The sequence below is a fragment of the Lontra canadensis genome, unplaced genomic scaffold (assembly GCF_010015895.1).
Source record: "Lontra canadensis isolate GAN:19392208 unplaced genomic scaffold, GSC_riverotter_1.0 scaffold1, whole genome shotgun sequence".
NCBI lineage: Eukaryota > Metazoa > Chordata > Mammalia > Carnivora > Mustelidae > Lontra > Lontra canadensis.
This window is the reverse complement of record NW_022630995.1, coordinates 26,779,929-27,356,644: the sequence shown is the minus strand read 5'-3', so window position 1 is coordinate 27,356,644 and position 576,716 is coordinate 26,779,929. Positions and strand designations below refer to the sequence as shown.

The 576,716-nt window shown below is 39.9% G+C and overlaps 6 protein-coding genes, 1 non-coding gene and 2 pseudogenes across 23 annotated transcripts; 5 read left to right on the top strand and 4 right to left on the bottom strand.

The window, feature by feature from the left end:
- Window positions 1-22,594: 22,594 nt before the first annotated feature.
- Window positions 22,595-117,035, top strand: SLAIN2 (SLAIN motif family member 2). Of its 3 annotated transcripts, none has more exons than XM_032852180.1 (9): window positions 22,595-22,626; window positions 62,720-62,868; window positions 77,319-77,483; window positions 79,751-79,912; window positions 83,435-83,794; window positions 84,235-84,372; window positions 93,857-93,934; window positions 114,824-115,142; window positions 116,518-117,035. In XM_032852180.1, the coding sequence occupies exons 1-9, from the start codon at window positions 22,610-22,612 to the stop codon at window positions 116,582-116,584; spliced, it is 1,455 nt and encodes a 484-aa protein (XP_032708071.1). In that variant the 5' UTR covers window positions 22,595-22,609; the 3' UTR covers window positions 116,585-117,035. The 3 variants fall into 3 exon arrangements, with proteins under 3 accessions (XP_032708071.1, XP_032708063.1, XP_032708052.1); XM_032852161.1 differs by lacking the exon at window positions 22,595-22,626 and adding an exon at window positions 27,410-28,107; XM_032852172.1 differs by lacking the exons at window positions 22,595-22,626; window positions 93,857-93,934 and adding an exon at window positions 27,409-28,107.
- Window positions 117,036-158,382: 41,347 nt separating this feature from the next.
- On the top strand, window positions 158,383-164,882 carry SLC10A4 (solute carrier family 10 member 4). The gene is made up of 3 exons (XM_032852133.1): window positions 158,383-159,049; window positions 159,848-160,058; window positions 163,879-164,882. The coding sequence occupies exons 1-3, from the start codon at window positions 158,454-158,456 to the stop codon at window positions 164,389-164,391; spliced, it is 1,320 nt and encodes a 439-aa protein (XP_032708024.1). The 5' UTR covers window positions 158,383-158,453; the 3' UTR covers window positions 164,392-164,882.
- A 908-nt stretch (window positions 164,883-165,790) lies between these two features.
- ZAR1 (zygote arrest 1) lies at window positions 165,791-170,004 on the top strand. Its single transcript, XM_032852145.1, has 4 exons — window positions 165,791-166,756; window positions 168,023-168,115; window positions 168,197-168,271; window positions 169,861-170,004. The coding sequence occupies exons 1-4, from the start codon at window positions 165,791-165,793 to the stop codon at window positions 170,002-170,004; spliced, it is 1,278 nt and encodes a 425-aa protein (XP_032708036.1).
- Window positions 170,005-175,175: 5,171 nt separating this feature from the next.
- FRYL (FRY like transcription coactivator) lies at window positions 175,176-435,800 on the bottom strand. Of its 12 annotated transcripts, none has more exons than XM_032852083.1 (65): window positions 435,566-435,800; window positions 392,431-392,606; window positions 365,702-365,839; window positions 316,195-316,394; window positions 304,272-304,325; window positions 301,028-301,167; window positions 299,990-300,086; window positions 290,042-290,121; window positions 289,506-289,586; window positions 286,556-286,724; window positions 286,175-286,267; window positions 281,098-281,196; window positions 279,987-280,088; window positions 277,041-277,085; window positions 273,973-274,076; window positions 273,456-273,564; window positions 271,861-271,947; window positions 269,691-269,862; window positions 269,102-269,234; window positions 266,006-266,113; window positions 262,490-262,727; window positions 261,202-261,387; window positions 260,827-260,913; window positions 259,429-259,697; window positions 256,282-256,477; window positions 255,237-255,361; window positions 252,982-253,039; window positions 250,031-250,122; window positions 246,621-246,793; window positions 244,903-245,063; window positions 244,277-244,387; window positions 243,146-243,300; window positions 242,690-242,789; window positions 240,731-240,899; window positions 237,913-238,175; window positions 236,786-236,926; window positions 233,527-233,695; window positions 231,581-231,665; window positions 230,706-230,818; window positions 229,601-229,751; window positions 228,831-228,934; window positions 227,568-227,753; window positions 225,363-225,567; window positions 224,053-224,174; window positions 222,792-222,982; window positions 221,384-221,480; window positions 219,732-220,343; window positions 219,291-219,388; window positions 214,780-214,950; window positions 212,241-212,381; window positions 209,223-209,420; window positions 205,584-205,745; window positions 205,387-205,461; window positions 204,874-205,050; window positions 200,080-200,283; window positions 199,324-199,491; window positions 193,391-193,641; window positions 190,298-190,505; window positions 188,205-188,354; window positions 187,040-187,138; window positions 181,821-181,889; window positions 178,045-178,062; window positions 177,189-177,299; window positions 175,978-176,168; window positions 175,176-175,479 (listed from the first exon to the last, which is right to left on the bottom strand). In XM_032852083.1, exons 4-65 carry the CDS (start codon window positions 316,312-316,314, stop codon window positions 175,221-175,223), a joined length of 9,102 nt encoding a protein of 3,033 aa, XP_032707974.1. In that variant the 5' UTR covers window positions 316,315-316,394; window positions 365,702-365,839; window positions 392,431-392,606; window positions 435,566-435,800; the 3' UTR covers window positions 175,176-175,220. The 12 variants fall into 12 exon arrangements, with proteins under 12 accessions (XP_032707974.1, XP_032707984.1, XP_032707994.1 ...); XM_032852093.1 differs by lacking the exons at window positions 392,431-392,606; window positions 435,566-435,800 and adding exons at window positions 366,125-366,128; window positions 382,782-382,793; XM_032852103.1 differs by lacking the exons at window positions 392,431-392,606; window positions 435,566-435,800 and adding an exon at window positions 377,404-377,420.
- On the bottom strand, window positions 186,351-186,454 carry LOC116871819. Its single transcript, XR_004383523.1, has one exon. It is a non-coding gene; the product is annotated as a U6 spliceosomal RNA (small nuclear RNA).
- On the top strand, window positions 377,679-380,371 carry LOC116879176 (annotated as a pseudogene).
- A 41,015-nt stretch (window positions 435,801-476,815) lies between the features above and the next one.
- Window positions 476,816-503,187, top strand: OCIAD1 (OCIA domain containing 1). 4 transcript variants are annotated; one of them, XM_032851998.1, is made up of 9 exons: window positions 476,816-477,030; window positions 478,334-478,396; window positions 479,224-479,304; window positions 486,764-486,817; window positions 493,021-493,068; window positions 494,018-494,153; window positions 496,059-496,234; window positions 500,322-500,474; window positions 502,982-503,187. In XM_032851998.1, the coding sequence occupies exons 2-9, from the start codon at window positions 478,339-478,341 to the stop codon at window positions 503,017-503,019; spliced, it is 744 nt and encodes a 247-aa protein (XP_032707889.1). In that variant the 5' UTR covers window positions 476,816-477,030; window positions 478,334-478,338; the 3' UTR covers window positions 503,020-503,187. The 4 variants fall into 4 exon arrangements, with proteins under 4 accessions (XP_032707889.1, XP_032707891.1, XP_032707892.1 ...); XM_032851999.1 differs by lacking the exon at window positions 476,816-477,030 and adding an exon at window positions 477,107-477,243; XM_032852000.1 differs by lacking the exon at window positions 500,322-500,474.
- A 5,382-nt stretch (window positions 503,188-508,569) lies between these two features.
- OCIAD2 (OCIA domain containing 2) lies at window positions 508,570-522,322 on the bottom strand. The gene is made up of 7 exons (XM_032852005.1): window positions 522,288-522,322; window positions 520,430-520,558; window positions 516,020-516,116; window positions 514,638-514,691; window positions 511,396-511,443; window positions 510,311-510,428; window positions 508,570-508,752 (listed from the first exon to the last, which is right to left on the bottom strand). Exons 2-7 carry the CDS (start codon window positions 520,493-520,495, stop codon window positions 508,671-508,673), a joined length of 465 nt encoding a protein of 154 aa, XP_032707896.1. The 5' UTR covers window positions 520,496-520,558; window positions 522,288-522,322; the 3' UTR covers window positions 508,570-508,670.
- A 19,542-nt stretch (window positions 522,323-541,864) lies between these two features.
- On the bottom strand, window positions 541,865-542,324 carry LOC116877167 (annotated as a pseudogene).
- Window positions 542,325-576,716: the final 34,392 nt, after the last annotated feature.

Below are 576,716 nucleotides of genomic sequence, written 5' to 3'. Positions count from 1 at the left end.
TCGGGGTCTTGGGATCGAGCCCCACATCGGGCTCTCTGCTCAGCAGGGAGCCTGCTTCCTCCTCTCTCTCTGCCTGCCTCTCTGCCTACTTGTGATCTCTGTCTATCAAATAAATAAATAAAATCTTTTAAAAATATATATTTTAAAAAAAAGAAAATACTCATTGCCAGATATTATGTGCCTCTCGATGTGATACAATAGACAGTATATAGCACCCTGTGTGAAGTAGCCTTGCCTAAATAAATAAACCTGAATCTAAAATAAGCCTTTTAGTGGGGCACCTGGGTGGCTCAGTTGGTTAAGCATCGGCCTCTTGGTTTTGACTCAGGACATGATCTCAGGGTTGTAAGACCGAGCCCTGCATCTGTCTCTGTGCTCAGCCCAGGGGTCTGCTTGAGAGTCTCTTTCTCTCTGTCTCCCTCTGCCCCGCTCCCTGCTCTCTAAAATAAATAAATAAAATAGAGAGGGAGACAAACCATAAGAGACTCTTAGCTCTAGGAAACAAACTGGGGGTTGCTGGAGGGGTTGTGGGTGGGTGGATGGGGTAACTGGGTAATGGGTATTAAGGAGGGCACATGATGTAAGGAGCGCTGGGTGTTATATGCAACTGATGAATCACTCAATTTTACCCCTGAAACTAATAATACACTATATGTTAATTAAATTGAATTTAATTTAAAAAAAATAAGAAAATAAATAAATAAATCTTTAAAAAAATAAAATAAAATAAAGCAAGCCTCTCAGGGCACATGGGTGGCTCAGTCGGTAGAACATGTGACTCTTGATCTCAGGGTTATAAGATGGAGCCCCAAGTTGGATGTGGAGAATACTTAAAAAATAAAATCTTTAAAAGAGAAAGAAAGAAAGAAACCAAGCCTCTTAATCTAACTTTGTTTATAGGACATACCATTCTATACTCATTAAAATGATAAAACTTGGTAAGTCTGATCTTAGTAAGCTTGATGAAGACGTGCGACATTGGAAACTGTCACATCCTACTGGTAGAAAGAGAGCAATTTGGCCAAATGCCCTTTGATTTATTTTTTATTTTTTTAATTCCTTTCCAGTGTACTAGAATTCATTGTTTACACACCACACCCAGTGCTCCATGCAATACGTGCCCTCCATAATACCCACAAACAGGTTCACCCAACCTCCCACCCCCAGCCCCTTCAAAACCCTCAGATTGTTTTTCAGAGTCCATAGTCTCTCATGGTTTGTCTCCACCTCCAATTTCCCCCAGTTCCCTTCTCTCCATCTCCCCATGTCCTCCGTGCTATTTCTTATGCCCTTGGATTTTTTTTTTTAATTTCTTTTCAGCGTAACAGTATTCATTATTTTTGCACCACACCCAGTGCTCCATGCAATACGTGCTCTCCTTAATACCCACCACCAGGCTCCCCCAACCTCCCAACCCCCGCCCCTTCAAAACCCTCAGGTTGTTTTTCAGAGTCCATAGTCTCATGATTCACCTCCCCTTCCAATTTCCCTCAACTCCCTTCTCCTCTCCATCTCCCCATGTCCTCCATGTTATTTGTTATGCTCCACAAATAAGTGAAACCATATGAGATTATGCTGAGTGAAATAAGTCAAGCAGAGAGTCAATTATGCCCTTGGATTTTGACAAATCTTTAACCCAAGGGAAAAATCACCCTCTTGCCACTAGATGGTGCTTATTGGCTTATTGCATTGAGTTGTATTACCTTGCTTCATTTCTATTACTTCCAGTGGCTCTCTGGAGGAAAGGACTAGAGTCTCACCAAGATGTTGTAATCTACTTCTAGGCAGCCATCTAAGCCATATCTGCTTTCTGACTTTGCACACTGTTGGCCCTGGGGACACATCACTGACACTGCTCTTTCCCTAAGGCACTTACTCTATTCAGTTCCTTAGGAATATCTATCTTTAATACTGTGTCAAGAGTAGTTCTCTAAAGAATTTGTTTTCCAATGTGTTCTTTTTTATTTTCAATTAGATCATAATAAGAATAGCTACACTCTCTGTGTGTTTTTTTGTTTGTTTGTTTTTTCAGTTTGAGATCATTTCAAAGTTATAGAAAAGAATACCAAGAAATCCTGTATCCTCTTTTCCCAGGCCCCAAGTTCTCCTACCTATTAATATTTACCATTCTCTCCCTCTCCCTTTCTCTTTCTTCCTCCCACCCCTACCTTCTCATTATCTCTCATACATAAATATACAAGATAAAATCATATGTAATTTTCTAAACCATGTAAGAATAAGTTGCAGACATGATGTTCACTTGGCTTTATAAACAAGGGTACTATTCTACACAACTACACCATACCTATCAGAGTCAGGAAATTAACACTGGTACAGGACTATCTAATCCACAGACTTCATCCATATCTCATCAATTATCCCAATACTGTCCCTGAAAGCAAGCATAAAGCAAAACAAAATAAGCAAAAAACAAAACAAATAATTTTTAAATTTTTTATTTATTTATTTATTTATTTATTTAATTTATTTGACAGAGAGATATAGAGAGCCAAAGAGCACAAGTAAGGGGAGGGGCAGAGGGAGAGAGAGAAGCAGGTTCCCCACTGAGCAAGAAGCCCAAGGCAGGACTCCATCTCAGGACCCTGGGATCATGACCTGAGCCAAAGGCAGACACTTAACCGACTGAGCCACCCAGGTGCCCCAACAAATAATTTTTTTATTATGTTCAGTTAGCCACTGTATAGTACATAATTAGTCCTTGATGTAGTTAGAGTTCAATGATTCATTACTTACATATGACACCCAGTGCTCAACACAGCACGTGCCCTCCTCAATATCCATCACCCTATTACCCCCTGCCCCCATCTCCCTCCCCGCTGAAACCCCCACATTGTTTCTCAGGGTCCATAGTCTCTCATGGTTCATCTCCCTCTCTGATTTCTCCCCCTTTGGATTTCCCTCCCTTTCCCTATGGTTCTCTGTGCTATTGCTCATGTTCTACATATGAATGAAATGATGATTGTTTTTTTCTGTTTGACTCACTTCACTTAACATAATCCCCTCCAGTCTCATCCATGTCGATGCAAATGGGGGGTCTTCATCATTTCTGATGGCTGAGTAATATTCTATTGTGCATATGGACCACATCTTCTTTATCCATTCATCAGTTGAAGGGCATCTCGGCTCCTTCCACAGTTTGGTGATTGTGGCCATTGCTGCTATGAACATAGAGGTACATATGGCCCTTCTTTTCACTACATCTGTATCTTTGGGGTAAACACCCAGTAGTGCAATTGCAGGGTCATAGGGTAGCTCCATTCTTAACATCTTGAGGAACCTCCACACTGTTTTCCAAAGTGGCTGCACCAACTTGCATTCCCACCAACAGTGTACTAGGTTTCCCCTCTCTCCACATCCTCGCCAACATTTCTTATCTCCTGTTTAGTTAATTTTTGCCCTTCTAACAGGTATAAGGTGATGTTTCATTGTGGTTTTGATTTGTATTTCCCTGATGGCTAGTGATGTTGAGCATTTTTTCATGTCAACAAATAATTTTTTTAAAGACTTCCAATTTTCCCCTTTCCTTTCTGTTCTGGACCCAACCCAGAAGGATGCACAGCATTTAGTTGTCATGAATTTTCTTCAATCTGGACAGTTTCTCCTCAGGCTTTTCTTGTTTTTAAGATCTTGACATTTTTTAAGGTCAGACATTTTGAAGGCTTTCAGTTTGGGTTTGTCTATTGTTTCCTCATGATTAGATTCATGTTATGATTTGAAGGGCAAGAATATCACAAATGTGCATCATATCAGGAAATCTACAATGTCATTTTTTTCTGTTATAGGTAATGTTAGTGCTCCTCATTTTGTTTTTCCATTGCAAAGCTGATTAATTAGCTACTAATCTAAAAATAATTTCTAAGTATTTTATAATTTCTAATCTAAAAATAATTTCTAAGTATTTAAATACCCTTTTTCTCATCAAACTTTCCCCCACTATTTTGCTTGAATCAATAACTACTAGGGTTGTTACCACATGGTGATTTTCTAGTTACATTATTTCTTCAACATTAATTAGTTGGCATTCTACCATAAAGTAGAGCTTTTTGCTTATATATTCATTTCTTTGTACCATGTAGATTTATGGATTCCTATTTTATTCAGTAGTTTATAATCCATTACTAATATTATTTATTTTGGTGCTCAATTTGTTTCATATTTGGCCAGCAGGAGCCTTTTCCGGTTGAATCCTGTGTCATTTAACATGCTCCCAATATTTTTTTTTTAAGATTTTATTTATTTATTTGAAGAGAGGGAGAGAGAGAGCCCATGAGCGCACAAGCAAGGGGAGCAGCAGGCAGAGGGAGAAACAGGCTCCCCGGTGAGCAAGGAGCCTGATATGGGACTCCATCCCAGGACCCTGGGATCATGACCTGAACCAAAGGCAGACACTTAACAGACTGAGCCACCCAGGCACCCTAACATGTTCCAATATTTTTTTAGAATTTCCTTATTTTCTGGAGCAAGCAGATGTTTCAGACTCATCTTCTGTCTTCCTTGGAATAGCCGTGGAATTGGCAGTTTATCCAATGAACCCTGGTTCTCTTATGTAAGGTGTTTAGAAACCAAGATCTGGGTGCTAAGTCACTCCCTGTTATACGAGCACCATTGGCTTCAGGCCTCTTGACAGAAAGAGCCAGGAAAAGGTCTATGCCTATCCAACATCTATATCTATCTACACATTTAAACAACTACGAGTGCACAGCATTCCTATACAGGAAATCCATTTCCAGAGTTTGTTCCAGGGTTCCCCTTTCCATATTTGCCCTGCTTCTCTGATAATAAGAAAATTGTCTTCCATCATCATTAATACATTTATTTTCCCTGCGAGTAACTAATATCCAGATCAAGGGAGCCATCTCCTCCATCTCCTTAGTTGATACCACCAAACCAAATCAGTCCTGGTCCTGCCAGCCCCACAGTGACACCACTTAGTCCCTCTGACCCCCAAACAATCCCCAGTCAGTCGTGACTCCTCCCTCCCTTCACCGTGCCCATATGATCAACCACAAAGACCTGATTGTTCTTCCTCCCAAGTATTTCCTGAATCTGTCTCCTTCTCTCTACTCTTTCCATGGGTGGCATAACCTGGAAAACTGTACCAACTGCTTAGCAAATCATTGATGTAATTGAGGGAGCTGATAGATTTTTTCTCCCTCTTCCTCTAAAGTGTTTTGGCTGGTGACCAATTTTTAAGGGCCTTATTCGCCATAGTTAAAGAGCGACATGTTTCCCAGGCCATGCTTGCTCTCTCGCCAGTGATTATTCAGAGCCAGGAACTGGATGGGAGGAGATAAGCCTTGGTCCTGGCCTGCAAGGTGGGGAGACCATCAGATGGCAGAGCTGTTCTGGTTGAAGGATGGAGGAAGTGGCAGAAGGTGGGAGGCCATCTCTATTAACCCCATCTCTAGTTGAGCCCCACTGGTGGGTTGGTAACTTCTAGCTTCCAATCCTAACCTCTCATGGGGAGAATATGAAAGCTCAGCTCTTCTCTGTAATCCTGGCAGGTATCTCTAATGCAGCATTTACCAGCTACTAACTAATCACTAAGCTTCTCTGGGTAGGTGAGCATCGCTCAGCTTGATGCTGCACCCTCTTTTCTAGGAATTTGTTCCTGGAGTTGAGTTAATTTACCTGTCTTTTAACTATTTCATGTTGTCACTGACCTTGCCTTATCAGCTCAGAGCTGATCTAAGAAGTGCAGGTAAGGTAGGGTTGGGAAAATGCCCTTTCTTCTGATTATAAAAGAAATCATTACTTCGCAAATTTGGGGACAATGAAAAGAAAATAAGGAAAACAAAAGTCATCCACCAAACCACAACTCTCTGATGTAATTTCTCCGATCTTGTAAAACAGCTTGATATTATAAGTATTTCCTTTTATAGCTTTTTTTCTTAATATAATAATATCAGTATCCTTCCATTTCATTTAAAATCCTTTGAAAATATTATTAATGAAAACACAAATGTGTCCTAACAATATCCCAATTTTTACATTGAGGTTGTTTCTAGTTATTTTACAATCATAAATATCGCTGGAATAAACATTCGTGTACATAAATCTTTGTCCATTGATAATTATTTTCTTATGCTCAATTACTAACTGTAGAATTATCTGGCCAAAGTCTGAACATAGTTAAGTTCCTGGAATGTATTATTGAATTGTTTTCCAAAAAGCTTGCTGGGGGGAAAAAAAAAAAACTTGCTGGAATTTACACTTTCATCAGTCGTGTGATGTGAGTACCCTTCTCATTCCAGCAACACTGCGCCATAAAGGATAGGATAAGAAGGAAGATAGGAAGACAAAAAGGAAGATCAATGGGAAAAGGAGATCAAATAGTCACGTGAGAAAGAGCATTCATATCTGACTTCCATCTTTTTATACTACGATGAGATGGTGATAATGTAGCCTTTCTGATTTTCTTGGGAGCTTTTAGCCTTGTCCTATGTATACATCCAGGGAAAGAGAAGATTCTAAATTGCAAGATGCTTTGGGGGTGCTGGACACTCAGCTTTATTATTTGGTAGGAAGATAAAAGACATTGAATTGCCCGGGCTGGACACTTTAGAGCATCCTCTCTCCCTCCTTTCTCTTACCCTTCACATCTGATCAATCAACACAGCCAGCCACTCTGCCTCCTCTCTGTCTCCTGTCCTCACCCCATTAGCTTCTCTGGTTCAGGCTGTCATCACTCTTCACCTGAACAAATGCAATAGCTTCCTAACTATCTCGCTCTCAAATATCATCCTTCACATAGAGCATTCGGTCTAAAGGATAAATCTAGCCATGTCGTCCTCTGGTTTAAATACCCACAAGGATGCTTAATGGCCTACAGAATAAGGATCAAGCTCTTTATCCTGAAGACAAGGGTGTTGTCTATTCCCCTCTGTCACTACTCCTTACTTCTCCTGCCCTGAGCCTTATACATCATTAATAGCATGCTATTTACTGCCCAAACATCATTCTATTTCTTGCCTCTAATTCGCTCATTCCCACTACCTAACACACCTTTCCCTCCTCCCTGATAATGGTAGAGTTGCACCTTATTCTTTTCCAAAAACAGTAATTGGCCCTCCTTGGGATCATATCACATACCAGGTTTGGACATAGGATTTGTTGTGGCCCATAAAACATGAGCAGAAGTTATGTTTGTCATTTCCAAGTATAAGCTTTAAGAGTCAGAGTGTGGCTCGCTCTGCTCTCCTCACGCCCCACCCCTGCCACTGTGAGATTAGCCGCGTGCCAGGTAGAGATGCTTTATCAGCCTGGGTCCAAAAGTGAAGACAATATAGACAATCTGTGATGGACATGAATGAGAGATAAACTTTTGTTGCTGCAAGCCACTGAGATTGTGTAGTCGTTTGTCGCTGCAGCCTAACGAATCCTACTCTGACTGATACAGTGGCTGTCTCCTAATCGTCCTTCACCCAAGTACTACCTCTAATGAGGGTCTATGGTACATGTATGGCTGCCATGTTTGGTGATGCAAATAGACTGCCTATTTGGGAACCATCATCACATGAGTTTGGGCAGGAGGCAGTTTCTGCCTCCCACCAAGGAGAACAAAAAGAACCAATGCCTGTTCTCCCAGATTCCTCACAGCTAGGGAATAGGCTTGTGACCTAATGTCAACCATCTGGGAACTCCCTACACAGGACTTGGGGTCTTGATACAAAGAAGCAAGAATGGCATATTACAGCGTTAATTCTGGTGCTGGTGGCAGCATCTGGTGGAGTTAAGGGGTAAAACAGTGAATGTCCGGTAGCGACACGATAAGCAGACCATTCCGGTGGTGTGATCCAGCTGTTTTCCAGACTATCTCGTCCCTTTGGTTTCTGCTCACTTTCTGAGCCCGCTTTGCCAGTTCTCCTACCAATTCTTTGATGTACCCAGTGTCTTTCCAATCAATCTGTTTGCTTATTCAGACTTGTTTTCTATTGTCTGCAAGAATCTTATTCCTACTCCTCTCCAGGGCTGGAAGTGATCTAGTCTCCATGTGGAGCCACGTTTTAAAAGGCAAATGCTGCATCCAAAAAGAATTTTACTTTTTTTTAAGATTTTATTTTTTTATTTATTTGAGAGAAAGATAGCAACAGAGTGGAGAGGAGAGGGAGAGGAGAGGGAAAGGAGAGGGACAGGAGAGGGAGAGGAGGTTCCCTGCTGAGCAGGGAGCCCGACTTAGGGCTCAATACCAGGACCCTGAGATCATGATCTGAGCTGAAGGCCGACGCTTAACTGACTGAGCCATCCATGTGCCCCAAAAGGAACTTTAAAAAGAATTCCAATATTTATCTAATTTCTCTGAAGAACATTAAAAGGAATCCCATTTCTGACCCATATTCACCCACACTTATTCATTTCCTCACCCACCCCCAGCCTGACAAGGGTTCTCACTCTTAGAGTGTCTCCAAAGCCCCAAACTCACCTCTTTGTCCAACTCCATCACCTCTTTTTCTCTTACTCTCTCTCTCTGTCCCAGCTCTTTGTTATCTAGATCATCTCACCTCGCCTGCTTACGTCCTTATGTATTTTATTTCAGCATCCAGACCTTGTACCTCTCTACTCATTTTCTCAATTCTGCATCATCAATTCTGCAAAAGTCTGTTGCTGTTGTCTTTAGTCAGTTAGTTGCCAACATTTACCGGTGGGAGAACTTCAACACAAAACCTGGGTTTCCAGGTCTTCTGAAAAATCAAAAGATGCAACGTTGGGATCCCATTTTCCACAGTAAGAGTCAACTGAAGATTGGTAGCAGCTGCCCCCTCCGACGGGGTCTCTCTCCAGTTCTCCATGATCTCTGTCTTCCGCACTCAACATATCCCTCTGGCTCCTACAGGCATTTGAATTTGCGGTCCCTGTTCTAGAATTGTCCATGGGGAAGGGCAGGAAGCATCTGTGAGATGAAAAACTGTATTTTCTTTAGGGATGGGGGTATAGAGTGAAAGAAAGAAAAAAAAAGGGGGGGAATATTTTGCATATTGTAAATCCAGTCCACTTACAATAGGACTGATGGAAAAAGAAATGCATAGGAGAAAGTAAAGCAGCTTCAGAAAGAACTAGGAGCCAGGAGGCAAGACAAATGCATTCAGGTGGCTTGTTGGTGAGAACCAAAAAAAGTACAATGTTTACAAACTTTCACGAGCTTATGTTTTGTTTTGTTTTTATTTTTTTATTAAGTTTTTAATTTTAGTTCTAATATACTTAACATACAGTGTTATCATAGTTCCAGGTATACGATATAGTGATTCAACACTTCTGTATATTGCTCAGTGTTCATTATGGTAAGCTTAATCCCCATCTTAATCTTTTTTTTAAAAAAGATTTTATTTATTTATTTGACAGACAGAGATCACAAGTAGGCAGAGAGACAGGCAGAGAGAGAGAGGAGGAGGAAGCAGGCTCCCTCGGGGCTCGATCCCAGGACACTGGGATCATGACCTGAGCGGAAGGCAGAGGCTTTAACCCACTGAGCCAGCCAGGCGCCCCATCCCCATCTTAATCTTAATCCCCAACACCTATTTCTCCCATCCCCCTTGCCCACCACCCCTCTGGTGACCATCAGTTTGTTCTCTAGAACAAGAGTCTGTTTCTTGATTTGTCTCTTTTTCTCACCCTCTCTCCTTTTTTTCCTTTCATGAGCTTGTATTTTGAAGGCTCTCTCTCTCTTCCCACTCTCCACCCTTACCAACCTTTCCTTCTCTATACCTAAAAGGCATCATCCTTGATGTTCCTCCAAGCTCCAGAGGAAAATACATAAGGCCTACAATTTAGTAGCAAACTACATTTGATTCCATGTTAAGCGTATACAGGGGAAAGTTTTTGGAAAGGAATCATAAGACAAAATAAAAAAATGTTTCAAAAGGAATACTTATTTTCCAAAGTTTGCTCATATTTCTTTTAATTATAATTTACATCTGCAGCATTAGATTTGTTTGAACTCAGATCCCTCTAAATTATCAAACAACTGGGAGTAGAATTTCTTATACCAGATTTATTGTTTTCTTACAACTTCGTCATAGTTCTTCACTGAGAGAACTTACTTGATATCTGTATCTCTTTATCATAACTGTATTTGTATATGAAACAGAGTTTCAGCTCTTTAATACTCCATGGCTGTGAGTGAAAATAAAATAGTAAAGTTCAGGCTGGTAGAGAAGAAACCTATGGCAATACTTAAGGAGGAGAAGGTCAATGAAATACTAAGGAACTTCACCTTAGTGCTCAGTCGGTTAAATATCTGCCTTCTGCTCAGGGTGTGATCCAGAATCCTGGGGTCGGGTATGCCTGGGTGGCTCAGTCGGTTAACTGGCTGCCTTCGGCTCAGGTCATGATCCAAGGGTCCTGGGATCCAACCCAGCACCCGGCTCCTTGCTCAGCGGGGAGCCTGCTTCTCCCTCTGCCCCTGCTCATGTGTGCTCTCTCTCTCTGTGTCAAATAAATAAATGAAATCTTAAAAAAAAAAAAAAAAGATGAACTTCACCTTAACATGATTCACCTTTGTAGAAAGAATTCAGGGATTTTAATATTTATAAATAATATATCACACTCATGCTTTTCATGGGAGATCTGAGCGTTCAGTTTAGCTTGGAAGGAAAGGGGGAGAGCTAAGTTGTGCATAGAGAAATACTGTTTCATCTCTGTCGCAGGCACTTAAAAGAGAGAAGTTATAAATGACAGGTTTGGATTACTTTTCTACTCGGTTTTAGCTTCCATTTCTTGTCATTTTATTCTCTTGTAGTATTTGGTTATTTCATATATTGTAAACATGGACACCAGAATTTTTTACAAACTGACTTCTTGAAAGTAAAATAATGCAACCATTTTATTATTTTTATTTTAATTTTATTTACATATATTTTATTTTACTTTTTATTTTTATTTTATTTTATTTTTAACTTTTTAAAAAAGATTTTATTTATTTATTTGGCAGAGAGAGAGAGAGAGAGATCACAAGTAGACAGGGAGGCAGGCAGAAGGGAAGGGGAAAGCAAGCTCCCTGCTGAGCAGGGAGCCCAATGTGGGGCTTGATCCCAGGACCCTGAGATCATGACTTGAGCCAAAGGCAGAGGCTTAACCCACTGAACCACCCAGGTGCCCCGATACAACCATTCTAGATAATAGTTGGGAATATCTAATTTGAAGATACACATACCATGTGACCCAGAAATTCCTCCTGTATGTATGTACCCCTAGAGAAACTCTTGCATATGTGTACAGGGAGAACTGTATAAGAATATATCGTTATTGGAAAATGAAAATGGTTAGTACTAAAGTACTAAGAAAAATATAAGCTACCACTATTGTTCTTGAAGTGTATATTGAGTCTAAAATCATGCAAAAATACTGTATATTCTGTGAGAATGTATATATGTTAGTAAAGTAAATATACATGAATGAAAATGTAAATATAAATTCATGATGGCAGCTATCTCTTGGACAGAGAGATATTTCTTGAGCTCTGATAGGTACATGAGTGCTTTTTGTTATACTGCTTATGCCTTTGTGTATGGTTGAACTATTTCATGATACTTTTTTTTTAAAGATTTTATTTATTTATTTGACAGACAGAGATCACGAGTAGGCAGAGAGGCAGGCAGAGAGAGAGGGAGGAAGCGGGCTCCCGCCGATCATAGAGCCCGATGCAGGGCTCGATCCCAGGACCCTGGGATCATGACCTGAGCCGAAGGCAGAGGCTTTAACCCACAGAGCCACCCAGCCACCCTCATGATACATCTTAAGTCAAATGAGTGAAATCCACTTTTAAAACTGCACACAATGTAACCAAATTTCTGAAAATTTGGAAAATAGAGGGAGAATCATCCCCAGATTACACCATCTTAACCCTCAATTTAAAAAATTAAGTAATTCCTTCAACCTCTGGGTGAGGTTGGTGAATTACAAGTGTTACTTCTGCAGCTGTTCATAATAGCCAAAATCAACTCAAATGACCATCATTGGGTGAACAGATAAACAAAACACCATATATACATATAATGGAAGGAAATTCAGCAATAAAAAAAGGAATGAAATGCTAGCATATGATAAAACTTGGATGAAATTCAAAAACATTATGTTCAATAAAAGGAGCCAGACCCCAAAAACCACATATTGTATGATTTCATTCATAGGAAATGTCTAGGAAAGGCCAAAAAAGTGCCCCAAATAGATTAATGGTTACCTAGGCCCTGAGGGGAGGAACAAGGAATGACTGCAAGTAAGCACAAAAGGTTGTTTAGGGGATGATGGAAACGTTCTACAATTCAATTGTGGTGATGGTTGCACAACTTTGGGCATTTACTAAAACTCATGAATTGTGCATCCCAATGGATGAATGTTATGGTATGCAACTTACATGTCAAAAAAAGCTGTTTTAGGGGCACCTGGGTGGCTCAATCAGTTAAGCATCTGCCTTTGGCTTAGGTTGTGATCCCAGGAATTGAGCCCCTTGTTGTCATCATTGTCAGGGCTCTTTGCTTAGTGGGGAGCATGTTTCTCCCTCTCCCTCTGTCTGCTCTCTCTCTCTGTCAAATAAATAAATAAAAATCATTAAAAATAAACAAACAAGCAAACAAAAGCTGTTTTAAAAAACAGTCATTTAGGGGTGCCTGGGTGGCTCAGTGGGTTAAGCTTCTGCCTTCAGCTCAGGTCATGATCTCAGGGTCCTGGGATCGAGCCCCACATCAGGCTCTCTGCTCAGCAGGGAGCCTGCTTCCTCCTCTCTCTCTCTCTCTCTCTCTCTGCCTGCCTCTCTGCCTACTTGTGATCTCTGTCTGTCAAATAAATAAATAAGATCTTTAAAAACAAACAAACAAACAAACAAACAGTCATTTAGGGATGCCTGGGTGGCTCAGTCAGTTAAGCGTCTGACTCTTGATTTCAGCTTAGATCATCATCTCAGGGTTGTGAGATCAAGCCCATGATTGATTTCTCTGTCTCCTCCCTCTGCCCCTTCTATCTCTCTCTTAAAAACAAAAAAGCAAAACAACAATGGAAACAAACAAAAACAGTCATTATAGAAGTCATTAGGCTTGAGGGAGGATGAAGGGGATGTTATTTCAGTTTATGGACATGAATTGGTAGGATATAAATCTGAAAAAGGACCCAGAATCCTAGCCCATTAAACGACGTCAGTTGAAACCTTCCAGGTAGGTAGAGGTGGAGGCTAAAAGCCTCCGTCAGGGACTCTGGAAAGAGGCCACCTTTTAGGAGGGCCTTTACCAACGTGGAACACCTATAGTAGAAACCATAGTAATGGTGGCACCATTAGGTAGAGAGAAATCTAGAGATGTTATTCCTGGTTCTCCATGTTCTATGGGTCGTTCGCCAGAGATTCAGAAGTTCCTGCATATTCTGAATTGGAGCAGATGGGCACCAAGGCCTGAGAAAGAATAAACTGAAAGAAGATTTAAAGATTAGGATCTTGGGAGCAAATACCATGTACCTATTGAGGATCCCCAAATATACATGCCTAACTTGGATCTTGTGTCTAACTCAAGTCTCCCATCTTCAGGGGCTGACTTGATAGCTACCCTTGGGTATTGTACAGAAATATCAAACTAAACATAGCCCCAAATGGCAATTTTGATTTCTATAGACCCACACCTCCTCTACCCCCACTCTCCTGGGTTGCCACTCCTACCCGCATCCACCGTTGCCATCTCATCAGGACACAGAATCCACTTTCTTTATCTCTGTTCTCGACCATCATCATTTCTCTCCTGAACAAAGCAACTACCTCTTTCCATTTCCACTTCTGCTTTTCTCCAACTATCTTCCACACAACAGCAAAAATCTTTTTTTTAAGTATATTTGTTTATTTTTTTAGTAATCTCTATACCTACCATGAGGCTCAAACCCATGACCTGAAGATCAAGAATCATCAGTCTTCTGTCTGAGCCAGCCAGGAAACCCACAAAAATCTTTTTTTTTTTTTTTTTTTTTTGGTTAACTTGGGTCCTGTCACTCAAGGGCTTAAAACTCTTCAATATCTTCTCATTGTACACAGAATAAATCCAGGCCCCTTTTGTTGGATGGTAAGGCCCTGAATAATCTGGTCCTTGCCTAAATCCCCTCTGGGCTCCTTCCCCTTACTCACTACACTTATTTACATTTTGTTCTTTTCTCAATTTTCACGTTTCCTAAGCTTTTCCCATCTCGAGGCACTTACTGTTCCTTCAGTTTGTACTGACCTGCCTTCATCTCTGCCACTTTTCAGCTTAAATCTTCCTCTCTCAAAGTCACCTTCTCCAATCACTCTCTCTAAGGTAACCTCCCTTTCTACTCTGCTTTTGTCCAGGTTCTGTTTTCTTCATAGCACTTTTCACTATTTGCAATTATTATGTGTTGGTTTACTTATACTGTGGGCTTCTTCTCTTATGAGAATTGAAACTCTGTAAACCATATGTTATTTACTATTGTAGCCCCAGCATCCAACATAATACATGGAACGTTGTAGTGGCTCAACAAAGATTTGTTGAATGGAACCACTTAGAAAACCATTTGAATATTTCCTCCTTTTGTTCAATTTTCAGAAAGAAACAGATTTTCTTGGCTGGCTCAGACTATTTTGATTATAAAGAATGGGAGCCCATTGAAGATTAAATAAAAGGGAGATTTATTATGCACTCACAGGGTTCCCTCAGGAAGCTGAAGGGCAAAGGTACAAACGTGTCTTAGGAAAGAACTCAAAGCAGAAACTGGGGTGTTGTTAGAAACCTCTAGATTTTGCTCTACTAGCAAGTTAACAAGTTAGCCTGCCACAGTTTCACAGATTGTGGCAGGAGACACAGGATTCCTGCATTAGAGAGAAAGAACAATATGTCATTCATACCAATAGTAGTAGCCAGAGTACCAGCATCTGTGCTGGTTCCAAGCTCTGATTCCCACAGGGTGGGACGTGAAGAAAGCCAAGTGATGCTTACATACCAGTGGGTTGTGTTACAGGCAAGAAACCCTGAGTTAGGGGAGCCAAATTTTTTTGTAATGGGTAATAAGCATACCTGACCTTGGCTTTGGGAAGACACATTATCTTTATCATACCGGATAGTAAACAAACCAGCTCTTTGTTCCAGAGAGACACATCATCTCTATATTCCAAGGCTGTTTGCTGTGTAAACATTCTTGGAAAGTTAATCTAGAACAAGGGCTGCCAGGGCCTCACTCACAAGATAGGCAAAAATGTAAGAGATCCAGGGAGAAATGTCTCTCACCAATCAGGTGGTGGGGGAGCAGGAAAAGGATGTGCTAAAGAGAAAAAACAATGGACATCCTCCATATAGACATTTCTGGAAGATAATGGTAACTTTCAGGATGATTAATGGAATAAGCACAGAACTTTTTATGAGTGATTTTAGGGAAATTTACAAATTTGCATAATTAGTAAATAATAATAAAATAATAATAAAACCTCTACATTAGACTTGTTTTTCTTAAGAAAAACATTGAAATCAAAAGAAAAAAAAAAACAAAAAAAAAAACCAACCAAGAAATAGATTGATATCTCTTTCTAAAAGGTAAAGAATATTTTGAAAACAATATTGTAGTTTCATAACAATTGGTATGGAGGACAATTTAAATTCCTGGCAATGACGCATTGGAAATAATTCTTTAAAAATAGTTTCTCTCTCTCTCTATTTTTTTAATTTTCTGTTTCTGTTATTTAAAGAGCAGATTAGGTCAAGGTGGGTATTGTTTTGTTTTTCCTGCTTAAGGGAATGTGAACTATTTTGATACTGGGTGAATAAAATCAAAACTTGGAACATTGGGGCGCCTGGGTGGCTCAGTGGGTTAAAGCCTCTGCCTTCAGCTCAGGTCATGATCCCAGGGTCCTGGGATCGAGCCCCGCATCGGGCTCTCTGCTCGGCAGGGAGCCTGCTTCCTCCTCTCTCTCTGCCTGCCTCTATGCCTACTTATGATCTCTGTCTGTCAAATAAATAAATAAAATCTTTAAAAAAAAAAAACTTGGAACATTTATAAACTATCTTTAAAAGAAATCCAAGGCAGTACTAAGGGAGTTCAATGCTCTCCTCTAATTCCCCATAATCATTTCAGATATTTTAAAATTACATTTGTGTATGAATTTAAAATTCTGGTTACCCAGAATTCAGTGGATGAAGAAAGTTATATGGTCTTGGTAAATAAACCAGTAGTCAAGGCTTGCTGTTACTAGAGTGATCTTATTCTATGATTTCTCTCAGATCCATAAATGCACGTGGTAGTTTGTAAATAATTATGATTTATTTATTATTTCTTCTCTTATACTGGTTGTTACATTTGTCTTAGATCATGAAACCATAAAAAATTGGGCTTAAATCACTTTAATTCTCTGTACAGAGAATTTAGCATAGCAACTGAACTTAAATACTTGTTAAGGGGCTCCTGGGTGGCTCAGTCATTAAGTGTCTGCCTTTGGCGCAGGTCATGATCCCAGGGTCCTAGAATCGAGCCCCACATCAGGCTCCCTGCTCAGCGGGAAGCCTGGTCTCCCTCTCTCACTCTCCCTGCTTATGTTTCCTCTCTCGCTGTGTCTCTCTCTGTCAAATAAATTTTAAAAATCTTTAAAAATACATACATACATACATACTTGTTAAATTTAGAAGATGGTCCTTAAAATAAAGGAAAGAAGAAAGACAGAAAATGGTCCTCAAGTCAACTACAGAATCAGGATTTAAAATCTTTGTGAAAGAACATTTAGAAACAGCCTTCCCTCTAACTCAATGTGAACACTTTTTCTTTGTTTGTCTCTGAAATTTCAGAAAGATAATTCCTTTGCCCCCTGATTTCTCCCATTTTCAATGGGATTTTCTCCCATTGAGAAAAATCAAACCTACTCCAGGTATACTTAGCAGGAGAGCTAATCTGTAGTAGCAAATCTAAATGGGACAGATTACACATTGTTGTTCGTGTGATGAAATGTGTCCTTACACTGGGGAAATATCTCAGTCAACTAAGGGTTCGTTAGAAACTACATGCAGGACACTAAGCTTATTTACTGAGAAGAGTGAGGAAAGTACAGACAACAACAGAACCTCATTTCTTTAATGTACTCATTCAGAACATTAAATGCCATTCACCTACTGTCAGGATTGCAAAACGTAGCTACTATTTGGATAAAGGAGTGTGCTATTTAAAGTGTGGAACTGCTTGTGACTAGAGCATGGTTAGGTACAGAAATGGAGACCAAGCATGGAGAGACTTTTTTTTTTAGCAGTTGACAGAGTAATTGTCTGTGTGTCCAATCTAATAAAAAAAATTAGGTTTCAATTTTGTATATCTTCTTACATTTAATTGTTCTAAGAATTCATCTTTCTTTTATTTTACAAAAGTACCATTCTCTTACAATTTGGAAGTAAAAATAAGAAAACTGGTCCTTACGCAAATCGATTCAGAAGCTATTTCAGTGTAGAGCACTATAAAGCCATCTAGTATTACTACTACCCATAAGTGGTCCCTGAGCTCTACATCATATGATGTGATTATAGATCTCCTTACTAAATAATCTACATGTATTGACTGTTAGGTGTATACTGAGAACCCAAAATACTGGGTTCTCATATGAAGTTGACGTGCTAGCCTCGGTCTATTGTCCCTTCTTGGAAAGGTTATAAGATCCTGGTCACTTCTGAGAGCTGGCCTCAGCTTGTTCTACCACAGGGGACTAATATTAGTTAGCCTAAATAATATGTGAGTCTAACATTATGTCACCCAAGAATCTGGAATTGGGACACTGAGAGACTGAGTGATTAGGTCACAGTTGGGTGTATGAGCTGACATGTCAACAGTTGTTACAACACCAAACCACATGTTAGCAGATGTAATGAAGGAAACACAGAAGCCATGAGTAAGCAGAAATTCTGTGAAGGGAATATGGGGAATGAGAAACTGGCAAAGGTGCAAGAAGCAGAAAAGAGAGGGATCTAACTAAAATATAAATCAGGTCGTATCACTTTTTGGCTCAAAATCTTCCCCTTTCTTCTTTTTTTCTTTTTAAAAATAAAGATTTTATTTATTTATTTGACAGAGAGAGAGAGAGAGAGAGAGAGACATTGAGAGACGGAATACAAGCAGGGGGAGTGGGAGAGGGAGAAGTAGGCTTCCCAGTGAGCAGGGGCTCCCAGGACCCTGGGATCAGGACCTGAGCTGAAGGCAGACACTTAAAGCTTAACGACTGAGCCACCCAGGTGCCCTCCCTTTTCTTCTCTTTTTGGAGTAAAAGTCAAAGTCTTTACAATGGCCTACGATGCCCTATGGAATATTTACTCCATCCCCCTGACTTCAATTCCTATGATTCTCCCCCTCACTCATTCCAGTTTAGCCACACAGACCTCATTTTTCCTTGAAGCCAGAACATTATTGCCTCAGGGCCTTTGCACTTGCCATTCTGTTCTATTTCATGTTCTCCCCCAGCTACCTGCATGTCTTGTTCTCTCACCTCCTTCAGACCTTTGCTCAAGCGTCATCTTCTCAGTGACACTTTCCCTGACTACTCTGTTTAAAACTGCAATCCTGTCCTCACCCACACCCCTAATCCTCTTTCCCTAATTCATTTTTCTCCATAGCACTACTATCATATTACTTACTATACATTGTACTTATGTGTTTATTATCTGTCACCCATCCTTTAAGGGTGGTTTCCTCTTGGGATTGAGGGGGGCGGGGGCTTGCCCCTGTCTGCCTTTCTTCCAACTATCATCATTTTTATTGAGATGATTCAAGCCGTTTTCTGTTCTTCGCAACCAACAAACCAAGATTAAGATAACTACCTATCCCTGAAGGCCCATCTCAAATCATGCTCCTTCTGGGGAAAATTTTATTATCCTAGGCAGAAGGAATAAATTTCCATTCCCCTAATACTCTTTTTTTAAAAGAATCATAGGAGAAAAAAATCAGAGGGGGGAAAAAAACACATGAAAAAGCCCTTGTATTCTCTCTTTTCTATATGGCTCACATGACTTTTCACATGCTGTTTGTATGTACAGTTACCTATGTACATCTCATCTCCTCAAATGGATAATAAGCTGCTGTAGAACAAGGAGTGCATTCCTTATGATCTTTATCATCTCTGGCCCCAAACAGTGTATCTTGAACTAGGAACAATGACCAAATGAACAAATGTTAACACAGCACGTGACAGTCCCTTATATGAACATGTCCATTCAGAGTTATGCTTCACAGAACACACCAGAATAAATTCAGATCAACTAAAAGAGTTGAGTGTAAGAACTTGAAGGAACTATAAGAAAAAAAGAAGTGATATTTACCCTTTGCTTACAGGTCAGAAAAAGGACTGTCTGAAATTTACTCATTTCGACTAGATGGACCCAATAAAAGTAAGCCTGAAGCCCTCTCGCACGTCGTTTTGGACGTGTTTTCTTTTTTTTCCTGCCCTTTTTTCTCCTGCCCATATTCTCTGTTCCTGGTACTAATCCTGGCTGGTGCCACTGCGAGGCTGGTCCTTTAAGGGATGATTGAATGTTCTTGCCCAAACCTAAGGCTCCAGAATCAAGCCCATTGCTACAGTCATGTAGAAGATCTGACAACTGTGTCTGGTGAGTACATAAGCTTCAGTGTGAAGGTGGTGGCCTTTGTTAGTCTGCTGAAAAGTGTGGGAGGAGTTGTTTTTTCTGCTTGTACTCTAACAGGTCATGCCCACTCTTGGAGGGGACCTTGTGCAAACTTATGATGTAGCTGTGAAGGCATCTGAGGTGAAGAAGTACAAAAGCATCTTTTTTTTTTTTTAAGATTTTATTTATTTATTTGAGAGAGAGAGGGCGGGGGAGGGAGAACACAGAGGGAGAGTGAGAAGGCAAAACAGACTCCCCGCTGAGCAGAGAGCCAGATGCAGGTCTCAATCCCAGGACCCCAGGACCCCAGGACCATGATCTGAGCCAAAGGCAGATGCCCAACCAACTGAGCCACCCAGGAGCCCCAAAGGCATCTCTTTATTCTGGATATTGGAGAGGTTGGAGAAATTCATTGCCTTCCATGCAGCCTGTAATCCCATCTTTGAAAACAAGACCTATTTCCAGGCTCTCCCATTATCTACAAACCCTGCCAGGATGGTCCTGGGGAACCCCATGATCTGTCCCACTGCCTGTGTACAGCAAAATGTTGGTGGTTTTCTCAAGAACCGCCTATATATGATATCACATCCTAATTTGAGTCCAGGACTCAGAGGATGCTTAAGGAGAGCTGTTGGTAGTTGCATTTGGGTGCCTAAACACAATCAGCTGACCCAAGCTAGAGAAACAGGCCAAAGTGAAAGCTCAAACAATGTGGGAGAATGGTGTTGGTAGAAAAGAAGAACCAGGTCTTCCAATGACGCAAAATTAGACAAACGTGCCAAAAGAGAGAGCAGCTCTGTTTGAACCGTGAGCGACCACATCGTGTCCAGGAGACCTATCTGAAGTAAACCATACCCACTGATAACAGGGGAACCACCTGTGCCATGCCCTACCACTCATCTCTTCCCTGCCCGCCCGAAGAGCCTAACCTCATTTCTCTAGACTAGAGCGCAGATGTGAGATGAGGGCTATCTGGTTTCCAATAACTTTGGGGAGAAGGAATCTGTTTACAGAGCAACACAATGGTGGACTCGTGTGCATCAGAGAGCTTTGCAGATTGGGCCCTAGTCCAACATATCAGGTTACCAACTGGTCCCAAGGCTAGAAGCTCACAATCCTACCAGGCAACAGCAGTACTGTCCCTTTAAATGCAACTGTTTCTCCCACGTATCTTGCTACAAAGTCCATAGAAAGGCAACTGCCTACAACCACTTAGTTTTAGCATTTGCCACGGGTCACCTTCTCATCTACTGTTGAGACCACTGCCCTTTGCTCTGCTGTTTCCCTGGTTCTATACGTGTTCTTTTGATATCCGCTTCTATTCTTTCTTATTTCAGGATGGTTGAAATTTTCCTTCTCTCATTTATAGGCCTAGGACTCTTGCCAGTAAATTCCCTCAAATCTTCATGCTTTGTTGATTTAGGTATATGATTGCCTTGGGTAAGAGATTCTCCCTACTAACTTCTTCCCCATAAAACCCTTCCATGATGGACTAATCTACTAGCTTTTCCAATGAGAAGATCAGATGTTGAAGCTTCATCTTAGAAAACTGCTGACATGGGGTTCTCGAGGACTCCTGCATCCACCTCTCAATGGCCTACTAGGAAGGCTTTTGAGTAAGAGGTAGAGGAATTGCCTCCCTCTCTAAGGAACACATTGTTTGAATGTGTTATTGACTTCAAAACTGGCAAACCTGCTCTTAAGCAAGCAAGAGGATTGAGTCATTTGGTATCATAAAGGCAATACCCCTTGCCCCCAGTCTTCATCCCAGTTGGTAGCTGACTGAGACATCAATAAGGCATAAGGGAAACATGGAGAACTCATTTGGCCATGGACTGTTAGGGATTTTGAGTGCAGATTCTGAAGTCAGACCACCTGAGTTCAAATTCAGCTCTACTACCTCCTGACCATGGACCCTGTGAAATTATCTTAACCTCTCTGTCTCAGTTTCCTCATTCATAAAATGGAGATTGCAATATTATTAGTAGGGACCTCAAAGGACCATTGTGAGCTTCAAATGAAATATTACATATCTTAAAAGTGGTCAGTAATTGTTAGCTACTATTATTGGGCCAATTCAGAAACACCTGGATATTTACAGAATATTCTAGGGTACATATAACTTTGTTTACATAAGGATGATGATAAATAAGAAAGTAACCTTTCCAGACATGCTTGGACAAATTGAATAGTTGATGATGTCTTTCAGTCTGTAATATTCCAGGAGTATCTCAAAGACTCAGGAATGGAATTGTGCACAACTTCTGAGATAGAAGAGCATATAAATATCTCAGTCACAGCTCATTTACTTTAGTCTAATGCAAACCTCTATTCATAGTCTACTATCTCTATGCCATCTCCAAGTCAATGCTCAGAATATATATTTTAGATCTCAGATCAGATTACTGGGACTTGTATTGTCAACTTGGGGATCTGGATGATTCTTAATAAGTTTTCTCCTTTCATTAAATGGTAGGTTTTCTAGATCATGGATACTCAGAAGTAGTTCAAATCCCACTTTTCCAACTGTGCACTGCTGCTGATACACTACTTAACAGAGGAAATAACGTTATTTAGCAATCTTATCGCCTCAGTTGCTACCACAAAAAAGGTGCAAGATAAGGTATTGTTTCCTTCAGGGCTCGGATAGCAGCCTCTTAAGAGTTTAAGAATATGTTCACATCTGCCCTAATCAGGAACATCCTCACCCCTATATCAATATAATACATGACCCCAACAGTGTGCTAGGGAGGACCCTTTGGCCAAAGGACCTTCCAGAAGGAAGTGATGCCTGCCATTATGGCCACCTTTGAGGCATCCCATAATGGTAAGATCTGATCAGTGCTGACTAGAAAAATTCTAAGGTCCAAAACTTGGGTCCCTCTTCTTTTTGCCTGCAGGGTTTCAATTCAGAATCTCATACAAACCCAGCCTTTGAAGTTCCTGAGATTCCTTCTTAAAATTGCATGTGGCAAGACAGTGAAGAAGAGGGCCCTTGACAGACCTGAGGAGGTACACCTGGGAAAAGGATGCTGGTGAAGAACAGGTGAGCAAGAACACATGGGAAATGACCAGCCCGGTGGGTGCATGTGACGAGAAAATAGATGTGTTGGATAATAAAGATTTCTTCAACAAAATTGAGCATGTTTTAAACAAATGCAAATACTTCTGTAAGGACCTTGCAGTTTATAATATCTTTTTTTTTAAAGATTTTATTCATTTATTTGAGAGAGAAAGAGAGAGAGTATGAGAAGGGAGAAGGTCAAAGGGAGAAGCAGACTCCTCATGGAGCTGGGAGCCCAATGTGGGACTCGATTCCGGGACTCCAGGACCTGAGCCGAAGGCAGTCACTCAAGCAACTGAGCCACCCAGGCGCCCTCTTTTTTTTTGTTGTTTTTTTAAATTAAGATTTTATTGATTTGAGGGGCTCTTGGGTAGCTCAGTCGTTAAGCATCTGCCTTGGGCTCCGGTGCTCCGGTCATGATCCCAGAGTCCTGGGATCAAGCCCCACATTGGGCTCCCGGCTTGCGGGAGGCCTACTTCTCCCTCTCCCAGTCCCCCTGCTTGTGTTTCCTCTCTGGCTGTGTCTCTCTGTCAAATAAATAAATAAAATCTTAAAACAAAAAGATTTTATTGATTTGAGAGAGAGCATGAGCAGGGTGAGGGGCAAAGGAAGAGGGAGAAGCAGACTCCCCGCTGAGCAGGGAGCTCGATGTGGGGCTCGATCCTAGGACCCCAGGATCATGACCTGAACTGAAGGGAGATGCTCAACAAACCGAACCACCCAGGTGCCATTTTTTTTTAATACCTTATTTCCCCCCCGCCTTGTGTTTTCTAAACAACTTTTGGGCATGTGCTCAGTTACACACACACACACACACACACACACATGCACATACATCTTGATTTAGGATTTTAGAACTGCTGAATACCTTTAAGCCACTGAGTAATAATTTTACCCTCTAAATACTTTCAGTGGTTTGTAATATTTTCCACTTGGGCAGGAGCTTTGGCAGGAGCTAATACGCAAGTAGGAGCAAGTTATGGGAAGGGCCACACCTGCTGAGAAGCAAAGCAACTCCTTCATCCAGGAACAAAGCAAGCTTATCGTAAAAGACAACACCTGAAAAATCTGGTTGAGACACCTGTGATGCACACCGCAGATACCTACCAGCTTACTTTCTCGTATCTCCGTAAGAGCCATTTTTACAGTGACTTTTTAAAAACATGCTCTAACACTTCTAAGTCATTAGAGACGACAGTATTGTAGCTAACCTGAAAGAGAAGGATGCGGGCAACATTTAGGACAGAATGGAAATATTCTTGTCCTCATACTTTTAAGCGAGAACCTGAGACTTTCTCTCCTCAGCAATTCTTAAGGTCTGTTGGCACTCAGGTAGTGGGGAATGACCTAGTTTTGAGGATGACATATAGAGTGTGACATGTTGCACTCTGGAAGGGAAATACATAATATTTTTTTAAGATTTTATTTATTTGACAGAGAGATCACAAGTAGGCAGAGAGACAAGCAGAGAGAGAGAGAGAGAGGGAGGAGGAAGCAGGCTCCCTGCCTAGCAGAGAGCCTGATGTGGGATTCGATCCCAGGACCCTAAGATCATGACCTGAGCCGAAGGCAGAGGCTTAACCCACTGAGCCACCCAGGCAGCCCAATACATAATTTTTAAAAACTAACCATTCAACATTATTAAAAATTTCCACTTTAATGATTTGAGACATAACAAACACATTTATCTGAAATTCTGTTAGGAGGCTTCACCTGACCTATATGCATCATTTATTCAACATTTCTTGAACATCTACAATATATAAGGGCACCAGGAATACTGCAGTGAACCCTGTTTTCACATAGTTCATATTCTAGTGGGGAGAGATTGGCAACAAACAAAGGAAGAAATAGACAATGTGTCAGAGGAAAAATGAAACAAGCTAAGAGCTCGGGGGAATGATAGGGTTGCTCTTTTATGAGGGTCATAACGATGGGGATAGTGAATTTAGTTGGTGAGATGGGGGCTGACACCTGAATGGAGATAGTCAGTAATGTGACAATGTGGAGGAAGAATGGATCCTAGATAGAAGGTTTAGCAAGTACAGAGTTCCTAGAGTAGAAACATGTTTGGAATGTTTAAAAAGCCTTAAAAAGGCCAGTATGGCTAGAGTGGGGGTGATGGCAGGGAAGAGGGGTCGGTAGTCCATAAGACACTTGCACAAGCGGCCAAATATGCAGTCTTAGAGCCAAGAAAGGGACTTGGTAGTTTAAGTATGTTGAGAAGCAAGTTCAGGTTCCTAGCAGGGGAGTGACCTGATGCGAACAAAGACAGGATCATCTTGCTGTATGCCTCACAGATTGTAAGCAGCAAAGCGGAACAGCCCATTGGGAGAGTACCATGGTAAGCTAGACAAGAAAAGATGGGAACTGGAATGACAGCTGTACCCGTGGAGGTGCCAGGAAGTATTCAGATGTATCTTGAATATACAGCCAGTGTGACTTGCTTAAGGATCAGAGATCAGGGTCAAGCACCACATTGGTGTAACAGCTATCATCTGCCACTGGGTCTTCTGATTCTCCATTCATTGCTCCTTGTCACACCAACCTCTTCTTGCGTTTAATTTCATATTGCCATATTCATATTCATAATATTGATAATATTCATAATTTAGTGTTTAACTTCATAATGCCATACGAACTATTCTTTTCAGGGAATATATTTGAAGTGTTCTCATTATAGAACCTGGCTAGTTGGAATCTATTTCACAAACTGTTAAATGCAAGTGGAAAGTGCTACATTGAAATAGTCATGATATTGAACCCTTTGGCAACTAGTTCAGATGTATCAAAGATAGCAGTGATATTCAGACGTGCACTATATAGATAATACATATTAATTCACAATTACTGTGTTACCAAAGACATCTTTTGATTAGGTATACATACCTAAGAAAACACTTATTTATAAGTAGTCAGCAAACTTTGAAAATACTCAATGCTTGGGGCGCCTGGGTGGCTCACTGGGTTAAGGCCTCTCCCTTCCGCTCAGGTCATGATCTCGGGGACCTGGGATCGAGCCCCGCATCAGGCTATCTGCTCGCAGGAGCCTGCTTCCCTTTCTCTCTCTCCCTGCCTGCCTCTCTGTCTACTTCTGGTCTCTGTCTGTCAAATAAATAAACAAAATCTTAAAAAAAAAAAAAAAAAAGAAAGAAAGAAAATACTCAACGCTTTTTTTGCTGTGAATAAACTTCTAGACCTTGAACTGTCAGAATTTGCATTCTTCTCAACTTTCAACAAACCAGATATTGAACGTCTGTCTAGTGTCAGACACTAGACATGAAATAAATAAATGGTTCCTTTTCACCAAGTAAACAGGCAAAAACAAAAAAGAAGCAAAAAAATTTAAAATACAAACACCCGTTGAAAACTATTGATCAGGTCATGCTAGAATAAACAGAACAGCTAAATTTTGTGGAATTGTCAGGAAAAGTTTTCCTAGATATGTGAGCATGGGTTTTAAGAAAAAGAATCAGATTTGGCAGGTAGAATATTCTAGATAAGGAATATACAGCACAGAGAGGCTAAAAGGTAGAAGTAAGCCAAGGCATATTAGTCCGCACCCAGGTGTAACAGGACTGGATTATTATTAGCTGAGGGTGGAGGAGGCAATTAGAGGAAAGCTGTAAACATAAGGCAAGCAGTTCACAGCTGACATCTGAAAAATAGTGCGATTTAAAAAAAATTTTAAGTTTTTTTGGTTTGTTTTGCTGTTGGTGATATACATTACAAACAGGTGCAACTGAACTCAGATTTTTACATTCATACATCCCTCAGGATTCATCAGTGTTTGTTTTTGTTTATTAAGTTTATTTTCTTTTGATGTTTATTAAGTTCTCTTAATACACTTTTTAAAAAGTCAAAACACACCATGGAAAAGTTTTCACCAAGGAAACGATCCAAAGAGATTACACATCAGTTAACAAAGTTGAGCGGTTTTCTATCCCCCGCTTCCAAGCCAGTGTACAGTAAACTTTTAAGTCGGAAAAAACTGTTTTAATGACGAGATGCCTTTAAAATGTTTAGCACAGCGGCTCCTGGGGGGCTCAATCCGTTAAGCGGCCAGCGCTACATCTGGGCTCAGGTCTTTATCTCTGGTGAGTTCCCCTGGGCTTTGGGCTCCACGCTGGGTGTGGACCCTACTTAAAAAAAAAAAAAAATGCTTAGCAAATTGCCTGGCCCCAGGGCCCACACCACACACTTCAGGTTTTTATTTTGACCTTTGGACTTTAGACCTCTCAACTATTTGGGATTCTGTTTTCTCATTTTCAGAGGAGGAAAAAGGTCACCGATAGTCCCTTAGGCTCCTGCCAGCCCTGACAATCTCCTGTTTCCAGCAGGCGTCGAATGATATTTGCTGAACAAACGGACAAAATAAACTCTCTCTCCAAGGGGTCGGGCTAAACGCCCACCAGAGAACCAGCCGGGATAGAGGACAGGCTAGGGCGTTGGTCCGACACGCTAGTGTTTGGAGGTGGAGAACACATCACACGCCCCCCTCTCCAAGACCAACAGTTTGCGATCTTAGCCCCACCCGCGGTCAAGTCCTTACTCCTCTCCGGCCCCGGCGAGCCCATCTGTCCCGCGGGGCCCCGCCTGCGGCCGGAATAGCTCTTCCCAGCCAGCGGGGTAGCCTCCCACCTCCGCGGCGCTCCGGACACGCCCCTTCCGGCCGAGGACCCGCCCATCGCCTTCGCCCGCGGCCCCGCCCCTCCCCGAGCTCAGAGCTCGGTCCTCTCAGCGCCCGTCGCCGGCCGCGTCCACCCACGACGCTCTGAGGTCACCGACTGGGCCGGACCGCGGGGGGCGGAGGGACGGAGGAAAGATGGCGGCCGAGGCCGGATATTGGCGCCGCCTCCCCCAATCCTGGAGCCGGCGCAGATGAGGCGGCTCGGCTGGGGCCAGCGGCGCTTCGGAACCCGAGCTGGGGGGACCCTGGCGGTGGGGCCTGGCCCTGCTGTATGCCGGCGCCTCGGCTAGAGTGAGCGGCGGCGGCGACGCCTCTTTCCCCTGTCCCTCTCCCTGTCGCTGTGAGTCCGAGCGGGTGGCGGGCGGCACCGGCGGCGGGCCCGGGATGGAGGACGTTAACTCCAACGTGAACGCGGACCAGGAGGTGCGGAAGCTGCAGGAGCTGGTGAAGAAGCTGGAGAAGCAGAACGAACAGCTGAGGAGCCGCTCGGGGGCCGTGCAGGGCGTCGGCTCCCTCGGGCCCGGCAGTCCGGTTCGGGCTGGCTCGTCCACTCCCTCGTCCGGCGCGGCGTCCCCTCGGGGCTTCCCCTTGGGCCTCAACGCCAAGTCCGGTAGCGGTGTCGGGTCGGGCCCGAGGCGGACGAGTAGCGAGGAGCTGCGGGACGCCACCTCCTTGCTGGCAGCGGGCGAGGGCGGCTTGCTGGACGAGGTGGAGCCGCTGCGGCCCGAGGAGCTGGAGCGCCTGTCAGGCTGGGAGGAGGAGGAGGAGAGCTGGTGAGCGCGGGTCGCCCGGCCGGGCCGGGCCGGGGCTGGGCGGGGACGGGGCCGGGGGTGGAGAGCGTCTTCCGAGGGTACCCCCGGGAAGACACCTCGCTTTGTGTAACACCCGCTCTCTTGACGGGCGCTGGTGGGGTTTTTGTTTGTCTGTTTGTTTTTTGCTTTGGCTGCGGAAAGGTCACCTGGAGTTGGGGGTTCGAGGCGTGCTAGAGGAACGAACGGGGTTTGTCGCTAGTTTTCCTCTGGGTTGTTGTGGACCCTCTGGGTTTTAGCCCCCGTTGGGGTCTGTGGTTTGGCACAGCCTGGGAAGGAAGGGCTGCTCGCTGGGGGAGGAGTCGGCGATGGGAAAGTGCTTTGTAAGGGAAGGATCTTGCTTTGTGTGAAATACTGGAGGAGGGTGGCCTGTGCATTTTGGGTGTTGGGGAGGGGTCTGCGTGATGAGGTATCGCCGGGTGCGGGGAGCAGACCAGAGTGGTCTAGTGCGGTGGTCAGTGGTTTGGACCAGTGGGAGATGGATACATTTCTGGCCGCGGTGGGGAGACTGTGAATCAGCACTCCCCTTTGGGTAGTGGGGTAAAGCTTGCTTTGTGTGAAGAGGACAGAGGATGGTACTGCTTTGTGTGAAAAGTCAGGGTGAAACGAGAGCCTGGCTCTTATTTTTTAAACAAGAATTGGGTCTGTCATTTTATGGAGCTGTGAAGTGACAGTTACCCCATCCATCCTTAATTTCCGTGTCATCCTGGGGGCAGAGAAAAGGAGCCCTATTTAAAAATATATATCAAAGCTGTATTGTCATAAGCTATACTTCTTGATAGAGCTTTGACCTATACCGTAATACCACTTACATAAATAGAAAGGTCATGGGAGGCATTCTCCCTCATTTTATTGCAACCCCCTAAAGATGTCTAGGAGAAACTGTCTTAATTTATCCTTTTTAAAGTTTTGATTGGTAGCTAAACATGTGTCAACTCTTTGTTGAAATTGAAACTTTTAAGCCAGTGAAGTGGAAATTCTTCATGGACTCTAATATTTCAGAGGTGCAACTTTACAGTTACTGAGATAGTTAAGAGCTTTCAGGCCCTGGCTCTGCCACACTAGCTGTATGACCTTGGGCAAGTTACTTTGAGCTTCACTTTCTTCATCTGTTTGATGGGGGAAAATAATAGTTCTTATCTCTGTGGAGTTATGAAGATTACGTGAGATAATGCACGTATGCTTTTAGCACTGGGTCTGGCACATAGTAAACTCTCCAAAACAAACTGCAATTACTCTTCAGCCTAGTTACTTGAATCATGAAATTTTCTGTAAGCTCTTACAGGATCTTGTGGGAAAGTCTAAAGATTCATAACATGTTGATCCCTGTTCATTAAGGCAGTTACAGTCTTGGGAGCCAGGTTTTATGCAATTAAATATGCTAGGAGATGCACAGTGAATTGCAAAAAAAAAAAAGTGAGGGAACAAAAGTACTGAGAGCACTCAGAATTTGGAAAGAAAATGGTTCAAAGTAGCTGAGGCAAACTTTTAGGAGAGGTGACTTTGGAGCCTGGAGGTGGGGAAAGAGTGGGGAGGCCTTTTGCTCTGACAACTGCTAGAGCAGAGTCAGATATTTGTAACTCCCAATTAGGAAGGTTTGAATTACAGAGGTACTCGAATATATGAAATCAAGCTGTTATTTTATTTCCAAGTAATACGAAATATTATTAGAACTGTCTGTGGTAGTGACAGTTTTTCATAGTGTGAGATCACGTCTTCTCAAAAGAATCCTGGGTGTGTGTACACTTTATAAGAAGCCAGAATCATTTCAGTATCATCACATGCCTCTTCCAAGTGATGATGATAGTGATGCTCTTAATAATGAGGATTAGCTGCACTCATGAGCCCATTTTAGATTATGTATTATTAGAACACATTGACTCCACTTGGGGAAGCTGAATACCTATTTTGCTGCTTTGGCATTTGAGCAGAGTTTGTTCAGGTAAAGCAACTCTTGAATCCTATGCCAGAGTTTTCTTTTCACCGGATGGTTCTTGCTTATTGCTTTGATCCTGGCTACGATTCTTGATCCGATCGTTTTTCTGAAAAGATTTGTGTGAATTGAAAGTTTTATAAATCATTTAAAGTGCTTTAGAGTATGTTTTTGGAGTACAAATGGGAAGGGGTGGGTGTTATGAGGGGATTTCAAGGAAATCAAGATTTTTTTTCTTAGCGCACTAAAAATCTACTTTCTGTGACTTACACCCGTTGTACCTTCTTTTTCATCTAGAGTAATGTTTTTCCCCAAGTGTGTAGTATAAAATGCTAGTTCTGAAGATGTCAGTAGATACTGTGTGAAAAAATAACAGTGGGCCTGAGGTCACATGTATGTGGGGAAAAATAAGGTTTAACAAAAATAAACAATTTAATTTAATCCTGGACTTGTTTGATATGCTAATTGTAAATGTCTGAGGGAATATAGTAAATGTCTAAGTGGTAAACTCTTTTTGAGCTCCCAAGGAACTAGTTCTTATAGAACACACTTAGAACTAACAGTGCTTCAGAGCAGTGGCTTTCACAGCCTTTTTGTGGCCTTTTTTGGACTCACCTTCATGATAAACAAATACAGTTTACATCATAGCCTGTTACACATGTATATGAATAATTGAATTAAATGTATCACAAAACTGTAGTTGCTTGTAGTATATGTGGTAAGCTCTAATATTTTCTGTTTCTTTAGGGAAAAAAGGCTGGTTACAACCCACTAAGCTGATTTTGTGACCCATTAATGGGTTGTGTATCAGTTTGGAAAGCACTGTCCTAGAACAATTCAGAAGAGTCAGAGAAAGCAATTAACATCATTGTACATCACAGTGTATTAGGCTGTGCTTGGTAGCTTATAAACATTTACATTTAATTTTCATCTACTTGTGAATTAAGTATCCTTTTTTAGGTAAGGAAACATAATCTTTCTAAGCTTCAAATAACACACGGTAAATGATGGCGTTAGGATTTGAATCCAGGACTTACAACATCAAAGCTTATACTGTTCTCCCTGTATTTTGCTTTTTCCAGGTATAATCCCTTTTCCATATGAATGGCCTCTTAAAATATTTCAAGACTACCGTGTGATCCTGTTGACGTCTTCTGTCTACTGCATGCACGCGCGCGCGCGCGCGCACACACACACACAGCATTCTGTTCTCTTCTGCAGACTATAACAGTGCCAGTTAATATCGTCATTCTTAGATTATATAATTTTGTGATCCTTCAACCATGATCACTTTTCGCAATGAATTCTAGTTGCTCATTGTCATTTTCATCTAGAGTAATGGTACTCAGAACTGTACTCAGCAATTTTTTTTTTTTAAGATTTTAATCTCTACACCTGTCCTGGGGCTTGAATTCAGAACCCCCAGATCAAGAGTTCTATACGGACGGTATGACTGAGCCAGCCATGTGCTGGCTTGACTAGACAGTGGTGGTGGATACACCTTGCTTGAGCTAAATGCTGTTATTTTGAAACCAAATATTTCATTAACAGTTTTGGTTTCTGTTGCTTGTGTTTAATATGATCCAGTAGTGTCAGTTACACTCAGTATCTTTTATAGATAAGTTAAAGTAAGTCTCCCTAACCCTGTTTTTGTGTAATGAATTCTTTAGGCTTTTGTGTGTGTGTGTGTATATTTATATTTATATATTAGGCTTATATTTAAATTAGGTTTTTATATTTAATTTCATAGGCTTGATTTAGGCATTTAATATTTTTGTCATTTTCCTATTTGGTAGGCATATGTGCTGGGTCTTCATTCCGGTTGTTGATAAAAATGTTAAAATGACAGAGTAAAGGGCTCTGAAATGTGCAGCTCAGTTAGAATCCCTCCAGATTAACATCAGTCTATTAATCAACACACATTGTGGTTGTTCAGTAACTTAGTTCCACTTATTATCAAGTCCATATGCCATTTTTTTTAAAGATTTATTTGTCAGAGCATGAGTATATATGTGCACAGAAACAAGAGGAACAGCAGGCAGAGGGAGAAGCAGGCTCCCCACTGAGCAAGAAACCCATGTGGGACTCCATCTCAGAATCCTGGGATCACGACCTGAGCCGAAGGCAGACGATTAAACAACAGAGCCACCTAAGCATCCCTATATGCCATTATGCATGGATATTATGAAAGATTTTGCCAAATTGCTTGCTATAATTAAGTTACACTCTGCTTACAGGGTTCTTACCTGCGATGAAGTAACTCTGTCAAAATAGAAACTACATTTTATTTGGTTTGACTTTCTCATGGTGAATCCTGTCTTTTTCCTTTTTTAACTTCACAGACATTTTGTTTAATTCAGTTTTGAATTTTGCAAGGAATAAGTTTGGTCTGGAAATTCTAGACCTACTTATTTTTCTTTTTAGAAATTATCATATTTTCTCTTACCTACACTTTTGACCCTGATGTATTATTTTATCTTATTAATATTTTAAAATTTTTATTTAAATTTTAGTTAATATTCAGTGCAATATTGGTTTCAGTAGTAGAATTCAGTGATTCATCACTTACATAAAATACCCACTGCTTATCATAACAAGTGGCCTCCTTAATACCCATCACCCATCTAGTCCATCCCTCACCTCCCTCCCTCCACCAACTCTCAGTTTGTTTTCTGTTAAGAGACTTACGTGGTTTGTTTTCCTCTCCCCAATATATCCATCTGTCTTGTTTCTTAAATTCCATGAGTGAAATTATGGTATTTGTCTTTCTCTGACTTATTTCACTTAGCATAATACACTCGAGCTCTATCCACATCATTGCAAATGGCAAGATTTCACTTTTTTGATGGCTGAGTAATATTCCATTCTGTGTGTGTGTGTGTGTGTGTGTGTGTGTGTGTATACATATGCAATATAAGCTATTGTGTATATACATATGCAAAATTAGCTATTGTGGACATTGTTGCTGTATAAACATCAAGGTGCATTTACCCCAAATCTGTATTTTGTATCCTTTGGGAAAATACCTGGATGCAGTTGCTGGTCTTTCAGTTCTATTTTTAACTTTTTGAGGAACCTCCATACTGTTTGCCAGAGTGGCAGCACCAGTTTGCATCCCCACCAACAGTGTAAGAGGGTTCCCCTTTCTCCACATACTCAGCAACATCTGTTGTTTCCTGTGTTGTTAATTCTAGCCATTCTGACAGGTATGAGGTGGTATCTGCTTGTGGTTTTGATTTGTATTTTCCTGATGATGAGTGATGTTGAGCTTCTTTTCACCTGTTAGCCTTCTGGATGTCTTCTTTGGAAAAGTGTGTGTTCAACCTGACATGGTATTATAGGTTGACGTATTTTGAGTCGACAATAATTCAGTGACAAAATTTTCAATCTTTTACTTATTTGGAGGGGTAGGCCTAAACATATTTCAAGCCATATTCTGGCTTATGTTCTGACTTACTGTCTGTCATCTTGCCCTATTTGAAATTCAATTTCCTTTGAAGAATGTTTATGTGGGCTGTCCATTTGAACAAAGTATTGACAGAAATACAGAAGCTAAAGAATATTTCTGCCCACTCTTTGTCATTTAGTCTTATTGCATATTTTGCTCCCATATTATGGCCTGTCCCTCTTTTGATACTAATGTCCTCAGTATACTTTTTTATCCATAAATATTTGTTGATTTTAATTGGCATGCAATAAAATGTGCCCTTATGAGTGTGTAATTTAGTGGCTTTTTTTAGTATATTTACAAACTGGTGCAGCTGTCACCACTGATTCCAGAACATTTTGATTAGTAGCCTCCCTGCCTCTGCTAAAACGAAACAAAGCAAAAAACACCAGACCCATTATCAGTCACTTCCCATTTCCCCCTCACCCCAGCTCCACTTATGTGCTTTCTGTGTGTATGGAACTGCCTATTCTGGTCACTTTATATAAATGAAATTATGTAATATGTGGCATTTTGTGTCTGGGTTCTTTCATTTAGCATGTTTTCAAGGTTCATGTTGTAGCATGTGTCAGAAGATTTCCTTTTTTCATTTGTTTTTTGGTTTTTAAAGATGACTTATTTGAGATAGAGAGCACACAATGTGGGGGAGGGACAGAGGGAGAGGGAGAAGCAGACTCCTGATGACCAGGATTCAATCCCATGACCTGAGCCAAAGGCAGACACTTAACTAACTGAGCCTCCCAGGCGTCCCTTTTCATTCCTTTTTATGTCTAAATAATATTATCATATTTTGTTTATCCGTTCACTGGTTGATGAGAATTTGGGTTCTTTCCACCTTTTGGTTTTTATGAAAAATGCTGCTGTGACCATTTATTTACAAGTATTTATATGGACATGTTTTCATCTTTTGAGTACCTTGGAGTGAAATTCCTAGGTCAAATGTTAACTCCATGTTTAACTTTTTGAGAAACTGCCAGACTGTTTTCCATTTCCCATCAGCAATACACAGTGGTTCCAGTTTTGCCACATTCTCTCCAGCATTTCTTATTGTTTTCTTTTTTTGTTATATAGCCATTCTACTTGTATCTCATTGTGGTTCTGATTTGCATTTCCCTGATGACTAATGGTGTTGAGCATCTTTTCAGCTATTTTATTGGTCATTTGTCTATTGTAGAAATATCTACTCAAACCATTTTACCAATTTTCTAATTGTGTTACTTGTCTTTATAATAAGTTTAAGAGTTCTTTATATATGCTGGATACAAATCCCTTATGAAATGCATGATTTGTGAATATTTTCTCTCATTCAGGTTTTTTTTTTTTTTTCACTTTTCCCCCCTTTTAAAAAAGATTATTTGTCAGAGAGCGCACGAGCGCGTGCACAGCAGGGGGAGTGGTAGGCAGAGCTCAGGTCCCTGCTGAGGAAGGAGCCTGACCCAGAAGTAGATCCCAGGCCCCTGGGATCATGACCTGAGCCGAAGGCAGACACTTAACCGACTGAGCTTCCCAGGTGTCCCTGTTTTTTCACTTTCTTGCTGGAGTCCTTGGAAGCACAGAGTTTTTAATATTATGAAGTCGTATTTATTCTTTTGTTGCTTGTGCTTTTGATGTCATGTCTAAGAAACCTGTGCCTGATCCAAGATCACAAGATTTATTCCTATCTTCTAAGAAGTTTATAATTTTAGCTCTTATATTTAGGTCTTTGAGCCATTTTTATTTCATTTAATTTTTTAATTTTTTATTTTATTTATATATTTATTTATTTATTTTTATTTATTTGACAGTGAGTGTGCACAAGCAGAGGGAATGGCAGGTAGAGGCAGAGGGAGAAGGAGAAGCAGGCTTTCTGTCCAGTGGGGAGCCCGTTGCCGGGCTCAGTCCCAGGACCTTGGGATCATAACTCAAGCCAAAGGCAGATGCTTAACCAACTGAGCCACCCAGGCACCCCTTTGATCCATTTTTTAAATTGTGGTAAAATATACATAATATCAAATTTGCCGCATTAAACCATTTTTAAATGTATAGTTCAATGGCATTAAAGTACATTTTATATTATTGTGCAGCCATCACCACCATCCAGCTTCAGAACTTTTTCATTTTTCCAAACTGGAATTCCATACTGATTAAACAATAACTCTCCTTCCCTCCCTAGCCCCTGACAGCCATTCTTTCTGTCTCAGTGAATGTGACTACTCTAAGTAACTCATATATGTGGAATCATTCAATATTTGTGCTTTTGTAACTGTTTTATTTTACTTATTAGCACAATGTCTTCGAGATTCATTCATGTTGTAGAATGTCTCAGAATTTCCTTCCTTTGGGTTGGGGGCGTGGTTGTCTCTAAATCTTTATTTATTTATTATTTATTTATTTATTAAATATTTTGTTTATTTATTTGACAGACAGCGAGAGAGGGAACACAAGCAGGAGGAGTGGGAGAGGGAGAAGCAGGCTCCTGCTGAGCAGGGAGCCCTATGTGCGGCTTGATCCCATGACCCTGGGATCATGACCTGAGCTGAAGGGAGATGCTTAACAACTGAACCACCCAGATACCCCTCTAAAGCTTTATTAAAGCTTATAATCCTCAATAGGCAGAAGAAAGCAACACTTAAATCTTTCTATCCCAAACCTGAGCTGTGTGGTGCATATGATTTTCACATTTAAATATGGAATTTACATGTAGTGCTGTATTTTATGGTAAAAAAAAAAAAAAAAAAACCACAAAAGTCAGCCTTCAAATAATTTCCAAGCATCTAGTTCATTGTTGTCAATCACATTTACATTGTTGTGCAGCAGATCCCCAGAACCCCAGAATCCTTCCATCCTGCATGACTGAAACTCTATACCCACAGAACAGCAACTCCTGGCCTCCCTTTCTCCCAGCTCCTGGCAGCCACCGTTTTACTTTGTTTCTATGAGATTAGATGCTTCATAAGTGGAATCATGTAGTATTTGTCTTTCTATTACTAGTTTATTTCACTTAACATAATGTCCTCAAATTTCATTCATGTTGTAGCATATGATGCGGTTTCCTTTTTTAGGACTGAATTTCATATATATACGTATATATACGTATAAATATATTAAATATATCTCACATTTTCTTTATCCATTCACCTGTCAGTGGACATTTGGATTATCTCTACCTCTTGGCTGTTGTGAATAATGCTGCTGTGAACATGAGTGTACAAATATCTCCTCAAGTCCTTTCTTTCTCTTCTTTTGGGTGTATACCCAGAAGTGGAATTGCTGGATCAAATGGTAATTCTGTGTTTAACTTTTTGAGGAGCCACCATACGGTTTTCCTTAGCAGCTGCACCATTTTACATTCCAACAAGCATTACAAAAGGATTCTACTTTTTCCATGTCCTTGCTAACATTTGCTTTGATCCATTTTGAGTTTTTGTATAGTGTGAGGTAGGGGTCCAACTTCATTCTTTCTGCATGTATATATCTTGTAACTGTACCTTTCGAAGACTTTCCCCGTTAAATTGTCTTGGTACTCTGTTGAAACCAGTTGTCCATAAATGTATGGATTTATTCCTGAACTTTCAGTTCTATTTTACTAATCTTTGACTGCCCTTATGCCGGTAGTAAACAGTCATAGCTATAGGTTTTTAGTAAGTTTTGAAGTTGGAAAGTGTGAATCTTCCAGTTTTGTTCTTTCTTGAGATTGTTTTGGGTATTCAGGGTCTCTTGTATTTCTGTATGAACTTTAGGATCAACTGGTAAATTGCAGCAAAAGCAGCTGGAATTTTGATGGATTGTATTGAGTCAGGAAAATTTTAGATCAGGCTATATTGTGAGCTTAACAGTAAGGATTCTTTGAATCTGTGGACATTGGATGTCTTTCCATTCACTTAAGCCTTTAATTTCTTTCAACTGTGTTTTTTAATTTTTAGGTTATAAGTTTTGCATTTATCTTATTAATTTTATTCCTAATTATTTTTCTTGAAGTCATTGTAAATGAAATTGTTTTTTCTTTTTTTTTAACCTTTTTTAAAAAAAAGATTATTTACTTGAGAAAGAGAGAATGAGAGAGAAAGAAAGAGAGCATGAGAGGGGACAGGTCAGAGGGAGACACAGACTCCTTACCAAGCAGGGAGCACGATGTGGGACTCGATCCCGGGACTCCAGGATCATGACCTGAGCTGAAGGCAGTCGCTTAACCAATGGAGCCACCCAGGCACCTGGAATTATTTTTTCTTAATTTCATTTTTTGGTTGTTCATTGCTACCATATAGAAATATAGTTGATTTTTGTTTATTGATGTCATTATATTCTGCATCCTTGCTGAAGTCACTTATTAGCTGTTTTAGTTGTTTCTGTGTGTGTATTTCTTCAGATTTTTAAATATATAAGATCATGTCATCTGCTAATAAAGGTAATTTTACTAACTCTTTTCCAGTCTGGGTGCCTCTTTTATTATCGTCTTGCTTAATTGCCCTGGCTAGAACATCCACTGTAATGTTGGGTACAAGTGGTGAAAGTGGACATCCTTCAATGTGATTTTAATTGCTCTTTTATTTTTAATTATAGCTAACAATTATTTATAGCATTAACATGTGACAGATACTATGCTAACCACTTCATATTTTGTCTTCCAAATAATCAAATATGGTCAGACTGTTATTATTAACCTCCATTTTGAAGATGGGGAAATTAAAGCTTAGATTAAGTAATTTACTTATAGTCATTCAAGTATATGGCTGAGATTGGATTGGAACCCAGTTAGTCTTACTCTATATTTTAAAAAATTTCAGTCTTTACCTAATTCTAATTATCTATATTTTTATGTTATTTTTAAGATTTATACTATTATTTACTTTCAGGTATTATGTGTCCCCCCAGTTCTGTCTTTTGATCATTTGTCTTTAACAACTTGACCTCTGTGTACATTTTTATTTCTTTCTATGAGGACCTCTTTTTGTTCTCATTATTCTTGTGCTAAATTGGCCTTTGAAGCTCTTGGGAGTCTGATAACGGTGTAGCTGAAAGCTCTGGCTCAGCTAGGTAGCCTGGGTGGAAGTCGCTGCTCCCAGCCTTCTTACATGTGGGACCCTGACAAACCACTTACTCTCTATGCTTGATATCTTCATTATCTCCAAAACAGAGAGAATTATTGTAATACAGAATTTAATGTAATATATGTAAAATGTTAACAGTTCTTGGCACAAGTTAAAGATGTGTTAGCTTTCATCATTGCCATCATCATCACTGTTACATTAATTTCAGATTTGCTTATCTTTGCATTGAACTTTAAAAAAAAACTTTTTATTTTGGAAAATTTCAAACATATAGAAAAGTAGAATGAACCTCAACTTATTGCCCATCTTTAACACTTACCAACTCACGCCATTCTTGTTTTATCTATCCCATTCAAAACCTCAACTTCCTGGATTATATTGAAGCAAAGTGCAACTAGATATCATTTACTTACTAAATATTACAATAGAAAATAAGGACTTTTTTTAAACACAAGCACAATACCACTTTCACTCCCTCCCATTAAAAATAATTCCTTAGCATCATCAAATGTGCTGTGAATGTTTTTAGATCAAATTTTCTAAAAATTGGTTTGCTTATCTATGTTTAGAATTTTTTTTTATTCTGTGATAAACTCTAAAATGAAATGTTCTTTCTTCAAGCATTTTCATCATTTTTATATCCCCAGTTAATTTGTTGGTGATGGTCAGAATAGATCCAGTTCTCATTTCTTTTCCTGCCTTTTGAGAAATTAAATTGTTGAGACAAATCACAAATTTCTTAGGTTTTCTGCTTTGTGCAGGGTCAAATTTTCAGCAGTTATGTAAATACCTGAGGTGGTTCCATATCACTGTTACATCTTTTGTTTGTACTAGAATTGAAATTTATTAAGTAGTATTGATATCCCTTGGCTTGTTGACCTGTAATCAACTCCCATAATATCATTCCTACTTTTACATGTACAGTTACTTAACATTTTTAGTCAATTTTGATTTTAGAGTTTTTGTGCTTTGATTCCATGTCCTTATACTCTCCCACATTTTGTAAAACAGTAATTTCAGTCTAATTTTCCATAAATCCACATTTTCTTCATTAAATTTACCTAGAACCTTGTACCTTACTGAGGAAAGAAGCAGTCTTGGGTTTCAAAGACGGGAGATTTTACAAATGGTTTTTATTTGAAAATTTTAAGGGCTTCATATAAAAGAATGAACAAGTACATATAACACATAAAAATCTTTGCTATTTAAAATATTTATCATTGAGGAAGAGAGTTAGGAACTGACTTGTCCATCTCTTCAAGTCTCTTAAGATTTTTTTCTCCATCCTTACTGTGAATTGTGGCTAATTGAAAAGGATTTTACATGTGGGCAAAAGGGGAGTGTATATGAAATACTTTCTAAATGAGTTTTAGATTGTTTATTCATCTTCTGTGCTGCACTTTTTTAGATGAGAGTTTAGTATTGCATAGTGACTGCATTACCTAATCAGTATTTGTTAGTTAACATTAGTTGTTAGTATCTAGAAGTTTGTCATTTTAGTTAGTATCTAGAAGTTTGTCATTTTTCCCCTTTTTCTTGTTGACATAAACCCCTGTGTGTGTAAGGGAGACAACAGATTGGAAAATAGAGATGTTAGGAAAGCTCTTTACAGGGCCCTTAGGAACTTTGGCAGAAAGAACATAAAATCATAGAAAATGAAATTAGAAAAGGACTTTGAGATCGGGTGGTCATTCCTCTTGTTTTTAAGCTGTTTAATATTCAGACTGGTGAGTACAAATGGTTACATCTTCTTAAAAATGTTTGAGGGGCCCGTGGGTTGCTCAGTCAGTTAAGCATTTGACTCTTGATTTTGGCTCAGGTCATGGTCTCAGGGTTGTGAGATCAAGCCTTGTGTGGGGTTCTACACTGTCTGGGGAGCCTGCTTAAAATTCTTTCTCTCCCTCTGCCCCTCCACTCCCCCCCCCTCAAAAATTTTATATTAGAAATCAAGTAAGTCCTTCATATCCTGTTACATCCATTTTACTTTAAGTCAATTTTCCCTTAAGTTTATGAAGCCGTATTAAACTAAGACTGACTTCTTAACAATAAATTTTATTGATAAACTTCCCTGACTTAAAGATAGATAGTATGTGGTTTTCACTTGCTGTGTTTTTCACTCATGGTCCTTCATATCTAAGAATGATCTATATTACATGGCCTCTTTGCTTTGTGTATGCTTCTCATGGGAGACCTTTGCTAGAATTCACCTGTAATTTTATTTGCTAAGTCTAGATTAATAAAGCATTTTGACTTGTATACTTATCACTACTTATGTGAATAGTTTGGCAGTTATTTGCTGATTAACTTCTTGAAGTTTGTTTTCTAGACTCTTCTCTACCAAGGAGATGTTACTTTAAAGTAACATGGTTCATGTGTGTGTTGTGTTTTAAATGAATTAAGAAGTCACACATCTAGATGAGCATTTTATTTCCTTAGTAGTTTTCCAGTGATTCTAATGTGACTTAAATATTTTTTAATTAATAGAATACTTAGAACTCCTATGTGTGAACAGCACAATGTTGGAGATGCTGAGAGACGTGATAGTGCAGGTTCTTGCTTTCTTAAAAAATAGAATTTGGCCAAGAGGGGCCACATGATTGGTAAAATATATTACAATCCCTATTGTTTAATTATGTTCCTTATACAAAGTACCGTGTAAGGCATTTTATGCATGGCAAACCATTTAATCTGCACAATTTTAAGTTATTATCTCCGTTATTTACTGTAGTAACATATACAAAACAAAAAATTACCATTTTAACCATTTTAAGTGTATAATTCAGTGGCATGTACACTGATTGTTATGCAAGCATCACCACCATCTGCCTCTAGAAGTTGTTGTCCTTCCCCGTCGAAACTCAGCAGTAACTCCGCAATTCCCCTGTGCTCTTGCCCCGAGCCCTTGGCAACTACCATTCTACTTTCTGTGTCAATAAATTTGACTACTTTGTGTACCTCATGTAAGTGAAATTACCAAGTAGTTGACCTTTTCTCTCCGGCTTATTTCATTAATTATTGTGTCTTCAGAGTTCATCTGTGTTGTAAAATGTCATGTTATCCCCTTTTTTCAGGTAATGAAATTAATCTCAAAGTCACATAGCTAATATAGTGGATTGAGATTCATGCTAAGCGTGAAAATCCTGTCTAATGAAAAACATTTGGTCTTGGTTTATTTAATCTATGGATATTTAGCTTTCAGAAGAGAATATTTTTTAAATATTTGAAGGAGTATAATAAGGATTATTCGACTTACTCTATAACTCTGAAGATCATTACTAGAACAATAGGTATAAATTAGAGGCAGGCAATTTTTATTTAATATAAGATAGAATTTTCTAGTACAGCTATTTCTAGATGGTATGGACTATTTTTTTAAACTTTTTTTTAGAAGGATTTCATTTATTTGAGAGAGAGCGTGAGCACAATGGGGGAGAAGGGGCTGAGGGAGGAGAAGCAGGCTACCCACTGAGCGGAGAGCCTGATGTGGGGCCTGATCCCAGGACCCTGGGATCGTGACCTGAGCTGAAGGCAGACACTTAATCCACTGAGCCACCCAGGTGCTCCTGGTATAGACGGTCTTTAAAAAGTGTAAGTAACTTTCAGGGCACTTGGCAGGCTCAGTTAGTAGAGCATACAACTCTTGACTTTGGGATTGTGATTTTAAGCCCCACATTGGAGTAGATTACATTAAAAAAATAAAATATTTAAAAAAAAAAGTAAGTGATATTTAGCAGTGAGGACTGTTGAATAGTCCTGTGACAAAGGATGTTACAAAGAGGTAAAAATTAGTTGAATTAGGTTACTTCTCAGTGTCCTTTTAACACTGTTTCTGTGATTAAAATACTGCGATCTATTTGAGAGCATAAAATACTTTCAAGACAAAGTGCTAAGGTTAAATGTGGGAGAGATCTTTAGCAATAGGTACATAGATTGTTTTTTTTTCTTTTTTAAAGATTTATTCATTTAACGAGAGCAAACAAGCGAGGGGAAGGGCAGAGGGAGAGGGAAAGTAATTTCAGCAGACTCCTCGCTAAACTCAGAGCCCAATGCTGGGCTCTACCTCACCATCCTGAGATCACTACCTGAGCTGAAAACAGGAATTAGAAAACCAACGAACTGTGCTACCTAGGGGTTCCTAGATTTTTTTTTTTTCCTAAATCTATAGCACATTTTTCTGAATATCCTCAGTAATGGAAGATTCCTTACCTCATGAGAGTATGAGTTTTGCAAACTATTAAAAATCATTATTAGGCTAGTTAATAAAAATGGGTTAGCAAGGTATTTAAAGTCCTGAGCAGTCCAATTCCAGTTCTCCTTTTTCCTGCATTTACTTCCTGTTGCCAGCAAACTTCAGGGACATTTCTGCCTGGTGGCATGTTCTGATGTTCACTCTGCAACAGAGCACCTTTTTTCTTTGTGAAATTCTAAATATCCTGTTTGGTTTACTTCCTTTTCAGTGTTACCCATCACTTTTACACACCATTTTTAGAATATATGTAACAAGACAACCTTGTACTTTGATCTCCGGAGTCTAGATTGTGAGCATTTTAAGCAGTAGGAGAGTATCCTATTCATCTTCATGTGTCTGAACAGGCTCTCAGTATCTTGTGTTTAGTAAGAGTTCAGTTACATTAAATTACATTGACTCAATCTGATTGTCAGTGATGTTAGGTTGAAATGAGGTGAAGCTGGAAAATAGTGAGATCAGATTCTGGCCTGACTTGATGACTCTTATGCTAGTTGAGATGAGTTTCTCACACATTCTGAATACTAGCGGTATTGAATCTATACTCTCCCGTGATGAATTAAAGAAAATACTGTCTAGATAGTGTCTGATGTTAAAAAAATTAATTTAAAGTTAATTGAAACACTGCTATATCTTTGGTAAGGTAACAGATGTACCCTGTTTTAAGCTTGTTTGTACTTCTTGTGATTTCTAAATTTCTTGTTATGAACACAAATTGCTTTTATAACTTAAAAAATCCTATTTATAGGATGCCTGGGTGGCACAGTTAGTTAAGCATCCTACTCTTGGTTTCACCTTTGGTTGTAAGTTTGATTCCTGAATTGGGCTCTGCACTCCCTGAGGAGTTGGCTTGAGATTCTCTCTCCCTCTGCCCCTCCCATCATGTGCGCATGCTCCCTCCCACCCCAATAAGTAAATAAATAAGTCTTTTTTAATCCTATTTATAAGATTTAAGTAATTTCATTACTTTGTGGTCACATAGGTAGGAATCATAATATGATACATTAAGAAACAGTTGATGTTTTCCTTATTACTTAGGGGTAGTGAGATTATATATCACAGTTGAAAAAAATTGGGTTCCAATAAGTTTAGACATGTGTTTTTAATAGAACTGGAACCCGAGTTAGCTGATATATATATATATGATTTTATCTATTATTCTTGTTTTTAACTTCGCATTTTATAAATGAACTTACCCAGGGACACCTGGATGGCTCAGTAGGGTAAGCATCCGTCTTCGGCTCAGGACATGATTCCAGGGTCTGGGATTTAGCCCTGCATGGGACTCCTTGCTTGGCAAGGAGCCTGCTTCTCCCTCTGCCTGCCACTGCCTCTGTTTGTGTGTGTGCATGCACGCGCTCTCCTCTCTGACAAATAAATCTTAAAATCTTAAAAAAAAATAAAAAAAATTTTGAAAAAATATTTAAAAATGAAATACCCAGGTGTAAATTTTCTTTTTAATTTTTTAAGATGTTATTTATTTGAGAGAGAGCAGAACAGGAGAACACAAGTGGGAAGGGGTGAATGGAGGGGCAGAGGGAGAGGAAGAAGCAGGCTTTCCATTGAGCAGGGAGCCTAACACAGGGCTTCATCCCAGGTCCGTGGGATCATGACCTGAGCTAAAGGCGGACGCTTAACCAACTGAGCCACCCAGGGACCCCCTCAAGTATAAATATTAATATCAGATTTGCCTAAAGTATGTAGTATGTTTTTGTGGGTGTGGAAAATCCTGAAACTTTTTTATTTTCCGGAGATATCCTATAAGGAATCCCAAAGCTGTGTGTAGCTCACATCTCGTGAGCCTTCTGGGCAAAGAAGGGGAACCTGGTGCTGATGCCCTTGTAAACCAGAAAGGCTTTTTCCCTTCTTCCCCCACTTACCAAGCCCCCTGCCTCTTTGCTTGTCTGCTAGGAACATATCTAAAACTGTGTTTGTAAATTAGTTTAATTTTGACGTTTTTTTTTTTTTTTAAGGTAAGTTTTTGTTTGTTTGTTTGACAGCACAAGTGTGGGAGCAGCAGGCAGAGAGGGAGAAGCAGGCACCCTCCTGAGCAAGGAGATGAATACGGGGCTTGATCCCACAACCGTGGGATCATGACCTCAGCTAAAGGCAGCCGCTTAACTGGCTGAGCCACCCAGGTGCCCACGTTTTTTATTTTTTATTTACTTACTTTTAAAATATTTCATTTACTTATTTGAGACAGAGAGCACAAGCAGGGAGGATGGTCAGAGGGAAAGGGAGAAGCAGACTCCCTGATGAGCAGGGAGCCTGTTGGTCATCAGGCTCAATCCCAGGACCCTGAGATCATGACCTGAGCTGAAGGCAGATGCTTAACCAACTGAGCCACCCAGGCACCCCATGACATTTTTAAAATAGGAAACAACTTGAGTGGCAAGTGGCAGAATTAAGTGTCTTAATGTAAATGGTTTGAGTTACAGTAATGTACTGTTCATTATAGTAAGGACTGATACTAGCCACGCACACTGTATGTTGTCTCTTGTGCTAGTTTAGTAGCAAAAATGAACATGTAAAAGTATGTAAGTTTTAAGACTTTAGGTAATTTAAGTTCTTATTTTCCCTGTTCCATTTACTCAAAATCACCTTCTCTGCTATCTTTCATTGGGAATCCAAATTATGGAGGAAATAGGCACCTTTAAGAACAAACTAGCTTATTTAAGAGGAAGGCTTTTTAAAAATTAGGTCTTTAAACTAGGTGTGGCTCCAAAAAATGAAAAACCTACGGTTTGCTTTGACTTTGAAAAGGCTCAAATGCTGGAATAAAAGTGAAATTTCTTAAAGGTGTTAAAGGTCTATAGGGAGGAAAAGAAAAAATGATTGTATCTCCTTTAAATGTGAAAAATGAAAACAAAATAATGCAGTACCATAATATCTGATATGAAATTTGCGAAGGTATTTGGAATGATAGGAAGAGGGAGATAGTGTTTGAAAATTAGAGATTTAGAATCCATGAGGATGAATCAAACCATATCCCACTTCTCCAGTTTACTAGAAGGAAACTTGTCCCACATACAGCCCTCCATTCAGGAGCTTTTGCTCATTTCTCTGAGAGTAAAAAACTACCAACTGTGTGTGGCTGTTAAAGGGTTTTGTTTGAAAGGAATAAGGGGAGCAAGGCCAAGTTTGTAAGCAGCCTGTAAGCTGATAATGTTGAGGAGTGGAACTTAATAGATGCTATTGAGTTAGGAGGTTTTAGAAATATGTATTTAGTGCCTGATTGGTATTGTATTTTATAGGTATAATGTGATTAGATGTATATCTTTATTAATATTAGATTCAGAAGGGATAATTTAGTAATCTTAGAATATTTTTTGAGTGGGCTTACTAATTTCCTTTCCAGAAAGGGGATAATTGACTTGTGTCCACTTGTCATAGTAAAATGTTTGTTTGCCATTGGTTATTCTTAGCTAAGGCTGTTCTGGAGAGGATTAAAAAATGAAATTTAAAAAACTGATCAGTCCTAGAAACCTGAGTCTAGAGGCTTAGAACTTGACAAGAAGGGTCACGATGTTAGTACAGCAAGTGAATAGGAGAGGCTAACAAATAACATTATATATAATCTAGTTTTGTCCTAATTCATCTTTAAATTCCTGTTTAGCACCATGCCTGGCTAATGGTACTTGCTACGTTAATATTTCTTTAAATGACTAAGTAGAACTTGATACTAAGGTCTCAAGGTACTTACAGTTTAATTTGGAGACAGAATGAACTCGGAATTTGGTTCTCTCTGAAATCAACAATGAGAGTTCGTAGAAGAAAGGCTTATATGGACTTGAATGTGACAAAGGATTTAGGTACAGGTGGAAGGGTATTTCTTGTTGTTCTGTCAGAATCAGAAAGGGTGAGTGCTGTATTTGAGCAGGGTAAAGAAAAAGCCTGTGAAGATACTTCAGTGAAGTAGGTTGGGGAACAGTGAGAGAGTTGAATCATTGGGTTGGGGACCATATTGTGGATGGCCTCTGAAATCTAGAAAGAGATTTTTGAGTGTTGGGATATTCTTAGCAAAATGGTGTTTTGGAAAGATAAGTACGGCAATTGTATGTAGGTGGGAACAGAAGGCACAGCTATGCTTAAAGGGCTAGAAAACTGAGCCTCTAAGTTTTATCTACCTCTTGGGCCCAGAAACACACGGCAGAACTGGAATTGAAGCCAAAATATTGAGTGATGTTCCTTCCATTTCATCCCAGCTATTCATAATTGTTTACATAAAGATCATACCGAAGTAAGTGATTAAAGATCAGAATAGTTCCTCTTACAAGATATTTACATTTTTCAAAAATAGCAGTTTGATCTTACTAGCTTTCTTATATGAGGATATTGACATTTTGGGCCAGATAATTCTTTGTTGTGGAGGCTGTCCTGTGTATTGTAGGATGTTTAGCGGACAAAAATGCCTCTAGACATTGTCAGATGTCCCCTGGGGGCAAAATCACCTCAGTATTGCCTTACAGCATACTTACGACACAGCCTCAACCGGAAATATTTAGTGCTGAATTGCAGGAATAAGGATTGCATTCTAGTACTTGTTCCCTTTACATTTCTAAGTCATAAAATAGTAATGTTCTGAAAATTAAGAAAAACTAATTTATTGTGCAAATGTGGGCACTATTTGAGAGTCAAGGGAGTGCTGGGGTGCGAAAACAACAGGCTTAAATTGGGACTTCCCTGACAAACGGGATAACCGTCATCCTCGGAGTTAATCACCTCACATACATTTGGTACTTAACTATGAGTAGAGTAGTATGTTAAGGTGATAAGAAGTAGGCATGATAAGGTCAGGAACACGGCAGGGATGTCCATTATCACCACTGCTATTCAACATAGTACTAGAAGTCCTAGCCTCAGCAATCAGACAACAAAAAGAGATTAAAGGCATCCAAATCAGCAAAGAAGAAGTCAAACTCTCACTCTTTGCAGATGATAGGATACTTAACCTAGAAAACCCAAAAGACTCCACTCCAAATCTGCTAGAACTTGTACAGGAATTCAGTAAAGTGTCAGGATATAAAATCGATGCACAGAAATCAGTTCCATTTCTTTACACCAACAGCAAGACAGAAGAAAGAGAAATTAAGGAGTCAGTCCCATTTACAATTACACCTAAAACCATAAGATACCTAGCAGTAAACCTAACCAAAGAGGCAAAGAATCTATACTCAGAAAACTATGAAGTACTCATGAAAGAAATTGAGGAAGACACAAAGAAATGGAGAAATGTTCCATGCTCATGGATTGGAAGAACAAATATTTTGAAAATGTCTATGCTACCTAAAGCAATCTACATGTTTAATGCAATCCCTATCAAAATACTGTCCATTTTTTTCAAAGAAATGGAACAAATAATCCCCCAAATTTATATGGAACCAGAAAAGACCTCGAATAGCCAGAGGAATATTGAAAAAGAAAGCCAAAGTTGGTGGCATCGCAGTTCCAGACTTCAAGCTCTATTACAAAGCTGTCATCATCAAAACAGTACAGTACTGGCACAGAAACAGACACATAGATCAATGGAACAGAATAGAGAGGCCAGAAATAGACCCTCAACTCTATGGTCAACTAATCTTTGACAGAGCAGGAAAGAATGTACGATGGAATAAAGACAGTCTCTTCAACAAATGGTATTGGGAAAATTGGACAGCCACATGCATAAGAATGAAACTGGACCATTTCCTTACACCACACATGAAAATAGACTCAAAATGGATAAGGACCTCAATGTGAGAAAGGAATCCATCAGAATCCTTAGGAGAACACCGGCAACAACCTCTTCGACCTCATCCGCAGCAACTTCTTCCTAGGAGCATTGCCGAAGCAAGGGCAAAAATGAACTATTGGGACTTCATCAAGATCAAAAGCTTTTGCACAGCAAAGGAAACAGTCAACAAAACCAGAAGACAACTGACAGAATGGAAGAAGATACTTGCAAACAACATATCAGATAAAGGGCTAGTATCCAAACTCTATAAAGAACTTATCAAACTCAACACCCAAAGAACAAATAATCCAATCAAGAAATGGGCAGAGGACATGAACAGACATTTCTGCAAAGAAGACATCCAGATGGCCAACAGACACATGAAAAAGTGCTCCACATCACTCGGCATCAGGGAAATACAAATCAAAACCACAATGAGGTACCCCCTCACACCAGTCAGAATGGCTAAAATTAATAAGTCAGGAAATGACAGATGCTGGTGAGGATGCGGAGAAAGGGGAACCCTCCTACACTGTTGGTGGAGATGCAAGCTGGTGCAGCCACTCTGGAAAACAGCATGGAGGTTCCTCAAAAAATGAAAATAAGAGCTGCCCTATAACCCAGCAATTGCACTACTGTGTATTTACCCTAAAGATACAAATGTAGTGATTCGAAGGGGTACGTGCACCCGAATGTTTATAGCAGCAATGTCCACAATACCCAAACTGTGGAAGGAACCTAAATATTCATCAACAGATGAATGGATAAAGATGTGGTATGTATATACAATGGAATACTATGCAGCCATCAAAAGAAATGAAATCTTGCCATTTGCAGTGACGTGGATGGAACTAGAGGGTATTATGCTTAGCAAAGTAAGTCAATTGGAGAAAGACAACTATTGTATGATCTCCTTGATGTGAGGAAGTAGAGATGCAACATGGGGGATTTGGGGGGTAGGAAAAGAATAAATGAAACAAGATGGGATTGGGAGGGAGACAAACCGTAAGTGACTCTTAATCTCACAAAACAAACTGAGAGTTGCCAGGGGGAGGGGGGTAGGGAGAGGGTGGTGGGGTTTTGGACATTGGGGAGGGTATGTGCTATGGTGAGTGCTATGAAGTGTGTAAACCTGGCAATTCACAGACCTGTACCCCTGGGGCTAATAATACATTATATGTTCATAAAAAACAAAAAAGGAAGAAGTAGGTGTGAACTATGGCAGTTGGAAAGCCTTGTGAAAAAAGCAAGTCTTGAATTGATCTTGAAATGAGGCTTGGTTTAGATCAGGAAAATGGAAAGGAAATTTGGCCCCCTCCCTCATAGTAAAAAGAATTACAAACAAAGACATCTGTGGTTTAACTATCCAGGATACATGAGATAAACATTTGTCTGGCTTGGCTGGACAAGAGGGTTTTTTTTTACTGGAGTACATGGGAGAGAAGATCAAAGGATGTAGTTTTGGATGAGATAACAGAATCTTAAAAATTAAGCTGCAGGCTAAATTTGGGAAAGTTTTTGAGCAGTGAAGCAATGTTCTACTGATCTGTATTTTAGCTAAATGGTAGTGGGTAGAGGATAGATTAGAGGAGTAAAAGTCTGGTAGGTACAGGGAAACCACTAGATATTATTATAATTGCTTATGTTGGGTGAGATGAGGGTCTAGGCTTGAGTGAAGTTAGTGGAAATGAAAAGGAAGGGATGGATTTTAGGGGCATTAATGAATTGATAGGATGTGTTGATTGAGCACATTGAATATGTAGCAAGAGAAAATAGTCAAGGTTAGCATGAAACTTTTCATTTGTTGACGGGAAAAAATAGTAGTGCCATTTTATGTTTGTTTGGAGGTATTTGATTTTGGGGGGATGTCTATAGTAAACCATTGGAGCTCTATGACACCCAGGAGAAAAATTAGGACTGGGACTATTTGAAAATCATTTATGTCCAAAGAATGATAGTTGGTTATGATAAAACAAAAAAAGACTTCATCAAATTAAAAGTTTCTGATAAATACAGAATAAAATAGTAGGAACAAATTTATAGTTGTATCTTGTGAGGCAGCAGTCGATGGAATAACAGAAATAGTGTGATATAGAAAATGTGTGAAGAAGTAAAAAAGCTCGGTTTTTACACTTACATATTTTCAGACCCTTATGTCATCACTTCTAGTTTTAGTAATTAAACTTTAATAAGCGATATGGGCAAAAATTGATGGGAAAGGAAGAAATTTAATAGACTGGAGAATAGGTTAAATTTAGTCTCTTAAAGATCCTGGCATAATTTGATTACTGTCACTTGAGAGAGATCCTGGTTAGTTGTCAGGAGTATTTTGAAAGGAACAAATGAGGTGGAATGAATACGAATTAAAAGAGAAAAAAATTTAGTTCTCATCTTGCAACTAGAGTTTCTAAGTGGTACAATCGAGAATAACTGTAGAAGTTGTGTATAATTTTTCAAGAAAAAGTGCGTTGTCCTGTTATGGATTCTTTGTAGTTATTTCTTTTGTTCATTCTGCAATATTGAATTCCTTTTCTACTACATGCAGGGCAGGTTTCTTTGGGGTTGAAGGTAGAGCATAAGAGAGATGGGGAAATACTATTCCTGCCCTTGAGATGCTTGGAGTTCCCTATGAAAGACAGTTATATGATTATATATAAATTGTATATACACAAACACAACTACAAATTCTAACAATGGAGGACAAGATCAGGTTCTTTCTAGGACAATGCCAGTTCTAAAAATACTGTCTCTCTCGCCTATCAAAAGTATTTTATGCATTCTAACCATTTCAGTTTATGGTATATGTTAGGATTCCTCACATACTCACTCTTATCTTTCTTTTTATATAACTCAAAAGAAAAAGAAGAGAATGTTTGAGCTGGTCTTAATTCTATAAACGGAGTGCAGAGTACCATTCTCGCTTCTACTCTGGCATGTAGCATTAAAACCTTGCCAGATTTTCTTTACCACTTCAGTTACCTGATGTTTTCAGCCAGCCTGTTGTTGGGGATAAATACATATACTTAAATACAAATATGTAAACGTATGTATGTTGCGAATACATGTATTTAGATTCCTCCCATTATTTTGTTCGTATTTTCACAAAGTGGATAAAATATTTAATTTTGTAATCCAAGAAACTAACTTTAGAACCTATGGGAATACTGCAAATAGAAAATTCTCTGATAAGAGTTGTTTACTCTTTATTGTATTAACAAACCTTTGTTAGCAGTGCTTTGTGGTTTCTAACTTTACGCTCTCATATCTTTTCTCAGATATTTGTGCGGAAACTTTCTCAACAATAAGAAAAATATATTAATTTTTAAAACCTAACCTTAGTTGACAAATTGTTAAAAGTCATAATAGTATGCATTATCACCTGGGATTTGAAGGACATGTCGTTTACTGAGTTATGACTTGTTAGCCCTGAGTACCATGGCTTCTACAGATAAAATCCCGTTCAAGGCATTTTACCAATAAAAAGTTAGTGATTAACAAGCAAAGGACCCTAAAAGAATCAGTGTGGATTATACACACACACTTCATATACATGTAACCTATGTATCTGGATGTGTATATGTGTATATACACACACATACACACACATTATGTTCTCTGTGGACTAAATTCTGCTGTCAGTAATTGTTATCCATCTATGTGGTTGTGGCTGAAATTATATGTTTAGTCATGTCATACTCTGTAGCTATTGTCAAAATTTTGCAGAGTCTGGTATAGTTTGAGACTCCCAGCCTTCCTGATGTCTTTTCTCAACAAAACAAAACACCAAAACAAACAAACAAAAAAAGCCCCTCAGTTTCTGATTGCTGCACTCTAGGTTGGTCTCACTGTAACTATTGTTTCCCAGCAGTACATGGCTATGCCTCAAACTCTAGAAGATTGTCTTTTTGAAGAAGTAATTTCCAACCTCCCTTTTGTGGAATCCCAGAGAATATCAAAACTTTTTATTTTCTTAAAATTAAAAAAAAAAAACCCTTTTCTTACTGGAATGAGAATCGAGAGAGTCATGAAATGAAAATGGAAGCATAGAGTGTCACTGACTTAAACTTTGGAATTCGTGGTTTTAAAGCTTTTCTTTAGTCTTTTCAGCTTGCTTGCTTGCTCTGCCCTTTTTTTTTGGCTCACTGTGTTGTATTCTGCTGCCATACTTTCTGTTTATATGTGTATACTACCTACCCTGTAGCTAATGTCACTTCAGTGCTTGTAAACTTTTTTTTTTTTTCAAGATTTTATTATTTGTCAGAGAGACAAAGGCAGACGCTTAACCGACTGAGCCACCCAGGCATCCCAGTGCTTGTAAACTGTGTAAGAATTTCTTAATGAATTTGCTTTGCTAATAATTACCATTATTACTAGTAATACCAATGATATGGTTCTCTAAAAACCAGAAGAGTATTTTATATTTCTTCATATAAATGTAGTACATACGCCTTTAAGTTTGCTAATGGCCCAAATATAATAGTTAATGGCATGATCAATCTAAAATTTCAAAGACTCATTATATATATATATGAACTGAAGATATTCTTTTTAATTGAGTTCTGATTTTTTTATTGTAATAGGGGGATCAGTTACAACTTTATGGTTGGTAGGGCTTAGGAAAAGAGAACAGAGAACCACAGGAACCATTAGAATGTTGAGTACATTGGAGTGTTTTGTTTTTAAGTAAATTCTACCCCCATCACCAGGCTTGAATTCGCAATCCTGAGATCAAGAGTCCCATGCTCCACTGACTGAGCCAGCCAAGAGCCTTATTAGGCAGTAAAATATAATAGTTAAGAGCACAGGTTCTGGAGTAAACCTAGTTAGCACCTATTCATGAGTTTGTTGTGAAGATTAAAAGGAAAAGTTAGGGTGCCTGGATGGCTCAGTAAGTTAAGTGTCTGCAGTGGGTCAGGTCATGATCCTGGGAACCTGGGATCCTGGGATCGAGCCCTGCATCAGGCTCCCTCCTTATGGGGAGTTTGCTTCTTTTTCTTCCTCTGTGTCGTGCCCCCTCCCCAACCTCTCTGGAGAGTGTGCTCTCTCTCTCTCACAAAAATAAATTAAAAATCTTTAAAGAAAAAAATTGAAAGAGTATTTTTAAAATATTGAAACCATGCCTGGCATGTAATAAGCATTTGATAAAATATGAATAATAGCACTTCCTATTGCCACATTGACTAAGAAAGCTTGGTAAATCGTTATAAAGCAATGTATCCTAAGAATTTAAAATCATTAAATTCTATTTAGTTGTGGGTAAAACCAAAGATACTTCTGTTAATGAAAGTTTTAAAAATCATAAAATTATAAAAATAGAAACAAATGTCTATAGTCACTTTGATCTTATTTACTTTGATATGTTTCCTTTACCTTTTTTCATGTGCATTTTTAAATATTGTAATCATGGTTGTTTTATTCATTCGTCATTCAGATGCAAATATTTGATCATCTCTAAATGTCAGTCACTATACCAGGGATTATGCATTGAACTTTGTGAAGACAAGCTCTTTTTTCCTCACTTATGCCTTACTCAATAAATAGGGAAGGATGATTTTAGGGTATTAAAAACTGATTGTTTTCCTGGACCTGTGAAAGTTTACACACTAATCTAAAATTCACTCCAATAACAACTTTATTATAGTTTTTCAACATTTAAGCTAGGTCTAAGCAAATAGCCATCTGTTGCTTTTTTTTTTTTTTTTAAGATTTTATTTATTTAAGAGTGAGAGAGTATGAGCTGGGAATAGAGGGAGAAGCAGGCTCCCAGCGAACAGGGAGCCCAACATGGGGCTCAATCCCAGAACCCTGGAATCATGATCTGAACCAAAGGCAGATGCTTAGCCGACTGAGCCACCCAAGTACACCCCCCATAACAACTTTATTTTATTTTATTTTAGATTCTATTTATTTGACAGAGGGAGAAAGAGAGCACAAGCAAGGGGAGCAGCAGAGAGGAGGAGAGGGAGAAGCAGGCTTCCCGCAGAGCAATATACATTATTAGTTTCAGAGGTAGAGTTCAGTGATTCATCAGTCTTATATAGTATCCAGTGCTCATTACATCACATGCCCTCCTTAATGTCCATCACCCAGTTACCCCATCCCTTCATCCTCCTCCCACCAGCAGCCCTCAGTTTGTTTCCTATGATTAAGAGTCTCATGGTTTGTCTCCCCCTCTGGTTTGATCTTGCTTTATTTTCCCCTCCCTTCCTCTATGCTCCTCTGTTTTGTTTCTTAAATTCCACATATGAGTGAGATCCTATGATAATTGTCTTTCTCTGATTGACTTATTTCACTTAGCATAGTGCTCTCTAGTTCCATCCATGTTGTTACAAATGGTAAGATTTCATTTTTGATGGCTGCATAATACTCTATTATAGATCTTATTATAAATCGAAATATATATAAGTATGTGTGTGTGTGTGTGTGTGTGTGTGTATAAAATATATCTCACATCTTTATCCATTCATCTGTTGATAGACATCTGGGCTCTTTCCATAGTTTGGCTATTGTGGACATTGCTGCTATAAACATGTGGGTGCAGGTGCCCCTTCAGATCACTACATTGGTGTCTTTGGGGTAAATACACAATAGTGCAATTGCTGGGTTGTAGCTCTATTTTCAATTTTTTTTCAACTTTTTTTTTTTTTTTTTGAGATTTTATTTATTTGACAGAGTGAGCAAGCACAAGCAAGGGGACCTGAAGGCAGAGGGAGAGGAAGAAGCAGGCTTCCCCTGAGCAGGGAGCCCAAACGCAGGGCTTGATCCCAGGACTCTGGGATCATGACCTGAGCCGAAGGCAGACACTTAGATGCTGAGCCATCCAGGCGCCCCTATTTTCAAGATTTTGAAGAGCTTCCATATTGTTTCCCAGAGTGGCTACAGCAGCTTGCATTCCCACCAACAGTGTAGGAGGGTTCCCCTTTCTCGGCATCCTTGCCAACATCTGTCATTTCCTAATGTTAATTTTAGCCATTCTGACTGGTATGAGGTGGTATCTCATTGTGGTTTTGATTTGTATTTCTCTGATGCCGAGTGATGTTGAGCCTTTTTTCATGTGTCTGAGAGGGCCAGTTTATTTCTAACAGATTTTTAAAACAGCTTTATTGAGATAATTTACATACTACAAAATTGCCTATTTTAAGTGTACTAGGGTTTTTAGTATTCAGTGTTTTCCAGTATATTTACAGAATAGTACAACCATCACCGTAGTCTTGTTTCAGAGTATTTTCAACATCCCCGAAGAAGCCATGTACCCATTAACAGTCACTTCCCATTTCTCTTCCCCTTATCCCTCTCCCATTCCTAGGCAGCCACTAGGCAACTTTTTTGTCTCATAGATTGGCCTATCCTAGACATCCTGTTATAAACAATATCATATAGGATGCGGTCTTTTGTGGCTGGCTTCTTTTACTTAATAAATGTTTTTGAGGTTTACCCATATTTTAGCATTTTTATTGTCTCTAGTATGTTTTTTAAATGTCTCTTTTCAACTTATAAATACTAACTTAAAAACTTCAAAAGGACAAAAATGAACAAATTATAAAGTACATCTTTTATAACTAGAATGAATGTTAGAGGAATTTCCTTTCTGATAGGACATGTTTAAGTGGCTGCAAAGATGCTTTGTTAAAAACACCTTGTTTCACTATATAGTACTAGTCTTATGAGAGGTGTTGAAGAAAGGTTTCCCTGGTGAAGTGCAGTTAATGCCAAGATGCAGTAAAAAGTAGGAATGGGCTGGCTGAGGTTGGGCAAGGGAGGGTGAGATAAGCAAGAAGTAGGATTGAGCTTGTTTCAGGCAAAGGGAAGAACATGCACATGTGACCTAGAAGCGAAAGTGTTGGGCTTTCCAGGAATAGAAATTAGTACCATATGGCTGTTATTAAGATTTGGGTGGTGGAGGAGGATGAGAAATATAGCTTTTAAAGAAAAAAAAGAGTATTGCAACAGATCACTGCTCATGCCTCAAGGACCGTGGGGGCCGTTTTTTTGGAAAGGGTTCTATCATAAGGGCAAAAAGGAAAGTGGCACAGAATTTTTAGCACAGGAATATTAACATACTCAGATATATATTTTAGAAAACAATTAGGCTTCATTGTATAGAATGGATCAGGAGGAAGTAAGACCAGGGATTTTCAGGGTTGTTTTTTTTGTTGTTGTTGTTTGGTTTGGTTTGGTTTTTAAGGAGTTTTTTTCTTTTTCAAAATTGTTTTGACCATTCTTTGCTCTTTACATTTTCCTATAATTTTTAGAATTAGCATATATATATATATATATATATATATATATGCCTGTTGAGATTTTTTTTAGGGATTGTGTCAGTTGTGTAGATCAGTCTAGAAAAATTGGGATCTTAATAATATTGAGTCTTCAGGTCTATGAACATTTGTCTTTTTAATTTATCTCAACATTGTTTTCAGTGTACCATTGTTGTACTTCATTTGTCATATCCTATTTTAATTATTCATTGATAATGTTTAGAAATACAATTGATTTTTTGCCTATTGAACTTTTATCCCACAACCTTACTAAACACATTTATTCTAGTTGGGTGTTTTTGGTTTTGGTGGATTCCTACAAAGTCATTTCTATATACAGGATCATGTTGTCTGCAAATAAAGACTGGTTTGTGTCTTTCTCTCTCTTTCTTTCTTAAGATTTTATTTATTTATTTGACAGAGAGAGCACAAGTAGGGGAAGCAGCAGGCAGAGGGCAAGGATGAAACAGGATCCCTGCTGGGCTTGATCCCAGGACCCCAAGATCATGACCTGAACCACCCAGGTGCCCCTGCTTTCTTTTCAATATGATGTCTTTAATTTCTTTTTCTTGACTTATACTGGCTAGACACTTCAGGATAGCAATGTGTAGACATGATGAGAGTTTGCATCCTTAATTTTATTTCTAGTCCGAGAAGAATTCAGTCTTTTACCATTAGATCTATTTTTCTGAAAGAGTTTGTATAGGATTGGAAATATTCCTTGGTGTTGATAATCTTAGTAAGTGAAGGTATCACTTACTTCACAAAGTAAGTGAAGCATGGGTTTTTCTTTGCAGGAAGATTTCTAATTACTAATTCAGTTTCTTTTTATAAATCTCTTCAGAATTTCTATTTCTTTGTGAGTCCCATTTGGTAACATATCTTTCTAGGAATTTGTATAGTCTAAGTTACCTGTTTGCATAAAATTTTTCATAATATTCCTTTACATCTTTTTCTTTTTTCTTTTTTTTATTTATTTATTTTATTTATTCATTTGACAGAAATCACAAGTAGGCAGAGAGAGGCAGGCAGAGAGAGAGAGGAGGAAGCAGGCTCCCCGCGGAGCAGAGAGCCTGATGTGGGGCTCGATCCCAGGACACTGGGATCATGACCTGAGCCGAAGGCAGAGGCTTTAACCCACTGAGCCACCCAGGTGCCCCTATTCCTTTACATCTTGTTTGTAGCAATGTTCACTCTTTATTTCTAAATTTGGTAATTAGTGTTTTTTGACCTTTTTTTTTGGTAAATCTAAAGATTTACCATTTTTAGATCTTTTTGAAGAACCAACTTTGGGTTTTTCCCCCCACCTTTATTTCTGTTTCACTGATTTTTACTAATATTTGTATTTTCCCTCATGACTGCCTTGTTTAATTTGCTCAGTTTTTTTATGCTTAGATTGTTGATTTGAGACCTCTTTTCTTTTTTTTTTTTTTTTTAAAGATTTTATTTATTTATTTGAGGGAGAATGAGTGAGAGAGAGCGTGAGAAAGGAGAAGGTCAGAGGGAGAAGCAGACTCCCCAAGGAGCTGGGAGCCCGATGCGGGACTCGATCCTGGAAGTCCGGGATCATGACCTGAGCCGAAGGCAGTTGCTCAACCAACTGAGCCACTCAGGCACCCTCTTTGTTTTTAAAATTATAAATTTTCCTCTACTTCACTGTCTTCATTATTGATATGTTATATTTTTGCTTTTATTCAGTTCAAGATGTTTTCTAATTTCCTTTGTGATATATTCTTGGACCTGTGGTTTTTTATGTGTATTGTTTAATTTCCAAATATTTGGGATTTACTAAATTTCTTTCTGTTGATACTAATTTAATTCCACTGTGGCTTGAAGAATTCCAGGTATTTTAAACCCAGAAAGACTTTTTCATAGTTGAATTGGTCTGACCCGAAGAATGCTCCATGTGCACTTAAAAAGAACGTGTGTTCTGTTATTGGTGGATTGAGTGCCGTTTAATTGTCGGCAAAGTAAAATTGATTGATAATGTTCAGGATTTCCATATCCTTACTGATTTCTCTATGTAGTTTTTTTTTTTTTTTTCTTCAGGTATTTAGAGGGAGCCATTGAAAAGCAAATAGGGGTGCCTGGGTGGCTCAGTTGGTTAAGCATCTGCCTTCAGCTCAGGTTATGATCCCAGCATCCCTGGATGAGGTCCCTCATTGGGCTTCCTGCTCAGCAGAGAGCCTGCTTCTCCCTCTGCCTGCCGCTCCCCCTGCTTATGCTCTCTCTCTATTAATTAAAATCTTTAAAAAATAATAATCCTCAATTGCCTCTTTTTCCTTTTATTCTGCTACCATTATTAGGTATCTTTACATTTGATTGATAAACCTTCCTGATACATTTATATGTTTTCTTTGTCTCAAGTAATATTTCTTATCTTAAACTCCAGCTCTCGTATGGTTTCTATTTGCATGGTATATCTTCTCATCTTTTAGTTCAACCTACTTGTGACTTATTTTGTTTGTTTTAAGGATTTTATTTATTTGACAGAGAGCAGAAGCAGGGGGAGCAGCAGGAATAGGGAGAGGGAGAAACAGGCTACCCGCTGAGCAGGGGGCCCGACAGGGGCTTGATCCCAGGACCCTGGGATCATGATCTGAGCTGAAGGCAGGCACTTAACCAGCTGAGCCACCCAGACACCCCTACTCATGACTTTGAATCTTAGGTGTTTCTTCTATAGATAATGTATAGTTGGGCCTTTTTTTAAATTTTTTTAATCCAGTCTGACCATCTCTTCTGAGTAGATTGTTTATACTCTTGTTCATATTTAGTGTAATTATTGCTGTGGTTGGTTTTATGTTTGCCATTTTGCTTCTTGTTTTAGATTTGACTCAAGTGTTTTTGTTCTCTGTCCCTCCTTTAACTGTTTTTTTTTTTTTTTTTGTATGATTAGTGATTTCCAGTTGTATCCTGGACATTCTGGGTGTTATATTGGGAGACTCATAATCATATTTCATTTTTAGTAGGTATTCTTATTTAGATGTAGTGCATGGGGTAGATGTTCAGCTCCCTGCCAGGCCATGCTGGCATTATGTCAGCAAAAGTGGAGCCCAGGCTTTTTTTCTCCTCCTTGTTGGATGGGATGTAAAATCAGCTCTATACTGGGCTCCACTGACACATAAATGACTGCGAAAGGGAGATGAGGTGCTCACTTCCCCTTGCCTCCTACATTACTGATGCTGGATGGGGATGGAGGCTCTATGACTTCATTTTAACAGAATTAGGATGATGAAGTTATATGTTTCATGTTTTCTTGGCAAGTAAAAACTTGACAAATCTCAATCTGTTCTAAGTTGCATTAGCCATCTATATACTGGTGGTGTCCATAAGAATGAAGTCCCTCTTAATTAAGCCAAATACTATTATTTAAAAACTTGAAAAGTACCAGAATGAGATAAGTGTTTTTAGCAGGCAAAAGTTATTTTGAAGAAGTCTGTGTGTTTGTAAGAAACAAAGGAGTAATACATAAAGTTATTCAAATATTTTTATTTGGGATTTTTCTTTAAAATTCAGGGACTAAAACACCTTGGTGTTCCTAAAAGAGGATTCAGTTATGAGCTACAACTCAGTTATGAGCTACTACAACTCAGGTTTAGAAGTACTTTGAAACCTCAACCAAAGGTTCCTTGACCAAAGAATAATTTTGTGCCAATACCGTTTGGGCCGTAGAACTCCATTTTTAGACTGAGGGGTCGTGATAGGGCACTGAAATAAGAGGATAGAGTGGTAAGAGATAGTGGGCATATTCGGGGGTTATTGAAGCCATCTCCCTCTTTTCCCCTAGGAATTTACAGGTGGCTACATTAACCTTTATCTGTTAATGGAAGGAAGGGGCAGCCTCTATTGCCAGTTAGGGAAGTAAATATAGGAATAGCAGAAGGGAAGGGTAGTTTGTCATGTAGGGTCAGCAAGACTTGGTAATAGATTATAGGTGAAGGTAAAACAGAGGAATCTAAAATTACTCTTACATTTTTAGCTTTTATAAGTGAAAGAGTTATGGTGCCATTAACAAAAATAGGAAAGCTTCCATGCATGTAATATAGGAGAGATAATGATGCTTTAGTGTAATTGATGTTGAATTATTTTATTCAAGTAGTTTATAGTAGATTCTGTCTTTTTAAAGATTCTAAAAGCACCTTACAATTTTTTATGAAAGCTTTATTGGGATATAATTTATGTACTATAAAATTTACCCATACCTGTGTAATTTATGTACAAGAAAACTCATCATATAATTCAAGAATATAGTATATTTACAGTCATGACATTGTTACCACAACCATCACCACCACCATTTTAGAATATTTCTGTTACCTTAAAAGAAATCTCTTCCCCATTCCTTGTTCCAGTCCTAGGTGTTGTAATCTAATTTCTGTTCTGTGTTCTTTTCTAGACATTTCCTATAAGTGGAATCATATAATATGTATCTTTTTGGTCTGGCTTCTTTGAGCATGTTTTTGAGGCTCACTCTCCTTGTACTTTTTACAATTAGTATATTCCTCTACTATTAGCTATGAAACTAAGTACGCATGAATCATATGGGTAAACTGTGTGACACCAGTCAGTGTAGGGAAAAGTTGTGTGTTGAAAGAGTGATGATACTATTAGAAAATGATTTCATTAATGCTTATTCACCTAAGAGGTTTTGTTTGCTAAGTATTTGGTAACCTAGAATATCTGTATATGATAGTTATTACAATTACAATGGGAATGCTGTGACAGAGCTTGATTATGAAACATTTGTAGTGTTTAACTTGGAAAGAGAATGAGCCCCCCCTTGGTTTCTTTTTGTTTTGAACTGTTAATAAGTTATTTAATAAATTGAGATTTCATTCCATTTTTATCCAAATAAACATGGATTGTTGACTAGAGAAATTATTTACCCTGTTAGCCTTGGTTATATCTTGAGAAGAGTTAAATAGTTTGATGTAAGTGACACATCTAAGTTATATGTAGGAGAGATGAGAAAAGAGATGGAAAATGTATATAGTGTCACTAGCAAGTAGTTCGTCAATTCTAGTACGATAGAGATATATTTAAGTATTTGTGCCAGAACACACTTCATTTTATTAGCCTAACTTGATCAATGTAAAATGTGAAATTACTAACTCCTGGCCTTATTGAAACATTTAACTATGTGGATAAATCTAATTATGCTTTTCTTTACTTCATTAATTCCACTTAAAGTGTCTTAATTTGGGAACCACTCTGGTTAGAATTCAAGTAACTTCACATTTTTCATATGGCATCATATTTGAAATAAATCAGTATCAATTGACATAATCTAGACCAATCTGAGGAAAAAACTATGAAGTAGAAAAACTGTTTCCTTCTGTTGTCTTATGCTTACCTTTCCTTTTTGCATCCTTTCCACAGGAGCTTATAAAATACTGTCCTATTCTTCTTTCCCGAGAATGAAATAAACTTCATAAATGGATTCATACTAAGCTATTAAGGATTTATAGCTTGAAAAGAGGGCTATAGAGTGTGTACTGCTTAACTAAAAGGAATGAATCACTAATAGGAGAATTTTTATGTGGTTTGTGGTAGGAAGGGGACTGGGAGGTGGAAAATAAGGTATTTATCTCCTCATTCTGTCTCCTAGACAATACTTAATGATATGGTTATATTAAGGAGTTGGCTAAATACTAGTGAAAACAGAATTAACTGTTGTAAAGACAGATGTTTACTCATAGTTTTTGTAATGAGCCTACAAGAAAAGTTAGACATTTTAGGATTGGACAGTTGGCTTCATTTGGGTTTATTTGAAATTTGGCTTGTTTTAGTGTCATTTTCTTTTTATGCATGAAGTAAAATGTGGATGATTTTGAAGATGATCTGTGACATGTACAGTGCCCCCTCCCATTTATATCTATCCAAAAGGATCTCTATCTTATGACCTTATGCTTAATAATGAATGCTACCCTTATGTTTTTGTTTTCTTCTAGGCTGTATTCATCACCAAAGAAAAAACTTACACCAGTGCAGAAATCAGTTAGCCCATTAGTTTGGTGCAGGCAAGTTTTGGATTACCCAAGTCCTGATGTTGAATGTGCTAAAAAGTCTCTTATCCACAAACTTGATCAAACTATGTCAGGTATGTCTATAATTTTACTTTTAAATTCATCTCTTTCTTTAATAAAAAACCAGATAAATGTTGAGTGGGTATGTTTTTAGGAAGGCTGTTCTTTCTTTGATAGTGTTTTTTGAATCTCATTGTGCATGCCATCGTGAGTTTTTGCCATATGCACATAACCTTGTGCTATTACTTAATAGCTTTTGTCCCAATCTTTTCATTTTTATTTCATTTCATCCTAAAAAATAATATCCATGGGAGCACCTGGGTGGCTCAGTTGGTTAAGCGTTTGCCTTCGGCTCAGGTCATGGTCCTGGGGTCCTGGGATGGAGCCCCACATCAAGCTCCTTGCTCAGCTGGGAGTCTGCTTCTCCCTCTGATGCTCTCTCCTGCTCATGAGCTCACTCACTCTCTCTTTCTCAAATGAATAAATTTTTAAAAATCTTTAAAAAAATGTCCATGAAACAATAGGTTTTATACAGCAGGGTTTGTTTGTTTTTTCTCCCAATACAAGTTAAAACAAATAATTGTTAAAAAAAAAAAAATTAGGGGGCGTCTGGGTGGCTCAGTTGTTTAAGTGCCTGCCTTCGGCTCAGGTCATGATCCTGGAGTCCTGGGATCAAGTTCTGCATCCGGCTCCCTGCTCAGTGGGGAGTCTGCTGCTCCTGCTGACCTCTCTCCTCTCATGCTCTCTCTCTCTCTCAAATAAATAAATAAAATCTTAAAAAAAAAATAGATTCAGTATCATCTAAAATCATCTCACTACCCTTGGGGAAAATTCTGATGTGGTGGAAAGGTACAGGCTAAGAGACATCATTCTCACTCTAGCACTTAGTTACTGAGTGACTCTGAGCATTATTTAACTTCTGTGAACTCAGTTTTCTCATAAGAATGATGAACTTTATATGGTTATTTTAAGGACTAGATGATAATGTTTATGCAAGAATGTAACATGTTTCTCTGGCTCATAGTAGGTACTTAATAAATGCATTCATTTTCCTTCCCTTGTTTTTTGTTTCTAACTTGGCATTTTAGTTCACATTGCTTTTATGCTCTTTTGTTTAATAGCACTCACAAAGCTGACAAAATGTGTCTGTCACTACTTATGGCATTTAATATAGCATGCCAGTGTGGGTAGAAATGTAGGAAAAATATTATTGACTCTTTCTTGGAATTTCAATCTCTTAAGAATGTTACTATTTTTTGGAATACTTATATAATGAGGAACTGATGTGTGATTACTCATCCTAAATAGGTTTTCTGTTTTTTTGTTTTGCCTTGTGTTTACTTGATAGCCATGTACTTAAAATTACTTATTTTGCTTAACTGTTAAAATCGTGCTCTTATTAGAGTGTAAGCTGAAAATGTTCGGGGAAGACAAAGGGGAGACTAAACAGTTAAATTGGCATACAATAAAGCATAGCTTGGTTGGCTAGAAGTAGTGGTTATTGTATGGAAATAACATAAGATGTGATTATAGAGCTTCTGAATCTGTTTTGACACCAAATTGTTAATTTTTCCTCATGTAGGGGATCCTTTTTTAAAAAGGAAACGCTTTTATGTAATTTTAAAAAATGTTTTTTCTCCTCCCTAACTATTAACCGGGCCTGACTCTGCTTAGCTTCCAAGACCAGACAAGATTGGTATGTTCAGGGTGGTGTGGCCATAGACCAAAAATGTTTTTCCTGAATACTAAGTGTTTTTAGAATTATATCCTGGGGCTTGATTTAAATTGTATTCATAAGATTATTAGAAATATGTAAACAAGGTAGTAGACGATTTGTAAAAAGTGGAAAATTTCTAACTCATTCCAGTGAGGTGATATTAATTAAAGATTTATTTATTGAGAGAGCACATGTGCGTTTACACACATGTGTGAGCCGAGGGAGAGGGAGAGAATCTCAAGCAGACTCCTCACTAAGCACAGAGCCCAGTGCACTGCTTGATCTCATGGTCCTGTGATCAAGACCTGAGCTGAAATCAAGAGTCAGACATTTAACCCATTGAGCCACCCAGGTGCCCCTAGTTGATGTAATTTAGATGTTTTTTTTAATTTTTGTTTTTTAAAGATTTTATTTATTTATTTATTTATTTGACAGAGAGAGACACAGCAAGAGAAGGAACACAAGCAGGGGGAGTGGGAGAGGGAGAAGCAGGCTTCCCGCTCAGCAGGGAGACCAATGTGGGGCTTGAACCCAGGACCCTGCGATCATGACCTGAGCTGAAAGCAGATGCTTAACTGAGCCACCTAGACACCCCTATTTAGATGTTTATTAAAAACATCTTGGGGGCGCCTGGGTGGCTCAGTGGGATAAAGCCTCTGCCTTCGGCTCAGATCATGATCCCAGAGTCCTGGGATCGAGCCCCGCATCGGGCTCTCTGCTCAACAGGGAGCCTGCTTCCTCCTCTCTCTCTGCCTGCCTCTCTGCCTACTTGTGATCTCCATCTGTCAAATAAATAAATAAAATCTTAAAAAAAAAAAAAATCTTGGTCGGGGCGCCTGGGTGGCACAGTGGGTTAAACCTCTGCCTTCAGCTCAGGTCATGATCTCAGGGTCCTGGGATTGAGCCCCACATCGGGCTCTCTGCTCAGGAGGGAGCCTGCTTCCCCCTTTCTCTCTTCCTGCCTCTCTGCTTACTTGTGATCTCTGTCTGTCAAATAAATAAATAAAATCTTAAAAAAAAAAAAAAAACCTCGGTCAGATGTGGGGAGAAGAGTCAAGAAGGGAGAGGAGTAGCAGACTGAGATAACATCAGGTTGTAGGAGTTCAGCTAGATAGTTATCAAACCATTCTGAACACCTACAAACCCAACAGGAGATCGAAGAGAAGAAGAGCAGCAATTCTAGGAACAGAAAATCAACTACTTTCTGAAAGGTAGGACATGCAGAGAAGTGAATCCGAAGTGAAAGGAAGATAGACTGCAGGGGGAGGGGCCGAGACCTGGTAAGCGGTGAACAACAGAGCACAAAATCCGAACTTTTAGGAGTCTGCTCCACTGAGGGACGTCGCTCCAGAGGCTAAGTGAGGGTGGAGCCCTCGAGGTGACAGTGTGGTCTCAGGTCCCGCAGGGTCACAGAAGGATCAGGGGTATCTGAGTGTGGCAGAGCTCACAGGTTTCAGAGCGGGGAAGCCGACTACAGAGACCAAGCCGAGGAGTGAGCTTTCAGCTTGGGGTTACCTTAAACCATGATCCAGCAATCGGGCCACTGCTCTTTGAGCAGGGACCCCACAAGTGGCAGATCTGGGGAGACCCCCCTTCCTCTGCCGGAAGAGCAGCGCGGCAGGAATCTGCTGGGTATGGAGACTCCAAATGGGGCTATGCACCAGAAACAAATGCTCAGTCACATACTGGGTGAGCTTGGAGCACCACCGGAGACCAGGGAGATGGGAGTGATTGACCACTTTTCTCCCAGGGCGCACTCAGGAGTGGGGCCCCAAGCTCTCAGCTCCTCCAGGCCAGAGATTGGGAGGCCGCCGTTTTCATTCCCATCCTCCAAAGCTCTGTGGAAAGTGTTCAGGGAACAAAAGCTCCGAGAGCGAACCCAAGCAGATTATTTAGCCTTGGCCCCTGGCAAGGGTGGTGCAGTTCTGCCTCGGGCAAACACGTTTGAGAATCACTACAACAGCCCCTCCCCCAGATGATCAGCAAGAGCATCCAGCCAAGACCAAGCTCACTGATCAAGGAGAACAGCGGGACTTCAGAGCTAGGGGAAGGGAATGCATGGAATTCATGGCTTTTTCCCCATGATCCTTTAGTCTTGCAAAGTTAATTAAATTTTTTTAATTTTATTTTTTTCTTATTCTAATTTTTTAAACTTTTCCTCTTTCCTCTTTTAATGTTTTTTAACTAGTTTATCTTAACAATACCTTTCTTAAAAAATCTTTTTAAACCTTCATTATTATAGTCATATTTTATCATAAACTTCATTGTATCTAACTTTTTTTTTTGTATGCAAACAAGGTTTTTTTTCCTAAAAAAATTTGGGATACAGTTTCTTCTACTAGATCAAGATATACCCCAGATCTAGCACAGGGCTATGTTCTAGTCTCCAGCCTGAGCAAATTCTCTCCAGTTTTTTTTTCTTTGTTTCATCCCTTTATTGTGTTTACCCTTATTTTTGTATATATGTAAGTTTTTCATTCTTTAAAATTTTGGGAGGTAGTTTCTTCTAAGAGACCAAAATACACCTAAAATCAAGTGGGTGGCTCTGTTCTATTAACCTAATATATCTATATTTTAAAAATTTTTTTTAAATTTCTTTTGACCACCCCCCATTCTTCTCCCCCCGATTTGGTTAGAATACATTTTCTTGGGGTCTTTGCCACTCTTTTAGTATTTTATTCTCACGTTCATATATTCTTATCTGGATAAAATGACAAGGCGGGAAAACTCACCACAAAAGCAAAACAAAACAAAACAAAAAAACCAAGAGGCAGTACTGAAGGCTAGGGACCTAATCAGTACGACATTGGTAATATGTCAGATCTAGAGTTCAGAATGATGATTCTCAAGGTGCTAGCTGGGCTTGAAAAAGGCATGGAAGATTTTAGAGAAACCCTGTCTGGAGAAATAAAAGCCCTTTCTGGAGAAATAAAAGAACTAAAATATAACCAAGCTTTAATCAAAAAAGTATAAATGAGGTGCAATAAAAAATGGAGACTGTTATTGCTAAGATAAATGAGGCAGAAGAGAGAACTAGTGATATAGAAGACCAAATGATGGAGAATAAAGAAGCTGAACAAAAGAGAGACAACTACTGTACCACAAGGGAAGAATTTGAGAGATAAGTGATACCATAAGACAAAACAACATTAGAATAATTGGGATTCTAGAAGAAGAAGAAAGGGAGGGGGGCAGAAGGTATATTGGAGAGAATTATAGTAGAGAATTTCCCTAATATGGCAAAGGGAACAAGCATCAAAATCCAGGAGGCACAGAGAGCCCCCCTCAGAATCAATAAAAATAGGTCCACACCCCATCATCTAATAATAAAACATACAAGTCTTAGTGACAAAGAGAAAATCCTTCAAGGCAGCTCAGGACAAGAAGTCTGTAACATACAATGGTAAAAATATTAGATTGGCAGCAGACTTATCCCCAGAGACCTGGCAGTCCAGAAAGAGCTGGCATGATATATTCAGAGCACTAATTGAGAAAAACATGCAGCCAAAAATACTATATCCAGCTAGGCTGTCATTGAAAATAGAAGGAGAGATAAAAAGCTTCCAGGACAAACAAAAACTAAAAGAATTTGTAAACACCAAACCAGCCCTACAGGAAATATTGAAAGGGGTCCTCTAAGCAAAGAGAGAGCCTTAAAATAGTAGACCAGAAAGGAACAGAGACAATAGACAGTAACAGTCACCTTACAGGTAATACAATAACACTAAATTCATATCTTTCAATAGTTACTTTGAATGTAAATGGGCTAAATGCTCCAATCAAAAGACACAGGGTATCAGAATGGATAAAAACCAAAACCCATCAATATGCTGTCTACAAGAAACTCATTTCAGACCCAAAGACACCTCCAGATTTAAAGTGAGGGGGTGGAAAACAATTTACCATGCTAATGGACATCAAAAGAAAGCTGGGGTGGCAATCCTTATATCAGATAAATTAGATTTTAAGCCAAAGGCTATAATAAGAGATTTGGAAGGACACTATATTATACTCAAAGGGTCTGTCCACCAAGAAGATCTAACAATTTTAAATATCTGTGCCCCTAACATGGGAGCAGCCAACTATAAAACCAATTAATAACAAAATCAAAGAAATATATCGACAATAATACAATAATAATAGGTAACTTTAAGACCCTCCCTCACCGAAATGGACAGATCATCCAAGCCAGAGATCAACAAGGAAATAAAGGCCTTAAATGACACACTGGACCAGATAGACATCACAGATATATTCAGAACATTCCATCCCAAAGCAACAGAATACACATTCTTCTGCACATGGAATATTCTTCAGAATAAATCATATCCTGGGTCACAAATCAGGTCTCAACTGGTACCAAAAGATCCGAATCATTCCCTGCATATTTTCAGACCACAGTGCTCTGAAGCTAGAACTCAATCACAAGAGGAAAGTTGGAAAGAACTCAAAATACTTGGAGCCTAAAGAGCTTCCTACTAAAGAATGAACCGGTCAACCAGGAAATTAAAGAAGAATTGAACAAATTCATGGAAACAAATGAAAATGAAAACATAACTGTTCAAAAACTGTGAGACACAGCAAAGGCAAGGAAAGTATATAGCGATACAAGCTTTTCCTGCAAGGAAAGTATATAGCGATACAAGCCTTTCTCAAGAAACAGGAAAGGTCGCAAGTACACAACCTAACCCTACATGTAAAGGAACTGCAAAAAGAACAGCAAAGAATGCTTAAACCCAGCAGAAGAAGAGCAGTCATAAAGATCAGAGCAGAAATCGGTGAAATAGAAACCAAAAAAAAAAAAAAAAAAAAAAAAAAAAAAAAAACGGTAGAACAAATCAATGAAACTAGGAGCTGGTTCTTTGAAAGAATTAATAAGATTGATAAACCCCTGGCCAGACTTATCAAAAAGAAAAGGAAAGACCCAAATAAATAAAATCATGAATGAAAGAGGAGAGATCACAACTAACACTAAAGAAATACAAACAATTATAGGAACATATTATGAGCAACTATACACCAGCAAATTTGACAATCTGGAAGAAATGGATGCTTTCCTAGAGATGTATAAAGTACCAAAACTGAACCAGGAAGAAAGAGAAAACCTGAATAGACCCATAACCAGTAAGGAGATTGAAGCAGTCATCAAAAATCTCCCAGCAAGCAAGAGCCCAGGGCCAGATGGTTTTCCAGGGGAATTCTACCAAACATTTAAAGAAGAATTAATACCTGTTCTCCTGAAACTGTTCAAAAAAACAGAAATGGAAGGAACACTTCCAAACTCATTTTATGAGGCCAGCATTACCTTGATCCCAAAACAGACAAAGACCCCATCAAAAAAGAGAATTACAAACCAATATCCTTGATGAACACAGATGCGAATATTCTCAGCAAAATACTAGCCAATAGGATTCAACAGTACATTAAAAGGATTATTCACCACGACCAAGTGGGATTTATTCCAGGGCTGCAAGGTTGGTTCAACATCTGCAAATCAATCAGTGTGATACAATAAATTAATAAGAGAAAGAACAAGAACCATGCAATACTCTCAATAGATGCTGAAAAAGCATTTGACAAAGTATAGCATCCATTCTTGATCAAAACTCTTCAAAGTGTAGGGATAGAGGGTACATACCTCAATATCATCAAAGCCATCTATGAAAAACCCACAGCGAATATCATTCTCGGTGGAGAAAAACTGAGCTTTTCTCCTAAGGTCAGGAACATGGCAGGGATATCCATTATCACCACTGTTATTCAACATAGTACTAGAAGTCCTAGCCTCAGCAATCAGACAACAAAAAGAAATCAAAGGCATCCAGTTCGGCAAAGAAGTCGTCAAACTATCACTCTTTGCAGACGATATGATACTTAACCTAGAAAACCCAAAAGACTCCACTCCAAAACTGCTAGAACTTGTACAGGAATTCAGTAAAGTGTTAGCATATAAAATCAATGCACAGAAATCAGTTCCATTTCTATACACTAACAACAAGACAGAAGAAAGAGGTTGCACCCAAAACCATAAGATACCTAGGAATAAACCTAACCAAAGAGGCAAAGAATCTGTACACAGAAAACTATAAAGTACTCATGAAAGAAATTGAGGAAGACACAAAGAAATGGAGAAATGTTCCATGCTCATGGATTGGAAGAAAATATTGTAAAAATGTCTATGCTACCTAAAGCAATCTACATGGGTAATGCAATCCCTATCAAAATGCCATCAGTTTGTTTTTTTTTTTTAAAGAAATGGAAGAAAAACAGACACCTAGATCAATGGAATAGAATCAAGAGCCCAGAAATAGACCCTCAGCTCTATGGTCAATTAATCTTTGACAAAGCAGGAAAGAATGTCCAAAGGAAAAAAGACAGTCTCTTCAACAAATGGTGTTGGGAGAATTGGACAGCCATATGCATAAAAATGAAACTGAACCATTTCCTTACACCACACACAAAAATAGACACAAAATGGATGAAAGACCTCAATGTGAGAAAGGAATCCATCAAAATCCTTGAGGAGAACACAGGCAACAACGTCTTCGACCTCAGCCACAGTAACTTCTTCCTAGAAACATTGCCAAAGGCAAGGGAATCAAGGGCAAAAATAAACCATTGGGAGGTCATCAAGATTAAAAGCTTTTGCACAGCAAAAGAAACAGTCAACAAAACCAGAAGACAACTGACAGAACAGGAAAAGATATTTGCAAATGACATATCAAAAATCTGTAAAGAACTTATCAAACTCAACACCCGAAGAACAAATAATCAAGAAATGGGCAGAGGACATGAACAGACATTTCTGCAAAGAAGACATCCAGATGGGCAACAGACACATGAAAAAGTGTTCCACATCACTTGGCATCAGGGAAATACAAATCAGAACCACAATGAGATCCACCTCACACCAGTCAGAATGGCTAAAATTAGCAAGTCAGGAAATGACAGATGCTGGTAAAGATGTGGAGAAAGGGGAACCCTCCTAGGATGTTGGTGGGGATGCAAGCTGGTGCAACCACTCTAGAAAAGAGTATGGAGCTTCCTCAGAAAGTTGAAAATAGAGCTACCCTATAACCCAGCAATTGCACTACTGGGTATTTACCCTAAAGATACAAATGTAGTGAGTCAAAGGGGCACTTGTACCTGAATGTTTATAGCAGCAGTGTCCAAATAGCCAAACTATGGAAAGAACCTAGATGTCCATCAACAGATTAATGGATAAAGAAGATGTGGTATGGGACGCCTGGGTGGCTCAGTGGGTTAAAGCCTCTGCCTTCGGCTCAGGTCATGATCTCAGGGTCCTGGGATTGAGCCCCACATCAGGCTCTCTGCCCAACAGGGAGCCTGCTTCCTCCTCTCTCTCTGCCTGCCTCTCTGCCTACTTGTGATCTCTGTCTGTCAAATAAATAAATAAAATCTTTTAAAAAAATGTGATATATATATATGTGTGTGTATATATATATATATATATATATATATACACACACACACACACACAATGGAATACTATGCAGCCATCAAACGAAATGAAAACTTGCCATTTGCAACAACATGGATGGAACTAGAGCGTATTATGCTGAGCAAAATATGTCAATCAGAGAAAGACAGTTATCATATGATCTCCTTGATATGAGGGATTTGAGAGGCAGGGCAAGGGGCTGTGGGGGTAAGGAAAGAAAAAATGAAACAAGATGGGATGGGGAGGTAGACAAACCGTAAAAGACTCTTAATCTCAAAAAACGAACTGAGGGTTGCCGGGGGAAGGGGGTGTGTGGAGAGGGTGGTTGCATTATGGACATGGGGAGGGTATGTGCTATGGTGAGTGCTGTGAAGTGTGTAAGCCTGACGATTCACGGATCTATACCCCTGGAGCAAATAATACATTATCTGTTAATAAAAATAATTAATAAAAAAACTTTACTAACAACTGATACTCTGTCTCACCTTAGAAATAATGTAAGTATATTTTATAGTTAGGAATTTTCTTCATTCAGTACTATATATTCGTAACCTATTATGTGCTACATATTGTTCTCAACTCTTAGGGTATTGCAATGAATAAAAACAGACCAGAGCTTGTACTCTAATGGGTGTGGCAGATAATAGTTAAGTAAACCTATAAACAAGAGTTGGCAGGCTTTTTCTGTAAATAGCCAAATAGGAAGCATCTTAGGCTTTGTGGACTGTGAATTGGGATGGGTGTGTTCCAGTAAAACTTTATTTACCAAAAGAGGTGATGGGTTAGATTTGGCTCACAGGCTATAGTTTACTAAACCTTGGCTTAAAACATCCTAAGAAATAGGAACTATTAAGAATTGATAAATAGTTAAGTTGCACTTAGAAGGAGAAAACCAAAATAGCACCTCAAAAATAGCAGTTTGAGGGAGTAGTTTGTTGCTTTATTTTATCACAAGGTATTAAAGATAGTAGGATTATGTAAGAGAAACTGTTACTCTTGAACTAGGTGTAATCATGTCCTGGATTTAACAGTGGTTAGAGTTTATGCTTACAAACAGAGCAGCAGCTGCAGCTACAAATGTAATGTTTACTTACTTATTTACTTACTTATTTATTCATTTATTTATTTTAAATTTATTTGACAGAGAGAGAGATCACAAGTAGGCAGGGAGGTAGGCAGAGAGGGGGCGGAGAAGCAGGCTCCCTGCTGAGCAGAGAGCCTGATGCGAGGCTCGATCCCAGGACCCTGAGATCATGACCTGAGCGGAAGGCAGAGGCTTAACCCACTGAGCCACCCAGGCACCCCTGTAATGTATATTTAAAAGAAGAATAACTTGGTTATTGCACGTTTGAACCTTTGTCCTAAATTCCCCCCTGTTTCCAAGTTGGTAGGAGATTATTTTTCAGGTGTATTTCTTTGATAAGGCAGAGCTCCCTGGAAATAGAGCTACTGTATTCTAAGAGAATGGATTCTGCTCTGTCACTCTCAGCTTCTTCGCACTGTGCTACTTCTTGTCCCTAAGATGTTCTGCTTTTATTCTTTTATGATAGTGCGTTGTGGTTTTTGCCCTTTCTTATCCTCCCTGCTGTTTTCTTTGAAGTCTTCTTTGGAGGGGCTTTCTCCTTTGTCCAACTTTCTTCATTATGGTAACATTTATATAACATAAAATTTCCCACTTCAGTCTTTTCTTAAGTATACAGTTCAGCGGCATTAAGTATGCACATTGCTGTGCATCCATCAGCACTGTGCATCTCCAGAAATTTTTCATCATCCCACACTAAAATTCTGTATCCATTCAGTTTCCTAGTTCCCTGTCCCCCATCTGCCTGCCTTTTAAGTTTATGGTGATCCGTGTCTCTTTTGCCTGGATTCCCTCTGTTTTGATTATTTCATCCATTCATAAGGTGTCCAGATCGTCTGTTAAGATTAATCTTATTCATCATGTATATATCCAGTTAACATTTACTGAAAGCCTGGTGTGTATCAGACTTTGAGGAAAGGATAGAGGGTACATGATGAGGAAAAACTAACACTGTACCTGAACTCATGGAGTTTGTCTTCTACTAGGGGAAACGTACTAATACTATAATTTTTATAACTGGTGATTTATAATGAAAGAATGGTGCCTAGTGCTTTGAGCTTTGAGAAATAGGAATTTTTCCTCAGGGAACAATGTTTGACCTGAATCCTAAAGATTCAGAAAGACGTGAGTGATTTAAGGGGGAAGGCAAAAGAGGGAGAAACATCCCAAGTAGAGAAAACAGCATGTGCAAAAGCTCTGTGGGAGGTCTGGGAGCATGTTGTGGGGAGTATGGCCCACATTTGACGACCTGGAACAAGCCAGCGTGTGGCTGGAGAAGACTAAGGAAGGGAGAGATCTGAGGTATGGCCAGAAAGATACGTAGGAGCCAGACTTTTTAAGGCCTTATAGATTATGTTTTCTAAAAGCAATAGAAAGATATTGGAGAGTTTTATTCAAGGTTATGGTGTGTATGGGCAGGAAGACATGATCAGGTTTGCAGTTTGGCTAAGGTTGCTAGCTGTAGTATGGAGAGTAGATTGGAAAGGGCCAAAAGTGAATGAATATAGGGTGCTTTTAAGGGGGGTTGATCGTGACAGCTGGGCAATGTGTGTTGATGGTAGTGGAGCTGAAAAGATGTGGTAGGAAAAATGAATGAACCAGATTTGAGGACATTTGGGAGAAGTATCAGCAATGATCTAGGTTTCCAGCTTGTGTGACAGCATGAATGTTATTAATCATTCTGAGGTAATACACCCAGAAAGAGAATTCAGTGTTAGTGGGAAAATCGTGAGTTTGAATTTGGAAATGTTGCCTCTGAAGTGCATTCGCCAGACCCATAGAGGAGACATTAAATGGGCAGCACATACGGGACTGAAGACCAGGAAAGTTTAGGACTGGAGATATAAATAATGGCAAGTTTTGGGAATACAGATAATAACTGATGACATGGGTATGAATGAGATTTCTTAGGAGAAGAAATATAGAGTGAGAAGACAAAAGGGCTGAGGACTTGAAATGCTGATGATTAAACAAATAGCCAAATAGAAGAGAATAAGCTTAAAAGGAGATCAAAGAGTAAAGGGGGAGAAATTAGCACCCCAATTTCTGCTCAGATGTGTATTCCTGAGATCATGGCACATACTACTTCCTAAGTATGTTTAAAGTGTGGCATGTTGTCTCATGGTGAATATGGACAAAATCGCATTGTCCAGCTTCTTCTATATCATCCAACTAAACAGAAAATCTAAACAGAAAATATATTCCTTCTCTCCAAAGCACCACTCTTCCCGTAGATAAATCAGAAACTTTAAAGACACTTTAAAGACTTACTTTGTTTCCGTTAGTGATCCTTCTAGTTTTTAATACTTATTCTTTTTTTTTTTCTTTTTTATATTTGTCACTTCTACTGCCTGGTTCAGTCCAATCTATTCAACATAAAAATGTCCATCAGTTTTCTTCCTAAAGTGATTGGATCATATTACTCTTGCTCAAAATTCACTGATATGAATAAACGTCATTCTCCTAAGCATAGTTTCCAGGACTTCCGTGACCTAGCCCAGCCGGATTTTCCTGTTTTGTCCCTCAGCTATGTGCTTTACCTTTCTATATTACTCACTCTTTCTCCCTGAACATGTTACGTGTTTTCAAGGCACTGCTTTTGTTCCTATTATAAACACAGCTGAAAACACAGCCTTTGCTCATTTTCAGTGTCGATCACATTGCTGCTCATCCTCTTCAAGACTACCCCAGGGCTTCATTCCAAAAAGGCTTACCTGGTTTCTCTCGGTTGTAATGAATTACTCTTATCTCAAAAGTTCCACAGCCCCTTACACCTTCATGATAGTACTCGTTTCATTTTGCCCTGAAATCATTGGGTTTTTTCTGCCTGCACTACTTGGTTGTAAGCCTCTTAAAAAGTAGTGCCATGTCACATTTGTCTATATGTTCTACATATTGCTTTGCCAGTGGTTAGAAGTATTGAATAAGCTATAGGTTCTAGAATAGAGGAAATAAGTATTATTTTAAGTGTATTTCTTGTATATAATTGCACTCAGTATCTTAGTTCTACTTTGGTACTGTTTCTATAATTTTATATGCATAGCATAAATTTTTTCCCCTCTTTTGGCAGAAGTATTCTTGGGTCAGAAAACTGGGTCTGGGGGAGGCTTTTTTCCTATTAAAAAGAGAATTCTCGGGCCGCCTGGGTGGCTCAGTGGGTTAAGCCTCTGCCTTCGGCTCAGGTCATGATCTCAGGGTCCTGGGATCGAGCCCCAAGTCAGGCTCTCTGCTCAGCAGGGAGCCTACTTCCCCCCCTTCTCTCTGCCTGCCTCTCTACCTACTTGTGATATCTCTCCCTGTGTCAAATAAATAAATAAAATCTTTAAAAAAAAAAAAAAAGAATTCTCACATGTTTCACTTTAACCTTGTCTAAGTAGTCAATATTCCTTTATTATTTTTTCAAAAATCCAAACCTTGGAAAGACTATTTTTTTTAAAGATTTTTACAGAGTGAGAAAGAGAGAGCACAAGCAGGGGGAGCGACAGGCAGAGGGGGAAGCAGGCTCCCCACTGAGCAAGGAGCCCAATGCTGGACTCTATCTCAGGACCCTGGGATCATGACCTGAGCTGAAGGCAGAGGCTTAACTGACTGAGACACCCAGGAATCCCTTATTTATTTATTTATTTTTTAAGTTTTATTTATTGATTTGTCAGGGCAGAAGAGCACAAACGGGGGGGGGGGGGGTGCAGCAGGCAGAGGGAGAGGGAGAAGCAGGCTTCCCGCTGAGCAGAGAGCCTGATGATTCCAGGACCCTGGGATCATGACCTGAGCTGAAGGCAGACATTTAACTGACTGAACCACCCAGGCATCCCTGGAAGACTGTTTGTAAATCTCATTTCATAGGATTTTTTTTTTCTTTGCAGTACATGCTTGTTCCAGAAAAATGAGAAAACATAAATATACTTTTTCATTCATCTTATTTTTTAAGGCCATTCAGGGTTGATACAGTTGGAACAAACTTTGTGACAAGATAGGAGTAAATTAATTTAATGGCTAATAATTTTTTGAAAAGATATTCTTCCTGTGATACTATTTTTGTTGTTTGGTGTAGCTGCTGTTTTATTTGCATAGCACAATTAAAGGTAATGGAAATATATTGTTGGAATTCCTAATTTGATGTATTTCCTCCTGCTACTATAAGAACGTTTCTGTATTTAAATTAAGATAATGACTTAAATGAATTTTCCAATAAGAAAAATTTTTAAGTAAAATGTTAACTTTTCTCAGTTATTAAATTTGATTTCTCCCCTTCTCATTAACACAGCTCTCAAGAGGCAGAATTTATATAATAATCCTTTCAACTCCATGAGTTATACAAGTCCTTACAGTCCGAATGCAAGTAGCCCTTACAGCAGTGGTTTCAATTCTCCATCCTCAACCCCAGTGAGACCTCCTATAGTCAAACAGCTAATACTTCCTGGAAATTCAGGTAAGGAGAAAATGAAATGAATAATTAAGGAATTTATTGCGCTACCTCAAAAATAACGTAATCATCAGTTGTTCAAGTTCTTTTCTTTTAAGTGCTTAGAGAAAATATCAGTGAAGAGCACCAGGTACTATTCTAGGTCCCAGGGATACAGATAAACCAGGTTACATCCATGAAGTTTTTTTTTTTTAGCATGTACTAAGTTTGTAGATCTTGCTTGATTAGATTAACAAGCTTTTGATTCTCTTAACCAATAGATGCTTGCCGAATAGCTTGATTGGGCTGTAAAAGCTAAAAATAAGAGCTCTTTTTGTTTAAATAGCATTTTCTGGGTTTGTTTTTTTTTTTTCTTTTTTAAGATTTTATTTCTTTGTCAGAGAGAAAGAGCACACAAGCAGGGGGAGTGGTAGGCAGAGGGAGAAGCAGACTCTCGAGTGAACAAGGAGCTGGATGCAGGACTTGATCCAAGACCCTGGGATCATGACCTGAGCAAAAGGCAGCCACTTAATCAACTGAGTCACCCAGCATCACTAAAAATAAGAGCTCTTATTTTCACTTATTTTGTTAAACAATTCAAGCTTTATTTAATAAGCTTTGATATTGCACTTAACGAGAAGTAGAAGGCCATATGTGATTTGTGCCGACAGAGTGGAGCCCTAAATGATAGGGGAGGGATAGACTGCTATAACTCAGGGAAAGAATGTTTACTGTGGTTCTGTGATGGACAGGTTGTCTCTGACTTACTGTTCTTCGGAATTCAAGCCCTGGTTAACTCTTGCTGCTGCTGCTGTTATGGCTAATTATTGCAGCTTCCTTAAAAACTAAGGTTATTGTTAACCACCCCAAATTTTTGACCTGTGTATTCCCTAGTCTGTTGACTCTTGATCCTGCTGTTTACTTTGTAAGTAAGTTGTCACTTGCTGCTATTTATGTCACCCATGACTGCATCCTAAAAATATTTGTTTAATATAAAGAATTTTATTTGGGCACTATTTGAGCTTGACCTTGTAGTACTTTTCCTATCATATGTACTGTGTTCTTCTTCATAATGTACACATTAACTCTTCTTATAGTCCTTTCATGTTGGAGCTTTTTTCTTTCTTTTCAAGTTTTGATTTAAATTCTAGTTAACATATATGGTAAAGTTGGTTTTGGATGTAGAATTTAGGGGTTCATCAATTACATATAACACTCTGTGAAAGCTGACTTTTATGGTAAAGAGTTCTGGGAATTGATTGATTGATTGATTTCAAATCAGCCTGTATTAGAAATATTAGTAACAGTGTTGGGACTTTATGCTTCACCAGAAGTTGATGATCCGATGAAAGCATTTCCTTAGAAATAAGTTATTATTTATAACTAAATAAATATTTAAAATAACTAAGTATTTAAACCATTTATTTATAACTAAATTATTATTATTTTATAAGTTAATAAGTATATCCTTTATCCCTCTGACCTGTCTTCTATCCCTTTTTGTTTTGAGTGATTAAATCCTTTTATAAATCTATTTATTTTCTTAATTCCATCTTTGGGCTTCACTGCTGCACTTCAGAGGGCTCTTTGGATCCCCATTACTAGTTGGACAAAGGGATTTTGTAAACATGGCATAATGCAGGAAAAATGAGCATAGTGTTCTTTTTTGGTTTGCTCCTAAATCTCTAAGGAATCTTGATTTTCCTCAAATTATAGTTTTCTTGCTTAGGAAAAGTAGATGCTTTTATTCAGGGAAAAAAATAATGGTATTTGCTAACGAGTAACTTTGAGAGGAGAAGACACGTCATAAATGCATCTGTTTATAAGCAGTTCCACTGGCTGTCTTACAAAAGTTGGAATCCTCTAACATGTATTGGACACTACCTACTTGCCAAGCACTGTGGTAAAAGCTTAATTGTTTCATAAGAGGACAGATAATTTATAGTTAAAATGTTTTGTTTTTATGCTATAATGTATGAAGGAGACCCTATAGTCCTCTTTATTCTTTTTTTTTAAGATTTTATCTTTTGTTTTTTTAAGTTATCTCTTCACCCAACTTGGAGCTCAAATTTACAGCTCTGAGATAAAAGTCACACACTCCACTGCCGAGCCAGCCAGGTGCTCCATCCTCTTTATTCTTACTAAGGTCAATTTTTAATTTCAATATTTGGGAATTTTTTAAACAAAACAGAATAATGGTGAACTGGATCAAAGATTTAATATAAAATTAATTAGAACAGATGTTTATTCAGTTTTTGTTTAACCAAATTTCAAATCTTTTTTTTTTTTTTAAGGTAATTTGAAAAGTTCATCAGACAGAAATCCTCCACTCAGCCCTCAATCCTCTATAGACAGTGAGTTAAGTGCTTCAGAATTAGATGAAGATTCAATTGGATCCAATTATAAGCTAAATGATGTAACCGATGTACAGATTCTAGCTCGGATGCAGGAAGAAAGTAAGTATTTTAATTGTTAAAGTTGAGGTCTAGTTAAGATATAATTTTGTTGGGGTTATTAAATAGGTCTTAAGATGTGGAAGAATAGTAACAAATGTTGAAATTTCAGTGGCTTATTCAACATATAGACTTGCTTGTTCATTAACATATTTTCAGAGTTCATTTTACATAGAACATCTTGTGTGGGGAGCAAAGAAAGGCAGATAATACTCTGCTTCAATGACTGGTAACCATACCCTGCATGTTACTTTGTGCAGGAACTCTCTAGAGTGGTTATTACCCTATGACTTTGTGTTTTCTTATTCTAGATCAGTGTTTCTCAACCTTTTTCTGTTATTAGCCCCCCAGGAGTGCCTTTTCAGACATTTTTTTTTCCTTTTTGCCTACCACCTCCCACCATGATATTTTAATACCACAGATCCACCCTGCATATCTTTATGTACTATGAGGACCATAAATTGTTATGGTAGCTAAGATTTTTTTCATACCCCAAGAACCAATTATTCTCTCTCGGGAACATAATCTCAGAATATATGATAGAGATTACAAAAAAAAAAAAGACCTTTATGAGAAAATTGGAATTATGACATTAAATGAAGTGAAGCCTATGATCTTGCTTTGCTGCAGAGTGGTCCTTGCGACTTCTCAGGTCACAGATATCTTTGAGAATCCAATAAAAATTATATCGCTTGCCATCCCAAAATGCACATGTGCACAGAATTTTTCATACTATATTAAGGGTTTATGGATGCCCTGGCTTTCATTTTAAGATGGTGGTGAGAGTATTGCCTCTACATTTCTTTTTAATGGAAATGGCAATTCATTCTTATTTATATAGTTGCACTTTTCATATTTGTGTGTAAAAGATTTTTAAAAATATTTCAGTACACAAAACGTGAGTAAATAAAGATGAGGAATGAAAAGAGTAAGTGAAAATAATCAGACTAAGAAAATCACAGTGTCATTCTCAGGAGATCATAAAAGGATTCTCAACCTGAAGAAACAGGAAAACTTGAACATGTGAAATATCCTCACCTAATTGTACTGATAACGGTACACATTTTTAAAAGGCTAGGATGGGATTGTTTTATGTTTTTAGTAAAGTATTATGGTTTGACTATACATTTTAGCATAAAATACCACAGACTTAACTCTGAAGCAAGCCATCTCTCTAAAGTGACCCCTTTAATCTTTACAATTAAAAGATTCTTGAAGTACACATTTCAGAGTGTTGACAGCTAAGGGTAATATGGAGCATTGCTATAACTTAATGAAATGCTTTCTACATTAGGCCCCTTTATATAAATATGTAGTTTTATTAAGCTATAACATTTATTAAGAAACTGCGGAATGTTATCCTACTGATTCATTTCCCATTTTTACACTACTTCTCTTAGAAAAACAGAAAGATTTGGTGCTTGCTTTATTTATCTTAAGCGCTAGAAACTAATAAAATGGTACTCTTTTTTCTTCTGTAATTATAACTCCTCACTGAGACTGGTATTGTCAGCTAGTGAGAGGCTAGTTTTTGTCAGGGATGTGAAAGAATAAAGAATGCTTCCTCACTATAACTTAGAGTTAATTGTCTCATTTCCTCTCGGAACTCTAGCTTTTTATTTTTATTTATTTTTTTATTTTTTTTTTTATTTATTCGACAGAGATCACAAGTAGGCAGAGAGGCAGGCAGAGAGAGAGAGGAGGAAGCAGGCTCCCCGCCAAGGAGAGAGCCGAATGCGGGGCTCGATCCCAGGATCCTGGGATCATGACCTGAGCCGAAGGCAGAGGCTTTAACCCTCTGAGCTACCCAGGCGCCCCTGAACTCTGGCTTTTTAGACCCCAGGATTTTGTTAGCAACTCAACCAGCTATTTGCTGTCACTTTCTTACTGTGTTTTGGTAACAAGTAAAAGAAATTTTAGCCTTACTTTAATCGTTCTTTTTAGGCCATCCCCATGCACAAATATTTCTTTTTCTGGTGAATAAAAAAAAAAGATGCTAAAAATGTGCCCTATACTGCCTTCAAATGCCTGTTTTGTTTTGTTTTGTTTAAGCAAATTATTTTTTTTTTTAAGCAAATGTTTTAAAGTACCATTTCTTCAGGGTTTTTTTGTTTGTTTTGGGGTTTTTGTGTGTGTGTGTGCGTGTGTGTGCATGTGTGTGGTTTTTTTTTTTAAGATTTTATTTATTTGAGAGAGAGAAAGAGCATGAGAGGGGAGAAGGTCAGAGGGAAAAGCAGACTTCCCAGGGAGTTGGGAGCCTGATGCGGGACTCGATCCCAGGACTCTGGGATCATGGCCCAAGCCGAAGGCAGTGGCTTAACCAACTGAGCCACCCAGGTGCCCTGTTTTTGTGTGTGTGGGGGGGGTTCTAACAGAAATGTAGAATTACAGATTTTAGCTGTTGCCTGGTTAAGCCTCCTTATTTTTAATATGAGAAAAACACAATCCCATAGAGATTGTTGCTTCCTGAGGATCCCCTAGTACTGGAGGGCCTGCTTTGGGATCTGTGTTTTTCTTTGTAAAACAGTGCTCTTCACTGGTCTGCTGTCTTTTGTTAGGTGTCTTTAATGCTGTGTTTGCTGTAATGAGACACTAAGTAACTTGTTGGGTACTAGTGAAACTTGTGGCTTGACTGAAGGACCAGATAGGCCCCAGGAATCTGTATTTTACAGATACCCTGGTGTGATTCTTACCCACTTCTTTGGGTACCATATTGATAGAACTATCTGTGTATGAGTACCCATCTTAAAAGTTTGAATACTACTGTATAATAGTAGGGATCTTTAAATTAGGTTGTCCATAGTTATAGCAGGACTTGCTCAAAATATTAGCTAAATTCTGTACTTTCTTAAATAGTAATTTTTTTCTTCATTGAATATATATTAACATTTGTTTTTGTTCCAAAAGTTTTTATACTATTTGAAGGGCCTAAGGTTCCTTGGGTGTTTCTGGAGATGTCAGGATACATAGGGGAGCCCTTTGAAAATTTGTACTTGATGGCTTAGAATTTAAGCTTGTTTTACTGAAGTCTTGGGTTGTGAAGCAATTGAAATTCATTTATGCCCAAATATTGAATTCCTGAGGGTGGGATAGAAGTTTCCTTCATCAGTAACATCAATTCAAAGAATTTAGTATCCAGGGAGTTTATTTATCCACTGGTGTATTCTTTTTATTGGTTGCACAGTAATTATTTTCCCTTAGTATTTCTTAAATGTTGATCTCAAATTGCGATTATTGTCTATAGGAGTAGGAATATTTTCAAGTTTATCATTCTGTCTCTACTATAGGTTTCAGATTTAAGAAGAAAATGTTGGATTGGGCAATTCTATTTAAAAATAATCTTTTTGAATGTTTTAGGCATATGGGAGAATGTGTAAGATGATTCAAGTGGAAAGGGAGTTTTCCTTTACACTTTATACCCTGTTTGAATTTCTTAATGGTATTCTTTTGTTTTTAAACTTCAAAAATATTTAAATGTTTAAAAATATACCTAAAGAAATGAAATAACACATTCATTATTGTCAGGTCTCCGTCAAGAGTATGCAGCCACCACATCTCGGCGCAGTTCTGGTTCATCTTGCAATTCTACAAGGCGGGGTACTTTTAGTGATCAGGAACTTGATGCGCAAAGTTTAGATGATGAAGATGACAATATGCATCATGCAGTATACCCTGCTGTTAACAGGTTTTCACCATCACCACGCAATTCACCTCGACCATCACCTAAGCAGTCACCCAGAAATTCACCTCGTTCACGATCTCCTGCTCGGGGAATAGAATATAGTAGAGTGTCCCCACAGCCTATGATTAGCCGCTTACAGCAACCTCGCCTTTCACTTCAGGGTCATCCCACAGATCTACAGACAAGCAGTGTTAAAAATGAAGGTAATTAGAATGTTTCTGGAGAAACAATTTTCCTTCATATTTCAGTATGTAACACAAATTTTTACCAGGGTTTTGTATTTCAGACAAGTAGATCAAAAGTTTAGTCAGTTTACTGTTTTATTACTAGTGAATCAATACACAAATAAAGAAGAAAGTGAATTTTACTTGATTATGTTAGTATTGCTTTGTCCTACTCATGAAGTGGTCTGTATGTAGATTTTTATTTAATTGATTGCTGGCTCTTTTTAAAGGTTTTGTTCTACCCATTTATAGAACCTGGGTTGAGTTGTTAGAAGACATGTACTTCCTATTAACTCTTCTAAAATATGCTGAATGCTTAAATAAAGAATTCAGTTTTTGATTGCCAATTAATATTTTAACTCTTTCTTCATCTAAAAGAATGGTTTGATTTTCTTTTTCATTAAATCCTCATGTTACAGAAAAACTAAGACGCAGTCTTCCAAACCTGTCCCGACCATCTAGTACACAAGTTGACTCAGTGAAAAGCAGCAGAAGTGACTCAAATTTTCAAGTGCCAAATGGAGGAATACCTCGCATGCAACCTCAGGCTTCAGCCAGTAAGTACCTTTATTGTACCAGTTATTTAAAGGAAAGTGAAAATAATAGGTAGTAATTTTGTACTGAATAGCTATATTAAACCATATCTGCAGTAAAGTACAGTACCCACTTGTATCAGTACTTGTATCTGAATGAAACTTTGGTCTCTCCAGAATTTTAAAATAAGCAAAGTCTACTGGTTAAGTGTGTGTGTGTGTGTGTGTGTGTGTGTGTGTGTGTGTGTATTCCTTAGAAACCTACACATTAAAAAATGACAAGTTTTTGTGGGAAGTAGTCCTGGAACAGACAAAACCCAAGCAGCTTTCTTACTAGAACATTAATAAAAAGCAATAATGATCCTGCAAAAAATACTAGCATAATCAAAAGCATGTTAAATTTTCAGTGACTAAAGTAAGTACTCCAGCAAATATAGAACTTCATAAAAAAAAAAAAAGTTGAAGGTAACTTGATGAAAAGGAAGAGCTGAGTCCGTTGAATGAAGAAGACATATGCAACATAAACAAAGATCAGAAAGAATCATGCGGAAAGAACTTCTAAGACAAAGGAGCCAGACTGAGCCAAGAAGTGATAAGGGAATAGATGGATACTGTGTACTTTGGTGTACAAGGTGATGAAAAATGAATTGAACACTTTCCAAAGAGTGTTACTTGTTAACTACAGTAGATAAGAGCATGTAATCCAATCAGGTTTAAACAAACTATCACAGTTCTATAATTTTAGAAATGCTCAATATGCACCCTATGTATCCCACAGCTTCCATCAGTCTTGTAGTCTGATTCCATTCCTTTGTGGCACATTATGTCACCGGTTGAAGTGGTAGCTGTGATGTGCTCCTTCATTTCCTTAGAGCTGTGAAGAAATAGCACAAACATGAGGTTATTGATTGTTCATTTATGTAACTTGTTTATTGAATAATACTTATTTGAAAGCATTTGATTATTTTTTAATTCTTTTACACCCTTTCTTGGCTCTGTTGTGTTTAGCTGACTTTGTATATTTTGTGTTAAGCTGCTGTTACTTGGTGACTCAAAAATAAACAGGAAAAAATACATTTATGTTTTGAAATACATAAATAATAAATTAATAATAAATACATTAAAATAAGATACATTTTAATAAATATTAATATTATTAATATTAATTTTAATAAAATACGAAATAAAAATACGTTTATGTATTTTTATCACAAATGATTTTTGTGATAACATCGATACATTTTCCTTATTTTCTAGTTGTATATGATATTACTTACATTACAGAAACTCATGTTGTGCTGTACCATACATATATATTCCTGCTTAATCCTACCAACAATTCTGTGAAGTAGGTACAATTATTAACACATTTTGCAAATTAGGAAATAGGACCTTTGAATGGTTGAATAATTTATCTTTGATCATATGGCTTATAGGCAGCATGTTAGGATTCACACCCGTGTGCTCAAGAATCCAAGTCCACCTAGCGAAATTTGGCACATTTATGGTTAGAACTAAGATTTAAAAATAGTCCAGTGTCAGTTGGTTAGTATATTGTCTGTTTTTTTGTAAGATGAGCCCTAAAATTTAAGGCACTGTGGTAAATTATTACACAGAGATTTATGTACTTCATTTACTCAGCTGCATGTGTGCAACATGTTTTTGAACCAAGTTAAAATTTAAGCTTAGTATTCCAGGTCTTACAAACTATGTAAGAGTGCCATTATGATACTCAAATGGTATACTTATAACTGGTATGAAATATAGGGAATCACAGAACATTAAAAATAAAAATAAAGTAGCAATTCGAACTCTAAATTCTGTCAAAATGGTGAATGATAACTTTTGTGCCTTTAAGGCTACAAATTAAGTCAATTTGACCCTAGAGGACATTGTGTGTCTGGTTTTTTCCTCCTTGGTATATTTGCCTGAAACAAAAAACAGTGCATAATGTTAATAAAACAGGAAAGAAAATTTTGTATCATTAAGATTAAGCAGTAAAAATCATGCATATTACAAGCTACACTTTTATAGCCTATGCACAGATAATCCAAAACATCATTTATATTTGTCCTTTTGTGCTTAGTTTGAATGTTAAGTTCTCAATTTCTCAAAACTTTTTATCTCCAGAGACAGCTTCACGGCTCTTTGTTAAAGCTAGCTATATCTATATTCTCTTTACCATATTCAGTAAATTCTCAGTACCAATTCTTTACTCAGGGTTGTTCTCTCATGCCCTCATGTATGTTCTTTATTTGAACCACTCTAGCACCTCAAAGCTATATGGAAATAAAAAAAAATTCTTCGCAGAAATAGAAGAAAATATAAAAGGTTGAGAACCTAGGATAAAAATGTTAATAGAAAAAATATATTGACCATATCTTAAACTTTGTGATAATTACTTGCCTTCTTTACCTACTGATTCCCTAGAATTTTTTCTATAGGTGAATTATTTTTTTCTTTTTCCCCAGAAATTGATAATTAAAGAAAATACGTAGGGAAAAATAATGAGATTCTAATCACCAATTTACTTTTAAGTAGAAAATATGTATGCAGTTTCATAGTGGTGTATTTCAATATTTGAACAGTATATAAGCAAAAGAGAAAGCACGGTACCATCCTTTTTTTTTTTTGGTCAATTTCATGTGCTTATTTTTATATTTGAAACTGTAGTGAAGCTTATTTACAATTAAAATTCCACAAATACTTATTTTAATGTAAAATCACATTAGTCCAAAAATATTTTTGGAAAAAGGTAAATCCAGAATTTTATCAAGTTTAAAACTTGTTTATTTTATAAAAATATTGTAAAGCCTTTGCTTAAAATTAACATTATATTTTGTAATATACTTATTTTTCTTAAAATTTTACATATATCTTTGATAGAAATGTATGTATGTGTTCTTTTAATTACTGTGTGTGTGTATATATACTGCTTTCATAATAGCCTTTTTATTTTGATATAGAATTATTTATAAATGTAATAGCAAGTCTTATATGTTTTATACATGAATTAGTATTTTTTATTTTTTGTGTCAGTTGTTTAGTATAATAGATGTTGCATTTTGTTTTCCTTTAAGTCTTTATTTTTCCAGCCTTTAAGTGGTAAAGCTTTGGTTCTTACTTGCTGGTCTGCATGAACCTAACTTTGCGAGGTTGCTGTTATTTCCACTTACGGGACCACTTCCTTTGCCTTGTACTATGCCGATCACTGTTTTATATGCTTATTTGCTATGGCTGCATTATTGTGGATGCTGGCATTCAAATATGAATATTATGAGAGTTCTAATATATTTTCATTTTTATAGCTATTACCAATTTCCAACTTTTATATTTGAAATGTGAGTAACTTAAAAAGTTAAAGAAAACCAGAGCTTTGCAGAGGTCATGGATATATTCTCAGTTTCTCCATTTAAAGGAAGGAATGTTTGTCAGGGACAGAGTTTTTCAAAAGACTAGTGCCTTGCTAAGACTACTAGAGTAGAGGTTCAGTAGGAAATTTAGTTTTCAGAAAGATACAGGAATTATCGGTTCAGAAATAAGAAAAGGGAGAAAAACCCTAGAAAATCTGCTGGTTTAAAAAAATTTAATACTTAAAACTCTGGTTAGTAGTTTTAAATGTTTATTTTCACATGAATTATCTCATTTGAATCTCACAACAACCTGTTTCTTTTCATAGAGAGAAAGCAGATGTCCATATGTATTACACATGCAGTAGCATATAACTGGAAAAATGCAAAACCAAACCAAATTTTACTCCCTCTTCCCAACCACTCTTTGAGTCCCCTGATATCCTCCCAATAATTTTTTGATTACATCATGCTGACCTAACTGCAAATGAGTGGGCATCTTGGAAAATATTCCTGAGTGACTACTGGAGCATTATTGAACTATACTTTGTGAATTACCACAAAAGAGTAAAATAATCCAGTGTAATATTTATCCACTTACTTACATTTAGTCAAATGGAAGAATATTTTTGCATAGGATACAGAGTGTTCCCCCAGAGAAAAGTTATATGATCAGTATTCTACTCCAGACTTCTCACTGAAGAGGGAGTGTCCAAGACAGTGGTCAGCTTACATCTAACCAGACTGCCCTGAGGCCCATGGGGAAGGAATTTTCATCCAGATTTCGCTTGGAACCAAACCTTAAAAGATTACAATTGAATTTTACATAATTGTGAATTATAAAATCAAATAAGTCATGATAAATCTGTGTAATGGGCTGATGTTAGAATGAATGGGATACTTGTAGAATTTCTTTTTAAGAATAAGCAGCACAGTGATGGTCAATTATCTAATTACAAAGAGATTTTATAAATGTTTTTCTGACACTCGTATATATTTTGATTGAACACATCTGGGATGGTTACCCAACATGTATATTTTTTTAAAGTGTCTCACTGATCCTGCAGTATATTCAAGTTTGAGAACCACTTGATTAGATCTCTGCTACAGAGGATCTTGAATGCTTAGTTCAGATCTCTGTTCAGATTTTATCTAGTGATCAATCACTCATGTGTCCTTAATTATTCAACAGATATTGGGTATCTGTTATGTTATAGACCGTGGGATTATAGATATGAATGAGAGCACGTGCCCTTCAGTATCACGGAGTGATTAGCAGAAACTTCTGTGGGAACAGAAGAAAGGTATTAAACTCTTATGTGTGTGAAGAGGTTTTCAGGAATGTTCTTGAAGTTATCTTTCTGCTAACTCAGGAGGAGCTTACGAGACCACATGAAGAAAGGAAAGACAGATTTACCTAACAGTGGGATTGGTAATGAAGTCTGAAAAGTAGCACCCTGTTTATAGTGGTTTTGTATAACTAGAGTGTAGGGTGCGGCAGGATGGTTAGTGCTTCCATTGATGAAGGATGAGAGAAATATGTAGGGCACAGACTGGGAGTTTTTTAATATATTAAGGAATTTGGATTTCATCCTATAAGTGTGGAAAGCCATGGTAGACTTTTAATCAATGTTGCTTCTTAGAAAATCCATTCTATTAGTAATATGAAGAATGGATTAAAGTTGAGAGACTAGAAACTATTTAGAAGGCTCTGGTACAATCATGGCAAGAATTGAATATCTGAACAAAGGCATTGGTATGGGAGGTGATGAGATCTGGATGAATTTTTAAAAATGAAAGAGGATATGTGACTTGGTAACACTGAGAAGATGGAAGGTGGAGAGGGAGAGAGGATTGAAAGGTGACTGAATGAGAATTTATAAGCAATGAAAGTTTCAAAACAAAATGTCATTGCAGAGTTAGGGGGAACACTGAACATTTTACCTGGCAGTGATTAACATTCTTTTATAGTGGCTTATGCTTACTTAGTATTTGGGACCTGGAATTATTTTTAACATCTCTCCATATGACAAAATTATGTTCAATAATAATGAAATAGAATGGGTTATAATAATAATGGCTGGAGAAAATGCAGACAATGAGAAATACTTTTTTATTGAGTGTTATTTTATAACTATCAGTAAAAAAATTATATCAACATTACAAAAAGGTATTTTTAAATCATTTTTTATAAAAAAGGAAAATGTTTTTACATATTGGTCTGTCACAGTAGTGAATACTATAGTTTAAGTTTCTGGAAATTTGCCAATAACGTCTTCAGAATTGATATTTGTGTACTGAAGCTCAAGATACAGTATAGCCAGATTTATCAGTTTCTCTTCAGTCATACTGACTGAAGAATAGTCTTCAATTTTTAAATCTGAAAAGTTTTTCTTCTTCCCCACAATGCACCTGTTGCACAAGTAAGGAAATAGTCAACATAATGATAAGTTTGACAGAAATTCATAAATTTCCATTTTACAATACATTTCAGAAACTGCCATCTTGTCCATATTTTAGTTCCTTTGGGGATCAAATCTAAAGATTTTTTGAAAAGATTTTATTTATTTATTTGACCCAGAGAGAGAGATCAGAAGCAGGCAGAGAGGCAGGCAGAAAGAGAGGGGGAAGCAGGCTCCCTGCTGAGCAGAAAGCCTGATGCGGGGCTCAATCCCAGGACCCTGAGATCACACCCTGAGCCGAAGGCAGAGGCTCAATCCACTGAGCCACCCAGGTGCCCCCAAATCTAATGATTTTTTAAATGTCTTCACAGCTGAAAAATTTCAAGTAATACTCAGTCACATATAATTACAATTGAAGTAACTCAGATTCTGTTTCATTGACTTAATTATCACTGTACCTTCATGGCTTATTTCTAAGCCGTGTAAATGTAGGAAAAAAATTATTGTACAAAAGCGGTTAGAAGTACATAGTAGTGTGCTAAGTGAGCTTGATTTCACATCTCTGTGACCTTAACTCTGGAAAGAAACGTGTAGTTGAATCTACCTGTGTTAGGGGAGACCATATAACTGGGAGTTCTGGTTATTTTTCATGTGAAATGCAATGTACATTAAAAGATAAGTATGTTCATTTAAATCTTTAATATTTGCTGTTAAAAGGTAACGGTACCTGCAGCAATTGTTTATAACTTAGGCTGACAAATTGTTTTCTTTAGGGAGGAGCATTTTATCACCAACATTGATCATCAATCCAGGACATGATGATGATTTAAAAAAAAAAAAAAAAGACCAAGCTGGTTTTATTTTTGCTCTGAATTCCTTACAGACCATTCACTCACTGCCTGCCTGCACTGGAGTGAGGGGGGGGGGGGGGGGAGCCTGGTTCAGCAGTTCCACTACTGTTGCCTTGATGCACATGAATAAAGTGGAAGGATTGGATGTAGGGAAACCCAAAAAGACACTGTCCTAATCCAAAAATAAGATGATGAAGGTCTGAATTAGGTATTTAGGAGACAATAGGGGGATGTAAACAGAACTATAGGGATGACTAAATGGAATTAAAGAAAACTTTGAGCCAGAATGACTTGGAGAATGGTGGTGTATGTTTAACAAAAATACAGAGACTTTCGGAATTGGTTTGTGGAGGAAGACATTAACTTAACGAACGTAGCATGAGAGAATAATATTTTTATTGTACCATCTTTGCTTTTCATGGTGGGGTCTTGCTAATTTGGAATTATATAAATATTAAGAGAGAAACCAGGGAAACAAGTATTTTTAAACAGCTAACATGCTGAATTCTATTATTGTGGAAAGATTTGGAGACTTTCTGTTTACTACACTTTATCATTTAAAAAATGATTTTGTCTTTAGAAGGCTGATCAAATTAAGAGTGATAATTCAGATAAAAACTTAGTTTTCTTATTTGAGTAATACACCACTATGCAGTATCTTATGAAAATCACTCATTTCTTTGTCAGATTTATTAGATTTGTTGTATTAGACAAGTTTAGAGTATACTGCATAATTCTGTTTGCAGTCTGATTCTTCAGGTAACCATTGCATCGTTTTTACTTGTTATGGATGCTCTTGTTGTTACCCATCAAGCTTGAGAGAGTCCATTGGAGTTACAGCTATTAATTTAAGTAGGACTTTTCCAAAACAGATTACAGATGATATTTGATATTAAACCCTCACTAAAAAAATTTTTAATGGTAATAGGTATTGTGGATTGCCAACATACATACTGATAATTACCTTTTGCCCTCGTTTTCTCTATTCCAGTGATAGTGGCATACTTCCTGTTCTTCAGATCCACTAGGCACACTTACCTCAGGTCCTCTACCATTGCTTTTCCATCTGCCTACAGTGTTTTTCACAGATAACTGTATGGCCTACTTCCTCTCTTCCTTCAGATCTTTGCACAAATGTCATATCAGGGAAATCTTCCCTGATCACCCCATTTATAATTGCAATTTAAATCTCCCGTTTCTTGTCTCCCTTCCCTACTTAGTTTTCTCCTTAGCAGCTCTCACTGTCTGACTCTTTACTTTCCCCTTTCTTTTCAGAATGTTTGTTCCATGAAAGTAAGAATTTTATCATCTAGTTGGCTATTGAAGAAATCCAGTGTACCTAAAATAGTACCTGAAATAAAGTAGATAATTAACTATTTGAAAGAATGAAAAAAAGCAGCAGCAGTGAATGAGTAAATGAATGACACTATGAATGGTTGGAAGTATGAATAATTATGCAAGTGGAGAATATTCAATGATGATAAAATCCTGTATTTCTGTGGGATAGATATGAAGTAATTATAAAATTGATTTTTTTTTAAGATTTGAAGAAGTTTTTAGTAGTCTTCCTGGAAGTATTTAGGCTGAATTGGTATATTATTTAGCTAAGTAATGTGTGGAATACTGTAAAATTTGAAATCAAATATGTTTATTAAAAATATTTACTATTAGTGAAGAACAAATTTGATATTTTGATTGTTTACATATTGTAGATTTTCTCATCTGCAAGAAACTATTTCTTTAAGTATTCAGTTTGCACTAAGATTTCCATCCCTTTTCCTTTCTGACTTAATGCACTAAGCATTTAAAGTTTTTTAAAAGCATTAATAGAGTCAAGCAATAGAGCAAAAGAGAAATTCTCCTTAATTCTCTTTGAGGATATTATCAGGTACTCCTTTGCCAACCTGATGATTGTTTAAGTGCTGGCCAGATTTATGGTTGTAGGATCTCTTTCTCTCTGCATATAAATCCTAGAAGTCCAACTTAAAAAATCAGTAGAGTAACATTTTAGAACCACTTAAATAGGTAACTGTACTGGTAGATGTGGGTCTTTTCAGTTCAATGAAACTATAGTGAGCTTTAACTCTGGATGGCTCTGAGCTGCCACTTACATGCCAGATTTTAGAGGTTTGTTGCAGTTAATAGATTAGGAGTTTTAGAGAAAGCTTAGAACTCCTCATTGATCAGTTTAAGAAGCAGATGCTCGGACTCCTCCAAACCCGTCAACCCCAGCACACACTGTGCACCCCCCAACACACACCCTCTATCCACGCCATTTAACATGAGCATAGCCCAGATATGTTGCTACACAAAGTCTAAAGTGCAAATTAGTTTTATTCTACAGCAAGATGATGTTGAATATATTAAAGCCCCTGGATTTTTGCTCCCTTGAGGACCTGCCTCGTTCTGAGTTTTCTTCTCCTTTTTGAGTGGGGATTACTGTTTTGTGTTAGGGCAGTTCATCTAACAATAACTGCTTTGCCAAAGTCTGCTTTTTTGCATTGAACAAGTACTACTTTTATTTTATTCTATACTGTGTGCTTGTTTTCATCACTTTTACTTAATTAGCTTTATATTCTTTGCGTCCTGTAGCATGTTTGCCGGTGGTTTGCTTTCTCTTTGATATTTTGATTGGTTTACATATTGTAGATTTTCTCATCCATAAGAAACTATTTCTTTAAGTATGCACTTTGCACTAAGATTTCCATCCCTTTTCCTTTCCGACTTAATGCACTAAGCATCACTTTCAGATTCTTCTGCTTCTAGGTTTCTAACATGTTTTCACCTTATGGTTTCTGTTCCTTGATAAATTTTCAAGTATGTATTAAAATATTCAAGTTTACAGAAGCTATAGCCTTTATCTTGTCCTTCCAGGCAAATATTACAGTTCCTTATTTTTCAACAGCTTCGCAAAGGCTGAAAAATTTGCCTCGTACTTCCCTCAAAGCCAAACAGTTGCTTCAAACTTCACCTACAAAAAGAGGTAACTACAGCCTCTTACTAAGTTTTAAATTTCAGCAAATGATCTAATAGTTAAATCTTATACCTTTTGATATACTGAGTCATTGATGTCTGTAGGGCACGTGTTCTTTCTTTCTTTCTTTCTTTTTTTTTTTTTTTTAATGATGTGGATTCATTCTCTCTTGGATAAATCCAGAAGAAACTTATTTTCTGCAGAGGTATGTATTGGATTGCTCTTCTGAAAGGAATAAATGATATGTAGCATTTTCTTTAGAGAATTTATCATTTTTCTTACCAACCTAAAACTGAAGGTCATTGTTTTAGCTTAATGTAGATGAACTAATAAGTGCTTTAAAATGAACCAAATGCCAGACATTTTGTATGTAAATTTTTTTCTTCTGACTTTTGAGTTTTGGATTTACTTATCTGTAGGATGAAATGGGAATGCTTTTCTATTAGAAGTTGATAAACATTAAAACACAAGATGTTGTGGTTCACTGGTAATGTTTGGACTTATTTACAGGAGTGGTAGCTTTTTTAAGAACTGAAAGTTGAAGTATGTGAAGGTTGGACACTAAAGCTATCATATTGGTTTGAACAGATTGGATGTATGAGCAGCTAGAAAGAAGTAGAATTGGGGAAAATACCATGAAATGGGGTAGGACCAGCAGTAGTAAGAATGAATAGAAGCCTCAGAGGAAATGGGACATAACAAATATAAGCAATGAGGAAAAATATTAACCCTATCCGGGACATGTAGATTTCTCGACAGTTTCAGAACTCAATAAATAACAAAGATATATGAGGAGGATAAAGTATTAAAGGACATTATGTGGAAAGAAGAGATTTGAGATTTGATTGTCGAAGAAAAAGATTTGGTTAATATGGGTACAAAAGCACTGAAATACATATTTTGGCATATTCATTTATATGTAAATGTTTTAGCAATGATTTGGTGAATTAAGTATGATTTAAGGAAATAGTTTTAGATAATGGAATCTGAAGGGAAGAGAATAGCATGTGTAAATATTTGTGTTTTGAATACTGAAAGTTGGTCATAGCCCTGCAATACAAATGTCTTTTGGTGCTACTGTCAGAAATAAGAATGAGCCTGGGTGGCTCAGCTGGTTAAGTGTCTACCTTTGGCTCTGGTCATGTTCTCAGGGTCCTGGGATCGAGCCCTGTGTCCAGCTCCCCACTCAGTGGGGAGTTCACTTCTTCCTCTCCCTCTGTCCTTCTCCCTCACTGCCACAAATAAATCCATAAACTCTTAAAAAAAAAAAAAAGACTGGATAGTATATGTTCTTTTCATAGAGAAGAAGGTGACATATTAGGAATTATAATAGAAAAGCGTCCTTACAGAAATTATTTGAGGACCAAAGGCTTTTTTTTTTTTTTTTAATCTTCTAGAACTTTTTGAGTACTTGGTGAGAGGTAGTGAAAATAGGAAAATGGAAAGATTGTGGTGTCTAAAACAGGACAGGAGATTACTGTATCATAATAAAACATAGGATTTTAAGTTTATATAAATTTTGTTGTATGTCTCTCTAAACTGCTTCATAATTTTTAGGGGAATCAGGTAGGTTTAAATAATTTTAAATTTTTACTCAAGGATTTTTTTGCTGTTTATTAGGTTAAGATCATAACTTTTGGGTGGTTGGTTTTTTTGTTTTGGGGTTCTTACTGGTTTTTTTCGGCCTGCGAAATTTGCATATTTTTGTGACTAAGCCACCAAACTCCCACCCTCCATGATATGATGGCAGGAAAACCCAATTTTATAATTCCTGGTACCTCTAGTTGTTTTAGTAAAGGGAAAGAAGTTTGCATGTTTGCGTGTTGGGTTTTATTGTTGTTTTGTTTCTTTTTGTTTAATCTCTTAATTTAATCCAGACTCATAATTTTTTTATTGGTATTGTGGTTTGGGGTGATCATTTTATACTACTAGAAGTTCTGAACCAAAAAAAAAAAAAATTCTGAACCAATTGAAAAAACGGACACAGGTATACAATAGGATTTAAAATAATTCGGTTAGGTGTGCCTGACTGGCTCAGTTAGTAGAGCACTTGATTCTTAATCTTGGAGTCTGTTTATTTTATTTATTCATTCATTCATTCATTCATTTCTTTTATTTGAGAGAGAATGAGAGTGAGCGAGCATGAGAGGGGGAAGGTCAGAGACAGGAGCAGAACCCCCCCTGCTAAGCAGGGAGCCCGATGCAGGACTCTGATCCCAGGACTCCCAAGATCATGACCTGAGCTGAAGGCAGTCGCTCAACCCAACTGAGCCACCAAGGCACCCTAATCATGGGGTCTTGAGTTCTAGCCCCATGTCTGGCGTCAAGCCTACTTTAAAAAATAAAACTTTAGGTTAATTACCAGTAAAGCTGAATCAGAGACTGAGATCTCTTGGGTCCAAGGCCAAATGGATTTTCTAATTTTCCCTCATATCTTGACTTTGAAAAAGAGGGTCTGCACTGGACTGGGGGATTCTCTATTCTTGTTAGGGAATTGAGGCAGACAAGATTCATACACCATGTGTTCATAGGTACCTTTGGCACTTTAAACCTGGGACTGGTTAGTAAATTGTCACATAAATCAATTGTCCCATCCTGGGGATGAACCTGTAACATCTTCTAGAAATTTGGTGTACTTACTTTAAGGACTCAAAGGATCATGGAAAGAGGGAGAAGGTAGTTCCCTTAACAACTGGAAATATCACTATGATTTTATTTATTTTTTTAGAGAGAGAACACACACGCATGAGGGGGAACAGGGAGAGAGAGAGAATCTTACACAGGCTCCATGCTCAGCTCCATGCTCCACCTCAGCGAAGTAGGGCTTGATCTTGTGACCCTGAGATTGTGACCTGAGCCAAAATTAAGAACCACTCAGGAACCCTGGTCACTTTGATTTTTATTGCATTTAGTGGTATTTGGAGTTTGAAGATGGGACGAGAAGTAAGAACTGTGTTGCTTGGCACAAAGGGACACACCATAAACATCTGTTGAATGAACACAGTCATGCCACTAACTCAAGGCTGGACTAATTCCTCTTTGCATTTTCTTCTTGCAAGGGTTTTTTTGTTTCTTCAGCCCATCCATCTCTTTAAGGGAAAAAAAATCCATTGTGTATAGTTAAGGCTTCCTGGGCGTGACTGTTTAAACTGCTCTGACAAAGAGATATTCATTCCTATTTATTGGGAACTCAGTGAAGTGGAGGTAAACAAAGTAAAGTCCTCACCAAGTCAGAGGGAAAAATATGACTACTTAGAAAAAGTAATGCATAGATCAGGACAAATTAAAATGTAGAAACATACTTTAGAAGGAAAGAGGCGGCAATGTAATAGGAGTTAGCGATGGTTTTTGTCCTGTACTGCTTTAATTCACTGTATTTTGAATATTTATAGAAGATGAGATAAATGTTTATAAAAGCCATATTGATAGGAGTTTAAAATGCTGTTTGATATCAGACTATCTGAAAATGGAGAAACTAGGAATTTTGCTGTTATCTTGGATCCAAAATTTAAAATTTCTTATATTCGCTTTTCACTAACAAGTATTTATTGACTCTGTATCATAAACAAGATACACTCATTATATCCTTCCCTTCCCCACCCCCACCCCCACCATGTCTAGTCCCTGTTTACTTCTATTAAAGTTGTGGTCAAAGCCAGCTCTGCCATATGGAGTTTTTAGATACAGTTAAAATCATAGGAGTTGTTCCCTTTCCCATGATTTTATTATAGAAAATTGAGAGAATGGGAAAGGAGTGGGCATATGGCTCTCTACAAATATACAAATCCTTGTTAGCCATTTCACACTATTTTTGGAATGATAGTTGAATAGATTCTGTTTACATTTAGAGTTGATAAGTCTTTTTTGATTTTCCAAGATCTGTTTTGCTTCTTTAGTTACATCTTCACAACATCTGTCAATTTCTTTTGTAGAGGAAGTCCTAGATCAAAATTTTCTCCTCTTTGAAATTGGTGCCTTTATTTTTCTGATTAAAAGCTGACTGACTTTTAGGAAATTAAAGTTAGAGCTAGAAAGCCTTCAAACATCACCTAATTTCAATTAACCTCAGTTTATTCTTTTTCCTTCCTAGCCCTCAAGTTTATAGATAAGACAAAAATGCTGCTACCATTAGAGGAAACACTTTTTATAATAGTGAAACTGTAGCTTAGTGCACTTCTTACTTTCTAGTTTTCCCTTAGGTTATACATTAACCTTGTTAAAATACTTCTCTCCACATTCTGAGATTGTAGAACTTCTGGAATTTATAAATCTGTTTGTTAAATTTTGTTATTTTAAAATATAACACAAATTCAGAAAACTGTATAATACATACTTTAATGAATTATTATAAGGCAACCTTTAGTGACCACCATTCATATCAGGAGACTGTAACTTGGTACTTCAGAAACTACCTGTCTGCTTCCAGACACAATCCTCCCTTGACCCACTCCCCCAGAGTAGCCATTCTTCTGAATTTTTATAGCAGTCACTTCCTTACTTCTTTGGACATTTTGATCATCCAAGAAATGAAACTGTAGTTCTGCCTCTTTATGGTTTTTTACGTTTCTCTTGATTTATAGTTTTCTTCTAACTCTGCACTCCCCATTGTTAAGTTTGTTTAAAGAAACCACCAGATCATTTACCCTGTAGCTGTGGATGTAGATCCACAGGCCAGATCTTGCTGATGTCTTTTCCATGGTGTCGTTTAGTACATTTCTCTGTATTTCCCATAAAGTGGTAATTGGATCTAGATGCTTAACTGGATTCGGTTTTGCTATTTGGGGGAAGACTACTTCATAGGTGGTGTGCTGCTTTAGCCACAAGTGCACAAAGCAAGACTACCTCTTTTTTGGTGTGATACTATCAGTCACTGATACCTAATACCTATATCCTTACTTTATTGGGTATTGCAGAATTGGTTTATTTCCATTCTAATACTCCCTTTTTTTCTTTTTGGTCAAAATATTTATATATAGAGAAATTTTCCTTTATTCTTTGCTCACCCAGCAATATACTTTCATTAGGAAATTCTGAATAAATGAATTCTTTCTCATTATTTACCAGTTACAAAATAAATTGGCACTCTACCGTCCTCCAAAGGTGACCCATATTTTTCTTAGATATGTATCATTATGCTCTTATAGATTCAAACATTTTTTATGTGTTTTGATTCATTCTGGACATTTTCCCAGCTTTGGTAGAAGCTTCTTCAAGTTGGCCCTCAAGTCTTTTTGATATAACCCTAGTAGTCTGATAAATTATTGCTAACTGGTATGATAGGATAGGCACATCTTGTGCATTTCCTGCCACAGATTAATCATTTCTCCAAAAAGTCGCAATTTCCTTTGATAGGAAATGGAATTTCAAAACCAAAATCTGAGTTTTTAGCTATATTAATTGTTACTGGGTTGGCCATTTTTTCTAGGCTTTTTTAGTTACTGGAGTTAGTAAATATATGCATAGATTCGTGACTGTGTATTTTTTAAGATTGAATGCCTTAATGAGTTCATGCTGATACTTCTATTTAAAATCAGGGCTTAAGGATAATTAATCTCTTAACTTACACCTGTATCTCCCTTATCTTGCTCTAAGAATCCTCTCACCAGCAGATAGAATTAAAATATCATTTAGCAATTTGTTTTATCCCATATTACACACAAAACCTGGGGAAACCATTAGCATAATATACAATGTGATTACTGAAAATACTTAATAAAACCTTTCGCATATGCTTGCTCCTTTTTTTTTTTTAGCAGTTACACTGCATATCCATTATCAGATTGAAGAGTCATTTGTACTTTTATTTAGTCTTAGTTCTATATTTTAGCGCTTACCACCAGTCTGTACATTGTTGCCTCACCAATCATTTTTCTTGTTTGAAGTTTCTTGTTTCATTCTCTAGTAGGTTCCTTAAAAGGGAGTTAAAGAAGCAGTATCCATTCCCTCCAGTTTTGTGTGTTGATGACAGTTTGTCCATCCTTTTTATATTTGAAATTCATTAACTAGATATGAAGTCTTTGGTTCATACTTTCTTTCCTTGAGTGTCTTAAATATATATTACTCCCTTTTTGTCAGGAATAAAAAGTTATTTCTCTTACAGTGATTTGGTTCTTTATCTGGATACCCAAAGGATGTTTTCTTTTCCTTTAAAGTTTAATCATTTTATTTTATTTTTTTTTTATTTATTTATTTGACAGACAGAGATCACAAGTAGGCAGAGAGGCAGGAAGAGAGAGAGAGGAGGAAGCAGTCTCCCCGCTGAGCAGAGAGCCCGATGCGGGGCTCGATCCCAGGGCCCTGGGATCATGACCCGAGCCAAAGGCAGAGGCTTTAACCCACTGAGCCACCCAGGCGCCCCAATCATTTATTTTTTTTTTTAAAGATTTATATATTTATTTTAGAGAGATAGTGAGCAAGTGAAGGGAGGACAAAGGGAGAGAGAATCCTGAAGCAGACTTCCCACTAAGTGTGCAGCCTGACATGGGGCATGATCCCAGGACCCCAATATCATGGCCTGAGCCAAAAATCAAGAGCCAGCCACTTAACCAACCACCGAGGCGCACCTAAAGTTCAATAATTTATGAGAATATATCTTAATGTTGGTCATTTTGATTTGATTTCCCCAGATAGGGGGTGTGTTCTTTCAGTATGGAATTGCACATATTTTAAAATTTCAGACAAAGTCTTTTGAGTTATGGTTTTTAGTATTCTTCTCTTTTTGGCTTTCTTCTTTTTGTGGGGACGCCTGTTGTACATATGTTGGATATTCTTCGCCTATCTTCTGTGTCTGTTGCCTTCCCTTGAATCCATTTCCATCTTCTTTTGTTGTTGTTGTTGTTCTATAAAAGTTTCTTTTCATAGTCTATTTCTCTTAAAGCATTATCTGTCATGTGTGGTGACTCTTGTGTTCTTTCTTCCATAGACTTCATTCTAAGATGATTTATGTCCAGTTCTTTTCTGTGTTCTCTATCACCCATTTTTTAATGTTTCCCATTCTGTTTTATGATGTTCTTTCATATCTTTTATCATTTTCTTAAATGTTTTTAGAATTTGAAATATTAGGTTATAATTTTCATCCTTTGTGTATGTGTGCATGGTGGACATGATTTCTGGCAAGGTTGTACTGTTAGTAGAAATGTTATTCTGGGGGCGCCTGGGTGGCTCAGTGGGTTAAAGCCTCTGCCTTCAGCTCAGGTCATGATCTTAGGGTCCTGGGATCAAGCTCCTCATTGGGCTCTCTGCTCAGCAGGGAGCCTGCTTCCCCCTCTCTCTCTGCCTGCCTCTCTTTCTACTTGTGATCTCTGTCTGTCAAATAAATAAATAAAATCTTAAAAAAATGTTATTCTGCTCTTTTCTTTTTTTAATAGTAACATCACATGGGATTTGACCTCGGTCCTTGTCTGTTGTCCATTTTTCTTTGGAACTGTTTTTTCTAAACATTTAGAAAGGGACCTTGATTTAAGATTTTCTAATTTTATGTCTATAGAGATTGCAAAACTGTTAAAAAAAAAATATTGCTGCTTATTTTCTGAGATTTCATACCCTTGCTCTTCTTCCCTAGTTATAAAATTCATCCTTTTGGGGCACCTGGGTGGCTCAGTCAGTTAAGTAGCTGCCTTCCGCTTAGGTCATGATCACTCAGGGTCCTGGGATTGAGCCCTACATTGGGCTCTCTGCTCAACAGGGAACCTGCTTCTCTTTCTCCCTCTACTGCTTGTGCTCCCTCACTTGCTCACTTGCTCACTGTCTCTTTCAAATGAATAAATAAAATCTTTTAAATAAATAAAATTCATCCTTTTAAAGTATATAAGTCAGTGTTTCTTAGTATATTTATAGAGCTGAGCAATTATTTTGACCTTAGAGATCTTCATCACCCACATAAGAAATATCATACCCATATCCCACTCCTTCCAGCCCCTGGCAACCAGTAATCTTTCTGTCTCTGCTTTTACCTATGCCTCTGCCACTTCTTGTAAATATAATATGTGATCTTCATGACTGGCTTAGCATAAGGTTTCCGAAGTTCATCATAGTACAGCATATATTAGTATTTTGTTCCTTTTTATTGTGATGTATATCCAGTTTGGTATGGATATACCAAATTTCATTTATCCATTTCTCAGTTGTGAACTTCTGAGTTCTTTCCACTTTTGCCTCTTTTGAAAATCCTAATGCTGCGAGTATTTGCCAGTAGCTTATTTATTCGTATCTGTCAATCTTTTTGTATGTAAGGAAGAAAACCTATAGTGAAGCCCATTCCCAGGGGTGTCTCCTGCCTCTTACATTTAATAAATCTTCTCATGATAACTCTGTGCTTACAAAAATAATGGTGACTCACGTATAGTAATGGAAGAAGAAATCAAAGGCTTCTGTGCCTTGTTAATTTTGTGTGTGTGTGATTACTTGTCAGCCTTCACAAATTTAATAGGCCTTGGTATCATGTCTTATGAATACTGTCTAGGATAGTAGCCCCACAAATATGTCCTGAGTCTAATTGAAAATAAAATAGTGAAAATAACATTTTAATTTCTACTTCTGGAGGTGTTTCTCTCTTAGTTCCCAGTAAAAAATACCAATCTGGGAATGAGGAATTGTGGGTTCAACTTCTTTCTTTTTTATTTGCTCAGTTGATCTCTGTGGTTGTGGCAAGTTTTCTTCTCTACACAGTGAAAAGGAGGGAACAGATAGTCACTAGTAACTCTTCTAGCAAGGATTGTTTGACTCTATAATGAGAGAATCATATTTACATCATCTCTGCAGTCTTTAATAACCAGAACTTATTTTTTTTAAGTCTTTATTATGTCAGTAACCTCTTATTATCCTTGATGGTGCGTAACTGGGATGATGTAACTTACTATAGTAAGGGAGAGTTAACAAGTATTTTTGTTTTTAATCTTTGTTAAATAATTGGATGGCATATCTATTTTAATAAATGTTTTTCTCCCCATCAGTCATAGTGGCCAGTGTTTCAGAATGTGTATATTTTTATTGTAAACTATATATTTGATATTTACATATTTTTAGCAATTATACAATTAATGGAATTTTTAGTTTAGACACATCACTGTAAAGAGAACCATTTGGAGTGTCTATGTTTTTTCATGTTGCTGTTTACATTTGAGATACATTATTTATAAAACACTCTGAATATTTATCAAGCTAAAAACAATATATAGTTTACTCAGTTTTTCCCATTCTAAAGTGCCTATTGTATTTTCTAAGCCTCAATTAGAAAACTTACCATGTTTATTAAATGCTTACTAAAAGACAAAAAAATGAATGTTTGAAAATAGGAATCCTCATATTACCCACCGTTTCATTTCAGAGGTGACTTAACTGAGACACTAAGGTTAGTATTTTTAGTCACATGTCGGTTTTATAAATAGTGTTCTAATTCTTGTTCAGAGTAGATAACAGCTTCATTTTATGCCTCGATTTAAGTGCAATTCTCAGTATCCAAAGTGAGTAAAGAAAAATTATAACCTACTATCATAATTAATTTGGACAGTAAAGCCTAATTAATCCCTGTGTTTTAGTTAATTTATAAGGATGGCCTAGAAGATGATTGTCTTGAGTGGCATTGTTGAATATCTTTCCAGAGAACTCAGCTGCAACAGGCTGAAAGGCTCCAGTATTCCCTAGATAAGGAAGGAGCAGATGTAGTATGCCTTACAGTTTGTGTAATATTACACATTTGCCAACTGTTAATACAAATATTACTCATTTGATTTTCACAGCTAACCTGTGATATTTGCTGAAACTTGCTGAGTTTTGTTTTTATGAGATTTACATCTGAATATTTCTTTTCTCTTTTTCTCAATGTAAGTGGTGTTGCGTGTTTTATTTTGATTTCTATACATTCATTATTGCTATATAGAAATACAGTAGATTGTTATATGTTAATCTTCTATCCTGCAACTTTACTGAACTCAGTATTTCTAGAAGTTATTTTTTGTGTGGATTCCCTGGGATTTTTGAGGTAACAATCCTGAAGACAGTTTCTTTTGAATTTGTATGCCTTTTAGTTTCTTGCTTATTGCACTGACTAGAACTTCCAGCACTATGAGTAAGAGTGGTAAGAGCATATATTTTTGCTTTGTTCCTTAGAGGGGAAGCAGTCTTTCACCATTAAGTATAATGTTATATGTATATTTTTTATAAATGTTCTTTAACAAGTTCAGGTTCCCCCATTCCTGTTTTTCTCAGAATTTTTATCATGAATATGTGCTAAATTTTGTTAGATGTTTTTTGTGTCAGTAGATGTGATCATGTGACTTCCCTTTAGCTTGTTTTATGGTGGATGACATTAATTGATTTTCAAAATTTTTTTTTTATTTTATTTATTTAACACAGAGAGAGATCACAAGTAGGCAGAGAGGCAGGCAGGGGCAGGGGGGGAGCAGGCTCCCTGCTGAGCAGAGAGCCCAGATGTGGGGCTCGATCCCAGGACTCTGAGATCATGACCTGAGCCAAAGGCAGACACTTAACCCACTGAGCCACCCAGGCGCCCCTGATTTTCAAATTTTGAACCAACTTTGCATCCTGGAATAAACCCTACTTGATCATGGTACATGAGATATATATATATCATTGAGTTCTATATGCTAATAATTTGTTAAGGAATTTTACATCTACATTCGCAAGAGAGATGAGTCTATGATTTTCTTTTTTGATACTTTGTTTCTGGTTTTGTTTTTTCTGGCTTTTTGTGTCTTTCTCTGACATCACTCTGACATTTGGTGGCCGAGGCTTGGTGGTATTTTACTACTACTAGGTGGAAATAGAAACCTGGGTTTTCTACTCAGTCTTTGCTGGCACCCAAGGGGGAGGAGCCAGGTGGGTAGAGGTAGGCGTTCTGGCTCCCCACTTGGTCTCCATTCACACTGTGGTGGAGGTGGTCGTGTTACCACTGAGCAGTCCTCAAAGTCCTGACTCGATACTGGACCTCCTCTGACACCAACCCATGAGGAGAGGAAAGAACAATTACCTTGTTCTCTTACCCCTTCCTGGAGAATATATGGGCACCTTGTTAAACCTCACAAGAATAGTAGTCCGGACACCCCACCAGCTTTTGCTGATGGATGAGAGTAAGGCTACAGTTTTTCTGTAGTGTTTGGCTGGAGTAGAATAGTTATCATCTAAAAGCTCTCTTTCTGGGGCGCCTGGGTGGCTCAGTGGGTTAAAGCCTCTGCCTTTGGCTCAGGTCATGATCTCAGGGTCCTGGGATCGAGACCTGCATCAGGCTCTCTGCTCAAGCGGGGAGCCTGCTTCCTCCTCTCTCTCTCTGCCTGCCTCTCTGCCTGCTTGTGATCTCTGTCTGTCAAATAAATAAATAAAAATCTTTAAAAAAATAAAAAGAAACAGTATTTGAAAAAAAAAAAAAACTCTCTTTCCTAGCTCTTTGGCTAGGGAGAGAGCAGACTTTTTCCTCTGTCACACCTAATGGCTTTTCCAGGTTGCCAGTTTCTCCAGCTCCAATTTGGGGTGTATGTAGCAAGAAGAAAACCCTAGTAACTCATTATCATGTCATCCCTTAGTTCTCAGGCAGTCTTCCTTTTTCCACTCCACATCAGAATTTTATGTCTGTTTTAAATATCATGCCCAGGGTTTTAAATTATACTTAAGTGAGAGAAGTAGGGAAAAATACATCTATCCCATTTTCCCAAGTGGAAGTGTGAGATTCACATTTTTTAAAAATTTTGAGAGAGGGCGCCTGGGTGGCTCAGTTGTTAAGCATCTGCCCTTCAGTTGAGGTCGTGATCCCAGGGTCCTGGGATCGAGCCCCGCATAGGGCTCCCTGTTCAGTGGGGAGCCTGCTTCTCTCTCTCCACTCCCTCTGCTTGTATTCCCTTTCTTGCTGTGTCTCTGTCAAATAAATAGAAAAATCTTTTTAAAAAAATAATAAAAATTAAAATTTCGAGACACAATCATTTCCCTGGTATTAGTATTATCAGTTCAAAAAATTGTCCAAAGTTTTTCCAGAGGAAAAGATGCTTTGCACAAAGCTTGTTTTCAAGGTAAGGTTTGCGTAAGACATTCAGAGCATTATAGATGTATTCCAGTATATGTAAGGTTGTCATGTAGAAATGAAACACTCTTAAGTCTCATTAGTGTAAGTGCCTAATTTCACCATGGGCTTTACATCAGTCACCATAAGAAGGAGGCCTAGGACTCTGGGCGTCCCTCATCTAACAGATTGTCAGTCACAGTGTTTTAGTGCATCTCTTAATCTCACCTCATTGCCATCTTTCTTCAACTCCCCAGACTTTTCCAGAATACTCTGTGAAGCTTATGATCCTCTGAACTGTACTGTTCTTGCTCCTATCCGAAACCTGCATTCCTTCAAAAACCAAACCCTAGCTGAAAGACTACCAACCATGGGAAAAGCTAGGACTGATGATGGCCTTTTTGGAGTTGGTACTAGAAGGAGGAGGTCCAGGCCACACCCTCAAGTAGTGGCTAGATGAATTAGAGCCTTGGAGCCTTAGTTACCCAGTAAGCTTCCAGGAAACCACTGAAACAGCTTGGGTAGAGACTGATCTGGCAAGGGAGATAAGGCTAAGTGTGGAGAATGGAGTTGAGAAAATATATTTATAGTCACCTATAGAAAGGGCAATATGGATTATGTAAGAGTTAAAAAAAAAATCTTCCATGAAGATCAGGGAATTTGCAATTCAGGGGTACTCAGACCCTGTGGACATCTTCAGTTTTCTACAGAGGAGTTGCAACAGTTGTTGGGGAACCAGGACATGATTCATTCACGAGTCATTATTCTCAGCCTTAGCTCTACTATAGAATCCCTTATGGAGTTTTCTTAAAGTCAGCTGTATTCAGGTGGAATTTTAAAAACACATTTTGAATTTCAGCAAAACTTCACATTCATGGGGTGCCTGGGTGGCACAGTCAATTGGGCAACCAACTCTTGGTTTCAGCTCAGGTTGTGATCTCAGAGTCTTGAGATCCCGCATTCCATCAGGCTCCATGCTCCAGAGCTGGGTTGGAGTTTCTCTCTACCTCTCCTTCTGACCTTCCCCACTGTGCACCCATGTGCTCTCTCTCAGATAAATAAATCTTTAAACACACACACACGTTCATGTAACCATCAATATAGTGAAGTCATAGAACATTTCCATCATCCCCAAAAGTTTCCTCGTATTTCTTCCCAGTCAGTTCTTCCAACTTCAAGCAAATATCTGATCTGCTTTGTTTCCATAAATTAGATTTGCCTTTTCTGGAACTTTATATAAATGGAGTCCTTCAATATGTGCTGTTTTGTTTGTGGCACTGAACTAACTCAGCATTATTTTTAGAGTCATCCTTATTGTATCAGCAGTTTACTCCTTTTTATTGCTGAGTAATATTTAATTGTATGGATACATCATGGTTTATTTAGTCATTCACCCACTAATGAAAGTTTGAACCATGATCAGTTGAGTAGAGTGTTCTTAAATGTCAGGCTAATTTGATTGGTGGTGGTGTTTGTCTTCTATGTCCTTTCTGATTTTTACCTATTTGTTTTATCAGTTACTGAGAGTGGAGTAGTATTGAAATATCTAATTATAGATTTTCCCCCAGCTTTCAGTTATGTCAGTTTGTTTCGTGTGTTTCATACATCTGTTTTTGGGTATATGCAGTTGGAATTGTTATGTTCTCTTCTGAATCAACCCCTTTAACATTGAACTCAATTTCTCATGGTAATCTTTTTTTTTCCTGTTGTTATTTTAAACATTCCAGCTTTTTCATGATTGGTTTTGTGTATCTTTTTCTGTCCTTTTACTTTTAACCTGTGTTTTTATGTCTAAAATGTGTTTCTTTTTTTCTTCCTTCCTTCCATATTTTTATTTAAATTCAATTTATTAACATATAATGTATTATCAGTTTCAGAGGTAGAGGTCAGTGATTCATCAGTCTTATACCCAGTGTTCTATTACATCACGTGCCCTCCTTAGTGTCCATCACCCAGTTACCTCATCCCCCCACCACCCTACCCTCCAGCAATCTTCAGATTGTTACCTATTGTTAAGAGTGGTTTATGGGGGGCGCCTGGGTGGCTCAGTGGGTTAAAGCCTCTGCCTTCGGCTTGGGTCATGATCTCAGGGTCCTGGGATCAAGTCCCGCATCAGCCTCTCTGCCTACTTGTGATCTCTGTCTGTCAAATAAATAAAATCTTTAAAAAAAAAAAAAGTGGCTTATGGTTTGTTTCCTTCTCTGGTTTCATCTTGTTTCCTTTTTTCCTTCCTTCCCCTATGATACTCTGTTTTGTTTCTTAAATTCCACGTATTAGTGAGATATGGTGATAATTGTCTTTCTCTGATTGATTTATTTCACTTAGCATAATATCCTCTAATTCCATCCATGTCTAGCTCTGAGAAAAAAGTTGATGGTATTTTGATAGGGATTGCATTGAATGTATAGATTGCTCTAAGTAGCAGACATTTTAGTAAGACTTTTTCTTCCAATCCATGAGCATGCAATGTTTTCCCATTTCTTTCCATCCCCTTCAATTTCTTTCATGACTGTTCTGTAGTTTTCTGAATATAGATACTTTGACTCTGTGGTTAGTTTTATTCTTAGATATCTGATGGTTTTGGGTGCAATTGTAAATGGGGTCCACTCCTTAATTTCTCTTCTGTCTCGTTAGTGTATAGAAATGCAACTGATACCTGTGCTTGATTTTATATCCTGCACTTTGCTGAATTGCTGTATGAGGTCTAGCAATTTTGAGGTGGAGTCTTTTGAGTTTTCCATACAGAGTATCATGTCATCTGCAGAGTGTAGATTCGGATGTCTTTTTATTTATTTATTTATTTGTGTGATTGCTGAGGCTAGGACTTCTAGTATTATGTTGAACAGCAGTGGTGATAGTGGACATCCCTGCCATGTTCCTGACCTTAGAGGAAAAGCTCTCCGTTTTCCCCACTGGGAATGATATTCACTGTGGGCATTTTGTATATGCCCACATATACATGTGGGCATATACTTTATGATGCTGAGGTATGTTCCTTCTGTTCCTACACTATGAAGACTTTTAATCAAGAAAGGATGCTGTGCTTTGTCAGATGTGTTTTCTGCATCTATTGAGAGGATCATATGGTTCTTTCCCTTATATTTTTATTTTTTTTAAAGATTTATTTATTTGAGACAGAGCAAGGGAGCAAGCACAAGCAGGGGAGGGGCAGAGGGAGAGGGAGAAGCAGACTCCCCACTGAGTAGGGAACCCGACTCTGGGCTTAATCCCAGCATCCCAGGATCATGACCTGAGCCTAAAGCAGATGCTTAACCAACTGGGTCACCCAGGCATCCTGCCCTTTCTTTTATTAATGTAGTGTATCACATTGATTTGCTCATGTTGAACAACCCTTGCAGCCCAGGAATAAATCTCACTTGGCCATGGTGAATAACCTTTTTAATGTACTGTTGGATCCTGTTGGCTAGTATTTTTTTTTAATTTTTTTAAGATTTTATTTATTTATTTGACCGAGATCATAAGTAGGCAGAGAGGCAGGCAGAGACAGAGAGGGGGAAACAGGCTCCCCGCCGAGCAGAGAGCCCAATGCAGGGCTCCATCCCAGGACCCCGGCATCATGACCTGAGTGAAGGCAGAGGCTTTAACCCACTGAGCCACCCAGGTGCCCTGGCTACTACTTTTTTAAAAGATTTTATTTATTTACCTGAGAAAGTGTGCGCTCATGCACATGAGCAGACAAGGGGGGGGGCGGTGGTGGGGAGTGGGAGAAGCAGACTCCCCACTGAGCAGGGAGCCCAACGTAGGACTCAGTCCCAGGACCATGAGATCATGACCCAAACTGAAAGCAGCCACTTAACAGACTGAGCCACACAGGCATCCCCCTGTTGACCAGGGTCTTGGTGACAATTTTTGCATCCATGTTAATCAGGGATATTGGTCTGTAATTCTTCCTTTTGGTGGGGTCTTTGTCTGGTTTTGGGACTAACATAATGTTGGGACCAACTCATGGAAAGAATTTGGAAGTTTTGCTTCCATTTTGTTTTTTGAAGTAGCTTCAGAAAAATGGGTATTAATTCTTCATTAAATGTTTGGTAGAATTCTCCTGGGAAGCCGTCTGGCCCCAACTCCTGTTTGTTGGGAGATTTTTGAATACTGGCTTTAAATTCCTTGCCGGTTATAGGTCTGTTCAGGCATTCTGTTTCTTCCTTTTTCAGTTTTGGTGGTTTGTACGTCTCTAGGAATGAATCCATTTTTCCAGATTCCCTAATTTGTTGGCATATAGTTGTTCATAACATGTTCTTATAATTGTATTTCTTTGGTGTTGATTGTGATCATTCCTCACTCAAGATTTTATTTATTTGGGTCATTTTTCTTTTTGATAAGTCTGGCCAGAGGTTTATCAATCTCATTCTTTCAGAGAACCAGCTCCTAGTTTCATTCATGCGTTCTACTGTTCGTTTGGTTTCTATTTCATTGATTTCTGCTCTGATCTTTATTAATTCTCTTCTCCTGCCAGGTTTATGCTTTATTTGCTGTTCTTTCTCTAGCTCCTTAAGGTGTATGGTTAGGTTGTGTATCTGAGACCTTTCTTGTTTCTTGAGAAAGGCTTGTAATGCTATATATATTTCCCTCTTTGGACCGCCTTTGCTGCATCCCAAAAGTTTTAAACAGTTGTATTTTCATTTGTTTCCAACAATTTTTTTAATCCGTCAGTTTCCTGGTTGACCCACTCATTCTTTAGTGGGATGCTCTTTAGCCTCCATGTATTTGAGTTCTTTCCAAATATCTTCTTGTTATTGAGTTACATTTTCAAAGCATTGTTGTCTGAAAATATGCAGGTAATGATCCCAATTTTCTGGTGCCAGTTGAGACCTGATTTGTGACCAAATGTGTGATCAGTTCTGGAGAATATTCCATGTGCACTCTAGAAGAATGTGTATTCTGTTCTTTAAGATGGAATGCTCTGAATATATCTGTGAAGCCCATCTGGTCAGTGTTGTTATTCAAAGCCCTTTTTTCCTTGCTGATCTTCTGCTTAGATGATCTATCCATTGCAGTGAGTGGGGTGTTAAAGTCCCCTACTATTATTATATTATTATTGATGTGTTTCTTAAATTTTGTTATTAATTGGTTTATATAATTGGTTGACGCATGGTATAAGCATAAATATTTATAATTGTTAGATCTTCTTGTTGGATAGACCCTTTAAGTATAATAGAGTGTCCTTCCTCATCTCTTACTACAGTCTTTGGTTTAAAATCTAATTTGTCAGAAATAAAGATTGCTACCCACACTTTCTTTTGATGTTTATTAGCATAATAATGGCTTTCCACACCCTTACTTTCAATCTGGAGGTGTCTTTTGGTCTAAAATGAGTTTCTTACAGACAGCATATTGATGGGCATTTTTTATCCAGTCTGATACCCTGTGTCTTTTGATTGGGGCATTTAGCCCATTTACCTTCAGAGTAACTATTGAAAGAAGTGAATTTAGTGCCGTTGTATTACCTGTAAAGTGATTGTTTCTTTATACTGTCTCCATTCCTTTCTGGCCTGTGTTACTTTTGGGCTCTCTCTTTGCTTAAAGGACCCCTCTTAATATTTCTTGTAGGGCTGGTTTGGTGACCACAAATTCTTTTATTTTCTGTTTGTCCTGGAAGCTTTTTATCACTCCTATTTTGAACGACATCCTTGCTGGATAAAGTATTCTTGATTGCATGTTTTTCTTTTTTAGCACACTGAATATATCATGCCAGTCCTTCTGGCCTCCAGGTCTCTGTGGATAGGTCTGCTGTCGGTCTCATGTTTCTATCCTTGTAGGTTATGGACCTCTTTTCCCAGGCTGCTTTCAGGATTTCTCTTTGTCTCTGAGATTTGCAAGTTTCACTATTAAATGTTTTGTTGTCCTGTTTTAACTGATTTTGAGGGGTTCTCTGTGCCTCCTGGATTTGGATGCCTGTTCCTTCCCCAGATTAGGAAAGTTCTCTGTATAATTCGCTTCAGTATACCTACTGCCCCCCCTTCTCTCTTTCCTTTTTTTCTGGGATCCCAATTATTCTAATAATGTTTTGCTTTATATCGCTTATCTCTTGAATTCTTCCCTCATGATCCAGTAGTTGTTTATCTCTCTTTTTCTCAGCTTCTTTTTTCCATCATTTTTTCTTCTCTATCACTAATTTTTTCTTCTGCCTATTTATCCTAGCAGTTAGGGCCTCCATTTTTAATCGTATCTCATTAATAGCCTTTTTTATTTTGACTTGATTAGATTTTAGTTCTTTTATTTCTCCAGAAAGGGATTCTTTAGTGTCTTCTATGCTTTTTTCAAGCCCAGCTAGTATCTTTACAATTATTATTCTGAATCTAGTTCTCGCATCTTACTTCTACCCATACTGATTAGGCCCCTGGCAGTTAGTACTGCCTCTTGTTCTCATTTTTGAGGTGAGCTTTTCCATCTTGTCATTCTTGCAGAAAGTGGCCACTTTTCTATTAGTAGAATTGCAGCAATTCTTTTCTTACATCTCTGGTTGAGTTCTCAGGGGTTCGGAATGATTTGGTAACCAGCTGAATTACTGGGACCAGACAAAAACTAAGGTCTCCTACTCCTCTGCCATCTTGGAAAGTATTCTCTAGAATGTGTTCCTTTTAGATAGCATGTTGCTCTTTCTCTTGTGGGTACCAACAATCATTACCTTTTCACTGGAGTGATTGCTGTTCATACTCAATGCTGTTATCAATATGGTTGGTTTGCAGGCTCAGTTTGTTTTCTCTCTGTCCCTTCAGATCTTTGTTTTTTGTTGTTTTTTTCTCCCTCCTCTTTTATTCTGGAATAACTAAGTATCTTTTAACATTACATTTTATTTTTACTGTTGCCTATTTTTCATCTCCCGCTTTTTTTTTTTTTCCAATTTAACTTACTATATGTTTATTTTCAAGTAATAGGCTTTGTTTAGCTTACAGTGTTTCAGTCTTCCTTTGCTCAGTCTCCTGGAACTTCACTTGGTATATGTGCAGCACAATATTTAGCCAAAGATTCAAGCAGACTCCTCAGCTGAGTTTTGGAGGTCTTCTGGAGCAGCTCCTGCTTCTGAGGTACCCTGCTCCTCAAATTCCAACTTTTGTCTTCTCAGCTCAGCAAGGTAACTTTCATCTGCTCAGGATCCTTCTTGCTCTACATTCCAAAAAGCATGTCCTTCCCCTCAGAAAAGCCAGTGTGCTCACAGAGCTCACCACACTTACTTTCCTTTTCTCGGGAATTATAGTTCTGTGCTGCCTGTTGTCCAATATTTGAAAACTATTCTGTATAATCTGTCCAGTTGTATAGGTGTTTACAAGTAGGAGGGTAATCCCCCTTCCCAGTTTTGCCATCATAGCTTGAAACTCTTGTGGTGGTTTTAATAATAAATACCTGAGTTTCATTCTAGACTGGGTTTTCTGGAGGTGGTGCCTGGCTTTCTGTATTTTTTTAAAAGCGCCTCGGGATTCTGATGCACAGTCAAGTTTGGGAATCATGGCTCTACGGTTTGTGGAGCCAAGTAGAGATCATTTGAGTCTGTCAACTACTGGGGGCCTAATATATTTTAAGTACAGAGATGCTGACATTTGGGACTTCATTCAAACAGAAGGCAAGAAAGATCAGTTGGGAAGGAAGGAGGCTATGTACAAAAAAAACTTATTGTAAGGAAGGTAAGAGAGGAATTTCCCATTTGGGACTTTTGAAGCTAAAGTGTTTCCTCTCTACTTTCTCTCAGCAGTAGAAAATAGTGGCCAGACTCATCCATTTTTTCCTTTCCTACCTGCTACTGTGGCAGACCTTAATGTTACCTATACCATTTAGACAGATTAGTAGAAGTGAGGAAGATGGAGCTGTGTGGAATAATCCCGTTTCTGGAGTCTCAGGACTAAGGTTTTCCCTTCAGTCATAACATCCCCAAACTAGTGGGTGTTGAGTGAGAATAGGTGACCTGGTTGTGTCTCTCATCCCACTCTCCCCTTCCCCACCTGCATCCTTTTCACCTCCCAGATTCCTTGTTAGATAAGCAAGTCAAGGTAAAATTTTATTTACATGGTGTGTAGCCGTTTGTGGACATTTGAAGAAACTAAAACGGATGCCCTTTTAGAGGTGACTTAGCTAAACCAAATAAACAGGGAACGATGAATGTGTCCCCTAGGAGATCTGAACTTACCACGTTAAGGTACAACCACAATAATAAAACTTATTTGTAGTCCTGTTTTGGCTTAAAAATTAATGCAAATTTTACGTTGTATTCTTTCATGTATCAGTATTTGTTTTAACTTAAAAGTGTGTTAACTTACAGAATTGACATTCCGGAAGGATGTACCATCTTTATCCTGTGCCTTCAAACACCTCTTGATATGCCCTTAGAATTACAACTTCTCTGCTGGGTGAAGCCCAGCAGTAGAAGCTGTTCTGTTTTGTTTTTAATGTTTTATTTCTGAGTTTTAAGTTACACTAAAGGTGACATAGGACTTTGAAGTATAGCCACCAGATATTTGATACGTGTTTACATGAATGGTTTCTTTGAAGGGAGAGTATGTTTCAAATTCTAGTCAGCAGGTCATAGCCATTTTTTCATTTCTAGAATATGGCCCAGGTTAGCTGCTACAGTGAAATAGAACCCTGCAGTGCCTTTTCTCTTCTGGTATTGTGGATTCCTAGCTGGGCAGAGTTAAAATACTGTCATGAAGGATAGTTGCAGTCCTCTGAATAAGGACTTGGTTAATTAGGATTTACCAGTTCTCTTGTTTTGTTTTGTTAGCCCAGAAATATTCTTTATTCCTTGCATTTCTGTAGAGCGAGTTTTTGTGAATACAGATGTACTGGTGGCCTACTCATCAAGTATAATGTAAAGCGCTGGTTCACTTACACTTCATTTCTACTAAAAACATTGATTTTTCTTTGCCATTCTGCAGTACCTTCTCCAGGCAAGTTCCGCTCCCCTGCAGCACCATCTCCTTTGGCTCTCCGGCAACCAGTAAAAGCATTTAGTAACCCTGGCTCTGGTTCTCCTGGTAGCCAAGAAACAACACAGCTCACACAGACCACCTCCTCACCTGGGCCTCCCATGGTTCCCAACACAGTCCCAGCAAATCCTCCCAACAATATCAACAGCACTACTCTAACCAGACCTGCAGGGACAACCGCGATGAGAAGTGGCTTACCCAGACCCAGTGCCCCTTCTGCTGGGGGTATACCAGTGCCTCGCAGCAAACTTGCACAGCCTGTTCGCAGGTAAGTGACAGACAGCGGACTGGGTAATTTAGAATTAGGCTCATCAGTGCATGTGGTAGCAAACCTAGAGAGTCCTAGTGGGTTCCCGTGAGAGTCTTAGTAGACTTGGAATAAAATGTTACTTTGTTGTTTTAAAGAAATTGTCACTTAAGATACTAGAGGATCACTCCACTTTGGTCAGCTAAAAATCAGCCAGATGCCTAACGTGATTAGGCATCTACGAGAACTCCTAGAAAAAACTATTAGAACCACTCAGTTTGCTTGTGAATTTTATTCATTTTGCGTATGTTATTCAGTAAAGATAAAGACTTGTTAGAACCTAGAGTGAGGTTTAAGATAAAACTTCCGGCTACCAAATCTGAGTATAACCCAGGAGGGTGGTTTTCAAACTTTGATGCAAATCAGAATCTTCTGTATAGTTATAAATGCAGAGACCTAAGTTTTACGCCCAGAGAGTAGATCTCGTATGAAGGCCAAAATCTGTGGGTAATTTTTTTTGTCTGTTGAATCTTCAGGTGATTCTGAGGCCAGCCAGGCTGGGAACCATGCGTCTGCGTAATCGTAGTATGCGCCTTTCAGGAATGTGATTACCACCATCAGTAAACTTAGGAGTCCAACTATAATTAAACTTGACATATTCATTTTCATGGGAAAAAATGGCTTTCATCTTGTAAGAATTTAAACTGAATTACCTAGATCTTTCATTCTAAGATAGATTTATTACATTTCCGAATTCAGTAGTAGAGTACAACAGCTTTTTGCTGTGCACTGTGCTAAATAACTTGTACCTTACTGGATTTTTACAGTAACATTAGGCATGACAATAACACAAATATGAAACTGTTATTATCCCTGTTTTTCAGAGAAGAATATTGAAATTTAATGACATTAAGTAATTTGCCCAAGATTATACAACTAAAGGCTTTCAGTTCTAAGTATGTCTGACTTAAAAGTCCATTTAAGCTCTTAGATCATTTTGCCTCTCTAGTGATGGTGACAGAGCCTGTTGTCACATTCATCACTCTGCCCCCCTCAAACTAAGCAGTTAATTAAAATGTTGGTGATCCATGCTGTTGGAAGAGATGAGACAGTCTTTTCCTTTCTTTTAGTGGCTATGTTAACTATAGTGGCTGTGTTAACAAAAAGATGTTAGTGAAGTCACCTGACGCCCAGTTAGTGACGTCAGCTGGGAAGTTGGAAATGCCAGGTGTGGGACTGTTGTGCTGATAGGCTGTGTAGAGCTTTGATCTCAGTAGTCCCCTGAAACAGCCTCCATTGGATTGGGATGCCACCTGCAAAAACATATCTGTGAGAGATAGTATGGTAACGTTTCATAAAGCCTTACAAATCACTTCATTATATTGCTTTATTTCAGATCCTTGCCAGCTCCTAAAACCTATGGTAGCATGAAAGATGACAGTTGGAAAGATGGCTGTTACTGACCAGCAAAGATGAGAATGCAGAGGTCCACAGCTTCATGGATACCCCTTCACCAGGCTAAAAGACAACTTTTATATGCAGACTGTTCAGATAAGACTCTTGGGGTTTATAAATCCCAGCCCTCTCTGTCTTAATTAGCACAAACCGACGGAGATGATCAAGCAGCACTTTAATGACATTTAACATCAGATGTGTTTGGTAATCATACAATCACTCTCCATAGAATCACATTTAGTTTTGTTTAGTAGAAACTAAGTTGATTTTTTAATATTTGACAGAGGCCAATATCTGGGCAAAAAACTAACGGATGCCAAAGAGAAATGCCCATTTGTCAATGAGAGAATACCTTTGTGCTCAAGAAAATGGTGAATTCAAGCTCTCCAAAACTTCGCATTCAACCTAATTTACTGTATAAATAGCATCAATAAATATTTGTGTTAATGAGAACTAATATTCTGACTAATTATCTAAAATGTTTCACTAGTGTTTCGCTAGTACTCCAAGAAACTAAATTGAGATGGAAGGGAAGATGAGGGTGGGAAGAAATCTAGGCTAGAGATTTCAAACATGATACCTAAATTTGTGAGAATTCTATAAATTATTTTTGCAGATTCACCAGAAAAAAATTGTCATTTTGCTTGGTCTTAAGTTTTGGATGTAGCTCCCGTACCACCAGCACCAGAGAACGTTCCACCGTGCATCCGCCATGTTGCATTGACACATCGGACTTCTGCCTGTTTGTTTTGATTGCCACAAGGGCTTAATAACAGTTGTACAATCTTTCTAAACTTTATAGCTCCTGGCTCAGGAAAGATAGCCTTTGCTGTTGAAGCCAACGTCTTCACATGCTGTCATATCTGTTACAGAACTAAGAGATCGTGTTTTCATTAGCAGGTCTCCATGATAGGAAAGAGCAAGTAGTGTGTGTCTTCATCCTTGATCTAACTAACACCGCCTCCGTGCTCACAGCCTCGAACAAAACCATACCATGAGAGAGAAGGGGGAAATCTATGCACTTCACTTACAAAATCTCTGGTAATGACCGTTGTGTTGTTACTGTTCACTGACGACGGTCTGTGATGTGGTAGGAAGATATAGCCTGCTGGATCCTACTTCACTTGATCCACTTCAAACTAGGTAACTGTATACAACCTCCTTTGAGAATACTGTCCCTTTTGACTTGGATTCTGCCTTACGTTAATTTTTACATTTTTGGTAACAAATGAAACCCACTCCGTATGACTCTAACCTATTAAATACTTGCTCTCTAGTGGCCCCTTGTGTATTCTGGAAATCACTTATTTCGGTTTTATTAGACAATTTCGAGACAAACTTTCTTCAGCAGGCTTCTCCTTTTTCATGGTGAGGTCTGTTTTAAAATACTTAATTTGAATGGCTCTGAAATACTGGCAGTCAGGTTAGCGAAGGGATTTTAGAGATGTGAACATAAGTTCATTTCTTGTTAGTAAAAGACATTCTGTAAGTTGGCAGAAATTGAGGGACAAAAGAGAGACTTGATATTCAGGATAGCATTAAGGTTGATAGGTTGAGAGAAGGATAAAATTTTTAAAACCAAGACCCCCATTCTGCCATGACACCGTGGTATTTTTTATTAGCTTGACCATTAGGGAGTCATTCAGTTAGCACACGCAGCTGGAGATTTAAACTGCCAGTGCTAATGTATTTGGTGTATGATGCGAGGAAGAAGTTTTATCCTTGAATTTGAGGGTGATGGGTGTGGGTCAGGGAAGGGCGGCACCAGAATTCCACATGATGATGAACTAAAAAATGTTGCCTTTCAGAGGAAGATAAATCATCTGCTTTGGGTGGGGGGTATCTCATGTAAAAATCTAAGTAAAAGAACTAACCACTGTCTCTTTTTTAAAACCATATGTACACAAAATAGATCTCAGTCTCAGTGCAACATTGCAAAAGAAAAATATGCTGCAATCAAATAATGACAAGGAATTTTAACTCTATTTGAAACACCCATTACATTAAGTTAGAGTATCTGTTTCAAAAGGAGTATTCAGGTTATTTAACTTTGTTTTTAAATGGCTGCATCAGAAAAAAAAATGTCTATTTTTTTTTTATTAAAATACTTCATCACTTATTAAAAACATATTTGGATCTGAGTTGGGTAAAACATTATTTTACCTGCTGTTGTACTACCACAGACTATTGGCTTTTAGGTTCCTAAAGAGAAAAATTGCCTTTTTACTAGAAGGCCTTTGTGTATTGCCAATTTTTCTGTTTGGGAATATCTAAGGATGCGCTGTGGTTAGTCTTACAGAAGAAATGTGGATTTGATAAACTAGTGCCTATGATTTTAACTTATGTTTGATATATAGTAGTAAGGGTTTTATGAATGTTGATTATTTTTCTGTGCCAACAGCCCAGAATTGTCACTTATATGTAAGCAGAGAGCTCTGAGCTCTGCTTCCAAAGTTATTTAATTTTCTCAGTGTTTGAATGTTATTTTTTTGTAAGTGTGTTAATAAAAGTGTAAAAAATTGGAAAAAAATATAAATATTCTTAACTCGAGCATTTGCTGGATCATTTTTCTACAGAACTTGTTTGTATAATAATATGAAACACTCTCTGAAGAGTTGACTTTTTCAGTTTTCATGCCCTGGAAATCACATTTTGTAAAACTGGGGACCATTCATAATTGTCAGATACTTTTTAAAATTATCTCAGTACATCACTTTTATAATAGTTTTTTTGAAAGGAAATTAGAAACATGTGTCCCCAGATATTTGTATGACTCTAGAATGATCTAGACTATGTATATTTAAATTTTTATTGAATGTACAGACATCCATTTTTGACATTACGCATGGTCCTTTCAGATCACATGAAGTTTGATTTGCAAACATTTCTATAGCTGAACTTGTATGTGTGGTTGCCTCCTTAATAAAACAGCCTGACCATAATGTTTATTATTAAATTTATATTGGTTTTTTCAAGCGTTTTATGAATTTCTGGATATGGTAAGATTCTCCACCCCAAGTTGCCTATGGTTTTAATAAATTTCTCAGTTGATTTTTTTTTTTTTTTTTTTAAACACACAGACCCAAGTCGTATTGCCCTTTCAAACTTGATCTTCATGAGTTGGAATATATCATGTTATATTCTCCTTGTCCTAATTATTTCATATTTGAATTATTTGGAGTGTACTTATAGTTTATTCAAAACTGGTATGTTCTTGGAACTTTGTCACTGGCTATGAATTGATACCTACTTTTAAAAAGCCAGCATATGTAAAACAAGCAAAAAGCCATTATTTATGAGTTTCCAGAAGGGAAAATTAATACATTTTCAAACCAAATACATTTACTTGGTTAATTGTGCATTTTTCTCTCCGAGATAAATGGGGAAAATCCAGAATTATACTCTGTTTAATTAGTTCCCCACATTCCTTTTGGAAGTTTTTACTGTCTCTTATGTTACAATTAGTCTCATTAATGCAGCATAGAGAAATGATACCATGTTTGAATTTTCCCTCAAACCAACCCCAAAACTTCTAAGAACTATTTAAAATTAAATGTCAGTGTATTTGTAAATCAGTGAATGAAAAGTTTTCTTAAATTTCTTATATACCCAGTACAATGGAAAACCCATATGGAGATTCTTGTGAGATACTTGCTATATCAAAGTTTAGCTTTGAGTTACAAAAGCAGAATAAATAATAGAGAAACCAACTCGAGACAGGTAATGAACAGAGTGTTCACATGAGCATGAAGCCAAAGTTAGGAACCCCTAATATATTTTTAATGATCCTAAATATAAGTCTTAGTGGACTAAGTGGTCCTCCGGTTACTAGTCTGAAAATTGAACATTCAGTCATGGACCTTACTTAATACAACTGAGTTTAAAACTATGTTAACTGCTTGCCAATTTCAAGCCAGTTCTTTAAGCTGGCTAAACGTAATGTTTTCTCTTTAAAAAACAAAAACAAAAAGTCTTTGATTTTGAAACTAGTAGAGACTCATTGCTTCAGAAACTGAAAATATTAATATAAATGACCCCACATTTCACCTTGGGATCCTGCAATCCCACCATCCAGAAATAAGTATTTAAGTGCTGGTGTAACATAATGCTAAGTGAAAGGGCGGAAAGTCTTCTGTTGAGGATGAGAAAAGTATTTTCCCATGAGTTTGCTTTTGAACAGAGGTGTACATTAACTGATGTTGAAAGCTTGACCCACATTTCTCTATTCCTGAGTGTAGATATTCCTAAATGTTATTTTAAAAAATCTGTCATATGTATTGTTTATATCTTTATAATGGTTGGTTTTCTTATGAAAAATTACGTTTACTGTATAAAACTAGAGAAATACAATGACATTATAAAAGAAGACAAAGCACTTAATTCCATAGGTAATCAACCACTTAAATTTAAGGAGGTTGTCAATTTGTTTTTTCTTCTTAAGAAATTGGGATCATATTCATGGTTGACACCGTAACTTTATCTTGACTCCAAGGTCATTGCCATCACTTAGATGGATTTTGCTGGGAGAGGAGTTTGAGAAAGAGTCTACAGATAACCATTCCAAAACTTCACCAAACCAGTATTATCATAGTTCTTCATATAGTATCTGTTATTGACACTTGGCCACATACACCGCCACCCTCCCACCCCCGCCACAGCAGTCTAGCAGACTGAACTGACAGTATCGGTTGAATACAGTTCCTGTTTTAAAACAAAATACCTCTTTTTTTTTTTTAAGGTTTTATTTATTTACTTGACAGAGATCACAAGTAGAGAGGCGGGGGGGGTGGGGAGCAGGCTCCCTGTTGAGCAGAGAGCCCGATGCGGGACTCGATCCCAGGACCCTGAGATCATGACCTGACCCAAAGGCAGCGGCTTAACCCACTGAGCCACCCAGGCGCCCGTAAAACAAAATACCTCTTAAGAAATAATAGGCACAACCAAATAAAGAATTGAGATGGTCTAGATTAGAGTTATCAGTCTTCAGGATCACTTGATTGGCTGTTAAAACAGATTTCTGCACCCCACCCCAAGCATGCCTGTTCAAAAATAGAACTCTGAGAACAAAACTTCTAGGAGTAGGATTCCTCAACACAGTCAGGTGCTCATTTCTGGACTAGTTGACTGTGGTCAGATGATCAGGGTTAATTAAAAGCCGTGCAGCCCCTATGAAAACATGGATGGAATGAGGAAAGACCATTTTCCCTGAACATGGTGCTTGCACCACAAATGTCTTAGTACATATCCTATGAAATGACTGTTTCGTGTCAGTGGTCCTATGTTCTTAGAGGTAACATCTGCAGTGAGAGAAGGCTCTAACAATATTTTAACCCTTGGCTCAGTTGTCCTTGAGTCCCAGGATCATTCCTGTACTTGAATTCCATGAAGTACCTCAGTCACTATAAATTCCCCTTGGTACCTAGGTCACTTTAAGCTAAGGTTCTGTCCATTCCTCAGAGAAGAAGCAGTTAATTTTTCAAATGATTTTTGAATTTGATATACAAAATATGTTCAGAAAAGTACAAAATGAATGTTGAGCTCTGTGAGTTACTAAGTGATTACATGTGTAACCACGTGGGCAAGAAATAGACTCTTAGCACCCCAAAAGCTCTCCTGATGCCACCTTCCAGTCACTGTGTCCTTCTCTTCAGGATAGCAGCTATCCTGGCTTACAACATAGTTTAGTTTTACCTATTTTTGAGCTTTATACAAATGGAACCATATACTGTAATTTTTTTTCTGCCTATCTTATTTTGATTAAAGGGGTAAAATGGGGTTTCTCTCGGACTCAGCCACTAAACAACAAAAGTAATGTGATGAGATTCACCCATTTTGCTGATGTCACCGTAGTTCACTCTCGTTGCCATGTTATATGCCGTTGTATAAATATATCACAATTTGTCCATTCTAATGTCGAAGGACAGTGGGGTGGTTTCCATTTTGGCCTCTTAAAAATAATGCAGCTTTGGACTTCAGGCATAGTCAAGATGGAGTACGCGCTCAAAAGCCTCTCCCACTTAAAACTAAAAATGCAAAAGGCAGCTACCTGAGGACACCGAAAAATATACAAAAGCAGATGGAATGGGAGTAGAGTCAAACCTGGAGAAGAGATCCATACAAGGGTGAGTTTTCATCCCCCCCTCCGCCTTCTCTCTTGGCCCCAAGTCAGGAGAGGGCATCCAATAGAGCTATCGTAGTGGTTCGTCCCTCCGATAGGTTAAACCAGAGGAAATTCTGAGGTGAGAGAGCATGTTGAGGATTTTTCTTGTCTCTCTTTTCTCTCATGACATGTCACTGGTAAGCCCCCAGGTAAACCCTGATAACAAGCAGTGCCAACAGTTAAAATTGATGGGAACTTTCTGGACAGAAGAAATGGGAGGAGAACACTTGGCAGTCTGAAGAATTGAAATGATCTTCATTCTTTTTTCTGTTTATACTCTCCTTGTCCTGAAGATGGGTGTGCTGTGGGGGCTGCACAGTGATGGTGGTACAGCTAACAGTCCAGGAGGACCCCCATGTATCTGGCCAAGAGACGGGGCAAAGGGGCCCTGGGTGGCAAGGGATACCAAAGAGAAGAGAGCTAGAGCAGGGACTCCTCTTATTTTGTTGTAATTAGCACAACCTCTAAACTTAACCTTGACCTGTACATACTCAGACCCAATAGCACAACAAGGTCTTCGAGAACTGAGCTACAGTTGAGAGCACTGAAGATGACACAGGCCAGCTACTGCGTATCAGGGCGAGTGTGAGATTGATCCAATACAGCATAACGAGCCTTTGTAAACCAAACTGACGTTAGAACCACAGCCTGCAGAATATGAAACAGAACTTGCATCTGATCCTGTCTGGGTTGGGTGTTAAACAAAAATCAACATTGCTCAGAATATTTTAACAGGACCTAGAGTCTATAATATTAATGTTCAACTTATAATCTAAAGTCATTCAACATATAAAGAACTAGGAAATTGTGATCAGTTCTCAAGGAGGGCAACAAATGTCAATACCAAGATGATCCAGATGTTAGAACCATCATATTTTTTTTTATTAACACATAATGTTATTTGCTTCAGGGGTACAGAGAATGATCAGATTGTAAGGCAGCTGTTAGGAGAAAGGAAAACATGAGATGAATGAACTGTAGAAATTCTCAAGAGTGGGGCACCTGGGTGGCGCACTCGTTTAGGCATCTGATTCTTGATTTCGGCTCAGGTCATGATCTCCAGGTCATGAGCTAGAGCTTTGCATGGGGCTCCAGGCTCAGGGGGGATCTGCTTGAGATTCTCTCCCTGTTATTCCCGTTCCTGCCTGCACATGTGTGCTCACGCTCTCTCTCTTTAAAAAATAAGTCTTAAAAAACAGTGTTTGAGAGTAGTAATTTTTTTTTAAGAACCACATGGAAAGTTTAGAACTGAAAAGATAGCTGAAATTTTAATAATTTGCTAGATGGGTTCAAGAGCTGACTGAAGATGGTAGAAGAATCAATGATGTTGAAGAGAAATAAATCAGTAGAATTTGTCCAATTGAGAACAGAGTAACAAACGACCAAAAATAAATAAATACATGAGCAGAGACTTAGGAACCTGAAAACCAATACCAAAATTGTTCTAATATTTGTGTCATTGAGTCTAGCAGTAAACTGGTTCTCAAAAAAAAAAAAAAGAAGACCTTTATTGTTATGTTTTCCTATGTCCAGGTGTAAATATTCCCAGCATGGCTGTTTTCAAGGCATCAACATGATGTCACTGAACATGGAGTTGGGAAGAGACATGCACAATCAACAAGCTGGCTTCAGCATACCAGTGTTGGTCTCAGAGAAAGAGAAGAAAGAAGTAGCACAGAAAAATTATTTGAAAAAATAATGGTTAAAATTCCCAAATTTGGGGCGCCTGGGTGGCTCAGTGGATTAAAGCGTCTGCCTTCAGCTCAGGTCATGATCCCAGGGTCCTGGGATTGAGCCCCACATCGGGCTCTCTGCTCAGTGGGAAGCCTGCTTCCCTTCCTCTCTCTCTGCTTGCCTCCCTGCCTAATTGTGTTCTGTCTGACAAATAAATAAAATCTTGAAAAAAAAAAAAATTCCCAAGTTTGATAGGCATAAATTTACATATTCAAGAATGCCAATGACCCGAGTCTGTCTATATTGATAACCAGATAAACTCAAAACCACACCCAGACACATCATAATTGAACTGTTCGACTCAGGGGTGCCTGGCTGAGTCGGGTGGTGGAGCACGTGACTCTTGATCTTGGGGTTGCAAGTTCAAGCCCCGTGTTGGGTGTAGAGCTTACTTGAAAATAAAAAATAAATTTCTTGGGCATCTGCGTGTCTCAGTGGGTTAATCGTCTGCCTTTGGCTCAGGTCATGATCCCAGGGTCCTGAGACTGAGTCGCACATTGGGCTCTCTGCTCAGAGGTGAGCCTGCTTCTCCCTTTCCCTCTGCCTGTCACTTCCCCCGCTTGTGCGCTCTCTCTCTCTCTCTGTCAAGTAGATAAATGAAATCTTTAAAAATAAATAAATAAAAATAAAGTGCTTAACTACACCTGGGTGGCTCAGTCAGTTAAGCATTTGCCCTCTGCTCAGGTCATGATCCCAAAGTCTTAGAGTCCTGCATTAGGCTCCCTGCTCGGCAGGAAGTCTGCTTCTCCTTCTACCCCTCTCCCTTGCTCGTGATACCCCTCTCCCTTGCTCGTGATACCTCTCTCGAATGAATAATAAAACTTAAAAAAAAAAACAAAAAAAAAAACCTGCTTAACTCAAGAAAACAGGATAAACTCAATCACATACCCAGAAAGAAGCTAATCAAACTGCTAAAAATGAGCAATTAAGTATTGAAAGCATCAAGATAAAAACACATTATATATAGTGGAACAACAATTGAATTGATCAGATTTCTGATCAGAAACTGGAGTCAAGAAGATAGTGAACAGTATTTTTAAAGTGCTGGGAAAAAAGGAATTACCAACTCAATTTTCTATCTACTGAAAATTTTCTTCAAGAATCAAGGCAAAATAAAGACATTTTAAGGTGAAGGAAAATAAGAATTTGTAGCTGCAGACTTGTTTAAAGGAAATGATGCTAGAAGGAAATTGAGAACTGTAAGAATGAAGGAAAGATAACAAATGTTAAATATATGGGTAAAGAGAAAAGACAATTTTTCTAAGTTTTTTAAAATATGACTGTTGAAAGCAAAAACTAATTGTCAAGAGAAGTTTTCAGTGCATTTAGGAATGATACATATGACTATAAGAAGAATAAAGGGATATATATACGTGTGTGTGTGTGTGTGTGTAGTTATGAGCCTTCTTTATTTTACTTGCAATGACAAAATATTAACTCTAAAGAGATTGAAGGATTAGGTATATATTTTATATATGTGTATATTGAAACTATAATTGAAAAAAAGAATAGATTAAGTTATAAATCTGTTGAAATACTACAAAAGGCAGGAAAGGTGAAAAAGAAGAACAAAAACAGGACAAAGTAAATATTAAAATGGTAGACTAGGGACACCTGGGTGGTTCAGTTGGTTGAGCAGCTGCCTTGGACTTAGGTCATGATCCCGGCTCCTGGGATCAAGCCCTGCATCGGGCTCCGTGTTCATCATGGAGACCGCTTCTCCCTCTCCCTCTGACAGCTGCTCCCCTTGCTCGCTTTCTCTGTCAAATAAAGTCTTTTTAAAAAATGGTAGACTAAATCCAACCATACCAATAATTTCATGAAATGTAAAAAATGGCCTAAACACACCAAATTAAAAGAGATAGGTTACATTAAAAAAAGAGGATATCCAACTATATGCTGTTATAACTATAACTATATATAGTTATAGCTATATATAAATATGAAGACATAGGTAAAAGGATGAAAAAAGGCATACAATGCAGACACCAAAGGAAAACTAGTGATTGGAGCACCTGGGTGGCTGAGTTGGTTAAGCATTGGACTCAGTTTTTGGCTCAGGTCATGATGTCAAGGTCATGAGATGGAGCCCTGTGTTGGTTTCCACACTCAGCAGGGAGTCTGCTTTTCTCTTTGTCTCCTCCCCCACTGTCTGTCTGTCTCCCTCTCAAATAAATAAATAATCTTAAAAAACAATGACAATATTATCAAAGACTTATGAATGAGGAATATTACTAGGAATAAAAAGGGAAATTACATAATGATAAAAGGTTAATTCACCAAGAAAATGTAACAGTCCTAAAAAAATGTATGCTCGTAATAACAGATCTTTGAAATCATTAGGCAAAAACTGATAGAGCTGAAAGGAGAATGACAAATCCACAATTGTAGTTGATAGAACAAGTAGTCAAAATTAGGGTACAGAAGACTTGAACAGCACTATAAATCAACTTGACTAAACTGACATTTAAAGAAAACTCAATCCAGTAACAGTATAAAACGCATTCTTTTGGGGCACCTGGGTGGCTCAATGGGTTAAGCCTCTGCCTTTGGCTTAGGTCATGATCTCGGGTTCCTGGGATTGAGCCCCGCATCGGGCTTTCTGCTCGGTGGGGAGCATGCTTCCCGCCCCTTCTCTCTCTGCCTGCCTCTCTGCCTACTTGTGATCTCTCTCTGTCAAATAAATAAATAAATAAAATCTTAAAAAAAAAAAAAAAAAACACGTTCTTTTAAATTACACATGGAATATTCACCAAAACATTATATGCTGGGTCGTGAAACAAGAACAAATTTTCTATTAACAAATTTTATTCACTGAATGAAAGTTAAAGCAGAAATCAATTACAGTAAGATATCTGAAAAACAACAATTTGGAAATTTTAAAACTTTCATTAGAAATTAGAAAATATTTTTAGCTGAATGAAAATGAAGGTTAAAAACATTGAAATCTGGGGGGAAAGCTCAAGTAACTAGAAGGACATTTATAATATTAAGTGCTTATATTAGAAAAAAATGTGGTTGGCAGAACAGAATCCCTCCAAAGATGTCCACATCCTAATCCCTGGAACCTGGAAGTATGTTTAGTTCCATGGCAAACAGATTTAAAGCTGCAGAAGGAATTCAGTTTGCTAATCTGCTGACTTTGAAATAGGTTATCCAGGTGTAGCCAATGAAAACTCAAGGGTCCTTAATCTGGAGGAGGGAGGCAAAAGCGGGAGAAACAAAGAGATGGAAGCATGAGGACTCAGCCTAATATTGCTGGAGGAAAGTGGCTGTGAACCATGGGATGCAGGCCCTCTCCATAGCTGGGAAAGGCAAGGATTCTCCATGAAGGTTCTGGAAGAAATAAAGCCCTGCTAATGCCTTGGTTGTAGCCTTGTGAGAAAATTTCAGACTTCTGGCCTGCAGAATGGTGAGATAATGCATTTGTGTTGCTGTAAGCCACTAAGTTAGTGGCAATTTGTTACAGCAGCAGTAAGAAACTAAGAAACGAAAGTGTTCAAATCAATGTTCTAAGCTTCTGCCTTAAGAAACTAGAAAAAGGAAAGAAGCAGAAGGAAAGAATAAAGAGTAGAAATCCGTGCACCTGAAAATAAAACAACTGTTAAATCAGTGAGGTCACAGTAATGCTACTCTGAACTTTCTGGTATAAGTGCATAGATCTCTGCTGGGTTTTTATGGAAAACTGAAATTAATGGGTAAAATGATGTGTGTATGTTCAGCAGCTGCAAATCTTTTCTAAACCGTTTTCTGAAGTGGTTGTACCAGTTTACATTCCTACTGCAGTGCATGAATATTCCCATCGCTCTCCGTCCTTGCCAATGTTTGGTATTGACAGTCCTTCCTATTTCAGTCATTCTAAGCATGTTGTAGTACCTTTGTGGGTTTAATTTTCATTTCTTTGATAACTTGTGATGGTTGAGCATTTTCATATCTTATTGACAAATGGATATTCTCTTGTTGGATGCTGTTCAAATAGCTTGTCTCCTCCTCTTACAGATTTGTAGTTCTGTATGTATCCTGGATAATAAGTATATGTAGTTTTTAGTAGTTTTTTGTGACTTTTATCTTTTTAATGAGTTTTAATCCGTTTCACCAGGAATATTTCAATTTTATCCTTGTAGCTATTAGTTTGATGCATCCCAGGGTCCCATCCTTGGCCTACTTCTCTGTCTATACTCACTCAATGATTCATGACTTAGAATTCATCTATTATATGTCTGGAATTCAGACCCATCTCCTGAAATCTAGAGTTACATATGCAGCTGCTGATTTAGCATCTTGGATATCCGTGGACATCTCAGGGTATGCATGCACAAAACCAAGCTTCTAAGCTTGCAAACTCTTTCATCTTCCTTGGCTGATGGCAACAGGCTGAAAACAAACTTTGGAGTCTTTGGTGTCTTGATGACTCTCCCTTGCCCCCCCCAAACCCCACCACCCCCCTCTCTCTCTCTCTCTCACACACACACACAATAAGTTTCATAGAAGCAAAGATCTTTGATTTATTTATCATTATGTCATAAGTAGCTAGAACAGTACCTACACATTGTAGGTGTTCAAATATTGAATGAAAGTGTTGCTAGTGAGAGTCTTTAGAAAGCAATTTTTAACACTTAACAAAATTTAAAATGTACCTTTAGATTCAATTATCCCACTTCTAAGAATTTATCTTACAGATATATCTGCACATTTGCTAGTTTACATGTGAATATAAGGACATTTATTACACTATTATTTAGTGGGGTTTTTTTTCAGTTCTTCAAACCTTTTTTTTTTATTTATTCAAGTATAATTCACATACAGTGTTATATTAGTTTCATGTGCACAATATGATTCAACAATTCTCTACATTTTTCAGTGCCCATCATGGTAAGTGTACCCTTAATTCTCTTTATTTCACCCATCCCCCCCACCTCCCTTCTGGCAACCACCAGTTTGTTCTCTGTATTTAAGTCTTTCTTTTTGTCTCTTTTTTTCATTCATTCTTCGTTCTTTTGTTATATTCTGCTTAAGTGAAATCATCTGACATTTGGCTTTCTCTGGCTTATTTTACTTAACATTATCTCCTTTAGGTCCATCCACATTGTTGCACATGGCAAGCTTTTATTCTTGTTTATGGCCAAGTAATATTCCATAGTTTATATATAACACATCTTTGTTATCCATTCATTGGTTGATGGATTGTAGGATTATTCGTTCCAGCTCTGTGAAAAAGGTTAATGGTATTTTGATGGGGATTCCATTAAATGTTTACATTGCTTTGGATAGTATGGACATTTTAAAAATATTAATTCTTCCAGGTCATGAACACAGAATATCTTTCCATTTGCTTGGTCATCTTCAATTTCTTTCATCTGTGTTTTATAGTTTGTGGAGTACAGATCTTTCTCCTCCTTGGTTAAATTTATTCTTATGTATTTTATTATTTTTGGTGTATTTATAAATGGGATTATTTTCTTAATTTCTCCTGTTGTGCTACTTCATTATTAGTGCATAGAAATGCAATGGATTTTGGTACATTAATTTTGTATCTCATGACTTTATTGAATTCACTTATCAGTTCTAATAGGTTTTTGGTGGAGACTTCAGGGTTTCCATATTTAGTTCATGTCTTCTACAAATAGTGAAAATTTTACTTCTTCCTTACCAATGTGGATGCTTTTTTTTTTTTTTTAAGATTTATTTATTTATTTTAGAGAGAGTGTGTGTCTGGGGTGAGGGACAGAGGGAGAGGGGGAGAATCCCCAAACAGATTTCCCACTGAGTGCAAAGCCTGACACTGGGCTCAATCCCAGGACCCTGAGAGCATGTCCTGAGCCAAAATCAAGAGTCAGATGCTTAATTGAGCCACCGAGGCACACCTATGGATGATTTTATTTCTTTTTCTTGTCTGATTACTGTGGCTAGGATTTCCAGTACTCCATTGAATGAAAGTGGTGAGATTGGACATTCTTGTCTTGTTTCTAATATTAGAGAAAAGTTTCTCAATTTTTTCACCATTGAGTATGATGTTAGCTATGGATTTTTCATATGTGGCCTTTATTATGTTGAGCTATGTTTCCTGTAAACAAGTTTTGTTGAGAGTTTTTATCATGAATGGATATTGTACTTTGTCAAATGTTTTTTCTGTATCTTTGAAGATGATCATATCATTTTTATTCTTTATCTTGTTGATGTGATGTACCACAATGATTTGTGAATATTTAACCACACTTGTATCCCTGGAATAAATTCTACTTGATCATAGTGAATGATTTTTCTTTAATGTATTGGACTTTGTTTGCTAATATTTTGTTGAGGATTTTTGCATCTATATTCATCAGAAATATTGGCCTGCAGTTTTCTTTTTTAGTAGTGTCTTTATCTGGTTTTGGTATTAGGGTAATGATGGCTTCATAGAATGAATTTGGAGGGTTTTCTTCCTTTTGTATTTTTGGAATGAGCTGGAGGAGAATGGGTATTAATTCTTCCTTACATTTTTGGTAAGATTTGCCTGTGAAGCCATCTGGTCCTGGACTTTTATTTGTCGGGAATTTTTATTACTGATTCAATTTCATTGCTAGTCATCAGTCTATTCAAATTTTTTAATTTCTTCCTGATTAATTTTTGGAAGGTTATATGCTTCCAGGCATTTATCTATTTCTTATAGGTTGTCCAATTTGTTGGAATATAATTTTTAATAATATTCTCTTATAATCCTTTGTATTTCTGTGGCATTAGTTGTTATTTCTCCTTCATTTCTGATTTTATTTGAGTCCTCTTTCTTCTTTTCTTTCTTTCTTTTTTTTTTTTTTTTTTTTTGTTGTTGTTGTTGTTGTTAAGTCTGGCTAGAAGTTTATCAATTTTGTTGATCCTTTCAAAGAACCAGTTCCTGGTTTCAGTGATCTGTTCTATTGATTTTTTTAGTCTCTATTTCATTTATTTTGCTCTAATCTTTAGTATTTTCTTTTTTCTAATGGCTTTTAGCTTTGTTCTTCTTTCTCCAGCTCCCCTAGGAATAAGATTAAGTTGTTTGCTTGAGCTTTTTCTTGCTTCATAAGGTAAACTTGTATTGCTATAATATTCTCAGCACAGCTTAAAACAGCATTACTGTAGCCCAAAGAGTTTGGACCATTGCATTTTCATTTTTGTTTGTCTCCATATACTATTTTTATTTCCTCTTTGATTTTGTGGTTCACCCATTCATTGTTTAGTAGCTTGTTATTTAGTGTCCATGTATTTGAGTTCTTTCCAGATTTTTTCTTGCAATTGATTTCTAGTCTTATACCATTATGGTTGAAAAAGATGGAGAATATTATTTCAGTCCTTTTGAATTTGTTGAGACTTGTTTTGTGGCCTAACATGTGACCTATTCTGGAGAAAGATTCATGTGCTCTTGAAAAGAATGTGTAAGGGCCCCTGAGTAGCTCAGTTGATTGGGCATCTGCCTTTGACTTGGGTCGTGATCCTGGAGTTCTGGGATCGAGTCCCACTTGGCGCAGAGTCTGCTTCTCCCTTTCCTTCTGCTCCTCCCCCACATGCAGTCTCACTCTCTTTCTCAAGTAAATAAGTAAAACCTTTTTTTAAAAAAGAGAGAAGTATGTGTTCCACTGTTTTTGGATAAAATATTCTGAATTTATCTGTTATGTCTATCTAGTCCAATGTGTCATTCAAAGCCACTATTTCTTGTTGATTTTCTGGATGGTCCATCCGCTGATGAACTTGCCTAATTGTTGTGGCTAGGACTTCCACTTCTATGTTGAATAAAAGTAAGTGGGCCTCCTTGTCTCGTTTGTGGACTGACAGGAAAGCTTTCAGCTTTTTACCTTTATTGTATTGAGGTATGTTCCCTCCATACCCACTTTGTTCAGAGTTTTTATTATAAATGGATGTTCAAACTTTCTCTTCTCAAACCAAGATATTTCCACCATAATCTGACACACAACATATTTTCATCAAGTTGTAGGTTTCTTTCCCACAAAACTTCAGAAAAAGGTCTGTGAGTATCCATGAGAAGATAAAAGTTACTAACATTTGAGAGAAAGAAAAAAAATTGAAATCTCTAAATCTCAGGGTCAGGAAAGAATTAGAAGAGACATACTTATTCATTCAACAAATTATTCGACATCAATGCACCAGGGCCTATGTTATGCTCAGTATTCATAGAGTAAGGAGCTCTTACAGTTATTAAGGTCACAGCCTAAGTTATTTCAGTTTTTTCCAAACATTCTCAGTTGTGGAAACTGATGTTAAGATCGTGGCAGAGTGGATAAGAGCATCTGGGATCAGGCCTGAGTTGAGTCCTTGCTCCACCCCTTAGCAGCTGTGCGACCCTTAGGAGGCCACCTCATTAAATTTCAAAATATCCCTCCACCCCTCACAAAAGGTGCCTGATCATAAGATCTATACCAAGAACATGATGTGCAGATTAAAATAATCAAAGCATATAAAGAACACATACTGCCTGGGCTTCAGTAAACATTAATTATTTTAATTATTAATACTAAAAAACAGTATTTGGAAGAATATTAATTGGTCAGGATATAATAAATTGGTCTTCAAGTAACAGAAAACTTGCTTTTCAGAAACATATATAAGTGTGCAAGACATCTAAATTAGGTTATTTGTTTGTTTTTAAGATTTTGTTTATTTATTTGACAGAGATCACAAGTAGGCAGAGAGACAAACAGAAAGAGGCAGCCTCCCCGCTAAGCAGAGAGCCCAATTCGGGACTTGATCCCAGGAGGCTGGGATCATGATCTGAGCGAAGGCAGAGGCTTTAACCCACTGAACCAGCCAAGTCTTAGGTTCTTAACTGTGTCTATTTCTATATGGATGCCTACTTTCTGTCTCTCTGTCTTTGGGATAGCTCTTTCTCAGCCTCTTTGGGCATGCTTCTTGACTTTTCACTATGTTCAAACGGTGGAATATCCCCTAATTAAGGAGGGGACAGGAGGGAGTGGGGGAAAGTGCTGCTAAATACAGAGCTCGCAAGACTAGTAAAGTGGAGAGGCAGCTTTTAAGGGTTATATTATACACACGCACTGAATCCCTTACCTTTTAGATCCATCCCATAGCCACTCGCCAACCTCCCCGTCTTTTGACATTACCACCTGCCGTGGCAGAGGCTCTGTCTTCAAGGACATTTCATTGTTGAGGTTGTTTGCTTTGTTTGTTATTGATAGCATCTTCCCTTTCTTTTGATGATATTTAAACTATGGTATTTATTAGCTTTTCCACAAGGAACTTGTTTAGGAAGGTGAGTCCTTCCGCGTCAGCCCCACCTTGGAAAGTCAAGATGCTATTTTCTATTCTGAACACCAGGGGGCAATCTTGTTTTCTCTTGGAGTGGCCTTAAAGCCCAAGTCTCCCTCGCTAGCTGTAAATTCACTTACTTTTGTTTCAGTGTGAGTCAATCAGTGTGAGATTTTCATATTTATCAAAATAAAATGAGAATGAGGACTAAACGTAATGTGGTGTCTTGGGCGGGATGCTAGGGCAGAAGAAGGACATCAGGCAAAAACTAAGGAAATCTGACTACAGCATGGATATTAGTTAATAATAATATATCAGGGTTGCTTTATCAAGGGGCACCTGGGTGGCTCAGTTGGTTAAGCGACCACCTTCCGCTCAGGTCATGATCCTGGAGTCCCAGGATCAAGCCCCATGTGGGCCTCCTTGCTGAGCAGGAAGTCTGCTTCTCCTTCTGACCCTACCCACCTCATGTTCCCTCTCTCATTCTCCCTCTTTTAAATAAATAAAATCTTTTAAAAAATATATTGCTTTGTCAATTGTGACAAATATAGCATACTTGTGTGAGATGTTAACAAGCCGGGAAACTGGGCAGAGGGTATGAGGGAACTCTCCGTACTATCTTTGCAAGTTTTCTAGACATCTAAGCTGCCAAAATAAAAATAAAATGATTTTTTATTTAAAAAATTCGTTTAAAAAGTGAGCCCAGAACATCATTTCCCTTCTCTCAAAGCCATGTATTTGCAAGATAACCTGAATATTAAAAAGAAAAATTCGCTAAATGAGCTTTAAGTATTCCAAGATATAATTAAATAAGATTGGATAGATTTAAAATACTGAAATATAAAAAAAAATTTTTTTTTGTTATCCGAGCTTTGCAAACTCCCACTAAGCCTTCCCTCAGCCAAGATGAAGGAGGAGAGGTTCCTAGGACAAGTGCAGGGAAGCCCACCTCAAGCACCTAAATGTCTGAGAAATCCCTTGAGTTCTCTTGCTGACTCCTACGCATGGGCTCCCTTGAGCCCCTCTTAGCCTGGTGTACTATCTCCAAGAAATGTAACAAAAATCTGCTAAACTTCCTGGAGGAGGTATCAGAGAACTCTTCTCTGATACATGTTTTTATGTAGCACACCACTTCCCAAGAGTTCCTGAGACCTCTCTCACACTCTCAAAGATTCTACTCCTTACAAGAACTCTCTCATTTCTCTTCTCTCTCTCAAAATTCAAACCACAGTCCTCAGGCTCATGGCTCCCTTCCCTTCTCTGGGCGTTTTATTCCCTCCTAGTTCCTCCCTTCAGGTGGCCCCACTCCTCATCTAGAGCCATGGAATCCTTCCCTGTCATGGGGAGGCGCAGGGATCTGTGGTAGGTGTGAGGGTGTCCATTGACATTTTGGTCCTCCACGTGGGCATAAGGTAGAAATACGATTCCCTTGCCTCAGCCCATGGAACATACCTGCCTGTAAAAACCAGTATATAACTCCCCAGGTTTTCTTCCTCCCTCCACAGAAAACACTGTCATTCCTGGTGATGGAGCCTCCCACAGTTTGCACACTTAAGTGAGGACATTGTGGACCGCCCCAGCCAATAGTTGGGGACATACAACGTAAGAAAGAAAAGTATCTTTCTGCTTTTAAGCCACTGAGATATTGGGGTTTTGAGCAACATAGTGTCTGTCGCTCGCCCTGACCATCCACTGTTCCTCTAAGCAAAACATACTCTAATTTTCCCCATTTTACATGTGAAAAAAATGGAAGCCCTGGGAGATGAATATCACCCAGGTACTGAGGAGTAAACCAGAATTGAAATCCAGGAAGTATGGCTCCAACATCAGTGCCCTTGATAACCACCCTTAGAGATGCCCAGAGAAACAACCCAAGGAAACATCTTCCTTTGCTTTCCCTAAAGAGTGCCATCCTGCTGCTCCCACAGGCCCAGGCGCTTTCCTCCACCTGCTGCAGAGCTGTTGTCCTTAGACTGGCCTGTGTAGGAGACTTCTAGAACCATGGCTTCTCTTTCTTTGTCTACTCCCTTGTTCTGCTGAAGCTTTCTCAGATGCTCATAGGAAAGGGTCCATAGGAGGTTAACTTTTGGAGGTCTTGAATTTTTGAAAATATCTTACTCTTCCCTCATTGTGATGGCAAATTTTATGTGTCAACTTCATTGGGCCACAGTGCCCAGGCATGTGTCAAACATTATTCTAGAAATTTCTATGAGAGTCTTTGCATGAGATTAACATTCACAGAGGTGGGTGTTCTATTGGTCTCAGCCTATTGATGGTGATGCTCTTGGCTAGGAATGCCCAAGGCCCTTGCCTGGACCTATAGGGCTGACAGACCCCATAGACATTCCCCTGGTTGCAGCCATTGCTGTGGTTGGACGGGCTCTTGTGGTTATCATGATCAGAAGATGCCCCTAAGTGAAAAACCGTTGGAGAACTTTGAAGAACAAGATTTATCACTCACCAATTCTAGAGGCCACACAGCAAGGTTGAGGGTAGAGAGATGATAAGAAAGTATGGACTTAAGGCTCAGCTTTTACTGGGGTCTGAGGGTGAGATGGTTAAGGCTCACTTCTAACTGGTGAATTTATTTATTTTAAATATTTTATTTTTAAGTAGTATCTACACCCAACCTGGGGTTCAAACCCTAGAATCCTGAGAGCAAGAGTCACCGGCTCTGCCCACAGAGCCAGACAGGTGTCCCCTTCACTGGTGAACTTAAAACCCAAGAGTAGGAAGGGTATAGGAAGGGAAGAGCAACATCACTCAACTGGTCAGTCATCTAGGTTACCCAGCGCTTTCCAAAAGGAGGACTTCATGGGTGGGGTGGCCTGGCTTCTTATCTAGTTTTTTTACTAGTAGCTATGTCGTAGAGCAGGCATTACATTTATTTGAGATAGATGAGAGAAGCGACTTGTCACTTAAGAGGCAAGGAATTATGTGCCCAAGGCTGTTCCCACTTGAAATCTCTCCCTCTCTCCCAACTTGGTGGCCTTCCGAGGAAGATGGCGAAGCTGTAGGACGGAAGGAGCATCAGTTCTTGAGCAATTCCTTTAGTGCTTAGGAACATCTCCCCTGGGACTTTACAGGAGTGAGCAGTAAACTACTGATCAAAACGTTGAGATCTGGGGACCGTTTGTTAAAGCAGCTAGCCTCTCCTAACTTACATACTGCCTTTAGAGAAACTGCAACTACACTCCGAGATATCTCTTCTTTATCAATCGTTTGTCTTCCTTCAACTCAAACTCTAACCAAGGATGTAATCATTTAAGTTATATACCTTACGTGATATTATAAGAAATATATATTGGGTCTCTCCTGTTCCTGGTAAAGAGCTCTTAAAACTGTTGGAATTTCCTAAGTGACCGAGTGATAGGTGTCTTTTGTTATGTTAATGAGATGACTTTTGGATGGCTCCTGGTCACCTAAGGTTGAGGGCTGGTTGCCAGGAGAACCAACTGTGTGATTAGAGGGTTGGGACTTTGAGTCCCACCTCCTACCTTTGAGGTGGGAAGAGGGGCCTCAGGTTGAATTACATCACAGCAGCCAATGATTTAATCAATGGTGCCTACGTAATGAAGCCTCCATAAGAACACGAGGGGAGGGGGTTAGGAGAGCTTCAGGGTCGGTGAACGCATGGAGATCCTGGGAGAGTGGAGAGGGCTTGGAAACTCTGCAGCCTTTCCCCACACCTTCCCTCACAGACCTTTTCCATCTGACTTCTTCTGGGTTATACCCACTTCTAGTAAGCCGGTCCTCTAGTTAGTAAGTAAAATGTTTTTTTTAGTTCTGTGAGCTGCTCTAGCAAAGTAATCAAACCGGAATAGGGGGTCATTGGAACCTCCAATCTATACACAGTGGGTGAGAAACCAAGTGACAACTGGGACTTAAGATTGGTCCCTGAGCGGGGAGTGGGAGGGCAGTCTTATAGGACTGAGCCCTTAATCTGGGGAATTTGACGCTATTTGCAGGTAGATAGCGTCAGGACTGAATGGAATTGTGGAACACCCCGCTGGAGTTGGAGAATTGCTCAGTGGTGGGGGAACTCCCCACCACGACCTCAGAATTGTTGATCAGTATCATGACCCTACAGTTGTTGATCTTGCTTTAAGGAAAGAAGTCTTCCTTCTTACAAAAACCATTATTGTGGTTTTTTATTAAATAGTAAAGTGAATGTTTCATAATTTTAATAGATGACTTTCAGGAAAACATCAATAAGAGACATTTTGCTTCGTTTCAAATTAAAAACTCTGAAATACTAGCCCAATCATTTCAGTCCTTTAAAATAGCTGGGTGTCAATTAGCAAATAATGACTCAATTCAGTTGTATAATCACTTCAGCCCTTGAAAAGTATAGATAACAAACAGATACACCGCGGACTGTTTTCTTGGCACACTCCCAACCTGAAACATAATAATGGTGAGTAAATTGCGTGTGTCAGGGTCATATTAATTCATTTAAGACTGCAGTAAAATTTCTTGGCAGAATGTCTTCTAATGGTGTGGGCTCTAAAGAAGCATCTAGTGAAATTCACCCTGTAATTGACTCCACCTGGCTTTGTCACACTGCTAAGCACAGTCAGTTACCAGGAGAGAATGGAATGATTGAGACAAATGTTAGCACAGACTGACGTCATGAGTCTTATTTCCTGGAACTACTTGAATCATCAAATTCTGAGTGACCAATCAGACAAGAGGGGGAAACCATCCCTATGGGGTACGTTTTTTCAACCACTGATGAATATCCTGATTTTTTTTTATCAGCATCTATCTCCTCTCCTTCAGTTTGTATGGTGGAAAGTCCCAGGACCAAAGCTGACAGCGGGCTCACTTGGCATTCAGCTCAGGGGTGATGTCCCTGGAAGAAAGATTTCCAGGCTACGGGGCAATTAGCAGAACGTTTCTGATATCTCCTTGTTAGAAGACCCCTTGGCTTTAATCTCCCAACTTCACACGGTGCAGCCTCTTAATACATTTTCCAGCTGAAGTTTATGAGAAACATTTTTTATTTATGTCCACAAATCTGACATTATAAACAAAGTGATACATAGGTAAAGTCTCAGATCACTTCCAAAACTGATAAGGAAATGGCAGAATGACGAGGGGATGGCTTGAAAGGGGCACCAAGCCCGCCGGCTTCATTGTTGCTGGATCTCACAAGTCAACTGCTCGTGACAGCCTTTCTAAGTACCCCGGAAGTGGTGTTTTAATCATTCTACATCCCAGTGTGGGGGTTTGTTACTTCTGTGTAAGTGTGTAGGTGTTTTACTAAGTTTGATGTTGAAAAACTGATTGAGTTCTGGGACCTTTTAAGACAAGAATGAGTTCTGGAAAACAGACGGCTGGCTGACCACAGCTGGAGCATCTGGCAGGGCTGCTGGGAGAACATACAGATTGTCATCAAAAATAGTATCAAAGGGAGTTGAAAGTTCTGTATTTTTTGCTTCTAAAATCATATGACCTGAGCACCTGGGTGGCTCAGTCAGTTAAGGGTCTGCCTTTGGCTCAGGTCATGATCGCAGGGTCCTGGGATCGAGCCCCACATCAGGCTCTCTGCTCAGTGAGGAGACTGCTTCCTCCTCTCCTTCTGCCCCTCCCCCTACCTGTGCTTGCTCTCTCTCTCTCTCTCTCTCTCAAATAAATAAATAGATAAAATCTTTAAAATCATATGACCTAACTTCAGCTTTTAGGAGTATGTCAAAATATCTTGGAATAAATGAGCTTCTTAGATGATCCAAATAACAGGACCTGGAAGGGAAAAGAGGAATTTTTGTAACAACACTTAAGAAAAGTCGAGTACAGGGGTGCCTGGGTGGCTCAGTGAGTCAAGCCTCTGCCTTCAGCTCATGTCATGATCCCAGGGTCCTGGGATCAAGCCCCACATCGGGCTCTCTGCTCAGTGGGGAGCCTGCTTCCTCCTCTCTCTCTCTCTTTCTCTCTCTGCCTGCCTCTCTGCTTACTCGTGATCTCTGTCTGTCAAATAAATAAATAAAATCTTAAAAAAAAAAAAAAGTCTCTTTATCCTAACCTGGTAATGTATTAATAGTTTAGCAGGGTATAGAATTTCAGATTAGCAATCATTTTCCTTCTGAACTGTGAAGGCATTTCTGTACTGTCTTTTTCTAAATTTTGTGTGTTTTTCATTTCTGGAAATGATCTTTAGTTCTTTTTCATAACTGCTCTGCCATTCTCACAATTCCTTGTTTCCTAAAGATATTTTTAAGTGAAACTCTTTAGTTCTTTAAACTTGGTAGACCTAGTTGTTTAAAGTTCATGACTGATCATTCCAGTATCTGTTGTCATTCAGATTCAGGTTTTATTTTCTGGTGTGCTTCTGCTGACTGCTAGATGTTACCTTAGAAAAATGATTGTGGTCATTCTCCAAGGTCTAGGCTGGATGTGCCTTCCTGCAGAACTTTCCATTTGTTTCTTCCAGGTATAAGTGCCCTATCAGGAAGAAGTACATCCAGCTTTGAGAATTCCTGGCCCACGCAGGTTATGTATGCTCTGAACACAGTTTCTTGTGAGGACCATCCTTGGGCATGACCTTCCCAGGTCAGCTTCTTTCCCTTTCTTTCCCCACCTGCTCCCCAAGACAGCACCAAGGTGGTCCTCCCCACAGTTCCCTATGCTGCAGGGAAAGGAGGGCAAGTCTAGCTCTGGTTTGGCATTATTGTTCTGATGTTCTGCCTGCCTCTCTTGTTATAAGCTCTAGTCCTGAGAGTTCCCAACTGTCTAGGTCCTTAATGCTTTTGAGGTATTTTTGTCTCCAAAAATATATCTTATCCAGTGTTTTCTATTGTTTTCAGTAGGGGGATTGCTAAGTTTCCTATCCTGCCTTTAATAGAAACTAAAGTACTTTGTTCAGGTCTTGCTTTTAGCATTACTGTTAAGTCCTAAGTCATTTGATGCCTGATCTTTTATATACAACCAGGGTTGTTGTTGTTTTGTTTTTACTTTCTCTTTCTCCAAAAGCAAATAAACTTTGATGCTAGTTTTGTGAAATGTCCTAATGATGTACTTCAGTGTGGACCTGTTTTATCCATTGTGCTGGGCTTCATCAGTGTGTCCCTCCAGTCTGCACATCCTGTCCCTAGATTCTAAGAATGACCTTGAAAACCTGCACTGAAGATTTACTTTGCTCAGTTTTCTTTGTCCTTCCAGGAATGAGTATTAACATATTGTACCTTGGGGACTGGCCCTTTGTTATGGACTGAATGTTTTTGTCCCCCCAAAATTCACAGGCTAAAACCCAATTTAATCTAATGCAATGGTGTTAGGAAGCTGGGGCCCTTGGAAGATAATTCGGTCATGAGAGTGGGGCCTTCATGAATGAGATTAGTGCCCTTATAAGAAGAGGCCAGAGAACTAGTTTGCTCTCTCTGTGCCATGTGAGGATGTAACTCTAAGTCTGCAACCCTGAAGTGAGCTCTTCAAAACTGGCCATGCTGGTACCATCATCTCAGACTTCCAGCTTCCGAAACTGAGAGACACATTTCTGTTGTTTAAAAGTCAGCCTGTCTATGGTACTTTCTTTATAGTTCCTGAACTAATTAAGACACCCTTTAATTTCTGTAATCTTTCCTATGTTCTGCCTCTGTCATTTTGCTTTCTTCTGTAGAAAATGTTAACTTTATGTTCCAACTCCATGACTGAGTATTTCATTTCTGCTTTCATATTTAAAATGTTTAAGACCTCTTATTTTTGTTGTTTTCTATATGTTCCTTTTTGTGGCCTCCTGTTCTTATTTTGCGATTGCAGTCCCTATGTCTGAAAGGGTCTTTTTTAACTTTAAAAAGTTTTATTTCCCATGCTTGGTCTTTATTTTTGTAGGCTGCTTGCTTGTTTGCTTTTTGGTTTGTATGGGTCTTTATCTTCTACAGGGGAAGTTTTCCATAGATGTCTAATAATCTTTGGTTGTGTGTTCATTATTTTTTTTAAGTAGGCTCTACACCCAGTATGGGGCCCAATGTGGGGCTCGAACCCACCATCCTGAGATCAAAACCTAAGCTGAGATCAGGAGTCAGACACTCAACTGACTGAGTCACCCAGGCACTCCCGGTTGTATATTCATTCATTTTATTTTCGAGGTTTTATTTATTTATTTGACAGAAAGATCACAAGTAGGCAGAGAGGCAGACAGAGAGAGAGGAGGAAGCAGGCTCCCTGCCGAGCAGAGAGCCCGATGTGGGGCTCGATCCCAGGACTCTGGGATCATGACCTGAGCGGAAGGCAGAGGCTTTAACCCACTGAGCCACCCAGGTGCCCCTGTGTGTTCATTCTTAAGAGAGAGGGACTGAACTGCTGACTGGAAGCTCTGAAAACCCTTTATGGTGATCTGGGATCAGCCGTTTTATTGGGAAGACCCTGGTGTTCTTTTTTTTATGCTAGCTGCCAAGTTCTGGAAACAAGGGGGGGGGGGGAGAAGGCTAGAGTAACCAGTCATAGTATCTCGTGTTATTCATCCATTATTTTTGCTTATTGCATGTGTACCTTTAACTATATCTGACGTTCCCTAGTACAGAGAAACTTTTACCCTCTCCAGACTGTAGTCTAGGGGAGGATATCTAGAGACATAAACTAGGGAATAGATCTGGACATTTAACTCTTCCTCCTCCTTCTCTTTATCTCACTATTCCTCTTCTCCTTTGGGGGAAAACAATCTGTATTGAAATATAATTTACATACTGAGAAATGTATAGACTTTCAGGGTGGCCCTAACCACTCCTTAAATAATTCTCATTTTAGCCCGTCCTTAACACCATCTTCCTGAAGTACACGGGGCACCCATTCTTGAGCCTTGCGGGATTCTGTGGTGGAAATGGAGATGGTAGTGTAATCAGACCCCAACTTGAAGTGAAAGAAGGGTCAGCTGTGGTAATTCATTCCCTCAGGAGTCCTATCCTTTCTTTCTGTCCCCAGCACCTAGACTGAAACAAGCTAATCTTGACAGGCTCTGCCCTGGCTAAGGGGCAGATAGCTTTCTCTCCTGCCTTTCTGAAAAGGAGGTGGGTCTTCAGGATTCCTGACTTTTTCTGGGGTGCCCCATTTCCGGTGTCCCAGCTATCTACTGGTGACTGAGTCTCTGCCTTTCATGTCCTGTCCCCCACATGCCCCCATACCACCCTCCCCCAGGACTCTGGGCTCCTGGTACTGACAAATGCCCTCAAGACAACATGGGGCTTTGGCACTAGTTCCCCATTATACATTCCTGGCTTCCAAAGGATATTTATTGTATTTAATTCTGCAGTTCAGTGTTTTGTAACTGGAGGGTTTTTCAGAATATCTAGTCTGCAGTATTGCTGGGAGCTATTCGTCTTGTTAAATCCTAGTCATCTTGAAGGTCTCAACTCAAAGGTCGCCTCTTATGTAAAAGCCTTCCATACTTCTGGAGGAATGAGACCTTCTTCCTCTAAGACTCCCCAGCCCCTCATGGTGCTCCTGCTCCTGCGCTGTAACTCACTCGGAAGGTGACTTTAACTGGGTACTTGCCTATCTGTCTCCGCCACCAGTTCTGAGCTACCTGGGGCAAACACTTTCAGATGCATCTTTTATCTTCTGCATCTAGTAGAAAGCCTGCCAGCTGGAGGCAGGGGTGGGGGTGGGGGATGGGAGGACAGACATTTAATACTTATTAGATTAAAAAGAAAAGTAATTGAGAGATGCCCCGGTGGCTCAGTGGGTTAAGCATCCAACTCTTGATTTCAGCACAGGTCACTATCTCAGGGTTGTGAGATGGAGCCCTGCATTGGGCTCCACACTCAGTGAGGAGTCTGCTTGAGATTCTCTCTCTCCCTCTGCACCCCACCCCCACTGCACATGTGTTCTCTATCTCTCTCTGTAAAAATAAATAAATCTTAAAAAAAGAAAGAAAGAAAAAAAGAGAGAAAGAAAGAAAGGTAATTGAAGGGCACCTGGGTGGATCAGTCTGTTGAGTATCTGACTCTTGGTTTCGGCTCAGGTCATGATCTCATGATCTCAGTTTTGTGGGATCCAGCCCCATGTCAGGCTCCCTGCTCCCTGCTTCTCTCCCTCTTCCTCTGCCCCTCCCCTGGCTCACAAGCTCTTTCTCTCTAAACTAAAAAAAATAAATCTTTGGGAAAAAAAAGTAATTGATAACATGCTAATGCCATAGTTCAAATTCTGCTAAGGCTCCCAATCATGTCTATTAGATGTTCGATGTCCATTGATTTATTCTATTTATTTAAAGATGACTTTATTTTTAAAAAAAAAGATTTTACTTATTAATTTGTTTTAGAGAGAGAGAGAGAGAGAGAACACATGTGATTGCAATCAGGGGGAGGGGTAGAGGAAGGGGAGCAAGAAGGACAAGCAGACTCCATGTGGAATGTGGAGCCCAACCTGGGGCTCGATCTCACGACCCTGAGATCATGACCTGAGCCTAAACCAAGAGCTGGACACTCAACTGACTGGGCTACCCACGCACCCCACTGATATCCATGTATGTAATGTGAACATGTATTGATGCCTTCATTCTGTCCCTGAACACATGCCAAGATTTTCTTATCCAAGGTCTTTGCATTACTGTCCTTCTTAGACTGCTGTTCCCCTGGATGCTTCCCTGACTACCATGTTCCCCTCATGTAGATCTCAACCTGAATGGTACCTCCAGGGAGACAGCTCCCCTAACCACCCCACCCACATGCCACATTATTCTGTTTTCTCTTCTTCATAGTATGTATTACAGCATATGAGTCTATTGTCACCTAAAATTAACTCATGTGTTTAGAAAATAAACAAAGAAATGCAATCTATGAGGTAGCATCCCCAGAAACTAAAGTAAGCTGCCATGTGATAGATATCCAACAGGTAATTTGTTGACTGGCTGCCTCCTCGGTACAGGTGCACAAGATTTTAGAAAATGAGTAAATGGCCCTCACAGGTTCACTGAAAAGTTCATTTGATCAAAAATGGATATTCCTGTGGACCATTTTTAGGATTTGTCTATGGCAGACAACTAGTCACATCTGTCTTTTTGTAGGGCTAAAGTTATTTTCTGTAATTCTGGGGACCCCGATGGTCATGTAATCATGTATTAGAGCAGATTTAACCTTGCTTCCTAAATAAAGTCCTGGCTTTGTCTGTAGGTAGTGCTAGCTTTGGTCCAAATGGGAATTTGGTTCAGTCCACCATTTTCTTCTAGAAGATGCCCACCTTCCCCCCCTGCTTATCCCTATACTTCCACCAAAGTAGTTTGCTAGATAGGAAGGAAGAATGAGTTTACAGATGAGGGAGAAGACACTGCAGTAGGGATTTGGAAGAGCTACACGGCACAGGGCACCAGAGGGTTAGAAGAGAATGTAGACCTAAAAAGTAGGAGGTGGGGGGTTGGGGGAAGGAAAGGGATGGTGGGAAGCAAAGTAGAAAAACCTCAGAAATAAATAACTTGGACCAACTTTGATATTCAGTCCAGGGTCCACTTTGCCCAGAATTGATCTGAAAAGATGCAGTTCCTCTTATCCCAGCAAGAAACCTACACGAGAGTTGGGGAAGGAAGGAGGCTCCAAGATGGCTTTTTTTTTTTTTTTTTTTTTTTGGTCTGGGTACAGGAGCTTCTTACCGGGTAAAGAACACAGTAAAGCAGGACATGGGTGTCTTCTTCAATTCTAAAAATGTTATTGTCTCTAGAGCCCAAGGACTACACTGCCTTTCTCCTTCCACCTGCTGCAGGAAGCCAGGTCATGGTGTGAGCCAAGGTTTGGGGCCCCGCATGCTAAACAGATCTTCTTCAGAGATGGTCTGACCATGCTTGCCACGCGTGCACGTGGCTTCCTGCAGTGGTCCCACAGCTGTAGGGTACAGAGGGGATGGTTAAGAAGGCCAACCCTCCCTCAGACCTTCTGGATGAACAGAGTCAGTGCAGGCTCCAGGTGTCTGCATTCTAAACCAGCACCGCAGTGGTTCTGATAGAGGCGATTTGTGGATCACTCTTATAAGATTGGCTCTTAGAAAATAACAATAAGCTGATATTTACTAAGTTTTTGCTGTGAGCTAGGCATTGTGCTAATTCTTTACATTGTACTGTTTCTTTTTTTTAAGATTTTATTTATTTGTTTATTTGAGAGAGAGTGAGGGAAAGAGAGAGAACATGAGCAGGGGCAGAGGGAGAAGGAGGAAGCAGGCTGAGCAGGGAGCCCGACACAGTGCTCTATCCCAGGACCCCAGGATCATGACCTGAGCCAGAGGCAGATGTTTAACCGACTGAGCCACCCAAGAGCCCCAACGTTGTACTATTTCTTAATCCCCACAACAGCTCCCCAGTTAGTCTGGTACTATCATGAGATGAGGAGACAGACTGAGACATGAGCCCTGATGTGTAAGTGTAAATCTTGGACTTAAATCTAAGGTCCTGGACTTAAATCTAAGGTTCTCTGACTTCAAAGCCCCTGCTCCTTCCTGAGTTAGTGATATTTTGAAAGCTTAAAACTCTTTGTAAGATTCTATGATACCCTCCTAACCAAAATGTAGTCCTTGGAGCACACATCTCCTGGGAACTTGTTCGAAATGTAGGACCTCAGGCCCTGCTTCAGACCTTGTAAATTGGACCCTACATCTTTTTTTTTTTTTTAAGATTTTGTTTATTTATTTATTTGACAGACAGAGATTACAAGTAGGCAGAGAGGCAGGCTGAGAGAGAGGAGGAAGCAGGCTTCCTGCTGAGCAGAGAACCCGATGCGGGGCTCGGTCCCAGGACCCTGGGATCATGACCCGAGCCAAAGGCAGAGGCTTTAACCCACTGAGCCACCCAGGCGCCCCTGGACCCTACATCTTAACAAGATCCCCAAGTGATGTCTGTATACATTAAAGTCCAAGAAGCACTGTTATGTTATATTTTATCTATTTATTTGTACCCTTTCACATGCCAAAATAAATTAGCAGTATGGGTTTCCATTATATATATTACGGAAATTCCTTATATCTTGAGCATTCAAAGCCCCTGTGATTCATGTTGAGTTATGAGCTTTAGTTTATCCATTCGACTAAATTTAGCTGAACTAATTTTATTATTTCTCACCCAGACTATTACAATGATCTCCTATTTGATTTATCTGCCTCCAATCTCTCCCATCTTTTATCCATGGCAAGTCATCCTTCTCAAGTAGCAGAACATATTTTTTTTTAAGATTTTATGTATTTATTTGTCAAAGAGAGAGAGAGAAAGCACGTGCACAGCAGGGGGAGCAGCAGGCAGAGGGAGAAGGAGAAGCAGACTCCCCACTGAGCAGGGAGCCAGATGTGGGACTTGATCCCAGGACGCTGGGATCATGACCTGAGCTAAAGGCAGATGCTTAACTCACTGAGCCACCCTGCGACCCAGTAGTGGAGTATCTTACTGAAACAAAACTTTGGTGAAAGGCTTACAACAATAAGAAAACAACATGGTTTCTCTGGTTGAAATGTGGGTTTTGGGGAGTGTCAGAGTTCTGTCTTCTTAGCTTCTCCCTGGTCCCCAAGATATCTCCTATGAACTCCCAGGTGTCTGTGGAGCACAGATAATCATCTTCACTCTAGTAGTTCTCAAGCATGGCATCATGACTCTTTCATGATCAATTCTAAGGTGCGTTGCATATAATTTAGTAGTAACTGAAACACCAAAGTTTGTGATAAATTTAGTTTAAAATAACTTGGAATGGATTCAAGTCATGCTCTTACTTGCTTTTCATTCTGCTTTCTTGAGGCTGGAAACCCCTGTATTAGTTCCACATGGAAAATGGGAAGACATGAACGTGTATGTCATGGTGGGAAAAGGCCAAGAGTCGTGGATTTGGGTTGGCCTCCATGTTGCTGCCAGAGAGAATTTCCTTAAAAATATCATGCTCTTCGCTTATGAGCTCATCCCTCCACAACCTACAGAATTAAGACACATCTGCTAACCCCCCTTTATCTCTCTCACCTCTTGTCGTCCCTTTTTTTTTAATTTTTGTTGTTTTTTTTTAAGTAATCGCTACACCCAACATGGAGTTCAAACTTACAACCCTGGCATGACCTTGAAGTCAAAGTCATGTATTCTACTGATGGAGCCAGCCAGGTGCCCCAGCTTTGTCATTCCTCCCTCAACTCCTCCATGATGCCCAGACCCCTGTCCCCTCATACCTAAACAGAACAGACCTTCCACGATTCTGTGTCTACATGGGTCCTGTTCCTCTGCCATGGACGCAGGAAAAGAAATGGAGAAAAAAGCAGATTCTTGACCGTCAGGGCCTGCCTCTAATCCCTCCTGGGGTCTAGCTGTTCTTCCTGCCTTTGGGCTCTTTGACACTAATGCTGAGCTCTATCTGGTCTTTCTACATTTGTCTGTGAGATGCAGAGATCTCCTCTTACTCCCTCTGTACCCACAAGATCTGGAAGGCAGTGAGACAAGTTAATCCTTCCTTTCGTAATGGAGCCAACCCAAGAAAGCTATCTTTCATTTTAGAGTTTTTAGGTCCCTTCCCCTCACCCCTTGCTCAAGGTGACACTGGAAATACTCCTTTGAGTGAAAGTAAAATACAGTGTGCTCCTCAGAGCTCTAACCTTCCAGAAAGGGTTTTTAAGTTCTAGTTTTCCTGTATTTACAAGAATTATTTATGTTTAATTCCCTGAAGAAGCGGCAGTGCCTTATCACCCAGATCATTTTCCATTTGTGTGAGATACACATCAGGAATTTCCTTCCTCGTGCCAAACCCAGCAGTGCAAAGGGCTTTTTAAAAAGTAATTCATTCGTTTGGAAATAGGAAGTGACAAGAGGTACTTGATCTATTTCAATTTGCTCTCATGGGAGAGAGCTTTTATGCATTTGCCCCACGGCCCCTTTCAATTTACTGTATGTATTTTCTAGAAGGTTCTTATTTATTTATTTTTCCCCCAGCTCAGTGGGGAGCAAATGTGAGACATTTTCAATCCCATGTGGGGACCTCTCCATCTTAATCTCTGCTCTCCTACCACTGTGGAATGGAGGCTGTCGGCCAAACCAATGTCTCTGTCTCGCCATTGCTCCCATCTCCGCCTAGGTCCAAAGTTGTTTATTCTCCGCTTTCCCTCCTCCACCGAAATTTTAATTCTGTTAAAACGTTTTCACCGCAGCTGTGACTCAAGCAGCTCAGCTCGCTGCAGAAACACAATGTCACTTAATATTCCAGCTCACAGCCCAGACACTTTCCCATCAGGTCATTTGGAGCAGGGCTGTTGAGATGCCTTTGTGACAATGATTGGCGACACCCTGCTGTTGGAAAACAGACTGCACGAAGCCAGCTGCTGTGCTCTGTGCAATATTTCCGCTTCCATTACCCGACTACCCGTCAGAGCCGATTTAACAGAAGCAAATGTTGTCACCAGATGACACTATGACACCAAAGCCGCACTCTTGATTCCCTTGGAGCTGGTTGGATAAGACCACGCCCATTCATTAACCCATCTGCCCATTCATTCGACTATATGCAAAGCAGGCTTATTCTTAAGGATAGGAAGTGGGGGAGCGCCTGGGTGGCTCAGTGGGTCAAGCCTCTGTGTTTGGCAGGGGTCATGATCTCAGGATCCTGGGATAGAGGCCTGCATTGGGCTCTCTGTTCAGCAGGGAGCCTGCTTCCCGCCCCCCTACCCTCAGCCTGCCTCTCTGCCTACTTGTGATATCTGTCAAATAAATAAATAAAATCTTAAAAAAAAAAAAAAAAAGGATAGGAAGGATGGAAAGGCAAGGCGTAGGACAACAAACAGCCCTAGCACCGGCTCCTGCTAGTACCAGACCCAGAGTCTACTGGAGAAGGAGACCTCGAAAAAAAACAAAAAAATACTTACATATGGGTGAGGTCCAGAACGCTGATTTGGGAAACAAAAGAAGACAGCACCTTTTCTCTCTCTCTCTCTCTCTCATTCTCTCTCTCTCTTTTAGCACCTTCTCTTAACAGGGAAACGAAAGACAAGTTAAAGGGGCTTGCAGGGGAAGTGATACTTGAAGTAAATTTGAAAGGGACGGACTGGATATTTCCAGAGGAAGGAAAGCGGGGTGGATGTAGGGCCAGCCAAAAAAACACGTATATAAAGGCGAGAGAATGCAGAGACCGTGCCATTAACTAAGGTAAAGAAGATCGTGGGGGGGGGTGCGGGTGTAGAATGGGGTTGGATAGAACGGATTTTGCTTTAGGTCATGTATGCGGTACCTGTGGTAGATTTAGAGCTCAGATGAGATTTGGGGCTAGAAGTGGAAATTCATGAGTCAGGGGCTCTTGGATGGCTTGGCTAAGTGTCTGCTTGGGCTCCGGTCACGATCCTGGGGTCCTGGGATAGAGCCCCATGTTGTGTGTCCTGTTAGGCTCCCTGCTCAGTAGTGGAGTCTGCTTCTCCCTCTCCCTCTGACCCTGTTCATGTGTATGCACTCTCTCTCATTCACGCTCTCTCTCAAATAAATATAAAATCTTTAAAAAAAAGGAAAGAAAGAAATTCACGAGTCAGTGTCTATGGTTCATAGCTAAAGCCTGGAGAGTTAATAAAATCACCTAAGAATGTGCAAAGTTAGGGGCACCTGGGTGTCTCAGTGGGTTAAGCCTCTGCCTTTGGCTCAGGTTATGATCTCAGGGTCCTGGGATCGAGCCCCGCATCAGGCTCCCTGCTCAGCGGGCAGACTGCTTCTTGCCCCCCACCCCCTGCCTGCCTCTCTGCCTACTTGAGATCTGTCTGTCAGATAAATAAATACGATCTAAAAAAAAAAAAAAAAGAATGTGCAAAGTGAGAAGAAAAAAGAGCCTGTGACTAAATCCTAGGAACGGCAACATTTAATGTTATGACGGAAGTACAGGAAAGTAAAGGAGTCTGAGGAGTATAGAAGGAGTACAAAATAGCAGTATGTGGTAGACAGTAGGCACTGTTTCACAGAAACCATCTTCCTAGTACCTGACATTCATTCAAATTACCCAGTCTGTCTCAGAAATGAGAAGCAAAGCCAAAACATGTTCGTCTAGGTTTAGATTTATTTCTCTTTACCCTTTTTATGACTCCTCACACTGTCTGCATCTGGATTTGTGTCTTTCTTCAAGTCTAGAAAATTCTTTACTATTACATTTAAAGATATTGTTCCTTGTACATTCTTTCCTTCTGGTATACCCATGAAACATACGTGGGGGCTCTCCATTGCCTCTGTTGTGTTTTGTCAGTGCCTTGAAAAAGATGTTATACTCTGTGCAGCACATCTGGGTATTTTTGGGATTTCCAGTTTACTGCATCAGGCATATTGCCAGCGAGTGGAGGGTAACAGTAGCCATAAGCCTGACTGTTTATGTCTGTTCCCCAGATCTCGGCCATGCTTCAGAACTGAAGTTCATTGCGTTTTAGACTCCAACTAGACATTCCAAATATCCAATACCCAACACATCTGAAACCTCACTGCTTGAGTCTCCAGCAGATCATGACCTGAAATTTCGATTTTGCTGAGGTACTATGTCTCAGTTAATACCATTCCCATCCACCCAGTCTTCCAAATGAGAGCCTAAATTTGCTTTGAGTTATCTCTCTCCTTCACACCAATGCACTTTCTCCTCTCCATTGCCATGCTTATTCCGTACTGTATGCTGCCATCATTTTCCGCTGCTGTAGTCAGCCTCCTCCTTGACTCTCTCCCTGTTCTTTATGCCCTTCCTACCCATTTACCCAGAGCTTCTGGAATCGTCTTCCTGAGACTTGCATCTGGGTATGCCACTTCCCTGGGTGGGAAACTTAGCTAACTTTCTGCTGTCACAGAATCAAGTTCAAGCTCTTCATGTGGCAACCCTGAAAAATTTGCCTTCACTCTCTGCCTTGCCCATTCTTGTTTCCCATCCTTGTCACTGTGTACACACGCTCTGTTGCCCCTGTGCTCGGGGGAAGACAATGCTCCCATGACTTTGTTCAACTGTTCCCCTTCCCTAGAACATCCTTTCCCTTGTTTTACATGTTGAAAGTCTAGGACTCACTGTTTAATTAGGTGTGGACTCCACAGCCACAATTCATGTCTCTCCTCTCACGTGAACCTGAAAATACAAAGTTCAGCACAATATGCCTTGCATTTTGTCCACTTAGCTATACACTTCGGTGGAGCACCAAGATCCTTGAGAACAGGAAACATATCTTACATCATCTCTATCCTGTCCAGCAAAACACTGGGAGCTTAACACACAGAGCTTGAACTGAGTTGTTATAACACAATATCACGAAAAGAACTCTGAAATTTCTAGGGATCCATATCTACTAATTACAAACAACTCTGAAAGGTGTAGAGAAATAGAAGAAAAAATATATATATATATGCTCACTTCATGTATATATACATGTATGTGTCATATATATTCTGAAATACCAGGTTTTTGAGAAGAGCATTTGGACTTAGAAGAAAGTCTAAGCACTTGAAAAACACTGGTACCAACTTTCAGTTCCCCCATCTCCAGCCCCAGTGAAGTCCTTTCAGTGTGATTTTGCAGGAGTGATGTGGGGAAAGTAGTGACCTTATCCACTCTCTCCCAATCAGTATTCTAGACAAAGCAGGGTCGTGGATGGCCATGACAGACACCAGTGAGCGGAAGCCACAGGTAATCATTCTCAGATCTACTGAATGGCAAGACTAATTCAATATTGAAAGTAAGAAAAGAATGAAATATAAAATATATGAAATATAAAATTACTAACAAATGACAGTCTTTCTCAGAATTGTATGAAACCAGAATTCATTACTATTCTCCAACACATATTACTGACTAAGATTAAATGAGTAAGCAAGTGGTGGTTTTTATTCTTTGCTTCTTGTGTAATGGGCAAGACTTTTTTCTTTTAATTTAAATTCAATTTAGTTAACATAGTGTATTTTTAGTTTCAGGGATAGAATTTAGTGATTCATCAGCTGCATATAACAGCCAGTGCTCATAACATCACGTGCCCTCCTTAATACCCATCACCCAGTTACCCCATCCCCACACCCACCTCCTCTCCAGCAGCCCTCAGTTTGTTTCCTATAGCTAAGAGTCTCTTATGGTTTGGCTCCCTCTCTGTTTTTATTTTATTTTTCCTTCCCTTCAACAGGTAGGAAGTTTTAAATTGTTCCAAGAGAAATCCACCTTTAAATAATGTTTCAAAATAACATTTCTTGAATTAAAAATGTTAATGCTTTATCTACCTTGTATGGGATGATGGAAATTTTAAAAAGAAAAAAAAAAACAGGGATGCCTGGGTGGCTCAGTTGGTTAAGCATCTGCCTTCGGTTCAGGTCATGATCCCAGGGTCCTAGGATCGGGTCCCACATCTGGCTCCTTGCTCAGCAGGGAGCCTGCTTCTCCCTCTGCCTGCTGCTCCCCCTGTTGTGCTCTCTTTCTCTCTGACAAATAAATAAATAAAATCTTAAAAAAAAAATCCAAACCAATTAGTGGAGTCTAATTTTAATAAAACTTCTTTTTCTAAAAAAGATTTATTTATTTGAGAGGAGAGGGAACACAAGCAGGGGGAAGGGCAGGCAGAAGGAGAAGCAGGTTCCCCACTGAGCAGGGAGCCCTTTCAGGGGCTCGATCCCAGGACCCTGAGATCATGACCCCAGCCAAAGGCAGATGTTTAACCAACTGAGCCACCCAGGTGCCCCCAAAACTTCTTTTATTTTTTAAATAAATTTTCTTTTAAAACAATCATTTTTTTCTTATTTATTGTACTGTTTGGCAACTTAATAAGAGGTAATTTTTCAGTTGGAAGACTTGAAAAACATCAGGAGATTTTTTTTGTGTGTTTAGATCAAATAAATTCTCAGTTTAATATCCTGTTAGAGCATTGTAGATATTGTTTCTTCCTTTTCAGTTTATCAGATGACAACCGCCTCTTGATGCAAGCCCAATGCCATACAAAGATCGCTATGTGATGTCTGTGCATCCAAAACATGTTGAGATGTTACAACCTCAAGAAAGCAACAGACCTCTCAACTTTCAAGTTAGCTGGCAGTGATAGGAAAGTTAAAGAAGAGATTAAAAACATGGGTACCTGGATGGCTCAGTGGGTTAAAGCTTCTGCCTTCAGCTCAGGTCATGATCTCAGGGTCCTGGGATTGAGCCCTGCATCGGGCTCCCTGCTCAGCAGGGAGCCTGCTTCCTCCTCTTTCCCTCTGTCTACTTGTGATCTCTGTCTGTCAAATAAATAATAAAATAAATTTTTAAAAATCTTTAAAGAAAAAAAGATATAAGAACAGAACTGGTTAAAGAACAGATCATGAGCAGAAGAAAAGGAGAAAAGTAAATCTTTCCAAGTAAAGCAAATTCTTGCTCAACCATTGAAGGAATGTGTGGAAAGCCGAGGGCTTCTCTGGTACAGACTTTGAGATAAAGCAAAAAGGAGAATCTGGATTAAGTCAAATCCCTCCTGATGGCTTTTTGGTAGCGACTAGGAAGTGTACAGTTGAATCACGTGATTCAAGAGCAACGAGATGGTACTTTTACAAAGAGGATGGAGCTCTGATGTGTTATCAGAAAAAAAACAGGATAGCTGCAGAAGGTCACGGGCCAAATTCGTCCCAAGACTGTTCTGGGAATTATTGGGCAATGGACATTCTCTTTCCGTAGGTGGTTGCAAGTGGTAGGATATACAGGTATCCCTCACTTTTCAAAAGTTTGCCTTCAGCCACTTCCCTTTTATGAAAGACCTACATTCGCACCTGTTTCAAAAGAAATCTGAAGAGGATTTTCACCTTAACGATAAAAGGGGAAAATAGCATTCAGAGTTTGTTTTGCAATGAGTTGTGATAGATGTGATAGAAGCCATTTTCCCACAGCAGTGAGAGCAGCCCTTCCCAGAGAACTAGGCTTAGCATCTCAGCAAGCAAGCCTCCATAGATTTGAACTGTGTCTGTGAGCCTCTCTGTTTTATCTTCATTTATAACTTGCAACCATTAGCAAAATGTGTCCAAAGGTGTCAGAAAAGCATAAGAGATATACTTTGTTGGTTTTTTTTTTTTTTTAAGATTTTGTTTATTTGAGAGAGAGAAATAGGAAGAGAGAGCAGGAGCAGGGGCCTGGGGCCTGGGAGAGGGAGAAAGAGAGAAGCAGACTCCCTGCTGAGCAGGGAGCTCCATGCGGGACTCGATCCCAGAACCCCCAGATCATGACCTGAGCCTAAGACAGATGCTTAACTGACTGAGCCACCCAGGAGCCCCAAGGCTACTCTGCAGGTCTAGGAATGCTCAAAAATTTTTCTGCATAGGTGAATAGTAATGGCTTCTTCCTTTGATGGCGTTCCAGCTTATGAAAGGTTTCAAAGGAATGCTCTGCTTTCAGATATCAGGGGAAACCGGTGTGTGAAATTGCCTAGCCTCCCTATGGAGTATACGTGACAGTGAAGTAAAGTATACGTGACAATGACGATAACAGTAGAGGGAAGCAGAGCTGAGAAATGGAGAGTGACTGAGTCCTCATTTTGACTTGGGAGCCAGCCACACCTGGAGATTTTTCATTTTCATGAGTCAATAAATTCCCTTTTTGGCCTTAAACCAATGTGAGTTAGGGTTTCTGGCACTGCATTTGAAATAATTCTGATTAAAAAAATGTCCAGAAGCAGAATTGTATTATCAAATGGCTTTCCCCAGAAACTCTATCACATCCTTCACTGCCATCGGGGGGTTCAAGAGTTTCTTCCATTGCATTTCATTCAGCATTAAATGTTGTTACTTTGAGACTCTTTGTCTATTTGATTTTTTAAGTTTTGTGTTTAACTACTAGTGAAATAAAACATTTTCTATTTAATAAATAGCATATACTTTTTCTATTGTAATTTGTGTCTTTTGCCTGTTTTTCTCTACCAACCTATGGGCTGATTAAAGTGATTTACCCTTTGACACTTGTGGAATTTATTTTTCCTCTGGATTTGATACTTTAAAAAAATAACATTTTTATGGCAGAAATTCAGAAACAAAATTTTAAAAAAGAAAAAAACTAAAAATCACTTTTGAAAAAAGATCTATTTATTTAAGGGGTGTCTGGGTGGTTCCATCTGTTAAGCATCTGCTTTCGGCCTCACGCATGATCTGGGGGTCCTGGGATCGAGTCCCACATGGAGCTCCCTGCTCAGCAGGAAGTCTGTTCCTCCCTCTCCCTTTGCCTGCTGCTCCCCCTGCTTGTCCTCTTTCTCTGTTAAATAAAATCTTTTTAAAAATGTTCTTACTTTATTTTAAGATTTTATTTATTCATTTGAGAGAGAGAGAGAGAGCACAAGGTGGGGGGGTAGAGGGAGAAGCAGACGCCCCATTGAGCAAGGAGCCCAATGTGGGACTCGATCCCAGACCCTGAGATCATGACCTGAGCTGAAGGCAGACGCCTAACTGACTGAGCCACCCAGGTGCCCTATAGTTAATCCTTTAATCTATGTGGAATTATTTTTGGTGTATGATGTGCAACTAGGTTCTAAATTTATTCTCACCTCCCACCTCAACTCTCCATAACATATTTTCCAAGTGCTGTGTTGTCGTCTGTCCCTTAGATGTATTCTCCCTGGGTGGGTCACACCCTCCTCGGTGGCAGCAAGAGTAAAAGGAAGATAATTGAGGAGGCTAAGGGACCCAGGCCAGTGCTACATCTGGATTATAAGCTCTGTTTTCTACTGCTGGGGTTTTCTCCTAAATAGTGAAGGAGATGAAAAAGAAGAGGGGGGCAGGAACATCTGCTTTCTTTACACTGACAGCAGGGAGACAACAGGTCTGCAGGACCCCAAAAGCCCCCCAAGCAGCAGGTTTACTGGGAGCCTGCTGATTTACAGAACAGGTCCGTCCCTTTCTGCTTTTTGCTCTTGGCCCATTGTATAAATCACCTCCCCAAGCCAAGAGAGGAGCTAGTTGGATGAGTGGGTCTGCCTCTAATTACTGCTTATTGAATTTGGTTGTGGATTTTAATATCATTAACACAAGGAGGGGAAAAACAGGGACGTGCCTGCCATTTGTGTTCTTGGCTTATCTCCTCCTGTGGTTTGAAGAATGTAAAGGCTCAGCAGGGACTCCTTGTCTTGTCTGTTTCTCCCCATCTCCCTGGGATATGCCCACCTAATGAGAGTATTTGGGTAGCACGTTTCATAGTATATCTGAGTGTCTTTGTTTTGCTTACATGAACCTAAATGAAAACGTAGATGATCCCATCCCACTTTCTCCAAATCTACACAGATGTCACGGCATGCTTTTCCTGGGTTTCCTGCTTTGGGGAATATGAAGGCACATGAGTTTCCTAAACGCTCGCAGCAGCTCTGCAGCCGTAGAATTTATGGTCTAATGGAGAAAAAAGAAATCATTTGTGATCACGAATGCATTAAGGTTGTGAATTTAATCTTATTTTTCGTATTCTCTGTCATTTTCATGAGATTCGGTGGGGAGAAGAGATAAACACAGGAGCTCAGTCCACCAGTGGGGAAAGGAAGTCTAGCATTCTCTTCTATGTCAGAAAAGGGGAGGAAGAATTCACTCTAGGGTCTTAGCTCCACTCAAACTAACCCTGAGCTAAGACTTCTGCCTGGAAAGTCCTCCTGTTGGCTTTCACAACTCACCGGCTGTGGCTTGGTGAGAGATAGAAGCTTCTCGAATGGCTCCACATCCTTGGTAGGCAGAGGCCCCTCTCCTTTGTAGCTGCCTCTGGTGACTGACTGAAAGTCGTTGAGTCAACAGTGCCCTGAGCTCTGAACTTGATTTGTTTGGGGCTAAACCTGTCCAAAGCAGGGAATCCCACCACTTTATTTCCCTTCAATCCTTTAATCCTAATGCCGGGGCTGTACTCACACAACACTTTATAAATTTATGGCCACCGAGAGACACCCGCTCCCCGTCTGCCAGTAATTTCCAAAACACATTGTTCATGGAGCCTTTTCTTAGCAGAGCTCTTTTCTGTCCCCTCTAACGACGTGTCACCGTGCACATTTCTCCAGGAGCTGCTTGATGAGGCGGAGATGTCCCCGGGCCTCAGACTCCTCCTGTGGAAGAACCGAGTTAACAGCACCTCTCAAGTCTGCGCTGTGAGGATCAAATGAAATAATGCACACGCCCCTGCCGAACCCACCGGCATTATTACTTTCTACTTTAAGTCCGAACGTATCTTATTTAAAAACTGTTAGCCAGTTACTTCTTTTACTTAAAAAATAATAATTAAAAGAATTTAAAAATCCCTTAGCAAATTAAAGCCAGACACTGTGTCTTGCTCCCAGAGGACCGCTCATATTAAGTCCGGGAGCCCTCTCGGGGCTCAGGGTTGCAGGCTGTTTGAGCAGTGCGTGTACTTTACGTGCGTCTTAGATAAGCTCGCTCGCTCGCGCGCTCTCTCCCCCTCTGTGTCTGGGCCTCCAGATTTCATTATGAAAGAGGCAGAGCCCATCAGAGAACTTGATCGGCAGCCAGGCACGGTTTTTCTCCTTCTCGTCCTTTGTCAGGTCTTTGTTCCGCCCCTGGCTACACTCTAACAGAACCACTTACTGGTGATTAAAAGGAGGGACTTGGCGGCGGGGCGGGGCCTGCCCGGCGCGGGGGCGCAGCGATTGGGCTCACCCTGGGGGGCTGCGCTCTAAGTGCCGCCGGCGGAGGAGCGCCCCCACCCCTCGCCCCCCGCGGCCCCCGCGCCGCACCCGACGCCGCGGAGACGTCAGCGCCGCGGAGCTCCGCCTGGGGACCGAGCTTCGCCTGCCGCCGCGGACCGACGGACAGGCGGGCGGGCGGACGGCGGCGGCGACCGCGGGACGGGGAGAGGCGCGCGGGGCCCGGGAACCGCAGGCCCGCAGCCTCCCGCCGCAGCGCCATGGACGGCCCCGACAACGCGACGCTGCTCTTCGGCCCGTCCTCGCTGCAGCCGGACAACTACACGCTGTCGCCCGATGCCAGCAGCCTGCGCCCCGGCTCGGACCTGCCCGTCGCCCCCACCTCCAGCGCCGGCCCCAGCCCGGGGCTCAGTCTCGCGCCTAGTCCGGGCGTCGGTTTCAGCCCCGGCCCCGCGCCCACCCCGGAGCCGACGGCCGGCGGCCCGGCGGGCGGCCCGGCCAGCCTGGGCCCGTCCCTGTTCCCCCACCCCTGGGCGCACCCCCAGACCCCGTTCTGGGACACGCCGCTGAACCACGGGCTGAACGTGTTCGTGGGCGCCGCCCTGTGCATCACCATGCTGGGCCTGGGCTGCACGGTGGACGTGAACCACTTCGGGGAGCACGTCCGCCGGCCCGTGGGCGCGCTGCTGGCCGCGCTCTGCCAGTTCGGCTTGCTGCCGCTGCTGGCCTTCCTGCTGGCCCTGGCCTTCTCGCTGAACGAGGTGGCCGCCGTGGCCGTGCTCCTGTGCGGCTGCTGTCCCGGCGGGAATCTCTCCAACCTCATGTCCCTGCTGGTGGACGGCGACATGAACCTCAGGTACGGAACTGTCTGGTGCCTGCGCCTCTCTCGCATCCCCAGCAGCCGCGCTCAGCCGTGGGTTCGAGACCGAGCCGAGAGGAAGGAGAGGCGTGGGAGAGGGAGGAAGGCCGTGCGAGGAGAGGCTGACTTTAGAGAGCCCGGGCTTGAGAAGTCCAGGCAGATGTGAGGAAGGTGGTGCTGGAGGGGGAAAGATCTAGATGGGGACAGAGCGGCTCTGACGGCGCTCCGACCCTCCTCCCTGAGGGCTGGGCTGTCAGGGGAGGTCTTAGGCCTCGGGAAGACAAAGGGAACTGAGAAGCCTGAAGCCGGGTCTCGCCGGAAATGCAAAAGCGAAATAGGGCTCTTGGCCCCAGTGACGAAGGTGATCTCATATATGATTGCGTTCAGTCCAACAGGTCGTGCTCAGCAGCTTGACCATGTCTAACAGGGTGTTTTGGAAAATTCAAAAAGAAAAGAAGATGTTTGTTCTTTGCCCTTGGAATCATCCAGACTGTGGCCAGCTCAATAGGCTTCATAAAGCCAGGGCAACCGTCCTCAGATCCTACCCCCCCAATCCTGGGGCTCCGTCCTCCGATTCCGCCCCCCGCCCCATTCCTGTTTCAGTTGGGTTTAGAAGTGCCGTTCTCTTGGCCCTCCCCTCGGATGAAGTGGGTTCTCCCCACACTTCAAGCTCCAGACTTGAAGTCTCTTTCTTTCTCCTCTACCCAGTGTGCAAGAGAGAGTGGTTCCCCAATATGCAAGAGAGACTCTTGGCGCAGAGCCCGTTTTGAATTCTGTTCATTGCCTTTTCTGCAGCATCATCATGACCATCTCCTCCACGCTTCTGGCCCTAGTCTTGATGCCCCTGTGCCTGTGGATCTATAGCCGGGCTTGGATCAACACCCCCCTGGTGCAGTTACTACCGCTGGGGGCAGTGACCCTAACTCTCTGCAGCACCCTCATCCCTATTGGCCTGGGGGTGTTCATTCGGTACAAATACAACCGGGTGGCGGACTACATCGTGAAGGTAAGGTCACTCTTCTTTTTATATCCTTTATGTATTCAGAGAGTCCATGGTCTCTGACCCCTGCTGAAATGTTAAGAAGTTTGGGAAAGAGGGATACGGAAGAAAACTTGGCAACCCTTGCATGGATAACTTAAAAAAAAAAAAAAAAGTTTGTGCCACAAAGTAACTTCTATCATTGGCATTTCAAAAACTCACAGCTTCAACTAAGACAAAGATTAGTTAAAAACAGTGAAAGAAAGCTATTAGTATTCACAGGAGGAAATATATCACAGGGGAAAGAAAGAGTTACCCGTGCCATTCACCAGTAACATATTTTCCACCAACAAATCATGCATTATTAAGAATCAAAGCAGGGGAAATACAATTATATGAGTTGAATTTGTCCAGTATTTTAGAAATGCATTACTATATTTTTCAAAAGTGGAACTCTAATTCGGAGAAACTCCGGAGAAGTTTCCTTTAAAATGTTTTATTCATTTTCTAAAAAGAGACACTAATAAGACCAAAAGTACCTTAAAAATCACATTGCAGCAATAGGATATGCAAACTATTGGCTTTAAAGCACAAAATAAGATTGGTTCCTGGATAAATAATGCAGAGTATGTTACCATTAGTAAATCTGTGTGTTTTTCCTTCCCCATTGCCGTATTGCATATGGTTTCTAAAGCAAGTGAAAGGATGAGAATTCCTATCATTTTGTACCCTATTTCCAGTATGGCTTTATTTAAAGAAAAAAAAATGGTGCTTTTTGAGGGGTAGAGATTTTTGTAACAGTTGACCAGAGAAAAAAAAATTAAATATTTGTCAATCAAGCTTTCTCTGAAAGCTCAAAAATAGTAAGAGTAAACCATGAATAGGACTCAACTCACATTTTAGGAAGCTACTCAAAAATGCATAAGTAATTACTATTCATGCGCAGGTAAATTCATTTAGACAAGTGAAAAGAATTTCTCCAGTGTTTCCATTATGTAGATTTAAGAAGACATAATCTTTTGTGTTTTACTTATAGTAATTAAGTTAATTTTAAATAAAGAATAGATGTATCTAAAATCTGATTATTCATTAATAGCTAGCTATTATTAATATAAAAATAAAGGGTTCTTTTGTACTCATATATCCAGTTTTGAGTAAAAAAATTATGTTTAATAATAAACATATATATTTTGAATGTAATAAATTTATGTATACATGTAAATATACATATATTTTATATATTACATATATAATATACCTACAAATAATCTTGAAATACATTAAGAACTTATTAAGCTTAATCATTAAGCTAATACCATAAAAACTAGGGATTCTTTTTTTTAGATTTTATTTATTTATTTGACAGAGAGAGAGAGAGATCACAAGTAGGCAGAGAGGCAGGCAGAGAGAGGAGGAAGTAGGCTCCCTGCTGAGCAGAGAGCTCGATGTGGGTCTCGATCCCAGGACCCTGAGATCATGACCTGAGCTGAAGACAGAGGCTTAACCCACTGAGCCACCCATGCGCCCCCAAACCTTAGGAATTCTAAGAGAAAGTCAGTCAAATAAGGTATTCCCATACTGAAAACAGATACATATATTTAAGTAATAGACAATTTGGTAAGATGTGGCTCACTTTGAATTTAAGCTGAACCAATTCCTACTCCTTAACCAGAACACTCATAAAGTATACTTTATAACACTTTTACACTTTTGCAAACACTTTAAAATTATTCAATGTCAGTGTCATCCAACCGATTTAAAATCGTTCAAAAGAAACTTTGGAGCCAATATTTTTACAAGATTTTTACAAGATTTCCTGTCAAAGCTTTTGATGTGGACACACCTCTTAATATAAAAAAGGCTTCAGGGGTGCCTGGCTGGCTCAGCCGTACAGCATGCAACTCTTAATTTCTGGGTCATGAGTTCGAGCCCCACACTGGGTGTAGAGCACTTAATAAAAGTTTGATTTATAACAGTTTGGTTTCTGCTCATTGTACCTTTGGAGCATGAGTATTTATATAATTATTTCAGTACCAGCTAGCACAGCCTTTTTGTCCAGCCCAGATAAATTTTAAATAATTTTTAAAGGAGTATAAATTATATGCCCATCCCACAGACTCCAAAGGGGTTCCCCCCAGATATCCGGCAAACCAGAATCAGCACTTCAACTTCAACTGTTCTTCTGGAACTCTGCCTTCCTGCACGGACCCTTCCCAACCCTCACCCCCATTAAAAAACAAAAACAAAAACAAAAACAAAACAAAAAGCAAAAACTAGCTAACTACTAATCAAGGAGTGTAGTCGAGGAATTTTTAGGTTTCCCCCTTACTATTTTCACAGTTTTACTTAAATCAGTGAGATGTACCAATCGGACGTCAAGACGATGCCATGTCTTATACTGTCAGTTGTGCCTCATCTAAAATCCATCTATTTTCTTAAAGATTATTTATTTATTTATTTATTTGACAGAGAGAGCGATCACAAGTAGGCAGAGAGGCAGGCAGAGAGAGGGGGATGCAGGCTCCCTGCCGAGCAGAGAGCCCGATGCGGGGGGGCCAGGACCCTGGGATCACGACCTGAGCCCAAGGCAGAGGCTTGAACCCACTGAGCCACCCAGGCGCCCCGAAAATCCATCTATTATATGTAAAGCATTTTTAGGCATCATTAGAGATTTACAGGTGGGAAGTTTCTCATGAACACATGAAAAAGGGGGTGTTCAGAATCACAAAGAATTCCCCACATCTTCGGTTTACATTTTTCACTTGCGTAATCGAAGAGTTGGTCATCGTTTCAATATCGCCGTCAATTCTCTGAAACATGAAGTGTTTTAAAGTTTGAAAACATCACATGTAAGTTTCATAAATTTTAATAGCTTTTTTGCTCACGTGTAAAACTAGAACTAATTTCTCGCGGAAAACATGGGGTCCTGTTCAGCGAAGGTAATGTTCATCTGCCTACTCTATTCATCACACCACACCTGCTGGGTTGGGCTCAATTCCGAGTCCTGTTTTTAAGAGGTACACTCACAAATTAAACACACATTCAAAACAGTCCAGACTCCCACTACAGAGTTATATGAAAGTCTGGAGACAATGTGCCTGAAGAAGAGTCAGACTTCTCCTGTTTTGTTTTTGTTTTTGTTTTTTAGAGAAAGAGAGAAAGCGAAAAAGAGGGGTGGGGAGAGAGGGAGAGTCCCAAGCAGGTGCCGTTTCAGGGAGGCGCCCATTGCTGGGCTTGGTCCCGGAGATCGTGATCTGAGCTGAAATCAAGAACTGATGCTCAACTGACTAGGCACTCCTCCCCTCCTGTTTATTATTATTTTTTTTTAAGAAATTTTATTTATTTGCGAGAGAGCAAGAGAGGGAGTGATGAGCAGGGGGGAGGGGCAGAGGGAAAAGCAGAACCCCTGCTGAGCAAGGAGCCCAATACATGGGACTTGATCCCAGAACTCTGGGCTCATGACCTGAGCCAAAGGCAGAGGCTTAACCAACTGAGCCACCCAGGAGCTCCTGTCCTCTTGTTTTTTAAACAGGAGTCTGGTCTGAGCTGCTCCTGAGCATCTATCCAAGATAAAGACTAGTTGTTAGGGAAGGCAGATTGTCACTCTTCCTAAGGACAGGCCTTCAGGCCATTAGAACTGTCCAAGAAGGACACAGACTCATCCTGAAGAGGTGACCCACCTATCCTCAGAAGTGCTTTGTCCAAGACTGCTTATGGCAAGGATCTCCATGGTGCGGGAGGTGAGACTCGATGTGTCTCTTCTTCCAAGAGCCTAGGATTCACTTGCCTGAATTCCTTTTCAGCTGTCCTATTTTTGATGGTTTGTCTGTTCATTTTCTGTTACTAGGTTTCCCTGTGGTCTCTGCTAGTGACGCTGGTGGTCCTTTTCATAATGACTGGCACTATGTTAGGACCTGAACTGCTGGCGAGTATCCCCGCAAGTGTTTACATGATAGCGATTTTTATGCCTTTGGCAGGCTATGCCTCAGGCTATGGCTTAGCTACTCTCTTCCATCTTCCACCCAACTGCAGGAGGACTGTATGCCTGGAAACGGGGAGTCAGAATGTGCAGCTCTGTACTGCTATTCTGAAACTGGCCTTCCCACCACGATTCATAGGAAGTATGTACATGTTTCCCTTGCTTTATGCCCTTTTCCAGTCTGCAGAAGCAGGGATTTTGGTTTTAATATATAAAGTGTATGGAAGTGAAATATTGCACAAGCGGGATCCTCTAGATGAAGATGAAGATACAGATATTTCTTACAAGAAACTGAAAGAAGAGGAAATGGCAGACACTTCCTATGGCACAGTGAAAGCTGATAATTTAATTATGATGGAAACCACTCAGACTTCTCTCTGAACGTGGAGATACAGAGGAGCTTCTATCTTACTGAAATATTACTTCATAGTTATGGTCTGTGGTAGTGAATATGGTTTACATAAAGGATAACAAATGGTTCCCATTATCATACGTGTCACAATTAGGATCTTCCCATTGTAAGGTTGCATTGGCGTATTAACCACGCGTTTTCACAAATTACAAATCAATGTCATAATATAACTTGCACCTGGGACTGCTAAAGTAAAGCCTGAACATGTTCAACGTGCTCTTTAGTTTTTATCAATACCAATTTCTATGACTCTTTCGAATATGTAAGCTCTTAGAAAACAGGGTCTTGGAAATGTAGAATTTTGGTGCATTATCTTATATGAGTAAAAACAAGCTATTTTTTTTGTAAAGCATAATTTGTAAAGTAATTTGTAAAGCATAATTGAGTTTAATGTAATTGTAAAAAAAAAAAGTGCTTGCTCAATTTATGAATATCTGACAGTGTTGAATTTTGACCTGTATTAAAAAAAATCCCCAAACAGGTCAACTAAACAATGACAGTATTTTATTGTCAAACCTGTGTCAAATCAACACAAAATATACATTAATGTGTATCTGATATCGATTAGTAATAGACAGCTAACATTTTTCGGGGGAACAAGGCATTTCTTCTCAGTTGGTAACTGATTTGGTTTGGGTATTCATGCACACATCGCAAATCAATGCTCTTTTGGAGGGATAATTTGGTTAGGAAAATTTGTAGGACTCTCCACCCCAATTGGCATCAGTACCTCTCGGGACCCACTTGAGGTGGGAGGTGGAGGGGAGGGGAAAGCGAGCTCCAGGAGAGAAAACAATTAGCCTAGATGTGGGTGCCTTAGAGTGCTTTCCCTCGGGAGTTCCCGAAAGGGTGCAAGGTGTGGACTTTCAGAGCAGTTCGGAGATAATTAGACCAGAATCCGAGATCATAGGTAACACACCCAAAGCCGTTACCCCAAACCTTTGCCTTTGGCTCACTAGCCTGACAGAGGCCCCCAGCTTCGCCTCAGCTTCCCCAGCAGCTCAGACACCTGGAATCATCCAGACATGGGGACCACCTGGCCCCGCTAATCCCGGTGATTGCGCCCTTTTGTTGGGACCCGCTTCACCTCGGGCGAGCTCCCTTGCAAATCAGTTCTTGCATCACAAAGGAAGCAGTCTTTCCCGATCCCCTAAGCGTACCTGTGCGGACCTCCGGGTGTGGGAAAGCTCCACGCAGAGAAGGTCTGGGCCAGGCCACCTAGGCGGGGACTCCGGGACTCGAGCGGGTGACGGGCAGGGTGCGGGGGCCGCGCAGCGCGGGGAGCGGCGGTGGGGTGGGCGGCTGGCTGCCTCCGCTCGGCTGCCTATTTAGGGCAGGGCGGCGGCGGGAGCGGCCCGGGCTGCGCTTATGGCTGCCCTGGGGGATGAGGTGCTGGACGGTTACATGTACCCGGCGTGCGTCCCCTACTCGTATCCGTACCCCTACCCTCCGGCCGCCAAGGGCAAGGGCGCGGCCGGCGGGGGTGGCTGGCGGCACCGGGGCGGGGGGTGCGCTCCCGCGTCCTCCTCCTCGTCCTCCTCTTCCGCCGGGGCGGCCGCGTCGTCTTTCCCCGGCTGCGGGCAGCTGACGGCCGCCGAGTACTTCGACAGCTACCAGCGGGCGCAGCTCATGGCCCTGCTGTCGCAGGTGGGCCCGGGTCTGGGCGCGCGGCCCCGCAGGGCGGGCAGCCGGGACGTGGCCGTGCAGGTGAACCCGCGCCGCGACGCCTCCGTGCAGTGCTCGCTGGGGCGGCGCACGCTGCTGCGCCGGACCCGCGACCCCGCGGCGCCCGCCGGTCCGGGCCTCGAGGGTGCGGCGGGGGCGGGCGGCGGCTCTGCGTCCCCGCAGCCGGCGCGCCGGGGCCCCGAGCAGCGCAGCCCCCCGAGCGGCGCCCCGCGGCCCGTACGCTTCCAGCGCACCGTCGCCGTGTACTCGCCCGTGGCCTCCCGCCGCCTCACCACCTTCCCGGAAGGCGCCGACGGCCCGGCCGAGGAGCAGAGGCCCGCGACGCCGGAGGGAGAGCGAAGGCCGCCGCCTGCGAGGCCCCGAGGCCCGGAGGAGGGAGAGGCGTCGGCGAGGAAGGCGCCCCGACGGCCGCGGCCCGAACAGGAGGAGGACGAAGCCGGGGCCCAGGCCGCCGTGCGGACGAGCTGGGAGCAGCCGGCCGCCGGGCCCGGGCTGCCGTCGCGGGACAGCGGGACAGGCGAGGCGGCCCGGCGGCGCGCGCCCAGGGGTCCGGAGCCGCCCCCGCCGCTGGAGCGCGCCCAGGACGCCGAGGGCGAGACGCCGTCGCCGCGGAGCCCCGAGCAGGCCAAGGAGCGGCCGCGCTTCCAGGTGAGGCCCGGGCGGCCGCGGGAGCTGACGGGCGCGGGGGAGCCCCGGGCGTGTGGCCTCCCCCGGCCCTCGCCCCCGGCTGCGCGCGACTCGCGGAGGCACCCGGGCGGCGTCCGGGCGCCTTTTCGCGGCCGCGCACAGTGGCCAGGGATCGTCCTTTCCCCGCAGCAGAGTTCGGCGAGTGCCGCCCGGTTGTTGTTGGCGGCGATCGTAACACCGGGGCCCTGGGAACACTCGCATTTCGAGCGTATTTACTGTGAACAACAACAACAAAACCCTGACCGTGGACGTGTAGTCGGGCGTCCAGCCCTCATGTGGACGATCTAGGAGGAATACGCAGCAGAACATCCTAAGGGGAACGTGCTGGCAGGAGGGTCGTTTCCCCGCGGGTGCCCCTCTCCGGTCTGAGTTCAGTGCGGCAGAAGCCCGAACAGTGACTGGGGTCCTGGTCGGCTCTCCCCTGATTCTTGGCCGAATTCCCCAAGCTCTTGGAAGCTAGAGCTCTTGACGTGCCTCCCTTGGGATCTCTTTCTCTCCTAGAAAGTACCCCTATTCGGAAACTCAGCATTGCTAACGGCCCCGGGCCCTTGGGTTTTGCTTCCCGAGCGCAGCAGGCGCGGTGGGTCCGCTCACCCTCGCTGAGTGCGCGCGGGGCAGTGGTAGGACAGAGGTGGTGAGAGCGCTGGAGGCCTCCTTTGGGGTCTTTCCCACTGTCAGCCCAGGACTATTGGGGGCAAGGGACGAAAGAGGGAGAGAGTCAAGTTCGCCAGAAGCTGCGTGTAATTTAAAGCATGTGTGCGCTTGCCTCCTAACTTTCCTGGACCTGTGTTCACTCACCCATGAAACTGCTCTAGAATTGGCAGGAACTTATGGAGAGCGCTTGAAGGCCTAACTCCAAACACCTGTTTCTCACGGGGAGGGGAGAAGAGAAGCTTAAGAATAAGACCGTGAACTTCAGTTCAAGTTAAATATGAATTCTGATTTTTCCCCCCGTTGAGACGCCTAGCACTGTTGGAAACTGAAGACCCAAACCAGTCTGGAACATGAGCTTTTTTAGGCTCCTGCTTGCTTATGGGCTTGATTAAACCATCAGGTCACCTGATTACCACCTTGTAGAGACTAATGGGCAAAACCTTGAGCCCACTTTCCTCCATGATCTGGAAGGAGGCTGCCAGTTTTACATAGCAAATCTGTCCCTTCCCAGTTTGTGAAATGAAGGCTAATTCCCATTTCCCGTAAATTAAACCCTGGCATCTCTCTGTTCAGTTCCTGGAGCAGAAGTACGGCTACTACCATTGCAAGGACTGCAACATCCGATGGGAGAGTGCTTACGTGTGGTGTGTGCAGGGCACCAGCAAGGTAAGAAATGCTTCGGAACTGGCCTCTTTTGACCCAGGTGTCCAGAGGGCTCTGCTTCACGTTTTTCCTCTCTCCGCACAGGTTTACTTCAAGCAGTTTTGCAGAACTTGTCAGAAGTCTTACAACCCTTACCGAGTGGAGGATATCACCTGTCAAGTAAATCGAATACTCCCCTTTTGTGTCTGAATTGGGTAACTGGGAGAGGGCTTTGGTGGAGTTTCTTGAATGTATCCTGAGGCGAGGTTCCTAGTTACCTGGGTTTTGACAGCTTTTCAGTGGGGACGGGGAAAGAGTACTTACTCAATTGGGAAACCAGGCCTTTGGGTGGGGAGGTGTCTTGTTTCCTTCTGTCCTTGCAAGTCTTGGTTATGTTAACCTCCTGAGATGCTGGCCCCCTCCTGCAACATGGAAGAACGTTGGCCTTACCTGGTTCTCTGATGGGAGAAAATAGGTCAAAAACCTAGAATGCCTTCTACTGCCATGAGGCTGCCTGTTTTGCCCAAATGCTTTATATGAAGCCCACCCCGCAGTCAGGATACTTAGTGATAAGCATGGAGTTTGAAAGTTCCAGTCTTGCCCAGTGCTTGCAAAAGGAGGATGATTTCCAGGGTGAATTTAAGCTGCCCACCTTTATGGGGCTAATGAGTGACATTGCCGGTTTACTTTTTTTTCTCAAGATTTTATTTATTTGACAGTACAAGAGAGAGAGGGAACCCAAGTCATGGGGAGTGGGAGAGGGAGAAGCAAGCTTCCTGCAGAATGGGGAACCCGACACGGGGCTTGATCCTAGCTAGGACGCTGGGATCATGGCCTGAGCTGAAGGCAGATGCTTAAGGACTGAGCCACCCAGGCCCTCGGCTGGTTCATTCTTTAACTAAGCAAACTAAGCACTGCACTGTGGGAAGAGGGTTAGATAATCTAAGGAAAAAAGTGACTAAACTTTTTTTTCTTTAAGAGATAAATGGTCTGTAGGTCTTATTTTATTAAAGATTTTGAGAAAAAGAGCGAGCACAGGCCAGGGGGCGGGTGGTGGCGGAGGAGCCCGATGTGGGTGGGGCTCGATCCTGGGACCCTGAGGTGATGACGTGTTAGCCCTCAGTATCAGAGCCTGATGTGTTAGCTAACAAGCCTAATCCACGCACTTCCCTCAAGTTGGACATTGGAGGCCTTACTGGCTAGGGTAGGAAGAGAAAACCCAAGTATGGAGAAAACGGTTTAGACTTCCTTAGATGAAGGCAGAGTAGGGTCAGGTTCTAAATGAAGTAGGATGCCTTGACCACCCTGCTCCCGGCTCCGGGGGTGCTGCTTTGCTTTTGGCGTCCGCTTAAGGTCATTTGCAGCAGGTGTGTGTGTGGGAGGCAGGTTCACGTCCACGGACGCCAGGCTGGATTCCCAGCTTGGCCTAGTAGCTAGCCTCCTCTCCTAGCTTTCCGTATCCGACTCCCCTGCCCTGGCGGATTCTTCTCCACCCTTCAAGGGCAGAAAGATTTCCCTTTAATGGTGTTTCAAAAAGCAACTTCACAAGTCGATACTGACTCTTACACAACATGAGAGCACGAGCACCTGGTTAAGCACCCTTTATTCCTATCCTGGCCTTGCTGGAGGGGCGCTGACAGAGCAAAATTAGCCCAGGGCCTTGTTTAGAGTGCATTCCGTAAGTATTCGAATGGACTAGAAAAATAACTTGGAAGTTTGAGGACGTCCCCACAAGCTTATCTCCTGTGCTTCTCACTTTGGTTTTGCAGAGTTGTAAACAGACTAGATGCTCCTGCACTGTAAAAGTTCGCCACGTTGACCCTAAAAGGCCCCATCGTCAAGATTTGTGTGGGAGATGCAAAGGCAAACGCCTGTCCTGTGACAGCACTTTCAGCTTCAAGTATATCATTTAAATGAATGTAAAAAAAAAAAAAGAAATGGTCCTACTTGAACCTGAGCTAATGGAGCAGACATGTTAGCTTTTCTCTATGCTCCTTTCTGCCTCTCCCTTCTCAAAAATACTCATGAAAGGCTGTATTTTTGATAAAGCCTTCAAATAAAAGTACTGCAAAAATGATAAAGTGCATAAGTTTTTTTAAATTTTAAGTTTAGGAGAGCTTTTCTTCTGTCTGCATCTGTCACTGTGAGGTTTACTGCTTACGTGTGGCTATAGAGCCGAAGCTTCTAGCAAGAGGGTGATTGAATGAAAAGCCACCTAACCATTAAAGTAACCTTCTTCCCAGTGAGGTGGTGGCAGAGCCCAGCCTTGATGTATGAAGAGAGTGAGGGTTTTGGTTTGTTTTGTTTTGTTTTTAAGATTTTATTTGACAGAGCGAGAGACAGCGAGAGGGAACACAAGCAGGGCGAGTGGGAGAGGGAGAAGCAGGTTTCCAACCGAGCAGGGAGCCTGATTTGGGGCTCAATCCCAGGACGCTGGGATCATGACCTGAGCCGAAGGCAGATGCTTAATGACAAGCCACCCAGGCACCCTGAGAGTGAGGATTCTGCCTCTGGGTTGCTCCCGAGCAGCTGGTGGCTGTGGAGGGGGAGGCTGGGAACTACATGGACCATTTCACAGGCTACAGTTGGGGACTAGAACAGGGTGGGGAAGGGCAGCTTCTTTAAGCTGTTAACTTCATCATCTGGACCTCAGGTGGTAACTTAAATGGGCCTTCTAAATGTAAAGATTTCAAGTTAACAGACTGCTGTAGGCTGGCTTTTTGTCTTGCACTTCTGTAACTGCAGACGAACACAGGAATTCTCACCCTGTCCGTGCCTGCTAGCTTCCCACATGAGGGCCAAGAGAGCATGAAGGCCCTGCTCCCGAGCTCTCCTGGTCGGGGATGGCATGTTGTCTAGAGCCTCAGGATTTTAATGGTATCAGAGTTGAGGGTTACTGGTTTAATAGTTACAGAAACCACATTAACTGGAACCAGGTGCTAATTATGCCTCCCAATTTTCTAATCCTCCCATTAAAGTTAACCCTTATGACTTTAGAGGGAAGTATGTGGAAATGTCTGTTAACATCTTGGATGTGTGGGTGTAGACAAATGTAAGGCATAAAGAACCTAAAGGGGCGCCCAGGTGGCTCAGTGGGTTAAGCCTCTGCCTTCGGCTCAGGTCATGATCTCGAGGTCCTGGGATCAAGCCCCACATCAGACTCTGCTCAGTGGGGAGGCTGCTTCCCCCTCTCTCTCTGCCTGCCTCTCTGCCTACTTGTGATCTCTGTCAAATAAAATCTTAAAAAAAAAAAAAAAAAAAACCTAAAATGAATCTGAGGTCTCTAGAACCCTTCGAGCAATGGGAAGTCCCCTCTGCATCCACATGAACCGGGGAAGGTGCTTGTAAAAACAGATTCCGAGGCCCCTATCCTTCCCAAATCACTGTCTGGGGGTGAAGCATTTTAGCAAGCATCCTGGGTATTGCTTATGGAATGAAAGTATGGGAACTACTGCTTGAGTCAGCCTTATACTTCAGGAAAACAGGTGTGGCTCTGCCCTTCTGGAGCTTCCAGTGTAGTGAGCAGATGGCCGTTATTTTCTACATTAAAAACAGGTAACATGGAGTTTGTCACATAAGAGCTACTCAGGGGCCTATAATGGAGGGTCAGATTTAGGGAGGTCCTAGAAGGCTTGCTGAAAAATGACACTTGGGCTGGCCTGAAGTTTGGGAGAACTTAGGTGAAGAGGGGAAGGAGAAAGTTTTCAGACCAAGGTAACCTGTGCAAAGGCCCAGTGGTAGACCAAACCAGAAGGAAACCACAGTAGTCAAATACTCTGGGGGACAGGGATGGGCATGATGGCAAATGACACTGGTAGGCATAGACTAGGACGACTTTTTAGACTTTCCCTGAGGACTGACTGGTCTTTGCCATTTGAATTCACTAAAAGGTGTTAAAGCTGTGGTAGGACACAGATTTATCTTCAAAAAGAAATAATCACAGTGGCTGCCTGTAAACCAGTAAGGAGACTTGCAAAGATCAGATAAAATGGTGGTAGGACCAAAGAGCTGAAAGACCACTCTAGTGTAGGGGAAGGTGATCGAACACCTGTTCCTACAGATTTGGTTGAAGGGAGGGACAGGGAAAGGAAACTTACTTGACTCGTGGCATGCAAACATGTAAACAAGTGAACACTTATTTAATGAGGGAACCATAAAACTATACCTGCTAGAGTCCCAAGTCTATTAATATGGGTAGTTAAATCATTCTTCAAACTAAAGAGCCTGCCATTACTTTTCCTAATAGAGCAGCTAATGTTTTCCAGTTGAGGAAAGCAAGGACCAAAGTAGGTTTTACCTAGTGTGTATTGCACAAAGTGGCACAAAAATATTCTAAAAGTTGTGACAACATTTTGGGAATTAGCAATGTCATACTCTACAAAGGGAACTGTGTATGGAGGAGGCGGGTAGCAAGGCAGACGTTATGACTAGAAGGAAATCCCCAGGATACATTATCTCTGGGTGTCCAGTGATTCTAAGGCAAGCGTGCATTACTTTGAAAAATATTTTAAATATCTCGAAGTACAATTATAATTACATTGATTCTGGTATCTTCTTTCTTTTCATTTAGAATATGCCGGCATGGTGTGAGAGCAGCACTCCGGGACCTAAGTAAGGAAAACTTACTCTGGCTTTGGTGAGTTTGTTCCAAGAGAATGGCTATTTCCTAAATTTATGGTAGATCGTGTGGGTTGTACTATACCCCCTGTGTTATATCACTAAAAGAAGAAAATATTTTTTTAAATTGTGTTTCAAAAAAAAACAAAAAAAAATTTTGGGCTTCCTATTTTAGAAGCAGAATGAAAAGACTGCCAGAGCTTTTCTCTTGGTGTTATTGTACAAGCTTACTAATGATCAACTTGGTGGGCAAAAGAGAAAGGTCGTATGAGCACAAACAGCTCTGTCTGGAACCACATATGGTATTTAATAAATTAAGCATCTGGTATATTTTGCTAAATGCAAACTCTGGATTCAGAGGGGCAAACTAGTATAGGTTTTAGGAAAACTCGATGGCAAAAGTACAAGCCTACTTTGTATTTGCCTTCTGCCTTCTGTAGGTGTATTCACCTTACTTATTAACTGAGCTACATAAGCATGAAAAGGAAATTTCAACTGTTTAAAGGTTTGGTTTGGGCAATTAGTCACCCCGATTTGTTCTCAACTTCGTTCTCCTCCTCTTAGGGGAAGTATGTTTGCGGATGAGGATGATATTTGACAAGTTTCTGCACGCTGCACATGATAATCATTCATCCTTAAAATACAACACAAACCAGCAGCTACAATGCTTTTTATTTTAACAAAAAGGATATAAGGAGGGTGAGAAAATAGGGGACGGTAGGATAGGATGTAAAGTGTGGGGTGTCTCTGGACACCATCCCTCTCTTCCTGCCCCACACCCAAAGTTATTAAATAATTTAAAGGACACCATTTACAGTACCAGAACACCATTAAAATAACTGTGTGTGTGTGTGTGTGTGTGTGTGTGTGTTTATCGGGGTCAAAAAATACAGTGATCATGAATGTGCCGTGACCAGTTCTGGATTTTACAGGTGACAGAACTCGAGTCATCAGTCCAACGGCCTGCACAGTGCCTTCAATTAATGCACTTGAGCATAATTACATTTCTGGCAGGGTCCACACCCCCAAGAAAAGGCAAAGCTATAAGCATTTCATTTCTACATTCTAAACTCTGGAATCCCAGAGCCCAGTTTAAAAGAAAGTCACAGTGGATAAGAGACGCCTATAAAAATACAAGGTGTTCCTTTCAAATCAGAGGAATTGTGGGACTACATTCATTTCTTTTATAAAATGCTATTTAGAAAAGGACAGAATCCAGTTCGTGTTATGCTACAGGCTTCGACAGGAGTAAGTATATTGCATGTTTTGGTAGTCAGTCTTCCGGCTTCCTTTCATTTTCCCCCATAGCCCCAGGTTCCTTTTGGGTGAAACACGTGAGTCCTGAACACGAACAGAGAACAATGGGTTTGCATCTCTCTTCTCGAATTCTCTGCAGACTTCGGGGCCCGCAGGTCATGTACGCTACCATCAGTGACTGCAATCTTTTCTTTAGCTTTGTACACCTGTTCTTGTCTAACACTGCATTGCACTGATGTACAATACTGGTTTTAATCTTTACAGTTTCTATAATAATTATGGAGTAAAATAAGTTAACTTTTCTACTGAGAATAGCTGACGGGCAGCATACTTCTTTATTTTACATTTTTAAAGTCTCTGCAGGCATCTACTTTGGTTAGCTATCCACAATCGTAACGTAAGCACTGATCAGAGAACTGAGCAGCATTCCAATAACATTAACAGATATATTATTTCTTTTCAAAATACCGGGAAAGCCCAGCTTTAAAATATTATTAAAATGTTCTAACATTTACACACTATGAAGAGTTAGATCTAATAAAATAAAATTTCTTCAAAAATAATCTTGCAGTCCTCTTTGAGGCATGCCAACACGGTATCACCAAACATCCATACCTTGGAAATAGGACTGTCACATACACACACATCCCAGCTCACGCACACACAACCCCTTATACAGACTAAGAAACAAAACACCCACGCCCTCATCCCATGTGTTGAAAAAAATCAATGGTCTTTGCAAATAAGTCCGTGTGTATCTATCCGACAGAAGGTTCTTCATGTAGATGATTGAGCGTCAACTCCAGAGGACGCTCCCGGCTGCTGGGAACCACGCAGCCACGCAGGTCTTCAGCTAAAATGAACGAGCCTGGATTTTAGCCTCATGTCACCTGCCTTCCAAGGTCTCAGCATTAGAGGCCATTATTGCAAACAGTCTGGGAATTCTCTCCTTTCTCCAGAAAGTAATGTATTTGTATGCATCGCTTTTAGCCCTTTTCTTGTCACACAGGTTAATTAGAAATGCCTTCTTCAGACAGTTGCTCGTGGGAGGTACTGGCAACCGCTAAGATTTCTTTTCTTCAGATCTTTGATTCCGTCCGACCTTCTCCATCTTGATCAGAGCCGGACACTAGTTCGCTCGCCTTGTGGATGCCGCCAGGAAGAGTCATCCGGGAACTGCAGGGCTCAGGAAAGGGGCCCGTTGATAGTCTTCGTCAGCTTCCGTTCTGTTTCTGCCCGAAATGCCTGAAGTTTCTTAGAATCCGGTGCTCACCAGACTTCCCATCGGTTTGGCCTGTGCTAAAAGCTGATAGGACTGCACCATGCGCAGAGACTCTCTGATTTCTAGATTAAGTTCCATCAGTTTGTAGTTGGCTTCGGACATGTCCAGGTCAGAGCCAGTCACCGCGAAGCTTCCCGTCTGGCCCAGCGTCTGATGATGGAAATAGATGTGTAACAGCGTCTGCACGGGGTCGTCGTCACAGCTGCCGAAGATGTCACTGGGCCAGAGAGCTCTGAAATACACAATATACGTATATTCTTAAAGATTTGACAGAGACACAGCGAGAGAGGGAACACAAGCAGGGGGACAGGGAGAAGCAGGCTCCCCACTGAGCAGGGAGCCCAGGGCAGGGCTCGATCCCAGGACCCTGGCATCATGACCCGAGCTGAAGGCAGACGCTTAACGACTGAGCCATCCGGGTGCCCCTGAAATGCACAACAATTTTAAGTCCTGAGACTCCAGCAGTTATTAAAGTCAGCGACATTTTAAATGAATACCTGTAACAAAATTTCCTTGTGAATCAGAGGATCTGTTTTAATATCTGAGCAAATGTATCCTCCAAAGTAGCAGAGTGAACAAAGTCTAAAACTGGTGTTATTTCAGTGATAACTGTAGAAAAACCAAAGTCACGCTTTCATAAAGACGTGATATTGAAACAAATCAAAAGCCCAAACCCAGTCAGTGTAAAATCCCTGTCCGTCTAGGTGGAGAGGTATGAAATCCATTTTACCTGAAAGCTTTCACTTGTGCCACAGCTGATACAAATTCCTTATTTTTCAAGGTTTCGATTAAAGAATGAATGGCAGTTTCTATAGTAGTCTGCGCAGCTTTGGAGATGTCGATTTCTTCATTTTCTGAAGCAGACTCTGCTTCTTTGAGGATATTTTCCAGTTGGGCAAGTTCCTCAGACATGTTGATGACCTGAAACAAATAAATATACCTTAGAAGGATCTATCTGTATATTAAAGAACTCATGGGGCATCTAATTGGCTGTAAAGTTGTGTCTGATGATAGGAGTAGCTTCTCTTCAAGACTGGCAAACGTTAAGTTTAGTAGTTAAAGGCAGTTAAAATTTCAAGTTCTCCATTCAGTAGACTTCCAAACCGTCATCTTTAAATACCTTGATAAGGAACAACTGATGGGGGGCCTGGCTGGCTCAGCTGGTGGAGCATGTGACTCTTGATCTTGGGGTTGTGAGTTCGAGCCCCACATTGGGCACAGAGGTTATTTAAGAAAAAAACAGTTTATAATAGATGTTATGATGTAATAAAACTAGTTGTAACCAATGTTTATATTGGTTTTAATATGTGATATTACATCTTGGATGGTAAAAATCATTCACTGTTATGGGGGGGAGGTCATGAATTTTTTTGACAGCGAAGGAAAGTCTTTATATTTTAAAAGATTATTTACCCAGTGCATTTTATATAAACCAGTATGTATTTTTAAAATTGATTTAACCAATTAATGAAAGTGAGGGCATTTCCTGTTTCAGTACCAGCTTTGACAAGGGGGTAAAAAGACTAAAGTAAAGTCACTGTCTTTGAACCTATTCACTACATGGATTTCCAACGTTCAAAGTGTTTTTGACAGGCTGCATGTGCGTCACCAAAACTACAAAAATATATGGACAAGACGTTAGGGGAGTTTCATAATTTAACTGTGTCTTTATTCAGCTGATGTGCTTTCCTTGACTTTTGGTTACAGATGCTCTGTTGGTGCTGCTGTGACCTTGAAGGTCTTGAACCTTTCAAGACCGCTGGCTATCTGCTGTTTTATTTACTGACAGGTCCCGAAACAGCACATCATTTCTAAAATGACAATTCTGAAAAAATGGACTCACTGTTAAGTGACTTTTGATGTAAGATCTCCTACAAGGAATATGTGTGTTATAATTTAATATTCTGGGATCAGTAATTCCTGTTAGAACTGATTATTTACCTCTGGCTCATTTTTTATTGTATTTACTTGGCTGATCAGTTTGCAGTAGGCTTGGAACAGAAGCAGCAACTGAAAATGCAGTTTGTATAACCTTCGGCAGAGCTCCAGTTCCTAGAAGTAAGTAAATAACACTGTGTTAAATTCAGGTGCCACTGTCCGTCACGTTTGAGTAGACAGTACATTTCCAGTAAAAATTTATAAGTAATTATGTTAAAAATTATCTTGACATTTATTTCTCTGCAGTAAGCAAGTTAATACAGTGTGAAACTGAGGAAAGATGCTTTGAAGACTGGGATTAAAATACAAATTTAAAGACTGTTGGTTACATAATTCATTTAGTGAGAAGCACATTTTCACATCAGAATTTTTCGGCAGGCAACATCAAATGCTTTTAAAAGGATTCACTTTAACTTGAAATTCGTAATGAAAAAGAAGGACAAATGCATATACTTTTGCCCGCTGAGATGTATATCTCACAGCATTTATCAACAAATGTGTGACAAAGCAAAGTCACACAGGCTTATCTCCTACCTAAAAATGAATTCATTTTTCTAAAAAAAAAAAAAAACCACAAAACCTTGTAATCTCATGGAAATGAGACCATGAAATTAACATAGGCACTTTTGATTTTTAAAATTAAATTGTTAGTTTATAGATGTACAAAAAAGGTGGCTGCTAGTTGCACGTATCAGCAAATCTCCTCTTTAGAGGACCAACATTTCATGGATTAGGGCTATGCGGAACTGAAGCATACTCTTAAAGTAGTCCGTGACAAAACACTGCTAGGTCACAAATGGCAAATGAAAATCAGTTTGTCTGACATGGATAAGTCTATAAATTAAGACAGGTCACTTACTGCTAGAATTTCCATTTGCTAAGCAAGAAGGTGATCGGTTCACAAAAAATACAAAGGAAGAAAAAGACCAAGAATTAGTGTAAGAAATCATTTTAAGTAGGGTCACAGATGTCCCAGGCAAACTGAAGAACATTTAATTGCATCCAAAAGAAAAATTTGCTATTTCCAGGATAAAGCTATTTATATACTTACTGTAACAATCCAGGGTACTTTAAACTCTTTGACAAATAACTAAATTATCTTTAGGCTATAATTTGTTTCTTGTGTGAAAGCTACACAGGACCAAAGTGAACAATGTGATCTAGGGAAACTTGGCTAGTATAAGTGATCTAAGAGAAAAAGCAAATGTCATAAAATTTCCATCAGTAAAGTAGAAAATTTCTGATTGGACAATGAGACATGAATTACTGTTTTTAGAAACGAACTTGCTTATGATCTTATAAATATCCACGAGAAGATTATCTCTGGTGTGGGTCCAGGCTTCTGACCCTTACTAATTAGGTCCCACGTTGCCCTAACTGGTGGAGTCAAAACACAGAATGTCAAACGCAGAGGTGTGTTTTAAAATGCATTCCAGGGGCACCTAGGTGGCTCAGTGGGTTGAAGCCTCTGTCTTCGGCCCAGGTCATGATCCCGGGGTCCTGGGATTGAACCCTGCATCGGGCTATCCACTCAGCGGGGAGCCTGCTTCCCTCTCTCTCTGCCTGCCTCTCTGCCTACTTGTGATCTCTGTCAAATAAAAAATAAAAAATCTTAAAAAAAAAAATGCATCCCAGAGTGCAATTTAGTGACCTTCAGAAGTTCAGCCCAACTACGTTTGAGTCAAAAGAGATGATGTACGTAAAACATAGAGCAAAACATCTAGTTTAAGGACTATTTAAAAATATTCTGTTGGGGCGCCTGGGTTAAAGCCTCTGCCTTTGGCTCAGGTCATGATCCCAGGGTCCTGGGATCGAGCCCCACATCAGGCTCTCTACTTGGTGGGGAGCCTGCTTCCCCCCTCTCTGTCTCTGCCTGCCTCTCTGCCTGCTTGTGATTTCTGTCAGATAAATAAATTAAAAAAAAAATTCTATTAAAATATCTATAGCTGGGGCACCTGGGTGGCTCAGTGGGTTAAGCCTCTGCTTTCAGCTCAGGTCATGATCTCAGGGTCCTGGGATAGAGTCCCACATCGGGCTCTCTGCTCCGCAGGGAGCCTGTTTCCTCCTCTCTCTCTCTCTGCTTGCCTCTCTGTCCACTTGTGATCTCTGTCAAATAAAATCTTTAAAAAATATATATATATCTATAGCCACTTGGACCTAGTTTCTGGTCCATTCTAGAGAAGAATGATTTTTTTTTTTTAAGATTTTATTTATTTATTTGACAGAGATCACAAGTAGGCAGAGAGGCAGGCAGAGAGAGAGAGGAGGAAGCAGGCTCGCTGCCAAGCAGAGAGCCTGATGCGGGGCTCGATCCCAGGACCCTGGGATCATGACCTGAGCCGAAGGCAGAGGCTTTAACGCACTGAGCCACCCAGGCGCCCAGAGAAGAATGATTTCTAATTCAAATGGCAATTGTTACGATGTAAATATTGCTTCTAAAAGTTCCTTTGAAGTCTGCTTTTCTAAACCGTGTCCTCTGAAGGACTGTTTATATAACATTCCTATCCATTCAGAATGGATTTTCTAAGCAAAGGTGAACTTTGCCTCCGTTCTGCTTCCTTATGCATACGTGGATAGTCATTCCGTGAATTATTAGTTGAGCATAATCCAATGTCAAACATATTAGCATATCTAAATTTGAGGTTCTGCTTTATACAGTTTTATATGGAAACTAACAACCACTTGAGTTTCAAATACTTTTCTCACTTCTATTAGCCGAAAAAATGGAACCAGCTCTAGATGCATACACTCATAGCATCTACTTTGGGATGTAATGGAAAAGAAATCATGATGGGGTACCCGGGTGGCTCAGTCAGTTAAGCACCCGACTCTTCTTTCTCAGCTCAGGTCATGATCTTGGGGTCATGAGATTGAGCCCCATGTCGGGCTCCGGAGGGAGTCTGCCTGAGAGTTGAGACTCTCTCCCTCTCCCTCTGCCCCTCCACTGCTTGCTCTCTCCCTCTCTCAAATCAATCTCTGGTCACAACTGTAGGAGATAGCACACATGTAGTTAATCGTGTAGCTCTGAATTACCAGAACTTACTTTAAATATGCCAACTTTCCAGATTTGAAATTCTTGATATTCAGTATACTGAAGTTGGCAGGTATATTTTTTTCATTTATAAGTATTTATTATGCAAAAGAATTTTCATACACAGGACAGATACTAGTAATGTGTAACAGGTGTCCCCAATCTCAAGGAGCTGAATGTAAAAGGAGAGAGAAGATATAAATGAAATTCTAAAATGTACAGTTTTCCGTTTTCACTTAGTCGAAAGCCTTGAGCTATATTAACTGACTTAGACTCTTGCAGATGGAACTCATTTTCTTCAAGGCAGAGAAATGTAAGAAATCACTTCGTCTAATCATCTAACTTATGTAGGAAAAAAGGAGTTTATGTTACATCTCAAGCCATGCAGTTAAACAGTGGTGAAGATAAAACCAAAGGCTCCAATTCTCGTTTAGAGTTAATTCCTCATTTTCCCATGTTTCTTTCTTTACACAGGTCATCTCACTATTTCCTTGTAACACAGCGCAGGATTAGGAGTCAGCCCGCCTAGATTAAATCTTAATTCTCTCTCTCTTTTTTTAAAAAGATTTTACTTATTTACTTGACAGGCAGAGATCACAAGTAGGCAGAGAGGCAGGCAGAGAGAGAGAGAGAGAGGTGGAAGCAGGCTCCCTGCAGAGCAGAGAGCATGATGCGGGGCTCGATCCCAGAACAGTGGGATCATGACCTGATCCGAAGGCAGAGGCTTTAACCCACTGAGTCACCCAGGCACCCCTCTTAACTCTTTTCTTACTGATTTTAGATACTTTGACTTCTCTGAGCCTCAGCTTCCTCATCTGCAAAATGGGGATAATAACAGCATCTATGCGACACAGTTGTAAGGACAGAGATACTGAATGTGAAATGCATACTGTTATTTTCTCAACATTTCAGTTTTTTTAAAAAACTTCATGTTATAATAGTACAATAGCTTTTACAGTGACAAGAAATGCATAACAGCGTAACCAATGCTGAAAAAGCCTGGAATTCTGACGTCAATGCAGACGTTGTTAATTTTAACTGATGATTGCGTTTTCCCCATAGGATGCTATATTCCTATTAGAATAATTTGTAGGGCCTAATTTATCCTCATTTAACGTAATGTGTTATATATATGTACTTGAAGAAAATATTTTACTTTTACTTACATGCTATACAAAAGTTATAATTTATCCAATCTCAGAATTTCACCTTTAGAAAGGCCACCATGAATGTATATAACGTTACTCTCAGGTTTGCTTTCCCGACCAATTGATCTGCAGAATACTAATGCAGAGCAAACATTTTTTGAAGAGGCAGATGCAGCAAGTACGGTCTAACCTGGACTGCCCAGATACCCATCAAGCTTATCTGCTGAATGTTATTAAGCTGCAGTCCCAAGCTGGTGGTTCATTTTTATTAAAGTGCATTTTTCATTACTAAGCCAATATCTCATTGAACCCAACTTTGACCAAGATGGTTCTGATAACAAAAATGAAAAGTGTTATAAATTTTAATTCTAGGATTATCAAGCAGGGACCTCCGTGCACACACACTTCATTTTACCTGATCTAGAAATACAGCAAAACTAAGGAGAGAAGACTTACCTGGGCTTCTGTGTTTATCCTGTATAGGTCTTCTTTGGCACCAAATGTCCTCTTACAGTTGTCTAACCACTAAAGAAATAAGTAAATTTTAACATAGTGATTGTACAGTGCACCATGAAACTGATAATAAAACAGCCTGTGTGTATAAAAATCACTTTACAAGTGAACTTGAAGTTCTGGGATTGGTTATAGACAGATCCTTCAGTCTCCGCTTGAGCCTGATTATGCACAGTGGCCCAGAGCAGGACAGTGCTGTTAAGTACAAGCAGACACACACACTCAGGCTTCGCTCACAGAAATGCAATAAAGCATCTTCTCTTCCAGGGACGCCTGGCGCTCCTTTTCAGTCAGTAAACAGCAGCCTTCATTTTGCAGATTTTATTAGAAATCTTCTCAACCTATACCTGACCTGTGTCTAACGTAAGATGGGGCAATAAAAGACGTGCTTCCCTCCAGAGGCACAATTTAATAAAAGCAACTTCAAATTAAGCAGGTCGGTTTGCTTATCAGAAGTGTAATTCTCAGAAGACTGGTGTCCGTTTTAATTAGTGAAACAGAAACCAAAATCCATTTTAAATCTCGTTTTTACTTCTTTTCGCTTTTCTTCCTTTTGGACTTTAATGAATGACAAACATGTTATCTCTGAAGCATATTGGATCCAGAAGCCACATGTGGTTTTTCCCCCCTCATCCACGGGCTTTTCCTAAAGTTGGGGATTTATTTAAGGTATCCTTTCCTTGGTCAAATAAAAATAACATAAAAATATTGTAGTTTAGTGGGGGAAAAGTGTGGGTCTCGTGGAATGTCTGAGCTGAAGTAAAAGCTGAGAGCCTCCAAGTGAAGCCCTGGGTTTTGACAGTTCGATATTCTTTTTTTTTTTTTTTTTTAAGATTTTATTTATTTGACAGAGATCACAAGTAGGCAGAGAGGCAGGCAGAGAGAGAGAGGAAAGGAGCAGGCTCCCCGCTGAGCGGAGAGCCCGATGCGGGGCTTGATCCCAGGACCCTGAGATCATGACCTGGCAGAGGCTTATAATCCATTGAGCCACCCAGGTGCCCCGGCAGTTCGATATTCTTAATGTCTGGTTCTTTACATAAGTGCTAGATTAAGCATACAACTAATATATCTATAAGAAATTAAGACTTTGAGAGAAACTACTCACTACGTTAAGGATGCACTCTGAAATGTCTCAGTACTACCAGGCATTTAAAACGCTCAACTGTAGCTGACTGTTCTACACGCAGAGAATGAAAATTAGACCTCTCAGTTATTTCAAAACAGTTCTTTGACCTTATGTTGCTTTAATTCTAGTCCCTCAGACTGCACAGGCCCTTAGGCTTTGGCTTGACAGCATCTCTGAGGAAACATGTTAAGCTTTCCTAGTGAGATACAGCTGCCAGCAGCCACTGTCAGAAGCGATCCAGCAGACTTCTTAATGTCGAGAACATTCGGCTGAAATCTACTGTAGAATGTGTCAGTATTTATTCATACAGAATGTTAAAATGCATCCATACTTAATCATCCTCACTAATCTAGTCCAATTTGTTCACGTTTACTAATAAATTAGAAAAAACAGTAATTGATTATTTAATGTCCCATTCTTAGAAAATATGATTTTTTCTACTGTATGCCCAGTGATGTAGCATTTTGGGAGCTTTAATTTTTTTTTTTTTTTCCACTACGTTAAAAGACCTGTCCCGAGGCTACAGTCCCATGGCTGCACACTGGCCTGGACAGTACAGGCCCACGTGATTCCAGCCAGTGTGGACCAGACACAGTAGTCTGTGTACACAATGTCTTCAGTTCATATCCAGTCAGTCTCCCTGCCATTACTGTTTCTTTACTCAAGGCTCAAGTGAAGGTTAAGACAACGGAGAGGTTCGGCTGCTGGGTGTGATGGAGTAGGTTGTATAAGGCCAGTCCTCCGAGGACAACCACAGAAGCAGAATCCCGTCCACCAGGACTGAGGGAGTTAGACCAAAGCCCTGAAAGGGAGCCCGGTGGAGATTCCAGTGTTTACTGCAGGGGATCTGCTTACTCAAAGCTTTGCTTATTCCTCAGGCAGAGGCTGAACAGATAGCGTGGGTGTGTGGCCCACGGTCTCACTGAGCTGGGAAAACAGGGTCATCAAAGGTAGGGAAGTTCTGAGGTCCAGGATGCTGGAGGAAAGGGGACTGCAGAGAAGGGGCCCAACTGTGTGCAGCTTCCCTTGGGACGCTGCTGCTCTAACGTCTAACGCGTGCGGGAGGCAAGGCTAGAAAACCAAGCAGCAGCATCTGGGAGGCTAAAAATCCAAGCAGAGATTTCTGGTCTCCTCGTGTTGAAAAGAAGAACTGGTCATTAGTGGCCAGGATGGCGGGGGTCCGGATGCACACCCCAGGCTTTCACTCATGACCCTCAGGAGACTCAAGGAATAATGGAAGAACGTTTTAATCATAATACTGTAATGGTAAAAACTATTAGAGGGGGAAAAAACCCTGAGCAACAAGAAAAACTTGGTTCCAAGACAAGAGAGGAGCAAGAAAAGGTAACAAAGAACAGATGGGGGAGGGGGCGCCTGGGTGATTGGTCAGAAAAAGGCAAGGATATCTCAGACTTCAGAGGTGGCAAACTAGCCTCCATCTAGCCAAGTTCTAAAAGGCTGTGGACACAGGCATGATTATAGACAGCAATAGTAGCAATCTATCACAGCTTCTATGGTAGGCAAACATTTCTGAAGACACAAAAGGCACTAACCATAACGGAAAAGAGACGGATAACTTGGACTTAATTAAAACTGAACACTTGTGTTCATCAAAGGATGCTATTAATAGTGAAAATGCTAGCCACAGAGAAGGGAAAAAATTTATAATACATCCAGTAAAAGGCTTGTGTTTAGAATAAACTCCTCGAAATCAGTAAGAAAGCCATAAATAACCTATTTCCAAAAATGGACAAGATACTTGAAGGCACAGTTCAAAAAATGCCTAAATGGAAATACCTATTTGAGTAGGTGCTCAGGGGAAATACACAATAATACCATAAAAAGTCATGCACACCCACCGGCATGACTAAAATTTTAAAAGCTGGAAATACCAAGTGGTGGTGAAGATATGAAGCAACAGTAGCTCTTGTCCACACTTCTGCAGGGATTATAAACTGACGGAGCATCTTTTAGGAAAGCGCATGGCAGAATCTAATAAAGGGGGACATATGTTCTACCCCATGACCCAGCAATTCTCCGTAGACACTCAACAGATATGCGATCCTAAGTACACAAAAGACAAGCATAAGCATATACATGGCAGGGTGGTTTCAGTCCCCCAAAGTCAATGGCAGCCTGGAAGCAGTGATCCTTCTCCGACCTATCGCTGGAAGGTCAATGGTCACCTCACGCTACGTCACAGAGCCTCCATCATTCACCTCTCCATCTCACCCTGAAGGCACTAATCATCTCACGTCGTCACGGGAAGGGTGAGTCCCATATAATAATGTATCTTGAGGGAAAAAGAGACCACCTTCACACAGCCTCTCTTACAGTCCATTATTATTGTTGTTAATCTTTTACGGAGCCTACTTATAAACTTCATCATGTACAGGAAAAACACAGTAGAAATAGGGTTCTGGGACTTTCTATGGTTACAGGCATCCACTGGGGCTCTTGGAATGTACCCCCCACAGATAAGGGGGACTACTGTATTTGTAAGATGACCAGATCTTGCCCGATAGTTTCCCAACGTCAAAAACTCTTCCCTCTTTACCCATCTATCATTACTCTGTCAGTCCAAATGTAAGATTCCCTCCTCCCTTATAAGGGGAGAAAGCCTTAATATTAGTATGTTCTCATAACATATTCTTTCCCTGAAAGAATCTCACAATCTAAAATTACCGTCCATCCAGGCCTAAGGTTGATCTCTATTTCATGAAGTTTTCCTAATGGCCCAAAGTGACCTTGCTTCGGAAATCACGGTGTATAGCATCGGTCCGTTAGACCTGCACAGTGCTGTGAAGTCTCTTTCACTGCCAGTACTTTTATTTATACATTGACCCTTCACTTCTGTTACTAATTATTCATATATAGTGTTTGTGCTTTATAGTCTCGCCTAGTATATTAAGGGAACAAGAGCCAGGTTTTATACTTTTCATAGGCCTTTATGTGATAGATACATATTTTTAATTAAAATTTCTTTCAAAAACTAGTTTCAGGTGTAGAATTCAGTGATTCATCACTTCCGACTCCCAGCGCTCATCACGAGTGCCCTCCTCAATCCCCATCACCCATTTACCCCATCCCCCGCCCACCCCCCACCCAGCAACCCTCAGTTTTTCTCTATAATTAAGAGTCTATGACTTGGTTTGCCCCCTCTCTCTCTTCCCCTATGCTCATTTGTTTTGTTTCTTAAATTCCACTTGTGGGTGAGATCCTGTGATACCTGTCTTTCTCTGACTGACTGATCTCCCCCAGCATAAAACCCTCTGGGTCCACCCATGTCGTTGCAATGACAGGATTTCATTTTTTTTTTATGGCTGAGTAATATCCCCCCCACCCCCCAAAATACGGACCACCTGACGAATCTGCGTGTCATCCTTGCGCAAGGACTAAACTAATCTTGGGACTGTTCCAATTTTAGTATATGAGCTGTCGAAGTGAGCCCTCCACGGCACATACTTGATACTAATTAATGAAAGATCTATCTATTCTAGGAAAAAAACGTCTCCTACATATAGTTTGTGTGAAAAGGAGGAAATAAACACTTTTCAGTTTTCTTGCCCCTGCTAACTAAAAAACCTTTCCTCTCTGGGAACAGGACTAGTGTTGTTTTGCAGTGCCTGATGGGAGCGGAAGAAACACTTCTTTGCAAGTGCTGTCTATAATCTACTACACGTCTCCTTCTCCCGCTGCTTGCCCGCATACAGGTCGCGGGAAAAAGATGCCAGCTTTGTCACAGGTGACACGTTTTCTGCATCATAACAGCACAGTGCCTTCTCGGAGAACTAATGCTTTTATCTCCCCACTTGCCCTGTGGATAGTGTTCCGGGGTGTTCTTAAGCTCTTAGAGGGCTGATTTCTAAAAGCCAACGATGGGAATTCACCGGACAGAGAGTTCAGAGGGAGGCCCCACGTCTCTCAGTAAAACCCTGAGGCAAGTCCCCTTTTCTAGCTTGGCTGTTCAGCTGCCAAGTTAACATTTCTATTGTCAAAAGCGAGCTACTTTTTCACGTGGTGAAGCGAGACTGACCTGCTCAGCTGCTTCTCTCTTAACATTGTATGTATCCAGGTGTTCCTGCAACTCCAAAACACTGAACTTGAGTGTTTCCAGCAAACCGCATGACATCAGCTGTTGAATCAGAAACAGTGAGCCAGGTTATCATTTCTTCTCTTTTTTTCAGATTTTATTTATTATTTGAGAGAGACAGATAGTGAGGGAGAGAACACAAGCAGGGAGGAGAGGGAGAAGCAGACTCCCCGCTGAGCAGGGAGCCGGATGCGGGGCTCGATCCCAGGACCCTGGGATCATGACCTGGAGCCAAAGGCACATAGATGCCCAACCGACTGAGCTGCCCAGGCACCCCCAGGTTATCATTTCTGATCACGGTCATGAGACTGGTAACTTTTGGGCCATGGAATTTCTGTTAGTTGGTTTTTGGCCCAACTTAGTGCCAATGTCCCTTTACTGCATTCTGTCCCATACTAAGGGCTGACCCTTTACTGAAACACAGTATGAATGCCGTGGGATTTCAGGGATGCCAGCAAGGACAAGCATGGCTACAAATGCTTTCCAGAACTGCCTCAGGTGAGAAATGGCAAGCCAGACTAGTGTATATCTTAAAGGTAACACCCTTGAAGCTTCTTAAACCTTAATTCTCTAAATATCTTTTTCTTTTCCTTTTTTTTTTTAAAGAGAGAGGGAGAATCTTAAGCAGGCTCATGTCCAGCGTGGCGCCCAATGTGGGGTTTGGTCTCACCACCCTGGGAGATCATGACCTGAGCGGAAATTAAGAGTCAGACACTTAACCGACTGAGCCATCCAGGCGCCCCTCTCTAAATATCTTGATACATAATCTCTGAGTATGTTTGCAAACAAAATGGGAGGACTGAGCTCTGGGTTCTTCACGGGGGTAGGTCTAGCCCTCTCCTACCCACTTTTACTCAAGAATTGGAAAAGGAGTAGCCATGTCTAGAGTAGGGCTCTCCAGCTTCCCCATCTGGGACTCTGTGAAGGGTGAGGACAGTCACTGCCTATAATATGCTAGAATTACATTTTGCTAGATAGTTTTAGTCAAGCTGAAAATATAAACCTTTACACTTCAAAATTCTCAATTGTCTTTAAAAAAAAAAGACCATTTACTGATTGGTGCCATTCACATTTAGTCTTTATAATAAGCCTTTATATAAAAACTTACTGTTTCAGCATCCACAAAGACTGTTGGGCATTCTGAACACATCATCATCACTTCCAGCGAACTTTTAAACTTGGCACCGATGCGCTGCAGGCTCTCACCAAGAAAGCTAACTGCCTCATTAGTTATGTCTCCAAACTTTCTTTGAATTGCCTATGGAGAAAAACATTAAAAACATTTTAATGTTTCCTAAGAAGGCCTTTTTTTCATCTTTAAGAAGCGTAATTTATAGTTAGGGCAAATTTTATTTTAAAAATTATTACTGTAGTGATACATAGAATTCTAATAACTGGTCTGTAAATTCATGTGTTTAGGCTCATTAGGAAATGTTAATTTCACAAAATGATCAAAATTTACAAAATCATTACTACTGAAAAAAGAAAGCAATGATCCATGCCATTCATCTCCCCATTCCTGAGATTTTTTTCATTAGGAGAGAGAGAAGGAATACAGGCTGCACTTCACTGGAAATAAAGTCCTTACATGTCTGAAGAATTAGCTCTTCTAAAGTTTTAGTTGAAAGAAACCTTTAGTAAATGCAGTTTACTGTGCTTGGCTATGGGATCCATCTGATTTAATTAAAAGTCCTAAAGATGCATTGAAGGTACGATCTTCTCAAAACTCAAGAATACTCATTAACATAAAATAGATCGTGCCTTACCCATAATGAGTGCTCAGTGACTCAGACTACATTTTCACTGGTGTAATGATACGAATAGTTAATGTGTATCCACAGGTATCATTCTGCTTTAACAATAATAAAGTCAGAAGCTACAATCTCAGGCATCAGGAAACAGAGTATCATTGGGAAGAAAAAATACACATAAATAGGAAACCAAGTAGCGGTTCAAAAGGACAGGATAATTTCATGAGCACTAAATAACGCCCAGGAGGGAGAGACTGGAGGCTGGAGTGGCTGAAAAAGCTCCACTGAGAGTATGTAACTTAGCTCGGTCTTCCAAGATGGGCAGCATTCGCTGGGGTCAAGGGGAAAAGCGGGAGCGTAATGACTGAGCTGGCATTTCTCGGTGCCTTAGTTCCCCTGGCTACAGAAAGCCAGAAATACGTCTACATCTCATAGGTAGATCTGGTCTAGGGATTAAATAATGTAAATCGTTTAAGCGCAATGCCAGGCGTGCAGTGAGCGCTCGATACAGGTGAGCTCATGTTATTATTCCTACACTTGGAAGCAATCTTAGCTAAAATTTTTAAGGTGTGCGGAGACACAGCCAATTAACTGAGTACTTAATTATAAGCTGTTTTATGCTAGTGACTGCAAACCCCTTGAAGGCAGGGACCATGCTTCTTATTATTTTTTATGACATCCTGGATAGTGCCCACCTTACCGCAGAAAATTTATCAGTTTTTATCACTTTCAAGTTTTATTTTAGTTGCCTGAGGGGAGATATCTGTACTAGTTGTATCAATAATCGGCAGTCCTACAGTGTCACAATACAAATTTAAGTAATATCACTATCTTTGGGGAAAATTTTTTTTCTAAATATTTATTTTTTGGGGGGGAGGGGTAAAGGAGAGGGAGAAAGAGATAGAAACCCAAGCAGACCCAGCTCTGAGCGGGGAGTCCAATGCAGGGCTCATTCTCATGACCCTGAGATCACAACCTGAGCCGAAACCAAGAGCTGGTCGCTCAACAGACTACGCCACCGGGAGCTCTGGTCGGGGGGAGGGGAATTTTTTTTTAAAGAATAGCAGTGGGAGGGCACCTGGGTGGCTCAGTGGGTTAAAGCCTCTGCCTTCGGCTCAGGTCATGATCCCAGGGTCCTGGGATCAAGCCCTGAATCGGGCTCTCAGCTCAGCACTGAGCCTGCTTCTTCCTCTCTCTCTCTCTCTCTGCCTGCCTCTCACCTACTTTTGATCTCTGTCTGTCAAATAAATAAATAAAATCTTAAAAAAAAAATAGCAGTGGGAAGATGAAAATTTGAGACATTAAGAAAAATAAAAATAGAATGGAATTTGGATAAAAAAATGAAAGAAAATAGAATTTGAGGTACTGATTTTAGATTAAAAAAAAAAAAACCCATAACTTTATTGGGTAACTGTTAATATAAATTCAGAAAACTTTAAACCTGCCGGACCTGAAACAGCCTGGAGAACACGTGAAAAGTGAACACGGCACAGGACCCGTCGGTGTCAGACAGCATCTGGTTGACATGGCAACGCCAGGCTTCTTCCTCATCATCACACGCCACCGGCTGAAAAGCAGCAATTATGGCAGAAAGAAACGGTGATGGTAGATGGGATGTCTGGACTTCCGGGAAGCCATCTTGCTCGTCTTCATCTTGACTGTGAATGCAAATATCAAAGTAATCATAATACTATCCTAAAATAGTTTGAGTCATCCAACATAGATTGCTTTTATTAAAATTTACACATTGATTTAGAAAGTGCACAACAGGGGCACCTGGGTGGCTCAGTAGGTTAGGGCCTCTGCCTTCGGCTCAGGTCATGATCCCGGGGTCCTGGGATCGAGCCCCGCATTGGGCTCTCTGCTAGGTAGGGAGCCTGCTTCCTCCTCTCTCTCTGCCTGCTGCTCTGCCTACTTGTGATCTCTGTCTCTGTCAAATAAATAAATAAAATCTTAAAAAAAAAAAAGTACACAACTTAAACTTTGTAAGAAAGTACAAGGAAACAGGTTTCCGTGTTCCTTCTCCTAAGCATCTTTGGAATTAGAAATTTACTTTCAAGCAACCACCTTAAAACAAGCCAAGCTCTATAATATGCCAGTGCTCTGCAGTAATTTCCAGCAACTTCTGTGAATAACGCCGTATAGAATGCCTTCATTTTTAATGATCAATCTTGGAGGCCTTTAATTGAACAGGTCCGAACTGGTGATGACAACATGTAAAGCGTTCTGGTATTGACTTTGGGTCAGGGGCTAGCTTAGCTGCTTTAAGGACTGTGTGAGTCTATCTTCACAGCAACTCTGAGGGTTGGGCTCTTATTACCTCAGTTGTTGTTTTTTTAAGATTTTATTTATGTATTTGACAGAGACCCAGTGAGAAAGGAAACACAAGCAAGGGGAGTGGGTGAGGGAGAAGCAGGCTTCCTGACAAGCTTGGAGTCTGATGGGGGCTCGATCCCAGGACCCTGGGATCATGACCTGAGCCGAAGGCGGACACTTAACGACTGAGCCACGTAGGTGCCCTGTATGACCTCAGTTTTACCATGATGAAACAAAAAGTTCAGTGAAATTTAGTATTATGCCTAGGTTATTGGGTGGGAAATGACACAGTCAGAATTTCAACCCAGGACTACGGGTCCAAACCCAAGGTTTTAAGCCTCGACACATATTGGCAGCTCAGCTACTTCATGAGTATATATTTTACGCCTTGTGGTGTGTAACAGATTGTGGATTCAAAGAAAAATTAGACCAGGCCATTCCTTTTGAGGAATTTATAATCCCACCAGTCAGATAATACAGACAACAATGGAACAATGAAAAGAGATGAAGGTATGTTTGGGTTGGATATTCTGTAACGAAATGTGTGACCCTGGGTCTTAAGGCTGAAGAGGTGTTTGAGTCAGAAACTCCATAAAGAAATGTTTTATCCAAGGTCTTAAAATTGCGAGCTTCACACGACAAAGTAGCTCTATAAGGCTTTATAGAAATTATGGAGCAATTCATATGGAAGGGAGGGATTTGAGTAAAGATGGAGGAAAAAATAAAAATAAAGCAGACATCTGAAGTGAAAACTTTAAGCCATACCTCAAGAAAGTATATTTTTACAATGTCACTATGGTGACTGATCTTAGCAAAATGTATTTCTTGTAAACCCGGATGGCTATCCCTCTGTATTAGTAGGGGTACACTACTCGATTTCATCTTTGGTATTTGGCCAAAGTCCATCATTTGGCTTCAACCTTTTAGAAAGCCCAATAGTTGAATATCTACCTCCACATCACTTCTGGCATCTCTGCCTTTGTGTATGATGAATGAATGAGTGACTGCAGGTTACTGCTGTCCAAATCGGTAACGTGAATACGGTTTATCACTGTGGTGGTTAATATCTGAATGTAGACTTTCAAATACAGGAGAATATTCTAGGTATATTGAAGAGTAAAAACCTTCTTCTGTGCTGTGTATGTTAAAACTCTATTATTACCGGAAGGGGTACCTGGCCCGCTAAGTTGGAGGAGCACGCAACTCTTGATCTCAGGGTTGTGAGTTCAAGCCCCCCACTGGGTATAGTGCTAATTTTTACACACACAAACCCTTCTATTATCACTTGAAATACAAATGAATGGTTTTTATTGTAAGAGTGAAACTCTGAAATATTTGATGACTACTAAATATTAATATTTGTTTAAAAATAACTATCAAAGATCTTGAAATTAATGAATGGGGAAGTAGATACACGGACAGTGCATTAAACTAGACACCTTTATAAAGAACATGATTTTGAGCAACAAATATTTATAAAACTTAAGTAAAAGAAAAATAGATAATAATATCTATTTATTATGACTATTATTATATATTATGTTATTATTATGACTATATCTACTATTATGACTAATGTCATAATTCTAGATTATTATAGAACAGTTTGGTTTACACATTTCGTAACAGCCAAGATTTCTTCTAAGAATTATATGCAATAATGATAATTCAGTTTTGATAGCCCATGAGTGAAGAAAATGCCCTCTTTGGAATTCTTGGTACTTTTGATAATATATTTTGAATGTATGGAACATGAACATTTTAAAAGAAGTCATCTAACATCTGACAGTACCAAGAAACGATCACTTCTGCCCATTATAAAGGTCAAACTTTACAACCATGACCACTGATGAGGAAACTGTAAAATAATTTTTTGGATATATTTCAGATTTATTTTGGTATCACAAGTTTGTCCCATGATTTTGACACCTGGCTCTGGCCATGATGCAATACTGATCTTAACAACTGGCCATTTGGCATTTTGCCAAAAGAGGAATTTGGTGTAGAATGTTGCTCGCTACGCTTTGCTTCTCTTTAAGCAAATTAAAGGTTAGTTACAGAAAATAAATCCATCACAGTCATTTTATCTTTTACAGTGAAGGTGGTATGATTACAGGCTAAAACACAGAAACAAAAGTTAAGTGAACTGGAAGAGAGAACCATACTTGGGAGGGGCTCAGAGAGGACATACCCCCTCATTCCAGTGTTTGTGACAGTACAGTCTCACCTAGACAGTCCAGAGAAATCAGCTTCTTCCTCTTCACATCGTTCATCCAGTTCCTTCAAAGCCAAGGTAACATCTTCCTCACAGATGGACTCAGGGTAGCTTTCAGGAGCGAGGGGCTCTGGCATGTCAGCGTCTTCTAAGTCCAGAATCCCCCGACACACAAGAGAATCCTGCTGTTCTTGAATTATGTATGAACCTTCATCTTCAAACGTTGTAATCACCTGTTCCTCCTTTAATACTGAACTTGTATCCTGTAAAACAATCATATTTTTATCAAGTTTAAAAACATAAGAAAAAATTTTTAATTTTTTTAATTTCAACTTTTGGTTTAAATTCTAGTTAGTTAACATATATGGTAAAATGGGCTTCAGGTGTAGAATTTGGTGCTCTCACCACTTACATACAACACCCAGTGCTCATCATAACAAGTGCCCGCCTTCATCCCCATTACCCATTTAGCCCAACATCCCGCCCACCTCCCTCCATCAAACCTCAGTTTGTTCTCTGTAGTTGGGTCTCTTATAATTTGCTTCCCTCTTCTCCCCCTTCCCCTATGTTACTCTGTTTTGTTTCTTAAATTCCACATATGAGTGAAATCCTGTATTTGTCTTTCTGACTTATTTCGCTTAGCAAAATACACTCCAGCTCCATCCACATCCTAGCAAATGGCAAAAGTTCATTCTTTCAGAGGGCTGACTGGCATTCCATTGTATATAGCTACCACATCTTCTTTATCCATTCATCACTCAGTGGGCATTTGGACTCTCTCCACAGTTTGGCTATTGTTGATAATGCTGCTATACACATTGGGGTACATGTACCTCTGTGAATCTGTATTTTTGTATCTTTTGGGTAAACACCCAGTGGTGCAATTGCAGGGCCACAGGGTAAGTTCTACTTTTTGAGGTACTGCCATACTGTTCTCCAGAGTGGCTGCACCAGCTTGCATTCCCATCAACAGGGCAAGAGGGTTCCCCTTTTTCCTCATCCTCACCAACATCTGTTGTTTCTTGGGTTGTTAGTTCTAGCCATTCTGACAGGTGTGGTTTTGATCTGTATTTCCCTGATGATGAGTGACGTTGAGCATCTTTTCATGTGTCTGTTAGCCATTTGTGTGTCTTCTTTGGAAAAATGTCTGTTCATGTTTTCTGCCCATTTCTTAACTGGATTACTTATTTTTGGGTGTTGAGTTGTAAGTTCTTTATAGATTTTGGATATTAACCCTTTATCAGATTGGTCATTTGCAAATGTCTTCTCCCATTCCGGGGTCAACACTAATTTTAATGTGCACGGATGTTAGTTTAATCAGTTTGAAAATAAGCACTGTGGTCTCAGTTTTAGGAGTAAAGATCAGCTCCTTTTCAAGGGTGCTTAGTCCTAACTTACTAATTAGTTGTGCAGTCGTTTCTTTTCTTCTTGGTTCAAAGTACAATTTTTCTCCCAAAACATGAAAAGTAAGGGAGACAGCCCCTGACCTTAGACCAGTCTGGGCCACAGTTTATACGTGTGTAAAATTCATCTATATCATAAAATGAATGAAGGATTTTGACCAGATTCTGGGCTGGGTGCTCTGGGATAAATCAGTAACTATCTCCAATCAGCTTACAACCTAATAATGGGGTTAATCTAATATGCGAATAGTAGTCATCTAGAGTTGTTAGGTAAATATTACAAACAATATACAGAGGACTACTGGTACTCAAAAAAGGGAGAGGTCACATCTGGTTAAGGCATGGAGACTAGTCTCCTTGGAGGAAATACCATGTGATGGGGTATGACAAAGATGGGTTAGTGATACTGTCATGGGCTGAATATTTTTATCTCCTCAAAATGCCTACGTTGAAACTCTCACCCCCAGTGTGGTGTACCAGGAGATGGGACCTTTGGACAGTGATTAGGTTTTCAGGAATGCGATGAGTGCCCTTACAAGAAGAGGCCAGAGAGCCAGCTAGGGAGGACACAGCAAGAAGAGCTACCAGGAAGAGAGGCTCCCCCAACACAATGAATCTGCCGGCACCTTGATCTTGGACTCCTTGGCCTCTAGAACTGTGAGAAGTAAATATCCATTGTTGATAAGCTACCTGGTTTCTCATTATTTTGTAAAAGCAGCCCAAGTGGACCAAGGCAGCATTTCAGGGAAGAGGACTTAGAAGACAGGAATGGCACAGAAGTGTGGCAGGAAGACATGAAGGATATTACGGGAACACTGGCCTGAGGTTGGTGAGGCAGGGAAAGGAGAAATTCTGACTCTGCACAGAATAGCACTTTCTAAATAATATGGGACCATCATTCCTGAATCATTCCACAAACTTCAATCACTCTAAAAAGTTCAATACACTGTTTGCATCTGAAATTTTGATTTGGCCATTAAAGCGGTAAGCATTAGTTATCTGGAAAGAGAGTTTCTGTGACAGTGCTAGAGATATTTCTACACCTAGAGATTTTATTAGCATGAGTCTTTCCATCTATACCAATTTGAATATACCAGGTTGCAATAACCCACCAAACTTCTCAGTTTAATGTCCTCACTTTTCATTAGTTTATACTTGTATCGGGTTGACATTTATTATTGAATAATAATTAGAAAATAGATGTTTTATCTGTAATTATTAACATATACTACATGCTGAAATTTCCTGGGAACACCTAGATTTCATGAAGAGAGGCTTTTGGGCTCATGGAATGGATTCCACTGTTGTTATGTGCCTTACGAGAATCAAATTTTCTTGAACTTTATCTTACTACACAGTGATGCGTATATGTGCAAACACCACCCCCCAACCCAATTACACTCAAAGATTCATTTCCTATAAGGAATAATTTCTGCCATCCATGAATTGGTATCTAAGCTATTATAGATACTAGAAGAAATTCATCTGTGAAGGTTTCTCTAACAAATGCAAATGAACGGACTTAATCCCGTAGCAGCTCAAAGTGTGATGTGTACATATTACAGAGAAGAAAGCAGCAAATGGCTCTAAAGCTTCTGTCATGACACGAAATGCTGTAGCCTGTTCTGTTTCATCTCCCTGATAGCAACATAATTTAAGGGAGAAAAAAATCCCTCTCTAACAGTTCTAGGAATGGATGTTCCTTTTAATTCATAAAGTATTTCACCTATTAAAATTAATTCCTCTTCTTAAGAAATTGCTTTAAAAAACAGAATTATGGTTTTGTTTCATTACCTTGGTGGTTTCACACTTTTTTAAAAAAAGGCAATTTGAGGTCGTCCGTCACTATTTGGCATGACGGGAAAACACATTGGGCTAAAATACCTAATGTTCTCCCGTGGACAGCCATTCTTTTGGTGATAATTTTAAAGTCAACAGAACTGTTACTAATGAAATACTATGTTTATGAATATCTCCTTCATCCTCATTCATCTGTGTCACAAAGCTTATGGCGAAAATGAAACCCACGACTGATAAAGGAAATAAACCTAGTAAAGTGAGATGTTTTTCCTTTAGGGAAAAAAAAAAAAATGTCACCAGGAACTTTATAGTGTCTTGGAAAGAAGCCATCAAATACAGTCCTGTTGGATGAACGGCTGTCCCATCTGAAATAAGTTTCCAATATATACGGAAATATATGTGAATTTCCAATTTGTTTCCAATAAATGAGTGATTTCTATCAAAAGTTTACTGTGATTATAGCTCTTTTAATAACCCAAAATAAAAGATTTCCCATTTGTCAAGTAAACAAAATGACAACACCCGACCATTAACCTTACTGCTTTTGTTAAGAGGGTATTTCTGGTATGGGTCTGTGTTCCCTTGTTTCTAATGAGGCCTTTTTACATGCTGTGATCCAAACCGGATACAGCTGACAGATTATGAACTAGGAATTAACACTCACACAACAAGCCTCCCAACAACTGAAGGGAATACAGTCTACTTAAAGTGCATCTCTAAACTGGTCGGTCCCCTCCTGGAAACATTCCTCATTTCGTGACTCTTCCTTCGGGCCCCATTATCTCTTGGTAATACTGTTCTGGTTTATCTCCCCATCTCAGCCTCCTGCTGCCCACCCTCCACACCTCCGACAGAGAGACTTTGCTAGAACACAAACCAGACGGTGCCTTCCCCTGATGACAGGCGCCTGGCTCTCAGACCGGCCCCTCTCTGACTCCTCCTCCATCCAGCCCTCCTGCTCCCCAGGCTCAAGTCTCAGGGCCAGCCTGTTCTTTGGTACACCAGGGCCTTTGTACCTGCTGCCTCCCCAGTCTGGGACACTGCCCACCCACATCTTCTTGTCACTTAGGTTTCACTTCAAATGCCACCCTACCTTTCTTCCTCACCAATTCCATGTTACTGTTAGATTTTCTCAGTGCAACTAAGAGGAAGATCACTTTCTGATATGTTATTTATATTTTATTTGTCTTACCTGTTTTATCATTCCTTTTACTACAATTAAGCTCCAGAAAACCAGAAGCCTTTTTCCACATAGTGCCATATGCCCAGTGCCCAGAATAGCAACCAGCAGGCAGTAGGGGCTCAGGAAACATTGGTTAAATCACTGAATACTTGCATGGCCTGTACTCTCATCTAGGGTTCTGGTATGGTGCTTGTCACAGAATAGCTATCTCTTGAAACAGTGAAAATTCATGACTTGTGATCACCCTGAGGTCAAGTCTAAGTCTTCAGTATGGCACGTAGGACCCTTCTCATCTTGGACCCTATCCATTTCCCCTTTTCCTCCTCCTCCATCCAATTCATTCTCTAGAAATACTCAATTTCCTGCTGTTACCCAAATATACCATGTTATTTCACACTGCCTTGTCCTTCCTCATGTTGTCCCTTTGCCTGCAATGTCCCATATGCCACGAAACCTGTCCTTCACCACCATTACCCCAGTGTACAGCTGATCAGCCTGAGTTTTCACAAAGCCCGGGACATAGCTGTTTAAGTTTCTCATACAGAAATGTAATGCCTTTTTTCCCCAACCTTCTCCGTCTTCCTCAATAGACAATACACTTCCTCAGAGTAGGGGTCACCAAGCCTTATTCAAACACCTAACTCAATGCCTGGCATGCAGGAAAATCTCAATATTTGTTGAGTTATCTAAACTTAAGCCAAACTAGTCATACATTGAAAAAAATGCCAAAATGCCTTCACCTCAAACTACGGTTACTGTTAAAATTTTTTTTTACACTGTCAGCCTAATAAGAACATGAGAATTCAACTAACTAAAATAGTGGGATCTAGTAACATTAGTTTGATTAACTGTGAAAAAATACAGTATTTTCCTAATAGTTAGCAAAGCATTAAAGCACATATGACAAATCTATAGCAATTATAGTTTAAAAAAAAAAAAAAGAAAAGAAAGAGTATCTATAGTAATCTTAAGGAAAAAACAAACACCAAGAAAACTAATACTTACTTATTTTTGGTCACTCATTAGCTTGGAATCTGGCTTACTTCTCACAGGCCTTTCCAAAAGTCATAATACTAGTAGTTCCAATGTCTTTTAAAAAGGTTTCCTTTAACCAACCGCTAACGCAGCTGGCCTGAGGTTTTAATCCCAATCAGAGCACCAATCACATAAACCCCAACACAAAGCAAAAAGAGAAGAAAAAACAAAAAAGCGGCCCTTCCAAGATCCAGCCCCAAAGAAGATGCTCGCCACCCCCAGGAAGCATCTGTCCATTGACCTAAAATCATACTGGGCAACACGAAAGGCTCATTCAAACACTCAAGATTATTTTTAACCTGCAGGTCATTTCCTTAATCCAGTAGCTTTCTTTTTTTTTTTTTTCTTTTTTTTTTTTAAATGATCAGATTTGTCTATTTCATTTAAAATAACCCAACAGGTTAGAAATACTGGCCACAAATCAGTGTATCAGATGAAAACTCTTTCAAAAGACAAGCGAGGGAGGTAACAGGCTGCTAAAAGGAGCCCAGATTGGCCAAGCACCAGCCCGCCTTTCTCCCCACCTCAGGCAGCTGGCTGTTAGCATTATCTAGAGAAGCCTCCAGACTTGGGGTCTCATCTCTGATTTGAAGCACTTCTTCTGTAGAGACGCTGCCTGTGGAATCTTGAGACTGAAGGAGGAAATCAGGAGGGTCCGGCCTCGTTTCGTCCGCAGCGCCATCATTGTTCAACTGAAGGGAGAGACAGTAGAGTGAGGAGTTCGCTCACAGGTCTGGGATGGTCACAAAGGCCACAAGGAACAGACTGTCATCAGGTAGGTGGGGAGCTTTGTTAGAAAGAGCTTCGTTGACCTCCTACAATGACCTCTGCCCCCACTTTTGTCTCCGATGGAATCGGTGCTGCCTTGGCTCACACAAGGTAGGTCTCACTAGGCAAAAACTACCAACATGGAAAAGCCCCGCGTAACCATGTCTATCTTGACCTGAGAGTCATTTTTTGGTCCCATATGTAATTTTTAAAAATTTATTGTTTGAATTCACATATGATGTACTACTAGTACAGAGGCAGACTCGCCATCACTCGGAGAGAAGAGGCAACGGTCTCAGCCCCTAAGGGGTGCGCAGCCTCCACGTAAATGCTTAGTCCTGTTGTGCACGGAACGCTGCATTAGCAGTGTAATTTTGAATTTTCATTTCAGCGTGTGCATTGTACCCATGGTGAAATGAAAATCAGAAAAACCAGGACAGAGTAATGACGAGATTGGAAGTTAAGAGGGGAAGCGAGAGTGACCGTCGCCATCTGGGAAGGTGACCGTTTACCATCTGCGTGCGTGAGAGGATCTGGCTTGCGGTGAGCGCTGCTTCTTCCTCGGACGACTCGTCTGTATCCTCCTGGTTGGTCAGGTTCAGGCTGGGGGTGCTGCTGGAGCACTGGTACTCCTGCAGGGATGGAGTATCCCCCTTGTCAATACTGTCCAGCGAGCGCCTGCGGACTCCCCAGTTGAAATTGTCCATGCTTTCACCCTGGAAAAGCAAGATGTGGTTTCTAAGATGCAGGTACGTGTGCAGGTGGCAAACATGCTACACCAGGAAAACATGTACCCGGATGAAAAGCACTTAATGCATCATCATAAGCAGAGTTTCAATCAGCCCTTCAATGTCTCGAAACTTAAAAACTTCCTTAAATATTTATACTTAAAGAGATCAAAAGATTTGGTTGATCCTGTTTTAACTAAATAGTTTTCTGGACTTTCTATCATGTGTGACCGGGGACCAACTAAACCTACCATCTAGGCCATTTCTATTCTAACACACAAACACAGATGAGACCGTGAGGAAGACATGTACGTTACAAATGACAACACATAAACGGTCCACGACACCAGGCTGCAACTTACCTGCAGTTCCTGGTTAGCAAAAAGGAAAACACACAGAATTAGAAAGAACGAAGACAAACATTTAAATATACACTACACTTTGGGGGAAAACTCTTTGTGATTTCTCAAACCCAAAGACTGATTCAAGCTCTGGATTAAGCTCTGAGTAGGAAGCCAACAGGTGATTCAAATTACTTTTTTATGCAAGATATATTATGAAGAAGTCAGACAGACACTTAAAACAACATTTCTATGATACACTCTGGCAACACGAACTTTAGGAAAATCTTTGAAATTTACATGGATTTTAATACTTGATACGATGCAAAACTGACTTAAAATACCCACATTCAGTCGACAACATACAGGGTCACAATTATTTTAGTCTTCAGGATGGCTCTGGCTAAACCCATTTTTTGCTATAAAACAGTTTAAGATCAAGATCAAAGCTATCAGAAGATAACCCTGGATAATGTCAAAAGGTCAAGAGGAAATAGGACAGATTTCAATTTCATGCCACTTATGGGTTTATGTAAGTTACGTGTCGGTTACTCTAAACCGATCCTCCTTCTGCAAGGATGTAATTCTTATATTCTCTCGCAAGCCCTGATGTGACAAATTACAACGATTTGGCCAGCCAAATAGGATTTGTCTTCCTTTTTACTCAAGAGGGATGGTCCAAGAGTAGAGGTTTTCAAAATTTTTTTAATAAAGCAAAAGAATAATTCTTTAAAAAAATTTATTTATTCATTCATAAACATTTATATTTATTATAAAGTAAACATTTATTTGAGAAAACATTTTATTTATTATAAACTTTATTATTTATTTATTATTAAATAAATTTTATTTTTTTATTTTTTATTTATTAGAGAACTGTTTTCTCTTTCTCTGAGCAGAGAGACCAACTTGGGGCTCGATCCTAGGACCCTGGGATCATGACCCAAACCAAAGGCAGCCACTTAACGACTGAGCCACCCAGGCACCCCAGGAATACTTATTTCAAATGAGATTTAAAATGGAAGTCAACCATGCAAAACTGATGTACAAAACCCAAACTGCTCTGGTTGACAACAGGTAGCCAGGGGCTCTGGCCATTTGGCCCTAGAATCTTTCCCTGTTTCCCAGGCTATCAGAGGCCCTAAAGGTCAAAGTTTGAAAAGCTATCTTCCTACAAGATATTTCAAATATCATTATGTAGTGGCATGCAGCCCTCAATCTTTATTTGGTGAATGAATGAATATGCATGGGGAGCTTTCCAGGTTGGGCGTGATTTAGAAGTTTAATGACCAGTCCCATTTGATTTGTAACAAAGTGTTTCCTATTACCCTGTTTTAAGCAAGACTATATTTATGTTTTAAAAAATCTTTATTATTTGATTTGCCTAATTTATGAGGCATAAATTAACACCACCCTCCCCAAATCACCAACTTGAATTAAAGAAAAAACTACATTAAATATCTTTAATCTAATTTGACTAAGGTACTATTCAAAAACCGTATTTTGGTGGGGGGGGGGGGGGGGCACCTGCGCAGCTCAGTTTGTTAAGGATCAGACTCTTGATTTTGGCTCAAGCTATGGTCTTAGGATTTTAAGATCAAGGCCTGTGTTGGGCTCCATGCTGGGTGTGGAGCCTGCTTAGGATTCTCTCTCTCTCTCTTGCTCTCTCTTTCCTTTTCCCCCCACTCTCCCTCTCTCCTGCCAAAGAAAAAAAAAAGAAAAAAAAAGCCATATTTGTTACTACTGACATGTTAGGTTATGGGATAAACTTGGAAGCATTTATAGGGTTCTTAAAAAAAAAAAAAAAAAAGGCAAACAAAATAAATAACCTTACCATTACAAACATGTCAGGAGCCTGTCTGCCTTTAGAAATTTTAAACTCTCAAATGAAAGAAGCAAATAACTACAAAAGATTTAGAAGCTGCTCATGACGCCCTCTAGGTAGGGCCACAGGCCTCTTCGATCCGTCACACTTTCTTACCTGATTATTCAAGCCAGCCCTATTTCCTACAACATATTTTTCAAATTGGGGATGTGAAATCAATTTTAGAGGGTGATGGCCTGCCACTTTGGGAAAAAAAAAAATGGAAGAGAATAGGAAATATCAGTGTGCATAATAGAGTAAGGCTGCATATTCTTTTTTTTTTAGTAATCTCTATGCCCCATGTGGGGCCCAAACTCATGACCCCAAGGTCAAGAGTCATACTGCACTGACTGAGCCAGCCAGATGCCCAAGGCTGCATATTCTTGAAACTTTTATTAAATTTAAACATTTTTAAAGATTATATTTATTTTATTTTAGAGACAGAGAGAGAGTGCACACTTGAGGAGGAGGAATGGCAGAGGGGGAGAGTCTACAAGCAGACTCTGTGCTAAATGGGGAGCCCCATGCAGAGCTCCATCCCAGGCCTCACGCAATCATGACCTGAGCCCAAACCAAGAGTCAGAATCTTCGCCGACTGAGTCACCCAGTCGCCCTGAAACTTGAATTTTAAAGGTATGTGTATTTAGATACTTGGACATGATGTAAAATTTATTAACTATGGATTATGGTTAAAAAAAAAACAACTTTAAAAGCCACTGCCCTACATGGTGCTGAATAATACTTGTTTTGAGGCTCTGGTGAACCCAGGTCTGCGGGAATATGTCAGTGGTGAGCCATTATGGAAGCCTGTCCACTGCCAAGCTAGTGCAAAGGCATTGGTTGGACTCAGGGCCACCGTGCGCATATCCTCCTTGGTGCAGGAAAGGCTGAAGCATGGATGAGGACCTCCCTACACCGGTCTCCTCTCAGCAGCTAATGCTGTAACATGGCACAGGCCATTACGTTTCACTCCCCCTCACCTATCAGAGCCAATGGAAAACATCCCTTCAAGAGGGTTAATGAATGTGTACAATTATGTGAGTGACTTTCAATTTTTCGGGGAAAGACATCTCAACTGACAATGGCGTGGCTACTAGATGACAAGCCATTAAGGCTTCTGGAATAGAGATATTTATAAAAATTTTAGAGTGCACATGTTTTAAACCCATGTGCCATAGACGTTTCAGGTTTAGGAGCTGACCTAAACCAACACAGTCGAGACAATCCTATTCTCCTCACCACAATGACTTTCCAGAAATTAGCTAATGTCCCAGCGTGGCCCAATCATACAGTGGGAAATGTGCTAAAAACGTTAGGAGAGCAACTTCTCCACTTCCACTTCTTCAGCACAAGAGCATCTCTGAAGTGACCCTCACTTGCTTTGACCCCTGCCGCGTTGTGGACATAAGCATCTGGCAGAGATGTGCAGAGAGGGGCAGAGCCTCGCTGGCTGCAGAGACATAACCAGAGACCTCACTGAGCCGCATCTGAGTAAGCTCTACCTCGGGCTTCTCTCAGTTCTGTAAGCTAGTAAGTCCACCTTCTGAGTTAGTTTCCGTTTCGAAATCACCTACACTGACACACAACTATCAACTTACTCTAGACTGAGTTGGTGTAGAGGAGAAAGCTCTCCGGTGCTAAATGAAATGAGTCATTTGGGGGAGCTGGCTACATCGTGAAGAAAATGGTGAGGATGTCACAAGTAGAATACTGGTCATATGCCACAGGATAAAGTTCTAGAAAGTTGAAGCCTTTGTACTCACGTAAGTTCATTTAATTTAACTTAACTTAGTGAAAGCGTCTGTACTTATACTTTAAAATGGTTTTTGATAAATTTTAATACTTTTTTTTTTTTTATCATTTTGCTGCATTTTAACTTGTTTGGCTCATGTGGAACATTTAAGTCTAAGCACGCCCTAAATTAAAGACCTACTTTGGAAGAAATCCATTTTTCACTTTTTATTTTCTGGGGAAAAAATTAAAAATTAGATTTCCTCTTTCCTCTTTTGTTTCAGACTACTGCTACTGACTAATTGTATTAATCATGTTTGTTCCCAATTTAGATTTTTACCTTTGTTTTTTAAAAAAAAATTTATGGACATATATATGTGTATATAGTTTCAAGTTTTATTTAAATTCCAGTTAGTTAACATATAATATAATATTAGTTTCAGGAGTAGAAATTAGTGATTCATCACTTCCCTATAACAGCCGGTACTCATTGCAAGTGCCCTTCTTAATACCCATCACCCATTTAACTGGATTTGTACCTTCTTGACCTTAACAAGTAAAGATCCTATGGTCAAATCCTTAATTCTCATAAACTTGCAACTGTAAACTATAAATATGATAATGGAGAGCCCACATCCTTACCTCTGCATCTTCCAATTCAACATCTAAAAAGTCAAAATCCTTAAAAACGCCGAACTGCTGTTCACTGCTATTATCTTCCGCAGCTACCTCTTCCTCCTGGATCATGTCTTCTGTTGTAGAAATTAGGCTGGTCTGCTGGTCACCGACTTCCAAATCCTCATTAGAAGAAAATACAACCTGAGCCCCAGCCAAAAACAAAAACAAAAACAAAAGCCACCTGTCAGCTTCGTCACTCTGTGTCTGAGGACTGGTGCCTGAGAAGCCACCACAGGTCTCCTCTGTCAATGAACTCCGAGCTTTAATCTGGTTTTCATGTTAACGTCTAACTGACTGAATACTTAATTACCATAACTGCCCAGTGCCAAAGAGACCAGTAATATCTCTTTCATTCTTAGTTAATTCCATAAAGTAAGGGAAGCAAGAAGAGGCAAGCAAGGAGATGGAGGCATTTCCATTTCTTCACGGAACAACAGGATTTTTAAAACTTTTACGTGTGCGGTCATGGTTACTCACTGATGGATTCTTTGGAAGGCCAGATTCCGGACCACAGAGAGAAAGCACATTCATTAGCTTTTCTCTTGTTCTTCGCTAAGGGGGAAAAAAATTCAAATGTTAGGATTACCGATCAAGAAGGCAAATTCTCGAGCTGTCGTACATATAACAAAATTGATTCTTCTATAAATTTTTGCTTTTGATGGTTTTTTATGTACCTGTGATAACTGTGGCCTTTTCCAACTAACAGGAACCAAGGCATTAGAATTAGAACCAGAAGAAGTGGAGGAAGTACTCCTAGTAACAGCAATGACCTTCGGTTTCCCGTTCCTCCCAGCTGCGCTATGCTGGTCGCCATATTTATTTCCAATGATTGGTGTCTGCACAGAAACAAAAATGGCGGTGTCTGACTCAGATATTCCAACATGAAAGGATTAATATTGTATCTATAAGGACATTTTTTTTTTTTTTACAAACAACCAAAAACAACAAAAGGTGAAAGATTACTTAGCATGAAGTAAATGTTACAAAAATCAAAGGTAGTGATGTCTTTTTTTAAATTCATTTTTAAAAGTTTATTTAAGTCATCTCTACAGCCAACGTGGGGCTCAAAACACAGCCCCAAGATCAGGAGTTGCATGCTTGTCTGAAAAAGCCAACCAGGGGCTGCCCATGATGTCTTCTTCTTCTTCTTCTTTTTTTTTTTTTTTTAAATCTGGAGACTCCGCTTTATTGAAAATGACTCTCTGAGAAGACTACAGAGAGCTTATTCCTATTTTAAATAGAGATCCGCTTTTTTAAAAAATCACCACCTCCTCATGTCTCCTCAGGGTTATAAAATACATCCTCTTTGAAACCTCAGAAAATATTAAGATGATTAAAAAAAAAACACCTGTAATCTTATCACTCAGATTTAACGTCTATTAACATTTTGGTGTTTTTTCCATTCATATTGCTGTATGTGCTTCAATAATGTACTTCTACCAATATTCAAGTTAAGTAACAACTCCAAAGAAGAAGATATCTATGTAGCTTCTTACTCCAAATCTGATGTATAACATTTCCAAATTTGTATCAGTAAAAATTCTGTGATTATCCAAAACTCATTTATATTTATTCTGGCTTTGTGAAGTGTCTTGAATTTATATTTGAAAATAATACTCAAGCTCATCTGTGTATCATCCAAGTAAGTCCCTTTATGATGTGGCTCCTGCTTATCTCCAGGAAGTCAACTTCTACCACACCCGCCTGAAGCTCACACTCCAGCACAACTAACTTGCTGCTATTTTCCAAACACACCACGTTCTCATGGACCTACATTTTGGCACATGCTGCACCCTTTGTATGCAATATTCACCAACCAACCAAACCCGTGATCATGTTTTAATGGGGACGCCAGACTTCCAAGGAGGCCTTCCCTGATACCACACATCCGGGTAATAACATGTGGACATCTGCCAGGCGTTAGGGCCCTGTTTCCACTGCTGTCTTACACGTGAGCCCTGTGGACCTTGTGTGATTCATCTCTGCTCCCCCACTATATCCCCTCCGCCTACGCAGAGCAGGTACTTGGGAATTCTTGAGGAAACAAATTGAAATGAAGCATATAAAGTGTTTTGAGAATTCTTACCACTGCTTTAGACAAGATAATTAGGAACAGGAAAGCCCGGTTTCTCCATCATGCCCTATGCTAGAATTCTGATATTAACTAAAAAATTAGCAACAAATATAATTTCTTTCTATCTAAAAAAAACATAACCCATAAGCCTAGGATAAATTCTAATACCAAGGCTAAACAGCAAAATAATTTTTTTTAATTTTTTATTTTATTATTATTATTTTAAAGATTTTATTCATTTATTTGACAGAGAGAGATCACAAGTAGACAGAGAGGCAGGCAGAGAGAGAGAGAGAGAGAAGCAGGCTCCCTGCTGAGCAGAGAGCCCGATGTGGGACTCGATCCCAGGACCCTGAGATTATGACCTGAGCCAAAGGCAGAGGCTTAACCCACCGAGCCACCCAGGCGCCCAAAATAATTTTTTTTTAATCTACGTGATCCTGATTGATATAAAACCGATCAGATCTTTCTTTCTTTCTTTCTTTCTTTCTTTCTTTTTTTTTTTTTAAGATTTTATTTATCCATTTGACAGAGAGAGACAGAGAGACACAGCGAAAGAGGGAATACTAGAAGAGGGAGTGGGAGAGGGAGAAGCAGGTTTCCGGCAGAGCAGGGAGCCCAATGAAGGCTCGATCCCAGGACCCTGGGACCATGACCCGAGTGGAAGGCAGACGCTTAACAACTGAGCCACCCAGGTGCCCCTGGATCTTCCTTTTTCTTTTTTTTTTAAATCATTCTCAACTTCCTTACAATACTTGTTCAGTAACGTCCTTCTTGAAAAATTCCTTCTTTGGCTTCTAAAAGATGATTTTCATGGCTCCAAGGCCAATAAGAATGGGTTCCAGTGCTGGGAAAAAAATTGGGGGTTCCCAACAAGGGTCAAAATTTTTAATGTGAGATTTGTGTTAAATATGTGACAGAATAAAGGGCCCAGGTTCCCTTCTGCACTGGGCCCTGCGTCACTCGTTAAAGTACTGGGCTTCTTGGGTCTTATTTTTTTTTTTTTTTTTTTTTAAGATTTTATTTATTTATTGAGAGAGAGACAGTGAGAGAGAGCATGAGCGAGGAGAAGGTCAGAGAGAGAAGCAGACTCCCCACGGAGCCGGGAGCTCGATGCGGGACTCGATCCCGGGACTCCAGGATCATAACCTGAGCCAAAGGCAGTCATCCAACCAACGGAGCCACCCAGGTGTCCCTTCTTGGGTCTTAGTTTTAGTTTTATTTTTCCTTTCACAGTTTTAATAGTCACTGAAGATCCTACATGATTACTTCCATCCAAGTTTTCTTCCAAAACTTCAGATCTTAAAATCTAATTGTCTATTAGGCAGCTTATGTGTTTTAGTGTCAGAGTTGGTTTAGCCAAGACTGACCTCATCACCCTCCCATTCCGGCTCAGATCTGTTCTCCTTGCCTTCTCACTCTCTCTGAACGGCACCAACACTCCTCTCGCTGGCAAAGCGACTGTCCTTGATGCCTCTTCCTCACTTAGTACACCTCCTCTCCTTCCCAGGAAACCCCATTTAGGACTTCCTTAGGCTTTCTGAAACCATCCCGACCCTCTTCATTTCCTTGGCAATTGCCTAGAGACATTCCAACATTATTTTTTAATTATTCTAACAGATTCCTTATTGACTTCCCTCTCCTCCACTCTGGTCTATTTTTCCATTCTGTTGCCAGAGTGAATTTCCCAAAATGCAAATCCTACTATTTCCACTCCAGTTACAAATTCTTTAGGAGCTTCTACTGCTTCAAGATAAAACCGTCTTGTTATGATGCATGCAAGGTCCTTATGATCTCGCCCCTTCCTGTGCTTTCGGCTACACCTCCCGTCCTACTCTACACCTCCATTCTCTACAGTCTGTGCCGAAATTTCCAGAACACCATGCTTTCTTACACTTACAAGGCTTCATTCATACATGCTGCTCTTTCTTGCATTAATCTTCCCTCCCCAAACTCCCATATACGCCTGTTAAGGCCTACTTCATGCTTCAACACGCAGATCAGGTTAGAGGTACATGCTGTATCTTCCTACAGTACTTCTGAATTCCAACCAGAGCACTTCTCACAATGTTTATTCACCCATTTTCCCAAGAGTATGTAGGCCTCCCCTAATGACACAGCTTTTCCCCTAATGACAGGGCTTTTCCCCACCCCGCCCCATTTTCACAGCACCTGTCGTTTCCTACTAATGAATGGGCGAATAAATGAACAAAAGAACATTTCTAATAGAGCACCTTACCTCAGAGATATCAAAATGAAAATCTAAGGTTTTCCCAGGCAACTCCTTAGAGACATTATTAAAAATCTTGGTGAAGGAAATTTCAGGAGAACCTAGATCTCCTCCATAGGTCTTGGGTATATCATTGGGTACAACAAGACTTGCAGAGCGAGACACCACCAGTTTTAATATGTTAAGGGCTTCCTTCCAGTAAGGACTCTGGTTTAAAAAAATAACAGGCATATAAAAGTTACAAATACATATTTAACTAAGAACAAAAATTGAGTGGACACTGTAAGCAATGAAAATACTGTTTTTACAAAAACTTTTTATAAATCATTCATTTTGACTTTAAGGTCTTTTAACAGAGGATTTGAATTACAACAGGTAAGGAAATTATTTTCTACTGTCGGATTCATGAGACATCATATACATAATGCTACCAACTCAGAATACCTTGCACTTGTAAATATTAATTTAGAAAGTCTATGTAGTAATCTCCCCATAGTGGTAAACAAAGGGGTTGTATATACATAAACTTTCTAGATGCATGAAGTTATGCCTTTAAGACTCCAAACTTAAAATATTTAAAGTCTTGGAGACAATTTTTAATGCATATTTTCTTTTTCAGGCATAAAAATATTTTTAAAAAACTAAAAAAAATTTAGATTTTTCTTGATGGCCCAAGCCCAAATCTGAATGGTAGGATCGGTATGATTTCTAATTTTGATTGATCATTACAGCTAAAGTGATGTTCTCAGGGGTTACTGAGTTGTTTAGGGTGAGTTTTCCCCCTACATTTGTGGCTGTGTCGTCTTCTGATTGGCCAGTGGGGTGGTAAAGAGGCGAAGTTATTGGAGTTATTAAGGTCTTTGAGTTATTTTTCTGCTTTTAGTTTTGTGTATTTCTACCAACATAATTTAAAAATGATTTACATGACCATAACAGATACTTGTAGAGAAGAAGAAGATTCAATTTCTTTTTCTTTTTCTTTCTCTCTCTTTTTTTTTCCCCCAGCAAGAGTGTGCAAGTGCAAGTGGGGGCAGGGACCCCCCCCCCACACCCAGAGAGAGAGAGAGAGAGACTCTCGAGCAGGCTCCACACCCAGCACGGAGTCCCACACGGGGCTTGCTCTCAGATTTGGATGCTTTACCAACTGAGCCACTCAGGAGCCCAAAGAAGAATCAATTTCTAATAAAGAATTTATAGTATTTTTTTTTTTTTTGCCATCTATTGAAAAGCATACACATTAAAAAACTGCTTTTTTTTTTTTTCTGACTTATGGTCACAAAATTACACCTCAACCTGTGTTCTACATACTGTGTCACAGTTGACCATTCTGAGGGGAAAATGTCACTAAAATAATAACCAACAGCAAGTGAAACGTCTTTGGCAGAACTGAGTCATCCAATTTCTTTAATAACATCTTAGTATGAGGACGCCTAAAGCACAAAATATTTAATAATTATAAAAACGTCCACATAGATATTGTGACATTTTAAGTACGTACGTCACTGTAAAAACAAACAAGTAGTTTATATTTAACAAAGTTATGACATTTTTTTCTGACAGAAATAATTAGAAGCTCTGGACACTGTAAAAAGTTAAAACTTCTTCAGGGATGTTTCTATAAATTATACTGGCAGTTGTGCTTGGAATATAAAAGATTATCAGGAGGAGTTCCATTCTGTGAAATATTTTATGTTTGAATAAAGCAGAAATCACTAACTGTGATGGCCCATCAGCTAAATATGACTTGGGTTCACATAAAATTTAAGAAATTTGGGTCAACATCTTGAAATTAGGAGATTTTAGAGAAAAATCCACATTTCCAGCTTCTCTACAAAACTTATGTGTTCTTGCCACACTGGATCTGTCCTCCAACATGGCAGCCATTAGGGAAAGCTAAGTTGTGCTGTTCCTTTTAGATGGGTAATATGCCATTCACTTAGTCAGAAATCTATGCCCTCTTATGATCTCTCGCTTGCCCAGTGGACAAGTGAGCCTGTGGTTCTGAACATAAAAAAAAAAATGCATCTACACTTTATAAATTAGTCGTTCAATGTGGTATGTGTCTCTGTGGGAGACCTAGCAAGTATCTGATGAGTTAACTTCTTGATGCCTTAAGAAGAAAAGAGAAATGTTCTTTAGAAAAAAACATGTAATTGTTATTCGGTGAAACATTATTCACTGAGAGAGAAGATAGAGAAGATAAACAGGGTCACCAAGGAATCTTATGCTTTTTGAATATTTGCATTCACTGACCGTCGGGGGAATATAAAAAGAATTTGGATTACCTAATAGAATAATGGAAACCAACACAGTTTTATTACTTTCAGATATGGGCTACAACAAAACTCATTGCTAGCCAAGTTATTTCCATTTGTAAGTTTTGCTTTAGTGAATGCAATATAACTGGAGTAGAAACAAAATATTAATTTGTATAGGCTCTTAAGAGAGTTTTTCTCTTTGATAATTTGTATCCACAATACTGATCTGCTCAGCAAGGCCTTTCCTAACAGGTAATTCAAAGGTGAAATTCAGTACAGACCAGATTGACTTGTCATCATTTACACGAAACCAAGTTTGATTTCCTACATTCTATATATCTGGGCTTCCTGTATCAGACACAGAAAGCAAGTCTAAAACACAGACTCTATGAAGAGCTCTTCTGTTTCTGAAAGTAGCATTTGTTTACTATGTAGAACCTGGTGAGTAGCAGAAGGCCCAAAAGAGTCACAAGTGTACTGTCCAGAGGTGATGAGAGCTGCCATCTGTGTACATTCTTTCCAGTCATTACTGAAATGTATATCACAGATACAATGATTCAGCAAATTTAGGAGTCATGCCAATCCTACCATTCAGATTTTGCTTGCTGTCACTTACATTAAGAACATCTTTTCTATGTTGTAAATATTCCTGGAAACATGACTTATGGACTAACCTACTTCTCTACTCTGGGACCTTTAAAGGGGTTTTTTATGATTATAAACGGTTTTGCAATGAATGATTCTGTACATAAATTTTGTGTTCACTCACCTGTACGTATTTGCCAATAATCTTTATGATTTCCAGATTAAACTGCTTGACTGGGGCCGCAGAGAGGTCAATGTGACTCAAAAGACTATAGATGATCTGTAGTAACGATTGCTGCATGCTGGACAATCCTTTTTCTAACAGCTAAAATAGTATTAAAAAGGATACTTTCATTAGGTTAAGGAAAATTCAATATTTATATTTATGATATTGAAAACATAATAGATTTAATCCATGATTTTATGGTTAGATGAGAAATCCACAAAATAATATATAATAAAGGTAAAAGATAATGTCTATTACTGTTACTTGTCCTTGGTTGAGAAAGGATCAATAATTACTTTTCATTTTAGTTTTTTTTCATTTCCTTAACTAATTTAAGTTGACCACCATTTATTCTAGGTTAAGAAAAAAATCATTATACCACCATCCCCAAAGAATACCTACCCCCAAACCATTCATACCAGGCACCTATCAGCTATGTGATCTTGGACAAGTTTCTTAACCTCTGATTAACCATGATTTTTTTTTTAATTTTTAATTTTTAAATTAACATATAATGTATTATTAGCCCCAGGGGTACAGGTCTGTGAATTGCCAGGTTTACACACTTCATAGCACTCACCATAGCACATACCTTCCCCCAATGTCCATAAGATTTTTAAAAAAATAATAAAATAATCATGTGATTCCTGGGTAGCTTAGTTGGTTAAGTGTCTGCCTTCGGCTCGGGTCATGATTTCAGGGTCCTGGGATCGAGCCCCATGTCGGGCTCCCTGCTCTGCTGGGGAGTCAGCTTCTCCCTCTGCCTCTGCCCTTCACCACCCACCCCTGCTCATGCTCACTCTGTCTCAAATAAATAAAATCTTAAAAAAAAAAGAAAATACTATCTAAACTTCATATTGTTTATGTAACTGGTTTCAGTACTGTTGTCAGTAATAATTTCCAAATTAATAATAATAATAAAACAAGGATAAGTTACACTACTGAGGGTAACATCTGGGGCAAAGCATGCTCTCTACAGAGTGAAAACCAGTCACATATGTGGTACACACAGGCTGTCCTGTCCCAGTTCCAGACTCCATGACCCCAGGATGGGAGAACTAGGGCTACCTAGTTCTTCACCAATGTGAAGCTGATCTAAGGAGCTTGACTTCAAAGCTAATGAAGGAACAGGCTGAAGAAGTTAGCCTTGGTTTTATGTTGGCTCTTGTCCTAAAGAGCCAACATAAAATAAAATAAGATAAACCTAGCTAGAGACTTGCATTTATTCAGATTAAGAAGCTGCTACACAGATAGTTCCCATTGTCAGCTCTCTCTGTTTTGTTGTTTAAGATTTTTTCTTTTTAAAAAGTACTCTCTATACCCCCCAATGTGGGGCTTGAACTCACAACCCCGAGATCAGGAGGTGCATGCTCCACTGACTGAGCCAGGCCGGTGCCCCTGCCCCATCATAATCTTTCCTAAATCTAAGGTTGATGGTAGCAAACCTATCAAAAGCAACACCTTAAAAATGCACACCAGTCCTAAAGCATGCTATTAAAGTCAATATCTGCGACACAGCTAGGCTTAACAGTGTCATGAGCAATATTTAAAATGTTTACTGAGTTATGAATAATTTCTTTTAAGCTGATACAGTGTTTTACATTTAATTTTTAGAGGTCAAGTTTTTGTTTTGTTTTGTTTTTTTAAAAATTTTATTTGTTTATTTGACAGAGATCACAAGTAGGCAGAGAGGCAGGCAGAGAGAGAGAGGGAAGCAGGCTCCCTGCTGAGCAGAGAGCCTGATGCGGGACTCGATCCCAAGACCTGAGCTGAAGGCAGAGACTTAACCCACTGAGCCACCCAGGCACCCTAGAGGTCAAGTTTTAAAAAGGAAGGTATCACTTTATTACAAGTGGACAAGCATTTTTAGTAACTAGGACTTTTTGAGGTTCTTTGTGGATATCTAACAATAATTTACTTTTTTAGGTATGAAGTTAGTTCCTCAACAAATAAATATTTACTTTCTATGTTGTTGTAGGGCTAGTGTTTTTATAATTCCATCTTTAACCACCCAAATCATATTTTCGAACAGGAAGCAAAAGTATCATTAAAATAAGAACTTAGCCAGGAGAAAAAGCCTTTGCATGCTATATTATTCTAGAATGGATTTCAAAGTCAAGAACTAATTTTTTTAGAAGCAAAAATTATAACCATTCTCTAGGATCGAGACCACCGAAAACCCATTTTTAATTTGAAATAAAGGTGAAATGTATATTTTCTTTGAGTTTTATGTCACTTGACAGTGAATAAGAAAATACACACTGAAAATGAAAATGAAAAAAAAAAACCTTATATTTGACAGTATACTTTATACTTTCTTTATACTTGAAAGGAACCACCCATATTTTCCTTTCAAAAAGGATATTATCTATATTCACTTTCAAAGACAATTTCAAGATTCGTCAGTATCAGTACTGCTTCTAGAACCAAGTCTACTTGAAAATTTTCCCACAGAAGAGTTAAAAAGGACTTTTTTTTTCCCTTTTGGTAAATTTACCTCTGCAAGGTAAGTCACAAGATTGAACGTAGCATCTGAGAAGGAGTCATGCAGATATCTACATACGACGTTGATCCAGTTGGAACAGTCCCTAGAATAGGTGTGCGCACTGTACAAGCTCATCATGTGAGCCAGGTTGACAAGCGCTGGGCATTTTTCTTCTGCACACACCTAAAAAAACAAAGGAAAAAATTTCACTCACCTAAAAGAAAGCCAATTCAAAGTTCAAACTTTATTTTTTATTTTATTTTATTTTTTTTAAAGATTTTATTTATTTATTTGACAGAGAGAGATCACAAGCAGGCAGAGAGGCAGGCAGAGAGAGAGGAGGAAGCAGGCTCCCTGCTGAGCAGAGACACCCCCCCCCCCCAGGACCCTGAGATCATCACCTGAGCCGAAGGTAGCGGCTTAACCCACTGAGCCACCCAGGCGCCCCTTCAAACTTTATTTTATACTAAACGTGTTTATTCAATAATTTAGAGGTAGATGTTGAAGCTTTAATGCATTTTATTTTAATACAGTAGAAGAGAGAGGAAAATAGTAAGAGGCATTCTTGAGAGAGTAACTTAATGGGTAACATGGAAAGATGATTATGATGTCGAGAACTCCCATGGGGGTTAAACAGTAGGACTTCTGTTTTTGTCAGTCTGATGCTTTGTAAAGCTGCCTCTGGCAAAACCCATACGTGGTTTTGGAAATGGTACATATCATTAGCAGCTGTCTTGTAAAGAGTTTTGTTTTGTAAAATCCCTATGTGGTTGGTTCAGTGCACATTAACACAACAGGCAGGCTCCACGGGGTTGAGAGACGCTGAGCCAGAGCAGAAAGGCTTTTGTCTCAAGCTCCTCTGGTTCTCTGAGTAGGACAGTCAACTGCAGAGGCGCTCACATGCGTGACCTATTCAAAGGACTTCCTTGGGGCTCTGACGAAACCCTGAGTTCTGCCTCTCCAGGCCATCCTGCAGGACCCCGTGCATGAGAGCCTGCAGGACGGACCCCAGATCGCTCTTCTGGAAACCTCTGCAAACTCTTAAGGTCCTTGGCCAGTAAGTTAAGGCTACTTCAAAATGTGCAGACTTCCTAGAGTTTGTCTGATCCAGTATTACAGAACCTCAATCAAGTACCCTTGACCCCTGAACAATGGGCAGAGGGGGTGCGGTTCCACTTATATGCAGATTCTTTTTGATAAATACAGGATAGGACTGTACAAGTATTTTCTCTTACAATTTTTGTAGTAACATTTTCCGTGCTCTAGCTTACTTTATTGTAAGAATATAGTATGTGATACAGGTAATATACAAAATACGTGTTAACTGACCTGTTTACGTTATCGGTAGGGCTTACAGTCAACAGGACATTAGCAATTACTTTTGGGGAGAGTAAAAAGTCTTTTGCAATTTTCAGCAGTGCAGGGGGTTGTGCCCCAACCACTGTGTTGTTCAAGGTCAACTGCAGAATATTATCTTTTAAAATATATGTACTTTTCAACTTTCAGATGAACGTAACTATTACTCAGACTCATCATGTGGACGTTATCACTGGGTAGGCCTGAAACAGGAAGGCATGCGGACTCCTAGCAGTATCTTGGAAGTTATTTTATAAGATTGTTAAAAGAAGCTAGTTTCATGCATTACCCTTTTACCCGTAAGACAGAAGGGGTAGGCAGAAAAAAAAATTTTCTTGATGTTTATTTGTATTTCAAAATCCAATAATCATACTATTTTAAAAAATCACATAATTTTAAAATTTTACAACTTATTATCTTTTTAGGAATCATCTTACTATTTTAAAGTAAGTTCTTTAATATTAAAGCATTCTTTCCTGAAAAATAAGTCATTCTTAAAGAACTCTTCTGTCCTTAAAAAATATTTTTTTTAAAGCATGCTTTTTTAAAAAACCTGTTGCTGAAGAGGAAGAAATTGTTAGGAATAGATGCTGTGTAATTGTAAAGACAATGGCTTAGATTTAATTTTGGAATTTTTGAATGACCAGGTTAAAGTATGACCCCAGAAGAGTATGTCTTATAAGCAAACATTTTTAGCATACTATTTTTACTATAATGAATAGCTTAAAAGGACAATGTTTGTCCTAAGTGTTGCCTCACTTTGAAGTTCTGTGCTCTCCACAAACAGAACCAGGGATATTTGCATAATGAGGAAGCACATAATGGCAGAAAATGACTTTCAACAGTTTTAAGTGAGAGGATAATTAAGGAATCAATTTAATTCATATTCTGCAGGTTGCTGAAAGCAGACAGAGGGAACCTTTGTGTCCCACTCAACAGGAAGAAAACAGACTTAAAAACAATTTATGACTCATAGAAAGTTGTGTTTGGTTTCTTAAAAACAGAAGGGTATCTGGGAGTTTCCTGTGCTTCCACAGCCTTCGGGCCAGCCCAGGCTGGGCTCCTGGCTTGGGTCAGCATTCGGAAGGAGGGTCTCCAACAGCATCCCCTGCCATTCTAACTAAATGCTCCTACTTCCCTCATTAAAGGACTGGTGCTTTTCATGTTTTGAAATCCCAAAGTAAGCCAATTTACTTTTTTTCCCCTTTATATGTTCTTTCTTACCTCTCACCAAAAAAAAAAAAAAAAAAAAAAAAGAACTTGTTTACGACATTCTTTTAATCACAGGTTATTAGAATATTAAAGTGAACAATATTTTAATAAATTATTTTATTAAAGCTCCTGTCTAGTAAATAAATTATTTTATATTACTTTCAGAACTCATTAATGCAAATACATGTTGTTGGGGCTTTATTAGGCAATCATTTCCAAAATTAAGATATGTGTCCACTAACTACAGTAATGGCTCTTCTATTTATTTATTTATTTATAAAAAAAGATTTTTATTTATTTATTTTTTGACAGAGATCACAAGTAGGCAGAGAGGCAGGCAGAGAGAGGGGGGGTGGGGGGGGGAGCAGGCTCCCTGCTGAGCAGAGAGCCTGGTGCTGGGCTCCATCTGGGATCATGACCTGAGCAGAAGGCAGAGGCTTGAACCCACTGAGCCACCCAGGTGCCCCAATGGTTCTTCTTTTTAAATGCGTGCTTTTTAAACGGTTATGTTAAAGATCTCTCCATATCTAATTTATTAATTTAGCAATTTAATCAGAGAGGGATTCAACAGCATACTTTATTAAATATTACCTTGTCGTTTATTAACGAGTATCTCTCAAATTAACAGAAAGGATTCTGTGTGTGTGGCTGTTAACAGGATTCATGGGGCCGGGGCAGCTCAGAAATGACTTTGCACTTGCCCGTGCTGGGATCCGGGCCCTGGAGAGGCGGGTGCTCTCTTTGGCTTTCTGCGTGCTTGCCCTTTCCATCTACTGTTGTGCTACTTGCTAAATGACCTGTAGCTATTTAAAGATTTGCTTATATAAAAAAGCTCGTTCAGAGAATTTCACTTGCTTATTCCCTTTTGTTGCAAAAGGGTGATCTTCTTTCTGCTGTTAATTCACTCATCTCCCCCCAGTTCAGCTGATTTCCTATTGTACGTACAAGGCTTGGAAATTTAGAGAATGCCTTCTCATGACTGTTTATATTTTCAGTCTGTAAAGCCCTTCTTCCAAGACTCAATAATTGACAGAAAAAAAAAGGAAGAAGAAAGAAAATTAAGAATTAAGTTTAAGTAGAAGGCAAGGTTCTTTATTGTTCTTGAAATTATTAAAAAGTTAATAAAAATCATACTCTTCTTTAAAATTATGACTAAGAGCTCTAACACTTTCAAACAAATGTTAACGGATGATTTAAAAATCGGTACATCCCTGTTTCAGAAACCTTAGAAGGAAAGTAAATAAGGAACAGAATGAAGCCAACAAAGAGAGGTGAAGAGAATGTTAAAAGGAAAAGGGCAAAAGTAAAGGGAGAGAGAACTTTTGGAGTCACAGAGTGTATTATGCCCTCTTCTTCTCAGGGCCTTTGCACATGCAATTTCTCCTGCCTGGAAACCTAACCTCACCCTGCTCCTTGTTTCTTATCCAGGGATCTTATTTTGATTTATCCTATTCAGCCTTCAGTGTCTAGGCAGACTTTTGCTCTCTGTGCCCCTGGAGACCTGTCTTTTCATTGCACACTTATCAGACTCTAGGGGACTGTCTACTTACTTGCTTGCACCCCTACTCTAAGACCCACAGGGGCAAATATTCTGTCTCCTGTGATTATCACTGCATTTCTGGCACCCAACCCAGGGCTCAGCAAATATCTGGTAAAACAAATGAATGAACTGGAGACTGACAGAAAGGTAGAAGATAAAGTAGGGAAACGGAGCAGAAAAAGACTCGACTCAGAGGAGCATTACGCTAAACAAATAATTTTATTCACTGTGATTTGAAGAGTGGTAGCTTACATCATTACTTTAAAACGCCTTGAGATGCATGAAAAGAATAAAAATTTAGACGTGAAATTCACAGAGGAAGTGACAGTAGAAAGACTTAAGAGATTCCCCCCTTTAAGATAAACTCCAGAAAAATTTCCCTTTAGCATTATCTGTCAGCATAACATTTGCTTACCTTTGCTATTCGACTAGCTGTTTCTTTGCAAAACTGAGTTGGGCTGTCAAAATGCTGGATTAAGTGAGGCAATAAGCAAAGGATGTTAAGAGGAAAGCCTATCAAAAAAAAAAAAAAAGCAAACAATAACCAATTTTATTGCACATGACTTTAAAAACCAAAGGTATTTTCTTCATGGTTCATGGAAACCATTTTCTTTTTATTTCTTGGAACACCTGACGTTCTACTATCTTTTGTTTTGTTTTGTTTTGTTCTGTTCTGTTTTGGGTTTTTTTGCTTTTACCAAGGAACTGAAGCTATCTCGCATACTCAAACAAACAAGCAAACAAATCAACCCGTGACCCTGTGTGGAAAAGCGGAAATTAGTAGACTTCAAAACACATTAGTCTACACTTCACTCCATTCAAAAGCAGAGAGCTGGTGCAATTCTATTAACATCACCTGACAGCTGGGAAGGATCCACCAGCGTGAGTTTGGAGACAGCGATGAGTTTACTGAGGAGGTTCACGGTCATCTCTTGCGTAGAGACTGAGGTAAAACCCTTAAGGAAGAGCTGCTGAAGGCCTGGAAAGTTATTCCATTTCAATTTGCTTTGTACATTTTCGATCTTCTCTCGACTCTCCGATTTATCCAAAGGCAAGTGGATAAGCAGTTTGTTCAGAAGCCTGAGTGCTAGGAGGTACTCATACTCATAATCGGATTCTAGTAACGATGCTGCTATCCAAAATATGGTGGCCATCAAGTTGGTAGGCTCAGTAGTGGACTGCACGTCATACATTCCCTTCTCTCTCAGAGAGGAGAGGCTTCTAGTCCTTGCTAAACTATTGCTATGGTTTATCCGTCCGTCCATTATATCCAGTGTGTTACTCCGCCGCCGGTCACCTCTTCGGTCACCGATGAAACTTAGTCTCAGAGAGTTACTTCTTGCATTGCTGTTGTATCCCAAGTAACTGCTACTATTAATGGGGCTTGTGCTTAGATTGAGTTGTCCAGTGCTTTTCCTGTTAGCTGCATACTTGTTTCCCAGTATAGGGTCATGGTATGAGGTTCTGGGCCAAAAAATAAAAAGAAAGAAAGAAAAGATAAATGCATGTACCATCACTTCTTGTGCTAGCTCAATTTTACTCTTGAAAACACTGAAAAAGCACTGTTAATCAGGAAAAATTATGTTAGAGTGTATCTGACTTGGCTTATTCAAATTTCGGTTCTTTCCTCCATATGAAAGCAAAACGTACAACAGTATCTTTCCTGCCGTGGCTGACTGTGTCCCATGAGCTGGATGACGTTTGATGTGAAGTAAAAATTCTGCCACAATAATCACTGGCAACTTTCAGCTCTAGGATTTAGTCCAAAGCAGACCTCATTTGTCTTATCCCCAGACCTGATGGTTCCCATGTCCTTATTTTTGTCAATGCACACTCTTTCCCCCCAAAAATCAAGGTCAAAAATTTATTTTTGATCTCTCCTTTTCCCTCACATCCAATTATCATTGATTTCATAAAAATAATGACAGAATGCTGCTTATAGGTGCCAGCAGCATGCAAAGCGCTAGGAATACTGAAGTCTGTTGGGAGACAGGGAGATATAAACATTTATAGCTTGTTAATTACTGTTATCCAACTCTGAAGAGAACCCCCAAAATGGAATAATTTACACCGCCCTCGGGGAGTTCGAAATGCTTGGCTAGGTGGTGAGATGGGTCTTGAAGGATAAGCCAATTTGGATTTGCGAGGAAGACAAAGTGGGAGAGGACATTCTGCGGCTGCTGTGAGCCGGGAGGGGGCTGGCCTGCTGCGTGCGGGGCAGTGGGACGTTGGGTGTGGCAGGAACGGAGCTGGGCAGTGACGCTGATGCCCTGTCGTGCAGCAGAAAGATCTCTGACCAGGACTCAGAAGAACATCCCACCACTTACAGCTCTGTAAGACTGCACACGGCCTCCCTGTCGGAGGCTCTCATTCCCACTGGTAACTCATCTGAGTTGTTTGGTATTATTCTCACCACCAATATGATAATAATATAATGTCACAGTTATGCACATATTTAGCTATTGGAGTTCTAACTACAAATCTACAGTTTGTCTGGCTTAAATTCTTACTGAGAAAGGGCAGAAAGAAGATCATAATGCTTCATGGTTTCAGCCAAAGTATCAATTGCAGATTCCAATGTGAGAAGCAGCTCAATCACAAATCCCTAGGGGGCGAAGAAAGGGCAGATTTTCATTAATTATGCTCTGGAAGAAAAAATATTGTAACGGACTTCCTGATGAGATTTAAAATTAGAACAAACTCAACACTAATATTACAAAATGATTAAACTCTTGAGCAACATGATCTTGCTAACTGATGAAAACTCATCAAACTAATGGTTATAATGGCACAATTCACCCAAAATTGCTCAGGCCAAAAATCAGAGTCATTTTTGTTTCTTTCTCTCACATCTAAATTAAACCTATCAGCAAGTCATGAAAATATTACTTACAAAATATATGCAAAATCTGACCCCTCTCTATACCTCCACAGCTTCCCTTAATCTAAACTGCCCCCATTTCAGTGTGGACTTTTACAATAAGCACCTTAGCTGAGTCCTACTGTCCTCCTAAGGACTCTACCTGGCCTCTGAAGTTTTCTCAATAGCAAATTATATCCATCACTTTCCTCTCAAAGCCTAGGAGCATTGTTTGTCATCAACCCAAACTAAAAGCCCACCTCACACCAGGGTCTACTAGACCTCACACAATCTGGACCTGCCCATGTCAACTCCTGACGCTAGACTACCCCATCCAATAGGTTAGCCATACTGGTTTGCTTCATGTTCTTCAAAGAAAGGCCTACTGCTTCTGCCTCAGGGCCTTTGCACTTGTTAGTCCTATTTCTCAGGCCTCACTTTATTTACATATGTGTTTAAAACTTACCTTCTCAGATGATCATATATACAAACAACTCCCTCTTCCCTGCCACTCTTTAACCTGTTACTCTACCTTATTGTTTTCAAAGCATTAATTACTAAATAAAATCGTGTTACATATTCTTGGTGGATTAGAGGGTTATTTTCCCACTAGCCTGTGAACTCTAGGATGCCAGGAACTTTCCCTTGTTCACTATTGTATCCCCAGTATCTAGAACGGTGTTAATAAAATCTCTACTCTGTATAGGTATTAAGTTCTGAATTGCATCATTTCACTTAATTTATCTTAAAAACTCAGCACTCTCCATTTAAATTTAATTTCCCATCTCTTTTACCTTGTGGTCATCCCAAAATAATATCCAAGTGTGCATGTGTGCGTGTGTAAATGTAAAGCTTTCTCTAACAGGCACTAGATATTTGATTCAGTTAGTATGTTACTAAATATCATTTACAAAACTCTGTTTCACAATTCTTTGCCTGCTTGTGAGCATCTGACACGAATTCTACATAACTGTCAGACCCGCTATGCTCTGTACTTGGCAAATGAGACCTTGACAGTGAGTAGCTCAATGGCGTGGGAAGAATTTAAAGCAATACCTGTGCATCTTCCCCTGGGTCCCCTACAGTTTCTACGAGTCTGGAGAGAACGTCAGAAAGTGTAGTTGCAGAAAGAGGCTGCTTCAGGGCCCTGAAAATCTGGAAGGATCTCCCGGCATAGTGTCGAGAAGAACAAGAAAGTGCTGTTTGCAGAGCAACTTCACTAAGGCGATGCTCCAAGTGCATTCCTTCTGCGAAGACAAAGGGTACCAGTGAGTGCTTCCCGCTGCTTGGAAGGCAGGGTTATCACCAGACGTGAACCATTCTAAACCCAGCGCCAGGCACACCACCTGGCAAACCGGGCAGGCACCCAGATTTTAGAAGTCAGTGCCTTGTCTTTGCACTACACTCATGTGCATTTTAGAGGACTCTTGGCTCCCATCTCCAGGGCAGTGTTCTTGGAGAACAGGGTTTCTCAACCTCAGCGATAATGCTGTTTTGACTGCACAAGTCTTGGTTGTGAAGGTGGACCTGTGCGGCATACTTGTGTGGCAGTGGTTCAGCTTCTGCCCAGCTGGACACCAAGAGTGACCGGTGGTCCCTTGCCTCTCCCAGCCCCCCCCGCCCACATTGTGACAAAAATGGCTCCGGACATTGCTAGATGTCCGAGGGTCAACAATCACCCCTAGTTGAGAACCAGTGCTTTAAACAGATACATTTTTACTCTGATTTTCAAATGTCAAGTTTCGATCATAGAAGACTGTTACAGATTAAAACAGAATTTGAGTTTGTCATCTCTGCCTATGCTCCCGTCACGTAACTGTTTCCCAATATGTCACCGCACTGTAACTTTGTCATCACGTATGAAAAGAAGAACCCCAGAATGTCAAAAGTGACTTTCTTATTTTTTAATAAGGAGTGACTAAGTTTTTCTCGAACCAAAACAAATCTGTTATCACAAATGAGTTAAAAAAAAATGAGTTCAAAAAGATGTCTAGGGGCGCCTGGGTGGTTCAGTCGGTTAAGAATCTGCCTTCTGCTCTGGTCATGATCCCAGGGTCCTGGGATCCAGTCTCGAGCACCAGCCCCACCCCTGCCTCTGCCTTCCCCCCGCCCATGCCCCCTCTCCCTCTCTCTCAAATAAATGAAATCTTAAGAAAAAAAAAAAAGAAGAAGAAGAAGAAAGAAAAACCCATCTAAAACTTTTTAATGCAGACATGTCAACTGTCAACTCTTTGCTAAGCAGTATCAGAAATTTTCACATCACATTAAAATATCTCATTGAAAGTCAGCATCATCTGAAATATTTAATAGAAGATACCTGAACTTGACTGCTTAAAAACAGAAACCACATGTTTCAAAAACGTAGTTAACTGCTCAGCACTCTTTATGCTAGGATTCTTGGCAGAAACATCCTCATGGTTCCAAAGGGGCCCTCTTTTTCTGAAAATAGAGAACAGACATAATTCCTTTGGTTTTAAACTGGCATTAACAGTTTCACTCCTAGTCACCTAAAATGTGCCTTTGCCACTAGAAAGGACACCAGCGGAATAAATCAAATAGCACACAGTCCACGATTATTTATGTACTTGAATGTGTAATGGTCTCTCTCAAGTAGAGGAAGATCCGGGTTACAAGAAATTTCAGCCTCCGTCATTACAGTTAAATTCTCCCAGAGATGGTAGGAAAAGATGACAAATTCTGCCAAGTGAGAAGAGTACTGGTTACTGTTTCTGTGTGACAGGTCACAACATAATTTGGAGAGGCTACACTGTATTTAGGTTGTAATGCAAAGAAAATAATTTACTAGCTAAAAATATAGGTAATGTTTACGACGGAACGGTTTCCTGTTGATTGTTTAAAATATCTTTGCATTCTCAAGGCTGCCCCTTGGTTAGTAAGGTTTAAACTCCTCATTACTCAGGCCCAGAGGGCCCTGAAAACCTTAGGAGGTCATACAGCCACTAGTTTCCAAAACCTTTAATTTATCCTGTTCATTGCCATGAGACGGATTGTTCTCAACGTACTTAATTTTGCCTCCCACCCCTTTCTGTCTAGCTCAAGGATATTCAATAATTTCTGTTTTCTGGAAAGATGAGAGATCTGTAGCCTGTGGCCTAGGCCTCATGGCCCTCCAGTCTGAATTCTCCCGTGCCTACAGAGTTTTCTCGTCTAGAAACATCTCCCTCAGCATTACAGTCAGACTGGCTTACTCACCATTTCCAAACACATTTTATTTCTCATGCTCCTGGTGATTTTTCTCTTGCTGTGGAACACCAACCCCCTTGTCCCCATCTAGGTGTCTTCCCTACTTATGGTGCCTTGTAAAGAATAGGCCGTAAGTAAAAATCTGATGACAGCCAATGTAGCTAATGGAAGCGGAATATGTATTCTGATAATACTGTCTTCTCTTTGGCCACATGGTACTCAGACACGATTAAGGTCCGCCTCAGGGAGAACTGTGTGAACACAAAAGAAGTCTTTGGAGGCATCAAGTGTCACACAGTATACACCTGTGTATTCCAAATCAGTGGCCCGCCAGCAGTGAAAAACAGGGTTCCCCGTTGCTGACAAATGCAAGAACGACTTAAGACAGCCCAGTTGCCAGAATGGCGAGAGCTGTGACGTTACCTTGAGGTAATGAATTCCATGAGGGTTTTGACTTTTCCATCCTGCTCTACTGAGATGTCGACCTCATTGAGGATAGTGGTGTGCAGATGGGAAATGGCAGCGCTGTTATTTCCTAGGCTGATACTAGAAGAGGTAGAACTTGAGCTAAGCCCTGAGTCAGTCATGGGGGAGGGCTGGTAATCAGGTATAAAGTCACTAACGCCCGCTGCAAGAGAAAAGATGGCGTGAATACCAGACAGGAAAGGATCTCACACACTATCTACAGTTAAACCCTCCTTCCTCACAGGTTATACGGGACCCACATGGGAATCTTGGCACCCGCTGGTGCAAATCAGCACTCCTCCCCTGTGAGCCTCATCAGCACCAAATTCCAGCGCATGAGTCTGGGGGCCAACATTGTTTTCCACAGCCTCCTATTAAAACTTAACTATCTGGACTGGGGCACCTGGGTGGCTCAGTGGGTTAAAGCCTCTGTCTTTGAATCAGATCATGACCCCGAGGTCCTGGGATCGAGCCCCACATTGGGTTGTCTGCTTGGTGGAAGCTTGCTTCGTCCTCTCTCTCTGCCTGCCTCTCTGCCTACTTGTGATCTCTCTGTCAAATAAATAAATAAAATCTTAAAAAACAAAACCAAAACTTAACTATCTAGATTTACTGTGAAGTCCTCTGCTGCCATCTGCTGAGGGAAGCTGAAAGTGGCACTTTCCTAATGTTCTGGCACGTTGTCTCAACATGAGTTGAGCCCAGCGTTTCCACAACGTGAACTGATTTTTCTTAGGGAAAGGATTTGACACTTTCCGTTTCATTTTACTTGAAGAAAGATAATTTTCAAAACTTTGTAATATTGATATTATGTCAATTATTAAATTCTTTTACAGGCTGTTACTAATGCCGATTTTTACAAGATGGCAAAAGGAGTCTTAAAAACAAAAAACAAAAACGAACTATGGGGGGCGCCTGGGTGGCTCAGTGGGTTAAGCCGCTGCCTTCGGCTCAGGTCATGATCTCAGGGTCCTGGGATCGGGTCCCGCATCGGGCTCTCTGCTCAGCAGGGAGCCTGCTTCCCTCTCTCTCTCTGCCTGCCTCTCTACTTGTGATCTCTCTCTCTGTCAAATAAATAAATAAATAAAAATCTTTAAAAAAAAAAAAAAACGAACTATGGAATTTTAAATAAAGATGCTTTAACATAAAAGAGTTACGTGTAAGCTTTATTCTATTGATCTTCTAATCACATTTTAAAAGGTGAAATACTTCCTAATTGTTTCCTTACTAACTACACGGTTTTAAGTAAATAATAGGGTTTTAACAAAGTACTTTAACCCTGTATCTGACGTTATAGGACTAGTGAAAAAAGGTAGTTTTATTTCACTTTTTAAAAACACTTTCTAGATCATCTATTATTAACTTGATGATACAGACAAATGTAGTAAGTTAGGGCTATCAGGAGAGAAGAAAATATAAATTGCAAAGTAAAGAAATTCATACCAACAATGAAATAACTTTTACATGAAAGTCAGTAATTTGGACCTCATTATTCAAAATGTGTAACTTGGAACTTACTTGACTTAAAAACGCATAACATTTTAAATACAGTAAATATAGGGGCACCTGGGCGGCTCAGTCAGTTAAGTGTCCTTGACTCTTGGCTTCAGCTCAACTCATGATCTCAGGGTCATGAGATCGAGCCCCGTGCTGGGCTCCGTGCTCACCAGGGAGTCTGCTTGAGATTCTCTTTCCTTCTCTCTCTGCCTCTGCCCCCACTCACATGTGCTCTCTCGCTCTCAAATAAATACATCTTTTTAAAAATACATACATACATACAGTAAATATAATCAAGTTAATAAAAAAGTTTAAATGCCTTCCTCTGTCCATTTTTCAGATCTTGAGAGTACGAGGAATCTAATACAAGTTCAATGTTTTCTCCATAACTGTGCTCAATCAGCTAAGCTCTTTCACTTATCTTCAACTTGTATGTTGAGAACTTAAAATTTGTATGACAAAGACCCTTAAAAGGCAAAACACTCAAATACTCCATGCTTATTTCTTTTACTAGTGAATAAATAATGTAAATGGTCCTTAAACGACTAAAACTACACTTAAAAAAATGTACTTCAACTTTGATTTCGTTGACTTTCTCCACCGCAGACTTCAAATTAATGAAGTGCGAATCCACTGTCAGTCAAATTGGGCATTCGGAGCAAATACCTGTAAAAGTGTAATCGGAGTGTGCAATCTGTTTGACTGTAAGCACCCTGGGCTCATTAAACTCCTTGTTCCTGAGAAGGACAGAAGCAACAGTGCGGATGTTACTGTTGGATCCCATTACTATTAGTAAGTGCAGAAGCAGGCGTTTACAATGCTCATACACCTCAGGGTGGCAGTGGTCAAACCCTAGAAAGGACAGGAGAAAATAATCATCAATAAAGAGAAATAATGACTACTCCTGCTTCCAGACACATATTTTAAAGAAAAGCGGACATTACAGAACATGTTTTGTAGAAGACGACGTAGAAGACACAAAAATAGTTATTGGTTTGGAATTTTTATTATTGTCTTAGAGCAGCAGGGAAAATCAAGACAAGTTTTCAATGCAATTTCTGACTAAAATTTAGCAATCTATTAGGGATTATTATTACTCTGGGGGTGCCTGGGTAGCTCATTTGGCTCAATGTCCAACTTTTAATTTCGGCTCAGGTCATGGTCTCAGGGTTGTGAGATCGAGTCCCACATCAGGCTTCTACGCTGGGCGCGGAGCCTGATTGGAATTCTCTCTTCCTCCCTCTCCCTTTGCCCTTCTCCAACCCCCTTCTCTTTCTTAAAATGGAAAAAAAAAAAAAATTACTGTTACATAACACTTTATATAAATGAATTTCATAAATGACAAGATTTTTTTACCTAGCATATAACAGAAAGTCAGTAGATGTTTGATTATCCAAGAAATGAATACATATATAATAAGTGTGCATATCAGGAAAACTGTGGAGAAGATGGCTACCCTGACCTGCTTCAGGAAGTCAATTCTACAAGCATGAAAAGGACTGCTGATGGGATGGACCCCATGTGTCTGTGACTGAGGGCCCAGTGGAGTTTCAATAATCAGGCTGTCCAAAATTCCATTTTTTTGGGAAACACTTAGAACCCATTTTAATTTTCCATTTACACTGGAAGTTTCCGGTTCCAGAGGTAAATTAACTTTACTCTTGCTATAGCTCCCGAATTTTTCCTGCTAGAGGGTGTGTTTGTGAGCAGTGGAGGGGCCGCAGGACAGGAGTGGGAATGAGGACAGAAGACCTATTTGTGGTTAAGAGAGAGGTAAGAACTAAGTCCCTACTGGGCCATGAGAATCACTATAAAAGGCATCATGGAAATGATATACAACAGAACGACAGCAGAAACACCAAAACCAGACTGTCTTTAAATTACTGTAGAAATATAATGTGTCATTGAGTTAGAAGCGATATTTATTACCTATAAAAATTGCATGAAGAAGAAGATGGAGGTAGCTTCCCCATTCCACCTTCACACTGTGATCAATGATCAGATCAGTCAAAAGGATCACGGCTATGTTACACCTGTGACAAATGAGAGTGCTATTAATGTTCTATCCGAGTCAACTTGGAGAAAAATCTTATGCCAGTTACTTGAAGACTTTTTAAATAATGTATTTTATGGAAAAATACAACTTCTCAAGAAAAAAAGATGAAAAGAAATATAGCTGAAGAAACCATTAAGTGATAGTTTTAGAATAAAACATTACCTGCTAAGGGCTCCCCAAAGTCAAGGGCCATAATTTCTTCATCTTCAACCCTGACACCTAGCACACTGCTTGCCACATAGTAGGTGTTCAGTACGTGTCTGATACATTAATAAATTTTGAGAGAATGCGGTAACTGTTCTATTGTGATTTCGCTAAGTAGAATTCAGTTTTAACACAATTCAAAATAATAGTGCCTAGTGCCATAGAATATTTTTCAGATGTAGTAACTGGGTCCCAGAAAGGTCAAGTAACTATGCCAGACACCCAGAAAAGCAGCGGCAGAAGGAGATTTAATAATATTAATTGTAAACAGAATTCTGAGTCTGTAGATTTCTTGAATTCTAAACATATGGATCTCATCTGTTGCAGTATCAAAAGAAAGAAATTGCTCTTATGCCGTGTTGTCAGATAGCAAAAAGAAAGCTGAAAGTGTTAAGCAGCGATTTGGCTCATATGAAATAGGAATGACGCTGTGGTCCACCTGTGAAGAGGTAATCCAGGTGATGACGTTTCAGGCAAGTAATCCACCAGTGGTGACCAGCAGCCTCCAGCTGGTGGGAAGGGTAGTGGCTCTCCTTGATTATGCTCCATCACTTTCAGTCGCCAATTAGAATAAAGTGGCATTGAATCACCTATCAAAATAAAATGATCTCATTTTCTACACCATCTATTTTCTGCCAACATAAGCAAACTCTAGTAAGACACCATCTATTTATAGCATTGGAAAGTGATAAGAAAATAACTTCCCACTCTTTTATTGACATAGGTTTGCTAGGAAGACCTGAGCACAACTATTGTCAAGTTAAGCAAATCAGAGACAGAAAGAACTATCAGTTTAGGTTCCATCGTTTACAGCAAAGCAAAACTATATTCGCACTCTGTTAGACTCCATAATTGATGTCCAAGCCATGAACCCCATCAGAGGTGAAGCTGCCTTGTAGCAAGGGCCTTCTGGTAAGTTACTCTGTTCTAAATTTCCTGAGATAGGGCGAACACAAACCCATGTAAAAGGAAATCTGCTTTACTGCAGCGGGGCTGTAGAGTGCAGTGAAAAAATGACATCAGGAAATGTGAATTCTGTGTGACATGGGTAAGTCACTTAACCTCTCTGGACCTCAGTTCCATCATGTGCAAAGTGAGGAGATTGGACCAGATCATCTTCAGGGTCCCTTCCCAGTCTGAAGGCTGGTGCCTCTATTCCACTCTCCCCCAGTGTTAAGAGGGAGACTTGGGTGGACATGCACTTTGTGACTGCAAGGGAAAATTTTCCAGTAAAATGTGAATCCACAGAGAAAGAGCAAACCTGGTAGAAAAAGCAGGCTGTAGCCAGTGTCTATGGTGCCTCTCGAGAACCAATTCTTATGTTCCCTTTGATTTATCTATAAGGGAACCTGTGCTTTGAAAATAAATTTCCCCCATTCGTGTTGCTGCTTAAAATCAGGACATTTCGGATTAGGTTGGAACACCATCAGTGGCACTTAAATACTCCTCTTAAAAACAATTTATAGAAAAATATATTCACTGGCATCAACATAATAATACACCTCGCCATTATAGTCATAAAAAAAACATGTGGAATTTATTACTTTTTTCTTCTTCATAAGATCCTCCCGAGCTGCTACTGTATCGAGATTCTAGTCTGTGATGCTGACGATTTAAGTGACTGCTTAGTCCACTGTAGATGTCAAGGTGCACATAGCTATGGGAATGATCGTGGCAGTTAGACACAGTTCATGGTAAAATGGTATTTGTACTTTCACTTTCTATGTTTAAAACAGAACACAGTACAGAAAATACTGACAAAAGCTTCCTATGATGCATCCTAATTTTAAAAAGCTTAAGCTTTTTTTAAATTATTTTTTAAAAAATATTTTGTTTATTTATTTGCCAGCAAGAGAGAGAAAGAGAGAGCACAAGTAGCAGAGCTGCAGGCAGAAGGAGAGGGAGAAACAGGCTCCCTGCCGAGCAGGGAGCCCAACTCGGGGCTCGATCCCAGGGCTCCGGGATCAAGACCTAAGCAGAAGGCAGACGCTTAACCGAGATAGGGCCAACACACACCCATGAGCCACCCAGGCACCCCAAGCTTAAGCTTTTAAGTCAATTATCTCTACCTGAAGGCTTTTCTTAAACTGTTGTGGTAATAATGTTCTGGTGAAACCCAGCTTATCAAAAACAGACAGAGTAAACAGCCATTTAGAAAGCTCTAAAAATGCAGACAATACAAAAAGACTGGACATAATCTACTCATCCATTAGAGCACATAAAAGAATCTAGCACATCAGCATTCTGATGATGAAACAGTCATGGTGGAAAATTTCCACAATGGAAATATATTTCTTCACTAGAATTTTGAAATATACATTCAATGAAACATACATTGCAATGCAGTAATGATCATTTATTCTGGTGCTAATAGTATCTGTCAACCTGAAAGGCTAATGAAGAACAGAGAGGTACTTACCTCTCTTCAATACTCTCTTTAATGGGCTTATTATCAGGATTGCCATCTATGGGAGCTACCATTGTATTGCTACTGGAAGTAGTTCCTGCAGTCAGAAATGAAACATCATCTGTGAGCTTAAAGCCTGGGATAACTCAGTAAGAACAAAAGATTTCAAAATTACAGATGTTAAAACTCCACTAAAATGAGAGCAAGGTGATTTTTCAAAAGAAATGTACTCATAATGACCAAGAGGGAAAGGAGACAACAGCAACCAAAGTTTAGAAGCTTGAAAACAAAGGGACAAGAAGCAAGTCAGCTTTGAGAAGGCTAAATCCTAAACTGGTAGTGGGGGAAACCAAGAAGCATCCATATCTTTATTGCTGAACCTCCCAAAGACTCAGGCATTAGCAGCACTGAGTATCTCTGGGTATAGACGTTAGAAATGTTACTAAAATAGCGGGCTTGGTTGAAAATCTATTTCAGAAGTAGTTGGTCCCCAAGATCTATGCCCCTCCACTTCCAGAAATCTTTTTTTTTCAACTTTACGCATTTAAGTAATTTCTATATCCAACATGGGCCCGAATTCATGACCCTGAGATCAAGAGGTGCATGTTCTTCCAACTGAGCCAGCCAGGTGGCCCCAGGATTCTTTTCTGATAAGAGTAAATCAAAGATTTCTGGACTAGGGCACATTATTTACAGCTGAAAGAGGAAGAACTTCATTGAGAATAGGGGGATTGAGGGAAAATACACACACGAAAATATGAGATGGTATCCCCTTGAAAGCTTCTCACCCCTTCTCACTGGGCTACCAGAAGGCATGAAGACAATGTTGCGTGGACGTGTGTATGTCTATCTATGGATTCTATGTATGTGTACACACACACAGCCCTACACACTCTACTTTGGGTAGACGACTAGCAGAGTTTTGTCTGGGTAACTGGATTAGTCCAAGAGAAGAGAAGAGACCTATAGACACTTTCATCAGTGAAATCATCACACAACAAATGACAAAGTCAACAAGCTCCATATATACCTATAAAATATCCAATCAACTTTTCAATATTCTACTCTGTATCAAAAAATACAGATCTAGAATTGGTAGGCTTTTGAGGAAAGCTTTTACTAAGACAAATCAAAGCAGAGCAATATAGAGAAAACAGGCTCTTCTGCAGGGAGAATAAAATTAATTATAGATGACAGCCCAACCATGAAACATGAATAAGGCGCTCCTAAAAAAAATTCATTAAAAAATAAACTCTTCGGAATTAACATTCTGACAGATACGAAAAACTCAAGGGAAGTGTTATCAGAAATCCCTTAGAAAGCAGAACAAAAGGAGCTAAGAGATGAAAATAGATGACAAGAAATAAATTATGAAATATTTCTAATTACACAGATGTTATTAACATGCCAGAAACATTTCATAGAAACTGAGTGACAAAGAACTTCACGGAAATATAATTGAAAATAGTCCTGATATTACACTGATTTTCAGAGGAAGTTCTTCCCTCAGGGATGTAGTTTCTGCAACTGAAAATATTACTGTGATTGTATCTGTATATACATAACACTCATATGACTGGACATGAAGTATCATATATGCCCAATTAATTATAATACGAAATTACAGAGTAGGTAAATAAGTAAGCCTTTTCTATATTTAAGATACTAATTATACTTATTTTAAAAATGCTTGTAGTATAAGGGTATATAAATCTATATTCCAGTTCCACACACATATGTGTAAGTCTGTTTCCCTCTATAATACTAAGAACCCTTTCGCGGTCCAACTTCTTCACTCCGGTGAGGATTTACAAAGTCCTGTCAAGTTGGTCCCCACACGGGACTCACGATGGCTTTTGTGTTTCCTGACGCTGTTGAAAGCAAAGGCCCGCCGAGCTGAACAGTTAGGTAAAGCTTCTCTTCGGAGACCAAGGGGTCAGTTTTAAGGGACTTCTTACCTGAGGTGACGGAAGGGATTTTGCAGCTGGAAGTGATGCGGTAGTACGGGGGGTTATCCATGTGAGTGACGCCTGAGCTGACGGGGTCGGTCAGCTGGAGCTCACTCACCAGCTCTTCCAGCAACTGCATGGTTTTGTCTCTACCTAAATAGACAATAACTTTCTTCACCTGTCACAAGAGAAAACGGTTCAGAAGAGAAAAAGGACAATTTTTCTTTCATAAATTGGGTCTCAAAGCAGATTTTATCAGCTAAGATCCATTCGAAATGGTATTTAAATAAGCCCAACTTAAATCTGAACATCGACTGGCAGTAAGACGTTAGTTGGCTTTATAAAGACGGTGTTCCCTGGCCCTCAGAGTTAGATTTAATCGGGATGACCTGACTGCTTAATGGTTTCCACATTATCTACTTCCTTACTATTCTTTTTTTTTTTTTTTTTAGAAAAGCAAAAGATAACTGCTTTCCTATAAATCAGTGTCTTTTTAATGGAGAGATTTCAATTAATAATACCATCCCAACGTTCCCCTTAGACTTCAGACACATGATTTTTTATTTTGCTTCCCCTACTAAGACTCCGTATTTAACCCAGCAGGTGCAGAGTAGTGATTACAAGCAAAGAACTGGAGCTGAACTAGAACCCAGACCACACAGTGTGGACTGGAGTGTAGACACTTGGTAGCTATGTGACTGCACAGTTACTCTCGGTTTTCTCTTCTGCAGAATGGGGACAATGACACCTACTTCATAGAGTCGTTAGGATTAAGTAAATTTAAGAATGCACTTTAAACATGCCTAGTACATAGTATGAGTTAAATCAGTGAAAAAAAATTTCAGCAATATGCATTCTGTCTCGGTAATATATATTAATGAATACGTTACAATACTAACTAATCAGCCTCTTTTTTTCTTTGTACTTCAATCCTTGCAGCTTAAAAAACGTGGTCCTGCCAGCACAGGCATCATCATGGGGGCTGGGGTGGGAGGGAGAGGGAGCTGCTAGAAATACAGAATCTCGGGCCCCACCCCCACCCCCCCGAGCCAGAACCAGATACCCCGCTGATTCACCAACCCACAGAAAACGGGGAAACTGGGTTTTGGGGACCCCAGGTCAAATCTTATTTTTTTTTTTAAGACTGATTGATTGATTTTTAGAGAGAGTGGGGAGGGACAGAGGGAGAGGGAGAGCAAGCAGCTCAAGAAGACTCCCCACTGAATGTGGAGCCCAACTTGGGGCCCCATCCCAGGACCCCAAGATCATGACCTGAGCCCAAATCAAGACTCGGGTGCTTAACCAAATGAGCCACCCAGGCGCCCCACCCTGGGCAAATCTTTTTTTTTTTTTTTTAGGATTTTTATTTATTTGACAGAGAGAGAGATCACAAGTAGGCAGAAAGGCAGGCAGAGAGAGAGGGGGAAGCAGGTTCCCCGCTGAGCAGAGAGTGCAATGCGGGGCTCGATCCCAGGACCCCGAGATCATGACCTGAGCTGAAGGCAGAGGCTTAGCCCACTGAGCCACCCAGGAGCCCCACCCTGGGCAAATCTTAGAATATGCTTTATTATATCACACCAGAAATCTTATTAAGATTACCCATTGATAACCGACCTACACACAGCTCTGTCTCTCTCCAAACCGCTTTAACTCTTCTCTAAGTCTCTGTTCTCATACTCAGTCACCTCCTGACCCTGCTAGATGCATTCCTGCCTCTGTGCCTTTAATCCGTCTGACTGTGAGAAAGCAGCCAGGCTTCTCCACAAAGTGGGAATTCACTCTACTAAGTCACGGAGCTCATAGCTGCCCAACGTTGAAGAAGTTACTCTTCTCTCTGCCCTTTTGTATTCACCCATAGAACTGCGCCATAATCTTCACACACGCGGATCTAAGAATTCAATGGAACAATGTAGATGAGGTGCTTATGCCATGCCTGGCCTAGAATAAGCGATTAAGAATGAAAATTGAGAAATTATGATGGTCATTAAAAATAGTTCCTTTTTTAAGTTCCTGGCAAATGGTTATTCCCTGAATTTCATCTTGGCTTCTTGGCATTATTACTTCATGCCTGTTTCTTCTTCCAGCCCAACTCACACATCCTTCCATCCAATTACAGGTGCCTTCTATGGGCTAGGCACTAGTCCAGGCTCTGGGAAGACAGCAATAGAGACAGAGCTGTGTGTAGGTCGGTTATCAATGGGTAATCATTGTAAGATTTCTGGTATGATATAATAAAGCATATTTTAGGATCTGCCCAGGGATGGGGCGCCTGGGTGGCTCAGTCGGTTAAGCACCGACTCTTGATCTAGGCTCAGGTCATGATTTAAGGGTCCTGCCTGACATCGATGTGTGCACACCACGTGTGCACTGGTCCGCCTGTGTGCCTCCAGTCGAACCTTCATCTTTCACATTCTCGTGTTACTCTCCACTTGAGCAGATGTAAGCAATGCTTTCCCCTCCAGAAGGTAGACTGTGGCAGTCTTCATTGCATACCTCTTCCTACGCTTCCCCCTGCTTCTGGAAGCCGTCAGCGCCATTTTACAAGCACTGAGCTCTCTCACTCACCATACTGATCTCCTATCCAGCTCCTGCCTAGCAGAAAGCATGAACATTCTCAATTTTTTGGTCTCACTTCTAGATGACTTCCCCTTGGGGATTATCTCTACTCCTCCCAGAGAGCTGTGGTTTCTCGGTTATTCATGCTCAGTACCCTGCAATTTTCCTCTGTAGCCCTGATCAAGACTGTACTGTATTAATTTACTGGTTTACTCATTAAATACATTAGGCGGAGGTTCAAAGAATAAAATCTCCATCACCCACTGGACTGAAATGCTCAGAATCTAGAAAAGCAACTGGCCTGTGGTCAAGGCCAGACGACAGCGGTTGAATGAAGCAATGGACAAAGGCATGTGCTGATTTCCAGGCAGAGTCCCTACTGTGGGCCTTTGCTTCTGCTGCTCTCCTGCTGCCCACATTCTGGTATTATAAGAAACCAGGTAAGTATTACTTTAAAAAAATGATAATAGGGGTGCCTGGGTTGCTCAGTGGGTTAAAGCCTCTGCCTGCAGCTCAGGTCATGATCCCAGCATCCTGGGATCGAGCTCTGCATCAGGCTCTCTGCTTGGTGGGAGCCTGCTTCCCACACCCCACCTACTTGTGATCTCTGTCTGACAAATTAAAAAAAAAAAAAAAATAGAAAAGAAAAGAAAAAAAAAAGAATCTAAGCCACAAGAAATAAAATAATAATTAAATGAACCTGAATACATACATAAGGCAAGAGGCTTGGTTCACTGTTCACTCCACAAATACTGATCAGAAAGTGCAAAATGATTTTCAGGTTTTTTGGCCAGCCGTCTGCAAGCGTGGTCCACACATTCTCCACCTCCGACCAGGCCAGCTCGTCCCCGTACTAGATGCAGGACACACAGCACACATTTCAGTGATGACTGTGTATTCAGTACCCAACTTTGTCACACCGTGAAATATTAGAAAATCAAGTTTTTAGAGACAGCTTTAATCTTTTCCATCCTCTAGAGGAATAAACATGTCTTTACATCTAAACATAAAACATCATTAATCATACATGATTTTCTCTCCTCCCTTCAAGACCATATCCTGTATCCAATGAGAAGTGTTTTAAGAGAAGGAATTTGGTTCTTTTCAGACCATTATCTGTTTGGTTATCACAGGATGATCTGATCTCTTCATCTATTTTTACCCTTTATGATTCTTCTTAATAGTTATGTTCAGCATACTGGGTATTTACCCTAAAGATACAAATGCAGTGATCCAAACGGGCACATGCACACGAATGTTTATAGCAGCAATGTCCACAATAGCCAAACTACGGAAAGAGCCTAGATGTCCATCAACAGATGAATGGATAAAGAAGATGTGTTATATATATATACAATGGAATACTATGCAGCCATCAACCCCCCACCCCCACTGAAATCCTGCCATTTTGCAATGATGTGGATGGAACTAGAGGGTATTATGCTAAGCGAAATAAGTCAATCAGAGAAAGACAATTATCATATGATCTCTCTGATATGAGGAATTTCAAAGGCAGGGAGTGGGGCTTTGGGGGGCAGGAAGGAAATAATGAAACAAGATTGGATCGGGAGGGAGACAAACCATAAGAGACTCTTCTCACGAAACAAACTGAGGGCTGCTGGGGGGTAGGGGGTAGGGAGAGGGTGGTGGGGTTATGGACATTGGGGAGGGTATGTGCTATGGTGAGTGCCGTGAGTACGTAAGACTGATGATTCACAGACCTGTACCCCTGGACCAAATAATACATTATATGTTAATATGAAAAAAAAATTTTTTTAAATGGACAAACCAAAAAAAAATAGTTCTGCACAGCAACTGCGAACACCAACCCCACTTTACCTTCGCTGTCATGTACATTAGATTGTTCAAAACCATCGCAGTGGCTTGTGGAGAGCCCCAGCCTTCTCCTCGCAACCAGCGCCTGCTGGTCACCATGAGCTCTCGGTCTTTTAAGGAGTCGTCTTCCTCATCTTCATCATGTCGCCTTGCTGTGGGCAGAGGTTTCAGATCGACCAACTCAATGTTGTTCATCCAGGGTAAGAGATAGTGCAGCATGACTTGCCTCCCGGCGGGGTGAGCGCTCTGAATTCTCTGGCTTATCTCTGTAATTAAAAACAAGCCGAAAGAGGGAACAACCGGCATCATTTCTGTTTCCTTTGATTTGTAATTACCTCTGGTATGAAATGAAAGACCTGGAGCTCTGAAAGTAGCTGAATGAAGAGATCCTGACCAGGGGAGGCGGCGGTGGTATGTGTGGGAGCGGGGGAGGCCCCCGGCGATGGCAGTGACCTCCCTCAGGGAGACAGGGTCTCTTGAGGAGGTGGCCTGGGAACATGAATATTTAAGATAGAAGAAAAGAATCCATCAAAAGTGACAGAAAAGGAACATCTCACAGCAGAAGGAAAACCAGGAAACATTAAAATTTCTAGAAATCATGAGAGCTCAGGATTTAAAGAAATGTAAGGTGACTAACACCAATTGCTTGGCAAAGTAGCCAACAGATTGAAGACCAAAAGCTGATGATTAGGGTTAGCAGTGAGGAAGTCTTCAATAACTTTACAGAGAAGAAACTCACACTAATGGAGTCTGAAGGCCATTTATGAAGATGCATAAGGGACGAGAAAAAGTGAATGTGGACACTCAAGGCAGGTAGAGGAGGTGGGGGAAGGGTCAGAAGTGGGTGTAAAGGAAGAAAACGATGAGAAGAGCCAGGGAGCTGAAAAACATTTAAAGATCACCGCACCTGGTCCCAGAGAAAGGAAGGAGCAGGACCCCCCAATTTCAAAGTGGACAACGTTTCTACTGATAGCCTTCCCCATACAATCCCTAACAAACACTCTGCTCATCTTACCTCAGAAGCAGTAAAAGTGAAAACTTCACTGAGCAGGTTTACAGGCTGTATTTTGGTTTAGAACAGACCATTTTCAGCAAAGGAGTTATAATTAGCAGGTCCTAATGACAAGACTATGTGAAGACAGAAGTGAAGGACAAGGCGACTGAGCTGTGGGCGTGGTCTCCACATGTCCCGGCTGCCATCCCCCATCCCCACCAATTTCTTGAGCTCTGAGACTCAGCTGGACTCTTCTGCTTTCTGTGTGGCAGCCCTGAGAAGCAGCCCAGGAGCAGAATCAGGGTCCATGGCAGCCACCGCTTTGCACTGATAACCATCCACAATGATCCCGAAAGGGCTATCAGGACTCTGGGCAGTACGAAAAGGGAAGGGGCACGATCACTGCCGTCTAGTAGTGCAAACCAGACAGGTAAACCGCTTTAAGAACTGTTAGAAGGATTTATATAGGTTTTTCCCCGTTCAGGTTAGTGAGGGATGGGAAACTATTTCTACTGCTGAAGCGGGTGCCGTGGAAAGATGCTCCAAGAAGGCTAACTAAGGTCATTAAATCTTGAGGCCAAATGAAAGAAAGAACCACAGCAGAATCTTGTCATCTCCTGGATGGCCATTTCGGTGCATGTTCAATTCTCAGGTTAAAATAATATGTCGCAGCAAGTGAAAGCAGAAAAACTACCTAAGTGTGCTGTGTTAAAATTAAATCTTCAGTAGAAGGATAAAGTACTCTAGGAACACTTACAATAGTACGTTCAACGAGTGGAAGGTTAAACTAGATTTTAAACAAAAAACTGTCTTAAATCTGAGTCCTGGGAGATGCAGATAAAGAGGATATCTTGCCTGACACATAGTGCTGCTGTTCTGGAAACCCCTGGAAGGAACTGTCATTTGTCCAAGAAAAGGAAATGGGAACAGAAAGCAACGTGGAATCCTAGTAATAGGTTTTTGTTTTTTTTTTTTTAAGATTTTATTTATTTGACACAGAGAGAGAGATCACAAGTTGGCAGCGAGCAGGCAGAGAGAGATGGGGGAAGCAGGCTCCCTGCTGAGCAAAGAGCCCGATGTGAGGCTCAATCCCAGGACCCCAAGGTCATGACCTGAGCCGAAGGCAGAGGCTTAACCCATTGAGCCACCCAGGTGCCCCCTTAGCAATAGTTTTGCTCCAAGCAGTGCAGGATCTTTCCCTATGATGGGAGGTGTTACTTATGGAAAGAAACCTATATCTTTATCGCTGCCCATTTCTAGTACTAAAGACAGACCAATACACAAGATGAAGTATGTACTAGAAGATTTAGAAAGTTCTGTGTCTATCAAAGAAACATTTTTAAGTTGTATGTGAAGCCCTCCCCAACCCGGGGTAGAGAAGGGAAGGTAAAGTAAGAAGCCTTGGAAAGACTACATTAATAAGAAATCTACCACGATAGATTAGTATTACATGTTCTTACTAAAGGAAAAAAATTATTTTCTTACATAAAGACATATTCTGTTTTGAATCAACCTTAAATTTCTTTTTTTTTTTTTTTTAAGATTTCATTTATTTATTTGACAGAGAGAGATCACAGTAGGCAGAGAGGCAGGCAGAGAGGCAGGCAGAGAGAGAGAGGAGGAAGCAGGCTCCCTGCTGAGCAGGGAGCCCAACTCGGGGCTCGATCCCAGGACCCTGAGATCATGACCTGAGCCTAAGGCAGAGGCTTTAACCCACTGAGCCACCAGGGCACCTCAACCTCAAATTTCTTACATTTAAATTTCCTACAAGTAGTTTTTTAGAAATGACTGCTAAAGAAAACCCACGGACAAGTTCAACGGTCATACCTGAGAATATGGGCAGAGTTAGCTCAGGATAAGCCCTTGCTAACTCCTCAGACAACTGATAATATGAAACAGAGTACAGGTGCGGCAGAGGAGACAGCTGGCTGAGGACTCCATCTGTTCTCTGAACTTCCAATTTGTGGGCATAGCGAAACATCTTCGGTTCCAGGATCTGCAGGAATGTAGATGCGAGATTTTAGGAGTCCTCTGAATTTCAGCCATAACTATAACATAAAATCTTCTAAGAATTATTCCAGCTCAAAAATTACATAGTTATGCATACTGTAGAGTATTTCAGAGGTTAATTTCTAATTCCCAGGAATGTTTGCAAAAGATCTTTAACTGTTCGGAAGGCTTTACACTCCCTGTGCTTAATGCCACCGGTCTGGGTTAGGAGCATAGTCTGAAAATGACTTTAGCAACTTGCAATTACTTGAAGAAGATTTACCACTTTCCATTTCAAAAACAGGATTATATAAAACATGTATAAGTGAAAAAAATCCTCAAACAGATCTTGGTTAAATAAAGATTAAATATGGACTATGAGCTAAAAATTATTTTAACATTATACCAAGTAAATGTACAGCACTGAACTTTTTTCATAATTAATAAAGCCCTGAGGGTGTAATTCCCAAGATGGTGGCTACCAGCATCAGTACCACTAGTCAAACCCTCTGGAAAAATCAGCATCTACTTGAATCTCATTCTTAACTTGGTTAAGAGGGAAGAACCTTATCCTATTATCAATTGGTTAGATACTGTATAATAATAACTGTATAATAATGTCTACTACACAATAATGTATAACAACTGTATAATAATAACTATAAAATCTCCATGCTTGGTAAGTTAACTTTCTAGGTTATTTTTCTAGGTCTGATAAAGAAAATTTATACAAGCATATCATAAAAGGGTTAATTACTTTTACTTGGTTCTCAAAAAAAAACCTTTGGCTCACAATATTCTTCTCTGCTGGACAGAGATAGTTCCAGGCACACGCAAGTCCTAACCACTCCATTTTCATTTGAACACACACAGGCGCATATGTGTGTATATGTCGGAGGAGATCCATAAGCCCTTTGTAATACATTTCTAAATAGTCTGTATTTTTTTTTTAATAATTTTTAACTTTTTTATAAACATATGATGTATTATTAGCCCCAGGGGTACAGGTCTGTGAATTGCCAGGTTTACACGCTTCACAGCACTCACCATAGCACATACCCTCCCCAATGTCCATAACCCCACCACCCTCTCCCTACCCGCTGCCGCCCCCCACCCCCCCCAACCCTCAGTTTGTTTTGTGAGGTTAAGAGTCTCTTATGGTTTGTCTCCCTCCCGATCCCATCTTGTTTCATTTGTGAATAGTCTGTATTATTTCCAGACTTAAGTGACCCATATTATCTTTGTCGTCTTTTTTTTTTTTTTTAAGATTTATTTATTGATTTATTTGACAGAGACAGAGAGAGAACACAAGTAAGGGGAGCAGTAGGCAGAGATGGAGAGAGAAGCAGACTCCCCACAGAGCAGGGAGCCAGATATGGGGCTCAATCCCACAACCCTGGGATCATGACCTGAGCCCGAGGTAGATGCTTAACTGACTGAGCCCCACCCAGGCATCTCTTCTCTTTGTCCTCTATTTTTAATGATAATCAGGAATCAGTGCCATGCCTCCCTATTAAAAATAAAGCCCAAGGGCGCCTGGGTGGCACAGTCTGTTGAGCGACCAACTCTTGGTTTCGGCTCAGCTTGTGATCTCAGGGTCATGAGATTATGCCCTGTGTTGGGCTTTGCGCTGAGCACAAAGTCTGCTAGAGTTTCTCTCTCCCTCTCCCTTTGCCCCTCCCTGCCCCACGCTCTCCCTCTCTAATAAATGAATCTTAAAAAAAGAAAAGGCTAAATATTTATAGGCTTCATTAAATCATCAATAACTTATAGTTTAACTAACATTTGCTTACAAACCTGTAACAGCTGCATAGCAACTTCATAGATACTTCGAGAAGAATCAGCTGCTTTAAACAGTATCAGATTTAGAAGCATCACTGTGTCACACTGATAATCCCTAGGGATAAATTTTACATGTTAGAGAAATTTTAGAGGCTTTCACATCATTCATAAATACGATATACAAAGGGCAAGGCTGCAGACATCAAGTGTTAAGCCTATCGCTAGGTGGGTTTTTTTCCTTGTTTTTTTTGTTTGTTTGTTTTGTTTTTGTTTTTGTTTTTAAAGGCAAAAGGTACGCAACAGATGCAAGGTGATCATTATTCTTATTCTGGTTAAATTTCATTAGAGCTCAAGGAAAGAAAATACTGGTTTCTTAGTATTTCTGACTTCAAAAGGAAACATTTAAAAACAAAAAGAAAGAAAGAAACAAACAAAAGCTAATTAAAATACGAAAGACAGTATGTAGGGTACCTGTTCTGGAATACGTTAGCTATGGCTTTAAAGCAGCCGGCTGCCACTCTCTTGGAACCAGTGTAACATCGATCCACAGCCCAGTACATCAGGTTGCTCTGGTCCGGGTTCAGTTCCAGCAGTAATGTAACTGCCTCACAGCCCAACTGGTGAACCTACATAAAGGTCACAACAATGCCCAGGACAAAAAAATTTATATATACAATATATACAGTATATATACTATATATATATATATATATATATATATATATATATATATGTAATAGTATACATAGTATAGTTCATGTATTTAGCAATATAGTATATATGTATTTTTGTATTTATAGTGTGTATATATAGTATATATGCTATATTGTATATACTATGTTGTATATATAGTATATATACTATACCCGTAATATAGTATATATATTTACTATATTTAAGCACAAAACTCAGTCTCCTTTTGTTCAAGTCCTTCTCATTTTATTCAGACAAAAGAAAAAAAAATGACACGGATAAATTATACTTGGTCTCCTGCTTTTTATACAAGACTCTAAGTAGAACGATTCTCTCCTCCAGCAGAGCCCTGAAGGCGGCTGATGAGTATGAACAATGATTAAGTGCTTTCAGAAAAGTGAGTTATTAACCTCTCCAGTTATTTTTATCAAGCTTTATTCTTGTTTTTGATAACCAAGTAGAAAAATTATTTGGAGGGGAAAAAAAAAGTCCTATTTTAAATTGTGAAGTCTGGGCATGCACAGGAGGGGAGTGAGGAAAAGGGAAGGCACGAAAGATTAATTGGAGAGTGGTCCAAAAAATGATATTAAACATAACAAATAACACATTTCTTCCGTGGAGCTCAACGTATTGTGTATTAATATTTTATTTACAAATCTAGAACTCTCTCATGAGACAACCACATTAATCATATAATACAAAAAGGAAATTAACATTATTTAAATAAGTAATAAATGAGAATTAGACATTTCTTAAATTATTGCATCCTATTTAATTTTACAAAACACGCCTTCTGCATATAACCCTAACCTAATTTAAAAAAAAGACTTATTTTTAATGGGTCATACTATAATTCCAAATAAAGCAGTGCGGATTATTATGAAATCTTAAAGGAATCATCATAATCACCTTTTTGTCCAGAGAGTCCAAAATGTTATCCAACCATTTGTACAAATAGCCATCTGATGAAAGTCCTACATTATCTGCAACAGGGCCACAACATAGTACAGCAGACATAGCCTTCAAACAATAATATTAGAATTACATTTAAAACATTTAAGAGGTTTTATGTTGGTTGCTTAATGTGAAGAGGCAGGATATTTTTATTCATGCTTATGTAGCCACAGTATCTTTAATTCTTTCCTTTACAAAGAAGAGTATAATAGCAGTTTTTGAAACTAAGTAATCTATGATGAGTAGTAAGTAAATACATGATATGAAATAAGGCATGAGCTTGGACAGTACTGGAAGAGAAGAGGAAGAAAAGACCAAGAAAAAGTACTTAAGTAGGAAAAAAGAGGCAATTCGCAGTTCTTTAAGAAAATGGCATTTAAGTTTTGGGTAGATTCTGTAACTTTTTTGCATTGTCTTTTATGTATTTAAAGAAATGTACAGTATAAATATTCGAATACGGCAGGTAAATATTCTAAGGGTAGAAGAAATCCATCCTTTTTATACTACTAGACACTGAGAGACCAAAATATTTAACTGCACTCTTCACGGGAGAAAAAAGAAATTAGATTTCTAAGCAATACCTTTAGTGCACAGTACTGATGTCTGTTAATTTGCATATTTCTGTCACTGTATCTGTCCAAAGGTGTAAACATGATGCTAAAGGGACCTGCCCAGTGACTGAACAGCATAAACAGACTGTGACGAAGGCTCTGTTGAGGGAAGATACTTCTTCTCTGGTGCACTGTGCATTTAAAAAAAAAAAAAAAAAAGGGAAAAAATTTATTTCCATTTCTATTTATTTTAACATGCATGTCAACTTATTTAGTACTGAGTACGTAACACCGCAAGAAAGCCAGCAAAGGTTTTCCTTTGAGCCTACCAAACACCTCCTCGGTGATGGCAATCATTGACGCACGTGCAGAACCAGGAAAGAGGGCAACAGTCTCTGACAGCATGTAGCTCAGCACGGTGAGGGATACAGTATCTCTGCAAGCAGGATTTCAAGGCAGGCGCAGGACTGCCCAGAGGCAGGCACAGAGCCGGGAGTCAGGCCCCTGCTTCTCCCCGGCTGCTGCTGGCTACATGGTAAGCTTGGCCCAGACATCAACATGAACACAAGTCTGGATCTTGGTTCTTGCCAAGACAAAGCTTTGGAATAGGTAAGCTGCTTCTGAGCTTTGTATGTTTTCAGCTGCACAGCTGTCTTTTTCAAAGAATCCTTATGTGGAATCTTGATATACGGAACAGACAAAGGAGGGGCTGATCTACTTCAAGTAAGAGGGGAGGCCCAGAGTCTAGACCCATTCTACTGCCTCTTGGTCTGTCTCTTGGGCAGAAGAAAAACAACATCATTTGAAAACCACTGATTGAGATGATCTCCAAGAATTCTTTCCACTTGAAAATTCTATCTACAAGTTCTCTGCATCAATCCTTGTTGAAGAAACTCAACAGTACCTTTAATGAACCAATCTGGAGGTTGTAGACAAATGTTTGGTAATGGACTAAATTATATCTTTATGCTAACTGAGCTTCAGATGAAGAAATCATTTCCCTCTGAAGTTCAAAATAGGCCTCCTGCACTTGAAATTAATGGACCTAAAGAAATGTTTACAGGCCTCTTTTATAAAATATAACCCATGCTCTCACTTAGAGAGTCAACTGTTTGCATGTTCTCTTAAAGGTAATAAAGTAATTCCTTTTCAGAAAGAAAAAGAAACCTTTGCAATGACATTGTCTATCAAAGGCTACAGTCACATTTTATGTTTCATGCTTGTAAACGATTTATGGCTTTTTAAAATGTAAGTGTATATATCAATGTTCCTAGGGCCTAAACCAGGACCTGGCTTATAGTAGGTACTGGAGTAACAGGCACATATACCTTAAAGGAATCAGTCAGTAACACGGTATCCTTAGCAGACTTTGTAACTGCGGCTATGCCCTTCTTCCATCATTCAGCAGTATCTTGTTAATTCTCTGTTCAATTACCATTTGGGACATAATGGCTCTTTGCTCACTGCACCTCGAGCAAGTTTGCCTAAAGAAGCTTCTTCTATTGATTTCTTAAATTCTTTGTTAGTGTCTTTATTATCATTAAAAATCGATGTGGTGTTGCTTTTTGATTTCTACTCGGGACACTCACTGAAGGTCAAACAAACTCTTGGCCACCCATGTTACGCTGACATATTTCCCACTATGTTCCCAAGCTGCTTTATCACCTTAGCCTGCAAACCCTCAGGGGAAGAAAGCACACGATGGTTCCTTAATAGTCGATAGTGTTTTAAGAAACTGGAAAGAGTACCTGGAACATTCTGAATGATATTCGCCACTAAGGCACTAAAATGGCATCGTATATCCTTCAGTGTGTCTGAGTCTTTTTCATTTTCTGCTTCCAGGAGTTGTCTAGTTAAATCTACATATTCCAATAAAGTGTTGTTGAGGAAATGTGTTTCATTATCAAGGCCACCACTTGCACTGAAAATATTGAAAAAAAAAAGTGATTTTAAATTATAATTCAAATCAAAATAAATTCCTAGTAATCAAAATCAGAATAATACACAGTGGACCCTTGAACAATGTCAGGGTTAGGGGCACCTACCCCCACCACCCCAGGCAAAAATCTGCATAAAACTTAGCTATTGATAGCCTACTGTTGGCTGGAAACTTTACCGATAATAGAAACTTGTCGATTACCATATATTTTATATGTCATATGTATTATATACTATATTCTTGGAATGAAGCAAGCTAGAGAAAATAAAGTATTAAAAAAATCGTAAGAGAAAATACATTTATAGTATTGTGCTGTTATAATCCACATACAAGTGGACCTATGCAGCTCAAATCCATGTTCAAAGGTGAACTGTATATTAAACTTGGCACGATCATGGTAGTGTGCAACTTAATATATAAAAATTAAATGAACATGATTTGGCTTCCAAATACAAAATAGATAGTGCTTCTCAATCAAGAAACTGTTACTTCAATTTATATTATTCAATTCCATATCTACCTTTAATCAACTCTTCTGAGTGCTGAATGTTATTCCCTCTGGCAAAAAATATAGCTTTTCAAAATAAGGAAATAAGGAGGTATATGGGATAGGGAGGATCAATTTAGAAGGGTGGAAAGAGGAGGGGTGACTGGGTGGCTCAGCTGGTAAAGTGGCCAACTCTTGATCTCAGCTCAGGTCTTGATTTCAGGGTTGTGAGTTCAAGCCCCATAGTGGGCTCCACACTGGGGGTGGAACTTACTTAAAAAAGGCGGGGGTAGAAAGAAGAAAGACTAGTTCTATATATTCTCAGAGCTGCCATGCAAATTCACATTATGCCTTTAGTACAAGCAATCAAATATCCATTAGGTACCTATTCTCAGCAGGATTCTAGCATAGGGAGTACCGAGGATACAAAAATTTAAGAGAATTCAAGAAAGAGTGCTGGTTTTCAAGTCTTCTATCTAACACCTATGGAGCTGCCTCAAAACTCTCTGTAGTAATTTTCTGAGGTAAGGGTCCTGAGCCTGGAAACCACAGACTGAAAGGGGGTCATTGGGTTAGTCAGAAGTTTTGGATTCCAGTCTTGTTCCCACACTTATTAAGGATTTGACCAGCAGCTACTTCAGAGCATTTTAGTGAGAATATAAATTAGTTACTATATAATAAAGGATTAGTAAACCATAAATGTTATATAAATGGTTAGCTATTACATTTACATTTATTTTCATCGGTTTTTCCTTGCTATATTTGAAAAGTACTTCTAAAATATGTGGTTTTAAAAGTAAAAATAGGGATGCCTGGGTGGCTCAGTCAGTTAATGATTCCAGGGGCCCAGGATCGAGTCCCTCATTGGGCTCCTTGCAGGGAGCCTGCTTCTCCCTCTGCCTGTAGCTCTCCCTGCTTGTGCATGCCCCCTCTCTCTCTGACAAATAAATAAATAAAATCTTTAAAAAATAAAAAGTTAAAAAAAAGGTAAAAATAATTTTTAGGAGTTGTGGCCATGAAAAGAAAAGTAAGGAGTCACAATGGTACTACAATGTATTAAAAATACCAGTCTACAACAATAAAAATATGTTGAATAAATTCAAAATGAAATGTTATTCTTCATTCCTTAAAGGAATGTTTTTAATTTCTGAGTCGTGATTTACTACTGGATGGGAAACCAATTTAATAGACTGCAACCTGACTCAGAAAAAAAACATTCATTCATTTAACAACTATTCATTGAATCCCTCCTACGCATCAGGCACATCAGATCGGCTGGTTGAACAAAGCCAAGATCCCTGCCTTCTTGGCCTCTAGAATTCATTTTTTTCCCTTAATCAAGGAAATAAAAAGTCCATAGTATTAACAGCCTTACAGGATTACTTTCTCTTAAAAAAACAAAACCAAAACAAAACATGTAACCGTGTTCAAAACCATTACTGCTCAATAGTGACTACAGCTTTTGTAAATTTTAAATATACCAACATCCAGCAGTTTCCCCAAATAGTGCCAAAGATTCTTCATTCACTAATACTACATTGAAAGCAACAAAACAGAAAGAAAAAAAAGACACAGAGATAAGCCCAGTATGTTTCAAATTCTCTTTTCCAAACTTCCACTGTTTTATTTTTGTGTAGGACAAAAAAAAAAAAAAAAAAAAAAGAATGCTGTTTCTTTTCTTCTTTCTTTTCATTTATTATAAAAGAAAGGGTAAGTCAGTGGTCTAAATTCTCTTTCATTAAAGCTCAATTTTTTTAAAAAATATTTTATTTATTTATTTGACAGACAGAGATCACAAGTAGGCAGAGAGGCAGGCAGAGAGAGAAGAGGAAGCAGGCTCCCCATTGAGCAGAGAGCCCGATGCGGGGCTCGATCCCAGGACCCTGAGATCATGACCTGAGCCGAAGGCAGAGGCTTTAACCCACTGAGCCTCCCAGGCGCCCCTTAAAGCTCAATTTTGAAAGCACTCATCAAAAGCATTTGATGCTAACTATGGAAGGTATGAGGTACTCTAAGAAATAATCAGGACAAATGCCAATGTCACAATACAGCACTAGTTTATGAACATTCTTTTTCCCTTGAGATCTCTTTTCCGTTTCCAGTTACCTTTATTTGGAGATGATCAGATCTTTTTTTTTTTCCTCCTTCAATAGTCAGGCAACACAGTTACCCTTCCAAAGTCAATGGAATTTTCCTGGTCTTAGTGTCCACATGCCTTTATTCTAGCAATAACTCCAGGTTTTATGTTTTCATTGGTGAAGCATGGTAAGTTATGAATTGTGATTTATGCTCATGGATTTTGGAGAAATTAAGAGTCGACTGGAATAAATTTACAAACCTTATAGAGAGCATTTAGCCTTTATATATATGATTTTACAATCCAAAAGAAATAGATCTTTAAAATAAGGTAAGAAATCGTTAAGTTAGTCACCAAAAAAGGCCACTGTCCACTTGCCTGACTTACTAGATTCCTGCAAATATCAAAAATCCTAGGAACACTATAGCTGATTTTTGCCCGAAGCAATCTGGTACTAGTGGTGGATTTTTTTCAATACAGTTTTTAGCCACTGGTTAACGTATTGGCTGCATCTTCTGTAAATAATGTTCACAGGGTAGCAGTTTTTTGTTGTTGCTGCAAAGGTGCTTTTCTGTTTTTATATATTTCATTTAAGAGAAAAAATATGTTCCCTAATCATTCCGAAGTTTTAGAAAAGTCAAAATCCAATACTGACCTGTGACTAATGACACCAGCATCTGCCAGCAGTTCAAATATTCGTACCAGTTGTACTCGTAAAATATCTCGACGCCTGCGCCGTTTCATATTCTATTCCAAAGACAGAAAGACATTCAGTAAACATCCTTCAGAGAAGTTGCTAGAAAACTTTCCCGTATTACTTGGGAAGAATAAGTGTAATGCACACTTCGATCACTCTACTGGCTACTGAATCAGAGATACATGTGAACAGTTTGAAATTAATGAGCCAAAATAAATCACATGATGTTTTACGTGACAACACTCCTTGTGTGGGGAGAAAATAAAATCCTATAGTTACTTCTCAGTTACTTTCAGGTGATTTGCTAATCTGGCAACTTGGAAGCACTGAAGCAGTCAGTAAACTGTTCCCACTGCATGGTTAAGAATCCCTAAGATATTACCCAAAATATAACAACAGGACAGGGAAAAGAACACACAGGGGAATGAAGAAACCCCACAGATTTTGCTCATGCCGAAGTTTTCCACTCAATAGTTAATTCTGACATAGAAACTAAATGCAGAAGAAAAAATTTCCCTGATCATTACGGTCTGAATAAATTGGTCTTACTAGCACCGAAGGACTAATGGTTAGCACATTTAGCTGTCATATCTCCCCTGGATTCTGCGGGAACCTGTGTAGTCGGAAGAGACAGATTTGCTCTACCACTTCCTTCTACTGTTCATTACGTCACTGGGAGGTGATTTTCACAATACAGAGCAACAATGCAGTTTCCTGCCTTGAGCAGACCAATTTGCTGATGACCAGCTTGTTACATTTCCTATTTCCCTTTTTTTTTTTTTTAAGATTTTATTTAGTTATTTGACAGACAGATCACAAATAGGCAGAGAGGCAGGCAGGAAGAGAGAGGAGGAAGCAGGCTCTCCATGGAGCAGAGAGCCCGATGTGGGGCTCGATCCCAGGACCCTGGAATCATGACCTGAGCCAAAGGCAGAGGCTTTAACCCACTGAGTCACCCAGGCACCCCACGTTTCCTATTTCTTATCGCTCTTTATAAAGTTTACAGCCATTTGTACTGCACAGGATAGCTTCTAAGCAGTCTTTGATGATCTCTGTGAAGTTTTAGTTGACTTGTTTCCATTCTGTCGCTACAAAAAGATCTTGAGTGTGAAGCGTTCAAAATCAAATCTTACATTCCAGGTACAACACTGAGCTAACCCACTCATTTGCTAGAAGGACTTCTTCCCCCTGAAATTCTGAAGTATAAACATTGCTATTTAATTTTGTTGCCTATTCCAAGTCCCTCTAATGAATCATCCTACACTGTAATCAACATGATCATTCTGAAACAAAAGTCCAGTCAATTATTATCACTACTCTACAGGGCTGAATTAAAGAAAGGAACTGAAGCCTTACAGATGCCATCTTAAAGTTTCTAAAAGGGTGGCTCTTGTCACCATGTCCTTCTCCTGTTTTAATTCCTCTGGGACATCAACAGCAGTGGGCTCTCAGTCTCCTATACTAGGTTCATCTAAGGTGCTTTTTAAAAGATTTCTGGGCTCTGTTCCAGGGAATCTCACTCACTAGGCCCAGGAATCTATAATGTGTAGGAACTCCCCCAGGTAGTTCTAATGCTCACGCCATATGGTGCCCAGTGGTCTGCAGGATAAAGCTGAGACCAGGAGTCCTTCATGAGATAGTTCTTGTCTTGCTTTACAGCCTAATCAATCATCAATCACTTTCTCCATAACATAATCATGCAAAAGAATCTGCAATGTCCACATTCTTTTTATAAAATTTGCAAATGCCGTCTCCCTGCCTGGAATGTCTTTCCCATGCTTGTCCACTGGGGAACATGCTTCAAACTTCTCCTCAAATATTGGTGCTTCAGGCCTACTTTTCCTCGACAGGCAGAGCCAGAGGCTTTCTTCTCTGCGGTTTGAGCAACCTCATATCTGTGATTTCATTCCGGTGTGTAATACGCTGTCATAATTATGGTTCATGTATCTACCTGTCCCCACCAGACCTGTGGTTTCTAAAAGTTGCAGATTTTTAGATTTAGGGACATAGACCTGGGGTTGGCAAACTATAGCCCTCAGGCCAAACCTGGTCCACTGCTGCCTAAAAAAAAAATTGGAGGGGTGGGGACGCCTGGGTGGCTCAGTGGGTTAAAGCCTCTGCCTTCGGCCCAGGTCATGATCTCAGGGTCTTGGGATCGAGCCCCGCATGGGGAAAATCTCTGCTCAGCAGGGAGCCTGCTTCCTCCTCTCTCTCTCTGCCTGCCTCTCTGCCTACTTGTGATCTCTGTCAAATAAATAAATAAAAAAAATCTTTTTTAAAAAAATACTTTAAAAAAGTAAATTAAAAAAAATAAAATTAAAAAAAAAAAAATTGGGCGGGATATAGCCATGCCTCTTTGTTTCATTGTCTAGAGCAGACTGAGTAGTTGCAACAGAGACAGCAGGGCCCAAAGAGGTGAAAATATTTACTATCTGGCCATTTAGAGAAAAGCTTTGCTGACCCCAATCTAGACTCTGACTGGGCCCACTTGAGTTAGAGCAATTTAGTATGTTTTCTACAATGAGTTTCCACGTAAGATCTTCTGTGAGGGGGCAGGGAAGAATTCTGTATATTAAAAAAATGTTCAGGAGCACCATGCTTAGGAGTCTCAGTCAGTTTAGTGTCTGACTCTTGATTCCAGCTCAGGTCATGATCTCAGGGTCATGAAATCAAGTCCCACGCTGGGCTCTGTGCTGGGCGTGGAGCCTGCTCAAGCTTCTCCCTCCCCCTCTCCCATGGCCCCTCCCCACCCTTGCATGTTCTCTTAAAAAAAAAAAGAAAGGGTTGAAGACTGCATCAGACCATCTTTTACATATCTACTTCTCAATCGCTAACTTTTGGTATAATGTAGGGAATACAGAAGACAAGTATCCGCCAAATAACTATTTAATGAGGAAAACTACATTTACCTCTGGCCTTCTTTCAAGTGCTTCTTTAATTATGGGATGCAATTCCTCTATTAGTTCCCTAGAAGAAAAATTACATACATTGTTAAATAATGGCTGAACAGATATAATCTGATGCACAAATATGTAAATACTCATCTAATGACACACAGTAAAGTGTTAACCCCAGTTCTACTGTTTTAACACAGTCCTCATTGTTTTGGTTACAGAAGAACACATGCACACTGTAGACCACTGGGAAAGCAGAAAAAATGGTACAGCCCACCTATTCTAACTTGCGGAGGTAAATATCGTCAACACTGGTATTCCAACATTTTGTAGCCCAGGTGTACTTTACATAGTTGAAGCCCCAGCAGATATGAGAAGATATCCTTTCTTCCTCCAACACTAGCATAATGACATCCACGTGCCCTTAATTAACTCACAATATCCTACCACATGGGATACCATATGGGATAACACATTATCCCAAAACTATGGGATACCATAGTTTTCCTAAACGTTTTCATTTATTACTGGTTCATTAAATTTCATCTAAATTTTATAAAAGATTTTATTTTTAAGTAATCTCTGTACCTAAAATGGGGCTCAAACTCACAATCTCAAGATCGAGAGTCAAATGCTCTACTGACTAAGCCAGCCAGGTGCTCCAATTTTTTCTAATTTTTATTATTATAAATACTGCCTCAGTGAACATCTCTGTCTTCATTTCTGATTATCTCCTTAGGATTAATTCTTACAAATGGAATTGATGAGTCAAAGGGCACGAACTTCATGAAAATGATAATCTCATCTTTGCTTATAATCTGATTTTAAATTGAAAATGTGCTCATTAGAGATGTAGATCATAGATGATGGGGAAAAGAAAAAAGAAAAAAAGTAAAATGCATCCACTATTTCATCATCTATAAAACTACTGCAGACTTTAATGTATTTGCCTCCGGATTGTTTCTGTTTATGAGAATTCGTTTTTTTAAGAAGCTGAGATCATTTTTCTAACCCACTTTTTTTTGCTATTAGCAAAATAATGTATTTTTTTGTCATAAAATAATCTTTCAAAAGCTCATTTATGATGAATGCCATCCCACAAATACCGACCTATTATCTCTGTTGTACGTGTTATCTCAGAGATAAAATATCAAACAAACATCACCTTAGATCAATAGAGGATAACTTCAAAAGAATAAATACAAGGCCCAGCAGGCAACAATAAAGCAGAATCTCATGCAAAAGTGAAGGACTTACTTTGTCAAGATAAAGAACATCAAGGATGATATTAAAAAAATATTTCTTTTACAAATAATCTAATTCTTGCTGCGTGAAATAAGTCAATCAGAGAAAGACAATTATCATATGATCTCCTTGATATAAGGAATCTGAGAGGTAAAGTGGGTGGCTTGGGGGGTAGGGAAGGCAAAAATGAAATAAGATGGGATCGGAAGGGAGAAAAACCATAAGAGACTCTTAATCTCACAAAACAAACTGAGGGGGATGCCTGGGTGGCTCAGACAGTTAAGTATCTGCCTTCGGCTCAGGTCATGATCCCAGAGTCCTGGGATCGAGTCTCGCATCGGGCTCCCTGCTCGGGGGAGAGTCTGCTTCTCCCTCTCCCTCTGCCTCTTCTCCTGCTTGTGTTCTCTCTCTCTCCCAAATGAATAAATAAAATATCTAAAAACAAAAAACAAAAAACAAAAAAACACAAATTGAGGGTTCCTGGGGGAAGGGGGGTATGGAGAGGGTGGTTGGGTTATGGACAGTGGGGAGGGTATGTGCTATGGTGAGTGCTGTGAAATGTGTAAACCTGATGATTCACAGACCTGTACCCCCTGGGGCTAATAATACATTATATGTTAATAAAAAAGAAGTGAAAAAATCTAATTCTTTTGAACAAGAAGAGGAAAAACTATAGTTTCAACCAATAGACCAAAACTATAAAATAGTCATATCATTGTGTCAATAGGTAGGAAAATATTAAAAATTTATGTGGCATTTTATCATTTTTAGAACACATTTATATATAGTATATATGAGATTTCATAGTAATTCTGTAAAGAACATTGGGGAAATCTTATTTGCTCAGTCAAAATGAAGGAAAAAAGGATCTAAGAAATTAAATGACTCGTTTAATGTTACATGGTTAGTTAACTGGTAAATGTCAGGACTGATATGCACCGTCCTGATTGTAAGGACTCTATCTCACCTCTCCAGTAGTATATTGACTATTTTAGTGCATAGAGAAAACATATGAAGGTAATTACCTAAAAGCTCCTGGGTTGGTCCTGCCAAGACCTAGAACAAGGGATTCTGTGATTTCCATGCTCTCAGAGCGCATCATTGGAACTACATGCTTAAACAGGGATGAAGGGGATGGGATGCCAATAATCTGGAAAAAAAATGTGTATTTATAGCAGCCATTAATGACAGCACATCCAACTAAATAACTTGGCATTTCATTAATACTTCATCAAGGGCAACGGAGAGATGAAATTTTACTGTGAGTGGAACTTCAAAATTCACCCATGGTGTACGTAATCTAAGAACATTAAATGATTTGTCCAATGGTTCACTCTAAGTTCACTGACAGAATTTGGGCTCTGTGGGTTTCTTAATTTCTTACAGATACTTACCATTACATAATAGGCTCACTTCCTCTGTAGGAGGATATTCTGATATTCTATGTCTTTTGATCCGTGAAAGTGAATTAAACAAAATTATTTCCAAGTCATTGGTGTTAAAGTAAGACACTCAGATCTTACTCAGTTTTCTAAATTTTCTTCAACCACCTCACAATATTTTGTGTCACATCATGAAGACTACAGAACTGTTCTTACCAAGTATCACATGTCACTGCATAATTTAGGGAAAGTCAACAAAGGTATTTAATTATTTAAATGATTTCTTTTATATTGTGAGAACTACAGGAAATCAAGTGAGCAACGATGGGGGTGAAAATTACTTTAAAAATATTACGATGAATTTAATGACCATGATCATCTTTTCACCAAAGAGAAACGATATACATATATATAGTTTTATATAGTTTTTTATTATATATATTCCTGGTTGGAATCAATTATACACACACACAAATACACCCGAACACACACACACACACACACACACACATATATATAAAACTGATTCCAACCAGGAATCCATAGTAATGGGACTCCTTGAGCTGTTTTTATCATTCGTACAAGTAATACACTTTTCAACCACATTACTTTACTGTCCTGGAAAAGAAATCTGAAAACATTACTTTGTGGTGCCCTTCAGATTCAGTGGCGGACAGGGAAAGCTTACTTTGGAATCAATGCTGTAGCCGCTGTCAGGGGTGGATGCCAGCGTCTCGGGCGGGGAACACCTCACAGACCCGGTGGATGCGGAAGAGGACGTGGACGACGCCGCACTGCAGCAAAGCAGCAAGTAGTTCCTCCACAGGCCGACGTAGGAGTCGCTGCTGGTGGTGGTGTTTACCTTCTTGGCATTGATGGGGCTACTGGGGGAAGAAGAAGAAGACAAACAGGGAGCTGAAAATAATTCAATGTGTTCTGAACTTCTTTTTAAAACTAAAGCTAAATTCTATCAATTTAGGAGAGATGGTTAATAAAGTTTTATTACTAACCACTAAGTCTCTGTGGGATGGCATAAGATATAAATGACTATCGGAAAATTTAAATACATCGTAGGATCATTTTAACATAATCTACTGTTCTTGTGATCAAAGTTAATATTTTTATCAGGTCACATTTTATAACTTATTATACACACTCAGTGTTAAAAAAAAAAAAACTGGGAAAACAAAATGAAAATCACCTTTAGTCCCATGTCAATATAAGCACTGTATATTCTTTTTTTTTTTTTAAAGATTTTATTTATTTGTCAGAGAGAGAGAGGGAGAGAGAGCAAGCACAGGCAGACAGAATGGCAGGCAGAGGCAGAGGGAGAAGCAGGCTCCCTGCCAAGCAAGGAGCCGGATGCGGGACTCGATCCCAGGACGCTGGGATCATGACCTGAGCCGAAGGCAGCCGCTTAACCAACTGAGCCACCCAGGCGTCCCAGCACTGTATATTCTTTTATACATTTTCAATTCAAATACATAGATATATAAATAAATGAATATATCTCCCTTAACTTATAAAAGCTGAATAATATGGCTGATTTTCACATGTACTTAATGTGTATTTTAAACATCTTCCATTAAATGAATATACTTCTCTGACATCATTTTTTATGGCTGGATGCTATGTTATTATAAAGATTATCAGGATTTATTGTCCAAATTTTCATTATTGGACATTTTAGCTAATAGCAATTTTCCCCTATAATACAGAGCACTATACATTTGAATATATGCTTAATTACAATAAAAGTTTAATTATTTTCTTGGGTAAACTCTTGAAATTGAAATTGTGACATCAAAAGGACAGGTACATTTTTAAGGCTTCTGTCAAATTTCTGTCTTGAAACATCAGATCAATAACATATATTGGCACAATTCTATAAATTTTTCTAAATACCAAAATGCTGGTGGGATTAAGGTTTCAGAGCAAAACAAAGCAAAAAGATATTAATACACTGTCCTTGTCTTCAATACATTTATATATTAAGATAAGCAAAGCAATATACCAATTTATTAATTCACCAACAGTGTTTTACTATTTTAGAAAATATTATGATAGCAGTAAAACAAAACAAACCCTGTAAAAATCACTACCATCATGTGTGTCGGGGAAGATACACAATACAGAATAAATAAAACAATGTCAGATGGTGCCCAGTGTGATAATGAACAACAAAAGAGACAGAGAGGGACGCCTGGGTGGCTCAGTTGGTTAAGCGGCTGCCTTCGGCTCAGGTCATGATCCCAGTGTCCTGGGATCGAGTCCCGCATCGGGCTCCTTGCTCTGCAGGGAGCCTGCTTCTCCCTCTGCCTCTGCCTGCCATTCTGTCTGCCTGTGCTCGCTCTCTCTCCCTCTCTCTCTCTGACAAATAAATAAAATCTTTAAAAAAAAAAAAAAAGAGAGACAGAGAATGGTTGTAGGAGAGGGCCTTCCAATTTAAAATATGGCAATTAGGGGAGACCCAATGAGATAAAGTCATAAAGGTTATTTGTGCAAGGTGGCAGGTGTCAATTTTCACTTAAAAAAAAAAAATCTAATACACAATTCCTGAGAACATACACAGATATATAATAAGTGTGTATACACATAGAGAAATACCAAAAATAACTATATTCAGGTCCAAAAGAAGGAATGACTCCTCTGGGTTGGAGATGTAGAAGAAAGCTTTAAAAATAAGACGTAATTTGAGCTACATCAGATATCAACACATAGAACACGGAGAAGACAAAAAGCATTCTAGGTTCATGTGAATAAAAACTCAGACACTAGAAACTGTAGACCCCAGCAGTGAACTCTGAGAAATTTTTTTTTGTTCTAACATAAGAGCACATAGGTAGCCATGACTGAAAGTAAGGAAAGATGTATAGACTGGAACCAAGTTTGGAGAGCCTTTCATGTGAGCCTAAGGTGTTGAGTTTGTCTGGGTGTTGGGTTTACATGGCAACATCTATGAAGAGAGGACTCATTCTATGCCATCTGATGAATGGCACACTGGATCAAATGAAACCAGGAACTCAAATTCACGTTCAAAAATCCTCTGTTCTAAAAAAAAAAAAAAAAAAAACCTCTGTTCTATTTAAGAGCAAGAAGAAATTAACTGCAGCTGATGATGACCTGCCTCCACACTGTATCACACCATCAGTTACTCCAAATTTTTACCATTAGCCTCCAAATGGAAGTTCAATGCCATTGTCACTGCCTATCAGCAAATGGCCTTCCTCTTGATGTCATCAGGAGAAGTCAGGTCCCTGAGGTCAGTGTCTCTTCACTTCGCACCTTCATCTACAAACTTCCCTATATCCACATCCACCCTCCTCTTCCGACCCTTCCCTCCTTAGTTCTTTCCTTCCATATGGATTCATCAGACACACACCATGTACCAAGCACTGTCCTAGTAAGTGAACTAACAATCTGGTGAGACTGAATGACATGAAAAGGAAGAGGGGATTATAAGACTACATCCTTCACATCTTTCATCTCCCTCTTTAATACATCAGTCCAATTATGGCACGTCATTTATTTGTGGAATTTCCAACTTATATGACTTTTCAAATACATACTTATAAAAACTGACAGTCTACACATTTAAAAATGTACTTTTTTTTTTTAGATTATATTTATTTATTTGACAGAGATCACAAGTAGGCAGAGAGGCAGGCAGAGAGAGAGAGGGGGAAGCAGGCTCCCCACTGAGCAGAGAGCCCGATGTGGGGCTCGATCCCAGGACCCTGGGATCATGACCTGAGCTGAAGGCAGAGGCTTTAACCCACTGAGCCACCCGGGTGCCCCTAAAAATGTACTTTATATCAACTAGGAAATTACTTACTTTATATCAACCTGTGGGGACAACAACTGAAGTCTTGTGTATGCAAACATCCAAGCATAGCTCACAGCTGTACAGCAGTGTTTGGGGAGGTTTTCCTGCTTTAAAAAACTGGAGAGACTTATAATCCACGGGTCTTGGCCTTGGGTCACGTGTGCAAATATCCATATGTGGGATGGACTAATCACATCGAATTGGTGGCTGATGGGAGAAGAGTTCCACTCTGCTAATGTCTGTAAATCTATCGAGCTAGGGCAATACAGCAAAGTAGTCTACGAAGAGAAAAAAAACAACAACAATGGGTTATCACACATTTCGGTAATTTTCAAAATTCTGCCATATGAATTGTATTAAACTACATGTGGCCTATTGGTAGTTTCTGGAACAGAGGTTCTAAAACAGAGGTAATGATGAGGTCCAAAGTGGGTTTAAGGGAGTAGTGAATTCCTGAAACTGCACACACCATTTTTGTGTGTAGGTGTGTACATGTGCTTTTCTGAAGAGAGATTTCACAGCTTTCATTATTCTTAAAAGGCTCTACAGACCAAAAAGGGTGAAGAACCACGACTTACGTAATTCATATAGGAATAGGCAACTTCCACGGGCATACTAACGCTGTTGGGAACTGAAAAAGGGACCATTAACTTCATGCTGACATCCTGAAATAGGCATTCGTAGAACAGACTGGAAAATGGGACTTCACAGAGGTACCTATTCTTACATATTTGTTCAACAATATTCTAAGCTCTTATACTGAAGAGATAAAGACTGACCTTCACAGCAAATTATGTGTCATTCGAACAACAACAACAAAAACAAATGGAGTCTTAAACTGAACAGAAACTCAATTCATACTCTATCAAGTCAACAGATATTTACGAAACACCCACTCTGAGGCAGGAAGGCAAGACTTCAGGCACTAGAAGAGAGTGCTTCACTATTCTTTTTGTTGGCATAAATCATAGTTAATATTCTAAAACAGAATTCTTTAAATTGTACAGATTTATAATCATCACTTAGGTTTATAATTTTTCTTTATTATGTCCCTCGGTTATATATTAAGTTGTGAGTTATCAGAGCCAAGTGTCACAGACAGAGAACAGAAACTTTGTCCCTGTATTTCAAAGGGGAAGAAAAAAACTTCAGGTAATCAAGTTGGATAGTTATGTTTACATCCAATCTGAAATCTTGATGTATGACCTTTTAAAAAAATCGACCCATTCTTAGTTGTGTGTGCTGACAAAATGTTTTTCTTCATCTTACTGAGTCGAATTACTTATGACTTGGACATAAAATACTTTCCAATGCATTAAAGTGGTAAAGGGAAATCAGAAATGTCTATCTAAAGTTCCAAGATTGAACAGCATTCAAGACTGAATAGCATGAAATCATTCTAGTTACCTGATCGGCCCCAGTGAGATGTATGAAGCTCTCGAGAATGGATGGGCTCAGCCTGTCCATCACATCGATGGCTAGTTCATCATCACCCTATAAAAAAGTACCATATGTCTAAAAAGATTTAGGAATGATTAAGAAAAGTAACCAAATCTAAGAAAACATAACAAAGTTCACGTTAGCACTATTTGTAAAAATGGAATTGTACAAATGGAATTGAGAGCAGGTGGGCTAGTTTAAACCCTGTCAAAAAGACTTTGTTCCTTTGTTATGAAGGTAAGTTATAACCACACGGCAGCAATGCAAAAGGCATAAGAATGAACAACAGGAGGGTTCTTAAGTACTTTCACTAGATAATTAAGCAATATACCTAAATCTTACCTTAGGTATTTCCAAAAGTGCAAACAGAGCCCTTATTTCTCTAAGGACACTGACGGCTAACCTTCTAGTGGCAGGTCGACTGCTACAGAGAATGACGAGTGCAAACCCTTCGACCACGTGGAATACATTGGAATACGGGCTCCTTTCCAGAGGAGGGGGATGTGAAGCTCCATTAGCCACACCATGCTTGAAAAATAAACAGAAATTAACAATAAAACAACATAATATGTGTAGACGTTCCGGTGCAACCATTAATAAAGAGGAAAGCAAATTATCTCGATTACAGCAACAGGTCTGCCTCAGCTTAGGCAATTTAAATAATACTTAAGTTATCAAAATTTAACAGTATACACAGAGGAAAAGAAGCATTTAAGTGGCAGTCTCTGAATTCTGTACTGAACTGCTACCGTTCTCTGGCTACTTTGTAATCTTGGAGCTGACACTGTTAATGACTCGTGGTCTAACATTTATTTGTGGAAAACAAGGGGATTGAGTTGGACCAAGTGAAGTCAAAGTGTAGACCAGCAGCATGGCATCACCTAGAAGCTTGTAGAAAACAGAGATTCTTAGGCCCCTGGTGATTTCTTTATTTCCTTTTTTTTTTTTTTAAGATTTTATTTATTTATTTGAGAGACAGAGCAAGAGAGAGAGGCAGAGGGACAAGCAGACTCCCCGCTGAGTGGGGAGCCCCACGCAGAGCTGGATCCTAGGATCCCAAGATCATGACCTGAGCCAAACGCAGACGCTCAACCAACTAGGCCACTGAGGTGCCCCAGCCCATGGTGATTTCTATGCTCAATGAAGGTTGAGAAGCTGGAAGGATTTGGATGATCCAACTCCAAAATTACAAGGTTCTAAGACAATACATTACATAAATCAATAAACTGAGAACCTTTCATTTAAACAAACAGACACACTGCATATGTGAAGCAGGGATTAGTGCCGTGGGTAAAACAATCAAATAGCTCAAATGGAATACTACCAAAAATTATTATTTTATCAGCTTTAAATATATTGGAAATAGCCTGAATGTAAGCTAGGATGGCCTCCACTCTCTGTGTTCATTCAAAACTGTTACCAAAGGAAGAAGGTTGGAAAGGCTGGACAAACAAACACTATATTTAATATCTGAACTGCAGGAAGGTTCAGTTTAAGGGACTATGAATACTTCCAAAGTCAACAACACTAAGCCAATGTTCGGTTTTTGAGAAAGCAACATACATTAACACCATTGCTGGGCATTTCCCACTGACCACGTACAAAGGGACCAGACAAAAGAATTTGGTACCTGGGAGTCCTGGTTTTTGTTATGCACTTGGGTTGCTTGTTTCCACTGGTTTATTAATTGCACCAACATCTTTACAGCATTATCAAGGAGCGTGGGATGGATATCGGTCACTTCCCGGACAATAAAATAAACAAATCCTGAAAGAACATCCTCCCGCCAATCTGGGAAGTCAAGCATTAGTGCCTGCAGGGTATTGAAAGCCAGAGCACGAAGTTCTTCATCCATATGAATGGTGAGCCTATCAAGAACAGAAGTCCATTAGCAAACCTCAAAACCTTCCCAGTTTTATCATGTAAAACTGAAAACTAGGAACCTAAAGAATTTGTCCTCTTTGTTGATTTCTAAGTCTGAAGATGGGAACCAATGTTTCCCTTTTGTATATATTCACCCCTATGTTATTCTATATTCACTTATTTAAATTCCCATATAAATCTATTAATAGTAGTTGGTACTTTTATTGTAATTCAGATAATATGTTTGATCATAATTAAAATGCTGTACTTAAAAAAAATAGAGCTTGACATATCGGAATTGCATTTTTTTTTTTTACTTTTTATTAAAGACTTTTTAAAATTTATTTATTTGATAGACAGAGATTACAAGTAGGCAGAGAGGCAGGCAGAGAGAGAGGAGGAAGCAGGCTCCCCGCTGAGCAGAGAGCCCGATGCGGGGCTCGATGCCAGGACCCTGAGACCATCACCTGAGCCGAAAGCAGAGGCTTCAACCTACTGAGCCACCCAGGCGCCCCCAGAATTACGTTTTAAAGACGCTTTAGTCCTTGAAATGCTGTACGTTATCTTGTAATCAGTCAAAAATTATATCCAGTCATATAATACCTTAGCCCTATCTCTCGGATGTTCCGTCCCTTATTATCACTGGAAAGAACATGATTTATCGGTCATTTTCTTGGTGCTGCTGCGGTTACAGTTATATACAAGATGGCTGATTGTAAACAAGAAAATACAGTAAACCACGTGAAAGCAATTCAACAGAAACCATTCCGAAGCATGAGAGTAAATTTTAGAGTAACATCATAAATGGGGTATATGTAGGGAAAAAAATGGAGGAAAAAAAAAAAGTGCTGATTTAACACACCAGTCCCTAAAGAGACTGAGGAGAGGCTACACAAAATCACCCTTTAAAGATATCAAAGCAATAAGAGAACATGAAAGTAGTACTAGCTAAGGGATTTTACCGGAACATACAGCAGAGAATGATAAGAAAACCATAAAAGATGGTTGCAGCACGGAAGCTACCAATACACAATCCTCCATGAGCAAGAGTTTCTGATTTGGGGCTGAAGAGGACTCCTTTAGTGACTGACCATCAGGACACAGGCATCGTTAGGAAGAGCCTGGGTGAAGCGGCTAAGTAGGTAATACTAGACTACGCCACGATGACAGGCTGACAGGAGGCTGGGGCAGTGGCATTATCCTCACTGACAGAGGAGGAAAGCTGAGTGCTTTAGGTGGAAGGAGAGGTCACTGTCTTCACCCTGCTCGACTCAGTTCTGGTCTTCACTACGCCAACCTTCACCCGACAGGGAGACGGAAGAGAACACCTATTACGGCTCGATAGACTTGATGGTAAGCCATGAACCCGGAGCAGCAGAAGTATCATCTGGGGCCAGGTTCAGGCTCTCTAGCCCAGTGTTCTGTCTCTGATAGTGGCACCAAGGGAGATTCTGTGGAAGAAGAATGACTGTCTCCATGATGCTCATTTTAAAGATGATTTCAACCGCCCTCAAATCCCCAAATGTACACATGTCCACCTTGCACCCATCTGTGTAACTCAGAATTTACACACAGGAGCTAACCACCCACTGCGTAGAGAACAATGCAGTCAGGCTAATTTAAGACAGAGGAATTAATTTTCCTTAGACATAGCATACAAGTCCATGAACGCATCTTCATTTTGTTTACTTGCTTTCATTAAAAACAAAACAAAACAAAACAAAAAACCCCCAAGATTTAGAGATCGCAACTCCAAATGGTAAGAATGAGGCACAAAATAGAAGAGACCCTAGAATGTTCCTTTCTGGTGAAGTAAATTAACTTGCAAATGAATCTCACAGGAGAAGGAAGCAAAGCAAGTGGCAAAGCTGTCACTCACTCACCGTTCAGATGTTTGTTCCCTTCACTGGGCCCCCCAGTCCCTGCCCCTTAGAGATGCAGTTTCCGTTTGGTGGGGGATATGGGGTCCTTATCCACAAAGGTGTAGATGAGTTACCAAGGGGGAGGAGTAAGCGTATAATCGTGTAAGAGATGTTTTCTGTTTTTCCAAGCAGTAACATTACAAATCATCAAACCTCCTTTCCTGCCCTAACACTGACATGAACTTTGTAACTCTTCAATCCAATTCACAGCAAAAATTAAGAGAGTGGAATGGGAGGAATTTAGCTCATGGTGCAAAGTTTCCAAGTGACTCCTTTCTCCCCTCAAAACCCTGAATGGAGGAGAAGACAAATGCTGTTCTGTATCTTGATGGCAACCTGCACGGGTTGAGGACAGGGTAGTGACAGGTGTGTGAAATGCTAGGTGTTTTTGAGGAGGACGTAAAAAGGGTTTCTGAAGAAGTCTTAGCTGTTCACGATGAGTTTAACTTAAGTCTTAGAGATAAGTGTTTGGCAACCAGTAAACAACTTTCAAAACATCAAGCACCCCTGCTCTGTGATGGCCATGATACTTGACTTTTTTCATTTAGAGCAGAGGCCAGCAAACTATAGTTCAAGGGCCAAGGGCACCATGGGAATGTGGTCATGCCCTCTCCTTTACCGGCTGCTCCTGAGCCAATGGCAGAGATGAGTATGACCTGTGATCCTAAAATATTTCCCATCTTGTCCTTCACAGAAAAATGTTTGCCAACCCCTTATCTACGGAATCCCTAAGTCCATCAACAAAGAAGCAGCTTTCAACAAACCTTCACCTCAGCTTGGAGTTAGTTTTGGGAGCAAGTATTCAAATTCGGTTGTCATGTTATTTCTTATTTTATAAAGCTATGAGAAGCCCAACAGAAGAAAGAGCAGCATAAACACTACGGGCTCTGCGATGGGAGAAATAAGCGACCATGAGATCCGGACACCACCCTGGGTGTTAGAGGAAGGACTCCAAGTGTTAGCCCAACAGTTAACTGCTTGCTGGGAAACACCTAGTATCTGTTAAGGAATAACATGTTATCTAAATTCGAAGAAATATACTAGATGGAAAAGGTGGAAAACAGAAAAATAGGGTTTGTAGAGGAATCCAAAAGAACTTTAAAAAGTTAAAAATGAGTGGGGAGAATGTGTTTAACAAAACATAAAAGACAACATGGAAGTTTGGAAAGTATATCACATTTAAACAATGAATTCTAGAACACTGAAAAGAAATTTAAAAAAATTAAAAAAAAAGTATATAAACTAAAGAATTGAACATGTCTTTATTACTCTGTTCATGAGAACAATAGTGGGGTGTATTTGACATTTAAAGGGACTGAAAGAGGTAAAAAGTAACAGAGCAAAGAGTCATTCTCATTTACCTTGCTAAGAGTTCAATGAGGTCAGTTCTGCTCATACCATCCGGAATCAGCCTTGGAATAGCAGCGATGCAAGTCCTGAACAAATCAATTTTGGGTTTTCTTTCCCCCCTGAAAAATATATAACAGGATTTGGTAAGTTTACTACATATGCTAGACAACGAAAGCAAAGCTGGAAAAATAATTAGAGAAAATAGGAGTCTCCTCCCCCTAAAGAAGTTTAATGTATTTAATATAAAAAGAACTCATGCAAATGCAGGGAAAAGTCATCAGTTTACAAGCCGACAAAAGAATAAAGAGATAATTCAGGAAAGAAAACACTAGCAAGCGAAAAAGATTTTCAGTAATTAGAAAGCCACAGGAACTATTATGTTTAAACAATAAATAGTATTTAATTATTTAGAATACAATTATTTTAAATTAAAAATAAAATATAATTTAATCAATATCTAACCTTTAATAAAGTATATTTAATTATTAAATTATAGGAAATACAATTGATATTATTAAGTAACAAAACACTGGTTATTTTAGGAACATATAAGATTAACAAAATTTAATATTTAATGTATAATATTTAATATTATACATTAATATGTATAATTAGTATGTACGTACTGTTATGTATAATTATGTATATATATACACATATACATACATATAGTATATGTATAATTAACAGGGTCTTAAAGACATTCTCTTATTCCACTGTTGGTACTATCTATTCTCTTTTTATTTTACTTTAGAATATACACAAATACACACAAATATAGACACTTACATTTTTATCTAATTAAATGTCAATTCTGAAAACCCTGGTTCCTTCAGAGGCTCAATACAATTTATTTCTACTGTATCTTCTTCTGGTTATTCAATGATTTCTAAAATTTTATTTGAAATATCTTCTTAATGCACTGGTTTTTGTTTTTATTTTGGTCTATATTTCAAGGTGAGGATTTTAGTTTATTTTATCCAAATTGCTCTTGAAGTGGCCAAAAATCCTCTCAGGTAGAAAAGAATTTGGATGTTCTCAGCATTTTGGGTCAGTATTCATTACTGTGGCAAAAACCTTGCTAACCTACTTTTAAACATTTTATATAGTCCACCTTCTCTTTAGATGGTTCCAATATGCATGAATTCCAGTTACAACAATTCAGTTGAATACTACCTGTTTCCCTGCTAGCTCTACAGCCTACAAAGCACTATGTAAGTAACAGATGTGCATCATAATCCCTGATGAATCGTGTTACTTTTCTTTTAAGTTTTATATTTAAGTAATCTCTATATCCAACACAGGTCTTGAACTCAAGAGTCACATGCTCTTCCGATGGAGCCAGCCAGGGGCCCCAGACATGTCCAAGTCTGTTGTGATTGGTCACTGCACATTTGTTACTCCTTCACACAGACAGCAAAGCAGGTAACTGTGCTGCTTCCTTGTCTCCAGGGATAATACAGGTTACGTTTTTCAAGCACAGATCATCAGAAGAGGAAACTGGCCAACAAGGACACAAGCGCAGCAGAGAAAGGAAAAGTGGTCTCACTGGAGGTGAAATTGGAACCAAACATGAATGGCATTACAGAGGGGACAGCTAGCAGGGAGTGTGCACGCTGCTGTGTTTGCAGACCCCACGTGTACAGCCAGAGGAAGCTAGTGAGGGCCAACTTGGTCACAGAGTGAGGAAGGTGGCTGTGATGAAGAGGACAGAGACTTTCCAGGGAAAGGAATGCAGAGGGGACAAACGTTAACACTGGATAAGTTCTCAGAGATGTTAGCAGATGCCAGTATATAATAACTCTACATTAATTAAATTGATAGATCAAATATCCAGTTTGGTGTTCTAAAACCTATAATGCAGATATTAATATCTAAAAAAAAAATCCTCTCTTATTACAGGATACATAGATACTTACTAGCAAATACAAGTTATTGTCATACAACAATAACAAAAAAAGATGCTGGGATGACAAGCAGCAACAAGCCAGGGTGGGTGGGGAGGTTGCAGGGGGCTGACGTAGTGTTTCAAGAAAACGACTCATATTATTCCTCTCTGTACCTCTTGTTACCAGGAGATTTTTAGGTTTTCTTTTTTGTTAGGATTCTGGAAGCAAGAGTATGTGTTTGACTTACTAAAGCATCAACACCCACACATGTCAAGGGTAACCAGGATTTATCTATCGGTCATGGAACAAGGACAGGGCCTTGTCACTGACAATGACATTGAGATTCAGGAGGACTTTCGTTCTCTCAACTCGTTTGATAGCACTTTATCTTTTTTTTTAATTTTTAATTTTTTTAAGATATTTTATTTTTTTTAAATTTTTTTAATTTTTTTTTTTAAAGATTTTATTTATTTATGTATTTGACAGACAGAAATCACAAGTAGGCAGAGAGGCAGGCAGAGAGAGAGGAGGAAGCAGGCTCCCCGCTGAGCAGAGAGCCCAATGCGGGGCTCGATCTCAGGACCCTGGGATCGTGACCTGAGCTGAAGGCAGAGGCTTTAAACCACTGAGCCACCCAGGCACCCCTATTTTATTTATTTATTTGACAGACGGAGATCACAAGTAGGCAGAGAAGCAGGCAGAGAGAGGGGGGAAGCAGGCTCCCCACTGCGCAGAGAGCCTGATGCGGGGCTCGATCCCAGGACCCAGGGATCATGACCTGAGCCAAAGGCAGAGGCTTTAACCCACTGAGCCACTCAGGTGCCCCTCACTTTATTTATTTATTTATTTTTAAAGATTTTATTTATTTATTTGAAACAGAGAGAGAGACAGTGAGAGAGGGAACAGAAGCAGAGGGAGTGCGAGAAGGACAAGCAGGCATCCCGCCGAGCAGAGACCCCGACGTGGGGCTCGATCCCAGGACCCTGGGATCATGACCTGAGCCAAAGGCAGATGCTTAATGACTGAGCCACCCAGGTGCCCAATGATAGCATTTTAAAGAATAAAACTGAGCAGGTGGAAGGAATCGCTGTATTAAGAAGTGCAGCAGATGGCAATATGGGGCAACTCCACAGGAGAAAGAAAGGAAGCAAGAATGAACCATATCTACCTTTTTAAGAAAACTGAAATAGCAATAAAGGGAAATAGTGAACTACATACGTGATCATGTCTTCGGGCTCCTTATTGGACATCTGTACACTGGTCATACACATTGGTCTCCCAACTTCTTTGTCCAAATGTCTGAGAATGCTATCTAATGCTTTTCGTACTTGAGGATAGTACACTGACATTCCTAGGGAAACAGCCTCATGGTTATAAAATGTCAGAAATTACATAAAGAACAGCCGTAGTTACTTTCCATAAAAAATAAAAGCCTATCTTTCAAGGACATCAGCTATTGTTGGCACCAAGGAAGGAATGTCAATTGTGCTACATTCTTCTCCCTAATGATCAGCTTCAGTATATTGAAGAAAATGTGTACAACTCACACACAGAACTAAAATTACTTGGAAGGAAGTACAAAATGCAGTGGATAGTATCATGTAAGAAAATAATGACTGAATTGGAAGACTCTTAATGCTAAACCTTGGAGGTCTTATCAAAATTGTATTCACTTTCTGTATCACTCTATACCGGAATAACCACATTAGACCAACATATTAATTTTAGATTTAGTTGTTCATAAACTTTTTCAAAAGAAAATTAAACTTTATCACAAAGCAGTTTATTTGGCCCAGTTAACACTAACCTATGACTTTTGCTTCTTCATCTGTCAAGGTTTTGTTGAGGAAAATTTTCTTGACACGAAGAGTGTTTCCTGAGGGAAGAATAACCCCTGTGGTGGGCATCGGTGGCTCCCCATCCTTCTGCTGCAAGCTGTCTGCTATTACAAGGAAGACTCTGAGGCCTATGTTCATTCTCTTCAGGAAAAAAAAAAAAGTTTCAGAATGAAATCAGAGAGTCAGAAGATATCCTTTTTTCACATTGAAAACATCTTGTCTGTTAACCCTGGGGAGGATGGGGGGCACGAGGACACGAGGAAAACTAACTTTTCTGTCTGGTGTTTTTTAAGTAGTTTGGGTATTACGGTTTAATACCAAATTCCTGAATGCCACCCCCTCACTTCCGAGGCCAGCTGGCTCTCCTGTTCTCTAGAAAGTTTATTTCCATCCTCTTCGCTCCTTCCTCAGCAATCCTACCCTTCTACCAGTAGATGATGTGTCTCCTACTTCACAGCAGAAAAAACCACCAACTGTCCTCAGTCTCTCATGAGGTAATGCCTCTTCTCCCTCTCCTTTGCTCTGCTGACAGTCAAGGGGGTGCTGGGCTTCCCTGGTGTTGGGATCCCATCTGTTCTTGCTTTCCCGGCAATGGCACACCACCCATTTCCCCTTCTCGTGCTTGCATCTCCAGTGTTTCCCTTTCAACTGGGTATATTCTGTTAACTTTCATTAACTATGTTCAATTATCTTAATGGAGTAAGTCCTTTCTATAATACTTCCTTGAAACAACTGCTTCAGCAGTGACTTTTCAAGCAGCACAGGACTCTGTCAACTAGTCCTTGTTTTCTGCAACACTCCCTTCCTCTGACTCATCTGTGCCATGGCTGGCTGAGTCATCTCTGCCAGCCTTGTAGCTCTGGCCTCCTTTCGCCACAGAGTCAATGTGAGACTGCTTCAGGACGAGGTCCAAGACAGCATTCTCCTCTATCACTAGGTTTTCTCTCCCAGGGCAACTTCAGTCTATGTGGCTTCCATTACCACCCATACCACAATGCCCTCCAATTTGAAGCCTCACTTCTCTGAACTCAGACCCTTAGTCCCACATGACAGCTCTACTTGGATGTCAAAATGCCTCATGTTCGACTCATTCAAGCCAAATGCACTTTCCCCTCAACCTCGATCCCTTTTCAAGGTTTCCTTCCATGGTCAACAACCTTCTCTCCATCTGCACCACCACTGTTCTCCACCCACGCTACCACTGTCTCTGCCCTACGCCTCCATTGTCTCTGCCCTATGCCAGTGGGCTCTAAAGTGGCCATGTGCATCCTGATGGGTGTGCAAGACAAGCTCACTGGAATACCAGAAGAAAATAAAAACTTGTATTTATATGTATTTTTGAATTTAAATAAGATTAAAGTTTTAAGCTTTACTCGTCTTTATATACGACATAGCACGGGTGTCCTCCCTTAGTCTAAATATCACATGGTCATGTCACACAGTCATAGAAAACATCATGAAGGAAGTGGGAAAGGTCCATAATATACAGGGGTTCACAGAAGGACCCCCACTTATTCATTCTTCCCATGTATTGCAATTTGCCAGTATTTGATTAAGTGTGTAATTTTTTTCTGGCTTTTAACTAAACTAAATGCTAAATAAATACTATTTATTTAAAAATCTGATACTGGAGTGCCTGGGTGGCTCAGGGGGTTAAGTCTCTGCCTTCGGCTCCAGTCATGATCTCGGGGTCCTGGGATTGAGCCCCGTGTCGGGCTTTCCGCTCAGCGGGGAGCCTGCTTCCCCACCCCCCTGCCACCTGCTGCTCTACTTACTTATGATCTCCCTGTCAAATAAATAAAAAAAAAAAATCTTTAAAAAGAAATAAATAAAAATCTGATACTGATATTGATAAAAGGAACCTGAGCTCATATCACAACCTGTAGAAGTCTGCTGAGCTGACTGATCTGGAAAACTTCCTCTCCTGATTATTTTTCACCATGCTATGAAACCACTGAGTCGGCCATCAGAAAGGTGAAATAACTGGTCCCAGATCACACTGGTAATTAAAAGCAAAGCTTCTAACTAGTGGTTTGAGCCTAAGCATTCTGATTCCAGAAGCTGCTCTTAAAAAAAATAAAATAAAAAGATTATATAGGATAGGGTATTAACCATATTATAATTTTTTTTTTTTTTTACCTCTGGATTAATGGTGAAAGTTTTAGTAGATTTTCCAACACTGAGAAGATCAAATATTATTTCTTTCATTGCAAAATCCAAACGTTCCTAGAAAAAAATATCAAGGAATCCTTATGACCTTCTACTATGTGTTGGGTATCATGTTAAGAATTAAACATATAATAGCAACAACACAGGTCTGTGCCCATAAGAACTTCATTAACCTAGCTGGACAAAAGAAAAATACCTACAAATTCAAGGGGAAAAAATGTGACTATAAATATATTACTTAATTATCAAATGATTTAGTATTCCAACAAAGAGGATAAACATTTCAAACACTCATTTACCAAAATCACACCTGAATATCTACACAAAGGAATTCCCAGAATGATGACAAAAGGGAGTCCCAAAGCAACAGTCATGCAGCAGGCCCAGAGAGAGGTGAGTTCATAGTAAGACAGGCAGAATAGGTCTCCAGGGAAACCTCCAAGGACATGAAAGATTAGTAAGATTAACTGATGTTTGATAGGAGTCACAGAGTTCTCATTGGTGTGTGGTGATTAATCCAAGGGAGTAGGTAAGATCCGAGGGGAAAGGAAAAAAAACACAGATGTGCACCAATGGCAAAAGTTTTCCGAACACAAGGGCTAAAGCAGTTTGCTTTCATTCACCTTAAAGAAACATTTATACTCATTTAATCATTATTAGTTCTGTGCTCCAGTATACAGTAATGCATTCACTGTATTTAAATATTCCTCATTTCTTCACTATTCAAAATTATTACATTATAGATGATCTAAATTGTCAAAACTGTCACAGTTTTAGTTCAGAGAGAACACAACGAATATTCTGAAATCAAAGCATTTTCCTTAGCTGGCGAGGTAACCCTACCTATGCTTCTCCAAGGCTGATGTCCCCAAAGGGAAGGGGACTGAAACCTGGGATTTGCTCTCTCAGCCTCTATCACTTTGTAATAAACCCTCCTTTACTGCAGAGACTAAGAGCTCAAATTGTATTTCCCAGGGCTCCTTACAATAGCGGGCTTCGGGATGTGATTTAGACCCTGCCAAGGGGCATATACCCATGTGAGTCCATGAGAACCAGCATACTTGAGGAAGAAGAGGAAGGGACAGAAGGAATCTTCTACTGATGGGGACCATGGCAACAGCTACACTGATAGCCCAATTCTGCAATTTCCTCTTAGTCATTCAGACTTGTCCTACTAATGACTCTGTGAACCATCCAGATTGCTTCAAAGATCCTTCTGGGCTCTGCTAGCTGCAGTGGGCTCTGTATCTGTCCCTAAGAAACTAGATTAACACACGAGAGAACAATTTTCCAAAAATCTTGGGAGAGACCTCCTGGACCCTTCCTAAATTATGTGCTTCTTCTGCCTGTGGGTCTCACTGCCTTCTGCAAGGGTGCAGATCAGGATAAACTGACTTTGTCAGAAAAAAATTATTAGCATACGCTCAGTTTTCACTATTCACAATTAATAATAAGTGTTTTGTTATCATGCTTTTAGATGGGCAACAAATTTTAAAACTCCAAATTACTATAATAAATTATGTGTAAGTTGCAGGTATATGTGTATTATCGGGTACAGCACTCACCTGAGCAATGAACTGAATAATCTTCACAAATATATTGAGAGGTGTATCACGAGGAACCACACTACGTGAACCTTTTGGAAAAAGTGCTGACACTATGCTCATAAGACGACTACAGGAAAAAAAAAAAAAGAGACTGAGTCATAAAGAGATAATGATATTGACAACATTCTTCCCACTCTTCGAAGATGTCAAGAGAATTCATATTCCTTCTTAAGGTCTTTGCAAGGCTCACTAAAGCCCATTCAGTGTGATGTTTTTTAACCAAGATATTTAAAAACATACACTTTTTTTTTTTTTTTAAAGATTTTGTTTATTTGTTTGACAGAGAGAGACAGCAAGAGAGGGAACTCAAGCGGGGGGAGTGGGAGAGGGAGAAGCAGGCTCCGCACTGAGCAGGGAGCCTGATGCAGGGCTTGATCCCAGGACCCTGGGATCACGACCCGAGCCAAAGCCAGCCTTTTAACGACTGAGCCACCCAAGCACCCCTAAATATATACTTTAATACAAAGGGACTTACCTTTGAGTTACAGTGTTGCTTTCACATTTTATTCTAATTACATAAACCCACAACAATCTATACAAAGATTCCAGTGCAACGCGAGACATTTTAGGATCTTTATTCTGTTTAAAAACAAAAGAGAAAAAAAATAAACTTATTAAACCACTTGTAATCATTTCCGACCAAATACAATCTATCAAGAACTAAAAGCCATTGCCCTACTCCTTTCTGTCTTTCAATCTAAAGCAGGCTTAGATATGTAAATACACATCCGGGTACATGGAAAGTACGGAAAATTGAAAGGTAACCATAAATAAGGAAATCCTTAGCCATTCCTTAAATGCTCAAACAAAATAGTAAAATATTAGTATTATATTAATATTACATTAACACTTTAAAGAACTTCTCAATTATACACCCATCAACTTACTTGATAATAAATGGTTCACACAGTATTGACATCATGATGGAAGGATTACTCGTCTTTGGAGTAATTCACTGCAGCCCATACAGAGTTGAAATTCAGAACACCAAAAGTTATTTTAGATACTTGCATTTATGAAAAAATGAGAACTATTATCCTTTTATTTTTTGTTTTTTATTATAAGGTGATTATCCTTATAAGGGAAAACAGAATAGAGGGCGAAAAGCATGGACTCTGAAATCAGGAATGATACCGGCCAGAGTCCATCCTGGGGCACTGTTTGATCACTTGGTGCCACAAGCGATTTTGTCATCTCTCACATGGAGACAAAATAGTACCTACCTCAAAGATTAAGGAAGTTATTATGTGAGAAGCGCTTGGAACACTGCCTGGCACATGTTGAACGCTCAATATATGTTAGTTGTTATACCTTTACATTTTGTTTAGAATGAGAAATGACTTAAATTATCATTTAGAATGAGAAAATCATTCCATTTCAATCACAATTTGATCTGTAAACTTTTTCTTCATGCTACTTCTACTAGAAAGTTAAGTTCTCAAATGACCAGAGTCATGTAATGAGATGTAATTGTGAATTTTCAAAATGTAGCTAATTGGTCACTTTCATTAGGAGCATTCTGGGGGGGAGGGTGATGGGGAGAGGGAGAGGGAGAGAGAGAACCTCTAAGCAGGCTCCATGCCCGGCGCAGAGCCGGACACAGGGCTTGATCACATGACCCCGAGATCATGACCCAAGCCAAAATCAAGAGTTAGATGCTTAACCGACTGAGCCACCCGGGTGCCCCAGAAGCATTTCTTTATGCATGTTGATTGGTTCTAGGATGCACTGATTTGCTATAAATTAGCATTCATTTAATTGGGTTTGAGAGATTTTTTTTTTCCTAATTTTTATTTATTTATTTCAGAGAGAGAGAGAGAGAGAGAGAGAGAGAGAGAGCACAAGCAGGGGGAGGGGCAGAGGGAGAAGCAGGCTCCTCACCGAGCAGGGAGCCTGATGAGGGGCTCAATCCCAGGACCCTGGGATCATGTCCTGAGCTGAAGGCAGAAATTTAACTGAGTGAGCCACCTGGGTGCCCCAGGTTTGGGGACTTCTTATTGTTAAACAATTATTTTATACACAGCAAGGAATAAAAGGTAGTTTTAAAATACTAAATAATTTAGCCACTCTATTTTACATTCTCTTAATATGCAGAAAAACTGACAACTACGTATGAAAAGCAATGCAAAACAGCAACAACTTGGGATTAAGAAAAAAACAGCCACTAGAAAATACGACTTTACACATCTGTATGAAGAACTGATATAATTAAGAATGGAATACTGGGATGCCTGGATGGCTTAGTTGGTTAAGGGACTGATTTTTTATTTCAGCTCAGGTCATGACCTTGGGTCCTGAGATCAAGCCCCAGTAAGGCTTCACTCTGGATGTGGAGCCTGCTAAGGATTCTCTCTCTCCCTCTGCCCCTTCCCACCGCTGAAGGGAACAAAAAAAAAAAAAAAAAAAAAGGAATGGAGTATCAATTATTCTGCTGGTCAGTGTCTCAACATCAATCTCCTGCCACTGCTAAATCCATAATGAGTCCAAATTTCAAATACACTCCCTAGTGGTTACTAATTTGTTACTAAAGTAACTAAAGTAACATATGAAGTATTAAGGAATATATCCATTGTTATTAGTTACAACCAAGTTTTTTGTAGTACTTTCTTATCTATCATTTAAATCCAAGATATCAAAATATAATATGTATACTCCAGGTACTACTTTCACAATATCACATTCTATTTTCAGAATATATTAAAAATATTTAAGTCCAATTTCATATAAAAAATGTTCTTGTATGAATGGCTAATAAAGTATTTGGGTTATCTCATGTTAAAAGTTGAGGTATCCAGAATGAAAACCACTTGACTTTCAAACTTTCTAAGATGGACTACAATGTTTACAAAGCAGAGTTACTCTATACTGAACAAAGCCAAAACCACATGAAAAATGATCAAGCAATGATACTTATTCAGTCACTAAAACGCTGCTCTACATGTCTGAATAATTAAAACATCCTAAATTGATCTGAGCCTTAAACAAAGATAGATGTATATATATATAATTCCCTAGTCACAATTTTTGGTATAAAATGAATAATCAGATTGTTACGTAAATTAAAATCCCGTATGTCTGGTGGCAATCATTTTTAATGTTTCCCTTTTTTTCTACTGGGAACCAAAACCAAAATATTTTGTTTAAAACCCAAACCAATAGGATGAAAGTTTTGAAAAGTCATGCATCAAAAATCACAGTCACAATCTAAGCCACTATCACCTTAATTTCACTTAAATTCTTAAAGTTTCATTTATAATAATGTAATTAATGTTAGATAATAAATTAAACAGACTATTTTAAAATCAAGGATGTGGGTTAAGAATCCACATTCATATCCCTTCCAGCCTGTAAGCTCATCTTCTTGGGGCCACGTTAATATGAACCCTGGAGAGTGTCCCTGCTGGGAGCTAGTCTTTGACAGGAAGAGAAGCAGGTTGGAATAAATACATCAGACATGCAATGCAACAATGGGTCAGGGGGGAAAAAAGCCACACTTAAAGGAGATAAAGCAGTAGTTTACTTTGTACCGTCAACACAACTCACCTGGAGTGTTTCTATTTGTTTTCTGATACTGTTGTTAGATGGCATCTAAATAAAGCAATGTGAGACAGCAAACGTAAACGTGAGATGCGGCACATGCATGTTAGATGAAAATAAGCACAAAACAAGACAGCTCTTCACCAAGGTCTCTATTTAGAAGAAATCTGAAAGTTCCAAGACAGTGGCCAAAAACATTAAGGGGGAAAAAAAAATCCTACAATTCGGGGATCACAGGATACATCTACAGTACTCGAACTAAGAGAAAATGGTTAAATTGTTAACTATCTTAAATGTTCCTCAGACCACTGCTTTTGAGTCTGAGCAAGGGTAAATTTTTAAAGGAAAATAAGCATGCACTGTAGAAAAAAAAATCTTCAATTATTTCTATAGGAAATCTACTCTTATTAGTCCCCTTCCCCCAATCCCTCTCCAATTATTCTTCAGAAACTTGGCCATCATTTTTCACACAGTGACCTTAACGGATATAAAGATCGGGAAATAGGAAACTACTAAATTCTGTTTAGGACACAAAACACAGATTTAGCATTTTCTGTGAATATCAATGGATGCTTTCTCATGGCAGTTATGGGCCAACAGGACTAATGCCCATTTCTCATGGCCACCAACTTCAAAAACTAGTAGGGTCATTCAAAAAAAAAGTGGACAATAGTGAAGTGTTTTGAAAATGTCTCCTATTTATTCTTATGGCTCTAGAGAATAATGCTTTTTACTATCCTAGAATTGTAGCCAAATATTTTCTGAAAATGTTCAGTATAGCAAAATTCCTTAGAGACCATTAAAAGGTGGACCTCAAAAAGGCAAAAGTTATGGAACTGAATGGATCGAGATGCAGATCCTATCTCTACCACTTTTTGGCACGGGTTACTTATCTTCTTAGAGCCTCAGTTACAGTAAGAATTAAGAGATACGATATTTAGAGCATCTAGCATATGGTAAATATTAATAAAAACAAGCTTTAAGAAGTCATAAGTCTAATAAATTAAAAACTGTTATAGATTTTTTTTTAAATCAGGTTACTTGAATCTCAAAACAAAATCACTGTAGGCCTTTATCTTGAACCAGTTTTTCCTATATATAAAACAAATAAATCATATCTGCCGTACCAGTTACCTAGTGTAGGTTTTTTCCCTGCATACTCAATGTCTTACCTCAACTGCAGTGTAGCCACAGTCTCTAAAGCCTAATAAACAACAGGAGCCGATTCAGAAAATTTCTGCTGAATAGAGCCTTAATGTAAGTTAAGGGTTAATGGCCAAGACAACTATATTCCAAATATTCATGCTAAGGTGGCTCTTATCTCCTTTAGCCTGGCAGATGGACATTGCCATTAATGAAAATGGACAATATGCCAGAAATATTTAACAGGAGGTAAGGGTTCAAAGAAAACAGCATTTTAAATGAAAGCCTTAAGACAAAAAATAAAAGTTAAGGTACTGCGAAAGAATTGCAAATATGTTAGGTGGAAACGTATATATATAAAAAAATTCCAACAAGCAACAGAAAAGTATGAGTTGTCATGAAACAAAGCAACCTTTCAGCAAACACTTAAATGCATGTCTTACAATATTTTATTACAAGTATGGAAAAATCATACCACCCAGAAAATGATCAATTCCCTTTCAGTATCTATATCTATATGAATTTTTCAAAATGAGGACAGAAAACAGTTTAATGCAATTAATTAAATAAAACCTATTTTCTGGTTGCATGACATAAAAAGTTTAACAAGCTTGATCTGGTCCTGAGAATCTTCATATAGGAAGCAAAGAGAGCATATAAATTCTCATCTAAGTAAGAGTAATACTGATGTGTAGCTAAGAGAAAAATAACCAAAACTGTTTTTCAAAGACTGATATTTTTCTGTATACCTCTTTAAGTGATCAAGGCACTTTGGAAAATGATATACGATGTCATGGAAAGTATATATAGGATAATGTGGTTCCGTGGACCATTCCCAAAGTGGGAAAGAAGAGCCAGACCTATTTCTCAAATACCCCAATCACCTATAGGGTCAGAGAAAAGTCATTTAATCTATCTGTGCTTGCTTTCATTGTCTTCAAAGTATAAAAGTTTTTGATGTTATCCCTAACTTAGAGGAGTAACAGGAAATGAAATGTCATGTCCATCATGTTTCTATAACTTGTAAGCAAATACTCAAACATATCTATCCATGCATCAAAAACAAGTGTTCCTATCAAGCATTTCCATGACATTCAGGTGAGGAACAGTGCCATGTTTTATGCAGACACGAACTGAGCTCCTATCCACAGAAGAAAGGAAAATCCCATTAGATCCTGCTAGCAGAGTACCTGGGAAGATAAAGATCCTACTATCGCACAGTTTTGTTGACAACAGTGAGAGACCGGACATGGATATGCCAAATAGTGTTAGTAACAACCATCTCTTGGTTCAAGGCAGAATCATTTAAGGAGCTTTCGTACCCATGTGGATCCAATACCAGGCTTTTCAATTCCGCCGGGCATACTTACATTAAATGTGCTTTTAGTGACATTTAATATCAAGGCTTGTTTCCTTTTCAGACTGGGGACAACGTTACTTAATTTTTTCAAAATGAAACACAAAATAAGTATCTGGCAGGTTCTGTAAGATTAATACTCTGCAATTCTAAAGGAATGTATTTATTAACAAATACTGCTAGATCTAAGATAATATAAACAACAGCTGTTAAAAATGTATAATTTTGTGTTAAGTCGAACTAAATTTTCAATCACAAGTTTATTCATATCGATACATGATTCCTCACAGAAAGAATGATTATAAGAAAAGCAATATGGTAAAGTATTACTATTCAAATGTACCAGTAACAAGGAACATTTTAATACATATTGTTCAATATATATATACACACATAAGTGAATATACTATAGTCAAGAATATTTACAGGTCAGAAACGTGACTATGTCTTACCTTTAAATGTGACAAACAGTTCTGTAGGAAAATATGCCAGTTATTTAAAAAAAACTGTTTCTGACTGACACATAAAAGGCAGGTAATTAGTGGATATAGAGCCTGTAGGAGACAGGGAAAGGGGGATTAACATTTTTCAGGGAAAAGCACTGGATCTGTTAATTATATTTATTCTCATCAACAAAGAGAAGTACGGTTTTTTAGGCAGGATTCCCATTTGTCATAAGAGGTAAGATCTCACAGAGGAATCTAACAAAAACATGATAAAAGGCAAATTTTCTATTAGAACAACTCCTTAATCTATCTCCTCTCATGCTTTTATTTTTCCACAGACCCATCGCTCCTTCAAGCAATACAGGGGTTAGTGATTCTGGGATCAAGGACAGACTGCCACTAAAATTTGAGCTATTGGCCAGGTGCGTGACTTCAGGGCAGATACATGATGTGCTCCAAGGCTCGCTTTCCTAACACGCGGAGCTCAGAATAATAATTACGTGTCTTCTACAGGGTTGTGAGGCTTAAAGTAAAACAAAGCATGCAAAGCACTTAGTTCAATGCCTGGCACAATCATTATTTATTCATTAGATCTCTATCGTAAGTGGTCAAGTATTTGTCTAATTCTCCACACTTTCTCCGAGCTGCATAAAAATTTACAGAAACTTCTTTAACATTATATGAAATGGGTGGTTAAGCGGGGCGGCGGGGGATAAATCTTAAATCTCTAAATAGGAATGATGTCATTAGACAGACAACGGTTCCTAAATAATCTAATACGTCTGAGTGCAACTTATTATAATGTAAAACAAGGGAATTTATGGTTCAATAGTATAGTCAACCTTCCACATAGTATAATACATAATTTAAAGCAGCTGTCAAGACAGGCCAATACCTAAAATGAAATCTGAATCGCCTATCAAATGTAGAGCTAGTCCAATTAGGACTAGAAAGTCTTAAAAAGAGCAGGAAAAATATAAAAAACTTGTCCTTATGCTGTATTTTGGATATTTTATAATTTCAGCTTTTATAATTCTCTTAAATCTCTCCTGAATTCATAAATCAATTACTCTAACTCCTAATGAAATATGTAAAGGGTTGAAGTGATTTTCAATACCAATGAATGCTTCTTTCTGGAGCTCAGTTCAAAAGTAGTCTGATAGAGCATCTCCACGAAATTTTTCAAACAGGGAACATTCACTTCATTTTTAACAGCCTAGGTCAAGAGATAATAGAAAAAGAAAGAAAATGGTTACAAACATTAAGTTAAATGATCCAAGAACTACAAGAAACCTCTGTAAAGTTCGAAATCCGTTAAAAATTCACGACTATCCGGGCGCCTGGGTGGCTCAGTGGGTTGGGGCCTCTGCCTTCGGCTCAGGTCATGATCTCGGGGTCCTGGAATCAAGCCCCAAGTCGGGCTCCCTGCTCTGCGGGGAGCCTGCTTCCTCCTTTCTCTGCCTGCCTCTCTGCCTACTTGTGATCTCTGTCAAATAAATAAAGAAAATCTTAAAAAAAAATAACAATAATTCACGACTATCTCACTGAAGTCCTGTAAATTGCCTAATGACCACTGTTCAGGAAAGAAGATAAGCCCGGTCCCTGCCCCGAGGACTGGGGAACAAGAAAAGACAAGTGCGCATGCACTAAAGCAAACAGACGGCTGCAAGAGAGAAATTCTCGGTACTCTCCCTCGCATAAGAGGCCCCTAGAGAAAACCTCCGCAAGGAAACAACACCTCAGCTGAATCCAGCTCCTCTTGCCTGAAGAGAGTGCAATAGTTCCCTGCGTAACCTCTGGCCTGTCCTCCACTACTCTGCCCTCCTGCCCTGGGATCTGGCCACATCAGCTAGCTTCTTGCTGTTCCTAGAACATACCACGCATGGTCTTGCTTCCGGGCATGTGCACTGGTTTCTAATGCCCAAGAAGCTCTTCCAACAGTTACCACACAATCACCTCTTTCCAGGTGGAGGTCTCACCTAATCACTTTATCTAAAATTTCAACTTCCTTACTTCTTCAGCAATTCTTTCCCCCCACCCTATTTTACATTTCTCCATAGTACTGATCACCATCTACATTCTATATATTGTACCTACTAGATGACTATCTGTTGTCTGCACTAAAAGTAGCTAAGAGCAAGGAGTCTTTCTTCCCTTGATCATTCCTGCATTCCCTTTGCACAGAAGAGGCTCCATACACGTAATGAATGAGTAAGTGGGGTCCAACCAGGCAAAGGAGGTAGAAAAGTTATTAAAGAGGCAAAGGTTCCAGACAGAAGGAGCTCTATGTGCAGAGTGGGCGCTATGGATTGAAGGGTCACCTCTCCCACAATCCAAATTCGGATACTGAAGTCCTAACTCTGTGTACCTCATAATGTGTGACCTTATTTGGAAATTGCAGATGTAATTAGTTAAGTTAGGATGAAGTCCTATTGGGGTTGGGGTACGCTAATCCAACATGACAGCTGTCCTTAAAAAAAAAAAAATGAATTTGGACAAAGACACACATAGGAGAAGGCCATGTAAAAATGAAGGCAGAGCTCAGGTGATGGTTGTGTAAGCCAGGGAAGGTCAAAGACATCAGAAACTAGGTGAGAGGCTGGGAAAAGATTCCTTCTCAGCCGTTAGGGGGGATCAACCTGCCAACACATTGGTCTCGGACACCCGGCCACCGTAACTATGGAGTCAATAATTGTTGTTTAAGCATCTAGTTTGGGGTATTTTGTTAGGGCTGCCTTAGCAAACAAAGCAAACATGGCAAAAAAAGAAGAATCAGCCAACACAGTATTAATGGACCACAGTCAAGGGTCCTTCTTCCTACAACCTGCTCCTTTTAATTACCTGAAAAAAAAAACAAACCCTAATCTCAGGTAACCGGCAAAACCAATGACAATCTGGGATTGGATAGGCAGTAATTCAAACTATTTCTAGAAAAACAAATTGAGCACATGTACTAATGATAATAGACTAAAACTGACGGTTTTAGAAAGGATTTTATAAATTATATCATCTTGGCTAGAAATGGAAGTTAGTAACTTTCCATTTACTCAGGCTTTATTTTAGTTGAAAATTTAAAAGGAGAAATTTATTTTCATCTTGAGAATCAAACTGTAGTTTAGACTTTGATTTTATAATATTGAATTAAATGGCTTGTGATCTATATATTCATATGAATTGATTTGTGGCATTCAGGTCCTGTCTAGAGCATGCTTAGAAAAGGTGGGCAGGGAATTGTATGGAAAGTGAAGAATTTCAAATATTTATGACAGTGATAGGCAGGATTTTGTACATCTTTCTTGAAATTCTTACTTACAGAAACTATTTCCTTATAATTAAATATTTGAAGATTTTTTTAAATGGGTATGAACAAAAGTTAAGAATTATTGCTTTGCAGGTAGTTTGAGTCAGATAGCCTTCCACTCCAGTTAGTCTGTTCTGTTTTTTATAAAATAAACCCATCATTTAAAGAACCATTATGGAACATGACAGAATCAGATATATAGACCCACACATATACAGCCAATTGATTTTTTTGTTAAGATTTTATTTATTTGAGAGAGAGAGAGAGAATGAGCAGTGGGGAGAGGCAGAGAGAGAGAGAGACAAAGAAGACTCCCTCCCGAGGGAGCCTGAAGTGGGGCTCGATCCCAGGACCCTAAGATCACGACCTGAGCCAAAGGCAGATGCTTAACTGACTGAGCCACCACCTAGGTGCCCCTCAGCCAACTTGATTTTTTGAACAAAACACTAAGCTACTTAGAAAGAACTGTCTTGTCAACAAAAGGTCAGACGGTGATGGAACAAATGGCTTGCATACGTAAAAAAACAAAAACTTAAAACAAAACCAGGTCATACCTCAATCATACACAAAATTGACTCAAAATGAACCCTGACCTAAAATTAAGCCCTAAAACTGAAATACAGGAGAAAACCTTTGCAACCTTGGGTTAGGCAAAGACTCCCTAGCTATGATACAAAAAGCACAATTAATGAAAGAACAAAATGATAGATCAGACTTCATCAAAACTTCCCTTCCAAAGAGAGTTAAGAGAATAAAAAGACAAATCATGGACTAGGAGAAAATATTCACAGAGCATATATCTGATAAAATATCTGCACCTAAAACATGTTTTTAAAATGTATTAGGATGCCTGGGTGGCACAGCTGGTTAAGCATCCAACTCTTGGGGGCACCTGGGTGGCTCAGTGGGTTAAGCCTCTGCCTTCAGCTCAGGTCATGATCTCAGGGTCCTGGGATCGAGCCCCACATCGGGCTCCCTGCTCAGCGGGGAGCCTGCTTCCCCATCTCTCTCTGCCTGCCTCTCTGCCTACTTGTGATCCCTCGCTCTCTGTCAAATAAATAAACTAAAAAAAAAAAAAAAGCCTCTTGGTTTCAGGTCAGGTCATGATCTCGCGAGTTGTGGGATGGAACCCTGATTTGGGCTTTCTGCTCGTGCGTCACTACAATGGCTAAAACTAAAACAACTGACTAAAACAAGGGGTGGTGAGGATGTGGAGGAACTAGAATTCTCACACACAGCTCCTTGGAACGCAAAATGTGTAACAATTTTGGAACATGGTTTGACGATTTCTTTAATATATATATAACATACATTTATATATATATATAAAACATAATATATATATTATATATAATATAATAACCAAATAACGATTTCTTTAATAACCAAACATACACCTATCATTCGATCCACCAATTCCACTCCTAGACATTTCCCCCAAAAGAAATTAAAAAAATTTTTTTTCTCATACACAGAGTTGTACATAAGTATTGACAGCAGCTTTATCTGTAACAGCCAAACACCGGAAACAACCCAATGTCCAAAAACAGGTGAACACATAACCAAATCACGGCATAGCTATATAAATGAAATACTACTCAAAAAAGGAAAACCCACTGATATATTCGACAACACAGCTGGAACTCAAATTACTCAGAGTAAAAAGCTTTGTTCTGTAAAATTCCATTGATACAAAATTCTAGGAAAACCAAAACCAAAACCAATGTAGAGTGATAGAACATCGATAGTTACACTCACCAAGGTGGGGTGAGTGGAAGGGGGTAATTAAAAAAAAAAGAAGGAAACTTTTAGGGTGTGATAGATATGTACATTATCTTTGGGGGGAGTGTTGCAGAGGGAGAGGGAGAGAGAGAGAGTCTTAAGCAGGCTCCATACCCAGTACAGGGCCCGACACGGGGCTCGATCTCATAATGCTGAGGTCATGACCTGAGTCGAAATCAAGGGTGAGAGCCTTTACCGACTGAGCCACCCAAGAGCTCCAAATATGTACATTATCTTGATTGTGGTGATGGTTTCAGTGGTGCATACGGATGTTAAACCATATACTCTAAGTATGCATAGTTATTGTATGTCAATTTGACCTCATGTTTAAAAATGAAATAATGATATACATGAAAAGAATATTTACACAGCATGTGTAGTATACTGAAAGTGAGTAGGGTATAACATATACAGAACAACTAAGTTGGGTTAGAGAAAAAAAAACCCATGGGAAATAAAAAACCTGGCATCTAAGTATTATAAAATCCCTTAATTCTATTTATAGCATGCTGTTACTAGTCACTGCAAAAATTATTTTCAAATAACACACTCCTTTTACACCAAGAAAGGCTTTTATAAATCTGCTTCCCTAGATGTTAATGCAATCATATTTATAATAATCCTACCTTCTAAATAATTTAGCATATATAGTTCAACAAGTACGATGAATGTCAATAGCAACTACAGGACAGAATGTTTACAATCGAGACAGTCCTGTAAATTCCAAGGTACACATTACAGTACTTCGAATATGGAGTATCTTCAGAGGCTATTAAAATGGCCGCCATATTTTAGAAGCAAAACCACGAGTAAATGCATTGAGCTACTTCGGGCAGCCATGACAGAGAAGCATAACCTAGAGGCTACGTTGCAGATACTCTGCCCTCCTAACAGTCTCTGAATCCTAAGGGCCTGGGCCCATTCTTGTAATTAAAAGATGAATCAGTGCTCTACTGGCATTTGGCGAATAACCACTTTCCCCGTTTCCACATTACATTCCAAGTTTCCACTTATTAGTCTATGAAATTACCAGAAAGAATATTTCATGTGGCAACTTCTTCAGTGAAAAGGTACTTTTTAACATAGAATATAAAAATTAAAACATACTTACAGCAGCTACAGGGATAAGAATCTCCACAAATAAACCAGCAAGTGCATGTTTTATATCTTTATCTTTTACTTCTAAGAAATACTGAGCACATTCCTTGAGGGGGAAAGAGGTATATATTAGGTTCACAAAAGAGGAAGATTTAAGAATTTTTAGGATCATGATAATTTTCTAAGTACTGTCATTTTACCAAAAAGTTAAGGTCAAAACACGCTCAAATTAAAAAAGTTAATTCACACCTGTGACCAATTTGACACTTGTTGTTAGGAATTAATAACGATGTCATTAATTTCTATACATTTTGTTTCTTTTCAAAAGTCCTAAAGAGCAAGAATAACCACTATGAGGCTAATTCTAATCCCTGCAATGGAGAAGGTTTATCACCTGCATGAACTGAAAGGATGCTTCAAAATCTTCTACAGGATACATTTTTACTCGAAAAAATTTCATTCCCATTATTAAGCTGATGATGCTTTGTACCACGTGTGGACTCTGCTCCTTTTGCCGTAGCTCTTTCAACTCTGTCACAAACTTCTTCCTCACAGCCTGAAACCTGCGATATACACGAATATATAACAGGATATGAATTTAAAACACTAGGGTCCCACACGATATTCAACATGGGAATCTAAAGATATTACACATAGACATCATTTCTTTTCTTGGCCTTCCTCAAAATTACCAGAAAAGCATAGAGAAAAACATAGTTATTTGTCATTCCAAATCTGCTGTTCATTTATTGTAAAATTAAATGTTCCGTAAGTAGATAAAATAAGATTTCGGGGCAACTGGGTGGCTCAGTGGGTTAAAGCCTCTGCCTTCGGCTCAGGTCATGATCCCAGGGTCCTGGGATCGAGCCCCGCATCGGGCTCTCTGCTCAGCAGGGAGCCTGCTTCCTCCTCTCTGTCTCTGCCTGTCTCTCTGCCTACTTGTGATCTCTGTCAAATAAATAAATAAAATCTTAAAAAAACCAAGATTTCTTTCTTCCTATCATAGCATCAGTATAGCTCCATTACCATTTAATAATAATCATAATAAAAACAAAATCAAATAATCCACTCATAAAACATCCCCCTATCAATCAGACAGTATCTTTAATGTTTAAGGCTCCTTTTTATAAAGTCTGTAATTTGAGGTATACGGAGAACAGATTAGGGACTACACAAATTTGTTCAAAGACATGAACCAAACAATTTTAGACCACCATCACTTAAAATTAATTTCTCCTTACACTGCAGGAAAACTGAAGGAGAGGACTGGGAGGACATGGTCTCATACAAAGTGAATAAGTGAAAGAACTGAAATGCTTTAAAATATAAGCACCATCCTGGATTCAAATGACCAAAACTATTTTCTCTGCTTACATTACAAAGAGATACCTAACAATTTAATAACCAATAATACTTAATTTCCCCCCCTCTATAGAATATGAAAGAGCTAAAGATTTTACTATTACTGTTACTTGGGGAAACCAGTTCCTGAAAGTAAAAATAACAAATGAAGCATATTTTCCAATCATCACTGACTACATAGGGGAAAAAAATAGTGCATACTAATGAAATATAGATACATGATAGAAAACACTGCTTATCCACCTCCATTTGAGTCTTGGGGAAAACAATACCCTTTTTCATGAACGTATTCTTTTGCATCTCATAAAGAAAATATAAAGGAGATAAAACCCTTCCCACCGTAATAACACTAGAATCCAAGGGCTTTTCTTTTTTATTAAATTTCTCATAATTATTAGTCACTAAAATAACAGGAACCAAACATTAACAAGAAGTGGACTTGGCTTCTTAGAATCCAGAAAGGTTTTCATCTGACGATTTCAGGACCAAAGACTCATTTATTTAAATGACATCCAAGAAAATCTTCATTGATAACTTTTTACCTCACAAATTTCCCAGTAGCAACAAAGGAAATTCAAATTCCATAGTCTTCAGAGCAACCACGAGATACTAAAGACAAACATTTTTACTGTTTACTACACTGATGGTTCAAGGCAGTTCAATGAGTTTAACTCCTAATGAACACCGTTATGGAGTAATCTATTATCTCCTTTTTCTTTCTTGGTATCTCTTCTATCTATCCAAAACACTATTTGGTGCTAAAACAAGTAAGATAATTAGGAGGAAGACACTGCACTCAGAAATGGAAGTACTCAACTAGAAAGTATTAAAAGTCATTATTGGGTGCCTGGGTGGCTCAGGTGATTAAGCACCTGCCTTCAGCTCAGGTCATGATCCCAAGGTCCTGGGATCAAGTCCCACATCGGGCTCCCTGCTCATTGGGGAGCCTGCTTCTTCCTCTGCCTCCCTCTCTCTGTCTTTCATGAATAAATAAATAAAATCTTTTTTAAAAAAGTCATTACTAGCTCTGTAGAGTTCTAAAAAAGAAAAAACAACAACAACAACAAAGACCACTTCTAGGGGCACCTGGGTGGCTCAGTCATTAAGCATCTGCCTTTGGCTCAGGGCATGATTTCAGGGTCCTGGGATCGAACCCCACATTGGGCTCCCTGCTCAGCGGGAAGCCTCCTTCTCCTTCTCTCACTCCCCCTGCTTGTATTCCCTCTCTCGCTGTGTCTCTCTCTGTCAAATACATAAATAAAATCTTAAAAAAAAAAAAAAAAACCCACTTCTCATAGAATAGTTAAAAATAGGCAATAAGGTAATGTCCTGACTATTCCTGGTAATTTCCAATTTCCTTAATTCAGAATTTATGGAAAACCCCAAATAAATGAAAACAAGTTGTGAAATTAATGTATGAATGTAACTTTGAAATCCTCTAAGGACTAGAGCAGCAAAGTAATATAAGATGGAGTTCAAAATAACTATGGGGGCACCTGGGTGGCTCAGTGGGTTAAAGTCTCTGCCTTCAGCTCAGGTCATGATCTCAGGGTCCTGGGATCGAGCCCCGCATCGGGCTCTCTGCTCAGCGGGGAGCCTGCTTCCCCCTCGCTCTCTGCCTGCCTCTCTGCCTACTTGTGATCTCTGTCTGTCAAATAAATAAACATCTTTACAAAATAACTACAAAAAAAAGATCTAAAACTGAATCCATTATACTAGTAAGGAAGCATTCCTTTTTTTTTTTTTAATAAAGATTTTATTTATTTATTTGAGAGAGAGAGAGAGAGAACACGAGAGGGGAGAAGCTCAGAGGGAGAAGCAGACTCCCTGCAGAGCTGGAGGCCGGTTGCGGACTCCATCCCTGGACTCTAGGATCATGACCTGAGCTGAAGGCGGATACTTAACCAACTGAGCCACCCAGGCACCCCAAGCAAGGAAGCATTCTAAAACACAAACTGAAATCAGTGATTTATAACACTTACTTTGATTGGGCAAGAACCCCTGTCACCTCTGCATATAAATCAGCGATAATATGCACATTCCCAGTGTTGGTTCCTGAATATCTACAACAACAAGAGAACAAATGTATTATCAAATTTTTCTATAAACTCTCCCTAATAAATTTGAAAATCTCTCGTCAGGGTGTTATACAGTTTTATTTTTCCCCTCTCTAAACATTCATGGATAGGATAATAAAAACCACATGAATCTTCTTCTATCTGGATTTTACTTTGTCATGAAATTTAACCTTCTAATTCTTATAAATCCAATCAATAATTTTCAGAATTTTTTAAATAAAATCTTTCCTATGGGGACACAGCCTAAAAACAATACAAAACACCTTTCTTGTAAGCATTTGGTGTGGATTCAAAAAAGAAGAAAGGAAGGAAGGAAGGAAGGAAGGGAAAATGCTTTGAACTCTAAAAACAAAAGATCAATGAGAGTTTGAATTATACTTAAATGGTCCAAACGTGGCCTGCAGAGAAAAGCATCGATCCCAAGCTAGCATTTTACTTACCCTTCCTTATGTTTAAAGTGCTTGAAAGCTAAGTTTAGAACTTCGTGAACTAAGGGATCGGGTACAGGATGAACAGGAATCTGGAACAAAACAAATTGTCAAGTCGGCAAGAGCTAAGTGGGTTACAAATCTTTTTTGAGTATTCTCCACATTTCAACTAATTAAATCAATAACCAGTTTTCATTTCCACGATAGGATCTATTACTAATTAGTCAATCTTCCCCTTTTCTAAGGATGTTATTATTTTCCCTGAGAATTCAGTTACCCATCTAATTTAATAAGCTCTAAGTTTAAGAATGTTAGCTTCATAATCAAAATTCCTTGAACTACAGCCCATAAAGGGGAACAAGGAGACATGATTGCTGATGTGACTATAATTATCACTGCCCTGAAATTACGAAGACACCCACACGAACCTCTTTGCAACACATACAGAAAAGCAACCTCTAGCTGAGCCAGCCACACATTCCATTAGTCTGATTTTCTATCATAAACAACAGCCAAAACAACACCAACTTTCTCAACAACTTAAAACTATGTATGGCCTTATTCGTATTAGAAATTTGTCATTTAAATATCTTTGTTTTGCTTGGTTCTTTAAAAGTTATATGCTACTTCCTAATACATAAAACAAACCAAAATATTTAAACCAGGAAGTAAAATCCCTGCCTCATCCCCCTTTTATAATCTCTACTAATAGCCTGGTGTACATCCTTTCAGATTCTTTCCTACACACACCCATACATACAAACCTTAGGTTTCTTAACAAAATGATGCATCTTTCCATGTCAGTACTTAGAGTTCCTCCTTTCTTCTCAATGGCCATATACTACTCAGTGTATTGTAATTTATTTAATGAGCTCTCTATTGCTAAACATTTCATTCTGATTTTCAATAATCAATATACATAATGTTATATAATAAACATCTTGTACATTAAATGTTAAATGCTTGTGTAATTCCATGGGAAAGAGCCCAAAAGGAGGAACTGATAGATCAAAGATTACACAAGTCACCACTGATATATATTCAAGTTCTATACATGTGTGGGTCTGTTTTTGAACTGACTGTTCTATCAGTTTTTATATGTTGGTACTAAAATCATAGAGTCTTCATTATTAGACTTTATGAATAAGTTCTGATGTCTGGTACTGAAAGTCCCCCTTATTTTTCTTCAGAGAGAGCTTAGCCATTTTTGGCCCACTGTTCCTCAATACTCAACTTAGAATAACCCTTCAAAGTTACAGAAAAAATGTCAGGATTTTTATTGGAGTTGCAGTCAATCCACAGATCAATTTGGGGCTAACTGTATTCTTCTACATTCACATGGAATATCTCTTCACTTCTTTAAAGGTTTTTATCAAGGCTTTATAATTTTCTGTTTTTGTCCTTGGGTGGGCTTATTCCTAATAAGTATGAAGAGATGCTTGATTTAATTAGTAACAAGGAGAATGAACATACATAAGGTATCATTTTATACCCACTCAGTGGGGAAAAGTCTGACAATACCAAATAGTAGAGATAACATAAATAAATGAGGTTTCACAGACATTGCTGATGTTAAGTTCAAATCAATATTTTATACAGCCCACAATCTAGTGAGGCTGATCAAAGTATGCCACCACAAAACATGGCACTTTGGCATGAGACTTATTTTGAGCTGAAGCCAACTGCACTTTCCAGGTGCAGGAAAAGCTCTCCAGCCTCCCCCTTTCTGCCTAAAAGCAGTCTCCCCTCCTCTTTCCCATACCAAGAAAACAACCATTATCATCAGAAACAGAAAGCTGACAATGAGATAGGACTGCACAAACTTACTAAACAGCCCTTACCTTCCATGAGTTCCCCCACATATTTTCCTTCCCCCAATTTACCACCCCTAGAAGCCCAGACACTTTTCCTTTGTTTTGTCACTCACAGTGTGTTGCTCTTTGTTAAATTTTAGGGTCTAACCGTTCTTTATGTCCTCAACATCTTTCCCATGAAGACCTCAATATGCGTTGGTAATACACCTTTCCTCCTGTTCATGTGATGGTTGTCAATTTAATTTGCAGGGCTCTAGGAATGAACTTAAGAGGGTGGAGCTCCACTACACTAGCAATTATAGGCCTAAGAAAACCTAAGAAAGTGTGTATAGCTGCACACTTCACAGATTAATCCTAGCAACATAATGTTGAGTGAAAAAGTAAGTCCCAGAGGACAATATATAGTATGATACGTTCTTTAAGAAAATCCGAAGACAAGGAAAACTTACTATTCAAACATATATGAAAAATCTTTAAAAGAGAATAATTAACATAAAGATCAGTGTAATGGTACGAGGGTAGCCAGGGATTGAACTAGAAGAGATTCATATTATTAGGCTTAAGCTCTAGGTATTTGGGGGCCCACAGGTAACCATTATATTGTAAACAAATACAGAGGCAGCCACACAGAGACCAATGGTAATAGCGTATCTTGAACCAAGATCATGATTTCTCCCATTCTGTGGCCCTGAAGTCCAATTAAAACAAAACAAAACAAAACACACAGGAATTCCACACTTCCTTAAAAAAATTTAACTATATATATTAGAGAAAAATTCATTAATAGCATAAAATCATAATAGAGATTTTAATTTATCAAGAAAGCCACAAATTAGCCTGGGGTAAAGAACAGCAGGGAACACTAATTATTCAGAGATGTTCAGAGAATGTTTCGTGAGGGTTTGATAAAGGAGACATTTTAATTTAAAAGAAAGATGTTATTTTTTTTTTTAAGATTTCATTTATTTATTTGACAGACAGAGATCACAAGTAGGCAGAGAGACAGGCAGAGAGAGATGAGGAAGCAGGCTTCCCGCGGAGCAAGGAGCCCAATGCAGGGCTCAATCCCAGGACCCGGAGATCATGACCTGAGCTGAAGGCAGAGGCTTTAACCCACTGAGCCACCCAGTCACTCTAGGATAACTTATTTTTTACAAAGGTAAATCAGGAGTCTATAAGGAGGGAGCTGAATTTAGTCCTAAATAATGATTGGGAGCTAGTTCAAACCTAGTAAATAGGAGAGAGGCATTAGAAACAGTAACCATGATTACACTCTAATGAGGGACAAGAGATACAAGAAATCCAGTCAGTAACTATTCATTGCCATTTATTCAGCTCAATGAGAATACTGGCACTATTTTTAAAGTGCTGCCCAAGCAGAGGGAGGCATGCAGCTATGAAAGGCTGGAAAGGCTCATGGTGAACTTTTAACTCCAGGATGGAAGGCTATAGCTTTATCTTGGCTAAGCAGATTGATAATTTGTTGTTGACTGAAGAGGATCAGAGAGAGCATATGTCTCAGATTTCCTAGAAATTGGGACCGTCCTAAAGGCCTGCACCTGGAATCCAGTTTGAAGAAAATGTGCTCCATTGCAAAATCAAATAGGGTTAAGTGAGGAAGCAGCTGTCATCCAAACTCTACCTGTCTTAGCTTTCAATGAGCCTTTAAAAGTAGTAGCCTGATGACAGAGGAAAGATCTTTATTCATCTGTTTGTAGAAGCTGAGATTTGAAAAATCCCGTGTTAATAATTTGCATAGAAACTGAATTTATTCTACAGAATTCAGACTCTACAAGAATAATCTTAACCTTCGTCCCACATTGGAAGATGAAATTTTAAAGCCAGAATTTCTTTAGCAATTAGAAATACTTAACTAGGAATTTTATGATTGACTATATAAATTATAAGAAATGTCTCAGGTGCACCTGGGTGGTTCAGTCGGTTAAGCATCTGCTTTTGGCTGAGGTCATGATCCCAGGGTCCCAGGATCGAGCCCGTCAGGCTCCCTGCTCAGCAGGGAGGCTGCTTCTCCTTCTCCCCCTGGCTCCTTCTCTCTCTCTCTCAAATAAATAAGCAAAATCTTAAAAAACAACAACAACAACAACAAAACAACCTTTCCAGGGACACCTGGGTGGCTCAGTCGGTTAAGCGTCTGCTTTCAGCTCAGGTCATGACTCCAGGGTTCTGGGATCAAGTCCCACATTGGGCTCCTTGCTCTTCGGAGAGCCTGCTTCTCCCTCTGCCTGCCTCTCTCCCTGTTTGTGTGCTTTCTCTCTTTCTGACAAATAAATAAAATCTTAAAAAAAATTTTTAAAAAGCTTTCCAATCTTTTTTTTTTTTATATTTTATTTACTTATTAGACAGAGATCACAAGCAGGCAGAGAGGCAGGCAGAGAGAGAGGAGAAAGCAGGCTCCCTGCTGAGCAGAGAGCCCGATGTGGGACTCCATCCCAGGACCCTGGGATCATGACCTGAGCCGAAGGCAGAGGCTTTAACCCACTGAGCCACCCAGGCGCCCCGCTTTTCAATCTTTTATAGGCAGACACTTCTTTATAGAATTGTAACAATCATGTTTGTTGATATAGGAATTTCAGAATAGTAGCTGATCAATCAAGTAGATGCATTACAATCTTTCACTCGGTACCCCGAATACCTCTTTTTAGGATGATACTATTCTCTTATATTAAGAAGAAACTCAACACAGTATTCCCCAAGTGTTCCATTTATACACACCAAGCTGATAAATTTATTGTAAATAAACTATAATCAAATCTTTATATAATAAATAAAAACATTTTCTTCACTACCATGATAAAAGTGTAGAAAGACTGTGGATTTTGGCTTAGTTTAATCAAGCCACAGCTTCTCTTTTTACTAGTTACATAACCTTGAGCAAATTTCCACTTCCCCGCCTATAAAACATAGACAACAGACTGGAACCCTATAATCACTGGTCCTGAGAGAATGAAAAACCGAGCATAATACAATTGGACATTGATTCTTGTCCTCTCCCCTTTTCCATCTTTTTCTAAAAGGGACTAGGCCAAAATTCTTAACCTCCTGAGAAAGCAGGCCACACAAAGGGGCTAGAATATAAGGATGGAGATACTGAGGGGAAAGGCTGGTAAGGAAAATGGCAGGAAACCAGGGCCCATTCGAGAAGCAAGGAGGCAGATGTCGTCTCCCAGCCTGATCTCCCCTCAACTGGGCCCATTAATAGGCCCTAAGGTAACAGAAACAGTTACTATCATCAAGGCTGCTGTCCCGAGCACTGGGTCAGCCCTGCGGCTACCCACTGATGGTTAAAATGGAGCAGACACCTACCACCAGCGGATGACAAACCAGTCGGGAAGAGGCTGTACCTGGATCAAGCATTTTGACTTCTAGAACCTATTCCGGAATTCATGGTGCTAATTATACAGGCTGGGTCCCAGACATCTCATTAACCTTGCAATAATGCAACACTGCATTTTATGTGATTTAATTTTTATACTCCATTTACTGTTCTGTGCTGTGGTTTTACCATATGGATTTCCTCACAGGGATGTTCAGTGCGCTCTAGGCCAGAGATATGAAATACAATGCAATTGTATTTCTCCTAAACTGTCGTATTTGGTCCAGTGATGTCTGATGTCTAACAATGACAGCTAGGGACACTGCTTAGTCATGCTGTACACTCTGAGTTATTCCCTCCTATGGCCACCATCAACACTTGGTATGTGTATGTGTGTCAGGCATTAGATAGGCATTTTTGTAAGTATTACTTGTAACACTGAGTCTTACAAGGTAGATACTGGTTCCCTATTTTACAGATGAGGGAACTAAAGTTCAGAAGCTGATGTGTACTTCTCTAGAAAATACTGCACGCCCAGTTTCTGCCATATAAAAATGCATTTGATAAAGGCAAAAGAAATCAAAGCTTTCAATTTTATCATATTGTAGCCAGAAATAGAAGTGAAAGAAGAAATAGGTCTTACCTAATTTTAAGAACAAACAAGATCAGGATGCATAGACATTCTAGAAATCCCTATTTCTCCCCTTATTTTCAAGAATAATAATAACAGTAATAATAATAATAAAAACATAAAAAAATAAAAAAAAAATAATAATAAAAACATTCTCAAACTGAATTTAAAAAAAAGGCAACAGTGGTGGGGGGCAGGGGGCAGAACCCCTTCTCCGCTTACAGAGGAAGAGGTCTACTTGCATGGAGTAATATTCCCACCCATACTGTCACGACTTCTTCAGGCCTTGTCATTTGTGATTTTAGAAGCAGCACTAATTCTTCTTCAGCATTCCAGAAGGATATATATCTGGCAGAATCTTAACATCCAGGGGCGCCTGGCTGGCTCATCAGAGGAAGCATGGGACTCTGGACCTCAGGGTCATGCATTCCAACCCCCACGTTGCATACAAAGATTGGTTACAAAACTTTAAAAAACTTAAAAAAAAAAAAAAAAGATTACCCGAGTTTTATTCCAAGGCCCTTCCCACCACCACCTCCCAAACTTTAATGCTTTTATCACATCACGAAAGTGAAAAATAACAAAATCAGGTTACGATAGGGACACTGCGGAGTCAATGAGGCTCATTCATTCCCTAAACGACCAGCTTTCAGTGCCAAGGGGAAGGAATGCATTTAACCTCAGAAAAATCACAAATAACCGCACAGCCTTCAGGGAACTCATCCACATCAAAAATGCACATGTGAAATCTGAACATACTAAGGATGTACTCCACCTTCTAATACTTCGCAACAGCACGAATAAAACTAAGCCAAGAGCTGGAGATGGTTTACAAACCAAGTTTCCCAATCTTGTTTATTTCAATGAGTAAATGTCTGACTAGAATTTCATATGGAAAGAAAATTGCTTCAAACTTTCTAAATGTTGATGTTGCCATTTAGACATGCTTTTACTATGAATTTGAAAGCCTTTGGTATTGATATGCTAAAATTTGTAGTTGGCCATGAGCCCAAGATTATGTTTGACTTTCTTGAAAAAATAAAATTAGGTCCTCTATCATCTTGAATTAATTTTGTTCCCATAATGAATCATACTCATTTCATCATATTTACACTAACTCAATTCTTTCTCTAATTTATGATTAAAACTTTAATTTTCCTAGATGCTGCCTATTTCACCTAATTTTGTATCACTGATTTTACCAATATTCTTATTATTAATGGCAGAAAACTTGGAATAAAAAAGTGAACTAACTTTATAATCATCAGCAAGTCACTAAATTCAGAACATTTCTTCATCTGCAAAATGAAAATAACAGATATACTGACAGAGCCCTTTCCATGTCCCAGGCATTACTGTATTTAACGCTCACGCTTCTACAAAAATGATATTATCATCCCTCTTTTACAGAGGGGGAAAAAGGTAGTGAATAATAACTCATCCAAGTTATGCAGCAAAAAAATGACAGCTGGAATGAAAACACTTGTCCTGGCTGTTTCCTAGTTTTATTAAAATGACCGGCTGATACAAAGGATATAGAGCCTTTACACATCGTGAAGAGTTCTAAACACACATGAAGACACATCAGATTATTCAAGAAACAAAAAATTTATAATATAGGATGTCAAGGACTAACCCGTAAAGAATATTTACTCCTCTTTATGACTGGCCCAACCAAGTATCAATACTTCAGTACTCCTGGGACCGTCTGTCTCGTCAAAATAAAACTGAGTCACGTTTTAATATGTGTCTCTTATGGGGGACAAAAGTAAAAGTCCTATTAAAGATATATGACACTGATTAGTCTCCAGATCTATTAAACCCTACATCACTTTGACATGGTAGAAAATTGGGTTAGTTCGTCATGATACTTCAGAAAGTTCTATTGATTTTTACTTCATTTTCTCTGGTTTTATTAGTTTTGAAGACGCTAAAAAGACTTCCCTTTTACTGAGGAAAAGAAAAAAAAACCTATGTATGATTTTTAATAAATAAAGTATCTCACTGTTCTTTGTGACAGATTTTATTCTTTCATGGGTGCATCTGAGTGAAAGTATGAGGATAATGGTAAAAGAGAGAAAACAGTAGAAAGGCTGCTATAGATTGGAACAATTTGGTGGCAGAACCAAAAAACAGAGATTAGCTATTAAAGTTGTTGTAGGGACACCTGGGTGGCTGCCTTTGACTCAGGTCATGATCCCAGGGTCCTGGGGATCCAGTCCCATATCGGGATCCCTGCTCAGTGGGGAACCTGTTCTCTGTTTGCCTGCTACACCCTTGTGTTTGCTCTCTCTCGAAATCTCTGACAAATAAATAAATAAAATCTTAAAAAAAAAAAAAAAAGGGGAGCTACTTCTTTTTTCCCCACACTTTTGAGTCCATGCGCACCATGGATCTGAAGGGATTTTGTGGAATGGACTTTAAAAAATGGGCCCAATGAAAGTTTATGAATCCTATGGTCTTCTCCACCAGAAGAGCTATCTGCATTATTTTTTAAGAGGAGGAGGAAGGAAGGAGGATGAAGACCAAGAGAACGGGGAAGAGGAGAGGGCAGGTGAGAGCAAGGGGAACAGGAGAGAGAAAACTTACATAGGGTTACCTGTGCACAGAAGCTCTGAACCTGCAATGAGAGGCAACTTTCAGAGGAGACACTGATTGGCAAGCAAAAGAATGCCTCGGGAAACAAAGGAGAAAAGGTACCATGGAGCCAGATCAGAGACGGGCCTGAATGTCTAGGGGAATTTACAATTTCTCCTGCTCAAAGAAGAAACCCTGGATTATTTAACTAGGCAATGCAAAATGTTGGTTACCCAATCACTCACATGACCTACACCAGCACACAGGAGATGCTAGAGGTCAACCACAATGAGTCCTAGTCCAGTCATGGTCAATGGCCACTCTGGTCCTAAGCTCTTCTACCCCAAATTACGCTGGCCTCAGGCTCTTAGGATCCCAGCGAAACTGAGATCACAGAAAGCAAACCTGGGTAATTAGCACAACTCCCACAGCAAATTTCTTTCCTACACCTACAGAAAGAACTTTAAGAAAGGTACAAATTAATTAAAATGGTTTTCACCACTGATTAATGTATTTATCTGCTCTTCATATTTCAAATTTTTATTTGTGAATTTCAGCTATTCAGATTTCAATGACTTTTCACATACATTATAAAAACAAAGGCAAAGTGTAAAAAAAAATAACTCAAATAATTTTATATTGCTTCCGTCAAAAAAAAATTGGCTGTCAATTAACTTCTAGCTAACATCTGCTATTTGCTTTCATAGTATATATCCTATTTCATTCTGTATAACAAAAACAAAATCCTTGTCCAAATATGTCATATGCAAAATGTGATTTTTTTTTTTTCTTTTAGGTTTCCTAACCTTTTCAAACATTACAATGTACGTGGCTGGAAATATATGGCTTGACTTTGAATGATATAGAGCTTTTTAAAGACTACAAACAAACAAAAAATACTTTCACACATTTGAACAAAGTAGTTGATTTTAGTAAATAAAAAAACAAAAACTGACCAAAAAAAACCCCCACTTTCAAAATCAGTACAAGGACTTAGATGTATTTAAAGGTATACCTGTACTGACTTTGAGTAGTACAAATACACAGGATACCAGACATCAGATGTCACATTCACAAGCACAGCGTGAACACAATACCAGCATCCTACCAGACACTGAATAGACATGAAACATCTATTATCCTGAGGGGTTTTCACTTGTCCAAAAAGCACTTGCACTTGACAATTCGGTGTTCCCCACGTCAACACGTCCCTATCCCTTAACTGTAACTGTACGATGATTACACATTGGAACACAGGCTTGATCACTTTGGAAGAGAAATTTTTTGAAACTGGACTGAAGTTGATGGATGACAGGCAGACTGTACTCACAGCTAAAAGCCCGTATGTAACCCAATTTCTATTCATCTCAATTTTGCTAACAAGATCTCCTATCTTAAACGGCATTTTGCAAAGGTAAAAAGAATAGGAAGTGATAGGTACGGGCCACGAAAGCCCCGGGCAACGGAAAGATGTGTAATTATATTGTAGAAATCTACTTAACGTGGGCCAGAATTTTAGACGTAACACCCTAAATAAGGTAAATGAAACGTGAAGGCAAAATAAGAATAAGGAACACAAACTCTGCAGAAAGAAAGCTTCTTACCTGCTTTAGAACTTCAACTAAAACTAAACAAAAAATGAAATCTACTGCTAAGTCTCTCCTTTCAAGAAGATAATCTCTTTCACGTTGCTGTTCATCCCTGCAACAAGAACCCCAAATTAGGATTGCATTTAAGACCATATATTTTAAAATAGCTATTGGTTAACAGTTTGGTTATTTACTGAGCTCCTCGTATGTATGGTGTCCTACAGCTACTGATAGTTCAAGTTGTTTTTAAATTACCCAACGTCTGTATGCTCTCGTTTTCTTTCTCGTGTTGGGTATTTTGTACAGTATTGATAAACACGTCGCTATTGTATCTGTCAGAAATTAAACCCATTCTAAAGGAATCAGTTAAGGAAAATACTTTAAATCTTATTTAGAAAATCTAACATTACTCTGTATTTGATTAGTATTTTTTTTTTAATTAAGAACTGAAACAAAAATAATAACTTTTCTGATGAAAATATAGTGCCGGGAAACTTTCTGCGTATCTAATGTGAAAAATCACAGATGGCATCAACTAAAACCTAATTCCGAACTATGGATCATCTCTTGAACCCAGATGGATGTTTTATGCAAAGCCAACACCTCCCTGGCAAATTTGAAGGAGGGGAAGAGAAATTCGGGGACTTGAGCAACAGGGAGAGTCTCACGGTATCGTAATACAGGGTTTGGCAGTCCTCCTGTATCACAATTGCTTCCATCACAAGCCATATGAACTGGACCTTCTTTGAATATTTTAACTTCTTCTAGAACCATTAAAGGTCCTCACCGAACTACTGAAATGGCGCTCCTGAAATTCATTGGACTATCCCAGTGATCGGTAACATGGAGTTCCATCGACTTTAACTGGTACCTTCCCCTGATTTACACTTAAGTATGGACTATGCTTTGCTTTCATTATCAGTTTCATAACAAAAGTAGTCCATGTTTTTGCTCAGACATCAAACAATACCAGTCTTTGGTTGAGAACACTAACGCCCCCTTCATTGAAAGCATTTCAATTCTAGGTAGAGGAGTAGAAAATGAGCCCCTTACCCCTTAGACTTTGTGCTGGATCGAGGCCTGTACTCATAGGATTCATCTTCAGTTCCATTCTGGCGTCTGTACCAGTCAAACAAGGTGCGAAGTAAGGAAGGGAGACAGTGCTCTGCTACTGAGCTCATAGAGCTTATCAACTGAAAACACAAGATGTCACCAGAAGTTAAAACACATCATCGAGGTATCATACTCCTAACTTTATTAGCCATCATTTGGAAATGACTGATATTTCTAAGATGAACTGAATACTTCAAATGCAATAAACTTGTCTTTTTTTTTTTTTAAGATTTTATTTATTTATTTGACAGAGATCACAAGTAGGCAGAGAGGCAGGCAGAGAGAGGAGAGGAAGCAGGCTCCCTGCTGGGCAGAAAGCCCGACGCAGGGCTCGATCCCAGGATCCTGGACTCATGACCTGAGCCAAAGGCAGAGGCTTTAGCCCACTGAGCCACCCAGGTGCCCCAATAAAAGTGTTTTAAAATAAAAATAAGAATTAGGGGTTTATCCAAGTAACAAAGTGGGCTAAGCTGTCCACCTTTTTCCTGCCTTTATATACTACTCACGTGTGTAAAAACATGACCCTTAGTAACATCTCTGGTTATACAGAAGGATACCTGTGGGGGAAGTGGTATGCGTATCATGAGAAAACCACACCTGCCTCCTTCCCCCGGCCTGTTCCTGCTCCATGCTCATGTGAACAAAAGGTTGGAAATATTGCCACTAGAATGAATGAAGAGATGAAGAATGGAGAAGACTGTGTTATGTGAGAAGTGTATGAGAGTAAACTTTGTGTCACTCTACCGCAGAATGGAGAGTTATAACTGCATTTATTAATTTGTGACACCCACACAAGAACGTATTGGAAACGTGCTGTAACAAGCTTTTAAAGCTTAGGATATGCAAGAGGACAGCGTAAAGATAAACGTAGTGGGATGAACAAATGTCGTTCAATTTGAGGCATCCCGGAAACCATCCAAATTCTAGGTGAATGCCAGATGCATTTCACGAATGAACCCAGCATTCCTGCAGTGGCAGTAAGAGGCACACCAGCTATCATTAGCAAGCAGTGCCTAAGGTCACTCTTCATCTGAAGGATCTCAAGCAAAAAATCGCTCTGCATAGGAATTTCCATATCTGATGCTACTCATTGCTCGTAAAATTAATACTTCAAAGTATACAGTCAAACATGCTTTATTTTGTTTTTCTTAACTAAAAAATGATGGGTTACAGGAATATTCAAGTCTTGTTCAGGTCCAGGATTATAGAAAGTGTCAGTTAAAGAAGATAGATCGGTACCTTCAGGAATTAAACCTTTAATTTTCTTAATTCATATAACTTTAAAATGTACCTCATCCAAGGAAACAGAAAAGAATAAAACAGTTTATTTGATTGTATAAGCTCTTCTTCTCTTTTTCATTATCTCTGCCTTCCTCTAGTCATACTTTTACTTATAATTAACCATAATTTGACAGGTAATGGTTTCTAATATAGAAAATTAAAGTAAAAACAAGATTCTAATTTTATTTAACTAATTTTTCGTATTTGTATTTTATAAACAATAAAGATAACTCAAAGCAAATACTTTTAATATCTAAAGAAGGAACAATAAAATACCATCTACTATTTTAAGTATATATTAAAATAGTTTCTCCCACACCTGTTTTTTATTGGGGGGGGAAACAAAATTGAACTATGGGGCATAACCATTTAAAGTTTTATTAATAGTTTACATTAAAAAATGGAAATATTCCTTAAAATACTTTAATAGAATTTCAAATTCTGACTATACATTTATTCATTAGTGGATTTAAGATCTAAATAATCCAAATATCTTTAAAATAATATATTAGTAACAGATAAAATTAATTATTGTAATAATTAGAACCTTTTATAGTAACACTGAGATTTGGTGAGCATTATATAAAGTGATCATAACGTTACTTTAACAGAAACTAGGCTTCCTATCTATGGTTTCTTCTTAGGTCAATGGCTACTCACTAAGTGGCGTATCCTTCAGAATCCCCCAGGGATCTATTGTAAAATACAGGTGCTGGAGCCCTGCTCTTGGTAACTCTGATTCAGAACTGGGCTAGAGTCCAGAAACGCAATATGCTGTTAAGTCTCTACCAGGTAATTGTAGCCAGTCATCTTTATCTAGTCGATGAGATGAACATGAACATAAATTTCTGTTTTCTAGATACATAATTATGAGAAAAGTAGTACAGGAATACTAGAAACAAATAGCTAATCTGGGTTATTGGTTTTTGCAAACAATATATAACAAAATAATTCTTGAATGAACATAATTATGACAAAAATAACACTTGATCAAACATTTAATCTCAGCAAGAGGAAAGAATTAACATCCTAGGAATACTGCACTCAATTTTAAATATTAATGTTTTATTTTAAGGTTCTGATAGCCCCAAAGAGACAAAACCAAACATTAAAAGGTAAAATATTATGGGGTACCTGGGTGGCTCAGTAGGTTAAGTGTCTGACTCTAGATTTTGGCTCAGGTCATGATCTCAGGGCTGTGACACAGAGCTCCATATCGGGCTCCACACTGGGCACTGAGCCTGCTTAGGATTCTCTCTCTCCCTCTGCCCCTTACCCACCACTTTCTCTCCCTCTCTTTAAAAAAAAAAAAAAAAAAGTAAAATATTATTATGTAAAAATTTTATGAATTGGTACACAAGATTTGAGGTATGTAACTGGAAACATTTAAAGAAAATTTCAAAGGACACAGTAAAGAGATTACCAATGAAAAGTAAAAAGTTTTCAGATGCTAAATGACAGAAACTGGGGTGCCTGGGTGGCTCAGTCAATTAAGCATCTGCCTTCAGCTCAGGTCATAATCCCAGGGTTCTGGGATCAAGACCTACATCAGGCTCCTTGTTCAGTAGGGGGCTTCCTTCTCCCTTTCCCTTTCCTATTCTCCCTGCTTACACTCTCTCTCTCTCTCTCTCTGTATCAAATAAATAAAATCTTAAAATAGTAAATAAATAAATGACAGAAACCAATCAAGTTCACAGATCATTCTATGAACTATAAAGGTCATAGTTCAAAACTCCTTTTATTTGTTAAAAAACAAACTACCAATTTCAGACTGAATCTAATGTGTATATAAAGGTTCACTAAACAAAATAAAACAATTTCTTAATATTGGATTTATTTGGACCAGACTGTTAGAATAAACATTTTCCTTTGGAGAAAAAATATCCCCCCAAAATTGGCATACCTGGTCAAACTGAAGATCTTCACCTCTTTGAAGAGATCTAGACAATGGCTTCTCCTATGGTTTAAAAAAAAAAAAGAAAGTATATATACAAAATATTAGAAATCTTATATATGAAAAGCAGATTCATGAGTTGGTTGTGTTTTTGTTTTCATTTGTAATTAGATTTATTTTAAACAAAGCTAAGACTCTCTCTCTCTCTCTCACACACACACACACACACACGCTACTAAATACATAGACTACCTTTAAAAAAAAAAGAAAGAAATATGTGTTTGCACATGGGGCAAGAAATTGGACAGTTAGAATAAAGGGATGGTTGGGGGCTCGGGATGGAAAGTTGTTACTACATAGATTTTTGTACCATTTGAAATTGCGTATCACAGAAGCCAAGGGAAAAGAGTACTACATAAAGAGCAAGTGAGATACTGACAGTGAAACATGATACTTTCATGAGGTGACCTTTCAGTATGGTTGCTTCCTATTAATTTAATCTTCCAATTTAGTGTTGTGTCTTCCTTCAGCACACAACAGTACTGGAATTTTTTTTTAACTTTCCATTTGTTCTGTTCATTTATTTGCTGAAAAAACACATACTGAGTTCCTACTATGAGCAAGCAACATCTGTGACCCAAAGAGGGCTCAGAGGACTCACTATGGAAAGCTTAGACCCTTTACCCTTCACCCAGTGGGCCTGGGGGACGTAACTGATAGTAAACTCTCTACCCTCTCACCTGCATGCGCACTCTTCTTTGCTTGTATGAAGAAATGACTCAAAAGAGGTCAGTCCAGATCAGTGTCTAAAGTTAGTATAGACAGAGTGTCATGGCGGGGCACCTGGGTGGCTCAGTCAGTTAAACACCCCACTCTTGATTTTGGCTCAGGTCATGATCTCAGGGTCATGAGCTCCAGCCTCATGTCAAGATTCTCTCTCTCTTCCCCCACTCTCTCCCTCTCTGGAAGGATGGAAGGATGGATGGATGGATGGATGGATGGATGGATGGAAGGAAGGAAGGATGGATGGATGGATGGATGGATGACATTGGGACATAAAGGGGCCTCCACCCAGTAGAAAACAAAGGAGTGAAAGAATGGGCTGTGATACTACGTTGCAATGGTTTGAGAGGAAGAGGGAGCAAAGTAAATCCTAGACAGACAGAAATTTTGATCGACACTGGACACTATGATGGTTAATTTTATGTTACAGGGCACCCTGTGATAGCATTTTCTGGGTTTGCCTGTGAGGATGTTTTGGGATGAGATTAACATCTGAATTGGTGAACTGAGTCAAGCAAGTAGATTCAGACTCCCTTATGTGGGTGGACTTCAGCCAACAGGCTGAAAGCCCGAGATGAGCCAAAATGGTGACCCTTCCTGGAGTAAGATGGACTCCTCCTGCCTGACTACACTGAGCTGGAGCATCAGGCTAGCCCAGCCCTACCACTTTTCCCATATCAAACTGAAACAGGAGCTCTTCTTGGACTGGCTTTCAGGCTGGAGCTCACACCAACTGCTCTCCTGGGTCCCCCGCCTGCCCACTGCAGACCTAGGGACTTCTCAGCCTCTAGGATCATGTGAGCCAATGCCTTCCAATAAATATCTTTTTATACACACACACACACACACACACACACACACGCATGCACGCACACACACAACCTATTGGTTATGTTTCTCCGGAGAATCCTAGTAAAAACATCATTTCTGATTTAATTTCCTCTTTGATCCAAAGAGAATATGCCCCAGGGTGAGTGGGGGGTAATGTGTTCCACATTTATAAAAAGCACATAAAGGGACATTAACTAAGCAGTCAAAAATAAGAAATAACATCAAAGTACAACAATGGGGAATTTGGGTCAAAAAATCATGATATAGCTACACATTAGAGTAGTGACAGGTAGAACTAAATTGGTAGATTGGGAAAATGTTCTCAATGTATTAATTAAATTAGAGAATAACAGATTTAATTCTCCTATAAAAGGATAAAATGCATATATGGTGGTATTATACATAAAAATACATTTAAAGCTCTAGAAACATATTTACCACACCTTAGTAATAAAAACAGAATAACAGGTTGTTTTGTGGTTGAACAATTAGTTTACATTTATTTTCTTTATTTTGTACAAAGAATGTAAATTACTTCCTCTCATTCTTAAACTTGAGGGTTGTTCTTGAGTTTCCCATGCTTGGTGGTAATCCAGCAAATTCATTCAATTTTAGAACAATGTAGGGTACAACCACGAAAGTTATGGTTATAGAACAGACGTGTTTTAAAATATGAGAAAAAAACAATGTAACTAAACAAAATCATGAATTATGAAGAAGTGATTTAATTTCCTCATTTTCAAATCTAGTTGTCACTAAACCTCCATGTACACATCTGTTTATTTCTTTACATTTAGCTTCAAAGATCTTTTGTTTTTTTTTTAAGATTTTATTTATTTATTTTACAGAGAGACAGCGAGCATGAGCAGGGACAGCGGCAGAGGGAGAAGGAGAAGCAGGCTCCCCACCGAACAGGGAGCCCAATGCGGAACTTGATCCCAGGACCCCAGGATCATGACCTGAGCTGAAGGCACACGCTTAACCAACTGAGCCACCCAGGTGCCCCGACTTTAAAGATCTCTCAAGAACTATTTTTTCTATAAAAGAAAATGTTACCTGAAATTCAGAAGTTAAATCATTCTAGTTTGTTTCTTTTTGTTCTGTTTAATTCAAACAAAATTTGTAACATAGTGAGTTTAAATTAAGATAGCATAAATTAAGTGTGATCCCTTCTGTGCGTCTTCCTACCTACTTGCCTTGCTGGCAACCCCACATACCCTTACCTAACTTACTCACTGAATACAGGAGACAGCTAGGATTATATTCAAATACACCATGGCTGTTTTGTTGAGATTTTTAGGATGATTTTCTAAACTTCTCTATGTTAGGCTTTTTTATTGAATTTTAAATACATATTAAACATGTACCAAAGAAAAACAAACATCCTTCTTTGAAAAAAATGAGAATTTAGAAATATGTATATTTTGAAGTTTCTTTATCTGGTAGAGTCCTATCACTTTCTGGCATTCATGGCTAATCTTGATGGAAATACATCCGCAAGTATATTTGCCAGTGAAATTTTAAAAACTCCCAGTCTGGCTATCAGTGCAACCTGTTTCTAACTAATTTAAATGAGATCAGGAAAGTGCCTGAATTCTGGGGCACTTTACCTTCTTAGTAAGGACAGGTTTTTGGCGTGTCCTTGGTACTTGGGCCTTCACAGGCTAAGCGCACTTGGGTGATCATCTTGCGGGACAAGTTCTGTATTTCAAAAACCAACCTAGACATCATTTATATCCAACACGATGATTCTGCACAACCATATGGATGATACCAATTAGCTCTAAAATTTCAGTAAAACACAAAGTCCTATAGCAGTTCCATAGAACACCATTTCTAAAAGTATCTAGAAGTTTGAAAAATAGTGAGCTAAAGGGCCTCTACTATCCTCATATGAACTATTTAAGATGAGAGGTTGGGGGAGAGAGTAAGTGGCTTCTTCGCACTCATTTAATCCCCTTTTACACTCTGTCTAAAGGTCTTCAGTGATATCTTGAGGACTGCTGACCTAAGTGGTTTATTACTCAAATAACTTGTTTATACACTAGAGTAATGGCCAAGCACAATGGAGAGCTTTTCAGAAACAAAATGTTGTTTCATATTAACATATTTTATTTCTCAACAAGCTCATGCTTCCTCAAAGATTTGACATCCTCCCTGAGCTTTCCCTAAACCAAGAAATGGAAGTAGACTATTTTTCCCATAAGAAGAACTCAGAAATGATTTTTGAATGCAAAAGGATACTCAAGCTACCGTAAGTAAAAAAACATAAAACAAGTGTACTGTACTAAATAGAAATTAGTAACCAAGAACTCTGTACTAACCTCTCAATTTAAGCATAGGGTGATTGAGGACACCCTTATCATTGCGGAAGCAGTTGGGGTGTCTTCCAATAAGACATTTTAAAAAGATACACCCTTGAAAAATGTTTATAGCATAAGCAACCCATTATAACAACAAAAAAGAATAGAAATTATTCTCTATCTTCATGCACGTACGCAAAGCCTTTTGTGCAAGAATGTTTACCATATTTTTTTTTACCATATTTTTTTAAAGTAGCCCTAAATTAAGGTAATTCCCAAACTGACTATCAATAGAGACTAGTAAAAAACATCATGTTACATTCTTTTATCAAAATAATATTGAACAGGGATGCCTGGGTGGCTCAGTGGCTTAAGCCTCTGCCTTTGGCTCAGGTCATGATCTCGGGGTCTTGGTATCGAGCCCCGCATCGGGCTCTCTGCTCTTCAAGGAACCTGCTTCTCCCTCTCTCTCTGCCTGCCTTTCTGCCTTCTTGTGGTCTCTCTTTCGCTCTGTCAAATAAATAAATAAAATCTTTTTTAAAAATTAATAAAACAATATTGAACTATTAAATTTTTAAAAAAGGAAAAAAATAATATTGAACTACTAAAAAGAATGAGGCAAATTTATACAGGCTAATGCAGGATAATCTCCAATTTACTTTGTTCAAAATATGTAAGTACAGAAATACACACACACAAACACACACATATAAAACCTCCCATCTGTGCTTTAAAAAAAGGTGGCAAAAAAGGTTAGAAATAAAAAAAATTTTTAAAAAAGGTGGCAGATGCTACAGAGATGGATAACAGACATGGAAAATGATAGACTACAAACTGTGGGCAGTGTTTATCTTGATATAGAATACAAGTAAGAGTCCTTACTCTTGTTATATGAAATTTAGAACTATTTCCACTTTTTATAATGTCATTATTTCATAATAATATTAAAAACACAATGAGGGGCGCCTGGGTGGTTCAGTCGGTTGTGCTACCAACTCTTAAGTGCAGCCCAGGTCATGCACCTCGGGGTCGCACAACAGAGTCCTGTAGTGGGCTCTACACCCAGCGGGGAGTCTGCTTGGGATTCTCTCTCCCTCTCTCTATGCCCCCGCCCAAATAAATAAATCAATAAATAAATCTTAAAAAAAAAAAAGGAAAGAAAAAAAGAAAAAAATCTAAAGATCGAATATTCTAAGGTTCCCAATCTTTATGTTCTAATTTGATTCTTTAAGTAGCACATATGTACCAAGAGCAGCATGTAGCCTGCAGGGACAGCAAGAGCATTTACTGAAAAGATTCTGGTAGTGTTAACAATGATGTGGAAATACCTCAATAATTTGCAATTAAAGAGAGCAGGCTTAACACACACACAGCCTCCATTCTTTCCTAAAACCCGACCAAGACAACAGTAAAAGAATTTTTAGAAGACTTAAAAATTAAAAACAAAGGGTAGAGAGAATGAGAGAGACAGTAAAGCCCAACCAAGACATTTCAGCCAACAAGAGTGCGTCCTAAGTAGGCAAGGGGGAAAGTTGGGTGTCTATTCTCCACGCAGCCACTCACTCGTTCACCTGAATTATTTACTGAGTGTACGGTATGCCAGGCACAGTTCTAGGCTCTAGAGACACAACCATGAGCAAAATGGAAAATAATCCTCATCCTCATGAAGCTAAAAGTCTAATGAGAGAACCAACTAAAATGTCTATTCTCTTAGATAGATTTCAGGATAGGAGGCTGGAATGCAGGGTGAGATTTTAGACAGAAGGACGACGGAGAAGATGACATTTGAGTCACAACAGGGGGAAAGTGGGTGAGCTTGCCACACAGGGTGGAGAAAGATAATCCCGTTAGTACTTTGCAATTCCTGTGGATTTGGAGAACTTCAGTGCTCTGAAAGTATAGGTAAAGGTGGAGTCAAAAACAAGAGGGCTGGTTGAAGGATTAAGGAAAACTGAGACCCTCCCTTTCCTTCCCTTCACCAGCTCTGTCTTTCCACCTTCCCCACGGAACAGTTGTCCTTCTCAGGACAGGGCGAAACAGAAGTGCTGACTGGTGGACGCTACAGTCGAAGACGAGATAACACACTGAAGACAGGGAGCTCAAGTAAACATCTATGTACCAAATACCAACAAACCCAGTTATCTTCAGCCTCGAGACCCCTAGGTCATCAGCTAAAGCCTCCCATCTGGGGTACTTGAAGGACCTTCCCTAGGGACCCTGACAGACCCCAGAAACAGACCTGACATTGATGATTCATTCAGATGACTACACACTGAAGACCACAGTCAAAAAGGCCTACCCACCCAGGTTTCTGGTCTGTTTTATGCCGTGGTTGTAAAATAGAACAAATTACAACAGGCATACATGTAAGGAGAAGGCAAAACTTTTAGAAGAAACAGATCATATGAGGAGAAATTTTTTTTTATTACATATATGTACTTAATATTCTCAAAAAAAAAAAAATACTGGCTATTTCGAAGCTGTAAAAATGCTGGGCCTAAACCAAATGAAGTCTAAATGAGCAGGTGATTGGTTAAAGCCTTTTTTCTTATCTTCTTTTCTAGTCACTGGCAATCTAAAAGATTAACAGATAAGCTAGAGCATGCCTGGATCATTAACCAAGAATTGATCCACCTCCTTTCAGTGGGGAAGAGACCTAAGGTACTGGATTGTGGTTTGCAAGCTGCAATTTCAATCAGTGATCGCCTTCCTTCCCCAATCTTCCCCCTAAAATGAAAATGAAGTTGTGGCTAAAAATCAAGCTCCACTAATTTTATTATGGCTTCCAATATGAGAATGAGAAGGCCAGGTCTCTCATTTAGTGGTAGATTAACTCTTTTAGCAAAATCCCTTCACATCTGTGCTTCTACGTTTTTATATAACTTTCTGTCCGACTGATGATGAGACATGCTAGTATCCTTTTATGTAACAATCCATGGATGCTAGTTTCTTTGAAGTGAGCCTGCAAGAGTTGCATTCAAGAACTCAAGAGGCTCATATTAGATAGTTGTTTTTACTAAAATAAAAATACTGAATAATAGGTGGAGTGTTTTTTAAAAGTGTTGTGCAAGTTGAAAGTTGCTGAAGCCAGGGGTGCCTGGCTGGCTCAGTCGGTGGAAGGTGTAACTCTTGATATCAGGGTTGTGAGTTTGAGCCCCATAAATGAAATCACGATAAACAAATTTGAAGCTATAATATCAACACTGTCAGAGTATTAGATTAAATGTATCATTGTCTAATCTTTTTTAAAGATTAGATTAAAATTTTTGAAAAAAAATTTTTAAATTTATTCTGGGGGGGGGCAGGGGAGGAGCAGAAGGAGAGGGACAAAGCAGACGCCACCCTGTGCCCAGAGCCAAATGTGGGGCTCGTTCCCAGGACCCTGAGATCATGACCTGAGCCAAAACCATGAGTCGGATGCTTAACAGACTTTGTCCTTGGTTGCTACAGTCCATTACACTGGGGGTTTCCTGGTATGTCAGGAAGAATAAGCAGGGAGTGTTTCTTCTAAGTACAATGGTGGGGTAAAAACATCAATTTTCTGATGGAAACCTCACCACTGTTCACCAAGTTTTATAATCTCAGACTACATAGCAGATGTCTCCTTAATTAGCTACTAAATTACAGAATAAAATATAGTCAGCATCAGACTGTTAAAAACGAACTATTAAAAGCTATGGCTAGAATAAGGATATTATATTTTGTTAGAGAACAAAGGGTACACGACACAGTGATGTTTTGTAAGGCTAAAGTCAAGTTAAAATACAACTCATCAACCCCACCTTCTACTGGGCATCTACCACCACAGGCAGGACTATAAAAAAAGGCAAAGGAGACCTGGGTCCTGGTATCAAGCAGCTCACGTCAGAGGAGATAAACACATAAGCAATTAACAGGACAATGTCAGAATCTAGGAGTATGAAAAATTATGATGATAAGACGAAGATTCGTACAGGTTGAAGAGAATCACTGTGAGAAAGGGAACATGTGGGAAGTCTGGAAGGATGAGTAGAGGCTTAAAATAGAGAAGAGTTAAGAGTATTTTGGATCAAGAGAAAAAGGAAGAACACACCAGGACAAAAGAATATATAGAGGATATGTTAAGTGTCATAGGAGACATGAGGGTAAGAGAGTCACGAGACATTATACAAATTGTAATAAGACTGTGAAGAGGCCAGAATGACCCACCAAGAACTTGAATTCATTCCACGGCAACAAAAAGTCAGCAAGATTTTTAAAGGAAAAAGGTAATAGTATTTGTTTTAGATGAAGCAAAGTCTGGTGAGAGCAAGACAAATGGAAAGGTGACAAACCGCTTACTTACTGGTTATTGCAATGACCTACCACGAGCGAAGCTGACCCTGAGCTAGGATAGTGACCACGGCATTGGAAGAAAAAGAAAGGAGGAAGATATAAAATCACCATTTTATAAACTCAAATTAGGTAATTTCAGCCATATTTTCTTGTAACACTTTCACTCTCAAGAACTTTGTATGTCAAAATTAAACTTCCTTTAACATATAATATTTAAGAGCTGACAGGACCATACCACATGTTGCTATTTATTAAATATTTTATAAAATAATAAATAAATATTTTATAAAATAGGTGGAGTGGTTTTTAAAAGTGCTGTGCAAGTTGAAAGTTGCTGAAGCCAGGGGTGCCTGGCTGGCTCAGTCGGTGGAAGGTGTAACTCTTGATATCAGGGTTGTGAGTTTGAGCCCCATGTTGGGAAAAGAGATGACTTAAAAATCAAAATCCTTAGGGGTGCCTGGATGGCTCAATCAGTTAAGCATCTGCCTTCAGCTCAGGCTATGATCTTGAGGTCCTGGAATTGAGCCCCTTAAGGTGCTCCCTGCTCAGCAGGGGTCTGCTTCTCCCTTTCCCTCTGTCCCTCCCACCACTTGTGCTCACTCTCTCTCTCTTTTATTTATATAAAGAAATAAAATCTTTAAAAAATAAATAAATAGGGGGCACCTGGGTGGCTCAGTGGGTTAAGCATCTGCCTCCAGCTCAGGTCATGATTTCAGGGTCCTGGGATCGAGCCCCGTATCGGGCTCTCTGCTCAGCGGAGAGCCTGCTTCTCCCTCACTCTCTGCCTGCCTCTCTGCCAAATAAATAAATAAACTCTAAAATAAGTAAATAAATAAATAAATAAAATCTTAAAAAACAAAAAAAACTAAAAAACAAGGAAAGAAAGAAAGCTGTTGAAGCAAGGCAATGGGTCTTAGAAGGTTCATTACACTATAATCTATACTTTTATATATAACTTGAAATTTTTCATAAACATTTTTCTTTTTTTCAGGTTTACTGAGATAGAACTGACAAATGTAACTATAATGTGTTTGAAGTGTCCAATGTGATGATTTGGTGTATGTACACATTGAGTTAATTAACATATCAATCACTTTACATATTTACCTTTTTTGGGGGGGTGAGAACATTTAAGGTCTACTCTCAGCAAATTTCAAGTTTATAATACAGTATTATCAACTAGTGACCATATTCCAAAATCTTTTTTAACGTTTCTTTTTTTTTTTAAAGTGGTTCCCTTTCTTACTGTATGTCAGTTAAACAAGCTACTGTAGCATACTATAGAGTTAATTCACAGACCACCGATGAAGAAAATAACACTTTATAGATTAAGCACATCAATAATCAAACCTCATAACCATTAATTCATATCTACAAGTCCTTATAAACCTTGTTTCTAAGGGGGAACTTTATATACCTGCTGTAAATGTATACGCACCGATCAAAACAAAATCATTAATGTGGTACATAGAAAGCAACTGTGGAATGATTTAAATGGAATTCAGTGAGCTGGCGTTTTAAAACATATATTGTGGCTAATGCTCTCTTATATATTATTATTTACCGGACCCCAAACACTTTTTGCGGAGCTGCTTTCTTCACAGTAGTTTCTTCTCTACTTAAAGACAGCAAGAAACTCGCTTGCAGGCATGTCAGACCCATTCACATCCCTTTGCAATCTTAGCCATGTTACTTTTCTCAGTGAAGTACGACTTAAGAACGCAGAACATTACCTCCTTCAACTTCCCACCCTTCTTAGATTATCACCTGTTCTCTCCTCTGTTCCTTTCCCCACTTCCTTCCTAGGCAGGAAGTACAGCAAAGTGAGTAAGTATACAGACTCTGAAGCCATTACTGTGCCTAACTTCTCATTCTGCCATTCCGTGGCTTTGAGCTTCAGGCAAGGAGCAAACCCCTGGGGTCTCAGATCGCTGGTGAAAACCTATCCCTAACCCAGTTGCGTAAGGAGTAAGTAAATTCCAGCGGTGACATACCCCACCTCCATCTTCATTGTGACCATCCTAATTTTAACTGACACTGTGGTCTTGATACATCACAGATCCAACCCCTTCAAACTCCCAAAGGTAGTTCCTAAAGTTGTATCACCCTACTAAAACTGTTCTCGGGCTGTTTAATTCCCAAGTCCAGTAACTTCTCTCACTGTTCATTGTACTCTTTCCCTCCATATCATTTGACAATAATAATGCCATTCTACACTCTCTCTTGATCATCATCTGCTCTCTTGGCTTTACCACTCTCTCTCATAGATGATGCCAAAATCTCTATTTCCGGTCATCATTTATGGTCACTGACAAAGAATTCCCAGCTACCAATAAAGTAATTCCACGTGGTTTACATTACCAGTATCTCGAGCTTATCATTCACACAAGAAAAATTATCTTATTCTCCTTTCCTACCCCAATAACATTCTCGTGTTCTTTAATCTAATATTGTCTCTTCTAACATGTCAAAGAACTTTTAACCTTCACTTTCCCTTGAAACACCTACTCCTGTTTGTTGAGTTCTACTAATTCTGTTATCCTACTCTCTTCTTCAACCACGCCACTGTTAATGCCCTAATTCAAGACTCTTTTCATTCCAGCCTGAATTATATACAAATTATATACTAAACAGTAGTCTCTGCCTTTAAAGACTGTATTTTTTAAGTAATCTCAACACCCAACATGGGGCTCAAACTCACTACCCAGAGATTAAGTCATATGCTGTACCCACTGAGCCAGCCAGGCACCCCCCCACCCTCTGCTTTTAATCTCTTCTCCCTATGAGTGTCCACTGTATTATCTATCACAACAGCCTTGACAGCCCTTCAGAATCCGACTCAAATATTTGTTTTCATTCTTTCTCTTCCTTCCTCTTTACTGTAAGCTCTAATCACATGGAGCTTCTCAGAACGCTTAAGTTTGCCTCATGCATGCACTCTATGTCTAAAAATAAGTTTACAGTTTTATTATAAGTTTGGCGACTGCCGTATCATCAACTTGCAGAATATTCTAGATTTTCCTTTATTTTCTCTTGTGTTTTTATCTGGTCTCAACAATTCCTGTTGGTAAAATCCATTTTTGTTCTCTAGTGACTTGCAGTGACTTAACAAGGTCCAGTCTAAAGTCATTACAGCTTTGTAGATCATCACTTTACTAATCTATCTCTTAATTTTTAGACTTTATTTTTTTAGAGCAGTTTTAGGTTCACAGCAAAACTGAGTGGAAGGTACAGATTTCCCATATATCCCATCCCACACTGGCCTAGCCTCCCCACCAGAGTGGTACATTTGTTATTACAGATGAAACTCCAATGACAACTTCCTAATCATCCAAGTTCTATAATTGACATTACAGTCCACTCTTGGCGTTGTACGTTCCGTGCGTATGGGCAAACGTATGATGACATGTGTCCACCACTGCAGTATCACACAGACTATTTTCACTGCCCTAAAAATCCTCCTCCTTCTGCCTCTTCAACCCTCCACCCCCAGCTCCTGTCCCCAGTGGTCATTTTACCGTCTTCATAGTTTGGCCTTTTTAAGAATGTCACAAGGTTGGGACTCTACAGTATGCAGCCTTTTTAGATTGGCTTCCTTTAATTCTTTTTCTAGTACATTATTTCCTTTGGAAACTTTGTATTATAATTGTTCATGCAAAAGTTAAGAACATATTTCAGATTTATAGATCAGCTCTACTCACCAAGGGTTCAGCCATTACAACCTCAATTTTCTTTTCAGCCTGAACAGCAAATTCTGCGAAGAGGCTCTTGATGACATATTCACCAGGCTTGACATCTGGGTCAATCGTAATGCTTGACATGATGATATTCTTTTTTCCCAAAGTGGAATGAAAGTTGGAGGAAGCACAGTACTTATTCACTTTGCTGACTGGTGCTGAAGCTAAAAATAAAAGAAACAAAAGAACTCTAATGATCAACACCAGGATGAGACCCACCGTGACCGCCCTATTTAATATGCTTCCTGTCCCTAATCTCCCAATCTGTATGATCATACTCTATTTTTCTTTATTACACTTGCTACATTCTCACAAACTGCCCAACTGTAATTTAGTTATGTGTTGTTTATTAGGTACTGTTCTTCTTTTGACCCTACTAATGTGAATTTCCTAAAAACAGGGATTTTCTTGTCTTTTTTGTTCACTCAATAAATCCCAAGTGCCTAGAACAATGCTTAGCATATACTGGGTATATAATAAATACATACTAATTTATCAATTCTAAACAAAGTGATGTGCAATGAAGGAAATATAACAGATGGGAATAAAGGAAATACGATTAGTTAGGGCACTGAAAGATACTATTTGGGAAAGCATGACTGGGAAAAGGCCTCACTGAAGAAGCAACATTTGAACTCATCTGGATAGCAAAAAAGAGGCAGCAAGACAAAGCACCAGGAACAGAAAGCGCTAAACTGAGTGAGCATGTTTGATAAACAGAAAGGAGACCAGTGTGGCTGGAGCTTAAGGGAGGAAGCCGGGGTGACGGGCAATTTCAGACAAGGTCAAAATCATTAGTCAGGGATTTAGAACTTTGTAGGAAAATCAGATTTTATTCTCAGTGTAATTAAAATTCAGTGGAAAGTATTAACTTGGAGAGGGATAGGATCTTGCTTCTCTTCAAAGATTTCTCCAGCTCCTCCAGAGAATGGACTGGAAGGTGGCGTGGGTGCTCAGGGATGCTACTACACAGGCCCAGGTGGGACAATACTAGCTCAGGGTAAGAGGATGGAATGCACAGGAGAGAAGGAAAGGACTTGACATTTGTTACGTGTTAGTGAATCTGGCATCAAGGTGAAGTAAAGGAACTGGCAATGACTTGTAAGATTTTTATTGCTATCTTTCAAAGGACAGTGGTGCCATGTCCTCAGATAGGGATGTCCCAGTGCCTGCCCCAGCTGGGGTACAAAAAGAGCACACGTCGACTGCTACAGGCTCTTTATCATCACAGGTTTTGTCCTCTTGACTGCTGGGCCTCCTATCTTCACTTTATCCAGTCACCTCGGTCTTTCAGCTGGCTGTGTAACACAGACCCTTCCCTTCCCAAACTTCAGCTCACGTCACTGTGGCCTAGATATTCACTGAAAACCTGCAAATTTGTACTTTTCTACCCCAACCTGATCTCCAGGTAATGCCCTTGCATAAGGTGTCCCCAAAGCAAACCCATCCATGAAAACATGAAACATGCTGAATTTCTGTATGTGTGTACATAATTATGGGGCAAATTTATTCTAAATACATACTCTCCAAACCAATAAACTGTTCTGTCAAAAAAGCAAACAAACCCAACCCTACTATACCATAGTGTGCCAAAATAAATAAAAGTGACGCATGATAACGCCAAAAGAAAATTCTAGAAAGTAATGCAAAATACAAATATTTTGCTTCAGAAAAAATAACTGCAAATTAAGAAAAAAAATTATTGAAAGAATTTCCAAATACTTGGCCTCCCTTCATGTCCTAGTCATAATCTTTATTTATTTATTTTTCTACAAAACAGAGTATTTTCCCTCCAAAACCAAAATTAAAAATTAGTCATGCATGATGCTTATATATTAAAAAATAATCTAAAGAATATTACAAATTGTTAATATTGCACCTAAAACTAAATATCTTTGCAACACTTCCAAATCAAAATATGTTATGTATTGTATTCTAGAACTAAAATTATATAATAAGAACAATTCAAAACAAAAATTCACAGTCCTTTGAACACAGTACACACTATTTATTTTAAACAATGACCTGTTTGTTTACTCTGTTCCATGATCCAACATTGTGTATTATAAAAGAGAGAATCTGTTCACAACTGTTATTGTAAAAAATAGAGATCTTCAAAGAAATTATTTTGGATCATTAAGCGAACTCTATATTTTATACCCATATTATGTTGGATAACCATAGGAAATCATAAAATAGTAAACAACAATGACAACAAAAACTACTCAGATAGTTTCCAGAAGGTTAATTTACATTTTAGACATAAAAACGAGGATAAAACAATTTCAAGACTTTGACTTAAGGTCATAGTTAACAAAATATATCTTTTCTTTTAATTAAGATTTGTAAACCTTGAAATGAGATTCATAAGATCATAGCAGTTACAAAGTTTCTTTGGCTTTAACTTTACAATAAACGTAACCGAAGAAGCCTTGTAATAAATCTGGTATTTAAATTCTAGACTTTGATGAGGTATAACCTTTTTATTTGTTTAAGATTTTATTTATTTATTTGACAGAGACAGAGAGAGAGAGATCACAAGTAGGCAGAGAGGCAGGCGGGGGGGGGGGGGGAAGCAGGCTCCCTGCTAAGCAGAGAGCCTGATGCAGGGCTCGATTCCAGGACCCTGAGATCATGACCTGACCCAAAGGCAGAGGCTTAACCCACTAAGCCATTCAGGTGCCCGGAGGTATAACCTTTTTTAAATGACATTTTTTTTAACAGTTTCTCCAAAAAAGAAAAAAACTTTAGCTAAAATGACCTCTCAAATAATTTGCCTTTACCGTCTTATACTTCCTAAAAAGTATAAATTAAGCATAAATAAATATTTCTAGGCATCAAAATAGCATATTTTAAGAAATTTGCCGGGCGCCTGGGTGGCTCAGTGGGTTAAACCCTCTGCCTTCAGCTCAGGTCATGATCTCAGGGTCCTGGGATCCAGCCCGGATCCAGCTCTTCTGCTCAGCAGGGCGCCTGCTTCCCTCTCTCTCTCTGCCTGCCTCTCTGCATACTTGTGATCTCTCTCTGTCAAATAAATAAATAAAATATTTAAAAAAAAAAAAGAGGTTTGCCAATAAAGCCAAAAGTTTCAGAACAACCTGCACTTATCTTCTAACTAAAGATTTCTCTTCCAAATATCGGCACTACCTTCCAAAATAAAAATATCTCAAGCTTGAGAAAATCCAATTTTTATGAAAAATGACTGTTTTTAAATCAAACAAATTAATTTATTTCAATTGTATTTCTTAGTATTTCATGAATTCTTGTTGACTCCATTAATATCAAAAAGTAATACAGAACATACCTACTCAATGAGATTTTTGGTCGCAAAACAATCTAATGTTGATGTTAAGGACTGGCAAAGTAAATTATCTTTATAATCTAATAAACAGAATGCTCTGTAGATGGTTGAAATGACATCGTTAAAAAAAATACTGAATGGCACGGGAAAATATTCAATGTATAGAGTTAGGTGTGAAAAGGTCATAAGACAGTAAGTACATAAAACCAAAATAAGGGGCGCCTGGGTGGCTCAGTGGGTTAAAGCCTCTGCCTTCGGCTCAGATCACGATCTCAGGGTCCTGGGATTGAGTCCCACATCGGGCTCTCTGCTCAGTGGGGAGCATGCTTCCACCCCGCCCCTGCCTGCCTCTCTGCCTACCTGTGATCTCTCTCTCTCTCTGTCAAATAAATAAATAAATATCTTTAAAAAAAAAATTAAAAGGCAAGAAGAGTATCTGCAACATAGAACAAACACAGAGCTAATCAATTTACCTCCACCCACAAAGCTTTAATGAAGTCAGTTAGAAAAAAACCCTCACCCCCAAACTGAAAACTAGACAAAAGACAATATTTAACTCCACTAATGTTTTTTAAACAAGTAAAAATTAGATAACATTTCTCAAAGTGGTTACCCCCTCTCCCAGTTTTGTATTTCACTATAATGTTCAGCTTTGGTAAAGATGTGTGAATTTTTCTCATATTCAGCTAATAGTTAAAGAACAAGGGTGATCTCTCTACACAAGGTGAGAAGACTAGTTTCCACATAACTAGATTAACCTGACATCATCTCACTGCTTGAGTTAAACGTTTTATAATGTAAAATAGTAAGACTTCCCTATATGTTATCATAAAATTTTGAAAACTTTATGTAAACTTATGAGAGAACGAAGACCTACCTGTTAGAGCATAATTTTTTTTTTGAACATTTTATTCATTTTTTGACAGAGAGATACAGAACATAAGTTAGCAGAGTAGCAGGCAGAGGGGGAGAGACAGAAGCAGGCTCTCCTCCGAGCAGGGAGCCCAATGCAGGGCTTGATCCCAGGACCCTGCAATCACGACCCAAGCCGAAGGCAGACGCCCAACCGACTGAGCCACCCAGGCGCCCCTAGAGCATAATTCTTAAGAACGCAGTTCAGGCATTGAATTACAAATTGTAGGAGCCCAATGTCATATCAAGCATCCTTGGACTATAATTCACTAGACTCTAACTACTGACAGGAATAACGCAAGACCTGAGTAACTAAAACGTGGGAATATAAGCTCGCACGCGTATTCTTTCTTTTAGATAAAGTGCAACTAAAACATAAGTATGGTATTTTTGGACAGCTTATTCTATATAGCACTGTACCTAGCATATTTACTAAAATAGTTCTCTTTTTCATGCTTGTAAGACACCTAGACCCTTATAAAATAAATTTAAATTCAGTCAAAGAGAGCAGACAAATGAGAAGACGTAACTCCTAAAGTGAGATGTGTTTGGTTTTACTACCTTTTTTTTTTTTTTAAGATTTTATCTATTTATTTGTCAGAGAGAACACAAGCAGGGGGAAGGGCGGGCAGAGGGAGAAGCAGGCTCCCTGCTAAGCAAGGAGCCCAATGTGGGACTTGATCCCAGAACCCTGGGATCATGACATGAACCGAAGGCAGACACTTAACCAATTGAGCACCCAGGTGTCCATTTTATTACTTTATAGCAACGATTCTCAGCTTTTTTTTTTTTTTTGCTTCCACTATGTACCTATGCACAGCACTCTAAACAGTAACATCTCTCAAAATACAGAGCGATTCTCAACAATTGGGATATTTCAGATAGGAATGGGTGGAAGGAGGTAGCTATGGTTCAAAAAGATCCCAGTGGAGTCTATGAAAAATGCCTACAGTTGGCTTACCTCTGAGAACAGGTCTTTAGGGGTAAAAATTCCTACTTTATCATCACAATTTTCTGTATGTACGGGCATATTACACACATATGTTTATGTATAAAAATGCAGAAGAATAACAAAGTTCCATACAACTGCTTACTATCATAATTATTACTTTCACGGTGGGGCACCTGGGTGGCTTTGTCTGTTAAGGGTCTGATCTTGGTTTTGGCTCAGGTCATGATCTCATGGGTTATGAGATCAAGCCTCACCTTGATTCTCTCCCTCTGCCCCTCCCCCAACTTCCTCTCTCTCAAGTAAAAAAATCTTTTTTTGAAAATTATTATTATTACTACTTACACAAGTTAACAAAAATTTTGATGACCACCCAAGAAAAAAAAAAAAGTATGAGGTAATGGCCTTGGAACAAGAACAAATGTAAAAAATATTTCTGAATTTAAAAAGCAAAACCAAAATTTTTAGTTTGTAAAAGCAAGCCTATCCCAGCAAGTTCTATTGTGGATATCAACAAGCTGATTCTAAAGTTTATATGGAGATGCAAATGACCCAGAACAGCCCACACAATACTGAAAGAGAAGGAAAAAACTGGAGGACCTACACTACCCAACTTCAAGGCTCACTTTAAAGTCCCAGGAAAGGGGCACCTGGGTGGCTCAGTCGGTTAAGCGTCTGCCTTTGGCTCGGGTCATGATCCCAGGGCCCTGGGATAGAGCCCTGCATCATGCTCCTTGCTCAGCAGGGAGCCTGCTTCTCCCTCTGCCTGCTGCTCCCCCTGCTTGTGCTCTTTCTCTATCTGACAAATGAATAAAATCATAAAAAAAAAAAGTTCCAGTAAAGAGACAGTGTAGTATTGGTGAAAAAACACATAGATTGGTGGAAGAGAACAGAGAGCCCAGGCATAGATCCACACAGAGTCAACCGCTGACAAAGGCAAGGCAATCAATAGGAAAAGGAGACTTTTCCACAGATGACGCTGGAATAACTGGACATCCACGGCCAGAGGCGGAAGAGAAATCGTCAGCCAGACACAGAGCAGACACCTTTAACCAAAATTTACTCTAAATGGATCATAGATTTAAATGTAAAATAAAAAGCTACAAAATTCCCAGAATATAAGGCAGACGGAAAGCTAGGTGTTTTGGGGTTTGGCAGTGACTTTTTAGATATAACACCCAAATGGAAGTCTTTGAAAGAAAAATTGATAAGTTGAGCTTTATTAAAATTAGTAACTTCAGTTCTACAAATGACGCTGTAATGAGAATGAAAAGAGGTGGCGCCTGGGTGGCTCAGTCAGTTGAAGTGTCCAGCTTCACCTCAGGTCATGATCTCAGGGTCCTGGGATGGAGCCCCACAGCGGGCTCCCTGCTCAGCAGGGAGTCTGCTTCTCCCTCTCCCTCTGCTCTTCTACCTGCTTGTGCTCGCTCTCGTTCTCTATCTCTCTCTCTCAAATAAATAAATAATGTTTTTTTAAAAGTGAGAGAGAATGAAAAGACAAGGCACAAATTGGGAAAATAAATCTTTGCACAATACATATCTGATAAAGGACCGCTATCCAAAAATATATAAAGAATTTTTTAAAAGTCAACAAGAAAACAACCCAATTAAAAAAAAGGGGGGGGGCAAATATCTGAACAGATCCCTCAACAAAGAAGGCACAGGGATGACAATTAAGCATATGAAATGATGCTCCACACCAGGTCTTCAGCGAGCTGCAAATTAAAAGGACAATGACATACGACCACACACCTACTGGAATGGCGAAAAACCCAGAACATTGAAAACATGAAATGTCGGTGGTGGGTGTGGAGCAACAAGAACTGTCATTCATCACTGGTGGAAATATAAAATGGTACAGGCACTTTGGAAGATGGTTTAGAGGTTTCTTACAAAACCAGACATCCTTTTACCATATGACCCCAGCAGCCATGCTCCTTAGTATTTACCGAAAGGAGTTAAAAACATGTCCACATAAAAACCTGTATATGGATAATTATAACAACTTTATTCATAACTGCCAAAACCTGGAATCACCCAAGATGTCCTTCGGTAGGTGAATGGAAAAATAAACTTTGGCACATCCAGATAATGGAATATTGTTCAGTGCTAAAACAAAATGAATAATTAAGCCAAGAAAAGACTTAGAGGAAACCTACATGTGTATTATTGAGCGAGAGTAGCCAATCTGAAAAACTACATGATTCCCACTGTATGCCATGAAGGGAAAAGCAAAAGTTTGAAGGCAGTAAAAAGCAGCATGATTGCCAGGGGTTGGAGGGAGAGATAGATGAATATGGGGGCACAGGTGATTCTGAGGATCCCGAAACTATTCTGTATGATACTGTAATGATGGGAACATATCATTACATATGTCAAAACCCATAGAACAGACAACACAAAGAATGAACCCTAATGTAAACTATGGACTTTGGGTGATTATGATGTGTCAAGTAGGTTCATAAATTATAACAACTATATCACATTAATATAAAATGTTAATAATAGGAGAAATGGGGGCAGGATAAGGGGGGAAATGGGAACTGCTTGTACTTTCTGCTCCAATTTTCTGTAAATTTTAAACTGCGCTACAAAATAAAGTCTATTAATTTTTTTTTTAAACTCAAAAAGAAGGGGCACCTCGGTGGCTCAGTCAGTTAAGCATCTGCCTTCGGCTCGGGTCACGATCTCAGGGTCCTGGGAATGAGTCCCGCATGGGGCTCCCAGCTCAGCAGAGAGCCTGCTTCTCTCAGTCCTCCCCACTTGTGCGCTCTCTCTCTCTCTCAGATAAATAAATAAAATCTTAAAAAAACAAAAAACAAAAAAACTCCAAAAGAAAAGCCCATTCTATCCCTGTCAGCCAGAACCAAAGACGCCTGGGAAGAGTCAAAAAAAAACAACAGCTCAAGCTAAAGCTTAAAACAATAATGTACTTGGATCAAGCTGAGAGAAAGGAAACAGATTATAAATCAATTAAAAATAAAAATGTCAAAAACACAAATCAGGTTACATGGTAGACTGAAAGAAGAAACAAAGTTAGCAAAATCAGCATCAGGGAATAATAGCGAATTTCAACTTTTGGTGTTGAGGCCATTTAGGTTGTTGTAAGCTCTCAACAAACTATCCAGAGAAAAACTGCACATTTGGAAGCAACTGTATCAGAAGAGGAAATAAAGATAAATAATAGGTATGCTGTGGGTGTTGAGGTATAATATGAAAGCGTCATTTGATGACTTCAGTGCACACACACATAGCTTGCTGTAATCTCAAAATTTCTTCAGAAATGCAGGAAACTCGCATCTTATTTGACAGAAATGAAACATTATCAATATGTTATCAAGGTATTTTGCATATAATCTTGTTACCCTAAAAAACCTGTTTTTTAATTTTTTATTTTAATTCCAGTATAGTTAACATACAGTCTTATCTTCATTTCAGGTGTACAATTCAGTGATTCAACAGTTCTACACGTTACTCAGTGCTCATCACCACAGGTGCTCTCCTTGATCTCCATCACATTTATCAGCCCTTCCCCCGCCCAGCTCCCCTCTGGTAACCATCAGTTTGTTCTCTGTGGTTCTAACAAACTTATTCCTATTTCAAATGATATGCTGGTAAATGTCGCTGGAAAAAAAAAAAAAAGTTCTGATTTACATCATTTGCCCATTTCTACTGTGTAAATATAGTCATCATGGCTGATTTCAAGCCACCATGGGTTTAACAGCAAGGTGGTAAAATTCCTAGCAGGGACTAGGATCCAGAATATACCTCTTCAAATTACTGTCCAATTAGGATGAGGAAGCTGACTTCTATTTAAAGTCGCTTGTCACATGGGCATGAAATAATGAAGTCAGGTCCTCAGTTCCTAAGAACTTTCAGATCAGTGGCTTTACTTTCTTGAGAATCACCAGATTTTGATACATCCTTTTTTTTTTTAAATTCTTTAAAGGTCTAGATCGTTAACATACTATTCGCTTAGAATAACTACTTCCCAAATCAAATCTGTTGGTCGCATCTTCAAGTTCATTTACATAAAGTGGGCTATAAAGAAAAAGCTTTCCCGCTTTGACAGATATTTGCCTATATTTTCTTTTAACTCCTTTTTATCTACTTAGTTTTACTTCTCCCATTGAAATCTGTCATCCAACTGGAGTTTATTTGGAGTGATAAATAAGTAAATAGAGCAAAATAAATAAATCCTAAACAAAACAAAACAACAACAACAAAAAGATTCTGGTTTTGGATGCTTTGCCCTGCCTGGTTATATACATAGAGGGAAGCTGAGAGAAGAAATTTCTTTTAAAAGACTGATATTTATTTATTTATTTATGAGAGAGGGTGGGCAAGCGGCGGAGGTGGGGGGGTTGGGGGGGGTTGGGGGTGGGGGTGGGGTGGGTGGGAATCTCAAGCAGACTCCCCGCTGAGCACAGAGTCCCACACAGGGCTCAATCCCGGATCCTGAGATTACGACCTGAACTGAGCCCAAAAGTCTGATGCTCAACCGAATGAGCCACCAGGTGCCCTGTGAAGAGATTCTTTTAAAGAGGAAAAGGACTGGAGGTGAATTAGGCCTAGAACACGGGCTGCGAATACCTCTTAGGCCTCTTTGTACTGGATTGTTCCTTTAAATCTCGTACCTGGATACCTGTCTTTTTGAGGAGTGATAGGCTGCAATCCCTTTCTTGATCACAAATTTACCAAATTAATGACACAGTGAGACTACAGTCTCATAATAACAAATGTAGAAAGATCATGGTGAGATAATAAAATATAAGCATCATCAAATTTTTAAAATCTGCTTTTGTATCAGGACCTCCTTTTAATTAGTGTACCTTTATCACAGGCTTTATTATCTGTTGGCACAAATACTGCTATTTACTCACCGTTTTCAGTAATTTCTCAGCTACTGTTTTTCACTTATACTTCCAGGCTTATGCATATCTTCATAAAGTAATTGGGAAAAAACTGACATCTTAATTAAGACTTCTTGTCTGGAACCTGGCATATCGTCATTAATTTATTTTCCTTTGTGTATCCCAACTGCCCCCCCAAAAGTATACTTTCTTTCATGAGAGATCTATAGAATTCTTTTTTTGGATTTGAATTTTTATTCACTCTTCAAGCTATTAATGTTTAAAATCAGAGTATGTAGTTCTTACTAATTCTAATCATAAATACTTTGAATTTCTATTGTGTGAATGCCATCATTTTTCCTACCATTCAGTCCAACATTTTTTTCTTCTGGTGGAATTTCAATGGATAGAAAAATTAAGACTTTTGCTTGTTCTTTGGACATCTGTTCCTAAAGTGTTTATTTATCCTACTCTAAACTATTCCTACTGAAAACAGTTTCTAAACATAGAAGTCCCATGACATCCTTGGCACATTTCCAGTGTTTTTTACTTGAAGTCTACCATAGAAATAACGCTTATTATAAAGCTCAAGAAAAATGACCTATCTGTAAATAATCCATTATTCACTCAGCTAGAATCTCCCTGAGGTTATTATTTCCTTGTACTCTTTGAACCGTCAGAAACTCAGCTAAGGAACTATTCTAAAAATCTAGAAATAATGTGGTATTTTTTTAAAATGTGCATGAACCCAGGAGTCAGAAGACCAGGGCCCAAACTTGACTTGGCTACTTGGTATCATTATAATCTTGGTCATATTATTTAACCTTTCTAAGCTTTTGTTTTCCCTCGAGAAAATGAATGGGTTGAATTATATCTCAACCATGGGTACATATCAGTAGTAACAAGAAAGTTGTTTTTGTTTTTGTTCTCCTCTCCTCCTCCCATAAAAACATTTGTTGCGGTGAAAAAAGCTATTGTGGCAGACTTTCCTCTTCTAGCGGGACAAGAATCTGGGGATCAGGACAGGACAGCCCTGAAGGGAATATGGGAACACCAGGACCTTGCAGGATCTCATCCAGCAAATATACGTAGACTCAGGGCCTGAGGGAAGTCACCGACTACATATGGATATATAACCATCTTCTCTGCTTTCCAAGAAGCTGAGCGCAGTCTAATAAGGGGGCTGAATCCTCCATTCCCATGAGGTTGAGACGGTGGGAGAAGACCAGGACCAGAGGGGTTTCCTCCTAATATCTTAACTGGGAGCCAACTAAGAGGGGCTTACAAGGGCTGAGACTGCCTTAGATTTCCTTCTGTCACTCTTGGGATTACTCTTGAAAGCACTGTAACTGTATGGCCCACCCTTCAGAAGCAGGCAAAGAGATATAACGAGGGGCCAGAGACAAAGAAAACAAAATTATTTAGCAAACATGAGGAGCAAATACCATTCTGGGTTTCAACACACCAAATCTATTTCAATTAAAAACAGAAACTAAACAAAAATGCAGGCTCTTGCCTTATTACTTAACATCAGAAGGTTAAGAGATAAGTAAAAGCAACAGCACAAAAAAAATTAAATCATTGTTATAAATATTGAAAAAGAAACAAAGCTTTCTTTATTAAAGCAATAATTACCTAGAAAGGAAAATAGATAAAAATCTTCTCTTCACAAATATAAAAATAGTCACAATAAATTTAGAAAGGAAAACAGGACTTTTATAGAGGAAACTATAAGAACCTCTTTTTTTTTAAGTAATCTCTACACCCAACATGGGGCTTGAACTCATGACCTCAAATCAGAAATCTCATGCTCTACTGACTAAGCCAGCCTGGCGCCCTAAGAGAACCTCTTAAAGGACATAAAAGAAGACCTGAACAAATGAAAAAAGACTTATTTGTGGGTAAGAATACTTTTTATTTTAAGGGTCAGTTCTTACAAAATTAATATATCAATCATGACAATTCCAATTTAAGATTTCAATACTATTTTTTTTAAGTTGTACTGGGAAAAAACCATCTTAGGGTATACATAATGAGGATTTCTTGTTACTACTAATACGTATCCCAGAAAAGCTTTAAAAAATTATTAAAAGAATATATATAAAGAGGGGTGCCTGGGTGACTTAGTTGGTTAAACGTCTGCCTTTGGCTCAGGTCATGATCCCAGAGTCCTGGGATGGAGCCCCGCATGGGACTCTCTGCTCAATGGAGCCTCTTTCTCCCTCTACCTCTGCCTACTGCTCTGCCTACTTGTGCTTGCTCGCTCACTCTCTGTCAAAAAAATAAAATAAATACATATATATATATATATATATGTGTGTGTATATATATATATATATATATATAAAGAGAGAGAGAATATCTCCTAATCAGAAAACCACAAAACTATAATCAGAACACATTATAACTATATTTGAAACATTACATCAAAATATAAAACTATTTCAGAACATAATATAACAGTAATCAATTCAGTAAACCTAAGTACAGATAAATCAGATTAATGTAAAACACCAGACAGCCTCCTAAAAAATCCCAGAATAAGAATTCAACAGGGGCAAAATCGGAAGGAAGAAGATGATCTAGTAATAATGTTGGAATATCACCTGACTATTCATCTGAAAAAAATACACTATATTCAAAAAGCAAAGTCTAGATTAACAGGATGTTGAAAATTAGTTTTTTTAAGTTTTTAAGATGTTTTAAAGAAAAAACTTAGGAATCAACATAGAGAATCCAGGGGAGAGAGGCTGTTGGCCCAGGTAGAAAACCCAAAATTATTTAAAAAAGATTAACACATTCAACCAAATAAAAATTTTAAATATTCATGAGGCAAACAATACCATAAACAAGACAGGGCAAATTTGGAAAAAAATATAATGTAGGTAACAGCTAATATAAAGTATTCAAAGAGCTCTTAGAAATTAACAGGAAAAAGACAACACAATAGACAAAAATTGGCCAAAAAAAATGTAATTAGGCAATTCACATAAGAACAAATCTGAAAAGACAATATATGAAAAAGATATTCAAACTTTGTATACCCAGAAAATGCAAATCAAAAGTAGCAATAAGCTTTCATTGTCTACACATCAGACTGGCAAATATTAAAGAGAAAATCAGCTCTATTGTTGGCAACGTACAGAGAAACTGAACACTTTACCTACTGCTGATGGAAATGTAACATCCACCCAAGTACAGTCCAGTAGGCTGAACAAAAAGATGAGTGTTCTGGCCCCTAAAGGAAGCTCCACAGATATTAATTTCTTTGATCTGCAGGCTTTCCATGCAACTCTCTGATTAGAATTTAGCTTCCTATGACCTACCCCACAAGGAGAGGGAAGGAGTGCCCGCCAGCCCTAGCATTAACACCCACTTGGCACATTTCTCATTGTAAATTAGTAAACTGGCAAACTTAAAAACTTGTCTCTGTCAGACCGTTTATTACAATTCCACCTCCTGAAACAGATTTCATATCCACTCTCAGCATTAAGGCAAAGTCAAGTTTTCTGACCCGATCCCGGTCTTTGCTGGCCTTCTCTGGTAATTCCTTAAATCACAATCAAAATCTTTGGAGGGAGGCCCAGGCATCTGTAAGATTTTGACAAGCCCCCATCCCGATTCTAAGGCGCAGCCAAGGTTGAGAATCATTGCCTTACACTATTCATCTTCGGTGGAACAGTTGGTTCTCTACAGTGATTTTACTTAAAACTAATTCTGATCAATAGAAAGTTTCAAAAACACCAGAAATAAGGAAACCTGGGTACAGAATAACCACAAATAACATCCATCAAGCAATTCGGAGAGTTGTTAAATAAAAGCATGTCACTGGGGGAACGCTCTAGGAAGCAGAGTGAGGGATCAATAAAACATTTCAAAAACCTAATTTTAAAAAATCATACGTCGTTCTCCCAGTTCAAACTAGAAATCTCGACGAACTGCTTTTTCTCTCGTGGTTTCAGCCCCTTCCCCTTGCTCTCCGAACCACGCCCCGAACCACGCCCAAAAACACGAATCCTGGTGCCCTATGAACCCCCTGCCTCCCGTTATCGGTGATTTCAAGGGGTGAGGTTTCAGCGACGAGAACTCGAGAACCATCACATCAGTCCCTCCCCATGCCTTGTATCCTCTAACCAGTCTAGTCACCAAACCCCAGCGTACTGAAAGGAATGCCTTCTTTTTCCTGCATGCTTAAGCTTTAAGTGCCTTAAGAATACTCCGCGTGGACTCCTGAAAAAACTTCCTTCACAGTTACCTGTGCTTCTTAGCGGATGAGCTAACAATGTCACAAAGCAGCCAAAGTGACTCCAATTTGAACCAAGTGAGGCCGGGCCCATCAAACCGTGGAATGCACGCCTCTGTATTCTGCATAAAAATGCACCACTAGCCTTACCTTCAAGGGTGTTACTAAGGCCATTTTATTGGAATCATCATTTTCTTTTCTTCCAGTCTCTCTACAATAAGAATGACTCATTCATATATTGCCCAACATTTTCTGTGAAGCTTTTAGTTTTTCAATTTTTTTTAAAGACTTCACTTTTTTTTTTTTTTTTTTTAAGAGCACTTTTAGGTTCACAGCAAAACAAGAAGGAATGGAGATTTCCCATAGGCCTCTGCTCCCACGCATGCATAGCCTCCCCCATTACCAACATCTCCTACCGGGATGGTCCATTTGTTAGAGCTGATGAACCTACATGGACACGTCATTATCACCCAAAGGCCATTGATTACCATAGAGATCATTCTTGGTGTTTTATATTCTATGGGTTTGAACAAAGGCATCCATCAACATAGTATACTACAGAGTAGTTTCACTGCCCTAAAAATCCTCTGAGCTCTATTATCTGACCTTCCCCTTAACCTCTGGCAACTACTTTTCTTACTGTCTCCATTAGTTTTTTTTTTTTAAGATTTTATTTATTTATTTGACACAGAGAGATCACAAGTAGACAGAGAAGCAGGCAGAGAGAGAGAGGGAAGCAGGCTCCCTGCTGAGCAGAGAGCCCCATGCAGGACTCGATCCCAGGACCCTGAGATCATGACCTGAGCCGAAGGCAACGGCTTAACCCACTGAGCCACCCAGGCACCCCTGTCTCCATAGTTTTATCTTTTCTAGAATATCCATAGTTGGAAGTCTACAGTATGTAGGCTTTTCAGACTGCCTTCTTTCACTTAGTAATAATGCATTTAAGTTTCCTACAAATCTCTTCATGGCTTGACAGCTCATTTCATGTTAGCACTTAATATCCCATTGTCTGGATGGGCCACAGTTTACCCACTCACCTACTGAAGGACAGCTCTGTTGCTTCTGAATTTTGGCAAGTATGTCTAAAGCTGCTCTAAACATCAGTGAAGATTATTTTAAACGAAAAATATTCATTTAATGCATTTAAGTTAAATCTGCATTTATCATATATAATTTATAAATTGTTACACTGTTAATATGTTAATAGGTATTAGTTCATCCTTCATTTTTATGGCTATTTTCACTTTCTGTGCCACAGGTGTCTATAAATACATGCATTATTTCTAAACCATCCATATGATTTTCTACTATGAACTGCCATCACATTTCCAATGCATTATCTTCTAATAGAAATGGGTCTGACAGTTTAGAATTTGGCTTCCACAGTCTTCCCCCAAACAGATTTCTCTTGAATTCTCTTTTTTTCAAAAAACCCTTAAAACTTTACTCATTTTAGCAAGTTTTTTAAAATTGGGGAACACCATGCTTCCATCAACTAGAAGACTCAAAATTATAAGAAATTCCACTTAGGCTGTGTCCTGTGACATCATGCATTAAAGATTAGGAGGAGGAATAATTAAGAGAACAAAGCCCATTCCATCCTGCAAAAGGCTAGCAAACTCTGTCTCATCAATGTGATGAAACTATAAACATGGTTCCTTCCAGAAAAGAAACCTAAAATAATATGGCCAGTCTTGGAACACTGGAACAAGCCAGAACTCAATGATAATGATTTGGCGCTTAACCACTAATGTAGGCCAGGTACCTGTCAGTTGTCACATTTCAAATATTTAGCAATTGGTACAGAGGGACAGTTAGAACTGACTCTGACTACAAATCCCAGTACAGCCATAAGGATGCATAATGGCTGAATATCAGTCATGCTGGAGGTAGTTGAGAAATCTAGTAATGGAGGCAGAACATGGCATCGAAAGAGTCTGATAACAGGTAAAAAGCACCATGGAGACCCATGAAAGAACAACAGTTACATGTTAGCGAACAGATATGTTCCACAAAGTCTAAGAACAGGAAGTACACGGACATGTGGTAAGGGAGGTATATCTCATCATTAAAAAGGTACATCAGCAGAACTTGATTCTCTTCGGGTCCTAATAGTTGTTTTTGGATGAGAACTTCATTTTCTTGAGGAGCAAAGCAGAACCCCGTATTTAAAGGAAACAGTTACCAAAGAGTTTGCTTGACAAGGCAAGGCTCTGGAAGGAAGAAGTACCAAGAAGTAGAGGTGGGGACTTTGACCTCCATTCTTTGACACAAGAAGGAGTAGCAGCCCAGACACTAGAAATGAAGAACAAAGTCAGGCCAAAGCTTGTAGTGAGCCTGGGCCGATGCTGAATTGTCTGGACAAGAAAGCTAGGGCTCTCCAAAACTTACCATCTTAGCAGAGGATGGGACCAAGGGCCTGATAATAAGACAGAGGTTTTATGTTCTTTTTTAAAAGATTTATCTGAGAGAGAGCAAGTATGCAGTATGGAGGAGGGGATGAGGGAGACGGAAAGAGAGACTCAAGCAGACTCCATGCTGAGAGTGGAGCCTGAGCGGGGCTTGATCTCATGACCCTGGGATCATGACCTGAGCTAAAATCATGAGTTGGATGCTTAACCGACTCACCCAAGCACCCCAAGAAGGAGTTTAGAAACAACTACAACAGAAGGTACAAACAGGGGAAGGTTCTGACACCCAGGTTTATGAAACAGCAGATCTGAAACTTGCCACAGATGTTACACTGTCCTTTTTTTTTTTTTTAAAGATTTTATTTATTTATTTGAGTGGGGGAGATAGAGAGAGAAAGAGAGAGCAAGAGCGGGGGGAGAGAAAAGCAGGTTCCCCACTGAGCAAAGAGCCCGATGTGGGACTCGATCCCAGGACCCTGGGATCATGACCTGAGCCAAACAAAGGTAGACACTTAACCAGCTGGGCCATCCAGGTGCCCCTACACTGTCCTTTATGAATAATCTTAGACACCTATGAATATTATGACCATTCATCTTAGATTTTTCCACCTTGAATTTTCTCATGAGTAAATTATATGCTTTATTCTAATACTTACCAATACAAAATTTTCCAACCAACCATGAAACTAAATATTTAATGAGTTATAGAATCAGTTACACTTCTCACACACAAATTAAGTATCAAGACGCCTGGGTGGCTCAGTCAGTTAAGTCCCTGGCTTCGGTTCAGGTCATGATCCCAGGTCCTGGGATCGAGTCCCACATCGGACTCCTTGCTCGGCGGGGAGCCTGCTTCTCCCACCGCCTGCTGCTTCCCCTGCTGTGCTCTCACTCACGCACTCTCACTCTCTCTGACAAACAAATAAAATCTTAAAAAAGAAGAAGAAGAAGAAGAAGAAAATAAAGTATCTGTGCCAAATGAGGCAAAACTAGCTTAAGGAGTTAGAATCTGTATATTTCCTAAATGGATAAAGCAGACCCACAATTCCTAAATTCAATGATGTCTGCAGCTAGGAACTCTAAATTCAGGGACCATCACAGAGTTTACACTATTCACTTAGCACAATGAGTTGGCTTCTTTGTCTAGGCTTCATTTCCCAAAGCAGACAGATTTCTCTGAGGGATGAGAGAGTATTTGGGCAATAACCAATAAGCGATTCTTTTACACTGTGATCAATTTTAACTCTCAATGGTTCCATCTCTGAAATTAATGTTACTGAGAACATAAATTACCCCACCGAATTCATGTGTAGAAACTTAGTTAAAAATCTCCTTCACCTCCCATATCTATTGTTCCCAGCTCTTAAATATTTCTCATAGCCATGATTAAATGAGTTCCTATTTCATGAAGCACTCAGAAGAGTACCTACTCATGTAGTAGGCATTATATACGTTTGCTAAAAAAAAAAAAGAAAAAAAGAAATGACATTTTCTTCATTTGTTCAACCTTTCTTTCACGTCTGATCTGCAGCAGTCACATCCTAACTCCTTCCCGTACACAGTACCTCCCTCTCTCTTCCTACCCCTACCGCCATTCCATGAAAAACATTAGCCTGATGAGATCATCCCAACCACTGTCATGGAGTCCATCAGTAGTTCTCCAAATCCATAATTAAGTCTTCAAGACACGCTCTGGCCCAGGTCTACCTTTCCAGCTCATTCCCATGCTTCTCCGCTCCAGCCAGATTGGTCATGTGTCCTCTACTGCCCACCATGTCATATCCCTTCTGCCCACCCACCCTTCCCCCAAACTGTTAATTCTGAAATATCACTAGAGATCGGGGATGACTTTCCATTGAAACATGAAGAATTAAAGGATGTTAGCTAGAGAATTTGGTGTGTAATGTACAATGGTAACTATACTCTACTGAAAATATTAAATTAACAATATTGTGTTGTATTTTTTAAAGTTACTAGAAGAGTAGGTCTGAAAAGTTTTCATCACAAGGAAAAAAATTCTACCATGTGAAGTAATGGATGTTAATCTCATTGTGGTAACTATTTTGCAATGTACATATATATTAAATCATTATGTTATATGCCTTAAACTTAGACAATGTTATTTGTTAATTATATCTCAATAAAACTTGGGTGGGGGGAGTTTGGGTATTTGGGAGGTGTTCTTACTGCTCTTAAACTTATATGAACACCAGTTTACTCTTCTATAAAAAAATAGCAATTTATCTACCAACGAATGATCAACAAAATGTAGTATATCCATACAATGGGATATCATTCAGTCAGAAAAAGTAATGAAATAAATTGATACATGCTACTAATAGATGAGCCTTGGAAATATGGAAAGTGAAAGAAGATAGTCACAAAACAACACCTATTAGGATTCCATTTACATAAAATGTCCAAAAGAGCCAAATCCGTAGAGATGGACAGTAAATTAATGAGTATGAGGTTTCTTTTAGGAATCACAAATGTACTACAACTAGAGAGTGGTGATGGTTGTACAACTTAGTTAACACATTAAAAACTACTGGATGACAGACTTTAAAAGGATGACATTATAGTATGTGAATTATAAATATCTTACATATCATAAACCCAATATTTTTTAAATGGCAATAATAGTTTGCTCCATCAAATTTTCAAGATGCTTACATGAGATAGAATAAATGTATGTACACATAACTTGACTGTATATGCACATACACGCACACACACAATATATGTACTTACCACAATACCAGACTCACAATTACTTCAATACATGGTAAGTAGTAATATTTCAATCAAAAGACATACAAATTTTAACTGAAGTTTAGATAAATGCATAATTGTGCCTCTGGGGCTGACATTTACTATTTTTGCAATCCAGGAAAAACATCTCTGAGCGTTAAAAACTCTGTGAACTTTGTTCATTGTGCAAAAACCCAAGTAATTTATGCAGATTGTTTAACATACCATACCTTATTCATATTTTAATTTATAAAAATTGTGGTTAAAAATAAGTCTGTATCTCCTCTATGTCTGTGATAACTGAACTTTTTGAAACACTAGCTGTTGTAAAATTATGAATGCAAAATAAATCTTATAAATATGTTTACAAGAGGTGTTATATTGATAATGTGTGTGTGACCATAATTAACACTGCAGATGTGTAACTGAATAGATCTCAGGACTGAATCTTGCATTGTCTTATCAATTTTAGGGAACTAAGCCAATCTTTTAATGATAACATCCTCACTACACAGCTGGTTTAACAGAATGTTCCTGATTCAGTTTTTAAAAGAAGTAATGCCTAAAACTGTTGGCACAAAGACAAAATCCTGAATTTAGGCCATATGAATGTCACTTCATTGTTGTTACTGAAAGAAATAAGCTCGACTATAATCAAACTTCAGCAGCACTGTATCAACATTCTGCCAGCTAAGCAGGCCTTGAAACCAGAGGGCCTCTCGCGATTAATATAAAATGTAGCATTTAACAATAATACAAATCATGGGAAACGCATCTTATAAACGTGAAAAACTATCATTTAATGATCAAGAACTATAACATGCACTGCTATTAAGTTATGTTCAATGACAAAAATTTAATTTTTCTTTTTTAAGGAGAGTAAGGGCAACATTTGAAATATACAGTTTACTTAATGGGAAAATTATTTGCCATTTCCTTTTTTTTTTTTTTTTTTAACACAAAAGCTATTATAAATTGGGTTTTTCTCTATTCTTCCTGGGAAATTCACTAAACAGAATTGAGTAAAATGCTGAATTTTTTTTTAATTCACTAAGGTATCATTTTATAAATTCCTGCTTCAGGAACTATTCCCCTTAGAGACCTCACTAGTACAATAATAAACACATAGTAGAAGAGGGACCATATATTTATCCTCCTTTTTCCCGTTATTAATCCAACCCAACAAAAATGACTGCATCCCCAAGCTTGCTCTTAGTTGCCTACACAGTTATGAGAACTTAACTAAGCATTAAGTATACAAAGAAGTATTAACTTTGCAAAGAACAAAAAAGACAATCCGTCCTCTGGCAGCTTACATTGAAGTGGTAGAGAAAGCCATGAAGGAAGTGATAATAAGCATGATTCCATGATGTTTAAGGTGAAGAAAAGGATGGCTCTTCAAAGATGGAGAATTCACTTTGAAGCAGGCCTAAGGGCAGAGGGGACAAAGGGGGCAGAGGGGACAAGGGGGGCGCACTCCAGGCAAAGGTAGCAGCAGATACAAGGCGCAAATACAGCAGGAACTGGGCAAGCCCAGCAACAGGAGACACAGAATGAGCAGGGGTTCATCCCCCAAGCGATAAAAAAGACTGCGAAGGAGGGGAGAGACTTTAAGAGTGGGCTTTTAGAAGGAGCCCTTGGCCACACCGTGGAAGGGGCTATGAGGACAAAAAGGAAGCTACAACAGTATTCCAGATGATAAGGAAGAGAGGCCTGAACTAAGTTAGGTGGCTCTGGCAAGAGAAGGCAGAAGAGTCTAAGGAAATTGTGCAAGACACATCTTGATAAGTGGATGAAAGGCATGGAGGGTAGGTGGTGTACGGGTGAGAGGGCTGTGAACCCAAACCTGCTTTCTGGCTCAGGGAAACTGTGGGTGGCAGTGCTGTCTACCACGAGGGGGTGTCCCCTGTGGTCCAACAGGATTCCTTCGGTCTTGTACCCCCCATTCTTTTCACGTGTAACAGTCACGTGGTAAGACATGATACATACGCAAGTGCGCTCACTGAACTTCCTTACTGTTAACGACCTATGCATATTAGCACTCCGACTAAGCTAGAAGCTCCTTTTGAGCAAAGATCACGTCCATTTGTTACAGTATAGTATATGCTCAGTCAATATTGGCCGATGCAAGCGCTGGATTATTAACACAGTCCTCGGCAGAGACAGATAACTGCTGTCCTTTTCTAGGGTTTTAAACATATTTTAATCTTCTCTCTCTTCTTTTTAAATATAATAGGGCTAAGGGGAGATTTTAAAAAGACCATCTGCAGATAAATGGCAAAAGAAAAATATTCTCCCAATTTCCAGGGCTAGAACAGACCTAGTGGGGGCCTCAGTGAACAGTGAGACTTTGTGTTGTCTTCTCAATATTAACCTATCGCTTTACAACTGTAAGAACACCTTCAGGAGATACGTACCATGAACGGCCAAGGGCAAAGGGATGCCCACAACCTGAATCATTATATTACTAACAGCTAACAGTAAAGGTTTTACAAACATCTGTTTTGGGTTCACTTTTGGATTCAGGGGATGTGATTACATGAGATTTGGCGGTGGCTGGTTACACGGTTCAGGCAATGACATGAAGAAATGTTTAAATGGTCACAAAACAAAATAACCACATAATTCAAAAATATCTAAGTGAACTAAGTTTTTACAAGACAAGCTGCTGTGATATAATCTAAGGCACTGTTCCTATAGAAGAACCCATTAATTATAGCTTCCTTCTCACTATAAAACTGTCTTACTATTTTTAAAAAAGTACATGGTAAGGATGGGGGAAGGAGGGATGGGGGGAAAGAAAGATTAGAAACTACAGTCTGTTTTAGTAAAAATGCATTCTTGTATTCCCCTTTGCAGTAGTAAAAGTATTTAATTTAAATTAGTAATTATAATTCAGTTATAATTCTCCCAATATTTTAATTCACTTAGAAACTTTCCTAGAACTAAGATAACTTTCTGCCATCTGGCACAACAATATCTCCATATGGAAGAATTCCTTACAGATCAAAAATAAAAGAAATACGGAGATTGTAAATGCAGTCTATTTGGCAAAACACAAATCTCCTCAAATTATACTCCATAAGGCTTTACCTTAAGAGGTTTTCTCCCCCTATGTCAACATTTGGCCATCTGTATTATTTGCTTACAAAACAAAACTACACTAAATAAATATTTTGGTAAGGAGTTAACCAGAAAAAATTAAATATAGTCTTTCATCTTTTATTCATCAGTTTGCTCAGGCACCAGAAGCACAGTTGGGAGCAAGAACAACTGGGTTCTAATTCCAGTTCTCTGCCACTGTATGACCTTGGAAGAGTCATATTTTTTTCCTACATTTCAGTTTTCTTTGGGCGAAAGAGACATTACAACAGAATCTTTTTTTTGATTACTTCATTAGTTGGGTATCATATTATCAAGGTAATTTTGACCAAAAAGGAAAAAAAAAGGCTATGGTAATAAAACATTGCTATAAGTGCTCTCAGGTCTTCAGAGAAAAGTACCACTGGAAAAAAACTAGAAATACTGAACAAAATCAGCATTTCTGCCAAACCTATGTATTAGGAAGGGAATTACAGACAAAATAGTAACTCAGTGACGTTAGTTTTACTGAGCTACCTAAACTTTGAATGTTCTTTAGCAGAAAATTCACTATATACACGAAAATTACTCACTGTAACTTCAATTATAGGAACAGGGGAAAGTTATGATCATTATATTAAATCGTCTGATGCTTTCGGATAGCTGATGTGGTTTCAAGCAAACATCCTGTCCTAACAGAACTGTGGAATAGTACTGGGATCCGATGACCCTGCAGAGATCAGAGGCTATCTGTCATTTCCCCCCCTGTACTGGACCAATTGAGAGAAACTTTGCCAGAATGATAGAGATTAACAAGAAAACCAACGCTGGTCAATTTCAGCCTCAGACTCTTTAACTGCCAGTATTACAACTGCCCAGCGTGTGCACGTCCAGATTTTCAATCTGTCTCCCTGATTGCCATCCAAGAAAATACTCCTCGTGTTATTTTCAACAGCTTTACTTGCGTTTGGACTGGTCTAAAGAATTATTAGCATGCAAGGAAGGGCCATGATCATACATCAGCATTTCTCCCATTTAGGAATATTTGTACTTACAGCTGCTGCTCCAGGACTTTAACAAGGACTTTATGCTAATTTCAAAAAACACAGAATCCTGTAGGCTCAACATTGTGTCTCAACTGGGCTACAGCATCAGGAACGGCCCAGCAGCAGCACAGCAGCAGCAGCAGCCGTGGATGTGCTGATCTCTCTCCCCAAGCCGCTGTCCCTTCTCCTCTCGCAGGCAGCAGAGTTTTGGCCCACAGTGCTTTGGCTTCATTACCATGCAGTCTCGCAGTGACGCACGACTATAGTGGAAAGGCTGCTGAATGCAGATGAACTCGCCCGTTGAATAAAAGCTTACGAGTTTATTACAAGTGGCCTGAAGGACAGCGTCACCTTTCTTGAGGTGGCCATACACGTGGCCCCAATGATCTTTTCTGCTTCTGTTCCTGTTCGCTGTTCTGAGGAGCTGTGTCTCCCGCTGCCTCCAGTGGAGTCACTCACTACTGACTGCTAGTAAACAGACAAGGGAGGCCAACTTTTCTCACTAAGGGCCTTCGGGATCAAAACAAATTCGGGTCTAGCAGAAGGTCTTTAAATCACTTCCTAGAACAGCCGACCAAACGGAAGAAGAAGAAGAAAAAAAAAAAAAAGGATCGGTGGTATTTATCCCACTCCAACATCAGTCTTCTCTAGGTGATTTTGGGAGTACATTCTCTCCACCCCCAAGCAGCAAGCGGTGACTTTCTCAGCAGGCTAATGGTACAGAGTCCACTGCCTCACTTAACCCACCGGAGAGAACGCAGGCTAATGGGAAGAAAAGATGATGTAATGAACGCTGTGGCAGAGCCCCCACCAGCCTTCTAAACTGCTCAGCTCAGGACAAAGTTTCCTCTGCTGCAGGCAACTTATTCAGAAGAGGGAACTCTATTATAATAATGGGATTATTTCAAAACATAGGGCCTTCTATTCTTAATAGAGCACATAATTCCCCTAGGAAATCTCACAGTCGGAATTATCAACGAATAGCGAGAGATCTTCTGGTCAAATAAAATGCACATTTTCAAAACTGTATTCCACAGGAATTGTTCTGAAACTGGAAACTGACACTGTTCGAAGCCTATCTGCTCTTCAAAGAGTAGGAAAATTCCCTAATCAAACCCAACAAATTTTTTGTTACTGTCAGAAGAAAAAGTCTGGACCCCATAATTAGCTCACTATGATGCTGAAGGTCAAGAGAGCATGTGGTTTTCCATATGTGGCAATACATTTGAATTGACCCATTTATGCTACCGTATCCTTTAAATACCACAAGGAATAAGTAAATTCAACGATCAAAGCATAACTGAATAAATTTATTCATAGCCAAATGGCTAGGCACTCTATTCAAAGCTGAAAGAACATCCTTCCATATACTAAGGGGAAAAGATAATCCTATCCATTAAGACATAGTCGGAGGTAACAGGAGTGTTGGGAATTTCATTTAAAGCTTGTGCTTCTTCAGAGGAGTTCAAGAAATACGGAGTAAGTCTGGGCCATTCCTACTCCTGAACAGGCCCCAAACCTAAATTCAAACCAGGGCTGCAAAGGCTAACCAAACAGACCCCCAGGGACCAAAACACATTGTCTGGGTACATCTTCTTGATCAGAGACCTCAGTAAAGAGCAGGGTTCCTCCTGGTCAAATTAAACACAATATGACTCAGTGTGCGTGAATGAAGGGCATTCCACAGTCCAAAAGCACGACCTCCTACATTCCATCCTTATATATTAACAATGCATATTAACAAACAAAGGGCTCTGAGTGGTATACAAAACCAGTTTTTCTCTTTAATTAAAGTATTCCCTAAAGTGATTTGACAACTCTTTTCATTGAACAACTATTATCAGATTCAGGGAATAAGCTGATCTAGACCCAAGCAAACTATGCTATTAAATGCCAAGACTCAGAACTGAACCATGTCAGCAAGCAGACAAGTTAGGGGGTGAGTACCCAGATTATTTTGCCGTATTTTTTCTACCCCTATTTGCCATATTTTTCTACCCCTATTGAGCTAAGCCTGCTAGCCTCATCAATCTTAAAAGCTACTCAACACTATTTGGCTAGAATGGCCCACGAAAGTAGTGAAAGTTCATTTCTAGTAAACCTTTAAAAACTATAGCTAGCTAAATGAACTGCATATAACTATAACTATAGTTATATATGAAATATAACTAGCAAAATGAACATGCTATAGAACATGAGAGTATGAGAACTTTTTTGAGAGTGGGGGATAGAGGTTAAATAATGGGCGAGTCTCTCACAACCTTGAAAAAAAACATTTTCTTCTGCCTAACTTTTGTCTACATGGATCTAAAAGAATATATCAGTTTCTATTATATCTAATCAGTCTGTTACTCTGTAAATATAGCCAAGGCAAATCTACAGCTTCTCTGGGACACAGATGTATAAAATCAATTTCTGGGCTTATTTTGGAAGCTCTACTTGACATCAGGATTTCCTTATAGACAGAGGGGGAGTGAAAATGGCACTTCCCATTTATATGGGAAATAATTTGACAAGCCCACGTGTATGGGCAGAGCCTGGGCTCTGAACTTTATTCTGAAATGCAAATAATAAGTCATATTACTACTCCAAATATTAATGATAAATTAAACAATGTTTAATGGAATAAGTATTTCCTTTCTAACCCTTCCCAAAATGTTATCACCCAAATCACTCAAGTATTAATCAGAAGAACTACATATCCACCCATAATTACATATGGGCCCAACAACCCTTTTAGAAGACTAGGGTAGCAGAGACCTACAGTATTCGGAATGCTTTCTCAATTCCTCAATTTACTAGTCATATTTTCATATTACACAGATAATAATACTCCCACCTTTCTTCAAATGAGTTCTCTATTTTTAATGTATAGATTAATCACAAAACACATACCCTAGGGCTTAATGCAGGTTTGCCGAAGACCAGTCTAAGCATCAGTCCTCGATTTTACTCTTTCTATAACTTCAGAATTCTCCAAGTTGTATCATACATATGTATTTTTCGGTATCCTCACCACGGTAAGATAGTGATAGATATCATTTCTCAATGGCATATCCTTGGCAAAACAGAAAAGTCTGTTTTGGATCACTTCCTTTAACTCTACTCCTTTCCATCATTTAGGTTACAATATATTAAAGAATGCTTTTAAAAGATGAGACTTTAAAAATAAAAATAAGATTTAGAATATTTTTAAGAATTTCACTATTTCAATATTACAAGCCTCTTGGCCTGGACCAGATAATATAAAGCATTATGTACAAAGGATGACCATGGCAGTTCTCTTGCCCTCAAGGAGTTAGAAAGCAGGTTTCCCTCTTCCTTTTAATCAATTTCCATTTAATTCCATGCCCTTTCCACTGGCATTTTAGGGATTCATGGAATTAGTTACTTGCTTAACATGTCTAGGTAGAAGGAAGATAGAGATACACTCTAATACACTAAAACAATGTGTACCAGGAAAAAATCTCAATAAATCCTTCAGAATTACTCCATTTAAATACAGGATCTGAACAAAATGTTCCCCAATATATAATAGAGTTTGGATTTAACAGAAACTATCATACAATTCACTGAAATTTATCTATAAGGAAATAAAAGTCTTCAATTATTAACATCCTTAAAAAAGGTACAAAATATAAGCATTATCCCTTATTTGACATTTTTTTTTAAGATTTTATTTATTTATTTGACAGAGAGAGAGAGAACACAAGCAGTGGGGAGCAGCAGGCAGAGGGAGAGAGAGAAGCAGGCTCCCGGCCGAGCAAGGAGCCCGATGCAGGACTCAATCCCAGGACCCTGGGATCACAACCAGAGCCGAAGGCAGTTGCCCAACCAACTGAGCCACCCAGGCGTCCCTATATTGACACTTTTTAAAATACCTCAGAAATTATTAAACTGGTAATCCAAAACAATCATAATATGATAAAACCCAGAAACTTAGCAAGTTTTTCTATATAAAATGTCAACTACCCTATCACTCCTAGAGCCTTCTACAGCCTCTTCAAAAAGTCCTTATCTTTTCTGGAGTTTAAAAAAAGAGATTGAAAGGCTTTAGGTATAGAAGGAAAGAGTCTCTCCGGTCTGCTAGGTAATTAATACTATACATGAAATACAAAGAAGAAAACAGGGTGGGGGATGGGGGAAATAGGTGATAGGGATTAAGGAGTGCACTTGTGATGAGCACCAGGTGTTGTATGAAAGTGCTGAATCACTCTATTGTACACCTGAAACTAATATAATAACACTGTATGTTAACTATACTCCAATTTAAAATAAAAATAAAAATAAATAAAATTTGTTTAAAAAAAATGGTTATAAAATTTCTTCAGAGTTTTCTTTGGATTCTTATTAAGTAATGCAACAAAATATGTTAACAGTAATTATTATAATGATGTCAGTAATTAATATTTGCTTCTTAGTGCACTTACTTTTCTACTTACTTCTTATATATTTTCCAAACTTTCCACAATGAATTTAACATTTTAAAACTTCACTACAAAAAGGGAGCAGGGCTTTTTTTTAAACAGCGGATTCCTAAAGCCAGAGCACGCACATGATAAGCCTAGAACATCTTTCATAGGGTCAGAGAGTAGGAAAGGGCTCAAAACACAAAATAATGTGGGTATATCAAGAGGATATGGGAGCCCACTGAGAGAGCTGTCAAGAGCCAAAGCTGTAGCAATTTGAACAACAAAATAAACAATGTAGTTTTGGAATAGAATCCCAAGTATAAAATAAATATCCATGAGTCTACACAGATATAAATAAATGATTAAATAAATAAGTAAATAACTAAGAGAGAAGAGACAAATCTCACATTGTACAGAAAAAGAGTTAACCTAGCAGGTCTGTTATCCTTTGAAATGTCTGCTTACAAGATTGGCTCGTAGCTACCATCTAAGAACTTCGATTTTCAGAGGGCCCCACCATTCACAGAACTAAAAAGCATGGCTCACTAAGCCTAAACTGTTGGTACGAACAATATGGTTTATGCTAGACATCTGCTGTCACTCAGAGTCTAAAATTTGGGGATGTGTCATGCAGAGGATGCCTACGTGACCAGCTCCAATAATAATCCTGGGCACTGAGTCTCTAATGAATTTCTCTGATTGGTAACATGTCACCTGGATGTCACAGCTCACTGCTGGGAAATCAACTCCCTCCTCTCTAATGCTACTGGAAGAAATTCTGGAAGCAGGCACCTGGTTTCCCCTGGATTCTGCCCCACATGCCTTTTTACTGGCTAATTTTGTGTAGTACCCTTATGTTATAATAAATCATAGCTGTGAGTACAACTACATGCTGTGTCCTATGAGTCCTTCGAGTAGATCCTTAACTCTGAGAATGGCCTCATGGACCTCTGAGACATATTTAGAAGAATTCCAAATAATTTATGTAGATAATTCACTCTCAAGAAAAAGGAGCCTTACTCTCAACCCTTAAAAGCGTGAGCTATATACTTGGTGGCTTCCTTCCAAAGGTACAACATAGACAGCAGGGAGAAAAGAGTAATTTTATTGTTAGAGAAACCTATCTCAGCCAGGAGATCAAGGTTAACATCATCTGTGATAAGAGTACATGCTCTTGATATGATTATGATGAAAATGGCATTTTACCTCTGTGTTCTTCCTACTAAAAAGCCATCACCTCCGTCTAACTATGAAAAAAAAATAAAATCACAAAGACCTAAACTGAAGAGTGTACAAATTGCCAAACCAATACTCCTCAGCATTATCAAGGCAATTAAAAATAAGAAAAGCCTAAGAAACTATATTAGTTGAATAGCCAGGGCTTTCTATAGATACTTCAGAAATGTAATGGGCTAAAGATTACTTTAAGCCCTCCTTAACACAGCTTCAAAGGATCCAAGAAGCCTCAAAGGATTCAGCTATCTGCGAGTACTGCCTTCCAGAACAAATAACTCTTTAAAAGAATATAACAAAATCTAGCTCTCAACAATGTCACGTTTACAATGTCCAGCATCCAAGAAAAAATTATAATTTAAAATCTTCAAAATCACTCTTAAATTATCTGTCAAGATGTTAAGAGAATATGACCCATAAAATCAGTCAACAGAAATCTAGAAATGACCAAAATGATGGAATCAGTATATGCGCTCTTTAAGAAGCTATTATAAATAGGCTCAAGGACTTAAAGGAAAAAAATAAACACAATGAAGAGAAAATATGAGACTGACAAACTCACGAAGAGAAAACAGAAGATATAAGAGACAGACTCCAATAGAACTTTGAAAGATAAAAAAAAAAAAAAAAATACATGCTGTCCTTAACAATAAATTCACTAGATGGGACCAACAAAAGATCAGATTTGGGGGAAGAAAAAAATCAGTAAACTTGGAGAAATGGAAACAGTAGCTCCAAATTGAAGTACAGATGTCAAAACAATTAAAAAAAAAAAAAAGAAAGAAAGCTCAAAGCCTCAGTGACCTTTGGAGCCACATCAAACAGTCCAAAGTATGTGTAATTGGAATCTGAGAGGAATGAACAGAGAATACTCTTTGAAGAAATAAACAGACCTTTCAATAAATAAATATAAATAAATATAATATATATGTAATATATAATATATATGATATAATATAAAATAAATATAAATAAATAAAAACTTTCAAAAATTGAGGAAGCCTACAAACCCACAAATTCCAAACTGTCATCAAACCTCAAGCAAGAACACAAAACAAAGACAAAAACAAACAAACAACAACAACAAAAACCGATGGCAAGGCACACCGCAAACTGCCAATAACCAATGACAAAGAGAAAATCTAAAAAAGTCAAAGAAAATAACTTACACACAGAGGAAAAAGATAAAAACCAACACAGATGTTTCGTCTGAAACTAACAAGGCTCTGTCCTGGGCACTGAGTCTCTAATGTGTTTCTCTGGTTGGTAACATTTCACCCATAACGATATCGCTGAAAAGCTTACAGCTTAAACCGGATGACCTATAATTCTATACCCAGTGAAAATAGCTTGCAACGATATAAGCAAAACTTTCCTGACACAGAAAAAAAGCTGAAAGAATCTGTCACGAACAGATCTGCATACAAAAAATGTTAAAGAAACAGGATCAGGCAGAAACAGGATCATATGAAATGAACACCTGAATTCACACAATTGAGGAAGAATGCCAGAAATGGTACATTTGCAGGGAAAGAGACCCTTTATCTCTCATTTTAAATTTCTCTAAGTTAATTGACGGCTTACAGCAGAAGTGGTTAACATACTGTCAGGATTATAACATGTAAAAATAAAAAATCTGACTACAACAGTGCAAAGAATAGAGGAGAGAAATAGAAGATTTTAGGATCTTACATTATACATTAAATGTTATTATTATTTGAAAGTAGACTGTATGATAAGCCAAAATTCATTCTGTAAACTCTGGAGCAACTAGCTTAAAAAAAAAAAAAAAAAAAGTGTTTTTTAAAAAGCCAACAGTAGAATTACAACTAAAAAATATACAATTAGTCCAAAAGAAGGCAACAAAAGAGGGGATAAAAACAAAACAGATGGGACAAATAGAAAATAAGAACAAGATATATTTAAGCCCAACCATGTCACCCATTATATTAGATATAAGTTGTCTAAACACTGGAAACACCCTGCCAAGTGCTAAATGATAATTTAGTGAATAAAACAGATCTTTGTGACCTTGGGAAGGCTAGGATACAATGGTACAGATTAGGAGTTTGGGGGCGGGGGAGGAAGTCCCCACATACAAACATGCAAATACAAAATTACAAATTGTGACTAAGGGCTGTGAAGGTAATAAAGTGGGTCTCCTGACATAAAAAAAACAGACGAGGCCCTACTGAGTTAGCGTGATCGGGGACAGCCACTCTGAGGGGACAATAGCAACTCTCAAATCTGTTTGGCATGTACCTCCTAAAGAATTAATCTTTATGCTTAAACCCCAAAAGAAAAACAGATTAAAATCAAAGTAAGTCCGGGGTGCCTGGGTGGCTCAGTGGGTTAAGTGTCTGCCCTCAGCTCAGGTCATGATCCCAAGGTCCTGAGATCGAGCCCCACATCGGGCTCTCTGCTTGCAGGGAGAGTCTGCTTCTCCCTTGGGCCCTCCCTCTTCTTATGCTCTCACTCATTCTCTCTTATTCTCCCTCTGTCTCTCAAATAAATAAAGAAAATCTTTAAAAAAAAAATCAAAGTAACTTGGGCTAACCAAGGATTAGGGTACCAGTGTCATGCCCACTTTTTTCCTTTCACTTACCTGAGAAAATCTGAAAACACCCCCTGAAATATCTGGAGGGCTCCAAGAAAAACTGAAATCATTGGCTGGATACTGGAGAAGAGTTCTGAGCAGGAACAAGGAGAGACAGACCCATTGATGATTAGGTGGGGAATGCGCTTCAGAAGAACACAATGGAGGTTCTCCTGAAGTCTCCTGAGCATAAGTTGCTGAGGGGAAAGAAAAGGACTAAAAAATACATAGTATACTTGCAGTAATTAGGAAAAAAGCAATAGGGCGCCTGGGTAGCTCAGTGGGTTAAAGCCTCTGCCTTCAGCTCAGGTCATGATCCCAGGGTCCTGGGATCAAGCCCCGCATTGGGCTCTCTGCTCAGCAGGGAGCCTGCTTCCCCAGTTCTCTCTGCCTGCCTCTCTGCTTACTTGTGATCTCTCTCTGTTGAATAAATAAAATCTTGAAAAAAAAATAGGAAAAAAGCAATAAAGACGGGAATAAGAGAGATTCCAATTTTTCCTACTAGATACTTCTTGATATATTTGGTTACGAACAGGACAGGGGAAAAAAAATAAAGCTCAAATAGTCAAGAGTGAACCCTAGGTTTAGGTGAGTCCGTGGATTGTGCACGGAACATGGAAAAACCAGATGTAGGTCACAGCAAGAGTATGGACTACATTGATCTAAAGTACAGAGGAGATGTCAGGACTATAGGTAAGAAGGAGGCTACAGAGAAGACAAGTAGACAGACCCCACAAGCTCTCTTGCCTGTCTTCTCTGCTGATGAGGGGGAAAATCTAATTCATTATTTTCAAGTACTCCTTAGCCAACAATAACCAGAAATTAATGGATTCCACTCAAGAGAAATAAAACCAAATCAAACCAAACCAAGAAACAAAAAAGAGCGAGCGAGAGAGAGACAATAATTCAAATACAGCACTATGAATGAACCGACAAAATAAAGTCAGGAGTGAAGGGAACTGCTCCCGCAATGGACCAGAATTCCATCTGTTTCTGGATAGTAAGGTTTCAGGTTACATCCACATTAACTGCTTATTCTAGAAATGTAAATCGAGTTTCTGAATTAATAGTTATAGCTATAAAAGGATTTCTAATAAAGATAAGTTTTACGCAAATGTCACAGATTGGGCCAAGGCGTCAATATACTCACAAATTAGCAGCATAAAATCTGTAAAGAAGCATTTTGAACCACACTCTATAATTTTGGGAGTGGCTACCTATGCAGCAATTATATTACTTGTGTATGCGGTAAGGTACAATTACTGTTACCTTCCCGACACGGGGCATTTATTAATAGACCAACTTGTTCCTAGCTTTTGGTTTAAGTTATTTTTATATATTTCACATATTTTAAAAAATTGCTTCCTCTGCTTAAAATGAAACCACCCAGACCCTGTAATCATACTTTCTTCCTTGCCTTCACAAACCATACCAACTTGCTATTATTTGCCTCAGTGCTAAGATATTATTATTTCTTGAATGAAAAAAATGTTTATGAATAGATTTAAAATTAATTCTTGAGATCCTTACCTGGACATCAGAAATTGTTTTCAACTGCCTGAAAAAATTTTGAAGACACTGTTAATAAAAACCCAGATTTAAAATTTTCTAGGGATGCCTATCTGGCTCAGTTGGAAGAGGGTATGACTCTTGATCTCCAGGTCTTGAGTTTGAGCCCCGTGTTGGGTATGGAGATTGCCTGAAATAAATAAAACTTCAAAAAATAATTTAAAAAATAAAAATTGGGTGCCTGGGTGGCTCAGTGGGTTAAGCCGCTGCCTTCAGCTCAGGTCATGATCTCAGGGTCCTGGGATCGAGCCCTGCATCGGGTGCCCTACTCACAGGGAAGCCTGCTTCTCCCTTTCCTCCTGCCCCTGCTTGTGTTCCCTCTCTCGCTGTCTCTCTCTCTGTCAAATAAATAAATAAAAACCTTTAAAAAAAAGAAAGAAAGAAAAAAGCATCCGACTTTTGATCTAAGCTCCAGGTCTTGATCTCGGGGTTGTGAGTTCAAGCACCTCATTGGGCTCCATGGTGGGTGCAGAGCCTACTTTAAAAAAGGGGGGGGGGGGCCTGGGTGGCTCAGTGGGTTGAGCCTCTGCCTTAGGCTCAGGTCATGATCCCAGGGTTCTGGGATTGAGCCCCACGTCAGGCTCTCTGCTCAGCGGGGAGCCTGCTTCCCCCTCTTTCTCTGCCTGCCTCTCTGCCTACTTGTGATCTCTGTCAAATAAATAAATAAAATCTTTAAAAAAATAAAAATAAAAATAAATTTTAAAAAAAAGGAATAGAGATTAGAAAAATTCAGAGGCCTAAAAAATAAATTTTCTGTATTCCTTACAAAGAACTTTTCAGAGGTCCTTTTTTTTATTTTGTTTTGTTTTTTAAGTTCCTTTATTAAGTAGACTAGAAGTATATACTGGCTTACACTTTTTTTTTTAAGATTTTATTTATTTACAGATAAATAAATTTTAAATAAATACAATATACAAATACAAATACAAAATAAATTACAAATAAATAAATAAGTAAATAAATTTACATTTATTTATTTACTTATTTATTTTACAGAGAGAGAGAGAGAGAGAGAGAGAGATCACAAGTAGGCAGAGAGGCAGGCAGAGAGATGGGGGGAAGCAGGCTCCCTGCTGAGCAGAGAGCCCAATGGGGGACTCAATCCCAGACCCCTGAGACCATGAACTGAGCCAAAGGCAGAGGTTTAACCCACTGAGCCACCCAGGCACCCCCTGGCTTAGACTTCTTGAGAATAGTGTAAGAGATCATCACACAGCTTACCTAGTTGTAAATCATTCTTTAAAAACAGAAAAAGCTATTAAAAATCTAAGAAAAAGGGAAGCCTGCATGGCTCAGTCAGTTGAGACGCTGCCTTTGGCTCAGGTCATGATCCCAGGGTCTAAGGATCAAGTCCTGCCTTGGGCTCCTTGCTCAGCAGGGAGCCTGCTTCTCTCTCTGCCTCTGCCTGCCTCTCTGCCTGCTTATGTGCACACTCCCTCTCTCTCTCTCTTTCTCTGACAAAAAATAAATAAGTAAACAAAATCTTCTTTAAAAAATCCAAGAAAAAGAATTTAGAATTTAGTTAAGGTGACTATAATTTATATCTGTAATAAGTAAGTTAATTTTGGATTGTTCCTCTTTAACAATTTAAATGAATAAATCAAATGATGCAATGTTCACTTTGCTGATACAAAATTTAGAAAAAATATAATTCTAAGCCACAAGACTGATCCTCATCTTCATTGCCATCTTTCTACAAAGAATCACCTGAGATTATCTACTTACCTTTATAGCTACTTTATTCTTTTAAATAACAAAGAAAAATGAGTAGGTTTAATAAATTTGATGATTAAAACAGACAAAGTGTGTATTCTGTTCATATATGTGGTCGGATGGAGTGAGAGAGAAGAGTTTCATGGATGGGGAGTTCCAATGTGGAACGACTATAAACCATCTGATAAAAGCGACCATTCCAGAACTCAGGAGGGCACTAAGGGCATACGGGAAATGTAATAAAGCCAACAATTATTGTCTTTAAAGAATAAACCATCTGGCCTTCCACAAACAGTTGGTGAGTCACAGATTTTTTTTTCCTAACTGGAGAGACTTTAAAGATCATATAACATAATCCATTAAGTTTTAGATGAGACAACCGAAGGCCAGGGAACACAAGCAACAGAGCAGGATCCCGAACTCAATCAACAAATATTTACTGAACACCTGCTAAGGATAAAGCACTATTTAGGGGCTGTAGAAAATACAAGTAAGTATAACGCTAGATGCCTTTTTCCGATGGATCCTTCCGTTCTCTGCTTCCCAAGTAAGTTACCCACAGGGAGCCCTCTGACCTCAACAAGACTCCTTTCCATATCTAGTTTAGGGCTTTGAACACTTCAGCCCACAGGCCAGATCTGCTTCATCGGCCGTGGTTGTACAGAGTTTTACTGGAACACAACTCCGCCCATTGTCTGCATATCATCTGGCCCCTTCGCTCCAGGAAGTCAAGAAGGTTTGCTGACCTATGTTCTAGATCATTGTCTGCACGCTTTGAGGATTTTGTTTGGGGTCTTTGGTTTGTTTGTTTTCGTTGTGAAGCGACTGGAAGGTTAGTTCTGCCTCAGCAACCACGGCCTACTGAGCAATGTACTAGACGACTTTGAAGAAAAAGCCGGGGGCCTAATTATGGCAACTGACAGCAGCTCTCAGTAACAAGTAAAAACTTGCTCTGGGACACAGAGGACAAGAACCAAAGGAGAGAGGCCTCAAAAACCCAGCCAACATTTACTAACTGTTTCCTAAGCACCTGACATCAGGCTAAGTGCTGGGGCTCCGCACAGAAGTAAGATCAACTCTGATCACAAAAAACTCACCATCGGGTGAAAAGAAACAATGCTTTTACATTAAATGGAGTAACAGAAGCTCATGGACTAGGAGTTAGTCCTGTCACAAAGAATAATTAACTGAGGCTGAGGGTGAGGAAAAGATTGGAAGGAAAAGGACACAGACGCAGAGACCTCGGTCGTGTGTCTTGCCACCCCCCCCCCCCCCCCCCCCCCCCCCGGTCCCGTGTCCACCCCGCCCCCTCCCGCCTTCGGAGCTGCAGCTCTGGGGGTGGCCAGAACTGGAAGCTGAGCCCAAGGCTGTTTCAATCCAAAGGCTCCTGCTTGTATGTGGGTGGAGTTAACCCTTGGCCTGTTTGCTGTTTCCTGAATTCCTTTTACAGCACACTATTTTTTGTTTAACTTTTCCAGTATATTCCTTTAGTTACATTTTAAACTTACATTCAGCTATAGTCACCTGTACCTACTTTTACTGCCTTTGTTTTTAACCTCATCTTCACTGTTTCTTTAATATCTTCTGATACAGATATTATGTATCATCTTATTCACCTTTCTATGCCTTTATTATTTCAGCATATTTCCTCTAGTATTTATTTAGTTATATATTTTTCTTTCTTTTTTTTTAAGATTTTATCTATTTGGCAGAGAGCACACGCAGGGGGAGCAGGAGAAGGAGAAGCAGGCTTCCTGATGAGCAGAGAGCCTTATACAGGACTCGATCCCAGGACCCTGGGATCCTGACCTGAGCTGAAGGCAGGTCAACCAACTGAGCCCAACCGATTGAGCCACCGAGGCGACCCTATTTAGTTATCTATTTTTCTTTTAAAGATTTTATTTATTCACTTGACAGAGAGAGAGATCACAAGTAGGCAGAGAGAGAGGGGGGAAAGCAGGCTCCCCGCTGAGCAGGGAGCCCAATGTGGGGCTCGATCCCAGGACCCTGAGATCATGACCTAAGCTGAAGGCAGAGGCTTAATCCACGGAGCCACCCAGGTGCTCCAGTTATATATTTTTCTTATCTACTCTGTTTCAACTATTTTATCCTAGATATAATACCTTCAACTGAGAGGAGGAATTGTAATATTTTAACAACTACTATCATTGTACCAGTACATACTAGGTCTGTGTCAATTCTGTGATTAGCAAACAGCCCAGTAAATGGGGACAGAGGAGAGGCTATTCCAGACCCCTTAAAAAGTGAGACAGAGGGGTGCCTGGGTGGCTCAGTGGGTCAAGCCTCTGCCTTCAGCTCAGGTCACGATCCCAGAGTCCTGGGATCGAGTCCCACATCTGGCTCTCTGCTTAGCAGGGAGCCTGCTTCCCCCACCCCTTCTCTCTCTGTCTGTCTCTCTGCGTACTTGTGATCTCTCTCTCTGTCAAATAAATAAATAAAATCTTTAAAAAAAAAAAAAAAAAAAGTGAGACAGATGCATCTTTACTTCAGTTAAGTTTCTTGCAAGTCCTTTCTAAAGTCCAAGGAAGTAAAACTCTGACCCTAACCGAAGCCATACTTAACTGTGCCAACTTAAAAAAAAAATAAACATCCAAGTCACTTGAGGAGACGGTCTAAAATGATCTTTCTTATGAAGTGTTAGGCTCACTTTAAAAACAACCAAGAGAGGGGCACCTGGGTAGCTCAGTCAGTTAAGCATCTGCCTTTAGCTCATTGAGTCCCACATGGGACTTCTCCCTCTCCCTGCACTGCTCCCCCTGCTTGGGCTCTCTTTCTCTCTCTTTCTCTGACAAATAAATAAAATCTTTAAAAAACAAACAAATAGGGGCACCTGGGTGGCTCAGTGGGTTAAAGCCTTTGCCTTCGGCCCAGGTCATGGTCCCGGGGACCTGGGATCAAGCCCCGCATTGGGCTCTCTGCTCAGCAGGGAGCCTGCTCCCCCCTCTCTCTGCCTGCCTCTCTGCCTACTTGTGATCTCTGTCAAATAAATAAATAAATCTTTAAAAAAATAAAAAAATAAAAAACAAACAAACAAACAAAAACAACCAAGAGAGGGGCACCAGTGGGCGCCAGCCACCACCTGGGTGGCTCAGTCAGTTAGTTAAGCATCTGCCGTCGGCTCAGGTCCTGATCTCAGGACGGGACTGAGGCCCACGTTGGACTCCCTGCTCAGCAGGGAGCCTGCTTCTCCCTCTCCCTCTGCTCTTCCCCCTGCTTGTGCGTGCTCTCTCTCTGACAAATAAATAAATAAAATCTTTAAAAGTAAATAAATAATTTTTTAAGAAATACCACCCAACCACAAGGAAGTACAAGGTCACGTTGTAGCACTGACTTCCAAAAACCTCTGTATCTGCATCGTGCAATCACTTGGCGGTGGTTATCTGGCGGAGCGCACACTGTGGACAAAGGGAGCACAAGAAAAAGTGCGCAGTTCCAGCTCCTGTGAACTGTCCCGTCGCCGTAAATCACAGGCTAAAGCTTTGGAATTAGGCACAGTAAAAGACCTAGATCCAAATTCCTAGAGTGTTTCCCAGTACGCAGTGATCCAGGCATGAATGCTAGTTAGACATGATTCATCTACCTCCAGGTCAAAACTCCAAAACTTTTTGTAAGTAACAAAAGCCATCGTGTATTCAACCATGTGTCGATTCTGCTGCCATTTTTTATCATCTCAAAAACAAAGCTACAAAAGAAGCTATCATTCAGACTGAGAGGGGAGGTTAACTGGCCGAGAGAGATGAAGTAACTTGTTCAAGGACACGCAGCCGGTCACTGCGCCAGCTCAGCTCCATCTGGATGAAAGCCCACTCTGCGCCTTTAATGGTACCCCACTGCCCCTTTGCTATCGCTGCTGGGGGTCTTCCCGATAGCTCCGCCACGGGAATTCTCGAAGAGATGGAAAAGGCGCGAACAGAACAACCAAAAAGGCTTCTATGTCCTCCGATGATTACAGCCTGGGAAGTACTCCCAAAGCTCTCTGAAGTCAGGGACGCTGCTTGATTTCATGACACTATGAAAGCCCCAATGCTTCCAAATCCCACTTGTATAAGCAAGAAAAACTCCTGAGCTCCTTCACATATTTACAGCAAGTTATCATGTGGGTCAGGCCAGAAATCGCAGAGCAGACGGATTATCATTTCGAGCTCAGGTTCCTCCCAGACATTGCCTTGCCCACCGTCCTTTTCATCACATTTGAATTCCAAACGATTCTCCCATCTCCTTAGGTCTGTTCTGTCTACAGGCAGAAGTGCCAGAAGAAAACCTCATCTCCGTGTTCCCCCAGGATCTCCTCTAAACTCCCTACTAATGGTCCAGTCTCTGAGGAAGACTTCAATGGCTCTTTGCCCATTTCATTCCCTTCTCACAAGAGACAGACCTGCCATGCTAGTCCTCTAGCCAATACAGGTTGTATCAGACAAAACTGAGCTGTTCTGGAGAAACAAAACCTGACCACTGAGATCAGTTCTGCAAAAACAAAACTGGAAAGATCCCTTATTAAGGAAATCCAGTTAATAACAGCACCCTCTTTTCTTTACTAGCCATATATAGATAGCAGCCTTCAAAAGTCAGCCAAGAGGGGTGCCTGGGTGGCTCAGTCCATGAAGCATCTGCTTTTGGCTCAGGTCATGATCCCAGGGTCCTGGGATCGAGCCCTGCATCAGGTTCCCTGCTCATCGGGGAGCCTGCTTCTCCCTCTGCCTACTGCTCCCCACCCCTGCCTTGGCTTGTGCTCTCTCTGACAAATAAATAAAATCTTAAAAAAAAATGATAAATAAATAAAACTCAAACAAGATGCATTTGGAATTTTATACTAAATGCTACATTCTGCTTTGTCCCTGCTAGTGAGCTGTGCTGAGTACCTCAAGAGAGGTATACCAGTGTACCATTTAAAAGTTTATTTTCCATCCCATGGAGTCATTAATGCTTTGTAATGAAATGGAATGGCATCCCAATGCATGCCCCTTGTTTTTGTAAAAGTCACGGGAAACGGCTATTTACTTCATCAGCTTATGTAACCAGGGTGTTATAAAAATAATTATCAACTGCTCATTAAAGTGAAACACAGGGCCTCAAACAGTAATGCTTTATATTGAAATTAAAGTGTTTTCCTATTGAAATATAGCTCTTAATTAAAATGAAATCACTGGGAAAAAAGGATATGCACTTTACCGGCAAAATTAAACTTGACAGATGCCTTCCCTCTTTTAAAAAAAAATACTTGAGGGGCCACTGGGTGGCTCATTGGGTTAAAGCGTCTGCCTTCGGCTCAGGTCATGATCCCAGGGTCCTTGGGATCGAGCCCCACCTTGGGCTCTCTGCTCAGCAGGGAGCCTGCTCCCCCCCCCTCTCTGCCTGCCTCCTCTGCCTACTTGTGATCTCTGTCTGTCAAATAAATAAATAAAATCTTTAAAAAATAAATAAGTAAATAAAAAATAAAAAATAATACTTTATAAATAAAGATTTGAAAACCTCAAACACTGCAGCGAGATGGGAGTACAAGGAACAAATGCTTGACTTTAAAGCAAGGGCTGGGGGCGCCTGGGTGGCTCAGTGGGTTAAAGCCTCTGCCTTCAGCTCAGGTCACGATCCCAGGGTCCTGACACTGAGCCCTGCATTGGCTCTCTGCTCAGCGGGGAGCCTGCTTCCTCCTCTCTCTGCCTGCCTCTCTGCCGACTTGTAATCTCTGTCTGTCAAATAAATAAATAAATAAATCTTTAAGGGGAAAGAAAAAAAAAAAAAAAGCAAGGGCTACAACTTAGGAACTAAAAGTCCTCAAATAATTTGCTTAAGCCTCTCTGAAGTTTTAAAGCTTTGTATAACAACCTATCTCACAAGGTTTGCAGGAGGACTTAAGAGAACCTTTTCTCATTCAACCAGTCATTTATTGAGCAACTATTATGTGCCACATCCTGGAACACATCAGTAGGTAGAGTTTATGTTCAACTTCTTTTCTACTTGTGGTATACACTAAATAGGTAGACAAAATTAAGCTATTGATAAAACAAAACAAGAAAACAGTGCCCAGAATACAGAAAGTGCTCAAAAGTTTCTTCCATCCTTAACAGTGATATATACTCAATTCCGTTCAATCATCTCTGTTCCTGGTGAATTATAAAATCAATCTTATAACGTATTTACACTCACTTATTCTTGCCTCCAAACAGAATGAACAACAAAATAAAGGTTGATTCCATCAGAATAAAAATAACCCAGTCTTTGAGATGGAAGGGCTTTGCATGTGTCACAATAGAAGCCTGGGGAAACACACTGCCTGATTCTTAGGATCTGACTCATGACCGTGCCTAATAGTCACTGTTCTTCAGTGGTTGGACAACATTGTGGTATATTCTGAATCAGTGAAGGGCATCTTCTCCCCACCAACTTTTATGCCTGAAGATAGATATCATTTATGCCAATTCTACCAATATTTATCAGTGAAATCAGTCTTTGATCACATGATTAGGACTCTACACCAAAAATATATGGCTACTTAAGCACATTATGAATAAGATTACATACCATGAACAACTTGATTCCTTTTTTTTTTCACCAAAGAAGCTGGGACAGAAAAGATTTACTTCTTTAACAAAATCGCAACTTTATAGAACTATATACAGCAGAGTTCCTTTACTATAAATTACAACTGTTAGCTAATCATCTAATCAAAAAGCTCCATTAAAGCTGGAATCAGGGGAAACAAAGGTCCACTAAAAGTTTTATTTTAACTTAAAATATAAAATCCATAATTTGTTCCCTAGCATTTGATATAGTGCCAAGTCCTTAAGATGAATTTGCTGATCACAGCATTGTCTGCCTTGCCTAAAGTCCAACCCATATACATTGCCTATGATTTCCAATTTCAATTTCTTCAAAGTGGAAAGGTAAGTTGAAAGTATCTGAGGAAAAAACGCTTCCAGTCTTATACACTTCTCTGACCAACCTGTAATTCAAACACAATTTATTTTTTTCAGGAATTGATGTTCATGGAGTCTCACCTAACCAGTCAACCTTGTTTATACCAAAACAACCCCTTCTTTTCAGTCTCATACTTCACTGAATTACGTAATACCTAATTAAGTTACAGGATCACAATGACAAGCATAATTGGCATAAACAGGTTTAGCTTAAAACACAGCCAACTCTTGGTAAGCCCACACAACTTAACCTGTTGGGTGCAAAAATGGTGGGAAAGGCTTTGGACAGTGTGCAAACCACAGGCATCTGTTTGTAGATGTTTTACAGAGAAACAAAGGATTTCTGGCAAATCCAGTGAGCTGTTTGAGAATTTCTACAAAATTCTTAAAATATTAGGTTAACTTAATATTTAGGAGAAAAAATGAAAGAGTTGATCAAAAGCAAAGAAAAACGTTCAAAATGTCAATCCTGGAAATACCTCAAAATTCTACACATCTTTTTGTTAAGGAAACCCTACGCATCTATGAACACTTCTGGAGTTACAAGTAGCAAGTAAATTTCTGTATATCGCAGACTAGCTTATTCTCAATTGATTCTCTCACAAAGTATAGTGTTATCTATCCATATTACAACCTTGTCTAACCTTCCTTAGAAATCACACCTTCCACTTTGAATTAGCAAGTAAACAAGTTGGCAACTGATCCAAGTACAAAGCTATGAGATATCACACTAGTTTCTCTGTAAAAGCATAGTTTGTTCTTGGCATTAGTGATATGAAATCTTTTCATAGTCTTGATTTCTCCTTTCACTGCACGAACAAAACTGTAACACCCCTTAGAAGAACTAGGTACCCAGTCATATTTGCAGAACAGTCATATTTGCATGACTTCTGGCTAAACTACTGCATTATCTCTATCCCAGAACCACCAGTAAACAGGAAATAAAATTCACTCAAGCTGAGTTCCAAGCAACCTATTTGCACATTGCTGTGAATCGTGTGTGTCTTATTCTTTTATTTTTATTTATTTTATTAACATATAATGTATCATTAGCCCCTGGGGTACAGGTCTGCGAATCACCAGCATGTGTGTCTTATTCTTATGTACGATATAAATTTATTATCAAATCTTTGAGATGCAAGAAAAGCAACTGATCAGTAAATTTAAATTCAAGAACCAAACATTTTAAGACAGAGTCCTTGTGCAGAAATTGCCAAAGAAGTCCTGTCAATTAATTTTAAGTCACTCCATGAAGCTGAATTTTATTCTTGAAGAGAAAAACCAAGCAAGAGTTCTGCAAAGAACTTGCAGCCCCTAAATTTTCAGACAACAGATTCTTCAGTACTCCATGATTCTGTTTTGCTTTGACCTTGATTAGTAAAAAGATACTACAGAGGGGCGCCTGGGTGGCTCAGTGGGTTAAGCCTCTGCCTTCGGCTCAGGTCATGATCTCAGGGTCCTGGGATACAGCCCTGCATCCGGCTCTCTGCTCAGTGGGGAGCCTGCTTCCCCCTCTCTCTCTCTACCTGCCTCTCTGCCTACTTGTGATCTCTGTCTGTCAAATAAAGAAATAAAATCTTAAAAAAAAAAAAAAAGATACTACAGAAAATTCTTAATCATTAACTTGAGTGTTTACTTGAAAATTCACATAAATTACAAATCTGTTACACCCTTTTTTTTTTTTTTTTTTTGAGAATGAGAGCATCAGGCACAAATGGTGGGGGGGGGCCGCGGGAAAGGGAAAGAGAATCTCAAGCAGGCTCCATGCTCAGCACAGAGCCCGATGTAGGGCCTGATCTCTGGTCACTGAGATCATGACCCGAGCCGACATCAAGACTCAGATGTTTAACCGACTGAGCTGCCTAGTCGCCTCTAATGATCACACTTCATAATATGCGTGCTTTGTTCGAAAATGTGTAAGACAGTCTTTAAACTAAAAAAAAAGAGTCATATTAAACTAATGGGCATGGCCCATTCCATTTCAGCATCAAGTCTAACCATACTGTTCACGGCACAGTAAAGAAAATCAAATGGTTCAAGAGGGAAACTTAAAGGAAAGGTAAATTTCTAATAACTTAAATAACTACACATATAAATATATTAATATGTTTCACATATGCGTACACTGCTGAACACAGAACTAGGGGCTGAACAACTCACAGATTTTAATTTAAATTAAGACACACTAACCCATCAGTGGCCTTACCTCCACTTCATCCACCCAATTAAGTGAAGAGCATGAAAAATGACTTCTTACCAGTACACTGTAAATGCCAACATATATTTCTTCTTAAACCTTAAAAGCTTCTCCTCCTTTCTTTTAAAAATGGATATTTTTCAAACAAAATATATGGATTCTCAGAAATATGACCCTATGTTTTAAACTGACAAGAAATAGTGTTAGGGAGAATACAAAAAAAGAAATAGGAAACGCCCTGCCCTGGGGAGCTTACATGGAGAAATTTTTTTTTTTTAATTTTTATTTATTTATTTGACAGACAGATCACAAGTAGAGAGGCAGGCAGAGAGAGAGAGAGAGGAGGAAGCAGGCTCCTTGCTGAGCAGAGAGCCCGATGCGGGGCTCAATCCCAGGACCCTGGGATCATGACCTGAGCTGAAGGCAGAGGCTTTAACCCACTGAGCCACCCAGGTGCCCCACATGGAGAAATTTTTGAAAGGTTACTTGGCATTGTCTATAAAAACTTAAAATAAGATAGAGGGGTGCCTGGGTGGCTCAGTGGGTTAAGACTCTGCCTTCAGCTCAGAACATGATCACAGGGTCATGGGATCGAGCCCCGCACTGGGCTCTCTGTTCGGGGGATAAGCCTGCTTCCTCCTCTCTCTCTGCCTGCCTTGCCTCTCTGCCTACTTGAGATCTCTTTCTCTCTCTGTCAAATAAATAAATAAATAAAATCTTTTAAAAATGCAGATAGAAATTTCTACTGAGAAGTAATCACACAAAAGTATAAAGTGATATACCAAGGGATATTTACTACATAACTATTTTTTAATAACTAAAAATTAAAATCATCCTAAATGTTCATCAATAAGACACTGATTGAATATATTATTATAACCACACAACGGAGAGCATTTTAAGTGAGACATATTTATGCTGTATTAACTGAAAAAGCAAGTATAAGAATAGTTGGGAGAGTAAATCTCATTATTAAATTCTATAAGTAAAAATGTGTATGCGCATATTAAAATATGCACAGAAAACAACTATAAAAATATGTATCACACTTGCAGAGGGTTTACAGGAACTCTCCTCTTTCTACTAAATATTACATTAATTTATATGAGCCCACATTTATTCCCTAAGATTACAAAGCTCATACTTAACACAGAACATTTTAACATTTTAAAATGTTTAAGTCAAAAATGTAAAAACTGAAAGCATTTTTCCATCTTCTTCCTAAACGATTTTCCTGTCTTTTAATATTTTCTAGTTACTATATGCAAAACTGATTTTTCTCCTAATACATAATAACTGTCATCCTCTCAGACTTTAAAAGGTGTTATATTCAATTTTGCAAGACTATAGGAAACAAAGGCACAATGACACAAAGTAATAATTATATTCAAAGATGTGACTTTTTTGATATTTTACCCCAAATATTTATCTTCAGAACAAAAGAATGGGAGATATATACATATAGTAAGAATGGGATATATTTTTAAACAAAATTTAAGTGGATTCTATAATGACAGATAAAACTCGTATCTTAATTTTCATTTACATATCTCATAGGTTGTACCAATAACATTTTTTCAGTAAGTATAACACTCATTCATTGAAATATTTTCCAAAGATCACCAAACTTTTTCTTCTATTAATGGCTTTAATCTTGATTTACGGCATCAGTATTTCTCCATCTAAACTCAAAACAACAATTTTGATACTAAAAAAAATTTAGATCAAATACACCTCTACTATATTAAACATTTTTACTATCTATACTTGATTTTCAAAATAAAGATGTATGCTCACCAGACTTCATACTTGCAAAAATAATTTTACTTTCCTAAAATATTTTAAAGAATTGAAAAGAATTCATCTTTACTTTACCCAGTTGCTGATGTGGGTGTCTGTCATAATTACTGTGGCAGAAATGGATTCCATCTTTCTCATCTATGATCTTCTCTGATGAAAGCCAACTAAGACGTCTCATCTTAAGTAATCTTGGAGAGCTTTCTGGAAAACTATCTCTAGTATCCAAAACCACATCTCCCGGAAGAATGGGAGGAACGACTCTCTTTAAAAAATCCATTTTAAGGTTCTTCTGCATTACTAGACCCACAAGCACATGGAAAGATGTTTGCACCAACTTCCTGATGAGAAGGTCAGTTACACTATTTGTGTCAAAGAGCAAAGAAACGTCACATGAAGTTAGGTGGTGCCAAACGCCAGCAGGTCAACCACCAGCTGTTCCAAAGCTGATTTTTAAAACATTTGCTGTTCACACTGATAACAAACCAAACAGCTCTAGCCCATGAAACCGCACTTCGTTCATACACAGCCATACACATACGTGTACAATGGGTGTTAACAGCAATATGGAGACTATAAAATGCCTACCATCCACTTGGCTTAACATTTAGACTTTGAAAATCTAAGCTGGGATAATGTTAAGACAAATTTACTCTACTCTGGGGCGTGTCTTACTTTTAAAGAAACTTACAACTGAAGTGCAAAACAGTAACTTGTATTCAAAAGATAATTCTTATCATTCTGAAAACTCACTGAGACCTCAGAAGCATCAAGTTTTATGGGAGATTAAAAGCAGTAATTGAAAACTTCATACTGTATTGAGAACCTTCCAAGGTACTTTTAAACACAAAAAGAACTCACTGAAGTCAATGGTGATTATTGATAGTAGCAATGAAAACTTTGGCGTGAATTATCAAAAAGGATTGATAATTTAAAAATACATGGGTCTAAAGAATGCAAAATTGAAGAATTTAAAGTATAAATATTTAGTTCTATAAACTCAGTAATCAAACTTACATAATTCCAAATAACTGAGCATTCTACTAAATATGTTGAAATAACAAAAGCAGCTGATCCTACCGCCTTACTGTAGTCCAGAAGCCAGACAAAATATGTCAGTGAAGTGTGCCTACATGAGACCTTGAGAACTGAAATTAGTATCTCTTTTTCTCCTTTTCTTTGCCTGCCCTCTGGTGGGGGTACAAAGTGAGCAAGAAGTAAATAAACAGAAGGATCACATAAGGTATAAACTCCCTAAGTAATCAAATTTATAACTTTGAAGGATATACATTTTAATAATAATTTTAAAAAAATCTGATTCACTCAGTGAGTGAGCACAATCTCATTCTAATACTCAACACGAAGAAAATAACTTACATTATTTTAAAAGATGAAGCATAAAAGCTTATATAGCTATCAGGAAAAATTGCAATATAAAGGGGCACCTGGCTGGCTCAGTCGGTTAAGAGTCTGTCTGCCTTGGGCTCAGGTCATGATCTCTGGGCCCTGGGATAGAGCCCCAGATGGGGCCCCCTGCCCAGAAGAGAGCCTGCTTCTCCCTCCCCCTCTGCCACTTCCCCTGCTTGCATGCTTGCTCTCTCTCTGTCTCTCTCTCTCTCTCATTCTATTGCAAATAAATAAAATCTTAAAAGAAAAATCTTTTAAAAATCTAAAAAGAAGGGCACCTGGGTAGCTCAGTGGGTTAAAGCCTCTGCCTTTGGCTCAGGTCATGGTCCCGGGGTCCTGGGATCGAGCCCCACATCGGGCTCTCTGCTCAGCAGGGAGCCTGCTTCCTCCTCTCTCTCTGCCTGCCTCTCTGCCTACTTGTGATCTCTGTCTGTCAAATAAATAAATAAAATCTTTAATAAATAAATAAATAAATAAATAAAGATAGATCTAAAAAGAAAAAAGAAAAAAAAAATCTTTAAAAAAAAAAAGAAAAATTCAGGGGCGCCTGGGTGGCTCAGTGGGTTAAAGCCTCTGCCTTCAGATCAGGTCATGATCCCAGGGTCCTGGGATCAAGCCCCGCATCGGGCTCTTTGCTCAGCAGCGGGGAGCCTGCTTCCTCCTCTCTCTCTGCCTGCCTCTCTGCCTGCTTGTGAGCTCTGTCAAATAAATAAATAAAATCTTAAAAAAAAAAAAAAAAAAGAAAAAGAAAAATTCAGAACTTCTGGTTCTAAATTGCTGAGTGTTTAATCCTTATTATTCTACCACATTGTGAAGTCAACTATTTTTTTTCATTCATTTAAAAGATATTAATTGAAGGTCCTCTACATGTAAAGCAGCAATATATTACTAAGGTTCAGGGAAAATTAAGAGGATTTATTAATGCGTATCCTGTCTCAGGGAATCTTACAGTAAAAATGAAGGATAAACAAGGAAATCAAATGAAAGACTTAAATTTCTTACCCTAAAGCAGGACCGTACTTACTAGAAAATAATGTTGACTTTCAAAAAATGCTCCTAAGAAATGGATGTTCTCTTAACCCCTGAGCATGAAAGGATAAAAACTCCTATCTCAACAGCCTATTCCCCACACACAGAAAAAAAACAACTGGTTAGAACCGTAATCGGTACGTCTGAAGAGCTGAGAAGCTACTGCTGTGTCTGCCAGGGTCTTTCCCTCTACTTCTCAACAGATAGGATCACATATTCTTTCCAACTTCGGTTTGCGGTTCTCTTGGAGTCCCGTTATAGGTCTCCCTTATCTTATGGAGCCCAGAAACAGTGGTTTATAACACAGGCTGATAATGGAGGGCAAGTTCCCTTCTTTGTTCATGATATACAAAATAACCGCCTGTGTCTCTACGAACCCCACTTTCTCAACTGCACTTTAAACCAGCGAAGGAAAAGGCAAGGATTAGGTGTTACGAAGAAGTCACAAGATTTTTCTCAGATTTCTCATTCCACAGATGTTTGCTGAGCGCCTTCTACAATGGCCTGTGCAACATACAAGGGCACTGAAAATATGTCTCTGCTCCCAAGGAGCTTACTATTTATTTAGGAAGGGAAAGAAACTCTCACAACTACAGTTCTTCCTGTGGGCTTGGCCAAGGCTTTGTTAAGCGGGCATTGTGGTTTGATTTCCTCTGCCTAATCTGCTTCCTCACCTCCCCTGTTGGCAGGTGTTGATCCCTAACGAACATCCTGGAAGCCAGACTTTTTCAGCGTCAGCTTTGGAAGGACCCACCCTGAGACATACAGCAAGGGGAAAGCGTAGCATTCCAGGGACATTCCAGTGACAAGACTGTGCCCATCACTAGCTAAATCTATGCGGAAAGGCCATGAAGTCTTGCTGCTTGTTGATATTTCTAAGCTCTTTGGTTGATGATCACAGCTTCCAACTGCTGGTACAGGAGTCAGGTTTAAAAAATTATACTAGAAGTCAGTCACTCACATCCAGCACTTAAAAATCTTTTTAGACTGCAGAGTCATTATTTAGTCTTTAGAATATTTATTATCGTCTTACCGGAGAACTCAAGACAGTAATTTTTCGGTGGTAACTTGAATCATCTAATCCTGACTGTGGTGGGACTCTTGAGCAGTAGTTCTGAGAGTTAAGCATTTAGATGTTAATCATCCAAGATTCAAATAAATGGCTTCAGCTCTAAAGGGAAACAAGATATAAGATTTACACATAAGATACATTTCTAAGTACATTTGTGGTGCTTATACCCGTCTTTAATTCTGAACAGATGATAAGGCAGAGTCACTTAGTGCTGTCCGTTATCTTCAATACTGTTGCACTATATTTTTTCTAAATCTGTTATTATGAAAAAACTCAAACCAATGCAAAATTACTGAGAATAGTATAATGACCCCCACCCTTATGAACTCCTAGCAAACCATATTTAATTGATATCTCCACCTACCCCTTAACCCCTTAGCCCACCACTCTGGATTATCCTGAAGCAAATTCCTGACATCGTACCACTTCATCTGTAGATAATTCTATATGCCATCTCTTTAAGGTAGAAATTTACTTTTTAAACATAAGCCAATTATGATAATATCTATAATTATCTAATAATAATTTATAACATAAAATACCAATCAGTGCTCAAATTTCCCCAATTGTATCAGAGTATTTTTTTTAAGTTTGTTCTAATCCAGATCTAAACAAAATCCATATAGGCAATTGTTACTGGGTCTCTTAAATCCGTTTTAATCTACAGTTTCCCCCCTTCCTTTCTTTTCTTCACAGGACAAGTAATACTTTTACTAGACAATGCTTGAACTAACATGTCAATACCTTCATTATACAATAGTACATTTAATACATTTTTATTTTACTCATGAAAATAAACAGATTTGCAAAGTAGTTGATATACCCATGAGGCCTAGTATTTACTTCATTTACAGAAAAGTTATGGGATACATATTTTTTGAAGTCCTATTATATTAACTGATGGAGTTATGGGTTATAAATTATTATACCACATCTAAAACAACTGGATGGTTACTAAGAATAAAACCAATGAATACAGAGAGTTATCCTTTTACTATACATAAGAACTCAGGTAATTGTACATATTCCGTGTTTTTAATACCATTGAAAGTCTTGGCATTTTTCAATAGCTAAATAGGCCACATTTTAAAACTGGCATTGAATATTCAAATTAACTTCATTTGAAATCATAACTGGTTTTTTACTACTTTTTTTCTGTCTAATGAATTTAATCTCCAAGCCAAGAGAAAGGACTAACTACTCTCTGAAATACTAATTTTGAACTTAACCTTAATTTAAAATTCCCTTAGCCAAGTTAGAAAAATATGATATTCTATTTGCTGACAGGCATAACTGATTAAATCATGATTAAAACCAAACCTTCGAAGCCAAAGAACTTATAAATATGAATATTTTGACTGCCCCACCAAGTATTTCTGAATCTGTAAACAAAACGATATCCACAATTCTACCATAATTCTTGATACTGTTTTATCATCTTAGGTCATGGAATCATTTCTCCCTCAAAGCAAATAAAGCTTATATGACAAACAGCCCATCTTTCCTGTCTATATTGGGTAGTACAGTAACAGGATAGTCTGTATTTAATTAAATTTAAACTTTTACTTCCTCTTCTAGGACAAATCACAAAACCAGTTACTCCTAGAGTACAAAGCAGTTTTAGGAATACTATAACTTCAAAGAGAACCGATTTGTACCAGGATGCCCAGGTCTCTCATTGTGCTTCTGTTTTGAATTTCTTGCTCAGACACAGCAAAAGCTAATGCCATGCTTTTTATAAAAATGTGTTTTCTCTTCTTGTAACCACATTGTCACAGCACTGTGTCACTTCAAGACTTCCCAATGTCTGTCTAGAATTTTCAATGACTCCTTAACAGATACAAAACCTTCCTATTTCCAACTTCCACTTTTGATAAAATAAACACAGGTCTTTGGTTACCTTGGGAAATAGTTGGTTTATACCTCTCTGGCCTTCATTATGGGTTATAGTCATTTTTAGCAGGTTTGGGTTTTATTGTTTTCCTTTTGGTTTGGGGTTTCTTTCTGCATGTCATTTGTCTTCTCCATCTTGTGTCCATATATATTCACTTAACATGGGACTCATTTTAACCCTCCTTTCACTTGATTAATTTGGAGAATATTTTATCTACAAAAAGAGTCATTTTTATTACTACTTTGATAATACTACTTTTGACATGGTTAAGGTGAAATAGGTTATAACTAAGGTCCTAGTGTACATGTAATCAATGCTATAGTTTCTTATTTTAAGAAAGAAGTCATATAAACAAGAGTGACCTACAGAGGTCAGTTGGTATTGGGCAACACTGAAGAAACTGTAAATAGTCAAACAGCACAAGCTTTGAGGAGCAAGGCTTTAAACCTGCAGCAAGAAAAATGGTCTAGAAGCTTCCATGTGCAGTAAATAAAGAGAACAGTGGCCCAGCTCTGGTGCTTGGGAGGATCTCAGGTCAAATGAAGACCTCCAAGGATAGCCTTGTTTCACTTCAGTCCAAAAGTAAAAGAGAAAGTTGAATGGGTGTTCAGATAGCACGTTAACCTCATTTTCCCTTCTGAACAGGATTACTAGAATTATAAAGAACAGAAATCTACAGATTTAATGTATCTTAATTGTAGGAAGACACTTGAAGCACAGGTCTACGATATACAATGATACAGAAAATAATCTCAGGCAAACACAGCAAAAATTAAGAGTAAATGAATCTCAGGGATGTTCATTATAATATTCTTAATGCTTGTCTATATACTTCATAACTTCAAAAGGAGAACAAGGCAGTTATGATGTCTGGCACAAAGTAGAAAGAAAAGAAAAGAAAAACTTAATTATTACATAATTGATGAGAAGGCTGCTTCATAAAGCAATGGAAATCCCTGCTTACTGTGTTTTTAAGGAAAAAGCTGTTAGAAAATGCCATAGAAATGGTTATCCCACTGGGTAAAATGATTAACTTCAAGGATTCCAACTCAAACTCTGAATTTGGCTTCTAAATGTATTTGATACTTACACGGTTGACCTTGAACAACATGGGGTTAGGAGTGCTGACTTACGCACAGTCAAAAATCTGCTTAGACTTTGACTCCCCAAACACTAAACTGCTAAGAGTCAACCATTGACAGGAAGCTTTATCAATAACAAACAGTTGCTTAACACATATTTTGTAGGTTGTATGTGCTATATACTATATTCTTACAATAAGGAGAAAAATGTTCAGAAAATCGTAAGAAAAAAGACATACTGCATTTATTCACAAAAATCCAACTCTACGTAGACTGGCACACTTGCAAACCCGTGATGTTCAAGGGTCAGCTGTGCTTGAAGACTAAAATATGTAGGGACTAGAAATTCATTATATTTCAACTAAAGAAAGAAACCAGATTGCAAAATATGTAATCTATGAGGGCAAATTCCTGCCCTTCTATTAAAATTATTCTGGGAATCTCACAAGGCCTGTTAAAATGATGCAAAAGACCAAAATGATTCAAATGTTCTGACAGCCTTTTAGAATAAGGATGTGATCGTTTTCAAATAAATTTAGAATAATCACAGCTCCTATTCACAGTAGCAAAATAATTTGGAAAAATATAAAATCCAGTAATTTTTTTAATCTGCCAAAAATTTTATAAAGTATGAGAAATCTATTCACATAAAATCAAGTGCAGGCAGCAAACAATTATTCAAATATTTTTTATGTCTGACTGGTAAAAATCATTAACATAAAAAAAGTACCATCATCCCTTTAATTAACAAAGAAAACTGATGATTCACAAAATCTTCAGCTTCCATCACAGTTCAATTTTTAGAAATTCACTTTTTCTCTAATTTTAGAAATGCTATCGTTTTTACGATTTTTAAAGTGGGCTTGCACCTTTACCCTTCTGTCATTCTTTTTAACCTTCTCCCAAATTTCAATTTTAAGGAGTACAGAAACTTATTACACTAAGGTAATCACAGATTATGCTATATTACCTGCTAAAAATGCTGTATAATGGTACTGAGCTAAAATAGGGTTTCACTGAAAAAAAAAAAAATCTAAATTTCTTGCTGATAAAGCAACGTTCTCTGTAGGTAAATTTATCAACATTTTGTTGATTTTACATTTTTACCCAGAATAGCAGTTGTTATCATACTACTTGATCTAATGAAAACAAGTGGCAAAATTTTCCATTCAAAAATTTAAGGGGAAGTTTTGTACAAAGGTTTCATTCATTGAATCAAACGAAAACAGCACCAGAGCACTAGCACTACATTTTCTAATATACAGATGAATATGTATGCTTTAGAATAATTTTCCTATTACATTTCCATTCTGGCATGGAAAAAGAAGAGGAATTCAATCCCAAAAGTATCATACCAATGTTCTGCCTACTCATCTAGATTTAAACACCAAGAGAAAAATTTTATTTTTCATTTTTTTTTAAAGATTTTATGTATTTATTTGACAGACAGAGATCACAAGTAGGCAGAGAGGCAGGCTGAGAAAGAGGAAGGGAAGCAGGCTCCCCGCCGAGCAGAGAGCCCGATGCGGGGCTCGATCCCAGGAGACTGGGATCATGACCTGAGCCGAAGGCAGAGGCCTTAACCCACTCAGCCACCCAGGCGCCCCTATTTTTCATATTTTTTAAAAAGATTTTATCTATTTATTTGACAGAGAAAGAGTACAAGCACAGGGAGCAGCAGGCGGAGGGAGAGAGAAGCAAGTTCCCCGCAGAGCAGGGAGAGCCGACACAGGGCTCGATCCCAGGATCCTGGAATCATGACCTGACCCAAAGGCAGACTCTTAACCAACTGAGCCACCCAGGCATACCCAAGAGAAAAATTTTAAATAAATGTAGAAGCAGACCATTAAGACATCAACCTCACTAAATCTGGAATGTATTCCATCCAACCTCTAACTTCTATAAATTTATCACTATCCATGCCATATATAAATGTACAGAAATCATACATTCAACAAAGACTTATTAAGCAGACCTACATGCCAGGAACCAGGGACAGAGAAGTGAATGAAACAGACAAAAATCCCTGACCTCATGAGGCACACCCTCCAACAGAAGCTTGAGTTTTTGGGAGTCTTTCATTTGAGAATCTGAAAAAACTGCTGAAGGTCTCCAAAATGCACATATATACCTAATTTTGCAGTGTATGAACCTTTCTAATCCAATCATTAATCATGGGTTAAGAACCCCTGATAAAAATCCTCCTTGTGTTTATTTTCTAGCTCTGCTGTTTATAGCAGTTTCATAATTTTACTGTTCGTAGTTAAAAAAAATAACACTTTTTCTCCATTAAAATACTTATAGCCTTCAAATTTAATGTAATGTTTTCTATTTATTCCAATCGTACCTCTTACAAATTTCTAGGCTGTCAGATTACCTTTTATCAATATTGGTCTCTCTAGAAAACTCGATCCTAATGTCTTTGGTAGCTTCACAGGAAAATTTTCTGATTTCATTAATATTCTCTGGACCCCCTTGAGTTAAAATCCCCTTCCCACTACCCGAATCTCCTGTTAAGTCTTTGAAGCAAGGTCACCTACAGAATCTCTAGAAGAAATATGCTCAAGAGAAACCATAATAAAACCTTAAATCGTTTAACAGAAACTATCAACTAATTAACCAAAAATTTTCTGTTTTTGCTTGTCACAAGAAGAGTGCCTCCTTAGAAAATAACAAAAAGTGGGGAAAGGTCTTTTTTATTTAAAAATGCAACATCTAAAATACTTTCTGGGGTCACTACAGTCTCTAATCAAGGTGCTGTATTTTTTTTTTAAAGATTTATTTTTATTTATTGGACAGACAGAAATCACAAGTAGGCAGAGGCAGGCAGAGAGAGAGGAGGAAGCAGGCTCCCCGCTGAGCAGAGAGCCCGACGTGGGGCTCAATCTCAGGACCCTCAGATCACGACCTGAGCCGAAGGCAGAGGCATTTAACCCACTGAGCCACCCAGGTACCCCAAGGTGCTGTATGTTTTATATGTATAATTTTAAAAATTATACAATGGAAGTCACACCCTGAGGTCCATCAGGTAAAACATCAAAGAAACTGCATGCAAATATGATATGAATATTTTGTACATTTTTATAAAACAATTTCCAATAAAAAGGTTGCTGGGCTAATTCAAGTTTTAAGTTTTTCAGAAAAATGAAAAAGCAAATGGTCACAAGGTCATAAAAGTAAATGACCGCCATATAAACTCCCAAAGTTTGTCTCTTCTCTTTTCCTGTTTACGGTCTCCAGCAGGCTTAGAGAAGCCTGACTTTTTATAGGAGCAACTATGAAAGCACAAATTCCCCTTGATGTTTAGATGATCTATTTCTCCCAAATTTATAGCCCCCAAACAACTTAAGTCTAAGGAGGAATGATCATTTGTCATCTGCAATCTGATGATTTGTATCAAAAGCTTTTAAAATGTTTTATATTCTTTGATCCAATAATTCTACTTATAAGACCTTTTTTCTACGAAGATAATCAGAAGTACACATATAGGGGCGCCTGGGTGGCTCAGTGGGTTAAAGCCTCTGCCTTCGGCTCGGGTTGTGATCCCAGAGCCCACATCTGGCTCTCTGCTCAACAGGGAGCCTGCTTCCTCCTCTGTCTCTGCCTGCCTCTCTGCCTACTTGTGATCTCTGTCGGTCAAATAAATAAATAAATAAATAAATCTTTGAGGGGAAAAAAAAAAAAAAAGAAGTACACATACAGATTTATTCGCAAAGATGTTCACTGTACCATTATTCCTATGAGCAGAAAGTTATAGAAGAGGCACAGAACAAACACAAACCATGGTATATTCAGGAAATAAAGTGTTATCTGTCAATTAAAGAAGACTTTTTACTAATATACCACAATAGTCAACATATATCTTAAGGTAAAAAGAGAGTAACCAAACAGTACTTAGAGTATCTTTCCAAATGTTTGGGAGTTAAAACTACATTTAGATGCAAAGAATATGGGAGCCTGGTTGGCTCAGTAGGAAGGCTGTGAGACTCTTAATCGCAGGGTCATGAGTTAAAGCCCCATGGTGGGTGTAGAGATTACTACAAAAAATAAACTGGGAAAAAAAAGCAAACAATATAAACATAGAAAGATAGAATTAAATTGTCAAGGCACTGAATCTCTGTGTCCCCATTGCCTCACCTACAAAATAAGGATAATAAAACCTCTCACAGCTATTATGAGAATTAAGTATAAAAGATGAAAAATGTTTAGTGACTGACACACAGTAAGTACTGAATAAATGTTTATTATTTATTAATTTATATCACATATTCTGACAGCCTGATATGTAACACTTCCAAAAAAATGTAATGAAGAAATAAAAATCAGTCATAAATCTAACACCTAGAGAGAGCTGCTACTAATTCATGTTAATATCTGGGTTCATTTCTTTCAGGTCTTCCGATATGGACTAGATGTTTTATAAAACTGGTGTCATACTGTATCATTTCTAGCAATTACAAAATATTTTATAAATACATTATGTGCATTTAATCATTTCATTATTATTGAGTGAGGTTCAACTCTTCACTGTTACAAATAATATTGCAGTAAATATCTTCATTGGCAGTCTTTGCATACATCTTTTTTTTTTTTAAGATTTTTATTTATTTATTTGACAGACAAAAATCACAAGTAGGCAGAGAGGCAGACACAGAGAGAGGAGGAAACAGGCTCCCTGCTGAGCAGAGAGCCCGATGCGGGGCTCGATCCCAGGACCCTGGGATCATGACCTGAGCTGAAGGAAGAGGCTTTAACCCACTGATCCACCCAGGCGCCCCTGTATACATCTTTTAAATTCCCTCCAGAAAGAATCTAGGACCAAAATTTCTATCTCAAGCTGTGTGAAAGGCACTTGGCTTCTTTCCTCTGCTGACCTGTATGGAATGCAGACACACACTAGGTGTTCAAAAATGCTGACTTCTCCTTTTTCTCCAGGGGCAGTTAGAAGATATTCATTTGCTTTCTCGCTGTAACTTTTCTATTGTGTTTTGGCACAAATGCTTATCAAGTATTTCACTTTTTTTCATTTAGCCCATTTAAAGGAGCTCACATTTCCTTGGTATCGCTCTAATATCCCCCAACACAATCTGAGCACTCAGAACTTCAGTACCTTCCCCAAAAGGTGAAGATTCTAGAAATGAAGTCCTGGTCTCTTGGCAACACATCCTGAAATATTTATGGATGATGTTTCATGGCCAGGAGACTGCATCAAGGTACCTGGGAACTGGAGAAAGGGAGGGGGTAAAGGTAACAAAAAGTTGATAAATGTTGAAGCTGGGGATGGTCACATGTTAAAAAAATCACATTTTTTAATTACCTTTGGTGGGAGACATTGTTTTTAAATCTTTAAAAGATATAATTATTAAAATCTATAAAACAATGGTAAGTTTTAGCTTGTACCGTAACTCTTACAGAGTAATTCAATGATCATAAAAAAAAAAAAAAAAGCAAGACCAAACATATTTAGGCCAAATTCAAAAGCGAAGTAAACAACCACAGTATTTAGAACCTCTCAATTATACTTGCCAGTAATTCCCACAGATTAAAAACATACTACAATGCCTTTTTCCAAACCATGGCTTCAGCATACCATGCTGATTCTCCAAAACAATATTAGTATTTATATTGTGCATTACAAGAATACAATTATGCCTCTGTATGTGCCCACATGAATATCTGATAAGCAGTTTTATTATGTACTAGTATTAAATAATCCAAATTCTCTTGGTGCTTAAATCACATCTTGGTACCAAGTTAGGCACATTGTAAACAACACTTACAGATTAACAGATCCACCGACGTGTTTTTTGTACCCAGAGGCAGTGTGATGAAAAAACAAAACAAAAACAAAAAACAAACAAACAAACAAAAACCTCACTGCATGACTTTTATTCAGATGAACTGTGGTAAAATATCACCTGTGTATATTTCTACCTGGTATATTTCTACTTATGTGGAAAAGTTTACCTTGATGTCAGGTCATGATAGCAAGAGAGCATTGCAAAAAGAAGTCGTCATATATCTAGGGGGAAGTATCAATGGATGCTCCCCAGGTTTAAAACAAAGGTGAAATGGACAGATTAGAGAGATGTTTCTGAACTCTCCTCTGCTGTAAAAAAAAATTAAAAAAAAAAAAACTGTATATAAATGTACTTATAATACATTTTATATAACCCAGAATATATATATATGTGTATGTTAGGTATACATATACACACCCACATGATACGCTTGAAATAATAATCCGCAATACATTTTGATAAGTCTCCAATCTATTTTTAAAAGTGTTACATTCTAGTCACTACCCACTAAAACAATTTCTTGAGTATATAGTTTTAAATCCCTAGACTTAAAAAAAAAAATAGCCTACAATTCCTCCTGCTTACTAACAAAGGAGATGGAAGAGATACTTGAAAAGCCACACATTTCACACCAGCCAATCATCTGCCTGCTTGAACTCTCTCCCCTGCACAGAAAATGACATTATTACATGTCTGGGAGGATGGGGAGGTAGGGGACAGAAAACAATGAAGTGGGTTGGAATCAGAAGACTGCTGCTTACACACACACACACACACACACACACAACACACACCCATCCAAGAGAAGATAATCTCTTACATTTATTCCTGTTCTAAAATTCTGTGGTTCTAAGAATTGGCTCTGACAGTATGAGCCCCTAAAGAGTAAGAAGTTAATTGTTGCATTTCCCACAGTGCCTAGCAAAATGGCTTTCATAAAAATAATAAAGCACTAAATAAAAATTAAGTTTGACTATTAATATGCAAACTAAGCATATTTTATTTATACAACTAAGCATATTTTTATATATTAGTTATTATTATATATTTACATATAAATGTAAAGGTTTCATCAAACTTTTGTTGTCTACACACTATTAAATGTAAAAAAAAATCAATGCTATTGTGTATTATTTGAAAACTCACAAGCATAAAAATGTAAAATATATTATGTGTATGTCTACATATGTATCTGTATATATAATATCTGTGTGACAAAGCAAATACCATTTTTATTACATTGTCCATAAAGGGATAAAACAATTCACTGTAAAATTATTCTAAAACTCAGAATCAAATTATACACTAACTTTTAGTTTCAATCATACTTTTTCCCCCTACCTGCTTAATGATATTATTAATTAGTAAAGAAATCAGCAAAACTAGGCCCTGTACAAACAAAAAATAACAGCAAACAACTGGACAATATAAAACTTTCATAATTCAACCATGATTTATAGTACGCCAGAGTTCACCAGTTCTTGGTTCAAATGATCTCCTCTGGTTTTGTCTTAGAAGGAGCAGTTTTCTCCGAAAAAAAAATCTCAATGACATCAAAGTTTTTGCCTATATATATTAACTTTCAGTAAATTATTACAGTTTAATTGAAGCAGGACAGTGGTGGGGAGGAAAAAAGAGCCTATATAAAGGACTTTCAATTTTAAATCCCAAAAAAACTTTTTATAGGGGTTCCTGGGTAGTCCAGTTGGTTAGGCGGCCAACTCTTGATTTTGGCTCAGGTCATGATCTTAGGGTTCTGGGATCAAACTCCGCATGGCTCCATGCTCAGTGCAGAGTCTGCTTGGGATTCTCTCCCTCCCTCTCCCATTACCCTTCCCCCTGCTCTCTTGCACTCTCTCTCTCTAAAATAAATAATCTTTTTTTTTTAAGATTTTATTTATTTATTTGACAGAGAGAGATCACAAGTAGGCAGAGAGGCAGGCAGAGAGAGGGAGGGAAGCAGGCTCCCTGCTGAGCAGAGGGCCTGATGTAGGACTCGATCCCAGGACCCTGAGATCATGACCTGAGCCGAAGGCAGAGGCTTAACCCACTGAGCCACCCAGGTGCCCTAAAATAAATAATCTTAAAAAAAAAAAAACACCTTTTATAAATAAGGACAATAAAGCCAATCCCTATACCTTTTATAAGATATAAAATGCCAAGTGATGCAACAAAAGACCCCTTTCTCATGATAACCTGAAAATTATAAACCAACTTTCACCTTCTTTCCATAAGGTCTACCTAAAATTCCTATTACTTTGAGGTTTTGAATTACTTGGAAAAAAATTTGAAAATTTAACATAATTAACATAATTTCTGATTTTTAAATGAGGAAAATGTTTACAAACGTTTTCATTACTAAAAGGATAATTTTTTTTTTTTTTTAAGATTTATTTATGTTGGGGGGAGAGAGAGCACGAGCCGGAGGGGCAGAGGGAGAGAGAATGTGCTAAGCGCAGAGACTGACCTCGTGACCCTGAGATCATGACCTGAGCCGAAACCAAGAGTTAGACACCAACCAACTGCATCACCTAGGCACCACTAAAAGAATAATGTATTTTATTTTATTTTATTTATTTATTTATTTATTTATTTATTTAAATTTATTTGACAGACAGCGATCACAAGTAGGCAGAGAGGCAGGCAGAGAAAGAGGGGGGGAAGCAGGCTCCCTGCTAAGCAGAGAGTCTGATGCAGGGCTCGATCCCATGACCCTGGGGGATCATGATCTGAACCAAAGGCAGAGGCTTTAACCCACTGAGCCACCCAGGCACCCCAAGAATAATGTATTTTAATGAGAAATTCCAAATTCCAGTTCTGGTTAACATTTCTCACCTTTTCCCAGATTTCTAAATTTTAGCTACTAAAAACCAAAATTAAACATACCTTGAAAAAGCGTCATGGAGAAGGACTTGAAATGTTTCTTGAAAGAAATAAAGGAAATAGAGAATTTGCACTGGCATAAGAGAAAGAAATAAGAATGGGTATGATGGGGGTGGTAGAGGATACAGGATGGGATTAGTTTCTCTTGAGGTCTTTCATTAAAGATTTGTTAGAGATAACATCCAACGATATTACTGGACCAGTTAATGAGGAGTCTCCACAAGCCCCAGGGAGACACGCACTTAACAGTGACTCATGGTCAAGCCTGAGTTCCCAGGATGTGCACTAAGTGGTACCTACGGAGACACAACCACCACCACCCAGAAACTTACAGACCAGCCAGAAGAGAGACACGTGTGGTGACAGTTTCGGGTGCTTTGGTAGAAGTTACCCAAATACATGCAAGCAACAATCAGGTACAAACAAGGGAGACAATCCTCAGTGTAAGTGGAAGAGGGGACAGGAAAGACCGCTCCAAGTAAGCGGGGCTCACCATCTCTCCAGTGAGCAGTCAGAAGACTCACTGCATCGACAATCTGGGACTCTACGAACAGCTTTTTGCCTCTCTTTCAGGAGATGGCTAGCTGTTGATTAAAAAAAAAAACAAAATACTGGGATGCCTGGGTGGTTCAATCAGTTAAGGCATCTGCCTTTAGCTCAGGTCACTATCCCAGGGTCCTCAGATCAAGTCCCACATAGGGCTCCCTGCTCAGCAGGAAGCCTGCTTCTCCCTCTGTGTGCTGCTCCCCGCTGCTTATGCTTGCCTGCTCTCTCTCTCTCTATGACAAATAAAATCTTTTAAAAAATTTTTTTAAATAAATAAGATAAATAAATAAATTTTTTTTAAAAAAGCCAATCATTTAAGTAACCTATTAAAGCTCAAAAAAAACATGATTGTAGGCCTGTGAGCCACAGCTTCCCCATGTGACAAGCTCCGAAGTTGGGTGCTATCCCATACCATCCTTGTTACACAACGGTGCCTGGCTTTATCCCAGAAATGGTGATCTTGGGGATGCCTCCTCCCCATGTTTATGAAAGGAAATATTGTGTAGGGTGAGGTTTACACTGATTGACAGGTCCTCTCGTTCTAGAAATTTATAGAAGATGAGAAGCAATTTCTTCAGATCAAAATCCTCTGTATGGAAAATAACACGTTTCAAAGTCAGTAACAAAACAACATTCCAAATGAGTTTGGTCACTATGGATGACCATATAGAACATGCCACAAAGCTTCAGCCTTCACATTCCAGCACACGCAGTAACTCTAAAAGGACTGCACACAAAAGTCCAAAAACCCCACCCTACTCCGCCAATAGGCTTTATTCTTCACAGCGGTTAAGTCAGTTTAAACAAGTGACAAATACAAGAGGGTAGAATTCAGAACTGGTTCACTGCACCCAAAGAAATGGTGCCCTAAAAATCCGAATTAAGTAGCCAGTTAAGAATGACAAAAACAACCACTAATTACTGAGGGCCTACTGTGCATAAAGAACAAACCCATAACTTCTATAAATGTTCAACTTCGCAGCTACGGAAACTGACAAAGCTCCTAAATGAACTAAGAATACCGCTTATCTGGATTCTTTTTATCTTTTAAAAGAATAAGCTATTGGGGCACCTGGGTAGCTCAGTGGGTTAAAGCCTCTGCCTTCAGCTCAGGTCATGATCTCAGGGTCCTGGGATCGAGCCCCGCATCGGGCTCTCTGCTTGGCAAGGAGCCTGCTTCCCCCTCTCTCTCTGCCTGACTCTCTGCCTACTTGTGGATCTCTGTCTGTCAAATAAATAAATAAAATCTTAAAAAAAAAAAAAAAAAAAAACAAGCTGTTATATATAGAGTTCTATGCAATAAAGTTCTTAATCTAAAATGTAATTATGATTTCAATGTTTTTATATTGATTCTGAACCTCAGAATTAAAGATTTAAGCATAGTTATACTGTGTGTTAATTATTTAATAAAGAAAGAACAAACTGGCTGTATCGAAAGTAAAAAAAAAAAAATGGGGGGGAGCCTGCTGTGGTAGGAGGGGCCATTAGGAAGAGAAATCTGGTGTTCCTTGAGATGGCCTGATAGAAAGGAGTCATGCTTCCAGCCAACCCGTGCCCCCACAGCTGCCCTCTGGCTACTTTGTCCTTCAAGTGCAGGAACCATTTGAAATATCAGGAATGGTAGCCAATGTGACCATCCAATATGGCAAGACAAGCCACACAGGGCTACTCGCAGTTTAGTGAGAATAACTGGGACCAACCTGTCCTGAAAGTCAGGTCCCTGGGCACCCTTCAAGACCCTGCCCAACATGTCCAACCTGCGTCCCCACTCAGGGTGACATCGCCTCGATAGCTGCAGATCAAGAGGAGACATGTGCCCGGGTCAGGGGAGACACACAGCCCCTAAGGCGTACCTGGCAGCCGAATCCTCAGATTGTCATGCAGCGCAATACCTCAGTGCCCAGACTGCAGGGGTCGGAGGAGAGGTTCCTGACCTTGAAGAAACCAGCCCTGCCAGTGCCGTAAGCCACACCACAGAAGCGCAAGATGAGCTAAGCCACCTGCACAGCCAGATTGCTAAGATACTGGCAGGTGATTCAGCTTTGGGTTCATTAACAACAGATATCTTATCTCCAGGAAGTTTAAATGTCTCTTCTCCCTTACCTTGTTTTAGGATCCTCTACCCACTGTACAACTTCCCTTGACATCCCCAAGGAGACCAAGGTAGAGGTCCCTGAGCTTCCACCAGTCCCACTGCTTTCTTCTGCCAGCCCCAAATGTTGCAAACCGCAACACAGAGCCCCCCCGCGGCTCATCTGAAGAGGGTAACTGTGGCTCTCTGTCCAAGGCCAACAGCTTCGCAGATATGATGGGGATCCTGAAGGACTTTCGCCAGATGGAACAGAGCCAAGATCTGGCTCTAATAAAAACCTCAGAAAAAAAAGACCCCTTAATGACAACAGAGATAAGTAATCTACCTGATTAAGAGTTCCCAGTAATGGACATAAAATGCTCACCAACCTGGGGAGAAGAATGGATGAACACAGAACACCAACAAAGAGATGGAAAACTTCTGGAAGTACTAAACAGAAGTCCCAGAGATGATGAACACGATAACTCAACGGAAAAAGACAAGAGAGGGGTTCACCAGCAGACTAGATGAAGCAGAAGAAAGGATAAGTGAACTCAAGGAAAAGGCAGGAGAACTCCCCCAATCAGAGCAGCAAGTAGGGAAAAAAGAAAAGTGAAGATAGCTTAAGGGACTTAGGGGACAACATCAAATTGACTAACATTCTCATTACAGGGCTCCCAGAAGAAAAGAAAAAAAGGGACAGAAATCTCATTTGAAAAGAAGAACTGCTGAAAACATCCCTAACCTGGAGGTGCAAACAGACATCCAGATCCAGGAGGCCCAGAGTTCCAAATCGGAAAAACCCAAAGAGACCCTAAAAGCTGCAAGAGAAAAATAACTTGTTTTGTAAAAGGGAAGACTACCAACACATTTTCCAGCAGACAGTTTGCAGCCCAAAAAGGAGTGACATAATAAATTCAAAATGCTGAAAAGAAGAAAACTTCCAATCAAGCAAAGTTGTCATTCAGAATTGGAGAGAGATTTCCAGAGGAGCAAAACACAAAGGAGTTTATCACCACTAAACCAGCCTTATAAGAAACATTCAAATGACCTCTTTAAGCTGAAAAGAAAGAGCACTGATCAGTAAAGGAACACCTATCAAAGAGTAAATCTCACTGGAAAGGTAATAAAAATAATGTATTCATCACCTATTACTAACCTTAAAAAGACAAAAGTAGTTATTATGAGAACGATAATTAGCTAAGAGATACGCAAGATAAAAAGATGTAAGTTCTCTGAGCACATGACCACCCACTGCCATGAGCTGCTTTCCACTGCTTCCGTGCCTGGTCCAGAGCCGGGGCCTTAGGCTTGGCCTCCTATGGGGCACACAGTGGCAGGTTTCCAGATGCCAAGGGAAGGAGCTCTTTGACGAGGCCAACAGACACCATTTCTTACACAGCTTGGCCCTGCTGGGGGTGCCCCATTTATGGCTAGCCTCTGGAACCACCTTATTCCGTACCAGCTTTTACTATCAGGCTCTGAAAGGAGACCCCTGTGCCCAGACTCTGGCCCCTGTGGGAGGGAGCCTGCTAAAGCTGGGCTGGCTCACCTTGGCTCTTTGAGCTTCCCTGCATTTAATCTCTGGGTACTTCTTTGAGAGTTGGAGAAGGGAGAGGATTAAAAGAGAAAGGGGGGGGGGGATGTAAAATGTGACATCAAAAACGTAGGGGAGGAGTAAAAATGTGGAGCAAATGCAGATCAAACTTAAGTTGGCAACTATTTTATCAACTTAAACAGCCTGTTATAGATATAAGCAGATATAAGTTGTTAAAGTAAAGGCTAACCTTAACTACAAAACAAAACCTACAGTAAATACACACCACTAAAGAATGTCATCACACCACAGAGAGAGCAAGAAGAGAGGAACTACAAAAACAGCCAAAAAACAATGAACAAAACGGCAATAAGTACATATCTATCAATAACTATACTTTAAATATAAATGGACTAAATACTACAATCAAAAGACAGAGTGGCTAAATGGATTAAAAACAAAACCTATAGGGGCGCCTGGGTGGCTCAGTGGGTTAAGCCTCTGCCTTTGGCTCAAGTCCTGATCCTGGGGTCCTGGGATCAAGCCCCGCATCGGGCTCTCTGCTCGGCAGGGAACCTACTTCCTCCTCTCTCTCTGCCTACTTGTGATCTCTCTCTGTGTCAAATATATAAATAAAATCTTTAAGAAAAATAAAAATAAGAAAGTTAAAAAACCTAAATGCTGCCCAATAGAGACTCCCTTAGTTGTAAGAACATATACAGACTGAAAGTGAAGGGATAGAAAAAGATATTCTGGGAGCACCAGGGTGGGCCCAGTTGGTTAAGCATCCAACTATTATTGATTTTGGTTCAGGTCATGATCTCAGAGTCCTGGGACCAAGCCCTGCATGGGGTTCCAAGCTGGGCATGGAGCCTGCTTAAGATTCTTTCTCTCTTCCTCCCTCTCTGCACCGCTCCAGCTCTATCCCCCCCCCACCCCCCCCCCCATTTCAAACACACACCCTCTAAAAAAAAAAAAAAACCCCCAAAAAAAAGGAAAAAAAAAAAAAAAGCTGGTAATTATATTTTTTTTAAAAAAAAAAAAAAAAAAACAGACTTCAAAACAAAGATTGTAAGAAGAGGAGACGAGACAAAGGGCCTTATATAATGATAAAGGGGTCAAACCAACAGGAGAACATAACATTTGCAAATACTTATGAACTTAATATAGGAGCATCTGAATACATAAAGCCAACGTTAACAGATATAAATGGAGAAATTGCTGTACTAGAACAGCTTGAATACCCCACTTACATCAATGGATAGATTATCCAGACAGATGATAAGAAAACATCAACCTTAAATGACATGTTAGACAAGACAGACCTAACAGATATATATACAGAACGTTCCATCCAAAAGCAACAGTACATTCTCAAGTGCACAGGGAACATCCTCTAGAGCAGTTCACATGGTAAGCCACAAAACAAGTATGACCAAAGTTAAGAGGACTGATATCATATCAAGCATCTTTTCTAACCACTGTGATATGAAGCTACAAATCGATTTTTTTTTTTAAGTCTAAAAAAGAGGGAGAAAGGAGAAATTATATTATGGCCAACAAATCACAGAGCTTTGTTGCTTATTTTAAGACTAAATTCAATCTTCTGTTAATGTCTTATTATTAATTTAAAAGTCCTAGGACAACTTTACAAAGGAAAGTGAAATTCCTCTGTTGTAGCCAGAGTTCTTAAAATTATCTTTCACCTAAAATGTTTCTCAAAGATGGATGCTCAGTTTAAACACCGGTAATAATTCAATCAGCTGCAAAACCCAGTTAGCAGTCTCTACATTTACAGGGAAAATCGACGAACTACACAAGTATCAATTGCCACATCTGTGATTTAAAATGAAACTTTTCCGCACTACACTTAAATCATCCTTTTTCTCCTAGTGCCGGATAGGCCCATTTTCCTTTATTCCTCCTTTATGTTGGGATAATAGTTGGTCCCTGGCTCAGTTTAATGGACAGTTCAGGGTCATCAGAATAATACCCTAGAAATGCTGTCTCTGCACCAACTTCCCAATTTAGATATTATACTCTTCTTCTTAAGAATCTCAATATACACTGAAATCATACTAAGGGTAGATGTAAATACTAACTAGATGATTTATTAGAATAAAGCAAAAAAGGGAAGAAAAAAAGTTCAAGCTTTCCAGAAACGTAAAGCCAGGTAGAGTGTAATAAATAAGAACAGACATAATTCTACTACCTTCGCTGAGCCTGATGGTTTATCAAGCTAGGCAGTGAAGGACACAAAGAGTGCATAAGACAGATCTACGACCTTATGAAATCTGAGATCCATCCAGCTCTAGGACCATCCCTCCTCAACTGTCCTACAAGGAGAATGTTTAGAAAGTTCCTATATGGTACAAATGGAACTCATTACAAAATAACAAATGCTTATATTTTAATAGATTGGGCTTGTGGATTAAGGCTGTGATTGTAATGGAAACCGGAATTTTCACGAAGGATTGGAAAGGAGAGAGGAAATAGTGGAGAGTGCAAAGCAAGGAAGTGAGTCACTCTCCCACCTCACCAGGTTTTTCACCTGACTACTGGTTACATAAATCCTATGTGGAATGCAGTATTTCACTTGGGACAATTTTATCATTTAAGCCTTTCAGAAACCTATCAAACCAGGAGCTACAGGAAACATTCTTTGTTTTATAGATTCTCAGTTTTAAAAATAAAAACTTTCACCACTCCAAACCAAATGCAATATGATTGAAGATCACACTATCAAATGATGATTTGATTCTTACCTATAACCACCTTTCCTGGGTAAGGTTTCAAACCCATTTTTTTAAAAAAATCATATTGCAGAAACTCACACTTAATGTCCTAATTTCATCTTAAGCAAGCTCACTAAGAATTTCCATGAAGGTATTTTTACCTTAAAATAATATAACCAAACACTTCTCTTTAGTTATTACTGCTGAAACACCAAAAACGTGAAATGTGACTTTGGGAAATTAACTTTTAAAACAGGTTTAAAAGGTTTAGTCCCCACTGCATTTCCAAAGACAAAAACAAATCCCATTCAGGATGGAATTATTAAAATTATTAAAATCGCCCAACCATTTTATTGCTTCAATATGTAAGAAGACAAAAAATAGTCATTTATTTCAAGAGGTGATCCAAACAGACTAAAGCTTACATTAGTATCTAAAAAGTCCCATGTAAAACCAGTCTATAGAAATCTCATCTCCGTTATAATTACAGAGAAATGACCTCAGATGAGAAGGCAGCACGATGTATGTAGTAGAGTTATACAATATTAAGCAATATTAACAAAGTGACTTAACCTCATTTATAGGAGAGGGGGAGAGAGAGAGGAAAGGAGAAAAGAAGTAAGAAGACCTGTAAGAATTAAAAAGATGGATAACATAAAATTGTTTTTGCAAGCAGTAAATGCTAGTACTATTCACAAAAGAAACCTGCAGGCTGGCCCTGATGTACAAACAAAATCACACCTGAGAAGCAAGTATAGTACGATTTGTCAACATGCAGACGAGTGCATTCAACCCAGCAAGACACCTGATTAAAAAATTAGCCAAAGTAGATTGGTCCTCAAGATACCTCAGGTAAAAGAGATTCAGATATGCTACATAGTCATGATTTTATTGGCCATTCTCCACCACTGTAGAAATCAAATACTGAATAGTTAACAGAAAAAGGAATGCACTTACATCCTAACCATATAAAAATATATTCAGCCCAATGTATACCTCAATGTAAATTTGGTGTAATAGTATCTTTAGAAATTCATTGTTGATTTAAATGATTCTAAAATGTCTAGAAATAAAGAAATTTTAAAAAGTTAAAAAAAAATATTCAGAGGCTCCTGGGTGGCTCAGTTGGTTAAACGTCTGCCTTCAGCTCAGGACATGATCCCAGGGTCCTGGGGTTGAGCCCCCCCTCCCCTCCGCTCAAATCTCCCTCTGCCTACTATCCCCCCTTCTTGTGATCTCTGTCAAATAAATAAATAATATCTTTTTAAAAAGAAAGATATTCGATTTCACTCCTAATGAGATGGAAATTAACGACAAGGATACCCATTCGGCAAAAAAAAAAACCAAAAAAACTGACAACATATTCTGTTGCTGAGGTTATGTACAGGCACTCTCACACATTACTGATGGGAATACAGAGAGAGAGAGAGAGACGAGAGGATAAATCTGGCAATATCTAGTAAGGCTGCACACTCATTTACCCCTTGACCCTGCAATTCCGTATCTAGGAATCTGTCCCAAATACACAATGGCAAAATATAAAAAGACATGTATATGCACAAGGCTATTCATAGCAGTACTATGAACAAGAAATTGGGAACAATTCAAATGCCCACCGATTAGGAACCGGCTAAATGAACCACACAGTCTATTCACTCAATGTAGCTGTAAAACAGAATGAGTAATTTACTACGAAGAAGGGATCTCCAGGATATAGTAAGTGAAAAAAGTAAGGCATACATATAGTATTCTATATAATATATATGAATATACATTTTGATTATATTTAAAAACAAACAAACAGAATGGGAGAACCAATTTTTAGAATGCAATTACTTGGAAGGGAAAGTAACCAGAGATGGAAATTAGACTCCTTTGTATAAATCTTGTTTTGCAGATTTGACTTTGGAACTATGAAACTGTTATACGTGATTATAAACCAAAATTACATTTTAGAACAATTACTAAGTATCAAAATTAAAATAGATAAGCTTAAATGTATATCCAGTTGGTGGCATAGCTGAACAGAGAACAATTATTAAGACTGCCTTCAAGGGGCGCCTGGGTGGCTCAGTGGATTAAGCCGCTGCCTTCGGCTCGGGTCATGATCTCAGTGTCCTGGGATCGAGCCCCATGTCGGGCTCTTTGCTCAGCGGGGAGCCTGCTTCTCTCTCTCTCTCTCTGTCTGACTCTCTACCTACTTGTGATCTCTCTCTCTCTCTCTCTCAAATAAATAAATAAAATCTTTAAAAAAAAAAAAAAAAAAAAGACTGCCTTCAACAGTATGGTAGGCAGCCTCTGGGAGGGGCCCCATGATCCCCACACTCCCTGGTATTCACACCCTCAGGTAATTCCCTCCTCTTCAGTGAGGACTGTATTTAGAGACTTGTTTCTAAGAACAGAATGCAGCAGAACATCCATGTTCCTAGCAGCATTTTTTTCACATTAGCCAAAAGGAGGAAACAAATGTCCACCAACAAACGCATGGATAAGTAAAACACGGTGTATACGTACAATGGAATGCTATTCAGCCTAAAAGAAGAAATGAAATTCTGACACGTGCACATGGATGAAATCTTGAAGACCTTCTGCTAAGCTGAAATAAGTCACAAAAGGACCAATATCATTATGATTTTGCTCATGAAGGACCCAGAGTCGCCAGATTCGGAGAAAGAAATCAAAGAGTGGCTGTCAGGGGTTGAGGCAAGAGGGAAATGGGGCATTAGTAATATTTAAGGGGTCTACAGTTTTGGTTTGGAAAGACAGAGAAAGTTCTGGAGATGGATGGTTGTGTGATGTACTTAATGCAAATGAACTATACACTCAAAAATGGGTAACATGGTGTATTTCATGTTATATATTTTATATATTATATATATTTTTAACACAATAAAATTTTTTTAGAAGAATGCAGCATATGTGACAGGTTGTCACTCCAAGAACAGGTTTTGAAAAGGTCATGGCTTCCATTTTGGGTTTCTCCCTTGCTCCAACCTTACAACCAGCTGCCATGTTGTTAAGTGCCCTGGGGAGAAGCCCAGGGAACTAGTTTCTGGCCAATAGCTAGAAAGGATTTGAGACCTGCCAATAATCACCACACTGTGCTTGAAAGCACCCCCAGGGGCTCCTTTGTTTCCCCTCCAACTGAGTCTTAGGATGAATGCAGCCCTTGCTGACACCAAGATTGCAGCTTTATAAGAATCCCTGAGTGAGAGGCTCCCGATTATGCTGTGCCCTACAGAAAATGACCCACAGCAACTGAGATATGGCTCACTGCGTTCAGCCACTAAGTTCTGGGGTGATTCATTACACAGCGATAGATAACACACACAGTACTTTGACTAAACATTCCCAAGGGAATATGCCCCTTATCAAAAAAGAATTACAAATTCCATTGCTGGGTACCTACCCAGGAAAAAAAGCACCTATGTCCACCAAAAGACACATACAAGAATGTTCCCAGCAACCATATTCATAATTATCCCAAACTAGAAGCAACTAAAATAGCCATCAACTGGAGAACAGATAGATTGTAGCAGTTCCCACAATAGAATACTATACAGCTATGAAAAAAAAACTATTTCACATAACATGGGTAAATCTCACAGATAAAATGTTGGGCAAAAGAAGGCAGACACAAAGCTTTAACAACTTGTACTGCTGGTCTAAGACTGCTGTGTGTATAACACACAGGGGTACTCAAAATGAGGAATTATGGAATGTTCTAATTGTATTATTCCTGGTGTCATTGAGAACCAGGATTCTCAGCAGAGAAAAAGATAGATGTAAAATTTAAAAAAAAAAGACTGAGCAAAAATCTTATAGAGCTGAAACAGAACTGGAAGTATCAGTATAAATTCATGAGGTTCTCTATCTTAAAAAAAATTTCCCCTAATTTTGACTACTGAAAATACCTAGAAACAATGATCAATCTATTAGAAATGCGAACCCGTAGAACCCAGATTATAGTCTTGAAATCCCATTCCCCACTAAAGCAGTCAGGGGCCCCTAGGGTCCAGGAATACCAGGTGTAGGGAGGAAATGTACATGATGTGCCTGGAACTCCTTGTCATACCAGATAATCAAGAAGCTATCAAAAACTACTAGAGTCACGTCAAAATAATTCAGTAAGCAACTTTAAAAGGCTCCCACTGACCAAGGTTTAAATAATTTAAGCATTAATAAAAATAATCCATTATGTTCAAATCTAAGAGTCCATAATGAGTCTAGGGGAGAAGGGGCAACCCTAACTGATCACTGTTAGAGAAGGTTAATATAACCAACTCACTGTTTTGAAATTGGTAAGCCAGAGGAAACTATCAAGCTTTTCTCCAAACTCTCCTATACAAACTATAAAACTAGGTAACAAATAGTACATGAGGAACAGTTTCTCTTTATAGAAGATTTCACTTGATAAATGAACAGTAAAGCTATAGTATTAACACATCACTGCCTTGAAACCCCTAATTATTTAACAGACCTAAAGCAGGGAGCCCATCACCTGTTTTTGTAAATAAAGTTTTATTAGAACACAGCTACACCCATTCATTTATGTTTTGTCTATGGCTGCTTTCCCATTTCAAGGGCAAAGTTAGTAGCTGCATGAGAGGAAACCAGACAGCCCATTTTGCCTAAAACACACGCTGTCAGGCCCCTTACAGGGAAAGTTTGCCATCTCCTGATCTAAAGCATTGAGTACAAAGGGCAACTAATCAACATTAAAAGAGGGAGAACTAAAAGCTCTGTGCACCAGACAGACACTTGTCAAACACACAGACTTGCCAAAAGAAAGTGAACCCGAATCTGAGCAAGTCTCTAGATTCAACTACCAATTAACAAGAAATACAAAGGACAGAAGAGTATGTTGAGTCACTTCACAGGAATGTAATCAGGATCATTCACATCTACAGGACGAAGACCCAATTTGTTCAACAAATAAATTTTAAGGACAAGCGGGAAGGGGGAACCTTAGGAGAAAAATTAACAAACTGTACTGAAGGGAGGGCTTATCTAGATGCTGAGTCAATCAAGTCACCTGCTTTAAAAAAATGTATGAGGGGCGCCTGGGTGGCTCAGTGGGTTAGAGCCTCTGCCTTCGGCTCAGGTCATGATCCCAGGGTCCTGGGCTCAGGTCATGATCCCAGGGTCCTGGGATCAAGCCCCGCATCAGGCTCTCTGCTCAGCAGGGAGCCTGCTTTCTCCTTTCTCTCTCTGCCTGCCTCTCTGCCTACTTGTGATCTCTGTCTGTCAAATAAACAAATAAAATCTTTAAAAAAAATAAATAAATAAAATAAAAATTAAAAAATGTATGAGAGAATCAAAATTACCACCAACTGGATATTTTATTACACTAGGATTGTTGCTGGTTTTGTTTTTTTTTTTCCTAAAGGTGGTAATGATATTATAGTAGTATTTTTTAAAAGAAGGTCTGCTACTTTAAGAATACATACTGAAATACAAATAAATTACATGATGTCCAGCGTTGCTTTAAAATGATACAGGAGTGGCAGAGAAGTCAGTGGGAGACAGACAAACAATTTGGCCATGACTTGATAATTATTAAACCTGAGTGATGAATACAAGAGGGTTCATTATACTAGTCCATTTACTTTTATATAAATTTAAAATTTTCCTTAATAAAAATTACAAATAAAGAAAACATTTCTTATTCAGACACAGAAAAAAATTGGAAATAAAAAGAAGAATGGGTCAGGGAAATATGCTAGATCACTCCAAAAAGGCAACCGGACTATGACAAGATATGAATCTTTCAAAGGAATGATAAGAAACCGACTTTGAAAAGAATCAGTTCAGAGATCAAGTCAATGACTCCTGAGTAGATCCAAACTTAGTCATGTGTCCTTTCCCAACTATATCAAGCATCCAGAACTAGGGGGGAAAGGATATATATGGCAAAGGAACTTGGGTTTGAGGTTTGGTAAAGCAGTTGCTCAGAATTTTAAAAAGGCAAGAGAATATATGATGCAAGAATGATCATGGAATTTGGGTAAGAGGAAAGCTAATGAGGCTAGGAAATAGCTCACTTGGTTAGAAAAACAAAAAAATGCCAAGAAACTGCAAGTCATAATGAAGATTAAGAACAGATTTGAGAAGTGGGATGTGACAGAGGGTAATGATCATGACAGGAAACTTTCCAAAACCTCAGAAATAGAAGCGTTCCAGGTGATAGGGAGGCCTAAGGTAAGAAGGGGTGGCGTGTTGAGCAATACGCAGAACTTTGGGTCTCCAGTCCCAGTGAACTAATGCTGGTTAACTAATTGGTTTCAGCTACGTGCCAAAGAATCATACCCTTCTCCCAAGCGTATTTCAAAAGGTGTCTGTATGGGTCAGGGGCCCGGGACGGGAAGCTCTGGTCTAAGATGTAGCGATCTTGGAAAATCAGTCAGGTGAGAATGATGGAGGCTAGGCAGATCAAAGAAGCATGATGAGAGCCACCAACATGACACAAGAGACAGAAAGGGAATATCGGCATCAAATAATGGAAAATTCTAGAGGTCAAGAGAAAAATAAAAACGTGGAGAGAAATAAAAGACATCAACTTCAAAACAAAAGGATTAACTGAAAAATGTTCTGTTAGTGGAAGCCTTACTGTAACTCCATAATTCACAGAATGCAGTCTAAAAATGTCTCTATCAAAGGGGTTACAGAAGAAAGGTATCCTCAAAAAACGAGCAATCTACCAATATTTTCATTACAATCCTAAAAGTGTTAGATGTATGACAGCACCAAAACACCTTCTAAATCACTTAGTTTAATTCACTCATTTCATCAATGAGAAAACTGAGGTCTACTGAGGCTAATTAATTCACACTCAAGAACACTATGCAATTAATGATTAGAACTAGGGCTAAAATGTACCCCATTCTTCACTCAACCTCCCAACCTTGCATCCTCATCTAACACCATGGTTCCATTTAGTGACTTACTTCTCTACAATGCTAAATATCATCATATATTTCCATTTTGGTAAATATTTGTTGACTAATACTCAAAATGAGCCTACTTCAATAATTTTCTCTTAAACGTCTCCTATAGAAGCAACTGGTTCTGCTCAACTTTATGCCTCTGCCTCACCCCACCCCCACCCCAGCCAAAAATGTATTGAGTAAATCTCAGGGATGTTCAAAAAACATGTTGGCTAACCAGCATCTATGCTTCCAAAAACTGTTAGAATATGAAAAGGCACACAGAGTGCCAGGCTAAAAAAAGAGGAGTTGGCATCACACACCTCTCTTATCATCTCCATAAATATGTAACTGCATAACATACATCAATGGGAAGTAAGAAGATGTTCTTGACCCAATGGACCCAACATACCCGAATAGATAGGAAAATACAATAACATGATGAACTACCTCAACCTTCCAATAAGGGATTAATGGAGTACTTTCAGAGTACATAATGTACACACACAGTGGTTTACATATTTTTATATTTATTCTTTATAAATATCTGATATTATACTGGACCTAGAACCTCATATGGAAAGAACGTTTTGCAGCCTCGAAAAACTGATGTTACCGCTATTTTTAGACGTGATTTTTTAAAAATTAGCAAGAAAAAAAAGGCAGGTATTACTCATCTATAAGGAGAGAAGGCATAATAAAGGGGAAGGCAATCCAAAAAAAAACTGTTTTTATAAATTTCTATTATTCTGTTAAAAAGTACATATCCTTGGGTACCTGGATGGCTCAAGTCTGTTGAGTGTCTGGCTCTTGGTTTCAGCTTGGGTCATGATCTCAGGTTCTGGGGATAGAGACAGGCTCTGCACTCAGTTCAGTGGGGTGGTCAGGGTGTCTGCCCTTCCTTTCCCCTCGGGCTCTCTGTCTCTCTCTCAAATAAATAAATCTTTTAAAAAAATAATAATAATAACTGAATAAGGGCGCCTGGGTGGCTCAGTGGGTTAAGCCTCTGCCTTCAGCTCAGGTCATGATCCCAGGGTCCTGGAATCGAGCCCCGCATCGGGCTCTCTGCTCAGCAGGGAGCGTGCTTCCCCATCTCTCTCTGCCTGCCTTTCTGCCTACTTGTGATCTCTCTCTCTGTGTCAAATAAATAAATCTTTAAAAATATTTTTTAAAATAACTGAATAAATAGAAAAAATAAAAAGTACATATCCTTACCACTTAGAACAGGTTGTTGAGGCACAGAGTTTGTAGAAAAGATACCAATTTTGGAAAGGATCCATCTAGAAGCTTTTTCAATCTGGAGCTTGTACTTTACAGGCACACAAGTGGGCACACGGGTGCGAAGCAGTAGTGATTCACCATGTACAAAGCAGAATAGGGAATGTTAAAGGCTGGAAGACAAAAAAATGAGAGAAAAGAAAGAAATATGGTTGGTTATTAGTAACACCCATGTTTAAAACAGGAGTTGTTTTCATAGAACGGTTTTCATAGAACAAGTACCATTATTGAAATTGGTTTTTATAACTGAGAATCTAGACAAGAAGAACTTTCTTATATAAAAATCTCAACTACAAAGGGAAAGAAGAGAGAGAAAACAAAATGAGAATTTATCTTTTGAAGGTTCTAAATTAAAGATTTTTTTGCCACCCTAACATCTTTCTCAAACGTATTATAAATTTCCTTACCATCTAAACATAACAAACTGTTTCTTAATGACACAAGACCAATCATCATAAGAGTACTTCCCTAGTACCTGAGGACATATACTTTACAGGACTTGGGGTAATGACCCCAGAACTGCCTTTATTTCAAAAAGTACACCCCTTGGGGCACCTGGGTGGCTCAGTTGGGTAAGCGTCTGCCTTTCACTCAGGTCATGATCCCAGGGTCCTGGAATCGAGCCCCATGTTGGGCTTTCTCCCTCTCCCTCTGCCTGCTATTCTGCCTGCCTGTGCACTCGCTCTCGCTCTCTCTTTCTCTGTCAAATAAATAAATAAATAAATAAATAATTTAAATTTAAAAAAAAAGTACACCCCCAATTATCCTAAGAAATAAGCACTTTCTGTTGCCAGTGGTAATGTCAGTATCTACAAACTTAAGAATGTATCCTTTGACCCAACAATCCTCTTTCTGGGACATTCTCCTATAGACAGACTTGTACACTCACAAAATCAAGTGTATGGCAGGACCGCTGTGGGATTATCTGTAAAAATGAAATACTGAAAACAACCCAAGTTCCACATGACCTGGCAATTCCACTCCTGGGTAGGATATACCAAGAGAAATGATAAAATACATCCATGCAAAATTATGGATATAAATGTTCACAGTAAGGTTATTTGTAATAACCAAAAGGTAGAAACAACACAAATGTACCAACTGATGAATGGACAAATAAAATGTGGTATATCCCATCCAATGGAATATTTCTGCCACAAAAAGGAATAAAGTACTGATACACACTACGAAATAGATGAATCTTTTATTAAAAATGTTATGCTAAGCGAAAGAAACTAATCAGAAAAGGCCACAGAGGCCACGCGTTACATGAGTCTATTTATACGAAGTGCCTAGAATAGACAAATCTACGTACAAAGAAAATAGATGGGTGGTTGACTAGGGCGGGGGTGGGGGGAGATGAGGAGTGACTGCTAATGGGTACAGTGTTTCTTTTGGGGATGATGAAAATGTTCTAAAATCAATTGTGGTGATGGTGTTCTAAAATCAATTGTGGTGATGGCTGCACAATTTTGTGAATACTGTACACTTCGGTGATTTGCATGGTATGTGAATTATATCTTAATCAAGCTGCTATATATATATATATATATATATATATATATATATATAGTCTGTAACTTCTTCACCACTAACCAATATTTTCCATATTATTCCTTATCACCTTGCAACACTATACAATAGGGAAGGCATTGGATTCAAGATAAAACAGCACTCTTGCTAACTCTAAACCATAAATGAACCAGAACTTTTTTTTTTTAAACATTTTATTTATTTATTTGACAGAGATCACAAGTAGGCAGAGAGTCAGGCAGAGAGAGAGGAGGAAGCAGGCTCCCCGCTAAGCAGAGAGCCCGATGCAGGGCTCGATCCCAGGACCCTGAGATCATGACCCGAGCCGAAGGCAGAGGCTTAACCCGCTGAGCCACCCAGGCGCCCCGAACCAGAACTTTCAAGTTTCAATTTCCTCTCGGGGGGAACCAGAACTTTCAAGTTTCAATTTCCTCTCAGGGGAAGCAGGGAATCCTCTGTTGTTACACCATCTTATTTTTCCCCTAATAACTGAGTTGTATGCTTACCAGAGTAAACTGTATTTGTCCCAAAATCCATTTATGTCAATTGCATTTGAAATAATTATGTCATTTAGTTCAACATTACATCAAAAATATGGGTGCAAAAAAATGCTTTGTCTCTGAAAATTAAGCTCTATGATTTGTAAAAGCCAAGTCCCTTGAAAAATATGCTAAAGAGAAGACCTGGGTTATACCAATGATTGATGAGGTATTAGCATGTTAAATGTCCAGTTATGAAATACGGAAGCTCTGTACCTTTCTCAGACTCCTCACTTGAAACAAATTTTCCATGTAACCAACCCAATACTGGTTGATTATACATACTCCCATTGTATGAGGCAGAAAATCTACTCTATAGAAGTAGTTGATATAAAGGAGTGACAAAGTATACTACGATTCCCACCATTCTAGCTCATGTTCTACAGAGTGATGGTTGAGCCTACTGAGTTCTTAGAGACGCTGAAACTTGTCTACCCTTTACGTTCCCAGGCCCCACCATACTCTGAACTCTACAGATGACTTGTCTCTTAAACTGAAAGAAAATACCCAAAGTAAACTCGTCAAGGGTGCTGAACTCCCTCTTCTCATCCTCTAAAGGTCTCCAGATCGTCCCTTTTCAAAGTTACACTTAACATCTGACCTGTACAGTCAGATGACCATTAAGAGGAAAAAAAGAAAAATTCTCACTTTACGTTCATGAACCATACACTCTCCTCCTGATTTCCTCATAGCATGCATCTCTGCCTCTCCGTTCTCACCTATCAACTTACCCTCAATTTCCAGTCACTTGCACTCTGACGCCAATACTAAATACTAAAATACTCTTCCCAATGACGTCAGAAGAGTTCTAAGTGCCGGTTCTGACTTGTATCTGACCTCCCCTCTCTCACTACTCCAATGCACTTCAGACATGGCTACCAAGTGCACAACCGTGATCACAAAATTCTCTGGCTTGGTAATATACAGCGGTACTCCTAACTCCTACAGAATAGAGTTCAGAAATTCATAAGCCTCAATGTCAAGATCCTAATGTCAGAAAGTAAACTGCTAGCACCTCTCCCTAATACTGTCGGAACTTGACTGTGCAAACGTATTCCATTCCTACACTCACATCTTTCTTTCCATCTGGAATGTCCACTCTTTGTTTTTTAAGATTTTATTTATTTATTTGACAGAGAGAAAGAGATCACAAGTAGGCAGAGAGGCAGGCAGAGGGAGAGGGGGAAACAGCCTCCCTGCCAAGCAGAGAGCCCGATGCGGGGCTCGATCCCAGGACCCTGAGATCATGACCTGAGCCGAAGGCAGAGGCTTAACCCACTGAGCCACCCAAGCGCCGCATGGAATGTCCACTCTTTGTTTCTATGCACCGCAATTCCTCTAAAATCATTTTTAAAGTAGAAACTCACTTATCCAACCTGAGTGTTGGATTTCTCAACTGTCACATCTTCAAGGACTACTTTATAAAGATCATCAAGTGCTACAAGTATTATAATTATTAAGTATAAACTAAGAGCCAGCATATATCATTCAACAAATGCAGTTACTGCTATTTACCCAAGAGGATAAGTACGCTATAAATATTTTTTAAGTTGACATACAAAAAAAAAAAAAAAAAAATTCTATTTTCTAGCCATACTACACTCTTTGCCCTAAAAGGAACAATTTAAGGTTTGATAACTCTAAAAGTTAAGATGATGAAAATTTCTGATAATCAACAGTTTTCAATGCATGGGAATCTCAAACAGACTCGTGACGTAAGAACAGTAACCCACTATTTCATTATTTAGTGAAGAGCAACTTGATTCGTAATCATCTCACAATATATGTCAAGTCACTATGCCTTAAACTTATATAGCGTTGTATGTCAATTATATCTCAATAAAATGTGGGGAGGGACACAACTTGATTCAGTAATATCCACCAAAAACAAGCTTACCAAAAACAGTAGTTTCATCATTTACGTTTTTAAAAAAAAATTGTGGTAAAATACATATATAATACACCATCTTAACCATTTTTAAGTGTACAGTTCAGTAACATTAAGTACATTCAGACTGTTGCACAAACATCATCACCATTCATCCATCTCCAGAACTCTTTCCATCTTGCAAAACTGAAACTCTGTGACCATTAAACACCAACTCCCCGTTACCACCTGCCCTCTCCCAACCCCTGGGAAAAAGCATTCTACTTTCTCTGTCTGGGAGTCTGACTACTCTGGGGACCTCACTCAAGTGGGATCACACAGGATTTGTCCTTTGTGACGGGCTTATTTCAACTAAGTAGGATATCCTCAAGGTTCATTCATCTTATCATTTACCTCTTCAACGAGAACTTTAAAACCACACAAAGGACATGGTTTAAACACATTCTAGTTTAAATGCATGGTTTACACATACTCCGTACCCTGGAGATTTAGAGGACTTGAACTACAAAAAGAAAGGGAAAAGCAAAATGACACATAGTGGGTCATCTGGTATACCAGGCATTCTGCTAGGTGCATTTCGCAGACAGTAAAATCTACATGACCCTGAGGAGGTAGGGTGGTTATTATTATTCCCAATTGGTAAAAGAAAAAGAAGGTTTCAAGGGACTATGTAGTATAAGGTAGGCCTCCTATGTTACTTTCCTAATTCCACTTTGTTTTTATCATAGAAGTTACCACTATCTGACATATATCCTCATGTACATTTATCTCCTTATGTGCAAATTATATGTAGACCAAATAAAGTTGGAAATCATTACACGAGTGCAAGGGTCATAGTTACATAAAAAAGTTGTATCTATTATACGACATCTAAACATCTTCCAACCTCTGGCTTTTCTGAGATGCTTCTCCATAGGTACATTTCTTAGATACTCAGAATTTGGGAGACTTTATTACAGCCAAAGATATATTTAGAGACATTTCCAGTCAGCAGGAATGGAAAATGGAAGGCAGGGGAGGGCAGGAGTGGAGGATAAAATTCCAACTGAAAAATCCAAGGAGACTTCTCTTCACTGACCCCAAATCTAGTATAACATCCCTATATTCTATAAATTTGGTTGTTTCTATCAAACTTTACGGAGAATTTTTCTACCAAGCATGGGTTTATGATACACAGGGAGATACAAGGTTATGATGTATGGCCTACTTACAGCTTAAATATATTCTCACTATAATATTAGCTATATTTATAGTAATTTGATTTCCTTGTGCTTCAGAATCAAAGTATATATTTCCCACTATCCTGTATTGCTATATTTTCTCCCTCAAATTAGTTAAAACTTTTATCACACTTCAAGAAATTAAGAATTAAATACCTAACGTTTAAGCTGCTGAAACTATATTTTTCCATGATTAAAATTACGGCAAATAACTCCACAATTAAAAGAATTTAAAACGTTATGAAGCAAAATATAATTAAGGCCTCTCTCTAAATAAATTTCTACTTGTAACAAAGCTACAATTCCCATTAACTTATTGTTTTCATAAAATAATTCCTTTTGAGCACAGTATGAAAAATGTTATTCATAAAAGAAGTACTTCTTCTTTTATGAAAGAAAGAAAAAGTGTTCACAAAATAATTTTATCTTCACTGATGTAATACAAAGTCAGTGGTTTCCTTTTTGTGGTAAACAATGGGTCTTAGGAAACACATTCCCCGCTAAATGTCTTTTACATTTTTTTTTACACACAATTGGTTCTACTTCCTAATAATCACTATTTACCAGAAATGTGAAAGATAAAAATCTATCGAGATACACAATAAGATTAAGCACGCCAAAAAGAGAAAAATAAAATTATAAAGGATCCGTAAAGAGGGTGGGGTAGAGAAAACTCAAGCCAACACCAACCATCTCTAAGCCATTTCTTTTTTTAAGATTTTATTTATGGGACGCCTGGGTGGCTCAGTTGGTTAAGCAGCTGCCTTCGTCTCAGGTCATGATGCCAGGGTCCTGGGATCGAGTCCCACATCGGGCTCCTTGCTCGGCAGGGAGCCTGCTTCTCCCTCTACCTCTGCCTGACACTCTGTCTGCCTGTGCTCCCACGTGCTCTCTCTCTATCTCTAACAAATAAATAAAATCTTTAAAAAAAAAAAAGATTTTATTTATTTATATGACAGAGATCACAAGCAGGCACAGAGGCAGGCAGAGAGAGAGGAAGGGAAGCAGGCTCCCTGCTGAGCAGAGATGTGATGTGATGATGATGATGCGGGGCTTGATCCCAGGACCCTGGGATCATAATCTAAGCCACCTGAGCTGAAGGCAGAGGTTTTAACCCACTGAGCCACCCAGGCGCCCAATCCAAGCCATTTTTAAAACAGTGGTTTCAAGCTGACAAAAATCCCCAACTCTTTCCTCCCTTACCAAGGACCATTCCCATCAGCATACATTCTATAATGATCCCCACCCCAAGGGAAGGAAAAAAAGAGCCCTCCGATGACATTGTGATTTAAAATAAGAAATATATATTTGGTCTTTGTCCCATTTCTGGCACAGAACTCCTAAAACCCTTAAAATTTCCTAAGTGATGACAGCCTTAAAGGTGTCTTTTGTTGTTCACGAGGTGACTTTTGGACCACACCCAAGGATCAGAACTGGCTGCCAGGAGAACCAACCCTGTGATTAGAAGGCTGGAACTTTCACTGTCACCAGCCCCCTCACGTGGTGTCTGTGGGGAGGCTGGAGGTTCAATCAATCGCCAATGGCCAAAGATATAATCATTATGCCAGTGTAAAGAAACCTCCATAAAAACATAAAAGGATGGGGTCTGTCTGGAGAGCTTCTGTGTTGCGTAAGCGCAGATGTGGGGGAAGTGGCACGTTCAGGGCATGAAAGCTTTGCACCCTTCCCCCCATACCTTGCACTGTTCATCTCTTCCATCTGGCTGTTCCTGAGTTTTATAATAAACTGGTAATGTAGTAAGTAAAATGTTTCATTTGAGTTCTGTGAGCCACTCCAGCAAATGAATTGAACCTGAGGAGGAATTTGCTAGAACCCCTACTCTATAGCCTATAGGTCCAGGGGCACAAGTTGACAACCTGGACTGGTATCTGAAGTGTGTCTGCGGGGGTTGGGGATAGGGGAAGAAGGAGATGATCTTATAGGACTCAGCCCTTAAACTGTAGGATCTGATGATATCTCTAAGTAGTGTCAGAATTGAGATGAATTGTAGGACTCCCAGGAGGTGTCTAAGAATTGCTTGGTGGTGTGGGAAAACCCCATATACACACATACTGGAACTGGCGACCAGATCACTTACCTCCCTAGACCCAGACCTGTCAGTGACTACAGCAGCTCTCTGCTCCCTTTCATAATAAAAGTCTCCCACACAGTTGCCTCTATGCAGTACTTGACCTGCGTCCCTTCTTTGTCCTATTTTCTCTTCTATCCACTCCATGGCTTTCTACCTTCTACTCCATAGGACCTCTTGTCAATGTCACTAAAGAGTTCCACACCTCATGAAATCTAAAGGTCAATATCAGTCCTCATCTTACTTGACTCTACAGCAACATTTCTCTCCCTCCTGTCTGAAAGACCTTCACTTGGATTGCAAAATGCCACACTGCTGGTTTTCTTCTTCTTCCTTATGAGCTGCAATTCCTCTGCCTCTTTCCCACCTCAGAACCCTGAAGAGCACAGAGTGACCTTACTTATCCAGGCTCAAGGACTTATATTCAAATTTGGGATTTGTGGGCATGTAGATGGTATCTCTAGCCCCATTCTTTCTCCTGAGCATGAACCTCAAAAATTTAACTACCGGGGCGCCTGGGTGGCTCAGTGGATTCAAGCCTCTGCCTTCGGCTCAGGTCATGATCCCAGGGTTCTGGGATCGAGCCCCACATCGGGCTCTCTGCTCAGCGGGGAGCCTGCTTCCTCCTCTCTCTCTGCTTGCCTCTCTGCCTCCTTGTGATTTCTGTTTGTCAAATAAATAAATAAATCTTAAAAAAAAAAAATTTAACTACCTACTTGGACACCAACTAGAAATTCAAACTCAGCTCTTAATACATTCCCCTAAATATTCACCACCCCCAGCATTGCACCTCAGCAAATAATACTTCCAGAAGTTACCACTTCATCCTAACAAAAAGTGAAAAGGTGAACTGGAAAAAGCAAAACACTTCTTAGATGCATTTAAAAAGTGAGATCATAGGAAAATCACTATTCACAGAACTGAAGAAGCAGATAGACAAATACAGAGAATCACAACTTAATGGAACAGAAATTTCCATGGAGATCAGTGCCAGGGTGAGAAAACCTGAAATTTTAAGATTTTTTTTTTTTTTTTTAAGTAATCTCTACATCCTACATGAGGCTCGAACTTACAACCCTGAGATCTAGAGTTGTGTGCTCTACCAACTGAGCCAGCCAGGCACCCCAAGAAGTCTGTTTAGGACCCTCTCTCCCTTTGCCCCTCCTCCTGCATGTGCGCTTGCATGCTCTCTCCCGCACTCTCAAATAAATAAATCTGAAAAGAAAAGAAAACTGAAAATAAAAGACTGGAAAAAAATTGAATATCCTAGAAATGTAGGACACTACAAAATAGGTCACATATACATAACAGGAATACTAGAAGAAAGAACAGAAGAAACATTTGAAACAATAATGGCTGAGAATTTTTCCAAATTAATGCCAGACACCAAACTACAGATCTAGGAAACTCAGAGACCACCAAGCAGGATAAATGCCAAGAAAAACCACTTTAACCAGGCATAACACACTCAAAATGCAGAAAGTCAAAAATAAAAAGTCCTGAAAGTAGCCAGAGGGGAAGAAAACACCCCACCTATGGAGAAGCAAAGATAAAAATTACATTTTACATCTCAGAAACCATGCAAGCAGGAAGAGAGTGAAGTAAAATATTTAACATGTTGACAGGAAAAAAAAAATATATCCAGAATTCTGTACCCTGCTAAAGTATCCTTTAGAAATGAAGGAGATATAGACTTCCTCAAACAAAACCTAAGTAATTTGTTGCCAACAGACCTCTTAATGTACATAAAGAAAGGAGGAGCATCAAAAAAGGAGTAAGGAAAGGTAAAATTAAAACTTTTTCTTATTCTTAATTGCACTAACAACAGTTTGTTCAAAGTACTAGCAACAATGTATTTTATTATATACACTTAGATAAATGAAATGGAATGAAAAACAGCAATGATACAAGAAAAGGGAAGGGTGAGAGGAATCAGGATTATTTTATTATAAAGTATTGCACTACCCATTCAGGATAGTCTTACTTGAAAGTGGATTTGGATTCGTTGTAAATGTATATTGCAAACTCTAGGGCAAGGACTAAAACAATTTTTTGAAGTACAATATGCTAAGAAAGGAGAAAAACAGAATCATATAAAATGTTTAAATTAAAACCATAAAAGGCAGAGAAGATCAGAATCCAAAAAAGAGAACAAAAAACAACGCCACAATTAGGCAACAGCAATAAATATGATAGTTACTAATTTAACTATAACAATAATCAATTTGAACATCTATTGTCTAAATGCACCAATTAAAAGAAAGACACTGTCACAGTAGATCAAAAAGCAAGGCAGGTTGTTTATAAGAAACCCACTTTAAATGTAAAGACAGATTTGGATTAAAGGTAGCTGCATGGAGGGGCTCCTGGCTCGCTCAGTCAGTAGAGCACTGGACTCCAGATCTCATGCTCATGAGTTCAAGCCCCACACTGGGCTTGGAGACTTTAAAAAAAAAAAAAAAAATGCAACTTCATGGAGAAAGACATACCATGCTAACACTAATCAAAATAAAAGTGGAGCAGCTGTATTACTTTGATACAGAGCAGATTTAAAGGCAAGGAAAATTGTCAAGGATAAAGAGGACCATTACATAATGACAAAAGGGTCGATTCTCCACCTAACAATCCTCAATATGTATATGCCTAACAATAGAACGTCAAAATACATGAGGCAAAAACTGACCAAACTGCAAGGAGAAATAAATGAATCTACAGTTATAGTTGAAGACTTCGACACTCCTCTTTGAGGAATGAACAGATTCAGCAGGCAGAAAATCAATAAGGGCATAGCTGAACTCGACAACACCATCAATCAGTTGGATCCAATTGACATCCCTAGACTACTTCATTCAGCAAGAGCAGAACACACATTCTTCCCAAGCTCACATGGAACATTCACCAAAACAGACCACATTCTGGCCCACGAAATACAACTTAACGAACTTAAAAGAACAGAAATCCTGCAACGCCTACTCTCAGTTCACAGTGGAATTCAACCAGAAATCAATGACGGAAAGATAACGGGAGGCGAGCCTGGGTGGCTCAGTAGGTTAGTGGCTGCCTTCAGCTGAGGTCATGATCCCGGGGTCCTGGAATCCAGCCCCACTTACGGTTCCTAGTTCAGCAGAGAGACTGCTTCTTCCTCTGCCTCTGCCCCTTCCCCTGTCCCTGCTCATACTCTCTCTCAAATAAATAAACAAAGTCTTAGGGTGAAGGGGGGCAGGGAGAAAGAAAGGCTAACTGGAAAATCACAAAATACTTGGGAGATTAAAGAACACACTTCTAAATAATACATGGTCAAAGAAGAAATCTCAAAAAAATTTTAAAATATTTTGACCTGAATGAAAATGAAAATACTTAAAATTTGCGAGATTCAGCAAAAGCAGTGCTTAGATGGAAATTTATAGTAGTAAATGAGTATATTAGAAAAGAAGATCTAAAATCAGCAATCTAAGTTTCCACTTTAGGAAACCAGAAAAAGAAGAGCAAGTTAAATTCAAAGTAATCAGAAGGAAAGAAATAATGAAAATTAGAAGAGAAATCAATGAAACTGAACACATAAAATCAAGAGAGAAAAATCATGAAGCCAAAAGCTGACTACAAAAAAACAAGAGAGAGGACACAAATTACTAATACCAAAAATGAAAGCAGAGACATCACTACAGATTCCATGAATATTAAATAAATAAATAAATAGTATGAACAAGTATATGCCCAGAAATTTAATAATCTAGATGAAATGGACCAATTCTTTGACAATATAATCTGAACGCGCCTTTCAAAATTCAATCAAATTAATTGAACTATTATTCTGAAACTGAAAACACTAGGCCCAGATGTGTTCACTGGTGATTTCTCCCAAACATTTATGGAAGAACTATAATAATTCTCTACAATAACTTTCAGAGATTAGAAGCTGAGGGAATACTTCCTAACTAACTCATTCTATGCAGCCAGAAGTACCAAAAGACATTTGAAATCAGTTAATGTAATCTATTACATTAACAGGCTATAAAAGAAAAATGACATGACTGTATCAATAAATGCAGGAAAGGCATCTGACAAAACCCAACAACCATTCATGATAAAAACTCTCATTATATTGGAATAAAGGGCAACTTCTTCAACTTGATAAAGATTATCTACAAAAAAACTATAGCTAATATCATACTTAAGTGTGAAAAACTCTTAAGTCTCTCCAGTAAGATCAGGAACAAGGCAAGATGTCCATTCCCACCACCCCTTTTCAATATTGTACTGGAAGTCCTAGCTGTGCAATGAGGAAATAAATTATATACAGCTTGGGAAGGAAAAAATAAAACTGTCTTTGTTTGCAGATAACATGATTGATCACCAAACAGAAAACCCAAAAGAATACACACATACACACACACACACACACACGGAACTAATAAGCAATTATAGCAAGGTTAGAGGATACAAGGTTAATATATAAAAGCCAATTGTGTTCCTATATACCAGAAATGAACAAACAGAATTTGAAATTAAAAACACAATACAATTTACATTAGCATCCCCCCAAAATGAAATATTTAGGTATAAGTATAAATTTAACATAATGTGTACAAGATCTATATGAGGAAAACTACAAAATTCTGGTAAATAAAATCACAGAACTAAATTAATGGAGAGATATTCCATGTTCGTGGACAAGAAGAATTAATATCATCAAGATGTCAGTTCTTCCCAATTTAATCTAGAGATTCAACATAATCCCAGTCAAAATCCCAGTATGTTATTTTGTAGGTATCAACAAACTGACTGTAAAGTTTATACAGAGAAGCAAAAGACTCAGAATAGCCTACATAATATGGAAGGAAAAGAACAAAGTTGGAAGACTGACATTATCCAACTTCAAGACCTAAAATAAACCTAGGATAATCAAGACAGTGTAATACTGGGAAGATCAGTGGAGCAGAATGGAGAACCTAGAAAAAGATCCACAGCCAAACTGACCTTTGACAAAGGAACAAAAGCAATACAATGGAGCAAAGATGGTCTTTTCCACAAATGGGCTGAAACAACTGGACATCCACCTTAAAAAAAAAAAAAAAAAAAAAAATCCAGACACACACCTTTCACCCTTCACAAAAATTAATTGAAAATGGATCATGGTCTTGAATGCGAAATGCAAAACCTAAAACTAGAAAATAACAAAAAAGAAAACCTAGATGACCTGGGGAATGGCAATGACTTTTTAAAAACCAAAGGCACAATCCATGAAAGAAATAATTGATAACTAACTTAATTAAAATGAAAAACCTACTGTGCAAAAGACAACGTCAAGTGAATGAGGAGACAAGCCACAGACTGGGAAAAAAATATTTACAAAACACACACACACACACACACACACGCACACACACCCCTAAGAAAGGGTTGTTACCTAAAATACACAAAGAAATCTTAAAACTGAAGAGGAAAACAATCTGATTTAAAAATGGGCCAAAGGGGCACCTGGTTGGCTCAGTCCATTAAGCACTGGACTCTTGGTTTTGGCTTAGGTCATGATATTAGGGTCAAGAAAGCCAGCCCCACACAGAGATTTTCTCTTTCTCTCCCTCTCCTTCCCCACCCCCTCTGCACAGGCACACACACACGTGTGTACTCTTTCTCACTCTTATAAATAAATAAATAAATAAATAGGCCAAAGACCTTAACAGGTACCTAACCAAAAATATGCATACTGCAAATAAGCTTACAAAAAGAAGGTCCAAATCATATGTCAACGGGGAAATGCTAAATTAAAATGAGATGTTGCCAGACTTCTATTAGAATGGCCAAAATCTGCAACAATTGACAACAAATGCTGGAAGGGATGAGAAGTGACAAGCGCTCTCCCTCATTGCAGGTGGGAATGCAAAATGGAACTAATGCTTCAGAAGACAGTGTGGAGGTTTCTTAGAAAATGGAGATACTCTTACCATATGACCCAGCAATTGTGCTCCTTGGTATTTACAGGACTTAAAAACATGTCCACACAAAAACCAGCACACTGGGGCACCTCGGTGCCTTAGTCAGTTGGAAGTCTGACTATGGCTCAGTTCATGATCTCAGGGTCCTGGGATCCTGCCCCATGTGGGCTCTCCCTGCTCAGCCGGGTCTGCTTCTCCCTCTGCCTGACGCTCCCCCTGCTTGTGTGTTCTCTCTCTATAACAAATAAATAAAACAGTTAAGAAAAAAATATAGGGACACCTGGGTGGCTCAGTCATTAAGAGTCTGCCTTCAGCTCAGGTCATGATCCCAGAGTCCTGGGATCGAGCCCCACATCAGGCTCCCTGCTCTGCGTGAAGCCTGCTTCTCTCTCTCCCACTCCCCCTGCTTGTGTTTCCTCTCTCACTGTGTCTCTCTCTCTCAAATAAATAAATAAAATCTTATTTAAAAAAAAGAAAAAATATATATGAAAAATAAAATTAATAACCATCAACTCTGTTAGGCACTGTCCTAATAAGCAGCCGGGATAGGTCGATGAGGACTATGTCAACGAAGAATGCTGCCCTCTTGTAACTTACACGTTAACAGCAGGAGACGATAAACACCACATATCATTATGGAGAATGAAAAGGTGAAAGAAGCGATTTAAAAAAAAAAAAAAAAGGATCATGGAATGTCAAGCGCTCTGCATGGCAGGAGCTGCAATTTTTTTTTTTTTTAAGAAAGAAAAAAAGCTCCATATTCAAGTAATGGTGCCTTTTTTTTTTTTAAGATTTTATTTATTTATTTGACAGAGAGGGATCACAAGTAGGCAGAGAGGCAGGTGGGGGTGGGGAGGAGCAGGCTCCCTGCTGAGCCGAGAGCTGGATGCGGGGCTGGATCCCAGGACGCTGGGATCATGACCTGAGCCTAAGGCAGAGGCTTAACCCACTGAGCCACCCAGGTGCCCCAGGAGCTGCAATTTTTAAATGGAATACGGCATATTGTAAAGGTGACAGGTGAACAAAGAACTGAAGAGTCAACCAGGTGGGGAGCAGGAGCGAGCACGTTCCAGCCACAGGAAAGAGCCGCGCCAAAGCCCCAAGGCGGAAACGAGCCTGGCACATCAGAGCCAGAACAAAGGCAATGACTGCAGATGGGCAAGGGTTAGAGGTAGGAGGAAAAAAAGGATCAGAAAGATAGTAAGAGACTAAGTCCCGGAAGGCCGACAGACCAATGTGCTGTGAGCCGGGGAGTCACCACAGAGTCTGCCGGAAAAGGACATGATCATCATCTGTTTGAAAAGGAGCGCTGTGGCCAATGTGCCGAGAAAGAGCGCAGGGGGAGAAGCCCAGATGTGGGGGACCTCTCGGTGACAGGCGATTTGCGACTGAAGTGTTACAAAAACCCTTGTCTTTCAGCAGGAGAGATTGCTCTTGCATTTAGTTAACTTTCGAGCTCTGTTCCCCAGGAAACCATGAATGTCAGAAACCACCAAATGTCAGCTGTGTTACTAGGCAACATGGCTTATGGTAAAAATGACCCATCGGTAAACTGCTTGGGCCTGAGAGGGACTATAAATACCTGGAGAGTGGCTGTAACTTTGGGCTGCTCTTAGTGCGGGGACTCCTCCAGTCGGGCGTGTATCCTGTTGGAATTCTAGAAGCTTGCGCATGGGCGGTCTTCCAAGGTCATGGCCTTTGTGGAACTTGGGGCTCTTCAGCCAGGGTAGCTACATACCCTGAGCTTCATTACTCACACCCAAGCTTTACCTTGAAGCAGAAGCACAGACTAGTTCTGGCTGTTCCTCTTCTTTTTTTTTTTTTTTCTTTTTTTTTTTTAAGTAAGTTTCAGGCCCCACGTAGAACTTGAACTCACAACCCTGGGATCAAGAGTTGCATGCTCTATCAACTGAGCCAGCCAGGTACCCCTGGCTGTTCTCTTTCTGCACTGCTACAAGGACATTCCCCTCTCCCCAAAGAACATTTGTCCTTCTCTGCTGGTAAGCTGGTTTTCCTGTCCTTCCTCTCCTGTAACCTAAGTGAATGGGATGTCAAATATGGATTGCCATAGGCCGCAGGTCTGGCTAAACCCTAATAAAATTCCCTGGGTAGGCACTGCTTTACTGCAGTAACCCAGGCAGGAAACAGCAGTAGCATGCACCAGGATGGCTGCGGGGCAAATATGAAAAAGCAGTAACATTATAAATATAATTTGAAGGAGGAACTCGTAGGATCTTCCAATAAATAAAATGTGGGATGTGAAAAGGCAAGTTAGGGGTAACACCAGCATTTTTGGCCTTAGCAACTGAAAAGATGGAGGGGGAAATGGGATGGAGGAAGGACTGGAGACTGGGAGTTCAACTGCAGATAATTTTGAGGTAAAGGTCATTCCCAACTCACTCTCTTCAATCCAAGATGGCTCCAGTAGCTCCAAGTATCATGAGCCCATATAACAACATCCAAAAGGAGGGCTATCCCTTTGTATGGTAAAGGACACCAGACTCCCCACAGACTTTCTGACGTGTCATAAGCCCGAAACCAATCATGGGCAAGGAGAATGGAACTAACACAGTTGGCTTTAGGCTGAACCACATTCACAAACTGTCCCCTTTGGGATGGGGACAGGGGAAGCCCAGGAAATACACGATCACTAAACACCCAAACAAAACTGGGCTTCCATTAGCGAGGAAAGAGACCAGAAAGTACAGTGTCTGTCCAAAGTAGCAGATGAACCATCCACATCAGTGGTGAAATCGCCCCCAAGGAAAGATTAGTAATAAAGGACACTTAACAAAATAAGACAGGGAGCCAGGTGACAAATGAGAGGAAGTGACCTACCTTCTGGTCCATGAAAACACATCCAGGAAAATCTTGTGAAATTACACAGCCACCAAGAAAAGATTCTGAAGGATGTGAGGAAAAAGGACTAAAAGGAAGATTCGGACTGAAATCAGGAACTCTCAGTTGCAGAAGACAGAACAATGCCTCAGAAATTTCGAAAGCAAAATAATTTTGACCCAGATTTTTATATCCAAATGATCCATCAAGTAAGAAAGCAGAATAAAGACACTTCCAAACATGTAAGGACATTACTTGGGGTTACTCTCTAGCAGCAAGGATGAAAACCAATAAAGTAGATATGAGAACACAAGAAACAGTGGAAATGATCCAAGAGTGAAATGAAAAAGACGTCCCAGGATGGCAGCTGTGCGGCAGGACTAGACAATAATTCATCCTATTAAAACAGAAAATTAGTGAACTCCATGAAAGGAAGAAAGGAGTGAATTCCATTCAAAAGGCAGAATAACTAAGAAGCTGGTTTAATGACAGGAATGCATGTGTTTCCCTTCTCAATAGAAAAAAAATTATGCAACAGAAAATTCCCACAGAATGCTAATTGTCTACCCAGTTTTCCTCCCTTCCTTCTTGCTGAGGAAACTTACATTTTTTCCTTTCTCTTTTTCAAGTTATCAGGTGAGAAGCACATGATTAGAAAAGGCAGCCTCTCCCCCAGACCCATGGGATGAAATCACAACAGGTCTAAACTAAGCAGAGAAATCGCATTCTTCTTTGCGGGCAATTGGTCTGAGCAACCTCTCCTGTCCCACTCTGGAGAAGTGATTCATTTCAGGCCAACGAGACATATAGGAAAAATCACCTGGGGAGCTTCTTGAAAGATCTTCCAAGATGAAAAGAGATCTGATGGGGAGGAAATTTGCTATAAAGGGTGTTACTGGGCAATTGATGAATTTGAACATAGACTGTATATTACATAATAGTATTGTATCATGGTAGACATGGAAATGTACCACCCACAGCCAAAGACTCACCACCAGATGTGAGGAGTATGATTAAGCTATTAGCTTCATCAGAGTTGGCTTCAGCTCTCAAGAGGAGGTCTCGATAATCTCCGAACAGCTCAAGCTCATATAACTGAGAAAGGCAAGGTACAAGCCAAGCAATTTCTAGCCAACACAGAACTCTTCTAATGGATAATCCTGACTCTAGATCAGCTTCTCTGGTGGGCAGACAGACCATCATCACAATCTGACAGCTCCACTTGCCCACTCATGCTTCTGCTTTTAGGAGTCCTACTCCTGGCCTCAGCATCTGCTTCCCGGTGAACTCAAATGTTCAATTTCCTGAATTTAATCCTTGTTCCATGATCACACGAGAAAATCCTTTTCATAGGTGATGTGTAGTAAAGCGCTTAAGAATAAAGTCATGGGGGGCGCCTGGGTGGCTCAGTGGGTTAAAGCCTCTGCCTTCGGTTCAGGTCATGATCCCAGGGTCCTGGGATCGAGCCCCACATCGGGCTCTCTGCTCAGCAGGGAGCCTGCTTTCTCCTCTCTCTCTCTCTGCCTGCCTCTTTGCCTACTTGTGATCTCTGTCAAATAAATAAAATAAAATCTTTAAAAAAAAAAAAAAAAGAATAAAGTCATGGGGCGCCTGGATGGCTCAGTGTCAGTGGGTAAAGTGGCTGCCTTCGGCTCAGGTCATGATCCCAGAGTCCTGGGATCAAGCCCCAAATCAGGCTCCCTGCTCAACAGAGAGCCTACTTCTCCCTCTCCCTCTGCCTGACGCTCTGCCTACTTGTGCTCACTCTCTCTCCGTCAAATAAATAAATAAAATCTTAATTAAAAAAAAAAAGCAAAGTCATGATCTCTGCAGTTTTCTCTTAAAAGATTCCCCAAAAAACTACAGATATATAGACAAAGGAGAAAGCAAATACAGCAAAATGCTTAAAACTGATAAATCAAGGTAAAAATTAGGTAAGAGTTCACATTACTATTCTCAAAATTTTCTAAGTGTTTAAACTTTTCAAAACTAGTTCGTTTTTTTTTTTTTTTTAAAGGGTGGGGAGATCATGATGAATCAGTGCCCATCCTATCCCCCTTCTTCCCACCCTCTGGTAAGTGAGAAAAAGATGCTGGGAGCAATAGGAACCACCACCAATAAAAGAAAGATCAAGACAATCCCCTAAGTCCCCTGTAGTTACATATTCTGCAAAATGTTGCCAAAAGAACCAAAGTGATACACCAGGGGGAAAAAAAAAAAAAAAACCCTACTCAAGAAAGTCATGGTTCTGGGGCACCTGGGTGCCTCAGTTGGTAGAGCATACAACTCCTGATCTCAGGGTCATGAGTTTGAGCCCTACGTTGGGTGTAGAGATTACATAAGAAAAATTAAAAATAATTTTAAAAAGGAAGTCATGGTTCAAGTGTGGAAAAATGTGACATGATTTTGAGCAGCTGATGGATTATAGGAAGAGAATCTATTGGTCTTTTAAGCTAGGAACAGCGGCTTTCTATACAGTATCTATACTGTATATTCTACACAGTATCATGAGAAGGAAATGTCAACATAACTTCTCTGCTCTGCAATGAGTATTTGCACAATAATTAAAAGACATCGGACCAACATAAAACGAAGCACCAAAGACTTCATTAAGGTTACAGAACAGAATGTAAATGTTCTTGAACTTGTCAGTTAAAAGGCACAGCTGACAGAAGTTGGAAGCCAGAGTGCAGGAAGGCAAAAGCGAAAAGGAGAATCAGTGGAAAAAGCCAGGGTTTTGATTTTGAATCCCTTAAGACTAGAAATCACTAAACATATTCCACTTGACTCATTTTTTAACCATTTTTGTTGAGATATAATTCACATACCATAAAATATACCAGCTTATTCATCATTTTTAGTTAGGTTATCTTTTAATTACTGAGTTGTCAGAGTTCTTGATAGACCTTAGATACAAGTCCCGTATTTGATAGAAATCGCAAATATTTTTCTCCGATTTTGTGGGTTGTCTTTTTACTTTCTTAATGGTATCCTTTGAGGCACAGAAGTTTTTAATTTTTATAAAGTCCAGCTTACCGATTTTATTCTCTGTTGTTTGTGCTTTCAGTGCCCCAAGAAGGCTTTGCCTAGCCAAGGTCATTAAGATTTATTCATATTTTCTTCTAAGAATTTTATCATTTCTGCTGTACATTTAGGTCTATGATCCATTTTTAGTTAATTTGTGTGTATGATGGGAGGAGGAAGCAGTTCAAATTCCTTCTTTTGCATATAAATCTCAAATCTCCGGGTGTCTCAGCACAATCTGCTGAAAAGACTATTCTTTCCCTATTGAATTTTCTTGGCACACTTGTTAAAAAAAAAAAAAAAATCTATTGATCATGGAGTTTATTTCTGGATTCTCAAGACTATCCAGTTAATTTCTACATACTGACACTCTAAGGTGAAATCCAGACAGTATAACCATTTTAAAGTGGACAGCTCAATACCACTTAGGACATTCACAACATTTTGCAACTAACACCTCTATCTAGTCCCAAAACATTTCACCACCCCAAGAAGAAACCCATATCCAACCAGCAGTTACTCCTCATCCCCTATGACCCTGGCAACCAGGAATGTTTTACATCTGTGTGCATTTAACTGTGTGGGATATTTCATATCAGTGAAATCATAATGTAGGATATTGTTTCCGGCTTCTTCCACTTAGCATAATGTTTGGGAGGTTCATGCCCTCTGCAGCACTTATCAGTTTTACCTCCTTGTTAGGGCTGAATAATATTCCATTCTTGGGATATGCCACAGTTTGGTGACCCCCTCATTAGTTGATGTACATTTGGGTTGTTTCTACCTTATAGTTAATGTGAACTGCTAGGTAAGTACAGAACTACTATAAATATTCATGTACAACTGTTTGAATACCTGTTTTCAACTCTTTTGGGTACATACGTAGGAGTGGGATATCTGGTTCATATCCTAATTCTAGATTCAACTGTTTGAATAACCACCAAACTGTCTTCCACAGCAGCTGTACCTTTTTACATTTCTACCAGCAACGTACAAGGGTAACAATTCCTCCAGATCCTCACCAACACGGGTGATTTTCTGTTTTCTCATTCGTTTTCAAAGGTGACATCCAGAACTCCACACGACACTCCAGGTGTCATCTGGACAGTACAAAACAGAGTAAGACTACCACCTTTCCTCTTTGGAACCTCCTTCTCCTGGGAGTCCAGACTACTGGTCTCTGCAGGCTTCCTCGTAGTCACATCACATTTTATATCCATATTGAGTTCACTACAGTCATTAACATACTTATTTGTATTCTGCCACATCTCTCGCCCCTATGATTATGCAGCTCTCTTCTCAACCCATATAGAGGACTTTGTATCAAGCCCCATTAAGTTACCATGTTAGCCTTGGCCCACCATTTCAGTCAGGAAGATTTTTCAAAAGTTAACCCTAAAAAATTCATTCCATGCAAAAATTTCAAAAGCATAGTGTCAGTTGTTGTTTTTTTTTTAAAGGTTTTATTTATTTGAGAGAGAGCCACCAAGAGAGGAGAGCACAAGCAGGGGGAAAGGAAGAGCAGACTCTGTGCTGAGCAGGGAGCCCAACACAGGACTCGATCCCAGAACCCCAGGATCATGACCTGAGCGGAAGACAACTGCTTAACCGACTGAGCTACCCAGGCACCCCAGTACCAGTGTTCTTATTCACATTATAAACACATTAACAGTAACCTTCAGCAAGAGAAATTTTTCTCCAGTTGTCATCAACTCACCATTCACTTATCTTCAGAGCTGCTACTCAAGCAATCACAAGTCTACCTAATCTTATGGTCAGCCAGCCCCCAGTCTCCCACTTGTCGAAAGAGAGAAATGTTACCGAATGCCTGGCAGAAATTCATTTATACTGTTATCCTCTGCATTCTCCTGACCCACAACCTAATAACCCTACCTAAAACGTAAGGTTAGTCTATCATACTGTCTCTAGTGAGCCCATGTAATACTTTCCTTTAAAAATGTAATCGCAACGTTTTTAGTGCATAAAACACAATGAACCCAGACTGGGTCATACTATGTTTCAAATCATATTTTGAGGTTTATATAACCACATCAAATATAAATACAATGAAAAAAGCAATATGTATCACTTACGGCTATGGAGAAAATAAAGATCTCAGGTGTTCTACTGGAGAGTATCAAGACAAACGTGTTGCCAATTTCCTGTAATTTAGGGTTATACATCTTTAAAATTCTACAGGAGTCTCTCCTCAACCATAAAAATTCAATAGGGAAAAAAATATTTTCCACATATGTTCTCAAAAAATAAATGAGCAAATTTTTGTTTTCTGTTTCTAATAATATAGATTATTTCATTAAAACCAATTTCCCCAATTCCTTTAAGAGCAAATTCCTCACTCAAGAATCTCTTCTATAAAGCCTTCTGAGGCAGCTGGATGGCTCAGCCAGTTAAGCGGCTGCCTTCGGCTCAGGTCATGATCCCAGCGTCCTGGGATTGAACCCCGGGTCGGGCTCCCTGCTCCCTGGGGAGCCTCCTTCTTCCTCTCCCTCCACCTGCCACTCCCCACTGCTTGTGCTTGCACTCTCCATCAAGTGGATAAATAAAATCTCATAAAATCTTCAGGGTCTGAGGACACCTGGGTGGCTCAGTGGGTTAAGCCTCTGCCTTCCGCTCCGGTCATGATCCTGGGGTCCTGGAATCGAGCCCCACATCACATCGGGCTCTCTGCTCAGCAGGGAGCCTGCCTCTCTGCCTACTTGTAATCTCTCTCTCTCATTCTGTGTCAAATAAATAATCTTAAAAAAACAAACAAACAAACAAAAAACCTTCAGAGTCTGTTGCATTCTAAAATAGCCTCTCCCTTGGGGCACCTGGGTGGCTCAGTGGGTTAAGCCATTGCCTTCAGCTCAGGTCATGATCTCAGGGTCTTGGGATCGAGCCCCGCATCGGGCTCTCTGCTCAGCAGGGAGCCTGCTTCCTCCTCTCTCTCTCTCTGCCTGCCTCTCTGCCTGCTTGTGATCTCTCTCTGTCAAATAAATAAATTCTTTAAAAAAAATAAAAATAAAATAAAATAGCCTCTCCCTACTTTGCCCTCTAATGGTACCTACTACTGTCCTTACTACTCACTGATACGTGATGCTTGGTATTTACTGCTTGTGAACTGTTTGCTAATTTACTCACTGTCTGCAACAGAATCCCTCAGAGGACTGACGCCTTCTCTTTCTTTCCTAACCTCATCACAACCAACATGGCATAAAGCCTATGAAAAGGGAAGCACTCAAATTCTTGTATGAATTTATATCGCATATAATAGTTATAAACCTATACAGAATTAAAATTAAACAGAAAATTATCTCATAAAAATTGAAGACCTTTTAAGGTCTTGTGGTTCTTGGAGGGTGACTGCAGGGTGGTAACTAAAAGGGAAAGCAATGCCAAGCAGGGGCTTCTCCAAGACAAAATAGCTCTGTGTGTATTTCAAGGTAGCGGGCAAAGAGACAAGAAAAAAATGAAGATACAGGAGGGGACAGAAAATGGGGAAGGAATGAGATTCTGGGGCTCAAGTCAAAAGATAAAGGACATATTTCTTTCTGAAAAGGGAAAACTAGGTACAGGATATGTTGAAGTGGACAAGGGTTAAATTCAGCAGTTTTGTTTTTAAGATTTATTTAACAGAGAAATAGAGAGCACAAGTAGGCAGAGCGGCAGGCAGAGGAAGAAGCAGGTGCTCCGCTGAACAGGGAGCGTGATGTGGAGCTTGATCCCAGGATTCTAGGATCAGGAGCCAAAGCAGTTGAGCCAAAGGCAGCTGCTTTACCGACTGAGCCACCCAGGCGCCCCATCAGCAGGTGGTTTTAAGAGAGAAAGAGGTTTATTTAGCTCCTAATAGTTATTAAGAAAGCACTATATCGGTTTCCTGCAGTAAAAATCAATTGCCGCAGTGACAAATTATCACAAAACTAGTGGCTTAAAATAACACAAATTCATTATCTTACAGTTCCGGCAGTCAGAAGTCCAAAATAACCCAGGTCTCACTGGGCTACAACCAAAATGTTGGCAGAGCTGGGTTCCTTTCTGGAAGCTCTAAGGAGATTCCATTTTCTTGCCTTTCCTGGTTTATGGAGGCTGCCCACCTCACATGGCTCCGGCCTGCTTTTATCTTCAGAGCCACCAACAGACATTGGGCTCCTTCTCATGATGCCATCTCTCTGTTCCTGACTTTCCTGCCTCCTGCTTCTTTTAAAGATTACATTAGGCCCACCCTAATGTAATAACCCAGAATACTCTTATTAAAATGAGCTGATTAGCAACCTTAATTCCACCTGAAACCTCAATTCCCTTCAGCTCTGTAATATAACTCTCACAGGTTCCAGGGACGAAGACGTGGAGGGATGACATTACTCGGCCTGCCACAGGCACTCAGCTATGTGCTTCATTTGTATCTTTTTTTTTTTTTTAAGATTTTATTTATTTATTTATTTGAGAGAGAAAGAGAGCATGAGAGGGGAGAAGGTCAGAGGGAGCAGCAGACTCCCCGCAGAGCCGAGAGCCTGATGCGGGGCTCGATCCCCGGACTCTGGGATCATGACCTGAGCCGAAGGCAGTGGCTTAACCAACTGAGCCACCCAGGCACCCTGCTTCATTTGTACCTCTTAATTTAGTCCCCACAACCACTCTATGAGGGAAATCATGTTTTACTCATTTTATACATGAGGAATCTGAGACAACCCAGAACACTTTGAGAGACTTTAAATAACCAAAATAGTCAGGCTTATAAGAGATACTATTTTAATAATGTTTGCGGAGCTGAACCAGTGGAACCAGGACTCAGATGACACAGCCTCCACTGGCCTGTTTCAAAAGCCCTCACTACCCTCTCACTGCGTGTGTGTGTGTGTGTGTGTTGGTTTGGGGGTAAAGGGAAAAAGGCTTTACTTGCCCCCTACTTTAACCAAAACCATCTCTCCTTTCATCATCAGAAATCTCTGTGCATGATTTTATTTAAAAAGTGCTTAGGGGCTCCTGGGTGGCTCAGTGGGTTAAAGCCTCTGCCTTTTGCTTGGGTCATGGTCTTGGGGTCCAGGGTTCGAGCCCCACGTCGGGCTCTCTGCTCAGTGGGGAGCCTGTTTCCTCCTCTCTCTCTCTGCCTGCCTCTCTGCCTTCTTGTAATCTCTGTCAAATAAATAAATAAAATCTTTAAAAAAAAAAAAGTGCTTAAATCTCTGCCATGCTACATCGATTCCATCTAGGCTTTGGTCTATGAGAAGAGGTAATATGATAGAATGTTAAGAAGCAAGGCTAAGGGACACCTGGGTGGCTCAGTTGGTTAAGCAGCTGCCTTTGGCTCAGGTCATGATCCCAGCATCCTGGGATCGAGTCCCGCATCGGGCTCCTTGCTCTGCAGGGAGCCTGCTTCTCCCTCTGCCTCTGCCTGCCATTCTGTCTGCCTGTGCTCGCTCTCTCTCCCTCTCTCTCTGACAAATAAATAAAATTTAAAAAAAAAAAGAAAGATCAGTTTAAAAAAAAAAAAAAAAAAAAAGCAAGGCTAAAATTATGTGATTTGTAGATTCCTCTCTAAATTATATAATTTTAGGCTCCAGATTTGAAGTTATATTTTTTAACTATTTCAAAAATTCAGATAGATTCCCTAAGGCAAAATATATTGGATTAGAGATTATCAATGTTTTAAGATATCTTGACACATAAAACCCATCATTTTTCAGGATCCCATCAACCATACAGGAATGGATCCTTTTTGACAAAAATGACTACTGGGGCAATATAACTGAGCTCCAGCTAGCCACCCTCATTTAATAATGAACTCTTGTGGTATTCCTTCACTCTCCCCTAAACACTTGAGTAGCAATAATTTTCTTTATATGTCCTTAAAAAAGGCTACAGACTCAGGACAGAGATCAGGGAAACAGTCTGTGATTGATAGCAAAAGACTTGGTGTTCAATTGTTGGCAAATGTCTTGACTGAACTTTTACCTCTAGAGCAGCCATTTTTAGTCTTCTCAGGATCATGGGCTCTGCTTTTGAAATCTGATAAACCTATGGACCTCTCACTAGAAAAAGGCACATGAACACATACTCAAAATTTTTTATACAACTTATTTTATTGCATTTTAAATCTGTTGCCATCACAGACCGTAGCTAACTAGTCTTCACAAGGATATCTGTATGTCTCACTTTTGAGTTTGTGCCAAAATGTGCTACACCCAGGAATAAAAATCTGAAGTATGCAATAAAACAAACCAAACTTTAATCATTTTTGACAAATAGATACCAAAGTAATGATGACAGTTGGCTGTATGGCCTCTGGCACCAAAGCACAGTTCTAAGAAAAAACCCACCTCTTGTACATTATTCTCCAAGGACAGCTAGGAAGACATGGGTGTTAGAAAGAAGGCTCGGTTCCCAACAGTAAGGAAAAATTATGTTGACTGATTTAATGAGGGTTTCCCAAAACAGTAACATTTTACACTTTTATATATTTATAAAATGGAAAGACGTGGGTGTTTTTTGTTTGTTTTAAAGTAAGCTCTATGCCCAGTGTAGGGCTTGAACTCACCACCCTGAGATCAAGAGTCTCATGTTCTACTGACTGAGCCAGCCAGATGCCCCTCGGATAGATATGGTTTTAGAAACTGGGAAATATTCAGATAAATTCAAGTATTTGAGAAAAAAAAAAAAAAGGATACCAGACCTACTCTGTTCCTACTACTTGGAAATCCAGAAGGTATTAAAGTTCAAAGTGGGGTACATGTGCCCACAGAGGCAGGGTGATCATGCTACTGGTGTGAAAAGAAAATACTCTAAGACTGAACATACGCGTGTTATCTTAAACTGGAAACTGAGCTTTCATATTCAGTGTGTGAAACCGACACCAGCACCGTCTCTGGTCCTGCGCAGGCAGTGTCAGCCTTGTGACCGGGCGTGCTGGTGAAGATTGCCCGTCACACATTTTGGCGCACTTGACCTCCCGTCTACCTAGAGGCGACCAGAAAGGCACTGTTTTTGGCAGTGTGGGGGGCAAGCAGAGTCATGGACATACAAGACCTCACCACAGCATCATTGCAGGGTCCATTCTCCAGCTTCCTGGGGGGTGAGCAGCAGTGTGGCAGGCCACCAGCAGTTTCTCACTCTGCCCTCCTAGTCCTGACTTGCAGCTCTGGCGTGTCCGGCAGTTTCCAGGGCATCTGGAGCAGCAGCTGTTGAGGGGGCCCAAGCTCTGGGTCCCAATTCAGGGGCAGGGATGCCCTCTGAGCTCCCCTTATGGGTTCCCTCTGTGTCACCATCCCAGAGCAACTGTCAGGCCCTTCTAACAACTCTGTAAGCACCTCATCTCTGGATGAAATCTCTTCTTTTGTTTGTGGCCCTGAACACACACCCAGTATTCCAGTAGGTAAATGTCCCCTAAAGGAAAGGCAGACCCTCCGTACCCGGGAGGAGCTGTTTGTGATGCCCTCACCTGTGGGCTCACTTTTAGCAAACTCCAACATCCTGCAGCTTCCTTGGGCCCAAGTAAGCACATCTGCAGATCTCGGTAGAATTATGTCACCCACAAATGGGTTTTAAAAGATTTTTTGTAAATGAACAAAGGCAAAGAGAGAGGGACAAACCAAAAAACAGACTCTTAGCTATTGAGAACTGGTGCTTGCCAGGGTGGCAGGGGGTGGGGGGGAGAGGCGAGGAAGGGGGGGTTGGTGGGGGGGGTGGTGAACCAGGTGATGGGGATTAAAGAATACACTTCTCTTGATGAACACTGAATAATATATGGAAGCAGTGAATCATATATTGTACACCTGAAATGAATATTAACACTGGATATCTACTACACTGGAATTAAAATGTTTAAAATTTAAAGAAATAAATAGAAACTGTCAGAATTGGATATTTAGCTATCCCTATAATAAATAAGAAAGGGTTTTTTGCAAAGCAAGGCAGATTAAACATAATAAAGCAAAATACATGGGGCACCTGGGTAGCTCAGTGGGTTAGAGCCTCTGTCTTCAGCTCAGGTCATGATCCCAGGATCCTGGGATCGAGCCCCAAATCAGGCTCTCTGTCTGCTCAGCAGGGAGCCTGCTTCCCCCCACCCAACCCCATCCGCCTGCCTCTCTGCCTACTTGTGATCTCTGTCAAATAAATAAATAAAATATTTTCAAAAAATAAATAAATAAAGCAAAATACAAGCTCACACCAAGAAAATGAAGGAACTGCCAAATGCCTATTACCAATACCAGTGCTCTACCAAAACTGTAAGGTAAAAGAATGATTATCTTGTGAACTATAAAACTATGTAACTTTTAGAAGAAAACATAGGGGAAAAAAAAAATCTTTGAGACCTAGGACTGGATGAAGAGTCCACAGATAAGACATGAAAAGCACAATTCATAAATGAAAAAAAAAATGTTTGGATGCAGTATATGAAAATTTTAAACTTTTTTGCTCTCTAAGATACCCAGTTAAGAGGATGGAAAGACAAGCCTGGATGGGAAGAAAATTTTGCCAATCACGCATCTGACAAAGGGTTTATATCCAGATGCTAGGAAGAACTCTCAAAGCTCAACAGTGAAAAACAATACAATTTGCTCATTAGGGAAACAATTTGCCCATTAGGGAAAGGCAAATTAAAACCACAGTGAGCTACCATTACACAACTACTTAGAATCACTAATGTAAAAAAAAAAAAAAAAAAAAAGTGAAAATACCAAATTCTGACAAGTGTATGGAGAAACCAAATCTTTCACACACAGCTAGTGAGAACATACAGACACTCTGGAAAACAGTCTGGCAGTTTCTTATAAAATTAATCATTCACTTATAATATGACCCAGCAGCTGCACTCTTGGGCATTCACTCCAGAGAAATGAAAACTTAGGTTCACCTAAAAACCTATACATGAATGTTCACAGCAGCTTTATTCATAACAGCAAAAACTGGAAACAACTCGTGTGTTCTTCGACGGGTGAGTAGTCAAACTGCGTAAGGTAGAACAGCCATACGATGAATACTATTCAGCAATCCAAAAAAATGAACTACCGCTACACTGGTTAGCTTGCAAGGTTCTCTACGGCATTGTGCTGAGTGGAAAAAAGTCAATCTCGAAAAGATACAGTTGGATTCCATTTATGTAACATTCTCAAAATGACACAATTATAGAGATAGAACAAAGAGTGGTTGCCAGTATACAGGGACCGGGGGGAGTGGAGGGGACCTTGAGCTGCATGGGGGAGTTTCTTGGCAGTGATGGAACAGGGGTGGTAGTGATTGTGGTGGTAGGGAAACAAATCTAGACATGAAATGTTATTAACTGCACAAAACTACACGTACACACACACACACGAATGAGTGCACTAAAAACCATGAAAACGGAATATGGCTACTGAACAGTATTATACCAATGCCAGTTTCCTGATTAAACATGATTGTTAATGTCATGTTATGTAAGATATTACACTTGGGAAGCTGAACGAAAGTTACACACACTCCCTGTACTGTTTTCACAATTTCCTATGAGTCTATAGTTAATTTAAAATAAAGGTGGTTTTTTTTTTAAGATTTTATTTATTTATATGACAGACAGAGATCACAAGTAGGCAGAGAGGCAGGCAGAGAGGGGGGTGGGAGGAAGCAGGCTCCCTTCTGAGCAGAGAGCCCGATGCAGGGCTCGATCCCAGCCAGGACCCTGAGATCACGACCTGAGCAAAAGGCAGAGGCTTTAACTCACTGAGCCACCCAGGTGCCCCAAAATAGTTTCTTTGAGTGATGACATTCAGTCATACTTATTTTTAAAATTACTAATATTTTAAGTGGAATCAAAAACATGAAAATAATACATTTTAAATTGTTCTACGATGTTTTTTCATCTTTATCTCATTTCTTATGAACGTCTTACTATGTACAGTATAGGTAATATATAGTTTACAACAAACATACATATGGAGAATGCAGACACAGTTCTTGATACTGCTGGAGTATGACCAAAACAAACGTGCAGACTTCTGTTACACAAGCTACAAAAGTCTAAGATTCTATCTATCCCTTCAAAGTTTTACTTAGGGAAGCATACACAAAAACAGGACAGACACCGGGCTGAGAATCAAAAAGTACTCTATTCTATCCATAGTTTAAACAAGTCACAATCTCATTGTCATCCACAAGACGTAAGAATTCTATCAGATCATTCCCAAGACAGTGCAGCTCTGAAAACACTATAACTCCGTGAGTTCTACAACAGGAAAAAGTGCAGCAACCATCAAGAAATGTATGACTAAACTCTAACCAGTATTTACTGAAAGTATACTGAAGTTTCATGATTGCCAGGAATATTAAATATAACACATAGTCTAAGTTATCATTAACACAAACAGAAAACAGCACCTACAAAGACAATTTTGCCTCAAAGAAAACAGATTACCAGAAGATCCAGTTGAAATATAAATATCCAGGGGCACCTGGGTGGCTCAGTGGGTTTAAGCCTCTACCTTCAGCTCAGGTCATGATCCCAGGGTCCTGAGATCAGGCTCCGCACTGGGCTCTCCACTTAGCAGGGAGCCTGCTTCCCTTCCTCTCTCTCTCTCTCTGCCTGCCTCTCTGCCTACTTGTGATCTCTGTCTGTCAAATAAATAAATAAAATCTTAAAAAGAAAAAAAAAGAAATATAAATATCCAGATACTAGGCAAAGGTGGCTATTTTGCATGCAGCCTTTCTGTCATTGAAGGCCTCTACCTTCTGCTCATGGAACTGTATGAGGCTCTGTATTGCAAGCAGGCACCAGTGCATTCAAATATCCTGGTGTACAAGCTTGGGGATCATGACAGTTCTCTCAATATGTAAAATATCAAGATATCCAGGACGCCTGGGTGTCTCAGTCGGTTAAGCGTCTGCCTTCAGCTCAGGTCATGTTCTCAGGGTCCTGGGATCAAGCCCCATGTCAGGCTCCCTGCTCAGTGGGGAGTCTGCCTCTCCCTCCCCCCTGCCCCTCCCCTACTTCACGCTCTCTTTCAAATACAGAAATAAAATCTTTAAAAAAAGAATATCAAAGGGAAGAGCCAAGATGGCGGAGAAGTAGCAGCTGAGACTACTTCAGGTAGCGGGAGATCAGCTAGATAGCTTATCTAAAGATTGCAAACACCTACAAATCCAATGGGAGATCGAAGAGAAGAAGAACAGCAATTCTAGAAACAGAAAATCAACCACTTTCTGAAAGGTAGGACTGGCGGAGAAGTGAATCCAAAGCGACGGGAAGATAGACCGCGGAGGGGAGGGGCCGGCTCGCGGCAAGCAGCGGAGCAACGGAGCACAAAATCAGGACTTTTAAAAGTCTGTTCCGCTGAGGGACATCGATCCAGAGGCTAAACTGGGGTGAAGCCCACGCGGGGTCAGTGTGGCCTCAGGTCCCACAGGGTCACAGAAGGATCGGGGTGTCTGAGTGTCGCAGAGCTTGCAGGTATTAGAACGGGGAAGCCGGCTACAGAGACAGAGCCGAGGAGTGACTCTTAGCTCGGGTTACCTTGAACCGGTCACAGGCTCGGTCAGCTCGGAGCGAGGCCGGAGACAGGGTGACGGGAGTAATTGGGCGCTGTTCTCTGAGGGCACACTGAGGAGTGGGGCCCCGGGCTCTCGGCTCCTCCAGGCTGGAGACTGGGAGGCCGCCATCTTCATTCCCGTCCTCCAGACTCTACGGAGGGCGCTCAGGGAACAAAAGCTCCCGAAAGCAAACCCGAGCGGATTACTCAGCCCGGCCCCTGGTAAGGGCGGTGCAACTCCGCCTGGGGCAAAGACACTCGAGAGTCACTACAACAGGCCCCTCCCCCAGAAGATCAACAAGAAACCCAGCCAGGAACAAGTTCACTTACGAGGAGTGCAGTTTAAATACCAAGGAGAGCAGCGGAATTCCAGAGGAGGAGAAAGCAAAGCACGGAACTCATGGCTTTCTCCCCAGGATTCTTTAGCCTTGCAGGTAATTTTTTTTTCTTTTTCAATTTTTTTTCTCTTCTTCTGCTAAATTTTTTAACTTTTACCCTTTTGTTTTTTAACGTTTTTTAACTAGTTTATCTAATATATATATATTTTTTTCCTTTTCATATTTTTTCATTATTGGTTTTCTTTATTTGTTTTTTTTTCTTTTTTTTTTTTCTTTCTCAACCTCTTTTTATCCCCTTACCCCCCCCCCCTCACGATTTGGGATCTCTTCTGATTTGGCTAAAGCATATTTTCCTGGGGTTGTTGCCACCCTTTTAGTATTTTACTTGTTCCTCCATATACTCTTATCTGGACAAAATGACAAGGCGGAAAAATTCACCACAAAAAAAAGAACAAGAGGCAATACCAAAGGCTAGGGACCTAATCAATACAGACATTGGTAATATGTCAGATCTAGAATTCAGAATGACGATTCTCAAGGTTCTAGCTGGGCTCAAAAAAGGCATGGAAGATATTAGAGAAACCCTCTCGGGAGATATAAAAGCCCTTCCTGGAGAAATAAAAGAACTAAAATCGAATCAAGTTGAAATCAAAAAAGCTATTAATGAGGTGCAATCAAAAATGGAGGCTCTCACTGCTAGAATAAACAAGGCAGAAGAAAGAATTAGCGATATAGAAGACCAAATGACAGAGAATAAAGAAGCTGAGCAAAAGAGGGACAAACAGCTACTGGACCACGAGGGCAGAATTCGAGAGATAAGTGACACCATAAGACGAAACAACATTACAATAATTGGGATTCCAGAAGAAGAAGAAAGAGAGAGGGGAGCAGAAGGTATACTGGAGAGAATTATTGGAGAGAATTTCCCCAATATGGCAAAGGGAACAAGCATCAAAATCCAGGAGGTTCAGAGAACCCCCCTCAAAATCAGTAAGAATAGGTCCACACCCCATCACCTAATAGTCAAATTTACAAGTCTTAGTGACAAAGAGAAAATCCTGAAAGCAGCCCGGGAGAAGAAGTCTGTAACATACAATGGTAAAAATATTAGATTGGCAGCAGACTTATCCACAGAGACCTGGCAGGCCAGAAAGAGCTGGCATGATATATTCAGAGTCCTAAACGAGAAAAACATGCAGCCAAGAATACTATATCCAGCTAGGCTATCATTGAAAATAGAAGGAGAGATTAAAAGCTTCCAGGACAAACAAAAACTGAAAGAATTTGCAAACACCAAACCAGCTCTACAGGAAATATTGAAAGGGGTCCTCTAAGCAAAGAGAGAGCCTAAAAGTAGTAGATCAGAAAGGAACAGAAACAAAATACAATAACAGTCACCTTACAGGCAATACAATGGCACTAAATTCATATCTCTCAATAGTTACCCTTGAATGTTAATGGGCTAAATGCCCCAATCAAAAGGCACAGGGTATCAGAATGGATAAAAAAACAAAACCCATCTATATGTCATTTTAAACCTGAAGACACCTTCAGATTTAAAGTGAAGGGGTGGAAAAGAATTTACCATGCTAATGGACATCAGAAGAAAGCAGGAGTGGCAATCCTTATATCAGATCAATTAGATTTTAAGCCAAAGACTATAATAAGAGATGAGGAAGGACACTATATCATACTCAAAGGATCTGTCCAACAAGAAGATCTAACAATTGTAAATATCTATGCCCCTAACGTGGGAGCAGCCAACTATATAAACCAATTAATAACAAAATCAAAGAAACACATCCACAATAATACAATAATAGTAGGGGACTTTAACACTCCCCTCACTGAAATGGACAGATCATCCAAGCAAAAGATCAACAAGGAAATAAAGGCCTTAAATGACACACTGGACCAGATGGATATCACAGATATATTCAGAACATTTCATCCCAAAGCAACAGAATACACATTCTTCTCTAGTGCACATGGAACATTCTCCAGAATAGATCACATCCTTGGTCCTAAATCAGGTCTCAACTGGTATCAAAAGATTGGGATCATTCCTCGCATATTTTCAGACCACAATGCTCTGAAGCTAGAACTCAATCACAAGAGGAAATTTGGAAAGAACCCAAATACATGGAGACTAAACAGCATCCTTCTAAAGAATGAATGGGTCAACCAGGAAATTAAAGAAGAATTGAAAAAAGTCATGGAAACAAATGATAATGAAAATACAACGGTTCAAAGTCTGTGGGACACAACAAAGGCAGTCCTGAGAGGAAAATATATAGCGGTACAAGCCTTTCTCAAGAAACAAGAAAGGTCTCAAGTACACAACCTAACCCTACGCCTAAAGGAGCTGGAGAAAGAACAAGAAAGAAACCCTAAACCCAGCAGGAGAAGAGAAATCATAAAGATCAGAGCAGAAATCAATGAAATAGAAACCAAAAAACCAATAGAACAAATCAACGAAAGTAGGAGCTGGTTCTTTGAAAGAATTAATAAGATTGATAAACCCCTGGCCAGACTTATCCAAAAGAAAAGAGAAAGGACCCAAATAAATAAAATCATGAATGAAAGAGGAGAGATCACAACGAACACCAAAGAAATACAGACAATTATAAGAACATATTATGAGCAACTCTATGCCAACAAATTTGACAATCTGGAAGAAATGGATGCATTCCTAGAGACATATAAACTACCACAACTGAACCAGGAAGAAATAGAAAGCCTGAACAGACCCATAACCAGTAAAGAGACTGAAACAGTCATCAAAAATCTCCAAACAAACAAAAGCCCAGGGCCAGACAGCTTCCCGGGGGAATTCTACCAAACATTTAAAGAAGAACTAATTCCTATTCTCCTGAGACTGTTCCAAAAAATAGAAATGGAAGGGAAACTTCCAAACTCATTTTATGAGGCCAGCATCACCTTGATCCCCAAACCAGACAAGGATCCCATCAAAAAAGAGAACTACAGACCAATATCCTTGATGAACACAGATGCAAAAATTCTCACCAAAATACTAGCCAATAGGATTCAACAGTACATTAAAAGGATTATTCACCACGACCAAGTGGGACTTATTCCAGGGCTGCAAGTTTGGTTCAACATCCGCAAATCAATCAATGTGATACAACACATTAATAAAAGAAAGAACAGGAACCATATGATACTCTCAATAGATGCTGAAAAAGCATTTGACAAAGTACAGCATCCCTTCCTGATCAAAACTCTTCAAAGTGTAGGGATAGAGGGCACATACCTCAATATTATCAAAGCCATCTATGAAAAACCCATCGCAAATATCATTCTCAATGGAGAAAAACTGAAAGCTTTTCCGCTAAGGTCAGGAACACGGCAGGGATGTCCGTTATCACCACTGCTATTCAACATAGTACTAGAAGTCCTAGCCTCAGCAATCAGACAACAGAAAGAAATTAAAGGCATCCAAATCGGCAAAGAAGAAGTCAAACTATCACTCTTCGCAGATGATATGATACTACATGTGGAAAACCCAAAAGACTCCACTCCAAAACTGCTAGAACTGGTACAGGAATTCAGTAAAGTGTCAGGATATAAAATCAATGCACAGAAATCAGTCGCATTTCTCTACACCAACAACAAGACAGAAGAAAGAGAAATTAAGGAGTCAATCCCATTTACAATTGCACCCAAAACTATAAGATACCTAGGAATAAACCTAACCAAAGAGGCTAAGAATCTATACACAGAAAATTATAAAGTACTCATGAAAGAAATTGAGGAAGACACAAAGAAATGGAAAAATGTTCCATGCTCCTGGATTGGAAGAATAAATATTGTGAAAATATCTATGCTACCTAAAGCAATCTACACATTTAATGCAATTCCTATCAAAGTACCATCCATTTTTTTCAAAGAAATGGAACAAATAATCCTAAAATTTATATGGAACCAGAAAAGACCGCGAATAGCCAAAGGAATATTGAAAAAGAAAGCCAAAGTTGGTGGTATCACAATTCCGGACTTCAAGCTCTATTACAAAGCTGTCATCATCAAGACAGCATGGTACTGGCACAAAAACAGACACATAGATCAATGGAACAGAATAGAGAGCCCAGAAATAGACCCTCAACTCTATGGTCAACTCATCTTCGACAATGCAGGAAAGAATGTCCAATGGAAAAAAGACAGCCTCTTCAATAAATGGTGTTGGGAAAATTGGATAGCCACATGCAGAAAAATGAAATTGGATCATTTCCTTACACCACACACGAAAATAGACTCAAAATGGATGAAGGACCTCAATGTGAGAAAGGAATCCATCAAAATCCTTGAGGAGAACACAGGCAGCAACCTCTTTGACCTCAGCCGCAGCAGCATCTTCCTAGGAACATCACCAAAGGCAAGGGAAGCAAGGGCAAAAATGAACTATTGGGATTTCATCAAGATCAAAAGCTTTTGCACAGCAAAGGAAACAGTTAACAAAACCAAAGACAACTGACAGAATGGGAGAAGATATTTGCAAACGACATATCAGATAAAGGGCTAGTGTCCAGAATCTATAAAGAACTTAGCAAACTCAGCACCCAAAGAACAAATAATCCAATCAAGAAATGGGCAGAAGACATGAACAGACATTTCTGCAAAGAAGACATCCAGATGGCCAACAGACACATGAAAAAGTGCTCCACATCACTCGGCATCAGGGAAATACAAATCAAAACCACAATGAGATACCACCTCACACCAGTCAGAATGGCTAAAATTAACAAGTCCGGAAATGACACATGCTGGCGAGGATGCGGAGAAAGGGGAACCCTCCTACACTGTTGGTGGGAATGCAAGCTGGTGCAACCACTCTGGAAAACAGCATGGAGGTTCCTCAAAATGTTGAAAATTGAACTACCCTATGACCCAGCAATTGCACTGCTCGGTATTTACCCTAAAGATACAAACGTAGTGATCCGAAGGGGCACGTGCACCCGAATGTTTATAGCAGCAATGTCTACAATAGCCAAACTATGGAAAGAACCTAGATGTCCATCAACAGACGAATGGATAAAGAAGATGTGGTATATATACACAATGGAATACTATGCAGCCATCAAAAGAAATGAAATCTTGCCATTTGCGACAACGTGGATGGAACTAGAGGGTATCATGCTTAGCGAAATAAGTCAATCAGAGAAAGACAACTATCATATGATCTCCCTGATATCAGGGAGAGGAGATGCAACATGGGGGGTTAAGGGGGTAGGAGAAGAGTAAATGAAGCAAGATGGGATTGGGAGGGAGATAAACCATAAGTGACTCTTAATCTCACAAAACAAACTGAGGGTTGCTGAGGGGAGGGGGGTTGGGAGAGGGGGGGTGGGGTTATGGACATTGGGGAGGGTATGTGCTATGGTGAGTGCTGTGAAGTGTGTAAACCTGGCGATTCACAGACCTGTACCCCTGGGGAAAAAAATATATGTTTATATAAGATAACACCTGAAAAGACTGGCAAGAAAACATTTCTTACAGGAAAAAAAAAAAAAAAAAAAAGAATATCAAGACATCCAAGAAAGAACTTTTCCTTTTTCCCATCCACTTAATTATTCACCATCCACTTGAGTTAGACTGAGTAGGACAGAATTTTAAAAGGTCTATTATTCAGTGGAAGCTAAACATCTACAAGGTAATTATGTACCACCCCGTTACACCACCTGCTATCCAGAGACATCGCCTACCTGAAACAGAGTCCAAAACCAGGAAAGAAGCCAAGAGTCCTCCAAGCAGTGAAAATCAATATAACAAGGTCCTAGTACTAAACCCCTGTGCTTCTCTGGCTCGTTCTTCAGAACCTTCTAATATTTTTATCCACCATTCCACAAGTGTGTTTATGGGTTCTACTCATGGCACACCAAACTATCAAATTATTAGAAAGGCATGGTAGGTACAGTAGGCAGGCATCATGAGAGCAGAGAGATACAGCTAACAGTAAAGTAATACGCAAACCAATCTCCAAACCAACATGATTTAGAAAGGAAGAGTTTCGCGACAAGTGAACAAGCCACGGTCTGACCACCAGTGGTGGTCTGTAGACTGCTAACTGAGGAAACTAATGGCCAGCGCTTTTCTGCAAATAAATCATCGTGTGTTCACCACTGCTCAAGACGCACAAAAGGAACCACCACAGTGATATTCTTTAACCAGGATTATGAACATCACAATCCATCTTCTATTTTTAAACAGATACACAAAACTGAAAATTGTATTAAATGATCTTCCCAGCATTCTTTAGTACTGGACTAAATTCCGTCATATCTGCATTTTACCATGAAACAGAGACACAACAAAACTCTACACAGAACAAAACATGGAATCCTGAGAAGTTGAACTATTACACTGCAATTTACTCAAGCGACAAAGCATACATGTGAATATTTTATGAATTAAAACGTGAGGCTGCATTGCAGTGAGTGTAACTACTATCGTTTCCTCATAATTCCCAGATGCCCTTGAATAAACTAAACACAACACAACACAACACTTCAACCCCTCTGAGGTATAGATGCTCTGAACTAGAGATGGATCTTACCATTGCTGTCACCCAACAGCAGGAAGCAGCCGGTGAAAATCTTATCTCCTGGAAAGATCAAGAAAGCAGCAGCATCAAAGTGTCTTAGGTCTGACCAAAAACGTTCATTCAAAAAAATCTTTCATTTTTTAAAATTTTATTTATTTCTTTGACAGACAGAGAGCATGAGCAGAGGGAGCAGCAGGCAGAGGGAGAGGGAAAAGCAGACTCCCCCCTAAGCAGGGAGCCTAGGCAGGGCTAGATCCCAGAATCCTGGGATCAGACCTGAGCTGAACACAGATGCTTAACCGACTGAGCCACCCAGACGCCCCTCATTCAAAAATGTTAAAAAGACGAAGAAATGATCAGAAACCTGTAAAACTATAATCAGTGGAGTAAATTACAGAAAATTCTCAAAAATAAATTGCATCCTTTTACCTTAAAAGACAGTACATTTAAGGGGTGTCTGGGTGGCTCAGTGGGTTAAGCCTCTGCCTTTGGCTCAGGTCATGGTCTCAGGGTCCTGGGATTGAGCCCTGCATTGGGCTCTCTGCTCAGCGGGGAGCCTGCTTCCCCCTCTGTCTCTGCCTGACTCTCTGCCTACTTGTGATCTCTGTCAAATAAATATATAAAATCTTTTAAAAAAAGATAGTAGGGGCACCTGGGTGGCTCAGTGGGTTAAGCCGCTGCCTTCGGCTCAGGTCATGATCTCAGGGTTCTGGGATCAAGTCCCGCATCGGGCTCTCTGCTCAGCAGGGAGCCTGCTTCCCTCTCTCTCTCTCTCCCTGCCTCTGTCTACTGTGATCTCTCTGTCAAATAAATAAATAAAATCTTTAAAAAAAAAAAAAAAAAGATAGTACATTTAAGTACTTATCAGTATATTTTATAAAAGTTAAAAATAATTCACACAGTATTTTTAAGTAAGCGGTTTTTCAAAATGGTTATTTTCATAATATATTAAAAAAAAAAAAAACAAAACTGAAAAAGGCATCTACCAGTTATCTGCTAGCATATAGGTGTAGTCTCATAATGCCGGTCTTTGAAACGGATAACCCTTGTAGGGTGTGAGGAAAAGACACATTTATGTTTGCAGAATTTCAGAAATATGCTGCCCCACAAGAACAGGGTTTAAAAAAAAAAAAAAATTCTAGAACTCACAGACTTATTTAACAGTGTGCATGAACTCCTACCCACCTCAAATGGAAGACACGTTTGTTTGCTAGTGTACTTTGAAAGAAGCTATGCAGAACAATAAACAAGAATGAATAATAAATTCACCAAGGTGTGTACTTTTTACACTATTTTTAATCCACATGTACCAGTCTGAGCTCACAAAAAAATTGTGGCAGAGGCTGACTTAATCTTACCTTCAATGCTAGGCAAGGTACACAAAGTAGGCGCAGTTCTCAATGAAAATTTGCCAAATGAACGGAGATTTCTCAGCTGATTAAGCCAACTGGCTGCTTACAGCTGGGTTTCTTATTTAGGAACCTTTAGAAAATCTTTTTCCCCCCAGGCTAGTTTACAGAAGCACCTAGAACAATAGAATCTTATCACCTACATCATCTGCCCAAAATGTAGCTCCCTTCTCATAATGAGCAAGGGGAGGTTTGACTAAAAACCTCCATATGTGATTTGATCATGAAGAAATGTCTTCCCACATTCCTCCTTGGGCTACTATGAAAAGTGCCTGTTGGCAGGCTCCAAACAATTCTTAATGCTCTCTAGAGATTAAAAGAATCAAGAAATGAGAAGAGATTAAGCTTAGGAGTATGTACTCCAAAAGTATGTCAGGGTAAAGGCAGGTAAAACTGTTCAGGGACAGAGATTTTGACCAGTTTTTTGAAATGTTTTGAACACATACAGTAGTAGCCTTGTACTCAAGAGCATGCAAAGCTCTGGTGATAAGGGAAAAAAATGGTTTACTGCTAAACACACACACACACACACTTTCCCCAAGTAAAACAATTTGAACTTCTTTACAGCTTATGGTTTTCTAGAATACTGGTGGGATAACAAAAGTGCTCAAGCACTTTAGGCAACAGTAAAAAACAAACAAACGAACAAATAAATAGGGGAGTACCTCCAACTTTTGTTAATGGTTTAGCAAAGTCTACACTCTAATGCAGAAAATAAAAACATAACCATATTGTAAGTCAGAACATCGTCTGTGCTGTAAAAGGGTTTTATAAGAGCAAGAAGAAAGACCAATCACATGTGGTTAGAAGAAGAGGAGCTTGCAGACAAGGTGACATTTGAGCTGGGTTAGATGGATGGTCTCTCTAGTGAGGTAACAACAGTTGAAATTCAGAACACCTGCTCTGCCCCAAAAAAATATTTTATAGATAAAAATAGTTCAAGTAGAGAACATACACTAAGCCAACCCCCAAACATACTTTATCTTTCAAAATTTCTTTTAAAATGTAAAACCTGCTATATAAAGCAATGAGAACTTTCCCACCTCACCTAGATTTCTTCTGTTATTCCACTATTCTTTTACCATTTGGGCATGAATCCTGCATCACTGTCACTTTGCACTTGTTACTGTGATGAGATATGCACTCTTCTTCCTATGGCTGATAATTTTGTGTCTTCCCATTAAACTGTTATACCTTTGAAAGCAATAACTGTAATCCATTTCTATCTTATCTTTCCGTAATACTTCTTAAATAAATACATACTCAACAGATACAGTTGACAGGCTAAACCTACTTCTAATACCTATGACAATAAGCTATCACTAACACAAAAGATGTCTGAGGAACAGATACTATAAATAATTAAATCATGTTTTTGCAAAGAGAACAAAAAGCATCTAGACTAGTAATATCTACCCATAAACACTAAACTAGTTGCTCTGCTTTAGTGTGACTTGTTCAGAAAGGGTGCTTGTTTAAAAAAAAAAAAAAAGTTTGGGGCACCTGGGTGGCTCAGTGGCTTAAAGCCTCTGCCTTAGGCTCAGGTCATGATCTCAGGGTCCTAGGATGGAGCCCTGCATCAGGCTCTCTGCTCAGCAGGGAGCCTGCTTCCTCCTCCTGCCTCTCTGCCTACTTGAGATCTCTGTCAAATAAATACATAAAATCTTAAAAAAAAAAAAAAAGAAAAAGAAAAAAGAAAGCTAAATCTCTCAAGCAGCCTTTATAGAACATTATCTTTCTTTGTCACAAAGTCTTAAGACAACACATTTATTGTGACACGGTGGGTTTGCAGAGAAATGAAGGACAGTGCTAGTTCCCAAGGATCTCAAGGGACAGTTCAAAACTCAAGAAATGTCTTGGCAATGTGTATACATAAGACAATGTGTTTAAAACAATATGAAAAGCACAAAGGAAAAATGTTTTCCAGGAAGCATAGCCTAGCTGTTTCAAAGATAATTCTTTCTGAATGTGCTCTTTTTAAAGTTCAGAAATTCTCTCCTCTATTGTTTAAGCTGGAAGTAAACAAAGATCGAAATTTGGAAACTTATTTTAATTTTCTACTCAACTGTATTATGAGATGGAAAGGGAGATTATACCAGCAAGCTGGCCTGACATCCTTATCACAGAAGAGGATCAAAGGGGAGGGAGGAGAGGAATATAGGTGTAACAATGCCAGATGCCATCAAGATTACTACAAAAGAACATGTTTGCCTACACTTCCTAAATTCTGTGGGAAGAACAGAGTACTTCTCAAATGTTATTATCCAAAATTGGCTTTCAGTTTGCCCAGTTTCTCCTTTCTTGTTATTGCTGAGCCTGTGAACTGATAATGTTCCACACCACTCAGAAAGTTACCAGTGAGTTAATCAAGGAACCCTTCAGGAAGTTGTTAGTATTGCTTTAAAAGAAAAAAAGAAAAAACAAAAAAACAAAAAAAAACACTGGGCCAGGCATTCCAACAAAATTCACTCTTCCAAAGAAATAATTTTACAAAATAACTCAGAAGAGAAGACAGGATGGAGTGCTATTTTTGATAATGAGTAGCAAAAACAACAACAAAAAAGACTACAGAGTAACACACCCACTGTTACTTTGTTTATAGGCTTGTAACTTGCACATGCAAGTACTCTACAAAGTATTGCTCAAGAAGAAACTGTCAAAAATGAATGCTTATGAAAACATTCCTTTTCTAAATAAGGTCTCTAACAAGGGCTGTGCTGTTTCTAAATGATTTCTTTAGCAAGTATTGACAGGTATAGCAGAGCAATAATGCTCAGGGTGAGAAAAAAATCTGTTTTATCAATAGTAAAAGCTGTTGTTACTAATTATGATGCCCATGAGCTCAGTACTAGAAATTAACTCTGTGGTAGATACCTGCTAGGCAGAACAGCACTTTACAAAAAACTAAGTTTATCCCCCCCACCAAAAATACTTTTTTTCCTAATCCCACAGACCCTAGCAACCTAATAGGTTGGTTTTGTTGTTGCTGTTTTCATTCCAAAAGAAGCTCTGCCAGTAAGTCGAGGTAACTTTGCAGTTCAAAGGTTAAGACAAATTCAGTTCTACGTAGAGAGTTTCTGCTCCTCGTCAACATAGCTCCCTCTTCTCTTTCTCTCTCTCTCTCTCCCCCTCTCTATTCTCATATTATCTTGGCCTGAGAGAGGCTAATGCTCCGGTATAACTGCAAGTCCATGGGGAAGCGATTGTAGGTGCCGAGGAATGAAACTGGGATGGGAAGAACGATCGACAGCAATCAAGAACCAGCTCGCCCTAGAAATCACCCTCTCCGGAAAGGAGGAAGAGTCTCTCCCCAAAGAACCTGCTGCCCGGAAGCCACAACTTCCATCAACCGGCAAAGAAAAGTTGCAAGAAGAGCTCAGCGCCCAGGCAGCCAGCGCGGGAGGGGACACGGAGGTCCGCGAAGACACTCATCAGGCCCGGGAGCCCGGCGAGCCCGGGCTGCGGCGTCCGTGGGGCCGACTCCGGCTCCGGCAGGCTCCGGGTCTCGGGGTGCGACCGCGGAGAGGGGGCGGAGAAACGAGAGCAGAGGAAAAGAGGGACAATGCTGGGCCGGGCCGGCGACTCCGCGCGTTCCAAGGGTCCCCCCGGCGCCTCTTCCCGCCCCGGGCCGCCTGCGGCCGCGCCAAGTTTACTCCTCAGCCCTCCCTTCACGATCCCGGCCGGCGAAGCCGTGGCCGCCAGCCTCCCTCCGCCTGGCCGCCGCCGCCTTCCTCCCCGCGGGGCGGCTCCCGCGAGTCGGCGAGGAGGCGGCGCGCGCGAGGAGAGCCGCGCGCGCGAAGGGGCGCCGGGAGCGCGAGGGGCAGGGGGCGCGCGAGGGGAGGCGCGCGAGGGGCAGGGGGCGCGCGGGCCAACCGCGCGCGCGAGAGGAGCCGGGCGCGCGGGGGAGCGGGGCGCGCGGTGCTCCCCGAGGACCCGCAGCCGCTCCGGCGGGTTTTCGGTTGAGGCGGGGGCTGCGCCGCCGTCTACCGTCCGTTAGGAGTCTTTGCCGGGGCGGCGCAGCCTGCCAGCCATCCTGGCCCGCCTCCCCCTCGGCTCCCATCAGGAAGGGCAGCCGGGCGAGGGCCGGCGACCTCGTCTCCTGCCAGGGCTGTGGCCGCCGGTCGGCGGGCATCCCGGCGCCTGCCCCGGGGCTGGAAGAGAAAGTGAAATGAAGCGTCCTTCCCCCGGCAACACCTACCCGTCCCCAGTCCAAGTGCAGCTGCCTCGCTCCTCGGGCGCCGCCGGTCCCCGCCCTCGGCCCCCGGGCTCCGTTCTCTTGACAATGGCGCGTCCCCTTTAAGGAATAATCCGATCGGAACCGATGTGTGGTTAAACCTCCGACTCTGATTTTAACCGGATTTCTCTCTCTCCCCCCTGAGCCCGACGGACGCCCGGCGGTGCTGCTAGCTCTTCCCACCCCTTCCCCGCCCCGCCTACTCCCTCGCCTTCCTGATTGGCGAGAAGCACTACAACAGGAACAGCAATCCTCACACTCCACTGGCCCAGCCGGCCGCCGCTCACCGAGGCCCCACCCTCCCTCCCCGCCCCCTTCTCCGGGTTGGTCCTCCCTCTAATCACTCTCTGTCCTCTACTCCATCGTTGCTTTGGAGACCTGGCAGTCAAGGCTCACCCTCCCGCCTCCGGAAAGCGAACTTTATTTTTATTGGTAAAAGGACATCTTCCTGTGTACCTGATTGGGCAAGAAAGGAGTTAGTCTGCACGCCCCTTACCCATTATCGCTCTGCCTTTACGGGTTTGAGAAATACAGCTGCAAAGTCCTCCCTGCTTTGCCTTCATCTAAGCGCCTGTCCCTTTAAATGGTGGTAGGGGTCGTGGACAAACTCACAGCCTGTATTGGGGAAAGCGGGGAAGGGAGGGGAGAGAAATTCCAAATCTTCTCCAGTTGGGTAATACGTCGCGAGCTGGGATTCTGCGGAGCCCCAGCACGCTGTCTAGTGAATGGACTGGTGAGAGTGAGCTAGAAGACCTAAATTCTGGTCCTAACTCCTCTTGAGACTCGCTCAAGTTTTCACTCACTGCCCACTCTACCCTCACCGTCGATTCCACTGGCATCTCGCTGCGCCGAAGAGCCTTGGTAAAGGCATCTGCAAACTTGGAGGGGGCATCTCGCAAACGTTCATTGAAAAAACCATTTAAATCATTTCCATTAAAAAGTTCCGCTTAATTCACGTCCTTTGTGTTATCTCGGCGTTCCCCACGAAAGCTAAGTTACTCTTCTGAAATTACTAAATAAGTGATGTCTCTCGTGACAAGATCAAAAGTAGAAGACGTCCGTCATGGAGCCGGGGGAGCCCAAGCTGAGCCCAAACGGGCACCAGAAAGCTATCCCTTGAGGGAAAGAGGGAGTCTGGCATCGGAAGCTTGACCTTGCAGCAAAACCTCCCCCAGGAGAAGAAAAATTCTTCGACAGCCTGGTGGGTTTCCCACCAGGGAAGGATAGGGTAAGGGTAAGTGTCCCGGCCCTGTTTGCCGATGAGCTTTGAGAGCCTTCGGACCTCAGGATACTTAGTGCATTTGCAGTGGAACCCAGTGGTGCCCAGAAAGTGACAGCTCTCAGCGGTACCCTAGAAGGGAGTTTAGTGGCAGAAAGGGGGAAATAAACATCCGTAGCTCAAATGACTTTTCCGCGAGTTCAGCTCAAAAATCTTATGGACATATCCATAAGAAGGGTGAGCACAGGGAAAGGCTGTAGGTCATTCAGGTGTTTCTACAGGGCGCAAGAGACAAGGAACTACCTAGGTTATATTTATATAGCCTTCAGAGATGCTAATATAAATCTCTTAAGTGTCTGTAACTAAACCCCCATTTTCAGCCTATTCCATTTTGGGTTTTGGTTGTTAGCCCTTTTTTTTTTTTTTTTTTTAAACTATAGTCAAGGTAAAGTAATATTGGCTTTCTTCTGATATACAGCTGTCAAGCTTTGAGGCTGCTTCTGGGTTCTGACATTCTATATTAGACTATAGATAGAATAAGAATATTCTGTATTCTAATATCTAACATCTAGTATGATCTTCTGGAAATAAAGACATCTACTATTTCAGATGTGCATACAGCTACAGGTTTTGTTCAAGGTCTAGGTGATGTTTTCAGGTTCTTTGTAAAGCACCTGTTCTGCGATGTCCAGATTGTTCTGTTACACTAACCATTGGGCTCAGCAACTCCAGAAGACAGTCTTCAGTAACCTCTAAGTTCTCTTCCCTACATTTAACCAATCATGCTGACATCACCACCTCACAAACACAATTTATATTATTTTTTCTCTATTTCACACTTGCCCACAACAGGATTGTTTATCACTTTTCAGCTCATACACCCAGCCTCCTCCTCCTACTACTACTATTAGTATTTACATAGAGGAAATTTTTAGAAAACCTGCAAACCTAGAGCTTCCAATTAGCACATCATTCTTAAGAATGTTCAGTATTTGAGCACCCGGGTGGCTCAGTCGGTTGAGCATCTGACTTTTGATTTCAGTTCTGGTCATGACCTCAAGAGTTGTAGCATCAAGCCTGGGGGCTGGCTCTATGTTCAGTTCAGATTCAACTTTCTCCCTCATTTCTCCTCTCCCTACTTATGCTCTCTCTCTCCCTCAAAATCTTTTTTTTTTTTTTTTTTTTTTTTTTAATGTAAAAGACTTGGACTGCCTGGGTGACTCAGTGGGTTAAAGCCTCTGCCTTCGGCTCAGGTTATGATCCCAGGGTCCTGGGATGGAGCCCCACATGGGGCTCTCTGCTCAACAGAGAGCCTGCTTCCTCCTCTCTCTCTGCCTGCTTCTCTGCCTACTTGTGATCTCTGTCAAATAAATAAGTTTTTTTTAATGTAAAAGACTTAAAAAAACAAAACAAAACAAAAAAACAAAACGATGTTCAGTGTTACTGAACCAGTCCCTGCAGAAATGTACAATTTATATTTTCCCCTTAGAGGGATATTATCCCATACATTTATTTCTCAACTCTAAGCTAGATCCCCACTCTTTAAAAAGAAATACTCCCAGAGGTGCCTAGCTGGCTCACTCAGTCAGCAGAGCATGCAACTCTTGATCTTGGGGGTTGTGAGTTCAAGCCCCACATTGGGTGTAGCGATTATTTTAAACAAATCAAAAATAAAAAGAAATCTTCTACCAATGTGCCAGCCTGACTAAAGCTTTTTAACATCCTTGCATACATATCTTTTTAAAACCCTTTTAAAAGGCGAAATATGTTATAATCATTTATTCTCCCTATTTATACATAAAGGTAAACCACCTCAAAGAACTACCAGTGAAGCCAGTAGTTTTCTTTAGAAAAATTGTTACCATTTATATTGCAAATTCTGGTCATTTCACTGTACACTTATATAGCAATTATTATGTGTTAAGTAAAGAAAGCGGGAAGAATGAATATGTCTCCATTCTTCAGAGACAGAATCTCCAACTTCCATCCGAAAGTGGCACAACTTTACCCCTCACTTAGCCCTTAAGTGGATAATATCTATTAATTGACTAGTTATTAACTAATTATTTTCTACATTAACTAATTAACTAGTTAATTAACTAGTTTAACTTTTTAACTAGTTAATTAGTGATTAACTAGTGATTTTCTACAGTAAAATTAAGAAAAATCCAATTCCTAGAAGCTGTCAGCAAAAATTCCTTCCCCCAGCCCTTTATTAATAGTAACAAGAACAAGACAAATTAAGAGAAAATAAGTTCATAGTAATTTGATTTTTTTTTTTTTTTAATCTCAAAGAAATATTTCCTGGGTCTTTACAGAGGAGATCCATGTCCTCACACCTTCCAGTGTGTTCCTTTGTAAAATGAGAACGGATACTCATTGAGGATATCACTGAACGACCTTTAATCATCAGTAAAAGATTCATTTTTGTTTTGTATATTCCATCTACTGAGGCAAAAAGGAGATACTAATATATTTTCAGAAAGATTTCCAATTCTCTCCTGCTCAAAATCCTTCAGATTCTCAAGGCACACACTGAATGTGGTCCAAGCAACTCAGCAAAACATACATCTCCCTTTATAATCTGACTGCAGGCTACCTCTCGGGTTTCTCCTCTGGCCACTCCTTCATTTGACACTTAAAATGGCCGCTCTATTTCAATGATGCTGTTCATTCAAGCTAGGCTCAGTGCCTTTGGGCATGTGGTTCCCTTGTGTAGAATAGCCTTCCCTCCACGCTCACCTGGAGGAGTCTCATATATCCGTCCATCAAAACCCAAACGAAGCATTACCTTCTTTGTGAAGACTTCAGAATGCACCCCCTTCCCTGACTTGATTAGGTATCAAATTGAAGACAAGCCTTAAATGTTTCTTTTTCTGTCTCTTGCACCAATCTGAATTGTTTTCCAAGATCAAAGGCCATACTTAATGCACTTTGTATCAGCATCGGCATAACTTATGCTTTCGATAAATGCATTTCAAATTGGGTTGAATGAGCAAGGTTGAAATGAAAAGTTTAACTTACAATGTGAAAATCTAATTAACCAGAATATTACTCTAGGAATATTTTAATTTCTTAATATTTTATTGTAAATCTGTCTAGAGATTGGAAATGAGTCTAGATCACTGATTTCCAGACTTTGTTTCATGGACTGTTAAAATTTGCAAGGAATTTTTGGTAACCGACACAGCCTTGATAACTTTTTATTTTGCAAAGTAAAGGCATAAAAGTAAATATAAATAAATATCTATTCTTCCCATTATTTCATAAAATAAAAATATTTTGAAACCAATACTTGAGGGGTGCCTGGGTGGCTCAGTAGGTTGGGCATCCAAATCTTGATTTTGGTTTGGGTCACAGTCTCGGGTCCTGGTATCTAGCCCCACATAGGGCTCCACGCTTGGAGTTTGCTTGGAATTCTCTCTCCCTCTCCCTCTGCCCCTTCCCTTGTTCACACTCTAAATAAATAAATAGATAGATAAAATCTTTAAAACAAAACAAAACAATTCAAAACTTGGGGGCACCTGGGTGGCTCACTCTGTTAGGCACCTGACTCGATCTCGGCTTAGGTCTTGATCTCAGGGTCATGAGTTCAGGACCCACATTGGGCTCGTGCCCATCATGGAGCCTACTTAAAAACAAAGAAACAAACACCCACCCCAAATTGGAAAGGTTATAACTTCAGAATAAAAGACTTTTGAATACCTTTGACATTATAAAGCACTTGCACAAACCTCCAGTTGAGACTAAAATATTCTTTGCACTTCAGATTACTTGACCTGATGCTTCTTTTCATGTATTTTTATTTTTATTTTTTTTAAGATTTTATTTATTTATTTGACAGAGAGAGATCACAAGTAGGCAGAGAGGCAGGCAGAGAGAGAGAGGAAGGGAAGCAGGCTCCCCGCTGAGCAGAGAGCCTGATGCGGGGCTCGATCCCAGGACCCTGAGACCATGACCTGAGCCGAAGGCAGAGGCTTAACCCACTGAGCCACCCAGGCGCCCCCTTTTCATGTATCTTTAAACAATGGTTTAGAAATGAAAATATTCCTAAGGTTTTCTTTTCCCCTATGGTGTCCATACAAGGGAAAAACTATTTGATTTTTTTGTTAATTTTCCCTCTACCCACGAATGAATGTCATAGCATCACACTATTTGCCCTGCTAGCTTCCTGCCAGAATATTTGTAGACAAGTTCTTATTTATGAAAGTGCTTGCAAAATGCTACTTGAATTCTTTTCTTCATCTACCATGTCATATAGAAGTTCCTTTTCTTTTGGGAAACTTGCCACTTTTTTTTAAACTTACCACTATTTATTTTTATATTTTATTTATTTTTTAACAGTTTTATTTTTTATTTTATTTTTTATTTATTTGAGAGAGAGAGAGAGCAGGGTCAAGGGCAGAGGGAGAAGCGGCCTCCCTGCTGAGCAGGCAGTCTGCCCTGCAGGGCTCCATCCTGGGACCCTAGCATCATGACCTGAGCTAAAGGCTGATGCTTAACCAACTGAGCCATCCCAGCTCCCCAAGCTTACCACTTTTTAAAAACTATTGTTTAATCCTTAGAACGTTCCCCCATTGCTCATCAATGAATCAAACAATAAAAACTTATGTGCTTTAAAAATTATTTTTACCCATAGAGCACATATATTCTCTGAACTTCCAAAAATTTAAGTTAAGTGCCTGATAACCATCAGTAAATACCTTGAAGTCTATCATGTGTCAATTGTAATAATGATAATATAAACCATATTAAAACACATCAAGAATTTTTTGTGTAATACTAAGGCAAATATATATATATATACGTATACACTCAAGTATACATAATTATATATAAAAGTGCTCTTCTAAATAGTGCAACCCAATCAGACATAAATTCTTTATGATGGGATAGCTCATAATGGTTAAGCATCCTATAGAAGAAATCTTCTGGTGCTATGATTAAGGTCTAGAAATATCACCTTCTAAACGGGGTCAAATAATCGATTTCCTTTTTTAAAAATAATTGATTTCTTATTCAGTGGAATACATGATTAATGTATGTGAAATCATCTTTCATTAATAAAATATTATGTTTATTTTGTCTTACTTCATTTTCCATACATATTTTAGATCATTTAGAATATCTTAATATTATTTTATTAAACCTTTATCAATAAAATCCTAACTTTGTCCAAAATATCTTACCGGTGGTCTGTTTGTATTCTGCCATTTTTCTTCTTTTTCTCCATTACAAAGGGGCTTCCATTCCAAACAGATCCATTTTGTGTGAAAATGTGAGTTTAAAGAAGAGATAAATCAAGGATTGAATCCTGACTTTATAAGTGGATTATTCTGGGGGAATTTTTAGAATACTATTCAACTAGGTCTATTTTCATGCAACAAACTGCTTTTCAGAAATAAAAGGCATGACTTAAAGAAAGACACCTATATTCGGTACAATCCCCCTTGTCTATTTCTTAGTAAAAATATCTTTGAATTCAGCAGCCAAGAGCCTATATAGTGGTTACTTTTCAGATCCGATTTTTAAATCAAATTATTTAAAGGCATGAACACATCATCTGTCTCTGTTGAAATGTTTATCTAGTACTCTGATGAAATCACTTTGAACTTATCTTAAAACCTTGTTAGATTTTAAAGTGTTGCTCTGGTTGAGTATGAATTTGTAACTGGAAAAGGATATAGTCCCTTTAAAAGAAGGCAAAACAAGTTTTAGTCCATTTCCAGTTTGTGGAAAGGTGGTGGGAAAATGGAGGTACTCTATTTAAATGCAGTGCTACCACCTATCAAACTCGTGATCTCATTTGGGAAAGAAACTCATGAATTATCCAGAGAACTGGGAAGCCTGATGGTGGGGGACAGTTACACGATCATACCACTAGTAAAGGGGTACGCCATATGACTAATCTCCTTCAGGGACTTCTGTCTGCTGATAGAGAAACAGAAAAACAAAGGACAAAGGAAAGTCTCTTTAATTAATCCTCCCAGCCAAGCAAAATAAATAGATCACTTGTTTCAGCAACAGAAGCAAACTGTTAACAATTGAGAAAAGCCACCTGCAGGTGTTTTTGAACACAAGCTACCCCAGAGACCAAAATTACTATTGTTTCACACGAGGGTCAGCCAATTTTTTCTACGAAGGGCCAGATAGTGAGTATTTTTGGCTTTGCGGGCCATCTGCTCTCCGTCACAACTACTCTGTCACCGTAGCACAAAAGTAGCCATGGAAAATATATAAGTGAACACACAAGGCTGTATTCCAATAAAACTTTATTCATGGGCATGGAAATGGAACTTTAATTTTCATGTGTCAAGATGTATTACTCTTCTTTTGTTTTGTTTTGTTTTTTTTTCAGTCATTTAAAAATTTAAAAATCATTCCTAGCTTTCAGAGTTAGTGGTCAGATTTGCCTAAGAGCTCTACCATTGACTCCTGGTCTAACATAATTCTATTTTTTTTTTTTTTTTTTTTTTTTTTTTTTTTTGGTTTGGTGCCTAGTAAGTGACAGGTACTAGGCTAGGCCTAAGGACCATAATGGCTGACAAGTGACAAGATAGACATGGTCCCTGTCCTCATGGAGGGAGCACACAAATATACAATTAAAGAGTGTAATACATGGCAATGAAGGAAGAGTCCAGAGCTCTAAATCATGACTTATAATCCAGACGAGGAGGTCAGGGAAGGTTTCCCTAAGAAAGCAGTCTTTAGGGGCACCTGCATGGCTCAGTGGTTGGGCCTCTGCTTTCGGGTCAGGTCATGATCTCAGGGTCCTGGGATCGAGCCCCACATTGGGCTCTCTGCTCCCCCTTTCTCTCTCTGCCTGCCTCTCTGCCTACTTGTGATCTCTGTCAAATAAATAAACAAAATCTTAAAAAAAAAAAAAAAGCAAGCTTTGACAAGGACTGATAAAAGAGTATGAATTGACATGGGGAAGTGACAGGTGAGGAGGAGAAAAATCTTTTGGGTAGAAAGCACAGCACATGCCACAAAAGACCTCTGTCCCTGAAATGCAAAGTGAAGGGAAATGGGACAAGCAGTTAAATTGGAGAAAAAAGTAAAAGCAAAAGCTTTCAGGGCATGGTAGGTTTTTATTCAGAGTCACAGAAAATCATGGCATGGTCTGATTCGTATTTTTTTAAAAGATTTTATTTATTTATTTGAGAGACAGAGAGAGCATAAGAGGAGAGAGGTCAGTGGGAGAAGCAGACTCCCAGCCGAGCAGGGATCCTGATGCGGAACTCGACTCCGGGACTCCAGGATCATGACCTAAGCCAAAGGCAGTCGCTTAACCAATTGAGCAACCCAGGTGCCCTCTGATTCGCATTTTTAAAAGATCAATGGCTCTAGGATGGAGAATAGATTAGCAGAGGGGGACAGTGGTGACTACAGGTAGTTACGGGCTTCTTGGCCCTAGACTCTATGCCCCAGAGCCAAATACTACTATTTCACCTATGCCAGACACTGTTCCTAATACTTCACATGTATTAACTCACTGAAATTTCACAACAGTCCCATAAGAAGGCACTACCACTTCCCGTTAGGGAAGAGGAGACTACATCTCCATTCTTCCCTTACTACGCCCTCAGTTGTCTCTACTTTGTAGAATTAGGGGAAGTAATTGCAGGAAAAAAGTTAGAGTGAGGAAAAAGAGTCAGAAAGAAATGAAGGTGTATTCTATGGGACCATAGCCATGGCTCAGACCCAAGTCTCTTTTTCAAGAAATTAGATTGTTTACTGGGGATGAGGCTTGAATTCAAGGAGGTGGCTGCCTTGGCTTCCCTGTGGGAAGCCCTCGTGAAGACTATTCATTCTTGGGGCACCTGAGTGGCTCGGTTGGTTAAGTGTCTGACTTCGGCTCAGGTCATGATCCCAGGGTCCTGGCTCCAAGTCAGGCTCCCTGTTCAATGGGGAGCCTACTTTTCCCTTTGCCTGACACTCCCCCTGCTTATGCTCTCTCTCTCTCTCTCACTCTCTCTATCTCAAATAAATAAAATCTTATTTTATTTTATTTTTTTAACATATAAAGTATTATTTGTTTCAGGGGTACAGGTCTGTGATTCATCAGTCTTACACAATTCACAGCACTCACCGTAGCACATATCTTCCCCGTGTCCATCCCCCAGCCATCCCATCCCTCCTATCCCCCTCCTCTCCAGCAAACCTCAGTTTGCTTCCTGAGATTAAGAGACTTCCATGGTTTCTCTCCCTCTCTGGTTTCATCTTGCTTCATTTTTTTCCTCATTTCCTCTATGATCCTCTGCTTTGTTTCTTAAATTCCACATATCAGCAAGATCATATGATAATTGTCTTTCTCTGATTGATTTATTTTGCTCAGCATAATACACTCTAGTTCCATCCATGTCATTGTAAATGGCAAGATTTCATTCTTTGATGGCTGCATAATATTCCATTGTGTATATATATACATCACATCTTCTTTATCCATTCATCTCTTGATGGACATCTAGGCTCTTTCCACAGTTTGGCTATTTACCCCAAAGATAAAAGTGTAGTAAATAAAATCTTAAATAATAATTCATTCTTTCTCTACAGAAAAGTACTCCATGTAATGTTTGGGACATAGTTACACTAAAAAGGCCCCGCCTGTTTAATCTCAAACTCAAATCTAACTGGGCATCCTGTGTTTTATCTGGCAAACCTACGCTGTGGAAACAAAAACATTCCCTCCTATAAAACCTAGACGTCAGCTGGAGACACCTGGAACCTTCAGATTTAGCAAATGAGCCTGATGGAGCGCCTGGATGGCTCAGTTGGTTAAGTGTCTGACTTAAGCTCTGGTGGTGATCTTGGGGTCCTGGGATGGAACCCCACGTCAGACTCCGTGCTCAGCAGGGAGTCTGCTTGTCCTTCTCCCTCTTCCCCTTCCCCAGCTTGCGCTCATTCTCTCTGTCAAATCAACAGTCTTAAAAAACAAAACACAACAACAACAACAACAACAAAAAACAGAAACAGAAAAAAACGAGCCTGAATACCTTATAAAACTCCCAAGTGCTTTCCCAAGGATTTTTGTGAATTACCCAGGCAAGGGTATAGAATTGGGGGTTCTGATTTCACCTTTGCTTGTTGGCTCATTCTTTCTCAATGAAGACTGCCTTCTGAGCTCTTTTAATATCACAAAAGCCAGCAAACCTATGGAAACACTATGAGGGTAAAAGAATTCACGGGAGAGTGGAGTTGAATGGAGCCGCTCCATCAGACACAGCCTTGCAAACAGCTCCAAGCCGTGTTTTATTATATACTCTGTTGCTCAGAGTCCTTTCTGCCACCCAGCACCAATGCTTTCTCATGGCCCTGGGCCATGATCCCCGGGTCCTGCTCACCCTCTTGACATGCCTTTTCCCCTCCTCTGTCTTCTCAACTTTCTCACAGGAGCCAAGAATTTCTCTCCTCCTATAGAGCAAATTCCCAAACTAAGCAGGTTGGACTCCTTTTCTAATGCTCTGTCACCAGCTGATTTCTAAGACCTCAGGATCTCAGCCACTTGTTGAAATATTCTTTCAAAACAGAGACAGACTGAAATTCTCCCTAAGAAGAATTCTGATGCTAGCGAATGAGACAATAATCGCTTTTTCTTAACTTGTTGCAGTAATTTTCTGCCGGCCTGCAGGAAAAAGGATATCTCTTTTGGTTGTATCCAATGGGGTCTGTTTTTACTAGTTATATGATCCTTTTCCTTGGGAGAAGTTTCACTGCTTCTTGCCCTGTGACAATATACATCAGAAGTTCAGAAAAAAACGAATCAGCAACTTTGGATGCCATTACAGATTCCAGATAAACCTGTCTTTTTTCTCTGCTTTGAAATCTAATTCAAAATTAAAGCCAGTTACTTTTCTCAAGGTAAAGAAAGAACGTTTTGGGAAACACATCACCATTTGCTATAGCTGGAAACACAGCCTGCTCTTTTTAGGGAGAAAAAAAAGAATAAAATGTGCTATTACATGAACTCCTCAGGAGGCTGAAAGATATGAAAAAAACGGGCTCCGTGGAATCATTATCTTGGCTCACATCCCATCCCATTATCCTCTCCAAGGATTGTCTTCTTTTTTTTTTTTTAAGATTTTATGTATTTATTTGACAGACAGAGATCACAAGTAGGCAGAGAGGCAGGTAGAGAGAAGGGAGGAAGCAGGCTCCCCGCTGAGCCGAGAGCCTGATGTGGGGCTTGATCCCAGGATCCTGAGATCACAATCTGAGCCGAAGGCAGAGGCTTTAACCCATTGAGCCATCCAGGCGCCCCTCCAAGGATTGTCTTCTAACTTTGCCTTTACTTGCCTATTTTCCAGGTTGTCCTGAGATACTGCAAAACCATGTACAGATACCCAGTATGTACAGAGATCCCACCAGCCAACTAGAATAATAATGAAGATTTATGAGTGCATGTTCCTGTGAGGTCATCTACAGCAAAATGAAATGAAGTACTTAGTCAATCATACAGGTACATTTAAAAATAGCTTTGCTACAATTCTCTTGATATTTAGCTGTCTGTTGATTAGTTGGTTTTTTTGTTTGTTTGTTTGAACTGTAGGAACAAAAGTCTTAATGTTTTCCTGCCTTTCTGCAAGTGTAAATTTGGCCTGAATTTCAATGTATTGAGAAACTGAAAAAAATATATATGTATATCACATATATTAATTATGTAAACAACAAGCAGATTAGTAATCTGGTAGCTATGACAGTCATATAATCATAGAGAAGCACAAGCTCAAGTTCAAGGAGCAGAACAAAATGCAATTGATTTCTCATTTTTTTTTTTTTGGAACGTTATCACCTCAGAAGTTATCTTCTACATATAATAAAAATACCAACATAGTAAATATTTTTATCAACCCACTGAAAAAGAAAATTGTCTTTCAGTAAACTATTCCTTTAACATAGAAAAAAAAGTCACAAAAAAAAAAGAAAAAGAAAAAAAGTCACAACAACGGAACGCTACGTTAAATTATCTTTTAAAGAGACAGCTTACCTTTAGAGAATTAGGCTCTTTCACTTGGTCAGGAAAACAGTGTAAATCCTTATCTATGAGGGATCCCCCCCCCTCAAGAAAATCCTCAAACTTCCGCATCTTGGTATTTTAGCAGGTCACTTTTTCCATAAAAAAAAAAAAAAGTTTTACAAACCGTATGAAGATATCTGATTGCTGTTGTGAAATCCCACTCAACACAATTTAGTATTTTAGGTCTATTTATAGAAGTCCTGCTATGTGAACATTTTTAGCCTGTACAATGTCAGCCTGGTAATTTTCATGCAAGTAAGAAAACAATTTGTTCCAGCCTCCAAAATGGGACTGACATCAAAAGTGTCCTTCACACTGGAGAACTTGTGACTGAAGAGCTTCCAGCAAAAGCAGTAAAAATGGTGGCAATAGTATGTCTGAAAGTGGTGTTGCTAATGGGAGGGCAGTGGCTCTTCCTGCCACGCGTGATCATTGTTGAGTGAGGGGAAGGAAAAAAGCATCTATGCTTTCAGTTAATCACCCCCCACATGGAGATTCTGCCCACCTCAGGGGATCTGAGTTGGTGTTATTTTTAATGGCAATGCCATTACAGACCCCAACCCTTTCTCCTAGCTCCAACTTCCACTGTTCCCTAATATTTGGACCAAATTGGTCTATACGCTGTTCTCCAGTTTCCTTTATCGCCCTTGCCTATAGCACTGAAAAAAAATTCTCACAAGAGTAGGGTCCAACGTTAATGGAGAAGTGAAGAGAGTAGTCCTTAATCATAATGGCATTAGAGCAGCTGAGACAGAGAAGTCTGGCTTAAGACCCTATAAACTGCCCTAAGAAATCTATAAATTAATCTGAAGAGGGTGAGAATTAGATAGACAAAAGAATCATTAAGACTGTGCTGCTTCTTCTATACCCATGAACCGACAAGCCAAGTGAAACATAAATTATTTTCATCGTTTGGAGACTGCACTTAAGTGTCTTTAAGAAATCTGGAAATGAGAAGTGCCTAAAGGTCATCTTGGAGTTCACTGTACAACAAGCACAAAATGAATCACAGAGGAGAAATCCAAAGTCACCTAACACTGTAAAACTTGCCTGAAATGGATAAAATGTGCCGTCCTATCTAATAAGACAAGAGTCCAACAGAATGAGGATGGTTTGCCACTGAGGCTGGGGAGTAGAAGAGTCCCAGAAAACTGCTGACAGCCTTCGTCAAGCCCTTATGGAGAGAGAACACCATGAGTGAAGGAGTCAGTTTGTCAACTCCGGTGGCAGAAATACTATTATTACCCATGTTCTACACGAGCTAACTTACTGACTTTTTCTAAGGATTTTATATATTTATTTATTTATTTATTTGAGAGAGAGCATGAACAGGGGGAGGGGCAGACAGAGAGGGTTAAGTAGACTCCCTGCTGAGCAGGAGGCCCAACATGGGCCCACCCTGGGGTTCGATCCCAGGACCCTGAGATCATGACCTGGGACAAAGTCAGATGCTTAACCAACTGAGCCACCCAGGTACTCCCTAACTTACTGACTTCTTAAAAATATCATGTAGTGCACATGAATTTGAAAAAGGACAAGAACCATATTATCCTCTCAATAGATGCAGAAAAAGCATTTGACAAAGTGCAGCATTCTTTCTTGATTAAAACTCTCCACAGTGTAGGGAGAGAGGGAACATACCTTAATATCATAGAAGCCATAAACGAAAAACCCACAGTGAATATCATTCTCAGTGGGGAAAAGCTGAGAACTTTTCCCCTAAGGTCAGGAACATGGCAAGGATGTCCACTACCAGCACTGCTATTCAACACAGTACTAGAAGACCTAGCCTCAGCAATCAGACAACAAAAATAAATAAAAGGCATCCAAATTGGCAAAGAAGAAGTCAAACTTTCACTCTTTGCAGATGACATGATACGCTATGTGGAAAATCCAAAGACCTCACCCCAAAATTGTTAGAACTCATACAGGAATTCAGGCAGGACATAAAATCAGTGCACAAAAATCAGTTGCATTTCTATACACTAACAACGAGACAGAAGAAAGAGAAATTAAGGAGTCAATCCCATTTACAATTGCACCCAAAATCTTAAGATACCTAGGAATAAGCCTAACCAAAGAGGCAAAGAATCTGTACTCAGAAAACTATAGAGTACTCTTGAAAGAAATTGAGGAAGACACAAAGACATGGAAAACATACCATGTTCACGGACTGGAAGAACAAATATTGTTAAAATATCTATGCTACCTAGAGCAATCTATCATTCGATGCAATTCCTATCAAAATATCATCAACTTTTTTCACAGAACTGGAACAAATAATCCTAAAATTTATATGGAATCAGAAAAGACCCTGAGTAGCCAAAGGAATGTTGAAAAAGAAAACCAAAGTTGGCACCATCACAATTCCAGACTTCAAGCTCTATGATGAAGCTGTAATCATTAAGACAGTATGGTATTAGCACAAAAACAGACACAGATCAACGGAACAGAAAAGAGAACCCAGAAATGGACCCTTAATTCTATGGTCAACTAATCTTCAACAAAGCAGGAAAGAATAGCCAATGAAAAAAAAAGACAGTCTTTTCAACAAATGGTGTTGGGAAAATTGGACAGCCACATGCAAAAGAATGAAACTGGACCATTTTGTTCAATACTATTCAGCCATCAAAAAAAAAAAAAAAAAAAGATTTCTTGGGGCGCCTGAATGGCTCAGTCACTGGCCATCTGCCTTCGGCTAGGGTCATGGTCCCAGGGTGCTGGGATCCAGCCCCACATGGGACTCCCTGCTCGGCAGGAGGCCTGCTTCTCCCTCTCCCACTACCCCTGCTTGTGTTCCCTCTCTCACTGTGTCTCTTTCTGTCAAATAAATAAATAGAAATCTTTTTAAAAAAATGATATCTTGCCATTTACATTGACATGCATAGAACTAGAGGGTATTATGCTAAGCAAAATAAGTCAATCAGAGAAAGACAATTATCATACAATCTCACTCATATATGGAATTTAAGAAACAAAACAGAGGATCATAGGGGAAGAGAGAAAAAAAGTAAAACCAGACCAAAATCAGAGAGGGAACAAATCATGAGACTCTTAATCATAGGAAACAAACTGAGGGTTGCTGGAGTGGAGGGGGTTGGAGGAGGGGGGTGACTGGGTGATGGGCATTAAGGAGGGCACATGATATAATGAGCACTGGGGGTTATATAAGACTGATGAGTCACTGAACTCTACCTCTGAAACCAATAATACATCATATGTTAATTAATAGTATTTAAATTTTTAAAAATACCATGTAGTGCTATATTGTTCAGGGTTCTGTGTTGAAAATGACAGACACCAACCCTAAGAAGCTTAACATAGAAGAGGAGCTTTTTGAGAGAACACCGGGATGTCTCCAGAAAGGGTAAGGATGCTGAGCCTCGGAAGGACCAGAATAGGGAGCCAGTGGGCACTGCTCCAGCCTGGTGCCTGTGGTTCTGATTTCTGCTTCTCTGGGCAAGTCTGCTTCATTCCTCTTTTCCTCTCCCTGCAGACCAGCCTCAGCTGGTCCTGGCAGCACACAGACAGGCATACTTGCTCTATAGTTACAACCTCCAATCCAACAATCCAAAGTTTGTATCACTTCATTCAAGCAAACAGACCAGACCGGATGGGATCTCTGAGTCTAATTGCAAATGTCTGGGTGAGAGAAACTGATTAGTCCCACCTAAATAAGGAATCCACCCCCACCCATTTTCCTGTGCCCAGTGGTTCCAGGTTACAACATAATGTGGATAGTAAAGGCCCACGTTTCTGGAAGAAGAAAGGGAGGGGTAAAGGGAAAATGCCTATTCTTTTTTTTTTTTTAAGATTTTATTTATTTATTTGGCAGACAGAGATCACAAGTAGGCAGAGAGAGAGAGAGAGAGAGAGAGAGAGGAGGAAGCAGGCTCCCCGCTAAGCAGAGAGCCTGATGCAGAACTCGATCCCAGGACCCTAGGATCAGGACCCGAGCTGAAGGCAGAGGCTCAACCCACTGAGCCACCCAGGCGCCCGAAAATGCTTATTCTTAAAGGAATTGACCTGTGAAGACATTCCAGGGACACCTGGGTGGCTCCGTGTGTGAGCGTCTGCCTTTGGTAGGGGTCATGATCCTACATCCCATGTGGCTGGGCTCCTGGCTTGGCAGGGAGTCTGCTTCTCCCTCTCACTCTCCTTCTGTGCTCTCCCTGTCTCTCTTGCAAATAAATGAATAAAAACCTTTAAAAAAAAAAAAGACATTCCAAAAAGTATCTTCTACAAGTATGGACCATTATTATCCCCATTTGTCTTAAAGATTTTATTTTTATTTATTTGTCATAGACAGAGAGCACAAGCAGGGGGAGCGGCAGGCACAGGGACTCTGGCATCATGACCTGAGATGAAGGCAGATACTTAACCGACTGAGCCACCCAGGCGTCCCTATTATCCCCATTTTACAGGTGAGAAAATTAAGGCATTTGAGCTTACGCAACCTGCCCACGGTCACAGAGCTAGTCCGTGGCAGTCTCGGGATTTGAAGTCAAGTCTGAGTCTTAATCACTGTGTTGTAATGCATCTCTTATTCTTATTCATCAAGCAACCATTTTATTTAATACATCTTCTTATGAAGAACAACTACAGGCATGTAGTGATTATACAGACTGCATATTTTCTAATTCTCATGATGATTATAGTTCTCATGATAAACTAATAAGTTGGCATTCTGGCTCATATGTCATTATTATAAATTTGGGGAAGGTCAGTCCAGTCTTAAGAAATGGATTTGCTCTTTGTATGTTGATAAAATGGGATTTCAGAGCCTATTAAGCCTAGGACCGAGTTCCTTGACAATGACGGCTGTGATGATTGTAAATTCCACCAGTTAGGTAATGCACACTCCTGGGAAGTGTCTTCAAGGACAGTTGCTGGCCTTTCTGTCATGACAATCCTCTTACCGAATGAAACATTTTGATTTCTACAAGATTGAACTCTTTCTCCATTACCCTAACAGCAACAAAAACAACAACAAGATGTTAAGTTTCTGTTTTCAAACTGGGGAATTTTTGTTTTCCTTCCATCTGTGCATTTCACACAATTACTATTAATGCCAATTATGTGCCAGGCAATGTACTAGGTACTGTGAATGCAGTGAACAACAGAAGCATGGCCTTGCCCTCAGGTTCCCTGTAATGTAGGCTAAGAATTTGAGGCAAGTAAAATTTCTGCTAACACAGGGCGCCTGGGTGGCTCAGTGGGTTAAGCCTCTACCTTCAGCTCAGGTCATGATCTCTGGGTCCTGGGATCCAGCCCCGTATCAGGCTCTCTGCTCAGTGGGGAGGCTGCTTCCCTCCCTCTCTCTGCCTGACTCTCTGCCTACTTGTGATCTCTGTCTGTGAAATAAATAAATAAATAAATAAATAAAATCTTTTAAAAAAATGTCTGCGAACAGATTTTGAAAGGAGAATGAGAATGAAGGGAAAAGTAGTAACTGGAAAAGAAACACGTGGGCCTTTTCCCACAGGAGAGATGAAGAACAAGGGAGTAGAGAAGAAGAAGGGTCCTGAGTTGATTAAAAAATAACCCAGATTTCATGAGTGTTTATTAATATATTAATCATGAGGGCAGCATCTTCTGCATCATATTCCACTGGAAAAGAGAAGTACACTGTGACACAAATAATCCAAATCAAGGCAGTCTTGGCTGAAGATCAACTACCATCAGCAGCAGATGAGGAATTATATGATATGATTATGAGCTTTCAGGCATGTCCATGGAGTTCACTACCTCGTCAACAATCAATCAACAAATATGTATACGATTGCAAATGGAATTTGATTCAATTGATAGATCTAGCTCTGAGACCAACAAGCATGCTTAATCAACCACAACACTGCTAAGTTTTTGTCTATCCTAGAAGCAAATTCAGATTCTCTACAAGCCCTATTTCCCTCCTGTGACAGGAACATGTTTGGCATGTTCAAAGAAGAGCAGGAAGTCCAAGTCGCCAAATCAGAGTAAAGGAGAGGGAGAGTACAGGGATGAGGTCAGAGAGGTGGGCCAGGTCATTAGGACCTTGTAAACACGGATAAAGACTGAGTTTGTATTCTTAAATGCAATGCAAAACCATGTAGGTCTTGACTCTGATGAATGACATGATCTGATTTACCAATTAAAAGAGATCATTCTGGATTCTGTGTAATGAATGAATTGTGTAAGGGTAAGAATTGAAGCAGAGAGACCTTCTAGAAGACTCTTGCAAAAGACTGGAGGAGAGATTATGCTATTCTGGACTTGAGTGACAACAATGGAGGTGGTGAGATTTCATCAGATCCTGGATATTTTATGATGATACAGCTAATAGGACTTGATGATGGACAGAGTACAATGAAAAGAAAGGAGTTCAGGATGATTCGCAGGTTGGTGGAGTGAAAGGTAAATGCTGATTATTGAGAAGGGAAACACATGGAAAGGAGCAGATTTGGGGAAAGAAATCAAGAGCTGAAGTTGGAGATACTAAGTTGACATACAAGGTGAGTTATCAAGTTAGAGCTGGACTGTTAAGTCTGGAGGTCAGAGGAGTTGTTAGGGCCAGAAAGATAAACTGGGAAGCTTCAGTGCATAGATGGTATTCAAGGCCATGGGATTAAGTAAGAGCATCTAAGAAATGAGCACAAAGAGCAGAGATGATTTTTTTAAAACAGCCAATGACTGAGTGCTGATATGCCAACCATTAACAGTCTTGGAAGAAGGACTGGCCAGTGAAGTAGGAGAAGCAGAAAAGAGATGTGATCTGGAAGCTCAGTGAAGAAATGTTTAAGGAAGGAATGATCAGCAAATGAAATGCTATTAAGAAGCCATGCACGGTGAGAACTGAGATATGACCACTGGATTTGGCAAGATAGAGGCTATTACTTGTTTTTGACAAGAGCCTTCTTGGAGGAATAGTCAGTGTAAATGCCAGAAATGCAATGATTGGAATTGAAAATGCAAGGTGACAAAGTGGAGACAGTAATAACCATTTTAATGGGCTACTGCAATAAAAAAAGGTAGGAAAATGTGACATTCGTTGAAGGGGACAAGAACACTAGAGAGAATTTATATCTTGTTTGTATGCTGATGGGGATGATTAAGAAGAGAAGGAAAAATGGTGGATGCAGAGGGGAGAGAGGATATTACTTGATTGAAAACATTGGTGGGCCAAAAGGGCAGGATCTGATGTCTTCAGATGGGAACACGGAGGGTTATGTCCGGTAACAGAAGGGAAGGTGAAGTGCATAGCTACAGATGCTGGTAGATGGATAGATTAAATAAAGAAAAAATTGAGGCAATTTTCTTCCAATTGCTTCTATTTTCTCAGTCAAACTAGAAGAGTGGTCATTATCCAAGAATAAGAAGTGGGGGTGGGGATATTTGTGGTTGAAAGATGGCGGAGACACTGAAGTAACTATCCAGGACAGTGGGGAAAACCCAGAGAAATGTAACCAGACTATGGCACAGGGTAAGACTGACTCAAAGAATGTCGGAAGAGCCATTCACATGGTTGTATATCATTCTCTAGCGATATTCAGAATATCAATGTTGACGGGAAGTAAGGAGCTATGTTTAAGGCAGCGTTGGGTTTTTCCACTAAGACAGAAGTGAGGGGGCAAGGCAAAGTGAGAGGGGCAAGGCAATCATGGGTCTATGCAATAGACCTGATTACAGTGAGCTGTGCAAGGAGAAAAGACACTAGCGGAAAAATGGACAGTGACAAAGCGATAGACCAATAGATGGACTGCTCCAAAGGGGTTGATTTTGGTGGTGGTAATGGTACAGCTAGAAAAGTTAAGAGATAATTGATCAGAAGAATAGGGAATACCAAAACTCAAGAATTTTTGAAAATGATAAAATGATGTGGTAGAAAGTTCTTTGAGGCATATGATTACAACAGCGTGTTGCTGAAATGTAGTGGAGGATAATAATATTGAAGGTGTGAAGATTAAGGAACACAGAGGCTAGAGAATACATGGGTATGTATAGGGGTTCATGGATAATTTTTGTGGATGGTCACCCAGCAAAGGAGCATAGTACAGACATAGTGCAGACTAGTGGTAGAGAGAAAGAAGACTAGAATGACAAGTCTTCGTTGACTAAAGAAGTCAGCAAGAGGCGAGTAGATGACTCAACATGGAGGGTTGGTGGTCTGACAGCATGTGCTTCAAAGTCACTGAGTAGGCGGTTGTGGTGGTGGTAGTTGTTATTGTTGTTGGTTGTGACGGTAGTAGTTGTTATTGTTGTTCTGGGAGGAAGAATGATAAAAGTACCTAAAAGCGGTAATGAGAAACACAGACCTCACCTCTAGGTCCTTGTAAGTGGGGTGTGAGAAAAAACACTGCTGCCATGTGAGAGCCCAGGAGGAGGAAGAAGTGTCTTCAAAGGCTAGACAAGCTTCAGTGAAGGAGAGAGGAACCATGCATTCCAAAGCACTGAGTGGAAGGGTTTGGATGGTCAGTGAGGAGTTGGAGATTCAGATCAGTGGTTGTACTAAACTCTATCAATGGTAATACATGGCCCAGGGGCTTGGGCTACTTGTATGGAAATGTATATAAGGCATTTGGCATAATGTGATTAATTCTGATGGTGGCTTAAGAGAAGGTGGGTATCAGTCTTCACTGTAACCTCTGCTTTGTGCCTGATTTCTTCCTAACTGGGTGTTGTTTGTTTTTTAAAGTTTTAATTATTTATGAGAGAGAGAGAGAGAGAGAGAGAAAGAGCAAGTGGGGGGGGGATGGCAAGGGGCAGAAGGAGAGAGAATCTCAAGCAGAGATTCTCTCAAGCCCCTCCCGATGCGGGGCCAATCCCACCACCCTGAGATCATGACCTGAGCCAAAATCAGGAGTCAGATGCTCAACCAACTAAGCCCCATGGGCACCCCTCTTATAACACTTTGCAGGAGAGAGGCAGCTGGCATCATGATCACTAAGAAGTGGCAGCTTTGTGGTCCTTCCTTTGGTCCTACTGAAGGTGGTATGACAGTTGGGAAAGGGCTGATTTTACCAAGGCCAATGAGTTCTCCTGGCTATGCCTAAATCCTCTGGGTCTTTCCACAGATAATTCCATTAAGCCATCAAGAACACATTGTCTTGGAAAATTCCTTCCTTTGGTGTCCAAAGGTACATGCAATGGCTCCCAGGCACATTCATTAACAGCTTAATTAGTTCTACTGTAGTCTGTTTACCTTATAGATCTCCAGTATTGAGAAGAAAGAGCAGCTCTAGGAACCGCATTGGCCTTTCCTTCGTTACACCAGTGAAAACTGATGTGATGGAACAGCTCTATTCCAAAGCACTGAAATCGCTAAAAAAAAGTCCTATCATGGATGTTGGTTCAATTCCTTAAATTTCATGATAAAAAATAGTATATATGAAAATAACTGTTTAAATTATATTATTTTCTCTTTGACAGTTGCTATCTTACTTTGTATAGTTCAACCACCTATTTATCGTTACCATTAGTCTGGATATAGTTTAAAAATACAAAGCAGCTTAGTGCAAAATAAATTAGTAACAGTTTCGAAAAAAAAAAACAAAACAACAACCAAGAGAAAACCTTGAGGCTGCTAGGTGTTTATCCAATAATGAACTGTTCTGGATAAATAGGAGGTAGACAAGAGTTCAAAGAATTGAAATTCGGGTTCCAACAAGCTAAAAGCTATTAAAAGAGCCTGAGTAACAGCTTTTCACCCCCGCTCCAACACCTCTTAACACAGAATGATGTTTGAAACAATGGGTGTTTTGTTCTAAAATTTCAAGTCCAAGGTGTTAATCTTACTACTGGAGTTGGAATGCCCAGATGTTTGGGCTCAGCAACTGATTAAACATGCCTGAGTCTTGTTGGGACACAAACTAAGGTTAACGCAGGTGGTCAAAGCAGACAGTCAACTTTTAAATGCACTGTTGTTATAGTGATTGCCAGGAAATGACTGAAAGTTAAATGTAAATTTATAGTGGAGAGACAGGTGAAAAATAAGATGGATTAAAAGGACTTGAAGTTAGAAAGTTTCCATAAAAATTTAAAACAGATGACTCTTGTATGCTTAGACACTTCCGTTTTTACCATTTCCGCTATGTCCATTGTACAGTCATGACTCCCTTTGAGAAACGCCTCCTCTTCAGACTTTTTCCTCCTCAAGTCCTTTCCCAAAGCTGCTGCCAAAATCAACTTCCTCTGTCGCCCTTCTGACAATGTCACCCCCTTTCTAAAATACCCTTTAATGGCATGTGCTGGTCTTTGTGTGAGCGGCAGACTTCTTCCCCCGACTTTAGGACAAACACATTATTCCTGCCCAGATTTATTTAAGGCTCCTACCGTGCGTGTGTGTGTGTGTGTGTGTGTGTGTGTGTGTGTGTGTTTTACAAATCCACATTCCATTTCCCTCTCTATGTAGCTTGAGTACCTTTCAACTTCTCAGCTTTTTAATATTCATTAATGTTCCGATTGTAAACTCAATTCAGTTTTTGTTATAAGAGTTCATTTTATCTCTACCTTCCCCTTAACCCCCACCCCAACACAAACACATGCACACTAAAAATCTCTAGTGCTATTTGCCTTATTCAAATTTCTCTTGAAATTTGATTATTTTTGCAAGAACTATACAAATAATCATCTGCACTGAAAATTTTTGTCTAGCAAAAACCAAACAACATCAAAAATAAAATGCTCATAAATGATTAAAATAATATTGTGGAATTTCCCCAAGGAGTGAACAGATTATTCGGAATGAGTCACAGGAAAAAATATCTAATATTATTATCATGGGCGACTTCTAGGAAAAGGTTCTGAAACAACACTAATGCTCTGCTCTTTTTTCTTCTTTCTTTCTTTCTTTTTTTAACCTAGAAGACCTAAACTCAAGCCCCATCTTGATTATTTGCAAAGTCAGTTATTGTTGTCATTTAACTTTTTTGAACATCACCTTCTTGTTTATAAAGTGGAAATAACAGTATCTATATGACCTTTTCTGATGATTCAATAGCATTTGTAAACACACTTTGTAAAGTGCTACACAAATAAAGATATTATTATTATTTCCTTCAAATTTTTCCTTTTGACTGAGAACTTACCCAGGATTTCCCCTTTCCCACCATTATTATCTGAAGACAAATGTGATAGTGTAGTTATAGACCTACCCTCTGAATATGAAACTGCACTAAATCTTCCAGAGACACTGATTATTGCTGATAATATCTTCTATCATTATTGCATTTTATAGGAAACCAAATAATTTTTTTCTTTTCTTTTTTAGTATACTCCATGCCCAGTATGGAGCCCGACTTCGGGCTTGAACTCACGACCCTGAGATGGAGACCCAAGGATAAATCAAAAGTCGGAGACTTAATTGACTGAGCCACCCAGGTGCCCCACATTTTTTCATTTTTTTTTTAATTTTTTAAGTAGGTTCCATGCCCATCATGGAGCCCAACACAGGGCTCAAACTCACAACCCTGATATCAAGACCTGAGCTGAAATTAAGAGTCAGAAGCTTAGCCGATTGAGTCACCCAGGTGCTCCTCATTATTGTAATTTTTAAAAAATATTTTATTTATTTATTTGTCAGAGAGAGAGAGAGGGAGAACACAAGCAGGCAGAGCAGCAGGCAGAGGCAGAGAGAGAAGCAGGATCCCCGCTGAGCAAGGAGCCTGATGCGGGACTCAATCCCAGGACCCTGTGATCATGACCTGAGCCGAAGGCAGCAGCGTAACCAACTGAGCCACCCAGGTGTCCCCATTATTGTAATTTTTAAAACACAGAAAGTATATAGAAGAAAATAAAATTTATCAGTAAGCTCATATCCAAAAAAAAAAGCAACTATTAAAATTTCGGTGTATTTTTCTTATGTTTTTCTAACACATACATATAACCTTTATGAAGTATTTGCTATGGGGCAGATGTTTTACATTAATTATCTAATTTATTCTTCAGAACAACCTTGTGAGGTAGGTACTTTGAACATCTTCTACATTTCCCAGATGAAAAATCAGTTCAGACAGATAATCTTGCCAAAGGTCATATAACTTACGGTGAAGCACTCCATTATTCTATCTGCAGTACTGGGATCCTCATGTTCCAATTCCGTGTCACCTTTTTTATTTACTGTAAAATAGTGACCATCATACTATATTACCACATATTCATTAAAAACATGATTTTTTAAGACGAAGAGAGGGAGACAAACCATTAGAGACTAACTCTCAGAAACATACTGAGGGTTGCTGGAGGGGAGAGGGGTGGGCGGATGGGGTAACTGGAGGATGGGCATTAAAGAGGGCACATGACGTAATGAGCACTGGGTGTTATACGCAACTCGTGAATCATTAAACTCTGAAACTAATAATACACTATATGTTAATTAATTGAATTTAAATGTTAAAAAACATGTGTTTTTAATTATCATTTTTGTTTGGATGAGTCGTTATCTATTTAATTATCCCCCACCCCCTATTGTGGGATACGTTATTTCCAATTTTTCACTATTATATTTCTTTTTAACAATAAATATACGCTAAGTCTCCAAAATTTTGTTAAATAAGGATATATATCATATAGAAGGTAAAATCCCCTGTGTGCCATTCATCAAAGAGAAACTCCACCCCCCTTTTTTTTTTTTGAGATAATCACTTCTAACAGTTTTGTATCTATTTTTCTATTCTTCCAGGATTTTCTTTTCTTTTCTTTTCTTTTCTTTTTTCAGGATTGTTTTTCTTATTTATTTTATTTATTTGTTTGTTTGTTTGTTCTAGATTTTATTTATTTATTTGACAGACAGAGATCACAAGTAGGCAGAGAGGCAGGCAGAGAGAGAGAGGAGGAATCAGGCTGTCTGCTGAGCAGAGAGCCTGATACGGGGCTCGATCCCAGGACCCTGGGATCATGACCTGAGCCGAAGGCAGAGGCTTTAACCCACTGAGCCACCCAGGCGCCCCTTTCTTATTTATTTTTGACCCCAAAATGGAATATTCCTATATGTGAATTGCATCTTGGTTTCCTGGGGGGGTTTTGTTGTTGTTTTTTTGGTTTTTGTTTTGTCTTTGTAGTATCTCATGGGCACATTTCCCTGCCAGTCCAAGTGTTCATCTGGACTCTTTCTGTGGCAAGAATTAGATACCAATTCAAACCAAATTAGATTAAAAGGGGATTTCCTTTTGGCTCATGTAAATTGCAAAGTCCAGAGGTAGAGCTCTACTCCTGTGCAGCTGGATTCAAGTAGTCTAAAGATCGTATCAACCTTCTCTCTTCCACTCCGGTTTCTGCCTTCCTCTGTGGTGCCTTCTTCTCCAGGAGACACCAGCAGCTTAGCAACCCCGGCGAAGGGAGTGTGCCTTTTCCCCAATACTTCCAGCCACAATCCCAGAGTAGACCATCACCAGCCTAGCTTGTGTTGTGGGCCCATAGCTAGAACTGAGGGGTACGGACCTCTGCCTCACCATACTAACTGAAAGTGAGCAGCACTTGGTTTCACAAAGGAAAATCAGGATACTGCCTATTTTCAAAAGAAGGAAGAAGGGAGGCCAGCAGTTGCAATGGTAGATGTGTACTATGGCACAGGCAGATCTGTTTCACAATGTGCGATAGCTTATTCTTTAATGTAGTGATTGGATCATGATTGGTTTAACTAATATATCGAGCAGTTTAAACTAACTGTGAGCAGTTCTTATCGAATAGTCTAAACTAATATACTTTATACCTAGATGTCTGATTTTTAAATTTTAAGTACCTCTAGTACTCAACTGGTTTCACATTTGGCATATAATGTATCACCATCCTCTCAGTAATTTGGAGTGCTTCACATGGAAATAAACACAGTGTGTGTTATGACCTGATTTGCATACCCCCAAAATACATACAAGTCCCAAGCCCCAGTACCTCGGAATGTGGCTTTTTTTTTTTTTTTTTTTTGAAATTGGGACTTTACAATGGTAATCAAGATAAAATGAGATCATTAGGGTGAACCCTAATGCAGTAGTACTGGTGTCCTTATAAAAAGGGGAAATTTAGACACAGAGACAGACACACAGAAGGAGACCAGGTGGAGGCACAAGAAGAAGACAGCTGTGTGACTGGAGTGATGCATCTACAGGAAACACCTAGGATTGCTGGCAAATCCTAGTAGCTAATGGTGACTAGTAGCTAATGGTGACCCTGCTGACAACTTGACCTCATACTTCTACCCTCCAGAACTGAGAGACAATAAATTTCTGGTTTCAAGTCCCCCAGTATTTGGTACTCTTTTACGGTATCCTTAGGAAATTAACCTATCATGCTTACCTTTCCTAGAGGACTCTACCTCAAAATGTCAATGAAATGGAAATAAAAACGACAATGACATCACTACTTTGTAAATAAAAGATTGACAAAAATTAGAAAGCTGGGGAATGCCAAGAGTTGGTGGGGATGGGGTGATATATACAGGAAATCCCATGCATTGCGCTGGAAGCACAGCTGGGACAGCCATTCTGGAGAGCAATCTGTCAGAGATCAGTTCAATAAAGAACAGGTATGCCTATTCTCCTGTTGAGTACTTAAGTTCCAAAAAATTTCCACAGAAATCCAAGAGTGGGTGTTCAAGGAGGTCTTCAGTATTGCTACATGTAGCCAGGGTTGAGAACCCACTGTACAAGGACTCCACAACATAAAACTGGATAGCAACAGATAGGCGCAGTCAATAATTTGAATCCTTGTCTGGCTAACAGTGTGACTTATTTTGGGTAGAGCTGACAAGCAACATTTATTAAAAGATTTATCAGAAATCTCCCTTGTGTCTTTTAACCAGGTTTGACTGTATATTCATATCTGTTTAGTCTGAAGAAAATGGCAACATTTAAACTTAAGTGGTGAGCAATTTAAGTTTTTTATGACGTGGGTATGTGGGTATGTACATTTTATGTGGGCTTTATGGATTAATGGTCTCCAGAAAAGACAATATACCTGTCTTCTAAAATTAGAACCACCCATATTTTATTCATTCACAGTTTATTGTTCGGCCTTAGCATTTGTCATTTAAAGTTGGAACAAGTATTTGAAAGAAAATAATCAATGTTTATTGCTTTCATTAGAATATTGTCAACTTTGGACTTTATACTTGGCTGGTTTTCATCCTTTCTAAATTACTTTTATTTATCTTTGCTCAGGAAGACTTTTTTCTTTAAAATACATTTAAAAAATCATTTGAAATTGTGGCTTTTAAAAAATTAGACCACAGACACAGACCACAGAGTTAGATTGATTTGATTAATTGCACTCTTTGGTTGATGACCTAAGATGATCACTATCCCCCCACCCCTTTTAAAAAAATTAACTTCAGGGGCACCTAGGTGGCTCAGTGGGTTAAAGCCTCTGCCTTAGGCTCAGGTCATGATCCCAGGGTCCTGGGATTGAGCCCCACAGCTGGCTCTCTGCTCAGCAGGGAGCCTGCTTCTCTCTCTCTCTCTGCCTGCCTCTCTGCGTACTTGTGATCTCTGTCAAATAAATAAATAAATAAAAACTTTAAAAAAAATTAACTTCAGTCACTTTTAATGCTCCATCCCCACCCCCATTTTCTTCCCCAGCCAGGACCCCACACCCAAAGATTCTGCTTGAATTAGTTTGTGGTAGGGGCCTCATTACTTAAAAAAAAAATCTATCGAAGTGATTCTAATATGTAACCAAGCTGAGAACCAGTAGTGGACTGTTGCTCTTCAAACTGTGATCCTAAGAATGGCGGCATTAGCCTCACCTGGGAGTTTGTTACATATGCAGATTCTCAGACCCACTCACTCAGAAATATACTTTTTAAAACAAATCCCCAGGTGATTTGTTTCAAAGCACTTTCAAGTTTGAGAGGTATTGATTTAGAGCATTGGTTAGATTCAAATCCTGGCTCTAGCACTAATTAGCATTGTGACCTTGACTAAATCACTCAACTTCTTTGTGGTTCCAATTCCTCATTTGGAATAATAAATGGAGAAGAAGAATAATAGGATAGTAAGGTGGGGATAATAATAGTGCTTACCATCTACAGAGTTGGGAGGATTTCCTATGACTGCCCTAAGATATTTAGAAGAGTGCCTGCCTCCCAGGAAGTACACAGCAAATGTTAGTTATTATTAATTACCTTTTCTTTTAAGTAATACTTCTTGGACTTCTCTATCCATCATTTTGATCAATGGTTCTCATTTCCCTTTTTAGCATGCTGCAGGCTAGCCATAGCACAATCAACTGGTAAATTTAAAAAATGTATGGCTCGCTCAGTCTCATTTCTGAAGATTCTGATTCAGTAGATTTAGAGAGGGGTTCTACAGAATCTATATTTTTAAATCTAAATTTTAAAAAGATTTTAAACTTTTAGATCCTGAGGCGATCTATTGCTTAAAATCTTTGGATTGGGAATCACTGCTTTAAATATTGGTGCATTTAAATGTGCACATTCTATGACACAAATTCCATCAATGGCCTGATGACTCTACGCCAGATTTTTTGCTGAGCTCCACACCAATATATATCCAACTGCTCGCTACAACCCCCCACCTTGGGTATCCTATGGACATTGCAAAATCCCCATGTCCAAAACTCAGCCCTTCATCAAATTTCTCCCCCTCCACTAGTTTCTCTGTCACTCAGTGTTTCCACTGTCTGATACTGCTACCAAGCCTGGAAAGCTGGGAGTCACTCTTGTGCCTTTGAACTTTCCTACTTAGTTAATAATATCTAAGTAGGGGGTGCCTAGCTGGCTCAGTAGGTAGAGCATGCAACTTTTTCTTTTTCTTTTTTTTCCTCATATTATTTTAAAATTTTTTATTTTTTAAAATTTTTATTTAAATTCAAGTTAGTTGACATATAGTGTAGTATTGGTTTCAGGAGTAGAAATCAGAGATTCATCACTTACATATGATAACTAGTGCTCATTGCAACATGTCCCCTCCTTAATACCCATCACCCAACCAGCCCATTCCCCACCACCTCCCTCCATCAACCCTCAGTTTGTTCTCTATCATTTGTTTCTCTCTTTTTTTTCCCCCTTCCCCATGTTCATCCATTTTGTTTCTTAAATTCAATATATGAGTAAAATAATGTGGTATTTGTCTTTTTCTGACTTATTTCCCTTAGCATAATACACTCTAGCTCCATCTGAGTCATTGCAAATGACAAGATTTCATTCTTTTTTGATGGCTGAGTAATATTCCATCATGTGTTGTATATGTGTACCACATCTTCTTTGTCCATTCATCAGTTGATGGACATTTGGGCTCTCTCCATAGTTTGGCTATTGTTGACAATGCTGCTATAAACATTGGGGTGCACATATCCTTATGAATCTGTATTTTTGTGTCCTTAAATTCATAATGGTGCTATTGCTGGATAGTAGGGTAGTTCTATTTTTAACATTTTGAGGAACCTCCAAATACAGAGTGACTGCACCAGTTTGCATTCCCACCAACAGTTGAAAAGGGTTTCCTTTTCTGTGCATCCTCATCAACACCTGTTGTTTCTTATGTTGTTAATTTTAGCCATTCTAACAGGTGGAGGTGGTATCACATCATAGTTTTTTTGTTTGTTTGTTTGTTCGTTTTTAAAGATTGTATTTATTTACTTGACAGACAGGTAGAACACAAGTAGGCAGAGAGGCAGGCAGAGGGAGAGGGAGAAACAAGCTCTCCGTTGAGCAGGGAACCCGATGTGGGACTCGATCCCAGAACCTTGGGATTATGACCTGAGCCGAAGGCAGCTGCTTAACCGACTGAGCCACCCAGGCGCCCCTCACATCATAGTTTTGATTTGCATTTCCCTGATGATGAGTAATGCTGAGCATTTTTTCACGTGTCTGTTAGTTATCTGGATGTCTTCTTTGGAGAAGTGTCTATTCATGTCTTCTGCCCATTTCTTAGCTGGATTATTCGTTTTTTGGGTTTTGAGTTTAATAAGTTCTTTATAGATTTTAGATACTAACCCTTTATTAGATATGTTTTTTGCAAATACCTCCTCCCATTATGTAGGCTGACTTTTAGTTTTGTTGATTGTTTGATTCACTGTGTAGAAGCTTTTCATCTTGTTCACTTTTTGCTTTTGTTTTCCTTGCCTCTGGCAACATGTTTAGTAAGAGGTCACTATGGCCAAGGTCAAAGATGTTGCTGCCATGTTCTCCTCTAGAATTTTAATGGTTTTCTGTCTCACATTTAGGTTTTTCATCCATTTTGAATTTTTATTTTTGTGTATGGTGTAAGAGAGTGGTCCAGTTTCATTCTTCTGCATGTTGTTTTCTGGTTTCCCAACATTATTTATTGAAGAAACTGTCCTTTTTTTCCATTGGATATTCTTTTCTGCTTTGCCAAAGCTTAGGTGACCATATGGTTGTGGGTCCATTTCTAGGTTTTCTATTCTGTTCCATTGGTCTATGTGTCTGTTTTTGTGCCAGTACCATACTATCTTGATGACTACAGCTTTGTAATAGAGCTTGAAATCGGGAATCATGATGCCTCCAGATTTTTTTCTTTTTCAGAATTACTTTGATTATTCAGGGTCTTTTGCAGTTCCATACAAATTGATTGTTTGTTCTCTGTGAAAAATGCTGTTGGTAGTTTTGATAGGGATTCCATTCAATATATAGATTACTTTTGGTAGTATAGACATTTTAATAATGTTTGTCCTTCCAATCCATGAGCATGGAATTCTTGTTAATTTCTTTGTGTACTCCTCAGTTTTTTTCATAACTATTCTATAATTTTCAGAGTACAGATATTTTACCTCTCTGGTTAAGCTTATTCCTAAGTATCTTACTGTTTTTGGTGCAATTGCAAGCACGATAGATTCCTTAATTTCTTTTTCTGCTGCTTTGTTATTAGTATATAGAAATGCAACAGATTTCTGAACATTGATTTTATATCCTGCAACTTTGCTGAGTTCATGTATTCTAGCAATTTTTTAGTGGAATCTTTCAGGTTTTTTACAAAGTATAATGTCATCTGCAAATAGTGAAATTTTTACTTCTTCCTTGCTGATTTGGATGCCTCTTATTTCTTTTTTTTAAATTTCTTTCTATTATCTGATTGCTGAGGCTAAAGCTTCCAGTACTATGTTAAATCGTAATGATGAGAGTGGACATCCTTGTTTTAAGGGAAAGGCTCTCAGTTTTTCCCCATTGAGGCTGATATCAGCTATGGGTCTTTTGTATAAAGCCTTTATGATGTTGTGTTATGTTCTATCTATTTCTACTTTGTTAAGGGTTGTTTTTTTTTTTTTTTTATCAAGAATGGACACTGTATTTTGTCAAATGCTTTTTCTGCATCTATTGAGAGGATTGGATTGTTCTTACCCCTTTTATTAATCTGGTGTATCATGTTGACTAATTTGCAAATATTGAACCAACCCTATAGCCTAGGAATAAATCCCACTTGATTGTGATGAATAATTCTTTTACTATTAAATTCAATTTGCTAGTATCTTATTGAGAATTTTTGCATCCATGTTCATCAGGGATATTGGCCTGTAATTTTCCTCAGTAGTGGTGTCTTTGTCTGATTCTGGAATCAAGGTAATGCTGCCCTTTACAATAAGTTTGGAAGTTTTCCTTCCATTTCTATTTTTTTGGAACAGTTTGAGAAGAATAGGTATTAACTCTTCTTTATATGTCTGGTAGAGGGTCACCTGGGTGGCTCAGTTGGTTAAGCGACTGCCTTCAGCTCAGGTCCTAATCCTGGAGTCCCAGGATCCAGTCCCCAGTCAGGAGGGCTCCCTGCTTAGCGTGGAGTTTGTTTCTCTCTCTGACCCTCCCCGCTCCATGCTCTCTCTCTCTCCTTCTCTCATTCTTTCAAATAAATAAAATCTTTAAAATAAATAAATAAATAAATACATACATACATACCTGGTAGAGTTCCCCTGGGAAGCCATCTGGCCCTGGACTTTTGTTCATCGGGAGATTTTCCATTACTGATTCAATTTTTTTTTTTTGCTGGTTATGGGTCTGTTCAAATTTTCTATTTCTTCCTGTTTCAATTTTGGCTGTTTTTAAGTCTCTAGGAATTTGTCATTTCTTCCAGACTGCCCAGTTTGTTGGCATAGAAGTTTTTAGAGTATTCTCTTATAATTATTTGTATTTCTGGTGTTGGTTATGATCTCTCCTCTTTCAGTCATGATTTTATTTATTTGGGTTGTTTCTCTTTTTGAAAAGTCTGGCTAGGGTTTTTATCACTTTTATCAATTCTTTTGAAGAACTACCTCTTAGTTTCATTGATCTGTTCTGATTTTTGTTTGTTTGCATATCATATATTTCTGTAGAGCATGCAACTCTTGATCTTTGGGTTGTGAGCTCATGCCCCACACTGGGTGTAGAAATTACTAAAAAAAACTGAAGAAAAAAGAAAAATAAATAAAAATAATAACAACTAATTAATGAAAGAAATAAAAAATACATTTTTATTATTTCCAAAATCTTTTTTTCTGTCTTTGTCACCCCTTCAGCCATCCTAGTTCAGGCCTTCATCTTTTCTTCCTTAAAATATCAAAAGAGCTTCAATTAATGTAGGTGCTCTTCCTGCCTATAATTTAATATTACCTAGACAGCTGATAGTGTTTTCCTGAAATTCAAATCTCATCTTATTTCCATTCCTTTGTTTAAAATCCATCTATGCCTTCCCTATTGCCTTCAAGATAAAAATGCAAAATCGTTACCACGACATACAAACTCTTCATGGTATGACCTCTGTATACCCCATTTACCCGTTTCTGTCTACTACTCTCCTCTCTAGGTATAACTAATATTATTTTTTGGATGCCCAAAGCACCCCACTTTCCAAATGTTGGTGCAATAGGCTGCACTTTCTGCCTTATGCACTAATTCCCTTGTATTTCCTTCCACTAATTCATTTGTTTTTCAAAATCACCTCTCTTAGAAACCCTGCCTTGTTATGTTTTCCTATAATGCCCTAGGTTTCCCTTAATTATGGTAGTGATTTTCTTGCATTATAAATTGCATACTTACTTAGTTAATTTAAGCATATGGGTTCCAGAGTCAGACTGTATAGATCTGGATGCTGTATCAATGGTTACTGGCTTCATGACATTGAGTGTGCTACTTAATTTCCATGCTTGGGTCTCCTCTTTGTGAAAAGATTATTTTAGTAAGGTTCACCTCTTATTTTGTTTTGAGGATTAAATGCTATGAAATGTAAAATTCTTAGAACAATGCCTGGCACAAAGTTAAGTGCTTGACAAACATTAGGTACTATCTCTGCTGATGAACTTAGCTTTTTAGCAATGGAGGCTGTGTTTGTATTTGTGTTTTGTTGTTAAACCTCTGCCTTCTTTATCCAGTCTCTGTCATATGGTACTCCTTGGTTACTGTAATTCTTTTACTCATTAGGTCTTTTAACATATTTTAGTTGAGCACCTGTCAGGTACTTCTAGGCACTAGAGATATATCAATGAAAAATTAAAATCTTGCCCTCATAGTGTTTTCCTAGAGGAAAAAAAGGATTAAGTAAAATAATTGGTAAGTTGTAGTGATATGGAAGGGGGGGAAATGGGCAAGGTGTTGGCGGGATAGGAAATGCTACTGATGGGAAAGTGTTGAGGATAAGAAAAAAGGCACAGAGAGGTTGCAATTTTTAAACAGGATAATAAAGAAAGGCTTATGGAGAGGATGACCTTTCAGCAAAGATCTGAAGTAGAAGAGAGATTGAATTAGGTGGATATGCAAGGGAACTCAAATGTCTCACCCAGAGGAGGGAACAATTACACAGACCCTAAGATGGGCTCCTGCTTGGGATGTTTGAGAAAATGCAATAGCAGTGTTGCTGATGTGTAATAAGTAAGAGAAAGAGTAGGAGAATATGACCTCTGTAAGGGAGGTTGAAAAAGGCCACAGGGTCTTGTTTGCCATTGTAAGGACTTTGTTCTTTGTTGGAGAGCAATGAGAAGCCATTGGAGCTTCCCGAGGAGTAAATATCTAAATTGGGCTTTAAGAAGATCATTATGGCTGAGATGTTGAGATTAAAACGAAGCAAGTTCGGGAGAGCAATTAGAAGACTTGTGCAAGAATTTAGGCAAGAGATGATGGTGACATGGACAAGGGTGGTGGTGATGGGTCTAGGAAGAAGGGATCAGATTATAGAAATGACTTGAAGATATAACCAATAGGATTTACCAAGAGATTGTATATAGTGTGTGAGACAAAGAAGAATTATGGATGCCTCCAAATACTTTAGCTTAATAAACTGGAGAGATGACTTTCAAGTGAGATGGAGAAGACTGAAAATGAGAGGTTCTTTTTTCTGTTGTAGAGTTGAAGACCAGGATTTGGTTTGAGGATATCAAGTTTGAGATGCCAAGTATATATATGTACACAGATATAGGAGTCTAGAGTTCCAGAGGAAGAGGTCTATACTAAAATTGGAAGTTATCCGAGTACAGATGGTATTTAAAACCTTGAAACTGAATGAGATTAGGAAGTGACCATTGAGATGTCCAAGATCTGAATCCAAGGGCACCCCAAAATTTAGAAGACACAGAGATGAGGAGGAACCAGCAAAAGAGACTGACAGAGTTCCTGAAGATAGAAAAAAAAAATGTAAAAGATATTTTGAAACCAGGTGAAGAAAATAATTAAATAAGAAGTGATCAGCTGTGTTGATTGCTTTAAGTGAACTAATACAAGGATTGAGAAATGAAAAATCAGGGTTTTTAAAAATATTTTATTTATTTATTTGACAGAGAGATCACAAGCAGGCAGAGAGGCAGGCAGAGAGAGAGGAGGAAGCAGGCTCCCTGCTGAGCAGAGAGCCCAATGCGGGGCTCGATCCCAGGACTCTGAGATCATGACCTGAGCCGAAGGCAGCGGCTTAACCCACTGAGCCACCCAGGCACCCCGAAAAATCAGTTTAGTAACATGGAGATCATAGTGTGTTTATAAGGCCATTTACCATGGAAAGGTAATGATAAAAGCATGCTTGAGACAGGTCTGAGAGAGACTAGGAGAACAGGAATTGGAGACAGAAATATAGAGAGTTCTTTCAGGGGGGGTTGCTATAAATGAGTCAATAAATGAGGATTTGGGGGCCAAGAGACATTTTACAAGGTCCACTGTTGTTAATGGTATGAGAATTATAGCTCATTTATAAACGGATGGGAACTTCTTCAACAAGGAAGGGAAACAAAAGATATGGGAAAGAGTGGGTAGAACTGCTGAGGAGACATCCTTGAGCAAACAAGAGAGGATAGGATCTACTTCACAACCACAAGGGTAGAGTTGGTCCTGGATGGGAGCCCAATGGGAGCCCTATTACTCCTATGGGAGTAATAGGAGCAAAGACATAATATATGGGCACCAATGCAGGTAAGCAGGTAGAGGTTGTGATGAGCTTGTGGTTTCTAATTGCATTAAAGGCCTTTTCAAGAAATATAAGAGCACTTTTCTATTACATATACAAATCGCTTTTTAAAAATGATTTTATTTGAAAGAGATAGAGAATGGCGAGAGAGAGCACGAGTGGGAGGAGAGGGGGAAGCAGGTTCCCCACTGAGCAGGAAGCCCGATGCTGGGCTCCATCCCAGGTCCCTGGGATCACTACCAAAGCTGAAGGCAGATGTTCAACCAACTGAGCCACACAGGTGCTCCTGTAAGTCACTTTAGTTAAATATGCTTTCTTAAAAGAGCCTAGAATGCACGGCACTGTTGATTTGCAAATGTAAGTGTCCCCTTTTCTTGCAAGGAACAATATTGTGGGTGAAGTGGGTAAGTAATTTTGATGTAGTGTTATCAAAAAGGCATATGAAAATACTGCAGGAGCTAATACTGAGAAAAACTCTGAACAGAATGTTCAGAGTATATAGCATGCAGCTAGGACTAATTTCCTATGGTTTAATATTCTGGGTCAGCAAGCTTTTTAAGTTCTATGATATAACATTTTAAGTATGTGAAAATTCTCATTTCCTGTGTAGACAAATAAGTAAATACTGTGTCTTTCAGTCCATTTGAAGTTGATATAGGGAAACTGTCCTGAAGGTGAAAATACTTTAGATTTCTAGAAGAATCATGGATGCCTCCAAATACTTTAGCTTAATAAACTGGAGAGATGACTTTCAAGTCATGCAAACTTCTGGCATCTAGATACCAAACTGCTTCCATCTCAGAAAGTACTTGGCTCTTGAATCAATCTTTCTCTCTCTTTCTTTGGGTATTTGCTTTTTTTTTTTTTTCTTTTAAAGAAAATATTCCACCTCCATTATCCTCTCCAGTCAGAAATTCTTTGAAACGATGCTGTTGGCCTTGGAGTCATTTGACTCATCATCCTGCGAATGGCCCCACAGATAGCATAGGTTTTAAATTGACTGTTGAACCTGCATGTCACCTTGTCGACCTTGGCCATGTTCATCCAGATGGACACGTGGTCTTTGGTGCAGCTAATGCCCTTGCCGAGGGAGCATCTTGGCAGCATATACAGGTCTACCAACTCACTGGAATTGTTCTGTATGTCCAGAGTACACCTGCTCCTACTGCCCAAGCGTGAGTGCAGAAACTCTTGAATCAGTTTTAAAAATATTTTTTCCCCATGTGGTACTTTTTCTGAAGAGGAACTCTTGAATAATTACTTAAATATTTACAGTTGGCTTAAATTTTAAACATTTGGTGGGAGTTTTAAAAATATATGTTAAACTTCCAGAGAACAAAATTTTAAGACCCTAGGAGTTATTATTATAAAATGAATTTGTTTTTCCAATCTCATAAAAAAACGACTTCAAAACTAAGAGTACCATGTAGGACCCAGCTGCAAAAATTCAAAATCAGCTATGTGCAGCTGCATTCTGGTTCCCCTAATTCATCTAACAGCTTTTAGTGGGTTCTATAAGTGACATTAGAAAAGGCACAGCAGATGTGCAAGATGGCTCCTGAAATCTAAAGTGGGACAGATGGTTCTCTGGTTGATTGACAGCATGAGGGGCACTGCCAGCAAGGGTCATCTCCTGTGAAGGATTTCCCCCTCCCTCTTCCTGCTTCTGCCTACAAATGAAACTTTCATACAAGAAAGAGAAGCAGGGGATATAAGTAAGAAAGCCTTTCTCTTCAAATATGCATTGTAGTGAAAAGATTCTCAGCAAAAGAGAGTCACTTAGATGTGGAAAAAATTCTCCTTCTCTAACTTTTGACAAAGAGTTGACTCTCTATTGTTATAACAAAGTGGACAAATGTATGTTTGAGTGCAAAACTCAGGATACTGAAGATAGAGCTGAGATTAATGAAAGAACAAAGAAATAATATCATTGGGATTTATTAGCCCTCAAACAGCATAGATTAGAACTGAAATATTTCATCATTGGAAGCCCTATGTTTCCCTAGATAATAAAATGTTTGTTTTAAATTTTAATTAGAAGGCTGGACAAAGTATTTGAGGTTGTTAACCAGCAATTCATAGTCTAGGCTACATCACCTATATGCTTACTCCTCTATACTCCTCTGGGATTGTAGAGAATTCCAGTATAGATCAAGATGGATCTTGATTCACTGTCCTCTCTCTCTTTTCTCAGAAGTTCTATACATGTCCCAACTTTTTCTTACATCATGGCAAACACAGAAAAATGACAGTATTTGTGCTAGTCACTAAAATAAACTGTAGGGGATTGAGCCATCTATACTGGGATTCTATATGTATAGAATACACACACACATACACACACACACACACACACATCTATTTATATGTTTAGGCACATGTTTATTTATGGCATAATTGTGATAAAAATAAAATACAAAACACAAGGGAAGAGTATAAAACAAAACACTGTCTCTATTTGAATAAATATTCAATTGTATAAAACCCCCAAATATATTTTATAAATTTGAACTTGCTTCTCTAAATGTAACTTTTAATTGTAGGTTTAAATTTGAAATGGCCACACAAATTTTCTTCTTAATGATTAGCTCTTCAAATTCTTTTTTTTTTTTTTAATTTATGTACTTATTTTTAAGTAGCATCTACACCACCATGGGGCTCAAACTTACGACCCTGAGATCAAGAGTCGCATGCTCTTCCCACCGAGCCAGCCAGGTGCCCCCCCCCGCACCTTAAATCTTATTTACTTACTTATTTAATTTTTAAGATTATTTATTTATTTACTTGAGAGAGAGAGAGAGAGCAAGCAAGTGAGCCCAAGGAGGGAAGGGGCAGTGGCAGAAGCAGACTCCCCACTGAGCAGGGGGCCCGATGCAGGGCTGGATCCCAGGACCCTGAGAGATAATGACCTGAGCTGAAGGCAGATGCTTAACTGACTGAGCCACCCAGATGCCTCTATTTACTTATTTATTTTTAACTAATGAATTCTTAATAGTTCTTATCAATGAGAAATTTTGAATGTAATAACCTTTCAACATTTACAACTTAAATTTTATTTAAAGACTCTTAAATTTTCTTATCTTTCACTAACAAATGTGACACAGAAATGTCTTGCAATGATTCCAGTGCATTTTGAATCCAAATGAGCTTTTAGATTTTAAGTATACACAAATAATGATGAGCTCTAATTTGCATTGTTTAAGCAGTCCACCTGCAACTGACCTGGACATCACAAAAAGGATGCATCAACAACAAAAGGCCAGATATGTTGAATTAATTTGAAGACTGAGATTTGGGGCTGCCATCTGGGGTTACTCTCTGAAACTACACACACCAGAACCCCCTGTCCTGTCTCCTTGGGTCTCCACCCTGCTAGCTGCACCTTAGGATGCCTGCCATGCTCTCTGGGTGTTGAGAACATAAATTATCTCTGGCAGCTCAAAGAGCTCCTTGCCCACGATTGAGTGTTTAGAATCTTATTTGTTCCCACAGAAAGAGCACCACATCCTTTCGCCGATAGAAATCCAACTTATTGACTTGATTGCTGAGAAATACATGGGCAACAGAAAATATACTCATCAAAATACCACGTGCCATGCGTTAGGCCTGGTTCAGTAAAGAATACGACAGAACTGGATTCCAGAATCTTACTATCTAATTAGAAAGCAAAGATCAGATTTCGCTCTACCATAAAGCTCACACAGTATGTCTTTTAATTATGTTTCTTTTCTCATAAAAATACTCGATGTACTCGATGAATTCATTTAAGAATATGTATTGATTTCATACTATGTGCCAATCATTTTGACGCCAGATAGACTTCTACTCTTACAGATCTTTTATTTTAGTGAGTGGAGAGAGAAAAGCAATAAAAAAACCAAGTAATTGTTCTAGATCATAAGTGCTATGAAACTAAACATGGTGGGGCGCCTGGGTGGCTCAGTGGGTTAAGCCTCTGCCTTCAGCTCAGGTCATGATCTTAGGGTCCTGGGATTGAGCCCCACATTGGGCTCTCTGCTCAGCAGGAGCCTGGCTCTGCCTACTTGTGATCTCTCTTTGTCAAATAAATTAATAAAATCTTAAAAAAAATAAACATGGTAACATGGAGAGTGACTGAGGTTCTAATTTTAATTGGATATCAAGGAAGGCACCTTTGATGGGGTGACATCAGCTGTAACCTGAGACAAGAAGGCATGTGAACACCTCGAAGAACAGTGTTCTAGCAGAGAGAACATCAAGTGCAAAGGCCCTGGTTCCAGGCTCAGCTTAGCATGTCCCAGAAACAAAATGAGTATTATTATTTTGGGAGTATAAATATTTATCAGCCAAGTTCTCTGTCCTAAAAGAGTTCTGTAACAGAGAGACATAAGCAAAAAGATCACAATATCATGCAGAACTACACTGAAATGACAGAAGTATGCGCAAAGAAAAGATGTGCTAAGAGGGAGGAGTGAAATTCTCTGGGCTGGGTTTCCATGAAGGCTTGACAAAGAAAGTAATGTAAAAGTAGGATTTTGAAATACCAACAGAGTGAACCAGGCAGGGAAGAGGGTTAAGCTGGGGGAAGAGCATACAGGGGCTGTGAGTGCAAAGGGCTGCAGGCTGTGTTTCTCATTGAACCGTGCAATAGAAGAAAGTGAGGCTCAAGAGGACAGAGGCTGAGCCATGCAGGGCCTTAACAGTCTGTGCATGATGGGAGCTATCAAAAGGAAACCACAGGGCCGGATTTGTGTTTTCGATGGATCACAGTAGGCTGTCTCTCTTAAATATGCCTGTGGGAGAATAAATATAGGGCAGCTCTACAGGCAGTGAGAAAGGTGAAATGAGGCCAGTGGCAGAGCTGCTCAGAAAAAAAGGAAGAAACCAAAGAGGTTTTCAGGAGTTGATGAAACAAAAACCACCAAGTAGAGCTAAATTGTTCACTGTCGACTCACCAGTTACTTTTGGTATCCGGCACATAGTAGGCACTCAATAAATACTTGTAAAAAATGAATAAATGAATCAATGGTGGCCGGCTGTGGCCTCAGATGTCTGATGAACACAAGTCACGAGGCCCGCATTCCAATAGACTTCCATTAATAGAGAACCACTGAGTGCTGGTCTCTATTCAGCGTGTTGCTTTAATCCTAATAACCCTATGAGGCAAGTGTAATTTCTATTTTTTCGGACGAGAAAAACCTGAGGCTCAGAGAGAGAACGTGCCATGCCTGAGATTCTAGAACTAGTCTGCAGCTGGACTCAAGACACCATGACACAGCCAAGTTCGCAGGCTTAATAATCACTTAACATTACTTAAACTTAGAGGCTCCAAGAATGAAACAGATCGTGTAAAGCCCCAAACCAAAGAAATCAAGGAAAACCGGCTACTCTTAATAACGGGTTTAAAAAGGGGTTCTTGAACTTTCCTGCCAGCCTGTCACTGGAAGGCCACAAAGGCACGTCACTAGCGCCTGAAATCAAGCCACCCCTGGACCCTCAACGAGGGGGCGGGGTCCCGACCCGCGGGGCGCGCGCAGCCGCAGTGCAGCTGGCGAGCGCCGCGGCCCGGGGAGAAGGGAGGAGGGGCGGGCAGAAGAGGGCGGGGCCGACAGACGCAGTCCCTGCTGCCTTCCAGTCGGAGGCTGAGAGCCTTTGGGTTCCGCAGGGAGGTCTTGACGTCATTTCCGTCCGTAGGTCGCCACTGCTTCCGGGTCGCGGTCATTTTGAGCCCGTATTTGGGTGACTTCTTAGAGGCCGACTGGCTGGCTGCTCCCCACCCCCAACTCTGCTGCGGTGCCGCGCGCCTGAGGGTTTCCGCGGGCTCTTCTTCCTCCTTGAGCCCTCTCGGGTCCCCTCGAGGCCTTCTGCCCTCGATCGCCCCGGCTCGCCGCGCGATCGCCGCTGTGGTCCGGAGGTGGGTGAGGTGACGCAAAGAGCCTCCATTCCGCCCCCCACCTGCCCACTCACCACCTCCGAGCGGCCAGCCGCTACCCTGCACCTTCCGCCATTTTCCCGCCTGCGAGAGTGGGCAGGTCGCCCGCTGGCTGTCGGGCTCCCGAGTGCGGGAGCCTGAGGGAGGCGAGGGGGTGATTTCTTGGTGACTAATGTGTGTCCCGGGGTGTTGCAGGTGGGAGACGCGGGGATTGTGACTATGCAGTGCGGGATTCGGCCATAGGCCGACGAGGGTTCGGTTCAGCCTTTTTTTGTAGCATTAAGAGGTTAAAATTGTGTTGTTGAAGGGGCCTTGTCAGCCTTGTCGCTAGGGTTTCTAAGTAGGATGCTGTTGCGGAAAATAACGTTTCATAGGTAGTCTGTTTAGCAAGCTCCATCCGTCCATGAGTTCATTTTACCCTTTCTATTTCTTTTTCCTATGCAAGGGATTGTCAGTGATGGTTTATTGAGTGAAATTTATTGAGTGAAATAGCCTCAGTTGCTATTCTCGCCGTGTATGCCATTTCACGTTTTCATGTAAATGGCTTTTAAGATGGGAATAATCATGGTCCTGTGTGAACGTTCTGTAAAATACGCAGTTATCCAATCTGTTGGTCTCTTAAGTCCTGAGATATGGGGTTAAAAAATAAATAACGTATGTTCTTGAAATTTTGCATTTTGAAATCATACATTCTGAGTCTCTAGAGAGCGAGGAAAGTTTGGAGGATGCAGAATTTGCTGTTAGCTTTAACCACAGGGAGAAGGATATGACGTCTTTGTTATTCAGTTTTTGTGGAGTAGTGCTTTGTGGAAGAGGTTGTGTGTTTCCTGATGATTATTTCATTTTTTTAAAAAGATGGAAGATTCAGAAATGAATTTTGAGGTGTTTCTTCTTCTAATTTGGGAAATCATCGTAATCTTTGTGCATATATTTGTGAAAGGACAACATAGGGTAGTGTGACATAACCAAGCTTCAGGAGGAGAGATCCGTGTATTTCTTTGGTACCATTTTATATCTTAATTTGACATAATCTGTTGATAAATAATTATAAAGGACCTATTCTTTTTCAGTTAAGGGACCTAAGATGGGTAATCCGATCCAAATAAGTTAATAGGTTTGTTACATTTTTATTTAGGTCACTTTTTATTATGTCAGGTACTTCAGATTTGGTAGTGTCTAGTAAGTATTGCTTGTTTGGCCTGTAGACTAGTGATTTTACTATGCTATATCTTAATTGAGTTTGGTCTGTTGAATGATTTCTAATACTGAAATGTTTTTGATGCAGGAAAAATGAATGGGAGGGCTGATTTTCAAGAGCCGAATGCAGAAGTTCCAAGACCAATTCCCCGTAACTATCAATTAAATATTTATAATTAGAAGCACTTTCTATGTATGAAAACTCACTGCCTTGAGTAGCAGCAACTGGCCTGGTTTAGGGGTGTGTGACCTGTGCAGTCAGACAGGGATTCACTCTGTTTAATAATCTGTTGCCATCTTGTTCCTTTTTTTTTTTTTTTAAGATTTATTTATTTATTTTAGAGAGAGAGAGCACGCATGCAGGTGTGCATGGTGGGAGGGGAAAAGGGAGTGAGAAGCCCAAGCCGACTTCCTGCTGAGTGTGGAGCTTGACATGGGGCTAGATCCCAGGATCCTGACATCATGACCTGAGCCAAAACCAAGAGTCAGGACACTTAATTGGCTTTGCCACCCAGGCACCCCCATCTTGAAATTCTTCATAATTTAAGTAAATGGTCCCAAATTTCGTTTTGCACTGGATCAGCACATTATGTAGTCAGTCCTGACTAATAGCACTGACTTCTCTTTGAAGTCAGTTTGCTTCAAGTTTATAAGCCCGTTTAGGGACTTAACTGTAGGGAACAATCTGAGGGTTGCTGGAGGGGAGGTGGGTGGAGAGATGGGGTATGTGGGTGATGGACACTAAGGAGGGCACTTAATGGAATGAGCACTGGGTGTTACATGCAGCTGATGAATCACTAAATTCTACCCCTGAAACTAAATAAATTGAATTTAAATTTTAAAAAAAGTTTATGAGGCATTTGTTTCATTCATTTAAAAAAATTTGATGTGTTTTGTTAATGTTTAGACTGAATTAAATTTTTAGGCTTAGCTTTTCCATGGGCATTTTAATGTTTGCCAATTTTCCTTGGTAAAAAGACATAGGGGCTGATTACATTCCAACAGAGGAAGAAAGAAGAGTCTTCGCAGAGTGCAATGATGAAAGCTTCTGGTTCAGATGTAAGTTAAGTTTTCTAATCAACAAAATTTTACCTTTAGTACCCAAAATTATTGTGACTTCGTATAGAAAAAATTGGCACATTTTTGGTGTAGTATGGTTACTGCTAAAAAAAGGTTGATTAAGGGAAACAAATTGTACATATTTAAAGTAATAATTCCTAGAACTTTATTCAAGACCATGAGTTAATTTTGTTGGTAACAGTAACTGCTAGCATTTACTGAGTGTACGTGGATTATATAAAAACAACCCAATTAGATTGATAACTACTACTCTCACCTTATAAATGAAGAAATTGAAGTTTAGAGATGTTAAATGAGCTTATGAGTCATAATGTCTGGACTTGAAGCCAAGTCTGTCTGAGACAGAAGTGTGTGATTTTAACTCTTAGATTTCTGACTATTATAAAACCTAGTTAGTGTCCACTTTATATTGTGAAATATTGTTATGCTCCTGGGTCCTCATTTGCAACTAGAGACTTCATCCATGAAGATTTTATTTTTTAAATACAGGCAATGTTGAAAGCAGCATAAAATAGAATCTTATTTTTGAACAGAGTCCTGAAGTTGCTCCATCTGATCACTGCAGTCCTTTCTTATTATATATATATTTTTAAGATTTTATTTATTTTTGAGGGAGATTGAGAGAGAACGTGTGAATGAGCAGGGGGAGAGGGAAAGGGAGAAACAGATTGCCTCCAGAGCAGGGAACCCGAGGCGGGGTGTCATGGGGCTTGATCCCAGGACTCTGGGATCATGACCTGAGCTGAAGCAGATGCTTAACCAGCTGAGCCACCCAGGTGCCCCTCAGATAAAGTGATTCTAACAAAAACAGTGGAATTTTAGAAAGGGAAGGGGCGACTTTAAATAATTAAAGAATGATCTACATTTTTATCAGTTGGCCTGGCATTTACAGTTTCAGTGCTTGGTAGATAAGTTTTATGAGACCTAGTCTTTGTCCTAAAGTAGTTTTTTGTTGTAATTGAGACAAAGCTAACACATGGAGAAAGATTAAATACATAATGGCAGTAGGCATTTTTAAAAGGGATAAATTAATTGGAGTTGATTTAGCTAAAAAAGACCTTATCAAACAAATGAGACTCAACAACTAATAGGACTTGAATTAAATGAAGAAGAATGGGGTTAGAAGAACATTTAGATAAAGGAAAAGTGAGCAAAGGCAGAGTCTATGGTAACTTCATCTGAACTGGAGCCTTGAGGCTGAACTGATTGGAATGGGGTCTTTCGTTGGGGGTGGAAAATGAACACAATACCAAAAAGTTAAAGATTTGATGCACTACATGTTTTCGGTTCGTGGCCAAGGGATTGGTTTGCAGATTTTTAAAAGGGAGATGAGGTAGCAGTGTGCAGGATGGCTTAGAAGGATAAGAGGTAGCACTGTGAAGTCTTAGAGCTTTTGGCAGTGCCTCAGGCACGCAGTCATTGAGTGTAGTGCATTTGGACTACAGAAGATGGGATGGCATCTTTTTTTAAAGGATGGATAACAGGATTTTAAAATAAACTGACTATAACGATATTAACTTCAAGATACCCATCTTAGGAGACTAATGATGACATTAAGCACCTAGAGAGCAAAGGTGTATGTGAGAAATTAGGGTTGGAGGTATAGTTGTATTGGTGAATTCAAGGAGTTAAGTGTAAGAATAATAATTAATACATAATGAGTAATCATTAAATTATAAAGTATTTATTAATAATTAAGTGTAGGAATAAAAGCATAATATCTGTCATGTGGTTAATATGTAGGAATGGTAGGCAGAAGTCTGGGTGGCACCCGTGGGTAAGGCAACAGGTGGTGGTAAAAGAATCAACAGAGACTGAAAAGAGAATAGGAGTTTCATATAAGCTTGTGCATTTTATCTTCAGTTCAGATATTCAGAGACTTACAGAGCTTTCAAGCTAGAAAGAACCCGAGTAAGAATTAGATGATGATGCCCATCTGCGGGTGAGAACAATTTTTCTGGATCCGCATCGTCGTGGATCAGAGACCTGTAAAACGTTTTCATGGCCCATTAGGCAATAATTTCTCAGGGAAGTCAGTTGTACTCTGGCAACAGATATTTTATCTTTGTGGGTTGCCTAGAGTAAATAGATACAATGGTCTATTTTCAAGTCTACTTTTGACACAATTAAGACAAGTCTGGTGGATAGGGATTTGGGATCATTGTAATGTTGGGCTCATGGCCACATAGATACTGTGGTGTCCGGATTTCTGGCTGATAAATTTAAGCTACTTGCTGTACAGGTTTAACATTCTAAACAGCTGTAACAGCATTATGCTAGAAGTGCGGAAGAGCAGCGATCAGTAGGCAGAGGTCTCGTGTATGCCTATTAAAAGTAGGATGTGAAGTATATGAACAGTATATACTGTTCTCAGTAATTCTGTGTATCAAACAGATGAATCGTGGGGGCCTGGCTGGTTCATCCGGTAGAGCATGTGACTCTTGATCTTGGGGTTGTGAGTTCGAGCTTCACGTTGGGTGTAGAGATTACTTAAAAATAAAATGTTTTAAAAAATCAGATTAATCACAAGTTGGGAAGCATACCTCGTTAGTTGTATTTCAGCTTGTTAGTTACATACCATATCGATTATTGGGAAATTACTGAACAGCTTATACTAGGACATGAGTAAGTAATGATTACTTTTGAAAGCAGATAGGCTAGGTGTTGCATGTTGCAGTAACATCAAGCATGGAAAACACAGAACCTTGGCTGTAACCATGGACAATAGGCAGTTCAACATATGGTTATCAGAACTATTAGTCATGTATTAGGAAATTTTATACATTAATATTTGTGTCTTCATATAAGGATATGCATGTTCATATATGTTAAATATGCATATATGTGATATATATATGTATATGCATATATGATGTATATATATGTATATGCATATATGTTAAATATGCAATATGTGATGTTAACTTTATATCAATGAATTTATGGAATCCATGTTACTTTGGAGAGTATCATTTTATGTCCATTGATTTTTTTTTTTTTAAGATTTTATTTATTTATTTGACACAGAGAGAGATCAGAAGTAGGCAGAGAGGCAGGCAGAAAGAGAGGAGGAAGCAGGCTCCCCGCTGAGCAGAGAGCCCGATGCAGGGCTCGATCCCTGGACCCTGAGATCATGACCTGAGCCGAAGGCAGTGGCTTAACCCACTGAGCCACCCAGGCGCCCCTATCCATTGGTTTTTAAAAAAGGTGTGGTGGAAGTAGGAATGAGTAGGAAAGGTACTTCCTAGGGTAATTTTTACACATTTTTTTAGATCTGTTAAATATATTCCTCTTGGTTTAAAATTAGTTTAAAATTTGATCTAGGGTTCATTCTCTTTATGGTAACTTGTTTATTTCTACTTTAATCTACTCAATTTTAAAATACAACTATGAGGGGATTTTATTTCCAGTGCCCTTAAAATTGTCGTCTTATGCACTAACCACAAACTGGTTATATCTGTGCCCATACGTAGAGGTAATGAAGGAATCTATTACATAAAGGGTAGTTTAATGTGTACAGGAATTAGTGAAAAAGTATATGTATTCATACCGGTTTTATGCATCATTTATAGATTTTGTGGATAATACACATGTGTACTATTGGTTCTCTTTTCTTCTCTCTCTCTCTTTTTTTTTTTTTTAATTTTATTTTTAAGTAATTTCTACACCCAGTGTGGGGCTCAATCCCACAACCTCAAGATCAGGAGTTGCACACTCCACTGACTGAGAAAGCCAGGTGCCACTGTACTGTCGGTTTCCTAATGAGATAGTATACTGATTGAGGAGTGTAGACTTTGGTGCCTGTCTGGATCCAGATCCCAGCTCCATCCATTATTTAGCTTTCATATTTTGGACAAGCACCTGATGCCTGTATGCCTCAGTTTCCTTATCTATATGGGGATAATAACTGATTTCATAGGATTATTATGAGGATTGACTCAATTTATTTTATAAGTGTTAACTGTCTGTATTTGGCTATTTGTGCTACCGTGATTTTACAAAATAAATGTTTCAGTTGAACAGTTACTAATTTAGATTAGCATTTTGTTATTGTAAGAGGAGAAGAGTTTAAGGAATTTTAGGGTCCTCATATTGGATATGGTCAGGACTGGGGTCATAGTGCAAAAAAGCTCCTGGTCAGCAGTATTATGGTTTGCATAAAGAAACATTTTAAAACAGACTTTGAGATAGGAGTCATACTGCAGTGGAAAAGGCTGTGGACCTGGGGGTCAGGAAACCTGGGTTTTAGACCCAGCTGTACCGTAAACTATCCACCTGTGTTGGCTTTTTTCCTTTTTTTTAAGATTTTATTTATTTGAGAGAGAGAGCAGAGCAAAAGAGAGTGAGCACAAGTTGGGGGAAGAGGGAGAAGAAGAAGCAGACTCCCCACTGAGCAGGGAGCCTGACATGGGATTCGATGCCAGCACCCTGGGATCATGAGCCAAAGCAGTCAAAGGCAGTCAGTTAGCTGGCGGAGCCACCCAGGTGCTCCTGTCTTTGTTGCTTTTGAGCACATGACTTATTTTTTCCAATTATCAGTTTACTCTGGTTAAGATAAAGATTAGATAATCTCTGAAGTCAGTTTTGGTTTTACCATTCTCTTTTACTGTGACACAATACATGAGACCAGATGTTAGTTCTAATCCATTATCCATTATAGCACGAAAAGAAGTTAAGAAATTTATATAAAGACATAGTAGTGAATGGCAAAACTAGTACTAGAATTTTAACCAAACTATTGCTCTCTGTCTTATGCCATCTTGGCCTAAAGACAAAGTGAAATGGGAACGGCATCGTCCATTATAGAGATGGTGGGCTGACTCAGTACGTTTTATCCTTGTGTGATTCTTCAGTGCTTCATGTTGCCATCCTTGAGTCAAGCTGAAGGGGTAAAATGATAACAGATTATACTGGTGCTGTAATGGAAAGAGACATGTCCTTCAAAAAACCATTAAACGATAATTCATTAAGTGTTTTAACCAACCAACCTTAAAGAATGTATTTTTCTAGCAAAAGTAAAATCCATTCGTAAGTAGTAGACCGAGGATTTAAACCTTAGGGTTTCTGCAGATTGTGTCTGGGCAAAGCTAATGCTTTATTCCAAAATTAATGGATTCAATTATGAGATCTCTTATAGTTTAGATGTCTTAAATTACCTTAGTTTTTGAATGCTCATGGAGTCTAGACCAAAGTTGAGTAAACTATAGCCTAAGGGCCAAATCTGTTATTGTATGGCCATGAGGTAAGAATAGTTTCTACATTTTTATTTTTAGATGGTTGACAAAAATCAAAAGAGTTACAATATCTTGTTAAATGTGAAAATCACATTAAATTTATATTTTTGCATCCATATGTTCATTTGTTTACTGTTGTCTCAATGCATTTGGTTATAATTGGCAGTTGAGTAGATGAGACAGACCTGTGGCCTGTGAAACCTGTAATATTTACCATCTGGGTCTTTATAGAACATTTCCCAACCCCTGGTCTGAAACTGTGCTCTCCAGCGTAGCAGCCACATATAGCTAGTTAAATTTGAAATACTTTATAGCAGAAAGGATACGAAGCAAAATCAGCAAAAGGAATGGAGTGTGGGTTAAAGTCCAAAGGAGATCAGGTAGACCAGGCAAGACTTCTAGGACTCTGCTAGTAGAGTCACACACCAGTGGATGTGGTAATTTTCTCCAGCTGTGAGTTGTGATAATGTGAGTGAAGTGTTACCCACCAAGGACTCTCAATAAAAAAGACTCCGTGCCCGGGGTTTTTACTGGGGGCTGGTCCCATGAACTCAGCCTAGCAAGTACCAAAATTCCAGATTCTCAGAAGGAAACCAGGTGTTCAGCATAAGCTATATTTGTATAAGCAGTTTAGGCACAGTGAGCCACTTACTCAGTTCAAGTTTTTTATCCCTTGTAGAGAACTGTTTACTAGCCACGTTCCCACATATCAGCCAAGGACCTTGTAAGGAGGTCTTTTTAAGGATAGCAGTCTCAGGGTTCCTATTTTAAATCTTTTCTGCCTACTTACCTAACTGGAAAACATGGATACAGACTACTGCCATCATCACAGAAAATTCTTTTGGACAGTGCTGGTGGAAAAAACAGTGATATTTAATTATGAGCTTTTTGGAGATTATGATGGCGAGCTTTGGATTTTTCAGTCTGGGTTAATATGCATACATATGTAGATTTTTTAAAAATTAAGTGTAGTTGACACAGTGTTGCATTATGTTATATTTTCACTTAGTTTTGAGGAATTCACTGATTTAGAAGAAAAAACTCTAGTATTTAAAATGTATTCTTGGGTATTCTTGCCCCCATCACTGTGTAATTGTCGACAAATATTTCTTGTGTTTTGGTTCATACAGTGTACTACAGAACTTAAAAGCTTGAGATAACGATATCAGGCAGTTAGAATCTGGAACTGCCATTGAAGTAGCTGTATGGCCTTGAGCAAATTACTTAACATCTCTGAGTTTCAATTTTCTTACCTTTAAAAGGGCAGTAATAAAAAAAAAATAACTCTAGAGATATGTTAAAAGTAAGTGAGAAAACGTATATAAGGCATTTAGCACAGGCCATGGAATTTAGTACTTATTCAGTAGTAGCTCTTAGTGTAATACTACTTCTTGCCTCTTATTAATTCCTTCTTACTCTAATTCAGAAATGACTTTTGGTCCTATTTAGAATATTGTCTTTATTGGTGATATTAATGAATGGCCCTTTTAGAGCCAAATCTAGATGGTTCTTGAGTTACATTGTTTAATATTTATAATATTTTCTTAAATTTAAATATTTCTATGGATTGTATATAATACAGGTCTTAGTTTATTATTTCTACTGATTGTATATATACAGCTCTTAGTTTATTTTATTTTTTTAAAGATTTTATTTATTCGAGACCGAGAGATACAGAGAGAGAGGGAGAGTGTGAGTAGGGGGAGGGGAAGAGGCTGAGGCCAAGGGAGAAAGAGAAACAGACTCCCTGCTGAGCCAGGAGCCCAACATGGGGCTCTATCCCACGAGCCCCAGAACTCTGGGATCGTGACCTGAGCCAAAGGCAGATAGATGCTTAACCATCTGAGCCACCAGGTGCCCCTAAAATACAGCTTTTAAAAATGGAAAAGTCTTTTTTTTTTTTTTTTTTTTAAGATTTTATTTATTTGAGAGAGAGAGAACGCATGAGCAGGGGGGAGGGACAGAGGGAGAAGCAGACGTCCACTGATCAGGGATCCCAGTGTGGGGCTTGATCCCAGGACCCTGAGATCATAACCTGAGCTGAAGGCAGACGCTTAACCAACTGAGCCAGATTTTTGTGCCCCGGAAAAATCTCTTGTAAAGATCTTCCTAGATAGTTGTACTGATACATATTTATCCTCGTGAACTCAGATAAAGTCTTTTTTCCTTTTGTTGATATTGACAAGTTCTTTTTCTTCCTTTAGCTGTGCCTTTGGCTGCAACAAGTATGTTGATTACTCAAGGATTAATTAGTAAAGGTAAATATTTAAACTTCAGATTTATTTGGCATTTTGGATATCATGTTTTTATGTTGTTTTCCTGATTTTTAGATAAAGTATAATAATGTCATATTAAACATGATCATTGGTATGCTTCTCCAACATCAGGAGAGTTATGTCTCTATGGACCCCGACTCATAAATAGACTTAAGAATTTGATGTCCTCTGACACTGTAGCAACATTCACAATCTACAAGAGCAAAAAAGTAACTAAAAACCTGCAGACTGTTGGCAGGGAGGTAGAGGAAAAAACCTGGTCTAGGAAGGCCACCATCACTATTACCTACGATCTCACTAAAAATGCAGGTTCATGGGCCCCATTCCAAAACTCCTTAATCAGAATCTCTGAGATAGGGCCTAGGAATCTGTTCTAACAAGCTCCAGGTAATTTTTAATGCACTGGTTTAAAGATCAGTAGCTATCTAGCTCCTTAAAACCAGAGTTTTATCTTATAGAAAGGGGTTTGGGGCCACTTTCTGTCCCTGATTCTATTGGTGTGAATATTACATTGCCTTCCTTCCTCCTACGTAACTAATTACACACACAACTGAAGCAGAAATTTCCTTTTATAAGTTGCAGATATATCATGATAGAACTGTTCTTGGATAGGGTGAATCCACTGAAAATGTTAGAACTTTTAACTGAGGAGGCAGATTTTTCTTACAGCTAAAATCTTCCTGGATTTTTAGTCACCATTTGGTGATGATTTGACTTGTCATCAATGGCACTTTATGCCTCTGTGATTTCATTTGCAAAAGTCATACCATGATCAACGACATTGTTCCAAAGGATTGTAATTGTCTGTAAGGTCTGAGCCTGGAGCCTTAACAGTAGAATTTAATAATCCATTTTTAATTATTTTATTTTATTTATTTTAGAGAGAGTGTGTGCATGCTGTGAGTGGAGAGGAGGGGCAGAGGGAGAGGGGAAGAGAGAATCTTAAACAGGTTCCACACCCAGCATTGAGCCCGACGTGGCTTTTGATCTCATGACCCTGAGATCATGACCTGAATGGAAACCAAGAGTCAGACACTTAACTAACTGAGCCACCCAGGTGCCCCTCCATTTTTTGGAAAGAATTGCTGAAAATGATTAACCTAAGTTATGGACTAATGTTTATTGTATAATACAATAACTGTCAGAGTTGTTCCTTTTGGGGTTTTGATAATTTGGAATAAAAATATAAAAAATACGTTGATGTGCTGTTCATATAACTATTTTCCAGGATTAAGGGATTTTATTACTGTTAAGTTGTATTGAGGATTTGTTTTGGATGCAGTGTCCTAATAAAGTCAGTCTCAAAAAAAAAAAAAAAAAGAAATTGGGAAGACTTTAGAAAAGGAATTCAGAATCCACCAAGACATTTTGCCTTTAATCAGAATGCCTAGCACTTTGTATGTGCTTTCATCCACAGTTTGTCATGTCATACTCAGCATAGTCTTAGCTGCTCTATCACTACTTGTTCTCTTTTCTTTTTTTCCTGAACATTTAAACATGCCCAGGTCTGTTGTAACTTGAGAACATAAAAAAGAAAAATCTTCCCTCCTATCCCTTTCCGACTGTTCCCAGCTGTCTTGCATTTGAAGTCAAACTTCACAAATGAGCACTTCACTTTTTCTTCTTCTTCTTTTTTTTTTTTTTTTTAAGATTTTATTGATTTATTTGCCAGAGAGAGAGAGCAAGAGAGGGAACACAAGCAGGGGGAGCGAGAGTGGGAGAAGCAGGCTTCCTGCTGAGCAGGGAGCCCGATGTGGTGCTCTGGGGCTGGATCCCAGGACCCTGGGATCATAACCTAAGCTGAAGGCAGACACTTAACAACTGAGCCACCCAGGCGCCTCCAATTTTCACTTCTTTTTTTTTTTTTTTTTTTTTTTTTTTTTTTTTTTTTTTAAGATTTTATTTATTTATTGTACAGAGAGAGATCACAAGTAGGCAGAGAGGCAGGCAGAGAGAGAGAGGAGGAAGCAGGCTCCCCACCAAGGAAAGAGCCCGATGCGGGGCTCGATCCCAGGACCCTGGGATCATGACCTGAGCCGAAGGCAGAGGCCTTAACACTCTGAGCCACCTAGGTGCCCCCAATTTTCACTTCTTTTAACCCATTACAATCTGTGTGAAAAGATTATGCATATGTTCTGACATTTACCAACACTTCAGAAGGTTACGAGGACAGCTTCCTTGTTGCTTAAATTCGATGGGCAGTTTTTGTTCCTGATGATTATACGACTTTAACCAATCTCTGGAATGGTTCTTTTCCCCAGACTTCTGTGACAGCACATTCTGATTTTTCTTCTGCCCCTGGAAACTCCTCCATTTTTTCATGTGTTCTGAGTGTCTAATATGTATTATACACTGTTTTGGGCAGATAACACCAACAGACAAAAATTCAAGAAGTGCTAGTACTTAATATTTTAATGTGGGTTTTCATCCTCCACTTGTGTTCTTCGGAGTTCTGCTTTGCCTTTCAGTCTTCAGTTTGTGTAAACTCTTACGGGAGTGCTGGTGTGGGCTTCAGGACCGTCTCTTGCTCTAAATCCCCATGATTCTCCCTCGCCTCCATCTCTGCTCCAGACCCGTATTTTGCATATCTTCACAGAAATGGCCCTTCTTACAGACTCTTCAGACTGACTTATTTCATCCCAAACTGAGTTCATTTGCTTCCAAACCAGTTTCTCTCTTGTCCCCATGTCTGAGTGGTACACTCTTCATCTAGGAAATTAAGGCGTTATCCTTAACCTCTACCCCTTATTTGCCTTGCCCAGTGAATGTTCATTCTAGTCCCGCCCTTAAATCTCTCCATAAACTGTCTACCTCCATCTGCCCCGCCAGCATAATTAGCGCAGCCGTCTGTTGCCAAGAGTATTGAATTAGCTGTCAACAGGTCTATTTGCCTCTATTCTTGCTACTTCCTCTTAGGAAACAGGCTATCCCTGGCACTGATCAGAGGGCAAAACTGTAAAAACTCTGAGAGCAAGAGAGAACATCTTGTTTACTGTTATATTCCTACTTTCTAGTAGGTAATGTCTGTATGTTGTAAGGGGTCTGTAACTGTTTGGAGACAGAAAGAAGGAACAGCTGTTTTGAATGAAGGTAGGTATCATTACTGTCTTCCTTTTTCTCATTCCGGTTGTGTAACTGAAGCTAATAGCATAACTTAGTTCTGTTTTCATATTTCACACACATGAAATCCTACAATTAAGTATTCCTCTGTATATCTTCCTTCAGAGTTCGTAGAATTGATCCACTGGTGTACTAGAGCTGGCTTGTACCACTTCCAGAAAGCTGATTGTTAAATCTTCAACAGCTTGGCAAGCCAGTGTTGAAACCATTGATAGCTTGAAATTGGTCATGGTGCAAGTATTTTCTCCATGGAAATCAACCGACATTCCAAATCAGAGCTTTTTATTTGGACAGCTGGTTTTTCTAACACATCACTAGAGTCATCCACATTGTTGCATGTGATTGTAGATTATATATTCCGGTTGCCCTATAGTTTTCTGCTGTGTAAATACACCACAGCAGTGTATCCATCCTGGTGTGCATTGGCAATTGGGTAATTTCCAGTTTTGACTGTTCCAAGTGGTTCTGCTATGAATACGGTACCTTTTGGTAGTCATTTTGGGTCATAGATTAGGTATATTTTCAGCTGTGGTGGGTACTGTCGGACTTTCTAAATTGTTTGGACCAATGTACACTCTCGTACCATTTTATTAGTGGAGTTCTCTTTGTGTCACGCTATCGCTGTCACTTCCTCTTTTCACGTCCTTTGAATTTTAGCCATTGTGGTGAGTGAATAGTTAAGACTGATTATGGTTTTAAGTTGTATCTTCCTAATGACTAATGAAGTTGGGGACCTTTTCTTTTGTTTATAGCTCACTTGAATATGTTCCTTTTTAGCAAAGTGTCTGTTCATGTCTGTTGTCCATTTTTCATTGGATTGTCTTTTTCTGTTGATTTTGTGAGGTTTTCTGTATCTTCTAGAAGTGAATCTTTTGTCAGATGTATGTCTTGTGATTATTTTTCCCCCTGATTAACTGTAGTTCTTAGTATATAAAATAATTTATCGTGTTTTTTATGATGAAGGCTTTATGCGTTCTAAGACCTTTGCCTAATAACAGGACATGAGGAATCTCTAACGCTTTTTTCTATGAGCTTTATTTTTTCTTTCATACTTAAATTTTCAAGTCATTTGGAATTGTTTTGTTTTTTGTTTTCTTAAGATTTTATTTATTTATGACAGAGAGAGCTAGGGAACCACAAGCTCAGGGGAGCTGGAGAGGGAGAAGTAGGCCCTGCACTGAGCAGGGAGCCCAATATGGGTCTCAATCCCAGAACGCTGGGATCGTGACCCGAGCTGAAGGCAGGCGATAACTGAGCCACCCAGGTGCCCCAGGAATTGTTTTTGAATATAGGCACATCTTGTTTTATTGAGCTTTGTTTTATTGAGCTTCACAGATACTGTGGTTTTTACAGATCTAAAGTTTACGACGACCCTGCTTTGAAGAAGTCTCATTGGTGCCATTTTTTCAACAGCATTTGTTCATTTTGTGTCTCTGTGTCACATTTTGGCAATTCTCACAGTAGATGTTCCCCTTATATATTTGTAATGGTGATCAGTGATTACAACAGCTCAGATGATGGTTAGAATTTCTTAGCAGTAAAATATTTATATACACTGTTTTAGGTAATATTATTGCATGTTTAATACAGGACAGCGTAAACCTAACTGCTGTATGCAGTGGGAAACAGAAAAATGCATTGAACTTACTTTATTGTGATTCTCCCTTTATTGTGGTGCTCTTGAACGGAACCTGCAGTATTTCCAAGGTACACTTATATTGTGTGAGGTGTAGGGTAAAGGTACATTTTTCCCTCCTTATGGATATGGAGGTGACCACTCACTATATTTTGAAAGAACTGTCTTTGTTCACTGCATGCAGTGTTGCCTTTGTCATAAGTGACTGTGTATGGATCTGTTTCTTGACTCTTCTGGTTTTGATGGGTTTATCTGTTCTTGCACTTAGAACAGTCGTAACTACTGTAGCTTTATTGTAGATCTCGGTATTTGTTTGGTAGTCAGTTTTTCACTTCTGTTGTTTTTCAATATTGCCTTGGTTCTCAGGTCTTTGTATTTCCACATGATTTTCAGAATAAGTTTTTCAATTTTTTGGAACACTTTGATTTTTAATTGGGATTGGATTGAATTTATAGATGACTTTATGGACAGTTGTCATACTGGCAGTATTTATAGTCTTCCCTTTATGGACATGAATGTATTATTCCTCTACTTAGCTTTCATTTCTCTCAGTAAGCTTCGTAGTTTTCAGTGCACAGATCCTTCACATATTTCATTAGGTTGCTCCTGGATCTTTGATGTCTTTGGGTGCTATAATAAATTGTATCTTTGAAAAAGGTTTGGTTTGTTTGTTTCTCGTTTACAGGAAGTATAGTATTTTTTTTTATATTGACCTTGTATCAAGTGATCCTGCTAATAAATTCACCTGTTCTAATCGCTTGTAGAGTCTTTTGGATTGTCTTCATATTTCTGTTGATGTTGAATTTACTTGGTTCTCTTTTTTATCTTTATTTTTATTTTTACTTATTTTTTTTTAAAGGTTTTATTTATTTGACAAACAGAGATCACAAGTAGGCAGACAGGCGGGCAGAGAGAGAGAGGGGGGATGCAGGCCTAATTCGGGGCTCCATCCCGGGACCCTGGGATCATGACCTGAGCCGAAGGCAGAGGCTTTAACCCACTGAGCCACCCAGGTGCCCCTGGTTCTCTTTTTTAAATAGCTGTAGCTTTTAGACTTCTCTGAGGTAATGGAAAGAGCTAATATAGTCAGGTAATAATACTTAAAGATAGTCTGTCCTGATTTTTCCTTTTATCTTTGTGGGTTGTCCAAGGCTGCTGAGAAATAGATGCTAAACTTTTTAAACTTTATATTGCTAACATTAGAACTTTATATTTGCTCACATTAGAAGAGATTAGATTATGGCTCAGAGAAATAGTTTTCTTGCATTTTTTTAATCATTTCTGTCATTTTCTTAACATACTTTTAGCATAAACTTGGCATATGCCTATTTTATTTTAATAAAAGATAAGACATCTTAATTAACTTATCTAAATGTGTCTATCTCTAACAGTTAATATGACTCAGAAATATCTGCTCTTTCATCTTTAGGAATCCTTTCAAGTCATCCCAAATATGGTTCCATCCCTAAACTTATATGTAAGTATGGACAACACTCATTTTCTTAGCTTTCTTGCCTGAGTAAAATAATTAGCTTTTACCAAATGTTTTGTCTTGTCTGACTCATAACAGTTATTTGGTTATTTGTTTTGACCGGCTTATTTAAGCTTTTCATTAAATGGACTAGTCAACTACTTGGGCATTTTACTGTTAGCAATAAGAATTACAAGTTATTTGAAAGAGAATTTTTTTCTTTTATAATGTAATAAAACTGCTACTTTTAAATAATTTGTAAAACTATATAGTATTTTAAAATAAAGTCTTTGGAGGAAAGAAAATTGTCCAGCTGTAGGGAAATAAATTGTCTTAAAATTAAGTCTAACTTTTAAAAATCTCTTTACATTTTAAGATGTAAATAAGCATACTTTATCTACTGTTATAGTATGATTATAGGAAAGAAGCTAAATTGCTTTAAAAAGAGCACCTGAGACTTTTTATGAATCTTTCCAGATTAGCCTCATTTACATATTGTAAATAAACACATAAAGCAACAGTAGTCACATTTAGGTACACTTCATAATTCACTACTTTAAGGAATTTGTTGCACCTAATTTTAAAAACAGTCTTACAAAATTAGCTGGACAAATAGTATGATTCCCATCTTATAGGAAAAGAAATGGCCTGAAATCCCTATGACTAGGCTAGAACTCTTAATTCCTGTACCACATCTTTCCTGACTATATTAATAATGAGTAAAGTAGAATTTATATATCTTGGAGCAGTTTTATTTTGGATTATTTCCTTTTGTGAAAGTGATCTATGTCTACAAAATCTTTCTGTGTACTCTGAATCTGATCTAATGTGATCTCCGTTTTCCCATATCAAGACCTATTTGAGATCACATTTCTTAAAAAAGTGTTTTTTTAGGAAAGATTTTTATTTAAATGGGACATTGAGTTACATTTTTTTGTTTGTTTTTACAAATAAGTTGCTTGTATCATGGGATACTTTGCTGGAAAGCTTTCTTATGTGAAAACTTGCCAAGAGAAGTTCAGAAATCTTGAGAATTCCCCTCTTGGAGAAGCTTTACGCTCAGGACAGGCACGGCGATCTTCACCATCTGGGTAGGCCAAATTCTAATTTTTATTGAAGGTTTTTAATTTTAGCTAAAAAAATTGTAACTGGTTATTGCTATAATTCAGGGCATGAAACAGTTGTGTAACCGGAAGGACTATTGGGAACTTGCTGTTTGCAGCGAGCTAAAGCTATTTTGTTTTTAAAAAAGGGGAGTAAAATATGTCTACCTTTGTTTCATTTTTATTTATTTGTATTTACTTAGTTGAATAAATTCTTCATACAACTTGGGGCTTGAACTCAGGATCCCAAGATCAAGAGAGCCACCATGTTCTATCCAGCTGAGCAAGCCAGGCACCCCTACCTTTGTTTTATTTTTATTTATTTATTCATTTTTAAGATTTTATTTATTTATTTGAGAGAGAGAGAGAGAGCACGGGCTGGCTGTGGGGAGAGGTAGAAGTAGGCTCCCAGCTCAACAGGGAGCCCGACATGGGGCTTGATCCCAGGACCCTGGGGTCATGACCTGACCTGAAGGCAGACAACTGACTGAGCTACCCAGGCACCCCCCAGTCTTTGTTTTAAATATAGAGTTGCATCCTGTTAGGAGTGCTTATATGAGAATAAAGGATTTTTAATTTGGCAAATACCTTTGATTACTGTATTTTGGACTTTTCTTTTGAATTCCTAAATTTTATCATCCCATTTCTTAAATTTCAACTTCTTTTTTTTTTTTTTTTAAGATTATTTATTGATTTATTTGACACAGAGAGATCACAGGTAGGCAGAGAGACAGGCAGAGAGAACGGGAGAAGCAGGCTCCCTGCTGAGCAGAGAGCCCGAAGGCAGGGCTCGATCCCAGGACCCTGGGATCATGACCTGAGCCGAAGGCAGAGGTTTTAACCCACTGAGCCACTCAGGTGCTCCCTTAAACTTTCAACTTCTTAATCCTTCTGTTTAAATTAGGGAAATTATTTTAAGTATGTTCTCCAAAGTTCTGTTTTAATTATGTAAGTATAAATAAATGAATCTGTCCATCTGGATAGGTAGATAAGTAATAATGTAATTAAGTAGATATAATACCTAAATTGTTATAAATGGTAAACCCTACGAAAGCTAGTATTACTTATATATCTGCCTTAACAAAATAGTGTTTATGGCCTGCTAGCTGTGGAAGTAACTTCCCTTAATGTGGAACTGGACATATTTTCTAATTTGAAATACTTTTTCTTTCCAAGGACCTTTTTTTTTTTTTTTTTAAAGATTTATTTATTATTTTGGAGAGAGAGCGAGCGTGTGCCAGCAAGCTGGGCTAGGTACAGAGGAGAAGGAGAGGGAGGGAGTAAAAATCTCAAGCATGGGGCTCAATTCCATGACCTTGACTGAGATCGTGACCTGAGCCAAAACCAAGAGTCAGATGGTTAACTGAGTGAGCCACTTAGGCACCCCTCCAAGGACTTTAAACACATTAAAATGATCTCTAAAGTGGGGTGCCTGGGTGACACAGTTGGATAAGCAGCTGATTCTTGATTTCAGCTCAAGTCATGATCTAGGGTCATGAAATTGAGCCCTACTTTGGAGCCCGTGTTAGTGGGGAGTCTGCTTGAGATTTTCTTCCGCCCTCTGCCCCTCCCTCCACCCGCTCACGCACATTCTTTCTCTCTCAAATATTTTTTTAAAGAATGGTCTCTGAAGCTTGGGAATTAGAAAATTGGATATACATTTTTCTTCTGTATTAAGAGTGGTGTTTTTAAGTTGTATATTGTATAAATGGGTCAAAACTTATTTATAGGTTTTTGTGGCAGAGAGAAACAGACTTCATTTTACTGTTACAGATAACTGTGTAAAAATTACATAATTCCTTAGAAAGTAAGATAAGTAGATTCATACTTCAACACTTTTTTTTTTTCGGATATAGGCAATAATTTGCGTTTCTTATACAATGTGATTTACAGGCACTATTCTCAGAAGTCAAAATATGACTCAAATTTGAGTGGTCATTCATCCTTTGTGACGTCTCCAGCAGCAGACAACATAGAAAAAGAGATGCTTCCTCATTATGAGCCAATTCCATTCAGTGCTTCTATGAATGAATCTACTCCCACTGGTATTACTGATCATGTTGCCCAAGGTAGAAACTTCTCTTGAAATGAGTTTCAGCATTATATGGTCCAACGTATGTATAAACTTTATTTGATGACCTTTTCTGCTGGATATCACCTGTATGTTCCACCATCCGCCTGAACTCATCATGTTTGTTCATCTGATTCTTCATTCATTCAACATTTTTTGACATCCAGTAGGTGTTAGGCACTCACCTAGGCATGAAAGAAGTATAGATGAGTAAGACCTGGTTCTTGTTCTTGAGAAACTCTCTCAGATTGTTAGAAGATATAGAAATAAAAGGAAAAATTACCAATATGTCCCACTAATCACAAATACTAACAGAGTTGAGTGATTATTGCAAAGAAGTGGTAAATTGGGCCACCGGGAGGCTTCGGAGAGGTTACAGTTGTTAGGCTGGTCTTAAAGGCTTTCAGCTTCTTTGTCTGTAATGTGAAAAGAATAATAATTACCTGCCTTACAGAACTCTTGTCAAGTGAGAAAATCCATGTGAAAATGCTTTGTGAAGTTTGTGTAAATGCTAGCTTTGAAGATCGCAGAATGTAAGTGAAACAACATCAAATTTGGACTAAGGCCTGGATTTGAATGATTGACATTTGCTAGCTGTGGGACTTTAGGCAAGTAACTTTGTGATCCCTTCAGTTTCTTGATCTCTGGAATGGAGCTGATAATTCCTCTCTTAAAGAACTTCGGGAATGAGATGAAATAATCAGAGGTAAAACCTGCCAAGTCATAGGCTCTTAACAGATGTTCACCCCCCCTTTTTTTTTTTTCAATCTAATTTGCGGTGAAAAGTGAAGAATCAGGAAGCACAGGTTTACAGTTCCTTATCTGAAAATCCTAAAATCCAAAAAACTTTGAAAACCACAAAGCTTTATTTTTACAATTTTTTTATCATTTATTTTCCTGATATGTGGCTGGACCTCAGGACCCCAAGATCAAGCGTCACATGCTCTTCCGACTGAGATAGGCAGCCACCCCTACAAAGCTTTTTTATAATTAAACTGGTGATGAAATCTGACTTAACTCATTTCAAACCGTGACCTTATCATCTTTATCTTAATATGACGTGCCCTGCATTTTGTTGTACAAAATATTAACGTTTGGTTATGCGTTGCTGCTTCAAACCTCTGACTGTATGGTTAAGTGACACATTAACAAGCTATATACCATGATAATCTTTCTAAAATCGGAGAAACTGAATTTTGAAGCATTTCTGACTACCAACTTTTAGGTAAGGGATTATGGATAGAATATTCTTTGAAAACGTTTGCTTTAATGCAAGTACCGTAAGCCAGTAACTATGAGGAACAAAGAAGGTTAAAGGAACACTTTTGCTGCTTGGGATAGAAATTGGGATCTATGCGTAGGTTAAAGGGAGGGAGGGGACACGGTGGGAAGGGAGAAGTTGATTATAGGTCAAGTAATGTTGCAGAAGTTGTAGAAGGGCTTCCAGGTAGGTTAGAACATAAAGTAGCCACTAAATATATGTGGCCATTTAACTTAATTAAAATTAAATCAGATTGAAAATTCAATTCCTCAGTTGCTTTGTAGCATTTTAGTTGTTCAGTAGCCACGTGTGCTAGTGGCTGCTCCGTTGGAATGTGCAGCCACAGAACATTTTCATCATTACAGAAAATGGTATGGGACAGCATTGCTTGAGAGCGGGTTGGGGTGGGGACAGTAAGCATTAACATCTTGGAAAAGAAGAAACAGGAGAGCATGGAAGTTAAAGTAATTAAAGACATTCTTAAGTGGATGAAAGGTATTGAAGAGTCTTGATTCTCCCCCGCCAGGGCTTGGAAACCAAGACCTCCCAGTTGGTCAGAGAGAAGGAGGTGGGCAAGTTAGGAGAGAATGGTTAGGATTTCTCTTCACAGGCAGCTGTTCTCACTGCAGCTCTCATTTTCCTAGTCTCTCAAGTTCAGATCCATTCTACTCGTGTTCTAGCCATGCATCACTTCTTCCCTTGTGATGACTTTCATTTTTCCTTCCATATGCCCTAGAAGATTTCATACTATGTTGTACAATTCCTTTTCCAAATAAAAGCAGGCAGACATAAAAGCCTTTTGGTATCTGCCCACAGACGACTGCAAGGCCCATCTTTTAATATATTTTATGTCCTTGAGCGTAGCCATCTATCCATCCATAGCTCTGCTTCTCAGTCCCTTCTCTAAATCACGTTTGCCACTCTGACCACTCTCCACATGGGCCAGTTGCAGCCTCTTGTGCTTTGCCCCAGCTGCTGTCTTCCCTTGCCAGCAGGCTCACCGCTTTTGTTAAAGTCCTGTTGGCCCTATTTGATTCTGCTTGCTTTTACTAGGAGTTGATAGAGTTTCTAATCTTTCAAAGTAGAAAGCACTCGTTCGTTGCTGTTAGACTTACCATAGTTTATTACAGTCAGATTCAAATCATTGCTGTTTTATATTTTATTCCTTCCAGCTCTTCAGAACCTTCCCTAAGTAGTAGGTCATGCTCCCTGTACAATGCAGAATATTTTCACTGGGCTTTGTAAGTGGAAAAAATTCTCCTTAATCTTCTGATTTATGTTTCCATTACTTGTCACAGAATTTTGGAACAGAGAAGTATTTTCTTTTCAGTGAGAAAAAGTTTTAGACCTGGAAGGAACCTAGGAGATAGATCATCTAGTCAAATGTCTGTATTTCGCAACTGAGAAAACCAAGATTCAAAGAAGTTTAGTGATTTGCCCAAGGACATGTACGATGGTTGGCAACATGAGAATAAGAACTTGTAGTTCCTAACTAGTAATCTAGTGCACACTGTCTCCTTCAGAATCTTAAAAATATCATTTATGGTAAAGGGCAAGGAGTTTAATAATTACTCATTAATGATGAAATACACGTGCTTTTTAAACCCCGTATAAGGTTATAATATTTTTCTTTACATTCTTTTTTAGCAAAAATTTAGTTTTCAAGAATGGTATAATATCCAGATTAATATTTAAAGCCTTTTGCTTTGTATCAGTGCAGTATACTTTGTAGCAAAATAAAAGGTTATGCTTGAAAACATTTAAAGTGTAGTTATGTTGATTTGAAAATTCTGATTATTCACTGGGACCTTACTGCAGAGTTCCAAAATACCACTTACAAGAAACTGCTTTTCAAAAAATTATCTTAATTAATAATGATTATATTAATAAAATGATATGTCCAATTTGTATGTGAGAACCTTTTTGAAAATTACTACTTCTGGAGTGGTGTGTAAGACTTTGTAAGTTAATTAGTTGTTGACTCAATGTTATGTTAGCATTAGTTCATTTCTTTTAAAATGTTTATATGATTTTTTTTGCTCGTTATACATTTTGTGAACTATGTTTAATATTTGCTCCTGTCATCTAATAGTAAGAGTAACCACTCCCCTATTTACATCAGTATTTAACTCTTTGATGATATATATATGTTGCCACCTTGACTTTCTTTGGGAGAGATAAAGAATTAATGCTGGTTCCCTGGCCAGAATTATCATTGCCACTTTTTTCTGCCACAGTATTGCTCCATTAGTCCTGAGTAAAAATGATGCATATCGTGATCAAAGGCTATGTTTTATACTTTTCAAAAGCTATTTCCAAGTGTTTTTGTTTAAGTATAAAGATGGCACTTTTTTTTAATAGCTGTTCATGTATAGATTATGGTTATAGGAATGTTCAACTATGTAAAATATTATTAAGTAAAATATATGTAATGCCAAATTTTAATTGCCACTAGTAGGATATATTTTTTGTATAATTTTTAATTATACAAACAGTGCAAATAATTTTCCAGTTTAAAACACTAGTATTTTAGTGAGAATAAATTGCACTGGTATATATTATGATATCCATTCTTCTGGCCATGGTTACTTTTTAATTTTTTTTATGTGGATTTTAAATTTAGAAATAAAAGCTTAAACGTCTAAGAAAGTTTTCATTTTGTAATTTTCTTGAGGAAAATATAGTACCTTTGGAATGGTGGTAATAATTTGACTATTTTACTTTATTCTGTTTTTATTGTAGGTAAGAAGCATTTAGAAAATTTAGTTGCTTTGGGTTTATTCAAATCCTTTTATTACCATTTATTAACTGTTTGTTGTTTTAGGACCTGATCCCAACCCTGAAGAAAGTCCTAAGAAAAAAAATATTACATATGAGGAATTAAGGACTAAGAACAGAGAGTCATATGAAGTAACTTTAACACATAAGACTGACCCCTCAGTCAGGCCTATGCAGGAAAGAATGCCAAAAAAAGAAGGTATGATAGTTTAGTCTGAATCACTTTACTCTTTAGGATTGGGAACTGCAGCATTAGTTAAAAATATTAATTATACTAATACGTGATTTAATTCCGCACGCAATTAACAAAAATAACTTAAAAAAAATAGTTCTGTCACAGTTATTAGTCTTCCTTTCCTAAGTTGTTCCAAAGACCATTTTGTGTTAAAAAATAAAGTCCAAATAATGGTATGAATTAAGACAGTAAGACTAGTTTTAATATGCTGTAGAAATTCTAAATCCTTTTGAATGTTTTCTCTTATCAGAAATCACCTTGGGACTTAGTAAGTGTTTTTTAAATGATGCATCGAATGCATAAAACCAGATCTGGTTGCCTGAGATTGATAACGGGCTATAATGCCACTTTAAGCAGAATGAGAGAATCATGATCGAATAATGAAATTGATTTTCTCACATGTTTTGTGAAATTGAAATAGAAGTTATATGCATCATAAACCACCTTTTAGGGCACTTCTGAAAGAGTTTGACCTTTTTTTCCAGTAGTACTTTTGCTCTATAATTAATTATAAATTTAAAAATCATAGTTTGTTTTCATACCTTTTGGAGCAGCTGTACATTAGCCAAAATAAATTTTCTGAAACAAGTTTACTCCTAATGGAAGAAGACATTTTGAACAGGGGTTTGTACCTATATCAGTGTAGAATTTTATGACATTTTTGAAGAATTTGAGTGTCATTGTTTTAAGGTTTTCTATTTATTACTTTAAAAAAAAAGGAAGGAAAGAGAAGATCCTTGATACCTTCTTGAGAGCCCTATGCCACAAAAAATGCAAAAATGCATTAAAATTTTGAGAATTTTTTATTATGATTATTCTTTTAGAATCAGTTTTATTTCTGTTTAGTGGTTGCTTCATTTAGAATTCTGTTTTCATAATCATGGGTAATACTGCTGTCATATTATTAATGTAAAAAATCTAGCTTTAAAATAGATTAATAATAAAAAATACCTGTTAATGTTTATCATTAGAAGAAAACTTGTAGCATAAACATTTTGCATTCAGTCGCCATTATTTTGTAATATGTAAAGACTTACTGGTACTTTTTTCTGAATTTGAGGATTTAGACTGTAAGCTCCATGAGGGCAGGTGGTAGCATTTCTCTCATTTTTGTAATCTTTTCTATTGTATGTCTGCACAGTATAGGACGCACTGATGTATCAGTGCATATGAAGTGTTTTGGTCGGGCCTCAATAATAAAGGTTTACAAAAGGAAATAAGGTAGATCTTTGGGATTTGTTGGATTTTGACATTTGTGGTTTTGACTGAACAACCTTGAAGCTCTGTTACATGACACAGTAATGTGGAATAATTATTTTCTTTGTAAGAAGAAAACGGATTTTTTGGCATGTGCTCTGTATAATTTAAAGAAAAAAACAGTTATAAAATAGTTTGGGTGATTTTTTAGAATGTTCTTTTTTAGAATCTAGACAGGAAATTTGACGTTAGTACAGTGTAGCTTCACTTGGTCAGAAAGTATCACTTAAAGTTTTCACCTTCAGTTTGTGTCGATTATGTTTGTTGACATTTACCTAAATTAGAAATTAAGACAGAAATTTCAAAAAGGCAAGCGTATTATCAATTCGCCATCAGGGCAGTGACAGCACCATATATCATATAAATTCTAGAAGCCTGCCTTGTGCTCATGAGGGAATGAAGGCCAGGGGAAAGGGCAAAATAGGGAAAAGGTATATAATATCTGAGTATAATAATGCAGTAGTTCAACTTAGACTTCCTGAAAGAATCTTGGGGGGAGGGGTCCCTCGTCCCTACTTTGAGAATGGCTGCTTTACATGGTTAGGAATACTCGAGTCTTCTAAAGCATTGTCATCCACAGATGAAGGCTATGTCGAAGGGAGGCTGAGAGCCAAAGAGTAGAGAAGACAAAGAAGCTTATTACAAAATGTAGTTTCATGTAAAATGCAGGAATATTGGAAACCATTTCCTTCTTGTATAGTATTACAGCTCATGGGGGAGAAGAATGAATTAACCACAGTGTGAAGACGTGATCATTTCTGTTACTCTATTTTTTGTGAAAAACAAAATTCAAATGTTTGTTACTATTTTTTATTTCGTGGTAAGTTTTTTTGTATGTGCTGTAGTATATACCACACTTAGTATGGTAAAGTTGTGAAGGTGTCCACACTTTGGACCTAAGTAGACCTGTGTGCAGATTTTGGCTCTGTTTGCTTTATTAGGTTTGTACCTTGGGCAAGTTACTAATCTGTTTTCTCCCCCTTCGAATGGGGATGGTTGTTACGAGGATCAAATATTGATGTAAAGTTCTTGGTAGAGTGCATCATTATTTATGTCCAACCTTCAGTTCACAAAAGTCTAGCTAGCCCCTTTTTCTCATGCGCATTTATTGAAAGTGAGACTGAAACATAATTTGCATCATAGTAGCAGCCTTGAAATAGTATCTTTCACTTGTTAATATTTGGAATCATCAATTATTTGTGCTTTTTTCCTAGTCAAAGTAAACAAATATGGAGATACTTGGGATGAGTGAAAAATTGCATCATTGGACCGACTGAAGGCGTTTCAATATCCAGCTTCATCTAGGTGGTCATGAAAATCTGCATGCCTTGAGCTCAGCAGCAGTCTTCATAAACACATTTAAAACTAGAACCTGGGTTCTTGTGGTTTGGCTTATTAAAATGATGTTTAAAAACACAGATTTTAATGTGAATGTTGTGTGGCTATATTCTTGAAGAACTGTTTGAATGATGGTATCATACTAGGATCACATACAGTTTGTGAAATCGTTTAAGTTACAGGGTAAGGATACTCTCTTATGAAACTGTAAAGAGATTGTCCGCTCTGGGATCAGCATATATGAAAATACATACCTGCATGTTGAAGTGGGGTGGGGGGGGGCAAGCGGAATTTTAGGTGTTAAGCTTTACATCCAAAAATTATTAAAAAGCCTTTCTCCGGTGTTTGCTGTATTCACTTAATGTTTATGGTAAATAAAACATAAAGGAACATGCGTCTTTGTTGATTTCATGGTTTTATTTGTAATCTCTTTATTGTTAAGTATAAGTAAGCAGTGTTGGTAGGGACAGGAAATGAAGTCATCTGTTTCTGAATATTTAATAGTACAATGAGTGTGGCACGTGTAAATATAGTAAATAGCTCAGCACCTTTAAGCAGTGGTCATATTTGAAAAATTGGCAGAATTCCCAGGAATGAAAATTTGGTATATTTTTTTCATTATCGACCTAATGTTTGTTTTTGGTTCAGGTGAACGGAAAATGACACTGGTCTCATCTAAATTCTACTTACTCGTATTGCAGTTCTACCAGAAACAGTGTTCCAGTTAACTGTTGTAAATCCCCAAACCCAGTGGCTTAAGACAGCGGGCGTTTATTATCTGTTTTCTCTGAGTCCTGAGGAAGGAAGGAATCACTGAGCGATTTAGCTGTCTGTCTTAGGTCATTCAGATGCCGGATGTGGCAGACATCAGGGAACCAGAGCCGGTGGGGTCTGGCCAGGGGTTCTCTCCCTCCGTTAGGTTTCAGGACCTTGCTGTACTGAATGATAGTAAGGGGTTTCTTACAGGGATTAGATCCCAGGCTGCGGTGGAGCTCGTGTGTGCAGGCAGCGTGCAGGCTATTGGCTCCGCATCTAGGGTTGGGCCTGTGTCATGGTCACAGTAGAGACACAAGTGGAAACAAGGTTCATTAGGCTTGGGTTTGGAACTGGCACGCCATCATTTCTGCATCACAGCTTGCCTAAGGCAAGTCGTGTGGACTAACCAGGTCAAGATCGGTAGTTTCCCTGGCTCACAGTGGGAAGGAAATGCAAAATTGCATGTCAAGAGGTGTGGATATAAAGAGAGTATGAATTGGGCCAGGAAAATGATCCGTAAGGGCAGCAAAAGTAACCACTTCTGCCCCGAATTCTAGTGGCCTTTAGTTTGTATCTACCTCACCCAGACCAGACATCACATTGTAGTAGAGCTGTTGATTTACAGATCCTGTCTCCTCTCCTTACTTCAAGGGCGGGGACTGTCTTCCGTACGAATATAGCTCATTACCTTGCATATAGTAGATCCTGAAAAATGTCGAGTTAATGAGTGAAGCCGTTTCTGGGCTTTCAAATCATAAGGCCTGTGGTGGCAGCCCCAATTTTCAAAATTAGGGAGGTATTCAGTGAGGTACCTTTTTGGTATTTCTTTCCCACCCTCATTAACTTCTCCCTCCCACCCTTCTCTTCGTCGCCTTCCCATTCCTACCCTCATTCCTGCCCCACCTACATCTAGAGATGAGAGAATTGCTCTAATAAACCTAACCACTCTTCCAGGTTTGTATTTTACAACAAATCCTTCAAACATTCAGTGGATAAAGATTCTTCGGGCACTTACTATGAACGCCATACATTAAGAAACCAAAGGGATTAATGGACACGACTCTCACCTGTTAAATCACAAATTTTAAACTGAAAGGGACAGATCATCGCATCGTGAAATAAAAAAAAGCTAAGTGTAATGGGAGTTACACAAATTCAGAATGACCGGCTGTGTAGCATAAAATGGGAAGACTTGACCTCAAGGTGGGTCATGTGAAAGCTTAGCACAGGCCAAGTGTGTGGCACAATCACATTATCTTTGGACTCCATTGACAGTAGTAGTAGTGGTAGTAATAGCTAACATCCCTTGAGTGGTTACTCAAGCCATGCCCTGTTGTAAGCATTTTGTAAGGATTAGCTCATTTAATCCTCATGGACAACCTGTAAGGAGAGCCTAAAATGTTTCCATTTTACAGATGAGAAAATGGAGGCACAGAGCAGATGTGTAGCTGACTCAACGTCAGTATGCCGTGGAGCCTCGAGAGGAGCACGGGGCGTGATGCAAGGCCTCTTGCTAGCAGTTCAAGTGCTGGAAATGAAAAGCACCATAATCTGGGTCTCTCCTGAACTGATCAATACATGTTTGCAGTCTTGGTAACGAGAGAACAGTAAAACCAAAAGGTATCCCCAGGCCAGATGTGATGGGGCTGGAAACCCACTCCAATGACTGGAGAAACTCAGAGGCACATGTGTCCCAAAATTTAAAGGCTACTGTGTGAAAGAAGAAGAATCCTATTTTGTAGGGCTGGGTGGGACCAGAAAAAAGAAGGAAGAAGAAGAGGAAGAGGTGTGTTGCTCCCCAGGGAAGTCAGGTACACGGCTCCTATAATCTCACTGCCCAGACCACAGAAGAGATTCCTGCTGTGGCTGGAGGTTGGACTGGATTTCAAGCCACAAACACAGCTTTGTTGGTGGTGTTCACTCCTCCATTTCCAGGATCTAGGGAGAGTGTGTAGGCGCAGACTGGGAGCACAGTCATTGAATATACGAAAGGATGAACACACAAAAACTAGGATGTCTCATATAAAAACCTGTGCTTATTTGTTTTCAAAAGCTGGAAGATTTGGCAACAATGGGCCCACATATTTGTGTGTGTGGGAAGTGAACGCTATACCAGTGTTTGGCATTGCCCCCCACCCCCGCCCAGGTTCACCCAGTTCTGTTCTCTGTCTGGGCCTGGGCTTTACTGCCTCTGGGTTAATCTCTGAAATCTCTGCAAACTTTCAATGTCAATGAAATCGAATTCTGCAGTTGAGTTCTAAGGTGGAAAAATCTGGGATACCTGGGTGGCTCGGTCGGTTAAGCATCTGCGTTCAGCTCAGGTCCTGACCCCAGCCAGGGTCCTAGGATCGAGTCCTGCCTACCGGCTTCCTTGCTCAACAGGGAGCCTGCTTCTCCCTCTGCCTGCCACTCCCCCTGCTTGTGCTCTCTCTCTCTCTGACAAATAAAATCTTAAAAAATAAAGTGGAGAAATTTTGTCAGTTAACAGATTGCATTATTTGAATATCAAGAAAATTCTCTACCTGACATTTTCATGAATCAAGTCATTCAAGATAAATTTTATTACTTTCATAATATTAGCAGAAAATAGATAAGTCATCTATTCTGACAGCAAGGGAAGATAATATAATTTTTTTGAGAATATAATTTTTTTAAAAGATGTTATTTATTTGACAGACGGAGAAGTAGGCGGAGAGGCAGAGGGAGATGGAGAAGCAGACTCCCTGCTGAGCAGGGAGTCCAATGTGGGGCTGGATCCCAGGACACTGAGACCATGACCTGAGCTGAAGACAGATGTCTAACCGACTGAGCCACCCAGTTGCTCCTGAGAATGTCTTTGCAAAGTGAGAATTTTTAAAAATATATAAGTATTATATACAGTATATCTTTTTTTTTTTTTTTTTAATCATGAAAGTGCTGCTTTCACAAGCTAATGACCAAGGTGCTGATGAGTGTTGATAATTTCTAAATGCTGAAAGACAAATGCCACTCCTTGGACACATCCTCCTACAAGAAACAGACATTCTGTCTCAGACACGCGCTTCCTAACAAAAACGATAGATAATGAGCAAAAATTTTGAGATTTCTTCAGTAACCTTCCAGTTTTTTCTTTATTGATTTCCTTTCACAAATGTGAAAGGAAAGATCACTGTGATAAACTGTTTCAGTGAATAAGTTACCTGCCTGGGAAAAGCAGAGAGCCCAAATCATAAATCCAAATGGATTCAGAAGAGTGATGAAGATGTCAGCTGTGAAAACAATGGGCCCTTTCACCAATAATTTTTTTTTTTCCCAGTACCCCAAGACTGATTTCAACATCGACTCGCTGTGCTTAGCGATGTGAAGATGTTGTGATCCCTGGGAAATCAGTTTCTGGCACGCAGGAAATAAATGTGTCTCATTCTGAATTGTTGCCAGTCACTGAGAGAACGAAGAGTCAAATTGCTAGTTGTCGAAACCAGGAGTTTAAGTGCATCGGTGAAGCTAGGATGTTGGCTCTGTGCTCGGATGGACAGAAACAGCACTTTCTTTACTGAAAGACCACGCTATGTAATCAGCCAGGAGGCAAAGTCAAAATCACTCCATTTCAGACACTTAAGTTCATGTAAAAACAAAAGCTCCCAAATATTTTTGATATTTAAAATAAAATATTTTATATCAATTCTTAACTTCTGATGAGATTTCCCTTTTTACCTCCATGGTATGGGTTTTAAGATGTATTAAGTAAAATACAAACATGTACACACACTCACACACATGCCCAATATATAGATGGTGACACATACATAAAGCATTTTCCCGAGAAAATGCAAAGATGCAAGGGAAATTTTTATGTAGGGCTCAGACAACTTGCCATAAAACACGAGGTCCCCATTGGAAGAGGTTGGTTGGTCGTTTTTTTCATGCAAAAAATCTGGTAGGAGGATAGGAATCCACCTATTGGCTGGATTGGCTGCTTCTAAGCTCTAAAGTTTATCATTCCATGAATTAATTCTTCCCGTGATTGTTGCCATAAACAAACTGTTCCTTGGGAGAGGAGAGGCAGTTTGGAAAGTCGTATGTACGTATATATAGGCCACTAGCAGTATACAGAAGAACGTCGTTCTCTAGCGTTGACCGTGAGCATGAACCCGTTAGCTAAACAAATGACCTAAAGATTTTTCGTAACGTAACGTAACGTAACGTAACGTAACGTAACGTAACGTAACGTAACGTAACGTAAAGTAACGTAAAGCTTTTCGAAACTTCACCACTGACCAGGCATGAAGTGACCTGGATCACTGAAAAGACAGCAGATTCAGATTCTGACTCTTTCAAGCGAGATCTTTTTTATTAAATTAAAAATCTTGGTCCCTCCATTTTAGAAAGCACTTCTCAAGCCTGTAAGACACACACTTCCGTGCCCTTTGTTTCTACCTCTATATACATTGGTTTTGGGTGGGGCATGACTGCCCAAGTTCCTCAACACTCATTCTCATCCTCTATCAGAGATCTTAAAACCCTGAACAAATGCGGAGTGAAAGAATGGATGAGAGAAGACTGTAAGATCTTTTAACTTAGCTGTATGCAAGTTACAGAGTGCCACATAATTTCTTTTTCGGTGTGTGAGTGCTCGGGACATGTTCTCAAATAGACAAACACATACTGCTCAAATCAACTGGGAATCTTCCCCAGAGAGCATTTCAAAAGAGTGCGAGAAATCACAATGTTTCTGTTCCACTCTACGTATATTATTTTAAAGTACACTGGAAATTTAAAATGTGTGCAAATTCAGAGGTTTGAGAAACATCAAAATCCATAGATAGAAGTTTAGGAAGCCGAAGGCTGCGAACTTCCCTTCTCATGTAATCCGTGCTTAATTTTGCATTCCTCGCAGGTGAGCAGGCAGTGCCTAGAATGGAGGCAAAAACAGAAGTTTGTGCTTTGACACTGGAAGGTCTAGTCTTAAGACAACATTGCCGAGAGACTTTTCTTTTTGTCTTTCTTTTCTTTTGAGACAGAGAGAGAGCTCGAGCGGTGGGGAAAGGGCAGAGGGAGAGGGAGGGAGAGAATCTCAAGCAGACTCTATGCAGTGCATGAGGCCAGTGCGGGACTTGATCCCACGACCCCGAGATCATGATCTGAGCTGAAATCAAGAGTCGGATGCTTAACCAACTGAGCTACCCAGGTATCCCCTAAGAGACATCGTCTACATTAAAGTTCACAAGTCTAATTTTTTAAAGGAAAAACAGGAGCTGTTTCTTGGTGAGAGACTCCCAGAATTTCATCCCCCCAAAAGGGCCAATAACGATCTTCATGTCCATTGTTTCCATGCTGCCTCTAGAATAGAATCCACTGTGACAAGTGAGGGTCTTTGGAGAAATGGGTCCCCACCACTAGTCCTATAAATATTCTCTCTATATATAGCTATATAGAGAGAGCTCTAAATATATAGCTATTTCTAAATAGCTATTATACACTGAGCACTTACTGTCCTAAATAATCATTTCTATTCCTTACAACATGTCATGAAAACAGTTCTGATCACCATTTTCTACAGAGGAGAAAACTGAAGATGAGAGAGTGTGAGAAGCTGGTCCAAGGTTAGCCAGCTTTGTAAGTGGTAGAACTGGCTTCAAACAGGTACTCGAAATGCAGAGGGAATGTCGTTAAGTCCAGGGCTCTGGACTTAAGGACACCTTATGTGTCTTTAATGGAGCTCACACCTCTGAATAGGAATCATGATACACATTAACCTAGAAGGGTTCTGAGAAGTCCTGCAGCAGAGAAACCTGTTCCCGTTGCGTGTGGCCCTGTGACGGTAGAAGCCATGTCTGCTGATGAAGGCATTCTTTCTACTGCACATTGCCTTGAATGCAGTAGGTGCTCATGAAATGTTGAGCAAATGAAATAGGTAATTATTTGAGTAAGTTGAGTAATAAATAATTATTATTGAAATTGAATAGCAACAACTCAAAAATGGAGAGTTAAAGAGGTTTTTTTTCCCCAATATATGGATACTTAGATAATTGTTTAATATTATAAGTGGTGAAAGGGCCTTTGTTTAACTTGTTATCAGTCCTTTCTTTACAATCCCTCAATCAAAAAGGTCACAAACCTGTTGCAACAACATGGATGGAGTGAGAGCGTATTATGCTGAGCAAAGCAAGTCACTCAGAGAAAGACAGACCATATGATTTCACCCATATGTGGAATTTAAGAAACAAAACAAATGAACAAAAGGAAAAGGAGAGAGAGAGAGAGACAAACCAAGAAACACTCTTAGCTCTAGAGAACAAACAGATGGTCACCAGAGGGGAGGTTGGTGGGATGGGGAGTAAGAGGACACTTATCATGACAAGCACCGACCATCACTAGATTGCACACCCGGAACTAACAGAACACTGTATGTTAACTGTACTGGAATTAAAAATAAGAACTGAATAACATTTTTTAAAAAAGTTACAAACCTGTTATGCCCTGGACCAAAACCAGCCCCACGTAGCTGGTCTTCAAAGGAATGGAATTTACTCTGGCATACTCGTATGTATGACGCCTTTCCAAGGGCAAATCCCAAGACACCTGCAACTGTAAAAGCAGGTTAGGACAGATCATTTAAAAGTTCCCAATCTCCTCCATTAATTATCTTCTAGAACTTTCTACATGAACCGTAGTAATTTTTATGTGAAAAGTACCACAATAAATCAACAAACAAAATCTCTGCCAGTGAATCTCCCTATTAAAGAGCAGGATTGGGAAATGGAGACTTTCTGATCTCCTCAGTTTTGAGCTGGTGGTAGAAGGGCCGGGGTAGAGGAAGAGAAGGTGCTGTCTCAGACACTGGCAGCCAGAGGGAGGCCCAGCGGGCAAATGAATGTCTGAGGCCACCACAGAAGGAAGGGATGGGGTTTGGGTTGTGGCTATAGGTAGCTTCCAAATTCCTTGGCAGGAAATCCCCTTAACTCTCTCAATGGGTAAGAGAAGGGGGAGCCACGAACCATCTTGCTGGCCAGGAGGAGCCGTCACGAGGCAGAGGGAACCTCCCAGGGAGAAACACCCAACCTGCTCTTCTTGCTGGGAATGGGGTTTCAGCCCACACACTGGACTGCATTCTCTTTGTACCTAACGGGTCTATGTATAATGAGTTATTCGAATAAGACAACCCCCCACGTTTGTGGTTAATGTAGTATTAGAAAGTCCCTGCTTTCTGAAAAGTATTCATTGGCTAGGTCCGTCATACAAAATATTTTGAAAAAGCTGGCCAAAAGGAGAAAATTCAAAACCTTAATGGCTCTATCATTCGGAGGCTCTGTTGTTGGTCTCTCTTTGGTCCAGGCTTTAAAGAGACCTGTCGAAGGCGGGGTCCCTACTGCCCAGCCTTATACCAGAAAGTGCTGCAGGAACTAAGAAGTGCAAAGAGACAAAAACATGGAGACTGATTTTTCAGAGTGTCAACACACGCAATTTGGTTGGCCTGAAAATCCATATATCCAGTTGCTATATACATCCTTCAAAAAAAAAAAGAATTTAGTTTTTTTTAACTTCTATAACTTACGTGCAACTTTGGGCAATGATCCAAATCTTGGGTTAGATGCTAAATAACCTAAGGAACAATACAGAAATACATTATTATTTCATTTTATAACTTATTCAGATTTATAAAGTATAAAGAAAACTTCAATGTTTAAGATACATGCAGATTCTCAATCTAAAGAGAAGGTTTTTAAAGAGTTAAAAGTCAGTCCTTGATGGAGCTTAACTCTCAAATCACCTTTGTTGGCGAGTAGCATGTACTGGCTTGCCAAAATGTGTAGGAAAAGAATATGAAACAGAAAATTCAAGAGTGTTTTAAAGATACAAGGTGGGGGCGGGCAGGGGGGCTCAGCTGGCTACAGGCCGCCTTTTGGTTTCTGTTCAGGTCATGAGCTCAGGGTCATGAGATCAAGGCCCATGTCAGGCTCCCTGCTCAGCAGAGTCGGCTTGGGATTCTCTCCATTGCCCACTGCCCACCCCCTGCCCCCCAGCTCGTGCTCTCTCACAGTCATGCGGTCTCTCTCTAAATAAGTAAAATTTTAATAAATAAATAAAGATATCAAGGCGGGGCTCCTGGTTGGCACAGTCCATGGAGCACGCAACTCTTGATCTCAGGGTTTTAAGTTTGAGCCCCATGTGGGGTGTGGAAATTCCTAAAAAATAAAATCTTAAAAAAAAAAAAAGCTATCAAGGCAAAGGCAGAACTAACAACTTAGTTCCAAGCAATTAGGCATCGCCTCCTCCTCCTTTTAAGTAACTGAACACAAAGTCTCAGTTTAGAGATCATAATTTTTACATGAAAATATTAAAATTTGTGGTAGGCAGAGTTATGGTCTCCTAAACATGTCCACATCCCAATCCCTGAAAACTATGAAAAAAAATGGAGTTAAGGTTGCTAATCAGATAATTTCATTTTTATTTATTTATTTTTTAAGATTTTATTTATTTGTCAGAGAGAGAGAGAGCACAAGCAGAAGGAGCAGCAGGCAGAGGGAGAAGCAGGCTCCCTGCTGAGCAGGACTTGATCCCAGGACTCTGGGATCATGACCCAAGCCGAAGGCAGACACCCAACCGACTGAGCCACCCAGATGTCCCCAGATAACTTTAAAATAGGAAGATTATCCTGGATCATTTGGGTGGACCCGATGTAATCAAGATGTAATCATCTTGAATGTGGAAGAGGGATTCAGAGACAAACCAGACAGATGGCAGGATGACAAGAACTTGCCTCAGTGTTGCTGGCTTTGCAGACAGAGGAAGGGGCCATGAGCCAGGGATTGTAGGTGGTCTCCAGAAGCTGGAAAGGGAAAGGAAGGCCCAGACCAACCTCTCCCGAGTCCCAAGGAAGCTAGCATTGCTGGCACTTTGATTTCTGCCCACCAAGACCTGTTTTGGATTTCCGACCTCCGAAACTTGAGATAATAAATTTGTACTGCTTTAAGCCACTATGCTTGTGGTAATTTATTACAGCAGCCACAGAGAACTAATACACAAACCTGGAAAAGTATATTTGCACACATGTGGGAGACTGCAGATTTTAAGCAATTTAGTGTCTATAAAACATAATATAGATATTATGGCCATATTTTTTTGTTGTTAGAAATGGTCTGACAGGGTGCCTGGGTGGCTCAGTGGTTTAAGCCTCTGCCTTCTGCTCAGGTCATGATCTCAGGGTCCTGGAATCAAGCTCCATTGTCAGGTTCAATGCTCAGTGGGGAGTCTCCTTGAAGATGTCTCTCCCTCTCCCTCTGCCCATCTCCCTACTTGTGATCTCTTTCTCTAAAATAAATAATAAATCTTTAAAAAATGAAATCATATTTAATAAATCAACTTTAAAGACAAGAGTAACACTGAGTGAGATGGGATTCTCCTAGACGCATGACATATATGGTCTTTGAGACCCCAGAAAGAACTAAAACATTTTCTCTCACGTTTGCTGGGTATAATACTCTTTTTAAAGTCCTGGTGATCAGCAGTGTTCAGTATAGTGTTCAGTACAGCTTCAACAAAGTCAAATGCCTTCTTGTTGTCTGGGGCCCAAGCAAGGCCTAAAGGTGCTCTTGTAGATGGAAATAAGAAGAAAGAAGAGAGTTAGATGGGAAATGTGGAAAACTCTAAGAGTCAGGGAGAGGCTCTCTGGGGAGATGCTGGGTGCTCCTAGTTTCTGGATCTGTTGTTCAGATTGGACAGGGTGCCAGCACGCAGGTGGAGTTCCATGCCACATATCTCCTCTCTGGAACCCACTTCTGAAGGAGACACTCTGTCTAACCGTAGCAGAGCCCGAGGAAAACACCGGGACTCCTGCGCACAGAAAGGCACGGCATTGGTTTCCTGGGCTCTGAACAAGTTACCACAAACTTAGTGGTTTAAGCAACACAAATTTGTTCCTTTACAGTACTGGAGGTCAGAAGCTCAAAATGGGTCTCCCTAGTTGACTCAGTCCATTGGGGTGGCCATAACAAAAGATGGCAGACGTGGAAGGAGGGGTTATAAACAACAGAAACTCATTTCTCAGTTCTGGAAGCTGAAGTCCAAGGTCAGGTGCCAGCACGGTTGGGTGAGGGTCCACTTTGGGGTCACAGACTTCTTGCTGTTTCATCAGGTGATGGCAGGAGCTAGGGAGCTCTGTGGGATCTCTTTTCCAAGGTCACTAACCTCCTTCATGAGCGCTCTACCTCCCCGCTAAAGACCCCATCCCCTAATACCACTGCACGGGGTGTTAAAGAGTTCACCATGTGAATTCAGACCATAGTCCTAGGCTAACATCAAGGTATTGGCAGAGCTGCCTTCTTCCCGGAGGCTCAAGGGTTTCTTGCCTTTCCAGCTTCTAGAGGTAGCCACATCCGGACTCACGGGCCCCGCCTCCATCTTCACAGCCAGTGCTGTTGAACCGAGCCCTTCTCCTGCTGCCATCCCTCTGCTCCGCCTTCTGATCCACTCCTGCATTTTTCATGAACCTTTTGATTACACCAGGCCCATCCAGATAATCCAGAATGATCTCTCTATTTTAAGGTCAGCTGATAAACACCCTTTCAGCCCACTTGCAACCTTAATTTCCCTTTGCCAATTAACCTACTATAGACAGTCAGCCTGGAGATGAGGACATCTTCGGGAGAGGGGCATACTTAGTCTGAAAATTAGCAAAGACCGGCATAAATAAATCCCTCACCAAAAAACAAAGGCCAAGTGCCAAAAAGCTGCCAGGAGGGCCAGTGAAAACTAGGATTTCTTAAGTTTAATTGTTCAATAGATCTAGAATCTTACCTTGGTGGACTAGTCCTTGGGTGGCGAGCATGCTCACAAGAGAAAAAGGCAAAGCTGTAAAAGAAAAGTGTCTTTCATTATTGCTATTTCCAAGCTTGGCACCCCATCCAGAAGTCATTGGAAATTAGTCTGGGATTTTTTTTCCTCTTATCTACTGGGAAACGAGTTTTGTTTTTTCTTTTCAGTGTACCAGAATGCATTGTTTATGTACCACACCCCGTGTTCCATGTAATACGCTGGGCAACGAGTTTTCAGTCATTTGTTATTTCACTTATTCAACAAATATTTATTAAACGCCGCAGGCAGAGTTTTCTTGAGATCTGCCCCAGTCCCTCAACCTGAAGCCCAGCATGAAGGGGATAAAACCTAACCCCATGCTACTCCCTCCCTGCCATCTGCTTTTACAGAGCGCACCCCCCGGCCCCCCTCCCGTGCACCAGATTCGGAGCACGACCTATGACAAAGGCATCCTGGCATGTGTGCCCACTTAGCTGTTGAACTGGGGAGTTTGCTTTGAGCTGTGGCTTTGGAAATTTTTAATCCTATGTAAAAGTTAAAAAAGCACTATAAACTCCGTCATACCCCATCTAGGACCCTTCCTAGCTTTTTGTCTTGAGTGATACTTTGCTGCACAATTTGGGGAGGTCTGTTTTCTGAAGATTACAAGATGGTCATACTCGTGTTAAACATGGGTGGTGTTGAGCTATGATTTTTAAAACAGGCAAATTAGTCTGGCAAAGGCAGTTTCTAGTTCTATCAAAATGCAACAATTCTTCCAAGAGCAGAGAGCGCAGATGAACATCTAGCTCTTCCTAGCAACCCAGAAAAATCAAAGAGCAACCGATTTCCCCATTCCTATCTACCTGATGGTAGATGAGTGGGTCATACAGAAATGTTAATCTTCTAGTGCTCACTTAAGTTACTGACTCATTGGCTGTAAAACGCGCACACACACACACACACACACACACACACACAACCCATGCATTTCTAGGAGCACAATCAATAATCATAATAATGTATAATGAATATCAAGTTCTAAAATGTTACTTTCCGATCCTTTGACACTGAACTTGACTGATCTTAGAAATCAAGATGCACATTTCAAAGTATACATTATCCCAATGCTGCAAAACACTGGGACTATATCTATAGGCCCCATCATGACATTTTCAAATGGCAGATCATGAATTTTTTAAATTGGAAGAGACTTGAACGCACAGCGTGAATTCACACCCTCGTCTTACATAAGGCAGGCCTGGCAGGAGGAAGTGCAAAGTCCCTGCTCAAAAGTGAGTCATTACCATGGTTCTAATGTGACACTGAGGGCTGTTTATTGCGGCAAATATAATGTTAACGAAGATTAAGAGGGGAGCAATTACCTCTCTTCCAGAAACTTTCTTCTTGACATTCTCGGATAATCTTCGAAATCTCTGCCCTGTGGATGTGCAGTTTTGATTTCGGACAAAACAACAGACTCTGTAAGGAAAGTTGTGTGGTGAGTTGACCGGAATCATGAGCAAAGCACGTTCACTGTTTTCCCTAGAGGAGCGCAGGGCGGACTCTGGACTCTGGTCACCTAGCGTGTGTGCTCTGTGGCTGCCCGCAGTCACGACCGGTCTCAGCCAGTACCTTCCAACCCGGAATGCTGGGCGGGTTTAGGCAAGCAAAGAATCCCAGCGGGAGGAGAGTGATTCATTGACTCGAGCATGGAACAGATATCTGGTCAGAATGAATGACCGCTGAGACCCGTTTCTTTCCTCCAGCCTCTCTGTCCACGCGGCTCACTCTCCCTGCAAGGCTTCTCGCCCCCCTTGCCTGTCTGGCGTCCTTAGGACCCAACTCAGTATTGCCTCCTGGGTGAAGAAGAGATTTCCCCTCAGGCACGATGTTTATGTATCTGGGATCCCACTCAGAGCAGGGGACTGCGTAGTTATTTATAGACCGGGCATTCCGATTCACCTATTTCTACTTCTGTTTGCATTTTAAGGCCGTGAACTCATCAACAGACTGCTTTTTGTCTACTCTACTTTCTTTCTTTCTTTTTTAAAGATTTTATTTATTTATTTGACAGAGAGAGACACAGTGAGAGAGGGAGCACAAGCAGGGGGAGTGGGAGAGGGAGAAGCAAACTCCCCACAGAGCAGGGAGCCCGATGCGATGCGGGGCTCCATCCCAGGACCCTGAGCTGAAGGCAGACGCTTAAGGACTGACCACCCAGGTGCCCTGTCTATCCTACTTTCTGTCTTTTTTTTTTTTTTTTAAAGATTTTATTTATTTGACAGACAGAGATCACAAGCAGGCGCAGAGGCAGGCAGAGAGAGAGAGAGAGAGAGGAGGAAGCAGGCTCCCCGCTGAGCAGAGAGCCCCATGCAGGGCTCGATCCCAGGACACTGAGATCATGACCTGAGCTGAAGGCAGAGGCTTAACCCACTGAGCCACCCAGGCGCCCCTCTACTTTCTGTCTTAACAGGTTCTTTTACACGTTTGTGAGTGGTCTGCACATAATTTCTGGTGGAAATACTGACGTGGTTGACGTGATCATTTTTTACTACATCTGTAGTATTCTTTTTTATCCTATCAATACGCTATAATCTGGACTAACTCCCACCATTTATGACCCTCCCCCTTTTGCGCACATGTAATATTCACTTGTGCTTGCCTACATTCTCCGTTCCTTTTCTCCTCTGCCCATCACTGCCATTCCGGGGGTTTAATGGGGCTCATTTGTTGGTATGCATTGTTGTACAATGGTCGTTGTTGCGGGTACGGACATCTTTTTTATGCCAATGGCATTGTTTTATATATTTAATATTACTCAAAAAATGTTTTCAACTCAGCCCTATGCGCTTAAGATCTAACTGCTGTTAGGTCACTGTTCTACTGTTCTTGCCGCTGTTACTGTTCTAACTGCTGATTAATTCTCCAGCACGTCTCCTTACAGTCTCCCATGAGAACATGTGTAGATAGATACCTAGAAGTAAAATAGAGGACATGTGTATTCCCGATTGCACAGTCTTGCTGGCGTTCTCTCCCCAATGGCTGCATCAGTATCGACTCACACCAGCAGTTCCTGAATGTTCCTCTGTGCCTGCAGATCTTGCCTGAGAGCTAGTTAAGCTGGATTCGAAGCAGGTTAGAGTAAAGAACAGACTTTGGAACATCTGGCATTCTCTAGTTTTCTAAATGTTGATAGTCTAAGTACAATGCAATTATTTCATTCTTACCTGCATTTCTCTGGTAACTAATGTGTTTGAGAATATACATATTTTTCAGCCCGAATGCCCTTCTCCTCGCATGTTGAAGCAATCCCTCAACTAACCTTGGTTGTCATCTTGGATTATACAGTGGCTCCATACTTTTTCATTGCGGTAAAAGACACAAAACCTAATATTTGTCATTTTAACCATTTTAAAGTACACAATACACGCACTAAGGACACCCACAATGCTGTACGGCCACGACCCCGGTCTAGTTCCAGAAGTTTCTCGTCATCCCAAGAGGAAATTGCATGCTCATTAAAGAGCCTCTCCTCATTCCCTGCTTATCCCCAACCCTTAGCTGCCTGGCAATCATGAATCTGCTTTAAGTCTCTATGGATACGTAAGTGCTATCATACATTATGCTTCCTTTCATGGCTGTCTTCTCTCCCTTTGCATAATGTTTTCATCATTCATCCATGTTGGAGCACGTGTGAGTAATTCATTTCCTTTCTGTGACTCTAGAATATTCCATTGTATGGATATACCACATTTTGTTTATCCAGCCACCTACTGATGGGTATTTGGGTCATTTCTACCTTTTGGCTGTTGTGAGTAGAGCTGCTCTGAACGTGGATGTGTGAGTTTTGTTTGAACATCTGTTCTCAATTCTGCTGGGCCATACGGTAATTTTATGATTAATTTGTTGAGGAACTGCCAGAATATTTTCCACAGCAGCTGCACCATTGTACAATCCCACCAAAGTATGAGAGTTCTAGTCTTCCCACATTCTTGTCAACACTTCTCGTTTTCTCTTTTGTTTCTGTTCCTTTCCAAATTAGCACATTAAATTTTTAAAAATATAACTTATTTAGTTAATTTAAGGTAAATAAATGAAATTGTTTCTGTTTTGAATTATGGTCATGCTAGTGATTGTGAAATGGTATCTTATTGTGGTTTTGATTTGCATTTCCCTAATGACCAATGACATCAATCATCTATTCATTTGCTTGTTGGCCATTCACATATTTTCCTTGGAGAAATACTAATTTAAGTCCTTTGCCCATTTTTTTTTTTTAAATTGGGCTGTCCTTTTGTTGTTGAGTTGTCAGAGCTCTTTGTATATTGTGAATACTAGACCCTTACCAGATATGTGATTTGAAAATAATTTTATCCATCTCTGGGTGGTTCATCCATTTTTTTTAAAACAAATTTTATTTAATTTGTTCCTTGCTATACAAGTCACACTTGTATTTCCTTGTTTGTGAATTATTTATGTAGGACCTCTGCCATTTACCACTTGGATATTTAGTGTTTTTCTTGAGGTGCAGCTCTTTGGCTTTTGAGTCTTCCTTTGCTGATTTTGCCAATGTTCCTTTTTGGACTCTTTGTAGTAGATGTCAATGTGGACGATGGTCACCATTTCTTGAGCACTTTCCCATGGGCCACGCACTGTGCTAAGCACTTTACATGCATGATGATAAGGTGGAAGGACCCTGTGGCATCTATGCCTTCAGAGTTCTACCTACAAATAGGTAGACCTCCATCTTCTTTCTTTAAAATTCCCCACAGCACAGCATACAGATGATGGAGGTCAGGGTGAGTCATGGCAGTGAGAGGAGCTGTTTCCCCTCTCCACTTACCTTAGTTGCTCAGCAAACACTCCTTATCCCTGTGTCAAAATCTCTTCTTGGTTCTGCCAGTGGCTGCAGCAGAGGTAGGGAATGCCTCCCTTCCTCATCTGCCCCAAACACACCCATATATATCCACATCTGGGGTCAGGGACCCTGACCACTACAGCTGCTGTGAGTCCTGCTGTCAAGACTGATGCTTCTGCATTGTCTCCCCGGAGGAGCTCTGGTGATCCTTTCTTGTATAGTCATACATGTTTCATGGCTCTCTATTTCACAGAGGCAACTCGGGCGTCTACATTTTCCTTGTGACTTGATACCATTTGTCTGTTTGCCTCTCCTAAACTTCGTTCCTTAAACATCCCTTCCTTCATGAAACCATTTTTAGCTGGAAAAGTTGACGCTAGAGAACATGAACTCCATTTACCCACCAAAATACTTTCTTTTTGCTTCATGTATGTGTCCCTGAAACATACAATATTCATTCTTCACCCTTTGTAAGGCTGTGCCCCTGTTAACGCTACGGTTCTCAAGCTGAATGCTACTTTAGTAGTTAAGGAACACCTGTCAGCAGCATATACACTTCGTATGGTTAGCCTTGGCAACAAAATGTAAAAACAAGCATGATGTATCATTCTGTTAGATTCAATTAAGAGAGCTGCTCTGCCAAAGGAAACTTCTTCAGTCACTGACAGCCTACATAAGAGTTAGTTAGGCTGGATTCTCAACAGGAAAGAGAAAAGAAAGGATTTTATAAATAAAATTTTAAAAGGCTCCTTTTCAAGGAAGCTAAAAAAAACAAAACAAAACAAAACTTTCCTGCCCCATCCCATTGTCTCTGAACCCATCCAGCAAAGTACCAGATTGAACACAGTAAGACCGACTGCTCAAGGATGAGGTTTAAGGAAAGTCCTACGTGATGGTCCTCTTCAGTTGGCAGACTTCTGAATTAAAAATATACCTGCTTGCTTGGTGGTGGCAAATGGTGGCCTTTATCTTGGTTTCCGTGAGTAGACACTGAAGCCATGATGCCTCTAGTCTTTGATTCTCTTCTAGTTGAATGTGCTCAGCTTATTTGTTGACTCGATGTCTAAGGAAAGAAGAAGGGAGTCATGCTGGCTAGGTCACCATCCAGTCACTATGACTGAATTTGAGAACAACCTTAAAAACACCCTTAGTATCAGCTCAGCAATTTGGAAAACTTACTTTCATTTTGTCATTAGTCTCAGTCTCCAACCACCTGCAGACTCATGTTGTAATGCTCCTCCCCCACCAACACACACAAATTAACTCACTATGGGGACAAATAGGATTTAGGTTGGAGTGAAATGACACACCATGCACAGTTTCACTACTTAAAAATTGTGTCCTACAAAAGGTTTCAATTTGTTACGAGGTCACTAACTATAAGAAATATTTATTGAGTGTCTACTATGTGCCAGACCAGGGGAAGACAAAAATTGGTGTTGAAGGAGCTCCTGATCTAAAGGGGAAGACAGACAAGTCAGCAGCTATCCAGCATGCAAAGGGCTCCTTTACGGGTATACAGGGTACTAAGGAAGGAGAGGAAGAAAGTTCTATTCTCTCGGGTTAGTTCTGAAGACACCAAAGACTAAGACTGTTGAGTTTTCAAGGGATGGTTGGACTCGGAGTCAGGAAGACCAGTTTGGAAGGTGCTGTAATAGTCCAGCCAAGGAACTGAGGAGACCCAAACCAAGACCTTGGGGAAGGATAGCGATGATCAATTTGAGTTTGGAAATGTGGGATTTGGTGCCTGTGGGGGCATACATTGGGATTAGCCAGTAGGAATGGGAATATTTGATAATTTGGTTCTGGAGTTACAGATTAGGGATAGGCAGGGAACAGGAATTTGGGAGCCCTCATAAAGATGAGAGGTAAAGCAAGAAACAAATAAAGTTGTCTACAAAGAGTATTGGAAAATGTGAACAATGAGGCCAAGGGAATACCAACAAGGGAAGAAAAAGGAAACAAAACAGGCTAAGGAAATGACTGAGAAGGAATAATTGATAAGGCGGGGGGCGGGTTCCCAAAGGAGAGAACGAATTATCGGTACCACATGGCTCAGAAAAGTGATTTAGCAATGACGGGCATGTTTCCAGGTGGGTCATGATCCCTCCCAACCCCGCCTCTATGGCCACGATGAACAGTAAAGGGCAACTTTGCCCTCAGATTGACCTATTTCTTGATGAGCTCCAGGAAGTTTTTGCTGACCTAAAGCCAAATTAGATCATCTTGGCTCAGGCATTAGGCGGCTGCCTCCAACCAGGGAGCAAAGGTACCATGTCTCAGCTCTGGTGGTCAGGCCCCCTCGCATCCACTGAATCCCCGGTCCACATCTGAGCAAGCCTCCTGGGAGGGTCTTGCCATCCGGGTGCAGCTCCCGCCACCATGCCCTGGTCGGGCTTGGGGTCCCTCCACTCTTTCAGTGGTTGGGGCCGCAGGAACGCCCACACCAGGGCAGGGGGTGGGAGGCCTGCTGCAGGCAGAGGACCGGCGCGTGCTCAGAGGGACAGCGGAGGGGGTCGCGGCACTTCCTGGTGGCGGGGGAGGGAAGCCGGCCATCAGCCCGCAGCGTCGCCTCATCTCCAGCCTCAGGCCGCCTGCACAACCCGGAGCCCCCCACGCTTGCCGGACCTGGGCCAGAGCTCGAGCCAGGCCAGGAGGGATTGACAGGGACGATTCTGGATCCCCCCGCCCCTGAGGACCCCGGCAGTAAAGCGGCAGAGGAGCCGTCCCCCCTAGAGCCCCCGCCCCCAGCTCCTCGCCGGGCCTCCAGCTGTCACCCGGGGCGGGCTCACCTGCGCAGGTAGGGATCCGGAGCCAGCCGCGCCCGCCGAGCCCAGCAGAGCCCAGCGGAGCCCGCCTCCTCCCGCGACCGCAGCCGCAGCCGCAGCCGGACTGCTCCCGCCTGCCCGCGCGGTCCCCGCGCCCACGGCCGCCGGCTCCCGGCTCCTCTCTCCCCGCCGCCGGGTCCTCGCCTCCTGCGCAGCTGCCCGGGCCGCGTCTTCCTCCTCTGGCTCCGCCCCTCTGCGAGCGCACCCCACCCCCGCTGCGGTTCCTTTCTCTGGGGGTGACATCAGCGCCCACCCGCAGCTGCTCAGGCTGAGATCCGGCTCTCGGAGACTCCCGCCTCACTCGGAGTCCCGACACCTAGTAGGTTCTGCCTTCTCGGTGGGGTTCGCCTTGTTAACTCCTTTCATCCCAAAGAACCCGGCAACAACCATCTACTGAACGCTGCCCCTAGGTCAAGTGTTTACTTCCACTTATAGGCAAGCCTTTCTTGTTTGTTTTTTATGGAGGTATAATTGACGTGTATCATTGTATTAATTTTAGATGTATAACATAATGCTTAGATATTTGTATACATTGTGAAATGATCACCACAATAACTCTAGGTAACATCCCTCACTATACAGTAATACCCTCCCCCCAAATTTTCCCCCTGAAGATGAAGACTTTTAAGATCTAGCAACTTTTTAAAGAGCTTTTATTTATTTATTTATTTATTTATTTATTTATTTACTTACTTACTTACTTATTTAAGTGATCTCTACACCCAAGGTAGGGCTCGAACTCACCACCCCGAGAACAAGAGTTGCATGTTTCTTAGGCTTCCCTCGCTCAGCAGCTTTCAAGTGTGCAATGCAATATTATTAACTGTCATCACCATTGCTGTACACTAAGTGCCTATGATTTATTTTATAACTGAAGTCTGTACTATTTGCCCACTTTCAACCATTTCACCCATCCCCAAGTAATCCTTTTTACGACCTTTAGGATGAGTACCGTTACCCTCATTTTATAGATCGAGTGGTGCAAGGCCACACTGGGAGCCTGGAGTGAAAGCCAGGTCAGCTTGGTTCCCAAGCCTTCTCTTTCTGTTGTTCTCTGTCCACATGCTCCGGCTTCCTGCCACTCCCAACGTCTGACAAGGGAAGCTGCTGGGTGCCTTTGTCATCTGTATCGCTCATCCTTACCTTAGTTGAGATTCTCCCCTGGGATCAGGGCACTGGGGTTTAGGGAGTGTGTTGAGTTGGAAGACAGGTTGTAATCCAAGTAGAAGGCTCCGGCATTTCTCACTGTTTCCTACTATCCCAACTGGTCTCTATGTCTCTGGCTTCAGCCCCTCCATGGTGCTCACTCTCTCGCCGGCCCCTCCACCACCCACTCCTGCCTCCTTTCTATTCCCTTCTGTTCCTCAAGTTCTCTCAGCTCTGTCCCCCTGAGGTCTGGCATGGAGCCTCCCCTTGACTGAAGTCGTCTCCCCATCAGTCCTGTCCTGGCTTTTTCCTACTCATCCCTCTCTGACTCTTCCTCAGGAAGCCTGCCTTGACCCCCATCCAGCCGAAAGTAGGTTTCCGTTCTCGTTCATAGCAGGAGTCCCTATTTTCTTCCACGCTGCGTATCATGTGTTGTTCTTATATGCTTATTTTTGAGCTTATTTTTTTCAAAGCCTGTTTGCTCTGCCTCCGTGTAATGTTCTTGAGCTACAGAAGGAGATGATATCTGTTTTGTTCGTTGTTATATACCTCGCATGCCAGATACGGGAGGGGCCCCGAAATAGTAGTGGAATGAATGAATGGATGGATGGATGAGCCCGGATCCAAAGGGTGTGTGTCAAGATACTGTGGTTTTGGAGGCTCAGTGTTCCCTAGTAGATCCCCCAGACTGCATCACTTTTTGCAATTTGCCAGTTTCTTTTCACCCCCTTTTCCTTTTCCAAGTGAAAGGGATATCATTCTATTGCTAGTTTCACCTTGTGTTACCACAAGTCAGAAGTTTAACCTCTGCCATTTTGTGGTACCAAAGGAAAAGCTTTCTAACTGGTTTTACTGAAAAACATGAACAGCGTCCTCATTCCACAGAAGTCTAATGTCCCTCGAATACCCTAGGGGGACATTTTCCCTTTAACATCTCGTTAAAATCAAGTCCATGTCCCAATCCTCGATTCCACTTTCCAACAGAAAGGTCAGTTAATTGCCTCAAATAACCAGAGATTACCAATATATAATGTGTAGGGATTATATGAATTTCCCTTCACTATTTGTTGGACAAATCTGGTATACCTACATGTTGTTCTAGATGTTTTTAGTGATTAAAAAAAAAAAAGACATAGATCCTTCCCAGAAAGAATTTATCATTTCCCAAAGAATTAGAGTACAATAAAATATTTTTGGCTCTAGAAGACTGTGACACTGAACAGAGTCCTTTTCCAGGCTTTTCTTCAGCACCCTATGGTGCTTCACGCTCATGACCACAGAGATTATCGCTGGCTAATGCTATGAAAAATGTGGTGTTCTAGAAAGTGCCGAAATGTTCACAGCAGGCTCCAACTTGAACTCTTTCCATTTCCCTGCACTGGCCTTAGGCAATATCCACATTCATTAGCAGGGCCTGTATGATTCAGCTCCTATCTGAGTCTCTAACACATCTATCTGTGCCACCCCTCCACTCCCCTGGGGCCCTATGGAGTGACTGATGTTCTCTCCTCTCATGCTTTTGCTTTTGCCTGTGCCAGCATTTCAGCCTTTCTCTGCTTCTCTACCCCTTTCTCACTTGTTCCTAAAGACTGGGCCTGGGGGTCACCTCCTCCTGGCAGCCCTACCAGATTCAAGTTTACTTTCCCACTTGCTGGGCTCTCAGTGTGCTCTGCAATGGGTAATTGCATATGTGTGTGAGCATATGTATGTATCATGCATGTACGTGCCCAGAGAAGGTAACCAATGTGGCCAAGGTCATAGCTGAGAATTGGCACAGCCAGGACTCAGACCTTAGTGGCTTGGCCCCAGACTCACGCCCTTAACCTCTGCATTACGTTATGTTATCAATAGCCTCACTGGGCAGAAGAGATGCATGAACAGGTAACAGGATAAGACGAAGGTACAGAAAGAGATTTGGGCAGGAAGGGAGGGCAAGGGACCCAGGCAAGCAGAGTGGGGTGGAAGGGGAAAGCATTGTACATAGTTCCATGCTATTGGCTGGAAAGCAGGCTCTCGGTTGGGCAGGGGTAGGGTGTGGGGGAGATGGGTGGGGGGCGGGGGGAGATGAACTCTAGATCCTCACCACAGGGAGCTCCAGTATCCCTCCCAACCGCCTCCTCCCTGCTGGGTAAAAGGGGGTCTGGCTGGTTTCCTGGTGGACCAGTTTCTGGGGGGTGGGGGGAGACATCTCTGATGACTTCAGAGGGACCAGAGAGGCCCTCACCCTCCTGTTATCCTTTCTCTCGTCCCAGCTCTCCACTTGCCATCTGCCTAGTTCTGCGAGAGGCTCTGTGAATCACAAGATCTTGTGAGTCACTCATTCCCTCTCTGAGGAATAAATAACGTCAAGTCACACAAAAGCAGAGCAGTCGGGTTGAAAGGAGGTGTCACACGAGGATTGACCGCGGGCTCTGCTTTCCTTTACGCGTGGACACTACTGTCGGGCAAGGCTTGGTGCCAGGCTCTCGGCTGGAGACTTTGGGCCATCGACCCAGAGCCCTGGCGGCTTTAGCTTCATCTGGATTTGAGGCGGAGACTGCCAGACTCAGCAAGAGAAAAAGCAGTCCCCAAGGATCATAATTCGGCCCAAACAGAGAACATCTGATGAATATGAAGATGAGAGCATGTTGATTTGGCTGGGTGTCCCCGGTCTGCCTTGAGACAGCCTTAGCCTTTATTTCACTCACAGAAGGCCAGTAATTGACATCTTGGAAGTCAGTGTAGCGTTTTAATATTCCAGAACTGCTTTCCATAGCCCATGACGCACAAAGCCCTTTGACTGCAAAAACCCAGGATGCTCCCAGTAGAGCGGAGAGAATATGTGGTCAAAGGGAGGCCAGTGGTACCTTACAGCGGAGATTCTGATCTCATTCCAATGGCGCATTGTCATCTTTGTGTCCTGCTCTGCCCCAAGCCTCTCCCTAGGGCGGCCTCCCGCCTCGCTGGAGTCAGGGTAGGAGAAAAGCAATCAGATTTTACCATGGAAGGTACAACAAATCCGAGCAGGGATTATCTCTTGGCAGGGCGTCACGCCGTTCTAGAACAGACATGTGGTCATCAAAATCTAATTGACAGAAGGTTGGGTAAGACTTATTTAAAAAAAAAAATAGACTTTCTTTTTTGGGCAGTTTTAGACTCATAGCAAAGTTGAGTAGAAGGTACAGAGATTTTTCCGCATCTCCCTTGCCCCCAACTCACACACACCTTTCCCCATTATCAACATCCCTCATCAGAATGGTGCATTTGTTATAACTAATGACTGTGGGTCGTGATCACCCAGAGTCCATAGTTCACTTTACAGTTCATCCTTGGGGTTGTACACTCCATGGGTTTGTAAAAATATATAATGACATGTATCCACCATTATAGTGTAATACAAAGTAGTTTCGCTATCCTAAAACTCCCCTGTGGGCTGCCTACGCAACCTTCTCTCCCCCTGATCCCTGGTCACCATGGACCTTTTTACTGCTTCCAGAATGTCAACAGCTGAAATCATTCAGCATGTAGCCTTCGCAGATTGGTTTATTTCACTTAGTAAGACGCGTTTGTTTCCTCTCTGCCTTTTCATGACTTGATTGCTCATTCCCTTTTTAGCCCCGAATAATATTCCATGGTCTGGTCGTGCCCCAGTTTATTTAACCACTCATCTACTGAAGGACCTCTGGGTTGCTTCCAAGGTTTGGCAAGTAGGAATAAAGCTTCTAGAAACATCTATGGCAGGTTTTGTGTACACATGAAGTTTTCAGCTCCTTTGGGGAAATACCATGAAGCATGACTGCTGGGTCATGTGGTGAGAGTATGGTTAGCTCTGGGGCACCTGGGTGGCTCAGTTGGTTAAGTGTCTTCCTTGGCTCAGGTCATGATCCCAGAGGTCAGGGATCGAGACCCGCGTAGGGCTCCCTGCTTGCTTCTCCTTCTCCCTCTGCCTCTGCTCTCTGTTTGTGCTCTCTCTCGTTCTGGCTCTCAAATAAATAAATAAAATCTTTTTAAAAAAAGTATATCTATTAAAGATTTCATTTATTTCTTTGAGAGAGAGAGAGAGAGAGCGTGCATGAGCAGTGGGGAGGGGTAGAGACAGAAGGAGAAGTCTCTCCGCTGAGCAGAGAGCCCTAGGTGGGGCTCAGTCCCAGGACCCTGGGATCATGACCACCCAGGTGCCCCATAAATAAAATCTTTTTTTAAGAGATCACAAGTAGGCAGAGAGGCAGGCTGGAGGGTGGGGGCAGGCTCCCTGCTTGGGTATCAATCCCAGGACCCTGAGATCATGACCTGAGCCAAAGGCAGAGGCTTTAACCCACTGAGCCACCCAGGCGCCCCCCCTCCCACTTTTTGGTTAAAGAGTATGTTTAGCTTTGTCCAAACTGTGTCCAGAGTGACTGTACCATTTTGCATTCCCACCAGCAATGAATGAGAGTTCCTGTTGCCTTATACTTTGCCAGCATCTGGCGTTGTCAGCAAAGATTTACTTTTGAGAGGAATTTTCTAGAATCCTTTCATTACCTGAGTCAGCCTCCCTCACCTGATCACTTTCCACAGCATTAGGGAAACAATGGTCAGTACCCTGGGAGAGCTGCTGGAGCCTCAAGCTGGGTCTTGTCAGGGAGCTGAGCTCTAGCTTGCCTGTTCCTGATACCTCCCAGGGCGCCTGCACACCACGTCCACCTTACCCCACCCTCAGGCACCTACACTTTGCTGTGGCAAGCCCACGCAGACCCTTCAGTTCTCTCTGTAGAGTCTAAGGATTTAGGGTGGATTTTGGAGCCAGACTGCCTGGGCTCTGACCTTAGCCCCTGTGCATATCGATAGTTACAAAATACTTTCTTGGAACAGTGTCTGGTACATAGGTAGGAAGTGTCATTTCAGTGTTCAGAACCACTTCCTTCAGAAAAACCCTTCCTAGCTTCTAGTGCAGGGCTCCCTCCTGTGTGCTATATTTTAATAACCTCTTTCTTTGCCTCTATTATAAGATATAAAGATCCCTGAAGGCAGGGACAGTCTTTCTCCTGACCCTAGGGAGAAGATTTACCTCCTCCCCACCTTCCCACAATTCACAAACTTGAATTTCCTGAGTGAATGGGGCCTCAGAACAAATATAACTTTATTTGAGACACAAAGAATCCTGGCTTGTTTCTGAACCCCGGTGAACACCTGCGACACGTCCATGGTCCTGGAAAAAGCAGGAGGATAGACTATTTGGTGAGTAGATGGAGGCGGGAGGTATCTGGAAATGTGTCCAGTCTATTTTAATAATACCATAGAAACAGCTTTTGTTTACCTGCCTTGAATAAATGTTTTTCAAGGCCATTTCCTGAGCATTTAAAGTGCATTCAAATGAGTTGTCTTGGAACAAAGCTTCAAAAGACTTTCATGACTGCAAGTTAACAACAAGTTGAATTTATGACTCATCACGTCTCACATTATTGGTTGCCTAAGCAACTAAGCCTGGCTCTTTTACACTTTGACTCTGGAAAGATTGGAGTCTCCAATCAGAACTTGTATCACCAAGCCCCACCTAATGTGATAAAGCCTGTTAGGCAAAAACCCCAAATCCTACTGTGCTTGTTGGCGTCCATGTCACAAAGTTGCCTTGTGCCTACAGTGCCTCGTCCTTACTCCGAATGAAAGTTGTTGGGGCTGTTCTTTTTTCTACTCTCAATTACTTGTGGTCATTTATCCACGTATCACCCAAATGAACTAAGTCTAGAAAGAACCCCAAAGTGTTTCTTTAGTCATTTGTTTCTGCTCATTCCCCTCCTCAGTCTTCAGAAACTTCTTTCTAAGCTGTTATGTCTTCGGACTTGATATATTTTTTTGCCCTTCTAAGTATCAGAAGAGTATCTAAAATGCAGATAGTAAATGGAAAAAGTAGGAACAAGCTAAACACTATGACAGAGCCTTCAGGCAAATCTCAAAGGTGAAACATTTTATGGGTCCACCATCCTAAACTCTCAGCAAATTGTCAATCACAAAGACAGAGGTTGTTACAGAGGAAAAGAAATTGAGGGACCCAAGCGCCAATGGGACATGTGGTCCTGGATTAGAGCCCAATGTGAAAAGTTTTGAACCGTGATGAAATCTATTTGGGGACCAATTATGGAAATTGGGATATGGCCTGGGTCATGAATGATATTAAAACTCATTAAGATGATTAGTATTGTGGTGTGTTAAGCATGATGAATATTTCTTTTGGTTTTGTAGGATGTGCTCATTTTTTTGAGTTGCATACTGAAATATTTAGGGGTGAAACATCATGATATCTGCAATTTAAAGTAAATCCCTTTAAAAAAAAAACTATTTTTTCAAGTAAAATACATCAGCTGGTGAGTGTGGATGCCTGGATGGTGCCCTCTGTTAAGTGTCCAACTTTTGGTTTCGGCTCAGGTCACAATCTCAGGGTCATGAGATGGAGCCCTGTGTTAGGTTTCTCACTTTCTCTTTTCCTCTGCCCCTCCCCCACTTCCTCCTCTCAAAAAAAAAAATCAATCTTTAAAAAATAGCAATATGAGCATAAAAGGATGAAATCTGGAAGAACTGAACTGATGTGGAAGCTTTCACATTAGATCTTTATCACTTGACCAATTAACTTGAAGGTCTGCTTTGCTAAAGTACTTGGATAAGGGGTCGGTTTATACAGGCCTGTATACATGTGTACCAATAAGAGGTAACACATTAAAACAGTTTCTCTACCTGGGAAGGGAAAGTACAAGGAATCTGAGCATGTTTTGTCATTTAATGACTATGATCTTGGCCAAGGCACCTCTCATTGTATCTCTGTTTCCCCAATTGTAAATTAGGTGTAATATTAGTAAACTTACTGCCTAGAGTAAATTATGAAATTAAATGAGTTAGATATATATAAGCCCATTAAAACAGTTCCTGGCACAAAGTAATTGCTAAATAAGCGTTAACTATTATTATTGTTATTGTTATTGAGGAGAATGACCCTAGAGGATGCTGGGTTGACATAAACCAGTGCAGCTTCTAGGGTTTTCTGATATGTTGTTAGTCGCCATGGGAGATCCATATTCCTGGGGACCCCTCTCTTGAGGTCCTACTTACACTACACTGAGAAATATCCCAACTGATCCCACCTGACGTTGGTGAGGTCTAAAAGCATTTTTTTCTCTTTCTAGGCAATGAACAATAGCTTTACAATTCAGGATTGCCAGGCCAGTGGAACTAGTTCTCTCTGTTCCAGATATCTGATTGTGACAATTGCCATACAGTCCAATAAAAAAAGACATCACAGTGCATTTCCACAATACAGTGACCTGAATTTGCTGGGAGAGCCTGTACTTTGTCACGTAAGGGTTTCATTCCCTTAGCAACCACATTGCCCTCGTGCTGCAGCGTATAACCATCCTCGTAATGACCTGACCTACTTGGGGAGCCCGAAGCAAGCACACAGAAGCATGTGGGTCCCCAAACATCACAGCCACATGCACATCCATCCCACCGGCAATGGTTCAAGGCTGCTGCTTGGGCTGTAACACGGGCAAGTCCTTTTTGATCAGGAATGTTATTTTTTATTTTATTTTATTTATTTTTAAAAAAAGATTTTATTTATTTATTTGACAGAGATCACAAGTAGGCAGAGAAGCAGGCAGAGAGAGAGGAAGGGAAGCCGGCTCCCTGCTGAGCAGGGAGCCTGATGCGGGGCTCAATTCCAGGACCCTGGGATCATGACCTGAACTGAAGGCAGAGGCTTTAACTTACTGAGCCACCCAGGCGCCTCCTTATTTTATTTTTAAGACTTATTTATTTGAGAGAGAAATAGAATGTGAGCCCAGGGGATGGGGCAGAGGGAGAGGAAGACTTCCAGCAGACTCCCCACTGAGTTCAGAGCCCCCACGGAGGCTTCATCTCATGACCTTGAGATCATGACCTGAACCAAAATCAGGGGTTGGAGCGTAACCAACTGAGCCACCCAGGAGCACCATAGAAAGTTTCTGTAGCCACCTAAACTTTCTATAATTTAAAATATACCATTAGCTTTTTATAGTAAGCATGGGAATAAACAAATAAATTGGATGACTTTTGCAGTAATTATGGATATACAGAATAAAAAAAATCATTGCTATTATTATACTATACTATTATAATGTTGAATATATTCTTTATTTCTATTTTCAAACATGATGATTTATGATCTTTATATTGGGCCCTATTTCTAGCCATCCCTACGTATACATTGCATTGTAGGAAGTGAAAGAATCTTGAAATAAGATGTCCCTCTCCTTCAGGTTTCTGAAGATAACACTCATTTCTTTTACCATTCATTGAGAATGAGCTCATATGATTCATAATAATGTAGGATTTTTTTTTAAACAATGCCTAGGAGGTTTGAGCTGTGCATAAATAATTTAAAACAGACGTCATTAGGATACTGAGCTTATGTTCCCATAAAAATCTGCCTAGTTCTCTTGAATTTTATGGCAGTAGAAAGCTAAGTCTCCCTGAACAGAGAGACTTAGCTAACTATAGTACCACAGACTTGGATAGATAAAAGATTTCAGTGAGGAGTATCAAATCACAAAAGGCACAGTGAGAGTTGACAAGGCCCTCATCTTCCATCATTTAGAAAAACCACTTCTGTCTTCTCCAGGAACATTTCATAGCCCGACTGCATAGTCTTGGCCGTGACATAGACATGTGTATTATATTTTTGTTTCTCATTATTGGGATAGGTTTTCCTTTCCTTCTCTTTTTTGACATGAGGGACAATTTGATGACAAGCAGAAAAACAGGCCATTGGATAGATAAAGGCTGTGGCTTGAGATTTAAAAAAAAAAGAACAAGGCCTGGGTGACCTGCATTTCTGTGATAGGACAACACATCCCACCACATCTCTGAGCCTCAGTCTCATGATCTGCAGAAAGGAGAGAAGTAGTCTGGCTTAACTTTGAAGTTTCGATTTTGACTGGAAAATTCTAGGATTTCAATCCAGTTTTAGCTGTGATAACTACAAGACAACATGGTAGCTGTAGGAGATTACTGCGTATTCTGTAACACCAAATTCATAAGGTGGAAATGTAATTGAGGTTCTTTTGAGAGCAGTCCAGTGGCCCCTGGGACACGGCTGTTGAAGTTAAATGTCATCCTCACTCTTAATGCTTCCTTCCATTGAACGGGGTATCCACCATGTGATACCTTCCCATCTCTGCATTCTCACCCACTCTTTCCTTGGGGAGATGCAGTGATTTGGGTAACTAGTGGGTTTGATGTAGGAAAGATGTTGGGGTTTGGAGCCAACAACCATGAAAAAATTCTTGAGACATCTTTGGTGCAAAAAGGTGGCTTTATGAAAGCACCAAGACAGGACCCATTGGCACAGAAGGAGCTGCACTGGGTCATGAGGAGTGGCCTGTTATATACTCTCAGGTTGGGAGGGGGTTAAGGATAGCAAAAATCTCTAAGGAATGTTGGAAGCAAGGTTTCCAGTACCTTGAAGGGGCTAGCTATTGTTGGGGAAAGGTCGTTTATTACTGTCTAGTACAAACTTGGTCGTGAGACCCTTCAGATGTATCTTGGTGGGTCATGTGCTTGGGGGATGATTGCCAACATATATGTTGGTGGGGGGTAGAGATAAAGGAAGTTTCCAAAAGAATTTTTATGCAGAAGTCAACTCAGGGTCTTGGGGGGTTGGGCTAAGTTTGCTTTTCACCCTTAATAAATTATTAACATCAAGGCAGCTGAGTTCCTAGAGGAATGTCACTCTGCCTGTTTTAAGGACTTGTCAGTGGGCTGTAAGTAGTAAGTAAATTTCATTTTTCACTTTCCTTTGTTTCCCACATCAGGTTTAGAGTACCCACAGCTGGATAGAGTAACCAACCCTTCCCTCTGTAGTCCTCTTTGGAGCTGGTGGACCAACACAAAATGTGTATCCTGCTCTGTTCCTTCACGCCATAGGTTGTTTGTTTGTTTGTTTGTTTTTAAGGATTTTATTTGTTTCAGAGAGAGAGAGAGCTCATGAGTTGGGGGAGGGGGCGGGTTGTGGAGGGACAGAGGGAGAAGATGACTCCCAACTGAACAGGGAACATGATGTGGGGCTCGATCCCGGGGCAGATGCTTAACCGACTGAGCCACCCAGACGCCCCTTCACGGCATAAGTTTAAAGCCAAGGCCCTGCCTGGGGAGGTCTGTAGTCATCCATGGGTGAGTTTGCCTAGTTCTGGGGTTTAGTATTAAGAAAACATTTCTCTCTTAAATCCAAGCCACACATTCTGCAATGTCAGCTTTTTTAGGCGTAAACATGATGTTTTGGTTTCCTTCTGTCTTTTTGTTGTTGTCGTCTATTTCCCCTCAAGCCCTTCTGAGATTAGATGAGGTGCTATTTTGGGGGTCCTCTGAAGTCACAACAAGCAGTACTAGATTGTAATAACACATGATGCTGGCCATGAACTTCCATGCACTTTCCACCTAGATTCATATAGGTCTTCCCAGCTTCGATTGTCTCTGGGAAGGTCCTGACAGCATCACTGCAAATTCCAGCATCCAGAATGCCAGATTATTATCTTAGTGAGCAATTACACAGCTGTGTGACACTCTCGGTTCTAAATCGGAAGCCCAATATTGAAAACAATCACTGTGTGCCTTATATATATTGCATCCTGCTTACTGCAGAACAGAGTCAAGATGGGAAGGAAGAGGTTCTTATTTGCTGGGCGAATGCTGCATAACCAATCTACCCTTATTACAATTTGTTTTCCCCGGGGTGCCAGGGTGGCTCAGTCTGTTAGACCTCCAACTCTTGCTTTCGGTGCAGGTTATGATCTCAGGGTCCTGGGGTCGAGCCCGAAGTCAGGCTCCCTGCTCACCTGGGGAGTCTGCTTCTCCCTCGGCCTCTTCTCATGGCTTGTGTTCTCTCTCTCTCTCGCTCTGTCTCAAATAAATAAATAAAACCTTAAAAAATTCTTGTTTTCACCTTAGATCCAGAAAGAAGGGCTTGAAGTCACAGGAGCTATATAATTTAATAAATATTTGAGGACCTAGTATAGCCCCGGACTTCTGTAGGTCCTGGGGGATACAGCTGTGGACTGAAGAGAACAAAAATCCATTTTCTCAAGGAGCTTGTTTTTCAGTGGGAGGAGGTACACAATAACCAAAATAGTTAAGTAAATAACGTGAATAAATAAATCAGTACAGTAATGCAGTGTAGTGACCCAATGTTTGGAATCAAACAGCCTGGGGTCAAGGGTACATCCCTTGCAAGCTGTGTGACTTTTGGGGAAGTCCTTCACCTCTCTGTGCCTCAGTTTCCCCATCAACAAAATGGGGTTCATAAATTTGAAAAGAGGAGGAGAGGAAAGCAGAAGAAAGAGAATGAAGGAACTGTGCAACAGCGTGGCTTCAGCTGGTATGGGTTGCCCCACATGAGGCTCTGGACTGTGACCCATGTGACAGAGTTTGTTCCCCACATTGAGACAAGTGGTTGGGCGAAGAGGAGACAGGGTCTGACCTAGATATTGGCTTTGCCAGGCAGGCTAGTAATTTGATGCTTCCTCAAATTCTTTTTTTTCTCTTTCTTTGAAGGCAACCTGAATTTAATTTTTTCATTAATTTATTTTTTGAATATGTGAAGCACTAAGATGGCTTAAAAATCAAAACTATAGACAAAGATGTACACGGAGAACTCTGGTTCCCATCCCTGTCCTCGTCTACCATGCTCCTGCCACCCCATCCCCACCCCCACCCCATAGGCAACCACTTCTGTTAGTTTCTTGGATCCTTTCCATGACTTGAACATATGAGCAAATCCAAATGTGTAGAGTTATTTTCCTTTTTGTCTTACACAAAAGGGAGACTATAAACATTGTTCTGCATCTATCTCTTTTTTTTCTTCTTCATTTTTTTCCCTACCGATACCAGAGGTATTTCTACATTAGCAAAGAAAACACACACACACACACACACACTCTCTCTCTCTCTCTTTTTTAACATTTTATTTATTTATTTGAGAGAGAGAGAGAGCATGAGCCAGGGAGGGCGTAGAGAGCAGAGGGACAAGCAGACTCCCCACTGAGCAGAGAGTCTGACCAGGGCTCCATCCCAGGACCGTGAGATCATCACCTGAGCTGAAGTCAGACGCTTAACCGACTGAGCCACCCAGGCACTCCTACCATAGAAAATTTTCTTATTCTTTTTTTTCCTAGCTTCATAGAATTCTGTCCTGTGGATGAGCCACATTTTATTTAACTAGGTCCCCGTAGATAAATGCTAGGGTTGTTTCTCATTTTTGCTTAGGCTGCAAGGAATTCACCAGTAACAGAATTTTGCACATCTGTAAGTATGTACAAATTCACATGGTTCGTAAGTGGTGAGAGCAAAATTCTCAGCAAGGGTATTGCTGGCCCAAAGAGCAAGAGCATTTACATGTAACAAAAAATTTTTTTAGATTGATTGATTTATTTATTTATTTATTTATTTATTTATTTGACATACAGAGATTACAAGTAGACAGATAGACAGGCAGAGAGAGAGGAAGGGAGGCAGGCTCCCTGCCAAGCAGAGAGCCCAATGCGGGGCTCGATCCCAGGACCCTGGGACCATGACCCGAGCCGAAGGCAGAGGCTTTAACCCACTGAGCCACCCAGGCACCCCTACATGTAAATTTTTAATAGTGATTGTAGGTTTCTCCCCAAACCTATATTCTATAAATTGTTCCAGGTTTCGTCCTAGAGAAGCTGAACCCTGCCGCAGGCAAAGACAGCAAAGAAATGCCATAGGGGGCACCTTGCTTCCTCCCCTCCATGATTCAGGTCTGGCTCCAAACTGGAATATTCCACACACAAAGCCATGCAGATAGCCTCACATCCTCAGAAGGCAACATATTTATCGTGGATTGTACCTGGGGCCAGATCCTTGAGTATCTTGCCCTCTACCCTAAGCAGCTTATCAAAGTGTCACTTTCAGCCACATGGTGTTTGTCCCTGAGAGGAGTTACAGTGGCTTTGTACAGTGTTGACTTAGCTAAATTGGAACTGCCTTGTCCAGATACCCGGGTACAGGAATATCCTGGATGCTTCAGAGTTATGGTTGCCACAAGAGACGTATGTAGGATATTTGAGAGGCGGAAACGAAGCAGCAGCCATTTTGGAAGTCAGCAGAAGCGGCCAGGAATGGCCGCAGAGGTCCCAGTGGGTTCCATTTTGTTCAAGCTTTTCCCACTCTGAATCCAGCTCTTCTTCCCGACTCCTGGCCCTACTGACCAGTGGTGACTCAGACCTACCATGAGGTGCTCTGCTGTGAGCTCACAGAAGTGGAAGCCACAAAGAGCTGACAACCTTCCAGAGGCTTCTACACCAGCCTCTTTGTAGTTCCTCTCCAGCCGTTGATTTCACCCAACATCAGCGAGCTCTGACTTGTCCACCAGGGCTGGGTAGGATTTTCCTCTGGTACTTTTGGAAACTTTTCTTCCTCAGCTCCTCCCCAAACTGTGTAAGGTCTAGCACCATAATACTAATCTATCCTACAATACTCCTAGTGGTCTTGCTTCCCTGGTTGAAATTTACTGATACAGGAGAGAAGCAGAATTATCTTCATCTTACTACATTTCCGGGGACATTTCATCATTCCTCATATATTGCTACACCAGACACTTTTCTGGATGGTGTCCTTGAATATAATCAATATATATCAATATAATCAATGTGACATTGAATGTAATGTCCTTGACTATCTGGAAGGGGAGACACAAAAGAGCTCTTTTCAGGAGGATCTTAATCAGTCAGTCAATCAATCAATCAATCAAACTAAAGACCGTGTCAGTGAGACAAACAGTTACTGGGGACGAGAGACACTGTGGAAAGACAAACTATCCCTGTTCATATCTTGCAAAGAGCTAAAAATCTTCTCCCATCTCCAGAGCTGGACCTTCTGGCTTCTTCTCCTTGTTTTGGCGTTGAGTGTTTCTACCTCATCATATAGCCGTATGCTGAAGGGAGACCAGCAGAACTTAATTCAAGTCACCAAATGGCTAAATTTACTCATTCATAACCTTGTGGTGTAATGGGAATCATGTTGGCCTGAGGTGCATAGGATTTGGTGTCTGGCTTGGTGTCTAATTGCCAAGAGCCATCTGTAGGATCAAGGCAAAGTCAGCCAGCCTCTCTGGGCTTCAGGTTTTTGTCATGTGTTTTATGAGAGTAATGCTAATTGAATAGATTATAGATCTTCTGTCATGGACCTGAATTCATCGCTCTTGCAAAAGCCTTTTTAAAAACTTGCATCTCGGTTATTTATACAGTATGCCCCCCTTGTCTGCGGCTTTTGCTTTTTGTGGTTTCAGTTACCCACAGTCAACTGCAGACTGGAAGCCGACGAGCCTCCGTCTGACGCGTGGTCAGAAGGTCAGTAGCTGCCAAACGCCATGTCCCAATGCCTCTGTCATTCGCCTCACTTCATCTCATCACAGAGGCATTTTATCATCTCACCTCAAGAAGAAGGGTAAGTACCCCACAAGATATTTTGATCAAGAGAGAACATGTTTACGTAACTTTTGATGATGGTATATTGTTAACATTTGTTCTATTTTATTATTAGTTATTGTTAACCTCTTATTGCGCCTAATTTATAAGTTAAACTTGACTGTATGTATAGGAAAAAGACATAGTAAATATGGGGTTCAGTCCAACCTATGGCTTCAGGCATCCACTAGGGTCTTGGGGCATATCCCCATCAGTAAGAGGGGCTTGTATTAGAGTTCTACAGAGTATGGCACGTGCATTCCAAAAGTGCTAGAATACTAAGAACTTGGATTGACATGGGCAACCTCACTTGATCCAAACGTTGGATGCTCTTGTGTCCTGGTTGTATCATGTGGAGCCACTCTGAGGAGACTCTGGAAGTTCCAGAACACAGGAGGGTTGAAGGTGGTTTCCTCATTCTTGCATTTGCTTTCAGTACAGTGTGATGTATTACAGTTTATGCCTGCCCAGGTCTATGAGCACATTTTTCAATAACAGTCACTGGTTTTAATTAAAATAACTCTCATAAAATAAACAAGTAACGGAAAAGATTTCCTGCAAGAAAACCATGGATCGAAGTGAAAACAGTAACACAAATGCAAACAAACAACAAAAATGACAAAACAGACACTTTCACTCCTAAAACAAACTCTGCTATCCACATTAAAAGGTAAAAATAACATGAGCCAAATTAGATCTGACAGAAAAGCTGGGCAAAAATATTCAAAATTACCAAGTTTACAATTGGATTCACACCTGCTATCATTTACCAGGAGCCTCTCCTCTTTTCTTTAAATTTTAAAGAATTTTCTTCTATTTTTTAAAGGGTTTATTTATTTATTTGAGAGAGAGCGTGAGAGAGCACAAGCAGGGAGGGGGGCAGAGGAAGAGGGAGAAGCAGACTCCCCACTTAGCAGGGAACCCAATGTGGTGCTGATCCCAGGACCCTGGGATCATGACCTGAGCTGAAGGCAGACATTTAACCGACTGAGCCACCCAGGCGCCCAAACAAAGAGCCCTTCCTTAAGGCATATTGTGTCCTAAAATATTAATGAGTGTAGTATGATACCATCATGATTAGCAGGGCATTTAGAAATGTTATTTATTTCACTGTATGTTCTTTTTGTGTCTGTAGGTATTGTAATGCTCATTACACTTCGGTGAGTACACTATTAGAGGTATGTACTGAAGACTTCTTACCCATTAGAGGGGCAAAACACTGCTTCGGACAGAGACTGACGTATCCACATGTCCACCTGACTTACGAAGATGTGTGGGTCGTGGTCCACCTCGGACTCTGCATTTCAGCATTGTCAGATATTAGTTACTCTACTTTTCATGACCTTTGACGTAATTATAGAAATTAAAAGGATTATGTTTGGAAACTCAATGTTTTCATTTCAATGGTCAGGTCCCTTTCCCCCCAACTTTGAGGAAAAACAAAATTAACTTTAATCATCTTCCAGTGAGTTGTTTTCTCCCTCACTTTCATCCGATTCAACATCTAAGTAAATCCACATTGCTAACTGGTTAGTTTTTTGGGCCAAAGGGAATCTGTGAAGATTTTTCAGACTCAGAAAAGACTTTTGTTAGGGTCTTGAATATGTGCAATATTTATTTTTAGGTCTAGTTTGCAGATCAACGTTACTTTTGTTTAGGAACAACAATAAAAATCTCCTTGGTTTGTCCATAGATTGATTATTTATGGGTATACTACTTAAAAGCGTGCTTTATGTAGAAAATGGCCATATTTAATACTGTTATTTTTAAACTTTGCAACATATAAACAGAGACAGAAATGAAACTCCATGTAAATGTGGGCTAAATTGTGTACCCATAACAGATGAGCCCCTAAATCTTAGTGAGTGGATGCCATAAATGTTTATCGTTTGCTCATACTACATGTCTAGGGCTGGTTGGCAGGTGGGGCTCTGCTGATTGAAATCTTTCAAGGACTGTGATAGAATAATCGTCCCCAAAAATATCCAGAGCCTGTGAATATGTCACTTCATGTGGCAAAGGGCTCTTTGCTGGTGTGATTAAGTTAGAGCTCTTGGGATGGGGCGATTGTCTTGGGTTACCCAGGTGGGCCCCATGTAATCACAAGGGCCCTCATAAGAGGGAGGTAAACAGGTCAGAAGCAATAGTTACAGAAACTTACCTGAAATAATGGCCTAAGCCTAGCAGTTGCCGGAGAAAACTTCTCAATTATTTGGGAGTTTAAAGATAGACAGGTAGTGGTGGGGAACCTTGGGGGCTCAGTCAGTTAAGCGTCTGATTCTTGATTTTAGCTCAGGTCATGATCTCAGGGTTGTGAGTTCGAACCCCCACATCTCTTTCTCCTTCTTCCTCTGCTCCACTTCTCTCTCTCTCTTTAAAAAAAAAAAAAAGATACATAGATGGTGAACTTGCATGTATTTTTTTCAGACAATGATGGAAGAAAAAAGTATCTTCCAAAGACCAAATGTCCAAACTTGGTGATTTCTCTAAACCAGGGGTTCTCAACTAGGGGAAGTTTTGTCCCTCAGGGCATAATTGGCAATTCCCAAACACTTTTTTTGATTGTGACAAATGGAAGAAGGTGCTTCTGGCACCCAGTGGGTAGAGGCCAGTGAACCATCTTACGATGAACAGGACAGTTCCCAAAACAAAGAGTCATCTATCTGGTCCAAAAGGTCAGTAGTGCCACTGGTGAGAAACCCTAGTGGAAACCCACATGGAAAGTAGGTAATCAGCACACGTTCTGTAAAGGCACATACAAAATGTGCCATCCTAAAAGTGAAACCAGATAATAAGGCTGGAATTCCATGAGGACAGATTCCAAACTGAAGTAGAAGCATCTGGCACCACAGAGGCCCTTCATCTGTCATCCCTTATCTGGGATTCAGCCACCTCTGCAGACAGACGATAAATCATCACTCTATGTGGCATCACGTGCCACATAGCATATCTTGCATATCAGTAAATATTTTAACTGGAATACAGTGCCCTTCTTCAGGGTGATTTATTTCTGCATGATTCAAGAGCTGGATGTAAGTGTGGCCCTATGGCTCACGTTCAAGGGGCTCACTGGGTGACGTTGTAAGCTAACCCAGGCCAAGGAGGTGCGAGAGACATGGAGGAAAACCAAGGGAATTTCAGTTCCTGGGAAAGGTAACCAAGTGCATTAATCAAAGCTCTGTCAAGTCCAGGACACAGAAAACCACCCGAGTTTGTTTAAAAGCAGAAGAGGGAGTATTGGTTCACATGACTGAGCTGATTTCTGGGTTAGTTCCTAGGACTCGACGAGGAGCTTTCATGAACCAGTCTCTGTTCTCAGGACTGGGCACCACCAGAACTTTCTTTCTCCCTCACTCTATTTCTCATCTCTCATTTCCTTTTGCAGAGATGCTTTCTCCCCCAGGGGCCTGGTGTGGAAGATGGTTACAGGCAGCCGAAATGTCACAGCCTCCCCACTGGGAAATTCTTTTTCCCGTTATCCATGTATCAGACTCAAAAAAAAAAAAAAATCTCTGGCTCTGCTTGGGTCATTGCCCACTCCTGGATCACCCATTGTGTCTAGGGAAACAGGATTATGATTGGCCAGATGGGTGTCATGGGCTCAATCCCGACATCAGGAGTGAGGTGACATTTTCAAACAGGAGAGTGGGAAATTAAGATCACTTTCCTGGATCCACATTACTATGCTTTTTCTAGGGCTCACATTTCTTGAATGCAACAGCTGGCCCCCAGCTGCTAGCAGGAGCTGGTCTTGTGACAGCTTTCCTCCCTGCCTGAGCAGGGCTACCCTGGAGACCCCAGGCTGAGCTGTCGGCTAAGGAGCTGACCCTCTTCATGTGGGACATCTGTCCTGCACTAATAGGCCCTTTGTAGTAGAGGCTCCCAGAAGCAGAATCCCATGGTGGGAGCTCACTGATACATGGTGAGCAGTTAGTGGCACTTCTGGTTTGTTCGGTTTGGTTCCCAAGTTTTATTCAAGAACTCCTGCAAAACCATTCCAGGTAAACGAGTTTTGATCCTGTCTTCCTCCTCTTCTTCATCCTTGCTAATCTAGCAGTCATGCAACTGGTGACTCTCTTTCCTGTTACCAGCTGTGTGCAACCAAGCATGCAGACTGTTCTTCAAATCTTTCTTAGTGAAAAAACTTCAAGTACTATTGGGAAGAAGTCACGTCAGAAGTCATGGTCATCTTGCTTTTGCTCCTTTCAGCATACACAACCCCTCCACCAAGACCTCCAGCTTTTCCATTCACTTTGATTCTTAACCCTCAGAAGTCTTCAAAATTGGCGGCATCTGCGATTTCACCTTCTACAGGGTGAATGCAGTCAAGGGTGAACTTTAGAACATGCTTCTTTTCTTGCCCCCCCACAGGTTTATTCACGGGTGCCATTGTGACAGTGGAGGCAGAAAGATTAATCACCCTCAGAGGATGTGGGAAGGTAGTGGACAAACACACTCTCTCTGAAGGCCCCTGGTGGCTAAAGGACCCCCATAGTCATTGGGCGATGGGAGAGAAGAAACCATCTGCGGAGTCCAGTAGACTGAGTTCCAACCTACTTCTACCACTTGCTAGCTGTGTAACCTGCTAGACTGCTCTAAGCCCCACCTTCCTCACCTAGAAAATGGGCCAGCAACCCTACCTCTCAAGGATTCTATGAGATAATCTATGAGATCACCTACGTGTAGCACCTGCATCCAGTAAATGCTCTAAAATGCTTCTTTCCGGGGCGCCTGTGTAGCTCAGTTGGTTAAGTGTCTCGTTTCAGCTCAGGTCATGATCCCCGAGCCCTGGGATTGAGCCCCGAATCAGGCTCCCTGGTCAACGGGAAGCCTGCTCCTCCCTCTCCCACTCCCCCTGCTTGAGTTCCCTTTCTCGCTGTGTCTCTGACTCTGTCCAGTAAATAAATAAAATCTTTGGGGCACCTGGGTGGCTCAGTTGTTAAAGTCTGCCTTCAGCTCAGGTCATGATCCCGGGGTCCTGGGATCGAGCCCCATGTTGGGCTTTCCCACTCAGTGGGAAGCCTGCTTCTCCCTCTCCCACTCCCCCTACTTGTGTTCTTTCTCTCTCTCTCTCTCTGTCAAATAAATAAATAAATAAATAAGCAAATAAATAGATTTCTTTTAAAAATATAAAATGCTTCTTTCCTCTCTTCTCTGTAGATTTTCGCTTGCTTTTAACAAAACCTGAAGGTGCTGGATTACTTTCAATTTGGGAATATTAGCTCCACCTGTAGGAACAATTTGGAATGTTGAGAAGAGCCCCCAAGTAATACATTTGAAAATACCTAAATAAATTACACTTTAAAATATAAGAGGCACATGATAATTTGGTAAGTATACTAACCAGTCATAATTCAATCTTCATGTTCCCGGACAGAATGACTTTAGATCTGAAAGGACACTAAAAATAAATATTGGAAAAAATTCCCTTCACTTCACCCCATCCTTCCAAAGTCCAAATTCTCTTTTCACTCTGAAGTTTCAAAATATCTCTACATTTCTCTTCTCCAGTGGGTGAACTACCACTAGTGTGCAAATGGCTTACCCAATACTAACTCATAGGACTGTCTGTACACCCTCCAAGTTCCTAAGAATAAAGAACACAGAGCCTTTTTAGAACAGTGCTATTTGAATAAATATTCTGGGGAAAGTACTTTGAGAACTGACTGTATTTCTAAAGATTTCTTAGTAATGATAATTTATCCCAGCCTGAGCAAGAATGGAGATTTGTACTTCAAAATCAATGGATAATGTATCCTAGCAACCTGGAGTTTAAAACTTTTTATTAGTCTTCCCTTGCAGTTGGCATATCCAAAGGGAGAAACCCAAACATCATTAAATGGAGAGTTTACGCATCAGGCGTGGGGTATGAGAGATCTTCATTTTCTGTTGCAGCTGAGAGTATCTTTGGAGCTCCAGTTGGTTGGCATACATGAGATGAAATGTACACTTCAATTATGACTTGACAAGTTTAATTTACCCAAGGAAGATCTTAAATCTTGGTTTTTTGTTTTTTTTTTTTGCTGTTTCAATTAGCTTACTTCCAAAGCAAGTATGTTATACTTACATGACTATGTTGAACGTATGAAATTTATTTCTCCTTTTATCTATCAGCCTACTTCAAAAGAAGAAAGTGTACAAAGAATGTGTGCAATTAGCTTAATCATTTATTTAACTGGGTAAGAATCCATAAGGGAAATTCATTTACGGGGATCATCCGGGATTCTTTATTGCCTTACTTTCTACTGGGGTTGGTTTCTCTTCCTAAGGAAAGACAGCCTTTCTTCCCAAACCAAAAACTGTCACGAAGGTGAAATGAGATCACACACAGTCAATGTTGGCATAAAGCAAGTTTTCTGCGACTCTTGATCTCGGGGTTGTGAGTTCAAGCCCCACGTTGGGTGCAGAGATTATTTAAAATTTTAAAAAAAGAAGAAGAAAAGAACTGCTGATCATGAGCAATTTCAGGGTTTATTGTTGGTTTTTTTTTTTTTTTTTGCCTCCCAAGTATTGAATAAATTCTGTATCAACTATAAAGAGAAACTTGGAGTTGGTAAGGAACCAAGAGAATATTTATTCCAAGTTCATCTTTTGCAGCTGAAGCTGAAGGCCAGAGAGGCTAAGTGACTTACGAAGGACACCCCAGTCAGTTGCTGTGGGTGGTGTGGTTGTCCCTGGACCCTGTCCCACACCAGGGCTGGCTTCAAACATTAAGTCCTCCTTGGTTTTCTGTGGTAGAATCATTTACTCTGGGATCAGACCTTCCTCTTTTTGCTGCTCATACACAGATGGCTCCATTCTAAATATGTCACCCTGATCCTGTATTTTGTACAAAAATAGCTTCCCAGGTTTAATGGCTGGCTATTTCTTACTTTTATTACCTGATATAATTACCCCTTGCCCAGTCTTCTGTGTGGCTCGTGTGATTCGTGGCTGTTATTAGCCCCAAGCCCAAATGCACTTTGGAAGGAGTCTTACAAGCAAGGTCATTGATCAGGTACTGTGCAATCTCATTTGATTATTTTAATGTCTCGGGAGCATGAGAGATTTAGGTAGCTAGCTTTTGAAAGGGTTGCTTCTTTTTATAGCTCTGAGGCGAGTTGGCTTTTGGGAGTGGAAAGTTGTCCCATTTTTCAAATACAGGAAGATAGTTTTTAAACACCTACCCACCTATTTAGGAATGATCCTAGGCGAGCTCTGGATGAAAAACCATCATGTAGGATTTAGGGTGATGTTTTTGAAGTTTAATCCCCAAACCGAATGAGTATCTCGAGATGAAGTATGAGCAATGTGGCTCTCTTTTTCAGTTATCTGAACTGATCTGTCCTACTTGTAACTCGAATTATTATTATCAGGCAATCAGTCCCTTGCAGGCTGCCCCGAGTGATTTCTGAGCCATCCCTGGGCTGCACTTCAACTGTCTTCTCACCGGCTCCTGACCTTGTGTGTGGCTGACCCTCACGGAGTCTTTTCTGTTGGCCAAAGTGGTCTTCTCCTGAGAGCTGGTGGTATTTTCACCAGTGAGTTGGTAAGACAGGCACTGCTCACACTCCCATATCTTCACTCCCTTAGCTTCTGTTTTAAGGGTAGTTTCCTGAAGATTTGATGATAGTGGGAGGGATGTACAACAAGACAGAGAAAGACCAGAAGGACTTAGTTTCTCTAATAATACTCCAGCTCCCTGCCTGATCCAGGTCTCCCTTTCCTGGCCTGGGGCAGCTCACTCTGTGCTGAAGGTTCTAAATTCCATAGGGTTTATGCCAATCGTCTCCCATCCCTAGAGAGAAAGGGGAGTTTCTTCCTCACTTCTGTCTTTGGCCTCTGTACTGCAGACAATTGTTCTATTGCATGGATGATTAAGAGTTGGAAATGCTCATTTCTTACTGGGGCAACTGTATGGGAGAAAATGGTCGAGCCCTATGGCCTTTCTAAGATAATCATATCATGGCCTGATATTAGCACATTTCTCCAAAGCAAGGTTATTCAAATACAAAAACACGTGCGTGAGCTATCAAAAACCCAATCCAGGTTGAGTTGTCCAAGCTCAGTCCGGATAATTCCATCTCAGTTCATCAAGGGGTTGTAAATGGGTAGGGTTGGAGGGCTAGCCTGCCCTGAAGTTGTCTTGTGAGGCAAAGAAGCGTTTCTCAACGTAGCACTTTCCAGAGTGTAGACATAAATGTGCCTTCACCGTGAAAGCCTCACTTCGGGATTCCTCCACTGCCTGGCTGATATCTGAGTGTCCTCTCCTCCCTGCCCCCCTACCCCCCTTGCACATTCCTCTCGAAAGCTGAAGGCCTGAATGGACAAATAAGGCCAGTGGGGAGGTCCTTGGGGGTCAGAACGTGGCTGAAAAGGGCAGTGGATGGATTTGATGGGGGGCAAATGGAGAGCATGGAGAGTAATCAGCCCAATGCCTGAGGTGAGAGTGTTTAGGGAGATTCTGATCCCCATTGGGAACTCTAGAATATTATCACTCCATCAAGACCTTGGATTTTTCTTTTTTCTTTTTTTTAAAGATTTTATTTATTTGACAGACAGAGATCACAAGTAGGCAGAGAGGCAGGCAGAGAGAGAGGAAGGAAAGCAGGCTCCCTGCTGAGCAGAGAGCCCGATTGTGGGCTCCATCCCAGGACCCTGGGATCATGACCTGAGCCAAAGGCAGAGGCTTTAACCCACTGAGCCACCCAAGCGCCCAAGGATTTTTCTTGAAGATAGGATTTCATAACTGTAACCTGGCTCTGTGTGTGTGTGTGTGTGTGCGCGCGCATACGTATCTCTGCGTGTATCTGTGTGTGTATGTCTGTGTGTGTATGTGTGTGTCTGTCTGTATGTATGCATGTCTCTGGAGGTATTGTGTGTGTCTCTCTGTGTGTCTGTATGTGTATGGCTATGTGTGTGTGTTTCCCTGAAAGCAGGGGCTTGGGCTGTGACAGAAAAGAGAGGCACTTCTGAGACGGAGGGCCCAGAACTCACACACTGGGGTGCTTCTGAGCCCCTGAGGTGTGCTTCTGAGCCTCGGGGCTGACTGGCACCTGGGAGAGGGATCTTGGCGACCTGAATGGCTGTGATTTGGGTTATGCAAGGAGTTTTGGTGTGGTACTGGAGGACCATCCTGCTTAGGGGAACCATCAGGCCAGCACTGGCCCGAATATTTGAGGGGCTCATGCAATAGTATAAATGAAAGCTTGTATACTATATCTCTAACTATTCGCAAAGCATAAATCCAGCCATGTTACTACTTCGCCCTGGTGCCTGACGTGGTCACAGCACTCCTCAGGGATCATCCTCGCAAGCTGGAGGCTGAAGGAGTCACGCATCCCCCCTACCTGCAAGTGGGAGCCCAGCTCCCCTGGCAGCCGAGGCTCTGGGCTCAGAATCTCACGGGTGAATTCACCTGCCTGGACCAGGGCCAGGTACTGGCCTGGACCACATGTCCTGGGGAGTTCCAGCTCTCAGGGCCTCTGCCATCCCAGCAGGAGGGTTCCATTGTCAAAGTGCTTTGGGAAATGGTACACCCTATTTCTGTGCCCACTCCTCTGGAGAGTCACAATTTATATTATAGTGTAGAGTCACTCTCATGCCAGATGATAGGATAAGAAAATCTGCTCGACATTGTTTAACTCGGCATTCCCCACGTAGAGCACTTTTTTGGGGAAACTACTGCTTCTTTTTCTTCTTCTCCCTCCTCCCCCTCCTCTAACTCCTCCCCCTTCTCCCCCTCCCCCTTCTTCTCCTCTTTCTTCTCCTCCTTCTCCTCTTTTGCCCCTCCCTCTCCTCCTCCTCCTCCTTCTTCTTCCTCCTCTCCTCCTCTCCTCCCCTCTCCTCTTCCTCCCCCTCCTCCTCCTCCTTCTTCCTCAGTGATAACTGGGAGCATCATGTTCTCACCTAAGGAAGTACTTCTTTGGAAGTTTATTTTAATTAATCGATTAATTAATTACTTAATTGAGCTTGGACTTCATCCATTTCCCCCTCTTCCTGCATTTAGGCAAATGTGTAGCAATACTGTATTAGGTTTGGCGCATTCCCACTCAATACTAGCCCTTAACCTTTGAAGGGAATGTAGATTTTACTGATACCTTTTCCTGCAGTCTCCCCTTGGATGACTTGTAACAGATTGTTCACTCATTAATCCAGGGAAAGTACCACTGAACCTTAGACTTTATAATCAGAAGTTCAAGGTTTAGAGTGTGTCCCCTGCGGTAAGCCCATCTAGCCACAGTTATTCAACTCTAATTTTTTTTTTTTTATGACTCTGCAGTGAGTTTGATACAGAATTTTCCCCACAGGCCCCCTGAGTTTTAGGACTCTACAGGGCAGTCTTGGGATAGCGCGGCAGGACTCTAATTCCAGTATCTGCCCCGACACTAGGGAAGGGCTTTTGGAACACAGGGCAGAGGACTGAAGGAAGCCTACTCCTCATTTTATAATATATAATTATTCCTGGGTCCTGCAAGGACCCTCTCTCATTCATTCATTCATTCATTTATCTGGACCCAATTTATCATCAGGCATAGTAAGCATGCTGCTTTAGGGCTCATTATTAAAAGTACGATTTTTATTATTATTATTATTTTTTGGCAGACAAATGCAGAAGGGCCCAGGGCCTGTGGAAGTCAGAATGTAGTCCTGCATGTATGCACGTCCTTTATCATATGTCTCTGTCCTATTGTCCCCAGTAAGCAACCCTTTTAATGTGTATATTTATTTCTATTTTGTGTTTTTGAAAATGTGCATTATATTTTGCGTAATATATTTTTCATTGAAGTGGTGTTGTATTATTCTGTTTCTGGAATTTTTCACTAAGCACCATGGTTTTAAGATCAGTCTATACTGGGAACCTGGGTGGCTCAGTTGGTTAAGCAACTGCCTTTTGCTCAGGTCATGATCCTGGAGTCCTGGGATTGAGTCCCACATTGGGCTCCCTGCTTGGTAGGGAGTCTGCTTCTCCCTCTGATGCTCTCTTTCTCATTCTCTCTCAAATAAATAAGTAAAATCTTAAAAAAAAATCAATCCGTGCTGCTATAAGTATGTCCAACTCATTGCTTCTCCTTGCTGCAAAATAATCTGGTAGGCTTACATGTTTTACCATTCATCCTCCCATCGATGCATGCCCAAGCCTTTAGCTCCTTCCACTACCATGCCGCAGGGACCCTCCATGTCTTTCCATGGACCTGGGTGGGAATGTCCCCAGGATATATGCTCAGCAGTTAACTTCTGAGTCAGAGGGCACACACATACTTCATTTGGCTAATAAAAACCAAAAGGGCTTTCCGGAAGAAATGCTGTATTCCTACTTTTTGTTTTGGAGGCTAGTCATGTCAGGGTTTGCTACCAGTTATTTTCTAGAACACATTAGGTAGTTCTATTTTATGTGTTGGAGCAACTTGCATTGCATGGGAATGACTTGTTCTTTGAAAGTACGGGAATATGGGCAGTATGACTGCTTGGTGTTAAAGTCCATTTTTAAAGCCAATTCTCTGACAATGTTTCCAATTTCTTCCTTGGGTATTGGGTCTAACCAATTTCAATGGATTTTTGCCTGATGTTGACACCTAGGCAGGAATAACTAGGTCCATGGGACACCAGGATGTGTGGTTCTATTATCTGTTACTTTGTAACTTGCCATAGTACCTGCCGAAGATGCTCTGTGTGCCATGGGTGGCTCCAAAACACAGACTAGGATTTCATTCTCTATGTGTCTCACGAGATTGCCATGGTCAATGGATGGGGTTGTTGTTCTTTTCCTGTTCTCAAATTTTTGCTTTTATTTCTCTCTCTTTATTTTATTTTTTGGCTTTTAAATTAATGGTGATATCATGCACTTTTTGGCTTTAGCTTTTACATATTATATATAATACTATATATTATATATATTACATACTATATATAATTGCCATATATAACATATATATTACACAGAAAAAAATATATATACACTTATATATTTTTAAAATTTATTTATTTTCAAGGATTTTTTTCCTCCTGAGGAAGCCAAGGCTGGCAAATTACTGTTATAAATCATGTGATACGTTTGGAGTCTGAATCATTCTCACTACCCAGAGAACATTTTTTTTCTCTTAATAATAGTCATTCCAAAATTGCACTTGTATCGCAAAGCTGTCCTTTTCTAAATCCTGATTCAGGGATGACGATTTCAGTGACTGGGTGCCCCATTCCTGACTAATCACAGTAGTTAATATTAGAATGTTTCTAAAAAGGAAGTTATCAGTAAAAATGAGTTAACTGTTTTTCATTTCTCAAGGTCACTTGGCAAGTTACATTACACAGATATGCTCCATTTTATTTGTTGTTTGTTTGTGTAGTAGGCTCCCTGCCCAGTGTGGAACCCAACACAGGCCTAAACCCACCACCCTGAGATCAAGACCTGAGCTGAGATCAAGAGTCTTCAGACTCTTAAATGACCAAGTCACCCAGACATAACCTGGTGATAGTCCATTTTAAATAAACCCACTGTAGCTAGGTTAAAATTTCTAGAATTTGCAAGAGAAGGCTCACATATCTTCCTGAAGAGTCTTCTATTGGATCTATCCATGAATGATTTTTCCCATCCCACCCAAGAAATACCACTAGTTTCGCTAGTCATTGAGAGAATAAGATTTCCTTTTCAGATGTTACTATTGTAACAGATTTTGCTGGAATGTAAGTATTATAAAAAAGAAAAGATATGACAATCGGATACTAGAACCCAACGTGACTTAGAGGCCCAAGTGTCTTCCTTTCTCCGACATTTTCCAACGGTAACCCCAAATCCTATATATTAAAGGGAAGTTTCCAGAAGAAAATCCTGATATGAAAACAACTTTGTGGACTTCATATCACTAATTCCAGGGAAGAAAGCACAAAGGGTGTTTTCTAATCTTAATTTGTTGTACTTGAATATCTGATGGTGTCTTCTGGTTATTGGTGGAAGGTTGGTGCTTTAATCTGTTAATTGATTCAACAAGCTTTCATTGACATTTACTCTATGCCATGGATACAGTGTGAAGAAGTTCAACCACAAAAAAGTCCCTGCCCTCCACCAGCTTGCATTGCAATGGAGGAATTAGACTGTAAACAGACAAAGTAACAAGGGCTGTTATAATTGTCTGGGGTTGCTGTGTGGATGGTTGAATGTGATGGGGAAGGGAGGAGGGAAGGGTAGTGGCCAAGATAGCAGACAGAAATGACCAAGACAGAGAGGTGGTGGCTTGAATGAGAGCGATGGCAGTGGAGATGGAGGGAAATAGGCAGATTTGGGATCTAATGTGAAGTAGAGTGGTAGATCTCGGACAGATGATGTCAGGCTATCTAGGTTAGACTCTGGAAACAGACTCTGAGATGGAGATTTGAAAGCAGGAGTTTTTTGAGGAATGCTCTAGAAAGCCATTGAAAAAGTGAGGAGCACAGGGTGGGACAGACAGAGATGTGGATCCACACTTACAACAATGGCCTCAGACAATCGCAGAGAGAGACCCAAAGCTGCAATAGCTCTTGGGATATGTCCCCAGTTGAAGCAAGGAAGGGGTAGGTCTTTTTTTCCCTGGTGGACTCATCACTGGAAGGGGGCTGCTGCTGGAGGGAGGACATGATCTTGGGCATTGCCACTCCCTTCACAGGAGGGCAATTCTTGGAGAGAGGCTCAGCTGGGGGTTGTCCAGACCTGGCGCTCTCAGTGTCTGGGAAGTGAGTGCCTAGATCATAACTCAAGCATATGGATGGTACATCACAGCATCCATTAGAATCCCCTTAACCCTTACTTCCATCAAAGTGGCTAACATGCTGTATTTATTCCAAGCTGACAAAATGCTAAACTCAGATTTTAGATTCTCAAAAAATTTTTTAAAGATTTTATTTTTAACTAATCTCTATACCCAACATGGGGCTCAAACTTAAAACCCCAAGATCAAGAATCCCTAGATTCTCAAATTTGAGTGAGCATCAGAATCATATGAGAAGTAAAGGGCAGCATCCTAGACCCCATGCCCCCAGAGATTGGTTTAGGGGTCTGCGTTGTGATGAGAATCTCCATTGTTAACAAGTATCTTGGGTTATTCTGACTCAGGAGTCCGCAGATAACACCGTGACAGGAGAATTCCGAGAAGTTGCCAAGATGTCCTGTTCTTGGTACACACATCCTGCAGGATCCCAGGATTACTGGGATTTTGCTCCTGTGATTAGACTAGATCATACCACACAGTTGATTATCTGGGGGGTGTGTGGACCTAAAGACACAACCCTTTAAAAGTGGAGAGTTTTCTCAGGGTGGTGCCAGAAGAGGAAGTCAGAGATTAGAAGCAGGAGAGAGATAGAAGGGGAGGGGCTGCTTGAGGATAAAGGAGTGGCAGAGAACATGGACTACGTCCAGCAGCTGAGAGCAGCCCCCAGCTGACAGCAGTGAAAAAGGGACCTCAGTCCCCCAGTGGCAAGGGCCTGACTTCCACCAATGACAAGAATGAACTTGGAAACAAATTTCCCTTGTGTCAGGCTGCCTGACACCTTGATTACAGTCTCATGATGCCCAGAGCAGAGAGCCCAGCCAGGTCTTGCTGGGCACGTGACCTACAGGACAATGAGCTCACAAATGGGCATTGTTTTAAGCTACTGAACTTACGGTGTTTGTTGTGCAGTAATAGAAAAGTAAAGCAAAGCTGTGGCATTAAGCACATCCTGGAGACAGAACAGAAAAGAGATAAAGAGACAGGGTTCTGCCCCTGGTTGGGCTAGGTGAGAGCATGGCAAGAGAGGGAAGCTCCCCTAAGGTTCCTCCTGGTAAAATGGAGAAGGTATGCTCACTCTCCCTCCCTCATGGGATTTTTTTTTTTAATATTATATATATTATTTGAGAGGGAGAGAGAGAGAGAAAGATAGAGAGAGCATATGCATGAGTGAGGTGAAAGGTAGAGGGAGAAGTAGACTCCCTGAAGAGTGGGGACCCTGACGCGGGGCTCGATCCCAGGACTCCAACCGAGATCATGACCTGAGCCAAAGGCAGATGCCTAACCAACTGACCCATCCAGGTGCCCCCCTCATGGGATTTTTGAGGACTCCAAGTTGGGTATAAACCTAAGAAACACTATAACAATATAAGCTTCAGGACTTATAAGATTCTTCATAGGGAATTTCCTAAATCAAATATATAGCTTTTTGAATGGAAAAAAAATTTTTTTTTCATTCCCCAAAGATATATAGAGAACACTTCTCCTGAGACTGAAGCAAATTCTGGAGCACCAAGCTACCCACAGGGGCTTGCCTGCCAAGTGCCAACAGACTATGCGACTCTGACAACAATAGATTCCCACGCGCTCCCAGCCTGGGACTTCTCTTTCTCGCATCTCGCACAGCTAGTAGTTCAAGGGCCTCTGAATGGGGGTCTGGGCAACCGGGAATGGAGTTAATGTACCAGGTGGGATTAAGCCAGGAAAACAGAAGCCATATTGTCTATTCCAACAGAGAGAATTTAATATAGAGATAGATGTGGGAGGGTTGACGGAGCAGAAAAAGCACACTGACTCAAACAGACAACCCCTCCAGGAAGTAGCACCACCCCCCAGGGTTGCTGGGATAAAACAAAGAAGTCGGGAGGCTCGGAACCCAGACCTTCAGAGAATGGGCCTCTAGGAGCTGGGATGTAGATAACCGAGAAAGAAGCTCTGTCTCCGTGGTCCCGGCACCATGAAGGGGGTACAATGAGGTTGGTTCTGGGCATGTTGGAAAAAGCGGGAGCCTGGAACATTCCAACTGGGGCGAAAGGCCACCGGTAGCATTGCGGTCTCTCTAGTGGTAGAACCTAATAGGGGAGCAAGCAGGCAAAAGAAAAATCTCGTTTGTCGAGTTCAGCCACCTCGTCTCTGCTTAGGAAAAGGTGGGGTTGGAACCAAGAAGCAAGGTCTTAATAACCAGCACAGGTTGTTTCCACTGCAGGCCAGGGAAGCCCAAGGTCATTTGAAGGACTCGAAGATCGTAGCTGGGGGTGCAGACACGAGATGGCTGGCTTATTATCAACTCCCCTTTTGTCCTCAGCAGATATCTCTGAACCAAGGTCATCTGCAAAGGACAGACTTCTCTTGCAAGAGAAACCTTGGAATGGTGGTAGAGGCATGGCTGCTGGGGCTAGAGACTGTTCATGTGTCCTTGTGAAGGATGTTCTCCAGCAGAGCTGGGTGGATGGGCTAAGCTCCTGCTTCTCCACCAAGGGTGCTTGTCCCTCAGAGGGACACAGAAGAATGCCAGAAAGTGCATGAACCTGCAGGTTAATCATGGGGCCTTTTAGCGGAATGTGAATTTTGTTGGAGGGTTTTTAGGGGGAAATAATATTCATATGGAAAAAAATATATGACAGAATGGGGTGCAAAATCTACTTCTTAGATTTAAAAAAACCCTAAAGATGGTGGAAGTAGAAGTGGTCTCTTCTACTGCCACCCATCCTTCTGGAGTCCTTGAAAAAGTTTGGGAAGCATTCCTCCTCTTCCGATCTGTTTGTTACCTGAGTTTTTTTTTTTTAATGCTCAAGCAGTGGTCTTTTTGTCTGGAGAGGACTATTTACTTTTTTTTTTTTTTTTTTTGGTATTCAAAATTCCAACTATTTTGAAGTCATAAATATTAAAATTTATTTTTTTAAGCCTTTATGTTAAATTTAGAAATCTTGTTAGACTTTTTATAAACCTAATAAAACAAGATCAAGGTAACATTAGAATAAATCAATTTGAACAGATTAATTTCCCCCAAACATCCGTCTCGCTTACAAACTTAATTAAATTCCCTTAAACTTTTCAAAGCCTATATGTATGTATAATATATTTAATTTTCTTAAGTGCTTTTCAAACGTCTGACAAGACAAATTTATGACCTCGCAAACAAAACTTTTCTGAGCACTTACATAACTCTTGTAGATTCAATAAATTTGTAAATGTAGTTACCTTTTTGTTCTCTTAAATATTTCAGAACTGGCTAAACATTTCTTCAAGATTACTCTTGCTTTGCAACTTAAAATTACAACTTTCACACAGAAGTCACAAATCTAATCTGTTGGATTTTCTCATCCGCCATATTTTCTACCCCTTTCCAGAACACTTACAGATGGTCCCAGGGATTACAAAGCTGATTCCCAAAGGGACTAGAAAGTTGTTGTCTCTGGCTTTGCCTTGCTTCTTCATCTCTTTTCCATTCCATTCTTTTCCAGGGTTGAAAAAGCATTTACTCAATTACCAGGAGCAATTGTACCCTCTTGTGTCATCTAGATTATTCTGGACCAGCCATTCCTGGCTACAGCGCTGGCATTTAAAGTAGGGTACAGACCCCAGGGTTCCATACTCCATGTCACAGATGGTCATGTCGGACTCTTCCCATTACATTTGTGAAGAAGGAGTTTTGCATCCCCCTTTTGGATTACATTTAACAAATTTATTTCCTAGTGCTTTATTTCTCTATTCTTTCTTCTGCTCCTCCTTCTTGATTCATTTTTATCATCCAGTGGGCTTTATCTGGCATCTAGCACAGGACTGGGCACCAAGACTTGTTGAATGACTTTCAACCCGTGGTAATAGTTGGATGTCACCTGTGCCCAAACGATTTTCTTGAGGACCGTCCATGGAGCTTCGGTGTCATGTCAATGCAATGATAATTGTTTTGCATTATGTATGTTTGTGCTATTGGGCATAAGGTTCAAGCCACTCTCATGTACTAAGGAGTGAGGTCATACCTGAAGGGTAAGATAATTCATTGTGTCGTCCATGGGGCAAGAAGCCTGGATCCCAGAATTGGGTGGGAGAAGTGTAGAGGAGTAACAGAATGGGGATCTTTCTTCCTCTCGGTCATGCCCCCTGAGATGTCAAGATGATGAGGGACAGACTATGAGAAGGATGTCTACACGATATCCTCCGTGTGGCTACGTTCTCTCTGAGTCCTAGCCCTCTGATTCTATCTGCCATCTGAGATAGCTATCCTCTGGCTCCCTCAAAGAGCTGGGACCTCTTCTTTCTCTTGGTTCTTAACCTGTGACCAGGGGTTCTCAATTTCATCACTATTGGCTTTTGGGACTGGATAATTCTTTGTTGCAGGGGGATATTGTGGGCATTGTGGGGGAGTTAGCAATATCATACTGTAGGTACTGAAAGCAGGGAGAAATGGAATGCTCTACTCACTGGTTGTCAATAGCATCTCCCCAGCTGTGACAACAAAAAAATGTCTCCAGACATTGCCAAGTGTTCCCTGGGGAAGCCTGTTTGAGAACCACTGAGCTAGACTCTTTCCTATGTTGTTTTGTAATTAACTTCCCTTGTTTGCCCTTTGGCATTTTGTAAAGTCCTCTTGAAAATCCTGCCCTGTCTCAGCTGTGCTAAGGGGTAAGAAAATGTTTCTTGGATATGCACAACACAGGTTCTTAAAGGAGGAGCGAGCAGACCTTGGAAGCTACTGGGATTGAAGGTAGCACTAGAAATTGAAGCAACAGAGTTGTAAGGGGAAATGGAACTCTGTGGTGTCCCACCTGGAAAGTCAAAGATTCAGACTTCAAATGTTCAACGCCTTCAGAAGGGATGATGGTTTTGCTTATACCGTTCTTCCTATGGATTTTTGGATTTCTTCTCCCACTATGAGGCAGGTGCACATTTAGGAAGTTCTGAAATAATGTTATGCCACTTTCTTAAGGCCTAATTAGAGCTGAGTTTTATAGTTTTTAACCGAGAAGGGAAAATACAAAGCGTAGAAATTCAACATGGCTGAAAACCCAAGAAATAAATTTGCAAAGCACTTCATGGCCTTTCCAACTCTATGAGAAATTAAGAGGGAATGACGGTGCTGTTTCCCAAAGGCCAAGCATCTGGAAATGTTTTTCCCTTGTTTTCATGGGCACCAAGGCTGACTCACAAGGGACTCTCCCTCTTGGCACCTTTTACATGGAGTACTAGTTGCAGCTTGTTGGCACAGGTAAGATTTATGGATCTTTCAATTCCCCCCAGTTTCTTTTCCTTGTCCTTTGAAGCATTCTGGTCAGACCCCTAAATACAAGCCAAAGGAACACAATGGATTGGCTTGCTAAGCAGGTACAAAGTTTTGGGAAACCTTTTAATACAGATATCTCTGGACAAATGACAACTCAACCAGTATAGGTCCTAGGGCTAATTTGCATTTTTAAACTCGAGATATTGTGGAATAGGTAGAGGTATTGCTAGGGGACAATTTGCATGTTAGGTTGAGTCCAAGAAAGAGTATTAAATGATGGATGTCGGGGATTGGACTAGATGTCAGGGAGGAGCGGGAAGGCTCAACCAGGCAAGATGGCTGCCAGGAATATTCACATTCTGTAAGGGAGTGAAGTCAAGCTTGAATGTAACTATGATACACTTTAACACCCTGTAGATGGCCAAAGGCCATGGGAAAGAAGAGGAGGAAGTGACTATTTCTGGTTCAGAAGGACAGAGGATGGCTTCATGGATGAGAAAGCTTTTGAGCTGAGCCCTGAAGCTGTGTATTATTTTGATGGATGGAGACAGCTCGTGGTAGCAGGGCATGGTACTAAGAGAGGAATGGAAGAGTAAGAGATGGGAAGGATGGGAGAAGCTCTATTCCCGTTAAAGGGATGTTAGACATCAGGGAGCAGCATGGGGAAAACTTGTGGGGCCAGAGGAATCCCAAAATATCAGGCTAGGTTTATTGCTGTGGAGAAGCAAATGTTATGATCCTTTTAGAGAGAATTTGTAGGGAGGGGAAGTAGCTAGAAGGAATTGTCCTTAGTCTCTTTTCTCTAGGGGTAGCTGCTCACCCAGGGAACTGTCCCATCCTAGCTACAGCTGGACGTCATGCTTGCCTGTGTACACACCAGATCTCTCTTCAAGCCCAAGCGAGAAGCCCAGACATCACTGGGGTTTCCTCTGGGGCAGGGAAATGAAGGACAGGCAAGGGAAAGAGATTTACCCTTCATTGTATACCCTTTTGTATCTTCAAAAAAATTTTTTATAGAAGTCTAATTAACATACAATGTTATATTCGTTTCAGATGTCCAGTAGGATGATTCGACCATTCTACACATTACCCTTTTGTATCTTTTACATTCATTATGATATGCTTGTATTTTCTGCTTGAAATAGCACATATTGAAAATTAAAGAACTGCAAGCTCTATTCAAAAGTTCGCAAAGCCTGTAATTCTACTTCTGATACTATTTTGAGCATTTCCCTCTAGTCTTTACTTACACGTGCACATATTTGGTGAAGTTGGGATTATACGTTGTACACTGTATCTTCTTTGATATTTATGATATCAAAATATCATATGCTTCATGAGCATTTTCCCATATTACTCTATAGCCCCTCAAAAATATTTTTTTTTTCCTTTGGGTGGTATATTATAATTTAATCATTTCTTAATGTTAAACTTTTGACCTGTACCCAATATTTTGGATGTTGTCGAAATAGCCTCCTTATTCATAGAGGTCCTTCTGCGAACCTCTGCTGGTCGGCTCTTGTACAACTCACCACTGAAAATAAAATATATAAATAAATATAAATGAGCTCTTCATTATCTGACTAGAGTATAAAAGTGAGAAAAGAAGTTGTACCTGTACAAATTTTTGTATTCTTTTTTTTTTTAAAGATTTTATTTATTGGACAGGCAGAGATTACCAGTAGCCAGAGGGGGGTGGGGGAGGGTGGGTGAAGCAGGTTCCCTGACAAGCAGAGAGCCTGATGGGGGGCTCGATGGGGGGCTCGATCCCAAGACCCTGGGATCATGACCTGAGCCAAAGGCAGAGGCTTTAACCCACTGAGCCACTGAGGCACCCCCGAATTTCTGTATTCTTAAAGACCACTTAACAGATCACAAAGTAGCTCAGTTAAAAACAGACACATGAATGAATCTCTACAGACTTTTAAGAATGGTTTCTCCAGGAGGAAGAAAGTCTCCCTAATTTTAGATTGAGTTATTAGCATTATGATTGGCTAAATAATTCCTGCTGCTTAGGGCTTTGGTAAAGGTCAGGGTGGTGAAGGCCTTAGCAGGGTGGAGAGAGATCTCTGCCTGGATGTTAAATTTCTCATTGTCAAGGATAGTTACTTAAAAAGTACAGCTTTATCGAGATGTAATTTCCATGCCATAAAATCCATCCTCTTTTTTTTTTTTTTAAGATTTTATTTATTTATTTGACAGAGATCACAAGTAGCCAGAGCGGGGTGGGGGAGGGTGGGTGAAGCAGGCTCCCTGATGCAGGGCTTGATCCCAGGTCCCTGAGATCATGACCTGAGCCACCCAGGTGTCCCAACATCCATCCTCTTAAAATGCACAATTCAGTGAGGGTTTTTTTTTTTTTTTGTCATTGCTGTTTTTTTTTTCCTGCTATAGTCACAAAATGACACAATCAATCATACTCATCCCAGAATATTTCTACCGCTCCAAAAAGAAATCCCATACCCATTAGTTCTTACTCCCTACTTCCTCCCCCTCCTCCCAACTGCTAATCTACTTTCTATCTTTGTGGATTTGCCTAAACTGGACATTTCATATCCACAGAAGCGATAATATGTAGCCTTTTGTGACTGGCTTCTTTCACTTGATACAATGCTTCCAAGGTTCATTCATGCTAAAGCATATATTTTTTAGGAAAGCACTTAAAAAACCCCCCACATCTTTCTTATTTAAAAAAGAAAAAATTCTTCCAGTTAGCTTCTGACCAGTATAGCCCTGCTTTCTTCCCAGAAGCTCTTCTCATTTGCCTTGCCTTGCCTTAGCCTTCCCTTCCTCTCTTTCTCTCATGCCCCACCCCCTTTCCTCTCTCCCTCTTTTTTCTTATGGAAAATAACTATCTGCCCGCTCAGAGCTCTTCCGCTCTTCTTAGCTTATCTTAATGATCACGTCCTTCATCTCCTTCCCCTTCTCTGTTCCAGTCCCCATTCCGTCCAGGTTAATTTATTTATTTATTTATTTATTTTTTCAATTCGAATGGGAGTTTTACTTTTGTTTGTACAATTCCTTGTTTATTACTAGTTTAAATTATTTTTTATTTATTTTTATTTTTTTCTTTTTTAATTTAATTTTTAAATTTTTTAAATAAACATATAATGTATTATTAGCCCCAGGGCAGGCTAATTAAAAAGAAACAAACAAACAAACAAAAAAGAATAATTTTTTTTTTAGCACACGGCTTTCTCATCTGTATCTGCTGACTGATCATAGGAAAACTTACCTTATTCTGAGAGTGATGGTGGAGGACCTCCGGTCTGGACAATGTTGTAAGAAGGGCAGGCAACCTACTTTTTGGGCAGAAAGCCGGAATTTTCTTAAATAACCTAGAAACATGCATCTACTGAATGTGCGACAGCATATAAGATGTTTCATGGAGTATGAAGATGAGAAAACCAAAGACCTGCTCTAGATCAGTTCATATTCTACAAAGAGATCAAGAACATTCCTAGTGATAATGCTTCGTAGTTGTTCATTGGGCTACACTCCTGTAAGGACCTATTTAGAAACTGTCCCTGCTCCCCTTCCCCCAGGGGATTTACTTGGAGACAAGTCCCAGAAACCAGCTTCAGGTAACAAAGCCCAGATACAAAGGTAGGTCAGGCCAGGTGGAGACATCCGATCAGTGGGGTGATGCATACTGTCTCTCTGGTTACCAAGGGGTATAGGCCCTGCCCTTTGGGAGCCTTTTGGGTGCCAATCCCAGCCAAGGTGTAATAGGCTGGTTCAAATGTCTACTAGGGTAAATTGAACTCAATTGGTCACCTAGCATCACTGTGGAGTTTCCTGTGTGTGTTACAATCTCATTGGCCACCCGTGTGTGGCCAGGCCCTACCGCATGGCCTTTGCCCTTAAAAGCTAGTCTGTGAAACAGAGAAGGGTCACCCTCTCTTGTAAGAGGTGCGGCCCTGAAAGTTCGGTTAGATTCTTGATGCTTGGCGCTAAATAAAGCTTTGCTTGACCTTCGCTTTGTATCAGTCTCGCTCCTTTAATCACGTACCCATTGTTGGGGCATAACACTCCTAGACAGTAAATTCCTCAAGGGCTAGAACCATGTTCTGGTAACCTTCCCAACACCTCCCATGCTTTGCACAAAGTCAGCCTTATTTTCGCTAGGAAACCCTAAAAAAAAATGTTAGATAAAGCGCTGAGAAAAGTCAGATGAGGGATGGGTTACTTCTGGCTGGCGAGGTCCAGAAGGCTTCATGGGGCAAACTGGTTTCTGCAGTGAGCAGCAAAGAATGAACAGGGTTCCAGCGTGTGGGCTTGGAAAGAGAATTCTGGGAAACGGGGAAGTGTACAGAGGTGAAACAGTGGGAGATGGAGAGGAAACCATGAGTAAAGTCGACACTGAGTTAACTCTGAAGTAGAAAAGGAGGAAGTGGAACAGATCACAGCAGATGACCTAAACTTTCAAGTAAGGAAAGAAGCAGGAGTATATTCAAAGAGGAAAGAAATGGTGGTGGGATTGGGTCCAGAAAAGTGTGGTAAAGGTTTGGCTGTAGGATATGGGTTGACAACTCAAAGATACATTAAGACATGAGATCTTGGGCTGCTGGAGGGTCACATGAATGGAGGTCTACGAACATTGGACCACAAATCTACAAATATTAGATCTATAAAAATTAGTTGAATTAAAAAATTCAACTAATTTCTTAAACATGTTGGTGCACATATTTTGCATTTTATAATTCATATTCTCTTAAAAATCACAACGTCATATACATTCCTTACTCATCATCTAGTCCACAAATATTACTAAGCACTGGGGACACAACAGTGAGCAAGACAGACAAACGTTCCTTTTTGAACATTTACCTTCTAGTAGGAGAGACAGACAAAAACAACAAGAAAAAACCCAAGTAACAAAAATGTGCTCAATATTAGCAGAAACAAGTGTAGGTAAACATTATTAATTCAAAACTATTTATTCAAAATAATACACATTAACAATGGCCCATTTTCTAACTAACTAATCAATAACTGTCATCTAATACACATATTAGGTAATGCAAACAGTTCAATCAGTGCTTCATACATCAGATTAATAAGGTTTTGTGGTAGGGAGGCAGGAAGTTATTGGCCACAACATGAAAGGCAATCTGAAAATGTTGGGGATGCTTCAACACGAGTCTGTTTATAATTAATTTCCAGAGACTCATGCTAAGGGTCATGAAGTCTTGACAACGGTAGATAACCCTGTAATTTTTTTCCTCTTGCATGTATTTATATGTATTTTTAAAGGCAACACATGCAGATACCTAGGACATCATTCCTACTTTCAAAAGAGCTCCGGGTCTAGAGGAAGAAGCCAGCAGAAAACCCAACAAAATCCCCTGTATACCTCTCGTCCCAGGGACGCCCCCAGCCCTCCTGCTAAGGCTCAGCACTCAGTCAATGTCACAAAGAACTACTGAACTGCCTTGAAGAACAGGGCTAGGCGATCCTGCTCACGTAGAAAGCACATTCAAAAGGTGAAGAGGAAGTAGGTACCCAGGGAAGGAGCTAATGTTTATGGCATTCTTAATGTAACGTGTGGCACGTAGTAGATACGCTGTAAGTATTTGTTCAGTGAATAAGCATCCTTGTTAGAAAAATCGTTACAGCCATCTCGTAGGTAAAGAAACTGAGATTAAATAACATTTCAAAAGTCACGTAACTAGAAGTGGTGGAGTTAGATGCAGACCCCAGGCTTTTCTGCGCGGCAGGCTTATCTTCTTTGCCAGCTATGTGACTGGGGTGCCCACGTGCGGCTCACCTGGAAGGTGCCCATTAGAGCCAGAGGGGGACCAGACGGCAGCAGTCCCAAACGGGCATCCTAAGGGACATACATAGTCTTCATGACAAGCCATCAGAGATCTTCAGGTAGGAGAGGGATGCCGGCAGTCTTTGTTCAGGGAGATGGGTGGGACAGGGCGGCCGGTGGTGGGTGGGGCAGGGAGGTGGTGGGAGGGTTGGGGAGGATAGGGCAGAGGCCACTGATAGGCAAGTGAGGAAGCACATTTGCCCAAGACCGATGAGGAGGAATAGGGGCCAGAGCAGGGGCTGGGGCAGTGGAGATCGGAGTCCATGCTGGATGAGACACAAAATGCATGATGGGTGGGGGGGGGGGGGGGCCCCAGGGCCCCTTGGGGGGGGGGTGAGGGGGGGGGGGGGGGGGGGGGGGGGGGGGGGGAGTCACCAGTGCTCCTTGACAGGTGGATCTGAGGGAGAGGAAGGGATGTAGGATGGGGCTGGGGATTTCTAGCTTGGGTAAAGGATGATGCCGTGAGCTGAAACAGGGGATATAAGAAAAGGAATGCAACTGGTGGACAGAAGATAACATTTGGGCCCTTCTAGTGGACATGTCCAAAGAGAGATGTATGATGGACAGAAGGAGCCAAGGAGAGCTGCAGAACCAGAAAGGGTTTCCAACTTCCAGTCCGAGGGCACCTGGTGGCTCAGTCAGTTAAGCATCTGCCTTCGACTCAGGTCCTGATCTGGGGATCCTGGGATTGGGTCCCACATGGGGCTCCCTGCTCAGTGGGGAGTCTGCTTCTCCCTCTCTCTCTCTCTCCCTCTCTGTCTGCCCACTGCTCTGCCCACTTGTGTTCTCTGTCCCTCTGTCAAATAAATAAATAAAATCTTTAAAAAGAAAAAAAAGAAAGAAAGAAACCTCCAGTCCATACAAAACATGAGGTGAGAAGGGGGACAGGGTCAGGGGACTGGAGGGCGGGGCGGGTGTAAGAAAAGCGAAGAGAATAAAAAGCAGAGGAGGGGCAGGAGTCCGCCGACATGGCTAAGGAGTGCAGGGCTGGGCTGCAGAAGGAGGCCCGGAGGGAGAAGGGGTACATAAGCCAAGGGTAGAGACAGGTCCTGCTTTGAGGGGACCAAAGGTTCTTGATGACCTTGGTGATCTCAGCTTCCCAGGAGCGGGTGGGGCCAGGAGCTGGGTCGGGGACTGAGGGCGGAGAAGGAGATGAGGCAGTAGGGAAGGTCAGCATGGCCTGTTGTACCAGAGGTCCACGGCCAGGCAAGCGGAGACTTGGGAAAGGATGCTGCAGAGGGAGAAACTCCATGAGATGCTGTGTGCGTGGTGCAGCTGATGGACGCCGTGGGTGGTGGCTGCAGAAGAAAAGCGAGTGAAACAGTGTTCTCTCTGCTCCACTCCTGAGCAATGCAGCTTTTTGAACGTGGAGGAGAGAATCCGACTGAGTGGTAGCATCCTTTTTATCATTGTTAAAAAACGGGACTATTGCAGTATTACTGTTCTGGGGGAATGTCCCTCCTTGGAAGGGACAAACATAGGATGGGTTTATAGCAAAGGCGGTAGGAGGTGGCTTTAGTACCTCCATTCATGAACCAGGCTGCCTAGGCTCAAAGCCCAGCTCTGCCGCTTACTGTGTGGCATAAGGTAAATTATTTTACCTCTCTGTTGCCCAGTTTCCTCATCTGAAAACCAGAGTATGACAGGACCACCTGACAGGATTGCTATGAGTGTTGTTGAAACTGATGAAACAAACTGAATGACTTGGAACAACGCTGGTGCGGAGCCGGACCCATGGAAGTCTCTAGCTGCTACTCCTAATTGTTATGCCAAGGATCTTGGGCATCAGCCCTGAAAGAACCCAGTTCTTTTTCACTGACCACGAGCTTTCCACCTGCCACCAGCCTATGTTGCAGCTACCATTGCTTTAGCTGTTCTCCCTCAACATGAAATTCTTTTAATTTCACGCGTAACAGACCCTGTAAATTAATATTTGCTCTCCCAGATGAAAAGAGGCTGTTCTTTAAAAAAATTTTTTTTTTAATTTATTAATTTGACAGAGGCAGACAGAGCATGAGGGAGAGCACAAGCATGGGGGAGGAGTAGAGGGAGAGGGAGAAGCAGACTCCCCGCTGAGCAGGGGCAGGATTCCAGGACCCGGGCATCATGACCCAAGCAGAAGGCAGATGCTTAACTGACTGAGCCACCCAGGCGCCCCAAAAAAGGCTGTTCTTAGTGGAAAAACAATGGCCTCTCCTGCAGGGTAGTAAGGAAAAAGACACCTTTTAGGAGAAACTGGTTTTAGTATAGTAAAACTCTGAAGCACGGTACTCATAATGGTAAAATGAAGTAAATATAATATGGGGGGTTCTCCATGCTATTAAATATATTGCTGTTTAGGAAGTGATATTTATGCTACATATCTTTCCTAAAACGTTCTTCCTCTACAATACTCCAAAGCACCAAAGTAAAAACATCTGATACCCGGCAGTATGCAAAAACTAGCCGCCTATCTCGCTGCGATTCCTAAGGGCAGCTGGGGTGATTATTGGAATTGTTCGCCCTCACTGCCACCTGCTGGTCAATCATCAGATGACTTACAGTCCTGTGACCGTGACCGCACTGGTTGCCTTCTGAGCACGCCCCAAAGTTGTGAAAAGATGCCCTCATGTCCTCCTATTAAGAAAACACATTTTTGGGGCGCCTAGGTGGCTCAGTGGGTTAAAGCCTCTGCCTTCGGCTCGGGTCATGGTCCCAGGGTCCTGGGATCGAGCCCCGCATAGGACTCTGCTCAGCAGGGAACCTACTTCCTCCTCTCTGCCTGCCTCTGCCTACTTGTGATCTCTGTCAAATAAATAAATAAAATCTTAAAAAAAAAAAAAAAAAGAAAAGAAAACACATTTTAATTTATATCCAGGGCCAGGTCCTGGTTTCATGAGACCTGTAGAGAGCTTATTCAATTTGAATAACACTCTCTAACGCTCTTTTCCCCAACGTTTCAAACATTAGTGGTCTCTCCATGAAAAATGATTTTGGGGGCACCTGGGTGGCTCAGTCGGTTAAGCATCTGCCTTTGGCTCAGGTCATGATCCCAGAGTCCTGGGATTGAGCCGCTGTTGGGCTCCCTGGTCAGAGGGGATCCTGCTTCTCCTCCCTCTACCTGCCCTTCCCCTTGATTGTGCGCTTTGTCTCCCTCTCTCTGTCAAATAAATAAAATCGTTAAAAATGATTCTGTAATACTTTCTCAGTGAGAATAGAAAGATAATCCCATTTTTCCTCGATCATGGCTCATCGGAGTTGTTTAGTCTTAATAGTGGAGAAGAATTTTCCTCAGCCTCACAATTCATTTGTAATGTCATGTACGTACTGAGGCCTGTGGTCAAATCTGGGGACGAGTCTAGCGTTCATGTACCAGCAGTAAGATTTCAGGACATTTTCTAGCTTCCTTGTACAGTACAGTGTCTAATCTGGAGTACGGTTTGAAGGGACAACAATTATTAACTATTTTGGCTCTGTGAGCCCCACGTAGGAATATACTATGATTTCCGTTATCATTTTATTTAATTTTTTAAAGTTTTTTAAAAAAATATTTTATTTATTTATTTATTTGACAGAGAGAGATCACAAGTAGGCAGAGAGGCAGGCAGAGAGAGAGGGGGATGCAGGCTTTCCGCTGAGCAGAGAGTCCGATGCGGGGCTCGATCCCAGGACCCTGAGATCATGATCTGAGCTGAAAGCAGAGGCTTAACTCACTGAGCCACCCAGGTGCCCCCCATTATCATTTTAGATGGCACTATTTCACATCAAAAGAGCAAGAAATTTAAATATTTTAAAATTAAATATATTTTTGCTCCTCTTCATTATTGAGATTATCAAACAATCCAAAAACCTATTTATTACTTCTATCAGAAATGTATCTCTTCCTCTTGATGAATTACTGCTTTTGGTATGATCCGAAATTTTTTATCACAGGTGGCTTCTCCATGTCAGATTAATTTCTACTGATTTCATTCTTCGTAGTAACCACCTTTGTTTCATATTCTACTAATTTTTTATCTGAATTTTCTTTCAAAAGGATAATTGGGAGGTGATGGGTGTGTTAAGTAACTTTATTTATTGGAGTAATCATTTCACCATATATACATATATCATCACATTGTACACCTTAAATTTATAAAATTTCATTTGTCTTTTTTCATTTTATTTTATTTCTTTTCAGTGTTCCAAAATTCATCGTTTATGCGCCACACCCAGTGCTCCATGCAATACGTGCCCTCCTTAATACCCACCACCAGTCTCACCCAACCCCCACCCCCTCCCCTCCAAAACCCCCAGTTTGTTTCTCAGGGTCCACAGTCTCTCATGGTTTGTCTCCCCCTCCAATTTCCCCAAACTCACTTCTCCTCCTCATTTCCCCATGTCCTCCGTGGTATTCCTTATGCTCCACAAGTAAGTGAAACCATATGATAATTGACTTTCTCTTCTTGACTTATTTCACTCAGCATAATCTCCTCCAGTCCCGTCCATGTTGATACAAAAATTGCGTATTCATCCTTTCCAATGGAGGCGTACTATTCCATTGTATATATGGACCATATCTTCTTTACCCATTTGTCTGTTGAAAGACATCTCGGTTCTTTCCAGTTTGGTGACTGTGGCCGTTACTGCTATGAACACAATTTCATTTGTCAATTATACTTCAATAACGCTAGACAATGTTTTTCTTTCAGTTTTTTAATAAATAAATAAGAAGTCCGATGATATCTCTTGCTGAAACTTTCCAAAACACTTTCCAAGTTGCATGTTTCAAGTGGGAAACATGACCTATTTCCCACTCAATTTCTTCTTAGCAGGATCCCCAAACTTTGTTCAGATGCTCTAATGTCTTTGGCAGGTGAGAAATGCCACAGACAGGAAGTTGGAGTGGAAAGGGACAGCTGTCTGCACCAATTGTGGTTAAAATAGTTTACTTTTTTTTTTTTAAGATTTTATTTATTTATTTGACAGACAGAGATCATAAATAGGCAGAGAGGCAGGCAGAGAGAGAGAGGAGGAAGCAGGCTCCCTGCTAAGCAGGGAGCCCGATGTGGGGCTCGATCCCAGGACCCTGGGATCATGACCTGAGCTGAAGGCAGAGGCTTTAACCCACTGAGCCACCCAGGTGCCCCCAAATAGTTTACTTTTGAAAATTGTATCTAAACGTATGCCCATGTGAGCATCTTGCTGGGACCCCTTGCAGGGGGCATTAGGTCCACTGGAAATCTCCACACCTTGCTGTAATTACTTCTGTTCCCAAGAAGTGCTGCTGTTTCTGGGGACAACCTGGTATTATGTACTGATTCTGCGGTTCCTGTCTGTTCAGAAAACTGCTTTAATTTAGATTGGGTGGATAGAAAGTCAATCTAAAATAGAGAAAATTCAGAATTAGGAAATATGTTTAAATATACTTTTTATGGTATAAGCTAGAAAACAAGAGATTGTTCTGGCTCTGTCCCTGAAACAACTTGACCTTGGTTCATCTGTAGTGACTTTACTCATCTGTAAAGTGAGAGTACTGGGGTATTTGCTGAACTAAATAACTAGATGATTTTTATGATCCTTTTTGACTCAAAACCTCTGTAAACTTGATGTACATATATACACACACTGGGCTGTTTCTAAGAAGAGAGTAAATCAGACCTTTTTCTAACAAATGAACTTGTAGTAATTATTTATAATTAAGGGGATTATTTCTTATTTGTGTGCTACTAGGCTTAAACACTTTGACTATAATAAATGGTCTAGACATTTGCTTTAGTCACGATCTTATATATTATTCATTGACCTAGAATCTCACATTCTTCTGTTATAGTACGTAATTTACTTACAGTCCAGTCCCATGGTGATTGCCACTGATTTAATATTGTCCAATGACTATTGTATGTATATATGTATATAGTACTAGGCAAACATTGTTGTGTCATTAGGCTTTTTTTTTAATTGTTAAAAAATGTGTCACCTTCTAGGGAAAAATACTGTTCTAAAAAATAACTTAAATAAAAGATAAAAGCCTTTTTGCTTTAATCTGTTTGGCATTCCTAAATTTTATTATCTCTTAGAAAAGATTGATGCTATTTCCACCATGGCCAGCCGTCTGCAAAATCTTCAGATTTCTGAAAGCAAGTGTTGAGGCTCAAAGTGTTGGGTCCCTCCCTGGTTTATTCTCTCCTAGAAGGCCCTGGGCTCATTGTGCAAACTCATTTCATCTCTCTCCAGCAACCTGCTTTGCACTCCAGAGATCTCTGGGAAGAACAGTGCCAGGATTCCTTCTGATGCAACCTTTGTCCTCCTCCAGTGCCTCCTGGATGATGTACGTCATAACGAAGAGGGGCTGTTGGGATGATTTTTCCCCGGACAAGAAGGGGGACCTGCGGCTTCCATCACCAGACAGAGGATCAGCTAGAACTGAGCACTTCTGTTTAATGGGCCTCTTATTCCAAGTTGGCCTTAGTAAATTCCCCAGCATAGACGATCCAGTGTACACGTGGTGCAGAATGCCACATATCCGGGGAGGGACTTCTTGGCCCCTAAGGACACCTAATAGGTAACAGCAGGGCACCTTGTTCAAGTCTCTCCAAGGGCTATCGATTTCAGAAGGAGTTCCTAACATGCAATGCTCAGTCCTTCCTCCTGCCCTTCTCTCTGGAATCAACCTGCAGAAAGCAGAGGTTCTGTTCTGCTGTTGGGCACCGAATAAGGATCTGCCCCGTGGGTTGAGACCTGTGGTTTTCTAGGGTGCTGGTGGCTATGTGGGTGAGTCTGCCTACTTCTTGAGTTGTTTTTAGGACATGCATTGTTGCTGCATCTCTAAACCGCTTGCTCCATTCAGCTTTTACCAGTAACGAAGCTGCCAGGTTTGTATTCTCCATCTGCTTGCTTCCTTTGTATTTCTCAGTTGGCTCAGGTATAGGGTGGGGAAGAATGGGGTTATTTATCTATTCCTTCAAACTGCCACACGGTGTGCCAAGACGCAGGGAACTATGTTCATCAAGACAGTGTTCCTTCCCAGGGTGAGTGGACTGTCTAGCAATTACTAAGATATAAAACTTACAAAAACGCATGGGTCCCATATTGCCAAGCTGGACAAGCCCAGCTCTTTCCCCTTCATCCAGCAGTACAAGCCGTGATCTCCTCTCCCTGAACCATCACATACTCCTGGCCCTAACTGCATGTGATGAAGCTAATGGCGTGGGCAGGATTGCAAAATGTGTTGTGTGTGTGTCAGAATGGGAGAGAAGAGCTAATGGGATGAGAGAAGAGGAGAGGAAGCTGGCTGGAACCATTTCAAGCTGATTCTGGTGCTGAACCCGTTTTAACTTGCCAGGGAGCAGAGGAGTACATCATCGCATCTGCCCCGTCCTCTTCCCAGAAGTTAGGAAGCTTCCTCTGAGCACGTGCTAAGGGGCAGGTACATTTCACATTCTTTGTCTTTGGGTTCAAGCTTTCTTCAGTAGACTGTGCTGGTGTGCTTGGTGAAACTTCTGTTTTAGATCAACTGCTCACTCCCTGAACTCCATATACAACTTTGCTTTCATGACTTTGTCCCTTTTCTAGATGTCACTCCATTTGTCTGAAATGGGCTTCTCCCAATCCCTGCCTTTTGTCATCCTCTCCATACCTCCAAGCCCATCTGCCCTGATCACCTTAGTAATGTGAGATTTTGTTCTATGTAAGAAGGACCCTTGGGGCGCCTGGGTGGCTCAGTGGGTTAAAGCCTCTGCCTTCAGCTCAGGTCATGATCTCAGGGTCCTGGGATTGAGCCCTCATCGGGCTCTCTGCTCAACAGGGAGCCTGCTTCCCTTCCTCTCTCTCTGCCTGCCTCTCTGTCTACTTGTGATCTCTCTCTGTCAAATAAATAAATAAAATCATAAAAAAAAGAAGGATCCTTTGTTTTCTCTACTTCAATCTGTTTCCTACCTGATGAATTTCATTTTCTTCTTGAAGTTTCTCTAGTGGGGCCCCTGAATTTGTCTTTCAGAGTTCTGCCATATAGGAGTCTAACAGAAAATTATTTCACAGACACAGCAGTGATCCCTTAACCCTTCTTAAAAGACACATCTATGGAGATCTATTTGATTCATTTGCTCAAGTATTTTGTTTCAGCTCAGGTTCTTGGAGGGATGTTATTTTGCATCTTCTAAGATGCCTATTTAACAACTGGGGTTCAAATAATGGCAGAAGACAACAAATTCCCTCTGCCAAATTCTGGAAGACATGTCAAAGAAGTCTACTATGAGCCTTAAATGCTTGATCCTAAAACTTCATATGCCTTTTGCACCCTTCTGTGTAATATCCACATTTATTTTAACTTAAAAGCACGATGAAATGCTTACACTGAGTAACCATAATGCTCTGAGAAGGTGTGCAAGCTTGAATTGCGGAGTCTGCATATTCACTGTCACTCTGGTGTTCACCGCTGTTATATATTCCAGTTTGAGAAGCATGGATAATAGATGTCCAATAAATACTTACCGGATACATACATGATATCCAAATCTGACAACACGAATGAAATTCTTGTATTTAGGCAACTGTTTCCAGAAATTTATATATTGGTTCACAGTCTTCTGAGGGAGCTAACTTGAAGCATGATACGTTTGATCCGTATCTCTTTCAAGTCAGACCAGTTAGCGTGTAGATGCCATCATTTTTCATGTTCTATAATTACCCTCTCTTTGTAGGTGGGAAAACGGAGGCTTAGGCATGTAAATGAGCATCACATTATTCCGTGTGTAAACATACTATAACAGCCATGACTCCGAGGGCAAAGGCCCACAGGTCTGCTCCCTCCCATGAGGAACCGCAGAACTTTCCATGCTGGGCCGGGCCTGGCCAGGCTGGGCTCTTTGGCTTCACTACTGGGCCATGAGCTCCTCCCTTGCTGGGACGGTGTCTTGACACCCTCTGTGTACTCATGGGTCGTGACAGCCCCATCCACACAGAAGGCTCCCACGGAATGTTAGAATGAATGAGGAAGAATGTACAAACTGAAGAAAAACATGAATGATTCTGGATCTTCCAGGCCTGTCTTCTGAGTAAGTCTTTTTTGTAACCTGTGCTACAATCGTGCTTTTGAATACAACTCTAAATGAAAGGAAACTTACTGCTTATATTATATAAACTCAATATTTCTTGAGACTCTCTAATTCTGTTTTCACTGTATTGAAAGCGCTCACTCAAGCAGATCTTCTTTACTTTGGCCAACATGATTGATTTCCCTTCCACTCTTTTGAGGAGCCCTCTTGGCCCCCACCACAGTAATCGTTCCTGTTGGTCCCTGAGAACAGGCACTTCCTGCTCTGCTTTTGCAAGAACACAACCTGCCTTGTCCCCTGTGGGGATGATGGTTATCACCTTGATCACCACTCTTACAGGACTCTGAATAGAAATTGGCTCCAGGTAGATATAAGGAGAATCCCTTGCTAATTTTTGAGAGGTGCATCTTCTACAACTTATCCTAGTTTTTTTTTTTAAATTTTTAAGATTTTATTTATATATTTAAGAGAGTGTGAGTGGGGAGGGGTGGAGCGGGAGATGGGTAGAAAGAACCTGAAACAGACACCACAAGGAGTGCAGAGCCCAACGTCAGACTCGATTTCATGACTCTGAGATCATGACCTGAGAAGAAACCAAGAGTCAGATTCTCAACCCACTGAGCCACCTAGGTGCCCCGATACTAGTTTCTAAAAGCAGCTTTATTGAAATTTCGTTCACACACCATAAAATTCCCCTATGTAAAGTATACAATTCCGTGGCTTTTGGTGTGGTCACAGAGTTGTGCAACCACCAACTGCTCCCTCCCCGTTCTGGAACATTTTTCATCCTCCAAAAAGAAACTTTGTATCCTTCAACCATCATTCCCTAACCCTCCACATCCCAACTGTGTGCCCAATGAGAAAGCTCTGTTGCGATGACAAGAAGCTACTTTGTTTAAATATGAGCCGGTTAAGAGTACTGTGTTTTCAAGTGACAGAAACCCGAACCAAACTTTGCTTGGGCAAAGGGGAAGATTTATTTTCTAACACGATCCATGGATGCATTGAACAAGCAAACTATGGGACGGGAAAACGTGCAGCTGGATCTTAGAAACAAATGGAAAGAGGGACCTGAATGCTGCCAAGACTCTTTATTCTTTGCCCTTCTTTTCATGTCATCATTTGTCCCACTGCAAACCACTTTCTTCCACGTGGTGGGAAACAAGCAGCTTTACCCTGCCTTCCATTGCCTGGCGTCATCCACCAAGGAGGCTAAAAAGCCATCAACATGGGCAAAACTCCACTGGAACACAACTAGCCAACCTTCAAATTATCCTTATTGAATTGTGGAGCGGGTTTGCTTCTGGGGGATATAATGATGCTGTACTTCAAACTGGGTATAATCTATTAAACGGAAGGGTGGTTTGATGAGACCCCACATCTGGGTCACAAATTAAAGCTATGAAAGTAATAAAAATTAAGATGCTTGTTTACCTCACACCATGTGCTTAAACTAATAATAGTTGTGAGGCAGAGGTATAGGTACAATAAAATCTCTGCGAGGTACCATAAAAAGTAAGGTTAAAAACAAGAATAAAATAAGGAAAGAATTGTCAGTGCAGTTGTACAACAGAGTTCGTAGGAGAAGGGAGTGGAAGTAGTGTGCGCAACTTTTAGGAAATGTCCTTCTCCCCTTTCCTCATTCTTGTTGGTTTGAATGAGGATACGGAGTGTGGCACTAAAGCTCTTATTCTGAGTCACGAGGTGGAAACTTCCTGTTGAGGATGATGAGCAACAAGATAGCAAGAGCCTGGGGTCCTGATGACTCTAGAGCCATCATATCAACCCAGGACAGCGGAGGCCAACAGTTATGTGAGAGGGACAACACCTCAACTTGTTGACATCACTGTTCCTCTGTGTCTGTATTGTATTTGGTCAAACAATGAGATGAATAATTGCCATGACATGTTTTCTATTCTAATAATTTCTCCATCTCAATGGATCATACTCGCAGGGTAGATAACAACATTTGCAGATAAAACCTGAAAAACCCACTTGCTTCCTAGGTACTCTATCTCAGGAAGCCGCTGAGTCAACCGATGAAGGAGAAGACATGAGATCCTGGAAACAGGGAGTCCGAGACAGAAGAGGGGCAAAGCAGTTTCTCAAATGGCACCAATGGGAAGCTCCAGGATGAGAGGTCTGGGACAAGTGTGAAGACCAGCCTGTCCAGACTGGAACAGAAGAGTAGAGAGCACCACCAGGAGAGAAGATTCCAGAGGAAGAAGGGAACTGGTAGAAGGCCTCATGGGTTTGATGATCGTGAGGTTTTACAACTCGGGGGGATAGTTTGGGAATGAACTTGTGGTTATCACAGGTAAGTAAAGGAAAAAAAGGAAATTAATTATAATCCTAAGAGGACACAGAAACTATCTGAGAAATAAAATAGAATTGCAGTGTTTTGTGTGATACAGCAGTAACATAATCCTGCTGATTTATGAAAGATTTGTGAAATAACTGTCACAACTACATTGCATAGAAGAAGGCAAGAAGTACGTGTGTGTGTGCATGTGTGTGCATGTCTATGTGTAGGGAGAAGAGATTTAACCCCCCATGTCCTATAATAAAAAAATTAGTGGTGTCTTCTTTTTTAAAATCAACATAGAAATATGGAAATAAATACCCCCCCCCAAAAAAAACCCAGCTAAGGCGGGGGGATGTCTGGATGTCTCAGTTGGTTGGGTGACCAGCTCTTGGTTTCAACTCAGATCGTGATCTCAGGGTCCTGGGATTGGACCATGCGAGCCCTGCATCAGGTTCCACGCTCAGGGGGGAATCTGCTTGAGGATTCTTTCTCTCTCTCTCTCCCTCTGCCCATCCTCCCACTCATGCATGAGCACACACACTCCCTCTCTAAAAGAAAGAGGGGGAGGGTCTTAAAAAAAAAACAGCTAAGGAATGGAGACTGGTTGTCCCTGAGGAGGGGGGGATGAAGGGCAGGGAGGGGTGTGCCAGGGGAAATATGTTTTGTCACTATAATTCTTAAAACTATGTATTCTACTACTTCAAAAAGAATAAAGATTGAGGGGCACCTGGGTGGCTCAGTGGGTTAAAACCTCTGCCCTCGGCTCAGGTCATGGTCCCAGGGTCCTGGGATTGAGCCCCACATCGGGCTCTCTGCTCAGTGGTGAGCCTGCTGCCTCCTCTCTCTGTGCCTGCCTACTTGTGATCTCTGTCTGTCAAATAAATAAATAAAATCTTTAAAAAAAAAGAATAAAGATTAGATTAATGAAATAAAATAAAACTATTTGACTATATAATCCCTAAACTGTTTGGAGAGGTGGGATTGCACACAAGAACGTTAGGGAAAAATAAGAAGGGAAGACATTATCAGGGAGAATGAGTCTGCAAAAGAAAATCCCAATTTAAAATGATTTATGAAGGGCTGCCTGAGTGGCTCCATTTGTCAAGTGTCTGCCTTTGCCTCAGGTCATGACCTCAGGGTCCTGAGATCGAGCCCCACATCAGACTTCCTACTCATTTGGGAGTCTGCTTCTCCCACTCCCTCTGACCCTCCTCCCCACTTGTGCTCTCCCTCTCTCTGTCTCAAATAAATAAAATCTTAAAAAAATGATTTATGTAGCTTTCTCTTTGTTATCTAGCAATAAGAAAAATTCATTCATTCATTCATTCATTCATTCGTCAACTAGTATCTATTGAGGTCCTAGAATATGTCACGGTTCTTACAAGGATAAGCTTGGCATAGTGCCCAGCCCCATGGAGTGTACCCTCTAACCTTGGTGCTCTTTACTCCCCTCACCACAAAGGACTTATAGCATTGTTCTTTTCCTCAGAGCCTACCTGGGGCCTTTTTCCATATGGTAACACAAATCCTCACAATGACTCCACAAAGGAGGCTTTCCAGATGAGGAACCTGATGCCCAGAAAGGGTAAGACACTTGCCCAATTGCATTGGAAAGCTGGAGTCAATATTTGAACCTCAGAGAGCTCGAGGTAACAATGCCTCTCTTTCCATGACCTTCCCTGACATTCTTGGAGGGGGAGGGTGAGTATAACAGTGGATACACAGCAGACATTGGGCTAAGGGCTTTGCATGCTTAAGCTCATTTGTTTTGACCTATATCTAAGGAGAATATTTCCTCCTTTGGTGCTGAAAGGCCAGTCACTTGCTCCCCTGGGCTTCCTTGCAGTAGGAGCACACTTCTAATCTCCATCCCTCCGACTTTGATTCAGGAGCCGGTGAGGCGGTGAGGAAAAGACTGGAGTGCTTCTCTGGTTGGCTGGGAGGGGTGCCCCTCAGATCTCCCTCAAGAGAACCTGCTGTGAGGGGCATATTAACAGCCTCTCACCTCCACTGCCTTCATTCATCCCATGCCTCTGCTCAAACCAGGCATCTGCACTCAGTGGAGGGGGAAAGGGATGCCTGGGACCTGGGCTAGTCCTCTCCAGGGCAGGATCCTCCAACAGATTCCCATTCTGGCCAGCTGAGATTTCGCAGAGGTCACCACAGTCTCTGGCTCTTTCCATCCTGTCCTCCTTCCTCCCCATTCTCTTTTTCACAACCATCAAACCTGCATCACCCCCTGAAGTCTCTCTCTGCCCACCGCTGCTCCCTCCCCTTCTGTTTTTTTTTTTTTTTTAAGATTTAAAAAAAATTATTCATTTGAGAAAGAGAGAGAGAGAGAGCATGAGACGGGAGAGATCAGAGGGAGAAACAGACTCCCTGTCGAGCAGGGAGCCTGATGAGGGACTTGATTCTGGGACTCCAGGATCAGGACCCGAGCCAAAGGCAGTGGCTTAACCAACTGAGCCACCCAGGCGCCCTCCCTCTTTTGTTTTTCGTGGGTATTCCCCTCATAGATATCTTTCCCTTCTAATTCTGTCCCAGTGTCTTCTCCCCTAGGGACCTTAAAGGACACACCCACTCTGGAGGTACTGGAGGATAGGGCAGCCAAAAAAACAAGGTCTGGGGCCGTGGTGGCTCTGATGTTGGTGGCGGGCACAGGAGAGTTGAGTTCCTAGCATGGACGAGGACATGGCAGAGGAG

Bases quoted from the DNA above. Each gene is read 5' to 3' on its own strand.
- SLAIN2 (XM_032852161.1), top strand. From the start codon at position 27,719: ATGGAGGACGTTAACTCCAACGTGAACGCGGACCAGGAGGTGCGGAAG. The intron at 28,108-62,719 runs GTGAGCGCGGGT...GTTTTCTTCTAG, and splicing joins GAGGAGGAGGAGGAGAGCTG to GCTGTATTCATCACCAAAGA. The intron at 77,484-79,750 runs GTAAGGAGAAAA...TTTTTTTTTAAG, and splicing joins AATACTTCCTGGAAATTCAG to GTAATTTGAAAAGTTCATCA.
- SLC10A4 (XM_032852133.1), top strand. From the start codon at position 158,454: ATGGACGGCCCCGACAACGCGACGCTGCTCTTCGGCCCGTCCTCGCTG. The intron at 159,050-159,847 runs GTACGGAACTGT...CCTTTTCTGCAG, and splicing joins GACGGCGACATGAACCTCAG to CATCATCATGACCATCTCCT. The intron at 160,059-163,878 runs GTAAGGTCACTC...TTCTGTTACTAG, and splicing joins TGGCGGACTACATCGTGAAG to GTTTCCCTGTGGTCTCTGCT.
- ZAR1 (XM_032852145.1), top strand. From the start codon at position 165,791: ATGGCTGCCCTGGGGGATGAGGTGCTGGACGGTTACATGTACCCGGCG. The intron at 168,116-168,196 runs GTAAGAAATGCT...CTCTCCGCACAG, and splicing joins GTGTGCAGGGCACCAGCAAG to GTTTACTTCAAGCAGTTTTG. The intron at 168,272-169,860 runs GTAAATCGAATA...TTGGTTTTGCAG, and splicing joins TGGAGGATATCACCTGTCAA to AGTTGTAAACAGACTAGATG.
- FRYL (XM_032852017.1), bottom strand. From the start codon at position 339,862: ATGTTGAGCCTACAGGATTCTGTGTTTTTTGAAATTAGCATAAAGTCC. The intron at 281,197-286,174 runs GTAAGTATGTTT...CTCTTGACCTAG, and splicing joins TTCTTATCCCTGTAGCTGCT to GCTGTTAAAAATGAAGTGAA. The intron at 242,790-243,145 runs GTACCCTACATA...ATTTATCCCTAG, and splicing joins GCTAACGTATTCCAGAACAG to GGATTATCAGTGTGACACAG.
- OCIAD1 (XM_032851998.1), top strand. From the start codon at position 478,339: ATGAATGGGAGGGCTGATTTTCAAGAGCCGAATGCAGAAGTTCCAAGA. The intron at 486,818-493,020 runs GTAAATATTTAA...TTTCATCTTTAG, and splicing joins TCAAGGATTAATTAGTAAAG to GAATCCTTTCAAGTCATCCC. The intron at 493,069-494,017 runs GTAAGTATGGAC...TTTACAAATAAG, and splicing joins TTCCATCCCTAAACTTATAT to TTGCTTGTATCATGGGATAC.
- OCIAD2 (XM_032852005.1), bottom strand. From the start codon at position 520,495: ATGGCTTCAGTGTCTACTCACGGAAACCAAGATAAAGGCCACCATTTG. The intron at 514,692-516,019 runs GTAATTGCTCCC...TTTCTTTTACAG, and splicing joins AGAAAGTTTCTGGAAGAGAG to CTTTGCCTTTTTCTCTTGTG. The intron at 510,429-511,395 runs GTAAGTTATAGA...CTGCTTTTACAG, and splicing joins ATCATTGCCCAAAGTTGCAC to TTGCAGGTGTCTTGGGATTT.